Raw genomic sequence first — 485596 nt, 5'->3', positions numbered from 1 at the left:
GCAGGTTTCACATAGAAGCTGATTTTCCCAAATATGAACAGAGAGTGCCCCCATTGCAGACTTGGAAGGAGAATTGCCTGGCAAAGCACGATGGAAAGCTGTGGAATGTTCCCTGTTCCTCCCCAGCCTGTTCATGGTCACCACCTGAGCACAGAATCCCAGAATCACGGAATTATAGAACTATGGAATTATAGAATCACAGAGTCACAGAATCCCAGAATCTCAGAATCATTTCAGCTGGAAAAGACCTTTCAGATGACCCAGTCCAAAGGTCTGCCACGTTGTAGGGGGAGTGACTGTGGGACACAGAGCTCCAAGAGTTTGCAGGGCTGCTCCTCAGCCCCCATCCCTGCTTTTCCATCCCAGGCCAGCAGGAGTTTGCAGCAGTGCAAATAAAATGACATTATTCCACGGCAGAGCTGATTTCATGAAAAAAAATACATTTTTTTCCATGCCTCCAGTGAAAATATATTGGTTTCTGCCAGATTTAATTAGAAGCCATCTATTCTCAGAACTTGCAAAGAACTGGCACAAGAGGGGAGTGAATATGAGAGACTCCAAATCTCTTGCAGGGACTGAATTAACTGACTGGAACTCTTTGCAAATGAAACTAAGTCGTGTTTCCTCCTCCTGAACATGCACTGGGAAAAAACCCACCAAAACCACGTATGAAAACACTAAAATATTCATTTATTTACAATGTAGGCTCAGGAATTGCTTTTGCTTGACAGACATAAACTTGTCCTAAAAGGTGAACTAAAAGAACATGAGGAAAACTATTACCCCCCCCTTAAAAATAGGAGTATAGGTAGGTGAAACAGGAAGTTGCATTCAGTAAAAAAATGTTTCTGTTCACTTTAAAAGGTCTTAAAATCCTGGGTCGGGCTGGTTTCCCCAATGTTACATCGTGGCAGCTTTTTGAGCTGAGAGCTCTGCAATGAGAAATCAAGACACTTCATTTTGCAAGTGTCAAGACAAAGAATCTTCTCTTCTCCGAAGTTTTTCTGCCCATTTTCTTTGGAGCTGAACTCAGCAAATCCTCGTAAATCTTCAGGGCTGTCGGGAAGGGCTCCATTTCTCTTTTTGAAGCTTTTTTTAATCTTTTAAAAGATGTCCAAAGGCCTGTTTGCTAAAAGCTGATTCTGTTGATGAGGGACCAAAGACTTCTATCATTGTGCTGGCACTGACTTGGCTGCCAAACAGCCCCCAAAATGCCTCCCTGGAATAGAAATGGGCTTGGGATATTTCAGTTTGGATGCTCCTGAACTGCAGCAAAAAGAGCCTTCTTCTGGTTTTAACCTCTGCAACCAAATTAACCTTGCCCTGAGCAAGGCATTTGTGTTCTGCAATAAATGTCCCCCAACACACAGAGTTATTCTGCAATTACCATGAATTTAGAGTTGGTCTCCCTGTGAGGTGAACAAGAGTGGAAGGCTCAGGGTGTGCTGAGTGGTGAACAGCAGGAGCTGCCCCTGACAGACACAGACCCTCTGTGGGCTCTTCATCACTGCTTTCTCAACTTCCTGATCACATAAAAAGCCACCCTGGCACGAATGGGTGATGGCCCCACCCAAAGGATTTGCCCCTCAGGACCCCCAGTGAAATCCCTGCCAAGGGTTTTTACACCTGGCCTCTGCAGGAGGACAGTGATTTAAGAGAGGGGATGTGAATCATCATCAAAGAGCTCTGCAAAGGACTCTTTGTTTTCAACTGGTTTTGTGTCAGCTCCTCTTAAGCTGGTTTGGAAGCAGGGAGAGGTTGAAACCAGAGGGGTGGTGGAGGTTGATGCAGCTCTCTGTCGATGGGATGTTTTACCAGCACCTTTCTCTGGGGAGACCTCAGGGGTGGAAATGCAGCATCTCATTGCCCTCCAAAACTTTCCAACACCTTTGTTTCCCGGAGAAGCTGTGGCTGCTCCATCCCTGGAAGTGTCCAAGGCCAGGTTGGACGGGGCTTGGAGCAACCTGGGCTGGGGTGGAACTGGATGGTCTTTAAGGTCCCTTCCAGCTCAAACTATTTAATGATTCAGTGAAACAAGGTAAAGGGGAATGTGCCATTCAGACAGGGCCCTCCAGAGCACAGATCCCACTGCTTGAACTGCACTGGTTTGGTATAAAAGTTGATCACAGGAATACCTGAGTTCCACCAGCACAGAGCAGCCTCTTGTGGATGGACAGTCAGCCAAAAATGCAGATGCCAGGCTGAAGGTGACATCCCCCCCCCTGGGGCCGTCCCAGCTCACAGTCCCTGAGTGCTGTGAACAGTGGGGATGAAATGAGGGGTGAATGAAGGTGGCTGACTGAGCCCTGGACGAGGGTGGGTTGCACTGCTGTGTTTGATGGATGAGAGCCAGCCCTGCATATATCCTGCAGCTATCAGCAATTTCTCCAAGAGGAGGAAGCAAAGCAGCTCTTGGCGAGATTTCCCCGAGCAAATCACAATTTTCTGATTAAAGGGCTTTTACCACTTGCAAATTCGCTCTTCTTGTGTTTACAGCTCCTTCCTGGCCCAGCTCCTGGGGCTGGGAGTGACACCCCCCCTCCCCCTCAGCAGAAATGCTGATTGCAAGGGCAGGATGCTGCAGGGTTGGACTGATGCCACCAGGGGAAAAGGTTTTCAGGAAGATGCTTTGGGGAGATTGATTTCAGGAGGTGTTTTCAGGAAGATGCTTTTGGGGGAAGGTGTTTTAGGGAGGATGTTTTCGGTAGAGGCTTTCAGAAAGATGCTTTTGAGAGATGCCCTCAGGAGCTGCTTTCAGGGTGTGGGGGGGTGGTGGTTTCAGGAGAGGCTTTCAGGAAAATGCTTTTGGGAGGTGGTTTCAGTAAGATGTTTGGGTAGATGCTTTCAGGAAGATGCTTTCAGAAGATGCTTCATCATCTCTGCTGCTCTCCAGGTCAGGTACAGGGCCTGCAGAGAGGAGTCTCCATGGGCAGGGACAAATTCCACTAACCCAGGTTGCTCCAAGCCCAGTCCAACCTGGCCTTGGACACTTCCAGGGATCCAGGGGTAGCCACAGCTTCTCTGGGCAACCTGTGCTGCCTCCACACCTAAGAAGTCCATCCCTGCATTTCCAGGTGAAGGAGTTCAGGGTAGCACAGCAAGGCAAAGGCACAGATGGATTGATTACCTGTCCCCTGCTGCTCTGAGTTACAGGAAGGTCTCTGAGCCTTTGTCCTGCACAACGCTGTTGTGGTGATTTATAACATTGCAAGCTGGTTCAGGAAAATCCAGGTGCTTTGTTACAGCACTGAGGAGTGTTTGCACCCTCCCTCAGAGACAAAAGAACCCAATTCCCTGTTGCTTTTGCAAAGGTAACAGAGGTGGCTCTGAAGGCAACCTGATATACAGTTTTAATAACAGCCAGCGAGGAGCAGAGTCCCATCTTTGCTTTCTCACTTGTTCATGTTTTAATACAGCACCAAATCAGCTTTCAATGAAAGAAAAAAGCAGGTGCTGCCATGGCTCTGGGTTCTGACAAATAGGAAGGGTCAACTGCAGGCAGAACATGAGACAAAGCCTTCCCTCTCCCCTCCCCTCCCATCATAGAATCACACAATGTCCTGAGTTTGAAAGGACCCACCAGGACCATCCAGTCCAACCCCTGGCCCTGCACAGACACCCCAACAATCCCCCCCTGTCCCTCAGAGCGTTGTCCAAACCCTCCTGGAGCTCTGGCAGCCTTGGGGCTGTGCCCACTGCCCTGGGGAGCCTGTTCAGTGCCAACCACCCTCTGGGGGAAGAACCTTTCCCTGAGATCCAACCTGACCCTCCCTGACACAGCTCCAGCCCTTCCCTGCTCCCAACAATCAGCCCTGAGATTGGTTTTTTCCTTGTTTTCCCAGTTCAGGCCACCTGAGGGAGGACAATCGAGGTTGCCATGGCAATGGAAGGATGATTTCTTAATTTGTGGGATTCTTTGGCTAATTACTGTGAGAATTGTAATCCCAGGAAAAGTGTTTCCTTTGGAGAAATTCTCTTATGAGCTGCACTGGCACCGAAGGGGAAGTTAAAAAGGAAGAAAAGCTGATGGAGATGTTTTTTTGGAGGGGGCAAAACCAATGAAAAATTATATATTTCAGTGGATTTTCCTGGCTTGTTTCGTCTGACAAGAACAAATGCCTGGCGTTATCCAGGAAGGAGGGCCTGGAATGGGCCCTAAACTTGAATTATTCATGAGGAATTCAAAGTATTTTCACAGACTTTCCAAGGAACGTGAGTATCAAGCAGAACTAACACATACAACTGAAAATAAAACCGTGCAAAGCTTAATGGAGAACAAGAAGATTTCAAGGGCCACTTATAGGGGGAGGCACCAAAATGAAAAGTGAATTTTTTTTCTAGTGCATTTTTTGAATCCCCCAAATCTCTAAACTCAAGGCATGGGACAGAAGCAGCACTGCTTTAATTTTTACCCAGGTGAACAAAGCCCAGGGGCTGTTCAGGGGTGGGCAGGAAGGCCCAGGGGGAGGGAGCTGGAGGCACCCAGAGCATCCTCCCTGCTGCTGGGGATGTGGTGGAGAAATCATCCCCCCACTGGAAAATGCTGGTTCAGCTCTGTGTCCGTGTGATTTTTATCTCAGCACCTCCATCTGGGGGACCTGGGTGTGGAAATGGAACATCTCATTGTCTTCCAACACCTTTGTTGCCCAGAGAAGCTGTGGCTGCCCCTGGATCCCTGGAAGTGTCCAAGGCCAGGTTGGATGGGGCTTGGAGCAACCTGGGCTGGTGGAAGGTGTCCCTGCCCGTGGCAGGGGATGGCACTGGATGGTTTTTAAGGCCCTTTCCAACCCAACCCCTCCATGATTCTCTGACCTTCCTTTAGAAGCATTTCCCAAAACGCAGCCATTTGAATATTTTTGGTTTTCTTTCGAGGAGCCTTTTTTTTTTCTTTTCTTCTTTTTAATTGCTTTCATTGCTTTCATTTCGCACCCCATTATAAATCCAAGCACAATATTCAATCCACTGAAATCTAATAAAAATTTCAATTTTCTCTCTATATTAAAAAGCCATTTAACCAAGCTGAAGTTACTTTGGAGGGGATCAGCTTTCATTTCAGGGGAAACAGCAGCATTCAACATTATGCTCTCATTTGGAAAGGTGGACTCCTTGAAGTAGCTGAGTATAGCTTGGAGTCCCCAGTTTGAAGACATTGGCAGTGAGAATTAAAGTGACAAAGGAGTCCAAAAACAACTGGGGAAAGGCTGAGAAATGGAGGGAGACTTTTAGGACCATGGTCACCTTAACCAAAGTCTTTTTCCACATCTGCATCTGGGTCAGGGAAGCTGAGGAGGGTCTGGAGCAGCTGAGGGAGCTGGGGGGGCTCAGCCTGGAGAAAAGGAGGCTCAGGGGGGACCTTCTGGCTCTGCAATCCCTGACAGGAGGGGGGAGCCGGGCGGGGGTCGGGCTCTGCTCCCAGGGAACAGGGACAGGAGGAGAGGGAACGGCCTCAAGTTGCACCAAAAGAGGCTCAGATTGAATATTAGGGATAATTCCTTCCTGGAAAGTGTTGTCCAGCCCTGGCACAGCTGCCCAGGGCAGGGGTGGAGTCCTCATCTGTTAAGGGGCCTAAAAACCCCGTGGATGTGACACCTGGGGACATGGGGCAGTGGTGGCCTTGGCAGTGCTGGGTTAATGGATGGACTCCAACCTCAGATGACTTTTCCAACCTAAAAGATTCTGTGATTCCACGACAAACCACTTCCCTGGACTGCAGCCATCATTGCTTTGTTGCTTGTGGTTTTTTTTTTTTCCCTTTTCCCGTTCAAACCCAGAGGGAAAACCAACAAACTGTCAGAAAACACAGCGACTTCCAGTGCTCAGGACGAGGCTGTGGCCCAGGGCAGAGGGGACCAGGTGCTGAGCCCCAAAACATCTCCCCTCATCTTTAAAACATCCCATTGCTCTGTCTGTAAGGGACTCCCCAGTGCAAACCTTCCCCTGAGCCGTGGGAGGGCTCGGCTGGGGCTGTGGGAGCAGAGGGGCTCACACAGCTTTGGGGGGTTCCTTCTCCACGTCTTTTCCCTCCCCGAATAAAGCCGTTTGCCGGTGTTTCAGAGTGGGATGGATCGCTCTCCCTGAGCGTTGCAGCGAGGTTTGCAGACACGAGAGGGCAGGCACAGGCTGCGCCAAGGAGAGAGGGATGCGCTCCGCTCGTGTGTCCCTCAGCCAGCCTGGCCCCGCTGTCCCCTCCACCGCCCCGGCTCCGTAAAGGGGGAAAACGGGGATTTTCCTCAGGGATTTGCGTTCTGCCCCTGCCTGACTCTTCTGCCTGAAGCAGATCGGAAACAGTGACGTCTGCGAGGGGGCTGAGGTTGGGCTACGAGCTCCCAAAGCGTCACCCTCCAGGGATGCTCTGCCGTTCCCTGGGTGTTCCAGGTGTCCTTAGCGGGGCTCTGCCATCTCGAGGGGTTTTATGGGACCAGCCAGGCTGCTCTGCCCCCACCCTGAGCACCCCCAGCGCCGAGACTGCTCCCAGGGGTGGTGAAAGGTGCCAACAGCCCTTCCCAGCCCTTGCGACCCATCGCCCTCCCCCTTTGGTGGTGCCACCCCACAGTGCGGGCACCGCTCCCCTTGGCTCCGGGGACATCGGGGCTGATGGCACATCTTGGGCACAACCTGAGCCACAGAGAGGGAGGGTGCCCATCCCTGGGAGTGTCCCAGGCCAGGTTGGACGGGGCTTGGAGCAACCTGGGCGAGTGGAAGGTGTCCCAGCCAGGTGGGACTGGATGCTCTTGAAGGTCCTGTCCAAGCCGAACCGTTCCGTGATTGTCCTCCCCGCTTTGTCCCCGTGCCCAGGAGCGCTGGGTGGCAGTGCCAGCGGCACCGCCGGGCACGGCTTTTCCCTCCGGGCTGCGGCCAAAGCTTCTCCCCAGTTAAACACTAAAAGGCAGCAGATGGTTCCCGGTGCGAATGACAGCGAACCGGGCTGGAAAGGCAGCGCACAGCGAGGACAAAGGAAAGCATTAACACACCCGGCCAGCCCCTGCAGACCGGGAGGGGTGGTGGGAGGGACATTTGCAGCCGGGCTGGGAATGGGCAGGAAAGGGAGCCCAGTCCCGCCACAGGTAAATTTTAGGAGGGGGAATGGTCTCGTCGCTGGCTGTGCAGGGATGGGGAGCACAAAGGGAGACGGGCAGCGAGGTCTGGAGCCCAGGGACAAACTGTGCTGTGGCCCCTCTGTCCTCAGCTCTTTTAATTCTGGTTCACGGGTTGGTTGGGTCTGCCCGGTCCTGCCTTCTCCACCCTCCTGGAAAGGGCGTGGCAAGGTTTGGACACCTCACCTTGGCCCAATGATGAGCAGCTCAGCCTGGGAGATGCTCCTGTAGCAATATCCATACCAGGGGATGCCACAGCCGGGCTTGCCTTTGGCTGCCAGGGCCAAAGGTGGCTTTGGAGGCAGCAAAAGCTGAAATGATCTCATCTCTGGGTGAAAAGCACCAGGGTGGCTCATGGCCCAGGGGCAAGAGGGGTCCAGCAGTGAGGGTGAAGCACCTGAAGGGGCCAAATGGTGCCAAGGCTGTTCCAGAAGTCTGCTCTCCTGGTCACAGCACTCGGGATTATAAATTCAGATACATTTTGTCCCATATAATCTTTGGGCATGGCCTTAAAGTAATTCCATGGGTGGCTGAGCATCACAAGGCATCACCCTGCAGACTGTGACAGGTTCTGTCGGTGCCTGGAGCCTCTGCTCCCACCTCATCCCAGCTGGGAAAGTGCTGCTGTGGCCCTGGGACCCTCCCCTGCTGTGGTGCTGGGGGCTGCACAGAGACAGAAATCCCGGGCTTTAATTCTGGATCTCAACAAAACCGGGCAAAAAATCCTGCCGTGCCCCGAGCCAGCGTGGAGGTGGGGTTACTCCAGACCCTGCTTGGATCCCTCTCATCCCTGGGCTGACCCCACCTCACTCCCATTCCTGCAGCGGGCACTAGGGATGCTCTCATGTTCGGAGGCATCGTCACAGGATCTGCAGCATCTCTCGGGCAGGAAACCGTTCCCATTCGCCTCCTTCCCCCCTCCTCCTCCTCCTCCTCCTCCCCAACCTCCCGGCTGAGCGCACATCTGGGCGCGTCTTCCCCAAACACATCCGTCACAGCTGCCTTCCAGCGGCGAACGGAACATCTGGAGATCCTGCTGGCTCCGAGCCTTCCCAGCCTCGCTGGGCTGAGCCCGGGGTGGGGATTGAGCTCGGGGGGTGCAGGAGCTGCTCGGCACAGCCTCCCCCCCCGGACCCCGAGGCACAGCCACGTCCAAACTCACCCCCGTCCCCGAGGCTGGAGCTGGGGGGATGCGATCGCAGCCCCCATCCCTGCCCTGCCGCGGGGCTCGGTGTCGATGTGTGTGACTCAGGGCTCTCAGCGCTTCTCCCTCCGAGCCCTGCAGGGCAGGGAAGCTCTGAGGCGCAGAGAGAAGATGAGAGGTGCTGCAGCCCCACCGAGTCTTGCCCTGCCCGATTTTCGCTCTGAGCTGCCGAGCGATGGAGAAGAGGCTTCATTCCGCCGCTGTCTCCCCTGCTCGTGTGGGGGTGTGTGTCTGTGCACGGAGCTGAGCAGCATTTCCCCCTCTTTCCTTTTCATTTTTAGCCTTTCCTTTTCCCTCTCCCACTGGATTATCTGCCCACCTTTCCCCGAGAGAGACACAAATAACACCGGCAGCGCAGGGTGGGTTTCTGGGGTGGTATTTTCTGCCCAAAATGGAGGGGGTGGGGAGGAGGAGAGATCGCCTGAATCCTGCAGCTCCCATTGCCGGAGCTCGGGGAGCATCACCTGGCGGGTCCGAAGGCATCAGCTCCGGGAAGCAGCATCCTCGGCTTTCCGCACTAGTTAACAGCCTGAGCGCTGCCTCGGCTCGTTTTAAACTCGCTCGCTCGCTTAATCTCCTCTCCCCTCGGCCGTGTGTGCACGGCTGTGTGTGTGCGTGTGCGTGTGTGTGCAGGGGGAGGACTTTATTGCCATTGGCTCAGCTCTCGCTGCCCACCCACATCTCTTCCACATCACCTTGGTGTCTCCCTAAATAAAACCAGCCCTCCTTATCGCACCGAGGAAATCAAGAGCGAGAGTTTGAATGGATTCTATATAAATATTTACCCCGACGGAGCCGCCGCTGAGCTGGCGGGATAAACTCGCGGCAGCTGCTCTCACTCTCCTTCTCTCGCCCGCCCCTTAAAGGGTCTCACCACTTGGGAGAGGAGAGATCCAGATCCCGGTTCTGGCTGCAGACTGACCCAAAAAGCAGCGCCGGGACTGAACTTAGCGATGGACCTGAAGGACAGCACCAGCGAGGGCAGCATGGGCAGCCTGCAGCCCTCCAGCATCCAGATCTTTGCCAACACCACCACGCTCCACGGGCTGCGCCACGTCTTCGTCTACGGCCCGGTGACCGTCCGGCGCCTGCTCTGGACCTTGGCCTTCGTGGGCTCGCTGGGGCTGCTCCTGGTGGAGAGCTCGGACAGGGTGGCTTTCTACTTCTCCTACCAGCACGTGACCAAAGTGGACGAGGTGGTGGCCAACAGCCTGGTGTTCCCCGCCGTCACCATCTGCAACCTCAACGAGTTCCGCTTCTCCCGCCTCACCACCAACGACCTGTACCACGCCGGGGAGCTGCTGGCCCTGCTCGACGTCAACCTGCAGATCCCCAACCCCCACCTGGCTGACCCTGCCGTGCTGGCCATCCTGCAGGAGAAGGCCAACTTCAAGCACTACAAGCCCAAGGTGTTCAGCATGCAGGAGTTCCTGGCGCGGGTGGGCCACGACCTGAAGGATATGATGCTGTACTGCAAGTTCAAAGGGCAGGAGTGCAACCACGAGGACTTCAAAACTGTGAGTATGAGCAGGCACTCTGCTTTTCCTCTTCTCTGGGGCGTGTGGATGGTGGTGTTGCAGGAGCTGGGGCAGCGCTGGAGGTCACTGGCTAAGCCCCGTGGGCACGGTGTGGTGGGTGAGCGGCCGCCGGGCTCTGGCGTGGCAGAGGAGGAGCAGGAGCAGCCTGTTGAGCTGAAGTTTGTTTGTTGGAGTCCTCACAGGGGTGGGTTTTGTGGGGCCAGACCTGCCAAGGGGCTGCAGCAGGTCCAGCCTCCATCCTGCATGAGGTCTGTGGCACCCGGGTGGCTGTTTGGTGTCGGAGCAGATGGCATCGGATGGGTCCTGCTGAGCATCACGGGGGGCTTGGGGGGGTCTCTTGCTTTGGGCACTGGATTGTCAGGAGCTGAAGGAAGCAGAGAGGGCTGGAAAGGGGCCAGCAAGAAGGGCAGGGGCTGCTCTGTGTCCAGCTGTCTTGCCCCAGGTGTTTGGAGCTGTGCTGGAATTGTGGAAGGGAAGATTTTTCTGCTTGTTCCTGGTGTTCGTGGCTCGTAGATCTTGGTGTGCTGAGGAGTGTGGGCAGCAGCTGGGTACCTCCCTGGTGCTGTGCCATTCCTGGTGCTGTGCTGGAGAGAAGCAGGGGAAGAAGAGGGAAAGAAATGAGGCTGAGCTCTGATCCCAGTCTGCTCCGAGGCTGGGGGAGGTGGAGCGAGCCGGGTACTTGAGCATCCTGAGGGAAGCAGACACTGCTCAGTTCCAGCTCCTGGCTGGCACCCTGCTGGCATTGCAGGCTGCCCTGGGTGCCTGGGCTGGCAGAAAGTGTCAGGGTAAAATTAAAAGAATAAGTAGGTGGTCTGGAAGAAGCGCTGCCCCCCCTGTGCTGATGGGGCAGGTGAGGGGGCTGCAGAGCGGGCTGTTCCCCCAGGCTGGGGGTCTGAGTCCCATCCTGGCTGAGATGTGGGGGTGCTGGGGGCTGGGTAAGTCCCACTGTGCTCTCAGACCAGTCCCTTGGCACTGACTGAGCTGGCTGAGGGGGTCGGTGTTCCTGGAGGCAGGAACGCTCCAGCTCTCAGGTGGTTGTTTCTCTCTGCTTGTTCTGCTCACTGCCCTGTGTCCTGGCAGGTTTTGTGCTGGTCTGGTTTGTCAGCAGGATCTTTGCCTGGTTTGTCAGCAGGATCTTTGCCTGGTTTTAGGAGAAGGGAGTGTTTTCTGTCTCTGCTGCTTCTGGATCTCCCAACAAATGAGTCCAAACTGACTCCTGCTTCAGAGTCGCTGCCATCACCTGGACTGTGCCGTCTTTAAATCTCTGAGCAGGAGCATTTCATGCCTCAGTTTTTGTCTGTGCATAACCCTGATGCCTTGCCCTGGATATCCAGGCAAACCACTCCCTTTTTTGGGCTCCCTGGGCAGGTCTGAGCACAGGTTGGGGGGTCAGGTGGGTCACGGGAAGAGGTCAACAAAACCCCAAGGAGAGGGGCTTGCTAAAGACAAACCATGTGGGACCAACTCTGGAGAATGGGATGGAGAAGGAAACACAGGTGCCAAAGTCCAGGGGACAAAAGAGTTGGGGAGTGAGGACAGATCCCAGCAGGATGGACAGACCTCCCTTACCCGTAGTGAGGGCGTGGGGAGCAGGAGCTGTTTTGCCCGTGGGCTTCCCAATAATGCAACAAGCACCAGCCAAAAGCCAAAGCCTCGAAGCCAGGGAGCAAACAACACCTCCAGAACATCTGCAGGCCTTAAAAAACAAGCAGGTCCTTTTCTCTGAGAAGGCAGGAGCTCTTGGCAGCCCCACCCTGGGACACAGTGGGGTGTCAGCCCTAGCCAGTTAGTTTTTCGAGGCAGCTGCTCCTGAAACAATGATTTATTTCCTTTCTTTTCCCACAGTAGTTTCCCATACAGTAGTTTCCAGAAAGACAAACATTCCCTGTCTGCTCTGCTAGAAGAGATCAGGGCCAGCTAGAAAAACAGAGGATATTATGGACTGACAGTGCTTGTCCTTGTCAAAGTGCTGGAGAGATCCAGTGCAATTCTTCAGCCCATTCTGCAAAGCAGGTCCTGGATGATCCAAAAGACAACACTGCTTGCTGTGCCTCTAACAGGGGCAGGGGTTCAGTTCTCCCTGAACTCCAGGTAATCCCTCAGGTTATGGAAATCCAGGAAGCATCACTCAACAGGGGCACAACAACCCTGCTTTTCCTTCCAGATTCCACCTCTCGGAGATAAAAGGCAGCGAAAAAAGTGTCTGCTTGAAGGATGAGTAGGTTTTTCCCCAGGGAGGAGCTGGCAAAGGTCTTCGAGCTGCCTCCAGGCTGAATCAGAACCTCACATCCTGGATGAATTTTGCATTTAATCAGCACCAACCTGTTGCAGCTGCACTGGGGCTCTGTGACAGCCCATCCCTGCTGCTGCTGCAGCACCCACAGGAGAAGCATTCCCTGACTTGTTTAGTGAAGGGAAACGGGGTGTAAATCCCAGAGCACTTCTGTGATACGTCAGCAGGGTGAAGAACTATCAGGGTTGTTGTTTTTTTTTTGTTTTTACTCCCCAAATTCAGGCCCCTGGGAGCAGAAGAGGCAGGAGCTTTGCAGCAGGAGGCTGCACCAAGGCAGGAACTCTGCAATCAGGTGCTGCTGGAGGAGCCAGTGCAGTGCTTTTGGTGCATGGAGGGGGGTGTGGGGTGTGCAGGGTGGCCCTGGAGAAAGCAGTGCTGCCTCGTGGGGAAGCAGGAGCTGGGAACTGGCGCTTTGAAAACACGACTTTACCCTCCTTCCTCCTCCACTCGCCTGTTTAAATTCTCTGTCGCTGCTTTGTCACCAGGAGTTGAGCTGTGCTTCCCCTCCACTCCCTGTTTTACCCCCAGGACAATGTGTTTTCCCCTCCATTCCCTGTTTTCCCCCCAGGACAATGTGTTTTCCCCTCCACTCCCTGTTTCCCCCCAGGACAATCCTCTGAGACATCTCCCCGAGTTAAAGTGTGCCCAGAGGAGTGAGTCCCCCCCAGCTTTTCTTGCAGAAAGGGACAGGGAGGACAGTGCTGATCCTGTGCTGGCATTGCCACAGAGCAGCAGATCAGATAGATAATGCAGAGCTCTGCTGTAGCAAAACCATTCCCTTGGAGTGTTTAGAGGAGGAAAGCCTGAAAACTGCAGCAGCCAAGGAAATCCCCTCTTTTTTTGTGTGTTTTTTTTGTTTGTTTTCCTGCACTGCTCCTCCCAGGAGGTCCTGGTTGGAGGTGACCTGGCAGATGGGACTTTTCTGGAGGAGCTGTGCTCAGGCTGCTCCTTGTCTTCCCATCCCGCTGCTGCTGAGCCTGGGAAAGCTGTGGCTGCTCCCTGCTGGGATTTTCTGGGAGTCTTTGTGGGTTTGCTGGATCCTCTCCTGGGATTCTGAGGGTGGCTCGTGGTCCTTTGCTGTTCCATCCCCTGGGCAGTGGCAGGGGAGCCTTGGGGCAGAAATTGGTGGGTGGCACAGCAAATATGTGGGAGAAAATCTGTGAAAACCCTGTGAAAGCCCAGAATGATGGCCTGGGAGTGGATCCTGGGAATGAATATGAGCAGGAAATCTCAGTGCCACCTGGGTGAGAAACGCTCCCCAGCAGCCCAGCCCAGCCAGGCTGGGGCAGTGGGGGGGGTGTTTTTGGGTGTTCTGGTGGCAGAACACGCTCCCAGTGGGGTCATTTGCTAAATGCAGTGTGTGGACTGGGCTCCCTCCCACATCCACTTCATTCCAGGTAACACAGTAACGTCCCCTGGGCCTGCTCTATTTTCCTGGCCACGACAATTGAAGGATAGAACTCATTTATTTCCAATCCACATTCTTCTGACAGACAGGGGCCACATAATGGACAGGATCTCATGTGAATATTGCTATTTTAAGACTCAACTTTCTGCCAATCTGTCTGTCTTTTCCCATACATATCTTTTCTCCCATTCTTTCCAGTGCATCCATGGGGTCAGTGATGAGTGAATAGCTTTTGCTTTTTACACTAATTAGCCCATCCTCAACTCTTATTATACAGCTTCCACTTCCCTCAGTGAAAAATAAATAATCATGATGGTGGCTGGTAGATTTGGGAGAGCTTTACTTCTGTGTTGAACAATTTTTCTGGAGCATCAGGACTCTCCCCAGAGTTTGCTGCAGAACCTGAGCTGCCATAATGAGATCTGTGATGACTTTTTACACAAACAGGGGGGTTTTCTCCTAAGAGGTCAAATCCTTGTGCAGCTTTCCCAGATATCTGGAGTTTGGAGGTGCTGTTGGGGTTCAGGGTGTGGGCACAGGGGGGTTGCAGGGTCACTGTGGTGTCTAAAGCGAGGTGGATTGTTCCTGGGTCACACCTCTGGCTGACATGCAAACCCTGCCCTTGAGAAATGCAGGCCCTCGTTCTACTCAGTGTTTTTCTGGACTAAGTTTCTCTGTCCCCTGAGGATTTCTGAGTGTGGAAGTGCTTCCCTCTCTTTGTATTTCTTTTTATTTATCACAAACTGGTAGGAAAATGCCTTCAGTTCAGGACTTTTCATGGGGGGATGTCAGCTGGGCTGAACGTTCAGGAAAAAGATCTCCCTGGGTTTGGATGGTTCATGGACTTAAAAAAAAAAATCTATCAAAGAGAAGGCTGTAGAACTTCAGTGAGGTTTTTTCGTGGCAAACCCAATTTTACATCCTTTAATACTGAAAGGGTGAAACAGGGACAGGTATTTCAGAAGTGAGGCTGCAGCTCATTGACTTGGGACATTGGTGCTACACATTGGAGAAGCTGAGACTCAGGACCAGTGATAAAAAAACCTCCTTCATGCTCTTCTGAAAGCTCTCTGCTTGGTTGTGGTTTGAGCTGTTTCTTGGCCCTCTCTCACTGGGGCTTTGAGGAGGGGAATGACCCAAACAGCTGAGAGGTGTCAGGAATGGGCACTGCCAGAGTGTCAGAGACACCTGGAGAGCAGAGGGTGGAGAGCAGAGGGAGAGCAGGCCCAGGGAGGGGCCAAAACAAAGGATTTCTGTGTGTCAGAGCTGGCTGAGGGCTCAGCCTTCCCTTGCCATGCCCCTGGCACGGCGTTTGGAGGAGAGCAAGAACCACTCCTGACCTCCAGGTGATTCCCATTCCTCACAGTTGTTCATCAGGAGGCCAAGTGGGAGCTCCTCCAAACCACCTTGATTTGTTCTCAAAGCAGCAAAATGCAAGAGCTGCCCTTCAGCTGAGGAGGGAATGCTGAGCAAGAAGAGTTTTAGGGACAGAGGAGATGTCTGAGGGCTGCAGGCCTTTATCAGAACAAGTCCAGGAAAGACAAGGAATGTATAAAAAAACCAGCATGGTTTCCATCTGGAGAGGGAAAGTGGAATGACATAACTTGTCCTGACCTTCTCCCACCCACTCGTGCAAGTGCCCCTTGGAGACTTCTTGGCAAATAATAAATAACCCTCCTAGATGCTCCCTCTTTGAGGGAATCTTTGTGCTTATCTGACCAAGGGCAGTGGTGCCCTGTGAAAAATCAGTGATGTGAGTGCTGCAAAACCCCTCAGGGGGTTTAAACACTCCTTGGAAGGTTCTGCCCACCAGGTCCGTGATGCCCACAGACAGAAATGGGTGAGGGAAGGGATGCAGGAGGAGTTCTCACGGAATTAAAGAGGAAAACAGGTCTGGCTTGGGTGAGAACTTCTGGGTGAGGGTCTGGGTGGCCTCTTGAGGTCCCTCCAAGCTGAATTATTCTATGATTCCATAACAAAAAGTAGGTGCAGGCCTGCTGGTTGTAGTGTCTCTGTTTAGGAAACTCCCAGAGCAGGACATGTTGTCTCCTCTTTTGCTTGGTCACAGCAGTCACAGAGTCTTGTGTTCATTATTTCTTTGAAGCATTTAATGTTTGTGGATTTGTACTTTGTTGTTTTGTTTTTGGTTTTTTTTTTTACTGAAGAGAAACAAAGTGTTTTCCCCAAAGCCTTTGTGAAAACTGCTGGAGGGGAAGCTTCTCAAACAACATTCCCAACTAAACCAACCCTCATGTAAAAAAATGAAAGAGTTTCCATGCCCAGCATGAGGAGGCAGGGTTTGGATATCACCCTGGAGAGAAGGAGCTGCTGGGTCAGGTGTTGAGCTTGATCCTTGTGGATTGAGCTGCATTTTTCCTACTCTACCCTGCAGGTGCTCCAGGAGTGCTCTAAATGGTCATGAACTCATGATAAATTATGCTGGAGCATCTCCTGGAACAGGAGATGGATGTGTGACATCCCCAGGAACAACAAAGGGATTTGTTTCTGTCGAGGGGTTGCAAGTGAATTAACAGGAGCCCCTTGCAGGGGGGGTGTAATTCCAGGGGCAAGGGTGGGATGTGGTGAGGGAGAAGATTCCCTGGTGGAAATGGCTGTTGAGGATGAGCAACCAAACCCCAGGCTGACAAACCAACCCTATTTCCATCTAACCCCAGTGGAGTTTCCCTCCTGAAGGCATTAATGGGGGGAGGGGGAGATGGTGCTCTCAGCCCCCCAATTGCATCCATCCCTGCAAAAATCCTTCTCATTATCACCTGGAAGAACAAAAAGACTCTCAGAGGTCAGGCCTGTGATGATGCCTCTGTACATCTGCATCTCTCCAGGGAAAAACAGATCAAGAGGGAAAAGAGTTTTCTCTGTTGTTTGTGCATGACACCAGAAAAATGAGCAAGGGTGGGGGGGGTCTCCTGGGAGGGGATTTCCCATGTGAGAGTGAAAGCTTTTTGTCTTTTAAAGCATTTCTGAAATGAACTCAACTGAAAAGCTCAGTGCAGAATAAAACTCTGCAATCTGAGGTTGGTGAGGGTGAACCCTGAGTTATGTATCCATCTCTGGCTTTCCCTGGACAGGAGGATTTCATTCACTGCTTTTTAAGGGCAGATCCCAGAGCAAGATGCTTCTGATGGACCATCCTCTGAGCTTCCTGGAGGTGGTTTTAACCTCATTTCCTGATAACAGAAGGTTTCAGCAATTTGCCTCTGTTTGAAACAACAGCAGAAGTCTCAAAATCATTTGGTTCCTACGAGTTTCCATGAAATGTGGCAGCTGGGAGAGACCCAAACTGGAGCCCAGCGAGGAAAAGCAGGGGCAGCTTCACCCCCTCCAACTCAGCCAGCTCTGAGTCTGCCTCATCACTGGGAGGGGGAGAGGTCTCGTGGTGCTGCAGGACTTGGGTGAACTGATCTCAGCTTTGCCTCCCACTCCTCAGGTCATGGGGAGGAAGAGCCTTCCCAGCTCTGTCAATACAGGGCTCTCACTGCAGTCCTGTTGGCAGCAAATTGTCAATTCCTACTGCCATTCCTGCCGGCAGTAAATTGTCATCCCCTCAGGGCAAGAGCTGTTTGCCTGGTTTATGTTGATTATTAAATATTTATTATTAAAATTGATTAAACTTTCAGTAAGGGAGGGGGGGGGTTTGCTGTGATTTTGTGCAGCCACAGGAATATCCACCCTGTCTGTGCTCAAACCAAACAGATATTTTTTTTTCTACAAATGTCTTCACTCAAAAAGCATCCTGAAAGCTTTTCCTACCATATTTTCAAATCAGAAGGTGCACGGGGGTACCTGAGCATCCAGGGCTGTTCCCAGCTCTGCAAACCCCAGGCACCTTCTGCAAGTGCCTGCAGGCTAAACAGCATCATCCCTGAGTGAACTGTCCACCTTCCTTCCACTCTGGAATGCTGTTCAGTGTGGAAGGGTCTTTCTAAACCCAAATTACTCCTCCATTTGTTGGTTGGAACAATTAACTGCAGCTTCTTTTCCTCCCGTGTTTCAGACCCATGTAATGCAGGGGGTTAAAGCAGAGGTAAATTCATGAGACAAACCAGCTCTGGAGGATCAAGCAAGGACAGTTCAGTCACCAGGGGCAGGGAAAAGTGCTGGGCATTTATCTTGTGGTAAATCAGGGAGGTATTGACAGTCCCCACCTGCAAAGTAATATCGAAACCTGGGGAATGAGGTGTGAGTTGTTCACACAGTTATTGTGAGCCCTTTGTGTGTTCTGCTCCTTCCATGCTGGTTTGGTTTGTTTTTTTTTTCCTGTCAGGAGGAGAAATAAATCTCTGAGTCAAGTATGCCCTTGTCTTTCAAAAAAGATACAAACACTTGCCTTAAAAACAACAAAACCAGAAGTCAGAATGTGACTCTTTCTGGGCAGGCACATCCAGGCTGGAGATATTCCAGATATTTGGGGTCCCCAAATACTGGGGAGGGGCAGGTTGGACATCAGAAGGAATTTCTCCTTGGAAAGGGTGATTAAACATTGACAGGGGCTGCCCAGGGAGGTTTGGAGTCCCCACCCCTGGAGGTGTCCAAGGAAGGCCAGGATGTGGCACTCAGTGCTCTGGGCTGGGGGACAGGGTGGAGGTCGCTCACAGGTCGAACTTGATGGGCTTGGATGTATTTTCCAACCTCAGTGATTCTGGGTTTCTGGGGAAAAGTCCTATAATTTCTGCAAATAATGCTTGTCTCCATTCTTTCCCCACATTTTTCATGCCAAACAGTCATAAAAAAATACTTTCATGCTGAATTTCCTCCCTTTCCTCCCTCCTTTACCAGTGACACAGAATTATATTCCCATTTCTTTAAAATTCTGAGGTTTAGCAAGTGCATAAATTTCACTTTGGACCCCAGCCCCAACTGTAAAGCAAATATTCCTTTCCTCTCAGGGAACCATTCCTTCAACTTGTTATTTTGAGCTCCCTCCTGGTTGTTGTCGTGCAATGGCAACTTTGTGGAAAAGAAGGTTAAGTGCTGAGGTTAAAACAGGTTCAAGTATAATCCAGAGTGCCCTTGGCAAAGACAGAAGGGTTTTAGTGGGTCTCCTTCATCATTGCCTGACTGCTTAAAGTGCTTGAGTGGCTCATTATTGTTTTTATATGCCTTTATAAGAGCTGCAAAAGAGCCAAGAGAAAAGTATCACTGTTTTCCTCCCTTAACCCACACTCGACAGGGAACAATAATATTTAAGACTTCAGGGTGCAGTGGGAAAGAGGTTTCCTCTTCAGAAAGCAAATTCCCCTCCGTGAGCCACGTGGAGCAGCTCAGGCTCAGCTCCAGAGAGGCTTCTGCTGGTGTGGAGCTGCCTGCAGGGTGGAATGTTGGAGCTGAGAACTGGGAGCTGCTCCTGCCAGCTGGTGTTTTCCAGACCTTCGTGGAAACCCTCACCTGTCCCTAAAGCCACGCTGTGGTGTGGATTTTCTCCTCACCCATCCCTCCAGAGCTTCGTCCTCCCTGCAGGTTGGATAAACCTCCCACGGACAGGGAAGGATTGAAGCATCACTGGGAGTTGTGGAGGCACTGGAAGAGTTGTCTCAGGGAGGTTGTGGCTGCCCCTGGATCCCTGGAAGTGTCCAAGGCCAGGCTGGAGCAAGCTGGGCTGGTGGAAGGTGTCCTTGCCCACAGCAGGGGTGGCACTGGCTGAGCTTTAAAACCCCTTCCAACCCAACCCATTCTGACATCCTGTGGTGGTACAACACTAAAAACAATATTTTGGAGAGCACAGACCTCAACCATCACTGAGAAAGACCCCTCAGTGCTCCATCCCTACCTGGCAATGTTTTGCACATCCATCCCAGGGGATGCACCCAGCGTTCCAAGCAGTCCACACCTGGGAATTTGTGTGCAGTTATGTAAATCACCACAGTGATGTGACAGAGGTCCTGACTAGTGTTTTTTGGTTTTTTTTTAATTAAATGGTTGTTTGACAGGCTTGCCAAGGCTCTTTACAAAGCTGCTCCTTACAGAGCTCAGGAGGTGTTGATGGCACTGGAGAAGGTGATGCTTTCATTCCACCAGCCTGGAGCAGGCACAGAGCGAGAGGATGAGGAGGATTAAGGAAAAGAGGCACCTGTTCTAGGAGGAGAGATTATGAGAACAGAGCTTGTTTAAGTGAGGGAGGTAAAAGTGTGTGAAGGGCTGGGATTGCTCTGTGGAAAATACTCCAAGGGATAAACACTGAGAGGGAAATGGAGCTATTCCAGCTGAACCATGTGCTGCCTTTGGAGCAAGGGGTGTAAACTGGTCATAAATAACTTGGGGCTGGAAGCTAGAAAGGTGTTTTTTTTAAATTATTTTTATTATTATTTCTTGAATCCTGAAGTAACTACTCGGTGGGAATAATGGGGATAAAGAGCCTAGCAGGGTTTAAAGCAGGATCATCCCTGGCAGATGGGATTAGGTGATGTGGGTGCCAGGAGCAGGAGGCTGCACTCAAGGACCTCTCCAACTCCATGCACACCAACATTTTCCCTGTTCTGAAGGAATGGATTGGGTGTACACCTGGATCTGGGCTCAGCAAGATGGTGGGGTGGCTGGGAGAGCTGGAAAAAACACAGCCATGTCCTGGAAAGCTCTTTCCCCTCAGTTCCTGCAGACACAGAGTGTGAATTCTGTGCTTCTTGGTCACGGGGAGATTTTAACACCAAGCTTGTCAGATCTGGAGGTTCGATGAACTCAGCCCCTGTCCAGGTCTGGTTGGGGATAAAAAACTGATAGTTTTGCCCATCAGGGTGCAGGTCCTGAGGGTGTTTAACCCTGCCCAGGGCTGTGTGAAGATCCCACCTGGAGGCTCAGCAGCTTGTCTTGAGGGGGTTTCTGTAACTTGCTGTGAGCACCTGCCCAAAACAGGAGTGGGAGACCTGAACTGCTCTGAATCCCTCAGACTCCCACGTTGGTGTGGAGCTGAGGACACATCTGAGTGCTGCTCAATTTTCACCTTCCAGGGGTGGTAAGAACACCCCTGGGGATCTTGCTAATGGCCAGTCTGACGGAAATCCAGGCACTGGGTGTGGGGGGATTTTTTGTTTGCCTGTACTGATATCACATCTGTGAGCCCCTGGGATGGTGTTGGATTTGACATCATACAGAAATGGATGTCTACCCTCTATAAGGCTTAAAAATAATATCATGTTCTCTCTCTGATTTGTGGGGTCTCTGAGCAGCAAAGGAGAAAAAGGGAGTGGGACAGCTCTGGCTTGAGTGATTCTGACCCAAAGCTTTGCAGTGCTCTCAACACAACAGGGAGAGAAAATACACTGATAAACTCCCTCTGCAGAAAGGAGCTGGTCTTGATTTTACCCACCTGGGAAACTCTGATGATTGTCTCGTGAAACAGAGCACCTGGTGCTCTATTATCCCCTAAATAAGGGAGATATTATCCCTTAGATCAGGGGGTAAGTCAATGACCCTGCTCCCCTCCCTTTGTGCTGCAGTTGGAGCTGGTACTGCTGGAACCCTTCAGTGCTTTGCAGCTTCACCTACGACCCATTTGCAGAGGGTTTATCCTGATGTGAAGGAGAACTGTGGGTCAGGGGTGCTCTGCTTACCCAATGCAGCCAGCAAGGAGAGAGGGTGAGGAGCAAATCCATCCTGGCTGTGTGGCAGTAAAGCTGAGTGGGTGGAGGTGGCTCTGCCAGAGCTCCCTTGGGCACTGAAATCACCTCTGCTCAGCACACTAACAGGTTCGTGCTGGTGAAAATACATAAAATGTGCAGGATCTGCCCCAACCAGCAGCTCAGCATCACCCTGAGCTACGTGTGAGCCCGGGATGTGAGAGCTTCCCATCCCTCACTGCCGAGTTCCAGGCCATTTGCTCTGGCTCAGTGCATATGTTGTCAATTCAGCGGCACCTTTACACCGTCACTTATCATTCACGTCCGCCGGTTTTTAATGAATGTTTGCTCAGCCGAGCATTTTGCAGGGAGTGTGCGTGGTGTGCAGAGCCAGCCCACGCCCCAGCAGCCTCCAACACCATCTGAGGAGAGGAATCAAGCTGGGAAACAAATCAGGAATATATTACGTGTCACGCGCTGCCTGCGGTGTGAGACGATGGGGACTCTGTGAATGGGAGTCTTGCAAGGGAGTCCCAGCAGCCAAGTGGATTGAATTCTCCTTGCCAAGGCAGTAGAAATTCCCAAGGATAAACAGGGCCCTGCTGAAATTCCCTTAAAATCCAAACATTGTCTCACTGACGCTCTGAAGCACATCCTTGTCTTCTGTTCCCACAGCAAGGCTGTGTTTTGGCTTGTTTGCTTTTCCCACCATCCAGGTGGGGAATGGAAGCAATGGTAATAAGGGACCTTTGAGAAACATTCCAGGAGCTCCAGATCTTCAGGGGGGTATTGAGAGACAGAAAAAATATAGGCAAAGCTAAATGTGATTCTTCTAAAGAGCCAGGGCTCATCAAAGAAGAGGAATTCATGGGCTGTGTGGATACTTGAGAGGGTGGTGGGAGCCCAGTCCACTTTGCTGGTAGAGAGAGCAATGCAAATTCATAATTACTGTAGACAAACATGCTGGAGTTAATTACTGCTCCCATTTGATGGCTGTGCAAATGCTGCAGTGACTGAGAGAGGCTGCTTCCCTCTGCTTGGCTGGGAGAGCCAAGGCTGGAGAGATGTGGCAGGAAAACCAAGGAGCCGACGAAAGAGCGGCCAACAAAGTGGAGCAGCTCTGAGCCTCTCTGGGGGCACAAACCTCTGACCAGGAAACTGGGTTTCAAGCAGCTTTTCCTTTTACCTCTTTGCCTTCAAATGCAGCTGCTGCCTGGACAAAATCAGCCTGGCTTTAAAGTAGGTCAGACGTGAAGTCATCTCGGGATGCTCTGCGGAAGGAGAAATACATGTCAGTGTGACACCACAGTGGCCTTTAACAGAGCTGCTCTCCACTGAGTGCTCTGGGTGCTTCACACAGTAACATTTCCTCTGTAACCTAGAAAAAATGCTGCATCCAGCTGGGACAACCCATGGACCACAAATCCCACCTGAAAGGGGGACTCAGGCGGAGATGAGCACGGCCCGAGATGGACGTGGGAGTGGAGGTTCAAATTCTCAAGCTGCTTCCAAACAAACGGTCTTGGAGAAGCACCAGGGTCCTGAGCACCTTCTTGGCAGGTTTGGGGTCCCAAAGTCCTAGTTATCCACTCAGACTTTAGTCTCCTATTAAGTAATCCCAGATATTTGTTTTTGGCTGTCTGTCAGCAAATCAGTGTGGACTGTTCTAGTAGCATGAAGACAACGTGGCTACTCCTTTTAGGTCTCAGACACATCATGAGCACTCCCAGGTTCTGAACAGCTTGCTGGTGATTTGGGAAGGAGACAACAATGAGTTCTGCTTTCAGGCACCTGCTCAGCAGCTGGGAGGTTTGGCTCCCTCCCCCCTCAGCAGTCCCAGCCAGTTCCAAACCTGTTTTCAGGGCAGCGTTTCCATTAGGCTGGAGAGACAAATCCGCCGTTCCACAGCAGCCAAATCCTTCTGTCTCGTTTCCCTGGGAGGCAGCAGTCCCAGGCACAGTTTGCCCCGTTTGCCTGTGCTCTGAAATCTCTTTTAGCTGCACACACGAAGCCAAGCTCTTTCCCAAACCCAGCTGCAAATCCAACCCTCCAGGAGGGGAGCTTGGCAGCGCTGCCGCTCCGACACCGCCCGGGCACGGCGATTTTTGGGAAGGCAGCACGGAGGAGGAGGAGGAGGAAGATGTAAAAGCAGATCAGCACAGCACCTCAGAGGGTCTCTCCCTTCTCCCAGAGGCACCCATCACTCAGCAGCCACACAAAAGAGAGGAGAGGAGGAATATTTGCTGACTCCCCGAGGAAGGCGAGGCTGGGGTAACTCCGGGAGAGGGGTCTGTGCATTATTTATGGCTCTGTGCTCTCCCCCGCTGCAGGAGGAGCGTTCTCCTTCACACAGGAGCTCTCAACAGCCAGTTCAAACCCCATCCCTCTTGTCCCCACTGAGCTGAGGCTGCAGGACACGAAGGCAGAGCTGGAGGATCCATCAGACCCTGGAGGATCCATCAGAGCAGCCGAGCGTGGGATGGGAGCCACGACCCTGGAGAGCACATCTTCCCAGGGCAGGGAATGCTGGCAGTGCCCTCCCAGCTCCATGTGACCCTGGCAGGAATTATCCCCGTGTTCTCCCTGGCTAGACAGGCTCTGGAATGGCTTCTGATCTTCCCAGATCTTCTATCTGGGTTGGTTTGCTGCTTCCCTGGGAAATGCTGCTGCTGTGGGATGGGTTGCTGTCCCTCTGGAGCAGAGCCCAGGCAGAGCAGCTTTTCAGGGACCAGTTCCTGTTGTCTTGCTCCGTGGTGCGTGTAAAACACAGCAGGATTAAAATCAGAGCAACAGCAAGGTAACACTGATCTGGGCTTGTTTGCATTTTACTTCTTTATTGCCATAAAATGTGGAACTACTTCATAACATGATCGGGTTTTATATTGTGTTACACTGGCCTTCATAGGTTGTATTAAATATGCTATTTAAGAGGCTTGCACACACATATATTAAGTGGATATTTAGTATATAATAAGTGGGTTTAGAATTGCAAATTGCCATCAATATTTCACGACACCAACCTGTTAAAAATAAAAAGGATTAAAGGCATAAGTTGGAACTGTCCGTTTTACTCATCTAAAAATAAAATCCTTCCCTTCAGAACCAAACCGAGAAAATCCAAACGATTCATTTGGGCTTCTGATCTGCAGAGGATTCCACTAAATCAAACTGACACTTTGCTGTGAAGTGTTAGAAATGAGATGAGACCACAGTGAAGGCCTTCAATCCAGTGGGCTCTGCAGGCTGGGGGAAGGGGGAGAGCAGGAACCCCCAGAGCAAAGGTGTGGAGTGTTCAGAACTTCTGGAAAAATGGCCATGTGTGGGATTCTCCCTCTGTATCCTCTGCTGTGGCCTTATCTCCTGGGTTTTCCATGCCCTGGAGAGCAGTGGGAGGTGTGTGAGTGTGCACATGTGTCTGTTTGTGATGTAGGTTTGTGATGTAGGTAGAGAAGGGGTTCTTCATGAGAACAGAGGTCCCCAAAGCCCCTCCACGAGCTGGGAGCCCCCTGATACACAACCCCCGTGGGCACAGAGGGTGGAAAACGTGCCACAAATCCACCAGCACTCCTCCAAACTCATGGTATGAGCCACTAAAGCCTTCCTTGGTGGTATAACCTGGGATGGGAGGGATTTATTGTGTTGGGATTTCAGATGAGCTGAACTTGGAGAGCCCGAGCGAGTGGAGCAGAGAGGAACTCAGCCAGGCAAGAAGTTGTTTTGCCTCCCTGGAAAATTGCTCCAGGAGGCTCCTCCAGCCTGATTGAGCCACAGCAAAACTCTCTGGAGCAATCTGGGCTGAGCTGTGGCTGCAAACGCTGCAGTGGGAGGGTTGTGTGTGCCAGGAGGAGGTTGGAGCTGTAAGGAAAGCCCTGGGATCCACAGGGATGCTGCTGATGTCTCTGTTTATTGGGCAAGGCACAGGCCCAGGGGAAGCCTGAGGGAAAATCAGCAACAAGAAAGGAGTGGGAAGTGTTGGAGAGGCAGCAGGAAGCTCTCCCTGCCACGATGGCTCCCAGCAGGAGGAAGAGAAGGGTTGTTTGAGGAGCCCTGAGGAATTTCCTACCCAGATCCTGTCAGCTTTGGGCTTAGCCAGCCCAGCAGATCTTCCAAAAATGTCCTTCAAGGGATGCAGTAACGAGGCCCTACAAACCTTTCCAGCTCCTGACAGGCTGGGTGGGGATGCTCCTGGAGGGAAGGCACCGTCAGGAGGTGGCAAAACATCCTGGGCCCTCTTCTAATTCAATTATTGGGCAGTGGTTGTCTCTGGAATCACACACATGGTGCAAGGAGGAGCTGGGAACTCCTGTGATGGAACAAACTGTCCCCTGAGCCCCAGGCTGGTGTATAAATTTGGTTATGGGTTATCCAAGAAATCCTTGCAGCGTCCAGGGTGGAGACCAACACCTGGTCCAGCTGGATAGGAGGGTGCAGGGATTTGCCCAAGCACCCAGAAAGTTCCTTTCCTGAACTGTTTCTGGCTTTTCCACCACAAAGCTACCCCTTTGGAGGGATTCATTTTCCTGGGCATATTCTTTAAGGGCTCCCTGGCACCACAATGAAAAGCACTGCAGATTCATCAGCACAGCCTTGGGAAGGCACCTCGGAGGAAACCACCATTTTTCCTCCCTCTTCGAGCATCTCACACTTGTTATTCCCTCCAAATCCACACCAGGCAAGGGTCAGACCCCTGATGGAGAAGAAACACCTTCCTCCTCCCTTCCAGGAGGCTTCCATCCAAAAGGATGGGCTGTAAATAACCCTTGTTGCCACGGGCAGCTCTGGGCTGAGGAGATGAACTGACTGCCCTGCTCACAACACAGAGTGTTTGTAGCATTTATTTCTACTCCTCTCCCCCCCTACACTCACACACCACCACCTTGGCATGACAAATCAGAGGCTGTAATTCTCTGGGAGGCATGTTTTATGGGCAGCAATGCATTTTCCTGTCCCAGCTGTTCAGCAGGGTGTAAGCTCTGCAGTTGAGCCCAGGCTTGGGCAGCACATTCCCTGGCCAGACTTGCCACTATTTTTCAAATCACTGACCTGATACAGGATGATTAAGAGAAGTCCTCCTTCCTTGCTGCTGTAATTTCCGCCCCCTTCACCCTGTAATTGTTTCCCAATTGACTTCCCCACAAGTGGGGCTGTTTTTCCTGTCTCCCAATAGCTTCATATTTTCTTGCTGTCTTTCGTGGGGAAGGTTCAGGGAGAAGCTTTGGTTGTGTCTCAGTCCTGTTGAAGTTCAATCCCTTCCAACCCAGGCCATGCTGTGGTTTCATGAAACCTGGAGAATAAAGCCTATTTTCTGCTGTGACCTGTAAGTCTTTAAAGCCATTTCAAAGCCCAGGCTGGGCAGGAGAGGAGGATGTGGGGTTAGATGAGCTCCAGGATCTGAGACACCCCCAAAATCCGAGGGCATTCGGTCTTGGGTTGAGGTTAATCAGCTTCTGAGTGATCTGTGCTTCCCACACTGCAGTGTTTTATTTAAAACAGACCCAGGTCCCACCAGCCCTAGGGCTCTGCAGTTGTCAGCACTGTTTCAGTAGGATTTATTGGCATGTTTGGCTCTTTCAGCATCCTCCTGCAATCCCTGCTGCTGCTACTGGCATTTAACCAGCCAGCATCGCTGTCTTGACATCATCTGAATGCTATCCTGTGGTTAACAGGTCACAGGGCAGCTATTTTGCAGTGCAAACACAGGCCTGGCCTCCACCCTGGGAGATCCCACGTGCCAGCCCCTGCAGATGTGGCTCAACAGCCCATCCCAAAAGGTTTGCTCTGCTTTCCACATCATCCTCCCCCTGCCTGGCTGGTGGAACTGGTGCCACTGACCCAGCCTGAGCTGGTTGTGGCGTGGCTTTGAGTCTCAGCGAGGCATGAGGGCAAGAACAGAGGGGTAAATGTGTCAAAGAACAAGGAAAGTATTCAAAAATCATCGTGGCGAGGTCGGGCTCTTCTGCCAGGTGACATCATGAGAGGGAACGGCCCAGAGTTGCACCATGGAGGGGGGTTAGGTGGGTATTAGGAAAAAATTTCTTCAAGGGAAGGGTTGTCCAGCCCTGGCACAGCTGCCCAGGGCAGTGATGGAGTCACCAGGCTTGGAATGGTTCAAAAAACCTGTGGATGTGGCACTGCAGGACGTGGTTTAGTGGTGACTGTGGTGGTGGTGGTGCTGGCTGATGATGACTTGGTGATCTTCAAGCTGTTTTCCCACCTTGCCAATTCTGTGACTTATATTAAAAAGGGTGGATTTTTATTTATTTTTTTGGCTCATGGGAGAGAAAGCATTAAAGACAAAGCCATTGCACTGAGTTCCAGAGGAGTTAACATTAACTTTCTGCTTTTATTTCGGAGCACAGCACCGATGCATCGTGGAGGGGAATCAGGTCTCTGAATTCTCCTGTGGTTTTTATTCACTCTCTGAATCGACTGGAGGATGCAGAGTGCAAGTGAGCGAAGGGCAGGCTGTGCACACGCTGTAAATTGATGTGCTAGCACAGGTCTAGGTGTGAATTCCCTCCTGTACCACAGGAACAGGATAATATTCAACAGCAGCAGCTCCCTAACAACTGAGACACAGAACACCATCACATTACCCCCACAGCCTGCACGATGGGTGCTGAATTCAGAAACAGCCTCATCCTCTCCTTTTGTGTTTCACGACTGTGCTTGTGCTTGTGTTATTTCTGCTGTGTGATGGGAACTCCAGCTGGAAAAGAGAGGAGGAAGGGACAGGGGTTGGCACCGGCCTGGGGACATGGGTAGGACATCAGCTGGGACTGAGCATGAAGGCAAAGGCAGATCAAGGCAGAGCGTTTCAAGCAGGCACAGAAAAACGGTGCTGCGCTTGCACGTGGAGAAATTCTGGTCTCAGGGGCAAAAAATTGGATATCTCAGCCTTCCTGAGGCTGCTGCTCCTCTGGCAGCACCCAGGTGACACTGTCCTGGCAGTAAATCTTCAGCAGTGAGGACAATTCCTGGGAGGGGCTGTTTGCCCATTATTGGATCATTATTGACACAGCTGCTTTGCTGCTGGGACAAACTGGTCAAAGCCAAAGGGGGTGGGAGGGAAACATAATCTTCAGTGGGAAAGTTTAGAGAGCCCTTAAGCACATAAATCACTTGTAGCCACGCAAATATGCCCCAACAACACTTGTGTTTGGTGAAAACTGGGACAGGGGGTAGGGAAAAGCAGCTCTGTGCCCTGGGATGCCCCTGCTGGGGCAGGGAGGTGCCACCAGATGAGCCACTGTGGCCCCTTCCAACCTGAGCCGTTCTGTGAGACAGGTTAGACACCTGATCCTGATGCTCCCCACAGCCTGGGAGGGACCCAAAGCCCAAGAAGGGAGAAATCCCAGCAGAGGAATAACTTCAGTGTGGACAGAGGGGAAAGATGGACCCAGTGTTTGGAGTTGCTGCTAGGGGAGCCCTCAGTGGTGCTCACTCAGTGGGGCTGTGCCAGGGGAATGTGGAACACACCTCAGATGGCACCTGCTGCCACCCCAGAGGTGACAGTGCCTGAGGGACCTTGAGCAGGGCTGGCAGCTGTCCCATGCAATGAATGTCCACCACATCCCATTTTCCAGTGCTTTTGCTTCCAGGCCTTCGTTAACACACAATATCTGTGCTTTCCTCTGTCCTTGCAAATACAGGGTCACCTGCCCCTCTTAAAAGCAGGAGAGTGGAGATAAAGTCTATTAAGCCAAGGCCTTAAATCTAGAGAGAAGCCAAAGTGTGTCCCTGGCTGTCCCCTGAGAGGCCCCAACCTTTCAGCAGACATTAATTTAGTTGTAGGTCCTTTCCTGTACTTGGCTCCAGGGATGTAAATTGTGCCTGTACATTGAATTTGTAGCTCTACCTCCCCAATAGCCCCCAGACAGGATCATCACTTCCCATTATTTATTGGTGCACAGCATCTTTCTCCTCTCCAAAGGCATTTTTTTCCAGCTGGAGACTGTGGCTCTGGGATCAGAGCAGCTTGGGATGGGAGCTGCTGGTTGGGTTGGAGCTGCTGGTGGAAGCTGCCATGGAGGAAGGCTCAGTGTGTTTGCTCCACATTTAATTTTCCCACAGCACAACACCACAGCTCTTTAATTCCTCAATATAGTCAAGCCCTTGGGTTGGCATCCCACAAAAGGGGTGGGGAGATGTTTTAACCCCAATTTTGGGGTGGTAACTTGAAAGATGACGCCGATGGCACACAGTGAGCCAGTGCAAAGGAATCTGTCAGGCTGGAAAAAGAGGGCTGAGTGTTTCTAATACACAGAGAACATCCCCAGTTTCCCCTGGAATAAAGGATTGCTGCATTTTCCACCACTGTCCCGAGTGCAGAGCTAAGCAGCTCATTTCTGTCAGCTGGAAGAAAACAGAGGGAGGAAGACAAAAAGAGACAACAAACCACTACTGTAGTTGGGGAAAAAAAAAAAAAAAAAAAAGAAAAAGGAAAAAAAGATTGAGAAAAGTGTCTGCTGCCTTTGGTGCTGTGCCACATCAGCAGCAGCCTCTGACAGGATCCAGGGAGCTACGAGATAAAGATTGCAGGAGAAATGAATCCCAGTCAAGACAGGCTACGATCATTAAGGGAATTTTAACCCAGCCTGGAGCTATCCACTGCAAAAGCTTTAAAACATAACCTGCCCATGACCTTGAAAACGATTTTTCCCTGTTAGAAAATAAAATTCAGAAGGGAAAAAAAAGAAAAAAAAGGAGGAAATTGGTAGAATAAACACTGCAGGCTTTAAATGCAGACATTACTGAGCACAGCCTACCTCAAGCTTTCTCAATCCCTCATCACTTTCTTATGGAAAACCTTTTCTATTCCTCCACCTGGCCTGGATTTGGGAGCGTGGCTGACAGGGGAGAAGGGCACCAGGTGAAGCACCAAGGTGTGTAAATCCTTGGCAGAGGCAGGAGGGGGTGCAGGCCCAGCATTAGGGGCTGTGCTCGGGATGCAGATCCATCCTCTGCATTTCCTGCCAACACCTCAGAGCTAAAAATAGCAAGGATTCTTTCCCAGCTGGAGCTCAGGAAGAACCCGAGCCCAGGAGTGGGGCCACTGCAAAGTTTCCTGGGAAAGGCTGAGTTGGCTGAGTTGTACAAGACCAACCATCGACGGCAGAGCAGCATCAGCCACTCTGGAGCACCACGGAGAGCAGAGCTGGCCCAGACCTGTGCCTGGAAGAGCTGAGAGGACAAACTCAACCTCAGAGCGTGGGAGGGCAATGCCAGGCATTTTATTGAGCTGCCACCTCCCTCCCTTCTTGGTCACCTGAGTGACTCGAGGTGCCCATCCAGAGGAGCTGTGCCACGTGGGTTTGACTGCAGATAAAATCTGGGCAGGGTGCCTGCAGTGTCACAGGTTTGGGAGCTCCATGGTGGCCACAGATGATGCCATAGCCCTCTCGTGTCAGTGCTGGTGACCACTCACTGGCTGCTCTCTGCAGAAGAGCGTGAGAAGGTGGTAAAGTCCCTCACCTCCATCACCACTCATGACCAGGTTTTTGGGCAGGGAAGTACCTGACAAGCTTGGCTGGGGAGGGCAGGGGGATTCCTGTCACGATTGTCACTTCACCCCTTCCCACTCTTCAGCCTGGGACCCACCTGACTTCCCAGGCGAGCTGATGGATGGACCATCATCCACCTTGAGAGCAGACTGTGCCCCAGCAATGGCAGCTCCTGCTGTTTTGGCAGCCTTCCCACCTCTCCCCAGCCAGATCAACGCCTGGATCGCTGTTCCCCACCAGAGGAGGATGACTCAGGGCTCTGGGCCCCTTTGGGAATCTTTCACCCTCTTTGGGACCTCTGCCACGTCAGGACCAAGTGGACGGCATCAGCAGCCTGCCAGGAAGAACAGGGAGGCAATTTCCCATCCTCTGAAGTTAATGAGCTGCAGAAAAACACCTTTTCAGACTTGCTTTGACTGTCCTCCAACACTGATGATCCAAGAGAACTCCTACTGCTCTCCTCCTCTCTGATACCACCCTGAGCACAAGCACAGGCAGTGGGAACCTTTCAAAGGGTGTCCCAATTGTCCTTTCCCAGCCTTTTTCAAGTGACTGCACCAGTGCAGGGTGTCACCTGCTGCCTCAGAGGTGGTGGGGGGACTCTCAGCTTTGCTGGCAGGACCTTCTCCTTGAAGGAACACTCCTTAGGATAGTCCTTGTTGTAGCCACACAAGAAGTGAGTGTGAAGTTAGAGCTTCACCACCTTGCCGTGTTCATTTGGGGCAAATAAATGATTGGGAATAAATTTGATCCCTTTCAGTTTCCCCCTTCAGGACAGTTCCCTTCTCTCTGCACGTGTGCTGGTGGTGAGCAGTCCCCTCCTCCTCCATGACGTTCCCCAAGCAGTGCAATCGTGGGGAAATGCCTATTTACAGCCAGGCTTGCTCTTTTTTTAACAGGTCCAGGCAGAGCAGCTTTTGCTCCTGGCAGGAACAGCCAGACACCCCCTCAGCAGATGCTCGAGGCAGTAAGGCAGCCAACCTCTCCACTTCCTCCAGAAGGTTCAGCTCTTGTGCAGCTCTTGGCCCCTCAGGGAGGTGCTGACTGAGGGGCTGAAGGGCAGGGTGTGGGTGATTTGGATCTCCAGGAGGAGGGAATTCGTGCTGTGTGTGACATTCCTCCCCTCCACGACACGTCCCAGCCCCTCCTTGATTTGCCAGCCCAGAGCTCTGTGGTGGTGCCCAAGCACCAACAAGTTCAGCCTGAGCCTTTGGAATGTTGTTCTCCGTAGAGGGCAAGGGGGAGGCGAGGTAGAAGAGATGGAAGGGAAGCAAAGCTCTTTATGGAGAAGGGAAAGGAGATCATGACCCTTTAACTGTGGATAACCCCCCCCACCCCCAAAACCAGGCAGAAGGGGATGTTGGCATGGGAGGAGCAAGGATTCTGTCAGTGTCATGTGTTTCCTTTCTCCACAGCTGCCACTGGATGGGAGTAACATGAACCACCAAACACCACAGCTAAGTGGTGTGGCCATGCAGGCAGGAGGAGGAGGAGGAGGAGGAGGAGGAGGAGCATTGAACCCGATACTTGGCACCACCCCGAGCTTGGACCAGCCATCCCAAAGAGGGATGTCCCTCCCTGTGGGTATCTCCACCACAGGCCTTGCCCAGGAGGTGCCACCTGCTCAGTCAGTGCCTGTAAGAAGAGGACAGTGGTTCAGGAGTGGCTGCAGCAGGAGGAGAGCACCCCCAGCACTGAATCCCTCATGGTCCTGTGAAGAATCAGTTCACAGCCCGTGCTTTGAGGAGAGAACCTTAGACCCAGTTTTGGATTGCAGACAGCACTTGGATGCCATCTTTCCCCCACTCCCTGAACCAGTTTTTCCTCTCTAGGTTTCAGAAATGCCTAAAAAGGTCCAATGCCAAAAGCGAGGCCTCCTCCACCAGCTCGCAGAAGACCCATCAGGACCTGAGTATCTGCAGGATCTTTGACCCCAGGATGGGGAAAAAATGAGGATATTTGTCATTATCACCTAATGTTTCAGGAAGCTGTGGAAATCAGGGGTGTGGTGCTGCTTCCCCGAGGTAACAGACTGGTTTGGGTTGGAAAGGACATTAAAGACCACCCATTTCACCCCCCTGCCAATGGCAGGGACACCTTCCACCAGCCCAGGTTGCTCCAACCTGGCCTTGGACACTTCCAGGGATCCAGGGGCAGCCACAGCTTCTCTGGGCAGCCTGTGCCAGGTCCTCCCCACCCTCCCAGGGAAGGATTCCTTCCCAGTACCCAACAATTCTGCTGCAGAGAGCAGACATTTCCCAAGCTGCTGTTTGCCAGGGGGGCATTAGAGGAGCTGGTTTCAGACTCTGAATCCCATCACAAGCCACCCCAGAAGACACAGATCCCAGTTTTCCTTTCCAGAATTGCTTCACACGGATCCAACCAGCCAGGCCAACCTTCAGATGGACCCAGGCCAAGAACTCCACTTGCTGGAAGGTGCTGCAGAGATTTCATGTTCCCAGAGAGAGGGAGGCTTCATCCAAGTATTCTGCTCTGCTTTACACCTGGATTATTTTAGGAACTACACAGAACTCCCTGGGTTGGTGCTGGGGGCATCCCAAAGCTCTGTGTGAGGGCAGGAGAGCTGGAAGGGGGGGGCACACACAAGGGGTCGTGTTGGCACAGGGAGGGCAGCACTGACATCCCTTGGCACCAACAACCCACCTCCACCTGTGGGGTTTTATTTTGTCTTTGGTTTCTTGGGATTTGGGGCTCAACTTTAGCGTCTTGTTGTTTGAGAAGGGTTGTCTTCAGAAAATAAGTGTAAAAAAAGGAAAAATATTCTATTTGCCGTTGAATATGCGATGCCAAATGAGCCTTTTCATTTTATTTTTTAGCCTCCTTTTTTATTTCAAGCCAAGAGAATAAAGCATCTCAACCCAAAATGTTCCATCTCAGAGAATTCTCTCTCCACCTCCCCCATTTTTTTTTTTCTGGTTTTATTTTAATTTCAGTTTGACTTCATTCAAGGTTTACAAAGAGCAACTGGCAAAAAGCTGGGTTATTTCAGACAGGGGGTGGTAAAGATTTATAAACTCAAACGTGGCAGCTCTGCAGGCTCAGGTCACCTTATCCCAGCTCACCTGATCCCTTTTCCCAAGGGCTGGAATTCCCTTTCAACCCACACTGAGCTGAGCAAAGAAACCATTGGATGGTTGGCTGGAGACTCGAGAGGAAAAGGGGGGAAAAAACCCCATGATCTTTATATTATTAATGAATTGAAAAAAATAATTAAAAAACCCCACCACTTTAGAAATGAAGTGGATAAATCTCTTACAATTCCAGCATTTCTTGATCAATTTTTCGGCTAATAAATCCAATTGAAGGAGGTTGTGAAATGAAACATCACTTCAAATGGAAAATAATCAAAGCTTGTTTGTTCTCCAAGTGCCAGATTGACACAAACGCTAAAAAAAAAACCTCTGAAATGTTTGTGTTCTGATTTTTTTTTTCCAATTAACAGCTTGAATTTACAACATGTATTAGTAGCAAACTAATCTGCTTGGCTGTTGTTTTTTTAACTGGAAAAAATGATTCCATCTCCCTTTCTCCAGACTAACTGAGCTTTACCTAGATCTTATTCCCCTGCCAAAATTCAAACACAGCACAGACTTAGGAATCAAAAGGAGGGAGCCCCCAATATCTGCTGCTTGCTCTGATGAAGTGAGGCAGTCGCTTTGCACTCTGAAAGTGTGAAAGTCAGCAGGATAAACTTGAAAATAGCAATTTTTTCCCCAAAAAAATTTGCCTCCAAATGGATGTTTCACCCCATAAAGAGACCCCCCTTCCAACACCACCACTCTGAGCTCCTCTGCTCCCATCTGGTTTTCTGGAGATAAAGGCAATGCTTTATTTTCCAGAGGGGGTGTAAATGTAAACACAGCCTTCAAGTGCACGGGAGGGAAGAGTGAAGGAGAGGGAGTAACGACTCTGAGGGGTGTTGAGCGACTCTGAAGGAGTTAAATGTTTCATACTCTGGGCAGCTGTGGTTCATTCCTGTTCCCTTGCAGTGGAAAGCCTCTTCCAAGAGCTATTTCCACCTCTGGAGGGGAACAGGAGCAGAGGATGCCTCTGATGGGTGTTGGGCAGCTCTGAGGGACTTCAGTGTTTCACACCAAAGCCCTGGGCTGATGTTTTCCTTTCTGTTCTCCCCCACCACTTGTGAAATCACATTTTGGGTCTGGACAGAACGTTTCTTTTCCTCCTCGACACGCAGAGATTCGGGAGGGGAAGAATTAATCGGGTGTGTTAAGTCACAAGTTTGGCACGGGAGCCAGCCAGGAAAGTTTGGGCTCCAAGTGCCTTTCTCAGCGCTAGTCCTTGAGCTGGAGAGCAGCGAGCTGGCACAGCAATCCTCTCTGGGTCTGATGCCTCTCCCTCACTGCAGCAGGAACAGGCAGAGGAATCACTGAACTCCCTGCTCCGGTGCCTCTGGGAAGCTTGAAAGAGGAAGGGACTGTTCAAGGTGTCTCCGAGTTCTGGGACTGTGGGCTTTGATGAATTTGCTCAGTCATCTCAGTAGGAAGGGTCTGCCAGAGCAGCAGTCAGAGGATACAGCCTTTGAAATGCTCCCAAAAAAAGCCAGCACAGGCAGGTGCTCAGTCGTGTTCAGTCCTGGGAGGGGGTGGTTTGTGCTGGAGATTTTGGCTAATTTATCAGGACAAAGGAGCACAGAACCCCGAGCCAGGGAAGAGGCAGAAAAAAGGGGAGAGTTCCATCCATTTTGAGAGAGGGCTGGAGGAATAAGGGGTGTTCTCTCCTATCTGAAGACCAGCTTTCTGTAGCAGGAAGGCCGACAACAACCCCGTGATGTTGTGCCTGGCTTATCTAATCTGAGCCTTGAACCTGCCCCTTCCCAGGGCCCCTGAGCAGCAGGGTGTCCCCACTTTGTGCAGAGCCCCCAGAGCCAGGGTAGAGACCCTAAAGCCCCCAAAAACACAAGCTAGGGAAGACCCTGCTCCCAAACTCTCATGACCCTGCTCCCAGACTCTCAGCTCTCATCTAAGCCTGGCTTCCAGGAGCACTGCCCAGGGCAGGTCCCAGCTTTGGCTCCTCCACAGAAACACAGCTTGCCCCTTCCAGACACATCCTGCCAGCCTCAAGGATTATCCCCTGGCAGACACAGACATTCCAGAGGGAAGCAAAAGGAAAGCCTGTAATTATCAGCCAAGTCCAACAAAGCAGATCCATCCAGGTTAATGAGCATCCCAGTGGCACCCACCTTATCTCAGCAGGTAGGTATTTCCCCTGTAATTGAAAAGAAAAGCTATTCACTGAGCAAAAGTTCTTTTAGGGACTTTTTAAAATGCAATTAAACTGCTAATGAGGCTGCTTAGCCCTTCCTACTTTTCTTTCAGTATCTTCCCAGTGAGGCCCATCCATGATCCCAGGGAACAGCAGATGAACAGGGGCAAATTTTGGGGGGCTCAGGGCTGACAGGAGGGTGCTGGCAGGACCCTTTCCCTTCTGAGGCTCAGGGTTTCAGCTGCAGGCTCTGATTTCTCTGTTCTTTATTATATATCCACGAATCCAGCTATAACTTCTGATGGCTAAACTCTTCCTTGGGGTGAACTCCAATTTTTTCTGGTGTCTATTTAAAATGCTTATTGTAGGTACCTGTAACTGTTCCTGCTGAGCTTCCCTCTCACCTGAACTGCTGGGCAGTGCTAAAGAGATGGACACTGAGCAGGACCTCTGCTGTCTAATCCCTTAAATCCCGTGAGCCACTGAGCATTCCTGCCTTCTCAGGGCGAAAACAATCACCAAAACCATTTCCCCTGAGGCTAAAAATCAGAGGCAGGACTTCCAGCTCAGCCAAACCCACGAGCTTTCTATTCCTCCTGCTTCACCCAGAGGTGGCTCCTGCTTGGGTTTGGGGGTTCAGCACAAACATCTGGGGCTCAGCAGGAACGTTGCCAGTGGAATTGCCTTGTTCTGCAGAGCTCTCGAGCTCCCGTGGGTGTGACTGGGCTTGCAAGTGCTTAAGCTCTTTAGGGAAATGGCTTGTCATCCTCGGCTGGTTTGCAGCTGTAAACACCACCAAGACAAAGGCGCTGTTAGTTCCTGCTCGTGGTAAATAGTTCAGAGTGGAGGGGCTGCAGGAGAAATAAAAGGAGATTTCACTGTTTGCCTCTTCTATTCTCACCTCTGGCTGGCTGGCAGTGAAACTGGTTTTTGGGTTGGAAGGGATGTTAAAGCCCATCCAGTGCCACCCCCTGCCATGGGCAGGGACACCTTCCACCAGCCCAGGGTGCTCCAACCTGGCCTTGGACACTTCCAGGGATCCAGGGGCAGCCCCAGCTTCTCTGGGTAACCTGTGCCAGGGCCTGCCCATCCTCACAGCCAACAATTCCTTCCCAAAATCCCATCTAACCCTGCCCACCACTCCCCTGGGCTCTCTCCAAACCCACAAGCAAACCCGTGCAAAGGTCCCAGAGCTCAGGGATGTGTGAAAACAGGTGGGGCTGAGCCGGGCAAAGTGACAGCAGAGGCAGAGAAGGACAGATGAGGGACAGAGGAGCCAGAGGCAGCTGTTGAGGGAATCCCTTTGCTAAAAATCAGCAGATAATCAGCACATCTAATCATGTGTGATGGCTTCTATCTCCTCAGCCCTTCAGAGCCAGCAAATCTCTGCACTGCTATTGATTTTCTGTCTGGATCCTCAGGGAATGGTGCTCACTGAAGATAAGGGCTTTCCCCTCGGGCTGCAGCTGAAGCAGAAGCTCCTCCTGCCCAGAACTTGCTGCAGAACGAGGAATCATCTGCAAAACCCTCCCTGTCTGGGCAGTTTGTGTCTCCCAGCAGGGCAGAAGGAAGGATTGATCCTGCCCTGAGCCTGGTGTCTCACAGGACAAACAACCCTGGGATTTGTGACTGAGGTCACAGGTTCCATCATTCCATCTCTGTCATGAATCAAAGTTACTCTGATTCAAAAGGAAAAAAAAAAAAAAAGGGACATGTTTCTTATTTACAGAGCTGGAAAAAAAATGGTTTGCTTCGATTTCATAGAAATCCTCCCTGTCCTTACGATGTCAAAAGAAACCTCGGCTTTGATGACTTGACGTTTTTCTAATGGGAAAAAACTTCTTGTCAAAAGAATTGCACTCGTTTTACCGCACTTCAGTGAGCCCCTGTCACTCCTGGTGAGTGTGTTTTACACTTGGCAGGAGGAGGAGATCCAGGCACTGGTCAGTGCAGGAATACAGCCAGCAGGAATCAGCACAAAACCAACCATCAACCCCTCCTCGCTCGCCCCCAGATCTGCTCACACCACAAGCTTTGGGGTCTCTCTCCTCAGGTATCACTTCCTTTTCCTTATTTTTACCTGCTGAGGATGAATGATCATCTTGGAGGTCTTTTCCCACCTAAATGGCCCTGTGATTTTATGATTCCCCGATCCCTTGAGCGTCACAGGAGCGCCTTGCCGAGGGATGGTTGTGCTGGGTGACAAACCCCAGCCCTGGACCCCTCTGCCCCCTCCAGCAAAAATGTGAGAGAACACAAACCAAAAACGTGTAGAAACCACCTCCTCTTTAATCTTTCATCAGCAAACACAGGGATTCCTGGGGAGGGTGGTGAATATTAATGAGATATTAAAGCAATCTGGAAGGGCCCTGCAACAGGTGCTGCTCCAGCCCCACTCCCTGGGCTGTCCTGGCATTCAGCTCTTTGGAAGTTATTCACAGCAGTGTCAGCTCCTGTTATTATGCAAACAGCCTTTTTCCTCCCCATTTTGGGCCATGCAACTGTTGCTCTGGTTGGCAGGAGGGCTGGATGAAGCATGAGGTGATAGTCCCGTGCTATTTAAGTGGAAAAACCCCTCAGTCATGTTGCTGCTCTCCCAGCCCTAAATGCATTTTCCATCTCATGACTGAAAGCACAAATTGGGTTTAATCCTACCACCAGAATTACTCCTATCTCTGTGCCCTCAGCATGCCAGGAATAGCAAACTTGCACTCATCCTTTTGAATTCAGATTTTTTTTTTTTTTTTGGATTAGTGGCTTGTTTGTGGATTCTCTCCTGAAGTGCTTGTGTGTATTTGCTAAATAATCTGGACAAACTTCAGCTTTGGCAGTGAGTTATCAGCTGCCTGTGCCAGGGAAAGGGGCTGGAAATGCACAACTCCAGCTTCCAGGGCTGCCAGCTCCAGTGATTTCATTATGGATCTTGCAAAAATGAATGTTTTCCTTAAAGCCTCAGCTCCTCTGCTGAAATGGGAACCTGCCCACTGCTGTCATGACAAAGCTCTGGGCCCTGAGCTGCACAAGGAAAGGTTACAAGTGTGACTGAAAAGGCTGCAAAGCCAGCCAGAGAATGAAAGGGCTCCTGTTCCTGCACTGAAATCTCCTTGCTTGGAAGGAAAAAAAAAAAAAAAATCTCATTATTTTGTGCAGAACCAGGGGGTTTGGTTGGATGCAGAGAGCTCAGCACACACCCAGGCACGTGGGCAGATGGATGTGTGAGTGTGCTGAGCTGTCAGCAGGACACAGGGGTAGGAGCAGGACTCACGTGGTGCTTTCCCACAAATCCCTCAGAGCTCCCAAATCCTGGGCTGGTCCCCCCAGCCCCTGCTCCCTCCAAGCAGCTCTGCAGTGCTGAGAGGTCCTCTGTGAGCAGGATCCTCCTTGCACAGGGCCTGAACCTTTCCACGGTGCCAAAACCCCCATCCCTGGGTGTCCCGGGGTTCTCTTTCCCTCTGTCCCAAAATTCTGGAGAGCCAAGACAGGGCCAGCATTTGACAACACACCTGCAACCTCTGCCAAGCACTGCAGCTCCAAGTCATCCTGGTGCTATTTAGAGAAACTCTGAGGGCTGTCTGAAAAGATGGGTGCAGAAGTAACAATTTGTGCTTTAATTCCCGCTGGAAAGCACAGGATGGTTTCTCAATGTGCTCTGTATGCCAGCAAAGCAAGAATCCCCCTGCCCTGCTCCTCCTTGTGCTGCTTCCCAGCCCCTCTGGGAGACCTTCAGCAAGCAGAGACAATGTCAGAGCGCTGTGGTTTTGCCGTGGCAGATCCATCACTGGCTCAATCATCAGAGATCGAGGAGATGTTTTGTCTGCAGAGCTGTTCAGGTTGATACAAAGCACTGGGATTTGTGCTTCCAGCATGCAGGACTGCCTGGAAACTGTTGTTATGGCAAACAGGGGGCAGGCAGAGGTGCCTGTCAGAGGGGATGAGTGTTGGGATCACGGTGGTTTCCTTCCTGGTGCTGAATTCAGCGGGGTCAGAGGCTGAGCAGCCTCGTGGATGCAGGATTGGATGGCCAGGATGGAGGATCCTCAGGCTGTGGCCTCACCAAGAGCTCAAGGATTATGGAAGCAGCTCCTGGGTTTTGCCTCCTGGGAGCTGGGGGCTCTTCATGGTCCAGGTTGTGTCCTGTGATGGATTTTTGACTCCCAGGCCAGGGCAAGCCTTGATTTGTGTGTGTGTGTGGTAAATGGGCAAACAACCCATCCAAAGGGGAGGAGTGGGCAGCAGGAAAGAACTGGTGGAGTCTCTCCCACCGTAGGAAGGAGCAGATATTTTTAAAAGCAGCTGTGTTTCCATAGAAACCCCCAGGAAAGGGTCCTGTAATCCTAGGGGGGAAGGGGTGGTTTTCATCCAGGCCAAAGAGCTGCCAAGAAGGGAAATGCTGAAGGTGATGCCAAACCCCTGTCCCACAAGTGAGCTGGAAGTGAGGGAAGTTGCTTTTCCCTCATTAACACCTTTACAGCTGCATTCCAGTCACTGCATTTTCCCTTGATTGAACAAAAACATAATTTTTCCTGATGGGAAGATTTTTGCCCTTAATAGGAGTGGTAGAAATATTTGGCTCTCCACGGCCAGAGGATCACCAGGAGCCATTAAATCTCGGTGTTTCTCCTCTGTGTTTAAGAGCTGGGCTCTCCTTGACTTTTGTGAAGTCTTTGCACCTTCAAAAATAACAAACTGCTGTCCTGGGGGACCTCAAAACCTTTGATATCCAGTGGTATGAAACAGGGGGACTCCCTGAGGATTCAAAAGACAGGCTTAAAAAACTCGTGTTTTCAGTGTTCTGGAGAAGAGCTCTGTGCCAGGATCAGGGGTGAGGGGTTGGACCAGCAGCATCTGCCAAGGTCAGGTAATTCCCAGCTTCCTAGAAACGCTCCAGCTGAAGCTCAGAGATAGTAAATAAGTGGCCTGTAGACAAGCAAAGGGGGAAAAAAAAAATCATATTTCTTCTGGAATCAGATGATCTCAGCCTGTGCTGCTTCCCAGGCAGGCCAGCCAATCCTTCCAGGCTGAAGTGGAAAATGTCAGCAGCACCATTATCCCTTGAAATCTGTCCCGAGGCCGAGCCATTGTTGCTGTCACTCTTTAGTGGCAGGGCAGGGATGGTAATGAACTGCACTGCACTTGACCCTAATAATTCAGTTTTCTGCCTTAGTGAAGCAGAAGGGCCATATTCATGTTCTGAAAGAGTCACTGTAGCCAGGATCCCTTTGGTCTGGAGTGCAGGGTCCCCGAAGTGAAAGTGCCCTCAAAGGTAAAACCCATTGGCTCTGCACTGATCATAGAACAGGAATGCTTTGTACCCCAGATCCTGGCTGGATGGACAAGCAGCTTTTGCTGGAGAGATCAAATATTTTTTTCTTCCCATTCAGAGCAGACAAGAACACATGAAAATCGACATTCTTCCTGAAATTAAATTTCTCGTCATCCACTGTGAGACTTTTCTGCTCGGATCCCTGTGAAGTTTTCCCTTTCAGCTTGAAACGAGGAGGATTTGGTTTGACACCGAGAGCACCTTGATCTGGGTTTGGAATTATGTTTGATTTCAAAATGCTTGGCAGAAAGGCCCCTTTCAAGTCTGAAAAGAAACATTTTGCCTTTAAAGGGACGCCAAAACGTTCCATTTTGGTGCTTTCCACAGCCCCACTTTGTTTTCCCTGTGAGTGCTCCGTGCATGGAAGGGATGCTGAGCCTGCACTTGACCCTTCCTGGCCAAGGATTTTCACTGAGCTCCCACACAGGCCCCTGTGACTTAAAAAAGGGCTTTGCAAGGGAGGGATGTTTGAACTGCAGCACACTGCACAGCTTTAACACTGCCACTGGTGAATAAAATCCTTGATACACCTGTTAACTCAGGGAGAAGAAATGAGTCGAGGTCATTTGTCTCTTCCCCGAGATGAATTTTTTTTCTTTCAGGCCTGTTGATGTCTGGGAAATGATTTTCTGGCAGCTGTTCAGTCAATAAAAGCTGTGCCTGGGTTTCAAGTGGCCACAAAGGGCTGCCTGGCATCAGACATGCAGGGGGGTGTGTGTGTGCACTGGGTCAGCACAAAATCCCTCTCTTTGATCTCATTTGGATCCAGGTCTGGTATTGGCTTTCTGGGTCTATCTCAGAGCTGTCAGAGGGGTTGGGAACGGTGGCTGATGGATTCCACTTGTCTCCACCTCTGGAGAAAATGACACAAAGCACCTTCAGAGTTGTAGTGAAATCATCACCCTCCTGACTGAAAAAAAACCAAAAAAACCACCCCAAACTGCTCAGTTAAAACTCCCAGGCACTGATTTACATAAACCTTACATTTTACATGGCCTGGGAAGGGTTTGGGCTGAGTGACTCATGGAATAACCTGAGCTGGGACAGACCCACAAGGACCATCCAGTCCAACCCCTGGCCCTGCCCAGACACCCCAACAATCCCCCCCTGTCCCTCAGAGCGTTGTCCAAACCCTCCTGGAGCTCTGGCAGCCTTGGGGCTGTGCCCACTGCCCTGGGGAGCCTGTTCAGTGCCAACCACCCTCTGGGGGAAGAACCTTTCCCTGAGATCCAAATTAAACCTCCCTTGACACAGCTCCAGCCCTTCCCTGGGTGCTGTCCCTGCTCTCCCAGAGCAGAGATGTGAATCCAGACAGCTGGATTCACAACAGGTTTTCAAATTTCAAAGTTTAGTTACCACTTTGTAAAAGGGGGAGAAGATCCTGTGTGGCATCTCAAGCACCCTGTGGGACAGAGCAGGCCCCCCTTGCAGGTACCATGGACTGAGATGGTGACTCTGCTTTTCAGCAAACCTTGGCCAGGACAACCTGGTCCAGTGGAAGATGTCCCTGCCCATGGCAGGGGTTGGAACTGGAGGAACTTTCAGCTCCCTTCCAACCCAAACCATTCCATGATCCTGTAATTCCATGACTTTTCCTGCTGATCGAGTCAGGCAATTATTTGACAGAGAAATAAAGCTTTATATCAGCTCATCATTTTGAAATAAAAGCAAACCTGTTCCTTTAAACACCCCAGTGCTGAAAAAGAGTAGGATTTACCTCTGTGCCCTTTGAACATGCAAGTGGGGGAGGCAAGGGGGAAAATCTGCTAATGACCAGCCAGACACTGCAAGAATGAATAAATATGGATCATTTTTTTTTTATTGGCCTGACCCAAAATGCCACGGAATTCATTGCAAGTCTGAGCACTGATTTCTGAGGAGGCCAAGCTGGGTAGGAGAGGAATAGATTGCCTCTGGAAAGTCAATGGGGATCTATCGACCTGTGCTGTTAAAGACCTGCCTGTCTCCTGCTCCAGGATCGGGCTGGGAAGGGAACAGCCTTAATTAGGAGCCAGGCAGGTTAGAACTCTACACTTCCATCTCCCTCCTAATTAATCCCAGGATTAATTTTAAAGCTTATTCCCTTCTCCCTGCAAGTTTTGATGCCCTGTGCTGCAGCCAAGGGGACTGCAAAGGGCTGTTTGGAGGAGGAGAACGGGCAGCAAAAGGAGCTAAAATTTCCATTTTAAAGCTGCCAAATAGCTAAATAAACTTTACTTCCACTCACCAGCCTGTAAAGTGATGTTTCAGTGTGCGTGTGTGGAGAGAGTTCAGGTGTTTGGGGACAGATCTGTAATTAGAATAAGGAAAACTTGCCATCTGGAGGGAAAATCTGCTTCCTTCTCTCCGTGGCCAGGGTCGAGGCAGCTCCACATGTGCTGCCAACAGAGAGTTTTCCTCCCCAGACACCACCTGCTCGGTAATCTGGGTTTATCAGTCAGGGAGGGCTCCGTGTGAGTCCAATCTGATGTGCTTTGGGTGAGGGGTTTGCTTTTCCTGCGGGGAAAATGGAGATGATGGAAAATAATCCAAGTTACGGGAATCCAAGCCATACCCAGGGGCAACCCTTGCTGGCCCTCAGGGTTTAATTGCCCTGTGATAATTAGTGACTCTCTGAATGGGAATCAGTGAGAAATGCTGACTTTTCCAACCGACTTGGTTGCCTTGGGAGCTCAGAACTGAGAGCCAGGAACGACCTGGGAGTTTAAGCACCAGAAAACCAGTGAGAGAAGAGAGAAGCCAACACTTATTCCCCACTCTCGAGTTATGGAACACTCCTGCTGCTCATTCCATGCCCTGCCTGCCTCTTTGGGAAGGAGAAAGAGCTCTGCTGACCCCTCTTGGAGCACAGGGCAAGGGGGGGCACAGGAGATTGCACAAGCACAGCTCCCCCCTCCCTAAAAAAAACCCCAAGGAACGCAGTAGCTGATGGTGTTATTTTGGTCAGGAAAATGTTTCACTGGGGGAAAAAAAAAACCCAAAAAACAACCCTTTTAAATGCTGTAGTAAGGAGGTTTCACACTGTGGTCTTGCAAGTGGAACAGAAGCTCTAAATGGCATCTCCATCTCCCTGCCAAGCCTCGGGATTTGGCATCAACCCCTGTCATCAATATGTAACTAATGACTCAGGCCATTAAATCATCCCTGGTGCCTTTTCCTGCTGAGTAGGAGGAAAAGCCTTGCCATGGTTATTTTTTTTTTTTGGGGGGGGTGTCTGTTTGGCTGGAAGAACTTTGAGCTTGGAGGTGTTAAAGTTTCCAAGTAGAGGACACTCGGAATTTTTCGGGTGGCCGCTTTTCTTCCCTTTAGCTGTGTCCTCGTGGCAGAGGGGAAGGTGCTGCCCTGGTTGTCCTCCCCTGTTCCTTCTGCTGACCTTGCTAACCTGCACCACCCTCATCCTGGTGGGACACAGCAGGACTTTGCTCTTGGTGTCTCCCGTGAATTTACTCTCTGGAGAAAGAGAACCTTGGCCCAGGTCATTCTGGTACAGAATGATACAAAAATAAAGGAAATGCTGCTTTGAAGAGGTTTTCAGAATTGCTTTGGGGCTTGAAAATCACTTTGGGGGTGTATTCTTACCCTGATCTGAAGGTGACCCCGTGGTTTCGTCCCCACATCCAAACATCACTCTACACGTGGTCAGAATTGTTTGTTTGCTTGGTATTTCTGGGTCTCCACGTGAAAATATGCAATGAATCTCAGAGTGCCTGGTCTCCAGCTCTGATCAATTGATGTCCAGAGAACAAGGACCCAATTGGTGTCCAATATTCTAAGGAATAAAATTCTTCACCTGCTTCCCATGTGGCTTCAGCACCAGTGTTTGTGTTAATGTGGGGATCCCTTTGAAAGCCTCCCTCCTTCTCTCCCTCAAATGGCCTCTGATGTCTTTTTTAAGCACCCAAATGGCTTAAAAAATAATCCAGATCTTGCTGAGCCATTAAAAATGGGCTCTTTTGGGGGAAGGAGACAAGGATTTATGGCTGGTGAGCACTTGTTGCAATGAGTGTGGAGAACTGTGGCTCCAACAACAGCAAGATTTATGGCTCCCAATCCATCAGTGCCCAAGTGATGCAAGGGATTTTTATGACTGGAACTCTGCAGGCAGCTGAAGGTTAACTCTCTATTTTCATGAATAAAAGTTACAGCTTGGAGGGGAGGGGGTAAAGGGTTCTGGTTATCAGGAAAGATTCCTCAATCATCTGGAGATTAAAGGGAAAAACAGCTCTCGCAGAGGGTTTATTTTTAAGGTTGATTAGATTTATTTTTAAGATTTATTAAGAGGGTTTAGTGAGAGGGAAGTGAGGGCTGCAAGGTGGGGAGGGAAGAAATCAAAGGATGGTCTCAATTTGTTGTTTGAAGCAGGTTCTCCTCCAGGTTTGACACCTCTCTCAGTGGCTGCCCCTGCTGAGCCCTCTCTCTGTTTAACCCTGTCAGAGCTCTTTGCTGCTCTGGGTTTTCCAGGTCTCCTTCCTAAACTGGCCTGGGGAGAGCTCACTGCAGTTCCAAATTCCTCTGCAGGGGCAGCACCAATCCCAGCTCTGGGTGAGCAGGGACAGCCCCCAGGGAAGGGCTGGAGCTGTGTCAGGGAGGGTCAGGTTGGATCTCAGGGAAAGGTTCTTCCCCCAGAGGGTGGTTGGCACTGAACAGGCTCCCCAGGGCAGTGGGCACAGCCCCAAGGCTGCCAGAGCTCCAGGAGGGTTTGGACAACGCTCTGAGGGACAGGGTCCCTCCCAGCTCAGGATATTCTGTGATTTTGTTGTGTCCAGGTCTTTTCTCTTCACTACAAACACAGCTGAGCGAGAGCATCACTTCTCACTCATCACTTCTCACCCCACCCCAAAACCACTTCTGAAATGTGAGCTCAGGCTGCACTACCCAAAAACACCCCAGCACAGCCCCTTTCCCAGGCTCTCCTCCTGCACCAGCTCCCAATCACTGGCATTTAGGAGCAGACTTGGCCCTTGAGCTGCTGCCTTCCTGCTCTGATCCCACCCTGTCTCCACTCTCACTGACCTTCTATTCCTCAGTTCAAGATTCATCTCATCTCAGTCTGAAGGAGTCACTCTGGGCTTGCTCTGAGGAGTGAGATGTAGATATTGAGGAGTGAGATGTAGTTATTGAGGAGTGAGGTGAAGTTATCAAGGACTTTGATGCTCCTGGAGGGAAATTCATCTTCCCTACCCTCCATCCCCTTCCCAGGAGAGGCATCTCTTGTCCTTCAGCGCTGCCTCCTCCTCTCTCTTAATTACCAAGGTGGCCCCTCAGAGCCAGAGGGGATTTTGTTTGGCTCACTCAGAGCACATTAATGCCCCCACCTGCACAATTAACCAAAAAAAAAAACCCACCCCAATCCACCACATGACATGGAGTAAAAGGACTGAAAATGCACAAATGAATCCCCACAGGTCCAGTTTAAAAGTGCACTCCACTCCACTTAAGTCTAAAGTTATCCTAAATAATTCCTGCTGGCAGTTTAATGGTGGATATTTTGCTGTAATGCTGCCTCTCTGACATTTGCAATGACCTAGTTTACTGTTTTTACAAATAATAATTTGTCTTAATTTTCCCTTTTGAAGTAGCAAGCAAAAGAATAAATGAATGAAATCCAAACCTGGTAACCTTGTTAGACATTTTAGGTCAATAAATTATCTTCATGCATAGCTCAGTACCTCAGCTTTCCACTTCAGTGCACGAGGGCTCTTTAAAGCTTGTTAAAATAGCAGAGATAAGTGATTGCAGTCTGAGGATGGAAAACATTGAATAATGCAAAGATCTGTGGATTTTGTGATATCACTTGGCTGGGGGAGAAAAATCCTTTGATTCTTTCAGAGCCAGACAATAAAAGGTTCCTTTTCAGGCAGGACTTTCCACGCTTTTGTGCCAAACACGGCCCTGGAAAAGCAATAATGAATTCCTGATGAAAGTGTTCCAGTCGGGCTGAGCCAGGGCTGGGCACTTCTGACCTGTTTTGCAGTTGAAGAATTCAGGGCAAAATGAAGATTATTCCATTGAGAAGCCAAGGAAAGCTTGTCAGAAACACCATTTGGAGCTCCTGAACGCAGCTGAAGCTCTGGATGCTGGTTCTGGATGGCCTGGTGGCCAAAGCTGGTGCATAAAATTGATTTACTCGATGGAGACTTGATTCTGAAAAGGACTTCAAATCAACATCACTCAAAGCAATGATGTTTCTCAAGAGAAAACCAGGAGTTTTGATGTCTTGCCTTCCCTCATTGTGTTTTATCCAGACCAATAAAACCCCTGGAGGCCACACAGACGACTTTCACCAAGACACGGAAAAAACCTGGGCGAGAAATGAAAGATTTTTAAGGAAAGCTGAGTTTGCCCTTTTTTGCAGCCTCCATTTTTCCCTGCAATCTCTCTCTGAAAAACTGCAAATCGGGTTCTGCAGGGCCCATTTCACCTTCTCAAAGCAGCAGTTTCATTCCTCCTCTTCCATGGGAGGGATGAAACCCATTTACCCAATTTCTGGGGCTCAGCTCTCACCACAGATGGCCACCCAGGCTGCTGCTGCCTCAGCTGTTGCCTTCCAGAAGCATCCTCTGAAATGAGGTCCATCCCTTGGGATCTCAGTGCCCTCAATCCCAGCCATGGACTCTCATGCAAAGGGCTGCACTGTTGTTTTTTTTTTTTTTTTTTGCTTTTTGATAAACAGGGACACATCCAACGTTTCTAATATTTCATTCCCCTGTCAACATGTGAGAAAATAATAATTACACCCTGCTCTGCAGGACTGGGAATTCTAATCAACACCCAAGCAGGATCTGTACAGAATTAGAAGCTTGTTTTCGTTGCTTTTTTTTTTTTTTTTTTTTTAGAATTTATTGCTCAAGAAAACTGTCAGAGTCAGATAACAGGGTTGGAAGCAGCACATCTAAAAGTGACACCTCACTGCCAGAGCTGCAAGAGCTCCACCAAAACAAAGTGAAGGCCAAAGGCTCCCCCATGATGAGAGAGCTCCCCAGGTCAGCCAGAGGTTGCCTGAAAAGCTTTTTGGTTTTCAACCCAGAGACTAAAGAGCTTTCATTTCCCATGGATTTGAGCCAGTCCCAAACTCCCAAGACCTTTTTGGCAAGGAATGGACCATGGATGGGGCCAGTTTTGCTCTTTGAGCTTGCCTGGTCTCCATCACCTTCTCAGAGATGCCCTCTGGGCTGCAGTTACCCAACTATGCCATGCTCAGGTGTCCCTGTGGCATCAGGAAGGACATGGATCTGTTGGAGCAGGTCCAGAGGAGGCCACGGAGCTGCTCCAAGGGCTGGAGCCCCTCTGATCTGGGGACAAGCTGGAAGAACTGGGGGGGTCACCTGGAGGAGAGAAGATCCAAGGAGACCTGAGAGCCCCTTGCAGGGCCTAAAGGGACTCCAGGAGAGCTGGAGAGGGACTGGGGACAAGGGATGGAGGGACAGGACACAGGGAATGGCTTCCCACTGCCAGAGGTCAGGGTTAGATGGGATATTGGGAAGGAATTGTTGGCTGGAGGGTGGGCAGGCCCTGGCCCAGGTTGCCCAGAGAAGCTGTGGCTGCCCCTGGATCCCTGGAAGTGTCCAAGGCCAGGTTGGATGGGGCTTGGAGCAACCTGGGTTGGTGGAAGGTGTCCCCCCAGACAGGGACAGTGGGGAGGGGGTGGCTCCTGGCTGCAGGATCATCACTCTGCTCTTTCCTGTCCCACATTCTCTCATGGACTTGCAAGTCTTTGAGCTGCTGTTAGTTTGAAAAGCTCTGCCATGGACTCAAGAGCTTTCCTGCCTGAGATGAACTGGAGCCCCTGGCAGAGCAATGAAATGCTGTGCCTGGCAGTGTTTTAAGCAGCTCCCCTGATTCCCTCTTCCCAACTGCACTGGGAATGCAACATCCCAACTGGATGCCGTGGATCCAGGCCCTGCAGCTCCTGGGACTGCACTGCCTGCATTAAGTGCACACCCATCCCAAATTCTCTTGATTTTTGCCTGGTGGTTTTTTTACCCCAAGCACCTGAGGAGCCTTGGGGAATGTGAGAAGGCAGGAGAAGACCTTTGGAATGCATTAGAAATCCTATTTCAACTCAAGCCATTAGAGCTGCAGCCTAATTAAAATACTGGGGAGGAAAAGCAAATAACCCTCCCAAGCTGCAAGCCTGGTGCATCAACAGATTGCAGCTGCACCTTCACCTGCAACAAAATGCTCCACAGCCTCTTTTGGCAGGAGCAACGACCCTCTGGAGAAGGGAATTTAGGTTGGATTCTGGGAAAGGTTCTTCCCCCTTTGGGCCCAAAGGCTCCAAGGCTGCCAGAGCTCCAGGAGGGTTTGGACAACGCTCTGAGGGACAGGGTGGGATTGTTGGGGTGTCTGTGCAGGGCCAGGGGTTGGATTGGATGATCCCTGGATGTCCTTCCACCTCAGGATATTCCAGGATCTGCACTGGTCCTGGTCAGGGAGGGAAACATCTCCTGCTGCTGTCAACTCCCCCCTGCTCCCTTTCTGAAAGGGGAGAACAAACTCATTCAAATGTTGGCAACTGCAAAGAAAGTGTCACGCCAGGAGAAAAATTTTTTACATAAAATTTCTCACTTCCCATTGACTGGAAAGTTGCAGCAGGAGGAATGAAAAATGGTGAACTCCATTTCATGAGCAGGGAATTTTTGGCCCTTACAAGCAGCAGAACAAGCCATTGTGGCTGCAGAACAAACACAACTATTTCCTGCCCAGCTCTAACTTAGCAATTTCGAGGCCAATAAATTTGCTGGAGGAAAAATAATATCACACTGAATATTCATCAGTCACAGAAAAGCACCGAGTATGTCAGAGAAGGGAGGTGATACATCTGAAATAAATGGACCTGCACAGGTCAATCAACCGCTTTCCATCTCAGAGTGGGTGAATTACTTTGCTGGGTGACGTGGCAAAGGGAAGGATGGATCCTGCTCCAGGGCTTTAGCTGAAGCAGGAATTCCAAGGCACAGCCCAGAAATCCCCAGAGGGAATTTCCACATCCTGTGTTCTGCTGGAGGTCAGGCAGGGTGGGGATGATGATGATGATGATGATGATGATGATGATGATGATGATGATAATTCCTTCTGGCCCCAAAGAAATGCATCTGTGAAAACACAACCTGAGCTGACGAGCCACTGAATCCATGTGCTCAGGAAGGGGGTTTTTAGCCGTGTAAATGGCATTATTATCTGCAAGAACAAATAAGCTGCGTCTTCAGGAGTCAGCAGAGGAGCCTGAAAACGGGAAGAGGATGAGGAGAGAATCCCAACTCCCCTTAATTGCCTCACAAATCAAACCTATGGGCAATAACTCCTGTTTAGGGGGAAATTCAGGCGAGAAATACGATTACAGCTCCCGGCAGGGCAGAGGCAGCACTTGGACAAAACGAGGGCTGGTTTTTTCCAAGTGATCCCAGTGCCAGAGCTCCTTGGCAAGGTCAAAGCTTTCCCACACTGCAGCAGTTTTGTGCAGGTCAAGGTGCAGCTTCTCTCATGGGCTGGGCTGACATCCTTCCACGTGCAGCTCAGGGCGGTTTTTGGGCCGTTTTCATGGAAATTCAAGTGTGTGTGGGGAAAAAACACGCTACAAATATAGTAAATCTGCTGTTTCTTTCCAGGAAAGCAGCTTCACATTTTATTAATGGGGCAGCTCTGGTGCTGTGCCCACTGCCCTGGGGAGCCTGTTCAGTGCCAACCACCCTCTGGGGGAAGAACCTTTCCTGAGATCCAACCTGAGCCTGCCCTGGCACAGCTCCAGCCATTCCCTGGGTGCTGTCCCTGGAGAGGGTGGCAGGCTGAGGGCTGTGGAGTGTGAAGGACAGGCTGAAATCCCCTCCACGTGGCGAGCGGGGCAGGGGTGAAGCTCCTTTTCTCTTTTTTTTTTTTTTTTTGGCATTATTAGAGGGTTCAAGTGGAATTTAATTGGAGCCTCAGCCTGGAGCTGCAGAGCCTGTGACCTCCAGAGCCTCTCACCTTCCCTGTCCTCTCCAGAGCAAACAAACAAACAAACTCTCCACTAATTAACTGCAGAGCTGGGCTGTGATGAGCAGGGCTGGGAGACATCACCCACGAGAGAGGAGGCACGAAGAGGAGGAGGCTGGGAAAAAAAATAACAAAACCAAACCAGGAAAATAATAAACTCCTCCTGGGCAGGAGGGAGCAAAATAAATCAGGGCTTTAAATTCCTCCTTCTTGGAATTGAAGAATCAGAGATTTGTTTTGGGTTGGAAAAGCCCCCTGAGATCATTGAGGGCAACTGTTCCCCAGCCCTACCAAGGCCACCACTAACCCATGTCCCCAAATGCCACATCTACATGGCTTTTAAATCCCTGCAGGGATGGGGACTCCACCACTCTGACTCAACCACTCTTCATCCTCTGCCTGGTGCTGGTGGAAGGCTGAGCTGGCAGGAGGGAACCCTGCTCTGATTACCCCTGTGAGGGCTTCCCTGCACTTCAGCCACCTGACCTGCTCGGTTACAACGTCAAGGAACAATCCTGGGAATAAGGACTCGGGTGGTAGATTTTAGACCTGGTCCCCAGCTCGGGTTTGGACCAGTCCCAACAGGTTTTTCCTCACAGAAAACAGCACTGCAGTCCATGAAACAGCTCCCATGGCTTTGTAGAGGACAAGAGTTAAACTGCAGTGAGCTGGGCAGCCCCTCATCACCTGCCACCAGTGCCAAGGACAGGATTCCAAGCAGCTCCAAACACACCCAGGAAAAGCTCTCCTGGCAAAACAAGTGTCTGCAAACTTCTCCTCTTCCCTGGAGGGTTCCTTCGGATTTTATCCTTGTAGAACACTCCAGGCCCACCCAGCACAGGGGAAATCTCCTGCATACCCAAAGCAGGGCATGTTCACGTTCCCAGCTGGTTCTGGGATGTCCAGGAGATGCTAAAGCCACACACAACATCCATGTGACAGTGAGTCCTTCCCGGGGTGGAGGGACACCTCAGGATGGAGGGATGATGAAAAGGGACTTTTCATCAGGAACTGGAGGAACAGGACACAGGGAATGGCTTCCCACTGCCAGAGGGCAGGGAGAGATGGGATATTGGGAAGGAATTGTTGGCTGGGAGGGTGGGCAGGCCCTGGCACAGGTTGCCCAGAGAAGCTGTGGCTGCCCCTGGATCCCTGGAAGTGTCCAAGGCTAAGTTGGGCTTGGAGCCACCTGGGCTGGTGGGAGGTGTCCCTGCCCATGGCAGGGGGTGGCACTGGATGGTTTTTAAGGCCCTTTCCAACCCAAACCCTTTTCTGTGGTTCTATGCCCCGTTGGCATGAGCTGCCCAGTTAAAGCAGTGGGATCTCCGACCTTCCCTGTCCCACAGAGGGGGGATTTACTCACCTGGATTTTCTGAGCCCCAGACACTCAGTGACTCCTGAGCCCTTTGTGTAAATGCCTCAGCTGGGCAATATTTGCCACCTAAAGTTTTTATAAGACTTTGCCTCTCTGTCATTTTTTTCCCTGCTGTTTGAATTCATCAGCTCTCCGGGGTCGCTCAACAAACGATTTTTACAGAATGCCTGATTATTAAAGCTCTCATTTTTACTCCCAACTTTTCAGGCAGGAAATCAATTCCAAGGCCAGCAGGAGCTGACGAGAAATGCCATCAGACCCCTCTGGGCTTATTTTCCTGGGGAGACTTGCATGCTGGAACATTTTTCAAGGAAAAGCCCGAAAGGTATGGGAGCAGTGATGCATTTAGGAGCCTTTGTGGGAAATGCAGGAGTGTTGTGCTGTGACAGGATTATAGACCAGGCAGTGTAAGATTTCAGGTGCCTGCAGTAGGCCATTGCTTTTTTTTATTTTCTTTCAGATTTTGTGTCAGCCCAGGGCAGCACCTGAGGGGCTCCACCTTCCTGCCCTGTCCCACCTCTGGGTTTGCACAGCAGGCACCTCCCAGGAGGTGTTGAGAGACTTTCAGAGCTGTTTTTCTCTTGTCCGTGTTGGTCAAGTTTCCCAAATGTTAATTAAGATGTTCAGGGTTAAAATCCAGGGAGTGACTGTGCTGAGAGAGACTCACAACCCTCTGTCCTGGTTGGAGTAATTTGTAGGATCGTGGAATGGCTTGGGTTGGAAGAAACCTTAAAAATCATCTCATTCCACCCCCTGCCATGGGCAGGGACACCTTCCACCAGCCCAGGTTGCTCCAAGCCCCGTCCAACCTGGACTGGGACATTTCCAGAGATCCAGGGGAAGCCACAGATAATGTGGCCCAACAGATAATGTCAAAGCAACAACTGTCACAGAAGGAGGGAAAACCATCAGCTCTGAAGGGTGGGTGTTCCTGCCAGAAAGGTTCTGTCTCACATCCCACTGAGCAATCCTGCAGGGGACTTTCAGCCCATAGGGCAGAGCTGGAAATCACTGGCAGCTCCCCCAGGAGCACTTCCCTCTCTCCTCTGGCTGCATCTCCTCTGGGTTGTGTCCAGCTGTCAACCTGCAGGGGACAGACAAGCAGACAGAGGTGCCAAATCCATCTCACTGTCCCTCCACAAGCCATGGGAAAGCCTGAGGGTGAGCAGGATGATGTTCAGATGTCCCTTGGTGGGGGGGTGATGTCTCCAGCAGAGAGAAGCTTCATCCAGGGTTTATCAGGAGAAATCCATTGTGTTGGGGAGTTTATAAGGAGCTCTAACTGCAGTGAAATAGTTTGGTCTCCCTGCAATAAACTCCCTGCAAAATGCATCTTATTGGGCTATTGGGAACGGCCCAGGTGAGTTGTGGTGCAGGAGGTCAGGTACAATTGCTTTGATCCCTCTGAAATCCACTCTGAGCCCATTAGAACATGGTGCTATGAGTCCTCCTGGCCCAGTTCATTCAGGCCCTGCTGGCAGCAGACCCTCTGATTTCCTCCCACTCGAGTTTTCAAAACTTTGGCAAAAAAAACTTTATGATGTTAAAAAAAAACCCACCCAAACAACTTCGTGTAAGTGATTTGATCTTTGGCTGCCCAAGAAAACACATTTTGGCAGGAACTTCACTGAAATAACAGACACAACCGAATCCCAAGGACTTTGGCTGTTCCAAACAATGCAGGAGGTTGGAATGAGATGATTTCCAAGCTCCCTTCCAAGCCAAACCCTTCTAGGATTCTGTGATTCTTCGGTGTTCTCAGCCAGCACCTCCTGCAGATGGGAACCAAACCGAGAGGGGGAAGTGAGTTGGTATTTAATATTTCCATGGATCACCTTCAATGACTGGTCACCCAGAGCTGTGGGAAGGGCCCTTGGACAGGTGTGGAAGCTGCTGTAACACAGAGGGACGTGTCTGTGGACCAAAATCCTCCATGCCAAGGCTTGCACCCCTGCTAGGTGGGTTCTTCTGGAAACCCAACCCTCTTTCTTCGTTCCTTCCTCCAATTCACTCATTTGGGGTTTGGCTCCTTTCATCCCCCCCTGTCTCATCTGCTGTCCAACACAGGGCCTTTCCTGCCTGCTCTGTGTGCCCCACACATGTCCCTTGTGCCGTGGGATGAACTGTGCCCCTGGGGGTGCCTCTTTTTCTCCATCAGCTGCCAAGAGAATCCAGAGAACTCGTTCAGACGGAGATGTCAGCTCTGTGAACATCCACATTTGGATGAAGAGAATCAGTGCAGGGGGTCTGAGCAGTGAGATTCATCTCATCACTCTTTAGCTGTCCAGAGAGTGGATGTCTGGCTGAGCCAAGGAATCCAGACCTTTTCTTTTCCTTCCTGAGCAGAGACAACTGAGCCTCAGATGTTTGAAGGAAAGGATGACTAATCCGCCCCTTGGCTACTAAAGGAGCCAAATAGATATGTCAATACGTATTTTGCAGATGACTCAGGGTGGGATTGAGCTGAAGTGTCTCCCACAGTCACACAGCAAAGGCTGAGGCCAGTTCTGTGCTCACACATCACCATTTGTCGGCAGCTCCGCTCTGGTTCAGGGAAAAATCCCACGGAGTTCAGCCCTCCTGGATGTGGTGACTGAAATTCCCTGGTCTCCTGCACTAGTGAGACCAAAATCCAACCCTGCTTTGGCTCTGATGTCCTGTCACAACAGTTTAGCAGCAAACACGTCACATCAGGATCTCTGACCACGGACGAAGGTGGGAAGGAATAACCCTCGGAGTTCGAGGTGTTCCCTTGGCAACCATCTCCATCTGGTGGGAATCTGAGGCAGGAGGTCTGACCCTTGGCAAAAAAAAGGGTTTTAAAGGCTTAAATAACAGAATAATCCTCGGCTCTCAGGACAGGGAGAAGAGCCTGGAGCTGGACATCACCTGCAGCCACAATGGGTGAAGTCAACGTGGTCTCCTTCCACCTGCTTAGACTTTGGCAAAGAAGGTGCCACCAAAGGCCATGCAAGAGACTGTTGGAAAGGAAATGGGTCTGATTTCCCACTTGGACCAAATTTCTGTTACTCTAACTCATAGAATCATTGACTGGTTTTGGTGGGAAGGGACATTAAAGCTCATCCAGTGCCACCCCCTGCCATGGGCAGGGACACCTTCCACTAGCCCAGGTTGCTCCAAGTTCTGTCCAGCCTGGCCTTGGACACTTGCAGGGATCCAGGGGCAGCCTGAGTCACTCAGTTCTGAATTATTCCTCTCATGGCACTCACAGAGTTTTCAATTTCTGAGCACAGGTCAGTAGGAAAATGCCCACCCAAGTCTCATTCCCTCCTGTAATTTAGATTCTGTGCAGCACTTTAAGGTTATCTCTGAGTTCTCTGTTAGTATTTGTGTAACAGAGAACAATCAGATAAAAATCCAGATATCTGGAATATCTCAGGACGTGGGAAAACCTTTGCAAAAAGGTGGGGTTTTGTTTTTGAAGAGGGGACTCAGCTCAGTGCAGGCTTCACATTTATCCAAGGATCATGAGATTGAGGTCTCTTTTCAGCAGGCAAACAGAGCAGCGTGTGGGGATGGAGGCAAAGCAAACGGAGCTGAAGAGAGATAAATTAACTAAAAGCCTGGATCTTGTGTGTCTACAGAGAAAGCTCTTTAATTGAAATGAAACCCTTCTCTGCAGCGTTGCTTTTCACTAAGCCTCTCCTTGGAAGGAGCTTGTGGTGGAAGTGATGAAATATTCCTATGCCTGGATCGCTGATATCGCAGCAGAGAAAGGTTGGAAAAGACCTCCAAGATCATCAAGTCCAACCTTTGACCCAACCACGGGGTTGAAGGTGGGAGGGGACAACACCACGTCCAAAACACTGAGTGCTCCAGGGGTGTGTTCCCAGGGCATGGAGTCTCCCACATCCCAGGAGAGCCCTCGGGAGCTCAGGCTGTTCAGCACTCCAGGATGGATTGGCCTTTTCCTGTTCTTAATGAAACTTTTCAAACCTTCTGACTGAAATGAAAACAAATGTGCAAACCTCAAGCAGTTCCACCATCCGTCTTTCCCGGCCCTGCTGGATTCTTGGAGCGTGGCGTTAATCTCCTCAGTGGGATCGCTGGCTTTCCTTGGATCTCTGAGCGTCTTCTCCCACACCCTCCATGGATAAATGGTGCCAAGTCTGTGCCTCTGACCAAACCCCTGCTCCTGCTGTTTCAGTCCTGCTTGTCCCACTCCTGGTGGATAAACCTTCACCCTGTGATGTTTAAGGATGTCATTTTCCCTATCCCGAATTTCCTCAGCCTCGCGTTTTTGCAGTCCCGTTCCTCAAGGATTCCTAACTGAGGAAGCCTCTCCATTCCCAGCTGGACACAGTTCCCTGCAGTGCTTTAGGAAAAGCCCACATGCACCAGTGAACAAACTGCTCCAGGGACAGAGAGTTTCCTCCACATTTGCTGCTGCTGCAAGACCAGACAAAACATCCCCGTGGCAATTAAAGGCAGAGTGTGTTTGAGTCACTGGGAGAGCTGAGCTCTTTGTCTGAGGGGAGCAGAAATATGTGGCCATAACAGAAATGACATGCATTAGGCTGGCTCCATGGTTACTAAGAAACAGAGGGATGCTGGAACACTGGAGTTATTTCATTCCCAGAGGAGAGAAAGGGATGCTCAAGCTGAAATATATACATTTATTTCTTTAAAATGGTTCTATTTCCAGAGCACAAGGGCCAGCCCCCTCTGTTTAACTGCCCAGCCAGCACATGCTCTGCACTCTCTGTCCTACCAGCAGAAGGTGATCAGCACCTTTGGGTCCTTAATTAGTATTTCTATTTTTTTGTGCATCAAACCACGTTGCTTTCAGCAGGTCGTGTTTTATCCTCAGTAGGTAAAAATAAGGAAAAGGAATCGTGCCAGGTGAAGCAAAAGTTCCCACCCTGCAGCTGAGCTGCAGAAAATCAGCAGGACAAGTCAGAGACAAAGGCAAAGGTGAGGGGTGGGTTTGGCAAAAATGGGTTTATGTTGAAAAGGGGTGAGGAATTTTCTGCAGAATCCCAAAATCACAGAGGTTGGAAAAGCCCTCCAAGACCATCGAGCCCACCCTGTGGCTGATCCCCACCTTGTCCCCCAGCCCAAAGTACTCAGAGCCACATCCAGGCTTTCCTTGGACACCTCCAGGGATGGGGACTCCAAACCCCTCCTGCTGGTGAGGACAGAGGGGAGATCTGGGGGGAAGATTTTGAGGTGCCCCATTTCAAACCTGGCCTCAAAATCCTAACGAGTGGAGGAGGGCAGAGGTTTGCAAGGAAGGAGGGTGGGGTGTGACTCTCCTGGAACACATCAGCTGGGATGGTTATATAACCATAAATACTTATGATAATGAGAATAATTTATTATAATATTGTATATAGTTCTGATTATGATCTATAGTTGGGATAAATAATGGTGATAGATAAGAGTTAAGTTAAGAGAATGACAGCCCTCAGCTGCTTCCTGCTCTCCTTCACAGGAGCACCAGGAGGTCTGGGATAATTTCAGCTCCCTGGGAGTCTGATTTCTAATGGAAAACCTTGGCTTTCTTTTTTTTGCTTTTCCCTTTCCAATCTCTCCAAGTGATTTCCACTGAAATCATAAATAAATTAACGGTTTGTGGGGATATTTGTGCTGTCACTGAAACTCGCACTTTAACCTTCCTCTTGCTGCTGGTTCCCTGCGAGACCTTAAAAGGCTTTATTTTGATTTCTGCTAAAACCACTTCCAGCCTGTTAAAACCTGAGCGTTGCTGTCGATGCTGAATTCTGCAGTTCATTGTGAGCATTTGTAACACAAAACAATAGTGAGAGATGCAAACGATGCCCTGCAACTTTCCCATTTGAACAAAGATTCAAAGGAAACGAAAATATTTACACTGTTCACGCCTGTTTCACAGGAAATGAGAAATATTGACTTTTTGAAGGTTTGTTTTTGTCCCACGTCGCAGCAAAAGTTAATTAACTCTGAAAATATTAATTTTTTTCTGGTCATTCTTGTTATCTTACCTTAAATACGGGGAGCCTGGAGAAGAAAAGGCTCCGGGGTGACCTAATGCAAACTCAGTCCTCAAATCCAAAATTCATTTGAAGGGAAGCTAAGAGGAGAAAGAGAGAGAGAGAGAGAAGAAATCATTTGCTCCCTTTGCCTCCCTTCTTCCAAACGTCTCTTGACATTTTCACTCCCCTTGAACGCTTGGCAGAAATTCTTTGCAGACTTTTCTAAGTACTGCCAGCAGTTGCAGGGAGCAGGACAAGGATTAATGCCTCCCAAATGGAACTGCCCGTTTTCCTTCCCCTTCTGCAGGGGAATCCATGAGGAATGGCCCGGGAATGGCTCCTTACTGCCCAGCAGGGTGACAATTGGTGTCCTTAAAATGGCCATGCACATGGCAAAAAGCAGTTTATAACCACTTCAAACCTTTACTGATAATAGGTGAGGGCTGCTCCGTTGCTGACGCCTCAGGAATCCTCCAGGAATGCCTGGATAGGCAGGGAAATGCTCCCACGGAACAGCACAGCACCGGGAATGGCACCTTTGGGGTCCTGCCTTTCCCTTCATAATTAATATCCATTCCCTGATGGCTCAGTTTGCCCATCTGAATGTCGATGGCCAGGCAATGAGATGCTTTGGCCTGTGTGTGATACCTCTGTTCCATGCCCAGCTGGAAATGGTGCTGATGGCTCCCTTTGGCATCTCCCTGGCTGCTGAGATCCCATGGGATCAACTCCAATCAACAGTCCTTCTTTTTTTTTGTCTTTTTCCTCATTGTAGGAGGTGTTTGTGCTTTCAAATTGTGTGGGTTTTTTTTTTTTTTTTTTTTGCTGAGCAGTGAGCACCTGAGGTGCACTGAAACAACCAAATAAAACACAGAACAGGCAGCTGCAATGTTACACCAACTCACCAATTGTGGTCCAGCGGAAATGGAACTTCTGCCAGTCCAATTAACCAAAACAGGCACTACAAAATGCTCGTGTTTGCTTTCCTTCTCCTCCCTCTTCCTCACCATCATCTATTCAGCAGCACAGCAGGCAAAAGTGAGCAGTCCCTGCCGCTCTGCCCGTGCTGGAGGATTTTGAGTGTGCTCTCAAGTGTTAAAGAGCTGCGCTTGGCTCCCGATCCCACCAAGCCCAGCGAGCAGGGGGTGCCTCCCCCTCGTCCCCCCTTGATCCTGCGGCTTCTCCAGGAGCTGAGCAGGGGGAGCATCAACCCCTGGCAGGAGTGGGATCTCCTCAGCCCTCCCACGCTCCTGCTGCAGCAGGAAAAGTTGTCGCCATGGACACCGAGCCAGGGAGGACTAATCAGGGAATATCGACGGGGTAGAATGTCAGCGCCCGGGAAGGAAACAGAGGGTGATGATCTTTGGAGGAGGGCAGTGAGTCAGCGCTGGGGGAGGATGGGGAGGGGATCTCTGACTGCGGGGAAGCCCCGGGGGTGCTGATCGCATCTTTCCTCCTTATTCACTCCTCCAGTGTCCCCGCGTGTTCGGGGAGGGGGCGGGTAAATGCCCAGCAGGAAGGGTGGCAGGTCTGACACCAAGCTGGGGAAAAGCCCCAGGATGCTCAGTGCCAAAGCTGAGGCTCGGGAAAGGGCACACCCAGGGACCTCCCCGCTGGTGTCACGGGCACATCCATCCACAGACATCCCCACTGGTGTCACGGGCACATCCATCCACAGGCATCCCCACTGGTGTCACGGGCACATCCATCCACAGACATCCCCACTGGTGTCACGGGCACACCCACAGTGTGTCGTGCTGGGCACTGGCCTGCAGTGCCAGGGGAAGGTTGCCCAGCCCAGGCTTGCAGTGATTGCTGCAGTGCAACACAGCCCTGGTGTCCCCCTGGGAGTTAAAACACGGAATTACAGGAGAATTTAGGTTGGAAAAGCCCTCTGGGATCATCCAGTCCAACCATCCCCCAGCACTGCCGAGGCTGCCTCTGGCCCATGTCCCCAAGTGCCACATCCACGGGGCTTTGAAATCCCTCCAGGGGTGGGGACTCCAAACCTCTCTGGGCAGCTCATCCCAATGTTTAACCACCCTTTCCATGAAGGAATTCCTGCTGATGTCCAACCTGCCCCTCCCCTGGCACAGCTGGAGGCCGTTCCCTCTCCTCCTGTCCCTGTTCCCTGGGAGCAGAGCCCGACCCCCCCCAGCTCCCCCCTCCTGTCAGGGATTGCAGAGCCAGAAGGTCCCCCCTGAGCCTCCTTTTCTCCAGGCTGAGCCCCCCCAGCTCCCTCAGCCGCTCCTGCTGCTCCAGCCCCTCCATGTCCTTCTTGTCCTGAGGGGCCCAGACCTGGACACAGCCCTCGAGGTGTGACCTCAGCAGTGCCAGCACAGGGGGACAATCCCTGCCCTGGTCAAAAGGCCAGTTATCATCTCACAGGGTTGGGTACGTGGTTGTGGTGGCTCTTCTTGCCCATGTCTCCCTTCCCCCAGGGACATTGTCCCACAGAAAGGTTGGGAGGGGGAGTGTGGAGCAGTTCCTTTAGTCATTCCAGGAGAAAAAGTCACCTCCATGAGCACAGGGCTCTGCTGGAGCCGACAGTCAGGGAGGGTGTGAGAGCTGGAAGGGTGTAACCCATCCTTTCTCATGGAGAGGAGACCTCACTGGGAGCTGGAAAACAAGACATTTACTTTCCCAAAAGCTCAAACGAAACCCTCTTTTTTTTTTTATTCTTTACATTTTCCTTTTCTTTTTTTTTCCCTCCTCTCTCCAAATTCACAAGGTCCATCCTCCTCTTGGAAGCTTCTGAAAAGGTACTTCCTTGTTTGCTTTTCTCCTTGACAACAAATCCTCTCAAAGTGGCGTGCTCAGGATTTTACACTCCTTGGAGCACTGATGGAAAAACTGGCCTCTATCTCTGGAATCAGGTCCTGTCACTCCCACCTGACAAGCTGAGAGCATCAGGACCGTACCTACAGATTTATTCACATCCAGGAAGACACCTCTCCGAGTTCCCTCAGCTTTTCATGCCAAGTTAAGCCCCTTTCATCTCCCAGATCCTGCCTCTGCTCCCTCACATCTCCTGGCACAGCAAAGCCCATTCGGGGACACTTTTTTTGTCCACCTAAGAGACAGATCTCAGTGTGGCACAGACAGTGTATGATTTTAAAAATTAAAAGACCTTTTAAGTGTTCTGAAAGAAGCAGAGAGACATTAAAGTGTGTTTGCAAAGAACCTGTTTATGCCTGGCATAAATACAATCAAAAATTCCATTAGTTGGTGAATCACTTGCTTCCCTTTCCCCTGCTCCAGCTCCTCCAAGCTGTAAACTCGGCTCTATTGTCAAATTTCCATTTGACAACCCCTTTAACACTCTGACTCCTGTAATCAGAGATATTCAGACAACTCCAGAACACAGAGGCACTGCCAGCCCAGCCCAGCCTGTGGCTGCAGCCTTGCAAATTATAGAGCAAAACCCAGCAGTAAATCAGTGTCTGATTAGCTCTGGGATTTGTGGAGGTTCTGATTTGAAAACTGATGAGAAAATTCCCCTATGGAATGATAAATGGGCTAACTTGGAAGGACTTGGGTAGTTTTTGGGAGAGCAGATGTACTGAGAATCTTCCCAAATCCCAGATGTGGTGGTTAAGGGCTGGAAGATCTTGTCCAGGGAAGAGAACAGAGCTGGGAAGGGGCTGGAGCAGCAGGAGCAGCTGAGGGAGCTGGGGGGGCTCAGCCTGGAGAAAAGGAGGCTCAGGGGGGACCTTCTGGCTCTGCAATCCCTGACAGGAGGGGGGAGCCGGGGGGGGGTCGGGCTCTGCTCCCAGGGAACAGGGACAGGAGGAGAGGGAACGGCCTCAGCTGTGCCAGGGGAGGGGCAGGTTGGACATCAGCAGGAATTTCTTCATGGAAAGGGTGGTTAAACATTGGGATGAGCTGCCCAGGGAGGTTTGGAGTCCCCACCCCTGGAGGTGTCCAAGGCAGGCCTGGCTGTGGCACTCAGTGCTCTGGGCTGGGGGACAAGGTGGGGATGGGGCACAGGGTGGGCTCGATGATGTCAGAGGTCTTTCCCAACCTCAGTGATCCTGGGATTCCACGTGGGATTCTACACAGAATCACTGAGGTTGGAAAAGACCTCCAAGATCACCGAGTCCAACCTGTGACCAAACCCCCCCCATTCCACTAAACCACGTCATGAGGTGCCACCTCCACGGTTTGAGCCTGGCAGACACACAACACCCAGCAAACCCAAATTATTTTGTTTTCCTCAGTCTGTTGCTTTAAAACCTTCCAAGTGCTCGTCCCCACAACGTTCAGCAGAGGCAGCAGGATGGTTATTCACAGTCAGACCCTGGGCTGGGATTTCCAGGCCCTCTTAATGCTGTTAATGCTTCAATCCTGGGGTTGACATTTCAGTTATTTAATCGTATTGGAAAAGATTTTTTTCCCCCCCCCTTAATTTCAGGGGATTTTCAGAGTGGTGCTACAGGTATTTGATGCATATATTGAACCAATCCTGGTCATTCTGCCTGGCAGGCACACTCTGAAATGACTCTTGAACTGCTGCCTGGCTGTTGTGCTGTCATTGCTGGGTGTTATGGTGATTACTCTTTGAAAAAGGCTAAAGCAGTGAGTAGGAAGTTAGTTTGCACTACATTATAATTAATGCAGAACAAATCTGGCTGTAATCAGGATGTTTTGATTGCAGTCTAGTGGGATTTCTGGATGTCCTTTTTAGCCATGACATCATGCAAATCTGATTTTGGCACCATTAGAAGTGAGGAATTGAGAAGGAAACTGAGGATTTTGGAAATACTTGGGTACAGCTGAGCCTTGAGGAGACCACTCCTGGTCCATTCCTGCTCCCAGGCAGAGGAGACAGTTTAGGGGACAATTGTCCAGTCTCTAATTCAGTTTTTAAATTCCCATTCAGGGCCATGATGAGTTTTCCCTGTCAAGAGCCTCCAACACAAAATTCTAAGAGACATTTTCAGTGTCAGAAAATTGTAAGGGTTATGTAGACTGACCCAAACCATCCTTTGTTGCCTTAAAACCTCCTGACTGCCTCCTCTTGTAAAGCCAGCCTGGAAGAGGTTGCTCTGGGATATTCCTTATTATCAGTCCTTAACTGTTGCAAAGCAGTGAAGGGTCCAAATTATCAGCAAAAGTGGTTTGAAAGGGGCTCAGTTTTGACACAAAAAGGCAGGTTAATTACTCAGTGCAGTGACAGGAAAAGATATGGCTTGGCTTTCACAGGAAAATATATCTGAGTATAAATCCAGCCTATTTATTCAGGCCTTGTCTTCGATAATCTCTCCTCTCTCATCCTAAAAGTGTCAGCGGGTTCTTCAATTCTTCGTTGCCGAAGCTTTCAAAGGACTTTTCCCCCCTGACAGGCAACAAACCCGAATGAAACACTGACTCTGCTGCTCATTTACAACAAGTGCTCTTGGCAGCTTAATGCAGGAACACTTGTTCTCTCCATGCATCAAACAGCAGCACCGGGCACGGAGGAGGAACCTGCAGCGGGTTTGCTCCTGACGGATCTCCGGCGCCGGAATAATTTGGAGCACAAGCTCTTTTCCGGCACACAGACACGCTTGTTCCACCTCCCAGAGGTGGCAGGAGCTCCAGCTCTTCAAACACAGCCCGAGTTTTGGCTGAGCTGAGCGTTGTTCTCGTTCCACGTTCGCCGCGTGCGGGTTTTTAACCCCGAATCCCGGCGGGCGGTTTGGGGGAGGACAAAAGCTGAGCAGCTCCTTCTGCTGAAGGTCCCAGAGACAAGGACACCACAACCTGCCCTGGTGGGAAGAAGAAAATAGTTGTGCCAGCAGCGTGGAATTGCAGAGTGGTTTGGGTTGGAAGGGGCATCAGAGATCATCCAGTTCCGACTCCTTGCCAGGGGCACCTTCCACTGGAGCAGGTGGCTCCAACCTGGCCTTGAACGCTTCCCGTGGGGAATTTGGGAGGGAGGTGGCAGCAAGACCTTGGAGAGTGGCTCATTTTTCCTCAAAATGGTGATTCACACAGCAGCCTGGGCTAGTGGGAGGTGTCCCTGCACGTGGCAGGGGGTGGAACTGGGTGATCTTTAAGGTCTCTTCCAACCCAACCCACTGTGGGATTCTGTGGCTCTGTGGTTCCTTCTCAAAGTGCTGCTGGATTCCAGGAGTTCCCACTCTCCCCTTGTACCAGGGGTTTAATATTAAGAGCTCCAAGAGGAGGTCCAGGAGTAGCTCCCACCTGTCACTGCTGCTCCAGCAGTGCCTGAGTGTGGTGCCAGCACCCCGTGGGGAGGTGGAAACGTGTTTTGAGCCTGGTTTATTGGTGTTTGAGGAGGCAGCATCCCCCCAGCCTGCTCCCTGAAAGCAAATTATCGAGCTGGTAAATCCCCCAGGCACAGAAGTCACCTGTGCCATCATCTCTACAGATCATCTGTAGTAAAACCTGCTGATTCCTGCTGCTGTTTGAAGTAAGACGTTTTCCAGGGGGTTAGGAAAAAAAAAAAAAAAAAGGATATTTCATATCTAGCCTTCATCAATGGCTCAAAATCCTGGGTGGTTGTTGTTTAGCCTTTGAGAGAGAAGGACTCCTGTGCTGACAGGGAATTCTGCCTTTTTCTTGTGCCATTGGAGCACAAATGAGATGTGACAGGACATCTTCAGGTTGCCTTTGGCACAGTTGTGTGTTAAACGCTGCTTTAAACTGAAGGTTTTCTGCATGGAAGTGTCAGGACACACCAGGTTTAGCCTCCTTATCGTTGTACAGAATTTTCTGCTTTTCTTAATTTGGGTTGAATTTATTTCTAGGAGTCTTTTGTCCTGTTTTATGCTGAAGCACTAAGCTAAATAAATAGTATTTAGATGATTAGAACCCCTGGGTGCCCATTTGAAGCCTCTCACAAAACTGTTAGGGGTGGATAAGAGCATATTTGGGGTTTGATGAGGTTCTTCTGCTACAGCCTGGTCTGCAGTCAAGTTTTCTTGTTAGGGAAAATACCTGATGCCTCATGGCTAAAAGAAAAAAAAAAAGGAAATTTGGCCTCCAAACTGCCCCTCTCATCCCCCAAAACATCACAGGACAGGCACTCTCAGTAATGATGTTATTTTGACTGCTTGATAACCTTGACATCAGTATTTTTTTTCCGTGTGTAGACACTGGGAAAGCATTAAAAATGCTGCCCAAACCTCCCATCATTTACACAGAGCTCCTGAAGCACAAAAAAACTCTCTTTCAAATCAAAGACATCAAGCATCAAGGCCAGAGCTGAGAGAGAGAGAGAGAGATCTGCAACTTCATGGCAATTAACGAAGACAATTATATTCTTTTAATGAAGAGATTAAAAAAAAACCACCCCCAAAACTCTGTGATTCTAATTATAATCAGGCAGTCAGACATCCCCATCTCTCCCAGGACGCTGAGGGGAATTTAACACTTGCAGTTAACACTTCTAGAATGCTGATGAACAAAAACGTGCGAAATCCTGTCCCCAGATAATGGCAGAACTAATTTCCTTTGTCTGATTCAGTGACTGCTTTGTCGTGCAAGGGGCCCAGAAGTTAAAGCTGAAGTGGGACTGGTTTAAGATTTAAAAAAGGAGAGTGTGGGATTCAAGCCTGTGCTGGGCAATCTGGGGGATTTGGGATTGTGCAGGGGCAAGGGGTGCTGCTGGGGGCTGTTTGTTTGGGATTCCTATCCCAGTGTCACGTAAGGAATGGCACATTATGGAAAGGAACATTAAGGACACTGGTAACTCGTCATCCAGGTGTTTGAAAGTATTATTTCAAATGGAATTTAGGGGGTTTTTCTGATTTAGATACAGTGAATTAAGGAAGGGGCACTCTGGAGAATGGCATTTCCAGGAAAGGAACTCATGGAATCATAGAATCTTTAAGGTTGGAAAAGCCCTCTGAGATTGAGCCCAACCATCCCCCAGCACTGCCAAGGCCACCCCTGCCCCATGTCCCCAAGTGCCACATCCACAGGGCTTTGAAATCCCTCCAGGGATGGGGACTCCAGCTGTGCCAGGGCTGGACAAACATTTCCAGGAAGGAATTTTCCGCAATATCCAACCTAAACCACTTTTGGTGCAACTTGAGGCTGTTCCCTCTCCTCTTGTCCCTGTTCCCTGGGAGCAGAGCCCGACCCCCCCACCCCAGCTCCCCCCTCCTGTCAGGGATTGCAGAGCCAGAAGGTCCCCCCTGAGCCTCCTTTTCTCCAGGCTGAGCCCCCCCAGCTCCCTCAGCTGCTCCTGCTGCTCCAGCCCCTTCCCTGGACACGCTCCAGCCCCTGCAGTTGCCTTTGTTGTGACTTTTTTAGATATCCCTGACCTGCACACCAGACAAACACCTGAAAGTGGAAAACAACCACCCCTCCTCCAGACCCCCTGATCTACTGGCAAGCTTAAGAACCAGTCTGGTCCCCAGAGCATCCCATCTGGCAGTAGGATGGGAATATTCCTGGTCCAGATTTTCAGTGGCAGTATCCAAACTGATGGTAATCGTGGTATGTCTCTGCAGGCACCACTAAATAGCAAAGATCCCCTGGAGAATCCCCAGGGAAGGGTTTTGAATTAACAGCAGGAGGAGGAAAAGGGGTCTCTTGTCTGGAAATCATCTCTCATCTCATTCCTTCTGCTTGCTCTATCCAAGGGTTGTGCACTGGGCTCGCTCTGCTCCTCGCAGCTCCAGACTGCTGGGGGGAGGGATCGGTCACAGCTGCTTTTCCAGCAGCTGCCAGAGCTGCTCCCAGGGCTGTGTGGTGAGAGAAACCACGAGGGAAGTGAACCCCAAGGGCACAGCCCTGGGAGATCCCAGCCCTGCTCCTCAAGTTATCCCAGAGATTCCCCCGAGTTCCCCAGCAGTGCTCAGCTTTGCAGACACCTGGCAGTGCCTGTGTCCCAGCAGAGGTGGCAGAGGGACAGAGGGACATTCTAAGTCAAGCTGTGTGTCAGTCCTGAGCTGTGACACGCAGGAGTCACAGCCCAGGTGACAATCACACGGTGTGGGTGTGTCAGTGTGACTGTCCCAGCCCCTTCACCACAGCCCAGGGTGGCCAGCAGGGGAGGGAGGGGACTGTCCCCCTCTGCTCTGCCCTCTGAGGATCAGCCCAAGGCTCCAGAGGTGAGGAGAATCATAGAATCATAGAATAGATTGGGTTGGAAAAGACCTCCAAGATCATCAAGTCCAACCCCTGATCCAACTCTAATTACTATATCATGGCACTAAGGGCCATGTCCAATCTCTTTTTAAAAACCTCCAGGGATGGTGAATCCACCACCTCTCTGGGCAGGCCGTTCCAATGCCTGATCACCCTCTCTGTAAAGAATTTCTTCCCAACATCTACCCTAAACTTCCCCTGGCAGAGCTTGAGCCCATGTCCCCTTGTCCTGTTGTTGGTTGCCTGGGAGAAGAGACCAACCCCCACCTGGCTATAACCTCCCTTCAGGTAGTTGAAGAGAGTGATGAGGTCACCTCTAAGCCTTCTCTTCTCTAGACTAAACAATCCCAGCTCCCTCAGCCTCTCCTTATAGGACTTGTGCTCAAGTCCCTTCCCCAGCCTGGTTGCTCTTCTCTGGACCCGCTCCAGGACCTCAATATCCTTCCTGAACTGAGGACTGGAGATGAACCTGTCTGTCCTGTGCCACCATCACAGCCACATCCTGCTCCAGCCTGGAACATCCACACAGGGCTGGCTGTCCCCTGCCACCATCACATCCTGCTCCAGCCTGGGGTGGCTCCCTGTTCCCTGATCCTGCTGCTTTTTAACCCGGGCTAGAGTCAGGAGCACGGGAGTGGGGAAAGGAGCTCTCAGTCAGCCTCTTTGCTCTGGGAACAAAACCACGCATCAGCTGCCAGGAGGGAACGTGCATCTCTGCTTGGCTGCCTCATCTGTCATCCCAGAACAACCACCTGCCAGCTGCTGCTCCCATCTGTGTGCACACACGGGCACCGGGTCGTGGCACCGAGGGCGCACCTTCGTCACAGGCAGCTCCCAATTTTCCTGCCGCTTCTCGCAGCTCCAGAGGGCTGGGATGTTTCCCTCGCCTCTCTGGGTGTAGTTGGAAGCTGCTTTCTCCGTGGCAAAATGAGCAGACTGCCCTGTGGATGGCTGAGGGGATGGCTGAGGACTTGACAGTGGAGGAGGGAAAGAACAGGACCAAAGGGCCGGATTCTTATCCCAACTGCACCATTTACAAATCTGTTGTTGTTGTTGTTCCTGAGGTGTCAAAGGATGTGCACCACCTCTGAGGGAGCAAATCAGGGGAATTGAGAGCTGCTGCTCCACCCGAGGAGTGGAGAAGTGGCTGCTCTTTGCACCTCAGGGGGTTTGGGGTGGGGGTGCTGGGTCCTCCCCACTGCACAGGACAGGACCTGGCAGAAGGCAGAGGAGGACACTGGACTGTTCACCTTTTTTTGAAGCACTGCTGGAGCATGTTATCCCTCAGGCACCAAGGGCCAACTGGTTTTGTCTTGCCAGGCTTTTGATTAGTCTGTGAGTGACTTATTGATCGTGGGATTTCATCGGCCAATCAACCAGCTGGGGAGGGAGGAGGAATAATAAAGTCCTGAGCTGCTCTGCCTGAGGGAAAGACAATTCCCTGGCTCTGAGAGGTGTTAATTACTGTGCTCCCTCTGGGGAGGGCTCCTGTGATGTCCAGCCTTGTCAGGTGCTTCAAATTAGTCTCTTCTTCTTCTGCCTGTCCATCAGGCCAGTCTTTGCCAGGTATTTAATTGACTCTCCTGCCAGGGCAGAGGAGCTTCCACAGAGTCCAGCATTTCCTCTCACAGAATCACTAGACATCCTGAGCTGGAAGGGACACACAAGGATCACCAAATCCAACCCCTGGCCCTGCACAGACACCCCAACAATCCCCCCCTGTCCCTCAGAGCGTTGTCCAAACCCTCCTGGAGCTCTGGCAGCCTTGGGGCTGTGCCCACTGCCCTGGGGAGCCTGTTCAGTGCCAACCACCCTCTGGGGGAAGGACCTTTCCCTGAGATCCAACCTGACCCTCCCTGGCACAGCTCCAGCCCTTCCCTGGGGGCTGTCCCTGCTCACCCAGAGCAGAGGTGGAGCTGCCCCTCAGGAGGATGTTGAAAACCCCACTGAGGTCTGACCTCAGTCTCCTCCAGCTGAACACACCACGTGCCCTCAGTGACTTCCCCTCCAGACCCTTCCCCACCTTCATGCTCCTCCTTTGGACCCTCTCTAAGGGCTTGATATCTTTCTTATATCCTGCCTCCCAAAACTGCCCCCAGGACTCGAGGAGAGGATTCTCATCAAGGGCCTTTGGACTGGGGGTCACTGGAGCTGATTTTCCTTGGGCAGATTGAGTGCCCCCAAACCAGCAGTGGGTTGAGAAACCAAACTGGGGAGCTGCTTCTTTTGACATTTATGGGCACAGCCTAAATGTTCTGATGGCTGGTGGTAAAATGGCTCTTTCATTAGTCCCTTCTATTGCTGAAAGCCACAGTATTGCTACAGCTGAGAGCCCCAATTTCCCTGCTCCAGGCCCTTCAGCTCCTGCTGCTCCCACGTGTGATTTGAGAGGATTTCATTCAGTCCCTGTAAAACCTTCACTGGGAGCACAATGGACCATCCTGAGCATCCACCACCCGTGGGGAGGGATGGGCACCCCAACCCACAGCTCAGAACTGTGCACCAAGAGCAAACCCAAACTGTAGAGCATCATTTGGGGGCGGTGCCAGAATTCATCCCCATTCCCACATGCTTGGCAGCAGGATCCCTTCCATGCCTCTGGATAAATGAGGTGGTCAAAGCCGCTTTGGTGGCACTTTTGGTGTCTGATGAGTGACCAGAACTCAACAAACACTTCATTCCACCTGCAAAACTGCTGTTCCTCAGGGATTTTTCTCACATGACACTCGGGAGCTCCTCATTTGGCAGCCCTTAATAAATCTTAATCTCCTGTGTTGCACTCTTTTAATAAAGTTTTATTAGATACTACCTCAAGCTGGTTTTTTTTCTGGTGCCTGTCCCGGACTGAAATCTTGCTGCAGTGCAATCAGTGGAGAATTGCACCTGCAAGAGATGTTAGAATTGCATTTTTTTTTTCTTGAGACACTTTGCTTGCACCCTGAGTTTCTTTGCACACAACGTGGAGCTGTATTTTTCTCTCCAAGAACCACAACAACTTGTTTCACGAGCTCTTGTTGTCACACTTCCACCAGCAAAAGTTAAAATGTAAAATCTCACAACTGTCTAATTAACTTCCTCGTGCTCTGTAGTTAAAAGGTAGTTAAACCTCTAAGCAGTCATTCAACTTTAATGGGGATGGGGAAGTAATTGCATATGTATTTCTTTATAATTATGACTTAATTGCATTGCCAGTAGATTTATCTTTTGCTTATTTAGCCCGGCTCGGAAAAATAATGTATTAAGGATGAGCTGATGGTTGTTTGAGCTGTTGCAAAGCACAACACGATTATGAGCAGAGTGCTCTCACACCCGAGGATGTACAAGAGGTGGGAGGGGTAGATTTTTACAGGTTTAGGCTCCTCCTAAAGCCCGGTTTAAAGTCCTCGTTAGCAGCTGTGGGGGCGTTAAAACTCTTCCAAGATCAGCAGGAACCCAAGCTGTCAATCTCTGTAATATCAATTTTTTTTTCCTGCCTGGCTTTGAAGATCTCAGGCAGCTTTGAAAACAGGATCTCGATGCTTAATTGTCTCTTCCAACACAATTCGAGCAGCAAGAAAAATCAGAGTCGATGGTCCAAGGAAAGCACTTGGTGATGAAGCAGCTGAGAGCTGTTGGGAACTCCATCTTCTGCCTTTGTTCTCCGGCATCCCTGAGGTTCCCAGCGTGCTGTGGGACACGTGGATGTTCCCTAAGGCCTGGTAAAACAACCTGTCCTGGTTAAAATGCAAGTCTGGCGTTCAGGGAAATGAGAAACGTGTTGATTTTCCAATGAATTTCCAAACAGCAGTTATTTGTAGTGAATAGAGGGACCATCAGAGTGAGGTTGCAAGGGGCAATAAAAAGCTAAAATCCCAGGAAATCGAGGCTGGGAAATCCAAGAGGCTGAGAGGAATAAGACTGATTGTTACTAAACTCATGTAGCAGTGTCTGCAACAAATTTGTTCCACATTAACTGAAGCTCTTGATCTCCTGTGTGCTCTTGTGGTAATGATATTGATATTCCTAATGCTCCTCATCACAGTTCCAGCTTTGGCTGCTCGGGAATGTGTCTGAGTCTCCATTCCAGCAAAGATTTTTCATGCTGTATGTCTACACCTTTTTTTTTTTTTTTCCCTAAAGCAAGATCTGTGCAGTATTTTTCCATCAGGAAACACAGAGCAGGTCAACACCAAATGAAATTCTCCTGGATCATATTTATCTTGTGAGATACTCAGGTATCTGGGGATTGAAGTTCAGGGCAAAGCAAGTGTCTTGTGTTCTGGTACAGAACAATAAAAATAATGAGTTATCTGAATTACCTGAATGAAATGTTGGTCTAAAATATACACAGCTTATGATCTAAAATATATACAGCTAATAAATTGCATATGTGATAAATTATATATAAAAATAAGATTATGCTAATAAAGATATGAAATGGGTATAATCAATATGCTTCCCAATCATATTTTTGATGCTGATTTCACTCTGGTCAGAAATGAGTCAGTCACTTCCCAGACATTCCCATTCCTCTGTGAATGCCTCTTCCATTCTCCAAACAGATGAAATATTTGTCACATTTTCTGGAGAAAGGGCTCTCCTTACTCAGAACTTCGTTGCTGTTTCTGCCCTCAGGGAAATAATAATAATAATAATAATAATAATGGAACAAGAAACCTGAGAAGTTCAGCTGCAATCCATCTTTCTATTGCCACAGTTATGGAAAATTCGGGTTTTCATTAAAAGCCAAATATTTCTCAGTAGCTGTCACCTTAGAAAAGCAACTCAGTGCTTAATTGCCATCGATTTTTTAGCATGAATTAGATCATTTCTCCTTTTGGATCTAGGCCTGAGTAGTTGGGCCTTGAGAAAGAGGTCCCCTCTGAGCTCATGACAACCGAATCCTGGGGTTTCTTGGGAGAAGGAATATATTAAAAATCACATGGAAGGTCAACCAGGAACATAAATAAATGACAAAAAAAGCTGGGTGGGGGGAAAAGGGAAGTTGTGCAGGTTTTCTTTGGAGGATAGACGTGAAGTTTGCTTCCCAGTTGTCAGTCCTCCTCGGCACATTTGGGTGATATTTTCCTACTTCCTTTGCAACACAAAGCTACAAATACACTCCCGAGTGCAAACTGAGATTCTCACACAGTTCTGAGATTTTGTGGCTGAAAAAAAAAAAAACCCACTCTCTCAACACGATTCTTATTTGAAAAGTGAGGAGGGCCAGGCACATCAACACGACTGAGATGGGAATATGAGCTGCAAAATATTCATAGAGGGGGAAAAAGGAACGAGAAAATACAGCTGAATTCCAAATGCTTTTAGAGAAAGGTGTAGTCTGCACGTGGAAAATTAAGAAGAAATAAGATTAAGAGACAAAAAAAAGTCAAAAAAATCCTCTGTAACTTGGCTCTTAGGGAGTAAATTCCTCCTCACAGCTGAGGGCTGTGTAGCACAGAGGGTTCACACAGGGGGGGTTGGAGATCACAGGATCCCCAGGAGAGATGGATTTCATGCTTCCTGGCATCCCTTTTTTTTTTGTTTTTTCCCATTAGGGTTGTCAGCCACCTCTTTTTGCTGCAGGAAGGAGCGGAGCAGTGGCAGGAGCTCCCTCCGAGTCTCTGCTCGCTCCCAGCTCTCCCATAAGTACACAAGTTCTGAAATAATCCCCAGCACAAGCTGGTTAAAACTTCAAGGACGGCTCAATAATGAATATCAATGGCCAGCCCTGCGTTAAAATTCAGTAGGAGCGAAGGGAAATGGAAATAAGACGTTTTCCAGGATTGTGCAGGACAATTACAAGCACGATTATTTCTCTGTAGAAAGGGGCTCCTTCCCCTGGGATCTTCAGGGATTTCACTCCCCAGACCTGCAGGGGAAAGAAGACACCTCAGCAGAGAAAAGTGCAAAAATGCTGGGGGGCAAAGCACCTTTTCTTTCTGAACTTCCTAACTCTGGAATGTGGAGAGAGCGACTTTGTGGAAATTACACATTTTAAAGTTAAAAACGAGTAACACAGGCCAGCAAATGCCATTCCCTTGCTCTCTCCTGTAGGTCACAGAGCTTTCAGGAAGACATTTAATCTGGATTTGAGGACTTCCCACAGTTAAGTCCTATAAGGCCATGAGGGACTGGCTGGTGCTGGCTCTGAAAATCAGTTTAAACAGGAATTAATTAAAGGAATTCCTCTGCCATGGGGAAATAAATGCCTGTAGGTCCACACACCAGACTTCCCATATGACTGGAGAAAAGTTTTGCTGCCCCTTCATAATTTCCTGAGGCTCTTTTTGGGGGTGGTTGGAGGTTCACAGGAGTCTCCTGGAAATGCAGACATCTTTATATGCAAATCTAAGCACAGCAAGCAACAATAAGCAGAGCCAGCACTAAGGGACATTCTCCTCCCCAGCACTGAGAGGGAATGAGGCAAAATTTGGGACTGAGCGTGGTAAAATGCTAAAATAGAGTCAGAGTCACTCCTTTTTTTGCTTGTTATGCAAAAGCACAAGGCAGGAGGATGACAGGAGACAGTTTAACTCCCGTTTCAGTTCCCCTCTGCTGCCTGGCAGGGCAGTGGGAAGCCTGGGATTTCAGCAGCACAGAGCACTTGGAGAACCACTTTTTTTCATTTACTGCCTTCTCTCCCTGCTCCTCTTTTCCAAAGCCTGATTCCAGCTGCCACTCCGAGGTGTTAATGCCTTTAGCTGTGGAGCCTGAGGAGCCTGCATGTGCCTGAACCCCATCAGCTGTTGTTTAGGGAGAGGATCAGAGGAAAAGCAGCAGATGATTGAGGCTGATCTGAATAATAATGCCAAAATCTCCTATTTCCAACACTTCCATGGAAGACAAGTGGATGCTGCTGGTTGTAGAGTGAGCTGGGATGGATGTAGGGTAAGTGTAGGAGTCATGACTTCCACGCCTTGCTTGGACACAGGCCCTGATTTGACTTTGGATACAGGATAATTCCCCATTTCCTTGGGTTATCACTGTCCTGCATCCTCCTGACCAGCAGGGCCACTGAGTGACACCATTCCTGCACGTGGACAAGGTAGAATTTCTCCCAGGATAATTTTGTAAAGCATTTTTAGGACAGGCTGCCCAGGGCAGGGCTGGAGTCCCCAATCCTGGAAATGCTCCAAAACACCTGAGGACGTGGTTTAGTGGTGAACTCTGCTGGTGCTGCTGGTTGGACTTGATGCTCTCAAAGGCCTTTTCCAACCCTGATGATTCCTTGACTTTAAGGTCAAGCCCCCAAAACCTCACTAAATACTTAACAGGCATCCAGTGTGGGTTTTGATGGACAAATTAGGAAAAATCTCATCCTGCTGCCCAGTTTATCCCTTCAAGATTCCCACCCTTATTGCAAGGGGGGGTTGATCTTGTGAAACAGGCCCTGAAGGTTCAGCTCAGGGCTGAGGTGGTTTTTCTTTAATGTTCTGGGCTAGACAGCTGAGCTCTGAGGTGGGAACCAGAACTATGATGGGATGTAGCCCCCTGGAAGATGAAAGAAGGTGGTTATGGTGGTGGTGGTGGTGCTTGCAAAGGTTCAGCTGGGGGCAGACTCTGCTGCCTTTTCGGGGAGAGCCAGATGTTTGTTCTGCTGAGGTAAAACCAGCAAGATTATGGATTTTTCCTTCCTTTTTTTCCTTCTGGGACTTCCCAATGTGGCAAAAAGGAAAACGCACCACCCAGCAGGTTTGATTTGCCTGAAGTCCTTGGGGAGCTGGGAGCTCTGGCAGCACCCTGGCTGCTCAGATTTCTGCATGCTGGGCTGCCAGATTCCCAGACTGTTGTGTCCTTGGGACTCCCAGAGCCAGGGATTGAAAGATGAAGCTCTCAAGAGGCAGGGAGGTCTTTGCAGCATTTACAAAAGCCCTGTGGCAGCACAGGTGGCCACTCATCTCCAAGGGAGGAATTCAAACCGTGCTGTGTCGAGGAGTAAGAGTCTCCTCCACATCCACAGGCTGATCCAGAAATCCCCTTTCTCCCAGAGCGCCACTTTTATGTTGGTACAACCAAAAGGAGCACAGAGGAAGCCAAAGCCCTTCTCCTAAGTGAGTTAAAGCCTGGCTGGCTCACAGAAATTGCAGTGATTATCTGAAAAGAAGGGAACAGGCCAATGTGTGCGGGTGCATAAATTGCCTCCATTCTGCATTTTATTGGTGTGTTTGTTACCTGATGCCAAGGGCAGGGGCAGAGGAAGGCAGATCATCCCTGGGACAGAGATCACCAGGCTTTGAGATCCACCGACTCGTGCCCCAAACCCCTGAATCTGCTGGGTTTGGGTTCTCCCACCTCTTGTGCGAAGTGATGGGCAAAGATATTTAGAAGAACACACTTTTTCCATTCACCAGAGGAGATCCTCAGCTAAGTTAATGAGAACTCAAGGCTGAAGTAGAAGAGGGATGAGCAAGGGATGCAGTTAATTTGCCTGATGAAGCACTCAAGGGATGAAAGGGACCTTTTTTGCTCTGTTACTTTCCCCCACCTCTCCTCGAATCTGGATTAACATCATTAATTTCTTTACGCAGCTCCATTTTCCACACGCAGCTAAAAAAAGGAATCGCAGTTCTCCTCCTCCATGGTTCACCAGGGAGGGGCTGGGAAATTAATTCCTGCACGCTGCAGATTGTGAACCTTGCTGGAGGCAGGGAAGGAGGAAGGACAGGGAGAGATTAGTCTTCCAGGGAGCCCAGCATGAGGAGCTGCTCCTTGATGTTATTAGGGAAGCCACCAAGCATTTCTTAATAAGATTTTTTTTAACAAACTAATCAGCAATATTGGATTTTTCAAGGATTTCAGAGGGAATTCTTGCTAATTGAGGTGTTTTTTTTCCATTAGCAGCTCCCAGCAGGAGCCTTGCACACAGGTGGAAGAGCACCACGTATCTTGTAAAATCAATAGTGCAGCCAATTAAAAAAAAAAAAAAAAAGCACAATTAGTGTGGCTGGTCGAGATTAGAATTGCAAATTCCTGATGGATCCAGATGTCAAGGCTAGGCAAAGATGTAGAAGTGTGGTGTGTTTAAATTCAGCGAAAAGGCTGGCACAGTCTGTGCAGGGATGTGAATTCCCACTCCCTTCCCCACCACAAAGCCCCACATTCCCTGCAGGAGTCACTCACACTCCCATATTTCTGAATATTCCAAGAGGGTTTAAGGACAGCCCAGTACCCTGCAGTGCTGATGATTCAGAGAGAAAGGGAATAGCCAGAGGGGGATTTGTGATCTTCCTGGAGCCCAATGAAATGAGAATTTCCAGCTGCAAATCCTCAGCCCTGGTGGGGGGGAACACACACTCAAGTGTAAGGAGATCCAGAGCTGTGATCCCATCAGGGAGGCTGCACATCCATCCAGGTGCATTCCTCTTTCCTCAGCCACAGAGTTTGGGCTGAAACATTTCCCCAAAGCAACCCTTGGTACAAACAACGAACCACCCAGAGCTCTGTAAGGACCCCCCAGGCAGCTCTAGAGTTCCCAAACCCCACCTCTGTTCCAGCTGGAGCTGTTCTGGTTGCTTTGTTTTGTTTTAAACTCAGCCTGGACAGGGTGGAAATGGAAATGGTGATGCTGGGAGGAGGCAGTGGGACTGAACACAGCGAGCCTTCCCTGCCTTGGGGAGACCCAGGAGCTTTGGGAATGAGTGTGGGAAACTCTTTCCTTCACTTCAAAGAGTACTCTTTGCTCTCCCAACTGCTCTGGGCTCCAGTGCTGATCTCCTTCCCTCCCCAGGCTGGTTTGGGGGTGTGATGAGAGGATCAAAGCTCTGTCTCTGGAGGGCAGGACCTGTGGGCTGGGATTTCTGAGGGGAAAACAGGGAAGGGCACCAAGAGGTGTCTGTTGTGGGGTGCAAGAGGCAGGAGAGGAATCTCCTTTGGCTTTGTGCAGCTTTGTACCAGGTCCATGTCTCTTGCTGGCCTTGCAGAGAGTCATGGAATGGTTTGGGTTGGAAGAGACCTTAAAAATCATCTCATTCCACCTCCCCCTGCCGTGGGCAGGGACACCTTCCACCAGCCCAGGTTGCTCCAAGCCCTATCCGACCTGGCCTTGGACACTCCCAGAGATCCAGGGGCAGCCACAGCTTCTCTGGGCAACCTGTGCCAGGGCCTGCCCACCCTCCAGGGAAGGATTCCTTCCTAATAATCACCTAAACCTCCTGTCCTTCAGCTTAAGGCCATTCCCCCTTGTCCTGTCACTACGTGCCAGAAACATTCCTATAATCTGATTTTCTGTTTCCCTCATAAATTCCTGTTTACAAAATGTATCATTACCAGTGTGACAATCATTTTTTTGAGCAGATAATAAGCCAATTTGAGATATTGCCAAAAACAGACAAGAGAATCTTGTCTGCTCTGCAGTTGCCTCGGAAAACAATTTAACCCAGAGCTGCAGATAAGAAAATTCTTACAATAACCATTATTAAGAATGTAACAGTGATATTAGAGCTGTGCCCTTGAACAGTGAATGGAATGATCCAGGATTAAAGCAAAGATCTGCTTTTCCATCTGAGTTTATGCGAGTGCTCCTGGAATATTTGCTCCTCTCCAGAGCTGGGGCTCCTGCAGCACAGGGATGGGTAACATGAATCCCACTTATCCTTTGGGCAGCCTTACCCTGAGCTGTACAGATGTGGTTTTGAGCACTGCAAAGGTTTCATCTCTTTGAATCGCGAGGTTTGGGGACGTTCCCCTCCTTTGGTGGCATCACATATTTACCGTAGATTTCTGGCACCGTGGGCTGCAGATTGCTAGAGACAGATCTATTCCCTCAATGCCTTGGGCTTTATGCAAATGCTGCAAAATTAAAAGGAAACTTTCCATAAATATAGAACCACGCTCCCTGTTTCCCATTCTTTTCACACATGCTGATTTTCAGCTTTTAGCTGGAGGATTTAATTGCATTCACAAGCTGTCTCCCCTTTTCCCTTCTCACTGAAGTAAAATTCAACACCTGGGTTCTTGCTCCTCTGTGCTATCTCTTATTTTCTTTTCCTTTTTAAACACAGCAAACAGAAGAGAAACTTCAAAAAAGTGCATTGTTCACTCTTTTATTTTCACATTGCCAAGAAACACAAACCAGCTGATGGAGCTGGGTCAGGTTACAAGGGATTTTCCGTCTCTCTTTGTTTAAATATGAATAGTTCAAGTGCTATAAAACATAATCAATGAAACTGTTCTTGAGGCTTTAAAAGAACTGAAACCATCCTTTTATTTTATTTTTTTTTCCCCTCTACTACAAATCACTTCTTTGCAGCTCTTTGCTTCGACTCAGAGCACGTTCCAGGGGGTCGGGGACTGGGACAGGAGGGTCTCCCCCTCCTGTCAGGGATTGCAGAGCCAGAAGGTGCCCCCTGAGCCTCCTTTTCTCCAGGTTGAGCCCCCCCAGCTGCTCCTCACAGGACTGACTCTCCAGATCCCAAAGGGTTTAGCTTCATGGGAGTTTGTGAATTGTTGCACTCAGGAATGAAGGAGGAAGGAACATCACCCATTTCTGCTCCTGAAATGCCCAGCTCCACACTGAGGTGCCTGGTGGGATGTTACTGGTGACTGGAAGAGCATGAAGTGTGGATGACCTGGAGCTGTGTCAGGGCAGGCTCAGGTTGGATCTCAGGGAAAGGTTCTTCCCCCAGAGGGTGGTTGGCACTGAACAGGCTCCCCAGGGCAGCGGGCACAGCCCCAAGGCTGCCAGAGCTCCAGGAGGGTTTGGATGATGCTCTGAGGGACAGGGGGGGATTGTTGGGTGTTTGTGCAGGGTTGGATTGGATGATCCTCGGGGATCCCTTCCATCTCAGGACATTCCATGATTCCACAGCTGTGAGTGCAGGGAGCAGAGGGTTGGATACTTCAGATTCCGAATTCAAGGAACTGACCCTTGCAGAACTTGGCTGGTGTAACTCCATTAGCTGAGGGAATGTTAAAACAATTCAAAAATCAACCTGCTGATGCCAGCAGAACTCCCAGCATGGATGGGGCTCTACTGGCAACACAGCACTGCTGTCAGCCCAGCTCAGGGCACTTGGGGGCATTTTCTAATGGATTTGGCAAGTGCCACACACCGAGTGTGATGATGTTTTTGTGCCAGAGAGGATCTGTGTTGTAAATTAGCCATTGCCTGCTCCAGGGCTGTTCTGATCTTCAAGCATTTACCACTCTTCAGGGCCGTGCAGCTCCTTCCCCAGGAGTGGATTATCCCCCTTGAGCATTAAATGCAAAGGCTGCTTTTGGTTCTTGGCTGACCTCATTGCTGGGAACTCATGGAGGCAGCATTCCCAGCATTCCCAGCACTGCTTGCATGGTCTTGGAAAGGTCTCTTTCATCTTCCCTGGGAATATCAGAACTCCTGCCACCAGCTTCAGCCCTTCCCATCCCAGCTGCAGGGGGCAGAGGGAAAAATGAGGCTCTTCTCTTTGAGGAGGCCCTGGAAGAGACTTTGTCCACCCTGCAGTTCTCCCTTGTCCTGTCACTCCAGGCCCTTGTCCAAAATCCCTCTCCAGCTCTCCTGGAGCCCCTTGAGGAACTGGAAAGGGCTCTAAAATCTCCCAGATCCTTCCCTTCTGCAGGCATCAGATCTCTGTGTGCTGGTGTTTGCTCTTCCCTGTGAAGTAAATTAAACCTCTGTGAAGGTGCAGCTCCAGGCTGAGTCTGGCCTTAGAGCTGGGAAATGCCCCTCAAAGACTAAAAATGCTTTTCCAGCCGCTGGCCAAACCCCTGTGGGCAGAAAGGGACCCTCAGCCTCGCCTGACCCCTCCTGCCAGGTGTCCCTGTCATCCTCAAAAGAGGATTTTTCAGGCCTTTGGCATCATCCCCCCCCGCCACCACTCCTGAAAATCTGATTCTCATTGCCTTCCAGCTTCACCATGGACAGTTCCCAGTTCTCACTGCAAGGGCTTTTGATCTGCTCCGGTGCTGAAACCTGCAGGGAGAGCCTGAGAGCTCTGAGCAGCAGCAGATCTGCAGCTCTGCGGAAAAGCTGCTGCCTCAGGGCGGATGGAGGGGCCACGTGGGAAGAAAGTGCCAATATTTGAAGTTCAGTGGTGTGATGTCTTTCACTGCAGCTCTCCCACAGAGCTGATGAGAAGCTGCAGTGAACTTTGCTCAGGCTTGCATCCTGATATCCTTAATTTATCTGTCATGGAATGGTGGCAAGACACTGTAGGGAAGGTGAGACCAGCTGGGCTTGGGTCAGGGAGTGTTTGAGTCTCTGAATGGGTTGGTTTCTCTGTTTCTTGGGAGCTGTGCTTGGATGTGCAGCTTCCAGACTGAATGTGACCACACAGAAAAAAAAAAAAAGCCATTACACACCACAACTGGTACAAAAGCACAGCAAACAAATCAAAACTAGCCTGGCCATCCCCTCTGCAGTCTGCTTTGGAGATGTGCCCTGAATACACAGAGCTCTGCAGGAAAACTTGGGAGCTGTTTGCAGGCTCAGGACTGGAGAAGCTCGTGTGAAGCACTGGGGCCACCTTCTCCACGCTGTCTCCTCCAAGACTCTGGGGCCTTTTTTCATCCCTTGCCTGGAGAACCGTGCCTGTTTAACGAGGCAAAATTGCTTTATGGGCATTTTCCACTGCATTTTCCAGCCCTCCTGTCTCAAATGCACGAGCTAATCTCCTGGATATTTCAAGCGCTCGGCAATGATTTAAGAGGGCAGCAATTACTCTGCACGTCTTTCCGAAGGCTAAATGGCACAATATGCTGGGTTTAAGGCTGATCCAGAGTGCACAATTTCACAGAGAGAGCAGGAAACCTCCTTCTGAAGGCCAGCAGCTGCAGAAGATGCCTCAGGAGCAGTAAAGCTGCAGGCTGGAGTGTAGACTCATCCAGGGCTCGGAGCTGCTGGAGGAGGATGCTTGGATTTCTGAACAGTGTGGGGAGTGGAAAAGGGGAGGGGGAGCGAGGGAACAATCCTAGGATGGAGCTCTTCTGGTGTAAAGCTGTCCCCTGTGTGCAGATTCCAGCTGCTGGTGCTGGTGGGACTCTGCTTTCCCGATTTCTTGCCCACATCCAGACTATCCCACCGGAGACGCCGTGAGAGGCTCCAGGAGTTGTTATTCAGAGAGGCAATTATGTTAAACCTTTAGGAGTGTTTTCCAAAGCAGCACAGCTGCCTTGGCAAATCCACAGCTCAGAGGATGAAAGAACATCTGAAGTCTGACAACTTCATTTTCCTTCTGCAAACACGAGGAGCAGGGGGAAGGAGCAGCTGCAAAACTGAGGGCTCAGGAAGGTTTGTTGCCAGAACGGTGTCTTGAGAATAAAAGCCCTGCTGGGCTTGGAGGTTGGGTTAGCAGCGTGGGAAGTGTTTCTGGATGACCTTTGGTGAATGGCTTGGGATGCCAAGCGCCTGAGGGCTCTACCAAACCACTTAGAAAGTGCTGAAACACCCAACTCCCTCTTTCTGTGTCATCCGTGGAGAGAGTCAGCTGTTCCCAGGATGGGATCTGAACTGCAGGTGTTCAGGGAAGGGTTCTAAGCAATCCTGGTGTGGCCAACAGCAGAATTTTATTGTCAGACACTCCAAATTCCTGTTGCTATTGGTAGAGTGAGAAACCCCGTTCTGAGCCCCTCCAGGGATGGGGACTCCACCCTGGGCAGCCTGTTCAGGGCTTGACAACCCTCTCAGTGAAGAAATTTGTCCTGATGTCCAACCTGACCCTCCCCTGGTGCACCTTGAGGTCGTTTTCCCATTGTCCTGGCCCTTGTTCCCTGCTCTACTCAGTGTCCCTGCCACGTGGCAGGAGGTGGAACTGGGATGATTTGAGGTCCCTTCCAACCCAAACCACGCTGAGGTTTTTAAGTTTAGCCACATCCACAAGCATCCCGGGCACCACAAGGGGAGGACAGAGCCCCAGGGATACTGAGGCAGACCATTCCAACCTTTCCAGAGGAGACACAAAGCAGGGCTGTCACCCCACTGTGTGTCCCCTGCCCAAAGCCATCTGTGTTTGCCCCCTTTTGGGGCCATGCCCTGCACTAAACCATCTGTGTTTGCGTTTGGGGAGGCAGCCCGGGGTGAACGAGCTGGGCAGATGGCAAATGGGCTGTGATCTCCTGATTGCTGCCCGCAATCAATCAGAAGAGGCAATTAGGCCCTCGTGAAACCACGGGGAGACTCCCAGACATTTAGGGGAATGTGTTTTCCAAGCATCCTTCTGAGATCCAGGGCTGGATCTGCTTGGCAGCTCTGCCTGACTCCTGCAGATCCCAAAGAGAGACCCTTTAATCGCAGCTGGTCGTTCACAGAAGGAGCTGCTTGGCAAGAGGTTCATATTTTATGAATTAGGACTTTATTATGTTTCAAACTGAATGTTTGAAGGTCTGAACCTCTCCTTTTGTTTTCTTTCTCTCTTATGTTTCAAATAGAGCGTCCAATCTGTGAAATCTGGGCACTTTTGAACGGTCTCTGTCCAGTTTGTGAAATTTGGGTGCTTTTAGAACAGTGTCCCATAAGCAATAACTTCAGCAAGAGAATATAAATCACTGCTGGACAAGTTCAGACCATAACACTTAAATCAGACAGGCTTGAAATGTCCATCTCAGCCTGCAGGTAAATGTGTACCCAAAAACCAGTGTTATACCCAAATTCTGGGATTAAACCGAATTTTTAAGAGTCTGAGCTTTTGACTGAGAGGATGCTTTTTGTTCTGGGATTTCTAGCTCTAAATTAATTCTCCTCTCGCCTGCAGCAGCATTTTCAGCCATGGGCTCTGCATCCTTAGGATGATGGGTTGGATGATGTCAATCATAGGATTGTTAAGGTTGGAAAAGACCTTTAGGATCATCAATCTGTGTATTGTTGAATTCAAAAGGCCCTTAGAGATCATCTCATTCCCCGTGGGCAGGGACACCTTCCACAAGACCAGGTTGCTCCAAACCCCGTCCAACCACCTTGAAAAGTTTCTTGAACACTTCCAGGAACTCCCACGAACACATTCCCACAAACCCAGCAGAGAGAACCCATCAGTCTTTGCCTTGTTCTGGGAGCCAGGGAGCAGCCCCTGCGTGTTCCCACATCGTCACTGGGGGTTTTGCTCTGTTCCAACACATGTTCCACCGACAGCAGCTTTTTGTTAAACACTCTGTGCCATCCTGAAGCTGCCACTGGCAGAGCTGAGTTTGCACTTGCTTTTATGAGCTGCCTCCTCCACCTGTCAGGAAATAAATCCCCCCCCCCTCCCCTCGCTCCAATTACCTGCACAGTGGGGGTGGCACTGGCAGAGCAAAGGGATGGGGAATTTGCATCTCCCCAAGGAAGCTGCTCTTCCAGCCCCTCTCCTGCCTCTTCCATATTCATCACGGATAATGTGCTCTCTCACCGTGGGATCCATTTAAACAAACTAATCCAGGCTCCACAGGCAGGGCATGTGTTGCTCCACAGCCTTTAAAAAGCAATTCAAGGAGAGATCCATCAGCACTGTCCCACCCGGCCTGGGAGCTCTCAGCTGGGCAAAGCTCCACCACAAACTGCCTGAAGTGGGTTGGAAACTTCAGGCAGAAGCTGCCGGCTCAGAGCGTGGATCACTCGAGGCAAAAAGATGCTGATTTTGCTCCCAGTGATAAACGGCAATCTCGGCTCATTAATGGGAAATTGCTCTTGTATGGGACAGCTTTTGCTTTGTGCTTGAAATGTGTTGGGAGGGGAGGAGTGACTGTGCCTTGTAAACAGAGAGGCTGAACAGTCAGAGCTCTGATCCAGATGTTTTGATTCTTTTAACTTGCATTTTGGTTTCAAAACTTCGGAGCTGAGTCTTTCCAAACCCTTGACAGACATGCTAAACCAGAGGAAAAATGTGCAAGTTTGCCAAAGAACATTTCACTTGGCCTAATTTGAAATTTTCATTTATTTTTGAGAGTACTGAAAAGTTTTGTCCTTGCTTCATGTAGGAACAAGTGCTTTCCTGGTGCAAAAACTGCCAGTGATTTTTAATCCTTTATTTACTGCATTAAGGTGGTAACCTCTGTGGAAGCAGCAAAGATAGGGGTGCTTTTTCTTCCATCAGGATGTATGAAGGACTGTGTTTCATAGAAGGTTGGAAGGGGTATTAAAAACCATCTCATTCCACCCCCTGCCATGGGCAGGGACTCCTTCCACCAGCCCAGGTTGCTCCAACCTGGCCTTGGACACTTCCAGGGATCCAGGGGCAGCCACAGCTTCTCTGGGCAGGCTGTGCCAGGGCCTGCCCACCCTCATAGGGAGGAATTCCTTCCTAATACCCGACCTAATCTAACTCTCCTTTAGCTTAAGGCCATTCCCTGTGTCCTGTCCCTCCATCCCAAGTCCCTCCCCAGCTCTCCTGGAGCCCCTTTAGGCCCTGGAAGAGGCACTTTCTCTTCCCCAGGCTGAGTTGTTGTTACATCAGTGCTTGCAGTGGCAGCACCAAGAACTGTAAGAACGGGCCCAGCTGAACCTTTATCCCTTCTCAGAGCTCACATTTCTCCCCCTTTCCTTCCAGGTTTCCCTGTAAAGCTCCTTCCAGTCACTGGGCACGACTGACCTGGAGCTCAGGGGTTTTTGTTTTTTTTTAGTAGGACAGGTATGGACTAATGAACCAGCACTGAACCAGGGGTGTCCTGCTGATGGTTCCTGTCCCGGGGGACACTCCTGTTTCACATGTCTGCTTTCATTATCTCCTGCAGCTTTTGCTCATGACAGATTCCTGCACAGCCAGCACAGCCCCAGCTCAAGATGTGTCTGGAGGTTTAAGAAGGGACAAGGTCAAGCACTTGACCGGTTTCTCTGAACCAGTTCAGGGCAAACCTCCTCCTGTTTTCGTGCAGCTGCAGCCTCCTGAGAGTTGTTTTTCCCCAAAGCAAAAGCCCATTTTCCTCGACTGAAAAATTCCTGTGAGAAAACATTTCATTAATGCACGTATTCCTATAGCTCCTTCTGACATTGTTTAATTGTTCAGCATTTATCTTGTGCGTTTTCCCTGTTCATATTGGACATCAGGAGGAATTTTGTTCACTGAAAGGGTGGTCAGACGTTGGAAGGGGCTGCCCAGGGAGGTGGTGGAGTCCCCACCGTGTCACTGGCCGTGGCACTCAGTGCTCTGGGCTGGGTGACAAGGTTTGATGCTTGGTCACAGGTTGGACCTGAGGATCTTACCCAACCTCAGTGATTCTGGGACTCTCTGTTATTATTCCATTAGCTGTCAATAGCAGACCTTAACAGATGGTGCTTTTAAGGAACATGCCATAAAACTCTTTAAAAAGGGTGTAATGCCTCAGAAAGTGCAGCAGTTACCGAGCACTGATTGAAAACCTCATCTTTTCCACATCCAAATATCTCCTGTTTATACTGTAAAGTGTCAAACTGTTTGATTACACCAAGCTGCAGATATTTTCATCTAGAAGGAGCTGAGACATTTCAATCAGTGCTGAATAGCAGAGGCACTTAATGATGTGAATAAAGCCCTAAAAAGCACACTACGTTAACTCTTGTATGATATCATATTATCTGTGCTAGGGGGAGCAGAGTGTTTCATGGAATAATGGGGAAGTAAGATAACTAATATAAACTGGAACATAATTCCTTCTCTGAAAGTAGGGAATATTTTTAGAAAGCTGGTGTCTTGCAGAATTTCTGTTTAATGAAGGATTAGATCACCAAGATGAATTGTCAGATGTTCACTTCTGCTGAGATAGGAATTGTGACCTTCCTAAGACTCTTTTCAGATTCCCTGTGCCCATGTGTGTCTGTCTGTCCATCAGGGGGGTTGAACCCAGCAGCCAAGTGCCAGGGAATTTGGCTCAGGAATTCGAGGGCTCAAGGCAAGGCAAGCCCTGTGAATTTTGTGGAAATCAGAAGGTAAAGATAATGCAGGTTCTGTGAATATTGTGAAAATCAGGAGGTGGATAAGGATAATACAGGTCCTGTGAATTTTGAGGAAATCAGAAGATAAAGATAATACCAGCCCTGTGAATTTTGAGGGAATCAGGAGGTAGATAAAGGCAAGAGGTGCCATAAGGCAGGAATGGATTAGATTTGTCTGATGATGCTGCAGATCTCCATCCTCCTGGAGCGCAAATGTCAGTGCAGGAGCACGGGGTCAGCCTGCAATCACAGAAGAGATGGGACAGCACGGGGTGGGTTCCTCATTTGCAATCCCCCTGGGGATGGAGACATTCATGTGGATTAAACAAACCTCCAGGGGAAGCATCTGCATCCCTGCAGGGGGGCAGGTGGCCCCTCAGTGAGGGCAGGAGGAGCTGCCATCCCTGTCCCTTGTCGGGGGACACAGGAGGATGTCCAGACAGAAGTGGCTTCTGTGGCTTCTGTGGCACTCAACAACTGCAGAAGCTCCTCCTGCCCCAGCAGGGCCTCCAGGGGGTCATCTCCTGCGAGTATCTTCAGCATCTGTGGAGCGGGGTGACGGTGATTCCGAGTGACGGGAGCGTCTTCGCGCCCGGGGCGTTGTCAGCGGGGCCGAGCGCTCGGAGATGACAACGCGGCTCCCGCAGCAGACTCGGAGCTGTCACTGCCCATTTACCCTGAGCCCGTGAGGGCCCTGATGAGCTGATTGCAGGGAGGGCACAGGAGCTTGCAAGCAGAGCACAGGGGAGGAGGGAGGGTTGATTCCGAGGTGTGAAGGGCATGAGGGAGGTTTGTAAGCCCAGATCGGAGTGGGATTGCGGGTCAGGATGTGGAGCTTAAGTCACCTGGAGCCAAGGATGGTGGTTTTGGTGTTGGGATGCTGATTGGGGAGAGTGCTGTCCTGCTTTCAGCTGGGATAGAGTGAATTTTCTTCCTGGGTTCTTGCAATTCTAGATTGGTTGGGGCTGAAAGGGACCTTAAAGCTCATCTACCATGGGCAGAGACACCTTCCACTAGGCCAGGTGGCTCCAAGGTGCATCCAACCTGTCCATGGATGTTTCCAAGGATGGGGCAGCCACAGCTTCTCTGGGCAACCTGTGCCAGGACCTCCTGAGGAAAGAATTTCTTCATAATCATGGGCCATATTATTTGTGGAAATGTTTTCCAAAAGGAAAGGTCCGGGTATGAAACCAAGTTTATTCCCCTGAGCTCAGATAATCCACTGGGAAACCATACAAGGATGTGAACTTGGAAAAAAACTTGGGAAAAAAAAAGTGGAACCCCCCCTAGAGCTGGGATGGTAATTGCAGGGTTAGACAAATGTCCAAAGAGCTGTTCAGCAGGGTAATGAGGAGGGAGAGAAGTTCTCCTGGATATTCAGTTTTAATGCCCAGTTGTTTCTTTGCAATTCACCTTCTTCCTGGCACTTGAAACCGTGGTGTTTGCATTGAGGTTCTGAGCAATAAAGAGCTTTACTTTCAGTTCCCCTGTGCTGAGGGGGGAAAAAACCAGCCAAGGTTTGTGTGGTCAGTGCAGCTCAGGGGAGAGCTGAGTTCTCGAAGGGTCTGCCAACAGTGGGTCCCACTGCAGCCCTGGTGGATGAACCCCACCTTCCTGACCAGACCCTCATCTCAATAAAGACACCACGTTGCACCTTTTGCTGTGGGAGTTTTGAGCTCCCCCCACCCGGTGTTACAAAACAAGGTGTGGTAGCAAAAAGCCCCATGAATAAAACAGCAGAGCGTGTGAAGCTCTTGGCTGGGAGCTCTGCCCCGAGTCCCGGCAAAATCTGCTGGGATCAATTTGCACCTTTTTTTTTTTCAGGGAGCTGGAAGTGTTTTGGTTTGGCTTGAGAGAATCATCTGTTTTGTTGCTTGTTCGGTGTGTGTTGGGCTCCTTGGGAATCGCTCGATATCTTGTTTAGGGCAGACGTTTCCAGCAGAGCCTAAAATAGCTGCAAATTCCGTGTGCTGAGACAAAGTGACCCCACACCACCTTCCAGGAGCAAGGTCAAACATCCACCTCAAAAACCACAGAGCAGGAAGAGTCCCCTGTGTTGATTCTTGTGGGAATATCAACACTTTTACTTGCCAAGTTTACCTGTCCCACAGAGAGCTTATTAATTAGCCCTTTGCTAAGCACTCGGAGATTTTCAGATGAAAGGAAGTCTGGAAGTCCAAAGGATGTAGAGCACATATTACCAGCTGAGAGCCACATGAAGAGCTGGAGAGTGTTGAAAGGAGTCCTGCCAATTAATTTACACTTCCACAGAAGTGTTGGGTTTGGTTTTGTGATGGGTTTGTTTTTCTGGAAATTAAAAAAAAAAAAAAAAAAAAGAGAGAAAAGTCAAAGCACAGTCAAAAAGTAAACACTGAAAGGGTCGATGCCTTTCTATGTGGTGTTTGCTCAGTTTTGCTGATCAAAGATTTAACACTTGTTAATTTGGTTGTTGTCTGATTCTCAGTGACAATGCACAGAAAATGTGGGAAGGCTCATTTGCTCCTGTGAAAACCAGCAAAAAAACCCCAAGCAGCTGCGAAAGTGGAGGTGCTGGGGAACCAGACTGAACAGGGGGATGGAAAATGCTGTGGCTGCTTTAAACTCTGAGGTGCCTGAAAGACAAGGGGCAACCAGACCACTGAGGAGGGTTTGATCTGTTCTTTTGACTTTTGGAGAGGTGTTTGTTTGTTGGGTGCTGGGGAAGGAGAAGGGAGGGACAGAGCAGAGCCAAGAGGAAGGATCTGCCCCTTTCCTCTGCTCGGCTGAGACCCCCCTGCAGAGCTGCTCCAGCTCTGGATTCCCAGCACAGGGAGCTGCTGGAGAGAGTCCAGAGGAGGCACCAGGATGGGCAGAGGGATGGGGCAGCTCTGCTAGGAGGAAAGGCTGGGAGAGTTGGGATTGTTCAGCCTGGAGAAGAGAAGGCTTTGGGGTGACCTGATTGTGGCCTTGCAGGACCTGAAGGGGCTACAAGAAACATGGAGAGAGAATATTTACATGGGATGGAGTGATGGGACAAGGGGGAATGGCTTCAAATTCCCAGAGGACAGGGGTAGATGGGATATTGGGAAGGAATTGTTGGCTGGGAGGGTGGGCAGGCCCTGGCACAGGTTGCCCAGAGAAGCTGTGGCTGCCCCTGGATCCCTGGAAGTGTCCCAGGCCAGGTTGGACGGGGCTTGGAGCACCCTGGGCTAGTGGAAGGTGTCCCTGCCCATGGCAGGGGTGGCACTGGATGGTCTTTAAGGTCCCTTCCAACCCAAACCATTCTATAATTCTATGATTAAGATATTTTTTTTTAAAGCAGTGAAACTCTTGCATGAGAGGTTCTTTCATGTGCCTCTTTTTCAATTTTGACTAAAGTTAAACTTTAACCCATTGGCTGTGGAGAGTTGCTGCTGGCAGGTCTGGGGAGGGAGTTACATCACCATTTCCTTATTTTAGCATCACATTTGCAGTTTTGCTGTGCCAGGACAGCTCTGAGGTTGGTGACAAGGCTGTGTGGACCCACACAGAGGTGCTGGAGGGGACTTGTCCTGTCAGTCTGTGTCTCATCAGCTCTGGGAGCAGCAGAACTGCCCTGTCCACTCCAGAGCCTCAGGGGCAAGAATTTACTGCCTGCCTCAGGGGCAGAGTCTGGGCAGACACAGGTGGCAAGAAAAAAAAGAGATGAAAATCACCTTGAACAGCCCAGGTGAAGAAGGTTGAGGTGCTGACGAGCACTTGAACACGTTAATTTGGACTGTGCAATTAAACACACAGAGCAGCTCGGTGCAATTACCCAGAGAACTGCAATCAATCCTTGCCAAGAAGTCCAGAGGGACCAGCAAGCAATTTGTGCTCAGATCAAAGCACCTCTTTTTGAAATGCATGAATTTAGTCATCCTTCCCTGTCCAGGGGGATCACAGGGATCTGTTGTTTTTCAGTCATGCTGAGCAAAGTCCACAAAAATCTACAAGTCTAATAAAATTCTGTGTGTGGGGGGGGGGAAGGAGGGGAAGGGATGCAAATTTAGGTTTTGATGTTTTAGCTTGGAAAACAACAACAACAACAACAACAAAATTTCCCCCTCTGGAGGATCTGAAGCCTCCAGATAAAGAGACCTGTTGATTCCACCCCAGCTCGTGCCTTTGTTTGGACGCTGCTGGGTTTAAAAAAGTGATTTTTGCTTGTCACTAAATATTCCCCTCAGCAATGAGTGGCTTTTTCACAGAACCCCCAAATGGTTTGGGTTGGAAAGGACCTTAAAATCATCCAGTTCCACCCCCTGCCACAGGCAGGTACACTTTCCACTAGCCCAGGTTGCTCAGAGCCCCTTCCAAAAGTTTTCTGTCCGCTGGAATTTCTCATATATTTTTTTTGGATGTTTAGCTGAGTGACCCTGGCTTCAAGAAGTCTTTTATTTCTAAGAAAACCACAGGATAGTAAAGAAGGCTTTATTGTTTCTTTATGCATTACCTTGGCTTCGGTGGATTTTCAGGACAGGTTTGTCCTTTGCCCTCTGTTTTTACCAGCTGGAATCCTTGAGGAGCTCAAAGCACGGGCTTGAGGGGTTAGGAAAAGGTTGAAAATCAGGTAAATGAAAGCAGCAGAGAGATGGGGTGAGCAGCTGCAAAGCAAGCAGTACCCAGCCCCTCTCTCTGCCCAGAACTAACCCAGGGGAGTGCTCCTGTTTTCCCTGGGACCCAGAACAGCAGAAAACTTTGCCTGGAAACCCCTTTTATCCTGAATTCAGATATTCAGCCTTTCCCAGCAAGGGCTTTCATGTGGTAATGACATTCTGAGGGGAGGGATTGCTGACCCTGATTGCCTGGTGGCCAAATGAAAGGTCTGGGTTTCACTGTGCCCCCAGGAAGGTCTCAGTGAACCTTTCTCCTCTGCTGGAGCTGCAGCACAGATGATTTTATCTTCCCTGACATTTTCCACCTGGTTTCCCAGGAAAAGGCTTGAAAGTATCTATCCATCAGCTCTGACCTGAAGTCTGATAGTGATCACACTTGGAAAAAAAAAAAAATAAAAGAACAAAAAATGCACTTGCTCTGAGGTTTTCTCATAGACTGGGAAGAGAGGGAAGGAAAGAGCAAACAGCTCTGCCCCTCTGCTGCTCCCAAAAGAGATCTGAATGACCTGACAGGAGGTATCTGGAGAATGGCTGGTTTTATTGCACTGGAGAGGGAAGAAATATTTCCCCAAATTAAAGCCTGTTTCAGACAGACCTCTTGGTTGCCATCCCCGTGTTCAGGGGTGGTTTCCAAAGCCTGGCCACTTGGAGCAGCATTTTGGCTTCAGGCAGCTGATCCCACGGTTCTCTGGGCTGGTTTTAATCAGGTGGAAATTCTAAACAAATATGACAAAGGTCATGATTTCCCACGTGTTCCCTGGCACAAGGAGGGGTTACAGGTACCGCTCTTCAGCAATTCCAGCAGCTCCAGTGAACCCTGTGTGGTGTTTCCATGTATTGAACTGGTTTCAGGCATCACCTTCAGCAGTTCAGATGCCTCTGGCTTGCACTGAGGAAAATGAACACAGAAATAGGACTTGCTAAACACAGCAGGAATTAGGATGTCCTTCAGCTGAACGGGGAAATGTTTAGAATAAATCCCAGAATGGTTTGGGTGGGAAGAGACCTTAAAGATCTTCTCATTCCACCCCCTACCATGGGCAGGGACACCTTCCACTAGCCCAGGTTGCCCCAAACCCTGTCCAACCTGGCCTTGGGCACTTGTAGGGATGGAGCAGCCAGAACCTCATCACAACCTTTAATCTCCAATGTCCTGTTACCCTTCAGCACCCTCTCACTTAATTTGAGCAGTGCCCTCACACACATAAAGGATACCCCTTCATGCTGCACTTTTCTCCTTCCCTGAAACCTTTGGGCCTTTGTTTAGACCCAGATTAAGTTGTGGACACCCTGAGGTAGGAATAAAGCACCTGCCACGGTGGCAGAGTTATTAATTAATTAGTAATTAATTGTTAATCACGAGGAGCTTCGTGATTTGCAAACCCCACAGTAGAAAAACAATAAACTGCTTGTGTAAGGTGGAGGTGCACAAAGGTCCCAGAAGCCACCTGAGGTCCTCACTCATTTTTTTATACCCTCAGACAGTTTTATATCCTCCACCTCAGTGCTGGGAAGCAAACCTACTCAGGCAGGGAATGCCTCTCCCTGTCCTGCACGCAAGCTTGGATTCCTTAAGGACTTTCTCCATCAACCCACCCTTTCTGGAGCGAATTCTCCTCTTGACTGGCTCTTCCCTCTGCCTGTTGCCTTAGAGAAACCTGCTGTGAGGCTCCTCTGAGCTTTTTCTTTTGACATTATGAACATTTTCATAAAGAAAGATGGAGAGAGGAGACTGTTTCCAAGGGTCTGGAGGGACAGGACACAGGGAATGGCTTCCCACTGCCAGAGGAGAGGGTTACATGGGATATTGGGAAGGAATTGTTGGCTGGGAAGGTGGGGAGGGGCTGGCACAGTTTGCCCAGAGAAGCTGTGGCTGCCCCTGGATCCCTGGAAGCGTCCAAGGCCAGGTTGGACGGGGCTCAGGGAAACCTGAAGTGGCTTCTTAACCCATTTCACAAACTCCTCCCGAACTCAGGGGAAGGAATTCACGGATACAGAGCGACTTAAGGACATCTCTGGAGCAGGTAGATAATTTTACAGGCTGGCCCAAATCACACAGACACAGGTGTGTTGTGCTGCTCCCACCCTGTGAGCCCTGGGCAGGGTCAGGCTGTTCCCTCGCTGCTGCATCCCAGAAGGAATGTCAGCCAAGGGCGTGGGAGGTGATGGGCTGAAGCAGGATTTGCAACACTGTTTTGATTGACTTCATGGCCTGGAGAAGTGCTTTCTAGAATATTAATAGTTTTCTAATTTGGTCTTTGGTGGACTGAGCTTTCTCCTCTCCAGCCTCACCAAAGCGAATCTTCGGCTTTGTTTCCCCAAGGCTTAATTTAAGACGAGTTTGATCCGAAAGCAGAAGTCAAAATCTTTTCTCTGTAAATATTTTTGTAGCTGTGCTTTTTTTTTTTTTTTTTTTGATGAAGCAATTTCTCTGAGTTGCTCTTGTCAGTGGTGAATCTGAACTGCTTACCTGGGATTTGTGTTAAAAAAGAGGTGACCTGATTACGGTGTGTCAGTGCCTTCCCAGGCACTTCCACTTAATCAATACTTTCAATTAAAAAAATACTTTCAATACTTTTCAATTAAATAAAAAAATACTTTTCAATTAAAAATTGTTATGTCTGTATCTTCTTCTCCATCTCATGGGATACTCAGCTTGAAAACCTCAGCTGGAACTTCAGAATCAGGGAATGGTTTGGGGTGGAAGGGACCTTGAAGCCCATCCAGTCCCACCCCCATGGGCAGGGACACCTTCCACTACCCCAGGTTGCTCCAGGGCCCTCTTGGACACTTCCAGGGATGATTTTCAGCCCAGCAGCTCCTGTAACCTCCTACCTTTGCATTTCTTGTTGCTGCATCCTGTCTTTGCTGTGTTATTTTAGCATCCTGTGATGATCTGTGCCAGAGTTTGGGCAGGTTTAATACCAGAGTTCACCCAGGTGCTGCCACGGGCCATAACAAATGGAAAGGGAGCAGATCCTGCCTTTCCATCTGTAACATCCCAGCTCCACCTCACAGCATCGAGCCATCTCTGCCTCAGATAAAAGAAATATCTATTTAATACAGTTATATTCGATATATTTTAGCATGGAGAAGAGAAGGTTTAGGGGACACCTCATTGTGGCCTTTCAGGACCTGAAGGGGGGTTGTGAAAAGGAGGGAGAGACTTTTCATATGGGCAGAGAGTGACAGGATGAGGGGGAATGGTTTTAAATGGACAGATGGTAGGGTTAGATGGGAAACTGGGAAGAAATCCTTCTGCAGTATTGCAAAATAAAAATTGTAAGGCTTTGAAGAACAAAGATACCAGATTATTTTGCTTCTGTTTTCTGTGGATACCGAGTCTGTTGTCCAGATGGTGGATCCACCCTCCACATTCAGCAGCGAGAGCCTGTTCCTCTTACAGTGAATTCGTGCTAATTAAAAAATAGAATTTGACTGAAAATAGAATAAAAATATTGGGAAGTTTTACAACATTCTCAGGAGCAAATAAAAATACTGGGAAGAAGGACAGCAGTTCTGTCTCCCAAAGAAAACAGGTCTATTTTTTAAGCTTTGATTTCTAAGCCTTGAAAGTTGGGGTAAACTTTTTGGGAGGAGATGTAGGATGCGGCTTTCCTTTTTAGGAACGATATTTTCACTTTCCAAACTCCAGCATCTGACAGGGTGCTCAGAAAAATTGTGGACTCCTCGTCCCTGAAAGTGTCCAAGGCCAGGTTGGATGAGGCTTGGAGCAACCTGGGCTGGTGGAAGGTGTCCCTGCCCATGGCAGGGGGTGGCACTGGATGATTTAAGGTCCCTTCCAGCCCAAACCATTCCATGATTTGATGATTCCATGATTTCTTGTTGTTATGCCATGTGACTGAGATGGTTCCTGGCCCTGGGAATGGTGCCAGTTCTGTGGCAAGACGGGGAGAAGGGAAAAAGAAGGAATGAGGAGATAAGAAGCCCTGAGCTCTGCTGGCAAGAATGACGAGTTGAAAAACATCAGAGTCTGGCAGGTGGACACTCCTCCCTCTTCCTGATGTTCCTCCAGGTTTTCCCAGTGCAAAACCAGGCAAAAATGGTGACCTGAAAGCAAGTCAAGCACCCACTTGTTCCCAATTAGTGCCATGTTCCAGGTGGCCAAAAAACTGCCAAGAAGCCTGAAAAATCTAAGAGGAAGGGTGTTTTCCTTCTCTGGCCTTTCCTCTTCGACATTTCTAGTGGGCCACTGTTTCCCAGAGGGAAAAGTCAAATGATAATTTCCCTGCAAGAACTCCAGGGGGAAAGAAATAAAAACCTCCACTAGCTGTGTTCCAGGAGCTGAATTCCTGGTGCCAGGCAGGGTTGCAGCTTTTAGGGGAGCTTTTATCTTTTTTTTTTTTATTTTTTTCCCAGCATCTGATTGGTGTATTTGAATTTTTCTTGCTTTTATTTCCCGCTGAACGGCTTCCAAAGCTGCCTTGGTTTTCAGCAGAGCTCGTCACGTGGAGCCCAAACGGATCAGGCGGGACTTGAGGTTGTGATTTGCAGATAAAATCGGTAAATTCAGCTACAAAAACCCCTGACAAATCACGTCCCCTTGCCAGTGAATCATTGCCAAGCATCCAGATGCTGAAGCAGAGGAGCTCTTGAATGAACCAGCTCTTCAATCTTTGCATTCAGACTGAAGTGAGAGGCCAATTTTCCAATGAATATTCATGGCCAGAGAAAAACATGCTGGTTTTGGCAGCATCCAAAGGTGAGTGAATAAAAGCAGGTAAATGGAAGTATGGAATGAATCTTCCAGGCTAAGTCTGCATTGCAAGGAAGAGCTGAAGTTCACCTGCATAAATATAAATATAGATATAAATAATGCACATAGTGATAAAATATATAGATACAGTTATGAATATAAATGTGTATCAAATTGAAATAAAATATAAAGATATAGTTATAAATATAAATAAAATAAAATTTAAATCTAGATATAGAAATAAAGAATAGAAATAAAATAGACATAAATATATAAATATATAGTCGTAAATATAAATTAAATATAAACACAAACACAAACATAATATAAACAAAAATTAGATGGAAATGTAAATAAAAATAAATATAAAATAAATCAAATAAAACTAAAATTAAATATAACTATAACTGTATCTATAACTGTACCTATACCTATACCTATACCTATAAATATAAATATAAATATAAATACAAATATAAATATAAATATAAATATAAATATAAATATATAAATATAAATATAAATATAAATATAAATATAAATATAAATATAAATATAAATATAAATATAAATATAAATATAAATATAATGGTTTGAGTGCTGAGAAAGCAGCAGGTGCTGCAACACCCAAGTGGCCAAGTGAGGTACCTGGAAAGGCTTCTCAGGGTGTTCTTGCCCTGAAAAAAGTTGTGTTTTTTTGAGGAATCACTTGCAGGGAAACATGTAGCCATTTCCTTGCAAAAACGTGGTGCTGTTCAGACTCAAAAAAGTCCTTGGAACGCTCAGGCCTGCAATCACATCTGTGAAACAACAATTTTTATTTTTAATTTCCTAAGAGTGCCTGTACAAGGGGGAGAACAGCACCAGCCACGTCATGTGGTGCTTCGAGGAACCAGGTGGTTCTTCCAAAGGGAGGGATTCTTTCCATGTGTGTTTTGTTCCTGTTGAGAGAGAAATTTCTGGCACAGGGGTAAGTGGGGTTTTGTTCTCAGTTCTTGGCACCTCCCTGGTTAAATTCTCCCCTGCAGATGAATGAAACAAATGTTTTATTCCCTGCCTACAATATGCTGCTGCTTTGGAAGCTGGAGTGTAATGAACTTGCTGTTTATTACAATTAACAAATAAATCCCTATACCTTCAAATTAGATCATAAATCTTGCAGTGAAACTCAATACTGCAGTAATTATGTTTTCCTTCCCATAAGAGATTCTTCAGTGATAGGAGCCAGGCAGCTTCTCTTCCAAATAATATGACCCTGAGGACATTCCTTGTGACACATTTGGCCTTTCTCTCAGCAGCTTCCTTCCTTTCTAATCATCTGAGAGGCAGTTTAAACACAGCTCTGATAACTAGTGAATTATAAACCAACTTACACTGCAGAGAAAATGACTTCCTGGTGGTTTAAAATCAGCGCAATTTAGGCTGCTTTGTCTTCTGGGAGGGCCTGGGCTGAGGGGCTGCCCAGCAGAGTGTGGCTGTTCTGAGGAACACCAGGGATTTTTACAGCCAGAAAAACAGATTTGTGGGGTTTCACACGCTGCCATCGCCCAGTGAAGTCTCTGCATGGCTGTGGTTGAGCTCATGATCTGAAGGTGCATCTGGGGCTGCTCTTCCTCCCTCTGAGCTGGGTCTCAGACAGGTTTGCAGCTCTCTGGCTGTTGGGTTGGGAAAAGGCTGTGGGGCAGACAAAGAAACCCCAAATCCCACCTGGCACACTCCCAGTTCCAGCTGGGGCTGTGTGTCTGTGGTCATGGAACACCAGAGCTTTGACTGCTCACTCCTTCTCTGCCTGCACTGACTGACTGTCAGGGAATGATGGAAAATCATCATGGAATTGTGGAATGGTTTGGGTTGGAAGGGACATTAAAGCTCATCCAGTGCCACCCCCTCCATGGGCAGGGACACCTTCCACCAGCCCAGGTGGTTCCAAAGTTATCCAGCCTGGCCTTGGACACTTCCAGGGATCCAGGGGCAGCCTCAGCTCCTCTGGGCAACCTGTGCCAGGGCCTGCCCACCCTCCCAGGGCAGGATTCCTTCCCAATATCCCATCTAGCCCTGCCCTCCTGCAGCTTAAGGCCATTCCCCTTGTCCTGTCACTTCATGCCCTGCAGGAAAGTCCCTTCTCCAAGATGTCTCTGTCCCTCCTCAGCTGACTCAGCACGATGAGGATTTGTCATCCTCTGCCTCGATTCCAAAACCTTCATTAAGCATTTGCTAAAGACAACATAAATCTTCAGTTCAGACATTTTGGTCCCTTCTCCCACCTCCCATTTCTGACCTGGCAAGTGCAGAACTCTCCTCCTGAGTTTGCAGAGAGCCCGAAGCAGCAGCTCTGAGGAATCTGAAACACCTTCGAGTCTCCTCCTGTGGATATTTGGCAAAATAACCCCTCAAAAATCTCTTTGCTTGGAGGTTGGTGCCACTTGAAGCTCCCAGAAATCAAAATTACTACTAATGAGGTGCAGTGCAAGCGAAATCATGGATTCAGTGAATCAAAGCCACAATCCCAATTAACAGTAATAATTCAAAACAATTAAGCAGCTACTGCTGGAGGTATTTTCATCCAAATTGCAGGGAAATGAACCTTCTCTCCAGCAGGGCTTTAGCTCCCAGGTAAATAAAATAAATAATAACAACTGTACCAAGAGAAAAATCAATAAAAGATCGTTTGCAAGCCGTAAAAGGTTTGCAAATCTGAGCTGGAATAGTAGATGGTATTTAATAAAGCTTCAATAAATGGTGTGTTTACAAGGTGGAATTTGAAACAGCCTAGACTGAGGTTTTCAGAGCAGTCCAGGGGGATGTAGATTAGAACAAACTGAATGTTTAAAGCCTTCTCTCTCTCCCCCTCTCCTTGTATTATATTATTTTTTGGCAGAAACTCCCAAGTGAATCATTTTCCCATAAAAGTTCCAGCTTTTGCTGTTGAATTTATGGGAGCTTTTCAAGTTGTACGAGTTTTCTCAGTTTCATCATCACAGCAGAAATCTCCTGGTGACAAAATGGAGACAGAATTGGACCAGGAGGGGCTCAGGCACCATTTGCACCTCCACCACTCCCACCAAAGATGATCCTTTTGTATGTGCAGATTGCTCTGAAACCCAACACGATCCTCCCTTTGTACTCAACCTCCGAGGCAGCTGAGCAAGGCTTGGCAGGAGGGATGGGATCAATTTGCACTTCCTTTAGTTCCCCATTGTCCTGGATTTCAGATTTGTGATCTGGATGCCCGAGCAGCTGGAGGTGTCCCAGGGGTTTGGTCACTCTGTCTGCACACATCTGCTCAAACATCTGCACTGGAAATTGGTTGAAGATGGTGGGGTTTTGTCACATTGCAAACATCAGTCTTTGCAAGAATAGCAGAGAAACCTGCCCTGTGACTTGGTTCTTGCTCTAAGGCTGGAAAACTTCTGGGATTGAGGAGGTGCTGGAAGTTTTTGTGTGGCTGAGGAGGTTTTTTGGCTGTGAAAGATCATAGTTGTTTTACCAGCATGGTTTGGGTTGGGAGAGACCTTAAAGCCCACCCAGTGCCACCCACCTGCCATGGGCAGGGACACCTTCCACCAGCCCAGGTTGCTCCAAATTTATCCAACCTGGCCTTGGACACTTCCAGGGCTGGGGCAGCCACAGCTTCCCTGGGCAAGTCACTTCTTTTCAGTTTTTATTAATATGTGAGTCTTCTTTCACCCCACTATTCCTCTGACTTTCATCTTTGATTCAACGGGTCTTTCATTTCCAGAACTCCCAGAACTGCTCCTGGTTGGAGCAGCTGCCCACCCTGTAACGTTCCAGGCCCCTCACCATCCCAGCTGGAACCTGGTGGGCCACCAGCTCCGTTACCTGAACCCACGTGGTGCCAGCTCGTTGTGTGCCAGAGGAGCTGATCCCGGTGCTGTGCCCTCCCTCCAGGTGGAACAGCCTGGCACCTGCTCCCAGATAAGCCCTTAGCAGGGAAATTGCTGTCTAATGAACATCCTGATTAATTTCGAGAGCCTATGCTAATGAGCCCAGTGCAAAGTCATCTGGAGTCCCAGGGGCTCTGCCATTCTCCTTCAACTTGTACCACTTGAAGAGTTGGGAAGGAAAGATTTTGCTGGTGGAGGGGAGGGATGAATAATGTATTGCTGTGGGTAATGGTAAACAGTTATTATGTATTCCTCCTTTCCTTCAGATGTGCATTATGTTAAAGACAGGCTTTGTTCAGAGGAAAGGATAATTTTAACCGGGGAGGTGATGCAGTGTCGTGCAAATTACAGTCATGTGAGGGAGGCAGATGGCACCACCGTGTCTGACAATTGCCTGCGACAGCAAATTGGTTCCTCGAGTCAAGGAGGCCAATTTTTGCTGGATGTGTCTGTGTTGGCAAGGTATAAACAAACCAGGGGAGGTCTGTCTGCGTGGGAAGGTGGGAAGGAGCTGGAATAAAGACCCCCCCAGCCCACTCTCTCTGAAAATGCTGGAGTAGCTGCTCAGGAGAGCTTTGGGAACGCTCTGCTGTGCCCAGGCAGCCACTGAGACTTTCTGCTCTCCACAGAGCTCAGCTGCACCCCAATCCATCCTCTCCAGAGCTCCCAGTGAGACTGGCACTGGGCTGAACTGGGCTCTGTGGGGGGACTGAAGGAGAGGCTGAAGGACTCCTGTGGTGGAGCACAGCCATCCCTCGTGCTGTGATTGTGTCTGCACTGGCCCAGCCACGCCCAAGGCAGAGCCAAAAGTGAGTTATCCCAGTCCAGCAACACCACAGCAAGGTCACTGTGTCAGAGATTGTCCAGCAGCTGGTGGGAATGGAGGGTGCTGTGAGAATTCCCTGCAGGATGTGTGGATAGTCCTGCACTGGCATTCCAGTTGGTATCTGACTGGGAATCTGTCCACAGCTGGTGTCAGATTGACACTTAAAAGATAAATCTGTCCCCACTTCTGAGTAATGCACAGCCAGAAACCTGCTCCTCAAAGTCTCTGTGCTTCACTGCCCCAGCTGGAAATTGGGAAACATTCCCTACACATCTGTTCCTACCTGGATTGGTAAATTGGGCCGAGGATTCCTCTCATTGCAGCTGAACTGTTGATCAGTCGCTGTGGTGGGGATGGCTGGGCTTCTCAAGGAGCATCACCACAGCTTGACAGTGGGACTGGACGACCTTAAAGGTCTTTTCCAGCCTTCATGATCCCCTGATTCTGTGGTCACCTCGATCCAGGCCCCACAGCAGGGCTGGAGCTGGGAGTTCAGTGAAATCCCGAATTATCCAGCCCCGGGAGCCAGGGGCTGAATCACAACCAGAATGCTGCTGTCACCCTGATAATGTCACACCAACCCAGCCTTCCAAGAGTGTTTGTGGCACAGTTCACTGCCTTGTCACACCCATTCCTTGCTCCTGGACCCACCAGGGCACATCTCTGGGACAGCCAGGACACTCGGGCACGGCTTGAGGGGACGGATCACCTGTAGTGATTCCATGTCCTGTTCTACACTAATTTGGACACAGTCTTGGTTGGAACCTGCCTGTGGAATGTGCCTGGGAGCAAAGTGGGCAGCCCAGGGCTGGGATCAGGCCGTGTGAGCAGCTCAGTCCCTCTCAGAGCTGCTGAGGGAGAAGGTGCATCCCTGTCCTGCCCCACCTGTTCCCCTGCCAGGGGCTGGCACTGCTCCTGCTGTGACAGCTGGAATTGTTCACTAGCCCAGTTCTATCAAAATGATCTGGATTAGCTTAAAACATTGCTAATAGTAGGGTTTTGTTTGCTGAATTTTTTAAACCCTTTCTGACAGAACCAGGTTAGACAGCAGCTATCTGATCGGTTCTGCCAGCTCTTCCCCTACCTCAGCTGAACCCAGAGCAGCAGCCACAGAGAGTCTTGTGATGGGAGAGCTGGAGGGGTTCACCTGGAGAAGAGAAGGATCCAGGGACACCTGAGAGCTCCTTCCAGGGCCTAAAGGGGCTCCAGGAGAGCTGGAGAGGGACTGGGGACAAGGGGGATGGATTCTCATTGCCAGAGGGCAGGGTTGGATGGGATGTTGGGAAGAAAATCCTTCCCTGTGAGGGTGGGCAGGCCCTGGCACAGGTTGCCCAGAGAAGCTGTGGCTGCCCCTGGATCCCTGGGAATGTCCAAGGCCAGGTTGGATGAGACTTGGAGCAACCTGGGCTGGTGGAAGGTGTCCCTGCCCATGGCAGGGGGTGGGATAAGAAGATCTTTAATGTCCCTCCCAACCCAACCCATTGTCCCTGGAGGACATTCCAAGGCTGGGCTGAAGGGCCTTTGTTCTGCTGTGCTTTCCTGCTCAGGGAATCAGCCTGGGCAGGAGAAGGGCAATCAAAAGAGGGGGGCTGAGTGTGGGACAAAACCTCCACTTGGAAGAGCTGAATTCTTCCTAAAATGTCACTGGAATGAGCTTTTTACTCTTGAGAAGCACGGATGCATCACAGGTGGAAACCTGCTGCAAGGTGTCAGAGTGGGAACTGGAGGAATTTTAGGGATTTGTGGAGGGGAATTCTGGTTCATTAAACACTCGAGGCAAGCTCTGACAAAGAAATGTTCAGAACCATCCTCCAGCCTGGCTCTTATTGAACAATCTGATCTTCAAGGCACTCACACGCCAGAGTTATGATCCAAACCAGACTCCAGTTATTAAATTCCTACTTTTAGGCACTTTTTAAGAGCCTTCAGTTATTAGATACCCAGCCTCAGGCACTCAGGGCTTGAATTGTCAGCAATAAAGTTTCTACCTCTGAAGGACTCAGTTCAAGATGAGAACCAAGGGGCAAAATTTTGTTGCTGAACCTCCTTCCTCTCTGATTTTTAGGATGTGAGGTTCAGGGAGGGAGCTTTGGCAGCAGATGCAGAGCTCAGCATGGATTTGCACTGGAGTTGGAGCTCAGGACAATCATCTCCCAGGCTTTTCTGTCCCTGGAGCTGATCAGCTGCATCTTCCAACACTTCAGGCGTGGCTTTCCTTTCCTTGGTCCACCAGGGCTCCCAGACATTTGCACTGAGACTTTTCAGATCCAGTGAACCTCTGCCAAGTTTTGTTTGTTTGCCTCCTCCAAACCCAAGCAGGGAAAAAAAACCAGCTCTTTTGGTTTCTTTAATCACCTTCATTGTCCAGCTGCAGCTCCCAAAATCTCTGCTGCAGAGCACAAAGTTTCCAGAGCACAAGGAACACAGAGGGTTTCAAACAGCTCAAAAAGGAGAGGGAGGAAAAAAAAGGGGCATTGGGGCAAAATGCAGAGCAACAAAGCAGAATCTCCTCTCTGGCTCTGCTCAGCTGCCTTGCTGAGATTACTTTGAAGCTGCTGAGTCTGAAATTCCTCATTAGAAGCCAGTGGCAAGATACAGGAGGCTGTGCTTCTAATCTGTGTATGAGGAGATCATTCCAGTTCTGACCTCCCTCCATCCACTTGATACAACATTTGCCTCAATCAAAGAGGTAATTAAAGTGCTGAGATGAGAAATCCCCACGGTTCATGTCCTGATTACAGCAAAGCAGAAGTTCTTTAAGTAATAAAACGGTACAACCTGAACTTATTGCTGGGCCCACACAATGCCCAAGGCATAAAGCCATGGAATAACTTGCCAGGGATGCTCTGCTGGCTCTAAAGTGCTAAAGTACCTACAGCCTCAGCATTCCAGCCAGGGCTCTGCCACTGGAGTTAATGAATGGCTGAGGAAACCACAAGAGTGGGCAGGAGCGACCCAAGATACTGGGACAATTGTTGGAATAAAAAGCTGTTCAGGAGAACAAGTCAATAGAGCTGTGGTTGAGTTTTCTTTGATCCCAGGAAAATGGATGTGATGGGATCTGTGTAGTGCATTCCCTGAAAATGGGGCTGCAATATGTGCAAGAATATGCCAGCACCATCCAAGAACAAAGGGCTGGATGAGTCCACGAGGAAGGAAACCAGGCACTGCTTTCCTTCACCAGAAAAGGCTGGTTTTTTCCCCTGGGTTTGAGGTGAAGGTGGGGTTTAAAGGCCTGATATTCCCTGCAAAATAAAAACTTGGGGTTTGAGGGGTTTAAAGGAGAGGGGGAAGTCTGGGGATGTCTGAACATAAAAGTCAAACTGAGGCTGCTCAGCACAACTTGGGCAGGAACCAGTTCAGATCTCTGGGCTCTTTAGGAAGGGTTGGTGTCTGTCCCTGACCTGAAAGGGAAGAGGCAGGGACATATCCAACATAAAGCACATCTGGAATGCTTGTGCTACCCTGCCCAGAGTGTTCCTGAATTAGACAGCAATCCCAGTGCAAAGTGCAGCAGTGTTTGCATTCAGATCTATGGAAGGGATTGAAATAAGGAAGAAAAAAAATACACTAATTTCTTATCCCCATGTAATTTTATTGTCTGAGGTTACCAAGAAAAATAAATCAGCTACCACTGAAGTGACAGCAGTGCCCACTTCCAGCCTCTTAAAAATCAACTTCTCACACAATCAGGGAATCCCAGAATGGGTGGGGTTGGAAGAGACCTTAAAGATCTTCTCATTCCACCCCCTGCCATGGGCAGGGACACCTTCCACTAGCCCAGATTGCTCCAACCTGGCCTTGGACACTTCCAGGGCAGGGGCAGCCACAGCTTCTCTGGGTAAATCTGTTCCAGCCTCCCCATCCTCACAGGGAATTCCTTCCCTCTTTCTCTCTAATCTTCCTTCCACCAATAAGCCCCATCCTGTGTGCAATTCCCAGCACAGCTCTCTGGCCATCACAAACTCCCCTCTTGCTCCAGATGATGGTTGGGGTTTTTTTTTTGTTTTACTTTCAAGTGGCTCAATCTCACACATTCCTCATTTGATTGGGGTTTTTTTGTGGTTCCACCCAGGCAGGAATGAACAACTGGGTCACCAACCCTGTGCTGCTGCTGCTGCTCCACATTTGAGCCCAGTTCTCTCCTGCAGTCGGGTTTTGAGCATCACAAAACATCCCTGCCTGTCTCTGGGGCTGCTCTGACTGTGAAAACTCCTGTCACAGAGATTCCAGCCCGGGCTAATTACTCTGTGTGTGCCACCAGAGAACCAACAGGGAGCTCTTTTCATGCCATCTGCTGATCAAGCCCATGCCTTGAAGCAGCAAAACTGGGTGCCCTGGTAATTCTGCTCCTCTCTGCTGTCACTGCACACGCTCTGCTCGTGAGCTGGAAATGCCTGAGCCTTTCTGAGGCTGCACAAATATGTTGGTTGTTTCCTTCTCCTTCGACCCCAAGGCAAAGAATTTTCTGCTGCCTCTGGAGATTTCCCAGGATTTCCTGGCTGTTGAGTCAGGGTCGTGTTTCAGATGACAGGGTTGCAGTTTCTGATGTTTCTGGTTAACAGGGGGCGTTTGTCTTTCCCCAGGCAAACATGGTTTTAAAGGGACAGGCTGGGAAGTCTCAGAGCTCCTTCAACGAGTAAAAATTGCTTTTGCATGGAAAGCTACAGGCCATGCCAGGCCTGTCTCCATTTTCCTGCCAGTGTGGGAAAGATGTTGGGGTCTGTGTCTCCTTCCTCTCACCTGGATGAGGAAGGTTTTTGGTGGCACAAAGCACCCTGTGCCTGCAATGAGCAAATTAAACATCACTGAGAACAGTGGAAAGACGAGGGGAATGGGTTCAGACTGCCAGAGGGCAGGGTTAGATGGGATATTGGGAAGGAATCCTGCCCTGGGAGGGTGGGGAGGGGCTGGAATGGATTTCCCAGAGAAGCTGTGGCTGCCCCTGGATCCCTGAAAGTGTCCAAGGCCAGGCTGGATTAAGGTTGGAGCACCCTGGGCTAGTGGAAGGTGTCCCTGCCCATGGCAGGGGGTGGCACTGGGTGGTTTTTAAGGTCTCTTCCAACCCAAACCATTCCCTGATTCTATAATTCTATTACTCTTTGATTCTAGGGACACCTTCCACCAGCCCAGGTTGCTCCAAGCCCTGTCCAACCTGGCCTTGGACACTCCCAGGGATCCAGGGGCAGCCACAGCTTCTCACCTCAGTCCTTCAAGACCAAACTCCCTTATTTTGGGAAAAAGCAGGAGATCCCTGGCCTCTAAAGGGCTGAATGCATTTCCCTGCCTGCAGGAGAGCCTTTATTCTCCACACTGCCCCACTTGGCTGTGCTCCTTGGACATTACTTATGGATTTGAGGGCACCTTTCACAATAGCTGAGGACTCCAGGGTTATTGAAAAGATGCAATTTGCTTCCACAAGCCCTAAACCAGTACAGTTGTTCAAAGCACTCGTGCAAAACCCCCAAAATCATTCCTATGACAGAGCAAAAAATAAAAAATGAAGCCTGAAATGGGAATCTGCATGTCTGATGAGCTGGAATCTCCCAGAGTGGCTTTGCTTGTCTTTGATGCATGTTCAGCCTGGCTTATGCACAGAACTACGTCAGCAGGGGGAAAGTTCAGGGAGGGATTTTAATTTGGGAAGTAGAACCCTGAATTTCATCTGGTTTTGTGCAATTCCCTTTCCAGTTCCGAGCTGAAACAACCAGCAGTGATTCCCTCACGAAGGGAACCACAAGGAATGGTTGAACTCACCAGCACAGGCACCACCAAGCCTAGTAAAAAATTAAATGGGATTAATTTGGCCATATTATTGTATCCTTTGTATCACACACTCCTGGCTCTCGGAATCATAATCACATTTACCTCTGCTGAAAGTTAATTGTGTGTCAGACCAGCTGAGGTGGCTGTGAGCAGCTTTCACCTGCAGCAGATATGAGGTCATAGCACGGCAATTTAATCCCTTTTCGTTGCAAATGAAGCTCAAATTGCTCCATCTTGCCTTCCCCTTGGCTCCAGAGGAGCCACACAGGGCTGCTAACAGGACTGGGCTGATTAACATCCCGGGCTTCCCTTAAGAACTGAAGTGGCCTCGATTTGCTTCGCCTTAATTTGCTTGAGATAAACTCAGTCACTTCAAAAAGTTCCTTGTAAATAATTGTCTCGAGTGTCTTGTTGAAGACAAGCCCACGGGGAGGGGGGGATTCCATTTCCTTTGCTTTTCTCTCTGCAAAACCTTTTCTCCCACAAAGCACCGACCACGAGCAGTCCCTGCAGAAGAAGGAGGGAGCAGAACCAACACAACCTGATCTCAGAGCTTCTCCTCCCGATCTGTTTGCCCAGCCTCGACCCCTGACATCAGCTGGGCTTCAGTAGCTGTTTGCATTTAGCTCCAATAACTTCAGATAATGTCCTCTTAAGTGCTGAACTAATGATCCCAGACCTGGCATTTTCATCAGGACCTTGCCCCCACTCGTCAGATCATTTTCTCTCTCATTAAGGTAATTAAAGTCAACGTTGCTGGAGAGACTTGAGGCAGTCAAAAGGCAGAGCTGATCCCAATAAGCAAAGCATTGTCCACATTTGTGGTGCTTTTGATCTGGAGTTTAAGCTCAGAGGTTTTCCCTCTGCTCTGAGGGAAGGGGGTGTCCCCAGAGACCCAGTCTGGGCCCTGTGTTATTTTAATTTATTCCTCAATGCCTTGGATGAAGGGGTTGATGCCTCCTCAGCGAGTTCACTGACACAAAGCTGGAGGAGAGGCTGATCCCCCAGAGGGTTGTGCAGCCCTTCAGGAGGGTCTGGACATGTTGCAGAGATGGGCAGGGAGGAACTGTCCCAGGAACGACCCCCAGGCACCAGCACAGGCTGGGGGGGACCTGCTGGAGAGCAGCCCTGGGAGAAGGAACCTGGGGGTCCTGGTGGACAACAACCTGTCCCTGAGCCAGCAGTGTGTCCTGGAGGGCACTGGGATCCTGGGGATGTACTGGGAAGAGCATTGCCAGGGTCAGGGAGGGGATCCTGGCAAGAGTTTTTGTGAAAGTTCTTAACAAAGCTTTGGAAATTTGGTGTTGTATCCTTGGCTCAGACCTTGGAAAATGTCCAGGCTTTGACAGGAGCAGTGTCCTCTTGCCTGTTTTCAGCTGACCATCTTTCTATTGAACCCCAAAAGCCCAGGAGAAGCTCTGTTAATTATTTCCAATTGGGTTTTTTTTTTGGAGGGGGACAGCTGATTAAAAGTGACTGAGGCTGTAATGAAAGCTGACCAGCTTCCCAAAACTTGAGATGAAAACCAGTTGGTTTTATTCCCTGAGGCTGGAGAGGGGAAAACTGGAATTAAAGGTAGGGGAAGAGAGAGGAACAATTAACAAATTTTCTCAAGAGGGGCAATTATGGAAATAAAGCAGCTTTATTGTAGAAAATCAGTATTGACTGTGGAAGAGTTATCTAAGCAGAGTGTGGTGCAGTTGGTTATTTTGTGCTGGAAATCAATATCCTTTAAGGATTTTGAAGAACAGATCATCTTGTTGTTGCTGTTACTCCAAAAGCAACTCCTGCAGTCAAAGCACTGTTCCAAGGCTGCTCTCAGTGGATGCTTCCAGCTTACCCTGGTAGAATATGACTGAAGGTCTGCAGCTCCATGACAAAGGTTTAATTCAGGTTTACACAGCCCTGATTTCAATTTACACAGACAAATCCTGCTCCAGTCAGTCAGCATTTCTTATCAGGGCAGATTACATGTTTGCTGAATAACTCTGAGTCTTCTGCAGCTGCCTGAAGTTGTGGCTCAGAGAGGATCTGCTGCTTCTATCAGACCAGGACCAACTCGGTGATAAACATCTCCACACATCCCAAAAACTCAGCTTGTTATCACCTGTGTGCAGCTGGTGTTCTCAGCAGTGATGGGGAAAAGAAACAGCTCCAGGTCCTGCAGAGAAAGGGGAAACACAGAAAATGTGTCTTGGCCCAGCTGGTTTCAGGAGTTTGAGGAATTAAAAAAAAAGGAAAGACCCTTTGGGCTTGAAGGTTTGGTGTGATGTGAAATCCTGGAATGGTTTGGGTTGGGAGGGACCTTAAAACTCATCCAGTGCCACCCCCTGCCATGGGCAGGGACACCTTCCACCAGCCCAGGTTGCTCCAACCCGGTCTTGGACACTTCCAGGGATCCAGGGGCAGCCTCAGCTTCTCTGGGCAACCTGTGCCAGTGAACTCCCCCAGTAACTCTTTGTTTGCTCTCCTGATTTTCTACTCTGCTGTGAAACTTGAACTCTGTGACTTCAGGGCACAGCAGCAGCCCCAGGGCAGCTCTTTCTCTCCCTCTGGGAAGTGGAATCCACAGCTGGGGCATTTCCTTACCAACAGCAGGTATTTTTACCCTTTCTTGTTCTGATTGCTCCACAGAATCCCTCTCATACTTTAAGAACTTTCCTTTCCATGACCTGTGAGAAAGAAGGCAGGCTCAGTGTGCTTGTGAGGACTGCCAGAGGGCAGGGTTAGATGGGATATTGGGAAGGAATCCTGCCCTGGGAGGGTGGGGAGGGGCTGGAATGGATTTCCCAGAGAAGCTGTGGCTGCCCCTGGATCCCTGGAAGTGTCCAAGGCCAGGTTGGAGCACCCTGGGCTGGTGGAAGGTGTCCCTGCCACTGGCAGGGGGGTTGGAATCAAATGATCCTTAAGGTCCCTTCCAACCCAAACCATTCTGTGCTTCTGTGACTGAGAACTGGCATTACTGTGCTCCTCTTTTGCCCTCTGTGGTGTAATGGAAAAATCAGTGACCTGTTCAGTGCTTGAGCTCCCACTGAAGGACTCACCTGTTCCTGCTGCGGGTGGAACTGGTGGGGGCTGGAGACAATTCACACCACACGATGACACTTGATTTGCACTCACTGGACTTTCATTTATCACTCTGCCAAGCACTCCTGGGTTAAAACTCGGTGTGTTCCTGCTCCCATCTGAACAGTTTCAGTCACTCCTGAGAGTGAGACAGGGGGAAAATGCATCACTGAGGAGCTGGAGAGGAAAGGGCGGCTCCAGTGACCTCCCTGCTGGCATTTATCAACTTCCAACATGCTGTTCTGGAATATTAATGTTCCTTTAATGTACTGTTTGGTGTGGAATTATCTATTTATACTGACTGCTTTGCAGAACACATCATAAATATTCTATGGGGGGATTTATACAGTGCAATAGTTATTTCTGAAGTGGGAAAAACTTACCCAAGTGTCACCAAGTGGTCACAGACTTGAGGGTTTTTCACAGCCTTGTGCTCTTATCCCTTCTGTGATGGTTTTGCTTTGGAGGAAGGGGATTTGGCTCTATCTGTGATCCAGAAAGACATGATTAACAGCTCAGCTCCTGTGGGGCTGGAGGTGGGATGTAAGTGGGGGATTACAGGTTGTAAGGGGAGTTTTGGGGGACTGCAGCCAATTATTGAGTGAGCACAGGCAAATCTCAGGATCTTCTTATTGGAACAGGACCCAATTGTTCCACCTCACCGGTGTTCCAGTGTGGGGAGAGGGAGGGATTTCCATCCACCCCCACCAGCACCAGGCAGGGGAGGGGAAAAGAGAGAAGGGAGAACTGTGAGGGAGGAGAACTGCTGAGATTCTCACAGCTTGAGGCAGAAACAGAAAGAAAACAACCCTTTTAAAAGGTCTGTGGTGCCCAGGGGGTTGTATTTTGATTAACAGCCAGGAAAAACGAGGCCCTGGCAGGGACTGTCACCCACCTGCCTGGCTGAGATGTGTGGCCTCTGGGGGACAGGGCTTGGACTGTGCTGGGGGCAGTGTCTGGGCAAAAAAAGCAAGAGGCCACAGCTCTGCTGGACCAAAAGTGCCATCTGTCTGTCTTAGGGGCCTCTCAGGGGCAGTGATTAGTCTGCTCATCCCCTGCTCTACTTCTTTGAGCCAACCATAAAGCCAGCCTTTCCCCCTGTGCTGATTGGAACAGTGCTGAGCTCTCAACATGGGTGCTAAGCTCAATTAATTTGTTAAGTGCTTTGCTCTTTGGATGAAAACTGAATTTTAAGTCTCCCTTTGCCATCCATGCCAGGGAGGGGTGCAGATGAGTTTCTGGGAGATTCTCAGCCTGTTTCTCTCTATGCTGGCCCCGTTCTGTGTGGATTATTTTTTCCACCCTCTTTAATTCCAGCCCTCCATGTGCTTCTTAGGCAGAATAACTGCAGAACTGTCGAGGTTGAGAGAGGGGATTGCTCAGGTAAATGGTGGCTTTAATTAAAATGCCAGAGTTTCATTTGCTTCGTGCAGGAATTGGAAAGTAGCAGATGATAATGGCAGAGCTGGTGGTTCCCTTACCTTTGAAACCTCCAAGAGCCACCCAGGTTAAGATCAGGAACCCAAATCTGGGCCTGTTTTTGTGCTTTGCTTCCCCATCTCCTGCCATGCTGAGAACTGGCAGCTTTACATGAACTCTCCATCTTCACTGGGCACAAACAGCAGAGAAATTCCCCCAAGGTGCCATCAGATCAGATCATTTTGTACATTCTTATGATCTTGGAGTTGCCATGGGAGGGAACAGGTTACTTTGCAGCTCCCTGAGCTCCAGCCTGGGCAGTTCCCTTTCACTGGCTCAGCATCCTTGTGGAGGCACAAAATCGGGATCCCCCCTGCCCTGAGGGTGGCAAACAATCACTACCTGACATTTCCCACTTTCTCCCATCCCCAGGAACGATTTCTAACCAGGGCTAATAATTCTGCTCACTGCTAATTGTCTCCAGTGGTATTAAAAACCACGTGTGGGGAAAAAAAAAAAAAATCTCAGCCTTTGAAGGCTCTTCCTGCCTTTGAAGAGAGGCAAACAATGGAAATAAAGAGTAATAGATGCAGATATCAGCATTACAATGCAGTTATTAAAGACCAGAATCTCGCCAGGGGTATGTTCTGTGTGTAGAAATTAAGGTGATCACAGGAACGAGGATTTAAATAGAACAGCCATGAATGAAAGCTCACAAAAGGCAGAGCTCTGTGTTCCTGCCCCTCCAGGGAGGAGGTGAAGAACTGTGAGAGCAGATAATCCACTCCCCTCCTCCCCACCATCCCACTGCATGGAGTATTGTCTGCCCAGGGGAAACAGGGGACCCAGCTCCAGGAGCTCAGGGGGGCAGGTTGTGGGTTATTAATTTGACGTCTTCTTTTGCCTAACGAGGAAGGACAAGCTGCAAATGTGTATCTGGGTCTTTGTAGCTCTTTGTTTCCACACAACCTACATGAGCAGCTTCCTCCTGGATGGACATCCTTGCACTTGGTGGGTGCCAAAGAGTTGATTTTTTGTGTGCTGTGAAAGTGTCAAAATGAGCAGAAAATATTTATTATCAACCACCAAGAATTTACTTGGCTCCAGGAGAAATGAAAGGCAGGCAGAGCCTGAGCAGAACAGGTGAGTGGGTAATAAAGGGAAGAGAGAATGTTCTAGGAATTCAAACAAGGAGTTCAGGACCCAGGGAAGGGCTGGAGCTGTGTCAGGGAGGCTCAGGTTGGATCTCAGGGAAAGGTTCTTCCCCCAGAGGGTGGTTGGCACTGAACAGGCTCCCCAGGGCAGTGGGCACAGCCCCAAGGCTGCCAGAGCTCCAGGAGGGTTTGGACAACGCTCTGAGGGACAGGGGGGATTGTTGGGTGTCTGTGCAGGGCCAGGGGCTGGACTGGATGGTCCTTGTGGGTCCCTCCCAGCTCAGGGTATTCAGTGATTCCACGAGTGGAGATCTGATGATTCATGGAAGTTGTTTAGGTCCATAATTACACTGCAAGGGACAGGAAAAGGTTTGTCTTTCATGTCTCTGTATTCAAGCAAGAGCAGAACATGACTAGGAAATGAACTCCTCTGACAATGGCACTTCCCAGGTGGCCCATTAGTGACACAGTCAGATCTACCACTGCACACACTTCAAATGCATCACAGATCTGGGGATTTAATTTTCCATCCCTCTTTGTAGGGACTCAGATTTAAGGAGCGAGTCAATAGGAGCAGGTAGGACTGGGAGACAAAGAATATTTCCCATTGTAACTGGGATAAAATAGGTCTGGGGAACTGCTCTGATACTGAAACCACCTGGCAGGTGAGTCTGCTCAAAGAAATGAAATGGGTGGCTGGAGGCTCCACTAGAACTGATGGATTTCTCCAGCAGGGCCATTTGCTTCCTTTGAAAGGGAAGAGGTTGGGATTGCTGCTTTGGATGCTTTTACAGAGTGTTCCCAGCAAAACCAAAGCTCCTGGGAACGTGCACTGGGACCTGTTGAGAGGAGCAGTGAAGTCACACAAAAAGGATGGAGGTGGCAGGAGATCAGATCAGTGGGCAGTTGGTTTGGTTGAAGATCAGATTTAGCTGGAGATCAGATCACTGGGCACTGATTTAACTGGAGATCAGATCACTGGGCACTGATTTAACTGGAGATCAGATCACTGGGCACTGATTTAACTGGAGATCAGATCACTGGGCATTGGTTTAGCTGGAGATCAGATCACTGGGCACTGATTTAGCTGGAGATCAGATCACTGGGCACTGATTTAGGTGGGCTTTGGAGGCCCTGCAGTTTTGGTAGGGGCTCCCTGGCAGGGCTTTGTGCCCTGTGTGTTGTAGCTGAGCTTCAGAAACACCAAAAAAAAAAGCACCAAAATGGCCAGTGAAGTCTTTTGAGGCTCCCACATGAGGAGGTTGATTTCTGAATGAAATCTGAACCTCACACTTTTTGACTGGTGTCCCTGTTTCTTCCCCCTTCATCTTTGTCACACCAAGCAGTGCCTTTGAGTGAATCTTCCCATCAGCTGTCTACACCCTGCCTTTGTTACCTGAGATTTGGAGTGAGTGTAGTATTTGGGGGCAGTTCTCAGCAGTTCAGGCTATTTTAAGCTCCAAAGCTTCTGGGAGAAGGGGGACTGAATTTCTCAGCTCGAGTGTGAGTGAGTCACTGACTCCTCATTGTAAATACCCTCTCCTGCTTTGTTGTGCAGAGTGACAAATTAAAACCTTCAAACTCCCTGTACCAAGAGTTTGTGGCTCATCCTAAATTGGCCTTGGCATATTGAGAGTGCTGGGGGGATGGTGAGGCTCTGAATGTGTCGTTGGCATCTTAATTATTGTTTTTTAAGAACGACAACAGCAAAAAAAAAAAAAAAAAAAAGGCAGAAATTGCAGTTGTTTTCTTTGGTTCAATGGAGCAAGAGCAACAAATGCTTCATTTGGATTTCCAGCACTGAAAATTAATCCTGAAGGTCAGAAGAGGAGTGAATAGCGGAGTTGAAAAGGTTGTTTTCTAGTTAAAAATCTTTGAATTATAGAATAGTAACTCACTGAAGAGTAAACAATAGAAGAGGAGGTTAAAGGATAAGGGGAAAAAACAAAGAGTTGGCTTTGGGAATTTTTTTTCCTTCGGGAAGGGGAGGCTGTTTCTAAAATCTGGAGATAAATTTCTAGTTCAAAGTCACGAAAAAAAACCCATCAAAGAAATCCATCAGTGGGTCAGGAAGTGCAAGGTTGGCACTTGCAGTGACCTTCCCGTGTCCAGATCCATCAGCAGGGCCTGGGAGTGGGAGAAAACCAGCCCTGGGATGTCTGGGAGATGCACATTCCACTTCCAGCCCTTTCCATCTGCTCAGGGCTTTCCAGAGGGTATCAGGACTTTCACTGTGCCCAACACGAACCTCGATTTGTTTCTGTGTGCAGCTTTTCCCCAGTGAGTGTGTGGGGTTGTGGGGATGTTGTTGTTGTTGTTCTCTGTGTGTGTTTGTGGTTTGTTGTTGGGGTTTTTTTGTTTTATTTTTGTGTGTGTGTTTTTTGGTTTTTTTGTTTTTGTTTGTGTTTGTTTGTTTGTTTTGTTTTGTTTTGTTTTTTTGTTGTTATTTTTTTTTTTTTTTTTTTTTATTTAACAACTTCGGGTTCCTTCTGTAAAAACAGAGCCTGAAAAATTACTCCCTGGATAAGATCCTGAACATTTGCTGCGTTTTAATCTTTTATATCTACTATATAGTCTTTTATATCTACTCTTCTTTTTTTTTTTTTTTTTAGACTTTTGCTTGAGGAAATCAAAATAAAGCCTAAGAACGTACAAAATGTAAATTCCATATATTGTGGAAACGGCAAAAGGAAGAAAAGCCATCAAACCCCTTCTATTTATAAACTGCAACTGCTTGTCAGAGACTCTTCAAGACGGCTTTTAGCCACGGCAAACTCTCTGGCAGCAAGAATTCCCACACAAATATTCCACGAGGAGGGGATTAAAAAGGGCTGTGAGACCTATTCTTTTATTCAGTGGGCATTGTTGGGAACGCGTCCTTCGCTGTTCAAAACGAGCCATTTATCCCGTGCCTCTGGGCTGTCACTGCTGGGTGTAAATTGTCCCCTTCTGGGTGTAAATTGGCTGTCCTGAGCAGCAGAACAGACCTGCCTTGGAGCGAAGCAGAGCGAGGAATTCTGCTGGAATTCTGCTCCCTTTCCTTGGCTCTTGGATTCACAGGCAGGGAGGATTCTTTTATAAAGAGCTGGAGGGTGTGGAGTGTCCCTCTCTGGGGATATTCCAGAGCCATTGGACACAATCCCATGCCCTGTGCTCTGGGATGGCCCTGCTGGAGGTGGCACCAGGGGACACACCGTGATCCCTTCCACCCTGAAGTGGCATCCCATAATAAGCCTTGCCCATTGTTTCAAGGGCAAATCCTCCCTCTCCTCTCCAGGCAGGAGCAAGATTATCCAGCCTGGGATGGATCAGTTTACTGGCTCAACCAATAAACTCCTGAACTCGCCACTTCCCTGCCAGCCACAGCAGCAGGAGACTCGAGGCACTGTCACATTGTCACATGCAGAGGAGGAAAGGGATGATCCCAACTCCCATCCATATTTTCCCCCTCGTGCCAGGAATTCTGGCCCCCGTGCTGGGTGACTTCCAGCTCTTAATCAGGAAATTTAGCAGAACATGTAACGGTGTAACAAATGGGATGTTTACACTGCTTAATTGAAAGTGCTTCTCCCTGGAGGCTAATTAGAGTGTGAGCCATTAAATCACAATTAAGATCGGTTTGAATATCCAAATGGTTATGAATATCATTCCTGGAGTGAATAAAAAAAGGGAAGTGCAGTTCTCCTGGCTGGCCCCTGACAGGTACTTGCATTTCAATCCTGTGCAAGAATGCAGAACCCAAAGGCTTTTCTCCACTGGGGACCTGTTTGTTCAGTAAATCAAACCCCCCACCATCAGTGTGTGACACCTGAAACCTCTGAGAAACTCAACTCACTCTCTGCAGGTTGAGAGGGAAGACCCTGAGAGGATTCACTCATCAGAATGAGTCAAAGCCTAGGCAGGACACACCACCAACCCCAGCTGGCCTCGTCCCCCTCACAGCAGGCTGCTGAACTCCTCTTGGAGTTTTCTAGAAAGGAGAACGAAAGATTTTCAACTTTTGGGAGCTTAATTCCAGTTGCAGCCTCCCTTTCTATTTGTGTTCTCTGCTGACGACTGTAATTCTCTTTTCTTCTCTTTCTGTGAAGGGATAATTTGATGGTTGGAGGATGGAAAGGCACAAGTGACATGTTAAAGAGGTAAACAGCCCTGGTGAGGGTGTTGCAAGTTAATGTTGCAGGAGTTGATGGTGCTGTGCCTCGACATAGGGAAAATATAGGTTGTGTATGTCTTTAAAAATATATATATATTTTTATAAGTCCTGTGAGGAGCAGCTGAGGGAGCTGAGGTTGTTCAGCCTGGAGAAGAGGACACTCAGGAGAGACCTTATTGCTCTGCACAACTTCCTGACAGGAGTGGGGAGCCAGGAGGGGAAACTGGGCTCTTCTCCCAGGGAACAAGGGCCAGGACAAGGGGAAACGACCTCAAGGTGCACCAGGGGAGGGTCAGGTTGGACATCAGGACAAATTTCTTCACTGAGAGGGTTGTCAAGCCCTGAACAGGCTGCCCAGGGTGGAGTCCCCATCCCTGGAGGGGCTCAAAACGTGTGTGGATGTGGCACTTTGTGCTGTGGTTCAGTGGGCATGGGGGGGTTGGTGAAAGGTTGGACTTGAGGAGTTTGGAAGTCTTTTCCAACCTTGATACTTGTGTGATGCCGTAAGTATAAAAAGCTACCAGTGACTTCTGGAAACAATCTAAGCCCAGTTTCTTATTTCTGACTGTATTCAGGAATAAACGTTACAAGTATTTTACAGGTCAGATTTAGACCCTTTTCCTCCAAGAATCATGGACTGGTTTGGGTTGGAAGGGACCTTAAAGATCATCTGGTTCCAATCCCTTGCCATGGACACCTTCCACTAGCCCAGGGTGCTCCAAGCCTGGCCTTGAACACTTCCAGGGATGGGGCAATCTGTGCCAGGGCCTCCCCCCATCACAGCCAAGAACTTCTCCTGTTTCTGGTATTACCTCAGTTGGACAAGATCCAGAGTCCCACTGAGACACTTCTCCTTCTTCTGTCCCATTCTGCCCATCAGGGCTCGTTATTCCTGACAAAGCATCACCATTCCCACCCTGGAGAATTCCCAGCCCAAACTGGGCTCAGGAGGCAGCTGCTCTGTAGCCCTGAGAGGTTCTGTGGGTGCTCCTCAGCCTCATCTCACTGGTGCTGAGGACAAGAACCACTTGTGCCTTTGGTGGCACCAGAAAGCAAATCCTTTGGGGTGAACTCAACTGAACATCCTAAACAAGCTCTCGGTGAGTGTGGAATTGGGATTTAATTTTAATTTTCCTTGAGTAGCTGACAGTGCTGCTCTATCAGAGGCACTGCTATCAGCCAGGTAATTACAAGCCCATCAGGTTAAAACAGCATCTTAAATCCAGTTTAATATTAATCTGTGTCAAATTTACAGTGACAGCAAGCTCGTCTTCCTGGGGATATTGGTGTAATTATCCCCTTGCAGGAACACAGGGCTGGAAAGCAAACAAGCAGACACTGCCTTTAGACAGAGAAAGATGGAACCAGCTCTGTGAGATGTCCAGTCTTGGACATCAGGAGGGATTTCTTCGTGGAAAGGGTTGTCAAACATTGGGATGGGCTGCCCAGGGAGGTGGTGGAGTCCCCATCCCTGGAAGCGTCCAAGGAAGGACTGGACATGGCATTCAGTGCTCTGGGCTGGGGGATGAGGTGGGGATCAGTCACAGCTTGGACTCCATGGCCTTGGAGATCTTTTCCAACCACATCAGTCCCCTGATTCTGTAGCCACTGCTATTTTTGTAGATATTTTTTAAATAGATTTTCCATAAACCTGCCTTGTGCTGTCACGTTCTCTTGATTTTCCTTTCACTGACAGAGAGGTTCAGGTTGAGAATGAAATTTGAGGGGAGGGGGAGACTGAAATTAAGAGGAAAGAACCAAACTTTCAGGGAGATGCTTTAAACACTGGGATAGAAGAAGTTCATGCCCAGATCTTTTCTGTCCCAGTGCAGTAACAAAGCAAGAAGAAAAGTGGGAATCGTTCCCTGTGCCACTGACTGTCCACCTTGTATCTCCAGAGTCTGCACAGAGAATCAAAGCTTAAACACTTTATGACTTTAATTGCTTTGGCCTTTACTGAGAATTCTGTCTCAGGCTGTAAAATCCAATCCAGGAAGAGCAGTCTCTGATCACCTCAGCGTGTATTAGGTACATTTTTTTCTGCCTTTATTCACTGGTAGATGAACTGTCTTTGTTCTTTAAAATTATTGAAGATCAATTAGACTTCATTTGCCACACAGTGTTGCACTTGTATTGCAACCTTGACCTCATCAATATTATCACTTCAGACACTGCTAAATTTGTTGATTAAGTAGCAATTATTTGAGATTTCGAGGTGGCTGATGACAGGACTGTTTATCATCCCAGAATCCCAGAATGGTTTGGGTTGGAAGGGACCTTAAAGCTCATCCAGTGCCACCCCCTGCCATGGGCAGGACACTTTCCACCAGCCCAGGTTGCTCCAAGCTGGGTTTTTTAAGGGAAAGGGGACATTCAAGGATAAAAAATCGGAGTCCACACCTTTGCTTGGCTGTTCTCCAGTCAACTAAACCTGACCCAAGGTTGTTGGCAGCGAATTCATCCTGTGCCAAGTGTTCCTGTTGTTTATAAAGAATATCTAAGAGATATAAAGAATGATTAATACAGATAAAGGACTTTGGGGATAATAAAAATAGCCTGCTCTGTGGCCCTGACTTAGCTTTTGCTGGGAGAAGGATTCTTTGGGAAGCCAGAAATATTCCTTATTTCATGGTACAAGGTCCCAGGCTCAGCTCCTGCTGCTGGAAATCTGGTGCCAGGCAGCACCTCTGTCAGGAAAAGCACAGGAGGTTGACTTCCAAAAAGCCAAGCCAAGCCCCCAAAATCCTCCAGTGGCTGCAGTTATTGCAGGAACGTGGATTTTCCTCCACCCTACAATCCCACACACACCCTGTGGTGCTCAGATTCCTGCTTGGATCCCTCCCTGGTTTTTTTTGGAATTCCCTCTCAATACCAGACCCCTCCAAAGCAATGGCCTTGCTTGAGGAGGGGGGAAAATGCCCTCAAAAATCAGCTTGTTCCTTCCAAAAGGACACAGCCCCTGTATCCCTGGACCCCTTGACACCTCAGCAGCAGCATTCCTGCTCCTATTGATTCCATGAATAAATGATGGGTGGGGAAGTGGTAACTGGAGCTTCCTTAAGGGCAACAAATGCCAAGCTGAATATTTCAAACCCACATCAATAATTGAAGCAGCAGCCCCTCTTTTCAACACAGGGAGGCTGGGGTTAGAGTTTCCTTTCTCCCTGAGTGATCTCCTGCCTTCTTGGTGGGGAAAACTCACCTGGGAGCCACAAATTATTTACAGGCTTGGGCTGCTGCGTTTATTTTTTGCACCAAAATCACATTGTGTTGCTTCTGCACCAAAATCACAAGCAGTTCAGTGTTGTTTTGACACACTGGGGGGGCTCAAACCAGGAGCACCTGGCTCAGGGTTCAAATGGTCCAACCCTGGGTGCCCAAATCTTCCTTTCTGTGGTGGTTTCATGGAAAGGTGGATATTTAAGGCCTTTGAAAAGTCACATCTTCACTGGAGCAAAAAAGGTTTCCTTAATTATTCATCGAGAAAAATGAAAGGGAGTGTCAAGAAGAGGGCTGGCATTTCTGCAGGGGTTGGGGCAACCTGAGAAGACCTGAGAGGAGGGGAAGGCTGCAGGGGAGGGAGGAAAACTCATTTTCTTCCGAGAGAAAAGGCTCATTTTGGCTGTGGGCAGGGTTAACACAGGGGGCAGAGCTCAGCACAGATGCTCCTGAACATTCCAGAGCAAAGCACTGCTGCTCCATGGGGTGTTCTCATTCCTGGATTACAGGGAGCAGCTTTTCCATGTTTGCTGCTGAGCTGGGTGAGGATTTGTTTCCCAAACAGATGCCCACAGTGCCAGGCAGGATCACGAGGTGCTGTGTGCCCCTCTGCTTTGGATTGTCCGCCTTTCCCCCCTTTTATGTTGCTCTGATTTGATTCTTGCAGGCGCTGGGGGTTCCTTTATTGCTCTGATTGCACGATGGGGATGTTTCCCCCTGCTTTTAATAAGAGCTTTGCCACTTCTGTTTCTCCTGGATCATCTCTGGATGTCTCGAGGCCTCTTGTTTTCCAGGAGGATTTCCCAGCTCACGTTTTGCCAGTGCTTATTTAAAGCTCATCAGGAGATCCTCAGGCAGCAGCTCGGGGAGATTCCTCAGCACTGTGCCTGATTTTCAGCCCCTGATGTCATTCCAAGCGATTCCAAGGGGATTTTCCACACCTGCCTCCAAAGATCTGACATAACCACGTGTGATGGGCTGAAGTGGGGGCTTTGCTCTTTACAAAAATAACAAATTGCAGCCTTGGCATCGTCTTGGGGTGGTTTCTTCACGTGTGTGTTCGAGATTTGGGAGGCTCAGGCTCTCAGAAACCACGATTTCCATCCCCTCCACTGCTCATGGCATGGATTGAACAATCAAGAAATGTTTTAACAGATAAGCTGTTGGAATATTTATCTCTGTTTGCTTAAGGGCTGCCTTCCTTTCAAAATCACTAAGTATGAAAATGGAGCATTTAAAGTGCAGGAAAACTCAATTTAACTTCACATCTCTAAGAGTCAGGGTATTAAAAAAAAAACCAAAAAACCCCACACAAAATCTCATCAGAGAGAATTTTGCCCAAGCCACACCTCCAGGGATGTTTAGGACTTGTCAGTGAAATTTTGAGTTGGCAAAAAAAAAATCAACTTTCCCACTCAGGTGCATCCAGGATTCCCAAAACTGCCACAAACTCCTCAGTATTGCGATAACCACACGTGTCCCCTGGCCCTGTAACGGAGAAGAAACAATGATCCCATCCCCCAGGAATTTTGGAAGCTCCAAATTTACCTTTTCCAGGCTGGGATGAGCCCGAGTCTTTTCATTTCTTTTTATTCTTACAGGTGAAAGACACTCTCTCTGAGCCCCAAATAGAGGAAGTTTCTGTGAGATGTGGAAAATCAACACCCAGAAATGCAGTATTTTAACAGCTCTTTTGCTGGTGCCTTTACAACGATTTCCACTTCTTGGCTGTGACAGAAATCCACTCCAATTAATGCAGAATTTACCTGGGGCTCTTCCCTGCCTGCAGTTCATACCCCAGGCAGGAGGCTTCTGGTTTTGCTCCAGTTTTGTGCTGAGAATGATCAATTAAGTGAATTCTTTAGAGGAGAATTGAAACTTCTTCTTTTGTGGGTTGCTGGTTTTTTTGCTGGCTGGTTGTTTTTTTTTTCCTTTCACTTCCACAGGCAAATGTTGGAATTTTTTTTTACCTTCTTGTGTGATTTCTAAAGGCTGTTGGGTTTATTTTTGCTGTAGAGGAATGAGAAAGGAGGGGGAAAAGAAAAACCAACCAAAAGTAAATTGCAAACACGAAGTAATTTATCTGATAGAGCTGTAAAGAACAAACAGGGGAAGAGCTGGTGGCTGAGGAATTGTCATTTGTCTGACACCAATTAGATATCTCATGTAAGAGAAACAACCTTATCAGTGCATTGGTTTAACACAAATCCTCTTGTCTGTGCCTTTCCAGGGGTGGAGGATTTAGAACAACCACACTAGAACAGCAGGAATAAAAAAAAAAAAAATCAAAATATTCCCAGCTGCTCAAGAAACAAAGGGCTGGTGACTCCCAGCGTATTTTAGCTTTTAATGCTGATTTCACACCAAAATATGAGCTGTGGAAGGATTCAAACCATCCCTCTTTTTGCTGCCACAGCAGTGGTGGGGTCTGGGCAGTGCCAGGGCTTGTTCCCATCAGCACAATCTCCAGGTCATCTCTCCCCTCTCCACCCCAATCCCATAAAACAAAGCTTTTTATTTGGGATATTTCCCGGGGAAGAATGTGCCAGTGATCAAAACAAAGCCCCACAATAAGAATTCAGTTTAGAGCTAATGAGACAGTAATTGTGGTTTAATTAAATACCAGCTGATTGCTATCCCTGCATATTTACTGGCAGCTGCTCAGCTACAGCCTGGGAGTTACCAGCTGGACCCAGGACTCGTCCAGTATCACAATTCTTATGATTTATTCGATTTAATTTGATGTCATTTGATTTTATTTAGATTTAAGCTGATCAGAACTTGACACTTTCCCACTGGACCAGGCACCTTCGTTATGCCTACGAGGGGTTTAATTCCCTTTCCACCTTCTTCCCTCCCTGGAATTGCCACATCCCTGTGCAGTGTGAGTTGGGAGACCCAAGCCCTTGTCCTGGCTCCTGGATGGAGCAGGAGCTGCAGGGGGCTGGAACAGGGAGAAGCTTCCAGGGAGAAAATGAGTGAGGGGGAAGCTGGGAATCTTATCTAGGAGCTAAAACTGCAGGTGTTTGTACCCTCAGGCTGCCCTGGGATGAAGATGCTTTGTGAAATACAACAAGTTGTTTAGTTTGTTTTGGGTTTTTTTTTTAATTCTTTCCTGGAAGTTTTGCCCATTTCCCAGACACTGCCTTGGGTGCTGCACAGTCCCAGGGCTTTCCCACTTCCAGCTCCAGGGCAAAGTCATCCCAGTTAAATGTGAAATATTCCCTACTCAATGAAGCCTTCGCTGCTCTCTCTGCTGGTTTTCTGCCTCATTAAGCACAGACCATCGATTAAGCAACAGTGGCAGACAGGAAAAGGCAAAAATGACTTGGAAGTAATTGGCCTCTCTTGAATCCTGGAGGAAGGAGCCACAGCCCTCCCCAGCAGGGATCATCCCTCTGTCTGTGGATCCAGGGGCAAGGAAACAGGGAACTGCTCAGAATTCCAGGCTTTTTGCAGTTCAGGGTGTATTTGAGGACAGCTCCTTGTCTGATGAAAAATGTTGCTAAGTTACAGAGGGGAAATTTGGGAACAACGAAGTCCCTTCCTGAGGAGAAACCAGCCCTTGTTTCTTCAGGGCAGAGCTGGTTTTCCTGGGATAACCACGGGAAGAGCACTTTTTCTTCCCTGTTTCTCAAGCTGGGCTGGACCTGAGCATTGGACAAGATCACTGAGCTGGTTTTTATCCCAGTTCTGAGCTGGTTTTTATCCCAGTTCTGGGTGCACAGATCAAATCCGTGCTGGGGGTGGAGGGACAGACTGGCTGATTTTGGTGTTTTTGTCACAGGGATGTGACACCTCTCCCATGGATGCAGGCTGAGGGAATTGGGATTGTTCAGCCTGGAGAAGAGAAGGTTCCAGATAGACCTTATTGTGGCCTTTCAGTACCTGAGGGAGCTCCAGGAGAGCCTGGGAGGGACTTGGGACAAGGGATGGAGGGACAGGACACAGGGAATGGCTTCCCACTGCCAGAGGGCAGGGATAGATGGGATATTGGGAAGGAATTGTTGGCTGTCCAACCTGGCCTTGGACACTTCCAGGGATCCAGGGGCAGCCCCAGCTTGTCTGGGCACCCTGTGCTACCCTCAGAGATGTGATATTGAGGCATCACTGGGCTCTGAAATCCATCAGCGAACACGTTGCCCTCTCCAGCAGGTGAATGTTCCCTCAGGGGCTGTTGTTGATGGTGAGATCCCCCCAGAATGCCCAGTGTGGGTGAACACCAGTGGCACACACTCAAAAGGGACCCTGCTCGTTGCTGCAGCAGCTCCTGTTGCAAAGAGCAGAGAAATAAAGAGCCCCAAAGCTGAGAACATTAAAAAAAAAAATATGATGGATGATCTTCATCAGAGAGGGAAGGCAGGAAAAAGGGGCTGAAGAAAGAGAGCAGTGATGTGGAGAGAAATGTAAATAGTGCCTGAGCTGTGGGCACTGACAGCAAAAATAGAAATGCTGGGAGAGGAAGAAAAGAGGCTGCAGAGGTGTGCAATCAATTCCTGCAAGAGGGGAGTCAGGACTGGTTGGAAGCACTTCCCTGCAATGGCTGTGTGTGACAGCGTGCTGGATTTGTGGCTGAGCAGATGCCTTGGAGAAAAAGTGGCTGCGTTCCACCAAAAATAAATAAATAATTAAATAAATAAATAAATGAATCCCTTTTTCTATTTGAAAAGCAAACGTTTCAGGAAAAGTCTTTTAACGCTGGAAATGCTGCCAAGAAAACTTGCAACTACTTTTCCTGGCAACTCAAAGCAAAACATCTTTGGCTGGTTTTTTTTTTTTTGTTCTTGTCTGTATTATCTTCTAGGAGAGTAATGACCAAAAACTGACTCAGAGGGTGAGCAAGGCACCTGTGCCCAGAGATTGGCTCTGTTGTGCTGATGGCCTGGAAAAGGAAAGGGTATTTGTGGAAGTGAAAGTTGAGCCATCCCAGAGAGCCAGCTGAGGGCTCAGGCTGGGTGTGAGTAACGAAAATGGGGGGGTTAAAGCCACGTGACTTCCAAAAAATAAAGTGAAGAAGAGCTTGAGTGGATCCAGAGCAGGCTGGACACTGAGAGAACAAACAGGAGCTTTTAAAAATCAGACCAGCTCTGCCTATTTGTTGACCCTCTGGAACTGCAGAAGATTCCCAGTGTCTTATCCAACACAGGAAAATTCCTGCCAAGGCTCACAAAAGCTTTTACAGCTTTAGCTGCCAACAGAAAAAAAAAATAAAGAAAGAAAGAAAGAAAAAAAGAGTTTGTGGCAGGTGGAAGTAAATGAGGAACAGTTATGGGAGAACTTCAAGCTCCCAGCTCTGTACAAACAAGAGTCAATCAGGGGCTCAGAATGATGTTCTGGACATGTGGGAACTATTTCAAACATTACAGCTTTGCTGGCTGCAGGAGCACTTTTGCCTCGATCCTTTTCCATCCCTTTTTCCATCTGAAATCTGTCTGGGAAATGGGGAAAACTAGGAAATAATTTTTTTTTAAAGAGAAAGAAAATAACTTGTCATATTTCACGTGGGCTCCTGTCAGTCTGGGCTGTCTGTTGGGACTTTATAACCCAGAGTCTGATCAGATTAAATTAAAGCATTTTAACACACAGGTGTGTTTTGGCTCTGAGTTCAGCAAGAAAGCTGGAAAGAAAATATCTCTGGATTTACCCTGAGAAGCAGCAGCTGGAAGTGAGATTTACAGTCCCATTCTGGCTCTCAGAAGAGAGATTTGTGTGAGGAAAGGGAACCTCAAGGCAGCCCAAAGTCCTGCAGAGCAGCAGGAGTGTCCAGACCTGCCTGTGAACTGCAGGACATGGATTTTGGCAGCCAGATGGGAAGCAGGGACTGTTCCCAGGATTGTCCCTGGCCTTTCCTCTGGCTCAGGGTGCCAGAGCAGCTCCAGGCTCTGAGCTCAGTGTGTCTGGGTCACAACCACCCTGTTGGGATGATGCCACAAGGGTTTTCAGTTCTGTTTAATCCCAGAATCCCAGAATGGTTTGGGTTGGGAGAGGCCTTAAATCCCATCCAGTGCCACCCCCTGCCATGGGCAGGGACACCTTCCACCAGCCCAGGGTGCTCCAAGCCCCGTCCAACCTGGCCTTGGACACTTCCAGGGATCCAGGGGCAGCCACAGCTTCTCTGGGCACCCTGTGCCAGGGCCTGCCCACCCTCCCAGGGAAGAATTCCTTCCATGGGAAGGTCCCTTTCTGTGCTGTCACCAGGCTGTTGGGGCACTGCCATCAGAACTATGGATCTGTCCTCTGGGAAGGACCTGGGGGGGGATGGTTTCCTGTGCCAGGCTGAGAGATACAAAAGCTGAGAAGCACCAACACATCAGTTCAGCCAGCAGGTGTGGAAATGAGTGACAGCTCAGGGAGCCCCCAGCCCTGTCCCCCAGGACTGCTCTGATAGCTGGTTCTGCTCCAGGCATTTGCTGGAAGAGTTGGCAGCTGGGATTTAGGCTCTGGCAGAGGGAAAGGCCACCAGGAATGTGCAGAGAGGAAAGGGCTTCCTGGCTTAGCACAGCTTTGGGAGGGAGGGACTCCTTGCAGGCAGGCTTTGTAAGAGCCTGCAGTCCTGGGAGCACATCAGAGGATGTTTTCCAGCACGGTCCCTCCTCTGAGCATCCCTGCTATTCCCAGTCAGATTAGCTCGATTTACATGGCAAAACACTTCCTAACCAGCAGCAAGGAAAGCTCATCCCGAGATCAGAAAAACAAGAATAGCAGCTCTTAGTCCTTGTGCAGCACTTTGGGGCTCTGAGCAAACAGCAGCTGATGATGAATCAAACCATGCCCTGCTCCTGCCCCAGCTCCAGCCAGGAATGCTCCAGGGTTAGAAATTTGCTGACACTGAGAGTGCCTGAGGCAGAGGAGGATCGTGGCTCTGGAGCTGTGTTGCTTCTCTGGAGCTGACAGGGGTGAAAAAGGGCTGGTGGTGTCAGCAGAGATGCTCGGGCCACAGGCAGGGCTCAACCTGCCCAGGCTGGGAAGGGCTGGAGCTGTGTCAGGGAGGGTCAGGTTGGATCTCAGGGAAAGGCTCTCCCCAGAGGGTGGTTGGCACTGAACAGGCTCCCCAGGGCAGCCCATCCCAATGGCTGATCCCTCTCTCTGGGAAGAATTTCTTCCTCCTGTCCAACCCAAACCTCCCCTGGTGCAGCTCAAGGCTGTGCCCTCTTGTCCCTCTGTTGGTTCCCTGAGAGCAGAGCTCGACCCTCCCCTGGCTCCCCCCTCCTGTTTGTACAACCCTCCAGGCATTTCTGAGAGAAATTAGCAGGATTTGCCCATTTTTTTTAAGTTATCCTGGGTTTTTTTCAATGGCTTTGGGGCAGTTTTCCCATCACTGGGACTGGACACATCAGGTCCCTGCAGCAATCCTGAAGATCCTGCTTGGATTTTGGGATGCTGCAAGTGTTGCCCCATTATTCTGAGGCACTGCCTTGCCTGGCACATCTCTTCCCATCCTCTTCCCATCCTCTTTCCACCCTCTTCCCATCCTCTTCCCATCCTCTTCCCATCCTCTTCCCATCCTCTTCCCCTCCTCTCCCCAGCAGGGCCAGGACAGTTGCAATGCACAATAAGCACCAACCATCCTTCCTGCTGTGCCTATTCCCAGGGATTTGGGAGGTTGGGATGCTGCTTCCAGAGCTTCCCCCAGGCCAGAGGTTAAGCTTCACTCCCAAAACCTGGGGCCCAGCCCAGGGGAGAGAACGAAAAGGCAGAGCTGGATTGTAAATCCCTCTTTAATCTCATTAACTGGAGTGTTTTGTGGCTCAAGGACTCGAATGTTTCCAGCAGGATGAAATGCTGGGATAAATAACAGCCAGGAAATGGCCACACATAGTTTTTCCCCTCTCTTTCTTTCTTTTTTCCTCTCTTCTTTTTTTTTTAATTATTTTGCCCCACCCCACCAATTGCTGATCTACAGAAACAGCAGCACCAGGGCAGATCATTGTCACCTCTCACAGCATTTTGCTGCTACTGGAAGGGCTAAAGGAGCAAAAAATCCCCATATAAACATTCCAAGCTCTTTCCAGGAATTGCAGCTCCCTGGATGGCTGGATGTGCTGCAGGATTTTACCTGTGTGGAGTGAAAGCTCATCTGGCTGGGTGGGTTCTGCCACCCCTGTGTGCTCATCCTGCTTGGCTTAAATGCTCCCAGGATGGCTTTTAATATTAATGACTGATGTAAAGAAAGGGAAACCCTGCTCCAGGTGATTATTGGGATGTGTTCCCAGGGTGTAGCCACGGTGTTATTTGAATTTTTAATTGGCACAAGGAAGAAGGGGCTGAAGGGAAGGGAGGAAATTGTGGTTTATTGGTGGGGGGAGAGAGTTTTCCAGCTGGTTTGGTGGAATGGTTTGTAGGTAAGAAAAAAAACCTCTGATTTGTCGGGTCAGGAGAGCATTGACCTGTGTCCAGGTGCTCCTTGGGCAGCATTCCAAGGGAATCTGGGAGAGTCAGAGGATTATATGGAGATAAACCCTCCCCAGGACCTCCACTGACCCTCCCAACAACCTCAGATCCTGCCCCAAAAGCAGAGATAATTTAACAGAGGTAAAATATTGGAGATAAACCCATTAATAAGGTGGTGCACAATCTTATAGGTCTGTGCAGCCCCACCCTGGGAGAAGGGACAGTGGCCAAGAGGGAACTCTGAAATGTTGGATAAAAATGAGACTGAGCAACAATTGGTTTAAAAACCAAACCAAAACAAAACAAAATGGAGAGTTACCAATGCCAAGTGCCTTTTGGGAGGTTGAAGGGGGTGTGTGTGTTCCTCTGGAATGTTTCTGTACCCCAAGGTTTGATTTGCTGTGAGAAGCTGTCAGGGTTTTTAATGTTTATTTTACACTCCATGAATTCCTTCCTATATATTTGCTTCAGTATTGGAAACAAAGGTTTCTCTGACAAAAATGCACATCAGTTGTCTTGTTCCTGCTGTTTCTCAGGACTTTCCCTCCCAAGCATTTGGAATTTGGTGGCATTTACACCCCAACCCAAGGGCTTGCTAAAAATGGACCCTCCAGGTGCTTCTGGAGGACAACCTGCTGAAAGATAACTCTGACCTCTCTGTGCCTGTGAGAACAAACATAAATCAGGGCTAATTTACCTGGAAATTATCCACATCAACCCAAAGCCATCCTCCAGTGTGGGTATTTTCCCTCCTCAGATTTCTCCTTCTGCCTCACAAGTAAATTGAAATAGTTTTATGACTCCAATCCCACGGCATGGAAAAATTTTATTGGCTTTATGAGACCTCTCAAATCACAAACTGAACACGTTTCATGGCACAACAAGCTGTGTCCTGGTGTTGTTTTTTATTTTAGAGCCTGGAGATACAGATATGATGGACTTTGAATGTTTTGATCATAAGTTTTCAGCTGGGGAAGTCAAGCAATATTAGTTTGACTAATTTGCTGTTTCCCCAGAATGAAAACACTTGACTTTATTTGCTTGTTTGGGGAAGTTCTTGCTGTGAAATGTCTAAATCTGATTTGGTTTTTTTGGTTGTTTTAGTTTTGTTGGTGTTTGTTTTTCTTTTTTACTTGAAATTAATTTATTTTAAAGGTCAGAATTTCCCAAGGAATATAAATGAAATAACGCAGTGAACTCAAAAGGGTTTTTGGCTTCTTCTGAAAAGAACAGAAATCTGATAAGGAATATTTGACCCAAAATATTGAAAAGGTTGCCTCGATAACATGAAAAAAAAGTTCAATTTCCAGTTAAAAAGTTGGCATAAATCATTCTTTTCTTCAACACCTCAGTGCTGAGAAAGTGTTATTTCCTCACATGTAAACACTTCAGTGTCTTTCTCACCCATGAAATCTTAATTTTCCACCAGATAAGAGAACAAGAAGCACATATTTCACTTCTGACTTTGAGCTTGTTTTAAGCTTCAGAACAGAGCTGGGGACTGGAGGATTTTTTTTAAAATAATCCTGATGTGGGAGTTGAAAATGGGAATAAATCTGCTGCCTGGGATGAAACAGCCCCATTAGGAGCTTCTTCCATAGTAATTTAATTACAAGATGAGGTTCTGGATTATATTGATATATTAGAAAGCAGTTTGCCCAGAGAAGAATTCTGGTCACCTCCAGTGAACTCAGGAGCAGGAGAATGAGATCTAAAGGAAAGCAGATCCAGGGAGGAAGAAACTAAGGAGAGGGTTTGGCGTTTTCCCTTCAAACATAAATCATCTCAAATTTCCCCAGTTCACCAGGGACAAGCTGGGTGGTGCAAAGGGCTGGGCAACAACATTCCAGGGGGAAAGAGAGGCTGAAATGGGTAATTAGTAGAATTTACTCCAGCCTGAGGCCTTCTTAAGACACTTTCTGTCCCAAAGAGGGCTCACCTGGACCTCAGTATCCACAAAACCTTGAGCAAACAACCTTAACTGTTTGTTGAGCAGATGAAGGATGGAAAGAGGATGAGTAGCAGCCAACCTGGATTAGAAAAGCATAAATCACGTCAAAGAAATTGAATTTACTCCCAAAGCAGAGACAAGCCTTTTGGGGGAGTAGAAAAGCAGATGTCATGCCAGGCAATGCCCTTTAAGTGCAGGAAAGATGATGATTTCATAAGCACGTTAGAGAAATCAGGTTTAGATCAAACTACAGCAGGGTGGGCCAGGGAGGGGAGGAATTAATTGAGTCAGGCTTTGTTAGGAATTGTCCTGTGTCCAGTACCCCCATTAAATATCTGAGCCATGTGATGGTTGGGGGCATTTATTACATTTTCAGAAGGTTGGGAGGAACACTCTGTGGGTGAGCTGGGGAATGGCTTCACTGGAATTCATACAAACAGCAGCCAGAACTCCTCAGGTGTGCAAAGGGGTATTTGGGGATGCAGATTTGGGATAGGAGTGGGAGCAGCTGAGTTTACAGCTGGTGTTAGTGTCGAGAGAAGTTCAGGAGGGATGTAGGACAGTCCCTAAACCGTAAAAAAACGGGTTTAAAGGGATTAGAAAACCATTTTGGAGGTTCATTTCAGCAGAGACAGGAGTTCAGGGAACTCAAATTGACCTTCTCAGAGGCACAGGCTGAAAGGACCTTGCAAAAAACCTTGTCCAAGAATCCAGCAAATGCTGCACGTGGAATGGGAATGTTGTGCATGGACATGGGGCAGAACTGGGGAGGGAGGACAATGGCAGGGTCAGGAGCAGCATCTCTGGGCAGGGATTGATGTAAAGTCACTGCTGATTAGAGCTCCAGAAATGCCAGATTAGCCAGCAAAACACCAAACCCAGCACCACAGCAGGCCCAGCTTCCCTGCCTTCCAGGAACTGTGGATCCTGTTAATGGATCCTGCTGTCAATGCAGATCGAGCTGCTCTGCGTCCCAAATTCAGTTTCTAACACTTCCTTGCATAAATCAATAAATGGAATTCTTGGTGTCTATCAGGGCCTGGTGCATCTGAAGAGGTTTTTATAGAACCACAGAGTGGGTTGGGTTGGAAGGGACCTCAAAGCCCATCCAGTGCCACCCCCTGCCACGGGCAGGGACACCTTCCACCAGCCCAGGGTGCTCCAAATTTATCCAACCTGGCCTGGGACACTTCCAGGGATGGGGCAGCCACAGCCTCTTTAGTCTTTTTGTGCCCTCCAATGGAAAAAAATCTCTTCTCCATGTCCCTTCTAGGGGACAATCTGTAGCAAAATGAGATTGCAGCGAGGTTCAGTTGAGGCACCAGTGAAATCCTCCCCGTGCCGTGAGCTGTGGGCACTGCAGTGATGAATTTGGATGAACCTGACAAATTTTCTCATCACTGACAGGGCAAATTGGTTGTGCCCTGGGTGCCTTTGTGCAGGGCCAGGCAGCTGGACTGCAGTTGGGTTCAGTGCAGGCTGCCAGGAGCTGTAAACACACATTGCTCTGGAGACACACAGATCTCTGCAAACTGCTCCTGGGACTTGTGTACATCTATTTTTTTGCAAAAGCCATTCCAGTTAAGAGGGCCTATTGTTTGCATAGTGGAGCAATTATGTTAATAATAATGATGCAGAGCTGTGCTTTATTTTACTATTGATTTTAGTGACTTGGATCCGACAGGAATTTGAATGTGTGAACGACTAAAAAAAGGCAAAATGTTTATAGAAGTACATAAACCTAATTTTATGCACTCCATTTTACAAGGAGCTCGAAATGGGTTTTTAATAAGCATTTAAAAGGACGTCTTTGCATCTGTAGAAGTTGTCATATCTCATCTTGGGAAAAGTGATTTTAAATGGCTCTCGTAATTAACTATTTATTTATTGTTCTTCAATTATTTACAATGGTCTGCCAGGGTTTGTGAGGGGGAGCCTGCCCAGTGCTCCTGAGGTTGGCTGGAGTGCTGAGGCAGGATCTGATGGAATCACAGAATCATTAAGGTTGGAAAAGACCTCTGAGATCAATCAAGTCCAACCTTCAGCTGAATCCCACCGTGCCCAATAAACCATGTCATGAAGTGCCAAGTCTGCTTGGTGACACCTCCAGGGGTGGAGACTTCACCACCTCCCTGGGCAGCCCCTTCCAAAGCCTGACAGCCCTTTCCAGGAAGAAATTCCTCCTGATATCCAACCTGACACCCTCTCCCAGCTCCCCCCTCCTGTCAGGGATTGCAGAGCCAGAAGGTCCCCCCTGAGCCTCCTTTTCTCCAGGCTGAGCCCCCCCAGCTCCCTCAGCTGCTCCTGCTGCTCCAGCCCCTCTTCCCAGGACACCTCCAGTCCTCTCATTGTCCTTCTTGCCATGAGGGGCCCAACACTGACCCCAGGATTTGAGTTGTGGCCTCATCTTCTCTTTAGCAAAGCCAAACAAACCTCTTTTTGGGGTGACACCTCTGGGCTGTGCTCACAGGTCCTTGCCTGGCCTTGCTGTTGTCTGTGATGAAACCCTGAGGTGATGGTTATCCTAAGTTTAGGAAGATCTAAAAACATTGACAGTGCCCAAACCTTCCATCAGATTCTTTCTCTGGTGGGTCCAAAGCAGGTCCAGACCCACGGATTAAATTCAGATGTTGCCATTAATTTAAAAGATAGGTCTGGAAGAGGTCTCTAGAGGTCTTTTAATCTAATCTGCTTCGCTTCAAATTCAGATTTACAGCAGTAGTTAAGGATAATAATTGATATTTAGTCTTTTAAAAGATCTTAAAATCGAGACTGAATGGCTGACTGCATTCCCAGGCAGGCAGTGCCATCAGCACCACGTCCCCAAGGACGTGCTGGGAACACATCCCTGAGGAATCCAAACAAGATGAGCCAGGGCAGGGGTTTGAGTGACTTCCCAGCTCTGTTTCCACCGGGGAAGGAGAATGAATTTGTTTCTTTGCCATCTCTCTGGGTTTTGTAGTCACCAAATAAGCACAACAAACACGAGAGAGGTCCCGGAGCTGGGCCTTTAGAGGAGGATGAAAAGCATCTTGGACAGGTAATTTTGGCTGCTTACAAAGCTCACATTGTCACAGCTCTTTGTTATGCTCAGAGTGTGGATCCACTCTGGTGGCTTCCATTTATTTATTTATTTATTTATTTATTTAAGAATTCCTACTGCCACATAAAATCCTCAAGAGAAACATCTCCTGGAGCTTGAGAGTCCGGTCAGTCCTTGAGTTCAGACCTCAGCTAGGACAGGGAATTCCATCCCATGGCAAATCAGAGGGAAAGGGCTGAGCTGCACAAATCCTTCCCTGGCATCAGGGGCGGATCCTCAGCTGCTATTCCAGCAGCCACTGGAATTTGCACTGTAATTCCACATCCCAGGGGATTCCAGCAGGGATGAGGTGTGTGAGGCAGACACTGCCCCATCTCCTCACCACATCGTGACTTCTCGCCATCACCTCCTCTGCTGTCCTGCCTGACTTGCCAAGAAACCTTTGAATTCCAGCCAATCCTTCTTTTTGAGGCTCTCTGGCTAAATGGCACCATCTAGGGTCAGCAAGAGAGCTGCAGAGCTCGATCCCTCTGCAGCCGATTTTGGAGGGAGACAAAAGGAAAGGAGATGCAAGAAACCTGCCTGGGGGAAAAATGAAATAAAATAAAATTTTAAAAAAGCGCTGGAAATGAAAGAGCTGGAGTTTAGGGCAGTTTATTTGGAGTTTCAAGGGCATGCTGGGGCAAACTGGGAAGCAGTGTCAGGGTTAACTGATCCCAGGGCTGTGCCTGATCCCTGCAATAACTAAACCTGTTCAGTTCATGTGTAAAGCTTTTCTTTACCTGCCTCTGCAGCTTCTCCTTTAGGTTTCCCAACCCACACCAGCCACCTTTCCAGGCCTGTGATGCCAAACTGAGCATCTCCTGCTGAGAGCAGAGTTGGTTTTGCCCTTAATCCCTTATCCCTCTTTCCCTCCCACCCTGCAGCCAGGGCAGGGGATGGAGCTGCAGGTGCATGGTGGGAATGCTTGTTGGAATGAGGTTCTGTGTCTAATGGATGAGGTTCTGTGTTTAATCAGCAGAATTCCTGTTAGAGCAGCTCCTGCCATGCTGGGACCTGCAGGGAAGGGTGATGGGAACTGATCTAAACAGAGCTGGCAGAACCAACTCCCACTGAGACAAAACCCCAGCCTGAGCCAGGGGGACCAAGTTATGGGGTTGAACTCCCTGGGAGAGGGTTCAGACACAAAGGGAGACATGTCATGGAATGAGGGAATGTCCTGAGCTGGGAGGGACTCACAATGATCACCCAGTCCAATCCCTGGCCCTGCACAGACACCCCAACAATCTCTCCCATCCCTCAGAGTGTTGTCCAAACCCTCCTGGAGCTCTGGCAGCCTTGGGGCTGTGCCCACTGCCCTGGGGAGCCTGTTCAGTGCCAACCACCCTGTGGGGGAAGAACCTTTCCCTGAGATCCAACCAGCTGAGCTCTGCCCTCAGTCTCCTCTCCAGGCTTCCCCCTGCATGTTCCATTTCTTCCTCTTTGCCTTCCTGCCACTCTGCTGGCAGGGAATAAGAAGCTCCATCTCCTCATCCCTGTTGCTGTGCCAGCCAGAGCTGCACCATGTCCTTGGAGAAGAGGTCCATGATTGTCTCCTGCTGGTTCCTGGGCACTGGGATCTGCTCTGGGATCAGTACCTGCTTTCCCACTCACACATGGAGCAGGTGAAACACCTTCCAAAGCAAGGATTTAAATCTGCATCTCCTTGTCTGGCCAGTAATAGATTGGATTTCCAGCTGAGGGAACATTTACCATCCCTGAGGGGATGGGGATGTCTGGGATGAGAGGATGTTCTCCCCTGTTCCCCATCCTGGCTGAACTCAGCTCCTCCTCCTCAGTGTTTAAACCACAAAGGAGAAGTTTCTTCTCTGGGAGGGGAAAGGGAGCAGTGAAACCTTTCAGCCTTTTCGTGGGCAGCAGAGAGAAATGGGCACTTTTATGGCAAGATTTACCTCACACCCAAACGCCTGGATTAAGGAATTTATCTGCCTGCCTCCCTCCAGTGACTCTCTCAGATCAAGTCAGATAAATCCAACCCATTATCTTCTCGCTTTCCCATGGCTTGTAACACGGCAGGGTGGCAGATTCTTTTATCAAAACTAGCAGAATGCATTGGTAGATAAACCAGCACAATCAGGAAAGGAGCTGGGTCAATCTCAGCACCAGCACAGACGTTCCCTCGCTGTATCCCAGCCCTCTCCTCCTCTGCTGCTTTTCCAGTTCTTTTCCTTTCTTCCCAAGGAAGCCTGAAGTGCTCGAGCCCAGCTGTGAGACAACAGCACCATCCAGGGACCAGCAGGGCTCAGCTCTGCCTGCAGGGAATCACAAAATCATGGAATGGTTTGAGTGGGAAGGGACCTTAAATCATCCAGTGCCACCCCCTGCCATGGGCAGGGACACTTTCCACCAGCCCAGGGTGCTCCAAATTTATCCAGCCTGGCCTTGGACACTTCCAGGGATCCAGGGGCAGCCACAGCTTCTCTGGGCGACCTGTGCCAGGGAAGATCCAGAGGTTTATCTGCCCAAACTTAAGCAGCTGGAAGCAGTGCCTATGCCCAGCATCATCCATGGTTCTGTCACCTATTTGATACCAAAACTGACCAAATATTCTCCCTCCTCAACTGCTTCTTGAGGTAAAACAGACATTGGGTTAAGTGGCTGCATTTCTGAGTGTCCACTTGCCACAGAATTTTAAAAAGTATGTATTTTTCATTTGAAACACTGCACAACTTCAAAGCACCTGTGGATCACTGGCTGAGCTGATGGAACCTGTTGTCTGTGCAAGGATCCCACACTCCTGCATTTCTGACTCCTGAACTGATTTTCCATCACAGCACAGGAGGGAAATGGTCTGAGCAGAAGTGATGATTCACTCACCCTCTGTTTCTTACTCTGGAAGAGAAATTCCCTTGAGGATCCAAGGAGCCTCACTAAAGAACTTGGCTTGCAATAAATTGAATTTTTCCAGTGCAGACACATAACAAAAAAAACTGCCTCAGACCAGAAAAACCTCCAGCACAACACGAAGGGCACCAGGAAAAGTGCAGGTGTAGGAGTCAAAGCTGATTAATCCCCTGCTCACTCACAGCAAAGCTCAGCTGTATTTTTAATGCCACAGAGAGAAATAGAGATGATAACAAGACCTTTGAATGTGTCACTAAGTCTCCAGTGGAAAGACTTCCATTAACTCTGTCAGATAGTGGATCAGTGAACAATAATCCTGATGGAACTGGAGGTTCAGGCTCCTGAGCTGCTACCCAAATAAGAAATTATTCATTCCATTGTCATTCAAATCAGGAAACGAAACCCAAAACTCAGAGGTGTGCATGTGAAGGTTGGAAATTCTCCTGAAAACTGATTTTTTTTTGAATCACATAAAGGAAACAGGACACACAATGGGAGTGAAGTCACAGGTGGGGGTCGGGCTCTGCTCCCAGGGAACAAGGGACAGGACCAGAGGAAACGGCCTCAAGTTGTGCCAGGGGAGGTTTAGGATGGATATCAGGGAAAATTTCCCCATGGAAAAGGTGATCAGGCCTTGAAGAGGCTGCCCAGGGCAGTGTGGAGTCCCCACCCCTGGAAATGCTCCATAAAAGCTGGGGATGTGGCACTTGAGGACGTGGTTCAGTGCTTAGAACCCTGTGAAACTCTAAAATCCCATCCTCCAGGTCAGAGCAGAGCCTTTAAACACAGAAAGGAAATAGCAGATTAAACAATTACAACTCACTGGGCTGTGTTTTGAGAATTATTTTAAAGGAAAGCTTCTCTCAGCAGAAATTGCTCCTGTTTTTTTGGAGGGTCAGGTCCTGGCCGTGGCTGGAGGTGGAATTTGGCCATTTTAGGCTCAGGAACAGAGAGGCCTGGCCTGGTCTGAGGATCAGGCAGGGACTGAAGTTAAAAGGGAAACAGAAGTTAAAATTATTTGGTTTGTGCTCTGTGTTTGTTCTGGGCCACACCTGACCAAGTCCCCAACACCTCAGGAGGGACATTGTGTGTTCTGAGCATTTATCTGTGCTGGGAGTTTGAAGAAGGGATGGAGAGGTGATGGAGACAACTGTAATTTCTTTAAGGGAACCTGGTTTCATCTTGACATCACACTATTTAAGCCACTTAGGAATTTTCTTTCTGCTCTCTGCCATCTGGGGAGTTTATAATTGACTATAATTTCAAGTTTTGTTTATAATTTCCAAAGGACCAGGTGACACCAAGTGCCCCAACACTCTGCATCTCCCTGCCCTGAGCCAGAACAGCTCCTGCATTTCTAAACTTGGAAAAAAACCCACTTTTTCCCCTGGCCTGGAGAGGCACAAGAGCTGAATGCTGATGCAGGGGCTCTGTGGTAGAATCCCACATTAGGATGCAGAATGACACTGCAGAAATCCCACTCCTTCCCAGCAACCTTTCCCACGGAGCTGAGGCCCAAAAATCAGAGCCCAGGGATGCTCCCAGAAATGTTAAGGCAGCACTGCTTGATCAGAGCACCCAAATGATGCCTTTAAAGAGAAATCCTTTGGGATGTCACAATCCCAGAGGACAGAGAAGTGCCACCAGTGGGGTTGTTCCTGTGGAGAGATCTGCAGATCCCATGGATAATCCTTGGAAAGGGACTCCCTTAACATGGAACCAGCTTGTGCAAACCAGGCCATGTTAATTGTTGTGAGGTTCTGGGCAAAGTGGTGTTCAAATACCCAAAATCAGGCGTTTTCAGTTGGGTTGGTCTGATCTAAACCCATTGTTCTGAGTGTCTGAGGGGGTTAATTGGACATAAAGAGTAAAATCAGCTTTGGTTCTTCTGGAACTGCCCTGCCATGGCAGCATTTAGGAGGATTTTGTCTGGAGTATTCCTAGTCCTTTATGCAAAAGATCCCTGAGATCATTTTAGGGTCAGACTTTTTGAAAGGTTTCTCCTTTAAAGAGCATTTTGCACGGCAAGGGCTCTGCCAGGCCCACGTGGGGAGCTGAGATTTCAGAAGGAATTTTTAGAGACCTTGTTAAAAGCTGAATTACACAACTGTGACTGCTCTGCATTTTTGGGTTGCCTTAGGAAAGGGTCAACAACAATTACAGTGGATTTTCAGTCAACTTTCTCAGTCACTAAAGCTCAACATGTGGCCCCTCAAACCAGCCACAAAAAGGCTCAGGTTTGTCCCTATTTCCACATTTACTGATGTTTTCCACAGTGTTGGATCAGTCTCATAACATCTGATAGAAATGGCCCCAGGGCATCCTGTTCATTCCTGAATAAATTGTGGCAGTTTGGGACGAGCTGAAAGGTTTGAGGTCTGGAGCAAAACACCCCAAAAGTGCTCAGAGCTCTGAGCTCCACAAAGGGAATGTTTTTCCTCACACCTGCAGCTTCTTCACTCCCTAAAAACAGGGGTAAAAAAAAAAACAAAACCAAAAATAGAATGTTTCTCTAACTAGGAATTCCATTATTTCCTTTTACTTTTCACACATTTCTGCTTCTCTTCCTGCAAAACCAGGAATAAACCCCAGACTTTTTGGGTTTCCCCAGTTTCCATCCCCAGCTCAGGTGTTTCTATGACCTCAGGGCTTTTTTATTTCTCACCTTCACCCTCTCTGTGCTTAACTAGAGGTGCAAAAATGTCGATAGCAGTTGATGGTATTTTCTAAGCATTAATCTTTTGCTGCTGTGTCTTACCCAAGTCTCCCACTAGATGGTAGGAAGGGACTGGAAAGAAAATCCACTCCAAAAATTAAATGAAAATTCACTTGAAAACAACAACAACAACAAAACACCAACCCCCAAACCTCTGAAATACCTGAATAAGAGTTAAGGAGCTAAAGGTGGTGCTGTGATAAAAGTCAAAATCCTTGTTGGTGCTGTGCTGTGTTCACCAGAGTTGTCCCTTGGAGGGTGTGGGATGGACTCCAGGAATTCCAGGGAGACTTCCCGAGCCTAAAGTGACTCCAAGAGATCCAACCTGAACCACCCCTGGCTCAACTTGAGCCCTCTCATCCCATCCCTCGCTCCCTCATTCCCTGGTCCCACCCTCCTGCCAGGGAGTTGTCCAAGGTTCCCATCCAGAGGAAGGAATTTTTCCCTTTCAGTGACACTTTCCAAACACCTCCAGGGAATTTCTGCCCCCTCCTAAAACCCCAGGATCTCGTCCCAAAAGCCTCTCTGGCCTGTGGAGCCAAGTGGCACCTTCTGCTCCTGCAGGATCAAAGTCCTCCACTGATGGAGAATCCAGGATTTTTTTGGGAGCTTGCTCATGGAAAGGCAGGCTGGCAGCTCCTGTCTGCCCAAATCCTGTTTTTTCCCAAGTAAAACAGAGGGAATTCTTCTTTTATCTACTCACAGCAAAGCCTGTCTTCCCTAAAAAACCCCAGGAAAATGCATCTCCTTGTTGCTGCGCTCCCCAGGGCTGTCAGAACATCAATCCCAGGGAGATGCTTGGGGGAAAAAAATAAAAATCTAATGAAAAGTTGTGGGTTTTTCCCCCAGTGATTCAGTGCAGGCCAGAAACTGCACTGTCTCAATTTTCCTCTGTCTGTTGGCTCTTCTGCCTGTCTGGGGTTGTCTCTCTTTGATCCTTTGTGTGAGCTTGTTATGAAATGAAAACTGGGAAGAGGGAGCTGGGCCTGTTTCCCTGGGTACCAAGCACAGGGAGGTCACAGAGCCAGGATCAGACAAGTCCCCTGGAGGAGCAGGAGGAGTTTAAATAAAGTTTTTTTTCATGGCACTTGACATTCTTGTAGCTCTGAGGTTTTGGTGGAGTTTTCTTTAAAAATAAAAGAGAAGGAAAGGAAAGAAAAAAAAAAAGAATGAAAAATCCAGCTCTGCTTGAGACACCCACTGTGTGTGTGTGTGAAAATTAATTCCAATCAAGTTATTGAAATATTAAATAAAATTATGCAGGGCCATGTTTTCAGGATTGGATGACTGGCATCAAATAGCTCCAAACTGTATCTGGACAATTAACAACACACATAACTTAAATTTGGCTTTTGCTCCCTGATTTCCTCCCTTCTCCCTCCTCTTTCCTCACAGAATCAATGGAAAAATTGTGCTCATTTTTGCTGTTATTGTGATTTATCCCCAGGGCTTGTGGGGTTCAGTGTTGTCTCCTTGAGGACAGATAAAACAGCTCCCAAGACTTGCAAGGCCCAGCTTAAACTTCCCAAGTGTCCTTGATTCATGGAGGGAAGAAATCAATGGGTACATTTTTAAGGCTTATTTCCTCCAGATAAAGGGTATTATTTACTCTACATTTTTATTAGGCTTCCCTGGGCTTAAAAATTCATGGAAGGAGTTTAGATCAGTTCTTTGCAGTGACAATTTTATTGGCATTATCAATCTCACAGCATGGAATGGTTTGTTTTCCAGGCCATTTCTTTTAATTCCAGGAGTCAGAGAGACCCTCCCCTTCCCCCCATTCCTAAATGCCAGTGGAGAAAACATTGACAACGTGACAAAAACACCCTCCAAAGAGCCAGGGATTGGACTGGAGCCTAAAATGGGTTGTTAAAAATCCCTTCAGCCCTCGGGATTTTTCCTGCTGGACAGGCCTGGAATGGGATTCTGTGTGGTTCTTAAACCCAACCCCCCCTAATAAAATTTAGTCTCTATCTTTAAACCTCTTTAAAAACTAACTTGAAATATCTTCCTATTTCTGGAAATATCTTTCTATCTCTTTAAATACTCTTTAAAATCTCTTACTGTCCCCTGAGTGTCTGAGGGTGCTCCCTGACCACTGAGTGGGAATTGCCCTTCCAAGGAGTCCAAGGAACAGCTTTTTCTGGCTTTTTCTGGCTCTTTCCTCCCCATCTTTAAATCCCCAGCTGGGAAGGAGCTGAAATCCTTTGAGAACCCCTTTGTTGTTCCTGCAGGGAGGTTCTGACAGGCAGATCCCGGGGTTGGGTTTGGGAGCCTGCAGATGAAATTCCCTTGTCTGTCACCGTCAGGATTATCAGGAGGAGCCACAAACCAAAACACACTGGGAGGACGTGAGACAGATAATTCCTCGGAGCAGGGGAGCGAGGGAGATAAAAGCTGGATCCTGGAGCAGGATTATCCATCATCCCTGACACCAACACGGCCTTATCTGCAGGGTGGGGAGACCTCCAAGAGCAGCTCTGGGGGCTGGGGACAAAAGTGATGGGGAGGGAAAAATAAATAATCCTATCTAAAGAGAAAGGGGCCAAATAATATCATCTCATTCCACCCCCTGCCATGGACAGGGACACCTTCCACCAGCCCAGGGTGCTCCAAATTTATCCAACCTGGCCTTGGACACTCCCAGGGATCCAGGGGCAGCCACAGCTTCTCTGGGAAATCCATTCCAGCCCCTCATCACCCTCCCAGGGAAGAATTCCTTCCCAATATTCCATCTCATCCCTGCCCTCTGGCAGTGGGAAGCCATTCCCTGTGTCCTGTCCCTCCATCCCTTGTCCCCAGTCCCTCTCCAGCTCTCCTGGAGCCCCTTTAGGCCCTGCAAGGGGCTCTCAGGTCTTCCTGGAGCCTTCTCTTCTCCAGACCAATGTTCCAGCTGTCCCAGAAATTCCAGAATAAACTATAAAAAGAAAAGAAAGCCATCAAAGTTGGAAGCTTTGATGTTTGCAGCCCAAGCAGATCAATCATCCCAGGGCAGAAGTTTTTGACTTCATTTGTGAAATGGTGCTTTGGCCTGCTGGACCGAAATGTTTCATCTTCAATTTTTCATCCTGATTAATGACCCTCCATCGTTGTTCCCCTACAGTTAATTGGATTGCAGGCCTGTGGTTACACATCCAGGTTTCAGCAACATATTAACCCACCTGGACTAGTGGAAGGTGTCCCTGCCCATGGTGGGGTTTGGAACTGGATGGTCTTTAAGGTCCCTTCCAACCCAAACCAAGGTGGGATTCTCTGACTGGAAGATCTGTGTTAAAAAGGTGGGATAGATTTTACCTACTTGGGAAAAAAATGTCAAATCACTGATGAAAAACTCGAGCTCCAGGAGTCTCCTCCCAGCCAGCTCAAGTGGGATCCTTCACTCATTAATTTGGTGGTCCAAGAGCATAAATGTTCCCTTCTGAACTAATTATCTGCAGCCTCTTGAAGGGCCAGGCAGCTCTAAAACGTGATTTACTTCACTCATTTCAGTGCTGATCCCAGGAGAAGGAAAAAAAGGTGCCTATTTCTTTCTTGGCTTTGATATGTTTAAAGTGCAGTTTTGGTTTAAAATCCACTCTGATTTTTAGTGCACATCCTTCCCTCCCTCCCTCCATCCATCCATCCCTCCCTCTCCTGACATCCCAGATGGACTCTCATCCCAGCCTGAAGGACTCCCTGTGCTCCCACAAGGCTTTACAGCCCAGCCTTGGAGCACCTGCACGACAAACACCAACATTTGGCAGGTCAGCTCACTTTTCAAGAGGTTTAAAGGGCAATTAAAACTTCCAGTTTTCATTCCAGTTCTGCATTTCATCCAGCATGTGGAACTGGAGTCACAGCAAACACATCCTGAGTGTCTTTAACAGGAGACCACGTGGTGGATCTGAGGGCTGGAGCTCCTCTGCCCTGGGGACAGGTTGGGACAGCTGGGAATGTTCACCTGGAGAAGAGAAGGATCCAGAGAGACCTGAGAGCCCCTTCCAGAGCCTAAAGGGGCTCCAGGAGAGCTGGAGAGGGACTGGGGACAAGGCATGGAGGGACAGGACACAGGGAATGGCTTTAAGGGCAGGGATAGATGGGATATTGGGAAGGAATTCCTGGCTGGGAGGGTGGGCAGGCCCTGGCACAGGTTGCCCAGAGAAGCTGTGGCTGCCCCTGGATCCCTGGAAGTGTCCCAGGCCAGGTTGGAGCAACCTGGGCTGGTGGAAGGTGTCCCTGCCCATGGCAGGGGGTGGCACTGGTTGGGCTTTAATGTCCCTTCCAACCCAAACCATTCCATGATTCTAGGGAATCTCTTTATTACTGTCTTCCATCTGTGTCCCCCCATTCTCCCTGTGGATCCAAACAAAGGTTTCCTGAAGATTCTCTGGCCACTCTGACACATCACCCTTGCCTTGGCTCTTGCATTTCTCCCACGGGCTCTGAGCAAAACAGCCCCAGGACTCTTCTCTCCCAGCAAATTCCAAGGTCTGACAGGGAGAAGCCCTTGCTGCAGGCCAGGTTGTGGTCCCAGAGGGATCCCAGGCTCAGATCCCAGAGGGATCCCAGGCTCAGATCCCAGAGGGATCCCAGGCTCAGATCCCAGAGGGATCCCAGGTTGTGGTCCCAGAGAGATCCCAGGCTCAGGTCCCAGAGGGATCCCAGGTTGTGGTCCCAGAGGGATGGCAGGTTCAGGTCCCAGAGAGATCCCAGCTCAGATCCCAGAGGGATCCCAGCTCATGTCCCAGAGGGATCCCAGGCTCAGGTCCCAGAGGGATCCCAGGCTCAGATCCCAGAGAGATCCCAGCTCAGGTCCCAGAGGGATCCCAGGTTCAGATCCCAGAGGGATCCCAGCTCAGGTCCCAGAGAGATCCCAGGCTCAGGTCCCAGAGGAATCCCAGGCTCAGATCCCAGAGGGATCCCAGCTCCAGGAGCAGGAGCACTGTGAGTGATTCCAGCTCTCACAGCTCTCCGTGCCAATAAGGCTCACAAAGAGTGTTCAACAGCCTTGTTATTACTGTCAGTTCTGTTCTCTCCCTCATCATTTCTGGGCCATGGAGAGGCTAAAATATTAACCAGGACATTGATGAATTTGAGGCTGAATTCCTTTAATTCATTCCTGGCTGAATTCCTGCTTGCATCCATAACTCCACTCCAGCTAATTCAGGGAATTTATGGCTTTAGCCCTGTCAGATGCTTTGAAAAGTCTCTATTGGTTGCTCATTAATGGGACATTTTCCCCCTTTCTGGACTCTATTAGCTGAGGAGGGTTTTTAATAGGGAAATATATATATTTAAATAGAGCACAAAGTAAGAGCCCCCAGTGCCTTCCTCCACCTTCTGAGTGATGGGGCAGCAGAGAAACCTCCTGCAAGCCCCAGCTGATTAAAGCAGTAGGACATGGGCCTGCTTCCCTTCCCTTCCCTTCCCTTCCCTTCCCTTCCCTTCCCTTCCCTTCCCTTCCTTCCTTCCTTCCTTCCTTCCTTTCCCTCCCTTCCTTCCCTTCCTTCCCTTCCCTTCCTTCCTTCCCTTCCTTCCCTTCCTTCCCTTCCTTCCTTCCTTCCCTTCCTCTTCCTTCCCTTTTCCTTCCCTTTTCCCTTCCCTTTTCCCTTCCCTTCCCTTCCCTTCCCTTTCCTTCCCTTCCCTTCCCTTCCCAACAGGGTTGCTTTGCCAGATCTCTCCTTTAGAAGCAAAACAAATCTGTCCTGTGTTTGTTTTGACTCAGCAAAGAATTAATCTCAGTGTTTGGTAAATATTTCTGGTCACTGGAAATATATCCAGGGGATTTCTTGGATTATTTTATTTTGATGTTTCTGCCGTGAATCGTTTGGAGTTCTCTTATTGACGGAGTTCTGTCTAGAAATTTAGCTTTCCACAGGGATTTTGAAAGGTCTTAAAGAGTTGAAATTTAGTTAATTTAACTCAAGTTTTGGGAGGAATGAGGAGGAATCAGGGCATCACTGAGTCCTTAAGGATGGAAAACACCTTGAAGATTGAGCTCAGGTGATTTCTGAGCCCTTCCAAGGGGTGGGGACCCCTCCACTGCCCTGGGCAGCCCATTCCAATGTTCCACCACCCTTCCCACGGAGAAAAGTGCCACGGGGCACTGTGGGACACGGTTCAAAGAGCATGGGAGGGTTTGCTTGGACTTGATGACCTTGGAGGTCTTTTCCAACCTTTCTGGGTCCGTAATTTTCCACAGATTAAGCCACTGGTGTCTCTGGGTCACCCGAGAGCTGTGGGGTGGCTGCTGGGACGCCCCTCAAACAGCTGGAGCTGCTTTAACAGCAGGAGCTGCTTTGCAAGGCAAACTTTCAAGAAAAAATGAGCTGGGCCTTGGGCCAAGAGTGACTGTGATGAGCAGCTGCCTCCTGTCTGAGTGGGAAGGTGGAGAGAGAGGAGAAAGGTGCCCAGGTCTGGGAGCACAGCACAGATAATTGGGCAGAGTCGTCAGTCAAGGGAAAAAAAAAAATCAAAAAAACCCCATGCATCTCACATCCCAAGTACACCTTCCTCATGGCACCACCTTGCAGTGTCACCAGAAATATTCCATTTTAATCTTTAATTATTTCTTTTTATAGATATATAGATATAAAGAAAAGATGCATATCTGGGTTGAGGATTGGGCTTTTGACAGCAAAGGGCAGGAGGAAGAAAACTCTCCAAAATGTACGTGGGAAGCAGACACTGTTTGTGAAGGTTGGCTTTAAACACTTGCAAGCAAATATTCCCAGGCACACTCCAAAAAGGAGTTGGGGGAAAAAATAGAAGTGCTTTAAAAACAAAAGAGAGAATTTCCCAAAGTCCCCAAATACGAGTCCTTGGTTATTTGGATCCCAGGCAAGCAGAAATCACTGAGCACTCTGGGGCTGCTCATCTGATGCATTTCAGATGTTGTTGCACAGTTTCAATTGGATATTAGGGAAACTTTCCTCATGGAAAGGGTTGAAAAATATTCCATCAGGCTGCCCAGGGCAGTGGTGGAGTTCCCATCGCTCCAAAAAACAGGTGGATGTGGCATTTGGGGACAGGGGGGAGTGGTGAACGTGGTGCTGGTTGATGGCTGGATGGGATGATCTTGGAGGTCTTTTCCAACCTGAAGCATTCTGTGACTCTGTGGACAAACAGATCCTGTACCAGCATTTTCCAGCCTCCTCCATGGTAAAGCTTCACTTTCCAGAGGGAATTTGTCCTTTTGCTTGACCAAAACCTCCTGCAGGGGAGCCTGGCTGGGATCACCAACCCATTTACTGGTGAATTGTCCTTACTGGGCTCCCACAGGCCAAATTCAGCCCAATTTTGGGCTCAGCATTCCACTCCCTGATGGGAAACTCCAGCCCAGGTGAGACCCTCCCTGCTGTCCCTCCAGGAGATTCAGGGAGTTAATTCCCTGAAATCTGAGGGAGACAAAAGGAAGCAACAGAAAGGAAAGACAAAACCAAACCAGCTCATCTGTCAAACTCCCTCCCCATTCCCAGAAAAGCTGCCTTCCCTCCCAGCAGTGGGAAGTGAGGTGGGCCAGGACTGTCTGTCAGCAGAAAGTGTCTCTCAGGAGGTTTGATGTTGCTCATGATAATTGGCTGGGTCATCCAAGTGAAAAAAAACTGGGGGTTGATTTCTGTCCAAACAAAAGGTTCCTCCTTAGTTTGGCTTCTTTTATTTATTTATTTATTTATTTATGCCCCTCATTCCCTGCTCTTAAGAAATACAGTGGCTCACAGAAGGATGGAAAAAAAAAGGGGGAATGGAAAAAAAAAATGGATGGTGAATTTTGAGTTGATTAAGAGGATTGAAATGGAAATTGCTGTGATTTGGAGGGAAAAGGAGGCAAAATTTCACTCCTACTTCTGTAATGGGAAACCTGAATTCGGTGCTGGGAGCCTCCAAGGGAAGGAGCTGTTTTGTAACGTGATAACACAAGTTTAAGTGCTCGTTAAACAGTGGGAGATGCTGTTTGAAATCTATATCCTCACTAACCAGGCCCTGCTGCCTCACCCTAGGTGAGACCCACCCTGGAGAAGAACAAGGCCAAGGCATAATTCAAGCTCCACTAAACCCTTTGGAAAAGAACTCTGCCCAGTTCTCAGCACGGCAGAGTTTTTTATTTACATGCCACATAAAAAAAAAACCCTAACAAATTGGGAGCAGGGCTCCCATCACCATCAGTTCCCTCTAATGTTAAAAGTCTGTGTTGTGGATCTTTGCTGATGCCTCGTGAACAGGATAAAAATAGAAGGGTAAATAAATGGTGAGGTATTAATACAGGAAGAACAGTGAAGTCTTCATTTCACAGCATCCCAGGATGGTTTGGGTTGGAAGGGACCTTAAAGCCCATCCAGTGCCACCCCCTGCCATGGGCAGGGACACCTTCCACCAGCCCAGGGTGCTCAGAGCTCACAAGCCCTGGAGAGAGGAGACCAAAAACATCACCCTTGTTGGAAAGTTGGGAAACAGAGGAGCTTTTCCTGGCTTCCCCAAAGTCATGTGGAAAGTCAGTGGCTGAGCTGGAGCATTCCAGTCCTTCCCCAGTGTTAAGGTGAGTGTGGCACTCACAGCACTGCCCCTGCATCCCTGGGAGTGTCCCAGGCCAGGTTGGATGGGACTTGGAGCAACCTGGGCTGGTGGAAGGTGTCCCTGCCCATGGCAGGGCTGGCACTGGATGGGCTTTAAATCCCTTCCAACCCATCCCATCCTGTGATTCCATGACCTCTCCACTGTCCCCTCCCCAGGCAGGGAGATCCCCAGGGATTCAGAAGAGCAGGTAAGGAGCTGTTCCATCTTGCTGGAGAAGGGAAGCACGGGCAGATGAATTCAGACATCTGAATGTATCCCAGGGCTCTGGTTGCCTGGGGAGCCAGAGGCACATGGACATCTCTGCAGATGTTGTGACACACAGAGAGCCCAAATTTGGGGATTTGGACAACCTCACATTGGAGCAGTTGAATCCTCCCTGGTGCTGGAGGAGCGTGGGAGGCTTTGCCAGCTGCCTGCACCAGTGGGACAACAGCCTCCAGCACTGGTTTGGACTGGGAGCCTAATTCAGGTGCTGTGAACGTTCATCCAGGTTCTCCTTAGGGACTGCAGGGGGAAAAAAACCCTGGAATGACCCCTGGAAGATGCTGTGAGCACTCTGACACAGCTCAGGGAGGATCTGCAGCAGCTCTCCAGGACATCAAGGGGATTGTTTTCCAAGTGGGGGCTTTGTCAGCCAAACCTGGATTCGTCCTAGAGTGGAATTTGGTTCTCTGAACATGAGCAGAACGAGGAACTGAACAGTCACAGAGCAGCATCTTCCACCCCTTCATCTCTCCCTTGGTAGATAATGCTCTGATATGATTTCCCTGAGCAGCAGCAACGCACCCCATGGTTAGAAAGATCGATTTTCAGTCATAAATTTGAATTAGTCCCTCTCTCAGGCTAATTTTAGAATCCAATTATGATCAAGAAAAGATCTTGAAAGAAAAATAACAGTAAAAACTCTCTCCAGATATCTCGACAAGATAGAGGGTGAGCAGCAGCTGAAACAGTCTTGGATTAATTGGGGAAAAAAAAAGAAAAACAGTTTATCTTGATTTGTCTTCCACGAGGACTCAGGGATAAAACTGCAGAAATACTTGCAAAAGGCAGGAAACTTTATTTCTTGCTGGAGATCTAATAATTCTGACAAGTACATTGAAAACATATCAGAGGAGAAGATCTTACCGTCCCCAGATGGAATAAGAGTGGAATTAGCAAATGGCACATTAACATATTTCTGATGATATTCCAGCCTTCCTGAGAAAGGAGATGTTGTGGGGAATTCATTAATTCATTTGTGGGGTTTACAAGACACCTGATTTTTGCTCTGAGTCAGAGACAATGAGGAGCTTCTGCATCTGAGCCAGAAATCTGTAAAAAAAAGGATGGAAAAAAGGATGGAAAAAAGGATGGACACTTTCACCTTTCCGGGCAGTCTGAGCCTAAATTTTCAGGCTGGTTTTGGGTGCTGGATTTGGAGTCATGTTGTGTGACCTCTGGAGGAAGATCTCCCAGGAACTGGGTGAGGAGTGGTTTTCACCCCCTGGCAAAACACCCCAAGGAACGTTCAGCGCCTTGGACAAAGAGCAAAGAGCAACCAGGATGATCTGATGGTTTGGGGCTCTCACGGGGCCTTGAAGTTGCTGCTCTAAATCCTGGACTGGAGATGTGCCAGGACAAAGCTGAGGGGACACCAAAGGAGTTATGGAATTATGGAATGGCTTGGGTTGGAAGGGATCTTAAAACCCTTCATCTCATTCCACTCCACCAACCCAGGTTGCTCCAACCTGGCCTTGGACACTTCCAGGGATCCAGGAGCAGCCACAGCTTCTCTGGGAATCTGTGCCAGGGCCTGCCCACCCTGCAGATGATCAGATTGGATGGGGGTTAATCTCCCACCATCCCAAAGAACTCTTCTTCTTCTTCATCTCCTTCCTCCTCTCCCCCTCCTTCTCCCTTATAATTATTCTTTATTCTTTAATTATTTATTGTTATTTGTTATTATTATTTATTACTATTATTTTTATTTATTTCATTATTATGATATTATTTATTATTATTATTATTTTTCCCCCCAGGCTTTTGCAGTGCTGAACCCTCAGCTCAGTGAAACAAAGGATGAGTTATTGCACCTGCTGGGTTTGATGTGGCAGAGAAGAAAACCTTTCCCCTGCTCCTGGTGGGATGTTCTCATCAGCCCCCTTACTGAGAGCAAAGTCCTGGCAGAATTAAATCCCAGAATTTCCACAAGTCAGGGCTGATGAACCTCCCAAACTAACAAGGGACGTGCAGTTGAGGTGCCCTCAGGTTTCTCAATTAGAACCCTGAGCACTGAAAATAAAAATGCACATCACAATTAGTGCCTTTCAAAGGTAAAGGTCATTTGTCTCTTTTTGTGAGGGGAAAAAAACAAGAGTAAAAGAAAATTTCCAGCTGATTGTTTAAAAACACCTCCGAAGAAAGGGCAGCTTTGCCATTCAAAAAGGCTTTTTGCTTGGAAGAGGCAGAAGCTTTTCAGAATGCTCAAAAGTGAAATGAAGCTCCACAAAATCATCTGTAGAAAATGTGTAATGTATGCCTCAGTAATATTAGGATATTTAGGAGAGGTACTTTAGTTTCCCCTATTAATCTATGAGTTTTTCAGTTTCCCTTTCTAATTTGAAGAAGGATTTTTAAAATTTTCTTTTTTTTAAATTTATTTATTTATTATTTTTATTTTCTTTTTTCTCTATTTTCTTGGTGTTTTTTTTTCCCCTGAAGCAAAAAATAACCCCCCAAAACTCAATTTTCAGCTGTACTTTTCTCACTTCTCTAATTTTTTTCAATGAGGACTGGAAGAAATGCTTTAACCTTTGGCTTTGGGAATAACTGGGCGCAGCAGAAACTCCTGCAGGACCTTAAAATTCTCTAAATGACTTCCAAATCCAGCACTTGGAGCTGGAATAGGGGACCCACAGTGAGAGTTCACTGGGCCTGTGGATTTTACATCTTCCCCTAAAAGGTCACTGTGGGAGCCCACGTGGCAGCTGCCCCAAAGCTGGTTGTGAAGCAGAAGGAGACTTTCCAAGGCCCATTTCTTTTGTTAGAAACCTTGAATTATTTGTGCTCTGTTAATAAAGTTCATCTGGGGCACCTGAGCTGTCTCTCTGTTGTTTAATAAATTGCTCACTGAGGGCCTGAACTGATCAGAGGGAGGAGATGATTGAAAGGTAAGAGAAAAGGGCAAGAAAAATTCTGGGCAGCAGGAATAGAGTGGTCAGGAGGCAATGAGAGAGCTGAGGGGTCTCTGTGGGGTGGGGTGGGATGGGGAGGATGTGGAGATCAGAGATGGGAATGTGGAGATCAGAGATGGGAATTGTGGAGATCAGAGATGGGAATTGTGGAGATCAGAGATGGGAATGTGGAGATCAGAGGTGGGAATTGTGGAGATCAGAGGTGGGAATGTGGAGATCAGAGGTGGGAATTGTGGAGATCAGATGGAGAGGAACACAGAGGGTCAGCAGGACAGTTGGGGTCATGAAATGACCCCTTGAGTATCACAGAATCCCACAATGGTTTTGGGGTGGGAGAAACCTCGAAAACCATCCAGTGTCACCCCCTGCCATGGGCAGGGACACCTTCCACTAGCCCAGGTTGCTCCAACCCTAATCCAGCCTGGCCTTGGACACTTCCAAGGATTAGGGAAAGGTGAGCACATCGTGAATGTCTCTGGATATTCACTGAGCTCAGCCTTGCCTGAGCTACAGGGGCAGATGCTGGGGTCGTGCTCTTGGCTTCCAGTGAATTCCCAGCTGGACATTCCTCCCTCCAGCAATCCCATGGATGCTCCAGCACCTCTGCATGGCCCCAGTGCACCCACAAATATTGCATTTCAGCCCCTCCAGCCCATACCCCCTCCCAGGCTGAGCTGGGAAGGTTCAGCTCAGCCCAGACCTGCAGCTTTTCCCCCCCTCTCTCACTCTTTGCCTGATCTAAAACATCCCCAGCTCTTCCCTCCAGGTGCCTGCAGGGAAAGCAGGGCAGGTTTTGGTGACTTTTCTGACTGAGCCATAATCCAGCCCTTCAGAAACCCCTTTGGGTGATGGAGAGAAGGAGGTGAGAGGCAGAAAAAGGGACATCAGGCAGAAACACCGAGTCAGCACCACCAGCATCTGCTGACTGGAGCATTCCCTTAGGAGCCTAAAAATCCAGGTTTAAAGCTGTTTGATGCCTGAGTCAGGCATCCTCAAAAACCATCCCAAGTTCTGGAATGTTCCCCAGTTGCTGCTCTTAATACTGCTGCTTGTAAATGATGTGGAGCTGCAGGTTTTAAAATGTTTGACTTGAGTAGCTGATGTTTAACAACCTCTTTAATTATATTGAATTCTTTCTCTGCAATCAAACATTGCTCAGGGCCATTGGAAAGTGAAGTATTTCATTATCCTCGTAGGATATGAATACATCATCCAAATTATTTCCAGCTACACAGCTGAAATATTTATTGACTTTTTCTGCTTGTTCTGTGTTGCAGGGCTGGTTTTCCAGCCTGTCCTGTGCTGGACCCACTGGAACTGGCTCAGCCTGCAATGTTTAGGCTCAACTTAACGTGCTCTCAGCAGCAAAACAAATGTGTTTGCTTTTTGAGCCAAGTGCTCTCTTCCCTAGGGAGAAAATTGGGTTGGGAAAACCTAAGGATTCCCCTTATGGACATTTTTTATCATTTTACAAAAATCCTGAGCTCTGAATAATTTGTTTTCTTAGGGAGTGTGTCCTGGGTTAAGCTCAGAAGGACTAAAGGTTAAGCTAAAACCAAGACAGGGGATCTGAAGGAATAAAAAAATAAAAGTTTAAGGAGTTTTTGTGACGGGAAAAGGTGAATTTCACAAAAATAATAGGTCAGAAGGGCCCTTGGATTGTGGCTTAAGGAGAAAACAGGGAGGGAGGCAGGATGGAAGGATGGATGGGAAGGAAGGAAGGAAGGACACCCAAAATCACTCCTACATTTCTCTCCTCTAATTCTGTTTTGCACATACCAAGCACATCAGAATGATGGGAAGAAGGAGGGGAGATTGTTCCTCAGGAACACTTTGGACAGGAGAGGGTTTGAAGGGCTCCTACCAGAGGGACTCATCCCTGTGTCTGTGTGATCACTGCTGTCCTACAAAGATTTTACCTCCCATTTGCCTGGAAAACAAGAACCATTCCCACACTTGCCTGCTCTGAAAATCACAAACACCCCCCCCACACACCACACACCTTTCACAGCTGATTTTTCCACTCCTTGTTCCAGCTTGGCCCCTCTCCCCTCTCCAGAAGAGGAAGAGAAAAACAAACACTCCAGGGTTTGTTGGTGGTTTCTCTCTGCCACTCCTTTCAGGGGAGCCTGGAGCTGTCAGAGCCCAACACACCTCGTCAAATTAACATTTATTCCTCCCTGAAATGGTAATTACACCCTTTTGTGCCGTGCTGAGCTTGTGGTTTTTTTTTTTTGAAGTGTAAATGTGGAACTTTTACAACACAAAGTTGTATTTCTGAGCCAGCAGTTCGGAGCAGTTTGGCCAAGAGTTCTGGGTGAAGGTGGAATCATGGAATGGTTTGGGTTGGAAGGGACCTCAAAGCCCATCCAGTCCCACCCCCTGCCCTGGGCAGGGACACCTTCCACCAGCCCAGGGTGCTCCAAGCCCCGTCCAACCTGGCCTTGGACACTTCCAGGGATCCAGGGGCAGCCACAGCTTCTCTGGGTAACCTGTGCCAGGGTCTGCCCACCCTCCCAGCCAACAATTCCTTCCCAAAATCCCATCTATCCCTGCCCTCTGGCAGTGGGAAGCCATTCCCTGTGTCCTGTCCCTCCATCCCTTGTCCCCAGTCCCTCTCCAGCTCTCCTGGAGCCCCTTTAGGCCCTGGGAGGGGCTCTCAGGTCTCCCCAGAGCCTTTTCCAGGTGAACCCCCCCAGCTCTCCCAGCCTGTCTGGTTAATCAGTGCCCTCTCCCTCAGGATCCACTCACAGGAATCCTCCCCACATCATTCCCTGCCCTGGGGTCAGTACAGCTGGGGAGGGTTTTCCAGCACAGGGGATGCCATGGACGGTGTACAAGGAGAGAAGAAGGTGATGGAGAAAAATGCAGCTGTTGAAATGGAGATTTATTTTCCCAGCCTGCCTCCCCTTTTGCATCTCTGCTCCACGGAGCTCCTGCTCCCAGCAGGAATTCTGCCCTGGCTCCTGCCAGTGGGGACATTGTGAACTTCAAACTCTCTTTTCTAAATGCTGCTCGATTATTTAAGAGCATTTTACTTCAGGTAATTGTTTCACTCAGGAGGCTTTTTAAAACCTTTTGAGAAGAGGAAGCAGAGTCCAGAATTAGAAGCAATGCTGAGCTAATAACAGTAATTGCTCCCAAGCCCAAAATGGAAGAGCTGGGATGGAGTGAAAAGGTGTTCCATGTCTGCATCCCAGTTCTTTCCACTCCTCTGGGCACTTCCCCTCCTGCCACTCTGATTTATCTCACCCACAGCTTAATTAATGCAGCTTTCCCACTGCCAGCTTGGGAACATGGAGACTGTCCCTGCTGTCCCCATCTCTCTGGGACCTGATTCCACTTCAGGCCCTTGTCCTGCCAGCCTTCTAATTGGTGACAGAGTCATGAACATCCAGAGCAACCAGCAGCAGCCCTGGGCAGGGATCCATGTCTGTAAGGGGCATCAAACAGGGCTGCAGGGATGCTGAAGGAGGAATTTGGAGGTGTCTCACTGTCTGCATGGGCTGGTGTAACTCCAGTGGCACCAGCAAACTGCACTGGGATAACTCCAGGGGGGTCTCAGCGTGTTTGGCCCACGCAAAATTCGGGAGGCTGGGTTGGAACTGAGCTCAGGGCTCACCTGTGGGGCTGTGCCCCCTGGTTGTCCATGTCCTGAGCTCACCTGGCTGCTGAGTGTGTGCCCATCACCCTGGGGGTGGGGACAGCACAGCTCCAGCACCCTGAGCACAGAACCTGGGGTTTGGGTTCAGCCACAGCTCTCCTGTCCTTCCAAAAGTGGCTCTGAGTGTCTCTGATCGACTGCAGGGGGGGCTTTTGGCCCAGAGTGAGCGTGTTTGGACATGAAACATTAAAAGCCAGGGGTCAGTGACTGTGGGGTGACAGGGCATGGCTCTGCAGGGGTGTCTGTGGGGCTGGGAGTGCTTTCCTTCAATCTCTGGGCTCCTTAACTCCTGAGCACCGGCTGGAAATCCATCAACCATTCCAGGAGAAGATGTAGGAGACACCTGATAAGCTAGAACAGCCAAAGCCATTAACCTGAAGAAACAGATGGATGTTCTGCTGCCGAAGCCTCTCAGAGCAGCTGACAGGAGACACAGACACCTCCTGGCTGCAATCTCTGATCTCAGGGAGAGGGACATGTCACTGCACGGCACCAGGTTGGTTACTGCAGCAGCAACAGGCTTGGAGAACATCTCTGCCCTCCCCTGCAATCCCTGTTAAGGCTCTGTCAGTTTGATCTCTTTAATCCTGGTACTCACAACCACTGTCAGTCCCACAGCACAGCAGGGAAATGCTCTGCCTTCAAACACCTTTTTCCTGCTGTGCTGGGGGCACACCCAGGACAAGGCAGGCACTTTTTTTTGGCACAGCAGAGCCTGGAGCTGGAAAGGGAGAGGTGGGAAAGCCCCTAAAGTGTCATCTGGTGGTGGGGAGCTCCAGGAAGGGAGATACTGAGGGAGGGATACTCAGCTGAGGGGCAGTTCGTGCCCTGTGCCTGAGGCAGGATGTGCTCGGTGGGGATGTCACAATCCACGCAGGGATGGATCAGGGAGTGTCCAAAGGAGGCCACGAGGATGGGGAAGGGGCTGTAGGGGAAGCCTGAAGAGGAGGCTGAGGGCACTTGGTTTGTTCAGCAGGAGAAGAAGGGAGTGAGGTCAGACCTCAGTGGGGTTTTCAACATCCTCCCGAGGGGCAGTGGAGGGGCAGCTCCAATCTCTGCTCTGGGTGAGCAGGGACAGCCCCCAGGGAAGGGCTGGAGCTGTGTCAGGGCAGGGTCGGGTTGGATCTCAGGGAAAGGTTCTTCCCCCAGAGGGTGGTTGGCACTGAACAGGCTCCCCAGGGCAGTGGGCACAGCCCCAAGGCTGCCAGAGCTCCAGGAGGGTTTGGACAACGCTCTGAGGGACAGGGGGGGATTGTTGGGGTGTCCTGTGCAGGGCCAGGAGTTGGACTGGATGGTCCTTGTGGGTCCCTTCCAGCCCAGGATATTCCATAATTCCATGATCCAGTGCTCCCTCCTCTCCCAGTGGCCATCCTGTGGAAGAAGCCTCCTCTGTCAGCCCGGGCAGTCTGACCTCTTGCTAGAAAAGATATTTCAAGAAGTAAAATTGAGGAGCTGAGGAAGAGGATGATCCCTTCAGGAGCACACGAGGCCATCTGTCCTCACAGGACTGGACTGACACGGAGGGTTTTTCCTCTCCTTTCTCCTTTACATCTGGCATTTCCAATCCAAAGGCTCGTTTCATCCTTGCTTTGGACCTTCAAGGGCTCACCTGGCTTTTAGGTAGCTGTCACCTCACATCAGCTGAGCATCTGCCTCGTGGGCAGCACATAAATCCATCCCTCTGATCGTGTCTGCAGAGCAAACAACAAACATTCCTCTTTCCAGCTCTCTGCCTCAGTGGAAATGTTGCTGTAAAAAGGGTATCCATGATCCTCATCCATCAGTTTAAAGTTCCTCCCAAGATTTATGAACACTGGATTTCTACGTGTGTATGACACTGCCATGGATGCTAATTATTAATAGCACATTAATGTAATATAATTCATATATACTATACATGCATTATATATTTACAATATAAATATATATTGTATATATTTTGTATATATACAATATATCTATATACATTATATTATATAATGTAATAGTGTAATTATTATTAATTAATAATGTAATTAAGGCTAACAGTGTGTCTGAGAGATGGCAAGAAGGGTTCAGCCCAAGTATGGAAACTGCCCCTTTCAGCTGTAGCAAAGCAAGGTAGATCAGAGAATCAAAGTTTGGGTGGGAAGGGACCTTAAAGCCCATCCAGTGCCACCTCCTGCCATGGGCAGGGACACCTTCCACCAGCCCAGGGTGCTCCAAATTTATCCAACCTGGCCTTGGACACTTCCAGGGATGCAGGGGCAGCCACAGCTTCTCTGGGCACCCTGTGCCAGGGCCTGCCCACCCTCCCAGGGAAGGATTCCTGGGGCTGAAAGGGAACCCATCACGGTGGTTCTGGAGTGCTGGCCCGGTGTGGGCTGTTTAACTGCACCCCTGACCCTCCCTGTCCTCTCTCTTTCTCTCCCCTGGCTCGGAGAACCTCAGCCTGTCACGTCATGCCAAGCCCGTGAGGTGGCACAGGGGAACAGGAGGTGACAGGGCAGGGACAGCCTGATGGGCTGTGAGGCTGCAAACAGAGATGAAGGGAGTTATTTTAGGCTGGGATGGCAGGAGCTGATGGGGGATGTAAACCCGAGCTGACACACGAAAGGGCCAAGCTGCTGTTCCCAGCCTTGGCAGAGGGACTTATTGACCTTTAAAGATGCTTTGGCACATCCCCCTCTGCTGAGTCACAGCCACCCAGCAGCGAAGGGGTTGATGTCTCTGTGCACAGAGGCTGCTGGGTGTTAATTCACAACAGATCAAAACTTGGGGGTTTCTTTGGCCTGTGATAGGCCCAGGAGCGATTTGCTCTGAGCTGGGGTCACCTTAGAACGAGAGCTGAGCAGATGTCTCAGGCAATAATTTCATCTGCTGTCTAGTGAAGAGAGACAAGGCTGTCCCAAGGGGTGGTACAGCCCGTCCCAGACAGACACCTGAGACACCTGGGGATGAACGTTGGTCTGGTTCTTTTAAACCTTCCCTGTGCTGCTTTAAAAGTGTGTGTTGTGTGAGTGGCTGGGTCCAGTGACCTGCACAGAGGACACGTTCAACATCCAGGTGTCTGCTGTTCAGTGAGGTGAATCCCACCCTTTGTGCCTCCGCCTGGCCCCTCCAAAGAGGGAGAATAAAAAAGGGAGAATAAAAAAGGGAGAATAAACTCCTGGTTTTTTTTTTTATAATTTATTTTGTAAAAAACTCCTTAAAACCCGCCTGTCTTGTGGCAGAGTTGCTGAGGGAAGGTGTGAGAAGTGGAACAGAGTGAACATGTGGATGGTTGTGATGAGATTCATTGCTAATAGAGGACCGAAATATTGCCAGTGCAGTGTCTAAATAACACCTCTGACACCTGTTCCAGTGGATTATGGAACCATCAGGTCCCTCCTGGTGGATCAGGAGCTTCAGTGAGACTCCCCTGCTGGCTAAACTTCTCAGAGAAGTCTCACTGCAGCTCAGTCCACTTTCAGCCTCAGGTTTGGTCACAAACCTTTCCTCTTTGGAAGCCCAGACTGAGGGGTTTTTTCACTCCAAGGTGGAATTTGGAAGGTTTGGAGTAAATCCTGTCCTGTGCCATCCCCCTCAGCTTTTTGACCCCCAGTGTATCAGCTCTTCTTTCACTTCAGGGGGGAAAAATTCCTTGCTGTCAGTGGAAACCATAAGTGGTGAAGCATATTCAGCTCAGGAATCTCTTGGAAAAATCCAATCCCTGAGTGAAATCACGGAAAACTGGAGTAAAGCAAAGGCTTCCAGGGCCTTTATGACTTGTACTTCAACTGAGGTTGTTTTTTAGCCCATGTAGGTTCGCTGGGAGACTTAGAAAATCTATTTGCCTTCTATCACGAGCCAATTCCTGTGACCATTATTTGTCTTTTCTGTGGAATTACAGCCATAACACAAGTGTTGCAGATGATCCACAACCCTCGAGGCTGCCCTGGGGTAAAAGGGATGATTTTCCATCAGCTGCCAGTGCCTGTTCTTTATGACACTGCTCCTGTTATCCATGGGAGGCTCCCATTGACACTTTTCATTTCAGCTGCCGTGAGGAATGAAAGCAAATTCCCCGTGAGGAATCTCCCTTTCTCAGCGTCACATCGGCCAGGGCAGATGATGCCATCAAATCCACTTTGCAGAGCAAACACCTCCCTCCCCAGGAAAGGTGAAAACATCCAGACTTTTTTAAGGGATGACTTTATTTACCCATTTGGTCTGAATTCAGTCCTCTCCAACCAGGAGATGGCAGGAGCTGTGCCAGGAGGGATTTAGGTCCCTTCCCAGCCAAACCATTCCATGATTCCATGATTTACTTGCTTACTGAAAAGAGAAACAATGCTGGAAGCCATGGATTTTTTTTTTTTATTTTTTAAAATAGTCCTAATTTTGCTTCTTGATTAAACATTTAAAGGATGGCAGAGGTTCCACAGCAGACCCTGCTGCCTATTAGCTCTCCAAGTTGCTTTAGATGTATCAAGCTAATTTAGCCCTGGCAGCCTGCCAGGGACAGGGACATGATTTGCTTCAGAGACAACTTAAAATCAGGGGGTTTTTTCAAAGGAAAAAAATCAGGGCAATTTACCTGAACTGGGTGATTTAAAAAAAAAAAAACAAAACAAAATGGATTTGGGGTTCTTTGTGCTGAGTGAAGGGGAAGCAGAGCTTTGATGTTCCAGTTCCAGCTCTGCCCATGGTTCCACCAGCAAGGAAATATTGGATGGAAATATTCTGGTTTTTTGATGTTTTTTTTTCCCTAAATGTGCATGGAGGTTTCAGCTCATTGGTGGGAAACCTGGGAAGAGCTGGATGAAGGTCTGCATTGGGAATTTTGTTCAACAAACAGCACGGTGGGCTGGGCTGAAGTGGAGCCTTCCCTGCTGTGCAACCTCACAATGCACCAGGGGACGATCAGGTCGGACAGGAAGGAAAATTTCCTCACTGGAAAAACAGTCAGGAATGTGAACAGGAGCAGGAGTGGAGTCACCATGCCTGGAGATTTCAACCAACAAGGCCACATGTGGCCACTTGCAGACCTGGTTTGTTGGTGGGGTTTGGTCAAAGGTTGGACGTGATGAGCTCCTGCTTTCATTCCCAACAAATTCCAGCTGTAAATTCCTCCAGTGCCACCAGACTTGCAGAACTTGTGCTCTGTGCCAGAACAGCCCCCCAGCCTGAGCTGGGGAAGTGTCACACTGCTCAGCTGCTCCCTTCTCCCTCGGGAGGTGACAATGACCTTTCAGCAGCAGAATTTCGCCCTCAGACATCATTTTTAATTTAGTTTTCAGGCAAGGGGGGAGAACAAGTGGGAAGTGACTTCCCAGCTGGAGCAGCCACACAGGTGTGGGAATGTCCCTGCTCTGGAAGAACACTGGAGCTGGACCCAGCTGCCACCTCAGTCACGATGTGGGCACTGCCAGGGTTAAACCACAGGTAGAATATTTCCTATAAAGCACAAATAAAACCCTTTCTCCCTCTATATTTTTTTTCTCGCTTTACATTTTTTAAAACTCTCAAATCCAGATGAATAGAAAAAAAAACCCTTATATTTTTTCTCAAACTTTTTCTTGCATTACATTTTTTTTTTTATAAGAGCTTGATGAATAGAAAAAGTGAATTACATTGGTTCCAGTTTGCAAGGAGAGAGCAATTTCCACTGATTTAAAGGAAGAGGCAGTTGGGGTAATGATCACACAAAGAGGCTGAAATTAGTCAATAAATAAAGTGCAACAGCTCATCCTGCTTGCACTTTCCTTGCATTAGATGCATTTGGGACTGAATTCCCAGGGGACAACACATCTGAAACCTCAAATAAAACCCCATTTTGGACCCCAGGAAATTGGGTGCTTCTCTTTTGTGTTTCCACGCTGTCGTTATTTTTCTCTTTTCTATTCTGGATATCTCAGAAAAAAAATTGTTTCCATTTTAAGCTGTGTGTTCCCTGCCCACGACCAACAATTTCACCTCTGATTTTCTTGTGGGAAAAGAAAACAACCCCCTTTACCCCCCCAAAAAAAGAGAGGTGTTAATTTACCTTTGTTTGTTAAAAAGAACTTGACCCAATAGGTTCTTCCAAATGTGTTGCATCTGCAAATTGAACAATCCCTGTCCAAGAATAGCTGTTCTTACTGAAATAAAAAAAAAGAAAACCAAAAAAAAACCACAAAAAAACCACATAAATAAAACAATTAGGGGTTGTGAAGATCCGTGGTCCTTCTCTCAGCTTCTTTTCTTCCCTCCCCTCCTCATTCCCCCTGCAAAGCTGTCAGCAAATCCATCATGATGGAGCAGTGTTGGATCATGTTTAAGATCTTTAATATCTCATATTTACTGGAGGGTGCTGCCCTTCTGATGCCATGGAATGTCCTGGAATGCCATGGAATGCCATGGAATGCCGTGGAATGAAAGGTGTGGGTTCCAGCAGAGAAGGTGAACCCAAAGGACCTGGCTGCAATGTGCTTGATGCTTTTTTTTGGGGTCTGGGTTGTCTTCACCCCAAAGCTCTGGCAAGGGATGGAAGGGGCTCACCTGGTGCCCAGGGATCCTGGTCCAGCTGCTCCAAGACAGGAATTGTAGCAGGATGAAGGCAACAGGCTGAGCTGGAGTTTATTCACCATCACGTTGCCAGCTAATTTTATCTGATTGAGTTTTCTGCAGAGCTCTGTGTCTGTCTCTCCTGAGAAGACTTGGCCCCGTTTCCCTTCTCTCTGAGATGAATTACTGGAACTATTTGGACATTTTTTGCTCAAACACAGGAACGTTAACATTGTTTGCAGCCCCACCAGTGGTCAAACAACAGCCAGTGCTGAGCTCAGCCAAGGCTCGTCCCCAGCGCCTGCCAAATGTGTTGCTCACAAATCTGTTCCCTTCTCCTTCCCCCACCTGTGGTGCTGCCGGGGATGGGAGGAAACTTTTCAAACTCTCCTGTCTCACTGCAGGCAAAAATCCACGTGAGGAATGTGTAAATAGTTCCAGAGATTGTGAACCACAAAACGGTCCGGTTTGGCCGCTGAAATTCCCGCTGCTCCCCTTGCTTATGGACCACAAGGACTGGGATGAGCTGAAGAAAACTGGGCACTAAGCCAGGCTCACACCTGCCTAGGAACAGCTCCCTGCTGCATGTACAGTCCTACCTGAATGGCAGCATTTAGAGGCTGCTCTGAAGAAAATTTTGCCCCAAAAAACCTCCGAAAATTCACTTTTATGGACTATTTACCTCATAGTCCTTACTTGGAGCAGACCTAATTGTACAGAAAGCACCAGAGGCAGTTCTGGCTCAGGCTCTGTGGGGAAGGTGGCAAGACATCAGCACCAGAGGTTCTCTCAAGGGGATGCCCAGTGTCCTCAAGGCCATGACCTGAAGTATTGCCAGGTATCTTCTAGGGAGGCTCCTAATTCAGGTTTTATTTGCCTGTGGCGATAAACACATTTCATGCTTGCTCACACACAGCTTCTGAAAGTGTTTCTGAGCTCCCCAGTGGTTTTCCCTGAACTCCAGGATTCAGGGATGAGCCAAACCTGCCCTGTGTGTGTGGCTGCAAACCAGGGAGGTTCCATAACTATTTCCACCCTCCCTTTGCCCACATCATTCCTCCCCGTTGTTTTCATGGGGAGAGGAAAAAAAAAACCTCTCAGTGCTTTCCCTTGCCCACCTGAAGAAGCTTCTCCTTCTCTCTGGCAGCTCTGCAAGAGGGATAAACCCGTGGAATTTCTTTGTTTCCTTGATTTTGCCCAATATCCTGTGTGTGTGAACCTCACAGGTGACTGATGGACACAAAGAGGATCCTGCAGGGGCCATTCTTTGCTTGTCCCACTGGTCCCACTGTCCCTCACTACACTTGGGGACATCCGATTTTATCTTTCTTCCCCCCTCAGGCAGTTTGGAATAAAACATTTCTTTTAAGGCATTCAGGTGCAGGAGCTTGGCCTGGAGTTAATTCATAACCAATTAACTCCAGATCGTTAATAGGAGATTTGTAAAGGTTAAATTGAGCACAACCCTCCCCCAAATGCAGTTCCAGGCCAGGAATATCCATGTTTCTCCAGGGCAGAGTGCACGTGTTCATAATCTGCTCTGATGTGCAGGGAGTGACCAGGTGTACAAGTTAATTGGCAATTAATTAACTGCAGGTTAGAAAAAGGACCAAGCAGGGGAAAAAACAAAACAGGCAGAAACTGGGGGTTGTTTTTCTACCAGCTGGAGGTTTTGGGTTTAGTGAACAGGAAATAAAACTGGAAATAATGGGTTAAATGTCAAGGAAGCACTAAATAATATCCCCAGTAAGCACTGGAGTAGCTGGGGGGATGGTGAGTCTCCACCAGCAGAGGCAAAGGCATGGATTGGACAAACATGATGATTCAGCACAGGAAACCTGCCTTGAGTGGGAAAAAGCTCCAGGGGTTCCCTGAAAACCCTGGAACACTCACAGGTTTCCAAAGTGTCGTGCTGAGCCTCTCTAAATGCTCTCCATCTGTTACAACCTGCCACTTCCATGGGCAGGGATCTTAAAATCTGCCACTTCCATGAGCAGGGATCCTATAACCTGTTATTTCCATGGACAGGGATCTTAAAATCTGCCACTTCCATGGGCAGGGATCCTATAACCTGTTATTTCCATGGACAGGTGCCTTATTACCTGCCATTTCCCTGGGCAGGGATCTTAAAATCTGCCACTTCCACGGGCAGAGATCCTATAACATGCCAATTCCATGGACAGGGATCCTATAACCTGTTATTTCCATGGACAGGGATCCTATAACCTGCCATTTCAGTGGGCAGAGACCTTAAAATCTGCCACTTCCACGGACAGGGACCTTAAAATCTGATATTTCCGAAGGCAGGGATCTTAAAATCTTCCAATTCCGTTGGCAGGGCTCCTGAAACCTGCTATTTCCATGGGCAGGGATCTCTGCATTAAAAACCTGACACCCTCAACCACCAATTAGTTCTGCTAACGAGGGGCTGGGTTAAAACACTCCGAGCAAAACACTTGCACTACATAAATGCTACCTTAAGCAGCAGCTGTAAATTAAACCACAGCAACAGATTGAGGCCTGTTGACCTTTGAAAAAACTTCTGGAGGTGCTGACAGGACGTGTGGGAACAGCTTCAATCAGCAGCAGGGCCAGAGCTGCGGGGATGTGGAAGGTGCTCCACGGCACAGCTGCTTTGGAGGCCAAACCTGTGGCTGGGAGAGCTGGAGGAGAAAGGCACAGAGAAACCACCACGTGGGTGCCCCAGCCAAGGGTTTCAGCCCCCTCCATCCCATATTTGTTTTTTTTTTGCTCCTTATTTTCACTCAGGTGCTTCAGTTACCACCGTGAAGCGGGATGGGATGTGTCCAGACCTTTGTGATTCCTCCCCTGGCTCAGAGCCTGGAGTTTTCGAGACTGTGACATTATTCCAGCCCAATAAAAAATAATAACTAAACCACCTGTTCTAGGGACCATCTGTCTCAGGGGAGTAGTACAGATGATGATTAACGTAGGACTGGAAAGGACATTCCAGCCAACTGCACCTTAAGCACCATTAACACCGTTTTATGAATCTACCCAAATTCATTTTAATCTTATATATATTTCTTATTCTCTGCTGCTGGGGGTGGGAGCTGTTCCACAGCCTCCTTCTCATTTTTTTCAGCCTATTTGGGGGTTTTTGTGCTGAGTCTGCCCTTACACTGGGCTTGATCTAACCCTTATACTGGGCCCAGTATAACCCTTCCAGTGAGCCTGATCTACAGATGGAGAGAGAATATTTACATGGGATGGAGTGACAGGACAAGGGGGAATGGCTTCAAACTGCCAGAGGGTGGGGTTAGATGGGATATTGGGAAGGAATTCTTGGATGAGAGGGTGGGCAGGCCCTGGCACAGGTTGGCCAGAGGAGCTGTGGCTGCCCCTGGATCCCTGGAAGTGTCCAAGGCCAGGTTGGAGCACCCTGGGCTGGTGGAAGGTGTCCCTGCCCAACCCAAAGCATGCTGAGATCCTTTGATCCTCTGTGACTGTGGGAAGAGCCAGGAGCCGGTTCCAGCTCTCAGTCCCACTCCCAGGTACCACACAAGCATCTCTGTGTCCCTGCAGAGCTCCAGGGGACTGAGGCAGCTCAGCCCAAACCCTCTCCCTTTGATCAGAACCAGCCTGAAGTCTCTGCTCAGCAGGGAGAGCTTCTCTCAGCCTCAAAGAGGAGTTCCCTGGGACTGGCACTTGGCACTGAGGGCTCGGAGCAGCCCCTCTGGTTTTGCTCTGCACCATTTCTGCAGCGTCCTGACACCATCCAGGCAAGTGCTGCAGGAATTACTGCAGCCCAAAGCCACCCTGAGCACGAGGGGTGTGATCCCTGGGTCAAATAACACAACAAAATGTCCCTGTGAAGGTAAAGGGGGGGGCTCCTTTGGTTTGTTGATGGCCAAATTCAGTGTTAGTGTCAAATGCTTTGAAGGCAATGGTGTCACATCAGCAGAGAAACTCGAAATAGGAGTGAAAAATGGTGTTTTTCGTGAGTAATTTCCCAGCTTTAAAAAGAAATAAAGATCAAATCAGTTGAAATGATGCTGCCTTTTTTTTTTTTTTTTTTTTTTTTGGTACCATATTCCAAATGAGTTAATGTCCCATAAGAGAAAGGCACTAATGGAATCACAGGAGCAACTGAAACCAGAGCTGGACATTGCTGCCAAAGCCCCTGGCAGTAATTAGCTTGTTACGACTCCAAATCTTGATATATTATGAAAAGGAGATTAAGCCTATGGATTTCCAATCCCTTCAAGGCAGCATCAGTGCAAACTTTGATTTGAACACACGTAAAAGCCTCCCAAGTGGAGCAAAAAGGAAAGGACAAAGAACTGTCACAGAGCTGTGTTGGAGTCCCAGCTTTGCTCTAGGAAGAGCTTCCCCTTCCCTGCCAGCCACTGCTCCAGAAAAACCTCGGCTCCAAATGAGCCTAACAGGACAAATGGTTTGAAAATGGGAGCACTGGCCAATCCATCACAGTGCCCACAGTGCACAGTCCCAGCCTGCTGCCAACGAGCCCTCAACAGGGGAGCCTTTGAGCTGGGAGTGACACATCCCCTCCCTCTGACCTCCTGGGTCCTGGCTCTGGTGGATTTTGGAGCTGCCACAATTTGGGGGGGGGGATCTCTGATGTGACATCCCCACACTTCACTTGGGGCTTCACGTGGAGCTGCAGGGGGATGGTTCTTTTCCAAGAGCTCCCTGTTTTCTCCACCCCAACTTCTTTCTGTTGCTTCAGCCCCAGTCACGGAGTGAACACCAAACCAACCAGAGCTGAACAAACAACAAGAAATGGCAGCTTTGGCCCACCAGCAGCTTTCCAACTACTTGTCTGTCGACACCCCCTCCACCCCACCCTCTCTGCTGTTGCTTCATAATGTGCAACTCGTGCAAAACAACCTGCCAGCTTTCAAATCCTTCACAGCAAATCAGCTGGAAAAGCAGAGCTTCTTCCCCCAGCAGCTGCTGCAGCTCTGGCTGCTGTGAGCCCTGAGCTGTGAGGAGGATCTGGGGGCTCTCCTGTGAAGCAAAAGGATCTTGGGGGCAGGTGGGGTCGTTCCTTGAAGGAAACATTTGTTTTCTCTCTGTTTAATGAGTGTTGTTGTGACCAATATCCCCAATCCACCTTCTGGGTGGGCTGAGGCCACTCCCAGGGGGTGTCACCCCCGTTCATCTGGTGGCACATGATGGGGACCCATCTGAAGAACGGTGCCCTCAGCACACAGCAGGTGGCTGAGAGTCTGCCACCAGAAGGTGACTTCTCAGTTTCAACATTTGGACCAATCCAGGAGTATTTTCTTCCAGTTTTATCTCACTGGTAAGGCCAAAAGGTCAAGGGTCCACCTCTCAGTGGACAAACTGGACAAACTCCCAGCAGCTGCAGTCCAAGAAAATGAGAGAGTGTTTACAGGGCCCTGGAGTGACAGGAATGGCTTCAAGCTGAAAGAAAGTAGGTTTAGATGGGGTATTGGGAAGGAATTGTTGGCTGGGAGGGTGGGCAGGCCCTGGCACAGGTTGCCCAGAGGAGCTGTGGCTGCCCCTGGATCCCTGGAAGTGTCCAAGGCCACATTGGATAAATTTGGAGCACCCTGGGCTGGTGGAAGGTGTCCCTGTCCGTGGCAGGGGGTGGCACTGGATGGGCTTTAATGTCCCTTCCAACCCAAACCACTCCTTGACTGTGATTCTCAGTTTGGCAGTGCAGATAGTCCCCCTTTCCTTCCCCCCTCTCTGCTCTCCCACAGCCCCTGCCCTCAAACCACGGGACAGGTTTGGAGTCAGGATGGATGTGCCTCTGGGAAAGTGCCAGAACAACAAGGTGACAGCAGAGGAATGTGATGTTTAACCACAGGGTCTGTCCAAAGCTTCGCTGCTCTCAGTAGCGACACAGCAGGAAACATCTGGAAGCAACATAAAATAATTGTCTTCATAAAAATGTACTGGGTGGGCTCAAAATGCTCTTCTGTCCTAAGATCTCATCTTCCAAGGGAGCAGGTTGCTGCTCTGTGAGGACATGGCTGTGTAAAATAAGGCTGATCCCAACCTCCCAGAGAACAGCTTTTACTCTTTCAAACACCCTCCCCAACACACAACATTTCTCATGAAACCTTTGCTTGGCTGGGAAGTTCAGGTTGATTCTGAATTTTCCTTACAATCTATGAACTAAACTGGGATGTTTATTGAGTAGCTGGGCATCCTCTCACTCCAAGCACAGCATTTTCCACGGGGTGATTGTGGTGGGGCTGAACCTGCAGGATCCTGAGCAGCTCCACGGCCACTTTTTGGGCCACGGGATACGATCCAGGTGAGCCCTTCAAATAAAGACACACCTGAAACATCTCTGCTTCAACCAAGGGAACGGGGGCATCCTGCAAAAAGACACAGAATATTTTGTCGAGCATAAGAACAGGGAACAAAGACACAGAGCTGAAAGGAAGAAGCTGTGACAAAGCCTCCCCAGAAGCAGCGAGTTAAATATAGCCCCTGGATTTTTCTCATTATTAGAATTGGGAGCTGAGCTAAAGACAATCAAATCTCATGCTTGGATTCATAGGCTGCTGCAGGCAGCTGGAATGAACCCCCTCCCTCTTCTGTGGCACCATACAATTAATCAGAAGAGTTAGTAAAACTATTTAGTAACTGCTAACTGTTTCTGATAATTAAACTCAACAGATTGGCTTTGGTTCCTGGTCCATCACTGCTCCTGTCTGGCCACAGGCAGGGCCTTTTCCTGCTCTGTGCCTGAATTCCTCACTCTTAGGAAAGGAGACAGAGCAACCCAGCTGTCCTGGAAAAGCACCAGGAGATGGGGATTGGTGATCACCATCATTAGTAAGGGATTATAAAGGTTTAGGATTTGCTTGCTGGGAAGTCTGTCAAGCCTTGGAGCAGTGGAAGGGCCTGGCACTGTGAGAGCCAAACTCCTCGTGTGTGTGGAAGGAGGAGATCACCTGGAGCAGCTTCTCCACTAGGGCTCTGCCCTAATCTTTGTGTCTGTATTCAAATCCATTCACACAAATTGGTTTTAAATTGAAAAAAAAAAAAAAGGGGGGGAGGGGGAGATAAAACCCATACTGAATAAATTGTACCGGTTTGGGGAAGGGATAATTGTGGTTTTCACCTGTCAGGAAGAGCTGACATTGAGGTTTCCACTTGCCAGCTCCTGTTTCACCCTGGAATGGTGAAACAGTGGTGTGTGTTCCCCACTTTGACTCCTCAGGGACTCCTCTGTCTGCCTGTTCCCCCCTGATTTACAACAGTGCCCGATGCAATCGTGTCACCAGGCCAGAACACAGGCTGGGAACTGCAATTTTGCTTCTCGTTAGGGGTGAAACTTGAAATGGCTTCCCACAGTTTGCCCTGAGAGATGTCAGGTGGCATTACTGCCTTTCCAGAGGAAATTAATGCAATCAGCAGAGGCTGGAAGGCTCAAGGCAAGGGTGTGAGGAGGGGACAGCTTCCCCCAGCTCCTGCTTTGAAGGTGACTCCCTGCAATAAATGCCTTTAAGTCGTTTATTTGGTGCCTGGTCTTGGGAGCAGTGGCCCTGCTGCAGATCCCAAAGAGCAGCCCCACACTGGGATGAGTTAAGGGGCACAGCAGAGACAAAAAGGAACAATTAACCATGGAGCAAACTCCTCTGGCAGCTCCTGCAGCCCTGGGATGGGTTCCTGTGGGAATCACCATCCCCTGGTGCTGTGCTGGGATCTGGGCTCCTCAGGTGTTCCTGAGCAGGGATTCAGCACCAGAAATCCAGGGTCCGCTGGAGCAGAGTGGGAATCCCTCCTGAGCACCAGGAATGGCCAGAAATCCTTTAATTAACGTGCTTAAACAGGACCTGGGCTGCAGGGTTCCCAATCGCCCTCCTGCGGGAAGGAAAGGGCAGAATCTGGGGCAGGGATCGGAATTCCCGGGCTGGCAGAAAGGCAGGAGGGAGGAAATGGAACTCTGCAGGATCTTTCTGCGTAGAGGGGGGTGAATTCATTCCAGAGAGGAGCTGTTAGTGGCTGATAGAGCCTGAATGGCGCTGATGGCCCCGCGCTGGAGTGTGTGGGAATAACAGGCTCGTTATCTTTCCCCGGGCATCCCTCCTGTTCTCAGGCTGATGGAAGGAGTGCAGGGGGTGTGGGGGAGTCGCTGATTGAAGGGAGGCCGAGAGAGATGAAGAGGAGAAACTTTGCAGAGTGTTATTGCAAGGAAAATTAACTTCACTAGGAGTGGGAATCAGTGTGTTCTGCTGACAGGGAGCTGTGCAGAACCAGCCTTGGGAAACCATCCTGCAGCAGCTGGGGCCAGGATCGGCCCTCCTGCCATTCCCACTGAGGAGGCAGCAGAGAAAGCCCTCTTGGCCACCAGGCCTGGTGAAGTGCAGCTCTGAGCAGAAGCTCATGAACAGCACCAGGGTGGGCAGTACCTGCTGCTCTGGCTCTGAGCAGGGGGGTGAGTGCAGAGGGGATGTGCTGATGATGCACAGAACCCCCTAAACCAGCCCTGTGACACACTGGAACACTCCTGGCTTTCTTCCCCCTGGGCAAGAGAACCAAGCAGCTCTTTGGCTTCTGCTTTGGGATTCACTGAGCCAAACCCAGCAGAATTTGGACACCTTGGGCAAGTGGGGAGTGGCAGCACCTCAGAGTGGATTAGCTTTGTCCACCCTGAGCTGAGCTTTGAGCTGAGCTCCTGCTTGGGGTCTGAGGACTCTGATGAGATCCCCTGGAGGCTCCTCAGACCACAGAACCTTGGTGTCCCTGCTCATGTCCTCAGTGGCCACACAGGTAAATCCCATTGCCACGTGGATTTTGACAGGCAAAAGGACAATAACTGAATCCACAGGGACAACCTGAATTCCTTTCACAAAGAGTGATTTTCTCCAGGCTTTTGGGTACCACTATTACCTGCTGTGAGATCAAGCAGAGCTGGAAAAAACAGAGAAGCTTCCAGGCACACTTGCCATTATTCAGGCCTGGAATAGAAGCATCAGATTTGGAAGCTATAAACAGGAGTTGAGGATGATTGCTCAGAGTTTAATTAAGAGACGTGTCAGTTCGGCTCTGGGAGAAAATGGAGGTGGGACGGGCTCGGCGGAGCAGATGTTGGTTGTGGGGAGGGATGGGATCACGTGGATCTCCTGGGAGTAAAATGGAGCTGGTGGGCTTAGAGAGCACTGAGAAGTTACAGCTGAAACCATTTGATCCATGTTCAGTCAAATTCCCGCTGCTGGTCGGGGCAGGAGACTTGATTTTCACTCTTCAAGAGACTCGAGTTTCATTCTTCAAATGCTTCGGAGAAAGGGGGAAAACCCAGTTTGTGCCCTGGGCCACTCACATGCTGGTGTCCTGTTTGATTTCACGTGGCTGCCCTGCAGGAAACACTTTCACCACTGTCTCCAGGCTGCCTTAAATCCTGTTTTATCAGTTTTCTCCTGTTTTATCCCTGCACAGTTTCACAACCTCGCCTCTTCGTTTATCAGCTTGCCAGGGAAGACAATAACCTTCCCACTGCCTGTGTTTCAGCAGGGCTTATTTTGGGATTGTGTAGCACAGAACTGAGCAGGAAATGATGGACTGCCTGTAGAAAGAGTGACTGTCGTGGTTTTCACTTCCTGAAATCCTCCAAAATGTTTCGTAAGAATTCCCAAATGTTGTGTTCCAAGTGGCACACGAGGACTGTTGTTAATATTCCACAGAGAAGCCCCACATTTGTCTGGGTGTGCCATCCCATGACTGATGCAGAAAGGAAGAGGAGGAGGAGGTTTTTGGCACGCACAAGCCACCAAAAAATCCAGCTTTCAATTCAAAAAGCATTAAATTCAGCCTGAACTTTCAGCAAGGCTTGCCCAGTCAGCATCCACAGGTCCCACTGCCCCTGTGATGGTTGGGAGATGTGTCCACCTGGACTCTCACCCTCAGACCTGCCCTGCTTTGGCTACATTTCCAAGCCCTTCCCTTCAAATCATCAGCTCAAATCCCTTGACTCCCAGGAGTAATAATGAGGGAAGAGCCCCACAGGCACTTGAAGCAAAACTCTCACTTCTGAAGGAATTTTTGTTGGAATAAGGCCCAACATTTGCTGGCCATTAGCTATTTCCCTCAGGTTCTCCTTTCTTTCTTATTTTTCCACCAAGCTCCTGGGTCTGCTGTGAAAAATCAAAGGGTTCTGATGCATTTTTTAGCACAATTTAGAATCTTGTGCTAAATTAGAAGTGACTCTGAGGTCGCTGCCTTCCCTCCTGCCTGGCACATTATAAGAATAGTGAGTATTTTGCTAATGTTTTCTTCTTCAGAGTTTAGTCTCTGATTTTTAGGAAGCTGCCTCACCTTTTGTTCTCTGATTTCTCTTCCCACCACCTCTTCAGCAGATAATCTGCCTCCTTGGGAGCTGAGCTCCCTGATGAATTCCTCTCCTCATTCCTCCTTGCTCTGCCCTGAACCCAAAAATCTGATGGTGGATTTAAGGGAGACAAAGCACAACTCCACCAGCTCTTCATCAGGGGGGAGTTCTGGGGGAAAAAACGTCTCATTTTTAACTTGCATTTTGCTCTCGTTCTTTCATTACCTTAAGAGCACTTTCCCAGCTTGACTTCCCTTAACTTGTATGCTCAGACTATTTCTGGTATTTAACTCCATCTCTGAGCACAGCAGCTTTTTTTTTTCTTTTCTCCTACATCTCATTAGTTTTTTCCTCCCAAACTTGCTGCTCTGAGCTGTAACTTGGGAATTTTCTGGGTCAGACCCACCGTACAATTTACAAACGCACTGAAGGAGTTGGGAGGCAAATCCAGATGTCCAGTACTGGGCTAAATTCCAGCTCTTTGGCATTTCCCTGCTATATCCCATGGGTCTTACCCACCTTTCTGTGGTCCTGGGCTCCTGCCTGGCCCTGGGAAATCTCCTTGCCTGGCCCTTTGTTGTCTCTGGTTTGGCTGCAGAATTAAATGCTCAAGATGTAAATGTGATCACACCTTATCCCCATCTGCCTGTCCAAGGCAGGAGAAGTTTGGGAGCATCTGACACCTTGTGTTTACACTCATGTTGTGTATTCCAGGCTGACAGGATCGTAGGATCACAGTCATGGAATGGTTTGGGTTGGAAGGGACATTAAAGCCCACCCAGTGCCACTGGGACACCTTCCACCAGCCCAGGTTGCTCCAAGCCCTGTCCAACCTGACCTTGGACACTTCCAGGGATCCAGGGGCAGCCAGAGACCTTCCAGACCCCCCAGTTCCACGGACAGGGACAGCTGGAAGGAAGGGCTGGGTTGTTTTGGTGACAGTTTATCAGGGTCCCAGAGATATCAGAGTAAATCATTGAGATGGGGAGCACGGTGCAGCTCCTGTCAGCTCATCAATTAGTTCATCCAACACATATGGTGAGAATATAAAAATTTCCAAGCAGGAACTGAGATTCCTGAAGAGTTAAGGAGGGAGAAATAACAGCCAAAAAGAAAAAAAAAAAAAAAACTCCAAAATTTTTTTAAAAAACCTGTTAATCCAGCTTGCTTCGTGTTTAAATTTCATTTTGTCTTGGCTGCAGCTTGTGTTTTAAACATTTATTAGGGGTTGATGAGGGTTTGCAGTTTTCATTTGTGCTCTTATTTCCCCCAGGAAAGCTCAGATGGGAGCGTGTGGCTCCCTGGGAGCTGCCTCTGGAAGGGCCTGTGTGCAGTTTTCCAGCTGGCTTCACAAACAGATAAAAGTTAAATGATTTGTTTAAGGTCACCCAATGAACCAGAGAGCCTTCATGGCAATAAATACACCCTGGGAGGATATAATTTCAGTCCTACAAGGCAGAGCTTTGAATGGCTTTGTCTGCACGGGCATCAGAGGGGTGGACTCTGGAGATTGAAGGTATGTGATGATTATGTGATGATTTGCACATCCAGGGCTGTAAATCTGGGTTGAATATCAATCACCCTGAAGACACCAAGAGAAATGGCCTCAGCAACGAGGGACAGGCACTGAAAGGCCACTCTCCTTGGGCAGTGCAGCCCCTCGTTCCAAATTCCCCCTCTGAATGAGTCAGAGAATCCCAGAATATCCCAAAAGGATCATCCAACCCCGCTCCTGGCCCTGCCCAGGACACCCCAACGACCCCACCACGTCCCTGAGGGTGTCCAAACACTCCTTGACCTCTGGCAGGCTGGGGGCAAGAATAAACAGGACAAAACCCATCGGCATTTCAAGCAAATATTCAGAGGTTTTTTTACATCCACAGGTGCCACAAAGCCAAAGTCACCTCACTGAGATCAGGCCTCAAAACCCTTTGTGTGGTGCCATCTCTGCAGGGAAGAGGCTTCAGTCAGATCTGGGCTGGAGGAAATGCTTTAAGAGTTGGGAGTGGAATCATCCCATTGGAATGATTCCATTAGAAATATTCCATTAGTTGGGTTAGTGGTGGGAGGTGTTAATGCTGGGGCAGTTCCATTAAAATGAAGCAAAGAGGTCCAATCTTCAGGAATCCTGTGCTGTTTATCCTGTTTCTGTCCCTCTTTTAGGCTGCTCATCGTGGCAGAGTGTTCTGAGGTGAAACATTTCATCGAGAAATAGAAGTAATTATGAAATCTAGCAGAGATCAGACAAAACTGTAAGGCAAAAACAAAGAGAAACTCGTTACTCAAATGTTTTGTTTGGTAACAATTAAGGAATTGGAGTGATTTATTGTATTTGCACATCCATGTTAAATTCACTTCAGTGGAAAGGAAATGTGAAACTTCCCATTTCAGCCTTTTCTAAACAATATTTTGAGTGGGTGTCCTCCCATTCATCCGTGAGAAAACAAAAAAGCAAGCAAGGAAGCTGCAGTTTGAAAGTTAAATGCAGTAATTCACCACAGACAATACAGAATATTTCATTTGACCCGAAAGAAATTCTGTTGGAGAGCTTATCACACCAGGGAGGTAAAAAAAAAAAAAGGAAAAAGGAAGAAAAAAAAATAAAAAAGAACTTTTTTTTCCCCTCAGTTGGGGTGTTTTGGTCAGTGAACTGAAATATCAGTTATTTAGGTAGCTCTAATCAGAGAATTCCAGACATCTGGTGGCCTTAACCACACTGATCCTCTCCTTTCAGGGGTGATGTTCCTCCTTGTAGGAGGAGGGATCCATTTAACAGCCCAACATGTTGAGCAGCTGTACTTAAAATCTCGATGCCAAGTGGAAATAATGAACCCTCCCAACGGCATTAGTGACTCCTCACTGAGCCACAGGATCATCTGGGCTTGGGTTTGCTGTTTCTGCCCCATCCCTGCCATCCCAGCTCAGCTCTGCCCTTTCCTGCAGCCCCAGGCAGGGATTTGTCCCCAGGGTTTGTCCCCAGGGAATCAGCTCCCTGGGATGGGCAGGGGGAGGTCCCACTGACAGCAGGGGCTGTCCCAGCACAAACCAGCACAACTGGGGCTGATGGGCCTGGGAGCTGCTGGGATGTGCCAGCTGAGTCTGTCTGTCCTCAGCCACTGCCTGTGCACTATCATGGAATTATGGAACATCCAGAGCTGGGAGGGATCCCCAAGGACCATCCAGTCCAACCCCTGACCCTGCACAGGACCATCCCCAAGAGTCCCCCCTGTGCCCCAGAGGATCATCCAAACCCTCCTGGAGCTCTGGCAGCCTTGGGGCTGTGCCCACTGCCCTGGGGAGCCTGTTCAGTGCCAACCACCCTCTGGGGGAAGAACCTTTCCCTGAGATCCAACCTGAGCCTGCCCTGACACAGCTCCAGCCATTCCCTGGGTGCTGTCATCCTACCAGGCCAGCTGTACTCAGCCTCCCTTGGGAAGGAAGATGGGAGGAGGAAGCTTTTTTTCTGGCACCGGATCGTTTTGAAGCACTTTCTGTTTGCAATCCCTTTCTGGTGGCTCAAGAAAGAGAATTGACAGAGGAACTGCAGTGAAGAAATTTGAGGAATTTTGCACTCTGTGAAGAGTGGAACACATGGCTCAGACTGAGGGGAAAAACACGGGGGGAAATGATAAAGAGGAGATCCAGGGGATTTACTTCCACTTAACAACCTGCCCTGTACAAAAGGCACCAGATCAGGCTCTGAATGTGGGGCTGCTCTTAACCCACCAGTGCTGCCTGATGGCTTTTCATTTAGCAGGAACCTGTACCCAAGAAGATCTCACCTGAGAGTCCCTGAGGACAGAGCTCTGAGATGTGTCAGGACACAGCTGAGGGAAGATTTGGGGGCTGAGGGTTACCCTGCCCTCGAGGAAAGCACAGCTGGGAACCCCTTTGGTGGGAGGGAGAGTTGCAGGGAGCAGGGGTTTTGCAAGACAAGCTGCTCCAGTGAGGTGGGACAGGAACAGGGAACCCCCAGTGCCACCCTGAGGAGGAGCCCACGATGAACCGGCTCGTTCCTCGCGACGATGCCTTTGACAAGATTCAACAGCAACTCCTGACCCATCACTGCCAGGGCACAGCCTGGCCAGGATTAGTGGGGTTAGCCCTGCCTGGCAATGCCAGTGCTGCTGTCACAGCACAGACCTGTCCCTGTGTGTGTGACAGCCACTGACACCCCGGCTCGGTGGCCAGTCGGTGTCAGGGTAATGCTGATGGACAGCTGTTATTTCTGGCAGCAGCCAGGCCTTGGAGAGGTGTGAAGGGCACTTGGAATCGATCCTTTTGCCACCTGGAGACTGGTGTTTTTTAATCTCCTGCTCACTCAGAGCCCAGGTATCAATGACTGGGAGCTCTCCACACTCCTCAGCTCTGAGCCTTGCACGTGAGAGGAGGAGGAGGAGGAGGGAGCTTTGGCAGCTGAGGAGATTTTTGGGGGGCTGTTTCCCTCCTGCCGTGGACCTTGTGGAAAAAGAGACCTTCCCACCTTTGAATCCTCTCCTGGCAGGAAAATTGGCCTTGTCTTCCCTAAGCCTTGTTCCTCAAGGGACGAGATCAGACCTGCAGATCTATTCCAACTTTTAGGATTCTGTGGTTCCAGCATCCCTGCTCCACGAGGAGCCAAAGTGCTGTGGGAAGGGGATGCCTTGGAAGGTGGAGAGGAAGAGCTAAGGATGTTTTGCAGGCTCTGTGGCATGCAGAGGGTTGAAATATCCTGCAAACAGAACCTGGGTAATAGCCCAGCTCAGGATTTATGACAACTTCATCAGTGGGAGCTCGGTTTGAGGGACATTTCATGTGGCTCAGTGTGCTGCCTGGGCAGAAATGACTCAACTAAAACGTTGCAGCGTGAACAGGACGGTGCATTTATCTCATAAAACACCCAGCAAAGAACCACCATAACTCACAAAACTCCTGGGAACTGGCAACAGAAAGAAAGGCTTTGCAGCAAGGGAAGGAGAAAGAACATCAGTCTGAAATTATTGTGCAAATGTGTAGGGGAGTTGGCAATAATATGGGTTTGATTATTTCTAAAGGAGCTTAACTGGCCTTTATATCCAGATTCCATTAAAAATGAATAATTTTCCATTTAAAAACATATTTTTCCCTGCAGTGAGTAGGAAATGTAACTAGACAACTTTGTGTCCTTAAAAAAAAACTCCTGTATTATCCAGATTATCTTCGGGGAGAATTAAAGAAAGAAACCAATCTCTTTGCAGCAGTGAAATCTCAAAGCCTGCTAATTTTACTGTGACACTTTAAAATAAAGAGACAATTTCATTCTTGTGATGTAGCAGCATTGTTTGGTCCTTGCTTTGTCTCAGGTGCTTCTGAAAGGCACTGAAAATAATAATCATGTTCTGTTCTGGACACATAAATCAGACTGTCTTCAGCAACATAATTTGAGGTTACCAACATAAAAGCTGAGGGAAGGATTTCACATTTCTCGCTGCTGTTTGCAGTGAGGTGACACCTTTGGCCACCACCAAACCTGCAGCTCATTCCTCCACCTCGTGTCTTCTGCCCCTCACTTGGGGCCAAGGCACTTCCAGGATTAAACTGATTGTAAAACGCTCCAGGAAAGGAGGATTTCTCAGCAGGGCCAAATAAACAAAACCCTCCCCTCGTAATGTGGAACCTTTCAGGGTAATTAAGATTACCAAGAAGCGACCTGCAGGTTGATGTGCTCTGCCTACAGAGCAGCTCAGGGAGGGCAGGACTGATTTCCTGCCTCTTCCCAGGCAGAGCTGCTGCTGAGATGAGCAGGAGTTCACCCTTCAGCCCCATCATTCCCCAGCTCCCACTAATCAGCAGAGATAATCAAATTCAAAAAAAATAGAAGGCGGAAAAATTGCAACTACTTCCATGGCATGTGTGTTCCCTGCTGCTTCATGACTCAGGAATTTCCATTTCTGAATGCTTTGTGTGGTGTTTAGAGCTGTTAATGTATTAGATATTAGGAAGATGAGATACTGGGAAGGAATTGCTGGCTGGGAGGGTGGGCAGGCCCTGGCACAGGTTGCCCAGAGAAGCTGTGGCTGCCCCTGGATCCCTGGAAGTGTCCAAAGCCAGGCTGGATGGAGACCCCTGAACAACCTGGGCTAGTGGAAGATGTCCCTGCCCATGGCAGGGGGTGGCACTGGATGGACTTTGAGGTCCCTTCCAACCCAAATCCATTATTTGATTCTATGATTTTATTGCCAATTTGAACAGTACCAAAGAACAAGAACATTTTTAACCATGGGCAGGGACACCTTCCTGTGCTGGGACCCCAGAGCTGGAGGCACTTGCAGAGATGCAGCTGGATGCTGGTGAGAGATTTCAAATCAGAGTCATAAAGGGGGCAAAACGATTCCAGATTTGAGACCAGTGGCCTTGGAGTCTGGTATTTCATGGATCCAGCTGGGTTTTTGCTTGGAGAAGCACCTGGCTCACGATCCAGAGCAGTGAGACAACATTTGAAGGTTTTCTCCTTCCCTGCAATAACAGTTTTGTTCAAGTCTTTGTTCCACCCAGGACAGAGCAGTGATTTGCTTTGGAGGCTTTCATGTCCCAGTCCTGTGCTCTGTTCATGGAGCTGTTGAGGACAAAATCATCACATCTCATAGGCCTGCTCTGCCCAGAGTTCCTCCTTCCCACTCTCAGAATTCGGGCATCACAGCCCTTTATTCAACATTCCTCCTCTTGCAGCTCCTAACCCAGCACAACACCCTGCAGCCAGAGCTCAGTTCCACTTGGAATTTTACTCACACAAAGAATTTCAGAAGTAATCCCCAGAAACGAAGAACCTCAGAGAGAGAGCACAGCTGAACACAGATCAAGCAGAATCTGTAAAAAAAAGAAAAAAAAAAGCTTCCCACCGGCAGGCTGCACGAAGAGAAGAAAAAACTTAACTTTAGGACTATTAGCTGAAGTTTGAGATCCTTAGATATCTCTCTCTCTCTCTCTCTTAGCCTGGGAGCGCAGATACAAAAGTCTCCCCACGAGCTGCAGCTCGGGGCCGTGATTTGTCGTTGTTTGCCTTTGTTTGTGTTGTTGTCACAAACAGCTCATTAGCAGAAGCTGGATGATTCCCAGGCACGGGCAGAGGCTTCTCATCTGCCTCCCGTTTCGTGTTACTCGCCCTCGGGGCACAGTTTGTTCCGTCGTTTCCCTCTTAAGGGCTTTCTTTTCCCTGAGAGTGGACAAATGGTCGCTCTGAAGCAGTTTCTTTGTCTCAGCCGCTTCCAAACGCGTTTTTATTCCAGTGGAGCAGCATCGGTGCTTTCTCCATACCCGTGGCTGCAGCTTTGTCTTCCCTAGTGCTGCCACAGCTCGCTGTGTTCAACTCTCAGGGGGTTTTTTTGGCCTCTCCCAGCTTTGGACACCTGGAGATGAAGCTGAAGGCACATCCCTCTATCCTTCAATCCACTCAGTGTCCAACTCTCAGGGTTTTTTTTTTGGCCTCTCCCAGCTTTGGACACCTGGAGATGAAGCTGAAGGCACATCCCTTTGTGCAATCCTTCCAATCCACTCCCACTGTGTTCAACTCTCAGGGGTTTTTTGGCCTCTCTCAGCTTTGGACACCTGAAGGAACATCTCTTTGTGCAATGGCTCCAATCCACTCCACTGTGATCAATTTTCAGGGTGTTTTTTTGACCTCTCCCAGCCTTGGACTCCTGGAGATGAAGGTGAAGGCACATCCCTCCATCCTCCAATCCCCCCACTGTGTACAGTTTTCAGGGTGTTCTTTGACCTCTTCCCACCTGGAGATGAAGCTGAAGGCACATCCCTTTGTGCAATCCCTCCAATCCACCCACTGTGTTCAACTCTCAGGGTGTTTTTTTGGCCTCTCCCAGCCCTGGACAACCTGGAGATGGAGCTGAAGGCACATCCCTCCATAGAGCTGGAAGAGCTCTATCCAAACAGCTCCCTGTGCACTTGGAGCCATCTTTGCCTCTTTTTCTCAATATTCATGTCCTTCTCCCTTCATCACCTCGGCTTTGCTGCTGCCTTTCCAAAGCTGCCTCACCCCAGGCACCTCCTTTCCAGCGCTGCTGCCTTGGAAACAACTTCTTTTAATGCCAAAAGTGCCTGGGAGGGTAAAATCACTCCTGGGGCATCCTGGCTGAGCACTGGCCCATCAGGACAATTTGCACCACCAGCATCACTTACATAAAATAGCAGCTCCTTTGTCTTAAAGTCCCTCAGTGCCTTGGCTGCTCCCCAGCTCTGGAGCAATTGGAATACAATTAATGGCATCTCCAGCACAAGGCTTGGAACATTCTAAACATTCAAAGTTTCTTTGTCTTCCTCAACTGAACCGACTCTTTTTTTTTCTTTTGTTTCAAGGGATCAATCCAGATCTTTGGGGTTGATTTATTTGTCTGGTTGCTTTCTAAAACAACTTGTCCTCCCCAAGGCAATTAAAACATCAGAATGAGGAGAAATGTGGGAGGCTGAGGCTGCTTACACTGAGCTGAGAATTGATTCCATTGAGGGTTCGATCCTTTCCATCTCTCTGTCTGAATTCCCAAGGGTTGGGATTCATCTCAGGGACTCCTGTATATCCACAATGTGCCTCCAAATGAGGAAGTTACCCTGAGTGGCCTGGTGGTCACTGAGTTTGGACAATGGACAACAGGACACAATTAATCTGTGTAAAAACAGGGGTAATTTTTAGGGAGAGGTGAAATATCAGGAAGGTGTGAAATACCCTCCTCTGGGTGTGTGTCTCTTGGACATGTATTCTGATGACCCCCCTGCCCAAATCTGGATGAGAGGAAAGGAACTTTCAAGTCTCTGCTTTTGTATTTCCATTTAGAAACGTGCTGGGACAGAACAAACAGGATCAGCCCCCATGGCAGGGGTGGAACTGGATGGGCTTTAAAGTCCCTTCCAACCAAAACCATTCCTTGATTCTGGGATTTTATGGACAATTTGAGCAGTACCAAAGAAGATGGAATATACTGGGAATTCAGACAGAGAGATGGAAAGGATCAAACCCTCAATGGAATCAATTCTCAGCTCAGTGTAAGCAGCCTCAGCCTCCCACATTTCTCCTCATACTGATGTTTTAATTGCCTTGGGGAGGACAAGTTGTTTTAGAAAGCAACCAGACAAATAAATCAACCCCAAAGATCTGGATTGATCCCTTGAAACAAAAGAAAAAAAGAGTCTGTTCAGTGAGGTCTTCATAAAGAAGACAAGGAAACTCTGATTGTTAAGAATTAGCCCAGTCATGATGTTCGAGCTCACAAGTGTTTTGCTGGAGATGCCATTAATTGCATCCCAATTGCTCCAGAGCTGGGGAGCAGCCAAGGCTGGGATGGCTGCTGGGAATCAGGAGTGACCCAGCCCATTCCCAGTGCTGAGATGCTCAGGTTCAGCAGTTCAGCCAGACCCGTGTCTCATTTGAATACATTTGCATTTAAATGCTTTCATCTTCACCTCCAGCACACCCCAAACACCAGCTGTGCTTTGAGCTTCTTCACTGTGCCGTGTCAGGGACGTGTAGGTGGTGCTGCAATGCCAGCAATAGCCTGGGCTGCCTCCCTGGTGCCTGTTCAGCTGCCATTTATCAGTGATTTGCCTTCTGTGTGATGGTTCTTCTGGTCCATGCACAGATCAGCGAGGCTGGAGAGTTAGTTTCCATCAGAACTAGTTTGTTTCCATCAGAACTAGTTTGTTTCCATCAGAACTAGTTGCCATCATGCTCTTCAATATTGACTTCAGGCCGTTTTGGCTTTGTGGAAGAGGCAGAAGTGACACATCAGGCTCATCTCAGCTTCACTCAGCACAGATTGGCATAAAACAGCAATGACCAGGCCAGGCCCAGAGAGTGGTGGGGAGTGGAGCTGCATCCAGTTGGGATCTGGTCACCAGTGGTGTCCCCAGGGATCAGTGTGGGCCCAGTCCTGTTTAATATCTTTATTGATGATCTGGATGAGGGGACTGAGTGTACCATTAGCAAATTTGCAGATGGCACCAAGCTGGGGGGGTGTGTTGATGTGCTGGAGGGCAGGAGGGCTCTGCAGAGGGACCTGGACAAGCTGGATCCATGGTCTGATTCCAAGGGGATGAGGTTCAACGAGGCCAAGTGCCGGGTCCTGCACTTTGGTTACAACATCCCCTGCAGCCCCACGGGCTGGGGACAGAGTGGCTGGAGAGCAGCCAGGCAGGAAGGGACCTGGGAGTCTGGATTGACAGGAAGCTGAACAGGAGCCAGAGTGTGCCCAGGTGGCCAAGAAAGCCAATGGATCCTGGCCTGGCTCAGGAACAGAGTGGCAGCAGGAGCAGAGAAGTGATTCTTCTCCTGTACTCAGTGCTGGTGAGGCCACCCCTCGAATGCTGTGCCCAGCTCTGGCCCCTCAGGTCAGGAAGGACATGGAGGGGCTGGAGCAGGTGCAGAGAAGAGCAACCAGGCTGGGGAAGGGCCTGGAGCACAAGTGCTGTGAGGAGAGGCTGAGGGAGTCTGGAAAAGAGGAGGCTCAGGTGTGACCTCATCACTCTCTCCAACTCCTGACAGGAGGTTGTAGCCAGGTGGGAATTGGTCTCTTCTCTCAGGAACCAGCAGTAGGACAAGAGGGCACAGTTTAAACCTGCACCAGGGGAGGTTTAGGTTGGATATCAGGAAGAAATTCTTTCCAGAGAGGGTGCTCAGCCATTGGAATGGGCGGCCCAGGGAGGTGTTTAAGGACAGGCTGGATCAGTGCCATGGGCTGGGAACCACAGGGGGTTGGATCAATGGTTGGACTTGATGATCTCAGAGGTCTTTTTCCAACCTGGTTCATTCTGTGATTCTATGACAGAGTCCAAAATAGCCCTGGGTCATTGTCCCTCTCACCATGACATGACACTCAACACAGACCCCAGCTCTGCTGCAGGACTCAGCTTTGTAGATAAATGAGGAATTCAGGCTCCAAATTCCAACCCCAGCCGAGGACAGGTGGATGCCATCCATCTGGAATCCCTCTCCCTGTGAAGAGAAAGGGTTGGAAAGGGATCCATCCTTCTGATGGAGATGGGCTGCAAGCTTTGCCACAGCAGGAGAGATCAGTGGCGACCAAGGGGTCACCAGGTACTGAGGAGGTGAGGGCAGGGAAAGCTGCACTCCTGCCTCTTTTCCAGCTTGGTTTATATCCCTGCTTCCTGGGGAATCAGTTCCTTGTGGAGCCACAGTTTTCAAAACTACTGCAAACCCACCACAGAGCAGCAAAGGGAGAGAATGGCCCCTGTCCTGGCCCAAATGGGAAAATACAAATCAGGCCTTGAAAGAATAAAGAGATTTTTGTTTTCAGTGATATTGTAGGGTTTCTTTTCTCTTTTGCTCCCAGCTTTAGGAGAGCTTTGCTCTGGAGCTGCAGGATTTAGAGTCCTTGTTTGTTTAATGCTACCTGTAATTTCCCAGGGCTGAAGAACTGAGGCTTTAGTGTTGCTGCATTCCTTCTCAACCTCTGAGAGCCTGCAGAGCAGGGCTGAGTTCTCTGCTGGTTTTTCTCCTCCCACCAACACAGTTCCTTCCTCTTCCTCTTCCCTTAACCTGTTACAGGACAAGCAGATCTTTCCCAAGGTCTCTCTCTGTGCTCTTTGTCTGGGGTCACCACACAGACCACGAAATGCAAACCCACAGAGTGTTCAGAATCTCAATCTGACATTCTGGCTTCAGAATCCAGCCTGGAAGATGAAGGATAAAGCCAAAAACTTAGGAAGATTTAGCTTAAATCAGGAGAACACGCTGTTTTATGCCTGCAGCATTAACGGGAGCCGTTCGACTGGGTCATTAGCAAGTCCCTAATTGTTTGATTACCCCAGCCAGGCTGTGCAAAGGAAACAAAGCAGGAGGAAATTGGCCCTCAGGGGCACTGAGATTCAGCTGGTGATGTTCCTGGGTTTATTATTTGTGCGTGGTGCTCAGCGGAAGGTTTAAAAGCAGCCTGGGGAGGGAGGGGTTCAGCGGCAGGATCGGAGCCAGCAGTGAATCCACGTGTCCATAAAATGGGATAACAGCGAGCTGGATGACAGGGAATAGGGGAGGATGGAAGGAAAAGCTGATCAGTTCCTCTCTATTCCTTCCATTCCTTCCGTTTTCCAGCTCTGGGATGCTCCAGAACCAACACAACTCCAATCCAGCAGCTGCCCAGATGTTTCTGAGCGGGTGGAACCAGTGGGGCTGATTTCTGGTGGTGGTTACCAGACATCAGGAATTAAATAAAGCCAAACAGAAATAAGGTTTTCATTCAGGTTGGATCGTTGGAAAACGTGAACAATCACACTCTTCTGATGTCTGGAGCAGTAAACTTTGGATTTTCCCAAACTGGACAGACAAAGTTAATTTGGATTTGTTCAGTACCTATAGGGTCAGTTTGGTGTTAGCACAAGAACAAGGGTTTTATTTTGCTGCTCTACACGGGCTCTATTATCCCTTTGTGAAGGAACTGAGTTTAATCACATCTGGCAGACCTGCTGGGTATAATGTGTCCCAATATCCCATTACACTTTCAATTTACATGTATTACCTTTCCCTGGAAAAGTTCCCTGCACTTGTGTCCGTTGAATTAAATGGCCATTATGAAAACAGAGCAGGACATTTCAGTGATCTGGATGTTTGATCTCACTCTGGGAGGCAATTAGTGCTAATAAGTCCTGTACCCACTGTCTGCCTCTGATTTGTCTCCAAAATAGAGCATATAAAAGGCCTCAAGTGGGGCAGCAATTCCAGAGGGTAATTCCCTTCCCACTAAACTGGCTGATAATGAAGAACAGAAGAGCTGTGTCTGTGTAGAGAAGACCAGAGCCAAAATCTGCAGCTTTTAGACTGTAACTTGTCCACAGTGACTTTGCAGTGAAGGAGCAGCACTCAAAAATCAATGCTGCTTTAGTCTGAGCCTTGCAACACAAACAAACCCCATCCAAAACATGCCTGGGAGTTAATGATGTCGTTGAGAGAAATAATTAAAGCAGAAGGGAAAAGACAGGCGTTTAAAAGCTGGGCAGAAGTAGAGGAAACACGGTATGGAGCAGATTCAACAGGAGATGAAGATTTGATCCCCATAATCTGTATTGATCAAGGCATTTCCAATCTGTTCATCACCGGGAGAGAAAGGAAACAAGAGAGGAGTGTCATTAGTCAAACAATGGCTGTGCCTGAGGGCTCTGTCAGTCACACTCTGGAGCTTCCCAGGCCCGGGATTCGCTGCGAGGAAGACACACAGTTTACATCCCAAGGATGTGTTTTCCAGGCAGGACCAGCAGCCTTTAGGATTTAACAGCTCCCAGCCTGAAGTTTGGGAAAAGGGCTCAGTGGGAGAACACGGGTGGGGCTGCAAGGGAGGCTCTGGCCACGAGGAGGGAGGGATGGGGAGAAGAAGGGAGGGTGGTGGTGATGGTGATGGTGATGGTGATGGTGATGGTGATGGTGATGGTGATGCTGCAGCTGGCCCAAGCTCCTGGGGCTCCAAAGAAGAGCACAGGGATGTGCAGAAGGTGCTGGCTCAGGAATGGGCATGGATCTCCTGAGATGGGGAGCTGAAAGGAGAGGGCCAGCTCACAGGCAGCCTGGGATTCCTGCCCTGAGAAATCACCAGGGCATGGATTGGCAGGAGAAGGGGGGATTAATCTAAATTAAAGGAGGGTTGCTTGGGATTAGATCTAAAGAAGAAAATGGACTCGAATTGAGACTCTTGGGAGTCCTGGTGAAAGGATCCAAGCTCTGGGCTCTCCTCAGGAGGGTGAGCAGCTCCTCTCCTTGCAGCTTTTCCCAGCAGAGTTTTGAAGGGTCCTGTTTTCACATCAGCAGGGAGTGAAAATGGAAGTGGGAAAGCTCCCAGCACTTTGCAAAAAGCAATTCCTGTCTCCCAGCTGTTCCCCACTGGGGTGGATCAGGGGCTGTCCCCACATGGAGGAGGAGGAGAGAAGGATTTCTGTCCAAGGCCAGGTTGGACAGGGCTTGGAGCAACCTGGGCTGGTGGAAGGTGTCCCTGCCCATGGGACTGGATGGGCTTTCAGGTCCCTTCCCACCCAAACCACAGTTCTGTGGGATCTGTGAGCAGCTCTCAGGAAGGTTCTGCTCAGAAGCACCACAGTCCATTGTTGTGGACTGTATTTAACAGATGAAAATATCCCCATGTTTTTAATTACCAAGCACATCTGTCCCAGTGGCTTATTCATCACCTGCAGTTTTCATAATCTTTGCAAACTTCTAAATGCAGCAGCACGCTGGGGACAGGAGCAATAAACCCATTATTTTCATGCAAATGTGGGGAGCAAGAAGAACAGCAATAATGAGGAGGAAAAAATAGAAGGAATAGGTGAATATTCAGCAGTGCAATATTTGCCCCGAGCTCTCTGCAGGATCTTGATTGGTGTTTAGTGCTGGGAAGAGCCAGAAATGAAAGGTAGAAGGTGGATGTGCCTGTGCTTCTGCTCCCAGCTACACAAACACAGGAACTGAAGAACAGAGCTGTAAAAACTGGTTTAACATTTCACATCAGCTTTGCTGAGGACAGAGCTGGGTCTGGAGTAAGAGCAAGGGGAGTTTTCAAGACTTGTTTTAAGTATATTTACTGGTGTTTGGGGTTTTTTTGTAATTGAGAGCAACTTTTAGTTTGGCTTTGGAGGTGTCTCAGATGAAATCAGAATTAAATTTTAACCAAAAGAGGGAAGTTCAAAGGTGGCAGAAGAGTTGTGGTGGCTCCTCCAGCTCATGGAACAGCAACACCAAATGCAGATACAAGGGGGACACTTGGGGGATGCTACAGAGTGTGGAGCCACCTCTTCTCCTTGCTTAACAAGTTCTACCTGCTCTCCCCATCTCAGGAGAAGCTCCTCACCCCTGTCCAGCCTTCCAGGGTCTTCCAAATGGCTGCAGGAAAGCAATTTCCAGATCCAGCATTTCTGAGACAGCAGGTAAATGTTAAAAGGCAGCACAGAGAGGATTTCCATGGGACACAAAAGCCATCCCCCTCTTTCTGAGGAGTGTGAGGGAATTCTCCTGGAAGCAGGAGAAAGTTAATGGAATGCTAACAGATGAAGAGCCTTGGAGACAGAGTGCAGCCTCCTCCAGTTATGACCTAAGTCATGGTTTGGGTTGGAAAGGACCTCAGAGACCATCCAGTTCCAGCCCTTATGTACTCCCAGCATTTATTTATTTGTTATTTATTTATTCATTACCTTTGTTCTGTGTCTCAGCACAGTGATTTCTTTGAGGGCTGTGTGTGTTTCCTCGTGCTCTGTTTTATGTGTGCACTGAACCTTCAGGCTCTGGGAAGGGAGGGAGAGTGAGCATTTCCTTAAATTTTTAAGGAGAAGTTGCTGGAGATGTTTATATATTAATAAATTTGTACTGAAAGGCAGGTATCCCCACAGGTTTTCACCTCTAAATGAATAAAATCATCTACCAAGGCAGCACAAGAAGGGCAGGTGAGAGAGTGGGGATAGAAAGACAATAAAATCAAAGAACCACAGGATGGTTTGGGTGGGAAGGGACCTTAAAGCCCATCCAGTTCCACTCCCTGGCACGGGCAGGGACACCTTCCACCAGCCCAGGTTGTTCAGGAGTCCATCCAGCCTGGCCTTGGACACTTCCAGGGATCCAGGGGCAGCCACAGCTTCTCTGGGCAACCTGTGCCAGGGCCTGCCCATCTCACCGTAAGGATTTTTTTCCTAATATCCCATCTTAAACCAACTCTCAGTTTGAAGCCATTCCCCCCTTGTCCTGCCCCTCCAGGCCCTTGTAAAAAAATCCATCTCCTCTCCTGTAGCTCCCTTTCCCCAGCTCCTGTGCCCTCAGGAGACCTGTCCACACCACCCCAGCACCCACCCCACGAGCTTTCCAGCCCAGGATTTTCGTGCTGCCTCCCAGTGCTGCTCCTTCCAAGGATGGCCACTCTGTGCAGACAAACCCAGAGCCTTCCCCAACCCCTCCTTTCCTGACATCCTTCTCCTGGCACCTGTGAAATCATTTCTCAGCACGTACTGCCCAGCAGAGAGAGCCTGGTGGGCTCTCCCCTCTCCACATCCAGCTGTTGGTGCAAAGTCTTCCCAGTCTTTTCATCCTCCCTCCGTGTTTTCAGCTCAGCTGGGTCACAGGCTCTCAGACCACCATCACATCAATAATTAGGAGCTGTAACAACTCCAGCTCCAAGCCAGGAGCTGTTTTCCCTGGCTCTCTGGAAGCTCCCAGTCCCACTCTTTGAGCACAGGCTGCACTGTGCTGCTCCAGGTATCGATCCCGAGCCTCTTCCCGATTGGATTTCTCTCCAGGCACACAAATGAATTAAGATTCTCTATCAAGAAACAGCAGAGCCCAGCAGCAAATCGAGAATATCTGGGCAAAGATCTCTCTCTCTGTTGTTGTGCAGCAAGCAAAACAAAACTGTGAATCTTCTGTGCTTGTTTAGAACCGAAAGTGCTGCCTTTGGGTGGGAAATGGTGGCCTCTGCTTTCATCTTGGACCTGTGTCCTTTCCATGGAGGGAGAGGTGTGTTCCTCAGTCACAGAGGTGCCACAGGCTTTATGAAGGAATGTTCCTCTCCTGCCATGGCTGTTTTCCCACACCCAAGGGTTGGGGTTGTGTTCAAAACCCACAGTTCCCAGCCATTATTTGATTCTATGATTTTATTGCCAGTTTGACCACTACCAAAGAATATACATTTTCTACCATCCAGTCCCAGCCCCTGCCATGGGCAGGGACTCCTTCCACTAGTCCAGGGTGGTCCAAGCCCTGTCCAGCCTGGCCTGGGACACTTCCAGGGATCCAGGGACAGCCACAGCTTCTCTGGGCAATCCATTCCAGCCCCTCACCATCCTCCCAGCCAACAATTCCTTCCCAATATCCCATCTATCTCTGGCAGTTGGAAGCCATTCCCTGTGTCCTGTCCCTCCATCCCTTGTCCCCAGTCCCTCTTCCAGCTCTCCTGGAGCCCCTTTAGGCCCTGGAAGGGGCTCTCAGGTGTCCCTGGATCCTTCTCTTCTCCAGGTGAACCCCCCAGCTCTCCCAGCCTGTCAGGTTTAGTGTCAGGTCGTGTGTCCTGTTCCTGCTGCCACAGCACATGGAGCAGAAACTTGGAACCACCAAAAATAACGTCCTGGTTGGTGGCTTTTCCCAGTTTTTGGGCTGCCTGCCCAGGATCCCTGTGGAGGTGTCTGTGGGTGCAGAGAGGAAGCTGCAATTTGTAAGAGGGCTTGGGAAAGGTCCCCATGTCACCCCCAGACAGGAGACAGTCTCGTTCTGCAGGCAAACTGCCTGACACATCCCTGTGGAAAGGCTGTGTCTCCCTGGCAATGCTCTTTGGAAAGTGCAAAATGCTTTGTGGAGGTGATGTCTCCCTGGCAATGCCCTTTGGAGGGGAGGATCCTGTGCCTTGCTTGGAACAAAGACGTTCAGAGCACGAGGAAAGGGCTGTCAGTGCTCACCCCCAGCCCCACCCCTGTCCAACACTCAGCCCTGCACCTCCTGGTGGAAAACACTGAGGAGGAGAAGGTCCCTTCCAACCCAAACCATTCCATGCTTCTCTGGTTCTGTAATTCCACACCGTTGTGGAATTGTCTACCCCCACCCCCCTGCTGACGTTCTCTTGTCCTGAGGGGCCCAAAACTGCCCCCCAGGATTCGAGGTGTGACATCCCCAATTTAGCTTTGATTCTTCTGCCTCCTTCAGTACCCTTGAAATGTCTCAGAACCTTCTTTCTGTGCAGAGACACAGATGGTTTGAAATGAAGGATTTGGTCCTTCTGGTTAAACAGGTTTCCTGTTCCTCAGTGGATTCCCCTCTGCACAATCCTCTCCCTTTTTTGTTATTTGTGCTTTCTTTTGCCCCAAACCAAAATTCAGGTGAATTTGTGCTGCACAGGAATGGGTTTTTTTCACATTGAAAAAAAAAAAAGAAATCTTTAAATAATTTTCCCATTTTGAATTGGAAGGAAGAATCAAAAAAAATCTCAATTTGCTTGTCACTGAGGAAGAAAAACTCGAACCAGTCATAAAGCAGTGGGTCTTCAAGCTGTTTATTTCCACCTGACCTTTAAAAAGCATTTGTAGTGTAAACTAAGTTACGTTCCCAAGCTCGAAGTTATTCCAAACAAAAAAACATTTTGTTGGAAATGACAAAATAGGCTTTCAGCAATTTTTCAACAGTTTTCTTCCTCCAGCAGGAGATTCATCAAATCGAGCCTCTCTCTCAGATATTTTTGTCTTCAGCAAATTGACGTTGCCTGGGAAAAAAAAAATTAAAAAAATAAAAAAGAGATTTTTGTCAGGGAGGAATCTGGGCCAGGAGTTTGAGGAACAATCCCACGGGGGTGATTTGTTGGGCAGGAGAGCAGGTGATGGAGGAGTTTGGGAATGTGGCCTCTGCTATGAACCCTCCATCAATCTGGGCAGGGAGCACTGGGTTAATGCCACTGGAATTGTTACCTCTTATCAATAAACCCCCCTCAGTGCCCAGAGCTGCCCATCCATCTCCTGTGTGGGGACACTGAAGTGTCCCCAAGTGCCACCTGCCCCCCTCTGCACAGGCCCTTCTCCAGCTGGTGCCACCAAAGCATTGCTGGCACCTTTCCTCCCAAATTTCCATGACTGCAGCTTTAGCCATTAATCACTAATTAATTCTTTATGAAATGTGCACGAGTAGAATCCTAATTCCTGCACTGGACTCGTTCCAACCCCTCTGTCTGATGGTTCTCCACATTAACTTCACTCCTGGCTCTCCCTGTTCTGCTTTGAGGGCCTTTTTGGGGGTCTCACAGGGGGTCTTTGGGGGTCTCCCAGCCTTGCTGGAGGGGGGTCCAACCCCAGGTTAGGGGGGGTAGCACATCAAACCAGCACAAGAGATTCCATTCCCACTTATCAGGATGATGTTTCATAGAATTATCACTGAATGGTTTGGATTGGGAGGGAACTTAAAGCCCACACCTCGTTCCACCCCCTGCCATGGGCAGGGCCACCTTTCACCAGCCCAGGCTGCTCAGTTTGCTGAATTTTGGGGTGATCTCTGTCCTGTCTGAATCATCTCTTGCTGAGTACACCACTTAGGTGTATTCACTGCCCTGTAAATAAATCTTTTAGGTGTATTCATGACCCTCTGCTGGGCCCTCATCTTCCCCTTCCTGCTGCCTTCACTGGCTGCTTCCAGAATCCCTCTGTGTGTGTGTGTCTGGATTTTGGCACTACAAATTTCTTCAATTTTCCTGTATTTACCTCACCACCTCAGTTTTGGGACCACTCCCAAACCATTTGCACGAGGCTGAGCTGCTGCTCTGTGTTTTTAAGCAGGTCTGGGAGCAGAGTGTGAAGGGTTTGGGTTCATTTGGAGCTTCATTACCTGGGAAAACAGCGTTGGATCCAACCTCCCCTTTCCCAGCAGGGCTGTGGACAGAAATCCTGCTCCTAAAACACAGGACCCAGCTGGTTGTAGCCAGAGGGACATCTCAGGGGTGCAGGACAGCAAAGCCAGGCAGAGTAGGGAAGGATTTCAGAGTGGGACAACGCAAGGCACTCATTTATTTACGGGCTGCAATGAGGGAGCTTCGGGTCCAGGCCTGCAAATTCTGCCTGCAGCCTGAAAAATGGGCTGGCAGCTCTTTGAGGGATTTGCCTTATTGCTGCTGTTAGTTATTTCAGAGAAAGCATCCTCACCTGCCACCCCTCTCCTGCATTATTCAAGGCCCTTGTTTGGTTGCCAGCCCCTGCACGTGAATCTGCACCCCCAAACACGCCTCAGTGTGGGAATACACAGGAATAAAAGGACTTCCAGCAGGATTTTGGGAGCAGGCTGAGAGCCAGCAGGGCCCAGTGGTGTCTGACAGCCCTTTATTTCAACCAGATTGGGCCAGTGCTCAGTAATTTGGCAGCTCCACGGGCTGAGGGGCAGAGATTTACTCTCATGTTGTCCCAGCTGGGGACCAGAGGAAACCTCAGCTCAGAGCAGATTTTAGGATGGTGCCTCCAGGAGTGGGCAGCAACAGATAATTTGGGGCAAAGGTGCTCAACCTACACCTTAAAACCACCCCTGCATCAGCAGAACATCATCCCTGACCTGCTGGCTGTTCTCTCTCTGCCTCTTCCCAGGGCTGAGAGGGGCTTTTACTCCCTCCCTGTTTCATTCTCTGAGGTTCTGACAACAAAACCAGTGGTGGAGCAGAGTTCTGGTGGGGGACAGGGGTGCAGGGGGTGGCAGGTCACCCAGCAGGGAAGCTGGGAGGGGGAAATGGTCAGGAGAGGAGCACAGGGGCCTCTGACACACGGCAGATGAGCCTGGGGGGAAGGACCCTGGTCATCAGCAGAGGATGCTGTGCTGCTTGGGAGCCAGGCAGCTTCTCCTTGGGAAATATTCCCCAGGATCCCGCTCTCTGCCCATCAGGGCACTGTCCCTTGGTGGGCAGGGCCCTTTCCTAAAGCAGACAGAGGAATTTGGCCAGTGGTACCAGGCAGAGCCTCCCCCAACCCCTCCCAGCTCGGGGGTGTGACTGATGCTCTGCAGCTCCTGCCAGCCAGGATGGCATTCCCAGAGGGGGGGAAAAAAGGGGCTCTTGTTTGCTGTGTGATGCCAGAGTGTTGTTTCTGCCACAAGCAAAAGCAGGGAGCCTGGAGAAGGGCTGACAGCACTGACAGCCGAGCTGAGGAGCAGCAGCGACAGCGAACAGCTCTGGAAACGGGAACTGCTGGAGAGAGACAGGATAAAAGCTTGGGAATACCTCAGAGGCAAGGCAGGATGAAGCAAAGGAATGTGCAGTGGAACAAATTGGTGTCTTTCTGCACAGACACAGCGCTGTGGCAGGAAATCTCCAGGGAGGGGGGGATGTTCTTGGATGTGGTGGCAGGAGGGGCTCTGAGAGGTTGGTGCTGGGGGCAAGGACCTGTCCCGGGCAGAGGAGCTGCTACACGACACATCTTCATTAGCCAGGCACTGCCACACCATCTGCAGGCATCCAGCTGAGCAGCCAGGGGGAACTTTTGAGGCAAAGCTGCCCAGGAGCAGCCCCAGAACAAAGCCAAGCTCTTGAAAGCGCTGCAGGTGCTGAGAGGGACTCGAGCACCATATGGCTGAAGGAATAAATTGGACCTCAGGAAGCACCCCGAGGACAACAGCAGATCTCTGCCAGCACTGGAGCTCCCCAGGTACATGCAAGACCACTGGCAGACGTTGAAACAGCTCCTCTCTCCCTCCCTGGGAGTGCTGGATGCCAACACAAAGGCAGGCAGGAGCCTGGATTCTGCCTCTGGAGCTCTTAACAAACATGCTCGGTTCCCTGCTCAGTCAGGCAAGGAAAGTGGAGCTTCAAAGCTCCACTGGAAGGCTTTGATGACTCCTGTGCTCCTCCAAAAGCACGACATTGCAGGGACCTGCTGTGGGATGACTCTCAGGGAGTTTGTCCCTCGCTGTCCATCTGTCCTTGCCAACAACCACGAAGTTTCCCATTCAATTGGAAATTAGTGCTGGTGATTTAAAGGAGGTGCTGTCATCACAGTCCTTTCCATGGCTGAAAAGTGTCCTGGGTGGCACCGAGAGGAAGGGAGAAGGATCCAGCAGAGGAACTTTGTCTCCCATCCCTCCCCTTTTGCTTTCAGGAGCCTGGATGTGCTTGGCAGGGTGACACACGTACAGGGGACAGGGAGGCAGAGCCAGTGCAGCCTGAATGACTAATTGCCCTTGTTTGTCATCCTGTGGCTTGTGCCAGCTCACTGGGAGACTGGAACAAGCTGGGAACAAGCTGGGAATGAGCTGGGGCCACACAAAAGCTTCTGAGCCAGCCCAGCTGAGCCAGCCCAGCTGCACGGGGCAGGTTTGGAGCTCAGCTGGTGAAACCTGTTTTCCAGCCCAGACAAAGTGCAAACCAGACTCACTTCCACCCACACCAGGCCTTTTTCAACACCTTTGTTAAAGCAGCTGAGGGGCATCACTGGCCAAGACCTCTCAGGGGGTTTGCTGGGAGCTTTGCAGAGGGTTTGTCACGTCCCAGGGACCTTTAGTCCTTGGAAATGCTCCTTCTCTCCCTTCCTCTGGCAACTGAGCCCTCCACGAAGAGCTGAAGGATGAGATAATTGGTCTTGATCCCGTTATGGATCCTCACCCCTGGCTGGGGAGACTTAAGTCATGAGCTGAAAGCACAGCTCAGCCTAGAGCTGAGCCTGAGGCTGTTCCTGCAGGGCAGGGTGGGTGTTTACAGCTGACAGGGGCTTCTTCTGGCTCTGAGGAGGTGATGGTGCACCTTGCAGGACAGGTTTTCAGCTGAGGAGCACTGAGAAAGTGCCATGGAGGCTTTTCCCTGCAGGGCCCCCCCCCAAGTTCCAAGGTTTCACCTCTATCATTCCTCCTGTTCTCCCCTTCGTGTGCACTGAGAACAAGCTCTGAGCACAAAAAGCAGTGGCAGCCACTGGCATCTTTTGCCTCAAAAAGATGAATTGAAAAGTTTTGGTGCCAGGAGGTGTCATGGAGTGAAGGATCCCCTTGGCTCTTCCCTCTGGACCTGATGCTGCTGGATATTCCCAGCCCAGTTCAGGCTGGAGGAGCAGTATTAGGTTTGCTGATAAATCACGTGTGACACTCCTGATTTTCCCTGGCATCCTTCAGTTTGTGCCCATCTCCACTTCAGAGTCTGGGGAAATTCTGAAGGCAGAGCATTTACACACCCCAAAATACCAGTGGAATTGGAAATGGACTGGAAGGAGCTGCACATTTGTGCTGACTCCAGGAAAACTTCCCAGAAACCCAGGAAAAGGCAAGGAAGAGGAAAGCTTTGGGGCTGGAAGGTGGGATTGAGTTGGGAGAGTCTTGGTGGGCTGCCCTTGCTCCTCTGGTGTGAAGGCAAACCCCACCCAAGGGGATTGGGGCTGGGGACCATCACTTTGCCCCAAGGCTGCCAGAGCTCCAGGAGGGTTTGGACAACGCTCTGAGGGCCAGGGGGGGATTGTTGGGGTGTCTGGGCAGGGCCAGGGGTTGGATTTGGTGATCCTTGTGGGTCCCTCCCAGCTCAGGATATGATTTTATCATTCTAAGAAACAAATAAATGCCATTAACTAGGGGTTATTTTCTCGAAGGGGCTCTGCAGACCCACAAGCTCCTGAAGCTCCAACCTGCAGCACTTCCTGCTTAATTAAGTGGGTGAGGAAAGCTGAGTGCAGACAGTGCTCTGGGGGTAATTAGTTAAGCTTACAGGAGCGATCTGAACACCAAACTCACCCCATGAATTATTTATCCAGGTTCACTTTTTCCAGCACAACCAGCAAAGGGATGTGTAAATACCTCGGTGAGTCCCAGGCTCCATCGTGCTCAGCACCTTTGCAGGATGTTTTCCTGCACTTCTCCAGGAACACTGGAGCAGGGGAGGGTTTTGTCTGCTTGGTGGTTTTTGCAGGACGTGGCCTGTGCCCTGTGAGAGCGGCTTTATTGAATCGGGAGATGAGATTTGTTGGAGCTGGCAATAAAATTAAGTTGTCGATCTTTCGAAATCCCCCACCCAAAACGAGACTCCAATTCTTTTAGGGGAGGTAAAGCTGGGTGCAAAATGCAATCAAGTATCAAAAGTGTTTGGGGAGAATGCTGCAGGAATGATTTGAGCTAACAGGTAACGCTCCAGGAAACTCGGAGTTCGGTTGGATTTACAGGAAAGCTCCAATCTGAGAGGACAGGAATAAAATTTAAGATCTCCTCTGACCTTATTTGTGCAAATCTGAGAGTCTCCAGACTTTCCCTATTTGTCCCTTTAGTACAACCACATTCCTATTTCCATGGGTTTTGAAATCTGGTGGGACCACACAACAAGAGAGAAAAATAACAGCAGATGACTGCAGAGACAAACTGCCTCGAGAATCCAGAGAGCTCAGGGTGCCCAGTTCAAGAGTTACACTTAAATGAAAATATTTGTTGAGCAACACTGGTTTTGAGCAGCAAAATTAAGACATTTTTATTATCTCTTTTTTCCTTTTTTTTTTTTTCCCCCCCTGAATGCTTATTCCCAAGGAAAAAAAAGGCTTAACATGCAGCCTCCAGAGCTGGCTGTAATCTGTTTCGCTGGGTTTATTTGTCATTAATTGGAATCCTTGCAAGAAATCTGCGCTATCACTTGCAGATTGTGGCCTTAGAGAGAATAAAATCCCAGCAAAACTGCAACAGAAGCTTGGAATGTGATATAAGATGCTGTTAATAAGAGCAAAGTCTCTTTGTTTGTGCCAAGAAGTGGCACAGCAGAGGCGTGGACAGGCAGAGCTGCCTGTGCATACATTAGCACATACAACTTGCACCAAACATGAGAGACCCAGGCTCTTACAGATGGCAGCTTGAACAGCAAGAGCTTTTTTGGAGTGTTTCACCGGTTTCAGGGAGTTTATAAACTGTTGGAATATAGCTGGATTTCGGGGAGGGGTCGCGCTGTTCCTGGCTGGGGACGTGGTTTGGGTGGGGAAGGGGGGTCTTGGTTCTCCTGGGAGTTTGATCCAGTGCTTAAGGGCTCAAAGCTTCTCTCTGGTGAGCAGGGACAGCACCCAGGGAAGGGCTGGAGCTGTGTCAGGGCAGGGTCAGGTTGGATCTCAGGGAAAGGTTCTTCCCCCACAGGGTGGTTGGCACTGAACAGGCTCCCCAGGACAGTGGGCACAGCCCCAAGGCTGCCAGAGCTCCAGGAGGGTTTGGACAACGCTCTGAGGGACAGGGGGGGATTGTTGGGGTGTCCTGGGCAGGGCCAGGGGTTGGACTGGATGGTCCTTGGGGATCCCTCCCAGCTCAGGATGTTCCATAATTCCATGATAGTGCACAGACAGTGGCTGAGGACAGACAGACTCAGCTGGCACATCCCAGCAGCTCCCAGGCCCATCAGCCCCAGTTGTGCTGGTTTGTGCTGGGACAGCCCCTGCTGTCAGTGGGACCTCCCCCTGCCCATCCCAGGGAGCTGATTCCCTGGGGACAAACCCTGGGGACAAATCCCTGCCTGGGGCTGCAGGAAAGGGCAGAGCTGAGCTGGGATGGCAGGGATGGGGCAGAAACAGCAAACCCAAGCCCAAATAATCCTTTTATTTTTTTTTTTAAGTGATTTTACTACAGTGTAGTGGAAAAAAACACTTGAACAGATGAGTCAGTTTGTCCAGTCATGGATAAAAAAAAAAAATCCCTCAACTCATCTCCCAGACACCACCGAGTCCAGAGCAGGGAGAGCTTTGGAAAGCAGGCACTGTCCTGTTGTTCTAATCCCTCAAATCCACTTTCAAAGCTGAATCTCAGAGCGAGGCTTGAAGGGTTTAACAACTTCCTAGAAACCAGTAGTGCAGCAAAAAAAAAAAAAATCACCTGCTTATATTAATAGGTTGTATTTTTAGCCCGAGAATTAAGTGTTCTGCTGAGCAGCAGCCACTCCTGCAGGGAGGGATGTTTTGTGTCCTCAGGACTAGAGCTGGAGAATAAGATACAAAGAAAACATTTTCTCAGGGTATTTCTCCCCCCCAAAACATTCTGGTTGAAGGACTGGCCAAACATGTCTTGCATGAAACGTAGTTTTGTAGAGAACATTTGAGGGAAATGTCTGCTTGCCCCCAAAATACTCAGTTTTTCTTTAGGGAAGCAAAGCCACAATATTTCTTTTACACATGAACTTTCCATTTCTCCTTCCCCTCCCCCCACTTTTTTAAAAAGATTTAATTTCCAATATTGGAGTTCAGCCAGAAAATATTGGTCTTCAATTACTGAGATTCAATTTATTCTCTTTCTGAGCACTTGGCTTAATCCAGTGCAGAAAGGTCTATTAATGAACTCTCTTTACAGATGAAAACAGGAGGCAATACTTTGCATTTCATTAGCTCTTAAAGGAAAGCTGAGCAAGTTTAGCAGGGGCCAGCAATATTTTAATTAGCCTTGCAGAGATTGTCTTCTGCTACAAGAGTCCCTTTTAATTACATTTGTTACAATATTGTAGAGCAGATTGACTCCCTACTTGAAGATCCCTCCACAGTGTGGGAACACAAATAAATTCCAGTGGGAGCCCCAGTTAAGTCCTGTCCCCAAATTAGGCTGAAAGTGGCCCCTGTAACCTCCAGATTTGGGCTGAGCCCCTCAGAACCAACATTAATCAGAATTCATCTCACTGTCAGCTGCATTTGAGATGTTCACTGGGTGGCCTCGCTGTTTATCAGGGAAATTGCTGCTGGTTGTGCTGCCCAAAGCAGGGCCTGGATAAAATCCAGCTGGGAGATTTAGGGTGGGAAGCAGCATCACTCATTGCACAGCCTGCACCTTCAGGGTGTTAATTTGAAACATGGTTTACAATCACAATCCCACTAAAGAAGCACCAACCAAACTCAGGAGTCACCGTAGCAGAGCAGAAAGAATTAGAAATTCAGGGTAGAAGACTCTACTCCTTAATCTTACAAGGAAAATCAGATTATTTGTGTGATTTCAGGGCAGCAGCTTGCCCAGTTCTAAGCAAAACTTCAAAGCCAGGCTTACATGGAATGGTTTAAATAACTGGAGGGGTATTTTTTTGCCTCCTTGTCCTTGGAAGATTTCTTTGAAGCTCAGCCACTCCTCACGTGACTTACAACCCACGTGCTTGTGCCAATAGTGTAACCCCAAAAATCAGGAAGATTTCTCAGCCATCAGCCCAAATCCCACTTTTCCTGGGACTCAAAATACTCTCTTTTTGTTTGGCATCCAAAGAGCCACATGAGAATATGAATATGGGGAAAAGTCAGTTCTCCACCAGTGCCTCAAAGGACCCTTTATTTCTGTTTTTTCACAACTTTTAATGAGCAGGGATTTGTCTCCCTATTAGTTCAGTGTCGAAGATGGGTTTGAATTGTTTATTTTTTTAAAAAAAGGGGGAAATATGTTCCTTGACTTTTCCTTCCTGAGGTTCTGGGAGGTCTGTTCTCACAGGCCCTGACTCTTTACATAACAAGAATCCAACTGGTATGTGCTAGAACTGCAATATGCTGCTTTCCAAAGCAAGATTCCAGTTTAATCCCTGGTCCAATTTGTGGATTCCAAGTCGCAGCAGTGGCTCCCTCAGTGTTAAAAATACCCCATCAGCTGAGGTCCATTTGCAGCCCAGAAACGCCATCAACACATTTCTTATTTTGCAAGAAAAAAAACACATGTGCCTGGTGTCAGTTTTGTGGTTTGGAGGGTGTTGTGTTGTTTTTTTTTAGTGTGTGTGGCTGATGCTGAATTTTCCAGTGTGTAGAAAAGCAGGAGAATCTCCTGCTTTGAATGGCTTTTTTTTTTTGGAGTTTACAGGGACAAGGAAACAAAGAGAAACAAAGGAAAATCTTCAGCTGAACAGCGAAATGCACGAGACAAAAAGGCATTTCTACAGCAAGAATTAGGAGTGTTGTATGCAGGGATTAAATAAAACCCAATTTCCAGGCTGGAAGTGGCCCTGTGAAGGACAAATTGATTTGTGAAGGGGCTGATCCATCTCCTGGAGATGCCCAGAGCCCACAGGGGGATCTCACCTGGCTTGGGACTCTTTTCTCCCTTTCATTGCAATCTCACAGTTGGAATTGTCAGGTACAGCTAAATTTGGACTTTTCTTTCCAATCAAACCCTTCGTGTCCCCTCTGGTTTTGCCCTGGAAGCTGAGCTGGGATGGAAGCTGAGCTGGGATGGGAGGTTTTGCTCAGCGTGTTTTGGTACCACACAAAGAAAATTCATTAAAGTGTCCTTGAGGAAGGAGATCATTAAAAATTAAGCCTCTTTGAAAAGCTGGATTTTTGTCTGGTTTTTTTTTTTTTTTAATCCTTCCAGCTTGGAAACAATTTTTTTCCTCCTCTTTTCCAGAAACTTTCCCCAGAGTCACATCTCCTTGAAAACTCCACGAGTGTCCATAGAAAATGTTGATTGTTTAAAATGAGGGGAAGGGAAAAGGGAAGGGAAGGGAAGGGAAGGGAAGGGAAGGGAAGGGAAGGAAGGGAAGGGAAGGGAAGGAAGGGAAGGGAAGGGAAGGGAAGGAAGGGAAGGGAAGGGAAGGGAAGGGAAGGGAAGGGAAGGGAAGGAAGGGAAGGGAAGGGAAGGGAAGGGAAGGGAAGGGAAGGGAAGGGAAGGGACACAGGGCATCACAGGGTGACAGCTGAGAAGGTCTCAGTGGGAGCAGGGATGGTCCATGTTGGCACAACTCCCATGTTATTTATTCCCAAAAATCCCTCTGGAAGAGCCTTCCCAGACTTGAGGAATTCAGGTGCTCCCAGAGCCTTCCAGGGCAGGAACTCTGCATTTCCTTTTTGCTCCTTAACTCCCCCTGCTCCAAGTCCCAGGAGGATCCAGGGAGATTCCCCTGAACTCTGCTGATGAAGAAGGAACTCGGGAGCACTCTGGGTGTTTGTTGCCTGATTACTGTAGGAATAAATGAATCAGGGAAGCACATCCAGCAGGCAGTTCTGCCTTATTCAGAAACCAGCCCGATTTAATTAAGTCTAAATAGCACTTAGAATGGGGAAAGCTGAATCAATTGATGGGCCCAGTACTCTGGAGAGTGTTTTTTATTGGGAGCTCTGTCTGATTCTGTGGATGCTTGAGCAAAAATTAAGAAGTAGATCCTCTCAAACCCCTGTTCCTCTCCAGGCTGGAGGCTGTTGGGTTCATTTCCAAACTTGATTTTCCATTTAGGAGTTAATTGGTCCCTGATCTTCCCAGAGATGTGAATTGTTATTGAGTCTTGAGCTGAATCCCTTTTTCCACTCACAATGGTGTAAATCAGGAGTGACAGTGCTGAAAGCCCAGAGTCTCCAGGGAAAAGGATCAGGACCTTGGTGCCACAGGCCTGGGATGAGAGAGATTATTTATAGGAGCATGGAGTGGCCAGGACAAGGGGGAATGGCTGATAGAGAGGAGGGTTAGCGGGATATTGGGAAGGAATTCCTCCCTGGGAGGGTGGGCAGGCCCTGGCACAGGTTATTCCATGAATGGAAGTGTTCAAGGACAGGCTGGATGATGTTTTGAGCAACCTGGCATTGTGGAAGGTCCCCTGGATGATCTTGAAGGTCCCTTCCAACCAAAACCATTCCAGGATGCCATGTGCCTCGAGGATGTTCCATCTCAGTTCAAAGTGTGGAGACGCCCCAGGGTGAGCTGGGCACCCTTCAGAATCAGTGGAAAATACACATCCCCAGGTGCCACATCCACATCACCTTTAAATCTCTCCCAAACTTTTTGCATTTCCCAACTGCCTTTATTTATCTTACAACAATTAGATGATTTTTTTTTTCCTTGTTGTCCCTTTTTTTTTTATTATTATTTTGGTCAGAGCAACAGTAAAAAAACATCACCAAGGGCAATTGATTGAGAGGGAGCTCCTGACACGAGATAAATTTCTCCTTTAATTACAGCATTCAGCAGATCCCATTGGAAGAAAGGCCCTTAATCAGTTTTTAAGTTGGGCAGTGGAGGGTTCCAGCAGGCACACAGAATGTGGATGCTGATTTTCTGAAGGGCTCCAACTCCATGCAGGAGCAAATGTTGCAGGTGGAGACTGCACAGATGTTCCTGGAGCCATAAAACCAAGGAACAGTCCACACAGGATCAGATTTGGATTTTAAAGCTTAAAAAGAAGTCTTTCAAAGACTTCCCTCCTCCCCACCACCTTTTTTTCCTCTGGGGAAATTAAGTTGCATGTTAAGCCACTGATTTATTCCCAACAGAAGAAAATGAGTTGTTGGAGGTAATATTTTTGTCGATTCATTTTTTGAAGTCCCAGCGTCAAACCCTCCCTCTGCCCTCCTCTCAGGGGCAGAATTGGTGACAATATTGTGTTTTAATAAACAACATGCTGCTTTCCATCCTGCTAGTAATTATTCTCATTTTGCACACAGGATTCCTTCCCAGTTCCCTCAGTCACTCAGTGTTTGGATACCAGTTCTTTATCAATCTACATCGATTTTGTTCTGCAGAACCAACCTTACACCTGAGCAAGTGTTTCCTCTAATTCCAAGCAGAGGAAAAGACAAAAGAGGACAGAAAGGATCATCTAAGCTGACCATTAATTACCTTTCAGGGGAGATTATTAACTGCTTAGTGACCCACTGACTCGAGGGCAAATGTGGATGGAAAAGCTTTTATTTTAATCCAACCAGAGTGGAAGTGGTGAAGTCACACTGAATATTTGTTAGCTGTGACTCTGAGCACCTTCCCAGGATCTAAAAGAAGCAGCAAAATTTCCCAGCCAGGGAATGACAGAGTGGGAGAATTCCCCAGGTGTAAGAGGAGGTTTCACTCGAGAACATTGAAGTGTCAAATTAGATCAGGCCAAAGACCCATCTCAGGCCGTGGGTGCAGCTCAGAGAGGCCTCATGGACAGACAGGTGGGAAATTCATCTGTTTTCCACTTCATCCTTCACAAATGGCAGCTGATGGGGAGGTGTCCCTGTCCATGAGATGACCTTTAAGGTCCCTTCCACCCCAAATCCTTCCATGTTCCCACGATCCAAGACGTGGAGTTACTTCGATTTCCGATCTCTCGTTTACCATTAACGATGAAATTCAGGTTATTCTCACTGCTGAATCACAGCTCAGTCCCTCTCTGGCTCCACACAGCTTCCCAAGGGTGTGATCCACTGCCAACTCCACGTTCCCCAGGGTGTGGACACACAGGACATGCACATGGAACCCTGTGAGATAATCGATTCACCTCATTTTGGGATCCCTTTCCCCTTGCATAGAAGCCACAGTAACACTTGCTAAAAACTCATTTCCTGGTCAGGGATAATTTCCCCTGGCTCCTTCACACTGGATGTTGTCCTGAAGGGATGCAGGGAATGCATCAAATGCTTTGGGATTGTTGGGAATTTGGGGCTTAACCTATTCTAGCAGAACTCCTCTTTTCCTTCCTGCAAGCTGAGCAGGAGTTCCCTGAGCTGAGTGTGGGTCTGGAGAGGAGAGAAAAACTTGGGAATGATAAATGCTGGGGAGGAAAAGTGATCTAAAGTTGCTGTCACATTATAATGCAATTTCCAGGTCTGGTGTCTCGCATTCTGCAGGATTTGGGCACGGATTGCAGGGCCCACTGGAAAGGGAGGGCTCAGCCTGATCCCAGGCACGTAAAGCACTGGCTCTGCATGGGAAGTGTTTCCAATATCCAATAATAAATAAGAATAATGGGACCTTAAACATGTCTCTAAGCAGGGCTGAGTAATGCCTGCCTTGTGCTCAGGGCAGTGCTGGTGCAGAGTCCCCTCCTGGGGTGAGGAAAGCAGGACTTTTTGGTGGTTTGTTTGAGCAAAAGCAGAGGAAGATTTATCTGTCAGCCTCTGCCAGAGTCTGGCAAGGCCACTGTGAGGTGCCAGCTCCTGCCACTGCCCCCCAAAATCCTGAGTGCAGGGGGAGGTGGAGAATTCCAGGCTCAGGCAGAGCTTTGTGTTATTTCTATAGCAACATATTAAGCACCAGGGATCAGAAACCCCCTTTTCTTGCAATAATTCAACTGGGAAGTGACAAAACCAGCAAGGGAAAGCCAAATATTCCAAATGCAGAGCAGAAAGCCTGGCTGGGTCCTCTCCCCCCACCACACCACCTCCCAGGCAGCACAGAGCACTCAGAGCTCTTGTGATCTGTCAGCCCTGGGGAAGGCACATAATTCACAGCAATAATTCTCTGAGAAATTTGCTCTGGACTGCAATTTCTTCCAGTTCATTCCCTCCCTGTGTTTGAATCATGTTTGGAGCTGCAGGACTCACAACCTGAGCGCTGTGATTGCTCTGATAAGCCCGAGGTATCATTTCTGATGCGGGGCTGGCGGTGCATATTATCCACTTCCACGGCCAACATTTGCAATGCATCATTCACACCTGCTGATTTCCAGCAGAACCGGCTCCTTCAGCCGCGAATTCCAGCCCCCAGCTAAAGAAAGAGCAGCTTCACCTCGAGGGCAAACCTTGCCGGGATGTGCTTTCCCATCCTTCCTTCCCCGGGGAAAGGAGCTGAGGTGCCATCGGGAGGCAGAGAGTGAAAGGAAAGGAATTAAAATGTCACCAAGATTTGCTTTACACGTGGGGGAAACCGAGGCACGGGGTGATGCGCTGGAAATCCAGCAGATTTATGGAGAAACTGGGTTAGTGGAATCGCTGACATCACCCCTGCTCCTCACTGGGGTCCCCTGGGCATCCCAGCTCTCTCTTCCCTGCCTTTCCAGCTGAGAAACTGAGACCCCTGAAGGGGTTTCCTCTGCTTTGAACCACCAGAGCAATCACCACAAAAGGCTTTGGGAAGGTTCCCCCCCACCCCCCACCTTGTAAAATCAGCTTTTCATGAAAGGCAGGGTCTCCTTGTCCCCCACCTTGTCCCCCACCAGGATCTGCACCCTCAGGTGATGGCAGAGGGAGGGGAGAGGTGACACCTGCCATCACCACCCCGCCAGAGGACTGAAAACTTCCATTTGTCAGCACAGAGGTTCCACCCTGGATCCAGCAGTGACAAATCCCTGTCACTTGGGCAATCCAGCTCCAGTCACAGGGTCATTTTTCACAGCTCTTTGCTAAAGCAAAGCCCTCTCCTCCCTGCTGCCTGGCTGAGGGGACCTGGGCACAACCCAGCACTGTGTCCCCAGTGCTGCCAATCAAAGCCTAAATCATGCAGGGATGCAGAGGTGGGAAGAGCTCCTGGGCCTGCAGCAGCTTTGCCAGGGAAGCAGCAACACCAGGCAGTGGAAAGGCACCTGTTGCTCTTTGCCTCTCCTGAGTGCTGAGCCAGGCTCACAGTGCCTTTGGGAGCTGGGCACCTCATCCTTCTGGTCCATTTAGGCTTAAAATGGGAATATATTCGATTGGAAGTGGCAGCTGATGAGGCCAGCCCGGAGGCAGGAGCTGCAGTGGGGTCTGGGAGGCTGGTGCTCATCTCCCTGCTGCCCAAGCTCAACCTTCTGCCTGATTTAACTGATCCCAACTGCTCGTGGCTCACTTTGATGCTTAAATCTCCAGATTCCTGGCCCAGGATTCAGGGTAGAGTGGAAGCCAGCAGCTGGCATCCCCCAGTGAAACCACTGCACACCAGCCCAGTCACTCCCACCGGTTCAGCTGGAGCTGCAGCTCCTTGAGACCCAACAACTGCTCCCAAGTTCCTCTGCAGGTGCTCCAGCAGAAGCCCTGGGTTGTGAGGGTGGGTTTGGATTTGCCTCCAGCCCCTGGGGACCCTTGGCAGCAGCCAGAGGTGTTTGGGGGGGTGGCAGAGGCAGAACCTGAGGCCAAACCAGGGCTGGTGGGGCCGTGCTTGGTCACATGGAAGGGTTTGGGGAGCAGAAATCCAGGTTGCTGTGACCAGCCAGGAGCCTCTCCCTGCTGAAACAGGAGCCTGAGGATCAAGAGTGATTTATATATAAATTGTTTTCTCTCTGCTGGAGTGAGGTGAGCTCTGAAGCAAAACACTGAATCCTCCCTGCCACTTCCCCTGAGTGTGGGAAATGACTTCCCCTTGTGACAAGCTGCTGGTGTTTTGAAGGGTGGCTGCTGAGAAGGTCCTTCAGGCTGTGGATTTGCTCACAATTTCTTTCCCAGGGCTTCCAGTTCTCCCTCCTCATCTCCCCACAGAGCGTGATTGATCTCCTGAGTGGATATGATGTCGTTTCTCCTTGGTGATTGGTGTTCTCCTGCACAACAGGCTAGAGAATCACAGGATCACAGGTCACAGAATGATTTGGGTTGGAAGGGACTTTAAAATCATCCAGTTCCAACCACCTTCCACTAGCCCAGGTTGCTCCAGTCCCCATCCATCCTCCATATAGCCAAGAAACAGACTGGGAAGATGAAAGGCAAGGGAAAACAGTGATTTTGATTTGGGTCATGATTTTTCTCTATTTAAGTAACGTCTGCATGGAAGGTACATATTTCTTTACAAGTTGCCTGCTTTTTATATTCCCTTTTTTTTTTTTTTGAGCTGAAAATCGCTGCTGTGCAAGTGTTGGGAAGGCAGCTGCAAAAGAGATACATTTCCCTGCTCAGCCCCTGGCTGCCCACATGCAAATGTTTCACCTACAAAGTGCTGCTCACATCACTGAAGTCACCAGCTGGTGACCTGGACTCGTAAATTTTGCAAAACCTTTCTGTGGTTTCAGTTCACCCCTCCCAGCCAAGTCATTCCAGGTCAGGTAAACATGAAGAGGGAAAGCTTGGGAGTGAGGTGGAGCCCATTCCCTGAAGTTTTACAGGATTAATTGATTTGTAGTTGAACTCCTGAGCCTTGAAGATGCCCTGTCTGCCCCGATCAGGGTCAGGCCATCAACCCCGAAAGTGTTTTCCCTCCTCACCCCGATCCATCTTCATGTCCAGAGGGGTTGATTCCTTCCCTGGAGTCTCAGTTACTGCCTGGAGCTGGAGAGAGGGTTTTCCTGACAAACAGGCCTTGGCTCAGAGCCAGCCCAGCCGCTCTGAACTCCTGCAATTAGTCACAAATCTGAAGGTGAATTATTTCCTGACAAAAGATGTGGGCAGAGGTGGTGGTGGGGGGGATTTTAAGGCTTCATTAGTGCAGGGCTGGTGTGCTGAGCTGGGTGACCTGAGCCTGTGATGGAGAGCAGCTCCTGATCTGGATAATTAAGGGGCACTGAAGAATCTGACAGGCTGGGAGAACATTTCAATGTGTGTTCCTGCAGCAGAGGTGATTGCCATTTCTGTGTTGCTTCCAAAACAGATGTGAACAGCGGGTGCTGATGAGCCTGAGGGCACTGGGGGTGCCCAAGGTGTGGATGGGGCTAAACCCCCCCAGGGTTAATGACACTGGGCCATGTGCCCACAGTCCCTGCAGGGTTTGCCCTGAGGGGCTGCTGTGGGTACCTGGGGGTCACAGGACACAGCTCTGGCTCCCCCTCTGCTGCCTCAGTTCACCCCTTTCCCAAATGATGAGGTTCTTCCCCCAGAGGGTGGTTGGCACTGAACAGGCTCCCCAGGGCAGTGGGCACAGCCCCAAGGCTGCCAGAGCTCCAGGAGGGTTTGGACAACGCTCTGAGGGACAGGATGGGATTGTTGGGGTGTCTGTGCAGGACTGGATGATCCTTCATCCTTCCAGCTCAGCATATTCCATGATTCCCTGAGGACTCTACCTGTGTGCTGCCCCTTCCAGGCTGATTTCACCACCCCTACAAAACTCCAGGGCTGGCCCTCACCTGCTGGGACCCCCCCACTCTGCACACACAGGGGAAGATTTCCCAGCCCCACAGGGATTTATTTAATCATATTTGCAGGAGTCCTCTGTCCCATCTGCCCCTCTCCTTTCCCTCTGTCATTACCAATCTTTCCATCTGATGGCAAGCTGGAGTTTCCCAGGAGGCAGATCCATGCACATGTACAGCCTGCACTGGGAATGAGCTGGGAAAGAGCTGCTTCCCTCCCTGGCACACACACACAGTCCCTTCCATCCAAGCAGGAAAGGAAAAGGAGTCCCTTTGGAAAAGATAGACATTTCCCTGGGAAATTGTTTGGGTTTTTTGCTAGGACTTCATTGCAGCCTCAGGGGGAGCTGAGGACAGAGGTTGACCATCCAGATTTCTTTGCCTGAGATTTCCAGCCAAAGCTGATCCAGACTCTTTTCTGTGCTCAAAAAAACCTGGGGATGTGGCACTTGGGGATGTGGTTTCGTGGTGGCCTTGGCAGTGCTGGGCTGACATGACCTTAGAGAGTTTGTCCAACCTGAACAATTGTGTGATTTATGAACCCTCAGGCCCACAGGAGCTGCTGCTTTTCTCAGGAAAGGCTTTCCTGGGTGCTGTGGGAGGTGACCCATTGTTCCCATACACATGGGAGCTTCAACACCCTCTGGAATAACCTCTGGAATAACCATCAGCAAGTCATTTATTTCCTGAATATGCCCCAGCCCTGCAGTTGTGCTTAGGAAGATGAAGGTGCTGGTCCCAGCACAGCAGGAAGGGATGGCTCTCCCTTCTCATCACTGTCACATACAGGGTGACATCAGTGCTGATCTCTCTGCTTTCCAGGGGTGCAGTGAAACAAAGATAAATCAGGAATTGTTCATTTCCACCTTCTGTTTTCCACTAAACTGTTCACCTTCATCCCACCCATTGTGCCCCGAGCTGGGCTGAGTTCAGAGCAAACCATTTTCTCCCTTCTCCTGCTGTGTTTGGGGGGGTCTGGCTCCATCCACCAGCTCACATTGCCCCTGCTCTGGTGCAGGGCAAACCAGAGCTGCTGGATGGGTGAGAATGAGCAGCAGGAGCCCCTCCAGAGCTGTGAGGAAGTGTCTGGGTGTGCTCTGGGAACGGTGACAAACTCCCAGGGCCGGGACAGACATGAGCTCACTGCCCGTGGGGGAGGAGGGGAAGGGGGAGTGGTGGGACACGAGACCTTCAGGTCTCTCAGCTGTGGCTTTGCACAGCCAATGCAGTGAAAACAAGCATTGTCTTCACGATGTGAGACTGGTCCTGCCTCGCTCTCATTAATGCCATCAGCAAATGTGCTGTCTCAAGGCTTTCCTGCCTCGCTCTGCACTGCTTGGGTTCATTATAACCCATTAAATTCCTCCTTACTGAACCTCTGAAGGGGGGTGATTTATAGGGGGGACTCTACTTCATCCTCCTTACCACCTTTTCCCAGCCCCACAAAGGCCCAGGGGCAGCAGGGGAAGGTTTCATGTCATCTGAGGGCCAGTCATGTCCTGGGGGGGCATCAGGCACTGGCTGGGTGAGGGAGGGGATTGTCCCACCCTCACTTGGAGTTCTGGGGGCAGTTTTGGGCACCACAGTATAAAAAAAAAAGATCTACAGATGTTGGAGGTTCTTCCCCCAGAGGGTGGTTGGCACTGAACAGGCTCCCCAGGGCAGTGGGCACAGCCCCAAGGCTGCCAGAGCTCCAGGAGGGTTTGGACAACGCTCTGAGGGACAGGGGGGGATTGTTGGGTGTTTGTGCAGGGCCAGAAGTTGGACTGGATGATCCTTGTGGGTCCCTTCCAGCTCAGGATGTTCCATGATTCCCTGATTCTGTGTGTGCAGTGGAAACATGGATGGCAAGGTTGTCTTTGTGGGTGCTGAAGGTGGGACTCAGCAGCCCCAGCGTGGAGAGCAAGGTCCTTTCATACAAACCTGTCATACAAAGGCTCCCAGACCTGGCTGCCATTCCCAAACCAGCTCCTGCCTCCCACCAGAGGCCCTGTCACAGTGGGAATCAGGCAGCAAACCCCTCGAGCACGAAAAGCTCACCCCGTGCAATCCAAGCCCGATCCCAGAGTGCCTCGGTGACAAAAGCCAGAACCGACCCTTCTTCCTCCCCACAGCTGCAAACCACGGCACAAAAAATTCCTAATGGGCCTCTTTCCCTTGTGCTTAACGCACTGGGAGATTGTCAGGGCTTGCTGGGTGCTGTGGCAGGTGACCCATCGTTCCCACACAAACGGGAGTTTTGACACCCAATGGAATAATCTCCATAATAACCCTCAATTTATTTCCTGAACACGCCCCAGCTCTGCTGTTTGTGCTTAGGAAGGTGAAATGTGCCGGTCCCACTAATGATCCCAGCACAGCAGGGAGGCTCCCCAGGGCTGTCTCTCCCTTCTCATCACTTGCACACAGAGGGTGACAGCAGTGCTGATCCCTCTGCCTCCAAAGCAGAGATGAAAAACCCCCAGCCAGGAGTGCCCGGGCATGGGATGGGGTGGGATGGGATGGGGGGTGTTAATTGAGCTGCAATGGGGACACTTCAACACGGGGTCAGCTGGGAAATTACACCCCTGGGGTGTTTCTGTCATCTCATAAAACCCAGGGTGGGACAGCACTTCTCTGCTCCTCTGTGATTTTGGAGTGATTTTGGAATTCCAAAGGAGAAATCAGTGGCTGCCACCCACGCTGGGGGAAATGTTTGGGGGCCAGAACTCCAGGGGGATTTTCCTTGTTCAGTGATGAGCTCACAGAACACTCTGTGCTGCCCCTTCCAGTCCCATCCCAGCTGCTTTCCCGGTGCCACAGTGATTTTCCAGCCCAGGAACAGCTTCTGTTCCAGCCCATTTGCTTTAAAGGCCGGGAGTATTTTCCCTCCTAACCCATGAGAGCTCCTGGCTCATCCTCCCTCTGCTCTGTCACGGTCCAGGGGAACAATTCCCTGTTCCTTGGGTGAGTCAGTGCCTGTTGCATCCCTAAAAAAACCCCACATTCCCTGCCAGGCCATCCTGCTGGAGACTTTCTAAGCAATCACTTTTGGAGCTCGTTGGCAATTTTTCAGCCAACCCTTTTCTTTTCAAACAGCAATAATTTGGGCTCTGATGGGGGAGACCATTTAAAAAAATAGAAATAAGGCTCTTTCAGTGAATTTTTTGGGATTACCTTGTGGGTAGATAGTTATGGATTTCCTCTGCAATGGTCAGGACACAGTTACTGAGGGGACAATGGTTTAAGGTGGTCACTCCACACCCTGAGCAGAGAATAAAGATTAATTCTCTATATCAGAGGAGCAGCTGCTCCTCATGGAAAGAGAAGCTCTGGAAAGACTCTGCCTACAGAACAAAGTTACCTTGGAAAACAAGCACAATTATATGTAATTCTTAGTATTTACCACTGCTGTTCTACCTGTCTCTCGTTAAAGAAATGCTTGAAACATCAAACTGGAGAAGCAGAAATAACAGCACAAGAAATGGAGGAGGGATTCTGGAGAAAATGAATGATTAGTAAAGAAATGAAGAGCACCTCAGTGTACACATGTGCTGGTTAGCAAGTGTGAGTAATGAGTAAACCTGTAAAAATTAAACTGTGGGTTGTTTGGTGGCACAATGATTAAAAAAAGAAGAGCCAAACAGTTGGTGAATTTATACTCAATGAATAAATGAATCAGTTCTGTTTTCTCCAGAGGAATCAAAGCAAACAAGAGGAAGGCTCTGTCTCTGTGCTCACAGCATTGTTTTCAAACCTCAGCTGCTCCAAAGCAGAAAATATTTGCAGTGGGGAGAACGATTGGAGGAATTAAATCAGTGAGGGAGGAGGAGTGGGGGACCTCTTCAGCCCTGCTCTTCTCCTGCTATTAGCAAAGCCCACCAGTGTTTTGTCCTGGTGGTGGGGAGGGATGCTCTGAGCAGAAGGAGATGAGAATGTCACAGGAGGGGAGCACTTGGAGGAAAAATGATTGCTTCATTGTCCCATTTACAAACACTCAGAGGGTGTTTCAGGCTGGAGAGAGGTGAACTGGAGCCTTCAGCCTCTGGCAGGGAGCGATGCTGAGCAGTTTGCTCCCCTCCAAGTGCCCATTTCCACCCTGAGGCCACGGCCCTTCTCCATTCCAGGCATCCCATTCCCAGAAAAGCAGGAGATCTGAGCCCTTCCTCAGCCAGAGAGCAAAGGGCCAGTTCAGCAAAGCATTGTTTTCCAAATAAAACCACGTTGCCAAACCCCATCCTGCAAACCCTTTGGGGTTTCTCCTTCACAGCAACACCCCAATACCTTCATGACCGGGGCTGGGAGCTCCCAGTTCCTTCTTTTCTTACATGGAATCACAGACTGGTTTGGGTGGGAAGGGACCTTAAAGATCATCCATTCCCTTAAAGATCATCCATTCCCACCCCCTGCCATGGGCAGGGACACTTTCCACTAGCCCAGGTTGCTCCAACCTGGCCTTGGACACTTCCAGGGATCCAGGGGCAGCCACAGCTTCTCTGGATAATCTCAGGTGTTCTCAGGTGTTGCAGCACCTGCACCCACCTTCCTGCAGGTCTCAGAGTGGTAAATAAACCAAGTGGTTTGACCCTCAACGGCACAGAAATTCTCCTCTCTTTTTTTTTTTTTTTTAAATGCCCCAAATTCCCATCCTTGACTCCTGGGCAGGGCAGGGATGTGGAGCTGTGGATCTGGGAGGGGCAGGAGGAGGCAGAGGAGTGTTCAAGGGCCCCAGCACAGAAGATGCTCCAGGCCTGCAAAAAACCAAGACTAATTAAAATGAATGAGAATTATTTTTATCTCCTTAAACAATTGTACGATCGCATTTTAATTAAAAGAATTTAAAACCGTTTCTCTCTCTCTTTTTTTCTTTTCTTTTTTTTTTTTTTTTTTTTTGGTGATTTTGTTAATGTATAGACTCATGCACTTATCAAAAAACAGACAAAGAGCCTGGAATGACTTTCCTTTTCCCTAAAAGGCTTTTCAGGGACAGTAAATTAAGATATATGTATATATGTGAGGATAATGGGCATAAAGTTATAGAAGGCTGGGTCTGGGTGAGGTTTTATTTTTTTACTTCCCAGCCTTTAAGTCGTTTTTGATGTTGTAAAGACGTTCTTGCATGTAAAGCTCTTTGCAGCTCGTAGAAACCTTTATTGGAAAATAATTGAAAGCCTTGGTGCACTGAGGGAGAGCTCTGGGTTCCTTGGATGCATGGAGGGTGAATCCCTGCAGTTATTCCTGCTCTCTTGCTGGGGCAGCATCCCAGGATCTGCAGGGGATACAGAGAGGCTGTTCATGGGAAATTGTGGTGATAGAACCAGGGGGAAATGGGGTCAAACTGACAGAGGGGAAATTTAGGTTGGATATTGGGAAGGAATTCCTGGCTGGGAGGGTTAGGGAGGGACTGGCACAGGTTGCCCAGAGAAGCTGTGGCTGCTCCTGGATCCCTGGAAGTGTCCAAGGCCAGGTTGGATGGGTTGGAGCAACCTGGGCTGGTGGAAAATGTCCCTTATAAGGGCTTTAATATCCCTTCCAACCCATTCCACGATCTTATGATCCTGTAAATCAAAAGGTCCTGCCAGGGAGAGCAGGATGGGGCTGCCTTTACCATGATCAGATTTTAAAAATCCAACATTTCTGTGCCAAAAAAAAAAAAAAAAAATGGAAATAGAAGTTTGAACGAGCCCAGAGTCAAAAAACAAAGCAGAACATTCTAACACTGTGGATTTTGGGAAGGTTGGGATTAAAACTCCACAATTTACTGGATTTGTTTATTTATTTGTTGGCTGGTTTTGCTAAAAAAATAGAAACACTCCTTTATTTTTATTATTTTTATTTTTTTTTTTATTTTTATTTTATTTTATTTTATTTTTATTTCTTCCCTACCCACAAGGAACCCCTGAGCTTGAAATAAGCTCATTTCTGGAAATAAAGCTGTAGGCCTTGAGCCAGTCCCACATGTGACACCGTGCATTTGCATCATCCCAGTGATAATGGCAGGGACGTGTCCCTGCAGGAAGGGAAAGCAGGGGAACTTTCTTCCAGCAGCTGATCTGATCAGCCACCTTCTGCTCTCTGAGCTGCTTGAGGATGAGACAAAACCATTTGTCTGCCTCGTGACACATCCCCTGGCATGTCCCTGTGCAATCTCCAGAGCCATATGTGTAATAAAAGGATGGAAAGGCAGTAAAAACAATCAACAGGGTGATAAATGACACAGCAGGACCAACTTCTCTAGATGGTGTCATGTTCAGACCCAAAGTAGGCAGGAGCAGCAAGGTCTGGTTGGCAGGAAGAAATGGCCAGAATTTTAAAGAGTTTTAAGGCAAATTTTGGGGCTGATTGGGGGAGGGGGGTGTTGAACTGAGTGTTTGCCAGAACTGCTTTCTCCTTTAACATCTGTGCTCTCCTTAAAAATATATCAATTAGAAACAGTCTGGAAATGGAGGTGACTCGGTTGGGTTGTTTTTATCACACAAAATGTTGATGCCTTTGGGCTCCTTGGTGAGTTTGGAGGGGGGTCCTGGGCGTGGACTGATAGTCAGGGATCACCCCTGCCCACCAAGGGCTTTCCTGGGAGAGGAACATTCTCCCTGGCACTCATTTTCTCAGTGACATAAAGACCTGCTGGAGTGAAATTTAACCCTCGTAATTCAGCTCTAGAGAAATCTAAATTTCCATAGTGAAGAAAAGATTATAATATAAGTGACATTCAGGCATTTTAATAGTGCTGTGAAACCTTATTTCCTATCCCACACACTCACTGCCATCCTTGTCCCCTCCTCTCAGCTGAGGGTGATGCAGGGCAGTGTCTCCCAGCCCATATCAGCAGGACATTTAAAAAAGAGATTCCCAAACTCATCCAGCCACTCCCTCTGGGACTGCAGCACAGGGCAGAGTTTCCCCTCCCCGAGATGAGGAACCCTCCAAACTGTGTGAAAGGGTTCTGAGGGGCAGAAACTCCTGCTGGGCTCTTTGTGTGGGAACACCTGGAGAAGCTGGTTCCTCATCAGCATTTCCACAGCTCATCACCCAGAGGATTGGAGGGGAAATCCCAGCATGGTTTGGGTTGGAAGGGACAGTAAAGCCCACCCAGTGCCACCCCCTGCCCTGGGCAGGGACACCTTCCACCAGCCCAGGTTGCTCCAAATTTATCCAGCCTGGCCTTGGAGACTTCCAGGGATCCAGGGGCAGCCACAGCTTCTCTGGGCAACCCTTGCAAGGGGCTCTCAGGTCTCCCTGGATCTTCTCCAGGTGAACCCCCAGCTCTCCCAGCCTTTCCTCATGCCAGAGGGGCTCCAGCCTCCAACCATCCTTGTGGCCCTACAGATGATCAGCAGCATCCCACCCCCCTGTTCCCTGTGTCCCTCTCCACTCCCACATTCTCTGGGCCGTGGGGCTGTGGATTCCATCTCTGCTTGGCCTTCCTCCCCCCTGGGAGATGAATGCCACCTTCCTTTATATGGACAGAGAGCAAAGGAACAGCTCCATCCTGAAATGAGAGTTAAATCACTGTGTGACTGTGCCCCCCCCTGCACTCCTGGGGAGAGTTCAGGGTTCTTCATATTTTCTGAGCCAGCCCTGGCCGTCACTTCTGGCCAGAGTGAACCTGCTGCATTCCTTGAACCATGGAGAAATAATACTCCACTCCCCTCCTTCCATTGATTAACACTGAGTTCATTAAGAAGAAGTAAAAGGACAGGAGGGTGAGTGATCTCATTTGGACCAGCAGCATCTGAAGGGCTCCAAAGCCAGATGAACCAATTCCACTCAATTGCTGTTCTCCTGTGTCAGTCTAATTCCAGCTCTGGTCCTCCATCACTTCTTTTCTCTGCTGTGTTGTTGATCTGGGGCTGTTGATGAGCTTTGGGAGAGACAGGAGGTTTGTACTGTGGAGGGGATGACACATCCTGGCACAAATGAGCTCATCAGACACAGGAATAAAACGTCTCTCTGCCTTTAGACCTTCACTCTGGGCTGGGTGGGGGGTGTTTCTGCTGTGCCAGTGACTTCCCTGGAGCTGGGTGAGACCAGCACAAGGTCTGTTGTTTCCCTCACAAGTCCCACCACCCAGCTGGGGTGTCCCACCTGAGAGCACCAACAAAGGGAGGCAGGGAGGGAGGAGAAGGTATGGGAATTATGGGGTGTTATCAGATTGCTGTTACTTGTGGTGCTTCTGGAGCTGTGGCAGCTGAGGGGGGGGTGGGGGGCTTAATTACAGAGATTAAAAGGGAAAAAAAAAAAAAAAAAAGCCCTCATCAAATGCTACATAAAACAAGCAAACTGGCACCGTGCCTGGGGAACCATCTGAGCAGGGCTGGACCAGCAAACAGGGACGGGAATGCCAAAATCAGGATCTCTGAGGAGGAAGACCATGGTGTCAGCTTGAGTTTCAGCAGCTGAAAGCAAGCAAAGAGAGGGGACAGTCAGCCCTGTGGAGAGGAGAGGGGTGAGCCAAGCTCAGCTCAATCACAGCACCCAGTTCCTCCTGCTGCAGCTGCCTGAGAGCTGGAGAGGGGGAAAAATTGGAAGAAGAGGGTGAGAGAGACACAGGAATCCCCCTCCCTCAGCTCTTCATCAAGAATTAGAGTCATTAATGAAGTCGAATTTCTCCCCAGCCAGCTCCCCTCCTCCCCTTTGGGGGCTGGACAGGTTTCCTGGCACTCTGGACAGGAACCTGTTTCTCCCATTCTGAGAAGAAAGAGAGGACAAAAAGGAATCAATTTGTCAACCCCCTCCTAATGAGCTGCTGAGGACAGCTCAGCCAAGGTGCTGGTGACCTCCCAGGTTAATTAACCCGCAGCAAAACCCCACGACTTCCTTTCATTCTCCCTGTATGATTTTTTTTTTCTGGCGTCCAACCCAGCTCTGCCTCGGCCCGGGTGATGAGCTGCTCGTGGTGTGACATCTCCAGGTGCTCCCATGCCTCCCTCCCGCTCTGCTGGCAGATCTGGCACTGGCCAGGAGTGCCAGGAGCCAACAGCCCCTCCCAGGCAGCTTCATGCTCCATTTTTCACTGCAGTGTGATTGCAGCTGGCAGGAGCTCTCTCTGCCTCCCAGCCTGCTGCTGTCCCGTGTCACAGAGCTGCCACCCCAGCCCCTGAGCCTGCCAGGCAGGGCCAAAGCATTCCCTGGCTTTTCCCACAGGGCAGTGCCACGTGGGGTGGGGACAGGAAAGGGCACACAGAGCCTCAGGATGGTGAGGAGAGACCCTTTGAGCCCCCAGAATGGGAGCATTTCAGCTCCTTCTGGGAAGAGAGGCTCCATCAGCGAATCTGCAGGTGGATCTTCCCCTTCAGGAGGAACAGATTTTTTGGATCTTCCCTTTTGTGGTGTCTCTAAGCAAGCAGGGATGGGAGCAGAGAGCAGAAATGTGGACTTGGGTGAGGATGGGAAGGCTCAGACTCCTGGGCAGTGAGTTCTGAGCCCCTCCAGAGGATCCTCCAGTTGAGCCAAACTCCTTGGGAGAGCTCATCCCTCCCAAACACACCAAGAGGACGTTCCCACAGGGAGCTGAGTGAATCCAACCCCCAAGGGTGGCACCTCTTTGCCAGGGACAGAGACTCTGCTATTTTTAAGCTGCAAGTGTGAATGGAACCGGAGAGGAACTCACTGCAGAGAGGAGCAGAGTTGCACCAACCACTTGCCGTTGACAATTTAGATCTCAGCTTCCTCCTCCACCTCCTCCGTTCCCCTCACTGAAAGCATTCCTGGGCTCAGGAATTCCTTTTTCCTTCATGCCTGGTTGATGTGCTCCAGTTGATGTGGGAATAGTCAGCTCTTTTTTTGTTTTTCCCAGTTGGGGAAGAGAGAACGAGTCAAACGGTCGGGAACAGATCCCATCTTTCCCGAATCCAGGAGGGTGAATCGTTCAGAGGAGGCACCACATCCTTTTGCCTCCAGGGACAGTCACACCAGCAGATCTTCTGGTTGAAGGACACAGCCAGGTGGTGAAAGGACATGGCAGCAGCTGGTTCAGGCCATTCCCTCAGGATGATGATGGAGAAAAGTGCCCCAACCACGCCCTCTGCCCTGCCCTCCTCCAGCCCTGGGCGTGCTTCCCTCCCAGCTGGCATTTCCCAGCCTCTCCTACTCCTGCCATCACTTCAGGAGGGCTTTATTTGAATAACAGAAGTTATGTTAAACCTGCCCAGTTCCATCAAATCACTCTGATTGCCATATTTTCCTTTCCAGTCAGGACAAATGGCTTTTTCAGCAGATCCAGAGGCCAGTTGAGTTCCTCCTGTGTTGATGCTGAGCTGCCCCAGTTACATTCAGAACCTTCCAGGCCTGGAGCCCCTCAGCTCTGGGGACAGGATGGGACAGCTGGGGGGGTTCACCTGGAGAAGAGGAGGATTCAGGGTGACCTGAGAGCCCCTTGCAGGGCCTAAAGGGGCTCCAGGAGAGCTGGAGAGGGACTGGGGACAAGGGGTGGAGGGACAGGACACAGGGAATGGCTTCCCACTGCCAGAGGGCAGGGAGAGATGGGATACTGGGAAGATTCCTATGAGGGTGGGCAGGCCCTGGCACAGGTTGCCCAGAGAAGCTGTGGCTGCCCCTGGATCCCTGGAAGTGTCCAAGGCCAGGCTGGATAAATTTGGAGCAACCTGGGCTGGTGGAAGGTGTCCCTGCCCATGGCAGGGGATGGCACTGGATGGGCTTTAAGGTCCCTTCCCACCCAAACCATTGTGGGATTCTGGGATTCTGTTTTATCCAGGGCCTCCCCCCTGCTTTCTGATACATCAGAATTCCAGAACTGGACCTGCAATCTCTCAGGTTGCCTTCCAGTGTTCTCCTGAGGAGTTCTCCTGTGTCCATTCCCCACTGGTGGGAAGTGGAAGAGCTGTTGAAGCACCAGAAAGTGGAGAAAACTCTGCCCAACCCAATGAAGCAGCGATGTGACAGAATTGCTTTTTCCCCTCAGTGTCATCAAGTCCAACCATCCCAAATTCCTTGTTCAGCTCTGCCTCCATCCCACAACTCTTTCCCCAGAGCATCAACCTGGAAACACTTTGCCCTGTTCTGGTCTCAGCTCAGCAAAACAGCCTGAAATCACCTCTCCAAGAGTCACCTGCAAAGTGGTGCAACCTCCAAAACTTCAGAGCCACTTCCTTAAAAAAAAAAAAATCCAGGAGATTGCCTCTTGAAGCATGTGACTTTTGAAAATGGAAAATTTGTCAGATTCTCATTTTTTTTAACCGATTCTGTGAGATTTGAAGCTGGAGGGGAGGTGTTATTTTTAAGTTGCTGCTTTTTATCAGCAGTGCTGGAAGTTACTGAGCTGAAAGCTGAATCTCATCACATGCCTTGGAGTCTTGAAACTTTAATAAAAATACAGCTACTCCCTCAACTCCCAGGGAAACTTGGAGAGGTGATCTCTGACTACATGAATCTTCTCAGGAAGCCCTCTCCTAAATTCTTAAATTAATTTTCTTTTTTCTCTTTCTGCCAGCTTTAGGTGTCTCTGGATAGCAGAGACAACTTTTGAATATTGAGATTTTCGGTTCTGTTTGTTGGTCATTTCATCCAGTCTTTTGAGGGTGAAGTGTATAAGGAGGGGAATACAGTTTTGGAAAGCTGTTATTTTTGGAATATGAGGAACATGTAATAAAATCAGTCCTGCTGTGCTCAGGTGGACACCTGAAGGGCTGGGAGGAGGTGAGGGCAGTCCCTGAACTACACCCCGTGGCACCTCGAGCAGGGAAAAAAACCTCCCTTGGCTCCCTCTGTTGCCTCTCAGGGTTGAAACCGAATCTTGCCCGTGGTTTTTTTGATTGTTGACCATAAGTTGAGCCTCTCAGGAGACTGGAGAAGCCTCTGAGTGCCTGGTGGAGCAGAAGGACAGCCAGGGGGTGTCATCTCAGGTGTCTTCTGAGAGGGACACGGGTTGGGTTCGCTCTGCTCGTGGCCTGGCGTGGCCTTTGCAGCTCAGGCCTGGGTGGCCACGTGTCACCTCTGTCCCCTGGGACACATCACAGCTGATACTTGCAGGGCTGTCCCCAATTCCTCAGAAACTCAGGGGAAAGGAGGGCAAAGAAACGGCAAGAAAAGAAAGGGAGGAAGAAGATGAAAGCTGGCATTTCTCTCTCCAGGCAATGCAAGAAATAAAGCAGAGCCCTCCCTCCTCCTTCCCTACCTCCCCCCCCTTTTTTTTTTTTAATGAATTAACATATTTGTTTCCTTTCTCGGCCTAGAAGATGGTTTTGTGCTCAAAAACAAAAAAAAAAGTATAACATAGTGCTTCATTTCTGGCTGACAGCCCCTGAAGTGTGCAGGGAGCTTTTCCTTTCTGCTCCAGCACTTCCAAAGGGATGCCTGACTGGCAACTGAGCTCCCAAGCATTTCATGGAGCTGCTTCTGGCAGTTTAACTCCAAAATAGGGCTGGGAGGAAAGCAGTGGCAACTTTAGTGGTGAGTATTTAGGAGGATTAGATTTTTCCAGTGCTTGAAACAACATAATGGGAGTTATTTATTAAAAAAAAAAATAAAAAAAAAAAAAGGGATGGTGCTATCTGCTTTTCCCAAGTGTGTGAAGAGGAGTGGTGGTGGACAAGGACAGAAAGATGCTCCCAGGGCTGGAGCTCCTCTGCTCTGGAGCCAGGCTGGGGAGGTTCACCTGGAGAAGAGAAGATCCAGGGAGACCTGAGAGCACCTTGCAGGGCCTAAAGGGGCTCCAGGAGAGCTGGAGAGGGACTGGGGACAAGGCATGGAGGGACAGGACACAGGGAATGGCTTCCCACTGCCAGAGGGCAGGGATGAGATGGGATATTGGGAAGTTCTCCACTGGCACAGGTTGCCCAGAGAAGCTGTGGCTGCCCCTGGATCCCTGGAAGTGTCCAAGGCCAGGTTGGAGCACCCTGGGCTGGTGGAAGGTGTCCCTGCCCATGGCAGGGGGTGGAACTAAACACTTAAGGTCCCTTCCAACCCAAACCAGTCTGGGATGACTCCATGAATGTGTCCATCTCAACCATCTGGGCCAGGGAAGTTTGGGACACCCTCCCCCTACAGCCAGAGGAACCCAGGAACAGCTTTGAGGATCACATTGTTTGTTCCCTCTGTTGAAACCTCACCTCAGCTGTGTCAGTAATTCCTCAGATCTGATGCTGTGAGACAAGAAGTGTTTTAGTAAATTAGGATGGAATTGGGGAGAAAAAAACCCATGGGATCTTGGGGAGGAACTGGTGTAAAGAGAGAAGCTGCTGGAGCTGGTGCAGCTCCTGAAGTGCCTGTTTAATTTCTTGACCACAAATAGAGCAGCTTAAATTTTAGAGCCTCCATTTCCTCTGTTGACTGGAAGTAAAACAGGAGCTCTTCTTTTCCCCTCGCTTTGGGCTGCTGGAGCAAAGATTCCCAGAGCAGAAAGTTTGGAAGATCCAAGTCTCCAGCCCGTTTCCTCCACGGAATATGTCCCTAATGCCAAGTGGAAGTGCCCTGAAACCTTTAAAACCCCCAGGCAGGGTTGAGCCAAGTGGCTAAATCTGTATTCCCTGGCAGCAGCCTCAGAACTATGGCACTAAATATATCTCAGCCCTGCAGCCTCCTCCCAGAAAAGGGAGGCAAAAAAAAAAAAAAAAAAGAAAGGAGCTGGAATGAATGAAGGGCCTGAGTGTTCCCAAAAGTCATTTCTTCTTGCATTATGAAATACAGACGACATTTATGAGTCTAATACCGATATTGATGTTTGCAGAGACATTTGTTCAGTGCTTCAGGTAAATACCTTCCCAGTCGATATAATAAATGCAGCTGAGTTTTTGTTGTGTGGGGTTTTTTTGGGTTTTTTTGTTGTTGTTGTTGTGCATTTGGAGCAGAATTGGAAAAATGCCTTTTCTTTTTCATTTCTCGCCTCCTTAGTAAGTTGAAGAGATGGTGAATGGACCAGGGGAGGGGCAGATGATGGATGGGACAGAGACAGGAACCATCACTGGCAAAGGTTTTATTGGACATCCTGTGATTTATATTTTTTCCTGTGCTCCCCCCCCCAAATTGTTTCCATAGATCAATAGAGTTAAACTCATAATAGGAAAAGCACAGCTTGGGCATTGAAAATTATTTGACTGTGTTCACCTGAGAAAAAGAAGAATGTGAGATTCCTTGAGCTTGGCTGAAAAAAAAATAAAATCTACTGTCATGCTGCATGGAATGGTCCCACCCCAAAAGTTCTTATTCCAGGGGTATTCCTTGACTCAGCTCATTGAATGGGCAGAAAAATAACCCAGAAGTGAAAAAAGCAATTGGAATGTGATAATGGAATCATAAAATCACAGACTGGTTTGGCTTGGAAGGGACCTTAGAGACAAACTAGTTCCAACCTCCAGGAGAGGGGAGGTAGCAATGGGTCTGTCTTATTTGGAGAGCTGGCTTGATTTTGGAGTGGAGCCTTGGTTTAATGGTCAAATCACCAGCAGTGCAGCCAACTGCTTGTGAAAATCTCCTCCAGAGCAATCCCTGGCACTTCTGCTGAAGGCTCAGGATGGTTGCTTGAAGAATTAATATTAACCCTGTGAATTGTTATGGGCTCAGGGCGGAGTCTCCTGCCCACCAAGCCCTGCAAAGCTCAGATGCTGAGCCCGAGATGCAGCTGCTCCTGGGGTGGAATTACTGCACTTGGGAGTGTGGCTGGAGGGAGATCAAATGGGACTTTGGACAGAGCAGGGGAAATAAAAAACTCTGCTTCTCACATAAAGTGGCAACGCAGCTTTCCCAGGGCGCTGGCAAGGCAGGCACAGCCTCATTTTTCAAACTCTCCCCCCAAAAAGAGCCCTGAAAATAAAACTGGACTTTCTTGCTAAGGCAGCAAAAAAAAAAGCTGAGCCTATTTCTGCTGACTCTGGCATCTGAGAGCTGAGGGTCATGTGTAGATTGCTAAGATCAGTTCTGCAGTTGGGTTTTAAGCTGGGGTTGAACTCATCGTGGGAGGAGAGGACTGGCTGAGCCCAGCCTGGCTGAGCCCAGCTCATCTCACTCAGCCCATTCATCACCCGGAGCTGCCACGCAGGGGAGACTTCAGTGCTGAGGAGCCTTGGAAGGGGAAACTGCAGCCAGGGTTGTTTTACATGCAGTCCTTGTTTGCCAGAAGGCTGGTTTTTACACGACCAGCATGTTTGGATGGCAGATAATCAAAGGTCATCACAGCCCCAGTGTTCTCTTGCTTGGTCCGAGCTTGGTCCTGCTTTTGGTGCAGACAAAGCCGGGAGTGGCACAGGCCAAGCTCGGGGGATTTCAAAGCAATCACGCAGGGATTGAGAGCGTGAAAAAGCAGCAATGTTTGCACAGCCTATTGTACTTTCTTATTAATGGAGTGGGGGAAAAAAAAATAATAAAAAAAAAAATAAAAATCCATAGTTTTTAGAGCCCGCAGTAGCCAGGCAGGGAGAGCCAGCAAATCCTGCCCTTCAGGTTCCTAATGTAGAGATTAATCAAATGCATGATCCTCACTGTTTCCTTTGTATCACACTTTAAATGTCTGCATATTGTTAGTCTTGTAAAGGGGCTTGACTTTGTGATGGCAGAAGAAAGGGGCTGGGAAGGGATCTTTGATCATGAAAGTCTCGGAGCAGCTCTGCCTGCTCTGCACCTCCTGGCAGGGGATCCCCAGCACCAGCTTTGCTTTTTATTTTTTTTTTTTTTTAAATTTTTTTTCCTCCTAGGTAAAAGAGGAGCTTTTGTTTTTCTTCATGTCAACCGTGCTGGTGTTTTAGTGACAGGCTGGGCTTGAAGCTGAGCTTCTGTCTGAGCAGCCACCAGCCAGCTCTGCTCCAGGGTCCAAATCCAAAGCTCCTTGATTTCAACTCACGTTTTTTGGGGTTTTTTTCTCCTCCCTTCCTCCAGGGAGACCTGTGGAACCAGAGTTCTGCTGCGGGAGGGTCTGACCCGGGGTGGTTTCCACTCCCCTCCCATGCCAGGGATGCCCGTGGAGCCCTTTGCTGTGACCTCCAGGGCTGCCCTCCAGCCCTGCTGCTCCAGCGGGTTAATTGATCCCGAAGCCAGGAACAATCGCAGCCATCAACCTGTGGGTTTTTCTATCGGGGCAATGCAATCTCTCTGCCTCTCTGATGTGCTTATCCCGTAGCCATAGAAACGAGGGAGGGAGGGGGAATTTATAGGCACCACACGGTGCCTTTTGGCTGAATCTATATGGGAAGCCAGCAGCGTGCCAGGGAACGTTTTTGGGTTCCAAAAAACGTGCTTGTGCTCCCGGTGATGTCATCACCCTGGCACAGAACCGCCCCCCTGAGATGTGGGGAGGGGGGGGGTCAAGCTTTGCCGGGAAGGGGCAGTTCCCGTGGGAATCGAGGAGCGTGGATTTGCTGAGGAGCTCTTGGGAGGCTGGGGGTGTTCCCAGCTGGGGCACCACGGTGGCATCCTGTAAATTGTCACAATCTCGGGCTGTTTGGCACCATCAGCAGCGGGGCAAGAACATCTGCTCTTCCCACAGATGTTTTTTTATGGATATGGGATGAGGTGACCTGGTCTGGTGGGTTCCATCCCTGCATCCAGGTAGGAGGGTGAGGCTGGGTGGTCTTTGAGGGCCCTTCCCACCCAAACCATCCTGTGATTCCACGATTTTATAAAAGTCTACTCGATTTTGGGGGGGGTTCAGTCCCTTTGTACAACACACCACGTGCAAAGGTCTAATTCCAAGCATCTCCAGAAAGGAAGGCTTTGATTCAGTTGGAATCTTTCTTCTGGAGAAGAAACAGGCACTTAGAAACAATTTATAGCTTAAGACTCTAAAATTACACTTATCTCGAAAGGGAGTGTTGAGTTCAAAGCCAGGACAGACCAAAAAAAAAAAAAAAAAACCCAAGTGAAACTTTTGAAATAGAAAATCAGATTTGGATTTTCCCGTGTATTTCCAGAAGGGCACCAGCTCCTCTTCTGCTCTTCAAGACTCGTCAAAAAGCCCTGAAGTCAAAACCCAAATAACTCTGAACAAAAAGGCAAAATTCCACAGTGAAAGAAGGGGTAGGAGGGAACAATTTACCAGCAGCTCTTTTCAAAACAAAGAGGTTTTTTTAGCTGCTTGATCGCAAGAAGGATGTGGAGGGGGGAAAAAAAAACCCTAAAAGAATTAAGGGCTGCAGATATTTTTTTTATGATCACACAACTCAAGAAGAGCTGATTAAGTTCTTGGGAAACGCAGGAAACATCTGAGAAATGTCAAGCCAATAAAGGCATTTCTGGTGTGACTGCTTCAAGCAAGTGGCAAGAAAGGTTTAGTGCAGAAACACTCAGAGGGGTGATGTGTCAGCACAAGGACCAGGCAGGGGGGAATTAAGAGGCAATAATGACAATTTACTGCTTTTTCCATGGCTGGAAGTTGTGTAGACATTGTTGGAATCACAGTGGGTTGTGATGGTGTCAAGTCTAAGCCTGTGCTTGGTGCCATCAGCTGGAAGGGGCCTGAAAGCCCAACCAGTGCCACGTCTGTCCTGAGGGAACCCTGGGGAGCAGCCAGGGAGCACAGGAGAAGAAACTGGGCCTTTTTGGAGCAGAGAAAAACATTTCCCATCCCCAAAACTGCAACTCTTCAAGAAGACTTTTTATTTTTATTTTTATTTTTTATTTTTATTTTTTCTCCACTCCTCCCAGCCAGGTTGTCATTTCTGGATCCAAAAGGAAAACATAGAATCACGGAAAGACAGAATAATTAAGGTTGGAAAAGACCTCCAAGATCAGCAAGTGCAAGCTTTGGCTGAACACCACCATGGGACTGTGGGCCCACATCTTGGAAAGGGCTGTTGAGGTGTTTGACAGTGCTGGGAATGTTTGAACTCCACAGATGTGCCACCAGGATCCAAGAAAAGCAGGGCTGGGGTTCACACTTGTTGTAGTGCAGGGAGAAAATGCTCATTAGCAGTTTCTCCCCAAGTGTGCTGGGAGGGGATGATCTGTTTCTCCTTAACATCCTTTTCTTCCTTTATTATAGTTCTAAAAAATAACCTTAAAATCCGTGGTCACATCACATCTGCAGCTGATTTGTGCTGGGACTTCTTTGCCCTTCCTCCACTGCTGTCCATTTGTTCATCCACGTGATTTACAGACTTCAGAGATCCAGAATCCCAGGATCACTGAGGTTGGAAAAGACCTCTGAGATCATCGAGCCCACCCTTGTGCCCCATCTCTTTGGGCAACACCTTTCCCTGCAGCTCAGCACTGAAACAACAGGGATTTGATCCTGGTTGATCCGTGGGCACCCCTGTAATGACCAGGAGGAATAGATAACACACTCCTCCTTTGGTTGCTTTTTCTCTGGGGAAAATCCCTCAGGATGCAGAGGGATGAAAAGATCAGGGGTTATTTGTAGGCAGCCACGAGCTGGCAATATGCAGCAGCAGATTTTCGGGCTCAAAAATGATGAAATGTCCCTTTTTCCATCAAGAAAAAGCATTAGAAACGCCCTCAAGCCGCGCCTGCCCTCAGGCTGGAAAAGAGAAGGATTGTTTTCTCCTTTCTGCACTTTTCTTGGGAGTATGAAGAGCTGAAATCCCAAATTCATGGTTAACTTATGCCCCTCTCTTCACGTTTCTCATTTGCTTGCCAAGTTTTGGGATACAAAGGGAAATCTGTGAGTATAAAACTCTCCAAAATCCCACAAAACACCCAGAAAATAGATAAACACAAATGAGCTGCCTCTCCCAGCAAAAGTGGGATCTCCTTTAGCTGCTGAATGCAGCTGTGTGTTCCCATCCCCTGAGCCTGAACATCCCTTGCCTGCTCCACTGTGATCCTCCTGTATCTTCTCCCACGTCCACTCATGCAGTCTGGTGCTTGTGAAAAGGAAGGAATCAAATATTTGCCTGATAGAGATCAGGATAAAGGAGTTTTATTTTTAAATAAATAAATAAATAAATAAATTAAATCATGTTTTATTCTGGTAACGGTGAGCTGGGTTGTTGTGGAACACAGCAGGCAATTTCTGTGATTCCAGTCATGGGAATCCTCCCTGCTCAATGGTTTTTCTCTTTTCCATGCCTTTGGGAGCTGCAGATAGGAGGTGGATGCTGAGGCTGTTAAAAACCAGGGATGGAGCAGTAAGTGAGGGACACACCATGCTCAGGCCCCCCAAACCCACCTGTCTCTGTTCTCCTCTGACTGAAAGCAGGTGCTGAAGATGAATTCAGTGTGTCCCAGTGACCAGTGACAGCTCTGGAGGATGAGTTCGGGAAGGAAGATGGGAGGGCTGTTTGGAAGGTGCAGTGAAGAAAAAGAAGTGTAAAGGATTTGGGGTTCCTGTGGGACAGGGTTAAAGCCAGTGAGTGTTTTCTGTGGTGACCCATCCTCATGCACCCAAGGGCTCAGGTTGCAGCTCCTGAGCTGAGCAGGACTGACAAGTGCCAAAGCCATGGCAGTTCTGCTGCCTTTGGGGTGCAGGATTTCCCTTGCTGCCAGCACCAACATTTTTAATTATTATTATTATTATTATTATTTTTGATAAGGCATAAAAGAAACTCATTCCTTCCATCAGCTGTAATTCCATCACTCCACGTCTGTTGACGCAGACAATAAAAACCCTCGTGCAGTCAGTACTAATGACTCAAAGTGCAATAAAAATGCTGGGTTTTTTTCCCCTCACTGGGAGTGCTAGTTGCCACGTCCCAAGTTCTTGATTTGTGGTTTCCCCTTCCCAATGGCTCTGCTGTGGCAGATGGCAGGGCACGGGCAGGGCTCAGCCTGGCACAGGGCTGGTCCCTCTTTCCCCCACCCCCACGTGGGTTTGGGAGAGGAGGATGCCCTGCCCTGCTCCCAGAGCCCCAGCCCTGCCCTGCTCCCCGGCAGAGGGTGGCAGAGCTCCGTGATGAGCTGCCAGAGGTTGCAAACCCATCCTGCTTCCAGCAGCAGCAGGAGGAGTCACAAAGTCCCAGAGTCCCAGAATATCCTGAGCTGGAAGGGACCCACAAGGATCATCCAGTCCAACCCTCAGCCCTGCCACAGAACCATCCCCAAGAGTCCCCCCTGTGCCCCAGAGGATCATCCAAACCCTCCTGGAGCTCTGGCAGCCTTGGGGCTGTGCCCACTGCCCTGGGGAGCCTGTTCAGTGCCAACCACCCTCTGGGGGAAGAACCTTTCCCTGAGATCCAACCTGAGCCTGCCCTGACACAGCTCCAGCCCTTCCCTGGGGGCTGTCCCTGGTCCCCCAGAGCAGAGCTCAGTCCTGCCCCTCCTCTGCCCCTGCTCAGGATGTTGTGACTGCAGGAGCTCTCCCCTCAGTCTCCTCTTCTCCACCTGAACACCCCAAGTGCCCTCAGTGTCCTCACACGGCTTCAAATCAAGGCCCTTCCCCACCCTCATTGCCTCCTTTGGACACTCCGTGATGATTCCAGACCTTCCTTGTATTGTGGTGACCGAACTGCCCCAATATTCCAGGTTTGCCACAGTCCTGCAGCCTGAGGGCTGGACCTCACTGCTGGAATTGTGGCCTTGGGCAGGCAGGAGGAGCTCAGAGGAACACTTAGACCCTGGTCAGAAGGTGGAAATGGGAGGATTGGCACTTCCATCCTGCTGTAGCCCCAGAAATCGATGGTATTTAAATAACAAACACCTCCCATGGCACCAGCTTAGCCCTGCAAAGCTCTCCTGGAAGCTTTGCCTGTACAGCCTCCCCCAGGGCCCAGTGCAAAAGGGCAATGTCACAGAACGAGACACAAAATACATCTCCTGTCTTTGGGGAGGTGGTTCAGGGTTTTGAAACTCGTTTTCCCTTCACAGCAGAATGAAAAAGGGAAATTTAGAAATACTTCCCCAAGCGGAAATTTCATTTTGGAAACGTCAGAACCCCCCTTCTGGAAATGCTTCATTCTCCAGCACTAAAGCAGGGTGATTTGAAACAGCAAATGTAATATATAAATATTAAAAATAGCTCTAAAATATGGATCACCTTCTATATTATTTAAATTCTTATTACACCTCGCTGTGTTACATTAAAACAATAGCACAAAACCAGAGTTAAATCAAACAAGAAACTGGAAATTAAGGGCCCTGTTTTGACTGCAGATGATTTCCAGCTCCAAGGGTGACTCACTCTCATTAGATCTTCCCCTTTTGGGAAGGGGAGATGTTTTTTTCCTGAAATGCTGTTTCATTCCACAGCCCTCCCGGGTTGGAGCAATAGGTCCAGTTCCTCCTGGTGCTCCCAGAAAGAGGCCTCAGAGATGTTCACCAGGGATGGGGGTTTGGTAATTACAGCCATGGGGTGATGAAGGAAAGGAGGAGAAGAGGAGAGAGGCTTCATTATTTCCTAAATTCAGTAACCACCTTTTAGACTTCCATATTGGGACTTCCACTCCATGGACTCCATCGCCTCTCTTGAGCCCAGCAAGGCCCATAAAGGTGCAGCCAGGGATTAAATATCATCTTCTAATCCACACATAAAATCTATAAAGGAAAATGCACCTGCTTTCCCTGATTTAGCTGCCAAACCTCCCATTAACAGAGTTTACCTGGTCCTTTCCAACCTCTCCAGGCACTCTGGCTGAACAGAGGGGAGCATCGCTCAACTTTAAAGCCTAAAAATGATATTTAAGATTCTAGATCAGTATCCCTGCTCCTGCACAGCCCGAGGAAAGCATTTACATCCTTTAAAAAAACAAGTGTTTTGATTGTGTTTTATGTGGAGTACACACAAGCAATTGAAATGTAATAGCCTGTGTGTTCCTGAGCTCATTCCTGCGTTGCTGAGCCTCGTGTCTTTATGTCTTCAGGACATTAAATCATCCCTAGGGCCCCGTGTTTTCCTCCATCCTCCAGCACTGTTTCTTTTATGGTAGACTAAGTCTCTGTATGGGAGATTAAGTTTTACAGTGCCTCAATCCAGTTTTGTTTTTTTTGGGTTTTTTTTGTTACCACCGCTCCTTCTGTGGAATTTCAGCTCCACGTGGGATAAGCTGGGAGTGCCACGTTGCTCCAGATTGTCCCAGCCCAGCTCCAGCTTCCAAAATCTGAGCTCTAGCTCCCAGGGACCACGGGTGTCCAGCAGCAGGAGATCAGGAGAAAAAGGGGAAGACGGGATAATGCTTAGAACATTTACAACCTGTATTTAGCATGTTTTTAATCATTGAAACCCCAGGTTGGAAATGAAAGGCTGTGGCCACCGGGAATTTTTTTAAGTGGATTTTCCTCCCACCAAAAAAACCACAAACAAACAAACAAAAAACCCAAAAACAAACAAACAAACAAACAAAACCACCAAAAAACCCCACCCAATTCCAATCTGTGCCACCCCTAAGAGGCAGATCTGAAGCTCTGCTTGACTTGGAATGGTTTTCAAGAAAAACATTGCCATAGTGCAAACATTTAGGTCTTTAATTAAGGGTTCTTTGGGCGTTAAACTGGTCACAAATTTTAGTTTATTTAGGCCAAGCAAAAGAAACTGAGAAGCTGAGACCAAAGGAAACTGCAGCATTTTGATTGATTGGTGCTTGGATCCCTCTCCCCTTTCCCCACAGGAGGAGGAATTGTGTTGAGTTTGTGGAATTCACACCATTTTAGCAACAGTTCAAGACACAGAAAGCATTTCATCGTTGCAGAGACCTCCCTCTGAGGACAAAGCTCAGCTTCTCCTGGGGCTGAAGTTCAGCACTGCCCTTACCCAGGACTGAGGATCAGGAGGTGCCCAGGCAACAACAAGGATGGGGCCAGTCCAGCAGGACAGAGCTCTGTGAGCTTTGTGATTGTTGGTGCAGCTGTGAGGGGCCATCCCCACCCTCCTGCACAGCCAGGCTGTCTCTCCCTGATCCATTCCCTTTGTGCATCTCTTCAGCTCATTAACCACCCTGCCAGCAGCTCAGTGAGGAGATACCAGGAAGTGATTGTGGACTGGTGGGAGGTGGTGGAGCCTCGGGGTGGGTCTGGAGAAGCGGGATGGGGAGCAGGTTTCCTGCAGCAAACGTGCAGCTGGTGTTAGAAAACCCCTGCAACACAGGGGTTAATGAACCCCTCCTGAAATCTGTAACGTGGAGAGCAGAGAGAGCACCCAGGGAAGGGCTGGAGCTGTGTCAGGGAGGGTCAGGTTGGATCTCAGGGAAAGGTTCTTCCCCCAGAGGGTGGTTGGCACTGAACAGGCTCCCCAGGGCAGTGGGCACAGCCCCAAGGCTGCCAGAGCTCCAGGAGGGTTTGGACAACGCTCTGAGGGACAGGATGGGATTGTTGGGGTGTCCTGGGCAGGGCCTGGAGTTGGACTTGATAATCCTGCCATTCCCAGCCTTTCCCATTCCTATCCTCAGGGAAGCTGAAGGATTCGCAGTTTCACGGGAGCAGCTGCAAAACCGTGGGAGTTTCCACTCTGGGATGAATTTAAAAAAGCACTATTGGTTTCAGTTCAACTTGGACCAAAATCAACAAGCAAAAGGAAAAAAAAAAAGGAAAAAAAAAAGGAATTTCTTACAGATTTGCTTTTTGGCCATCCCAGCTCCTCAGGGACGTGATGGGCTTGTGAATGGTTGCTTTTCAACTTACTGCTGGAGCACACACTTGAAGCCAAGAAAATTCTGCATAAAAAGTATCTAAAGCAATCAATCTTTTTTAGATAAAGCAAAGAGGACACACACACACACTTGGCTTGATGGAAGTGTCCAAATGTGGGGTTGTCCCTTGGTAGAAGCTGCTTTTATTAGAATAGATGTGAAAGTTTTTCAGGTATGGGCTCATTTGGGGAGGTTTAGGGGAGGAATTTTAAGGGTTTTGTTGCTTTTTGATTCATCTTTCAAATGAACACCGTGACACATCCTGGGCAACACCACGCAGTTTCATTTGTAACCTCCCTGCTTTCCCCAGATCCCAGCTGACTCTGAGCCCACTTTTACACCCTTAAATCTGCTCTGTGGATTGTCTGGACCAGCCTCCAGATGCTCTGTTATCATCAGCTCCCCCCTGATTCCACATGAGCATCCAGCAGCTGCAGCCTTTGAAGTGAACTCAGCGTCACAAACACGTCCCCAGCAAACACCTTGGCCCTTTAAATCCACACTTCAAACTCCAGGAACTCACCCCAGCCTTGCAGGAGGGTTTTTTTGGGGGGCTCTGAGTCTGATCAACTCCTCTCTTAATCTCTCAAGCCTTTGTGTTCAGTGGGGAGTGTAAACAGCTCGGACCAGTGAACTCAAACAAGCAGAAAAAATGTCAGAGCACGGAATTCTTGGCTGCAGCCAAGTCAAGGAAAACAGATTGGGAAGGGGGAGAGGTAGGAAGGAGCTTGTCCATCACGGGCCTGGGACAGTGTTCCTGCCAGGGAGAGGCACTGGGAGCGTGGTGAGGAAGCTGAATGTCCTGCAGGAGTAGAGGACATGGAGGGGCTGGAGCTTGACAGGGAAGGGAAGGGAGCTGGGAAGGGGCTGGAGCAGCTGAGGGAGCTGGGGGGGCTCAGCCTGGAGAAAAGGAGGCTCAGGGGGGACCTTCTGGCTCTGCAATCCCTGACAGGAGGGGGGAGCCGGGGGGGTCGGGCTCTGCTCCCAGGGAACAGGGACAGGAGGAGAGGGAACGGCCTCAGCTGTGCCAGGGGAGGGGCAGGGGGGACATCAGCAGGAATTTCTGCCTGGAAAGGGTGATTAAACATTGGCAGGGGCTGCCCAGGGAGGTTTGGAGTCCCCAGCCCTGGAGGTGTCCAAGGCAGGCCTGGCTGTGGCACTCAGTGCTCTGGGCTGGGGGACAAGGTGGGGATGGGGCACAGGGTGGGCTCGATGCTCTTGGAGGGCTTTTCCAACCTCAGTGATCCTGGCATCCTGTGAAATATTCTCCTTCTACCCCCAACCTTTGCTCTGCCGTGTTTAGTTTGTGCAGCTCAGAGCCCTGCTCAGCTGAGTTCTCACTCAAAGCTCGGGGCTGTTTTCCTGGGCACACACCAAGTGTATCCCAGCCCCTGACCCTTCCCGGGATCACATGTGCTCCACTGGGAGTTTTAGGGATGACTCTGGTAGAATCCAAAGCCATTTCTCCCCCCTGGGATAGAAGGAGCACCCTGAGGCCATAACAGAGCTGTGCTGTTTGTTGGAAGCTCCTCCTTGCCCTCCCATGATTTTAGGGCAGAGAAATTATCCACAGGACTCTGACAGTTTGGAAGGTCCAAGTCCCAGGATCTTCCATCCCTGTGGGGGCAGGGTGGGATGTTCCCAGGGAGATGAGACATCCAGAGGGTTTAGGGAGCCCTGTGCTGGGTGCCAGTGGTTTCAGACCCCAGGGAGATGAGGAGGGTGGTTATTGAGGGACGTTTTCAGGTTCAGAGCAGGCAGCAGGTTCTGCACGTGGAACTGGCTTAAGCTCAGTTTTCATCCTGAGGAAGGTTTTCCTTCAGGATCAGAATACAAATGAACAGAAACAAAAAAAAAAAGAAAAAAAAAAAAGAATATTTGGTTTAGAAAGTCCTCCACTCCCCGAGAAATTCATCAGCATCAATAAACCCTTTGTGAAGCAGGTGGAGGTTTTATTTACATGCCATTTTCCAGCAGAATATAATGATTATGAAAATTACCCAGAAGGTTTAATCCTCGGGGAGAGGGAGAGAGCTGAACACGAGGATTCACCTCTGTGAATCCCTGTCAGTCCCTGTGGCAGATGACAGACACAGCTCAGGCCATGAAGGTCGCTGCCAAAATACCCACAGATGTTTAACACACTCCAAAGGCAGATAAGCAACAAATGGAGTGGACATAAGAAATGATGAAGGTCATTTCTGTGACCATGCTGAGCAAATCTTCTTTTTCACAGCTTTTGATCCCAACTCAGAAATCTCTTTTTATCTCTTTAGCTTAGAAATGAATTGCTTTCTGCCCATCTCTGAAAAAACAAAACCTGCCAGACAAAACAAACCACTCAGGCCATTATTTTCCCCCATCCATTGGGCAGAGAAAGGACATTTATAATGCAGGAAGCAGGGGAGAGCATTGTCTGCTCAAAAATATCTCCTCCATTTCAGACACGACTTTATTATTTCTTTTCTTCTTGCTTCTTTCTTTTTTTTTCTTTACTAATGCAGGCAACAGCCTCATCCTGCCCAGGGCAGGTTCATCCTGTGCACTGAGTCAGAGACCAGGAGGAAAAAAATAGCCTTGATGATGTAATTAATGCCTATTTTCAGGAATAGGTACAAAGGGCCGTGGATGAAGTCACTGGGCCTGATGGCTCCTCATTTGTTCGTTTGCTTCTGGTTTGTTTAATGCAGTATTTTAGTTTAATGCAGCATTTTGGGGTGGGTGGAAGCACTGGGTGTCTCTGCTGGGGGAGCTGGGGGGGCTCAGCCTGGAGAAAAGGAGGCTCAGGGGGGACCTTCTGGCACTTGGGGACGAGGGTCAGGGGTGGCCTCTGCAGTGCTGGGGGATGGTTGGACCGGATGATCTCCAGTTTTTCCAACCTCCAAACAATTTTATGGCTCCATGAATATCATCTTTGCAGCTGTGGGGGCTCAGGCAGAAAGTTCAAGGGGCTTGGACAGAAGCTCAGCATTAGCAGCAATTCTATTTTTTACCAAGTACCGTCCAATTAACAATTTGATGCATCTACTGAAAAATACCCTTAAAGAGCTGATTTTACAGTGGTGAATCCTTAGTGCTTCCTAAATAGAAAAGCCCTTTCCATCATTCTTGAGGCAGAATCATCCAGAGCAGAGAAATCCCAATCAAAGCCAGCCAGCTGTGTTAAGTTTTCCCTGTGAATCAAATGTCCAGTGTGCTCTAAGTGACCCTGGGAAGCTGCTGTGCTGTGACCTCGCTGATGGAGGGGAAAAAAAGTCATTTAGGGCTGACAGTGCAGCTTTTTCATCTCTTCTAAAGCTTCCTGCAGGGTAAAATTTTCTGGTGCCAATCTTGCAATTGTTCCACGTTGGGCAGTGCAGTTGTAGTGTTTAAAATGAGACAGTTTGATCCTCTCACTGCCTCACTCAGCGTTTTGGGGGGTTCTCTTGATGACTTTTCATTGCTGGCTGGAAAAAACTCCAGAGGTTGGAGAGGCTCCTGTGTTGTCTTCTTTAAATCTGGCACCAAGAGCCAAATCAGCAGGAGAAACTGTGGGGACAGGATAAAGTTGCTACTTTTGCTCAATTCTGATGTTTGGAACAACTTTTAGGGAATCTCCTGTGTTACAGGTGCTCTCTTTGCCCAAGACATTTGCCCTGGTGCCTTGGCCTGGCACCTCAGTGCCTGGCACCTCTGCAGGTGATGCTTTTACTTTCTATTTTAAACTCTTGGTTGTCCAGGATATCTCATTTTCCCACTAATTAAAATGATCCCACCTGGAAGCCCCTGCCGTGAACTCTGAGATCAACTTCCACTTCACCAGAGCATTTTGTTTAAGCAGCCAAACAAGGGCACTTTGTTCTTGTCCCCAGGAGCTCAGGATCACCCAGGGGTTCGTGTCCTCCACCAGCCACCCACAGCAGGGTCCAAATGCACCCAGAGGGCTTCACAGAATCATGGAATCCCAGAATGGTTTGGACTGGAAGGGACCTCAAAGCCCATCCAGTGTGGCCAGGGACACCTTCCACCAGCCCAGGTTGCTCCAAGTTCTATCCAGCCTGGCCTTGGACACTTCCAGGGATCCAGGGGCAGCCACAGCTTCTCTGGGCAACCTGTGCCAGGGCCTCATCACCCTCCCAGCCAGCAATTCCTGTTTTCTCCCCATGGTCAGTTGTCCAGGACGGGATCACCCTGGGCTTGCTCTCCCAATCGCTCACCTGTCCTGCAGGTGCTCCTTGGGGACAAGGCCATCAGTCTTGTTGAGATTTGGGCAGCCAAGGGCCAGCAGCTCCTGGAAGCCCATCCATCACTTTCCCAGGACTGATGTTTCCAAGAGATGCTCCTGCTTTTCCAGCACAAATCCTCCCTCAAGCAGCAGCCACGGCTGACTAAAGAATGAACTCATCCCACTGTGCTGTCAATAAATGTGACCCACGAAAGCAGGCGTGTCAGTGAGCTCCTCAGACCAGCTAAGACAGACCCTCTGCTGATTTTTTATATCTGCAGTTAATTCCTTAACCTTCTTTCAAGAGAACTGTAATTGCTGCTGTGGCAACATAACAAGAGGAGCTGTTTTCCACCCGATGCTTCATTAACTTGACCCTAATTGGCCAAGTAAACATAAACAAATTGCTGCTCAGTCTTGACTTGGGCTGAATCTCTTAAAGGAATCTGAATGGGACATGGAGAGAACTCGGGGCTTGAGGCAGAGGTTGCACAAGAAGCAAGAAATCCATCAGGTCAGAAATAATCCTGCACCTTCCAAGAATAATCGACCATGAGCTTTCCTGTCATGACCAGAAATATTAAGCAAACAGTTGCTTAACTTATACAAGGGCATTTTTTTCCCCTCTTTCTTCTATTAATGATGATTGGGAGTGAATTAAATGGTGTGGCTGCTCATTTGTCATCCTTTGTGCTCTCAGATTCTCTGAGAATAGACCAGCAGGAGGGAAGATTCCATAATATATGCACAGGATGTGCTGGAAACCCTCAAAAACCTGGGAAAAGGGGGAAAGCAACAGCATCATCTTGTCCCCAGGGTTAAACTGAATGTGGTGGCTTCTGGCCAAACCCAAGGAATGTTTTTCCAAGTGGTTGGTTCCGTGACCACTGGCACAGCCCCTTCACCCACAGGTGGTTACAGAGGGAAGGGGAGTGACAGATAAAGTAGTCATGACATCTTTATTGAACATTTTGGGTCAATCCTACCCCTCCTGAGGGTCAGATTTATGCCACATCAAAGTTCAGACTTACAGGCAGTGGAATTTGGGATGGGAATCATCTGGATCTGCTTTAGGCTGAGCTGAATCCCACCCGAGTCCAGTGACAGTACTGGCTTGGAACTGATTCCCACTGACCCTGCTCAGGCAGGGCACCTCTCCTCCAAACACCCTCCCAGCCCCATCAAAGCAGCCACTTCTGCCCACTTTTGGAGGACAAAATTCCTCCTTAAATTGATGATTCCAGTTTGGATGGAACTGGTTGACTGTCTGGGCCGTGCTGACTGGCAGTACCTGATAACAATTATTTTCCTGTCCTTGGTGCTTTCCTCATTCCTTTTTCCCCCCCAAAATGCCCCCACTGACTTCAGCAGGGCCAGGCCCTCGCCCTTTCAGTCCCTAAAAAGCTTTCCTGACAGCTGCTGATGTTTGCTGGGCAAGGGTTAAAAGTTGTGTTGAGCTTGGGAGACAGGAAATAAAATGTTTACATCTTGGATCATTAGCTCTTCCCTGGCTGAGTGCAGAGCATGAAATTCAAGGGCAATATTTATCAGAGGACAAGGGGAAAAAAAAAAAAAAAGGATTGTAGAGACTGAGTTTTTCTCCTGGTTCATTAAAACTCTCCCAAATCCCAACTTCTACAAGTGCCCAGTGATGCCCATCCTGCCCAGGGATTTCAGGCATCAGGGGCTGTCAGGATCCAGCTTCCCATCAAATCTGCTCTGGCACCTGGAAATTTTCATCTGTAACTGATATTTTTATTATTGTTATTATTATTATTATTATTTTCCTATTATTATTTTGCTTTCTAACATGCCTTTAAATGAGCAGTAAAGCCAATGAATCAGAACTGAGGGAAATGGGGCTGTTTTCCTGCGTGTCCCAATTACCCAGCACTGGGGTCCTGCTGCTTCTTCTGCTCCATCTCCCTCCAACCCTGATGTTGTCAAAAGCTTTTCTGCTCAATGCAGGCAAGAGGGAGGTGGGAAAACATCCTCTGTGTTTCAGGAGGAACATTCAGAAATAGGAAATTCAGAAATTCAGGATGAATTTCACTGAGCAGGAGATGATCCTGGATTTGGAGCAGGAGGATGCCCTGGGGAAAAAAAATAAAAATTAGTTTTCCTGTCTGTACCAAAAAGGGGCTGAATGGAGCTAAAAATCAGGCCTGGGGAGCAGAGGGATGATTCTTGGGGTGTCCTCTGCAGGGCCAGGAGTTGGACTGGATGATCCTTGTGGGATCCAGCTCAGGATATTCTGTGATTCCTCGAGATACAACTCGAGACGCTCGGGGAACATCCCGGCCCAGGACACCGAGGATTACCCTGAGCAAGCAGCACTTGCCAGCTGCAGTTTTGCATTTCAGGGGCTAAACTTTGAGCTGCTCCCCTCCCTGGTGCCTTCCACTCGGTAATCCTGGCTCGAAATGCTTTGTCCATCTGTGCCAGCTGGGCAGGATCCACTCCCAGGGCCCTGGTGGGTGTCGGGTCAGGCCCTGCCTGCAAAACCACGACAAGGAAGGGGCACGAGGATTTGGAGGAAAATTCTGTGTTTATGAGCATCATTTAATCCTTCCCAGGGAAAGAGGGTGGATGCAGTGGCCAGGCTTTCCCTGCTTAATCTCTGCATGCTGTCAACAGCCATCTGTGGCTTCCCATCAATCCCCCATAAAACCCCAGTCCGGGGTGGTGGTGAAGGAGCTGCATTTCCCCAGCACCGACAACTGGATCTGGGTTTTAATGGCCCAGAGCCCCCGAGCAGAGGATTTATGGCTTGTTCTGAGGCATCTGCAGTGGAGGGAAGGGGTGGGATGAGGGGAGGAGGGATGGAGAGGGAGGTTTTATCGGGTCCTCACTGCTCTGAGATTTTGCAGGGAGGGTGAACAGGCAGAAACAGCTTGGGAAGTGCCACACTGAAAGGACTGCATATGCCTGTGTTTTTCCAAATAGGAGGGAAACAAAAAAACAAACCACAAAAAAACCCCAAACAAAATATCTGGGAGTTTATTTAGAAAGGCTTTGAATGCCCCTGGTAAACCTGAGGCATCTGTGTGGGATTGCTGGGATCTAAAATAAATATTTGATTGTTGTTCATTCTCCCTCTGCATGAGGAAAAGGGGAAAAATATTCAGCATGACCTCCTTGGTCCAGCTGTGTTGGCTCAGAAGGTTCAGAGTGTATGAATTCAGAGTGGTGCAAAAAATCTCTTTTTATGTAAAAGAGGTCCTGTCTTTGGGGACAAAATCCCAGAGATGAAAATTGTAAAAAAAAAACCCACCAAAAACAGTAACAAGCAAACAAACAAACCAACCCCCAGCTCATTCCTAGAGTTTGAAACCAATGAATAACCAAAAAAACAAGCAAAGCAGGAGGAGACACTGGGCATTAAACACAACTGCCCAGCCCAGGTCTCATCCCAAGAAATAATCTCATTCCCTGGTGCAACTGGGAACCACCAGCTGGGAACTGCAGGGTAATTACTGGTAGCTACCACTCTGCATTTCCCATTTCTACCCTTGCCAGTGGCCTCTGGGGAAGGGTTTTCATCCGGTTTTGATGAAAGCAAAATTAAAGTAATCACCACAAAAATGGAGCTGGCTGTGTCCCAGCCAGGGGAGGGGAGGAGGGAGGGAGATGAGCCCTGTGCTGGTGCCCTCAGGGATGTGCTGGACATGGTTTTCTCCTTGAAAGGCACCTGGGAGGGTTTGTGCTACAGAAAATATGGGATATTGGGCATAAACACAGATATTCTTTTTTTAATGGGAAATAATAATAATAAAAAAAAAAAGAGCATATTTTCAGTGTTGCTGTAACACAGAAACATAATCACTGAGTCTGGAAGAACAGAGTTTCCCTTGGGTTTTGCTGGCACCAGCCAGAGCAGAGCCATGGCTGCAGGTTCATGGGCTGGAGTCTCCCCTCTCCTGGGTTTCCTTGTTATTCCTGTGTCTGACAAGAAAAGAAAATCTGTCAGCCTTGGGCAGAATCATGTTTTGGGGAAAGCTGTTAAAACACTTTTAACTGCATCCAAAGGATGCTGCCTGTTCCTCCTTATTAGACATTTCTGTGCCAAGCAGAGCCTGCAGTGGCTCCAGGCCTGGGGGATTCAGCTCCTCCACAGCAGGAGCTGCTGGTGAGTCCTGGGCACAGGAGCATCCACCTCACTCTGTCAGCTGGGAGTTGTTTATAAATACCCTGCAGGTGTTTTTAAATCAGAGAATCCCAGGATGGTTTGGGTTGGAAGGGACCTTGAAGATCATCCAGTGCCACCCCCTGCCAACCTTCCACCAGCCCAGGTTGCTCCAAGCCCCGTCCAACCTGGCCTTGGACACTCCCAGGGATCCAGGGGCAGCCACAGCTTCTCTGGGCAACCTGTGCCAGGGCCTGCCCACCCTCCCAGCCAGGAATTCCTTCCCAATATCCCACCTAACCCTGCCCTCTGTCCTTTCACCCTTATCCTGTCCCTCCATCCCTTGTCCCCAGTCCCTCTTCAGCTCTCCTGGAGCCCCTTTAGGCCCTGCAAGGGGCTCTCAGGTCTCCCTGGAGCCTTCTCTTCTCCAACCTGAACACCCCCAGCTCTCCCAGCCCTTTTTTGGTGCAGACTCTGGGGAAGAGGAGCTGACATGAGACCACAGCTGGCTTTCTCCATCCCCAGACTGACCAGTGGTCTGTGTTGGACAGACCAACATTTGTCTCTCTCTCCTCTCCTGCAGTGACTCCTTCCTGCCCCAGGAGCCACTGGCACCACGAGAGGTGAAGCCCTTGAGCTCCTTGGTGTGGAGAACCAGACTTTGGGGATTCATCTTGGTCTGGGTAGGGCTGGATCCAGTGGGGGTGCTGCAGTGGGGTGGGAGGAGCTGATGTGGGGTGGGGTGAGCTCCTGCCCACCAGCAAACGCCACAGGGCAGTTTCTCCCTCCTGCCAGCACAGAAAAGGTTCTGCTGGAAGCTCCCCCTGCCCCTGTGCACGAGCAGAGGTTTCATTTCAAGCCATTAACCTGCATGAGCTGTGCTGAGGCCGCAGGCAACGCGTGGGCAAGCTGGGAAAAATCCTCCTTCATGTGCCAGGGGCGGGCTGGGGGCTCCTGCCAGCACCATCAGATCTGTAACCTTCCCCTGACACCCCTCTCCTCCCCTCCCAGCCCTGCCCTGCCTCCTTCCACGCTTCTCCTTCAAGTCCCAAGGTGTTCTTTGCTCGGAAGGGTGCAGCAAACACAAGGTGGTTTTGTTTTCCATCCCCTGCAGAAATCACATCTTCTCTCTCTCGCCTCCAGTAGCCCCTGGCTGGAGGTTTTGGGCCAGAATCTTCAAAGCTGTGCAGGCTCAGAATGTTTTTGAGAGTCTGGGCTTGAAGGTTGGGGAAGGAAATGTGGCCTGCAGGAAGAATTCAAAGGCATAGGAAGCCCCAAGACCCCAGAGCAGGTGCAATGTCACTGCTTTCATCTTCACTGCAGCTGAAGTGCTCGTGTGCCATCAGGTATGGAAGCAACTCCCCTTTCCTTGGCATCCTGGGACATGGCCCCTTCTGCCCACAGGCCTTGGATTGGCTGCTGTTGCCTCCTCCTGCCCCCAGGAACACCCCCCAACTGCTGGGCCTCGGCAGAGGTTTCTTTTTTTTCATTTCCCACCTTCCCACGGGCTCAAAACCCACCCAGAGCGGCCCCACAGGGAGCGAGGCCATGCCCTGCACTGAAAACATATTTATCCAAAGTGCAGAGAAAGGGGGGGCATTTCTTTGTGTTTGAGGGCTTGGAGAGAGGGGAGAGAAACATTTACACGGAGTTTCGAACTGACCTGTGGGATTAGTTTAATCTTGCAGCTGCAAGACTCAAACCCCAGGTTTCGTTCCCAGCGGATGTGAAGCCCTGCCATTCCAGGTGCCCCAGTGCCACCTCGGAGCTGGAACTCAGGTGTTATATCTGCCTCCTCCTCTGCAAGCCAGAACCAGCCCCTAAACCCCCTGAACCCCCTTCCCTGTGATCCCCCACCCCCAATCCCTCCCTATCTGCCCCTCAAGCGCTGCAAGGCAAGATGCTCCTTCCCAAGCTCCTGACTCTTCCCCCAAGCCTCACCGTGCAAGGCTGTCCTCTCTTTAACCAGCTAAATTGCTCCTTTCCTCTCTCATTTGCCTAATGATGGCTTTGGGGGTTATTTTGTTTGTCAGGGAGCGGCAGAGCTAACCTGCTTTTCTGCTCGGTGATAGCTCCGGAGAAGTCATTAGACTCGCAGTAATAGAAAAAGGCTGGACTTCAAATTTTGTTGGTTCCCACATAAAAGCCTCTCCAGCACATTCTAATAGGGCTAAAAAGACCTAATGAAAGAAAATGAGGCTGGAGAAAAGTATTTCTGACCTTGAGATATTTGCAGGGGCTCCTCTTAGGTCTGACAGCTGTGGGGGTTTAGTCAGGGCTTGGCTGGGCCAGTTTTTCCGTGGTGATGAGGATTTATCTCTCACTTCAAGATTTAGCCCTAAATCAGACTCTGGAAGGTGACACTTTGAGCAACGACTTACTCAGCCCATCTGTTGCCCAGCCCAGCTGCACTTGTAGGGAGGCTCTAAGGCAGGGAAAGCCCTGGATAACCAGGAGAGTTTTGTGAGTGCAGCCAGTATTGCTGTGGGGACCAGCAGTTCCCCTCCCAGCACAATCTGGGAGCAGCAGGTGGGAGATCTGCCCTCACCTGCCCTTCCTGACCCAGGGCTGGGGCTGGAAAGGTGATTTACAGCCACCCCTGCCAGAGGTGAGCGTGGCAGGGGGATGTGGGGCTCCTTTTGGAGCCTCTCCCCGAAGCTGTGCTGCTAAAATTCCAGTGGAACTCCTTCCCGGGGTCACTGTGTCTGTGCTGATATGGAAACCTGAGTGCATTTTTTATCACAGAATACCCTGAGGGACTCATGGGGATCACCGAGTCCAACTCCCTGCCCTGCGCAGGACCGTCCCCAAAAATCCCGCCACCGTCACTCTCAAAACGCCATTATCATCAATCATCCGTCTCAAAAAGCCATCAGCTCCACAGCAATGCGCTGCAGGAAGGGTAACAAGCCTCCTCAGAGCGGAGCCAGGGGTTAACAGGATGTGTTTCTAACCGCTTTCAGCAGCACGAGCAGCAGTCGGAGCCCCCACATCCCTCGTGCTGCGGAGCAGAGCAGCTCTCAGAGCCCCCTTCACACCTGCTGAGGGAAAGAGGCAAAGCCACGCCTTTATTCCAGGTGGCCGCTCTTTGCACAGGGACCTTTCCCTGCTGTTTGCAGCCTCCTGAGTGCCAGTTCACGGCCAGCGGCACCTGAAGGATTTTTTGCAGGAAACGTTGACCTTTCTTTCTTCTTTCTTTTTCTCTTGCCCCATTGAGGCATTTCTTCTTTCTTGTTTTTGTTTGTTGGTTTTTTTTTTAATTTATTTTGCTTTGCCTCTTGCCCATTAAGGCACATTTTTGGTATCCACAGACTGAAATGAAACGCTTTCATTTGATGGTTCTTGGCCCCGCGTTATCAAAGAGGGGAGGCTCCAAAGGTCTTTTCCAGCCTTAATGACTCCATCATCTGGCGGTGCAAACATCCTCTTGTAAGGGATGGATTCCAACTAAAAGGCCCGGAAAGGAACCCTTGGAGCAGGAATCTTGGATCTGTAATCCATGGAAAAGAGGTGGCTGCGATTCGCGGTGCCCCAGGCTGGACAAAGCAAGCCAAGGACTGCAAATAAAACGCAGTTGTTGTGCCTTCGCAGCCCCGTGTGAGTCACTCGTGCTGCAGTTAACGAGGGGCTAAATGATGGCCATTGCCGGCTTTACGATTGCAAATAATTCCCCTTTTTACGCCACAGGAACCGCGGGGATGATGGATCGGGAAATCATCGTTAATGTGACTCAGACGCTGATGAAAGGCTTTCAAACCGACAGCAGTGACAGCTGGTCGTGTTCGGTCTCCTCTGGCCATTAGAGATCATTAGCTAATTAGCCTCTCATCCTCGCACGGCACAGCCTCCTTTTCGGATTCCAGATGCCCGGGATCAAACCTGCAGATGTGAGATCGTGTATGATCTTTGAGAACATTGGTTCCTTTGGCATCAGGGCTCCAGGCAGTGGGATCAGGGGTTTCTGAGCCGGCTTCCTCTTCCAGGGCAGTCCTGCATCTCCCGTGGCAGGTGCTGGTGGGGGTGACTGAGGGTGTGAGGCTGTAGAAGTTATTTTCTCCCACAGTCTGGATAAAATTCCTAATTCCTGTCCTGTTGGAGGTACAGAAACGTCAGGAGAAGCCTTCTGAATCCAACAAAAGGGAAGCACTAAAGAATTTTCTTTGAAGATGAAGATCACAGAGTCATGGAATACCCTGAGTGGGAAGGGACCCACAAGGATCAGTTCAGCTCCCATCACTTCCAGCCCCGTGGCCATCCTGGAAACCCACATGAAATAACACTTTGGGAGGTTAAAGAGGTTCCAGATGAGCTGCTGTGGTGGAGAGTGGAGGGCTGTGTGTGGGTCCTGTTCCTCTGGAGGGGCTGTGGTGCACAGGCTGCTCCTCAGGGGACAGGAATCCCATCCCTGGACCTGCTGCAGTTCTAGAATGTGTGAGTCAGAGTATTCCAGTGAGGTGGCTGTCAGACTGCCCAGACAGACCCTGAGGCAGCTGGAGTGGGTCCCTCTGGATGTGGGACGGTTCCAGGTGCCATTCCTGCAGCAGGCAGCGTTCCTGGCACGGTCCTGTGTGTGCCAGGTGATCAATAATGCAGCTGTGTCCAAAGCATCAAAGCCTTGGGATTCCTTTTCATATTCTCCCCTGAGAGCCTGAGACCTCAGAAGTGTGGAGACAACTGCAAAATAAATCAACCACCTCTAGAAAAGCAGTTAAAACAACAACAACAACAGCAGGATGATTGTGATATGTGCATGAGGGCGTGTGATGGAAGATGGAGGAGAAACGTGTGGAAGGCACTGGGAAGGTCGGGATCTGTGTTCTGTCAGGAGCTGGCACATCTGCAGGGGTGTGACATCGTGTCCTGAAAGGGACACTGTGGCCAAAATGAAGCCTCTCAGCAGAAACAGGATGGCAACATGTGCAGGGTTTGGTCAGAACTGAGTCACAGAGGGGCTGAACTCCCTGACAGGAAGGGGGGAGCTGGGGGGGGGTCGGGCTCTGCTCCCAGGGAACAGGGACAGGAGGAGAGGGAACGGCCTCCAAGCTGAGCCAGGGGAGGCTCAGGTTGGACATCAGGAGGAATTTCTTCCTGCAAAGGGTTGTTAAACATTGGCAGGGGCTGCCCAGGGAGGTTTGGAGTCCCCAGCCCTGGAGGTGTCCCAGGAAGAACTGGATGTGGCACTCAGTGCTGGGGGACAAGTCACAGGGTGCTCAGTCCCAGGTTGGACTTGGTGGTCTTGGAGGCCTTTTCCAACCTCAGTGATTCTGGGATTCTGTGGTTCAGTGGATTTGGGCAGTGCCCTGGGCTGGTTTGTGCTGTGAGGGGAGGCACAGGAGGGGCTGTCAGCATTTTTATAGGATAATATAAATTATAATCCTGCACATGGAAGGCCCACCCCCTTCAATCCCAGCAATAACCTGTAGGACCAGCTCTCCAAACTCAGCACCCCTGTCCAGCAGACCAGGAGCAGGACAAAACCCTTCTCCCACTCACCCCTTCCCAGCTCCAAGCAATCAGTGGTTTTGGAGCTCTGAACCAGCAGATGCCACGATCCATCTTCCCAAAAGCTCTGGGGCTGCTGAGGTTGCTGAAGGCTTCAAAGCCAAATTCACAAACACTTTTAATGGACTCCACAGTGTATTTGTTCGAGGCAAGGATCCTCTAAAGCAAATTTGCCCAGCACTGAACTGGTGTGAGCAGAGCTGTCAGCCAGGCTGCCATCAATCACAGCCCACAGCCCAGCAGAATTCTTAACCACAAACCCACATGTGGGGAAAAAGGAAAGGAAAAAAAAAACCAACCCAGAATATATTTAACATTTATATCTTCTCTTTATTACAGCAAATGCATTTTATGTCCAGGAGATGAAATATATAGAGCCAGTCAAATTTCCAGCTTTGAGTAACATCCATTATGAACTCAGCCCCATTTTTGTTTAGTAAATCATTTGCAAGCCAATCTTGACGGCGTTGCAGATGAGCCATAAATCCTGCCTGAATAGCTTCTTTCCAGATCCTCAGCTTTTGCAGGAAATTTCATCTTCATATTCAGAGATTGGTTGGCTCAATAGGGGGAAAAATTCCCTGACTTCCATTATAGGGGAGGCTGCACTGGGGACCTCGGGATAACTGTGCTGGCTTTTCCACATGTGAATCCACAAACAGGCTGGGCCACAGCTCTGGGCCTCAGGAGGATATTGGGGAAATATTCTTTAACTTCCAGTTAAACAGAGTGTTTTGAGTGAATTCTTTTCATTTTTGCAACAGCAGTTCAATTGTAAGAAAAGGTGGAGATGGAAGCAGCAAAATGCCTTTCAACTGGCTCTGGGGTGTTTTGGAGGGTGTTCACAAAGATGTCCTGATTAATTGGGTGTTGTTGTTCCAAAATCCCATCCTGAGGTGTCTTTGGGGATGGACAGGTTGGACCTGGGCTAGTGGAAGGTGTCCCAGTCCATGGCAGGAGGTGGGACTGGATGAGCTTTGAGGTCCCTTCCAACCCAAACCATTCTGGGATTCTGGGATTCTCTTTTAATGTTTCTCATCAGTGATTGTTGGATGTTTTGGGGAATTAGTCATAAAGATGGATTCTCCCATGCATGGGGACAGCAGATGGGTGAAGACATCACATGTGGAGCAGTGTGGTGAGTTGGTTGATACCCAGTCTGACCACTAACACAGGTTTTCATGAGACTGGGGTGAAAATAGTTGGGAGATATAACAACTTCACAACTTGCAGTCTGAATGGAATTGGCCTGGATGGAAAAGTTAATTTCCATCCACAGCCCTGCTTCCCAGGGCACTGTCCCAGCCCTTGGATTGTGTAGTTTTGGCTTTGCAGATGAGCAAAGGGCTCGGCCTCAGGGCTCAGCCGCGATTCCAAGGGGAAGGAGCAGCCCAGGGCAGCTCTCACTCTTTCCCTTCATTACTCTGAACCACCTGACCTCCTCCTACAACCCTAAACCGAGGGAGAGGAAACATCAGGCAGAGAATTGATTGTCAGGAGGTTCAATCCTGTGGCAGGGATGGAATGGAAGCGGCTCCTGTGACGAGGGCAGGGCACGGGTTGGCCGCACACGCGACAGGGCAGGAGAGGGGGGGACCTGGGATGTGTTTTTACAGCAGGAATTATAAAAGGACCATCTGGCTTAGGAGAAGGGGGACAAGGAGAGGTGAGGGAATAACCAATTTTTTGCTTGGCTGGCTCCTGTGGATGGGAAAGAAAAAGTCATTTCAGGCTGAATGAAGTGCTGCGTTTGCCCTGAAATGGAACATTTCGTGTGAGTGGCCGAGGGGGGGTTTGGTGTTTCAAAATAAATAAAACAGAAAGTGATTTGGAAACCAGGTTTGGTTTTTTTTGGTTTTTTTCTCCATTATCCTGAAGTTAAAAAGGGATTTGAGGTTAGTGAGAATGACCAGGAGTGTGACAATCCCTTACAGGGGGGTGTTCCCACCCCCAGGTCCCGACTGTCCAAACTCACTGACAACCTGGTGATTACAGACTCACCAGAGATGAGGGAGCTGCCCTGGCAGCAAGGAATGATGGTTCCCAAGTCTTTTATCACTGGGATGTAGTGAAATATTTCCCAGCAGGACAAATCAGAGCCTCCCATGAACATCTGGAAGGGGCCACAGACCCAGCACTGACACTTCAAAGCTCCAGCCACAACTTAAAACTTCTAAATGCGTTCCCATGTCGTTAAACCTGAGTGATTAATGTGAATTGAGTGGATATTGTGGATATAAATCCTCAGCTTCCCCCCCCCCCAGCAGCGTTTCAAGCTGATTTCAGCTGCTGCAGAGGTCACTTGAGGAGTGGGGACCTGTGACCACTTCATCACTTCTGCTGCATCCCCAGCCCCATCTCTCTCACCCACGTGCTGAGGAGATGGAATGTTTATTAAAAAATGTTGTGGCCGATTTACTGAGCTTTTAATTAAGCTGTCACGTTGAAACAGAGCTGTCCCTTGGGAGGTGAGCACACATTTTATGGTCATTTAATTTTTGCTCAGGATTTTAGAATTTACCTCTGGCACGCTCGGGATTATTAAGATTCAGGGATTGCTGCCCATTTGTGGTGATTACAAGGCATAAATCATTAAGCTTAAAGAGGCTGGGAGAAAAATTGCAAAGTTGGATGTTTCTGTGGAGTTTGGGTTTGCCTTTATGCAGGTTTTTTTTTCGTACAAATGCTCTCAGGTTGGGGTGGGAGTTAACAGAGCTGGGAGGTGTGTGGGGAACCTCAGCACCTGAGCTGAGGGTTGGTTGTTTACACAGACAGATTTTGGCTCTGTTGGAAGAGCCTCAATCAAGGCATGTTGGGACCAGGCTGAGGAAGGGCTGAAGCCGTGGAAAAGGGAATTAATTTGTAAGGGACAGCAGGGCTGCTCTTCCCTATCAGTATCTCCCTTCCCTCCTGGTTCCTCCTGTTCTCTTTTGCCCTCACCTGACCTCTCTTTTTGTCTTCTTTCTCCTCTCTGGGGGCCTTTCAGCAGCCAAGAACAGGCTGGAAGGTGCCCAGGGATGAGCTGAGGGCAGACAGACACAGCCAGATGCTCCAGGGCTCCCCTGTCTGCTGTCACCACCCAAAGTCAGGAGCACCTGGAGAACATCCCAGCTGGATGTGGCACGGAGGAGGTGGCTGAGATGCTTGCTGTCATTGTCCCCCTCTGAATGCCCTTTGTGGGGGGTCCTCATGACACGCTCTTGGCAGGTAAAAATGTGAATTACCTGCAATTCACTCCTTTTCACAGCGACCTCGTGGTTAAGCCCAGGGTTGCCAATCCCTGTCCTCTCCCAGCACTACAAAGGAAAGCAGTTTAATGCCTTTCTTGCAGGAGGGTTGGGAGATCTGCTTAGCTAATGACTGAAAAAGCAGTGAGAGAAAAACACATTAGAAAAGGGGAAGCAAAATTACTGACATTTTTTCCACTGGGTGTCCTGCCACTGGTAGTGCTGGAGGAGCATTTTGTGTTTCCCTGGTCTCGGCTGGACACAGTTGTTGTCATCCTAATTTCCCTTGGAGACCACACAAGCGAGGTTCAGATGCTCCTGAATAAAAGAAAGTGTTCTCAGCCCCCCCTGTTCAGTCCTGCTGCTTAGAAACCTCTGTGCCAGAGGGATTTTATCAGAGAAAGCAGAAGAGCCTGAAAAATCCAGGCCTGGGAATTATCTCCTTTGCCTCTCAGCATTAAGTGTCCAGCTCCCCAGTGGGGAATGTGCTCCCAAGGACAGGGCACTGCCAGGGAAGGGGCAGTGCTGTGCTGGTTTTAGGCTGGAGCCACTGGAAGATCCCAAGACAAAATAAACTCACTCCAGACATAAAAACACCCGGGGAATGTGTGTTTTGGAGAAGGAGGGGTCAGTTTTGGGCTCTTCATGGCAAGAAGGACAATGAGGGGCTGGAGAGGGTCCAGGGAAGGGGCTGGAGCAGCAGGAGCAGCTGAGGGAGCTGGGGGGGCTCAGCCTGGAGAAAAGGAGGCTCAGGGGGGACCTTCTGGCTCTGCAATCCCTGACAGGAGGGAATTTCCCATCCATCAAGTGGGAACAGAGCAGGGACAGAGCACCACGACTTGGCCACTTCCAGGGATCCAGGGGCAGCCACAGCTTCTCTGGGCAACCTGTGCCAGGGCCTGCCCACCCTCCCAGCCAGGAATTCCTTCCCAACATCCCATCTAAACCTGCTCTCCTTCAGTTTAAGGCCATTTTGTAGGAGGCAAATGGCTGGGGAAGGGGAAGGCCGGGACGATGGACAAATTATCTGTGCCTTCAGAGCAATCAGGGGAAATGTTCATTCTCAGTGCCTTCTACACAGCCAAGATTAGGAAAATTGCTGCTAATTTCCAGCTGCTGAGCACCAGCTCTGCAGGGCCTGGGCACTGCCAGGGGCTGGGCAGGCAGTTGTGCCAAATGGAGAGGCTGATGAGTCCTGGGGAGACTCAGACATGAGCTGTCTGAGGGCAGAGGGATGACACAGAGCCCAGCTGGGCAGGGATGAAGCAGAAATGCCCTCAGCAAACAGCCAAACAGCTCAGGGTGGGCCTGTGGGATCAGGGGTTGGAATGTTAACAGGCAGGAAAGGTGGGGGGGATGGGGTATTTCCAAACCAAGGCCAAGACAGTTCCATCTAATGGAAAAAAACCTGCAGAAAACCCCCCATGAAACAATATCCAAATTCGGAGACATTGGGAAACAAATTGGCAATTTGGAGGAAATACCTGTTTGGAAGATTGTCTCTTAGCAGATTGATCCGAACTGTCCATTTCTATAAAATCTAAAATATTTCCTGTTAATCACATTCTTTTACTGGTGCCCCTTTGTAAATTGGGGTGGGAAAACGAGAGTGTTCCAAAATGAGACGCTGCAACATTCCATTATGGAATGAGTGGCTTCAGATCAGTGGGGAAACAGAACTTCTTAACATTAGGGGAGGGCAGACCGGTCTTTTAGGTCTTTCGTGCCTCTAACCTTTAGGTTTTATCACCTGGCAAAACTTTGCAGCCCCCTTTGTCCACGCTGGACGGGATTTGGAGCTCTCTGCTGCCAGATGTGTCCACAAATCTCTTCTGCTTCCACGTGATGAGTTATTCCAGGGCCCTTTCCTGGTGGTGCCAATGGAAAATTGGCATCCAGGCTTCAGGAGGTGTCACGGGAAGGACCTGACTGCAGAATAAAATGTTCTTACTCAGGTTTTTCTTCCACATCCTTTAAATTTACAGGCAGGCCGAGGGTCAGATTAGAACAGCTCGGTCCTGGAGGGCTCTGAGCGGAGTGGAAGTGGCACAGGGAGGAGGGAAGTGTGGGAAAAACCTCGGCACAAACGCCCCGAGGAGACTCCAAGCGCAGGCAGACGGAAAGCCGAGCCCAGGGCAGGGTGATGGAGTGCCTTTCCCAAGGAGTCTCCTTCAATCAAGGCTTCAATCAAGCAGTCCCGAAGTTCAGCTTCATTCCTCGGGAAATTTAACACTTCCAAGGGCCCTTGAGTTGAAAAACGGGAGCACTTGTTGTGACTCGACACAGTGATGGGGGTTTTTTGGCTTTTTTTTTTCCGTGTTGCTGAGGCTTTTCGTGCTTTAGAGGAAGAAAAACTTCTCCTGCAGAAGGTTTTCCCCCTTCCCCAGAAGTCTGGCTGGCTTGTTTAGCAGATGAAGTGATTAGTTACCTGCCGAGTTTGCCAAAAAAGTAGGACACAGTTTCTTTTTTCTTTTTTTTTTTTTTTTTTTTGGCAATTGCTGCAGGTGAAATTAAAGGAGGGATTGTTTATTTCTGCCTCTGTGACTTTCCCCCCCCCCAAAAGAGCACTCCCAGCTCCTTTTTCAGGATGCAGATGGACGAGGCCTCTAGTTAATCTTGAGCTGAGCTATTGACACGAGGAATGGGGTCATTAAATAAGAATTAAGAACGTGCTCCCTACCTTTGAGGGAGTTTGTGATGGATTTCCTCGTTTCATAATCTCGCTCACTGCAATGTTCTCTCCTCCATCCTCTTCCCTGCATCTCAATTGAGATTTTGATGACTCATAAAATTAATCCTTTCTAGGCAGCAAATCCCTTCCCTTCCAAGCTTTCATGGGAGGTGGTTTTGCTGCTGTTCCTGTTTCAGTGGCAGGTGTTCCTCCAGCAGACATGGAATTCTGCCAACCTCTGTTTCCCAGAGCCCACCCAAAGCCAGGGAAACATCCACAAACAGGTTCTTGCTTTTCTCCCATCCCTGTTCCTATTTAGGACATACGGGAGTCGATTCCATCCCCTGGGAATTCCGAGCTGCAAGGCAGAGCTTTGATTCCTTATTTGAGAATGGTTTTTGAGGGTAGGGTGAGATGGGATATTGGGAAGGAATTATCCCTGTGAGGGTGGGGAGGGGCTGGAATGGATTTCCCAGAGAAGCTGTGGCTGCCCCTGGATCCCTGGAAGTGTTCAAGGCCAGGTTGGACGGGGCTTGGAGCAACCTGGGCTGGTGGAAGGTGGGGACTGGATGGGCTTTGAGGTCCCTTCCAACCCAAACCATTCCATGATTCCATTTTGCCAGATAGGTTTAGGACAGACAGGTGGGAAGGTGCTTCTTGGCCATGAATTTCCATCTGTGGTGGGAAAAAAATATGCCATAAAAATGAACAGAAATGGAGCAAAGCAGGAACCTGTTTGTGGATGTTTCCCTTTCAAATTAATATTTCCCTGGGGGGAAAAAAAAAATAATGCTTCACTCAAAGAAATGACTGAACAGATTCTTTAAAACCCACCCTGAACGTGAGATTAAAACATGGGGGAGCCAAATATCTGCAGCCAAAAATGCCCTGGGTTTGTAATAAGAGCTGCAAAGCTCTCAGGGAAGGGTTTGAGCCCCTCACCCAGAGCAGAAGCAGCAGCTGAGGCTGTTCCAGGGCTGTCTGACACCCCCTGCAAGCTGCAGGACCAAGGGAGGAGGATTAGTCTCCAAATCCAAATTTGCTTTTAAGATTCAAAAAAAAAAAAAAAAAAAAAAATTAAAGGAAAAAAAGTTGATTTAATAATTCCTCCCTGTGAAACTCAATGACAGCAACATCTGAGAAACCTTCAGGAATAACTCCGGGAACGCTGTTTTTAAGCCCCACGAAAGTCTCTGAAGCAATTTCTGAGGGGGCTGTTTTGGCATTTTTTTGGTTGGTTTTTTTTAAGGCAGCACCAGCTTCCCCGGGCTGGAGCAGCCTGAACATGAAAGTGTCTTCCCGACCTTTCGGAGCGAGGCAAGGAGCGCGTTCTCATTAAAAATAATATATCATTTTTGAAAGTGGTAATTAGACACGTTTACAGCAGCAGCTCGTGTTGATCATTCCCAGACAAGTGCTTTGTTATGGGGTGGGAACGATTATTGTCGTGTGCTGGGGATGGACTCGCTTGGCAGGTTTTGTTGTTTGCTTTAAATCACTTCCCCGCTTCCAAAAGAGCCTTTTCAAGTGTTGTGGGAGCAAAGGCTTTTATAACATTAATCATTCCAGAGATAGCTGCAAACAAAGAGCGTTTGGGTTTGGATTCAGCCACAGCCACAACACTGATTTAATTAGGATTCAATTAGGTTTTTTCTCTGGCGAAGTTCTGGAGACCAGGAACATCCTGGGTTTGGTTTTAAACTTGTTTTCTTCCTCTATTTGATTGTCTTCCATCCTTCTATAAAACAACGCTTTTTCTTTTCGGGAATATCAGTTCCAGAGATTCCCTGAGGACTGACCATCTTTTTATCACCAGTTTAGTCCCTGAGTCGTTTCTTTTCGTTTCTTTTCCTGCCCCTGGAGTTATCCTCGATCCCAGTAATCCCCATCAGAACGAGGCTCCTCCGCAGTGAAAAGCTCCTTGCAGGGACAGAGATTCCCAAATGACTCCGGAGAGGAGGAGCCTCGGGAGCAGAGCAGCTCCTTGCAGAAGGACGTGTGTCCTGAGCCAAGGACAAAAATACCCAAGCACTGCCCTGCCAGGTTTTCCAAACCTTCCCATCCTCACCTGCCCCACCACTGCTCCTCAGTGACCCTGACGTCAGCTCTGGCTGCCCCTGGATCTCTGGAAGTGTCCAAGGCCAGGCTGGACGGGGCTTGGAGCACCCTGGGCTGGTGGAAGGTGTCCCTGCCCATGGCAGGGGTGGCACTGGGTGGGCTTTGAGGTCCCTTCCAACCCAAACCATTCTGGGATTTTATGAACTTATCTCTTTTTTTTTATGGTGGGGTTTTATATCTCTGCCTTTTGTTCTTCCACTCAAAGGTTTGAAATTTGTTATAAACCACTGAGAAGTGTTTGTGGCTGATGCACTTCCCAGGTTAAACCTCAGTTGCATTCAGGCCTGAAATAATAGAAGGAATCAGAGCACGAGGTGCTGCCAGTCCCTCCCAGCACTTTGTCCCTGGGTGGATCCAACTCTGAAAAACTGCGACTACTTCTCCCAGTAAATCAGAAATGGTCCTGGAAAATGATCTCCTGAAATGGTCTGGAGCAGCAGGAGCAGCTGAGGGAGCTGGGGGGGCTCAGCCTGGAGAAAAGGAGGCTCAGGGGGGACCTTCTGGCTCTGCAATCACTGACAGGAGGGGGGAGCCGGGGGGGAATTCGGGCTCTGCTCCCAGGGAACAGGGACAGGAGGAGAGGGAACGGCCTCAGGCTGTGCCAGGGGAGGGGCAGGTTGGACATCAGCAGGAATTTCTCCATGGAAAGGGTTGTTAAACATTGGGATAGAGCTGCCCAGAGCAGTGGAGTCCCCATCCCTGGAGGGATTTCAAAGCCCTGTGGATGTGGCCCTTGGGGACATTGGGCCAGGGGTGGCCTTGGCAGTGCTGGGGGGATGGTTGGACTCTGATCTCGGAGGGCTTTTCCAACCTGAACCATTCCATGACTCCATGGAACGTGTGCATTCAGGAGCCAAAGTCTAGAGGCTGCATTATCTCATCAGCCAGCCCAAAATAGTAAAGCATATGCAGGGAGAAAAAGCTCAAAATAAACAAAACCACAATCTGCTCTTATAAAAATACATTTGAATAGTGTGTGTGCACAACAGACTGGGTTCCCCTCAGGGCCTTTCCAGCACTGCTGAGGGTTCCAGTGGGTAACAGCTCTGAAATGTGACATATTTTCAGCCCTAAAAAACTCGGGACTCGTAGTAATTACTGACTCTTTTCTTTAAGCAGGAATATATTGGCATCCTATTATATTGTGTATTATTTCCAAATGGCAGCAGGCACCACGACAGTTCCAGCTGTTTATTTTGGGGGGTTGGGAGAGGAGATTTAGAGGTGGTTACAGGAGAAGTGATGCTGGGGCTGTGATGGGGGTGGCAGGAACTTCATCTCTGCTTAAAACCAAACCACTGAAGCAATCCCTGCCTCGGTGATATCAAAGCCAGGGCAGCAGAAATCACTGGAATTAACCTCCAGGAGCTCCCTGTGGAAATCCTGCTTGCAGTATCACCGAGGCTCCACTACCCTGGTGTTTTGCAGCTGGAGAAACCACAGCCAGTGGTGAGTAATTGAAAAAAAAAACCCCAAAAAAACCAACAGAGAAATGGAGGCTGGTGCTTCAGGGACACCTTCAGTTATGACTAAATTACAATACTAATTTTTTAATAAGTATGCAAAGCCCGTACCCTGTGAGGAGTGGGGAGGAAAGCTGATTCCAGGGGCTCTATCCAGGGATAATTGCAATAATCTGAGCAAGGGAGCAACTACACCGAGCCCAGGGAGAATTGCTTGTCAGTGAACTGTGTTCCCATGAATTAATTTCTCCCAGGAAACTGTGGAAACTCTTATTGAGGTGCTGAGGAGCCAATTCCAAGGGAGCTGTGCTGTGTGAGCACAGGAATGGGGTCCCAGGGATGGGAGCAGGACCTGCCCAGGGGGGGATTTGGACAGGATTTTTCCTCCTCAGGAAATGCTGATTTGCCAAAGGCAGACTTGCCTTTTCTTCTCAACAGGGAATATGTTGGTTTTGCTAAAAAATACCCTCGAGTCCTGCACGTGGTTTTGGAGGAAAGTCTCCAACCAGGAATGTTCTCTGTGAATCAAAAATAAAGTGGCTGATGAGGAGGTAAAGTGGTAGTGGGGCCTGGGAGCTCAATCCCCAGGTTCTTCTTGCCTCCCTAGGGATTTTATCTCCAGGTTTTTTAGAAGGAGAAGACATGGGCCACATGAAAATAATGCATTAAACACATCTGTTACCATACCTGCTTCTGATTTTCTGAGCTGAAGCTCCTGCCAAGGTGAAGGGTGAGTGAATATAAAGAAATCATTTCTCCATGGCAGACATTGGATTCCTTTTCCTATTCCCTTCCCTGCCCCAGGCTGTGCCAGGTTGGCCTTTGGAGCTCAGCACAGTCCCAGGGCCCTTTCCAGCCTCCACCAAGGACATCAGTAGTGGCAAAGATCATAAAATCCTGGAATCATGGAATGGTTTGGGTTGGAAGGGACATTAAAGATCTTCCAGTGCCACCCCCTGCCATGGGCAGGGACACCTTCCACTAGCCCAGGTTGCTCCAAGCCCCATCCAACCTGGCCTTGAACACTTCCAGGGATCCAGGGGCAGCCACAGCTTCTCTGGGAAATCCATTCCAGCCCCTTCCCCACCCTCACAGGGAAGGATTTCCCCCCAAAATCCCACCTAAACTTTAAATCCTGATCCTTGCAGGTTGCTCAGCACACTTGCTGAGGGCAGGTATGGTGTGAGCCCCAAATCAAGCCCCACAGGAACAAAATAAATACATCCAGCTCTCCTTGCATCCTGTTCCTTGCTGCTGTTTCCCAAAGCAGATCAGGAGTGCGGGGAGGGGACGTCCCCCATCCATCCCGGCTCCAACGCCAGCAGAGCAGGAGCAAAACCAGAGCAGATCCCAGGGAAGGATTTACTGCCAAAGGAAACCTGGTGGAAGGTGATGGCAAGGCTGTGCCAGGCAAAGGAGGATGGGTGGGGGGGGTGTTCTCTGGGAAGGCACGGGCAGGACAGATGGTGCCAAGCCGAGAGGAGGAAACGCGGAGGAGGGAAAGCACCAGATGGGAGAAGTGGGTGAGCAGGGAGGAAAAAAAAGGAGTGACATTGTTTTCAGTTCTTCTTAGCTGCCCAGGAGTGTGTAAAACACACCCTGCATTCCCCAGGAGTTCCTTGGTTCTTGGCACAGGGTGTTTCCTTCCCCTTCAAATCCCCTCTTTCCTGGGATCGTGTGGATGTTCAGACATGCCGGGCCACGGAATTCAGCAAGTTATCAGTGAGCTGCTCCACTTTCAGCACCTTCCTTTATTTACTGGAGAGCTGGGGAATTTCCAGCTAATTGTTTTCTGGCCCAGGAATTATTGTTTCATAGAACCTTTGGGATGTCTGGAAATAAAAGCTTCTTGAGAAGCCCATCTCCAAGCAGCCCAACCATCCCATTTCCTACTCCTGGAGGAAGGGATGGCTTTGCAAAGGAGACTCCTCTTTTTTAGGGTACCTGGTTTCTGAAATGCAAATGTCAGTGTTTTCACCTTGACAGAGCAGCCCCACCCCAGGCTGGATCAGGTGAGAGTTTTAATGAACCAGGTGAGGGTTTTATTGAACCAGGTGAGGGGTTTATTGAACCAGGTGAGGGTTTTATTGTACCAGGTGAGGGGTTTAATGACCCAGGTGAGGGTTTTATTGAACCAGGTGAGGGCTTTAACTGCCCCAAAACCTGATGTCCAGGATAAATGGCCTTTGCTGGCTCAGCTGGAGGTCACCTCTGCCCCAGGACACTGCATTTGGTACCTCAGGTTTTTCATGGAACCCCTGAACGAGGCATCTTTGAGCTGCATTTGGCCTCCAGAATTCCCCAAGTGACTGATCAATGCATGGATTAGAGGGATTACCCTGGTGTGTGTCCTCTGATCTGAGGACTTGGGAAATTTAACGAGGGGAAAAGAACCCAGAGCCATTTCAGGGAGTTCTTGATCACTCAGCACGGATTAAGGGCCCTATTCCAGTCACATGGCCCCCAGTTCATCTCAGTTTTAAGGGGCACAGGCCATTAGGCACGTGTTGACACTCTGACTGCACAATTGTTATGATTATGATGATGAAAGTGGTTGTTTCCTTCACTGATGTACTTGTTAAAAATATGTTACTATTGGCTAAGCACAGATGGAATTTTTCCCAAAATCTTTGCCCTGAATTCCTTACCTTGGGCTCTGGGGGGGCAAGGGGGCACCCCCAAGTGAGGGCCAGCTGCACACAGGGGCTGTGGTTTGGGCATGATCATAAAGCCATGGAATCATGGAATGATTGGAGTGGGAAGGGATATTAAAGCCCATCTCATTCCACCCCCCTGCCACAGGCAGGGACACCTCCCACTAGCCCAGGTTGCTCCAAGCCCTGTCCAGCCTGGCTTTGGACACTTCCAAGGATGGGCCATCCATGGAAGAACCATTGCCAAGCCCTCCCCATTCTCCCAGCCAAGAATTCTCCAGCTTCCTCAGGAAAATTCCCCCCCTGAGCTGGTTTAAAGGTTGCCCTGAGGATCCCCCAACACTTGCAGAGCTCCAGCTCTCGTTAGAAAGCCATTTGTGCAGTCAATTAGCTCCTTAAATGCCCTGAGAGGCTCGAGGTGCTGGGAGGGAGCACAGTTAAGCAAAGCACTGCACTCTCAGTGTCCTCGGGGCTTCTGATTGGAAAGAGCTGACAAACAGGGATGCAATTCCACTGGGAGAGGGTTTTCTAACCCTGCCAAAACGGGGAGGCTGAGCCACCCACAAGGACTTGATGCAGAGGGCTCAGAAATGCCCCGGGGAGGGTTGGAAAATGGGCCAAAGACATTGCTGAGAATGGATCCACTTTCACCGGTGCTGCAAGGAAAGAGGGTTTCATTGAGTCCCACTGTGGCACCAGGGAGGAGAATTTAAAAAGTGGGCACTTCCCCAAGGCTGCCAGAGCTCCAGGAGGGTTTGGACAACGCTCTCAGGGACAGGGTGGGATTGTGCAGGGCCAGGAGTTGGACTGGATGATCCTTGGAGATCCCTTCCAAATCAGAATATTCCATGATTCTATGGAAAAAATACATGTATAGGAGCACAGTCTCACAGCCTCACAGCTGGCCATGGGACATGGATTCAGGAATCTCATCCTGCTGTTCAGAGACAGCTTTTCCCATCCTGAGAGATTTGCTGGCAGAAAAGGGACCTGCTGGCTGGTTTGAATTTCAGGAGTGTCTGATGGATTCTTTGAGGCACTCTGGGATCAGCTCAGGCCCAAGCAGGATAAATAAATGCAGCAGCAATGGGATATGTGGGAAGACACATCCCAGGGAGCTGCTTCTCTTCAAGGTGATGATCTTCAAGGTCCTCTTCAACCCAGACCATTCCTTGATTCCACAGCTTTATGACCATGCCCAAAGAAGGAACAGTTTTGAAGGACAGAACTGTCAGTGAAATCAAGCAAAGAACCCACAGAACCCATCCAAGGCTCCCTAATTCAGACAGCTCTGAATTTCTTCAGGTTTTGAGGTCACTCTTGTGTTACATTCCCAGAGCTGTTGTGTGTCCAAGAGCAGGAGTCACCTCAGCCCCTCAGGAGCTCTGGGTCTGCTCCTGCAGGAATTTTGGTTTATTCCTTCACCTGGCAGCTGCTTCCCTTCACCTGCAGCAAAGGCTGATCAGGCTTGAAAGGCAAAACACGACATTAAAACCAGGAAAACCCGGGGGTTTTCTCTCCAAAATTGTTGCACCGATGTAATTTCATGGACCTGGAGCGTAACAGCCAAACCTGAGACGTTGCAGATGGATAAATAATTCCTCCAGGAAGGCGCTGTGCTGGCTGTGAGGGCTGAAGGCTCATCCTGCTGGTGTCCCTCGATTGCTGCTTCTCCCCTGGCACACGAATCCTTTCTGCTCATCCACATCCCCCCTGGGGAGCCCTGACTCAGTTTCCCCAACCTGCTTTTAGACCAACCTGCAAACTGGGGAGTGATGGCTCTGGGGGTTTCCAGGATTAAATGCTCTCTGCAGGCTGAATTCGTTGCTCTTTAGTGCTATAAAGTCCTTCCTGAATGGAGATGGGTTTAATCCACAGAGTTATCCTCACAAAGCAAACAAAATGCACATTTTCAGCTGAGTGAAATCCAGAGGTGTTTGAGTTTTGTCTCGAGGTGTACAAAGGCAAAAATGCTTCCCGTGGGATTTCGGTGTCTGTAAAGGATAAATGAGAGGTTTTATTCTTTGTAGTCTCGCTGGAGCTCGCCTGGGAGGAGCAGAAATCCCCTTTTGGGATGGAGGAAGACTCAGACGGTGGGAGAAGCAACAAAAACCACTTGCAGAGCTGGGTTTGGATCCCTGAGTGCCAAACTCTCACAAAGGCTGAGCAGTTTGACCCCAACTGCAGAACAGCCTCTTCCTGCAAATAATGGCCTGTGTTCAAGCAGGAGGAGCCCCAGATCCACCCCCTCTCCAAAGAGATCCCTGAGGGTAAAGAAAGGAGTATTTCACAATGTTTAGGCAGCAATAAACCCCCTGAGGCGTTTGGTGGCCTTGAAGCTCTGAGTTACCTGTGCAGCTTTTGCCTTTTTCTTCTTCACTGGGTTCTGCTCCCAGAGGGGAGATTCATCTTAGCTGGGCTGGGCTGAAAAACCTGATGAGAGCTCTCTGAGCACCTGTAATGGTGATCCTGTACCCAAATGTGTGTGTCATGGAATCAGGGAATGGTTTGGGTTGGGAGGGACATTAAAGATCATCCAGTGCCACCCCCTGCCATGGGCAGGGACAGCTCCCAGCAGCCCAAATTGCTCCAACCTGGCCTTGGACACTTCCAGAGATCCAGGGGCAGCCACAGCTTCTCTGGGCAAGCTGTGCCAGGGCCTGCCCACCCTCCCAGCCCAGAATTCCATCCCAATATCTGATCTGACCCTGCCCTCTGGCAGTGGGAAGCCTCATCCCAAGCGATGGTGAGGCTGGAGCTGCACGTGATGGAGCTGTTGGGCTCCTTCTGCCACTGCAGGGGACAGGGGAGAGGCTTTGCTGGGCCAAACTGCTGCCAGGTGGGACATGGGACTGCTCCAGGTTGGCTTAACGTGAGCAGGACACAATGACACTCACTCTGCAAAGTGGGCTGAGAGGAACAAGAGAAAGAAAACGGGATAAGGAATGAAGGGGAGTCAGGAGATTTCAGGCTGAGCTTTAGTGCAGATGGAGGAAGGCAGGAAAACGGGAGTTAAAGCTGAGAAACCATCAGAGGGGCAGGATGAGACCCTGCTGCAGGAGGAGGAGCTGGAGGGGTCACCTGCCCAGCATCTGCAGTTCCAATGGCTCTGAACAAGTTGTATTCCTCTAAAGCTGGAAGTCCCTCACGTGATAGCCGAGACACAGCCCAGGGAACAAAGCTGAGCTTTTTATCTGGGACATAAAGTGACGTCCCTGTAGTGGCAAGACAGAGGGAGAGGGAGCAGCAGTCAGTCATGAAACCAGGTAAAGGAGAGGAGAGGCTGCCACAAGCCAAAAAAATTTCCTCTGGAACCAGGAGAAGGCCGGAGATATCGAAGGGCAAGAGAGAAAAATCTCTGCTGCCAGCTGGGCTGAGATCTTGGCCCAGCCAAGGTTGGCTTTGCTTGTGTGTGGAGGAGACACAACTGCAGTGACAGGAACCCTTGAGCCTGGTTAGGTGTTTCTTTTCCCTTGGGATATCCTAGGGAATAAAGGAAGAAGGGTGAGGGGTCTGCCAGATGTGGTAGAGAAGGTTGGGGTCTCCTGGTGGACCCCCCTGCCCAGGCTGCTCTGCAGGCAGTGTCTGGGTGTGTAAGGTGTTGTCTGGGCCAGGGAACGTGGAGAAGCTGGGCAATATCCTCTATAAATGACCATTATTATAGGAAAATGCAGGAATTTTGAAACCTTGCTCTTGAGGACAACGGGCTTGTCCAGGTTTTCTTCCAGGGGAGATGCTGTTGGCTTAACCCAGATCTTACCAGGGCATTGCTTGCTATTCCAAAATTTTAGGGATTTTGCTGCATCTCTCTGATGCAGTGCCAGCTTCTGCAGGAAGTTTGAGGCAATATGCACAAATAATTAATTACTGCCAGCGATGCTATATCTGAAGATTATTTTTTGTCACTTGATTCACTATTGTTTCAGTTGTTATTTCTGGGAGGGAAAATGTTCAGTTGCCTTAACTTAGACTGCACAAAGTGTATTTCTGATCGAGGTGCTTTAATACAAAGTGAAAAATTAACATACACTCCTTAAAAGAACCTTTGCTGATATGGCAGGATGGTCAAACCACTGGTAAAGAGGGGATGGCCACAAGTTGAACTCTTAGTAAATCAAAAATCCATTGTTTCTCCCCAGATGAATGTACCTTTGCCTTTAAAAAAAAAAACCCTGTGTGCCCCCAAAAATGTAGCACATGAGCACCGTGCTGGTGATACCAGTATGTTTGCTTTGGGTTTCTTTGGAAAAGCCTTTTAATCTTTACTTCTTCTCCCCCTTCTGAGTGTGGTTAAAATGAAAATGTGGAGAACTGAGCAGCCCCCGCCTCGTCTGGAGCCAGTGACAGTGAGCTCTCAGGTCCTCCCAGTGCAATTAGGAGTCTTGTTAAAGACTCATTAACCTGACATGCAATTAGTGGGGCTGCTGCCTCCCCGAGTTCGTTCAAAAGGGACTTGGTTGGGTGGTGACTTTGGCTGCTCACGGAGCTGCTGGATGAGATCTCCCGAGTGCTCTGATAGGATCTTCTCATTTCAGGCTTCCACGGGCTGGGGCTGCAATGACACAACCACGAAAAAGAACGAGGGTTCGGCTCATTTTCACCTGTCAGCTGCTCTCTTACATCTGAATTTTCTGCTGCTTCTAATCTCTGCTGTTTGTCCCTCTGGGGGAAGATCCTTATCGAGAGCTGAGGAACAAGGGCTGGTGGAACAGCACTCAGAGAGCACAGTGAACATTAATCCTAAACCAGGCAGGTCTCTTGGGTTTGGTTAAACCCACCTGTGGCTTCTTTGCATGACCTTCAACAAGCCTGGCCCCAGGTGTGCCATCTCAGCACCATAATTTGGGGAATGAGTGGTGAGATCAGCACGATCTGCGCACGAGAAACACTTTCTACCCCAAAATCTGAGTTCCAGGGAGGGGATTGTGAAGATCTGGGTGCTCTCTTCACTTTTACAGCTTGGTTGAGGGGAATCATCCAACCCAGGTCCTTCAGGAGTCCTTTTGACGGAGCTGAAACGGCACAAAATCTCGGTATTGCACTCTAAGGCTTTTCCCTGCAAGAGGAAAATGAGGCTTCCCGTTACTCCTGTCCTGCTCTATCCACAAATAGCTCCTGGCTTGGCTTTCTGCCCAAGGTGGGGCTCCCCTGCTTTGCTCCCACTGCAACACACCCCGAGTCCAACGGGTAAAAAGGTGGTTGGAGAACATAAAAGGTTCTTGTACAGCTACAGCTTCACCTGGGGAAGGATTTTCCCAAATCTCTTGGTCCCAATTCTTCTGGTGTCAAAAAGAAGAGAGAGCCTCAGCAGCAGCAAACTGCTCCCTGGGTGCATTTCAGCCTTGCAAAATTGCCCCTGACACAAACAAAACATCAGGGGAGGAAAAAAAAATAGCAACAAATAAACCACTTTTTTGGGTAGAAACCTCCTTAAGTTATAGCTACATAGGGAATAAAGAAAGCATCAAAATATTTCATATTAGGGCAAATAAAATGTTCCACTTAACCCAAAGTTGGTGGTTTTTTTCCAACTTTGTGATTGAGCAAAAAAAAAAAAAATTTTCAGGATTTGAGTTTCAAGTTAACCTGAAGCAATTTTTTGTTTGCCTATTTGTTTGTTTGAAATTGCCAGTGAAGCAAAAGAAAAGTCAATTATTTACACTCTTCTACCTAGGATGTACCTGCCTAAAGGATGTGATAAACAATTTGCCTGACTAGTTACTGCCAGGGAATGCAAAAGCTGCTGCAAAAGGGTGGGAATCCTGGAGAAGCTGTTCAAGGATGAGACCTCATCTGGGAGTCACCATCCCTCAGAATGGAATTAATAGAGTGGAATGAATAGAATGGAATGAACAGAATCATGGATTCAGGGAATATCCTGAGCTGGGAGGGACCCACAAGGACCATCCAGTCCAACCCCTGGCCCTGCACAGACACCCCAACAATCCCCCCCTGTCCCTCAGAGCGTTGTCCAAACCCTCCTGGAGCTCTGGCAGCCTTGGGGCTGTGCCCACTGCCCTGGGGAGCCTGTTCAGTGCCAACCACCCTCTGGGGGAAGAACCTTTCCCTGAGATCCAACCTGAGCCTGCCCTGACACAGCTCCAGCCCTTCCCTGGGTGCTGTCCCTGCTCACCCAGAGCAGAGATTGGAGCTGCCCCTGGAGGGGATGTTGAAGATCCCAATGAATTCTGACCTCAGCTGTTCCAGCTGAACAAGACAAAAGTGCCCTCAGCTGCTCCTCGTGTGGCCCCTTCAGACCCTTCCCCATCGTTGTGTCCCTCCTTTGGACACTCTCCAACAGCTTTAGATCTTTTTTTATATTGGGGCACCCAAAACTGCCCCCAGGACTGGAGGTGAGGCCACCCCAGCTCAGAGCAGGGCAGGACAATCCCCTCCCTTGCCCTGCTGCCCCCCAGGACACGGTGGCCCTTTGGCTGCCAAGGGCACTGCTGGGTCATGTTCAAGTTGCCATCAACCAGGACCCCCAGATCCCTGTCCCTGGGGCTGCTCTCCAGCCTCTCCCTCCCCAGTCTGTCCCTACACCTGGGTTTGCCCCAGCCTGGCTGCAGAATCGCCACTCTTGGCTTTGTTAAACTTCCCCCAGATGGTGAGGGCCCAGCCCTCTGATTTTTCCAGGTGCTGCAACTGCCCTCAGTTTTGCACTGAAATACAAACCAGGATAATAATTCACACTCAGTCAGAACTGTAATAAGCTTCATGTATCAACCCTCTGGATGCCCCCTCTGATAAAGGCTTTGCAGAGGAAGCTCAGGGCAGCCTGTACGTGCAGTCAGGGCTATAAAAACATGGATATCTCCCTCCCCGGGCAGCTCAAAGGCTTTCTGAGCCAAAGGTTGTGGAGGTTGGGGAGGTCAGTGCAAAAAACAAGGCAGAGTGGTTTTGATCACCTTCAGCAGAGGTTTAATTAATCTCCTTGATTCTGCAGCGAAACACAGCAGGAAATGCACACGCCTTGTTCTGCAGGGCTTGTGATTTCCCATAACTCAGAGCAGTAAAAAAGCAACCCAGGGCAGTAATTTTTTATACCCTTTCAGTTCAGAACACAAATATGTGTGCCCTTATATTCTCTCAGATGTCTACACAGACCCTTAAGGCGCTGGCACAGCCAAACCAACCCCTCCTCGGGAAGGGCAGCGTGGGTGGGTGGAGGGATCTCCCCAGCGATGGAGGTGGGATTCATCCCAGCAAGGGGCAGCAATTCCCTCCCCTGATCCCAAAGCAAGTCCCCAACCAGCAGATTTCATGTGTTTTAAGGAACAGGCAAAGCTGTTTCTCTCCAATGACCTCCAGCCATGAGAACGCACCCAGAGGACACCAGGATGCCCAAAGCCAATAAAGCCTCTTTGCTTCCCTGATCTGCATTTGTGTTTGGTTAGCTCCTTCCTTCTGAATGCTTTAGGGATTTCAGCATGGGATCTGAGAGGAAGAAATTCAGGATTCTAGGCAGAGAAGGCACCTTTTGTTAAAGCAGAGAGCCCAAGACCTCAAAGCTGTGCTTGTCTTCACAACACCGTGTCCCCGAGGTGGTTCTGACTTAGTGCTCAGACACAGTTCATTCCTGTGATTTCCCCAGTGCTGGGAATCACGGGATTCTCCACAGCCAGCCACATCTGCAGCTGGGATATTGCCTGGGAAGCTCAAATTGGGAAGGGAGGTCCCTCTGCAGAGCTTTTATCACCCGAAATACAAGTGTGTGAGAGCAGCTCAGCAGCCAAGTTGAGGAATTAGCTCTCCCCAAGGAAGTTTTGGCTCTTCCTTCCCTTTGGATGGGCTGAGTGACCCTTTGGAGGTGCTGGGCTGTGTCTGAGCCCCAACCATGGGCTCTGGCTGTCCCCAGAGCCACCCAAAACAGACGCAGCGCTTTGCCCGGAGTCACCTTGGGTGGAACTTTCTGAGGACAGATCTGCCCTGCCCTGACCTTGCCAGAGGCCAGGGCTCTCCTGGATTGTCTCCTCCAGTGCTGGGGTCACATTTTGGCCCTGTTCCACGAGCAGACAGCCCGTGCCACCAGCTGCAGCATCCTGCATCCACGCCACGTCCCCGCTGTCTGCAGGCTCTGCCCAAGGGGACAAACTAGTTAAGACTGGACTTAACAAGCCTTTCACTGAAGGTCTTGGGCCATCCCTTGGAACAATCTCTCTTCCCTCCTTCCCATTACCAAGCAGCTGCATCTGGGCCTGGAGGAGATGTTATTTCATGTCCTATTATTTCGACAGCACCTCGGAGCTACGAGGAGATTGAAACCGCCTCTGTGTTTCCTCCCAAAATGTCAGGAACCTCGGTTCATACACATGGTGTGGCTGTGACCTCTCTGCTCAGAGCTCTCCAGGGAAAGCAGATGTGATTTAAAGGTCAGCACAGGAGTGTAATTGCCGAGTAGAGTCCACAATGTGAGAGCTGTTTTTGTGAAGGGATGGAGAATTGATTGTCGGGCTCCTGACGCCGCCTGGGACGGCAGAGTCGTTGCTGGGACAACTGGGGTCACTTCCACAGCACGAGGCTGCAGAGTGAGGGCTCAGTGGTGGATGGACCCCTCTCCTCTGAGACAGCTCTGGGCTGATGGAGAGCAGGAAAACAGGGCCAGAGGCAGGATTACAGTGTCCTCACTGCAGCACTCAGCACCCACGTGCCCAAGGAGGGGTCACCCACCGCCCTCCTGCAGGGATGGGGGATGAGGAGCTGCAGCAACACAGGCAGGATTTATCAGCTTGGATAATACCCCTGACACAAAGCAGAGACAGCCCCAGCTGGCTGCAAAGAGCAGGAGTTGAGCAGTGGAGGTGTCCCCCAAGACCTGCGGTGCTCCCTGCTCATCCCTCTCCGTGTCCCTGCATCCCTGGAAGCTCGTTGGCTTTATCCATCCCTGCCAGCTGCAGCCATGTGGTGGGAGAGGACTCCTTGATTTTGTGTTTTTTACCTCTACATTGAATTTCTGCCCCTCTGTATTGTGCAAAGGTGACCTGCAAAGCTCCTGCACGGTCCAGAAGCCAAATGGTAAATAAATGAATGTTTGCTCACATATCTGCCCCACCTGATGGTGGTTTGGTAATGTTTGGCCACTGCCCAGGGGAAAGGGGGATGACTTGTGGTCTTCTCAGTCTTGTGTTTGGCTTGACCACATCTGGATCTTCTGCAGTTGTTCATGGGAGGTTGTTTTAGCCTGTGCTAATTGAACATCCCATCCTTAAACAATCTTCTCCTTCTGTGCTCCTTCCAAACTCCCCTCTACCAGTGATGTTCTCCAGTTCTCCCTGGAGATCCTTTGCCCTTTGCAAGTGGCAGGTTTGCTCTTGCTCTCTAAAATCAATGGCATTTGTGCTTTCCAAGTATCCTTTTTTGCCTCTCTAGCAGCACCTCTCCCTTTCCCCCTTCCAGCCCAGGGACTTTGCTCACCCAGAGGAGAAACTACACGAGTCAAGGACTGGTGGAAAGGAGAGTTCAGGGTTTCTGGCTTGCTGAGGCCAATCCAGAACTGCCTGTTGGTAGGAGCAAAGGAAGGCAATGGAATCCTGTCCCCTTGGGAAAGAGAAGGGTGGGGTCTGTAGGCATCCTGTGAGTGTTATTCCTTGTCTCCCTCCACCCCTGGGGATGGCAGCACCACAGCAATGGGATCCAGCAACACATTCTGAGGTCCATGACATTGGTGTCTGAAGGTCTCAGTGTTGGAATCGATGATCTTACAAGTCTTTTCCAACCTAAATGATTCAATGATTTTCTGTAGTGCTGGTGTTCCACTGCACCCCAAAAAACCCCCATTCCTGCACCTTTGGAGCTGACTGGAGGCTGTTCCATCATTATCAGGAGCTCAGGTTGCCCAGAGAAGCTGTGGCTGCCCCTGGATCCCTGGAAATATCCAAGGCCAGGTTGGAGCAACCTGGGCTGGTGGAAGGTGTCCCTGCCCATGGCAGGGGGTAGAATTGGATGATCTTTAAGGTCCCTTCCAACCCAAACCATTTTGTGATTCTCTGATCCTAAATTAAGCCTTTCAGGTTCAACAAATTGGCTTCTCATCTGAGAAAATCCATCCTCAAGTTCAGGCTGGAAGCACTCCAGCCTGAGCCGTGGGGATCCTGCCTGCTGGGCAAAGGCACACTGGCAACAGCTTTTGGGCTGTTAAAATTCCCTTGTCAGAAGAGCCAGGGAATGCTCATCCAAAATGGACCCTTGTCCAGACAGAGCAAATTCATTTGATGTGATGAATGAATTTGGCAGAAAATTTAGTGCCTTCTTCTCCCCGTCCTGGTGTGGATAATGGTCTTGTTCTGCCTCTCAGGACACACAGCAGCACACACACACACTGTTATGGTTGATTTTTATTTAAGGAGACATTTTGTTTTGGGTTCTATAGAGAGTGAAACAGCAGTAGCTGACTTCCATGCCTGGTTTTACAGAGAAAACACAATTTCTCAAGGACTCTGAACCTTTGTTCCCTCTTCCTTGTGTATATGGGTTATGGATGTGTTTTCCCTGTGTCCCTGAGTCTCCATTCCCTCTGAGTCTCTATATATTATTAATTTGTTTGCCTTTCCTGGCCTGGTTCTTTGCAGTTTTTTTAATTCTCAGAGTTGGCAGTAACAGGCCAACAGAATCCATGAGAATTCCTTTCCTCCTTCTCCTGCTCTTCCCCCTCCCACCTTTCTGGGGCCGTGTCACGACCTGCCCTGCAGGCTTTGCTTTTTGGGGGTGCTTTGGTAGTTTACATTTCCTTATGGATGAGAGGCAGATTTGAGGGAAAGCAGCAATTCTTCCTGTGAGTCTGGTGGAGATTTCCTTCTCCTGTAGCATCCTGGGGAGGTTTTGGAGCCCTGACTTTGGTGTGGGGTGTCATCCAGAGTCCGTTTCAGACCCACTCAGGCCTCCATCATCAGTAGGTCCTGTGTGTAATCAGGCAGCCCCATGATTTGGGGTGTGCTGGACATCATTAGATACCACACTTGGGCAGCTGAAGCCCACCCTGTCCCATCTGCATCCCCATCCCCACCCGTGCACCCCACATGGACATTCACACCCGGACTCAAGCGAGGATAGAGCTCAGCCCAGCCCTGAAAACCCGGCACCTTCATCTCCTTCTTCCCTGTCATTTCTCCCCTGAGCCTTCCCAGCCCGTGTCAGGCTGTGAAAAACCTCCAGGAGAGATGACAGAATATCAATTCTTGTTTTCAGAGGGGAACAAAAAGAGTGAGGGAAGGACAAATCCCCCGAGGACGAAGCATCTCCGGGCGGTGCCGATTACAAGATGTATCCTGGCGTCCTCTGACCCCGCTGCCTGCTGCTAATTCCTCCTGATGGCTTTGGGAAGCTGCCTCCCTGCTCCCAGCTGGAGCTGGGAGTGTGTCCCCCAGCCTGTGAAGGTGGGGGGCAGCTCAGCCACGGGGTGTTACCCCCCCAGGCACGGGGACGAGTGACAGGGCAAGGATCAGGGACGTTTCCTGGCAGTTCTGCTGGAGAGGGTGGTGTGAGACACTAATTGTGCGTTTTTAATTGGAATGAGCAGCTCCAGCCATGCCCACCAAAGGACTCTGCTCCCTGCAGAGAAGTTCATTAGCAGCAGACAGCAGATAATGGGCTGTTCCCTCCACCAGCAGCCAGAGGTGTCACTTTGATGAAGATGTGTAACCATGGGCACAGTGGGGCAGGACCAGCGTCTCTGCTGTGCTCTTCGAGCTTCAACTTCAACTTCAGCAGATCTCCCCCTTCTCACTGCCTTTAAATCAGTCCTAAATTCACTCAGAGTGAGTTGTTAATGAGTGGTAGGAGAGCTGGGACCCCCTAAAGGAGAGCAGCAGTAACGGGGTGAGCTGGGAAGCAAAGCATCCCCTTTCCCTGCCTTCCTCCACTGCACCCAGCTCTGCATCCAGCTGCTCCTGCAGGAATGAAATAGCTACAGCCTGGGAATACCATTGATTCAGTGCATCCACCAGGACACCAAGGACAGGACGTGGAAATGGAGCCAGTGCCTGAGGTTCAGGGTAATATTTACTAGAAGTCTCCTTGCTCCCGGATTTCTCCCAAGCCCATGTTCATTATTTCCATCTCATTTGTGCTAGGAGCTAATCACTGTGTGCCAGGCTGAACAAGGTGGCTTCATGTCTGCAGAGTTTCAGGCAGGGATCCTTTTTGGATCTGGAGTCTTCACTTTTCCCTAGTCCCCAGTTAAAGGAGTGACCCTGTGATTTAGTACAAAGGAACCCAAACCCTTGGCTTTTTAAGCAGATTGTCCTGCCCCAGGTGAGCTCACAGGTGAACCTCAGAATGCTCAGGAGATGTCAGTGTAAAGGGAGAGCATCAAAATGCTTCTCTTGCTCTTGGGGTCATGGTTAAAAAGGCTTTGCTGCCATCAGCCCGGGCTCAGGCAATACTGGATGGAGAGAAGCCACTAAATAGAGCACATTTGTCATTTGTCAAGGTGAATTTACTGACTAGAAAGTCCCAACGTGGAGCAAAGCAAACTGCAGGTGTGTAGTGCCAAAACTGTCACCCTGGGCTGGGGCTGGTCCTTGGCACTGCCTGCACAATGACAGTGGAGCTGCTTTGGCTGGAATTGCCAACTGCACACAAGGGCAAATTCTGGGATGTCTGTGTGCCCAGGGGTGAGAGCAGCACTGGCAGGGATCCAGGCAGCTCAGGTTCCTCAAAGGCAAGAGGTCAAGAGGAGAAAAAGGTGATTTCTGTCCCCAAAAGCCTTGGGGGAAGGGCTTTGTGCAGCAGCTGGAATTTCAGCCTCAGAGAAACGTTGGGTAAAAATGAGTTGTGGTTTAGCCCAGCCTGGGTAGGGCTGAGACCACGAGGAGCTTCACCCCATAGCTACAAACAGTGACACTGTCCCCTGCTGACGTGGCCTTCCACATGTGGGAGCATCCACGGGTGTGACCACCCATCTGTGGGGAGCCCTCAGTCCCTCCTCTTGGTCTGGGTGTGATCAACCTCAAACCTCCTCACTCCCCTCCCGGAGAGCTCCCCCCAAGGAACATCTCAAATCAACACTCAGAGTAAAGAGGGCACAAAGCCATTTGTGCTGCACGTGTCTTCCCAGAGCCCTCCAGCCTTTTCCCTTGCAAAGCAGTTTATGATAAATACTACTAAATGAAAGCTCCATTAAAGATCTGCCATCTATTGAACAAGTCAAACCCGTTCTGTTTCCCTGCAGGACTGAGAGGAGGAGGGCTGACCTTCTCCCAGCTCATTCTTTCTTGGTGATCTGCTGAATGCCTATGAGGTGCTTAAATATTGTATTTACAAGGAGACACATCTGCCTGTGATACCTCTGCTTGTGCCTCGAGTTCTGGTTTTAATTATGAGGGCTATTTTTAGCCCAGCCTCGTGGCCTGGTGGATTCCCATTATAGGCAGGAGCTGTGGAGGGCCCTCATCTCAGGCTGTCTTGAAATGAGGACATCCAACACGCTGTCAGCCCTGCTCCCTAATTAGCACAGCGTGGTGGGGACGTATTTATTGTTGCTTGCTTTTGGGATTGTACCCAGAGACACCTCCTGACTCAAACACAACTCCCCCCTCCTACACAGCACAGCCCAACACAGGGCTGGGCACGACCACCGAGCGTGGAGGGGCTGGAAAATAAACCCAGGTGAGGGTGAGGAGGGAGGGAAACCCCACAGCAGGTGTTCAGGTGGGGGTTTTGGGGGATGGTAAAAAGCTGAGCTCAAAATTCTGACCCCAAATGTTGGGCTGGCCCAAGCTCAGCCCGGGTTGGAGTGCAAAGGTTGCAGGACCTCCACTGGTGCCTGATGTGGATCCTGGGCAGAGTAGCACCCTTGGAAAAGGGATTCAGAGAACTGAAGGGTGGGGGGAAATCCGGTTTTTTGTGTGTGCACTGGAAGTGCCTCACCCGGAGCCGCTCAGGGATTGTTTCTCCAGCCCTGGCTTGGCCCCCAGGCAATGTCCTTGCCCACCAGGCAGGGCTGTGCCACCCTCCCAGCAGCCCTGGGACGGGCAGGAGATGAATTCCATGGGCCACAGCTCCCCCAGTGACAGGTCACACGCTGCACGTGGTGATAAATGTATGGAGGAAGGGGGAAAAAAAAAAAAAAAGGGAATTTTTAGCCCAGAGGAAAATTTGTGGGAAGAAACACAAAGGCTGCTGGAGTGAGGAGCACCCGGCCCTCTCCCCACCTGCTCAGCCTTTTCCTGGCCCCATCAGCACAGCTGAACGAGCAGATCTGCTTTTTAATTACCCTTTATTTCTTTCTCAGCATCCAAACCCCAAAGCTCTGGCAGGGTCCTTCAGCAAGGATGGCATCCAGTGCAGGCTGGGGGACAGGAGGCTAATTGAGAGCTTCCTGAGGGACGTTTTTAGCTGGTGGGAAAGCAGCAGGAATATCCTTCAGCCTCTGTTTCTGCTGCAGCCTTTAGCAGGTGGCTTGGTTTGCATTCTGTGCATCACAGCAAGGGGATTTTTTGGGCTGCTTAGGGTGTTTATTAACCCTCCAGCCCCAGCACTGCTCTGAAGTGGTAAAAACCTGTGGCATTGGAGATATGGTTTAGTGGGACTGGTGGCATTCAGTGGAAGGTTGGACTTGATGACCTTGAAAGTCTTTTCCAACCTTTGTTGTTCCCTGATTTCTTTCCAATGTGGTGCTTGACAGATCCCAGCTGAGGAAAACACTGAGTATCCCTGCCCTTATAACCAAACAATTACTCAGAGCAAGGCCACTCTTCAGTGGAGGATTTTTAAATATGAGGATTTAAAGACAAGGATTTTTAATGGATTTTTTTTTTTTTTTAAATATGAGGATTTTAAAAAGCTGAGCTTTGTGTCCCACTCTTTCCCATCCCATTGTACCTTCAGGGGAGGATGCTGAGAAATTATTGGCACCAGCAGGTCCTCCAAGGTCCAGAGGCACAGCAAGGACCTCAAGGAAAAGCAAGAAACCCTTGTGGGTGATGACACGTGGTGTTACCTCTGATTTATTTACACCCCTCAGAAGAACTCTGGAGGAAACACAACTGCCCTCTGAATTTGTTACAGAGGCATCCTCACAATAAAACCTTTCACTGGAGCAGGAGGAGATTTAAGGAGGGAAATACTCAGGCTCCTTCACGTACTGCAGCTGAGTGGCCACAGCTCAGCTCCTGAGCTCCCCTGGGCTGCTCCCCCAGGCTTTGGGGACAGGGACGTTCCCTCCCCTGAATAAAGTGCTTTTCTTCCATGAGACACAACCTGTGGTTGTGATGGAAGTGCTGTATCTTGGATAAGAGGAGTTCCTGGGCTACTAAACTTGTCCTGATCCTTTGTTTACCCCAAGCAAAGGTCGTGGGAGAGCAGCAGCTCTTCAAAATCAGGAGGAAAAGACACCCCCCTCCCAACCCCAAAATAAAATCTGCTGGCATTTAAAGTTCCCAGCAAATGCTTGGGGCACACTCCAGGCACATAAAAACCAGCCATGGTGTGAGGGACAGCAAAATTTATCAGCATTTATCTGCCCCAGCCACACTGCAAAGAGAAATGCGGGCTCTCTGAGGCAGAAGTGTTTTTCAGGACCTGACTGATTCCAGCACCATTTCCCGTAAACTTCAGGCCATGCTTTATTCCAAGTGCTCTGAAACATCTGGGGGTGACACAAAGCAGGGCTGTAACTCTGGGAAAACACAGGATTTTTGTCCACTTCACGGACAGCTCGGAAAGAAAAACCACCTCAGTGAAGTGACTTTGTAGTGGCTGCAGCATCCTGCTTGGTGTGAAAGGAACCGGTTCCCTCCAGCTTTCGAGAGCGTCTTTTACGTGACATTTTGAAAAGGCCACCATTCTTCATCTCAGAACCTTAGACCTTTCATCTGGGGGGGGGGTGGAATTTCACGTGGGCAATTCACTGTGGCTTCCTGAGGGCCCCTGGAGCGGGGGCTGGGGTGGGACTGATCCATGTCCTACCCCAAAGCTGGTCTGATGCTGTCCACACTGGGAGCACAGGGAGCCACTTTCTTTGATCTCAGGGTCTGAGGATATATTTTTTAGGGGGGAAAAAGAACTATTGACTGACATGAATTTGGTAAAAACCTCGGGTGCCAAGGAGTCACCATCGCTACCAAAGGAAGTCTCAGCCAAAGCTCGTTACCAGCTGAGATATAATAAATGCAACATTACAGCTTTAAACTTTCTGTTTATTCCCAGGCTTTCCTGGGAATCCTTCATCCAGAAATATTGGTAATAACAGCTAACCAGGAATAGAAATGCCTCTCTCACTGGAGGCTTGGGAAGTATTCTGTCTCCTGGGGGTTTAGATCCGTTAAAGGAAGGGTTTTCATCACTTTAGCACCTGAAGAGTTGCTCTTCCAGCACCATCACAGAATCATGGAATGGTTTAGGTTGGAGAGGACATTAAAGATCATCCAGTGCCACCCCCTGCCATGGGCAGGGACACCTTCCACTAGCCCAGGTTGCTCCAAGCCCTGTCCAATCTGGCCTTGGACACTTCCAGAGATTCAGGGGCAGCCACAGCTTCTCTGGGCAACCTGTGCCAGGGCCTGCCCACCCTCACAACAAACAATCCCTTCCCAATATCCCATCTAGCCCTTCCCTCTGGCAGTGGGAAGCCATTTCCCTGTGTCCTGATACTCCATGTCCTTATAAAAATATCCTCTCCAGAGACTTTCTATGACTGTTTGTGGGCCATCAGCAACAAGCCTAAAAACATGTGATTAAAAGAAAAACAACCCTGGTGTTAAATAAGTATGGACTACCTTATAATTAATTTAAGATTAATGGGAACAACTGAGTTAAAATTCTGTAACGATAATTAGCAAGCAAATTACAATAGAGGAGAAGGCAGCAACTAAAAGTAATTATAGTGTACATACATTAAGATCCTGCACTGCCTAGAAAATAGCACGTGTGCTTTGAGATAACTGCACTGCTTGGAGCAGTGGAACAGCTCAGCAGGGTCCCCCCCAGCCTGGAGGGTCCTCTGGCAGCACTGCTGGAGTCGTGGGGCTCCTGCATCTCCTCGGGGTTCCTGTTTGTGCTGATCCAATCTGAACCTGAGCAGGGCACGGGGCTGGGGAACAGCTGAGCCACCCAAAAGGGGGATTTGGTTACAGCTGCCAAGGGAAATGTTTGGGGTGTGAGGAATAGAGAGTGGATTTACTGCCTTGGCTCTGCCTTTCTGCTCTGGGTTGCTTCTCAGGCCGTGGGTGTTTGTTAGAGAAAACAAACAAACAAACAAAGAAAAAGGCAGTTATTGTTGCCTCCTGAGTGTTTTGTACCATTGTGACACTGCCTGTGCTGAGCGTCTCACAAATGGAAGGAAATTCTGTGTAAGGAGATGAGATTTTTATCCATGTCATGGATAATGGGAGATGAGAGAATCAGACAGCCACAGAATCATGGAATGGGTTGGGTTGGAAGAGACTTTAAGGATCATCCAGTGCCACCCCCTGCCACGGGCAGGGACACCTTCCACCAGCCCAGGTTGCTCCAAGCCCCGTCCAGCCTGGCCTTGGACACTTCCAGGGATCCAGGGGCAGCCACAGCTTCTCTGGGCAACCTGTGCCAGGGCCTGCCCACCCTCCCAGCCAGGAATTCCTTCCCAATATCCCATCTATCCCTGCTTATTCCCTCTTGCCCTCAGTGTCTGAGGGCAGCACCATCTCCAAGTGTCCTCCCGTGGCATCTTGAGCTGCTTTTCCAACACAAACACAGCAACAAATGACAGCCTGGGCTCTGGGAAGGTCCAAACCAGCCTGAAGGGCACCAGGATCCAACCATAGAATCTTAAAGGCTGGACTAGACCTCCAAGATCATCAAATCCAACCTTGGATGGTGGGGGTGGGCAAACCCTGGTGCTGCTTTGATGCCTAAAATCGTCTCTTAAAAGAAAACTATCCCTTTTATTGTCATGGCACTAACAAGCTATACTAAAACTTCTAGTGTATATATATATAGATATATGAAATACAATATATATAATGTAAAACTTCTAGTGTGTATATATATATATAAATACAATATATATAATGTAAAACTTCTAGTGTGTATATATATATATAAAATACAATATATATAATATACTATTGTTATATGTAATATATATAATATATAAAATAGATATTATATGTTGTAAATTATTATTATATATAGTATATTAGATATAATATATGATATATTTAATATAAATTTTAAGGCATCAGGTTGGACTCACACAAGGGTCTTGAACAAACCCCTTCCCCTCTTCTGGCTCTTCCCAGTTGGGAACAACCTGCCTGGGGCTTTCTTCTTCTTCCCAGCTCTCCCCATCACCCCCTAAAACAGGGGGGCACCCCTGGGACAGCAGGGAAGGGCAGCACAGCTCCCCTGGGGTGGGAGCAGGGCTGTGTCACCTTTCTCCCCCCCCTCCTGTCACTGCCACACGGTGACAAAGCATCAAATTGGATTTGGATTTGCAGATGACGACTCCGGGTGCAGCTGAGCAGAACCAGAGCGCTGACAAATGAGTAAGTGGCTGATGTTCCAGCACAGGTCATTTGTTAGGACAGAATCATTCCCCCCACCCACCCCCCCACACCTCCTCTGTGGGTTTTTTTATACATCCAGATTTTGTTTCAGCGTCTCAGGGCTCTGATTCATCGACTCAGACCACTTGAGGTACAGACAACAGCGAGAGTTGCATTTTAACTAGGAAACAGAGCTGTTTGAGGAGTGGCCTCTTTGGAGAGGTTAATATTGTAAATGCATCTTAAATGTCTAATACATAATCAAATGCCATAAAAATGGAAATGTTATGAGTATTGAAGCCCAGAGAACAAAAATCATTGCTCATTGCTCCTGCCACCAAAGGATTCGTCTGTGAATACAAGCTGCAAACTCGCCTGCAGTCACATTCCTGGAAATATCAGGATGGAGGGGAAAAGATGAATGATGCTTTTTCCCTGCTCCAGAACCCTGGTAAGTGCAGGGTGGTCTCAGTCACAGCCCCCACAGGCTTTGCTAACCAAAAGTTGTCAGGTTTGTCCCAGATCCAGGCTGCCTTCTTCCCAGATCCTTGAAGCAGCAGCACCAGCTGCTTCCCTGTCCTTGGAATCCCGGAATCCCTGAATGGTTTGGGTTGGAAAGGACCTTCAAGCCCATCCAGTGCCACCTCCTGCACTGCCAGCAGGGGAGGAGCCTTCTCACCACCAGTCTTTGCCAGCTGAGCTGCCCCAGGGGGTGTGTGGTACCTGAAATGCCCACACACCTCCCACCAAGCATCACCTGGCACCATTAGCTGATAAATCCCAGTCTCAGTCACCACCCTTGCACTGCTGGAGACACGTTCTGGGATGTCTCCTTCAACCATCTGCTACGTTTTAGCTCAGCAGACCCAAATGAGAGGCTTTTTTTGTGGCCTGATTTACCAAACTGTGGAAGATTTTGGTCATTCCTCTCGTGCCAGCCCGTTCCAGATGTCACCACATCACCCCACAGTCCCTTCCACTCCTCAGCCCAGCTGCTGCCAGGAGGGACCCTCCCCAGAAGCCCCACCAGGCCCCCAAACCTTAAAGGCTGGACATTGTAAAAGTGCTTCTGGAACGCAGGATTTTCCATAGCAAGTGGGATTTGGCAATGAAATTCCAAGCCCTGCCAACTGAGGATGTTTGGATTCGGCTTTTTCACTCAAAATGTCATTTATCCAACTGAAGTGGCTCGCAGTGAAGGGCTGGGGCTGACAGCCACCTCACCCCAGAGCAGCTGGTGCAGGGAGAGGAAAGGCAGCAGCAGAACTCACAGTTGTTCCAAAGCCCCATTTCCCATTTGCTGAGGAGAAAGTTGCAGTCTGAAGCGCTTTTCTATTTGGGAAGGGGGGAAAAAAAAAAAGAATGTGGATGTCAAAATTGCCACCAAACACCAGTTTGCTCTCAGCCCCTGGGGGAAAGGTGCCCGTGCTGGTTCCCTCCCCCTTCAGCTCTCCCCTTTATGCAGCAGAGAGAACAACCTGGAGCTGAAGTTTTCGAGGGGACGAGTCAATCTTGACTTATTGTTATTATCTCCTAATAGTTTACACTGCATTATTCCATAATTACTCAGTGAATCACACTGACACTTTCCATGTTGGCTGCTGCAGTGAGTTACTCCCATGCCTGGCTCTGAAGGCATCATTACTCTTGCTCACAGAGGTGCTGCTCCGGGGGTCATGTCTTGCAGTTATCCCACTCCAGGAGAGCACTGAGACGCTGTTTCCTTGGGTTTAGCAACAGTTTCTCATCTCTGTAAATAAGTCCCTGTTAATTATGCTCCAACCAGCTGGTGCTTATTGTACAGCCCCATGAATAATAGAATGGGGAGTAAATCCTTCTTTTAATAAGGCCAAGGAACACTTAATTCAGCCACTGTGCACTAAATTAAACAAATCTCTTCCAGAGTAGCTGAGAGAAGGAGCTGCTCCCCTGCAGGGATTGCTTTGTCACCACCTTTCTTCAGGCCACTGATGCTTTTGCTGTGCCCACGTGGACCTTGCTGGTGCCACCTCCATCTCCTCTGCTTTGCCTGGAACTGGAGCTGGCTGTTAACACCACGACCAGCTTAAAATTAACTCCTAATTTTCCCCTCCGTGGCTCATCCCCCTTTCCCAGGGAGCTCTGTCTGCTCCCAGGCAGGGAGGGGGATCCCACTGAGGAATTTTGGGTCCCGTTTCTGCCCCTCCCCCCCCCCCCCAATTCAACCCCACTGCCCAAACCAGTTCCCAGTTCTGTGACAGCACCACTGTGTCCAATGTGATGCCACTCTGTGAGGCTGCAGCCTGTTTTATCAGAGCTCAGAACCCGGTGCAGGGTGTGAAGTGACTCACTTTTCAAACGAGATGAAATATTTGGGTATTTATTTGATCTCGCTGTTTCATTTCCCGGTGACAGAGCAAGCCCCTCTTCCCTTTGTGGATTGGGAAATCCTAATCCAGCCCCTGCCAGCCCTGTTTCTCAGCAGGGGTTTCTCTCTGAAAAGCAGCTGGCATGCAAATGGAATGCAGTTCTATAAAAGTCAGCGTTTTGGGAGACTTAACATCTATTTATTTAAGATGTTTAAACTAGAAAGTACTCAGGGAGATAATGATTATTTATGACCAGGTGTCACACCTTCTTCCAGTACTGAGGGGGCTCTATCCAAACACAGGGAAAACATCAGGCAAACAAGGAAAGGAGAAAGAGCCTGAAAGTAAAAGGGATCTTTGATTTTGATCCATCCCCCATTTCCAGCTCCAGCCTCCTGGGGGGGAAGCAACAAAGTGCTCCTGGAAGCCACGGCACTGCTGGCACCCCCTGTCACACCGAGGGCATCACCAGCACCAGGAGGGGCTCAGGGAGATGCTCTTTGTCCAGGAATCTGAGCATCCCAAATGCCAGCCCCACACACCACCTCCTTCCCCACAGCTGTGGGCTCTGCCCTGCAAATGGGCTGGAAAAAAGCAACGGGATTGCCCCAAGAGCTGTGTGGGGATGCTTGGGCAAGGCAAGGAAGGAGGAATGAGAGCTGGGGAATCAAGGAATCAGTGATGGAGAGCCTGTTCCAGCCAGGGGTGTCAGGGCCAGGGCCAGGCTTTCAGAGAATCGTGGAATCACAAGATGGTTTGGGTTGGAAGGGACCTTAAAAACCATCCAGTGCCACCTCCTGATGTGGGCAGGGACACCTTCCACTATCCCACATTGCTCCAACCTGGCCTTGGACACTTCCAGGGATCCAGGGGCAGCCACAGCTTCTCTGGGCAAGCTGAGCTCCTGATAATGATGGAATGGAATCACATTTGGGTGTCATCCTTCACAGTCCTCCAGAGGAGGGATCTGGCAAAGCCCCAGCCCTGTGCAGCCAGAAAGAGGGTTAACTGTGAATTAACTGTTCATTAACTGCCCCTCAGTTTCTTGGGGTCACCCCTTCGTGTTTCAGGGCTTTGCTTCTCTGGGAGAGCGGCCCCAGGTCGGAGCCACTTCAGGTGGGGAAACCCCTGCTTGGCTCAGCCCAGCTGCCTTCACTGAGGCTTCTGCACCTGCCAATGCAGCCTCCAACGTTCCAGGGATTTCCCCAGCCCTCCAGCACAGCACAGGAGTGGTTTTCCAGCAATCCCAGCTCATTTCTGAAAGGTTCATCCCCAGAAAATGCTTGAAGCTCAACGTTCTCTGGCCAACCCTTCTCCCACCAGTCGAGCCTGTGTCTGACACGCTTTAGCAACGGATAAATCTCGTAATCAGGCCAGGATATTCCCTGATCTATGAAAACTAAAAGAGATGAGACAATCCTGGGTCACACAGAGCTTTGGATGTGTCCCCTTTAAAGTGTCCTTCAGACTCTGGATGCTCTCAGGACACTGGTTTCTACTGGGCAGAGAGGAGGATGTCTCCCCTAATCCCAACACTGGGAATACTGGGATCCAAACCAACTTTCTGCTGAGCAGCAAGGAGTAATAACCCATATCCTAGTAAAGTTCCCTGGAGAAGAAAAGAGGGGATTAACTAAGCAGGACTGGGTGGACCTGACTGCAATCCTTCAGGACTTAAAGTGGTTTGTAAAAAAACAGGGAAAGTGACTTTTCCATGGTCAGATAACGACAGGACAAGGGGGAATGCTTTTAGACTAAACCTGGAGAAATTTAGGCTGGATATTGGGAAGGAATTCTTGGCTGGGAGACCAATTGCAGCTGTCCCAGGCTAAGCTTTCCCTGCCCAAGATGCCACTTTCCCCTTAAGTCAGCTCCAAGATCAATATTTTGAATTCTTCCTTCTGTTCCTGAGGTCAGCATCAGGTGTTTCCAATTATCACACAGAAGCACCACATTACTCCATCCGGAAAAGCAGAAGCAAATAAATTGGAAATACTGATTATTTGTCTGGTGCAATTACTCTGAGAACGGTTCCCAGGGGACTGGCTGCATAATGTGATGTCAACGAACGTGAGGGAAAGAAATTCTGCTGTCATGCAAAACACCCACCACGAGGAAGATGTTCAAGGATTTTTGGTGTCCCTGTGGAAATGTCTCACCTGAGTCCCTTCTCACCCATCCCAGAGACACAGAGTGACAAACCTGCTGTGTCACAATTTCCAGGGGGAATGTTGGAGGACACTGCAGCGATATTTAGGAGTAGCCATGAGGGAAACAACCAGTCCTGCTTTCCCTCTGTTTTGTGGAGGGGTTAAGGGGGGTTTTTGGAGCGTGACACACGAACTGGCAGATTCCCAGCTGCTGATTTCCCCCCTTATCTGAAGACTCTTGAGTGCCATCACTTTTTGTGGCACCGAGGGATTGATTGTGGCGAAGCGAAGGCAGAAGATTGGGAGGTGTCCCTTGCCCAGATTTTGGAGCCTGGGACGTTGGCCCAGGAGCAAATCCTTCCTTGAAGCAAGATTAATGACAAAATTAAAAAGAAAAACAACATTTTTTTTTAACAGTTGTTAAAACAACTCAAATTCTTGCAGATATAAAGGAGGGAGAGGAAGGGACGGCCCCAAAAATGGGGGTGCAGACAGCAGAAAGTGCTCAGGGGAGGGGCATTTCCAATCACAGCTTTCCCAGTTCTCCCTGGAGGTTTTACACCTATTGTTTTAAAATATCAACTCAGAGACAAAACAGTTTTGAGAAGGAAAAATAAAAAAACAACCAACCTTGACATGCCATCCCAGGGAATCATCTAATCCATTAACCACTGCTCAGGGAAGCACTAAAGCACCACCCAGCCACATCCAACCACTGGAAAAGGAGGAGAGACTGGGAAGGAGGCACAAGGAATATCCATTTCTGCAATATTTATGGGAAAACATGTGAAGGAAACCGGGAAATTTCACCTTTTCTGCTTTTTTTGCCTGGACCCAACCCCTTGAAGGGGTAAAGGAATCGATTCGAACATTCCTAAAACCACTGAGGGTATTTCTTCAGGGAATGTCTCTTCAGGAAAACTAATTCTGACAACATCTTTCTTCGAGTCAGTCCAGATGTCCCTCCTAGAGGAACCTTCTTTCTGCTGCAGTTTCTTTCCTTCAGGGCTTTTTCCATCTGAGAGCTTCCTTGCTTTTGCCTTCCCACGGGATTATATTAAAGAAGAGAGAAAGTATTTTTAATAATAATAATAAAGAAAATCAGTTGTCAGCCATCAGATGAGCCGAATGCTGGAACCTTCAGTATTAGGGCAGTATTAATGGAAAAAAGTAGATTTATATTAGATATTGGGAGGGAATTGTTGCCTTTTCTCCTCCCTGTGCAGCACCAGTGGCATTTTGAGGGTATTAAGGGCCAAATCCTGTTTCTCCTTGCTGGAAAAAATGTGCTCAAACTCCCTTGCCGTTCAGAGGAGGGACCCAAACTTCTTCTGCTGAGCAGGAGCAGAATCCAGCCCTAAACAAAGTTTCCCAGCGTTGATTGGTTTTGGTTTGGTGTGTTTTTTTTTTTTTAATCAATGTCATTTCAAATTATGTAACTGCAAAAAAGCATCTGAAAAACTTAAGGATGGCGCTTCTATTTTATCAAACCTTGTCTCCATTAATCTTCCCACACAACTGCTGTCACCCATTAGTCTGCCAGAGGAATGTGAGATGGATCCTCTCTGCTTGGCAGCTCAGCAGGTAGCACTTACCTGCCCTGCCAGCCAGGCCTGCTCATCTCCATCCCTGGGGATGCTCATTCCCTGTGCCAAGGACAGCAGAAGATTGGTGAGGACAGACCTTTAACACCAACCCAGTGGCCTCTAATGCTGGCCAAACCACGTAAAGAATGTAACCCACCCACCCAAACCTCTCCTGCAGCAGGCTCTGGACTCGCTGGTCACCTGGGATTCCCACAGATGGGAATTGCCTAAATGAACCTGTGCTGAAATAGCTGGCAGTAATCCCACCGGATCTGCAAGGAACTGCAGCAGCTTTGGGGCTGTCAAATTTGATCCTTTGAAATAGTTTTTGACAGGAATTCAAGTTTCTTTTGATGGAGAGGGGGAGTTTTTTTTTTTGCCTTGTGCAGAAAGGGGCTGTTTCCCTTGGGAAATATCACTGCAAGCCTTCCCTGCTATCTGCAAAGCCCTGGAGTCTCCACGAGCCTCAGGAACATGCCAGGAGCAGAGTTAGGTCAAAGCTGTTTGTCAGAGAATGGCCCTCTTTATGCTTCCAGCCACATCCCTCAGGTACTCCAGTGGTTTTTATAATAATTGCATTTATTGATTCCCTCCAATGTGACCCCTGAGCTCGGCTGGAGCACAGGGAGCCAGAGCAGCACGAGGCTGAGCTGTGGATGTGAGACAGGGACCTTCCCAAACGTGCCTGTGCCTCTGTCCTGTCCTCACAACACCCATCTCCAGGTCACCTCTGAAACCTGCTCTCCATCTCCTGCTCTTCCATCCCTGGGAGTGTCCCAGGCCAGGCTGGATGGGGTTTGGAGCAACCTGGGTTAGTGGGAGGTGTCCCTGCCCAGGGCAGGGGGTGGCACTGGCTGAGCTTTAATGTCCTTTCCAACCCAAACCATTCCAGGATTCCCCACATGGAGCAGATCACTCCCAAACAAAGGAAAAAAAAAACCAAAAAACCCCAAAATCCAACCCCCTAGACTAGAATTTTTGCAGCAGCAAATTATCCTGCATTCTTCGTGCTCAAAATAGATTTGGAGGCTGGGAGGTTTCAGCAGCGCTTTGGGGGCTGATCCTGGCTCTGGCACCACTCTAAGGCCGTTTAACCCTTCAAACTCCAGCCCAAACCTCCGTTGGGGGGGACCCCAAACTGGCCCAGTGAGTTAAATATTTGCTTTCCAGCAGATGCAGGACATGAAGCAGCCTCCAAACGTGGCCCTGGTGCCCTGGAATGACTCTGATGTTGAGGTGACCATCTCCTTTCAGCCCAACCGAGCTGGGCTCAGATTTCAGTGACTGAAACCTGATTCCTGGTGCCAAGAACATACAAAAGCCTCTTGCCTTCACTTGAAACAGCAGCAGGTTCAAAGAGGAGAAAGGGCTATTTCCCACCTGGCTGCCAGAGGAGTCTTCAAATACCTCGGAAAGACAAAGAATAAATATTAACTTAAGAAATTGCTCCCTTCATTTGATTTAGAAGCAAAACTCCCAGGGAGAGAGAGAGGTGATTTTTCAGTCCCCTTCAGCATCTAAACACAGAGCAGCTTTCCCTGGGGTTTGCCAGGTCCTGTGAATTGAACCTGAGGAAAAAGGGGTCAGCAGAGGCAGGAAGGGTGGAATTAAAGCATCAGGGGAATTGCCTCTCCAGACAGAGGAGATGCCATGAAATATTCACCAGGACTCCTCCAAGGTGAGGTGCAGAAGAGCCTCCAGGCTCACTTTTTCACCCCAGGTTTATGCCCATGTGGTATCCAGAATTATCCCCCCCCAAGACAGGGAAGCTGGAACTCCCTCCCACTCTTCCCACTGTCACATCCCACTCCCAGATATGAAAGTGGAGGTGATGCCCAATCCCACAGGAAGGTGCAGGTGATGTCAAATCCCATTTGAAGGTGCTGGTGATGCCTAAATTCCCACATGGAGCTCCCCAAAAACTCCCATGTGCTGGATGACAGCAAAGGAACTCACTGCTAGGAGGAGAGTGGGAGAACTTTTGCTTTTTAATTTGCTCCAAAGAATTCGTGCTGAAATTACTTCTTGCCAAATCCAGAGGTACTTTCATTGGTTTCATTTCCTCTCCTCTTTTCTTCAGCCCTGAAATGGAAAATAGGAAAAAGAAAAAAAAAAAAATAAAGAAAAAAAAAGGAGATAATTGGGAAGATGCCAACTGAGAAGTTTAAAATAGATTTAAATCCTTCCTCTCCTCTACCTGCAGGAGAATTATATATATATATATACATATTTATATATATATATAAACACACATACATACATGCATATATCTATATATATATTTATGTATTAGCATTTTGCTCCTTTAAGGAAAGGCAGTGAATAATGGTGCTGTCAGAAAATGCCAATTTAACGAGGCTCTGCTAATTAGAGGACACAGGACAGCCCTGCCCTGTCTGGCTCTGCACAGGACCCCTGAAAATCTAATTCCAAATGGATGTCAAGCCCATGGATCAGCCACATGTCTCAGAGTCCCCACCAAAATCTGGGATGAGGGTGGATTAAATCCTTTCAAAATGGGGAGGAGACTCCCACAAGTGTTGCCAAGGCAAATGTGACACCTCTGTGGGGTCCCAACCCCAGCTGAGATCTGGCTTTTCCTAAAATCTTCCTAATTAATCCTCAGCATCCTCCTGCATAATCCCCCCAAATCCCGCTTTTATTTGCTTTCCCCACGCCCTGAGTCTCAGCCTAATCCCCAAAAGAGCAGCCACATCTTTACTCACTTTGGGGTATTTGTTTGATCTCTCTCAGTTTTGGTTTTTTTTTTCCTGTTAGACAACACACAGGGCCCAGGAAACGAGATATCAAAAAGTCTCCCTATTTTTGGGAGCTGAAAGCAGACCTGCAAAGTGCAAAGGTTTTTCCTGCTCTGCTGCTGTTTGGGTAAAGGGGGCAGATTAAGGAATAGCCATATGCTATTCATGTGCCTTCAGTATTTTGTTATGGATCAAGTGTTTCACCTCCCTCCCCTGAAAACTCACAGCCCCAAAAGGCTGCAGACCCCCCCCAAAAAAATCCCTCTAACAGCTGGAGGGTTCTGCTCTGAGAATCCTCAGTTAATTTAGGGGATTTCACAGCTGGAAGCTCCATAACTGGAAAATAAAACCAATCCAAAGGAAACAATCCCCTTTGGAATAAAGGGTGTTGGAATGAGGGTGATGTTTGGGTGGAGGGGTCCCCAAAGCTCTGCTGCTCTGGGGTCACACAGGGGGAGGTTGTCCCACACTCTGGGATTTGAGGCAGTGACAGAGTTAGGGCTGAGTGGTGGCTTCCATGGAAACCCCAATTTCCAGGTGGTTTATGGCTTTCTCAGCCCATGGCAGCTCCGGTGGGAATTTGCTGGGCAAAGCAGGGAGTTATTCTGGAAGGATTGGGGGTTTGCAGAACATATTTTCAGCTCATTTCATCCCATCTGCCCCCCTGGGGAGGGGTGAGTGTCACTGGGTACTGATGCCCTGTCTGCCAGCTGTGCCCAAGCCTCTGCTTTCTGCACCAGTATTCCCAGTGGCACCAGGGATGATTCTGAGCAGGAATCATTGGGGGAACTTGAATCTCTGGGGACTTGAACCTCTCATCTGGGGACAAAGTGGCCTTTTAAGCAGCTGGCCCCTGTTCTCCTTGGTTTGAGTTCCTGAGAGCTGAAAATCAATGCCTTTTACAGGGGCTTTAAAAGCACAGACACAAAAAAAACCCCAAAACCCACTGGAAAATCTGATCACAGAATGCTGGAATGGTTTGGGTTGGAAGGGATCTTAAAGCTCAGCCAGTGCCACCCCCTGCCCTGGGCAGGGACACCTTCCACCAGCCCAGGTTGCTCCGGGGATCCTGCACTCTTTGATCCCATCCCTGTAATTCCACCTCCTGTTTTTAGTCCCCAAAACCCCCCAAAAAGCAGATGATGTCACAGCTTTTGCACAGCTGATCCACGTCCTGGGACAATCCCAGTGTTACTGCTGCCCCTTAACTCCTCCTGGCACCCAACCAGGGATAAATCTGCTGCCCACTCACCCACCAGGGATTGCCCTGAAGAGCTGAGCAATGGAATGAATCCCATAAATCCCCTGGGATGCACTCATGGACACAGGGGCTGGAGCATGTCCAGGGAAGGGAACGGAGCTGGGAAGGGGCTGGAGCAGCAGGAGCAGCTGAGGGAGCTGGGGGGGCTCAGCCTGGAGAAAAGGAGGCTCAGGGGGGACCTTCTGGCTCTGCAATCCCTGACAGGAGGAGAAGAAACGACCTCAAGTTGCACCAAAAGAGGTTTAGATTGGATTGTAGGAAAATTTCTTCCTGGAAAGGGTTGTCCAGCCCTGGCACAGCTGGAGTCCCCAGCCCTGGAGGGATTTCAAAGCCCTGTGGATGTGGCACTTGGGGACATGGGCCAGGGGTGGCCTTGGCAGTGCTGGGGGATGGTTGGACTCTGATCTTGGAGGGGTTTTCCAACCTGAACCATTCCATGATTGTCACTCCCATGGAGTGAAGCCCAGTGAGCCAAGCCCTGAACCCTGGGAAATTCTCACAGCAAATTGCTCAGCACTAACTCACCATGAACTAACTCTCTTTCCAGGGGACTCTGTGGAATTGGGGGCTTGGGGGTTTTTCAGATATCAGTCACACCAAGGGTCTGGTGGGAGAAGAGTTTGGGGTTGACTCTCCTTTTGTTCCCTCATGGGATGAATTAAATAATAATAACAAAAGGGTCCAGCAGAACAAAGTATTATGATTTACTTTCCAGGGGGTTTAAAGCTTTCATTTAATGCTTTTTGTCTTTACCTGAGTTGATGTTTGAAGTGAAAATGAAGTTTCAGAAGAAGGCAATGCTTTTGGTTAGGAAACCTTCCCAATATTTGTCTTTCCTTCACCTTTCAGGGGCACACAGGTTATGTTTTGGGAGGAGGGGAAATGACAGAATTCACCCAAAATAATTCACTGAATTTCTCACATATTGTTTGATTTCTATCCGTAATCTATTCTCCAACAGAAGGAGCAAACTCACGCAGCCCAAGGGATAATTTCAGAAGTGACTTGTTGATTAATTAGCAATATTTATTGATAGCAGCTCTGGTATTTCTTCCAAGTATTAAGCCCAATAAGCTTTTCAGCTGCTCAGGCTGTGTAAAGAATTAAGCAGGACTCTGTTGCAGCACAGGGTGCACAGGTAATGAATGAGCTGCTTTCTTAAATAACTTGAAAAATGGAGACAATTTCCAGAGGGTGGGTGGCTGGGCAGGGAGAGATTTCCCACCAGCTGATGCCAGCTTGGAATTTTATGGTCAGGTTTGGTCTGCTTTGTCTTCGTAATGTTTTCGTGGTGAAGCTTTTGGATTTTAGCTCAAGGTGAAGATGGTCTTGGCCATCCCACTCCTATTTACCATCAGCTGTTTTTCTTTAATTAAGAAAAGTTGCTTTGCTAGAATAAATTGGGGGGGGGGGAGATTGGAGCAGATAATTTGGAGTGGGAGCATTTAAGGGGGGAAAAAAAGCAGTTTTCCACGTAAACCTGCTGTTCTTTCCTTTACAATCCCCTTTTGCCAGGCTACTCCCTCCCAAAAAAAAAGAGTGAAAAACCCTTTTAAAGAAGGGAAAGGGTCGAAAATAAGCCAGAGAACCTGGCACTGCCCGGGACCGTCTGTGCCGCGGGGTAACGGGTTTGTTTGTGGGGGAGGGAATGTTGGAGGCCGTTTAGAGCCAGGCACCTTTTATTCCCTCGGTTTGTGGCAATATATCACGGGTCTAACAGTCTCAGACCGCCTCGTGGCGAAGCGGTTGGGATGTTTATTATCCTGGGAGAGCGAGCCAAGGGGAAAAAAAAACTCCCACTGATTTCAACAGGCGGCAGGGAAGGGAAAAAAAAAAAAAAAAAGGAAAAAAAAAAAACCAAAACCAACACATGTGGTCGCTCGGAAAGCAGGAGGAGAGACTGAATGGGAGCTACGAGAGATCGCGTTGGAATGGATATTGGAACTTCTGCCCTTTCCCCGCTCGGTTTACAAAAGGTCACGGCCGTGCCGGGGGGGGGGTTGAAAGGTTTTGATGTTTATTAGCGGTGCTAAAAAAACCCAAACAAACAAAAAAAAAACCCAAACCACAACACTGGAAAACTCCTGGATACGAGCACTGCAACCCACCGAAGTTATCTGAGGGCATCAAGCTGAGCCCGCATCGAGTTTGTGCAAATCGCTGTTGCCAGCACCCCTATATGTGGAGGGCACAAGCTCAGGCCCCTCAATCCCATTTTTCCCCGTGATCCCAGAGCCAGGAGGGGGATTTTGGGGACGGCTTGCCACCAAGTCGGGGTTCGCTTCACGTTTGCAGCTCTGCCACAATAAAAAAGCAACTCTCCGGGAGAGGCTGGAGATAGCCAGGCTGTAACAACTCCATCTATCGGGTAAAAATATACGGCTCGAAATGCACACGGAAAATGAATTCAGAGGGAAAAGAAAAAAAATCAGAGGGGATTCAGAAGCAGTTACCGGCACTTACAGCTTAATTGGACACAATTAGAGGAATGTTTCTTGCTCCTGTTTGAAAGCAAAATGAAGGTAAAGGCAGCTGCTTCCAGAGCGCCGAGCTGAGCAAAGGCGGGGAGATGCCAGCCTATATCCCAAGTTATTCCCGTCTCGCAAGGTGTTGGGGAGAAGAGGCTTTTTTTGGGGTGTCCGATGCAGGACAAAAGGGGCATCTGACCCCAAAGGGCTCTCCGGGCTCGGCGTGATGTGGGCAAAGGGCAGCGAGTGCCGGGGTCAGGGGGTGATACTTCCCTGAATACGTTTCTCCCTGTTCCCACTCATTTCGCGGGAGTGGAGGAGCTCGGAGCAGCTTCGCCACGGAGACCAAAAAGCCAAAAGATCCCCGGCCCAAGCAATCACCCCCTCTGCCCAGAAAACAGCGGCTACACCGAGCAGGCTGCAAAGCTCGCCTGCGTTTCCCGAGGCTCTGCCTGGCTCCGTGATATCATGTTTTCCCCCGGGGATGCTGAAAAGCAGAAAAACAAACTCCTTGCTAGAGGAGGGAGGAGGGGGCGGCGGCGGCTCCGCCGGGGGATAACGCGGGGGTGGAGGAGGAGGAGTAGCGGGGCGGGGGGGCTACTCCGGTGAAGCAACGGCGCGATCGGGGCCGAGCATCCCTCCCTCCTTCCCTCCGCCTCCCGAGCGCGGCTGGTGCCGAGCGGCGGGGCCGGGACTGGCACCTCGCAAAGCTTCGCCCCGCTCTTCTTCCACCACCTCCTCCTCCTCCTCTTCTTCTTCCTCCTTCTCCTCCTCCTCCTCGCCCGCGGAGCGCGGGATGGGAGCGCGGGGCCGGCGGAGCGCGGGGCGGGCGGGCGCGGGCCGGGGGTAGGTCCCGCATCGGGGCGACACCGGGCGGGAGGAGGGGTTGTCCCGCAGCGAGCGGGTGCCGGAAGCAAGAACCGGGAAGCAGGAGCCGGGGCGGAGGGCGGGAAACCCGCGGGGAGGGGGAGGGAGGGAGGGGGCGGGAGAACCCGCCGGGTGCGGAGCATCCCGGTGCGGGCGGGGCGCGGCGCCGCAGCATGTGAGCGGCGCGGCCGGGCACGGCTCGGGGTGGGGGGGGAAGGAAGGCAGGCAGGAAGGAAGGCAGGCGGGCGGGCAGGCTCGGGCGGATCGCGGCGGGGGCCGCCCCGCTGCCCCCCGCAGGGGGTGCGGGAGGCGGCGGGGCCCGGCATGCCGCGCTGCCGGAACTGCTGCTCGGTGGCGGCGGTGCCGCGGGCGCTGCCCCCGCCGCTCGGGGCCGCTGCGGGCGGTGGGGGCGCGGGGATGGCGCGGCGGCGCTGAGCCCCCGGCGGCGGGGAGCGCCCATGGCGCGGGGGCGCCGGGCGCCGGCGCTGCGCACTCGGCTGCACGGGCTGCGGCACATGTGCTCGGGGCGGGCGGCGCCGGCGCGCCGGGCTCTCTGGGTGCTCGCCTTCTGCACGGCGCTCGGCTTGCTGCTGGCCTGGTCCTCCGACCGCCTGCTGCACTGGCTCGCCTTCCCCTCGCACACCCGCGTGCGCACCGAGTGGAGCCGCCAGCTGCCCTTCCCCGCCGTCACCCTCTGCAACAACAACCCGCTGCGCTTCCCCCGCCTCTCCAAGGGGGATTTGTACTACGCGGGGCACTGGCTGGGGCTGCTGCTGCCCAACCGCACCGCCCGCCCGCTGCTCACCGAGCTGCTGCGCGGCGACGAGGCGCGGCTCCGCTGGTTCGCCAAGCTGGCCGATTTCCGCCTCTTTCTGCCCCCCCGGCACTACGAGGGCATCAGCGCCGAGTTCATGGACCGCCTGGGCCACCAGCTGGAGGACATGCTGCTCTCCTGCAAGTACCGCGGCGAGCTCTGCGGGCCGCACAACTTCTCCGCGGTGAGTGCTCGCGGGGAGCTCCCCGGCTCCTCTGGGTCCGGGTACCCCCCCCAATTCCTCTCCGTCTGGTGGGTGACCCTGGTTGCTGTCGGTGCAGGTCCGTGTCCCCTCCCCATCCCCGCGTCGCTCCCGGCTCGCTGGCCGCGTGTTTTCCCACGGTGCCGCCGCCGCCGCTCGGGGCGTTGCGGGGTCGCGGCGGGTCCCGGGGGGACGGTCCCGGCAGGTCCCCGCGCGGTCGGGCAGGGCACCCACTGCCCCCGGAGCCCCTCGGACCCACCCTGCGAAGCTCTGCCCGTGGAGCTGTGCCCCCGAACGCTCACTTCTCCTCCGGACCGAAGATGATGCTCTGTGGTCTAAGAGTGACTCTCCTGGTCTAAGGGTGACTCTCCCTGCCCGTCAGCTGGGGGTGTGAGGGGTTGGCCGCTCCCTTAGTTTTTAATTAGAAAAATTTCCAATTCTGTTGCCATCCCAGCTAGTTCTGTCCCATTTTCCCTGTTGCTCCCAGCACCAGTTGCCTCTGGACTTTTCCCATCTCCCAGCTGGGAAGCCAAGTTCCCTCCGGTGCGCTCCGGCTGTAGGAGCGGGTCACACCCAGCACTGCTCCGACCCGCTGGGGTTTGATGGTGTCCGGTTCCTGCTCCTTTTGCTCCCAGTGGATTCCCGAGGGTCTGTGGAGCTGCCCCCCCCTGCGCGGCCGTGCGGGTTGTGCAGCGTGATGTGGTTTGAAACGATGAGTTTTGCTAAATTGGAGCTGCCCTTCACCTCCCGCAAGGTGTGTGAGCCCTGGTGCGCCCGGCGGGGATTTGCCCGTGGGATCGAATCCCGTAACTCAGGGCGGTGTTTTACAAACCACGGGGAGTCTCTTAGCTTGGAAAAATTCCCGTAGGGCTGTTTGCGAGCTGTGGTGTGATAAGAGGAGACACTGAATCGCTCCGGATGAGACCTGAAACCAGACTCACTTGAAGGACCTTTTTCATCGATAGCAGCCGGGTGTTTATTGTGCTGGAATATTCTGCTCCTCTAATCTCTGCAGATATCCAGGAGGGAGAGGTGTGGGCTGTGATTAAATACTCCTGCTGCTGTTAGTGGTGCTGGTGTCTGTGGGGAGAGATAACCAGAGTGAGCTGGTGCTGCTCCTCACGAGGGAGAGGAGCTGAATTCCCTGGTCTGTAAGTGCTGCCGGAGAGATGCAGCCCTGAAAATCAAACGGAATTGTCTCTTTGGACTTGTCACATCAGCCCAGCTGGCTGCTAAATCGTAAAGGGGAGGAGAGAGAGAGAGAGAATCCCTGCGGGATGAAGTGAACTGCCCGGGAGTGTGGAGTGAGCATATGCTGCTGCAAAGAGGAGCAGAAACGGCACAATTTAAAAAAATAAAAATAAAATGTCATATCGAGACAGATCCTCTCTAGCAGGACAAGGCTGCAAGCTGGTACACAGTGGCATAAGGAAATTTGGGAGTAATAGGCAGAAACAGGCAGTGGGTGGTGAGTGAAAAGCTGCCTCCCTCTCCCAGTTGCCAGGTACAAGTGTGATGATGTTTGCCAGTCACCAGTAGGGCCTGACTGCAGGTTTTATTGAACTCTCTCCCGTTCCAAGTTGCGGCAAACACGGCAGCGTGCTCCACGTTGTCCCAAGAAACGTAAATCCTGGAGTGCTGTTTTGGCACGACGTGGGCAAGGGGAGCAATGCGGGAGTTCAGGGCAGGCTCTGCTGGCTGTAATTGGTCACTCCCTGTTCTGCAGCAGCTGTTTTGTGACCCCAAGGTGGGCTGATGAAGGGGGTCCTCTCCAGCCACCCTGCAGAGGTCTGAGAAGCTGTCCCTGGAGGGTGGGAATGGGGGTTTGTGAGCCCTGAGAGCCTTTTGGGACCTCACAGCACTCAGGGACCTCCCCATCCCTCCTGTCACTCCTGGCATGGGGGAATTGCTCAGCTGAGGAAACAGGACAAAATACAGGGGAATTTCCTCTCTCCTCCTCCCATCCTGAAGGTTTTGTGGCCCCAGGGACACGCCAGGCTGGAGGGAGATGGGGACCCCTGTGCTGGGAAACAACTGGATGTGCCCTCCCTGCACCGAGTTGCTGCCTGAAGGAGGTGAGGAGGGGGTTGGTACAGCACATCCTTCCTCCTCTCTGCTTTAGAGTGACCTCTGTGTTGTCCTTGAGTAGAGGCTGAGGAGCTTTTCCACCTGAGAATCCCTAGCAAATAGAGGTGTTTTCTTGGGGAAATGCTGGAAGCAACTTCTCCAGGGTCTGGTGTGTGTCCAGAGAGCTCCTGGTGGGGGGATCTCGCTCCCTGGGATGTGTTGTGTGGGATGGAGGTGCCATACCCGGGGTTTGGGGTTTGCTGTGAGGGCTGAGCCTTGGGCAGCCTCAAGAATCCCCTTGGGTTTGGGTTCCTTGAAGCTTCTGCTTTTCCTCCTGAGCTGGGAGGGAAATAACACCGAGGAGAGGCAAGAAAATTGTGCAGTTTGAACTGGGCACAGAGACGTGAAGCGAAACGTGGGAGAAGGATCAAGGAATAAATGACGGTGTAAAGAGTATTTTGCAGGTTTTTATATCTGCTCAGATGCTCAAAGAGCACTTTCTGCCTGAAAAGACAAGAGGGAGGTGAGCTTTCAACACGCAGAAGCCCAAACCAGACGTGGTTCTGAGCAAACAAGTCCTTGCTTAGATCTGAAGCAGAAGAAAAGGCTCTGGAGGAGGGAGCTGCTCTCCTTTTATCCCTTCCAACTCTCTTAGTGCATCTCATACAAGAAATTCCCCCTCCTTCCAGCCCCTGTTTAGACCTTTAGGGCATGGTGGGATTTGCACTTGGTTGACACGAAGAAGCCGAGGGTCACTTGAGAACAAGCCCAGCAAACCCAGCACGTGGGGGTGGTGTGGCTTTTTAATTCCTTAATGTGTGTAGATATAGGGGTAGCATTGACCTGTGGGCTCAGTGCCTGCAGGGCTGCAGTGATTCAGTGGGTTTGAGCTTCATTTACGACTCAGGATTGAATTATTTCCTTGCCTTGGTCGAGGAGGGGTTTGTTGGCTCTGTGCACTGGGGCTTTCCTGATTTCCATAGGCTGGAACTAAAGCTTGATACATTCCACAATCCTGGAATGGTTTGGGTTGGAAGGGACCTTAAAGCCCATCCAGTCCCACCCCCTGCCATGGGCAGGGACACCTTCCACCAGCCCAGGGTTGCTCCAGGCCCCTTGAGCACGTTATTCCCTGATTCCAAGGGAAGGAACCACTCAGCAGTTTGTGTCCTTCAGAAACTTCTTCCAATTTCCCCTGTAAAACTGTCAGAACTGGGCAGTTGAATGATTAAGGATGGAATTTGCTTTCCCTTGCAGGAATGGCCCCATCTGGCTGTATCTGAGCATCAGGATTAAGTGGACAGGTCCTTTGCTGTGCATCACTTGGATTTGGGTGTTGATTTATTCCGCTGAACTCTTTGTCTCCAAAATATTTGTCTTGGTCGCCCTGTCCTTTGCTTATTGATTTCTCTCTCTTTATTATTTTTCATTCTGAGAAAGCCATTAATGCATCCAACCTCTTGGGCTCTATTAATGGGGTGGGATGTTGGGCTAATTATCTCATCCTGATTTAATAACTCCCCAAATCAAAGTTGTCACCTGTGGCTCTGCCTGGGAAGCTGTGAGAGGAGAGAAGGGCTTTGCTGGCAGGGGGGTTGCAGGATTTTGGTCTCCCATCCTCAGTGAAACAAGCCCTGCTGAAGGCTCTGCAGTCAATACCTGGTAGTGCTTTTATTTACTCACTGGTTTATTTTTTTGTTAAACAACTGTATTTATTCCCAGAAAAGGGACTTTAGGGGCAGCAGTTACAGAGAGACCTGGGTGCTGCTTTGCTGGTTTTTTTAAAAATACTGCTGAATATTTGCCTAAAAATATTAGGAATATTCCTCAGATATTCCCCAGGTGGGGGCTGTAATTCTGCTGTTTGCTCACCTCACATCCAGCAGTGTCCAGTGTGAAGCTGACCCTCATCACACTAAATTAATGAGACATCTCAGCACTAGGTTTGGTGTGACAGCAGATGGAAACTCTGTGCCTCCAGCTTGGACAAACCAAAGCTTGGAATAGCTGCAGGCACCTTATTTACCACCAGCATAAGTAATTGCACAGTAATTTCAGTGTGTGTGTGGTCTTGGTTATTTGGGGATTTTCCTCTCTTCGACTGTTTAACCCAATTCCTTTTTACACCCTTATTCTCTTAATATTTTTATTTTAACCACATGTTTTTAGCACCAGTTGCAAACATAACTTAACTCTGGCTTGGTGTCACTTTTGGGGTGAGGTTGGCACTGAACTGCTGGATCCTGGCTGGGCACGAGGAGTTGGGTGCTGCCCTCGCCCTCTGGAGGGTGTTAGAGATCCCAAAGAAATCATGGAGCAAGAAAAGCTGTATTTTTCCACCCTCTCTCCGTGGAGCATCTTCTTGAAAGGCAAAAAAATACATATATTGAAAATATATTGCCAAGTTGAGGAGATGGCAGTCAGAGGGTCTCCTGTCCAGACAGGCTGTGGGGACCAGCCCTTTCCTGCTTTGTGGAGAATCAGTTTGGTCCAGCAAAGCTTCTCACACTTTTGCCTCTCTCTATATTTTTTTTTTTTTGTGGTTTTAATTTGAAAAATGACATTGGGTTTTAAAGGCTGGCACAAAACTGATGTGAGGAATGTGCCTCCCTGCTGGGTCAGCACTAACAGCTCCCAGCTCCATCAATACACTGCTCTGGGAGGCCAAGGGTGGAATTTTTCAAGCTGATGGGGAAAATGTGCTGCCCAGGCTCTGTAGGATGAGGGTGTTCAGGGAGATTTGCTTTGTCCTGCTTATTTTGGAATATTAAAAAAACCAAACAAACAAATAAAAAGAAAGGTTCTTTATACTTTATGGTTTTACAACCCCTTGGTCTTTGTTTCTGGGTAGCACTGCAAGTGTGTGGTGAGGAGGATCATGGAATCCTGGAATGGTTTGGGTTGGAAGGAACCTTAAAGCCCACCCAGTGCCACCCCCTGCCATGGGCAGGGACACCTTCCACCAGCCCAGGCTGCTCCAAGCCCTGTCCAACCTGGCCTTGGACACTTCCAGGGATCCAGGGGCAGCCACAGCTTCTCTGGGCACCCTGTGCCAGGGCCTGCCCACCCTCCCAGCCAACAATTCCTTCCCAATATCCCATCTATCCCTGCCTTCTGGCAGTGGGAAGCCATTTCCCCTTGTCCCAAATCCCTCTCCAGCTCTCCTGGAGCCCCTTTAGGCCCTGCAAGGGGCTCTCAGGTCTCCCTGGAGCCTTCTCTTCTCCAGGTGAACCCCCCAGCTGTCCCAGCCTGTCCCCAGAGCAGAGGGGCTGCAGCCCTTGGAGCATCTCTGTGGCCTCCTCTGGGCTTGCACCAGCAGATCCAAGTCCTTTGAGGACTGAATGTCCTCCTGGGAGGCTGCACTTGGGTCTTTTTTTCTCCAGATCTGGCCAGAGACTGTTCCTTTGCATCCCAAACTTTTCAGGCCAATTCCCCTGGATCCAGATGCAGCAGCTGTTTAAACTCTGCACAGCCATTGGTTTTAACAAAATCTGGGCAAGTATTTTGGGGTAAAAACCAGCACAGAATATCCTGAGTTGGAAGGGACCCACAGGGATCTTGGAGTCCAACTCCCTGGTCCTGCACAGGACAACCCCTGACTTTGGGAACTGTTTTTTTTTCAGGCAGGAAAGTTAAAAAATAAACTGTTCACTGGGGAAAGGCTTTTGCTGAGGTTTTTTCACTTTCCCCATGAAACCTCTGAGCTTCTCCCAGTTTCTTTTGGATTCTTTTGGGTTGGAGCACGGACCAAACCCCTTGGCTTGTGTAGGGATGTGCAGGTGCTGTTTGTTGAGAGGAGGGAAGAGTGTGTTTGGGAGAGGGGAATCCGATGGCAGAAACATGGGGAGGGATTTTTAGCAGGACCTTCCTGTGTGGTTTTTTTTCCCCACATGCTGCTTTTTCCACTTTTTCTGGAGCCATCCATCAGGAAACACAGGATAAGGGTTCCTCACGTGCTAAATGTGCAATCATCAACACACAGGTTTGTTTTAGTTATAGAATAGATTCCAAATAATTACTCACCTCCCTACAGCAGAATTAACATAATTAGGGACATAATTACAGTTACCAACCACTCAGGGATTTGGTGAAAGCTTAATTAATATTTGCAAATTGGATCTGTGACCATCTCCTGCACTGTGGGGACAAAGAATAGGAATTCTTGGTCTGTAGGTGCCAAAGGACATTGGTGTGGGGAGGTGGAGTCAATGCAGGAGTTCTGCAGGATGGGAATCCTTTGGATTTGGGCTCTCCACTGCCCCCAGATATTTGGGAGATGCTGCTGAGGGTTTGCTCAATGAAAGGGGCTCTGGGAGCCTGAGACTGCTGGGTTTGCCCTTCCCTCTGGTCTGGTTCAGAGTAATGTCATTTATCCTGAAATTCCAGAGCTGCTGGATCTTGTTCCCGGTGGGATCATTGCACGGTGCCATCAGGGCTTTGCAGCATCCTGGGCTGGCTCCAGAAACAGCTGCTTCTCCCAGTGGGATGGATGAAATTGGAGCTGAGATGAGCTTTTCCTTTTGGGCTTGCTTTTCCCAGCCTGTCATTTATCCTGAAATCCCTGGATCTTGTTCCCAGTGGTGCTCCAGGGTGCCCAGAAAGGGCTTTGCAGCATCCAGGGCTGGATCCAGCAGCAGTCATTTTTCCCACTGGGATAGGTGAAGTTGGAGCTGGGATGAGCTTTTCCCATCGAGTCATTTATCCTGAAATCCCCGGGATGCCAGAGCTGGTTCCCGGTGGGATCGTTGCGTGGGTGCCACGAGGGCTTTGCAGCATCTCAAGGTGGCTCCAGAAGCAGCTGCTTTTCCCAGCAGGATGGGTGAAAAATTGGAGCTGGGATGAGCTTTGCCTTTTTTGGCCTTTTGCTTTTCCCATCCTGGCTGTGGATTTGCCACCTCCTGAGCTGGGATGGGGGGAAAACCCTTGGATCCTTCTCCTGTTCTCCTCCCCTCGGAGGAGCAGCTTTCCATCCTCCGGGATGGAGCAGCTGCTGTTGGGGTTATTCCAATCACTTATCCCTGGGATATCCAGACATTTTGCATGTGGATGCCATCCAAGGTCCCATTTTTCCATGCAGGCAGAGTCCAGCCTGGCCCTGGGCATGGTGTGGGATGTCCTTGTGTCGGAGACTGGCAGGGGAAATCCTTCCTCGAGTGGCTTTCCCAGGCTTCCAAAAGCAGAAATCAGGCTCCAGAGGTGGGTGTTGTCCCCAAAAGGCTTCACAGCACGTGGGCAGGTGTGGCCAGGGCTGCTTTCTATTGCAGTTCCCTGTTTCCACCACTTCTTTCTCCCTTCCTTAATTTCCTTTTTCCAGTCCCTCTCTGAGCCAAAAGTCACCCATCAATCTTGATTTGCTTTGAAATAAGGGCTCTGCACTCTTCTCTCCTCCTGAAAACGGGGATCCCTGAGGCTGCAAACCTGAGATAATGCAGCTGATTCATTTCCCACTTGTGGGAATTCTTCCTCTTTTTTTATTTTTCCTTCTTTCCCCCCCTGTAATTTCATGCAGTGGGAGCAGATATTTGTAATTTTTTCAATGACTGCTCCACTCCCCTCTCCCCCAATTTTATAATTTACTTCAGGAATAAAACAAACTCCAGCAAAACATCCTCCTCAACACCCTTGAGCTTTAAATTTTCCAATAATAAAATGGGAACATAAATTAAGAACTAGAGCTGTTACTAATCTTATGGCCACACTCACTCCCATCCTGATTTTCCTGTGGTATATTAAATCAAGAAGAATGGCCTATTATAATACAATTAGCTGTGATTCACAGGCAGGAATTACTGGAGCCAGTGTGGGAGAAAAGTTGCATGAATATGATTGGAAGAGGCTTGAAACCTTTGTGGTTTGGGTGTGTTTTTTTTTTTCCTTTTGCCTTTTAAAAACCCTTCAGCAGCTGCAGCTGAGGAAGAGCTGTGGGGAATCTGGGGGAGGAATTCACTCTGTATTTGCAATAAATTTCTGTTATGATCCAGAGGGTCTCATTGTGGGCATGTAAATCTTTCTGGGCTCTCAGCATATGTTTCTGACCTCAACAATCTCATCCCTTTTAGACTTCAATGCCTCAGTGCTGCCAGTCTGCTCTGGTGGAAGGACCCCCATCTGCTTGCACAGTGGGCAGGAGGAAAAGCTTCAGCAGCTTGGCCTGGTGGCTGTTCCAGCTACAAAGCAAAGCAGGCAGAGATTTGGGAGATTTGGGGGAGAAATGGGATCAGAGAACCACAGAATGGTTTGGGAGATACTCTGTGTGATCCCAAGTGCTTTGTCCCTCTTGGTTTTTTGGATTTTTTTTTTTTTTTGAATGGGATGTTGAAAATTCCCTTCTGAACGTGCCTGTGAGAGAGAGGAAAACCCCCTCTCTCCTCTCTGTCCTTAACCTGGATTTCTCCCACTCTGCCTGAGGGCAAACACCAAAACACCCAGGAAAACGTGCCTGGGATCACTTGCAAAACAGTGAGTGAAATTTAGGTTGACTTTTCTCCTCAGCCCTTTCTCAAGGTGCTGGAGGGAAGTTCCTCTCAGGCCTTTTTTCTTCCTTATATTTAGTCCAAAAGAGTGGGAAAGAGGCCAGTTTTTTTGGCTGTGCAGCAGGAAAACAGCTGGAAAGGCCCCTCTGGAACGCACCAGTGTGTCTCACACGGTCCCTGCAGGTGCACAGAACTTTTATAACAAATCCTTTGCAATAACAGTGGATTCTCCAAGGGGTGAACAGTCTTTACCCTCGATTTTCTTCCTTTCCTGGCTTAATGGATGCGATGTGAGATAGGATGGGGAGGTTGGGATCTCCTCCCTGTGGCTGGGGCAGCAGCTCCAGTTGAGATCTCCAGCTCATTCCCTGCACTGGGTGCTAATTAAGCATCTCCTGCTCTCTAAACTCAGCTGAATGCAACAATTTATTCCTTCAGAGGGTGTATTTCCACCAGAAGGTCTCACCCTGCCTGAGTTATTCACTGTGAAACAATACTTAAAATATTTACCGCACGGGGTGCGTAGTGTGCTCCGAATCCCAGCTCCCTACACGCCACCAGCAACTCCACAGGCTTTGGAATATCAAACCCATCAATCATCCTGCTTTTAATAATGTCTGCAGCCCTATATTCTCCCCGGGGAAGCCTCCTACAAGTCTGGAATGACTTATGGCACCCAGGGCTGGGGCTGGATCCTGTTTTATTGGTGGCTCTCTCGAGCATCCACCACTATATTTCAGCAGAGGAACCAGCCAAGGATTCCCTGCAAAACTGGCCCTTTGCTTCTGGGAATTGCATTTCCTTTTCATCCTTCCAAACTTGGCCTCCTTTTCTCTGTCCCTGTGTTCAACAGGGCTTTGATTTCCCTCATCCCTTCCCTCCTCCCTCTGGGTTTCTCAGTCTTTCCTCCATCCTTCGTTGCCTTCTGCTCTCACAGCCCCTTTTCCTCCTTTCCTCCCCTCCCTGCTGGGTTTGGGGACGTGAGAGCCCCCAATTTTTTGCTGAGATAGTGGCAGGGGTGAGGTCGTGGTTGCAGGAGCTGTTTCGGGGTCGTGCTTTGTGCTCTCTCATTAAACATTAATTGAATAAAAGGCAATTTCCAGGTCGCTCTCCCTGACTCTGAGCTCGGGTTTTTGTAACCCTGGAGGGCAGAGGCTTCGTTTGTGGCTTTAGGAGAGGGATGGGACAGATGGATGTTCCTGTCCTGGATGGGTTTTTTTAACTCCTGCTTCAAGCTGCCAGCTCTGGGTGTGCCCCCAGGTTGGCACAGCCTTTGGAAAAGGCTCCCTGGGGCTCTGCATCGCTCGTGGTGACCTTTCCTGGCCTTACTTCTCCTTTCCATCACCTTCCTGCAGCTTTTGTCGTGTTTTCCACTCTATCACTAGGCTGTTTGGGAATAAATAACACGATTTCCTGGGAACTGTGCAAACCTGGAGCATCCCTGCTGCCACTGAGGCTTCAGTTCTCATCATGCACTGCCCTGTGTCCATGGGAGCAGACATGGAGCATCTGCCTCTTATTTTTTTTTTTTTCTTGTTTTCCTGTGTAATTTCATGCAGTGGAATTGTCATTTTTTCACTGATTACTCCCCTCTCCCTCAATTTTATAATTTACTTTAGGAATAAAACTCCAGCAAGACACCCTCGAGCTTTAAATTTTCCAGTTAAACAAAAAAAATGTTCCACCTGGAAATCCCAGGGTTTAGCAGGATCAAATCCTCGTGGATGGCTGAGGGGTTAATAAAAATACAATTTTAAGATGGTTAAAGGTTTTCTTGGGTGTTTGTGTTTTGCTTTCTGGCTTGGGCATTGCTCGAGGTGACATTTTCCAAGCTTTCCTTGATGGGTCTTAAGGATTAAACACTTAGATCAAACAAAAAAATCAGAGATTTTATGGGTGTCCTGAGTGCTGGCCTTTGAACATCAAGCACTGTGTGATCACAGAGCCCGGGGCTTGGCTGGGTGGAACGAAAGCCCAGGGTAATCTTGTGATGTCTGGAGCAAGTTAATGCTGTGGTCACCTAAAAAAAAGTTGCAGGTTTTAGGGTTGGAGGGGGGGAAGGTTCTGCAGGGGGACCTGGACAGGCTGGATCTGTGACCAGCAGCGAGAGGGTCAACAAGGCCCAGTGCCAGGTCCTGTTCTTGGGTGGTAACAACCCCATGGAATGCTCCAGGCTGGGGAGCTGGAGCAGCTGAGGGAGCTGGGGGGGCTCAGCCTGGAGAAAAGGAGGCTCAGGGGGGACCTTCTGGCTCTGCAATCCCTGACAGGAGGGGGAGCCGGGAGGGGTCGGGCTCTGCTCCCAGGGAACAGGGACAGGAGGAGAGGGAACGGCCTCCAGCTGTGCCAGGGGAGGGGCAGGTTGGACATCAGGAGGAATTTCTGCCTGGAAATGGTGATTAAACATTGGCAGGGGCTGCCCAGGGAGGTTTGGAGTCCCCAGCCCTGGAGGTGTCCAAGGAAGGACTGGACACCTCAGTGCTCTGGGCTGGGGGACAAGGTGGGGATGGGGCACAGGGTGGGCTTGATGATCTCAGAGGTCTTTCCCAACCTCAGTGATCCTGGGATTCTGAGATGAGAAACCTGGGGGTCGGTAGGGAAGACAGGTGGTGTGGGTTTGCTGAGCTGCTCTGATCCGTCCCAGCAGCTCTGGCGACATCTGGAGAGGTTTGCAGACGGTCAGACAAGCCAGGCAGGGACATGCCAAAGTGCTGGGGAAGAGCTGTGAGTTTGTGGTGGGTGGGTGGTGGGATCTGTGCTATCCAAACATCAGAAATAGCTCCTGATGCTCCTCTGCATTTCCCAGCCTGGCTGAGTCATCCCTCTCTACCTTTTCATTAACATCGTGGGCGCCGCTGTTTTGGGATCTTCCTTGTTGGCTTGTCAGCCTGTCTTGGGTGGTGATTGCCTCCCAGGGAGGATGTGGTGGGATGTGCCTGAGTCCCCCACGCTCACTGGAGCAAGTGGTGGAGAGGAGACTCAGGAAAAGGGGGAGGATTTCCCTGAGCAGCACCTACACAGTTGTAACTGTTCGTGTGGCTCTGAGGGAGAAGAACAACCCTCTGCTCCAGAGGGAAAATCACACTCTGGGTCATGAGGGTAGAACTAGAGAGGGGTTCCTACAGAAAGTCTTTCATCCCATCTCATCCTCTCCAGCCTCCAGGAGGGGCCTGGGGCTCCTCACTGCCTGCACCTCTGGGATGGTAATCACAGTTTGGCTGAGCTCTCGTGGACCCCATCCCTTCCCTCTGTCTCCTTTTGTCTCTTTTCCCCTTCCTGCTGCAGCTCAGTGGTGGTCCCTGCTGCAATAGGTGGTGTGGGGAGGTGGGTTATTCTTTGGGCTTCTGCAGCCAGGTGTGGAGGGTTGATGTCCTCCTTGCGAGGGAGAAGGTCAGAACTGGGGGCAGTGTTGGCTGGAATAGAATAAATCAGCTGGAAGGGCCCCACAACCACCATCCAGCCCATGTTCACCTCCTGAGGCTGGTGGAGATCTCAGCCCTGAGCTGTCTCTCCCGGGGTGATGTTGGGAAGGGGATGGATGTGGGGAAAAGAGCATTAAAGGGGAAGGAGGGGGAAAATGAAGTGTTGGATCAACTGTGGAACATGCAGGTGACTCTGGGCAGTGTGTGCAGGGGGGAGGAAGGGTGCTGAGGAGGGTTTTCATCTCTGTGGTCGTTGGAGTGCTCAGAGGTTTTTGTGGCCTACTGACCCAAAACACCCCATTTATTGGAGGAGAATTTTAAGGTCGAGTGAATCCCAGAATCCCAGAATGGTTTGGGTTGGAAAGGACCTTAAAGCTCATCCAGTGCCACCCCCTGCCATGGGCAGGGACACCTTCCACCAGCCCAGGTTGCTCCAGCCTGGCCTTGGACACTCCCAGGGATCCAGGGGCAGCCACAGTTTCTCTGGGCAACCTGTGCCAGGGCCTGCCCACCCTCCCAGCCAAAAATTCCTTCCCAATATCCCATCTATCCCTGCCCTCTGGCAGTGGGAAACCATTCCCTGTGTCCTGTCCCTCCATCCCTTGTCCCCAGTCCCTCTCCAGCTCTCCTGGAGCCCCTTTAGGCCCTGCAAGGGGCTCTCAGGTCTGCCTGGATCTTCTCTTCTCCAGGTGAACCCCCCCCAGCTGTCCCATCCTGTCCCCAGAGCAGAGGGGTGCTGGGATCTCCTCCCACACAGCTCAGCCTGAGAGACTCCCCTTGAAAAATACTGCATTTTGTTTGGGTTCCTCCCCACTTTTTTGAAGTGGTTTTGCTTCTTTGGCCTCTGCTTCCTGCCTGTCTCATGAAAGGTGAGCTCCAGTGGAGATGAAGGGAAAGACCAAGCCATCAGTGCCAACTGTGTGAGCTCTTCTGCTGCGTTCACACACAGGTTATTAGCGGGACTGTTGATTTTTGGTCTTAAAAAACCCAGTGGCAAGAGGGGTGGCAGTGCTGTGGTTGGGTCTTCACCTCTAATTTTCCCATCTGAAGGATCACAGTCTTCCTCTCACCTCCCTGCAGACTCTGGATGGACTCACGCCAAGAGTTTTGACTTCTGTCAGTGGAAGAGAAATAAGTGCAAAAGGGTCTGAGATGCCTCAAAAAACATCGTTTCCCAGCAACTAAACAGGAGCAGGGGAAAAAAACAGAGGAAAGGCTTGGTATCTGGCAACCTGTTTGTTTTAGAAGTCGTTCCTGAGGCATCAGGGCTTGTTAGCGTTGGGCTGACACTTGTTTGGTTTTCATCTCGCTCTCTCCGGGCTGGGAAAGGCAATGAATGCCCTTTTGATGTCAGACATGAGGAAATCAGGCTCCTGTGTGTGCCATGTGGGGGTTCCAGAGGAGCAGGGGATGCAGCCCTCCTGCAGCAAACCAGTGGCTTAATGCACAGAGCTCGTTTGCTGATTCTTCCATCCTTCTATTTAAATGTAAAAAGCAGTGGTAGTTAAATGGTGGATGGAGGAAGGGCTGGTGAGTAAGGAGGCTGAAGCTCATCGTGGTGAAGATTTGCTGCTGTTTGGGATCCCAGCAGCAGGCTGGGATGTGCCATGGGGTGGGTTATGCTCTGCCTCTGGAATGAGCTGTCTGGAATCTCTGGGTGTCCATGATGCAGGAATTCACAGAGTTTTGGGCTGGAAGGGACTTTAAAGACCACCCATTCCCACCAGGCTGTGCTTGGACAGGTGTTGTGTCACATCCCTCCTGCTTTTCCATTGTTGGTCACCACAGAGGGTGTTTGGGGTGGGCAGGACCCCCCTCCCCCCCATGTCCAGGACATCAGAGCACAACAACCAGCAAGGGCTAAGAGAGTTTTCAAAAAAGAAAGATCTCTGTGTCAAACACCAGATCAGGTCATAGATTTAGTAAGGTTAGAAAAGACCTCCAAGACCAGTCCAACTTTCACTGTTGTAACCAGGTGGGGGTTGGTCTCTTCTCCCAGGAACCAGCAGTAGGACAAGAGGGCTCTGTCTAAAGCTGTGCCAGGAGAGGTTTAGGTTGGATATCAGGAAGAAATTCTTTCCAGAGAGAGTGCTCAGCCATTGGAATGGGCTGCCCAGGGAGGGGTGGATTCTCCATCCCTGGAGGTGTTTAAGGACAGGCTGGATCAGTGCCATGGGCTGAGAACCACGGAGGGGTTGGATCAAGGGTTGGACTTGATGAGGTCTTTCCAACCTGGTTCATTCTGTGATTGTGTGATTTTATGATTCATGCAATTCTCCAGTTTTCTGGCAGAGCTGGTGTCGCTCTGGAGTGACCTTGCTGGGACAACGCTGCTCCAACGCAGCAACCCCTGTGACTCCTGTTCCTGCATCAAGGTGACCTTCCCCACATCTGCTTTGCCTCCTCATCTTATTATTTTTCCCTCCCAGCCCAGCTGGGCTCAGCTCAGGAATCCTGAATCCTGGATCTCCCTGCGAGCGCGGCGGCGGCAAACGGGCTGAAAACCGGCAAAGTTCTGATGAACTTTGGGGAGGGAACATTAAATATCTCAGTGAAAAGGGGGGGATTGTGACTGCCATTGCTGTAGGTATTTCTGTTACAGTTTAATTGGATTAGTGCTGTAGCTTTCCTGGCCAGCTGTTCACTTTGCAGACAGGCAGGAAAAAAAATTCCAGCATTACTCTCCCGCTGCTTTCATCTTGTAATGAGCTTGTTAGCAATTAGTTGCCATTGGAACAGCCTGCCCTGGTGTGGAGCAGCAACACAGTGAGCTCTGTGCCCCCAAAAAGTTGATTTTTAGTGGGAATTGGGTGGAAAAGGGGTTGGAATGTAAGTGGTTTCAAGATTGATGGGCAGGACGCATCAGTGCTCTGTTTGCTGGCATTTCCTCGTCACTTTGGGATGGCTTGGCTGAGTTTGGGATTTATGATACACAGATATAATTTGGGGATTTATAGAGAGTCATTTGGGGAGGTTTTTTTTATTTTAAACACTTCTAGCCTGGAAATTTTCCTTTCACCCCTAATAGGCAAGTTGGGGAATTCATTGAAGACTTTTAAGTCTCTCTAAAGGCATTTTCCAACCCAGCCTTACCCACACCTGGAAGGCTCCGTGGAATGGCACAGCATATCCTGGGGGAAAATGGGATATGCAGGGATTTCAAGCATCTGCTGGAGCTGGGAGAGATGAGGATGCTTTCTAGGGGAGCAGGAGGGTTTTCACACCATCCTGCTTGTCCTGGTTGTTGATTCAGAGCCCGGATTTTTCCCAGCCTCACCAGGCAGAAATAAATCCGGGATAAATTTGAAGCCCCTGAATTGCAGAAGTGGCAGAGGGCTCAGCCAGGAGCTTGGAGTTTGTGCATCTGATTTTCAAACCTGAAGAAGTCCTGCAGTGCATTTTTATTCATCTTTTTGAAGGCACCATGCAGGTGAAATTCCTTGCAGTGCTTTTCCTTGCAGTTGGGTGCTGACCCCACGAGACATCCCAGAGCTGTGGGATCCTGCCCCATTTTTTTTCTAACTAGATTAATAAACCTGAGCTGTGGGGCCAGGACTTGGACTCAGGCATTTGGAAGATGTCTTGAAGGATTTCTGTCTGTGAGGTTTGGCTGTGAAAGTGTTAAAAAAAGAGGTGCTGTTGTGGGAGTTGCTCTTTAGCAAATTCCTGGTGGGATTTGCTCCCCTGCATGTGGCTGGGCAGGACTGGAACAATATTGTGGAATCATAGCATTGTTTAGTTGGAAAAGCCTCTGAGATCCAGTCCAACCATCCCCCAGCACTGCCAAGGCTGCCACTGCCCCATGTCCCCAAGTGCCACATCCACAGGGCTTTAAAATCCCTCCAGGGATGGGGACTCCACTCAAATACTCCAAACAAATTAATCCTTGGGAAGGGAAAAAAAAAAAGGGGGGGGGGGAGAAATTCAAAACAAGTTGAAAAATTTGTCCTGTGGGAATGTCCCGAGGAAAGAATAAATCAAGAAATAAATGAAGCTTATTTTTGCAAGCTGCTTTAATTTATCCTTAATGATCCTTCCACTCTGCAGATGTGGCCTGTGAGGGGACCCCAGAGGTCACCCAGATGCTACACACATGTGTGTCCAGCTCTTTTTTCCATCATCCCTGTTTTCAGCAAGTTCCTTCCCTCTTCCTTCTGTGGGACCCAGAAGTTAATAAGCATTGAAGTTAATAAACTGGAGGGTTGTGCTGCAAACCAGTGCTCACCTGTATTGTGGGTGCTGATGAAAACTTCTGGTCTTTCAGCCCAAAAACTGTTTGTTAAGGAAAGGGAGGATCACTGACTTCTCTATTTGCAACCCCAGAGATGTTCTAGTGTAGGAATGAGTGTCCTTATCCCCCCCCCAAAAAAAAACCCTGATCAAAGCAAAGCCTTTTTTTGTTGGCTGTGCCTCCTTTTGTACCAGAAAATCCCATCCCTGGGCAAACTGCTCCAGGTTCTTCCAGTTCAGTGGGTCGTTTTATTCACCCATTCATCATCTTCACCCATTCCCTTCCTGCAATCCCAGAGAATCCCTGAACGGTTTGGCTTGGAAGGGACCTTAAAGACCGTCCAGTTCCACCCCTTGCCGTGGGCAGGGACATTTTCCACCAGCCCTCCCACTGTGGGGTCTGTGGGAGGGATCCTGAGCTGCTGGGGGGTCTGCAGGAGGCTGCTCCCCCCTGATGCAACGATGATGGAGCTGCAAGAAGTCTTAAATCAAACCTGAGCCTGGCCACGTCTCATGCAGAACTTCCCCCCCTCCTCCACCACCTGGATTCGAGAAACCAAAAAAAAAAATCAGGCAATTTCCTTGCAAGGAAGGACAAGTGTCATTTCTATTTTTAACAGGTGATTTATAAATAGGGGCATTATTTTAGCCCTTTGCAGGGGGAGGAGGGGCAGGCACTGAGCTCCACCGGGCCGAGCTTTGCTGCAGCCCTTCCAGCTCCCAGCCCTGTTTAGGCTGTGCAGGCACGTTTTCTCTTGACCTATTTTTATTTATTTATTTATTTATTTATTTGGGTGTATTTGTGCTGTAATGGGACTGCTTTTTTATGAGTTCCCAGAGTCATGGGTTTGGCAGGGAAGGTTTTGAGGCGTTTGCTAATAGGTCAGCCTGGGAAGTTCTTTTCTGCCTTGGTGGGTTCGAGGAGGAGGAGAAGGAGGAGGATGAAGGAGGGAGGCTGGGGAGTCGCTGCTGTTTGATGTAACACGACCAGAAACTCTGCTTCAAGTGCCTTCCCAAAAACCTTCCCTTGCCCTTGCTGAGGGGATGGAGGTGCTTTTGTTTTCATGCACCTCCACCTGAATTTCTGGCAGTGACAAGCTGGATTTCCCTGGGAGGAGGAGGAGGAGGAGGATGATGATGAGGAGGAAGCAGCTCTGAGCTGACAGGCAGGAGGAAGGGGGGGCTGGTTGAGGCTGCAGGGAAGGGACAAACAAAGCATCACCACCGACCGACCTCTCCTGCCACCCGCTGTCTCATTCCCCGCTGCTGCCACCAAGCTTTCAGGCCTGGCTGCAGCTTGTTTGGCTGATTAAAAAGCGCAACAGCGAGTGCATGGCTGAGTCATGGGAGCACCGAGTGGACCAGCTGCTTCCTACCGGGCTGCAGTGCCAGCTCTGCCCGGGCACCGCGTGCCAGGTCGGCAGGGAAGCGGAGCGTGCTGGAAGGAGCTGGTGGGCTGACAGGAAGGCTGAGATCACTGCTTGCTCACCCTCACAGCGGGAAGAAGCAGCCACCCCTTGGAGTTCACCTGGATTCCTCCCAGCTGGAAGGAGCTCTGTGAATCCTCGCTGTCCGACGCCTGCGGGCTGCGGATGCCCCTGTTGGCATCTGTGGGTCTGAGATCAGAGCTGGCTGCTGCCCCTCTGGAGCAGCTGGCAGCGAGTTTAGAGCGGGTTGTTTTGCCAGGAGTGTGGCTCTGTGTGAGCCCTGGGGCTGTAATTACTAACCTGACTTCCTGGTCAATGCGAGCTCTGCTGCAGCACGGGGCCATCAGGACCCTTCTCTGGCAGGGCCGTGGGTAAGCCCAGCTCAACTAAGAGGATTTGATCACTTAAAGCAGCTTTTTGGATGCAGCTGAGTTCGGGGATTCTTTAATTTTTAAGCTCCTGCTGGCTGTGTCACAGGGCTGAGCACTTTCACACTCAGAGCAGCGCTAGAGGGGTGAGGAGGCAGCTTGGGAGGACCAAAGGCAGTGACCAGACAATACCCAAACTTTACTATTTTCTTAGGTTTCAAAGTAAATAAATATTCCAGAGAGAAATACTTGAGAAAGGGAGAAAGACATAATTTTAATGGGAGAGGAAAAGCTGTGGTGGGGTCTGGCACTGATGTGCCACGAGCTTTGGTTTGCAAGGAGCTTCAGATGGACAGAAGGGTTTCCCCAACATCCCAGCTCTTGAAAGGGCTTCACATTTAATTAATTTGGCCCTTTAATTAATTTGGCCACCGTTAAAGTAAAAATACTAATAAATAATAATCCTGTGGGCTTTATCAGTCCCAGCTGATGCCTAAAAATCTCCAGTGAGTTGTGGCTGCATCAGGGGCAGCGCTGTGGTGGTTTTTCTCCTCTTTTATCTCCCCACCTGGGCTGTGTGTTGGTTCAGGAGGTCCCAGCTGCCTTTGGGAAAGGTGGAATGTTTTCTGTTGTGTTTCTTCTCCCCCTCTTTAGTGAGTTTGGGTGCTGAGGGGGTGTCATCCAAAACAAAAAGCCTGCTGAAAGATCAGAAGCAAATGAATTCCCCCATCGTTTCTGGCTCTTCTGGGAAGTCATTTCCATTTTGGGGTATTAATGGAGGGGTGTGAGATGCTCTCAGTGCCTGGAACAGAGTGATGGAGGGCTTGGCTTTTGGGCTTTGGGGTGTTGGGAGAAGGTTTAAATCCCCTGGGGTGAATGTGGAGGGCAATTTTGCATTTGGGCAAAAGAAATTAAGGTGGGGGATAAAATGAAGCAGAGAAAGGATGTGGTGTAAGCACAGGCAGGGGGGGTAATTGTAGGCTGTTGAAGGTATTGGTGGGACATGGAAATGGGAAATTTGGGGCTCTCAAGGGTCTGGGCATGGCAGGGGAGGGGGTTGTGCTGTGGGGATTAACGTTGGGTGGGGATTGTGGGTGTGGGGGGAACACAGAAACCTTGCTATTGTGAGAGCTGAGGAGCTGCTGGGGCTGTGGCCAGACAGGATCACAGAGTCCTTCAGTTTGGAAAAGCCCTCTGAGAGCATCCAGTCCAACCATCCCCCAGCACTGCCAAGGCCACCGCTGCCCCACGTCCCCAAGTGCCACATCCACAGGCCTCTGCAGTGAATCACTTTGCTTTTTTGGGAGCAGGAGCCCTCTCAGAGCAGACAGGTGCTGGGCTGGGGACAGTGAGCACCATGTGCCAGCGTTGCTGTGTTCAGCTGCCTTTGCTTCTGAGAGTGTAATAATTTCCAACTAATCGTGTTGAACAGCATCAAAAAAAACCCCAAACCTATCTTCACATTTTATATTTAAGGCACTTTGTCCCAGCAGACAGGCTGTGCTGCCACACAGCTTTCTTCCAGAGTGTTTGTGTGGGTTAGGATATACTTATTAATTTTCATTTTCTGCTGTATCATATAATCACGAGCACTTAGGAGAGAGAGGAAAGCAGGGACACAGTTAAGTGAGTCAATTAATCATGGGGTTCCTGGCCAGCCTCTCCAGCTGTGGTTTACCAACAAGGCTTTCTTCACCTTCCCACGTGAAGTAATACATATATTTAGAGGAAATGTTCAGGTGGAGACTTGCAGAGTAAGATGGTTGGGCTGGATTGCATAATAGCTGTGCTAATAGGATTTGTTAGTCTGCATAATACCAGCCTGGAAGTACTAGTGGTGATAGTGAAGTTCCACTTAAAGGTGTTCTGTGCTGTTTAAATCTATCCCTAAACAAAGTTAGCAATTGTTTTGGTGATGGAGATCAACAGAGGCTTCACTGCCCTCCCAGAACCAGCCTTGGTTTTGTCTCAGGCATCACCTTCAGGCTTTAGAAACACCAAACATCTGTTTTGCCAGAGAATCTTTGAGTGGGAAAGGGACCTTAAAGCTCATCCAGGTCCACCTGGAAGGGACACCTTCCACCAGCCCAGGTTGCTCCAAGCCCCATCCAGCCTGGCCTTGGACACTCCCAGGGATTTTGTGGTGCAAGAGCTGGATTCAGGTCCCTTCACACCAGAGTGTTTTGGCACTTGGAGGGTTCTGAATGATCTCAGGGAGCTGATTTGCAGCCCAAAGCTGATCCAGTTTCTCATCTGACGTGTTTCCCTGGGCTCCTCCCGGGTGGGGAGGTGGCTGTGGGACCTCCTGTCGCTCCCACCCAGGGATTGCTCTTGGCTTGGGAGAGAGGGAATTGGGTCCCAGATCTTCGCCCTGCTTGGGCACAGCCACACCAAGGCAGGTTCTGAAGCCTTGGGGCTCTTTCCCTTCTGGGTGACAACAGCTGGTGTCACCCACTGACCCAGAGCTGGGGGATGTTCCAGCTGGGGGGGTTGGCAGCAGCTCCACAAGGCTCGTCCCTCACCCAGCACCACCTCAGAGCTCACGAGAGAGGGGTTTTCTCCCCAACTCAGGGCTAAAAAACTCCTCTCATTTATCAGGTTTCTGAGTGTTGAAGGTGCCTGTTGTGGGGTAAAGCTCAGCTCCTTGGGGATGGATGTTTGCAGCTGCAGGGCATCCAGAGCTGGTGGGTGCCTTGCAGGAACCCTCCCAGGTTTGTTTATCCTTGGCATTTTGGTTTTTTGTTTAAACTTTTTCAGCGTGAAAACTTGCCATGGCAGACTCTAGTGGGGCATTTTTGGGGTCTCTGAGTGATTTGGGATTGACCAAGTGGTGCTTTAGGTGGTTTGGGATTAACCCAGAAGTGTTTACTCGTTGAAAGGTGGAAACACCCACGTGCTTCCCCAGCCCTGATCCCAGCCTGGGGGAGATGCTGTGCATGGACAGCCAGAAGTTAAAAATAACCACCTTTTGATGAACAATTCCAGGTTTTTATCCCAAAGTTCTATTTTGAGCAGCGTGGGGGTGTCTCTGGTGATCTTCCTGTGCCCCAGGACGTGTCTCCTCTCCCTCCACAGCTTTAATTTGAGCTGATTCCACTGGCTGATCTCGAATGCAAGGGCTTGATGTTTTACACTTGTTGAATGCTGAAACTTCAGGGATGATTTTGTATCCTTTGGGAAGCTGCAATTTGCTTCTTCCCTGCTAAAATATCCAACCTGAAACCCTCCCCCTCTGAGTGGTGAGTTCTGTGCCTCCCCTCCAGCTCTTGGCACTTGAGCCTGATGATTTTGGGAGCAGAGACTCAGGGAATTATTATGGTGATTATGTCTTTTAAAATTCTGTGAGGAGCAAGAGAAGAGAGCAAGTGAAATCCCAGCCTTCCCCACCAAAACCACCCTCCTGGTGCCAAAACGTTTTGCTTTTATTCTCCCAAGCTGAAAGAAGGAGCTTCCCTTCACTGCCAGGTTTTATTGTTGGAGTTTTCTTTAGTTGGTGGTGAGACCAAGCAGGTTAAATACCCAGAATCCCCATGGATTGCACGGACCAGAGGGGGAAATTGGGAATATTGAGCACTTTGCCCAAAGCCCATCAGCATCTGAGAGGGCTTTGTGCTGGAACACATTGAAAACCTCGAGAGCTCCAATAAGTGTTGCCAGCTCTGAGGATGTTTTAATTAAAGAGGCTGCCATTTGAGACAAATGACGTGCAAATCTTCATTTTCTCCCTTGTTTTTCTAAGAAAGAAACACCCACTTTTCTGGCAAATGCAGGCCCTGATGCCCCCCCAAAGGCAAGTGCTTGGGCTCTCACCCAAACTTCCTTGTGCTTTTTAATTAATGATCCTTGATAACTGTGTGGCTGTTTTAAATGTAGACAGCAGCAAGTTTTGGGAAGGAGAGTGATGTTTGATTGTTTTTTCCTCCCTCTTCTGCAGCTCCCTTTGATTTTTTCCCCCCATTTTTCAGAAAAAAAAAAAAAAAAAAAGAGGTTTGTGGCAGAAAATGGGGCTGTGCTTCAAAGCTTGGGAGACTGGTCAAAAGCAGAGATGTTGTTCTACTGACAAAGCAGGAATTGGAGCTGTTTGGGCAGAGGTGTTGCTTGGGCTTGTGTGAGTTATAGGAAGTTTTGCTGCAGAAATTACCATAACGCTCCACACTAAGGAGCTGCTGTCCTGGATGGCACAGGGGCAGCCCTGGCTCCCTCCAAAACACCTCCAGCATTTAAATAAAAGCCAGCACAGGGAAAAATCATCTGCCTGCTTGGAGTAGGGGAAAGTGTGTAAAACAAACTCCCCTGGGGCAGCACCAGGGACTGAGAGGGGTTCTGTGTTGGCATCAGGGCAATAAATATGAGGCTTTAGGGAGCTGCAGGAAAACTCTTCCTCGTGGCCTGGAAATATTGCAGGTGTATGTGGTTAAAATCAAAAACCCAACAACCCAAAAACCCCAAGTGGTGGTGGCACTTTGTGGGCGTCGGTGGAAGGTTGGACTCGATGATCTTGGAGGTCTTTTCCAACCTCAATGGTTCTGTAATTCTGTGATTTCCCTGGCTCGCTGCCTTTGGCCACTCCAGTGATGCTCCTGGTGCCTTCCTGGGTGGGAGCAGGGGTGGCCAAGGAATCCCAAAGGCAGATCCTTTGCCGTGCCAACCCCGAGGGCATCCACTCACTGCTGCACTAATTCCAGCAGTGAAAGACATCCCTAATATCCAGCTGATTGGGCATTCGGGCTCCTCCTCCCAACTGAATTCCACCCTTCCCATTCCCAGGGGACAATCAGCCCCGTGCAGTTCTGCCAGGCTCCCTCACCTCCTCATCATGGGCGAGGTGTTGTTGGCTGCCTTCAATTAGGAGCTGATTAATGAGGGCGCCGGGGACGTTCTCCTGGAGGAGCAAAACGCTTCCCCCCCCCCCCGGCCTGGAGCCCAGAAATAGAAGTGATGCCTCATCAGATGATTTGTTTGTTTGCCCACAAAAGCCGTCAGAGTGTGTTATTTACCCTGAGCTGCACCAGGATTCCCAGCTCGGCTTGGAAGGAGAAGGGAAGTGAGTCGGTCTGCAGGTTTTTAGTGGGCTCTGGTGTTGTGGAAGCTGTAATTTAGCCATGAATGTCTCTGGCAGGGGAGCTGTACTCTGAATAAAATGCAGAATGTCCAAGGCAGACCCTGGAATGAGAGAGACCCTTGCAGAGCCATCTGAGCACCCCCCAGCCCAGCACTGGCATCCAGTCAGTTCAGAGGGACACTGGATGGCAAATTCCAGAGCCAGGAGGCTCCAGAGGGGAGATCTGTCCTGCCCAGCCTGGCTTTGTGTAGCTGGGGGTTCCCAGCAGCTCCTTTGGCAGGGGAATGACAAAGATTTCTACCTTGCACAAGCTTTTATTGAGAGCTCTTGCTTGCATGGAATGGTACCACAAAAAAAAAAAACACCCACCCCTTTCTCCTTGAGTCACCACCTCTTTTTGTATTTTGTCCAAACAATTAGGAAAAAGTGTGGAATTGAAGAAAAACTTATTTTGGACTCTTCACTTCCAAATGAAGGATTCGTAGGATGCTCCCCAGGTTGCAGAATGGTGTCTTTGCTGTGGAGCTGATGTTCTGTAGGGGAAGACCAGGACTTCTGGGTGGGAGAAATGGTTTTCCTTCTGCTTTCATGTTGCTGGTGTGCATTTCCAGGCAGGATTGCTCTCCCAAGGCTTGCACAGGGTTGGAGGTGGAGTGTGGATCCAGTAAACACAACTCCAGGGTGAGCAAGGGAGAAGTTCCCCTTCATTTGCATTTTCTTCCTGGGGGTGATGGATGTGTTCTGGTGATGCCCTGGAGGTCCTTCCCTGTCCCTCTCCTCAAAGGAGAGCAAAGCACCGTGGAAAAATCCCTGATTTCAGTGCTGCTTCTCAGCTTTGGTGCTGGAGACAGCTCTGAAATGGGGACCTGGGTGACCTCCCTGTCCTGGAAGGGCTCTGGGGTCTTTTATAGAGTAAGAAAACAGGAGGAAAACTACTCCTTTCCTTCAGCCAGAGCTTGTCTGACCCGTGGCCTGTGGTTTTCCCCTCCAGCTTGCCTGGATGGCTGCAATTCCCAGGAGCTAAATCCTTACCCCAGGAGCTCCCAGCCCTCTCCTCCACTTGCTACCCGCTCGTAGGGGAGGCTCTTCCTCACTTACTGTGTTTTGCTGATGTTTTTATTTCCCCCTCCCCCTTAAATCCATTTTTCCTGACTTACTCATGCAAAAATCTGTCACCTTTTTCCCTCCCCCGCCTGCTCATCGTGTGGCTTTCCATCATCCCAGAGATAATCCCTGACTCTGGCAGCCTTAATATTTCCATTCCACAGACTCAGCCTGGCCATTAATAAGCCAAACCAACAGCAAACAGAGTTTTATCTGCTCAGGGTGACCTCCCACCTCCATCCCAGTAGCCAGTTTGTTCCCCAATTTGTCACCCGTGCCCTTGGTTTGGGGTGACTGAGAGTGAACGTGTCACGCTGTCATCCTCCTTGTTAATGCATCTCCCTCCAGCTCTGGTCACAGGCTTTCCTGCCACAAACAGGTAATGAGAAGCCTCCTGCTCCCCAGTAACCAGCCCTCTGCCTGCAATTAGTCTGGACGAGCTCGTTTTGAGCTGGGTTTAATTGGGAGCGTGTTTGGCCGGATTTACCTTTGGGCTCCGTCCATACGGTGTGTGAGGAGGGGTGGGTGGAAACCCTCACACTGAAACTCTGGGCTTGATTAATCATTAATCTCTGCCTTTAGAGCCCTAGATGCTTGGCCAGCTCATTTTCCTGCTGGAAAAGCCATTAGAGCTCATCCCTGTGCCCCAGCAGTGGTTTCCCTGTCCAGCTCCCAAGCAGAGCAGAGCATCTCTCCAGTGTGGCTGGGAATTCTAGACTGGGATGTTTCTCCTTATTGCCCCCATGGATTCCCCAACTCTTGGCTCAGTAGCTGCATTTCTCTGTGCTTTCCCTGTTTTTAAAGTGGAGATGAAATGCAGGGATGGCAGCACTGACCTGGGTAGAGGAGGAGAGCAGGGCCACACGCCCGGAGCTGGGCTCGAGCATCCCCTTTTATTTTGCAGGGACTGTTGACAGCTCAAGCTAATAATAATAAACTTCATTTTTTTACACCATATTCTCTCCCCATCCACGGGCCAATTTCATGCTTTATTATGATTTCAATGTTTTAGTTTCTGCCACAAGTGGAAAATTATGTTCAGATTCAGAGAAGCTCATTAGAGCACATTAAAGCTCTTTGTGAGACGCTTCCCCGGAATTAGAGGCTTTAACCTTGTTTAGTGAAAATTCGAAGCCAAGTGTGGCCATGGCAGCCCTGGAAGGGCTGGTTCACTCCGAGGTTAATGCACTTTATCCACCCACTTTAAATTCCCTGTGCTTTTTCACTGGCTGAGGCCCCGTGGCCATCCAGGCAGGTCTGGGTCGAGGCTCAGGGGAAAGCAAAGGAGCTGCTTCTCAAAGCCACCCTGGGCAAGCAGGGGGGTTAATGCACATTTTGGTAGGTTTTGGCAAGGCATTAAAAAGTGGGGTGTTTTTTTCCAGAAAACCTGGGCTGTTAATCCTGGGGCAGGATTCAGATTGGTTGGGTGAAGCTCAGCCACCTGTACCTGAGTCCATCCTGCCATCTCTTTAAAAACCTCGCTCCCCCCTTGCCAGGGGGGTCTCGTGTTCTGTGTCACTTCTAATTTTCCGGTTATTTCCAGCTCAGTTTTGGCTTTTGGGGTGTTGGAGCTTCCACCAATCCCAGTCTTGAGCCAGGAACCAGTTTCCTTCCAGAGCCCTGCAGCAGGACCTTGCTGGAGGGAGTGCAGCCATGAGCCCTGTGACCTTACAAGGTGCCTCTGGTGCCATCCAAGTTTTTCCACCTGCTCTCCTTTTCCTTCCAGGAGGACAGGGATGGATTTATTCTCTACAAAGCTTTCCTGGCTGTCATGGGGTGATACCTCCCTGGTTTCTGGAGTAGGGTGGGATGCAGAGGGATGAGGAGCAGCTGCAACCTCAGAGAGCATCACCACAAACGTCCTGTCCTGGGTGTGTGGGAACAGATTTGGTCAGTGCTTTGGAGTTGGTTTATTTTTATCTTGCATTGAGAAGGGATTTGGGATTAGAGCTTTGTTCTGCAGTGTCCAGGCAAGAGCAGATGGGAATAGGATGGGCTGAGCTCCCCCCAGTCATCTTTACCCCCAGCAGCCAAATGGATTTTAGGCCTTAACAGAGAAGAAAAACTGAAAGTTTTTCTTTTGAAAGGAAGTGGAGAATTTCCTGTTGCACATTTGTTGGCTCCTCTCTGACACCCTATTTTAGAGCTGTTTTTCAGGATCAGGGTTACCAAGGCAGGGAGAGCAAATGGTCACAGGACATGATGCTCTCCCTTCTGCTCTTCCAATCTCCATATCCAACCTGGAGACCTTCTAAGGTGACTTCCCCACCCCAACATCTGCACACCAAAACCAGACCCTTTTTCACAGAGTCCCAGAATGGTTTGGGTTGGAAGGGACCTTAAAGATCATTCAGTGCCACCCCCTACCATGGGCAGGGACATCTTCCACCAGCCCAGGTTGCTCCAAGACTCCATCCAACCTGGCCTTGGACACTTCCAGGGATCCAGGGGCAGCCACAGCTTCTCTGCGCAACCTGTGCCAGGGCCTGCCCACCCTCCCAGGGAAGACTTTTTTCCCAATATCCCAGACTCGTGGCTCCCAGAAGAGGGACAGGACCTGGAGCAGCCCCACCAGGAGCTGGATGGGGACAGCACAGAAGTTGTGCTATTTCAGGTGTTGCTCCATAGATCTTTTTTATGAGCTCTGGCAGCAGTAATAACATAATAGAGCTCTAATGTGTGGGTTGCTGGGTACAAGCGAGGCTTTCCTGCATCAGTAGTTACACCCCAGCCGTGGCATTTCCTCACCAAGGCAGAGGGGAAATGAATTCCCTGGGCTCTCTCTCTGAAGCAAAAGCAACCTGACCGGTTTTTCCATGCCTTGGTGTTGCTGCCGAGGTGTTTTCACAGGTCCTGATTTGGAGAAATCTCTACCAGAGTGAAGTTTGCATTTCAAAGCAGGGGATGCTCTGGGGAGGGCTGGGAGGTCAGGGCTGGAATGAAGTCAACTTTGGAATGAGCTTGGTTGTGTTTAAATCCTGGGCAGCAGGGGGTTGGGCTCGGCAACAAGTTACAGAGCAGGTGACCCCACTCCCAGTGAGCTGGCAGGGAAGAAAAGGGCAGGAGATTTGGCTCCATCGCCCCAGCCCAGCTGCAGGGAGGGGGTTTGGGCGCAGGACAGCGGGAAGGGGCGTGGGACATCAAAGGCATCCCCACAACAGGACCCCCAAATCCCTGCTGCTCCCTCAGGGAAGATTTTAACATCTGCCAGGGATTTTTGTTGTTTGATTGTTTGTTTGTTTTCCCCCCAAATAAAATCTGCAGGGTCTGATAAAAGCCAAAGCGATGCTGTGGAGAGGGAACATCTGAGCCACAGGTTTCCCTTGGATTTAGCCAAGAGTCTTGGACCCCTGTGGGTGGAAATCAGCTTACCCTGAGGTGCAGGGGGAAGGGAAGGGGGTGCTGTGTGTCCTTGCAGCATCTGTTGTACCTGGCAGGAGCATTAAGTGAGATTACTTGTGTTCCTGCTGTCTAACCCCTGTCGCTCTTTGAGGTGTATAAACCCCTAGAAACCTTCTCTGAGGGGGGAGCTTTGCGTGTTTTTCTTGCTCCTAGTCCTTATTTCTGGATAAAAGAGGTGTTTCATGTGGCCACCTTACACAGGGGACACCAGTGGGCACAGAGGACCTACAGGCTGAGCTCGTTGCAGTCCTTGGTCACGACAGAAGGAGGTGTTTGATCCCCTGTGTGTGCACGAGGATTGTTAAAAGACTTTATTAAACCTGAAGGTCCTTAAACATCAATCTGCTTTCCTTGGAACGATGTGGAACGAGGTGGCCCAGGTGGCTGTTAATGCTGATGAGCTAATGGGATCGTGAGAGCCCATAAACGTCCTGAGATGATGGGTAATGTAATAGGGACATAAAAGAGAGCAGTAGAGGGAAGGTGTCCCTGCTCAGGGAGGTGACAGTGGCACCTTTGGCAGTGAGCTCTGCCTGGCACTGGGAGCTCCAGGTATTAAAATGCAACCTGAAATAAAACTCTGGGGACAGAAAGTCTTCAGAGTGATGAGCTTTTTAAAACTCCTGAGGGTGGAGTGGGTTTGGGAGTGGGGAGTTGGTTGTGGCTGCTCATGGGCATGGGCAAAGGAGATTTTCATAACTTACCTGTCCCTGGTGCCACTGGGAGACTGGGCAGGGATGGGTCAGTCCTGGGTGGTGCATCTCAGCCAGGGACATCCCGGGATCAACTCAACAGTGATGGACCACCAGGGAGTCAGAGAACCATGGAATTAGTTAGGTTGGAATCCCTCTGTGTCCACTAAACCCTATCACAAAGTGCCACCTCTGCTTGTTTTTTGAACAATTCCAGGGCTGGGGACTCCACCACTGCCCTGGGCAGCTCCTTCCAACACCTGACCATTCTTTCAGTGAAGAAGTTTTTTTTTCTTGCAGCCCATTTTTGGTGCAAAAAGAGTTTCTTCTGCAGCCGAGCATCCATCCCCGTTTGCATCCTTCCACAGGCAGGGCCCTTTGCTGTGACAGCTCTGTGTCCCCAGCGTGTCCCCACTGCAGCCCCTGTGGGATTCTGAGCCCTGGAAGTGTCACCCACCCTCTGGCACGTGGGATCTTAGAGTCACACAATGGGTTGGGTTGGAGGGACCTTAAAGCCCACCCAGTGCCACCCCCTGCCATGGGCAGGGACACCTCCCACCAGCCCAGGGTGTTCCAAGCCCCATCCAACCTGGCCTTGGACACTCCCAGGGATCCAGGGGCAGCCACAGCTTCTCTGGGCAACCTGTGCCAGGGCCTGCCCACCCTCCCAGCCAGCAATTCCTTCCCAATATCCCATCTAACCCTCTGGCAGTGGGAAGCCATTCCCTGTGTCCTGTCCCTCCATCCCTTGTCCCAAATCCCTCTGCAGCTCTCCTGGAGCCCCTTTAGGCCCTGCAAGGGGCTCTCAGGTCTCCCTGGATCCTTCTCTTCTCCAGGTGAACCCCCCCAGCTGTCCCAGCCTGGCCCCAGAGCTGAGGGGCTCCAGCCCTTGGAGCTTCTCTGTGACCTCCTCTGGACCTGCTCCATCTGTACCTGCCCAGCACAGCCCCTCACCTGCCCCCAGGATGCTGCCACACACCCACTCTCGGTTTTCCTGCACAGGAATTGACACCTAAAATCCCTTTTTTTTTTTTTTTCTGGGGAGGTTTGATGTCAGATGCCTCTGACAAAGTCCCTTTGAAGGAATTTATGAACTAGGTTTTCTCTCTGGTTCCTCTCAGCAAGTTGGAGCCGTGTGTGATTCTGTGCTGGACGGGCAGGAGATCGTCAGGAACAGAAATTGCATCCAATAAATTCCTCGAAATGGAGAGAAGGAAAATCTTTATTCAGTGAACTGCTCAAACCCGAGTGCTAAAGAGCCCAACCAGTGTCAGATTAATGACAAAAGAAAGCCTTTACACTCTGGAACAGCTGGTTCTCACATCCTTAGAGCCGGGTGTTGTCCGTGGTGATTGGAGCTCACCCCTGCCAAACCAACCGGAAAATGAGCCCAGGGGAAGCAGCATCGTGGTACCCCCAGTGCTGTGGTGGCTGGAGACCTCCCTGCACATCTCCTTCAATCCCACATCCCCTGCCCTCCTCCAGTGCTGCTCTGCTCCAGAGTGACTATAAAATACCGACAGCTCACACCTATTTTACTGCCCCTCCAGGATTCTGAGACCCAGCCAGTCCACTTTCCAGACACGAATATTTTTTTCCCTCCTTGCCAGGATCAGTTTCCCCTGGAATCAGGAAGGTAATTTTGTTGTGTCCATAGTGATGATGACGATAGAAAAGTGCAGTTGCATCCCCTGGGAGAGTGTTTGGGTTTGAACCACAGCCAGAAGACAGGGCTGTCACTGCCCCCAGCCCAGCTAAAAGTGGGGGAAAGAGCAAAAAGATTTGGCTGCCTGTAGAGAGTCAGCTGAGTGAGAAGGGGCAGTGGTTACTGACACTCTTTTGGCAATAAATGAGCTCTAAATTTCAAGCACAGCAGTTTTTATACCTTGCTGTGAGCCAGTGGCTGGGCCTCATCCATGGGATTTAAATGTGATGGATCCATCCCAGGGAAACAGATGCTTGGGTGCAAGGAATGCTGCCCATCCTGAGCCTTAGGATGCAAACAAGCTTTTTATTCCAGCTCAGGGCTGTCTGTACCTACATCCCACATCCACATGGACCTCCCTCCCTGGCCTTGCCTTTCTCCACTGACCACGGGAGGGTTGGAGCAGGGTCTGGGGCCGTGTTTTACTGCAGAGGGGTGAATTTAGGTGGGGTGAAATCTGCTTCAGTTATTAGCACAGAGTCCTAGAATGCTTTGGGTTGGAAGGGACCTTAAAAAGCATCCAGTCCCACCCCCCTGCCATGGGCAGGGACATCTTCCACCAGCCCAGGTTGCTCCAAGCCCCGTCCAACCTGGCCTTGGACACTCCCAGGGATGGGAAGTGTGAGCTCACCCCGCCCTCTGAGGCAGCAGTGGCACAGATGGAACGTGGAAAGTGGCGGCATTTTCCCCTAATTCCAGAGTGACTCAGCTCTCTCCCATCTGTGGGAACTCCCACTGTCTGCCAGGGGTGTAAATAGATCCGTGGTGTCTGCGCTCCTCGCGCAGCTCCGGGGTGTCCTCCCGTGCTCCCGTGGGGTCAGGCACTGCTGCTGTCCCTGCTTTACCCACTCACAGGCTGGGTTTTCCCCCCACAGGAGGTGGGAGATGTGACAGCTGCCTGTTCTGCTGCCCCACACCCCCAGAGGGAGTCCTGGAGAGGGGTTTTACCCCTGCACGAGTGGTGGGCTGGGGTTGTGTCGACAGGAGCGCTGGGGAGTGGTTCTGTGTGCACAGGCAGTGGAGAACAGCTGGAATTTTCCACGCTGGAGAGCAGTGGGGAGTTGCTGGGAGGTGTCTGTGCAGCCAAGGGTGAAGGAAGAAGGACACTGTGGATGGAAGGTCTTTGGAGAAGGACCTGGAGCGACAGGATAAGCGGAAATGGCTTCCCAGTGCCAGAGGGCAGGGATAGATGGGATATTGGGAAGGAATTCTTAGCTGAGAGGGTGGGCAGGCCCTGGCACAGGTTGCCCAGAGAAGCTGTGGCTGCCCCTGGATCCCTGGAAGTGTCCAAGGCCAGGCTGGATGGACCCCTGAACAACCTGGGCTGGTGGAAGGTGTCCCTGCCTGTGTCAGGGGGTGGAACGACATCTGTAAATTCCTTTCCAACCCAACCCAGTCTGATATTCCACAATTCTGTGGTTCTTTGCAGCCTCTCCAAAGTTCACTCTTCCAAATGCTGGAGCCATCACAGGAAAAGTCAAAAACAATTCCCTCTGCTGACATTTGAGCATCTCTCACTGAAGTGCCTGCAAGTGCATCTTGGAAACATCTTTTCCAGTTGACTGCAGGGAGCATTCAAGAGCCTGAAGGATGTTACTGTGCCTGGCTGGGGTTTAGCCCAGCAAAAACCTGCCATGCAAACCCCTTGGTGTGCAAAGGGCATGAAACCATCCCCTGGTTGAGTGTTTATACATGGTTTTAGACAGGGGTTTTATAGCAAGGAGCAAAGAGCTGGGGAGGAGCTGTCCTGCAGCATCTCAGGAGGTTATGGAGGGGCTGAAGGCCATGGCTGAGGATTCTCCAGCTGGTCTAACCCTACCTGACCAGGATGGCCCAGCTCAGGAGTGTTTGCCCATCCTTCTTTTGGCTTTGGGGTGCTGCTTGTTGGTTTTAAGTCCTCCAGGGGGGACTGGAGATGCTCAGTCAGTATTTCCTGGAGATCTCCTTTGGTACAGAATATCCCTCCAATGCTGGAGGTTTGACAGGGACATCCCAAGTCCAGATTTTATCCTCCCCCTGCTCAGGCTTCACAGCACCTGCATGGGGTGTCCTCCCATGCTCCCATGGAGTCAGGCACTGCTGCTATCCCTGCTTTTCCTACCCACAGGCTGTGTTTTCCCCACAGGAGGTGAGAGGACAAGGCAGCTGCCTGTGCTGCTGCTCCACACACCCACAGGGAGGCCCAGAGAGGGGTTTTACCACCCCACTGACAGCACATGCATGAGTGATGCACGAGGATGGTGCTGGGGGAGGATCTGTGGGGTCCCCTTGCACACTCTGGGAGTATTTTTGGCAGGGCCCTGCAGAATAATTGGTGTTGTCAGGCCCAGAGCTGCTGCTGGGGAGGGAGTTCAGCAAGGGTGAGGAAGAACAGTTCATTAAATGAATCAGTGGGGAGAGGTTGGGAAGACAGATTGTAATTATTATCCAAATGAATCCTGGCCTTGGAGCCGTTTGCTGGCACCTGTTAAAAAGCTCCAGGGCCCTTGGACTGGGACACAGAGCTCATCCCAGGGCTGCTGCTGCTGAGGGACACGGAGGAGGGATGCAATCCACCATCACCCACCTTTCTCCTCTTCCCACACCATCTGCTGCTTCCCCAGGGCATCACCCAGGTTGTGGCTGCCTGGTCTGACCTCGTCCAACCCAAGGCTGGGGGTGTTGTTGTCCCAGCCTGACCTGTCTTGGGCCAGTGACCTCATTTCTGGGGCGTTGACTGTCCTAAGAAGAGAAACTTTTTGTTAAAAAAAAAAATCATAAAAATACACTCTTTCTCCCGCAAATAAACCCCAAACCCAGTAAAAAGCAGAGGAGGCTGTTCTGCACCTGATCCAAGGTGGGACTCGATGCTCCTGAAGGTCTTTTCCAACCTGAGTGATTCTGTGTTGTGCAGACAGAGCCTTGGGAACTCAAGAGCTGGTCCTGGGTTAGTTTGTGCTCTCCTGGGAGGTGAACCTTGCTGGGATCAAGCAGGGATTGTTTCCTACAACTAATAAATTCCAGTCTGGTGGGACAGAGTCTCATTGTTCTGCAGCACTTCGTTATGGGTGGAAGTAATTAGGGCCTGATGGAATCAGAGAGAGGGCAGCAGTTTTCTTAGTTTATGGACCAGCATAATTCTCAAATATTTGGAGCTTCACCATTGGAGTTTATTCATTTGCTGCCAGAATATTGCTGCTGTATTTCTTTTTAAATACCCACTCAAGCCCTGCTAAATTGCAGCGATGGCTGTGGGGGTGATTTATGGCAGCTGTAGGGACTGTCCACGAGTACTCACCATCCACACAAATTCTTGCACTGATAGGCCGTTCCAGGGAGGGGCTGATGGCACAAATAAGAAGAAAATTGCAGCATCTCTTAGTCAATTAAACGTGCAGCCTGATGTGCCTCTGCTTGGTGCTGCCAGAGTTGAACTGCTCTTGAAGGGTGGAATGCAGGAGGATGAGTTGTGAGCCACAGGGGTGGTGTTTAATGCCACCCCTGGAAAATAAAGGGATTAAAACCAGAGTTGATCATGTCCAGTAGCAAAAACTGGTTTTGGAGGCAGAGATGGCTGTTTCGGGAGTGTTGTTGTGTTATGGAGCGGCTTGTTATTAGATTTGGGATGCTGGCAGCTGCTGGGTCGGAAAAGAAACCACATTAATGCCAGCAGCAAGACTTACCTCCCCTCAGGTGGGGCCTGGGACCTCGGTGGGCTCTGATTTAGAAGCAGCAGCTTTGGATAAAAGCAGAGTTGACATCCTGGCTGTTCCCAGACGGGCCTGTGACAGCAGAGCCCGGAGGGGCCCGGGCAGACACGGAGCTGATTGCGAGCGAACATCTCCCTGCCGTGCCTGGCAGCGCTGCCTGACGGCTCCCACGGGGAGATCTCAGGCTTGGAGGCCGAAAGGAAAAACCCTCTCCTTGTAAACAGCGGCTCTGACAACTTTTCCTGGCGCTGCTTCCCCCAAGCTCCGTCCCCATTCCTCTTCTCCGCTCGGAGATTAAAGCTGACACCACGAGGGATGGGTGAGATTCTGCTCGTCTGACACGTCGCTCTGCCAAATTCCTGACAGTGCAAAACAAGCAGGGGTGGGAGGAGAAATCCATGGCTGCCCCTGGAGAGGGAGAAGATCCCCAAGTGTCTCATGTCTTGTTGTTTCCCCTGCTGGGTTGGGTTGATGTTTGGAAGAGCCGTGTCTTGCCTTACGGTGACCCACTGAGTCACCTCGTGAATCCGTGGGTTTCTGGGATTTTTGTACCCCCCCAGGATACAGGATGGAGGACTGGGTTACATATAAACTGAGGAAGAGGATGCCTTAAAGGCTGGTTTGGTTTGCATCCCCCTCTGCAAGGCACAGGGACCTGATTCCTTCCTTTTTGCCCATTAACACACGAGCTCCTCCTTATCAAGCTGCACTTGGTGGGCTCATCCTGCTTGGAAAAGGATCCTCTGGGGATCTGACCCTTCAGAAACCCATTACTGTGGACATCCCCTGCAGTTTGCTTTTCACAGCCATCATTTCATTTTCAACCCCGTCCCTCCTGCCGGGGTGGGAGCAAATGGACCGTGGGGATGCTCTTGGCTGGAGCTGACAGGACCGGGCTGTTCCTCACACCTCCAGTGGAATAATGACATGGCTCGGTGCCACCACTGCCACAGGAGGGCTGGGGGCTGTGGGAATGCATCTCCCTGCCAGAAACTCAGAGTTGAAGTCTTGCTGTCCTCCTAAACAGGACCTTTTTCCCCATCGTCCCCGTGGGTGTTCTCTCCCAAACCCAAATCTCCGCTTCCAGCTTCACGTTCCCCTTCTCCTGGACCTGCCTAGGAAATCTCTTGTTTTCCTCTCTTCTCTGTTGCTGCTGGATGTGGCTTTGCTGGGATGTGTGTGTCTCTGAACCTCTGTGCACCACAAATGTGGAGGAAATGATTGCACAGGCTGCTAATTCCCACTTTTTTTCCCTGCTTGTACCTTGATCTGACAATCGCCAGCGAGCTCTCGCCCTCCCTCTTTGCCTGCGTTTAGAAAAGTCATTTACAGGCTTCAAATTCCTTGCTCTCACCGTCATTTTTCTCTGTGCTGAAAGGATAATTTATCAGCAGATAACGCTTGTCCTGTGGATCCTGGTTATGAACCTGTTTCTCTATTACCCTGGTCAGGCTTCCCTGCCTTTGGAATATCAGTCTTGTTCAGCCTGATGGTTTGACGTGCAGCAAGGCTGTGTTTGTACACTGATGTCTCAGAGCTTCTCAGGGCCTGTTTTCTACCTGGAAAATGTCTTTGGGACACCAGTGGTTTGTGTTTTAATCTCACAGAATGCTCTTTTTTTTTCCCCTTGATCAGCCAAGGAAGGGCTTTCCACTTTGCTAAGGGAGGGCTCTGTGGTGGTCACTTAACAGGTTGGACTCAGTGATCTTGATCTTAAAAGGTCTTTGTCAACCTCAGTGATTCCATCAAATCCTATTTCACAGATTTAGAGCTTATTTACCTTTGTACTCCCAACAGGGATTTGCAGGGGAGCCGTCAAAAGGAGCCTGTGATCCATCAAAGAGAAAAAAAATAGGTATTTTTATAGACTATTCTCAGGGTACTTGTCTGTATTTTTGTTTCTGGCTTGTGCTGGACCTTTTTATTGCAAGATTAAACATCTCTAACAGCAAGGAGTGCTGTTTTCCCTGAAGACACATAAACTGAGGTTAAATTATCCTGCTTTGCCTCGTGTTTTCTGTCTCAGGTGTATCACGGCAGTGGATAGACTGATGTTGCCCTTTTCAAACAGCTCTGTATTTTATCCTGATGATCAGATAATGCTCTGAATCCTTCCCTGTTGTCAGGGAGCCTGAAACCAAGAGAATCCCATGAAAAAAGAGATATCTCTTCCCAAATAATCACTCCTGGCACAGGTGAGAGGGTGAGGAACATCCTCAGGAGGAACTGGGGGGACAGTTCCTCATCCGGAGCTGCAGTGACAGGACACAGGGAATGGCTTCAAACTGCCAGAGGGCAGGGCTAGATGGGATATTGGGAAGGAATTCCTGGCTGGGAGGGTGGGGAGGCCCTGGCACAGGTTGCCCAGAGAAGCTGTGGCTGCCCCTGGATCCCTGGAAGTGTCCAAGGCCAGGCTGGATGGGGCTTGGAGCAACCCTGCCCATGGTTGAGGGTCCCAAGGGAGGTACTTGTGCTTGTCCAGTGCCATATTCTGCTGCTGTGGTTGGGCTGTGGCCAAACCCAACTGTTCCCAGCTCAGCAAGGAATCTTTTCCCATCTATTTATATCCTTCCCTTCCCTTCCCTTCCCTTTCCTTCCCTTCCCTTCCCTCCCCTTCTCCAGCATTTCCTGTTCTCATTTCAGTCTTCCCTGTCTCCCCATGATTTCCACTGATCCCCTCTTTTCCTGTATTTGAAACTCCCCTCATTAGAAATTTTTGACTTCTGCCTTCAAAGCTTATCTGGGAAAGCCCATCTAGGGTGCAAACACAGGCTGGCTGTTCAGCTCATCTTTCCAGCTCGAGTGGTTTAATAGGTCAGTCAAGTATTAAAATAAATGGCATTTTTCATTTGGATATAAAACCTTTTTTAAAGGGCATCATTTTTTCTCCCCCCCCTCCCTGCAAGCACTTCATATTTAGACTCGACTATTAAGTCACGTCTCTCTCATTTCACCTGCTCACCCCACGCTGGGATTGTAAGACCTGTGTCAATATTTGAGGGGAAACAAATTGCTGATGACTTCTGGTTGGTTTGATGACTCGTCTTGGGGTGATGTGAGCTCAGAAACCGCATTAGTTGGGATTTCTGTCAGTCTGGAGCCCTCTGGGTGCTGTCCTCCTGTGCTATAGGAAGATGTTCTGCCTGTCTGGATGTGCCCTGCTCTGGCAGGAGGGGCTTGTTGTGGTTTTAATATTTGGTTTTCTGTGTGTTCCCCCAGCTGGGGGGAAGGCTGAGCGTGAGCTGGTTGGTGGCACCGTGACCCGAGATGTCACATCTCTGCTACCCCACCAAAGCCACCCACATTTGGGGTGTTCCCTCACTTGAAAATCCATATCCAACCCACCTGGGAGCCCACGTGTCCACCCCACTTGGAAATTCGTGTCCACCCCACTTGGAAAGTGATGTCACCAGTGGAGGCCCCCACCTGGGCTTTGCCCAGAGTTTCTCTCCAAGGAACAGGCCAAAATGTGACTAAAGAGCAGCAAAAGTGATGGTGCCAAGTTTGGGGACCCTCAGGACACCCCTCAGTCCTGAGGGAGGGAGATCTTCCCTCATTTGCCCAACTGTTTTAAACTCTTATAATTATTTTGTCAAGCAGTGGGAGTGAGGAATTAAGGGATTATTGCATTGTTTGTGTCAGGAGAGCTCAAGGATCATTCACATGGCTGTGAGCTGTGCCTGCAGGGGCTGATTTTCAGCAGCTGGATGGGCATGCAGTGAGTGTGGGCTCAAGTTTCCACCTGTTGGGATGATGTGTCTGCAGGCAGGAACGTGCAGCAGTGGTGGCCTCACACAAACCCAGGGAATTGGGTTATTTTTTGCCCAAACCCAGCGTGTTTCTCAGAGATTTAACATGATCTGACTCCAGTGAGCTGCTGAAGACATTTGTTCTTTGCTCTGAAACGTTTTTTCCCTTCCTGTCTTCCATCTTTTATTATCTGGAAGGAGAACACAATGCCCTGAGTGATTAAAGCAGGATGGATTTATCTGGGGATATTTCCCTCCAAGCTGTGGCTTTTTCCCCATCCCTCTGCTCCTCCTCACCTGGGAACAGGGATTGATCATCTGGGAAACGTGATGTCATTTCTCTCTTCTCTCCTTGCAGGTGTTTGGAACATTTTGGGAAATATTATATCATTCTTCTCTTCCCACAGGTGTTCACAAGATATGGGAAGTGCTACATGTTTAACTCAGGAGAAGAAGGGCGGCCTCTCCTCACCACAGTGAAGGGTGGGACAGGCAATGGACTGGAAATCATGCTGGACATCCAGCAGGATGAATATTTGCCAATCTGGGGAGAAACAGGTAAGACCTTCCCCATCCCATCCCATCCCATCCCACCCAATGTCTAAACCAGCTCTTGAAAGCAAGAGGAGCTCAGTCTGTACAGAAATGAGTTGCTTTTCTTCTCGGTGTCTGTGGCTGCCAGTTGGGACCAGCATTTCTGTGTTTCAGCTCCTCTGGGAGTGCTGGACTTGGGTGTCTTGGCACCAAAGTTTGGGGTGCCAAACAGGAGTGCCCATCACCTGTCCTGGGACAAGGATGGGCGTTTTGGGGTGGCAGGAGGTGTGGTGTCTCCTTCAGAGAGAGGCTCCAGCACGTCCCTCTTCCTTAGAAAAGCAGTTTTTGGAGGTCAGGTTCGAGGTGGGCCTCCAGCTGCTCCCTGTGTTTTCCTCTTGCTTGGAATTTGGGAACATCTGTTGCCCTGATAGTTGTCTTGGCTGGGTCAGTGCTGCTTTGGTGGGTCAAGGACTGGGTTTGTTGGGATTGGGAGCATTTGGGATGGGTGGAATCAAACTGGGTTCTTCAGTGACCCTGGAGTGCCACGTGCCACCGAAGCCACCCGTTCAGGGCAAACCTCATCAGCTCCTCAGCAGTGGCAGCTGCAGTTTCTCGTGGAACCACATTGACATTTGAAACAAACAAACAACAAAAAAAAAAAACACATTGGAAAAATTGCCAGCCACTGTTTGTCTGGCAAGCTCGAGGCAGGGCTTTGTGGTGAGAGTTGTTGTGTTTATTTTTGGCGCCGGGAAAAGGAGAGGAGTAAATAATCACTTCAGGTCTTGCGTCGCCGTCGCTCTGTCACCCTGGACAGATGAGGCCCCTCAAGCACCTTTCAAACCCCAGCTCAGCAGCAGAGAGGTGGCAGGAGTCATTCAAAAGTTCAAAATCTCTTTGTGTGGTGCTTGGCTGTTCCAGTTTGAGCAGCTTGCCCTGGTCCTGTCGCTCAGTGCAGATTGCTCAGGGTTTCAGAGCAGGAGCTTTGCCTTCCTCAAAGTCTGGCCCAGGGGGAGGGGGAGGAAATGTTGGAATAATCATTTTTGGTGCCTTGGTTTTGAAGCCTTGTCCTTTTACAGGCAAAAAAGGTTCACAGTGCAGAGGGGGGAGATGAGGAGCATCTACCTCTGATGTCTCCTTGCTCAGAGGCTGCTCTGGGGGAGCTCGTGGGGGCAGGAAAACACCTCACTGATGGCTCAGGGGTGTCCCAGGGGTGGAGGGACATCCCTGGAGCTCTGTGTGTTCAACCTCGTTGGGTTCTTGTATCATGGAATCACAAACTGGTTTGAGTTGGAAGGGACTTCACAGACCATCCAGTTCCATGGGCAGGGACACCTTCCACCAGCCCAGGTGGCTCCAACCCATCCAGCCTGGCCTTGGACACTTCCAGGGATCCAGGGGCAGCCACAGCTTCTCTGGGCAACCTGTGCCAGGGCCTGCCCACCCTCCCTGGGATAATGGAGAAAAAATGACTCACTGGGAATTTAAAAACTCAACTCCTTCCACCCTGGAGGTTCCCCAGGGCTGGACCTGCCCATGGCCACCTGCCTTTGGCACTGCAACACCAAGATCCCACCCCACATCCACCTTCACCCCCTCCCCAGCCAGGGCTGGAGTTCCCTCCTAAGAGCTCCGTGCCCTTGGCAAAGCCTCTCCTTAGAAAGCCAAGTTTGGGCAGTCCCAGTGGCAGCAGCTGAGGAGATTTAATTCCAAACACACTCACATTATTATGCAAATATTTGGAAATAATCAACTCCTTCACTTACCTACTTAAGAGCTGAGTTAAGTGTTTCCATGGGAACAGCAACTATTAACCAGTGTAGTTAATATTTTGGATTCTGGTGGTGTCCAGAGAGCTCCATGAAGATTGAAGACATCTTGTACGAGGCGCTGCACGAACGTGGGAGATGAAAAGTCTTTTGTTGAAAGGCAAAGATTAATGTTTTACAGGCTTCAAAGTCAAGTACCAGCTCTACCTGGGCCTGCCAGAACGTGGCCAAGTTTCCCTGTAACGAGTCCAAGAGCTTCTCCTGCACCATTTTAACCAAGCAAGGCCCTGTTTCTGTAGTTTTGCCTGTAAAATTTCATATTTAATCCTCAGATCAGTCCAAGTTTAAGTGTAATATGTATGAGATTAGCAGTGCTGAGGTGATGGAGGGGGCAGGACATCACCAGGGGCACCTCAAAAATCAACAGAGGACCTTTCTCCCTTCCACGTGGGCTCAGAAGCCAAGCCTGGACTGTGAATGGTCTTCAAGGTTCCTTCCACCCCAAAGCATTCCATGATTAAAGCCTGACCTGCTCCATTCACTCCTCACCTTTAACTCTTTAGATGTTTTACAGGCTGGTTTTGCTGCTCCCATTTTCCCAGGAGCCATCCTGGGCCCAGCAACTGCTCTTTTCTGGTGCCTCAGGATCTCAGCTTGCTTTTCTTTTTTCCAAAATTGTTCTTTGCAGTGCAAATAAGAAGGAAAATATTGGTTTGGAGCTTGGGATGGGGCTGCTCCCAGGGCTGCTGCCACGTTGGCACACGGTTTGTAATGCAAGAGGAGATTGAATTATCACTGACTGGGTAAACAGAATGAAGTGGATTGTCATCCTAGGAAGTCCTTAACTGGATATCTGTTGATATCTTGGGAAGCTGAGATATCCTGTCTGACAAATTGCTTGCAAGAGGAAAATATTCCTTTTTTTTTTTGAGTGTCTTCACGTGGAAAGCCGTGCTTTGAACATGTGAGGTGTCTGGGCAGCCTAAAATTTTGGAAGAGCCAGGGCCCACAGTGTGGATTTCCAGGTGCAGAGGAAAAGGGAATTTGGCTGTGTGTGAATGGCAGGGCAGCCCTGCCATCCTTGGGTGTGCAAAAATATTGTGTCAGGACTGTCAAAATCGTGAGGGGTGTGGGGAAAAAAAACAAAAGTGATGATGCAAAGGAAAAGAGAGAGAAATAAATCTGCACCTTTGGGGATTTTGCACTCCTAGAACTGAAATTTTCTCGCATTTTGTTTTAACCATGAGCTTCCCAGACGTGGAGGGAGTTGGGGGAAATAATTGTGGCTGAAATTTTCACGTCAATTTTGTGCTTTGAAGAAAAGCTGAGATATTCCTGGAATAAAACCTGATCTATTCCAGAGAGAAATCTTGGAAGTGTCCAAGGCCAGGTTGGATGGGCTTGGAGCAACTTGGGTTAGTGCAAGGTGTCCCTGCCCAGGGAGCTGTGGGGCTGCTGAGGGTGTTTCTTTTATTGCAGTTGGGAGGAAAAGAGGCAGAAATGCTATCAAATACAGTGAAAAACCCTGTAATTTATAGCAGGGACTATTTGATTGCAAAGGGAAGACACTTCTGGGTAATCTTTCTGGAGTGGCCCGAGGAATTATCCAGTGACCTGGTACAGGAGCCCAGTAAATTGGAAATCACTGGGCTAACAGGGCTGGAAATAAGAAATAAAGTGAAGGTTCTGTGCTTGTTTCAGGAATTGTTGGATAAAGGTGAACATTTTATAGCAATTAATCAACACAGTAAATAAAAAAAGGGGGAGAAGCATGCTGTAAAATGGCCATAAGGAAAAGCATGAAATCCATAAAGCTGGAGCTCCAATCCACTTAGAAGACAATCCCAGGGTATTGTGGACTGCTGTTATTTATCTCAATAAAAGCACAGGCTGTGAGTGTTTTGACCCAGGTCAGGTAGAGGGAGGTCCCAAACCCGTTTCCTTCACACTCAACCCATTTAATCATGAAGTCATTGAATTTTGGGGTTTGAAGGGGCCTTAAAAATCATCCAGTGCCACCTCCTGCCATGGGCAGGGACACCTTCCACCAGCCCAGGTTGCTCCAAGCCCCGTCCAACCTGGCCTTGGACACTTCCAGGGATCCAGGGGCAGCCACAGCTTCTCTGACCAGCTCCCCTTGGGATGTTTGGAGAGCAGGGATGGCCCTGGGACACCACACCAACACTGGGACAAGCCTTGCTTTGCCTCACTGACCCACAGCTTGGCTGGGTCGTATTTTAGAGGAGATTTCTCTGGTGGCCATTTCTTGGTGAAGAAAAGGCCCCCAGGGCTGTGCTGAGGGATCCCCCTGCCTGCCTGGGCTTTGGGGATCTGTAGTGCTGCACCCTCAGGACCTGCCCAAAAGTTTGGGATGCTGCAGGCATCCAATTCAGAGGGATTTGCAGCACAAATCAGCCACGTCCCCTCCTTACAACCACCAACCACGGTGGCTTTGTCTTGGGACTGGGCTCTTCCTCCTCCTCACTCCCAAAAGCCCTGATGATTTTTGGGATCCTGCAGAGGGTTTGGAGAAGGCCTGGGTGACCCCAGGCAAGGTCAAAGCTGCCAGCCCTGAAGACTCATCCCATAGGAGTTGAGAGGTTCAGGCTGGAGCTGTTCCTTCTGCATCCAGCCCCTCCCTGCAAGGATTTGCCAGCAAGGAGACACAGCTGATGTAGCTCAGGGGGCAGATTTCCCCTCCCTTCCCCTTTCCCCAAAGTTTGGGAAAAAAGGGGAAAAAAGACACAGGTTTTGTGCCTCTGCTTCTTTCCCAGCTTGTGGGATAATTATAATTTAATATAAAACTCACCTGTAAATATCAAATGAGTAGGACATGGCCTGGGAATGGAAGAATGATGGAGAGCAGCAGGAATGGTGGGCTGTGGCAATGGATACCCCATCCACACGTCCATGCAGAGCCCTGAGCACGTTTCCAGGCAGGAACACGCTCCCAAAAAGTCTGTGTGCTCTGTGCTGACTTCAGGGGCTCCTCAGAGCTTCTGCAATTTCCATCCCATTCCCAGGGTGGTGGGAGCAGGGCCCTCCTGCTGCTGCCACAGCTGCCTGGGGGCAGCTTTTCCTGCAGATGAAAGCCTTGTTTGCCTTGGAAGGGCTGGTTCTTAATTTCATGATCAATTAAGATATAAAAGGGAAAGGAAAAAAAAAAAAAACCCACCAGAAGGAAAGCAAGGCAAGGTGTCTGTGAGAGAATAAGTTGCTTTCTCCTGCTCTTTTTGAGCCCAGAGCATTTCCTAGCTGATTAACAAACCCTGTGTGTCCCTGTGAAAGCTGCTGCTTCCTCTGGGAGGGGGAAACACCAAAAAGGCTTTTATTACTCACCATAAGAACACAGGATGGTTTGAGATGGAGAGAGTGACGCTGAATCCATCTGCAAACTGCACTCTGGCATCTGGGGAGCTGGAGGGAGGAGGGGGCTCACCTGGATCAGTGTCCTCTGGAATTCCAGGAGCTTCATCCCAGGATCAGGCATTAACAGCTCTTCCCTCCTGATTAGCTTCAGCTCATCCTTTATTATGGAATGATGGGTAGGACACACCAGCATCTTCACTGTGCCTTGATTCCTGCTCTTTGGGGGGGTGGCAGTGTGATGTCCTGCATGGGGCACCGCTGGCTGTTGGCTCCAGACCAGTTGCAGGGTTTTGGTGATGGGCTGAGGGCATCCCTCGTCATTTGGTGATGTGGGTGATGGCCATCCCTCGTCAGTTGGAGATGTGCTTTGGGCATCTCCCATCATTTATTGATGTTCTGTGGCCACCCCTCAGCAGTTGGTGATGTGGGTGGTGGCCACCCCCACCCACCACAGTGTCTCCCATCCAGCCAGAGCAGAGAGATGAACCTCACCTGGCCTTGAATTTCAGTTTTTCAAACAGTGCAGAGTCCAGAAATCGAAATCTGAGCAAACCAGGAGAGCCCCAAAGCCCAAACCTGACGTGTCCCCTCAGCAGGGCTGCTGGTGGGGCTGCAGGTGGTGATCCATGAGTTCAGAGCCCCCTGGGTGCCCCAGATCTGAGCTTCCCTCTGCAGAGAGAGCCCAGCAGAGCAGTGCAGATTGAACAAGGACAGTAATTTGTTGCGTGACACCCAACTCAGAGAGTCCAATTATCCCCTTTCTGCAAAAAGCAGGAGAGCTCTATGTGCATAAATCTGCCTTTGCTTAAAGCCAAGCTGTTGAGATTCCACCAGCAGCCCCCAGGCAGTGCAGCACACTGGGAAAATGCAGGCTGGTTCTGTTTGCCAGGAGGGATTATTTTGTGGAATATGACAGACTTTAAAGATCTCCTTGGGTTTGAGGTATGATCCTGCCTCAGTTTATCTTCCAAAACTTAACTGGGTTTTATTATTTGAGACAAGAAGAATGGGACTGGGCTGTGTGCTGGCCTGAATTCCTGGCCTGAATTCCTTGTTCTGAATTCCTGCTGCTGTAAACTGGAAGCAGTGACTTGTGCCACAAAACTATAAGCAAAGTCTGTAAAGGCAAAATTTATACCTGCACAGTGTGGTAAGAAACATCCCCAGATTTCCAGCTTTAACAATTCCTGGAAGCTGAGAGATGAATTAGAAGGTTTTTGTGCAGCCAATGACGTGGCTTGCAAAGATTGCCTCAAGATTATTTTGTGTCTCGATGTATTTAAGTGGTTAAGAAGCCGTTTTTTAGAAAGAAAAGGTCAACAAGGGAAATCAGAATTTATTTTGGCCCAGCAGGGTGGTGTGATGTTTCTGCTCAGAAAGGGAATCCAAATCCATCCTGCCTGTGTGACTGATGGGGAAGTTTGGCACTGCCAGGCAGCAATAATTAGGCAAAGGAGTAGAAACCCCTGAAAGCCCAATGAAAATGTAGATTTATCCTTCTGAAGACATGAAGGAGATCAGTGGTGCCCATAAAGCAGCCCTTGAGCATAAAGAACACAGAGGGGCTTGGGCTGGGAGGACTCCTTGGGTTGTTTGGGTTTTTTTTGTGGGAGGAAGTTCAGATCTTGGCTCATCTCCTCAAAGGCAGCTTGACCTTTGGGAGGCTGCTTGGTGTCACCTCCAGGGAGGCATAAAATGTGCTGTTCCTTAGACCTTTCCCTAATGAGAGCAAGAATTCCTTCAATTAGCCAGCTTTCCCGGGGAGAAAAGGTCAGGGTTGTTTCCACCTCCCCCACCACCCCCAGGCAACTGGAGCCTCTCCACGAAACTGGGCTGCCACTAAAAATGAATTGTTTGCCTGAGCACCCTCGTTTGAGGAGCAGCTCAGAGGTTCCTCGGGGTTTTTTGGGGGCTGGGCTGTGTCATTAAGGCTGTCACACAACCCTGTTTGTAGGGGAATTGCTCTCCAGGGCCTCTGGATGTTGTTGTGGAGCTGGAGGGAGCCGAGGCAGTTGTTGAAAAAGCTGGTTTTTGGCTTTTTTTGGTGGTGCCCGGGGAGTTTTCGGGTTGCTCCAAGGATTGGTGGTCCATCCAGCACAGCTTGGGAATGAAAGGACTTCATGAACTATGGGAAGGGGGAGTTTTCAGCTCGGTGTTAAAATCAAGTCATTGTTTGTTCTTAGTAAATTGGGGGAATGTCCATTTGTTCTTTATGTTCTTAGATTTTCTGAGCCACAAAGACATGATTTTTTAGCCATCAACAGCCTTGGCAGCTGGGGAGCCAAAGTGAGCCTGAAACCTGTGGGCTTTTTGCAATGGATTTGCTCAGCAGGCAGTGCAGGTGGCCCCCCTATACTTGTCCATCAGCCCCTCTGGTCCCCAGGATGAGCTCCATGCTGAGCTTGGTGGCTGTGAGCCCATCTAAGGACTGTGCTTCAGCCTATCCCAGTGCAATCAGCACATCCTGCAGCGTTCTCTGGCTCCAGCTTGGGCTGGTTTGGCCATTAAACATCCAGAATTTGGAAAAAAAAAAAAAAGAGAAGAAAATGGCAGTGCCTGTTTGCTGAAGGTGTCTCCTGTCCTGGCACCCAGTCCCTGAGAGGACACGTGTGTGCCCAGCAGGCCATGGGAAAACATGGCTGGGAAAACTGCTCCTGTTCCTGTGAATCCCAGGTTTTTTGGGCTTGGAAGGGACCTTAAAGCCCACCCAGTGCCACCCCCTGCCATGGGCAGGGACACCTTCCACTAGCCCAGGTTTATCCAACCTGGCCTTGGACACTTCCAGGGATCCAGGGGCAGCCACAGCTTCTCTGGGTAACCTGTGCCAGGGCCTGCCCAACCCTCACAACCAACAATTCCTTCCCAATATCCCATCTATCCCTGCCTTCTGGCAGTGGGAAACCATCCCCTGTGTCCTGTCCCTCCATCCCTTGTCCCCAGTCCCTCTCCAGCTCTCCTGGAGCCCCTTTAGACCCTGGAAGGGGATCTCAGGTCTCCCTGGAGCCTTCTCTTCTCCAGGTGAACCCCCCCAGCTGTCCCAGCCTGTCCCCAGAGCAGAGAGGGGCTCCAGCCCTTGGAGCAGCTCCGTGGCCTCCTCTGGACTTGCTCCAAGAGCTGCAGCTCCTTCTGACATTTGGGACCCCAGAGCTGGAGGCTCTGCAGGTTTGGGGTCTCCCCTGAGAATCCCTCCCCTGACCTGCTGGAGATTCCACCCAGGACACCCAGGTTGGTTCCTGGGCTGTGAACACTCCCTGTGGAGAAGGTGTGTGAGCAGCACAGCCAGATCTCCTCCCCCCCTCCCAAAATGCTGTTAAAACTGAAGCCTCTAAAACACAGAAATGGGAAAATCCTTCACGGGGTGTGGATGCTTCCAAACGTTTTCCTTTAAAAAGAAATGAAAGCCCCAAATTCAGGAAACGTTCACTGAAGGCAAAACTAAAGGAATGCAACCCTTTAGAGCTGGCCTTGGGAAATCTGGCAAAGCAGAGATGAGACAACTCCAGGGGACGGATTCACGTTACAAATGATGCCACAGAGCTGGAAAATCAAACATGAGTTTCCTGCTGCAGCTTCCACCGGAGTCCCTGGGGCTGGTGAGTCGACTTCAGTGCCCACAGCTGAAATCTGAGCCCTCAAAATAGCGGGAAAACGTGGGGTCATAAGGAAAAAAATGGGAAAAGGCCTGTCCTGACCGACATTGTGGCTGCTGGGGGCTCACACTGAGCTGATAAGATTTGGGGGTTGCTCCCTGCACCCTTTGCTGCCCCAGGAGCTGTGGAGGTGTTTGCAAACATCAGGTTTTTATTGCTAGTTTTTCTGAGCAGTGGGAGTGAGCTCTCAGTGACGCTGCTGAAGTTTTGGGATGCTGTCTGGGTTTTACATGGGAATAATCCAGGTCTTTTTTCCCCCTCTCTCTGGCCTTGACCCTTCCCTGAGTGTCCTGGTTTAATCAACCTCAGGAAGGTACCAGGAGACTTGGTGGCTGCAAAGGGCTTTGAAGATGAAAGTCTTTTGCAAGTGCTAATTAAATTTGATTGTATCAACCCCTTTGACTCGGGGGGATCATTGCTTTGCTCCCACTTTGTCCAGCCCGAGGTAACACAAACTCCATATGGGCTTGAGACCCCCCAGAAGTGCTTCCTAAGGGTTAATTGCTGCAGTTCTTGTGCTGGGGATGATTTTGGAAAGGTTTTCCCATCCCGTGGATGCTCTGGAAGCGTTTCACTTGTGCTGAGTGACATCAGTAGAGCCTGACAGTCTTCTATTGTAAACATCCTTGCTTTGGCCAGCTCTGAAGGAAGAAATAACCTGCTCTGTAGGAACAAACAATCTGTCTTTCCTGAGATACAGAGCAAGTAAAATATGTCTTTCATGAGATAATGCAGAACTCTGAGAAGCAGTTGAGGAGCCCCAGTGCCCTGGCAAGATGTAGGAGTTGCTCCTCCAGCTCTTGTTGGCTGTTCCTTGTTTCATCTCATTTCGTCACCAGGCAGCACCACCAAATTTTCATTGTTGTGGCTCTTTCCTGGCTTGTTTACAAGACAAAACAGCCAACAATCCACGCTGAGCATCTGTCTGGAGGAGCACAGCTGGCTCTGGTCAGGCTGTGCCTCCTCAAAGGGCTCCAAAGGAATCACAGGTGGCAAAGAGCATCCAAGAGCAGCTTCTGGGTGGCTGGAGAGCAGGTGAAGACTCTGTCAGCAGGGGGAGGGGAAAAAAAAGAGCTGTGATGAATTATTCAGCTTTTATGGAGGTTAAAAGGAGTTCAGGAAGGAGTCAGAGCTCCTCTTGTCAGCCCAGGAGCAGAGCCTTGGTGCCGTGGAATTTGTGACGGGCAGATGTGAGGAGGGAAGGTGGAAAAGGGAGAACAAAAGGCTGGTGTTGCCAGAGCTCCTGTGGCCACCCGAGGTCTTCTGCTGCCTGGGGTTATCTACAGCAGTGCTGGGCTTCCCCTTGGGGTGGGTGAATTGGGGAAGGAGTCAACTGTCTGGTTTAGAGGGCTGAAGGGAAAACCCTGATAAGTCTTCAGGGCTGGGATGGGCGTGGGGTGGGAGGTTGGGTTTGGTGGCCTCACCAGGGCTGATACAGGTCCCTTGGCACCCCTGGGGACCCTGTCAGGAGCTGGCCCTGCAGGGTGACGTGTGGGTGATGCCACTCATGACCTGCTGCCACGCTGACATCTTTCCTCTCCCCTCCAGGCCACGTTCCTAATCCTCTCTCACGCGTTGGCCAAGTGAGAAGTGCCGGGTCATGGGGGCTGGGGGGTTCTCTCCTGCCCTGTGACAGCACAGTGAGAGCACAAAACCACCACACTGAGCTGTTTTAGAGCAGAGCCACCACTCCCTGGGCAGAAACCCAAGCGTTTCAGGGCTGTCTCGGGTGGCTCTTGGCTCTGCGCCACCGCCGAGGCCACCAAACACCCCGGGAGCTGCAGCAAAAAGGGCTGTGCCTGTGTTTTGTTGATGGATTTTAATATTTTTGTTGTGGTTATTACTTGCACTGCTACTATTTAAGGAGAGGCTTATAAAGCTGAGGAGAAGGAAGCGCCATCTGCAGCGTTTGGCCGAGTGACAAACGATACTCCACGGTGGAGTTCCTCGGGGATTTTGGAGGTTGAGCAGCAGAGGAGGGAAGGGAAGTGGTTTCCATTGCCTTCTTTCAAGTGTTTTGGGGCAGAAAGGTCTCTTTTCTGCCAGTGGAAGGTCAGTGTGAGGAAAGGAAGCCAGGTGGGTTTGGAAGTGGGGATGTGAAAGGATGTTTGTGCGGTTGGACAGCCCTGTGTTCATCCCAAAACGTGCTGGGTGCTGGAGGGACCTGTCCTTGTCTTTATGGGGAAAGGCCAAAGGGGGCACAGAACCACAGGATCATGGAATTGTTCAGGTTGGAAAAGTCCTCTGAGATCATCAAGTCCAACCATTCCCCAGCACTGCCCCACGTCCCCAAGTGCCACATCCACACAACTTTTAAACCCCTGCAGGGGTGGGGACTCTGCCACCTCCCTGGGCAGCTGTGCCAGGGCTGGACAACCCTTTCCATGAAGAAATTTCCCCACCTAAACCTCCCCTGGCACAGTTAGAGGCCATTTCCTCTTGCACAAAATCCATGCTCTGCTTTTCCTTGTGATCTGCTCACCTTTTGATCCAGCTCGCTTGGAAGTCTCACTTTCAGGGAAGGATCCCATTTCCCCTCTCAGTTCTGAACTCTGTGGTGCTGTGGCACCCAGTGATGGTGTTTTCCACATCCAGCATCCTCCCCACGCTCATTTATTTGTGACACTTCAGCACCTCCCACAAAGCCTGGACCCAGTCCAGGCTGGCAGTCCCGGTTTGCTGCTCCACTGGTGGCCTCTCTCCATCACTTCACCCACCTCTCCCTCCATGACCTGCAGGTCACAGGGATGTGTCTCCCTCTCATTCCAGGCTGGGGCTGGAGCAGCTTTGTGGTGGAGCCACATCACGAGGGATGTCAGAGCTGATCCTGGGGTGGGGAGAAATGACAACCCCCCCGTTTCTTTCCGTGCTGTCCTGATTGAGGTGCATCTCTCCCGCTCCCAGCTCTCACCCCAGCCTGTTCCCAAGGGGAAGATTGACACATTTTGCCATTTCCCAGCAGTTTGTTTGTACTCCATCCCGGGAGCCAGGAGCGATTCATCTGCAGTGCCTCGTCTGCCCTTCGGAGCAGGGATTTATTTGTGGAACAGCAGGAAAGGCCTCACGGGGTTATCTGTGGGATGTTACAAGGGCTCCTGTAAATATTTCGGTTATAAACCAAATAATTAAGCCTTTTTTTTTCTGTGATTCAAGTTGATGCTGAAACTCATGAAAGCTGCAGACTCGTTAAAGCAAGAACATTTGTGCCCCTGGCTCCTGGTTCCGGTGCCAGGGGAGCAGGGATGGGCTGGGGCAGGAGCAGACCAAGATTTGGGTTCTGGATCTGCTCCTTTTGCACCACCAGGTGGGATCTAACCTGTCCATGTGACAATCACATCATCCATGGCCATGTATTGATATCTCCAGGCTGTGATTCCCGGGTTAATCACCCTCAGCTTATGGAATCATGGAATCCCAGAATGGTTTGGGTTGGAAGGGACCTTGAAGTCCACCCCATGCCACCCCCTGCCATGGGCAGGGACACCTTCCACCAGCCCAGGATGCTCCAACCTGACCTGGGACACTTCCAGGGATCCAGGGGCAGCCACAGCTTCTCTGGGCAACCTGTTGCAGTTTGGATTTATTCCCCTTTTAGCTCTGTTTTTCCTGTCAGTGGGAACGTTCTGCTCCTGTCTGGTGTCTCCTTTGGTGTATTTATAGAGAGGATTCGGAGCCTCCCTCTCGCCAGACAAAACACAACCCAAGCTGTGTTGGTCTCCTCCCAAATTCCCTGCTGCTCTTCCCAGCCCAGCAGCTCTTGGTGGCTTCCTTTCCCTGCCTCCAGTGGCCAGGACTGGTGGGGGTATTTCAGGTGAGGTTCAACTCCCAGGACTCTCCTGGGGTCCCCTGCTTTGAGGCATCATTTCTTCGTCTGTGTTGTCACCAGGAAGGTGGATTTGGGTGATGGACAGGATGGCCAAGTGCTGAAAGCTGGAGTGGAGCCATCCCACTCTCCATCACCCTTTAAAAGGAGATTTTTTTAATCTAAAGAAGTCAAAAAGGATGGGGTGGATAATCACCATGGTGACCACCTGGCACTTGATGGTCAACTCTGAGATGGTCAGAACGTGCAGAGATGAACATTTCCCTCTTGCAAAATCCACCTCAACTCCCCAGAAATCTCCTCTGGGTTCAGCTACACCTCGTGCTCAGCTCATCTCAGCATCTCACCTCCTGCCTGGTCTAACCTGCCCTTTTCTCCCCCTTCTTTGCAAAAACTCCACAAGTGAAGTTTGGACACCTCCAGTGCCAACAACACCATTTCCCACTTAAAGCTCCAGGTTAGCACTGAGTGATTTTTTGTGTAATTCCCCACCCCCCTCTGCCACTTGTACAGCAAAATTCCATCAGGCTGAGCCAGCTGGGATTTCCCAGGTTATTTTTGTCAGGGGAATATTGGAGAGCCTGCTGCCAGCCCAGAGCTGGGGGTGCCCTGCCAGCCCCACCGTGGGCTGAGCCCCAACACAAAGCAAATATTTTTATGTACAGCACCCTCCATGTGTGGTGCTGGGGGATGGCAGGAGGTGAGAGGGCTGGGAGGGGACACCAGGGGGTATTTGGGGGACAAGGGGAAGCCTTGCTTTTGATTCAGAACCAGGACTTACACCCCTCGTCCTGAGTCACAGCAGGGCAGTGAGGTTTCTTAATGGGTTTTTTCCCCACTATTTTCCCCTCTTCCAGAGAAGTCACCTGTTGATTTCAGGTCTATTTTGGCCCTTACTGGAGAACACTTTGAGACCTGAAGGAAATACCTGAGCAAAGCATTTCCTGATCTGACCAAAGGACTTGGGTTATTTCCCACCTCTCTGACAGAGCAGCCCTTTCCTGGCATTTTGTGATCCCAAAGCACGTCTGTGGCGTGTCCTTTTCCATTAAAATAAGTGTTTACTTAGCTGCTGAGTTCCCCAAGTGTTCTGCAATTACATCACTCCAAACAACTGACATTTATGGGTGGTGTGAATTAAATGCACACGGCCACAGCTGTCAGAGCAGCTCAGGCAGGGCAGGCAGTCAAAGCTTCTCCAGGTGGTGCAACCTCTCTGCCTGTCTTCACACGTCCTTGGGACCAGCAGTGATTTTATTTAATTGGGCCCTCGCTCCAAAGCTTTTCCAGCCTTTCCAAAGGATGCAGAGGCAAAAGGGACCAGAGCTGGACTCTGGAAGCAGGCCCTGCTGAGTGGACTCGTGCTCCAGCCTCCTGGGCCATGACCAGGAGATGACAAGTAGTTGTGAGAGGTTGTTGCCTGGTGGAGTGGTTGGGGAGGTGGGGAAGCACGAGCTTGGCTTGAGAGGGAAGTCTTGTCCTTGCAGGATGGAGGTCCAGGGAGCTAATCCTGGTTATCTGCCGGTGCTGCTGGACCAGCATGAGCTCTGCAGCATCACCTGGGGTGGAGAGTGAGGCACAGACCCTGCAAAGGAGCTGTGACCCAGCTCAACCTGATGACCTGCATGGAACTGTGCAGTCCCATGGAGGCTCTCACCAGAGGACAGGATGGGGATGGGGATGGGATCACCACCTGGAATGGTGACCCACCCCAGTCTTCTTCTTCTTCTGTCCCCCTTTGAGACTGTCATGCCTTCCCATGGGACTCACATTGTCAGAGAGGGTCATGATTCTCTGACCTGCTCCATTCACTCCTCATCTTTAACCCTTTAGACATCTTACAGGTTTTGCTGCTCCATTTTCCCAGTTCCAAGCAACTGCTCTTTTAGCTGCCTCTTGGACAGTGGTTTTTAGTGTGGTTGAGATACTTGACCTTTTTATCTCCAGGTTCCAACTTCCCCTCAAAGGTGGCTGCTCAACCCATTTCCTTTCCCAGCTGGTTGTTCCATGTTAGTCCAAGTTTTCCCAGAGCTGTGAATCCATGATCTCCCTTTCATCAGTGCCAGAAGCTGGCTGGACACTTGGGCTCAGCCTCTGAGGCATCCTGGGACCCTACATCCATCCATCCATCCATCCATCCATCCATCCATCCATCCATCCCTCCCTCCCTCCCTCCATCCATCCATCCACCCATCCATCCATCCATCCATCCATCCATCCATCCATCCATCCATCCATCCATCCATCCATCCATCCATCCATCCATCCATCCATCCATCCATCCATCCATCCATCCATCCATCCATCCCTCCATCCATCCATCCCTCCCTCCATCCATCCCTCCATCCATCCATCCATCCATCCATCCATCCATCCCTCCATCCCTCCATCCACTCACCCAAAAGGGTCAGCAGCAGTGCCAGGACCCCTCCTTGGCCATGGCAAACCTGCTTCCAGCCACCAGCCAAAATTAGCAGCAGCTCTTCCACCGCTCAATATTTCAGGATGTTCCGGGAGAAGCGGCGGCTCCTGGAGGGGGAGGGCTGGGCAGGAGCTGCTTCTGGGCCTTTAAAACCTGTCCTGCTCCCTTATTTTTATTTATTTTGAATCGTTCCTGTCCCTGTGGTGGCAGCAGCTTGCTTGAAGGGAAAGCTGGCAGATGGGGGGCTGGGGGGAGGGGGGTGTTGGCACCCCCATCTCTGGATGCCGGGAATGTTCATCCCCTCCAGAGGGAATATCTTTCCCTCTCCCCACTCTGTATTTCTGGCAGCAGCTCCCAGGGATGGAGGAGATCCCCGGGGTGGCTCCTGATTTTTTTTTGGCTGTCCACACGTGATTCCCAGAGGATGCTGAGGTGGGAAGGGGGTTTATCCTCGGTGTGCTCTGTGAGCAGCATTAACGTGGCAGGAGCAGCCCTGCCCTGGTGTGACCCCTCCAGGAAAGCAGGTTACAAGACACTTGTTCTCTCACTTTAATGATTAAAGCTTAAGCTTAATAGGACAGAAGCAAGGAGCTGAAATATTTATTTGCTGGCTCCTGGCCGGCCAGCAAAACCTCTTTTTCCAACCCTGGAGTCCTGCTGCTTTCTCCTGCCCCGTGTATTATGTAAGAAGCTTTTTAATAATATACATTCAGACATATGGCCCCTCAGATTTAGTATGCAAATGCAATATGCTCGACTAAAAATAGCAGATATGCTTAATGTGGTTTGTTATAACACCTTCTGTTCCTCGGTGAGTAATGGATCAGAGCTTGGGGAGGGAGGGGAGCAGCAGAAATCTCCACTCCAGGCTCGTCTCTGTGGTCTGGGAGCTTGGTCATGTCCCATCTCCCGCCTCTTCCATCCCCCTGACCCAGGGATTGAGTGGAAGAGCCCCAAATAAATGTTTAGTGGGAGGTGAAGTGCTGAATTGCTGTAGGGGAGCTTTGGGGCCCAGCCTGGTGTGGGTGTTGCTTTACATCCAGGAGTGTTAGTTTGTGCTTTGGGGGTTGTGTGTCCTGTGTGTGTTATCCCAGTTTACACCCGAGGAATCACAGAATCATGGAATGGTTTGGGTTGGAAGGGCCCTTAAAGCCCATCCCATTCCAGGTTGCTCCAAGCCCCGTCCAACCTGACCTTGATCACACAGGGGGTGAATTCCAGTGGTGCCAAAGGAACCATCAGCTCCATGCCCTCATCCCATGGGATTAGACAACAGAGATTTTGGTTTGGATTTCCAGCCTTTGGGCCACAGGAAGAGAGAGAAGGACACCAGATCCATCTCCTGCCCTTCCCAAATCCCTTTTTCTCAGCCTCCCTCTTACAGGCTCTGCTGGCAAAAGGCATTTTTCCTTCTCTCTTCTCTCTGTGCCGTTCCCTTCTCGCTGAAGCAAAGAAATAACAAATGAGGTGTCATTTCCTGGTGGCAGTTGGGTGACATCAGTGCTCCCGTCCCCTTGGGGAGGCAGCTGAGGTGGGGAAGGAGCCCTCCAGCTGCTCCTGCTGCAGCCCCCAGAGCTGGGCTGTCTGTGCTTTTCAGATAAGAGGACTTGAGGTTCCCAAAGTATTCTTTCATTAGAGGAAAGAGAAGAAGGGAAAAAGGAACCCTCTGAAACAGTCTGACTGTATCCCAGGAGATAAAGAGGAAGGATTGATTCTCCACTGCCTCGCTCCTCTTCAGCACAAGCTGCTGGCCTTTCCTGCTGATAACTCTTTCAGGTCTGGGCCTTTTGAGTTTGTTTTCCCCAAAAGAAATCTTTAACCTCTCCCCCCATCGTGACTTGCTGCAGTGGAGTTTGTCACACGGGGCTTTTGTGCCGCTCTTCATCCGCTCTCCATCCCCATCAAAGCCTCCTGCAGCCCTGAGAGGTCACTGATGTGCTGGAGCCACATCCCTGTGGTTGGCCAGCCTTGTCCAGGTGACCTTGTCTCCGTGGGTGATGTTTGGGATATCTCAGATCGTTTCCCACCTCCGAGAGAGAGGGGTTGGTCCAGCAGGAAACTCTTCTCTCCCCTCATTTTCTCTCCCCTCGTTTTCCCCACCCTGATTATTCCGAGGACCAGTGGAACACGAAGCCCCTGTTGCTGATTGTACCTTGAAAAGCAGCAAGGTTTGAATTCACAGCCATGGTGAAGGGTCTGGGGAGAGAGGTGCTGCTTACCTGGATTGTTTCCTTGCCCCTGGGAAGGGAATGCCTGAATTTCCCACTGGGTCTCAGGTGTGTTTATCTGATCCCGTTGTAGCTGCTTGAGGAGATGAAGGAGTTGCTTTGACTCAGCAGAGGGAAATCACAACCCCTTGGACGTGACTCCTCTTGCTGTAGCATCTCCCTGGGATGGGGAGAATCACTGAGGAGAAGCCTGGAAGTAAATTTAAGTGTGCAGAGCTGGGCACAGGCCTTGCAGATTATAGGATTTCCCACCCTGTCACCCCCCCAAAATGCCATCCACACTTAATGGATTAATTAAGGCTGGAAAAGCCCTCTAAGATCATCAGGTGTAACTTTTAATTCAGCACCACTAAACCACGTCCTCAGCTCCCACCTCCGCCCGTGTTTGCAACACTTCCAGGAACGTGGAATTCCCACCACCCTGGGCATCCTGTTCCAGGGTTTGACAACCCTTTCAGTGAAGAAATTTTCCCTGATATCCAACCTAAACCTCCCCTGGCGCAGCTTGAGGGTGTTCCCTTTCCTCCTGTCCCTCGTTCCTTGGGAGCAGAGCCCGACCCCCTCCCGGCTCCCCCCTCCTGTCAGGGGGAGAAGGAGAAGATTCCCCCTGGACCTTCTTTTTCCAGGTGAAATTTGTTCCCTAAAATCCAGGTGAGCAGCTGGGCTGGGCTCACACCCCCCCTGCACAGCCCCACTGGGACTCCCATTCCTGCTGTATCCAGGTGGGACACGCCACCTTTTCCCAGTGGGAAGAGCCATCCCCTCATTTCCCTCCACGGGGAAACTCCAGTGGTAGGCATCTCCTTTTCACCCACGGGGGAATTCCTTGTCTGTGGCTGCTCCCAGAGTGCAGCCTGGAACAGCAACACCCCTGGCAGGACAAATCTGGAGCGACTGGTTTCCACTGGGATCAAACCTCCCCGAAGCCCCTTTGGGAACAGTCTCATTTCAGCTTCGCTTCACCCCCTTCCCTGTTACCAGGCAACTTAAAGTGAAGTAAAACACACCCCTCCCGCGGGAATGAGGGCACACACAGGGGGAGTGAAACTGGTTTTGCTGCTGTTCAACTGGTTTCTTCCTAACTCCCCGTTCAGCCTTGCAGGTCCTGCTTTCTCACAGCTACGTTTCCATGGCAATTTGATTTGTTGGTTTGTTTTTAATTCCCCCTCCCCAATCTGTAAATCTTTATCTCAGGGAAAAAAAAGTGAATGTTGGGGGTTTGTTTGAAGATTTCTGTGGGGTTGAAGGAGCAGGGGAGTGTCCCCCCAGCCTTCCAAGCCTGGGACCACAAGGCACATCCTCTGCAGGTCCTGGCTGCTCATGGGTGTGATGAGCCCAGCGTGCTCAGGGGGTGCTGAGCTCCAGGCACAGGGCTTGGGGGGGGGTTATCTGAGGACACACAGCCACATCCCACGTGCTGAGCTGAATGGGGAGGCATTTTGGGAGTCCCTGGGTCGGTGGGAACAGGGAGGGGTTCTCAAACTCAACTCAGAGTGCTCGACCCTGCCCCAGGAATTCCAGCCCTCCCTGGGGTTGCTGGTGGGGGGGAAGTTGGGGGAGCTCTGGCTCTGCTGCTGTGGTTGTTTCCATGACAATACTGAGCCAAGGATGCTGTAAAACCAGAGATGAACCTCCAGCATCTCACAGGGTCTGCTGGGTGTGTCTGTGCTGCCACAGCAACCCCCTCCTGCTCCAGGGGCCTTCCTTCCCGAGGGAGATGAGGAACAGCGGTCACAACAGCCCCTTCCTGGATGTGATGGAGCTGGCACAGGGAGGAACAGCTGTATTTCCCTCCAGGTGTGGTACTTTGTGCTTCCTGAGCCCCTTCAGGGCACTGTCCCCTGTCTGGGCACCTCAGGGGGGGTTGAGTGCACTTTGCAGGGTGTGGAGGAGGCCCCAGGGACTCTTCCAGCCCAGTGAGTCAAGCAGGACTTTGCTCCCATTTTACAGATGAGGAAACTGAGGCCGAGGGCAACAAGAGTGGGGAGAGCCCAAACTTCCCAGCTCTTTGCAGGAGAAGGTTCATTACTCACAATAAACCTTCAGCCCACCTTCGAACCCAGCCACGACTTGAATCAGCAGAGAAAATACCATCTACCCTCCTCAGATGGAGCCGTTTGGCACCTGCTTTGCCTTTCTCCAAGCAGGACCATCTTCCATGGAGCTGCCAGTGCCTCCAGCAGAGCTGGAGGGGGGAGACAACTCCAGCTCGAAACAAGCCATGCATGACTCAGGTCGTGTCTTCATTTCCCCATAAATGAGTGCCAAGAACAGCTTCAGATGTTAATTGCCAGGGAGAAGTGGATCCTTTTGGACGTAACAAGGCAGGGGGAGAGGGAAGCTCTGTGCCTTTGGCAGCACTTCTGATTTTAATTGCAGCCTCTTGCATGTTCACAGATGAACTTTGCCGCCTGCACCGTCAGCTGGAGCTTTGTTAAGATTTTTTCAAGGGATGCTCCAAGCAGAAAACCCTGACAAAAGTCATGGAAAGCCACCAGGAATAGAAAGCTGAGCTGTCTGCACCGTATAATGCTCTGCAGCCAGTTTGAAGCAGATGCTGAATTAATCCCCAATTTAATTAACGCTGCTCTAATCCCTCCGCTGAAAAGAGCAACCCGGGATTTGTTGGGAAGCGCTGCCCCGTTGCACAGTAATGGGTGTTAATGTGTTGAAAACTGCAGTCATCGAGGAGCTTTCTGCTCCGTTCCCATCCTGGGATGGGCTAAATGAATCCACAGGCTCTGAGGAGTGGGATTGGAGGTGAATGAAGGGGCTGTGGTCGGGCTTCCCCACCGGGACAAAATCAGGTTAAACACTCTCAAGGTACAAACCAGACCCCCGAGTGATTGGAATTTATTCTTAAGTTTCTCTGCCACCCGAGCCAATCAATCAAAGGGGTTTCAGGGTTGTTTTTCGCCCCGTTGATGGGTGATTACAAGAAAATGGGCTGAAGGAAATAGCAGTGGCTGGGCGTGGGCTGGTGCTCAGCCCCGAGGCTGCAGGAGGAGCCGTTCAAAAACGATGCTAAAACCCTTCAAAAACGGTGCTAAAGCCGTCAAAATTAGCAAATCCACGCCTGGCCTGTGTCTCTCTGGGGATGTTCTCGCCCCTGGTTGCACCTGTGCAGGCTCAGGGTGACAGGCAGGGTTTGCCACTGAGCCTTTTTGGGTTTATTTTGCACAGGGGTATTTATTTCAGAGCTAAAGGCACCCAAATCAGACTGTCTTGTGCTTCTGGGTCCTGTGAGACCTTCCTTTTCTTTACACTCCCAGCAAGTATTTCACCCCCACTCATGCTCCTGAGCCCCAGCACAGAGCTTGGAAACATTTCTGGTGCAGCTGATGAGTCCTGGTCCGGGATTTCATCAAAGTAGTTGGGTTTTTAATTTTTCTCTTTTAGTGGAAAACAGCTATTTTGTAGAAAATGAATTTTTTAGGGGAAGCGAGAGTTTTTCAAAGCCGGTTTCATGTTTATAGTTTCATCCTCTCCTGTGTTTCGTGCAGGAAAAGCAGTGAATTCTGCCTGGGTTTTGGCAGCTCTTCTGAAAAAAATAAATAAATAAAAAAAGCTGTTTGTTTTGTCCTCCTTGTTGTTATCACTGATGAAAACTAATAACTGTGTGTATTTTAAACCCAAAGTTTCTTCTGTGGTGTAGAAAATGCCTTCCCCTCCCCTTCCACGGGTACCACTGGCTCCATGCCAGGATTTCCTCTTTAAAATTACAAACCCTGTAGCTTTTAAGTCTTCTCTTTCTGGATTACCTGCAAGGTTGTGTTTTGTTTGGTTGAGGTGGATGGAACAGGGATTTTCCCCGTGGATGGACCTGCACACACACACGGTTCAGGTCGTGGGGAATTAACACCTGGTCGTGGGGAATTCATGGAATTAAAAGTCAGAGCTGAACACAGACCCAGGGCAGAACAAGTTTGGATGGGAAAAATGTTTCTCTCCAAAACAATTCCCGTCGCCCAACAAATGAGATTAAATTGGAGCTTTCTCATCCCACTCGTCAGGTAATTACCGAGGGGAGCATATGGAGGCTCCTCCCGAGCGCTGGAAGTGGATCAACACCAGGCAGAGCGATGGAAATGGGTGGGATTGGCAGGAGTGGGGAATAACAGGATTGGAATTGAAGCTGGACGAGCTGGGGGGTGCTTGGGAAGGGGTTTGAGCCCATGCTGGTCTGTGCCCACCCCGAGGGCTTGGGCAGCTGCAGAGCCCAGGGGGATGTTGAGCAGAGGGGAGGTTGGATGGGGGTGTTCTACATCACCAGAGATTTTGGGGAAAGCTGGCCTGGACCCTCAGGGCAGGGGTGTTTTGGAGGGGCAGCACTAGAAGGGGTTGGGAGAGGGGGAGACCCTCAAAAGGGACCTTTCTGGGGGAGCAAACACAGGGTCAGAGAGTGAGGGAGCTTGGATGTACCAACACCCGTCTCTTGGAGGGAGGGAGGGAAGCCCAAGAGCTGAGAAAGGAACATGTGGGGCAGGGGTTGGGCACAGGGGTCCCAGATACAGGCTGGTCCCAGTTACAGGGTTGTGCTGCTTCCTATCATGGGAAAGTGGTGGGGAGGGACTCAGGTTTTGATCATTGGGTCTCAAGCAGAAGTGGAGGCCAAGAGAAGGATGGTTGGTCAATGCCAGTCCTGCTTTGGGAGGCTTTAGTGGAGGGAAAAGCCAGAACTGGCTCGTTTCTCTGTCCCACCAAGATGGGATCCAGGGAGAGGTGCTCCAGTGGTTGGGGCTGAGACTGCCCGAGCACATGGAGAGCTCGCTGCCATCCCAGAATTTCCCGGGAATTTGCAAGACCCAGGGGGAGTAACTGATTCAGTCAGTCCTGTTTACCTTCACGTTGCTTTCCTGCTGCTTAGATAGAAAAGCTGAGCTTTAAAAGGTTCGGGATGAATGACCTGCTCCAGCTGCTTGTGGTGCAGAGACTGCTGAGGTCAGACACGTGGAGATGCTGCTGGTGGACACGTCCCTGTGGCTGCAGACTGGGAACTTCTGTGGAGCCAACACAGGGGGGGGCTTTTAAAATGTTTTTTGTTCCCAAAGGCTGAAGAAATGTGTGGTTTGTGGCTGGCAGGGAGGGCTGTTTGCTCAGGAGAGGGGGAAGGGGACAGCAGTGTGCCTGGCTGGGAGTCTCCAGAGGTCTCTGGCCCAACCATCCTGGATCAGTGCTGTTAAAAATTGAAATTAAAATAGCAGCAAAACACCAAGGAATAGTAAGAAAGTAAAGAATGATTCATCTCTAAACGGAAGCTCTTTAGATGTGGAGGTGGCATTGCTGGCCACCAACGTGGATTCACAGAGTGGGTAACTCAGCTTTTAGGCCAAATTATGCACTGTTAACAACTTCCTTTGCAAATCAGCCCCCTCCCCAGCCTTAATCCCACGTGTTCCCTCAGGTTTGTTGGGATGTGAGGTTGTAGCGGCAGCACTAAAGGGAGGAGGGTTTTGTGCCCCAGCTGTGTGGAGATGCCTGCGTGGTCAGAGGAGCCCAAAGTGCTCATTTATCACACCCAAGGCTGATTTGCAACCCAGTAATTCTGCATCAGAATGTTTCTTTCGGGCTGTTTTCAGCACTGGAGAGTAGGAATGTCTGTGTTTGGGGGAAGGAGGAGTTTATTTGGTTTAGTGATACAGGTTTATGTTCCATAACCAAATATCAGCTCCAAATGAGATGTCACCTCCTGTTTTCTCTAGTTGGCAAATTCAAACCAAGCTGAAGAAACCCTGAGTGTTCAGGGGATGGGAGCCTTTGGGACAAGCAGGACCAGGTGTAAGGACTAAGAGCCTGGAGATGTTCTTGGTCCCAGCAAACCCCTCTGCTGGCTTTCCTTCCTCCATGCCCAAAAGTCTAATGATCCAGGCTGAGCATTCCCAACTGCTCATCTCCTGCTCTAGAGCATCCTGGATTTACCAGATGTCATTTTCCAGGGAGGGGCAAATGCCCCCATGGAGGTGGGCGCTGTCCCACCCACCACAGCCCGTTAACTTCCCCCCTTCTTCTCCTTCTTCTTCCAGAGGAGACAACGTTCGAGGCTGGAGTCAAAGTCCAGATCCACAGCCAGTCCGAGCCACCCTTCGTCCAGGAGCTGGGCTTTGGGGTGGCCCCTGGATTCCAGACCTTTGTGGCCACCCAGGAGCAAAGGGTAAGTGCTGAATGTCATTTCCACACCCGGATCCTCGCAGCGGGTCCCTGTGAGAGGCTGTTCCTGTGCACCGACGCCCTTTGAGAGGCACCTTCATCACCAACACCTGGTTTTGTGCTTTGCCTCCAAAACTGGCTGGGATGAGGGCAGCTTTCTCAGCATGACTTGCAGGGAATTGCCCACAGTCCTTGTCATTTCAGCCCCAGAAGGGACTTCAGCCCCTGTAATTTCCCTGCCTCGTGGCTCGGCCGTGGCAGCCGCTCCGCGCGCGGGGGGCCCGTCCGACCTGCCGAGCTCTTTGCCAGAGAGCTCTCCCACCACAGGGCTGTGAAAAGAGAAAAGGGGAGAGCGTTTTCATGACGTGGAGCAGCGTGAAATCCTTTCAGGTGACAGGGGAATGGCCCCATTATTTGGCTCAGGATGCCCCGGCGGTGACAACATCGGCGTGGTGCCGATGGACGTGACGTGACGTAGCAGCACAGAACCCAAACCCTCATTAGGCATATGGGAAGCTGGCCAGTGGAATAGGTTTTCCCCCTCCCTCCTCCAGTGCTTTCATTCCAGCTCTCTGGTTTTTCCTCCCTGCTGCTGCACCCACCCTCAAACGGGACGTAAATCAAGCGGAGGGGAGCGAACACGAGCTGTGGGGAGGGTTTGCTCTGATTGAACCTCCGTGGGGATCAGGGCTGCAGTTGTTCACTCCAAGCTTCAGAGCAAGGCCAGGTGCAGGTGAACCACCCAAATTTATCACTCAAGCCTCTCTCCCCGTGGGCAGCAGGTACCAGAACACACCAGAACACACCTGGAGACGCTGCAGTTCTTGCTGCTCTTCTTTACGACTCGCTCGTGTGGGATCGTCCAGGAGATCAGGGGTGGTTTGGGCTCCAGGTGGGCGAGTGCCAGGTGGAAACTTCTCAATTCAAGCTGAGAATTGTGGATTTGTTGGTCTGGTGAGAAGTCTGGAGGAAATGAGCAGCTTGATTAGCACTCAGGGCTCTGTTTGGGAGTGTAACACCTGAGTCACAGCAAGGCAGAGAGTTCTCTGGGGGCTGAGGCAGCAGCTGCTGGAGTCCAAAGCAGAAATGGGTTGGAAAACCCATCATGGGCATTTTTCCCAGCCATGCCCTTGGCACAAGCCCTTCCCTGCATCCCCAGGGTCCTCACCTGGCTCTAGGGGGGACCCAGCAGCCTTTGGCATTGCTTCCTTGGGGCAAACTGTGAGGTAAAGGACCTACAAGGGTGCAATAATGATGATTAATTAGCACCAGAACTGCTGACAGGAATGACCAGGCACTGAATGCCACATCCATCTCCTCTGGCATCTTGGTCAGCCCCCAGAGCAGCCAGGGGATGACTGTGCTGGGTCATCCCTGTGCCTGGAGGTGCTGTGGGTATGCCCAGTGCAGAGAGAGGTGTTCTGGGTACAGCCCTGGGATTAGGGCCAGCTAAAATTCCCTGAAATTCCCTACAACTGCCAGGTGTGGCTCTTCCCACACCAGAACCTGGCAGGCAGTTTGCAGGCACTGGGTTACCCCGGGGGGATGGCAGGTGAGCTGGCAAAGGTGACAGAGCAAGTCATTGTCGGAGCGGAGAATTCCACTGGGATCTTGCACTTCCATCCTCGGCGTGAGAGTGGTTTTTTTAGCTCCAGCAGAACCAGCAGCCCCCTCAGTGAGACCCTTCAGCTCTTGGGAGAGAGGCCCAGAGTGGAGATGCCGAGGCTGGTGATGGCTCAGGGCATTGCCCATCAGCAGATAGGGCTGGGCAGGGCGATTGTGGTGCTGTGCAATCCCCTGCTGCTCACAAGAGTTTGGCAGCAGCTCCTCGACTCAAACCCACCTGGCAGCTCCAGCAGTAATTGGAAAGATTTGTCTTCCTTAAACATCCCGCTTTCAGCAAGATTTGGGAGCGTGGCTGGGAGCTGGAGCCTGCAGGAAGGATCTCAAGGACTTTGTGTTAAGGGAGAAATTGGGTAAATGCTGGAGGCTTTAAGACAGCTGCTGTAAATCTTCCCCACCCCGTTCCCAGCATGAACTGTTCTGTTATTTCTACTAAAAAATTGGAATTCTTGTCAGGTGGGCAGAACCTGAGAGGGGAAAAAAAACAAACCATCCCTCCCCAAATCCCTCTTTCCAGTTGTTGAAGAGAACAAGAGAAACAATTTAGAGGGACTTTTAGCTCGAGTATGTCCCTTCTTCTGCAGGTTTGGCCAGAGTTTTGATGCTGGGAGAGGGAAGGGCACATTCCTGCTCGGAGCCAGGGCTTCTGGAACTGGTTTAATTGTACTGAGGGCTCCAAAGCCTTTCCCCAGGAGAGCTGGAGGGATCTTCATATTCAGCTCCCCAGGCATTGCTGCCTGCTTTAATCCCTCCTCTCCACAAAGTCATTTTTTAACCTAATTACAACCATTACAACATAAACTATCTCCTCTAATTACCCCTCAGGGTAATCACCCACCTTCTGAAGCCCTCGGTGCACATCTTTTATTCAAACCCCTGATTTTAGTCGGGTTTTCCCTTCTCAGTCTCAACAACTGGGACAGGCACGTGCTGCTCCTTCAATAAACCAGAGCAAAAGATGGAAAAACCCCTGAACATCACCCTGGGGACCAAGTCCAGCCAGTTATTGGGGTCCTAAAACATGTGTTTTACGCCGTGAAACATCAAAGAAATGATCCTCCAGCTGGAGGAGAACAGAAATAAAGATAAAGAGAAGGTCGTTTCGCATCTCCCAGCTCAGAGCAGCCTCTGTCAGTTATAAGCTCTATTTTCCAGCAGTAAAAAGAGAGGTGTGGAACTGGGTGTGATGGTGGGAGCTGTGTGTCAGACAGACTTTCAGGTGTAGGGGGTTATCTGTGTCTGGGTTAGAGGTTCGTGGCTTTATTTCTGACTGTTCCTTGTGGCCACGCTCAAATCTACCCTTTCAGTCCCCAGCCCAGGCGGGAAATCAGAGTATTTTCTGGGCTTTGCTTCCTGATTTTCTTGCCTTTTCCAGGTGTGCAGCTGCTCAGCACAAGCAAGGGCTTTGCATCTCGGTACCAGGGTGATAAATCCTGGCTCTTTACACCGAGGGCTTTCCAAAAGCCCCGTGTCAAAGCCAGCTCTGGGGCTGTGATCTCATTAAATCTCCCTTTAAAATCACCTGTCAGTCTGGGTCTGGGGGGAAAAAAAAAAAAGGAACCAAAAGGAACCAAATCAGCTTTTCTCCTCCTCCTGCAGAGGCTGAGCCCTCTGGATTCCTACAGAGAGACACTTTTAAGGCTCCTTTCCCCAGTTTTGGGAGCTGCATCGTTGATGCAGGGACAATGTTGTGCTGAGTTGCACTAAACAAGAGCATCCTGAGAGGGACTTTCCACGTGGCTGGGCTGGGAGGGCTGAGTCAGCAAAAAGCAATGCTGCAAAAGGCAGGTGCCAGCAGGAGGTTCCTCCATAAAATGTGGTGGTTGGGTTATTTAGGCCAAGTTGTTCGTTTGCTGTGGACTCGTGGCCGAGGGGGAGACGTTTTCTGATTGAGAGGATTGGGATTGTTCAGCCTGGGGTGACCTAGTTGTGGCTTTCCAGGACCTGAAGGAAGCCTAAAGAAATATGGGAAAAGGACTATTTACAAGGCTGTGTAGTGATAGGACAAGGGGGAATGGCTTTGAACTGAAAGGAAGTAGGTTTAGGTTGGATATTAGGAAGAAACTCTTCCCTGGGGAAAGTGAGGCCCTGGCACAGGTTGCCCAGAGAAGCTGTGGCTGCCCCTGGATCCCTGGAAGTGTCCAAGGCCAGGTTGGATGGGTTGGAGCCACCTGGGCTAGTGGAAGGTGTCCCTGCCCATGGCAGGGGGTGGCACTGGATGGGCTTTAAGGTCCCTTCCAACCCAAACCATTCTGGGATTCTCTGAAATCTGACACAGAAGTTTGTGGGGAGCAAGAACTGAGGTCCCTAAACAACTCAGGAGGCAGCACATGATGGATGATGACAATTAAAACAAGAGTGTGTGGATGGAGGAGGGTGGAAAACCTCCTCCCTGGGTCACACTCCGTGCTGTGGCCGTGGGGAAATGCCAGGGAAAGGAGCTGGAGTTGTTTCCATGAGTGTGTGGGCCCAGAGCTGCTGTTCTGGGGGGGTTTCCCACCATTTCTCGTGGGGTGAGCTGGCCACAGTCCCTGTCTCAGCTCTCAGCCGTGGTCCCTGTTGTGCCTCAGAGCCAGGGATGCTCCGGGATGCAGGGCCCTGTTTCCATGGCAATTGCTGGGACTAATGAATAAGGATTGTGTGCTGGTGAATGGGAGCTGTGCAGGAGCTGGCACAGGACATGCCGTGCCCTCACCCTCCAGTCGGGTCCCAAGGGAGGGCAGGACATCCCCCCCCCAGAGTAGGGCAGTGCCCTTCAGTTCCTCACTTTGGGGGGATCCACCTCAATTTTCCCGCTTTCCTGGCTCTTTTTGGGAGAGCCTGGTGTTGGAACAACCCCTCTGCAGACCTTGTGTTGTGGATGGGGAGGCTGCAACACCCCCCCCACCCCCCATTCCCCTGCACCAAGGCACGGATGGACCCACTGGAAATGGCATTTTTAAGGGCTGATCCCATGGAGGAAAGATAAACTCCCGCTGCCTCTGGCTCCCCTTTTCCTGGCTGGTTTTTCCAGCTGAGTCTCCCAAACCTCTCCCAGAAGGGCTGGGATCAGGTAATGATTCTTCCCCAGACAGCTGCTCCCGGCCACGCCACCGGCACAGCACATCAGAGGGAGATGAAAAAGCGCACTGAAAATGGCAATTTCTGCCAACTTGGCAATAAAAATTTAAGAGGCTTCAATTAAGCAACAGGTTGGAAGATGGAGCAGTATCGTTTTAACGGGGCTCTAGTGGGCCTTGGAGACTCATCCCCTCGTAACACTTGCATGGGACAGAGAGCAGCAGCTACCAGGAACTGCAGCATCCAAAGTGTAATTACAGAGGCAGGGAAATGGGACTCGGGTCTGGCAGCGGTTGCTCAGAAGCCCCTGTTTCCACTCAGGGCACAGGCAGTGGGATTGGAAAATGAGGAGCAATTAAATAACTCGATTTCTCATGTTTAAGGGTGGGCAGGCCCTGGCACAGGTTGCCCAGAGAAGCTGTGGCTGCCCCTGGATCCCTGGAAGTGTCCAAGGCCAGGTTGGACGGGGCTTGGAGCAACCTGGGCTGGTGGAAGGTGTCCCTGCCCATGGCAGGAGGTGGCACTGGATGATCCTTGAGGTTCCTCCCAACCCAAACCGTTCCATGGTTCTGTGATTCTTTGTTTCCTGACCCTTGCTCAGAGCATCTTCTCCTACCTCCTCCTCGGGTGTCTTAAACCTCCTGCTGGAAAAACGTTCACCCTCTGATTTCTTTCTGGTTCCCTCAATCCCACACACTGTCCCAAGTTGAATCCCTTGAGTATATCATCCAATTCTGAATTAATTCAACAATGAGAAGCCAGACAGGCCAGTAGCAGTGGCCACCCCCAAAGCCACCTTCCTTGCACCAGAGCTGGTGGAAGAAAACGTGGGGTTTGTGGGGCAGTGGTGGGGTTTTGGTTGGAGAACGGTGTCAGGAGTGAACCAGGGTGTTTGTGAAGGGATACAAAAGAAAAGGGGTTTGGAGGGAAGTGATGGAAATGAGTGAAGGGCAGGAATGGGGCATCTGAAGCGGCAGAGAGATTGGGAAGGGCACCCTGAGGGAGGGAGCTCAGAAGGGACATCAGAGATGTGAGTGAAGGAATGGCTTGGGGGCTCCTGCTCCCATTCACTGTGTGATGTGCATAACAGGACTTTCTTTAAAAAGATGGAAAGCTGAGCACAGGGGAAATTCAGAGTCCCAACTCCCACTGGGCAGCCTCCAAATTGGGCACCTCTGCAAGAGTTTGGCCAACGTGGCCCAGCAGATAAATGCAAGGGTGTCCAGGAGAATGAGGGGAAGCAGCTTTGCTGCCTGTGGATGTGCCAAGGGATTGACCAGGAGGGAGAGGGCAGAATTTATTGGAACAGGGCAGTGGTGGAGTCACCTCCCCTGGAGGGATTTAACAGCCATGTGTATGTGGCACTTGGGGACAGGGGTCAGTGGCGGCCTTGGCGGGGCTGGGGGAATGGTTGGACTCGATGATCTCAGAGGTATTTTCCATCCTCAACAGTCCTGTCTTATAAATCCTGTTATCTTAGGAATTTAAGACTGAGTTTGCACGTGAGCCACAGCTCCAGCTCATTCAGGGGAAGCAGAAGGGAGTTGTAGATGGTCAGTGCAGTAAATGCTGGGAGCAGCCACCCAGCAGGTCCTGGGAGCAAACCCAGGATCAGGCTCCAAAGGGGCTGCCCTTGTGGCTCTGCAGGAGGTTTCAGTATTGCTGTTCCATTTGCAAAATTATTTTCCAAAGAAACAGGGACCCAGAGCATCCTGGAGCTCCAGAGTCTCATTTTGCTCCTGGTGTCCACTCACCTCCAGCACCTGGCAACTCGTGGGCTGTGCCACATCCCCGAGCTCTGCTCAGGGGGAGCTTCCAGGGGCTGGAAGGGTTAAACCCTTGTCCTTAAAGTCAGTTCTGTAGTGCCTGCGTGAAGAAAGCAAATGGGAAGGAACACTGGCAAAAGGAGATGGCAAATAGAGAATTTCCAGCATCATTAACTGGGAGCCGGTGCCAGCGAGCCGTGCGTGCACTGGGTTTCTCATTTTACAAGTGCTAAAGCTGCCTGGGATCGGAATTCTATTAAAGTTGATGCTGTTTGATGTCTCATTAAAGAGCAGAGCTTCCTGGTTATTCTTTCATTTGGAGTAAAGTGCAAACAACTCCCCGTGGGCGGTTTGGGATGTTCAGGGAGGGGTTTGAATCCCTCCTTAGGTTCAGGTGGGGACTCCACATGTGGAGGGGGCAGGAGAGGGGCCGAGTGGGAGCCCAGATGCTGAATACATTTCCAAAGGCTGGATTCATGGCAACACTCTCAGGGATTGTTGGGGTGTCTGTGCAGGGCCAGGAGTTGGATTGGATGATCCTTGGGGTTCCCTCCCAATTGGGGATATTCTGGAATCCCATCAAACTGCCCCGACCTCGTGCTGGGAAATCTCCGCTTCATTTCCACGTTTCCCTTATGAGGTAAAACTAAACAGGCAGAAAAACCAGAGGTAGCTCTTAAAATCAGTGTAAGGAGAAGAGCTCTGTGGCTGCAGACAGAGCTCTGTGGCCAGGGAAAGGGCAGAGCTGTGCTGATCATCTCCCCCCTCCACCTTTGCAAAAGCATCTCTCCCCTTTTTTTCCCTCACGTTTCAGGCAAGCAGGATCCATCCTGCTCTCAGGGAGACCAGTCCAAGTTTGTTCCCTTTTCCTTTTCCTGACGGGTTTTCGTGACCCCCGAGAGCCGGGATCGAGGGGGGTTTTAAAAAGCATTTAATTCACTGATGAATTGCTAACGATTGCAAAAAGAGGGGTGAGGATGTGGGTTTGTCAACCTCAGTTAGAGGCTGAGGCTCTGTGAGCATGAGGCAGCACAGTGCTGGGGAGGGGTAGGTGCCCTTGGAAAGCTGCCATGGCAGTGGAGCAGAATTAGATCCTGCAGGAGCTGAGGGCAGGAACTGTCCCTGCTGCCTTTCCCCCTGCCTTGCCTTCTGCATTTATGTGGGGTTTTGGTTTTTTTAACCTTTTGGTGGCAGCAGAGCAGGTTGGAGGGGAGCAGCTCAGCATCCTTGGGCCGTTTCTGCTGATCCAACACTGGATCCCTCCCCGCCCCCAACCCCAAATTAACATCTTTGGGAAGAAAGGAGAAGGATTCTCTCCAGAGAAGCAGAGTCTGTGTGGCTGCACAGTGCCAGGGGAGAGGAATCAAACCCAATTAGTGTCACTATCTCATTGACACTGTTTATATGGCTGTGGTCTGTGGGATTGCCCCATCACGTGAGTTCCTGGCTCTTCCCGGCATTCCAGTGGCTCCAGTGCCACCATGGGCAGGAAATTCAGGTGTCAGATGTCTAACATGAGTTTGGGCAGCTCGCTGGGACGAAGGGCTTTGGATGTAAAGGCTTTGCCTGAGGTTGCAGCCCCGTTTTGGTGTGGAAGGGGCAAAGGGGAGCTCTTGCAGATGGACTCAGCATTGCTTTAACCCCAGGGCTTGCAGGGACTCCTGTGCCAAGGCAGGAGCAGGGATGGGGCTGGTGTGTTGTGGGGGAGAAGCCGTAGGGTCTGGAGGGAAGAAACTTGGGATCCTGCTCCGTTGGAAACCGTCTGCTAATGAATTTGCATTGATTAGAGCCTAATTAATCATTCAGTGATTGTGGATGTTGTGCCAGTCCAGGAGGCCAGGGCTGGACTCGTCCCTGAGGGAGGGAGGCCGTGTGGAAGCTGAACCTCTGATCCCCCCCCCCACCGTGGTGTGCTGAGCCCATCACCGACACTCAGAGTGGAATTTAAAAGGGCTTAAAAGATTTGTGTGTGGCTGTGCTTGGAAAGGAGCTGATACCATCTGAGCCCACGATTATTTATTCTCCTTTATCACACAACGTGCAACATATGGGCCCCTTCCTGCGCCGCCGATGACTAAACGATGGCATCTGGTGCTCCTTTATATCACAAGTGTAAAGCAAATGAGAAAAGATCCCTTCAGCCAGCTCTTTGCTATTGTCACAGGCACGCTCTGGGTGTTTTCATCCCGAGGTGCTTGCTTTGCTGGCTCTCAGAACCGCCCTCGTTCTGAGCCAGGCGTGTTTTCTCGGGAGGTTGAACGGCTGGGGATTGGTTTCTTTTTCGCTTTAGTGCCCCAGCTGGTCCCTGCAGATGGGATCCCACCTCACCTGCTGCATCCTCGCACCTGACAGGAGCGTTGTCTGCTCCTCAGGTGGGACCTGCTGAGCAGAGACGGGCACGTGTTGCTCCCAGCAGCTGAGGAGCTCTTGGTTGCTGTGGCTTCTCAAGGCAGCTTGAGCAGCAGCCTTGGATGGAGGCAGATTTTGGGAATGGCAGAGCTCACAGAATCAGAGGATCGTGGGAATAAGACCTCCAGGATCATCAGCCTTTGACAGAATCCCTGACCATGCCCATTAAACCAAACTGCCCCTTGATCTGCTGGGGCTGAGCATCAACTGCAGGGTTTTCTGTCTCATTGGCACTGGAGGAGTGAGGGCCCAGCCCTGGAAGTGTCCAAGGCCAGGTTGGACGGGGCTTGGAGCAACCTGGGCTAGTGGAAGGTGTCCCTGCCCATGGCAGGGGGTGGCACTGGATGTTTTTTAAGGTCCCTTCCCACCCAAACCATTCCATGGCTCTGTGCTCTGTTAGGAGCTGGGAGCCAGCACAGTGCCCAAAGGCACAGCAAGCAAAGTGCTGCAATTAGCAAACCACTCTGGATTCCTGGGTGGCAACTGTTCAGGGCAGGATTGTCCCTAGAGAAGGAATTACTTTGGCTGAGTTGGGAGCTTATCCAGCCCCTCAGGGCAAGATGACCCTCAGGAGCCTGGGATCTTCCCCAGCCTCTCCTGTAGCTTCCAGGTGTTGTGCTGCTCCAAGGTAGACCATTCCCACACCCTGCTGTCCTGACCACAGGACATGTCCATCCCAACATCTCACCTTTCTCTTCCTGGCTGCAATTTAAGCCCATTCTGGTTTTTTTTTAACAGCTGGGGTGGTTCATGAAGTCGAAGTCATTGGGAGCTTTACCAGCACCACAGGTGAACATCTCCTCACAGGTGCTTTGGAGACCTGGAGCTCTGCTCCCACTGGAGGTCTCAAGGGGCAGAACCAGGACAGAGGATGGACTCCAGTGGCTCCAACCATGATGGATTTGTCACAGGTCCATGCCTGCAGGATTCCTGGGGTTTGTCATTTATCCAGCAGGATCTGCAATGTGCCCCCACTTCCCAGACCGTCTCTTCTCTCCTCCCTTCCCCACGTGTCCCCGGGAGAAACCAACCCAATCCTCGCCACAGGTCCCCGGGGCTCGCAGTCCCATCAACATATGTTTACTTATTTATTTTAGGACGTGATTGATGTTACTACATTTGTCGGAGGAATGTTTTTGTTCTGCCAACGGGTGCAGTTGCCAGCACAAAACGTTCTGTGTTTGGAGCAAAGCACAGCAAATTGGCCGCTGCTTTCAAACAGGAGGGAGGGGTGGGGGATGCTATTTTCTGCTCTCCAGCAAGAGGAGTGCAGAGCACTGAGCAAAGAGAAAGAGAAACAGGGACTGCTACCAGGCTGCAGACAGGAGAGGAACGAGGTAGATTGGCCAGAGAGTGACTGTTTTTCCACCTAGTGAAGGTTGCTGGGGGGGTTGTGGAGGCTTTGTGGTTTTAAATAAAGCAGTAAGAGCAGAGGGTTTGCACTGCACTGGCACAGAGCACAGCAACCTCTGAGGTGGTGGGCAAATGAGGGAGAGGAGGGCACATTCCTCATCCTCCTGGGGTGGGTCAGGAGAGTGGATACTGTGGATGTAGCTCCACAGGGAGAGAGTGGGTGTTTGGAAAGGGCCATGATTGACTTCTCTGCCTTCTCTGAGGAGGCAGCAAAGTGCTGCCCTGCACCACCTCCCATGGCAGCACCACGCTGGGCACAGCCAGCCCTCCGTGGGAAGCATGGAGGTTTGGAGGCTTCTTCTGCAGCAGAGCTTGTTAAAGATCCCCACTCGGCCAAAGTCATGCTGTGGCCTTCCCTTGCTTGGTCCCCCTCCTTCAAAACACCGTAAAACTGCACTCTGGGGGCTCCCCTGAGGCAAGAGGAGGGAGTTGCTGTGCCCACTGCTGGTCCTGTAGTGGCTGGGTTTGGCTGGATGTCAGACACCCACCTAAACCACTCTCTCACTGGCCTTACCAGCTGAACAGGGGAGAGAAAATACAGGGAAAGGTTCCTGAGTTTAGGTGAGGACAGGGAGAGATCACTCAGCGATTGCCGTCACGGGCAAGGCAGACTCAGCTTGGGGATAGTAATTCAATTTATTGCCAACAGAATCAGAGCGGCATAATGAGGAGTAAAATAAATATTAAAAACACCTTCCCCCACCCCTCCGTCCCTCCCTGGCTCTGCCTCTGTTCCAGCGGCACAGAGAGACGGGAATGGGGGACACGGTCAGTTCATCCCATGTTGTTCGGCCACTGCTCAGGGAGAGGAGTCGGAGTCCTTTCCCTGCTCCAGCACAGGTTTCCCACGGCTCACAGCCTCCTTTGGGCCTCCACCTGCTCCAGCGTGGGCTCCTCCACGGGCTGCAGGTGGATCTCTGCACCCCATGGTCCTCCCTGGGCTGCAGGGGCACAGCTGCCTCAGCAGGGTCTTCACTCTGGGCTGCAGGGGAATCTCAGCTGCAGAGCCTGGAGCAGCTCCTGCCCCTGCTTCTCCTCTGACCTTGGTGTCTTCAGAGCTGTTCCTCTCACACATTCTCCATGTTCTCTGGCTGCAGTCACATCTCTGCAATAACTTTTTTTTCCTTCTTGAGCGTGTTATCCCAGAGGCATTGCCACCATCTCAGACGGGCTCAGCCTTGGAGCCGGCTGGCGTCGGATCAGTCGGACGTGGGGGAAGCTTCCAGCAGCTTCTCACCGAAGCCACCCCTGTAGCTCCCCCTCTGCTGCCAAAACCCAGCCCCACGAGCCCAGCCCAGGTCCCCGGTGCCCCCTGACACCCCTCCTCCCTGTCTTGCAGCTGACGTACCTGCCTCCGCCGTGGGGTGAATGTCGCTCGTCGGAAATGGGCTTAGACTTCTTTCCCGTTTACAGCATCACGGCCTGCAGGATCGACTGCGAGACCCGCTACATCGTGGAGAACTGCAACTGCAAAATGGTCCACATGCCAGGTGGGTTCTGGGGGCTGGCATACACCCTGCCCCCGCCTTCCACCAGCTGGGTCGTTAAGGGTTGGCAGGACAGGGTGCAAACAATGCCAGGGCACGGTGGGTTTGATCCCTGTAGGGACCGTTCGCTCCAGAGCTGGACTCGATGATCCTTGGAGGTCCCTTCCAGCTCAGAATATTCTGTGATTCAGCAGGAGCTTGGGTTAAAGGAGGTGGGAATACCTTTCCCTAAGGAAAGATGGATGCCAGTAGCCTTGTTGAAATGTCCTGATACAGGGGCAAGGCGTGGCAGAGGGACTCGGGTTTGATTTCCTCTTACAGAATCATTAAGGTTGGAAAAAGCCTCCAAGATCATCAAGTCTGACCTTATTGACAGAGTCCTGGGATATTCTGAGTTGGAAGGGACTCCCAAGGATCATGGAGTCCAACTCTTGAGTGAATGGCCCACAGAGGGGATTGAACCCATGACCTCTGGTGTTATTAGCACCAAGTTTTTATTAATTATTTTACTAATTATTTAGCCCCAATTGACACCCCCGGGTGGTGCTTCCAGCAGCCCCCTCCTCGTTTCGCAGTGGCAGGCAGAGGTGGGGACCAGCCAGGGCCACTTTGGCTTAAAGGGGGGAGGTCCTTGTGGTCCCCACGGAGAGCCTGGTGGTCCCCATGTGATGGACATGTCCTTTCCCTGCAGGGGATGCTCCCTTCTGTACCCCGGAGCAGTACAAGGAGTGCGCGGAGCCCGCGCTCGGTGAGTACCACCAGGGCTTCCTGCTACCACCCCCAGCCTGAGGCACTTCCAGCATCCTGGATCCTCCTGGCTGGCAGGACCAGGGGGGGGTGGAATTTGGAGCAACTGCAACCCAGAGATGGGTTTGGATGAGACCCAGCTTTTTGGGAAGGTCTGGATAAAGTTACTCCTGGTTCTGCCTGGGGCGTGGGGTTCTGTCAGCACAGAAACCCTTGGGGTCATGGGCACCCCAGGAGCACCTCTAGGTTTGAGGTTGGAGATTAAAGGACCCATTTAAAGTCTGGATTTAGTTCCCTGAGCAGATGCTGGTGTAGCCTCCAGCAAAAGGCATCTCCCCAAGGTGGTGAGAAGTGGGATGAACTGGGAGAGAAATGCCCAGGAGTGACCCCTTGGCCCCTCTCTTGGGGGGCAGAGCCTCTGCTCCCCCATCTGCTCCCTGTCCCTGACTCCACGAGATGTAACCCTGTGACCTTCTCCAGGTTTGCTTGCTGAAAAGGACAGCAACTACTGCATCTGCAGGACACCCTGCAACCTGACCAGGTACAACAAAGAGCTCTCCATGGTCAAGATCCCCAGCAAGACCTCGGCCAAGTACCTGGAGAAGAAGTTCAATAAGTCGGAAAAATACATCTCGTGAGTGCTGCCCCAAACTGATCTCCTTTGCTTTATGGGGGAAGGGTCTGCAAAGCCCCAGTAGTGAAAACCAGCCCTGGCTGATCCATCCCTAACACAGGTGTGTCCTCCAGGGAGGAGGAGAAGGGAGAAACCCTGAAAGAAATGAGGTGTAGGTGGCTTTCTTCTTAGTAGGCGTGTCTCCAGATGATCATCTGTGCTCCTTCCCTAGGCTTGTCCTCGTGAGCAAAGCCCATTCCCACCAAAAAAAGTGCAAAAACTCCTCTTCCTTTGGCAGGGAAGCCCAGACTTGCTGGCCCTGTTGGAGATATGGCTGCTCTCTGCCAAACTCTGGCCTGAGAACTTGGACTTTTTCCAGTCCTGATCACATTACTGTAGGCAGTGAGAGTTATTCCATGTTATTCCATATCCTTTGGATTCTTGCTGTTATCACAGAATCAAGGAATCCCAGATTGGTTTGGGTTGGAAGGGACTTTAGAAGCCCATCCAGTCCACCCCCCTGCTATGGGCAGGGACACCTTCCACCAGTCCAGGTTGCTCCAAACCCCGTCCAACCTGGCCTTGGACACTCCAGGGATCCAGGGGCATCCACAGCTTCTCTGGGCAACCTGTGCCAGGGCCTGCCCACCCTCACAGGGAGGAATTATCACTAAGGTAAAGAGTTACCAGCAAAGCGAGATCCAGAGCTCAGATCCTGAGATATCTTGGGGAAGCATTTTCCAGCTCTCCTAAGGCTACCAGAGCCGTGGTGGTGCCCCTTGGGCTTGCTGTGCATGAGGTGCAGGTGCTGTGGGTTGCTGAGGACCCCAGAGAGAGGAACAATCAGGAACAGAAAGTGGAATAAAGCCCTTAAATCCCATTTTTTCCCTTATCCCAGAGCACTGGTGGCTGCTGGGCTGATGCTGTTTTCCTCTTTCCACAGAGAGAATATTCTTGTGCTGGACATATTTTTTGAAGCACTCAACTATGAGACAATTGAGCAGAAGAAAGCCTATGAAGTGGCAGCCTTACTTGGTAATTTGGGGGTCAGGGGGCAGTTTGGAAGCTGTGGGAGCTCGTGTGTGTGTGTGTGAGGACAGATGGATGCTCTGAGTGTTTGCACTCCAGGAAAATCCCAGCAAGGTCCTGACACCTCCCTGGCCAACACCCTTTCAACCCCATCTCTTACTTCCCTTGCACCACCAGGAGTGTCCCAGGGACCACAGCCAGTCTGCATGTCCATGAGGAGCTGCTCCATCTTCATCCCTGCTGGCTCCCAGCACCCCATTATTCGGGAATCCTGGGCTGAGCAGGTGCTGGGTGCTCTCTGTGCTGCCCCCCATGCTGGAAGGGCAGTGTGTGGAGAAGGGCAGCTCAAAACCATCTACCCATCACCTCTTCCCTGCTCCAAATCCATCCTCCTTCCCAGCCAGGCCAGCCAGGACCCTCTTTGCCTTTGCTTGATGGAGAAGGTGGAGTTGTTGGGTTGCTCGGCCTCAAACTGAGGCTTTGTGGGAGCAGGAAAAATGCTTTGGTGGCCATCAACGTCCTTCCTGGGGTGCTGGTCGTGGCATTGGAGCTGCTGGGCTTTCTGGAGGTGCCATTTCCCCACTCTTTGGGGGTGGCAGCACCACAGATTTGGGATTAAAGGAGGTGGGAATATCTTATCATAATCAGAAAAAGGATGCTGATAGCCTTTCTGGAACTGGGGCAAGGCATGGAAGGGAGACAGGGGCGTGATTTCCCCTTGGAGAATCATTAAGGTTGGGAAAAACCTCCAAGATCATCCAGCCCAACCTTCTTTAGCCCCAGCTGACCCCCCTGGGTGGTGTTTCCAGGAGCCCCCTCCTCGTTTGGCAAGGAAAGGCCCAGCTGGGGTTCACTTGGCTAAAGGGAGGTTCCTTGTGGTCCGTGGTCACAGGCTCCAGGAATGTTGTTGTCTCTCCTAGGTGACATTGGAGGCCAGATGGGGCTGTTTATCGGTGCTAGCATCCTCACCATCCTAGAGCTCTTCGATTATATATACGAGGTAAGGCCCTTCATCTTGTCACCTGCTTCCTCGGAAGGGTCTGGGTGTGCCAGGCTGGAACCCCCGTGCCTGCCCCACGTGCCCACGTGGATTATCCATTTTAATTAATGACAGTGTCTAATGAAGGCTCTACAGCAGTGGGTTGGGAGTGTGAAGTGTGGTGAGGGAGGTTGGGGCTGATCCCTGAGTGCCAGTCCAGCCGTGGGGCAGGAGCAGCAGCAAGGCCAGACCTCGTCCAGCTGCCAGGGTGGAAAGCTCCCAATCCCTGTTTTCTGCTGTCTGCAGCTCTGCCAGCAGGCCTGGAGCAAGCAGCTTTCTAGGAAGCACCAAACCGAGCTCGAGTGCAATCCCAGGGCTCCGTGGGGGCTGGGAACAGGGAAGTGCAAGCTCCCTTCCGTGGGAATTGTTGCCATAAGTCCTGTGGAGGGGCTGCTGTTTTCTGCAGCCCTCCCTCCTCCTGCCCTGCAGCAGCACAGAGTTGCCACCCATGAGTGGTTTTAATCTCCTTTTGCCTAAGCAAGTTCCCAACCTGAGCACTGATGGCTCAGCCCAGGAGATGTCCCCAGTGTCCCCCTTTTCTACCCTGCAGGGCCAGCTCTGACCTCAGTCGCGTGTTTCACATCCTGCCTGTGGGAATCGTCCCTCAGCACCCTCCCCCACTGCCCCTGCAGCACAAATTCCACCTGCTCTCTTCACCCTCCTGCCATTTGGGACTTTCTCCACCCCATTTTTTCACCTAAATGGGCCACAATCCAAATTAACCCCCCACCAGTCCCTCGTGGGCAGCTCTCAGCACTCGGTGGCATTATTCTGCACTAAAATATATTGAAAATTACAAGCATAAAGCTCATAATGGCAAACAAAAACCTGTGCCTCAATTTGTAGCTCAGCTGAATGCACAGATATTTCATTAAAATCCCCTATTTCCAGCTTTCTCGGGGTTTATTTTTCATAACAAGTTAATAAGAAACCTCTCAAAGTTTGGATTTTTCTTCTCTGTTTTACTGCTTTATTTGACATCTGCTTATAAACTTGTCAAATAGTTTCCTTTTGCTGTTTTGTTTTGGTTTTTTACCTCTTGTTGTTCTTCTTTTTGGGCAAACACAGCCTAAGGCTCATCCTGGCCCCTTGGAGAGGCACCTGGGGATGCCACCAGCAGGTTCACCTGGCTGTTCCCTCCACGGGGCATCTTCATGGGCACCTGTCACAGATGTTTCACCCACACCAGACAGGGAGAAAAGCAATAAAATGTCCTAAAAATGCCTGTTTTACACAGTTGATCTGCTCAGGGCTTCCCAAAGGCGGGGTTCAGCACATGAAGAACCATTTTCAGCCAAAGCATTTGGAAATTTCCAGCAAACAGCTACCACTGTTATTTTTTCTGGTGGATTAGCCAAAGATGGGTGAAATACTCACCCTAGAGATGCTTTTTTTTGGTATCATTCACTTGGCAAAATCCTCCTCGTGGTGCTGCCCCAGGGCAGAGTTGTGTTCCTGGGCTCCTGGGGGTCCTGAATTCCCACCAGCAGCCCTGAATACCAACCATCATCCACCTCCCTTCCTTAGGAACTGACCCAATTTGTCATGTTTTTAGCTTGCTTCTTGGTTGGTTTTGGTTTTTTTTTTTTCCTCTTTTTCCCCCCAGTGGAAGTTTTCCAGAAAAACACTCACTTTTCAACCTTTCTGGGATTTCCCTTGAAATCTCATTCTCAGCAGCAGCAGCTGCCAGGGAGATAAAGTGGCTGCAAAGGGAAAAGGAGCTCACGGAGCTGGGAGCTTTCAACAAAGCCCCAAATGGATTTCAAAAATGGAGTTTAAGGGTTTTTTGGGTTTTTTTTTTCCACATGAAGAATTCAGTTTTGACATGTGGGATGGCTTTAACATGGAATCACAGACTGGTTTGGGTTGGAAGGGATCATCCAGTTCCACCCCCTGCCATGGGCAGGGACACCTTCCACCAGCCCAGGTTGCTCCAAAGCCCTGTCCAGCCTGGCCTTGGACACTTCCAGGGATCCAGGGGCAGCCACAGCTTCTCTGGGCAACCTGTGCCAGGGCCTGCCCACCCTCCTAGGAAGGAATTTCTTCTCAGTATCCCATCTCTCCCTGCCCTCTGGCAGTGGGAAGCCATTCCCTGTGTCCTGTCCCTCCATCCCTTGTCCCCAGTCCCTCTCCAGCTCTCCTGGAGCCCCTTTAGGCCCTGCAAGGGGCTCTCAGGTCTCCCTGGATCATTCTCTTCTCCAGGTGAACCCCCCCAGCTGTCCCAGCCTGGCTCCAGAGCAGAGGGGCTGCAGCCCTTGGAGCATCTCCCTGTCTCCTTCTCCTTCTCCTTTGAAGTGCATCCCCCAAACCCATCCCGTTCCCTTCGGAGCCGTTGGGCGAGGACAGCGCGGATCTCTCCCTGTCCTTCCGCTCCGTAACCCAACCCCCTCCCTCTTTTGGCAGCTGATCAAGGAGAAATTATTAGACCTACTTGGCAAGGAGGAAGAGGAAGGGAGCCATGACGAGAACGTGGTAAGGAGCCCCCCCGGGAGGCAAGAGGAGCTCCCCCCGCGCTCGGCTCTGCGCGGACGCCCGAGTCGTTTCCCGGAGGATTGACGGCCGTGGCTCAGCCTGAGGAAGGAGCTGGCGGCTTGGGGAGGGGCAGGGAGCATCCAGCAAGCCCACCTGGGATAACCCTGTCCTCCATCTGCTGTCCCATCTGCAGAGCACTTGTGATCCCATGCCAAACCATTCGGAAACCATCAGCCACACTGTGAACGTGCCGCTCCAGGCCACGCTGGGAACGCTGGAGGAGATCGCCTGCTGACACTTGACTGCTCCCACAGGGCCAACACCCAAGGAAGGAAAACTGCACAGGGAAGCAGGGACCCAGCTCAGGTTTGCAACAGGGGAAAAAAAAATAAAATAAATAAAAAAATATATATATTAAAAAAAGAAAAAAAAAAAAAGGAAGAAATCGCTATGCATTAAAATAATATAAATATATATATTATATATATACTCTGCCAAAACCAAGCGAGAGGCGCCTTGGACTTGACTCGTGTTGTCCTTTTTCCTGAGGGGGGGGTTTTTGTCTTCAAGATGTGAAGGCAGCAGCTCATTTTTTGAACTGTGCAAAGCAGAGACCACCACCACCACCACCACCACCAAACCCAAAAGCGAAGCCCCGCCATCCCACAAACTGCCAAATGTACAAAGCACTTGCATGCCAGGTCTTTTTATGGCAGCATATTCCTATCTGTCTTTATAAGCTCTGTTCCTCTTTACAGTCTCTGATTTTCACTACCAGAAGGAAATGGCCCAGCCATCCCCTGAAATCACCATTACTAACGTCGTAGGCTGAAAATTAGAATAAAGAAACAAAAAGTCGCAGCTCTTGGAATTCTTCTTACGTTCTTGTCCTTCGTGTGAGTCTGTGATGAATCTTAAGCTAAGCCAGGCCCTCCCAAGGCCAGGCCACCACCGTCACCCCAAGGTGAGCATCCCTGGAGAGGGGCCGGAGCGGGGGCTCCCGGTGGATCTGCTGTGTCCTGCTCCTCCGTCTGCAGTGTCTGGATAGTCCGTGTGTGGTGGGTGGGCACAGGGCAGGGGGGAGGGGGGGGCTTTATTTTAGTTTATTTTAAATTCTTTTTTTATATTTTTAATTATTTTTTTAATTATTATTATTATTTTTCCCGTCAATGAATTCTGTGCTTTCTCCTCGTTCTCATGACTGATATTAAAGCTGGTCTTGTGGAAATGGCCAGGCTGTGTCATGTCTGCCTTGCCCTCCCCCACCCACCACGCCCCCCACCAAGCTGGAGCTGCCTCAGCACCAGGACAAGCCCATCATGGAAACTCATCCCACTCCTCACCCCTTTTCACCTCCCACCTCATCCTCACCCAGCTCTTGACGGGGTGGGTGTGATGCCATGGCCACGCTCAGCCTCTGGTGCTCAGCTGCCTCCCTGGCTGCTCTGGGGGTGGTGGGACCTCTGTGGTCATGGTGGGACCTCTGTGGTCATGGTGGAATCTCTAGAGCATGGTGGGATCTCTAGGGTATGGTGGGATCTCTGTGGTCATGGTGAGATCTCTGTGGTCATGGTGGGATCTCTAGGGCATGGTGGGATCTCTAGGGCATGGTGGGATCTCCGTGGTCAACATTTCATCTGATCTGGGCATTGTGGTCGTCTCTTGGACTCTCATTTATTTAACAACAACCAGGAGTTTAAAATACAGCCAGGCCAAAATGCTGCTGCTTTTCCCCCTGGTAAAGAGAGGAGGCAGATTTTCCTGGAGCTCCAAACCCTGGTGGGTTTGTGACCTGGAGGAGTGGGAGAAGGATGTGATGTGTGGGTGTTTGCACCTCTGCCACTCTACTCGTGGCTGGGTGCTGCTGAATGGCCAGTGATTGACCACCCATGTGGTGGCCACAGCTGGGGGAGTCACAGCTGGACTGTGAAAAGCTGTTCTGGGGGAGCTGATGGAATTCCAGACCCTGGGAAGGGCTCTAAACCAACCATGGGAGTGGGGGTCAGCCTGGATTTTCCTGCTGGCAGTGCTGCAGGTGGGAGATGTGTTGGGGTCTGCAGGTGGCTGAGGGATTGAGGACATCTCTTAGCTCTGGAGAAGGTACAAATCCATCCTCCAAACTTATCTCAACTGCCCATATTCGTGCACAAAACCACTTCCCTTTGGGACAAATCCTCGTGCTGCCTGGAGTACGGTGCGACAGGAGCCGGGAGAGGGAGCGGTGATTGGAGTCACCTCGGCTCTCAGACAGACTCTCACACAGCTGCTGATTGAAGAGCCTCTTCCCTCTGGCTTCCTGCCCTCTCCTGCCTGAAGAGCCTCCATTTGGGAAGCAGAGGCGACGGGGAGGGGGAGGGAGAGGGGCTGGAGGAGCCAAAACACAGCGTCTCGTTCCACTGGTCAGTGCAACACAGCCCAAATCCGAGAGCCTCAAGCTGTGCCAGGGCACGACACGTCCCTGGGGGACATCCCAGTGCCCAAAGCTCCCTTCAGGCAGCAGCTCTTGGGGAGGTTTCTGGAACATCTCAAAAGGTTCAGCCGAGGGCTGAAGGACGGACACGAGGCTTGGCGAGCTGCCCGCCGGTGCCATGAGAGTTCAACTCATTTAGTCAAACAAAGGGAAGGTGAAGAGGTGGCTCCATCAGTCTATAAATTTCTCTGTGGAGAGAGGTTTCTATTAAAGGGTTCTTTTAATCTGGCAGACAAAGCCAGACCGGGGAGGGAGGGGATCAGGACAAAGGGAAGCTGAAAGCATTCAAATGAAGGAGCCTGCCTGGGGTGGGGGTGGTGCCTCAGCTCTGAAGTCCTTAAATCCACATGGGACATTCTCTTCCTAGAGATGTGGGGCCCTGGCACAGGTTGCCCAGAGGAGCTGTGGCTGCCCCTGGAAGTGTCCAAGGCCAGGTTGGATGGGGCTTGGAGCAACCTGGGCTGGTGGAAGGTGTCCCTGCCTGTGGCAGGAGGTGGCACTGGATGATCCTTAAAGTCCCTTCCAACCCAAACCAGTCTGGGATTCCCTGTGCTCCCAGAGCTGTCCCCATCCCTGCAGCACCCTCTGGACTGGCTCCTGGGGAGGATCTTGCAGGTGTTAGTGAAGGACTCAGGAGTGAAGAGCTCAAAGCTTCACCCTTGAGCCTGTTGGTGCCTGAGCTGAGGTGAACTCTGAGCAAGCTGGACTTGGACCCAATTGTCCCCCTATTAGATGTCCACAAGCCTTTTTCTTCCCAAGGGATTCACAACAAGAGCTTAGACAGGCCTTTGCACCAGAGTCACTCCTCCACTCGGGCTGTTTCTCTGTCTGATGGGTTTGTCGGGCTCAGAGGGGTGGTTGAAAACCAGAAAGTCCATATTTCAGTCCCTTACCAGACAGAAAGGGGTGTGATCTCCACGTCTGGCAGGGAATGAGTAATTGCCAAGGGGTACAAAGTGTTTTTCTGTGGAGGAGCTGGCGTGACAATTGCTTGGAGGACACACACAGTGTGTTATTTGTCAGCTGCAAAGCCCAACTCATCTGTAAGACAGGGAACGTTATACCACGTCCTGGGGCTGACCAAGGACCCACCTGCCCACTCTGCACTAAAACAGCACCAAAAAAGTCAGTTTTGGGCCTTTCATGACAAGACACTGAGGGGCTGGAGCGTGTCCAGGGAAGGGAACGGAGCTGGGAAGGGGCTGGAGCAGCAGGAGCAGCTGAGGGAGCTGGGGGGGCTCAGCCTGGAGAAAAGGAGGCTCAGGGGGGACCTTCTGGCTCTGCAATCCCTGACAGGAGGGGGGAGTTGGGATGGGTCGGGCTCTGCTCCCAGGGAACAGGGACAGGAGGAGAGGGAACGGCCTCAGGCTGTGCCAGGGGAGGGGCAGGTTGGATACTGGGAAAATTTCATCATGGAATGGAAAAAGGCTGCCCAGGGAGTGGTGGAGTCCCCATCCCTGGAGGGATTTAAAAGCTGTGTGGATGTGGCACTTGAGGACATGGGTTAGAGGTGCCTTGGCAAGTGCTTGGTTATTTTTTCACATCCTGCTGCTTCCCTACCTTGTGCCCCCAGGGTGACAAATCTCCCACCACACTTGTAGGAGCTGCAGAGCTCAAGTCTGGGAGAAAAGTCCAATGTTTGGGCTTTAAAAGCTCTTTGTAATCCTCTTCTGCTCTCATCCAGCAGCAGTCCTGTGTCCTACAGCCCTCCAGAGCCTCAAAACCCTCTTGCACAGAAAGCTTGTGGTGTTTCTCCCTGTAAGATATCAAAAATGAAGTTTAGATTCTGCAGGCTGTGAAATGTGTTTTGTTTCACAGTTGCTGGGGGAAAAAAAAAATCACAGACCATAAGAGAAAACCAAACTGAACAAAACCCCCACTTGCACCTCCTGCTCCTCTCACTGATCCCCTGATTTTCTCACCCTCCCTCTTACACTTTCAGCCTCATGGTGCTCTTTCCCACTTCCCAATCCTCTCACCTGCCTCCTGATGCTCTTCTCCACCTCCTGATGCTCTCACATCCCCTTTCCTGACGTCCCAGAGATCAAATATTCAGATTTTGGAGCTCTGAATCAAGTGAGGAGAAACTTCACGAAAAGGTGAAGGGCTTAGACACTTTGGTGCTGTGCTCACCAGACAGGAGCTCTTCCACACCTGGAATTTTTCCACCTTCAGTCCTGCTCTGTATTCCCAGAGCAACACCCAGCAGCAAAACCTCCCCTGGCTCCTGAGCTTACCTTAAACAATCAGGAGAATTTTCTCTAAAAAAAAAAAAAAGGAAAGACCCCGAAGTGGGTGTTGTTTTCTCTTCCTGTTGTTTTCTCTTCTGATCCTCCCACCTCCCCGAGCGAGAAAGGTGACATTCGCTTCACAGCTTCAGATGTTCGGGAGGGCAGCCTGGAAACCTGCAAAGAAAACTGAGATTCTCACACAAATCCTCTGCTCCCACCCACCCTCGTGGAGAGGAGGAGCTGCTGAGATCGGGGGATGCTCCTGAGGGTTGGCAGAAAAACCCACATGTTGGAGGATGGTCCTCAAGCCTCCTGTCCTCAGCCCCACCAAGATCTCCCAGATGTTGCTCTCCTGGGTGGATTGGTGGAAGGAGGCGGGAATTGGAGCTGCGCTTTGTGGGGTTTTTTTAAGATGCAAAGCACGGCTTTGACCCCTCCACCTCCAGAGGAAATGCCTCGTGAGAGCTTGTTGTCAGCACATTTGTCTGCTCATTCATCACCCCTGGCAGCTTTCAAATCTGGGAGCCAGTTCCAAGAAAATTTGGCAGTGGGTTCTCAGAAATAATTCGGTCCCTGCGTGTTCCCGTTGGGCTGAAGAGGGGAAACCAAATTGGCAACCCTGCTGGGATGAAAACAGGCACAGCCCAAGCATGAGAAGGATGTGAACCTGCTGGGATGAGCCCAAAGGAGTCCAGGGCTCATCCTGGGACAGCTGGGGGGGTTCACCTGGAGAAGAAAAGGATCCAGGGAGACCTGAGAGCCCCTTGCAGGGCCTAAAGGGGCTCCAGGAGAGCTGAGAGGGACTGGGGACAAGGCATGGAGGGACAGGACACAGGGAATGGCTTCCCACTGCCAGAGGGCAGGGATAGATGGGATATTGGGAAGAAGTTCTCCACTAGCACAGGTTGCCCAGAGAAGCTGTGGCTGCCCCTGGATCCCTGGAAGTGTTCAAAGCCAGGTTGGACAGGGCTTGGAGCAACCTGGGCTAGTGGAAGGTGTCCCTGCCCATGGCAGGGGGTGGCACTGGATGGGCTTTAAGGTCCCTTCCAACCCAAACCAGTCTGGGATTCTGTGATTGTTTCTTTTTAACTGGCTTAGAAGAGTAACAGGGCAGTAAAGTGATGTTCAGCTGCATCCACAGCCCTTTAACAAGAGTGTTGGCAGTGGCTTCATTCCTGGAGCCAGAGACCAGGTGGCAGCTCTGCCTCTTCTTCTTCAGCAGTGGGAGAGACCTTAAAATTTTCAGGAAACCAAACCAGTCATGTGTTTGAGGTTGTCCCTGGGAAAGACACCTGTAGCACCAGTGGAGAAGGTGGGATGGAAGGAGACTGCACTGCCAATGCCCAACCCCATTTCCTATTGGAAATGAGAGTTCCTTATTCTGAAAGAAAAAAAAAAATAAAGGTGGTGATGAAAGATCAAGAACTCAGTGAGGATTATTTGGGGATTCAGGAAGAAAAAACCCACCAAACATCAAACCTGCTGAGCAAACCCAGAAACCAGCTCTGCTGAGGGGCCAGAGAATCTGCCAAGCAAAAAAGGGCAGATTGAAGCCCTGATGAAGTATTTGCTGTAATTAGCCCCATGCTGGCTTAGAGCACATTCCAAGACAAGGAGAAAGGAACGTAAAGGGCACAGCCTGGTACATCCCCACCCCCCTGGTGCTGAATATTTATTGCTGTGATGGATCTGCAGTGCAGGAGGCTTTGCCTTCCCTCAGCAGGGCTGTGTGGAGCAGAGACCAGAGGTGATGTTACACTGCAGAGATGTGTTTTCCCCGGCTGGAAAAGGTCCTTTGGGTCTGTGCTGATGGTGTTTGAGGCTTCTGCAGATTTCCATCTCAGTGGCTGCATCTTTTTTTGGCAATCACCCCCTGTCCCTGAGAAAAAAAAAACTCTCCTGATTATTTATTAATATTTGCTACAGCATGGAAAGGCTCCACTGGGAAAGTCAGAGAATCACAGGATGGTTTGGGTTGGAAGGGACCTTAGAGCCCATCCAGTTCCACCCCCTGCCATGGGCAGGGACACCTTCCTCTATCCCAGGTTGCTCCACACCCCATCCAACCTGGCCTTGAAATTGTGGGGCATCAACTTCCAGCTGCTTGGACTCAGGGAAACTTTTCCTCGGGAAGTTCTCAGTTTTAAGAGCACGTGGATTTTAGGAACATTTTCTGGCTCTGTTTCTTCCTGAGCTGATTCCATCAGCAGGATTTTTATCAAAGCAGCTCCTCTGCTGGGTGTTTGATGGCAGGAACAGAGACTGTGTCCAGCTGAAGGCTGGGCAGTGGAAACTCAGACCATACCCAACTTCTACAGGGACCACCTTACAGTGCAGCACTGTTTGGTTTTGGTTTTTTTCTTTTCTCATGCATTAAAATAAAAGAACAGGTTAGAAGGAAGCTGGGGTTTGTGTGATGATGGAACTCAAACAGCCTGTGCCTTCCCAGCCCATGTTATTCCTTGAACACCTCCAGGGATGGGGACTCCACCACCTCCCTGGGCAGCCCCTTCCAATGCTTGACAGCCCTTCCCAGGAAGAAATCAGCCACTCAGCACTAATAAATAACACAAACACCCAAGGCCATTGAAATGAGACCTCACAGGCTGAAGTTACCACAGGGAAACCACACAGTGGCTGAAATCCCATGGTGGGATTTTTGGGGTGTCCCGTTCAGGGCCAGGAGCTGAACTCAGTGGTCCTTGTGGGTCCCTTCCAACTCAGGGTGCTCTGTGAGTCTAAGTCAGGGACGAACACAGAAGGAAAAAAAACATGGCTAAAAATAGAAAATCGTGAATGAACTTCAGCCAAAACTTGTGGGAGGGAGGGGAAGGCCATGCCAGAAGTCCAGGAGGTGAAGCTGCAGGAGAAGAGGCCACTTTGCCAAGAGGAGCATTAAAAGCTCGCAAGGTTCCATCACCAAACTTGTGGCTGATGAATGGACACCCCGGGCCACATGGCTGGAGCCACTGCATCAGTAAATCACTTTAAATGCCTGGGAAGTCAAAGGCTCCTGTATTTACAAGACAGAAGTGGCTGGAAGTTGCTGAGTTCCAGCTGGAGCCCCCAAGGGCAGGAAAGCCCCAGGGCACGGGAGCAGCAGCCTGAAAATCCTGTCAGCTTTTGGGAAAAGATTGTGGCACCTCAAGTTCTGTCTCTGCAAAGGCTTTTATTTGGGAATGGAAGTGTTTTGGGGGCAAGAAAAAAACAAATGGAAAGAGGGAGCGTGTTGTTGTTCACACCAGCTGGAAATGGAGACTGCTGTGAAAGCTGGAAACGCCCAAACTATTTTCCAGCCCAAAACTTTGGATATGAAATGTTTGGTTTTTAAAGGAGAATAAAGATGTGTCCATATTCTGAGACACTTTATTTTGATGGGAGGGTTGTTTTTTTTTCCCAACCAGCATCCCAAGCCTTTTCAGTGAGTGACTAAAGCCAACTAGGTATAAAACTTGAGGAAAAAAAGTATTCTGGCAGGTTTCTTGCTTTCTGCAGGGAGAGATTTCTGCCAAAAGTCCAGTCCCAGCTGTCTCTGCAGTGCAGACCAGCTCTGTCTACATCTTACAGAGACTCACAGGCTCTTCAGCTCCTGGTGTTGTCCAGAACCAGGAAAAAGGGAGATGATGCTCTCCCAAAGTGTTTGTCCAGCTCCTTCTGGACAGGATTGAGCAGAGAAAAGATAATTTAGGGCTTTTTCGGAATCCTGTAGGGTCATAACACCTTGGGTCAGGGCTTGGTAGGTGCCCATGGGTCCCAGGGAGTCAGTGGGAGCCTGGACCTGTGCAGTCCTGTAGTGGGTGCTGAATTAAGAAATTGGGGACAGAGCACAGAGATGGGAAATCCTCGTTATTCCCACACTGACAGGAGGGATGCAGAGAAAGGTCAGAAAGAACAGAGGTGGAGATGTCCCATCCCTCCTACCCAGAGCCAGGTGGGCATCCTCTGGAAAATTTGGGCACAAACAAGCAGAGAAAGAGATGAGGCTGCTCTGAGCTGCTTCTGACTTGCATGAATAAAATACCAACGAGCTGCCCTCTCTGCCCACTCCCATCTGCCCTGGGAGGGCAATGCCACTCTCTCAAGCACTGAAGGCAGCTAAAGAGGCTCCGTGTGGTGGCCAAAGGTGATGTAAGAGAGGAAAGGTCACAGAATCACAGAATCAACAGGGTTGGGAAAGACCTCTGAGATCATCGAGTCCAACCCTTGATCCAACACCACTTTGTCACCGAGATCATGGCACTGATGCCACATCCAGCCTGTGCTTAAACACCTCCAGGGGCAGTGAATCCACCCCCTCCCTGGGCAGCCCATTCCAATGGCTGAGCACTCTCCCTGGAAAGAATTTCCTCCTGATGTCCAACCTAAACCTTTCCTGGCACAGGTTTAAACTGTGCCCTCTTGTCCTACTGCTGGTTCTGGGAGAAGAGATCAACCCCCACCTGGCTACAACCTTCTTCCAGGGAGCTGTAGAGACTGATAAGGTCTTCCCTGAACCTCCTTTTCTCCAGGCTGAGCCCCCCCCCAGCCCCCTCAGCCTCTCCTCACAGGACTGGTGCTCCAGTCCCTGGGGTGGGGTTGATGAGGAAAGGTGACAAATCTGTTGCATCTCCGACAAATTCACTCCCCAGCTGACAAGCCTTGAAAAACGACGGAGCCCCCGCGCACGTGTGTGTGTGTCTGTCTGTCTGTCTGTCTGTCACATCCTCCCCGCCGGTGTTCGTGTGCCAGGGAGAGCCCAGAATAGCTCGCAGTGATGACAGACACCCTGCCCCGGAGTGTTTTGCAGGATGCCCAAGCGCCAGCTCTGAGCGCCAGCGCCGCTCTCAGCGTCACGTCTGACTCAAAACACACTCGGGAGCCACGGGCGAGGCTGGCGGAGAGCTCGGGTTCATCAGCACTCCCTGCTGATCCTCCCTCCTCTGACTCACGACACTGCAAGACGTGGAGGGGCTGGAGCGTGTCCAGGGAAGGGAAGGGAGCTGGGAAGGGGCTGGAGCAGCAGGAGCAGCTGAGGGAGCTGGGGGGGCTCAGCCTGGAGAAAAGGAGGCTCAGGGGGGACCTTCTGGCTCTGCAATCCCTGACAGGAGGGGGGAGCCGGGGGGGGATTGGGCTCTGCTCCCAGGGAACAGGGACAGGAGGAGAGGGAACAGCCTCAGCTGTGCCAGGGGAGGGGCAGGGGGGACATCAGCAGGAATTTCTGCCTGGAAAGGGTGATTAAACATTGGCAGGGGCTGCCCAGGGAGGTTTGGAGTCCCCACCCCTGGAGGTGTCCAAGGCAGGCCTGGCTGTGGCACTCAGTGCTCTGGGCTGGGGGACAAGGTGGGGATGGGGCACAGGGTGGGCTCAATGATCTCAGAGGTCTTTTCCAACCTCAGTGATCCTGGGATTTTGTGATTCTGAGATGAGAAACGTGGGAGTTGGTAGGGAACAGAATCTCTGCAGGGTTTCCTGGGTGAACCCAGTTTTGGAGCCTCCTTTGCAAAGCCATAAAATTTGTGGTGTTTGTGCTTTTGAAGGAGCAGCAATCCCAGCTTTGCCCTCCTGCTTTCTCCCACTGGGACCACTCAAAAGATACCCATCCTGTTTGATTTTAAATTGTTTCATGCACAAATGATACAAACCTAAGCTCCAGATAAAACACCTCATTGAAATGAAGCACTTCCCTCACAGTTGGTAGGACCAGCCATCCCAACTGCCCCTTTTTTTAATTTCTTTGCCATTTCTAAGCCTGCCTTTCTCAAGAGGAACCTCTTCAAACGGAGCATTTTCTTTCTTTTGCACTTTGGAGATAGTTTTATCCAGCCACCTTTTGGGATGCTTCAATTCCTTCCCTCTGTCAGCAACACCTATTAAACACCTCCAAAACTGCTGGAGATTTTGCAGGAGACAAAATTTCTCTCTGTACATCATACACACCTTGTCTGCAGGAAGCTGAAGTTTGCTCCTGTTCATTTTTCGCTGCTGAAATTTATTTATTTTCTGTATGGTTTCGCTTGTAAGGAAATCTCAATTTGTTTTGATCCTGATTGTACCCATCCAGTCCAATTCAGCTCTTCTCTCATCTATTTAATGTCCTCCTCTGTTCCCTTCTCTCCTGCTCTGATAACATCAAAGAGCCTCTTCCTGTCACTGCCACGCTCACAGTTCCTCCTGGCACGTCACTTTTGTTAATTTGTGCTCTCAGAGTCCTCCTCCACTCCGTGTCGGGAAGAATTCACTTCGAACTTCACGAGCAAGCAGCTCCTCGTGGGGGCTGGCAGGGATTGGCATCTCCTTGGGAGCCCCTGATGCTCCCTGTGCATCCCAGGATTCCCTGGAGAGAGTTTTTGTCATAAAATCGTAGAATTGTGGAACGGTTTGGGTTGGAAGGGACCTTGAAGATCATCCAGTTTCACCCCCTGCCATGGGCAGGGACACCTTCCACCAGCCCAGGGTGCTCCAACCTGGCCTTGGACACTTCCAGGGATCCAGGGGCAGCCACAACTTCTCTGGGCAACCTGTGCCAGGGCCTGCCCACCCTCCCAGCCAGCAATTCCTTCCCAATATCCCATCTATCCCTGCCCTCTGGCAGTGGGAAGCCATTCCCTGTGTCCTGTCCCTCCATCCCTTGTCCCCAGTCCCTCTCCAGCTCTCCTGGAGCCCCTTTAGGCCTGGAAGGGGCTCTCAGGTCTCCCTGGATCCTTCTCCTCTCCAGGTGAACCCCCCAGCTCTCCCAGCCTGTCCCCAGAGCAGGAATTGTCCCAGGCCAGGTTGGACAGAACTTGGAGCAACCTGAGCTGGTGGAAGGTGTCCCTGCCCGTGGCAGGGAGGGATTGGAGCTGGATGATCTTCAAGGTCCCTTCCAACCCAAACCCAACTCTGCAGGTCCTGCACACACAGCCCCAGCCTGTGCCCCCCCAATTCTGCTCAGGGATAAAACATTTCCTGGGGCAGATCTTGCAGGTCCAGCGGGGCACTGCCCCATGCAGGTGACAGTGGTGGCAGGGAGGACCCCAGGCAGGTGACATTTGGTGGGGCAGTGGTGGCAGCGAGGCGTGGGCGGGCAGCACTCGGGCTCAGAGCCGGTACTTGCACAGATGGCAGGTCGCAGGCAGGGAGGTTGGAAAGTGCCCAAATCTGTCCAGGTCGTCTCACCCACGTTCAGACAAAGCTCTGCCAGGCCCTGACGTTTTGCTGGAAGGAAAAGCTGCTGCACAATGAGCCGTTTGAAACGCCCCGCTCCTCCAGGCTCGGATTTCTAGTGCTGCACTGCCATAAAGTGCTGGCTCCGGTGTGATAATGTCACAGGCAGCGCCTCCAGCACATGCTGAGCCCCATAACCACGGTGTTTACTCACACATTAAAGGAATAGGTGGATACTGGGAGTTAGAAATGGCCACTTGTCCCATCAAGGCATATCAATTTCCTTATCACTCTTCCCGGAGGACAGTCTCTTAATTGCTTCCTGAATGATCCCAGTTCTCCTCCTCACTGCTTTGCCTCCCAGGCAGTTAATTACTGAGGTGAAAAGTGCATCCCTGTGCTCACTCAGATAGTTTGAACTTGTGTTCAGACATCCTGGTCTCTCCCAGTGAAGCTGTTCCCAGGCTGCTTAGTTCAAGGGGACACTGGTGGTGGTGGTGGTGGTTGCAGTGGACTGAAGCTGGTGCTTTTCACTCATCTCTCAGCACTCTGAGGGGAGATGGGACCTTCATCGTGCCTAATTCCTGTCATCTGGAAGTGCAGCCTCCATCCTGAGAGTCACTGAGGCATCTCCTACCAGTGGAAAGAAAGGCAAAGAAGCTTCTAAAAGGAAGTTCATCCTCTGCCCTGCCTGCAGTGGGAAGGGCTTCACTATGGAAGTGAACTTTTATTCTAGAACTTTTATTCAAAGTTCTGGAAACATCTTGGAAAATCTCTGTGAAAATTAAGTGCCCAAGGCCGGGTTGGACAGGGGTTGGAGCAACCTGGGCTAGTGGAAGGTGTCCCTGCCCTTGGCAGGGGGTGGGAACTGGATGAGCTTTAAGGTCCCTTCCAGCCCAAACCAGTCTATGGCTCTAGGACATTTAAGTCCCTGCTGGGCTGAAATGGGTCTGTTTTGTGGCCACACATGTCAGAGCTGTCATCAACAAGCAAGAAACCAAGGGACAGAGGTGAACTTTTCAGAGTGAGCCCAAGGAAGACAGAGATGTTCCACCAGCAGAGTTTACAGACAAGTCCACAGCCAGTAAAGATCAAAGAAGGTCAAGCTGTATCCAGATAAAGTCAGAGTGAGAATATTCTCTAACAGTTTTCTAATGAGGTGTTTAATTATCTGGTGGACCAACTGCAGTACTGCATTCCCCACTCCTTTCTCTTCATAAGCCAGGTGGGATGGAATACCTGGAAGACCTGAGCAGAAAATGATATCATTGACTTGTACCAAGGTATAATCACTGCTGGAAATGTCTTGGCTTTCCACGAAGATAAACATTTTCATTTGTCTCTCTTTCTGAGCCAACAGCCAGAAGCACATGGAAGACACAGAGAGCACCAGGAGGAGATCCAGCACCTCACACCTGAGCTGCTCTGACCTGTGCAGAGCTCAGTGCACAGCGTTCAACCAGCCCTGGTCCTGCTCTGGGCTCAGCTGATGTGCCTGCTGCAGCTGTTTCTGCCAAATCCTGCAAAAGTCAGAGGTAATTCCTCGTGGGACCTTCACCAGCAGGGCCCAAGGAGGCTGAGGGGTGGCAACAAGAACTTTGGCTCAGGGGCTGTCCCTGCCCTTGATAAATTACCCCAAATCTCTGCTCTGCTTTTCAAACGAGGAGCTGCTTCTTCCTATTCCCACTCAAAAAGAAGCTTTTGGAAGGTGACAGGTTTTGCTCATAAACTCAACACTGAACTTGCATCTGCAAGTTTATTTTATTTTTTCTGCTTTGCAAGGCTACGTCTGAGATGCCCCGTGGAGAGCAAAGTGGACAGACACCAGTCATGCCCTGCCAAGCAGCTCTGCAAACTGAGATACCCCAAATCCTGATGTCCAAAATGACAGTGAGCAATATCCCATGAGAAGCCCAGAAATGCCTCAGGAGAAAAAAGAGGACCAGAACCAGCTCTGATAAGCAGTTTTTAAAGTGCAGCTATGTTTTTGGAGAATAAGAATGCTCAGCTTTGTGTGGAGATGCTTGGATCCCGGAGCATATCCCTGGATTTATAGCACAGCTACATAGCCCTGAACAACCACCATGGATGTTTTACCACCTGAGTTTCCATAAGAACCAGGAAAACATCCAGGAAATACTCCTGGAGTCACCTCCACTTCATGGCCCCTTGCTCAAGGTCACCAACCACATAGACCAGGGTGGGAAGAAACCCAGCTCTCCTCTATCCCACCTTCTTTTCCAGCATAAACAAAGCTCCCCTATCCCATGAGGGTGCTCGGAGAACCAACATTTTACCACTCTGGGTAATCCCAAGCTGTAAAGAACATTTCCATGGTCCATTCAACATACACCTCCCTCCAGAGCCTGCCAGCAAGGACAGCAATTAGAGGCAATTAGGCTGGAGATTTTAGCAGAAGGATCGTCCTTGTTCTGTGTCATTTTGGACAGGAAGAGCCAAAGCCCAATCCCAGCCCTGTGGGAATTGCTTGTGACGATGTTTTTCTCACAGCTTGGTGGTTTCTGAAGGTTTTGTTGCCTTCTCCACCCCACAGCTCTCGATGGTCCAAGGGCTCAGAAAATTTCTGGAGAGCTTCAGTCGCTGTGTTTTTTGGCTCTAAGCACATGAATATTAATGTGTTTCATGTTCAACCCAAGTTTTACACTCTCTGCTGCTGTTTTCCCCTCCCCTCCTCTGCGTGTTTCCCTGCCTCTGCATTGTTATTCCAGACATAGAAACATTTCTCAGCCTCCTTAAAAGAATAATATTGACACGCTGCAGGGTTCCTGCTCTTCCCCCAGCCAAGAAGCAGCGAGTTGCCACCAGCACGCCCGGAGCACACACAGCGCCTTGGCCGTGGAGCAGAACGAGCCAGCAGCTCTGTGTCTCATCTGGGAAATTCCCTGGAGGAGGTTTGGCATAGGGAGGACCCAGCTGATCCCACCTGCACCCTGAAAGAACCGATGTATTGGAACCCTCAGCCTCAGTTTGCCTTGGAGCTCTGGGGAGAGAGGTGGTGGCGGGTCCTGCGTGTGGTGGGACCGCTGGTTTGAGGAATTCCTCAGATCACAAGGCTCATTTTTGCCCTCTCTAATCCTCCTTTAGCCCTCCAAGCATTTTTGTTTCCTTAATTTTCTCTGCCTGCTGTTTCAGTCACTTTAAATAATATTCCCCATCTCTCTCTCTGGCCTTCCCCAGGCCTCGGCAGCTGTGCCTTGTCACTGTCTTGCCTGGATGTGCTGAAGATGTTTTTTGGCTGCTGGGCTCTCTGGGATACATCCAGGGTGGCTGGGCCAGGGGCTTTGCAGGGCTCTGATGGTGCCATGACCAGCACACAGGGCAGTCCTTGCAGGGGACAGGCTGCTCCCCCATTTCCCCACTGCAGACACCAACAGCTTGTGCTGTGTGATTGTGGAGGTGTCCCAAAGGGAAGGGCAGGGGTGGCTCCCTTGGGGGATGAGGTGTTTGGTAGACATCTGAGGTGGGTGTGCAGCAGCTCAAGTGTTTCCCACTGGGAGCTTTATCTCCTCTTTTCCTCAGTCTGGTTGCAACCACCACTGGGTCCCCTCCAGGATCCATCTCCTTCCTTGGAGACTCCCAGTGCTGGTAGCTGTAGTCACCCCAGGGACTCAGCAAAGAGCAGGAACACCACAGTGAAAGTAGAGGAAGCTCTGCAGAGCACAAATCCCTTTTTTTTCCCAATGTCCCAAAGGAAAATGCGGCAGGAGAAGAGCAAAGTGGAACGTGGCCAGAGAGCAAAGGCACGGTGGTGTCTATCAGCCCCAGCTGGCACCCATCACCCCCAGACTCAGCAGCCCCCAGCACAGCTCCCAGCCCAGCTCCCAGCCCAGAGAGTCTGCTGGAGCAGCTTCCCTGGCTGGGAAGTGTCAGTCTGTCTGTCAGGAGGGAGGTTTGATGAGCTGGGACCTGACAGGCTCCCCTTGAGTGGGTGGCGCAGAGCCCAGAGAGGCACCAACCCAATTACAGTGAGGGACACGGAGCATATTGTGCCAGGGACAGAGTCCCTGAGAGAGCTGAGCTGACCAAACAAATCAGCCAGGGCTGAGAGAAGGCTGGAGGCAGAGTCCAGGCTGCAGGGTGAGACATGGGCTGGGCAGCAGAGACGCTGAGCTGGACATGAGGGAGGTTTGCATGAACACTGAGATGGGGAGAGCCCCCCTTTGGCTCTTCCTGGACACTCTCCAGACCTTTTGCAGGGCTGGAGAAAAGGGGGCTCAGAGGGGGCTTCATCAACCTCTACAACCCCCTGACAGGAGGTTTAAGCAAGGTGGAGATGGGGCTCTTCTTCCAGGCAACAAGTGACAGGATGAGAGGAAATGGCCTCTAGCTGTGCCAGGGAAGTTCCCTTCCTGGAAGGGGTTGTTAAACATTGGAAGGGGCTGCCCAGGGAGGTGGTGGAGTCCCCACCTCTGGAGGTGTGCAAGGAAAGACTGGACATGGCACTCAGTGCTCTAGGGTGGGGGACAAGGTGGGGATTGGTCACAGGTTGGACTCAGTGGTCTGGGAAGTCTTTTCCAGTCTCAGTGACTCTGGGATTCTGTGATTTCCATGGCAAAGCAGTGGACAGGGCATGTGGCAGCAGCCACAGGCAGCAGGGGTACCTCAGTTACAAACCCAGTGTCAGAGCTGAACAGGGTCTGTTCTTGGTGCAGCTGGGCTGATCTGCCAAAATAAAACTACAAGAGAAGCCCCAGGACCTGGTGTTGGAGGCAGAAACCAGGAGGCGTGGGAGAAGGACCTGGGGAGAAGAGCACACCCTTGAGAACCCCTTCAGCCACCTCCAACAGGGACTTCTCCAGCTGTGCAGATGGAAAGATCGTCCCCAAAGGGGGCCCTGTCTACCCACCAGCAACCTTGAGGAGGACAGGAGCTGCCACAGGCACTGAAAGGATCCAGGGAAAAGCATCCTTGTAAACTACGTGTTTGTTTGCTGAGCACAGGATCCAGCGTTTCAATTATGCATGACAAAATAAGGCATAATCGGTGTATTTACAAGCAGCAGTTTGTCACATGGGTCACAGATGAAATATTTAGAAGCAGAGTTAAGTGCCTTTTCGCCTGGCTAGTGTTCCTGGCCCTCCCCTCACACACAGGCTTGCAAATCAGGACCAAGGAAAAACATTCAAAACCCAAAAGGGGCTCCCAGTTTGTAGCTAAACTATATGGAAAATCTAATTTCCCATTTGTGTCTGCTGGTTTGTAGTGGACCATTCCCACATGGGAATGGGAAATGCTTGTGAGAGCAGATGGTGGTTGGGAGAGGGAAGTGTTTGCAAGGACCCAGAGGGGAAAGGGGAGAAGGATCAAGCACCATGGAAGGTGGTGCAGAGCCCAGCACCAGCTCTGCCAGACAGATCCTCAAAGGCTGGAGAGGCAGAAAACCATGAAAGATGGAAGGGGGGAGAAGGAATCCTCCCCCCAGGTACCCCCACCTGGGGTCTGATGCAGCAGACACCAAGTGCTGCAGTCAGGGAAGAGCATCGTGGGCTCCTCCTCCCTCCCAGCGGGAAGGAGCTTTGCCTGGGGAGCTTTCAGCTGCACAAACAGGAATAAGCAGCACATTAGGGAAGATGAATCTTGTCCAGGGCGATCCCATCCATCTCCCAGAGCGTGCTCTGTGTGAAATTCCATTCGTTTCCGGGGGGGGGAGTTTCTCTGCTTATAATAATGGATAATTATGCCAGGTGATTTATGGCTTAGTGGGGCTGAAGGAGGGTTTCCCTCCACGCCAGTGCCTCCATCATTCTGCCTGGGTTAAGACTCGTTTTTCCACTCCCATCCTTGTTAAGAGAGGCTTTGGGCAGAGTAATTCAGGCTCTTATGGCCTCCACTCAGCCCAGGCCACAGCAGTGCTCCAGCCCACTGCTGGGATCTGCCGGGCAGGGTTTCCCTAATGATCCCACAAGGAGGTGGGTGAAGGTCACCTACCTTTGGCAAAAGTCACTTGTCACCTCTCGTGTGCCCCAGGGCCAAGCCCAGAAACCCTTCTTAAGGAACACTGGAAGGGCTCCTAAGGCTGTGAATCCCTCTGTGTGCTGAATTCCCAATGGAATGGCAGACCCAGCCCTTGGGTCCTGTCCTGACCCCATCCAGAGGGTGGCAGAACTGATGGAAGCAGGAGCAGTCAGGTGGGGAATGGGGTCAGTGAAGAAGATCAGCCCAGATTTCTAGGTGAGGTGGGGAAAACTGCTGCAGGAGTCCCTGAGCCCTCTGTGAGTGGCCCAGCCCTGGCTCTACCATCTTCTGCCAGGGCCACATGATTCATACTTGCCCCAAATGGCAACCTGGGATCAGCAACTGCAGACCATTTGATGAAACCAGAGAAATAATTTGCATTGCTGGCATCACCAGAGAGAACTTCTCAGCTCCTCACTGCCTGCTCTTGTCACAGTCCTGACAAGGCAAAGGTAAATGGATAAATTAAACCCAGCTCAGTCCCTCTTCTCCCAAGCCCCAGTGCAAATAGAATAAATCCTTTTCATTTAGAACATCAAACCAGGCGTCACTCACAGACAGGTTTAAAAATAAACTCCTTCACTGCATAAGTTAAAAAAAAAAAAAAAAAAAAAGAAAAGAAAAAAAAGGCAATTTGTGTTCCAAAACACTCATCAGTCTCTTTGTTGTGGGCTGGCAGTTGTGGAGAGCACCAGGATTCTGCCATCACTTTGGCCATGGAGAAACTCTTCCTCTCTGGTGGCCCAGGTTTGGGAAGAGGCAGAGCTGCTCCTCCTCCCTGCTCTGCCCTGGCTTTGTTTTGGGTGGGGGTGTGTTTGTACAACACAAGTGCTGCAAAGCCCAAGCCTGGTTTAGAGAGAGATTAATCCCCCCCACCCAGATGATGCTCAGGAGAGGAAATGGCCCCTCTGCTCCCCCAAAAGGCTGGACCCTGGGAAGGGGGTGGGAGCAGGGTGGTGACAGCAGGATGAGGATCTGGGTGGACCAGATTTTGGGAAGGAGCTTGGAGGAGAAGACGTGGTGTTTTCCAAACTTCCAACACTTCACCCTCAGCCCCTTGTAGTCCTGAAATCACCACAATCCCCCCTATAAACATGAAGGGGGGATGTGCCACCACCTCCCGAGGTCAGGCCTGCTATTGCCTCCTCTGAGAAGGCAGGAATGAACCCCAAGGGAAGAGCCTGGATCCCCAAAATGTGAGAAGCTCAGCCCCTCTACAAGCAGGAAAAAAAAAAAAGGTGTCCAAAAAACCTCCTGGGCAAGAGTGACCTCCCCAAACCACGAGCCACATCCTCACCTTGCAACACCCCAGGATGGAGGAGCCTCGTTAGGGCAGCGATGAAGGGAATCAGGTACAAAAATTTGGGAAGAGAAACCCCCAAACCCAGAGGGAGCAGGTGCAGGACAACACCTGGATGTGCCACCCACGGACCTGTCCTCACCCTTTGGCCACCACATGGGTGGACCTGAGCTCATGGTGCCCCGGGGACGTTGGCTCCCTGCAAAACCAGGGCTCCTGATCTGTTTTTAATGACATTGTTTACTGCCAGCAAAATCTCCTGGAGCCCAAACTTGTCTTTCTTAATAATAAACAAGCAAACAACAACGAGAGGGAGAAGGAAGCACATTTTTAAGCCATCAGGGTTTTGATTTGATTGATCCTGGTAATAAACCCCAGCAAAATGGAGTTGTTAAGCTGGAACGGAGGTTGTAGATCTCCATCTCCATCAATAATTTAAGTGGGAATGAGAGAGCTGTGTTTGAGCAGGGAAAAGACCCACCAGCCCCAAGGCTGAACAACACAAGAGGGGCAAAATGAAGGTCTTGGGGAACCTACAAGCTGGGAAGAGTTTTGGGGGTCCCAGCATTGGATGCCAAGGCATCCCAGTCCCAGTTAAGAGGATGGGGCAGGTCCAGAGGCCAAAGGCTTTTCCTGCACAGGAGCTTCAGATGCTGAAACCATCCTGCTGTGACTCCTGGGGATAGTCCTGTGCTGGTCTAAGTGTTGATGATCCTTGTGGATCCCTTCCAACTCAGCATATTCTGTGATTTTGTGATCCTCCTCCTCCTCCTCCTCCTCCATCCTTTCCTGTATTTTTTATTTCCTTCCCGAGCCAAGGATCAGAGACCTTCCAGCAGCCTGTGCATCATCCAGCCCACTCACAGCCCAGATGACAGAGCAGGGACTGAGGAGCAAACCCTGATGTGAGATCTCTGGGCAGGGCACCAAGGCTGCACCATCCTCAGAGCCTTCCTCGGGCTCTGGAGGAAGAGGGAGCACGGGGAGGGAGGAATCCTGGCCTCCCTCTCCCCACTGACCTTTCTGCAGGGGGGCCCTTCGTGCAAACAGCACTTTGTAAACAGGGGCCACGGGAGGCAGAGCTGCTCTTTACCAACCACGGGGAGTGAAGCAACATGAAAAGCTTAATCCTTTAAAGGCTGGCTGGGTAATGGGGGAGTCGATAGACTGTGCTGGGAACACTCCATCAGGCTGAGCCTTATTTAAAATACCAAATGGAAGACACTTGTGCTGCTGTAGGATTTAGAGGCAATAAGGCGTGACTAATACCCCCTTGCTGAGCTCAAGGAACAGCACTTCACCAGCCCTGCACGGAGGAGATGCTCTCTCATTTCTTCTCTCCCCAAAGAAAGTGATGTTTCGTGCATTTGGAGCAGAGGCACTGCCAGCCTCGTGTGGCTGGTGAGGGGGATTCACAGCCCAAGCCATAGAGTGAGACAGACCTTCCTCCTCCTCCTCCTCCTCCTCCTTCTTCCTGCTCCCCCAAACCCATGCAAGCAGCTCACCACCTCCAGAGCTTTTCCAGCTTGTGTGGCCCTGTCCCCATTTCCCTCTGGAAGCACGAAGGCTGCTCGAGAGCAGGTTGGTGCAGAGCACACATGGACTGGGCTGCGAGACAATCCTCACAGAGCCTCAGCAGGAGCCCCCAGGGCTGGTCTAGTCCCTCTAGATGTGTCCACCTTGGTGGGACCGTGGGATGGCAGAGAACAGGGTGTCTGGGGCTGCCTGCCTGTCCTCTGCTCATGTGAGCTGTTCAGAAAGGCAGAAAGACACCCCAAAACCTGCCTGTCTATCAGGATGTGGCTCATGAAGATGGGTCCCCTCGGCATGGCCAAGGGGGTGCAGGAGAAACGAGCAGAGCATGGGCAGCCCAAGGCCTTTCTCTCATCTCCCTGTCCCTCTGTAAGGTGCACCCATGGGTGCCTGGCTCCTGCAGCTGCAGCAGGACTCACCCCTCTGGGAAAAGCTTGCTCTATAAACCATTTTAAAACATTCCAACATCATCTGAGATCCGGTGAAACCCCCTCGGTGAGAGAGCCCACGGAAACAACCACTTGGATGAGTGAGATGAGAAGATGAGAGGAGATGGAGGGACATCCTGCCCAGGCTGCTGCCTGTTCCAGGCCTTGAGCAAGAATTCCCGGCCACGGGAGAGAGCAATTCACGTGTGTCCCTGGAGCAGGGAGGAAAGAGATGCTACAAGACACACTCAGGATGCTCAACCAGCCTTACCTGCTCCTGCAGCCACCAGACCCCAGGGATGGTTTGAAAATCAGTGTCACTGTAAAAACATGCTGATGACTTCAAGCCTTGGAGCAAATCGGATGTACAGCGTGGCAGCCGTGGCGTGATGGATTCCCACTGCCTTCCCTCCTTGCAAATTGCCTGGAAAAGAAAAAAAAAAAAGAAAAAAAAAAGAAAAAAAAAAAAAGGGATATTTCCCCAACTGATTCTTTCTTTGGGATCAGCCAGTGCTGACGCTCAGGTGTTCACAAGCCCTGCCCTGCAGATGCCCAGCGTGCCAAATTCCGTGGGAGAGGTTTCCCTGAGCCAGGCTGACACCCAGGGCTGAGCCCCTGGGAGCAGAGAGCAGAGGATGCTTTTAATGGAAGGCACCTGGAAGGTTTGGGAATTTGCTGGCTGTCCAGAGGGTGTGCTGTCACACTTCGTGGTGTGCCTGGAGTCACACGTGGGGTCTCCTGCTGCCCACCCCCTTCTCTGTGGAGGCTCTTGTTGCTCTCTGGGGACAACCTGAAGCCCAAATCTTTGCAAGCAGCTTAGAAGAGGGGTTGGATGACTGTGAGGAACGACCCCCAGGTCCCCCCCGCTGTGCACCCACCTCAAGCAACCTCCTTGGGACATGAGGACCAGGAATCTCCTCTGCTTCTGCCAGGGGCAGGAATGATGCTGGGAACTCCCTGTCTGGCCAGGGAAAGGGAGATCCTCTTGGACCCACCCAGCAGACAGCAGTGCCCACCAGAACCCCAAAATCCCCTCCTTCCTGCCTGCCCTGTTGCTGGTGCAGCCCCTCACTTGGTTTCCCATCTCCATCCTTAGAAATGATTAGTTGTCCTTCATTTGCAAGCAGCGTAGATTGTGGGATCGTCCCCTCCCCACTCCTGTCGTGGACGGGAGCTGGGCCATGGAAATCTGGGATTCAGAGCCACTCTGCTTTCCAGGAACAGCCGTGTCTCTGTCCCCAGTGTGAATTACGGCTGGTGACGAGTTATGCTGATTAAGCGTGTCAATAATTTACCCTCTCGGAGATGGGAAGGACGTGTTTTATCTCTGGCTCCGAGGCTGCTGCACATCCAAGGAAATAGAGAATAATTCAGGCAAAACTGAGCACTTGACTGGAGCTGCCTGGGGAGCTGCAGAGCTGTTTGTTAAGAAGGGAAAGGCAGGGGAAGGTCAGGAATTAAATTTAAAAAAATTAAATTGAAAAATAAAATTAAATAAAAATTAAAAAAATAAAAATCAAATTATAAATCAAAGAAAAAAAACCAAAAATCGAACTGAAAAATAGAAAATAAAAATAACTAATAACAAATAACAATCAAATAAAAGCATATTAAAAATCGAACTAGAAATCAAAAATCGAATCAAAAAATAGGATAAAATGAAAAATTAAAAAACACAAATAAAAAGTCAAATAAAAAACTTAATAGAAAGTAAAATACAAAATAAAAATAAAATTAAAAAGTAAACCAAAATAAAAATAAAATAAAAATTAAAAATAAAAAATTAAATTGAAAAATCAAATAAAAATCAAATAAAAATAAATCCAAAATAAATTCAAGAACACGAAGAAAAATCAAATAAGAATAAAACAAAAATAAAAATCAAATAATAATCAAATAAAAATCAAATAAAAATTAAATTAACAATCAAATAAAAGTCAAATAAAAATAAAAATCAAACAAAAAAGTTAAAAATCAAATAAAAGTCAAATAAAAATAAAAATCAAACAAAAATAAAATTAAAAATAAGAATAAATTTTAAAAAATAAAAAATAAAAATAAACTTTAAAGGAATTGAAAAATAAAAATAAAATTAATAAAATTAATATAAATAAATAAAATAAATAAATATAAAATAAAATAATAATTAAAAAAAAAATAAAATAATGAAGACACTTGTCCTCAGCACTTGAAAGATTATAGAGTCCCAGAATCATAGAATCATAGAACCAGAGAATGGTTTGAGTTGGGAGACACCTTTAAAGACCATCCAGTCCAGCCCTGCTGCCGTGGGCAGGGACAAATGCCCCCAAGAGCCCGGGCTGGGGAGGTCCAGGATTCAGCCTGAAATGGCAGCTCTGCCCTCACCCACAGCTCCCTCTGTCCCTCCAAGGGCCGGTTGATACCAATTCCCTTTTCCTGGCTGCTGATGGATGTAGGACTTTTCCTTCCCACACACACATATCCACAAACGTTCCTCACATCTCTCTGGACGCAAAAATACGTTTTCCCCTAACTCAGAGACCAAAGGGATGGGCTTGGAGTGGGATAAAAGGAGCAGTTTCCTCTCAACTTTCTCGTCCTTTAAAAGATTCCTCAGGGAACGGCGTCACGGCTGTTTGTGGAGACGTTTGGTGACAGCCACTATCTCCTTCTCCAGCCCCTTCTCCATCCCACAGCAGCAAGTTTTTGAACTCTTTCCCTTTGGGTTTTTTTTTCCCATCAAACTTTTGATTGAGAAATGAAAGAAACTTGAAGCTCTGGGTTTGTGCTTTGCTGCACTCAGTCAATTCCTCCGCTTTCCCAAGTTCTCCACCCAGACACTCCATTGTGGCCCCACTGCTTGGAGGGGGGGAAAGAATCCAGCTGGCAACTTGCTGACAGGCCCCACACCTCTTTTTGCCTCCAAAGCCAGCATTAGTTAAGGGTAATGTTAATTTTAATCACATGTCTGGGTGCAAAATAAAGCCAGGGCAGCTCCTGGAATAGCCCCAGTGAGGCTGATTTAGAGACCTCGAAGTTCCACAGTTGTCCCTTGCTGCCTCACAGGTCAATGAGAACAAGCTCCACAAAGCACCACTGCGGGTCATTAGCGCTGGATTGATCTTCCCAGGCTTTATGTTTTTTTAATTAAACGCTTTTAAAGGTTTATTGAAGTCTCGGAGGATCCGACTCCACCTCAGAAAGGATCACGGTGTAAGTAAGGAATCTGTGGTTCACGTGCAGACAGGGTTTGTCAGAGCTCTGGGTCAGAGAGGGGAGCAGAAATGGAGCATCCTCTGCTCCAGGCATTGCTCCAGCTGAGCACCACCGAGTAGGGAATGACCAGGCTGGAGCTCCCAGCCCCAGGACCTGGACCTGGTTCACACCCGAGCTGTTCCTGGAGGTTTTCGTGGCAAGCAGGGATGGCAGCAGAGACCTGGGGGAGAATAAAAGGCGGAATGTAGCGGGTTTTACACGGAAAACAGAGTTTCCAGGACATCCACTCGACAGCAAAGACGTGCAGGGCAGTGACTGGGAGGGAAGCACAGTCGTGTCTCGCAGTATTAGTGAATCCCAAGCAAACACATTCCCAGCTCTCAAACACAGCCCATATGCTCAGCCAGAGCTGCAGTCACTTCCAAACACAAAAGCAGGGTTTTATTTACTAGGGACACCAGCTACACAGAAATGCTTTGTGGCAGGGAAATTTCAAGGCTTTGACTGGACCTGTTGGAGTTGGGTGTAAATAAATACTTGTCCTGGTCTTTGAGGGGAAAGTGGTCTGGAAATGACTCTGTTGCTGCTGTTATCAGTGTTATCATAGGAGTGGCTGGGTGCTCCAGGTGCTGGCAAACACATCAGGAATGAAAGCCAGTGCTCCAGAGAGTCTTCCTTCTTATCCTTTTAGCTGGTAAGAGAAACAAGGCATGGCCAGATGGGGACGCCCCAGACTGCACAGCAGTGCAGCATCCTCTGTGAGTGCTGCTGATGGAGATCAAGGAAAGGATCTCTTGGGTGCTGAGTCCATCCATGATGCCCTTCCTGGAGGATTGTGCTGAGAAATGAAGGGATTTACCTGCAAGGGAAGAAAATATATCTCCAAACCAGCTCCAATCACTGCATAAATCCATGTGAACACTGAGTGGGCCTTGGGTCTCCCATCCCAGGGAACATGGCCTTGGAGATGCTCCAAGGGCTGGAGCCCCTCTGCTCTGGGGACAGGCTGGGAGAGCTGGGGAGGTTCACTTGGAGAAGAGAAGGCTCCAGGAAGACCTGAGAGCCCCTTCCATGGCCTAAAGAGGGCTTAAAAAAAGAATAATAGAAGCAGGGCTGGCGTGTGTGTGTCCCCCACACACCTAAGGGTGCAGGATGAAGCACACAGAAGGCAGGGGCAGCAGGGGCTGTGGAATTAGCATGGAATTTTCAGGATGGGGACATGCAAATAGGTTATTTAGCTCTAAATTCATTAAGTCTTCTCACTGAACAGAGATGACAATGGTTATTACCTGCACTGGATCCCAGCAGAAGAGCAACTACGGAGCTTGAAACAGATAAAATCCCAAGTCATTATATTAGCAAATTATCTGTTTGGGTCTATTTCCTATTGACAGTATTAAGCCTATTCTCATTAATATTGCACTCTTCAAGGAAATTAAACTTTAATGAAAGTGTGGTACTTACAATGCCAGCCTGATGATTCAAAAGGGAAAAAAAAGCAGCAAGGCCACGGCTGTCTGAATTATCCCTTGCAAATAAGTCATCTAGGCAAGAGAGTCTTTATTCATCCAAAAATTGCTCACAAGCTCAGACACAGTGTCTGGGAAGAGGCAAGTTATCTGTATTTGCTGAGTATTTACTGTGCTAGGACAATGGGATGACCTCAGATGGGACAACAGAGAATCCTGGAGTGATTTGGGTTGGAATGGAGCTTAAAGATCCTCTTATTCCATCCCATGCTGGGATGGAGCAAAGCAGGGACCTCTGAGCTGAATCTACTGCTGTCTGTGTGAGAGTGATGGATGGGGCAACACATCCTGGATGAACCCTCATTTGGAGACTGAATTAATCTTGTGTGGCCCCAGCTGCCTCTGTCCCAGCTTTCCCCATCCCCTCCAGAGCCAACCACTCTGCAAACCAAGTTACTGCTCTGCGTTAAGAGAATGTTTTTCTCCCTTGCCCACTTGACATTTTCGTTTTTGCTAAGACAAAGCAACCCCCACTGTAACTTGGGAGGGAGCTGCTGCTGCTGCTGCTGTGAAATGGCAACACTCTCCTCGCTCCTCCAGACTGTGTGTGCTGGCACTGAGGCTGCCGATGAGAGAGAAAATTAATTAAATACTTGGAACGCTTCCTGAGCACCCAACAGCACCAGGGAGAGAAACCTTCTCGCAAGGAGAGCCCAGCTCTGCCTTTTGCCTCTCCTCCCAGCACGACTTCCAAGCAGACTGACCCACTGCCCAGCTCCTCCTGGTGGAGAGGAAGGATTTTTTTTCCCCCTTTCCCACCACACTTCGCAGCTCCAGCTCCCTGTATTTAGGCTTTGCTGTCCTAAAACAAAGGGAGTATCAGGAATTTCCCCTCGGTCATGCCAGGCACTGGTAGCACCAAGAGGTCTCCACTTCCAGTACCGTGTTGCCCCAACCTGCAGCTCTCCCAGAGCCTGAAAATACTTGGAGCCATCAGCAGACAACCCTCATGCTCCTTCAGTTCTCAGTCAGTGATGCAGCAGCTCCTGAAAGCCCCATCTTGCCCTTGGGAAGAGCCTGAATTGTCTGAAAATTTTATAGAAAAGGGCATTTCCTTGAAATCAAGGGGTTTTTGTGTAGAAATCTCAGTTCAGGAAATAAAAGACCTGGGAGCTGATGAGGAGCTGCAAGTCAGAGGAGAGAGGAAGCTCCCCAAAACTGCCTGGGGTTATGGTCCACAGCAGGAAAAGGAGGATGCAGATTCCTCTTGCAGTGATTTCTCATTGTTAAAAGGATGGAACATGAAGAGACAGCCCTAACTGAGCGAGCATGGACTGGTCACCCCTGCCCAGGGGTGAGATTTCACCCCAAGGATACCAACAAGCTCCACATCCCGACGTTATTTCTCTCCTTCACCACAGAAGTCTAAAATAAATAAAATCTTGAGGAAGAAAAAAAAAGGGAAAAAAGAAACGAACAGAAAAAACCCCACATTTTCTCCAGTGTGGAGCAGCACATTTTACAGGTGGCTTTTCCAGCCCTCCCTGCTCACCATCAATTAGCAATTACACCATTAAAGCTTCATTTAAAGTTTGCCCTGCTTTTAAAAGCGGCCAGAGTGCATTTCCTCCTCTTATTTTGATTAGAAAATAAATACTCCGGGCCAAGGAGCTGTTAGGGATGACATTTGGAGTAATCCTGAGTGATTTACCTGTCAAAATCCCGGCCGGTTGTTTGCACATGCCGGGGCCGTGGCTTTGGGGAGCCTTTGGAGCTGAGGAGATGGAAAGCAGCGGGTTCACACCCGGTAATTTGCCGTCATTAACTGCAGATATACACACCGCTCTCGGGCTGAGAGAGGGGAAAGAGGCAGCGCCCCAGATCGACGGGAAATTGGGTGAAGGTTGGCCAAATTGCGAAGAAATTGTGCTCCACTTGCAGAGGAAAATCGGGGGAAGATTCTCCCCGTTCATCCGTAATGACAAGGATTGTGCCGAGGCTGTTTCGCTGCTCCCAAGACTTACCTGAAGAACTTCGAAACACTCTCCTACTTCTCATCCTCACTCCTTCCTTCTCTCCCTCTCCATCCTTTCCTGCTGACACAAGCCAAGCTTAAGAGCAGCAAAGTCCCGCAGGCAGCAAAGCTTTCCCCTTCCTCCTGCTGTTTTCAGTTTTGCGGGGGAGTAAAAGCGGAACGAGTTGGGTGAATTTATTGACGTGCTCTTTCTAAATTTGCAAGATCAGGGGGTGTGACGGTTTTCAGACCTTTTAGGTGCCTGGGAGCCCATTACTCTTCGCTTCCAGTCCTCTCCTTTTCCTCACTGGGTGTGAACAGGTCGTTGGTTAAAGCAGCGGCGGTAGAGGAGGATCGAGATGCTGCCGAAAATTTTCCGATTCAATAAGACTTCACCCAAATGGGAATCGGCTGTTTCTCTGCCATGCCCTTTTTGCAAGGCACCGAACACACGCAGAGCTTTATGCTCTGCCTTATTGGGTAAACTGGGCAGAGATGGAGGATAAAAGCTGGGAACAACCCGGACTAAAATCCTGACCGGACTTTGGAGACCAGCACTGATAGTCAGGAACCCAACACCCCCCAGTTCAGATGTTTATCCCCTAAATACTGCCAGGATCTCCTCATGCTTGGTTTGTGGATGGGGAATGTTTTATGGGGAGTTTGGAACGGGGAGTGGAACAATCTTTGGGGTTTCAGTTATACAAGAAATACCGGCACTTCCTCTTCCCTTTTGGCAAAACCTCAACCCGCAAATCAATCACCTATTTGTGCTGCTGCCCGAGACATCGACAGTCGATTGGGGGGAAAAATAAAGTGTTAATCTTCGTTACAAAAAGGGCGTGAAGTGTGTTATTGGTGAGGAAATAACGTCGCCCCAAACGCCTCCGGCTGTGTCTGGGAAGGCAGCGGTGCGTGCGGACATCCCTCCCTCTAGTGACTCAATACTGGATGTACAATCCCTTCCCAGGTTTGGGAAGATGACAGAGCTTTAATCGGAGCCCTGACGTTCCCACCGTGCCCGGGGAGTCAGGGAATGAAAAAGGGTTAGCGAGTCGTGGCGGATCCTGGGCTGGGGAAGAGGGAAGGGTGCTGCAGAAACACCCCAGAGGTGTCCTCTGTGATGATATTGCTCATGGAGCACCTTATTTCTAACCTCGGGTAGTTATTGTTACATTATTATAATTATAATTGCAATTATTATTATTATTATTACTACTACTATTATTACTATTACGATTATTATTATATAATAATTATAAGATTATATACAAATAAATTTCTTTTATAACGAAATAATATTATTGATTTTATTCATTATAGCGTGGTGATTAAAAATATAGTAACTAATGATATTATTAATTATCTGTTATGTATTATGATTGTGCAATTGTAATATTGTAATAATCATGGTGATACTATCATTTATGTTAATGGATTATTATTATTATTAAATAATAAAATAGAGATGTAAGAATAGTAATAATGATGATTATGATAATATTAATAATTATTATTATTAATAATAGATAGGACACAACCCCACTCTAGATATTTGCAGTGACCCTTGGCTTGGTCAGACCCCTACTCCACAAGCCAGCTGTGCATAAACCCCACCCCAAGGCACATGGCAGCATTTCCAGTCACCTCTGTCACACCAGCAGCTTGTGTTAACATCCCCAGTCCCAGTGGCAGCGATTTACAGACCAAAATCACCTCGAAACAGTGTGACACGGGCGTAAATAATCCATATTATAACACCATAAAAGGAGGTCCAATGGGCTGGGGAGTTTAAATGGGAAGAAGTTGTTATCCCTGCCTATTGCTGGCCGTAAAATTGTTTATGCTCCTTCCTATCATATTTATGGCTTTGTGGTAATTTGCTAAAATCAAAGCAATGTCAACAATTGCAAGTGCCGTTTAACTAGATCTGACACTGAGGGGGTTGGGGTTGTCACAAGAAGCAGCTCAGCAGAGGCTTCTCTGCTAAAGGGCTCCTCAAAGGCAGGGGGGACCCCAGGGAGGGTCAGTGTGGGCAGCAGGGTGCAGGGAGGAGGAGAAAAATCAGAGAATCGTGAAATAGTTTGGGCTGGAAGGGACCTAAACAGTATCTCTGGGAGTGATTCCACCAGAGCAGGTTGCCCCAAGCTCCATCCAACCTGGGGGATGGAGCTCCACACACCCAGCCCAGGCCACCTCTGTCCTGCTGCCAAGCCCGGGGTGAGACACCCCAAGCAGAGAGGATTCAAGAGCCAAGCCATGCTGCCGAGGAACTGCTCAGAATTCCACTCATTCCAGGCTTTTTCCTGCTGCTCCAGAGACCTTCCAGCTCTGCTCCTCCCCCAGAACTAATTGCACAATTAGAAACAAGGAAAGAGCCATCACTTCCCTCCAAGTGACTGGAGGATGATCAAGGTGCTGCACGGGCTTGGATTTTTTTTCCTTTCCATGTTATAACTTAATATGGGATTTTTACTGGACTCATTTCTCTTGGAGAAGTGTGTTGGATGTTTATTTATTCCCTGCTGCCTCCGAGCAATCAGTTCTTGTAATGATCTCACATTTATGCAGCGTGTCACGCCCAAGTGGGTCTGACAGCGTTTACAAATCTGCTTTTCACGCCGTGAAAAACCTCGGCCCAGTGTTGAAACACAGCCAGGCCAACAAATAATCACAGAGTCACAGAACATCCCGAGCTGGGAAGGACCCTCAAGGATCATCCAGTCCCTCCCCACGACCCACATGTGGTGGGGAAGGCTGGAAGGGGCTCAGGAGTTCGTGAGTTTGTGTGATTGTGCCAGTGTCGTTATTGGACAACCCCACTGGAAATGCCCCCTCCCTTTGCAGGGTCCCCTCGTGTCACAGCAGCTGCACAGGTTGTGCTGAGGTCAAAACCTGCTCTTCTGCAGGGATGGGACTCAGTGGCTGGTGTTTGTAAATGTGATTAACTCGGTGTATTAATGAAGTTCCCTCTGGTGGTCTGGTCACACTTTGCTGTGGATGCACTGCAAGGAGCTGATGGGCACCAAGAGGGTTCCCTGGGACCCAAAGGAGGGAGGGGATGCTCTTTCCAGAGCTAAAACCCACTAAAAATCCACCAGTTAACCTGGAGTTATAACACTCTGCAGGTTTCCCTTTTCTCCCTGATGCACAGACAGCACAATTTACAGGGCAAGCAGTAACTTGAATAAGGTGATCTGCAGAGTTTATTCTCTACTGCTTTTCCAATAAAACACAGTTTAAATTTCATTTCACCTGTGTTCCCATTTAAATGAAACCTCACCTTCAGCTCCAGTCTCCCTAACAACCCTCTTTCACTTGTTTTTTACTACCTTAAACATTTCTCTCACCTTTGCTTACGTGATGCCAGGAAAAATGCTGGAGAAGCCCCTCCAGGGAAAACTTTTCTCCACTCAAACACATTGAAATGAATCAACCAGAAGCTGCAGGCGTTTCTGAACCTGCAGCTCACCTCTACTGGAATCCCAGCAGGGGATGGTTTAATCAGATACTCACTCAAAACACACTCCAGTGTGATGGATGAGGTCTCAGAGCCTTTGATGATGACATGCAGGGCAGGATTTCAGCAAGCACAGGACAGGCAAGAGTCAAACTCTTTGTCCCAGGAGACACAATTCCAGCATTTCCTTGCTGGAAAGTTCCAGGTGAAAGGGGCTTTCCATAGAATCACAGGTTGGGTTTGGGTTGGAAGGAACCCCAAAGCTCATCTGGTTCCAAATGGAGGGGGGGTCCCAGGAAGGCTCAGTGTTGGCAGCTGGGGCCAGGGAAGAAGAGAAAATCACGGAGTCATGGAATGGGTTGGGTTGGAAGGCACATTAAAGATCATCCATTTCCACCTCCTGCCACGAGCAGGGACACCTTCCATAGATCAAATTGCTCCAAGCCCTTCCAGCTTCCAGGGATCCAGGGGCAGCCACAGCTTCTCTGGGTAACCTGTGCCAGGGCCTCTCCAACCTGGTCCATTCTTTCAGGCCCCCTCCAACACCCACCCAAGCACTGATGTTCACCCACCCATCACTCCCTCCCTGCTGAGCCATCCCTTCCTTTCTTTCCAGCCTCACCTGGATTTATGACATTTTCCCCTCTTTTTTTTTTTTTTGCAAGCTCCAGCCCGAACTTTAATCCCCCACCCCAAACCCCTGAGGCATCAGTGCCTTCCCTCTTGTTCCTCTCTTATCTGTGGTGTTTCTTTGCTTTATAGCAACACAAATAAAGCCTCTTATCTTATTTGCAGCTACACAGGGACTGTGATCCAGCCCTGCCTGGATTAATCTTCATCTGCTTTCTGACAAACACACAGGGTTTTTTTTATATTCGCTCAGTAAAACTCCCATCTGGTGTTTGATGGCAACCTGTGGGTTAAGAGCTCCGAGCTCCGAGTCTGCAGGAGCAAATAAAACAGCAGGACCCTGCAAATACAGCTGGATACGTGGCCAGAATCCCTCCTCCAGCCCTTGAGGAATTGCTTGAAGAGACCATGACAACGACTGCTGGCCCCTGCCCAGGTGGGAAATCATGCCTGAGCTACAAATCAGCCTTAAATATTTCTTTGGAGCCTTTCTCAGACACTGGAGCAGCACCTGATGCTTTGGGAAATGGTTTTTTCCTGAGAAAACCCACCTGCTCTGGGGGACTGCAGAATGGGCTCCACTCCTGCCATATTTTCATAGGTTTGCACCCTTTTGTTATCTTTTAAGAGATCCAGAAAAGTTCAAGTGGAAGGAGGTTTTTTTTCTTATTAAGGTGGGGGTTTTTTCCCCTAACACACTTTTTTTTTTTTAAATCATTATTTTTTATTTTAAAAAAAATTATTTTTCCAGGAAAAATAATATCAGGAGGTCCACACAGCCTTGACCTTGCCAATTCTTTCTAGTGCAAGTGTAGAACAAACCCAGCCTTGCCTGAGCTGGATGAAAGGCTGGATATCATCTTGCCTAACCTCGCTCTTCCATGTCCAATAATCAATAGCTGCATAAAACACCAACCTTGCTCAGAAAGATCTTACCCTCCCCTCGTGCTCGAAAAACAGGAGTTGTCTGGTCCATCTTTCATCATCTACTGCCCAAATAATAAATATTGGATTTTCAGAAAATCAAGATCCTGCTACAGAAGGACATCCTGAAGTCCAAGGTTTGTCCTCTGAGCTCCAGGAACAAAGGACACCAGGGAGCTGCTCCTGGTGGGAACATCTGCAGCTCCCAGAGAGCCTTGGAAAGAAGTTGCTGAGATGCTGAGGGCAGAATCCATGAGAGTGGGTGAATTTGCTGCCCCTCGGCCTCAACATAAAGGGAAACACCTGGATTTATGTCTCTGGTGATGAAAATCATTGGAAGAAGCAGATTCTGATGTTTTGGCTGTCTGGGACTTGGGATGAAGTTGTGGTTGCCCCACCCCTGGCAGTGCCCAAGGCCAGGCTGGATCAACTTGAAGCAACCTGGGCTTCAAGCCCAATTCTAGCAAAGCATCAAATGCACTGTTCCGAGGGGGAAAGTGAAATATTTAATGGCAAACTCTGGTTTTTCTACAGGAAATGTTTGCTGGATATTCTACCTGCTTTAGCTGGCAATCAGTTAACAAGAGTTTCAACTGAAATTCTATTTACAAGAGCAGGGAGTGACAGGAAAAGCTAAAGTAGATTTTAAGCTGAAAGACAGTAGGTTTAGATGGGATACTGGGAAAAAATCCTTCCCTGGGAGGGTGGGCAGGCCCTGGCACAGGTTGCCCAGAGAAGCTGTGGCTGCCCCTGGATCCCTGGGAGTGTCCAAGGCCAGGTTGGAGCAACCTGGGCTAGTGGAAGGGGTGGGACTGGATGGGATTTAAGATCCCTTCCAATCCAAAGTTTTCCATAATTTTATGAAACCCTATTCCCAGGTAAATTCTGCCTTTCAAGAAGAATAACTGTGCAGCTCCTCTCTTCAATCTACACCCACCTTTCCCTACTCTGTCCTCCACAAAGGAGGTTGTTTCAACCATTAGTTGAAAGCACTGTAAACACCAGATGAATTTTTATCCACCTCCATGAAATCAGAGAAAGCACCTTTCATAATATTTCTATGCCTTTATTTTCCTTCCTTTTATTTGTTTGGCAGGAAAAAAAAATACACAGTGGAGTCTTATGATTTGTTATCATCCAACAAAACACTGAGCCTGTGCACTTGGATAACTATTTCTTTAAGTCAAGTTCACCCCTAGAGGTAGAAAACCTGCCAGCAGCTGCCTTGGATAAATTTTTTCCAAGACAAAAGGAATATTAACACGACAGAAATAGGATTTTTAAATGGGGGTTTTAAATGATAGTTTGAGAAAACAGCACAGAAATTGGAGTGATGCACAGAGTGAGTTCCCCAAACAGAACAGGGTAGATTTAAACAAGCTGCTTTATTTCTGCTTTATTTTCCCTCTTGCTTAACAGACCTGTTGAAGGCAGAGGTTTGGAGCACTTGGGAACTTACTGGGAGCTGTGACATTAAATACCTGTGGGAGAACCAGCTGTGGATAAATCTTCCCCCATCACCTCTCCCAGCCTGGAGAAAGTGTTGGCTTGGCAGTCCAAGCTGGATGAACCACAGGAAAAACCCAGTGGAAGGATCCCCCTGCTCTCTGCAACAATACAGCCAAATTCTGGGGGCAGGGAAAGAAAGATCTGAAGAAATCACGAAATGATCCAAGGCTGATTCCCTGTGTTTCACTTGGGATGGAGCAGAGCAGCACAGGAGTGAAAGAGAAAAGGAGTTTGTGAAAGATTTAAAAGCGATCCAGGCATGTGAATACAGATTTTACAAGGCTCTTTGATTCTTACCAGAATGCCTTGAGGTGTAGCCTTAAAAAAAAACCCACACAGCATCCTAGGAGTTTCTGGGGGAGATGATTATGCTTCCAGGAAAAGCTGTGTGTGTGTGCCAAGGGCTAAAAATTCCAGAATAACAAATGAAAATTCGAAAAAAAAAAACAAAAAACAAAACCAAACAAGCAAAAAGAAAGAGCCAGGGAGAGCTGATGAGCTGAAAAGAAGCAGAGTTTTGATTCATCCTTGGGCAGCTGGGAGTTCAGACATGGGGCCTGTGCCCTGAAGAAGAAATTCAGGGCAGAGTTTGGAGCAAGCCTGGATCTCCCCCCACCACCACAGCATGCAGGGATACACCAACACTGGGATGGGACCTCTGTTTGCACCAGGCAGGGTGAGCCCGTGGGGGTCTGCTCCAGAGAGGCTATTTCAGGGGGGCAGGGGATGGGCTCTTTGCTCTGCTGCTCCTCCACTGGGAAAAAAGCACTTGCACATCCCCTTAATTAGAGAGAAATCCCAGGTTGCTCCAAGCCCCGTCCAACCTGGCCTTGGACACTTCCAGGGATCCAGGGGCAGCCACAGCTTCTCTGAGCAACATCCCCTGGTGTTTCTACTTAAAAATCCATCATCCAACCAAAGCCCAGCCCACACAAAGCAAAGACAATCAAGACTTGCACACCCCTGTGGGAGTTGACCCTAAAAGACTGGGATCATTGGAAAAATGTGGGATTGATCCTTACAAGCTATGCTTGAACCAGGACACACTGCAGGATCCTCCATCTCCTGCCTCCACTTGGAAACCGAAGAGTTTCTCTTCTGCTCAAAATAACTCATTCCTTCCAGCGAGGGGAAAACTAAAAAATTCATCCTCATTTGGATTCAAACTGAGATTTACTTTTTTCCCCCCAGATATTTCTGTGGGAAAAGCAATTGTTCTTGCAGAACAATAGTTGTCTGTGTCCTCCAGCCCTGCAAGGGGGGAGGGCAGAGCAAAGGAGGAAGGGAGGGAGGAGACAGGGATGAAAGTGTTGCAGGATGGCTCAGAGATGTCCTGCCCAGCTTTCAGGTGACCACGAGGAGCTCCCACAGTGCCAGCCACGGTGAGGAGAAGCCCACAGTGCTTATATGAAGAGCAGGAAGGGTTTTTTTTGGAGTGGTGCAGAAGAGCTGGTTCTCAGTTCAGGGGTGGCTCTGTGGGAGCAGCAGGGATTGTGTCACCCAAGTGCACCCTGATGGTTTGGGCATCATCTGTCTGCTGCTGCTGAGACTCAGGGAAGGGCACAGCCTGCCAGGGAGAGATGAGAAACATGGAGAAGTGAAAGGAGGTGGGTGTGGATAATAAGGAGCCGAGGAAGAGGGAACACAAGAGCTTGTGACCACATAAAGGGTGGAAAATCAGTTTTGCAAAGGCAAAGCCTTTCACAGCTAAACAAGTCCCCTGTGCAGGCCCAGCAGAGACCCCAGGGCTGCTTCACACTCATTCTGTAAAATTTAATCTCAATCCAGGCATATTTCAGGTCTGTCCAACTCTTGGTTGCTCCACTGCAACAGCAAAACTATCAAACCTCGTGCTGAGAACACCTCCCATGGCATGGGGAGAGTCCTGCTCCTCTGCTGTGCATGCAACACCTCCCAGGACCCCCCCAGAGGAAAAGTCCCCCCTCCCAGTCCCACTTTGCCCAGCTGGAGGTTGTGGTCTCAGAACATTGTCCCAGGTGGAAAGAAGATGGATATCCTTGCAGACAACACTCAGCCCCAGCCCAAGACCAAGCCAAAGGCTCTCATCCCACGGGCTGAGGATTCCCAGCCTACCAGGCTCCTTTTTTTCCTTCTTTTTGGGGGATTAGAAGAGGGAGAAGAAGAGGAGGCAGCTCTGTTGACTTCCAGTGGTGATCCTGCATCGATGCTGGATATCAGCTGCTCCCCAGCAGCTCCATCAAACGATTTATCAGGCAGCAGGTGGACAGTTCAGAAAAACTCAATGGATTTCATTAGCATGGTGCAATAATTTGACACTTTAGCAGAAAGAAAAGACTAAAAAAAACCCACAGGCTTTGAGTTCACCATGAGTTCTCATCCTGCTGCCCTCAGGCCTGGCAGGTCATGGATAACCAATAAGTCCTTGCTTTGAAAGTCTGTGTCTGAAGGCTCTTGGTGTTAAGAGAGCTTCCCAAAGCATCATCTTTGCTGCAGGGAAACAGCCCTTTCCATTTTTAACTGGTCCAGGCCATGAAAAGTGAATATTTATGTATGGATGTGGTACCTGGGGACATGGGTTAGTGGTGGCCTTGGCACTGCTTGGTTAATGGTTGGACTCGATGGTCTTAGAGGGCTCTTCCCACCCAAACTGTTCTCTGGTTCTCTGACACCCCAAAATCCTGCAACTGCAGAAAGATGCTGATCTTGCCCCCACTGTGCAGATTTGGGGGCTTGGCCCCATCTGTGGTGGTCACACATGGGTGTAGAACCCCAACCCAAGGGCAGATGTGACCCAGTGTGGGTGGGAAGAGGTAGGAAGGAGATGGGAGAGCTGAGATTATTCCATCTGATTGGGAAGGACTTCCTGACATCACCCCAGCCTGCCCTGACAGCCCCACCACCATGAGCCTTCCCAGCACCTGCCCTGCTTGCCACTGATGATTCTTGAGGAGAAGAAACCCCACAGAGCTGCCAAGAGCTGAACCATCGATGCAAAACCCACCAGTCCAACAAGGCTTCTGGAATTTTATCACCCTGTGGCTCTCGTGGGACAGGATCCAAGTCCAGGCTCTGAACCCTGTGTTTTATGGTAGGGTGGCAGAGGAATGGAGAGTCACTAGAATATCCTGAGCTGGAAGGGTGAAAAATGATCATCCAGTCCAACCCCTGGCCCTGCACAGACACCCCAACAATCCCACCCTCATCCCTGAGAGCATTGTCCAAACCCTCCTGGAGCTCTGGCAGCCTTGGGGCTGTGCCCACTGCCCTGGGGAGCCTGTTCAGTGCCAACCACCCTCTGGGGGAAGAACCTTTCCCTGAGATCCAACCTGAGCCTGCCCTGGCACAGCTCCAGCCCTTCCCTGGGTGCTGTCCCTGCTCACCCAGAGCAGAGATTGGGGCCTGATGAAGGACCTGAGGATGTGGCTCTGCTTTCCTCCTCCCCTCCTGGACCACCACACCCATCATCCCCTCCTCATCTGCAACCCTCCCTGCTACACTGGCACCCCCATTTAGGTGCTTGGGGGTGGGAGGAGAAGCCAAGACCCCACAGAACAGCCCAGTTCACCGAGGCATCTCAGCACCAGGATGAGGAGATCCAGTGCTCCATCCCCTTTCATCCCTGTGGTCCTGCAGTGATCCCACTCTTTCCATGGCCACAGCTGAGTCCCTGCAGCTCACATGCCATTTTCTGGTGGTCTGCACTTGCTTGAGTTGAACACTTCACTAAAGATCAAGATGTATGAACGTCTACTGCCTGTGCTTCAACCCCTAACTTAGCAATTCTATTAAAAAGGTAATTAAGTTTGTCTAGCATGATTTATTCTTAATAAACTTGAGCTGCTGGTGGACCTGTTATCCTCCTGGTGTTTATAGATATTAATATTTGCTCAGCAAATTTGCTGGGATTTGAAGGGAGATTCACGTAAACTTGCATATATTGTCTAATTAATAAACAATACTAATACACAAGTAGAAGTAAATGAGCAGTGCCCAGTGTTGGTAGTTTTCAGATAATTAATTCTGCCACCAGTCCAGTCCCTTCAGTGGGAGCATCAGCTCCACAGTGCAGCCATGGAGATGTCCCTTTGGTCCTCAAGCCGAGAAGGGATCGAAATCCATAGAAACATGGAACACCCTGAGTTGGAAAGGACACACAGAAATCACCCAGTCCAACACCCCAACAATCCCACCCTGTCCCTGAGGGGGTTGTCCAAACACTCCTGGGGCTCTGGCAGCCTTGGGGCCGTGCCCACTGCCCTGGGGTGTCTCAGACCGAAGTTCCCGTGGCCCATGGGAGCAGATGTTGCCTGAGGAAGAGAAGAGGGAGGATGAGCCCAGCAAACCCCCTGCTGGCTCTGTCTCTCACCCTGAGGCTCTCAGTGCCTCGGGGGCTCCCCAACCCACCATCACATCCAGCTAGCCTTGTCCTTCTCCTGCTCCAAGGAGCTTTTGGGACCATGAGCGTTGCCCACCCTGCTGGATTCCAGCAACTTTTAATAGTCTCATTTTCCCTGTGGAGATGATTAAGCACCACAATTAAATTATTACAATTCCCCTCTTTCTGTGACACCAAACAGCCTTTTCCCCCCAGCACTTTTCAGAAGAGCACCATGGAACTTGATTTCCTGGAGCTGTGTGTGTTTTCTGCCCCAAATTCCACATAGGGTCATGATCCTGGCCTGGAATCCTTTTGTCTTCTCCTGTGCCATTGCACACCCAGAACGTTCAGGTCCTTCCATTACCACACAAAAAAATTGCCCTTGAGCACACGCAGAACAGAAGTTCACCAGCTCCTTCAGAGATTTATTCCCAGAGAAATCAAACACATTGATGGCTGAAAGGCTCCTGCCTAATGCAAATCATCAGCTCAAAAATACATTAAAATAAATGTCAGCCTGAGGTCGCTGCGTGCAGGGAGAGGAGATGGCACGAGCCATTTGCCCCCGTCACCTCTGCAGGAGTCTTATCACACCTTTTAAATGTCTCCAGAGAAGAGCTTAGAAAAAAAAAAAAAGAAAGGCAGGGTTGGCTGAAAATTTGAATCAAGGCAGGGATGGCTGAAAATTTAAATCATATTGGCGTTGTTTGATGGCAAGTTGGCATTTCAGCAGGATGGAAACACTCACAGAAAACAGGTAAAAAAATAAAAATCCAGTCACAAATTACGGGAGAAAGCCCTGGGTTTTCAGAATGTATTTTATAGGGTTTTTTTAAATTAAGAGCCCACATTTTCTGCATAAAACCCCGACCTCCATCCAGATGCTTGACAAGTGCTCCATTCCAGGGAATGCTGAGACCAAGCAGACCAGAGGTAGCTGCTGACTCCCTTTGCAACAAAAGGGCAAGCCCAGAGGTGGCTTCGAGGACAAGCTGAAGGAGCAAGATTAATTCTCTGCTCTGGAAAACCCAGAGCATCCCTCTCTACACTGGTGAGGCCACACATTTGTGCTGTGTCCAGTTTTGGGCCTCTCACTGCAAGAAGGACATTGAGGGGCTGGAGTGACCAGGGAAGGGAAGGGAGCTGGGAAGGGGCTGGAGCAGCAGGAGCAGCTGAGGGAGCTGGGGGGGCTCAGCCTGGAGAAAAGGAGGCTCAGGGGGGACCTTCTGGCTCTGCAATCCCTGACAGGAGGGGGGAGCTGGGGGGGGTCGGGCTCTGCTCCCAGGGAACAGGGACAGGAGGAGAGGGAATGGTCTCAGGCTGTGCCAGGGGAGGGGCAGGGGGGACATCAGGAGGAATTTCTCGCTGGAAAGGGTGGTCAGGCACTGGAAGGGGCTGCCCAGGGAGGTTTGGAGTCCCCAGCCCTGGAGGTGTCCAAGGAAGGACTTGGCACTCAGTGCTCTGGGCTGGGGGACAACCCAGCAGTCAGTCCAACCTTTTCCAACCTCAGTGATCCTGTGGTTCTGTGAGCTTCTCCACAAACTGAGCAAAATTCCCTCGTTTTTATATTCTGCCCCAAAACCCCCCCAGAGACTTCCCACAGCCCCTTGCCCACGATCTGGAGCTGTCAGAGCACTCCCTGCTCTCCCCCTGGCAGCCACTCCGTACCGTTCCACGCTCTGCTGCATTTAAAGGCACATTTATAGCACAAAGTAGATGTTTGTAATTTCTAATGGTGTTCCAATTAGGGGCTGGGAAAGCAGCTGGAATTGAGCCTGTCCCTGTTATTTATGGGCAGAGTAATCCCCACCCAGCAGACACCTCTCAGGAAGAAAGCTCCCATTTTTCACCTGAGCACCGAAAGCAATACTTCATGCTAATAGAGTCTGTTATCAGAGGGAAATAAGCCTGCACAGCCAACTCCCCAGCTCCCTGGAGACCAGCATCCAAAAGCACAGAGATCCCAGTTGGCTTGATCAGAAAGCAACAGGCAGCTAAAAATTCTGGGATGCACAAAGAAAGTAAACTACCAGACTGGGAGGAGGAGGAGGAGGAGGGGTTTTTACCTCCCTCCTGTAGATGGAAGAGAATGGGACAAGATCCTCATCCTTCCCCTTCCACAAACATCCCTCCTCTTCCCTTGTGTCCCATGGAGTATTGGGATATTTGGAGATTGGTTCACGCCTTTGTGACACCTCAGTTTAATCCAGCCCTTTCTATCTGCTCGGGTTGGGTTGGAAGGGACATAAAAACCACCCAGTTCCACCCCTGCCAAGGGCAGGGACAACTTCCACAAGTCCAGGTTGCTCCAAGCCCCATCCAACCTGGCCTTGGACACTTCCAGGGATGCAGGGGCAGCCACAGATTCTCTGAGAAATTTATTTCAGTCCCTCACCACCCACACAGGGAAGACTTTCTTCCTAATATCCAATCTAACATTCCCTCCCTTGATTTGAGGTACATATATGATATATATAAAAATACAGCTTTGGCTCATTAGGGCCCACTAGGAGCAAGATTCCTCATTAAACTCCGTGCACTCTCCTCCAATATCTCCCCTCGAGGGTTCCTGGGAGGCTGGAAGAAGGGCAGCAGTATTGGGACAGTCATATTCATCTCAATCTTGATGACCTTGATTTTGCATGACAAGCCGCATACTTAATTAATTAGAGGAAAAAAAAAAAACCCTCCATTCCTTCTAAAAGGCCATTATTTTAATGTTGACAGGTAATTACAGGAGAAGAAATGATAAATCTTCCCGAACACTGTTTGTCTTTAGGAGAGGCATTAATTATGGATGTTTTAAGGCTGAGGCTGGTGGAGCTGGAGCTGTGTCAGGGGATGAAGAAGTGCTCAGGACCACCTTGAGCGTGATGGGCAGCTCCAGCTCTGCATTTCTCCCTGGCTGGAGGAGGAATCTTGCTCTTCTGAAGATCCAAAGCAGGGGAGTGGGATTAAAACAGCTAAACAAAAGTCATTAAGGAAAACTTCTAACAGCACAACACACTTGGCCTCTGGAATGCATTGCCATCATCAATCATCTGGCAGCGTTTAAAAGGGGATCACTATTTTATGTAGATGATAAGAAAATCCAGACTTAGAGCAAAGAGAGGGGAAGAGAGAGAAACCAAGATATTCTGTGAAGAGTGGAAAGAAGAGCTTGATTTCTCATGCATTGATGCGCATCCCAGAGTAATTCCAGCTCCTCTTCATGTCCTCCAGAGGGAGAGGAAACCACCACGGCTTCCAAACTCACAGCTTCTGGGTCAGCCAGAAGAGTCTTTTGACTCAGACCTGGCATGGAAATTGCAGTTTTGGTGAGCCCAGGTTGGCCTTGCTTGTGGTCATGAACCAAACCCAAAGCCAAAATTGTAGTTAATGTGAAGGTTAAAGAGCCATCAGCCTTTTCTGAGGAACATTTACATGGCCCATCCCTGGAAGTGTCCAAGGCCAGGTTGGACAGGGCTTGGAGCAACCTGGGGTAGTGGAAGGTGTCCCTGCCCATGGCAGGGGGTGGCACTGGATGTTTCTTTAAAATCCCTTCCAACCCAAACCATTCTATGCCTTGGAAAGCCTCCTCCTGTACCACTGCCCTTCCTGAAATACATAAAACCCACGGAGATCCGATTCCCCATCGTTGGTTCCTCTTTCAGCCTGCAGAAAACAGGCTCATCTCCTCCACGTGTCGCTCCAAGGAGCATCCCCGTGCCAGGATTCCTCGGGGGGAAAGTCCACACTCTGCTCCAACCCCGTGGGAAGAGCCCTCCCCACATCCCAGCCCAGTGAGGAGCTGCAGCAGGATGGAGCACCAGCCGGTGGGATGTGGGAACAGCCCCTCGGGGAGGTCCCAGCCGAGGAGAGGATTCTCCGATTCCCCAACTTTGGGCTTTAAGCGATTCCCTGCCGGGCCGCAGGGATAAGCGAAGGCAGCCAGTACATCTGTAGGAGTCATTAGCAGGGCAATTAGCACTCGCTCTGCTTGGAACGGTCATTAAGAGGGCGATTTGCAAAGACCAGCAATAAATCAATCCGAGTTGATGTGATATTAAAACCGGCGCCCACCCGCAGAGGGGACCCGACAGAGCCCTCCGCGGGGCCACTCCTGCTTTTCCCAGCCTGCCCGTAAAACCGGGATCAAACGGAAGGATTGAGGTGGCCTCCAGCCACAGTGGGATTAGTTCGTCCATTCCCACAGAGGGTTTTTCCGTGGTTACAACCACTGGGTTCTGATTTTTGCTGGAGAGCTGAGCTCCCCATCTCGTCCAGCCCCACCAGCCTCCCTGCCCTTCCACACGAGCTGTGGCTGCGCAGGATTCCAGCTTTTGTATCCATGATTTCCTTGCCAAACGGCAGGCACAGCATTAAGACAACACAGGAAAATCCAAGATTCACTGCAGACCACCGTGAGGGTTTTCCAGATGCCCAAGACAAGCCCATCCTGGGTACCAAAAATGTAACCCCGGGGACGCATCCTGCCCTGGCAGATATTATCACACCCACGGATGCACTGCCAAGGGAAGCAGCCCAGGATGATTGTACCGAGCCATAATCACACTGGAGTCACTTTATTGCTCCTTGAACAGCCTCAGACAGAGACAAAGAATAAATTCCAACTTATTAAACATCTTAATCACTCCTTGTCACAGAGCACAGAGAGAAGAGATGAGGTCGTGAGCACCGTCTGGGGTGGAACCACACTGGAAAAAACACTGTGGGGCTGAGCAAGGGTGGAGATGTTTGCCTCTGCCCTGGATATCTGACCACAACCTGGGTGACTACACAAAGTCTTCGAGGCTTTGAGTGGGGTTTTTGGTGCCCACTTCACTTGAGGTTTCCATCCCAGTGCCTTCCTCCACCACCAGGAGCAGGGGACAGCAGTGCTCCTCTCCTGCTCAGGGATGATCCAGAGATAAAGTGGGCTGGAGTCTGTGTGCTGGTGAGACACATTGCTATGGAAACAGGAGCACCAGGCTCTCGAGACAGACCTGGAGGAGAAGACAAACAGAGCTGAGAGATGCAGAAGAGCAGGAGAGTTGCTCTAACCTTTTCCTTCTGGGTGCAGGCACCAAACATCCCTCAGGCTGAGGATGTGAGAACATCCAAGAAGAGATAAAGCAGAGATTGGTGATGCAGGACAGCTCTGTTGGGAGGCTCCTCCTTGCTCAAGAGGGCAGATGGAGTCAGGACCACCTGCAGCTCCCTCTGTGTGACTTCACTGGGTGAGAAACCAGCCGGGAAGCCAACAAGTCCCCACCTTACTCTTCATTCCTCCTGCCACAGATCCACAGGCACATCCAGTGGTCATTGAGACCTTCCCAGGTCATTATCTCATAATCATTGAGACCTTCTCAGCACCACAGGCCACTCCATCCCCCCACCAGTTTCCCAAAAAAGTCATGTGGGAATGAAGCACCTCAAACCACTCCGAGTCCACAGGAAAACCTATCTTTTCCTCAAGATGCTTCCTCACAGGTTGACCCTCCCTGCTCGAAGCACAGGCCTCTTTTCTCACCCAGTTCCCTCTCAGCCATCATTTCCCTCTTGCACTTTTATTCCCCTGCATGTTTAGCTCTTCCAGAGATCTTCCATTTGAGTAAAAGCCACCTCACAGCCTTCTTTTTGAGGAGCTGAACAACACAAACTCTTTTTTCCCCTCAACCAGACACTTTTTTCCTCTTCATCCATCACCAAAAATAAAAAGTGAAGGGATCTATCCTGCCTCCCAGTGCTTAATTAGTAAGGTTTTTTTCCTCCCCACTTGCACAGAAATTGCTCCCACAAGCATTTCAGGGCTTCCAAAAGTGACAGTTTTATCACTTAGTCATTGAAGGCTTTCAAATCCCTCAATTATACACAATTCACAGCGGTTTGAAGGAGCCGGAGAGCATCAGCAACTTCTGTAACAATCGACACAGAAGCATCTTCTTAAGTGTCTCTTTTATGTGGCTTCGCCCATAATTATGGCAGGGAGATAAAGTTTTGTAATTTATTTCCACTAATACAGTCAGGCAGCAATTGATGTGTTTTTTTTACGAGGGTGAATATGTCTGTGGGATGTACTAATGTTTATAGGCCGGTAAATTTGATTTATATGGAATAATCAGCACTGCTATTGGTAAAGGTCCGGAGAGCTAACACGATTTGCATTTATGAGATTAATAGCAATTAAAAGCTTCCAGGTTTGCAGATCACAGCTGGCTCCTGATTCCCACCGGCAGGTTAAAGGGGGTTTTGCTTTGCAGGCAGTGAGCAGGTGTTTGACCTCGAAAACCCGAGAGATCTTGAGGGATTTGGTTGTTCTTTCTGGTCCGAGCCGCAGAACTGACAGGTCTGCTCCTGCAGGAGGAGGTGCTGGCTCTGCTCAGCCCTTGCTCCTTTCGTTTTAAGGACATGGAATTTTAGGGAAGGGCCCGGGATGGGAATGTGTGCCGTGGAGTGGGGCAGCAGCAGCCCCTGGATGTGTCTGCTCGCCCCTCCGAGCGAGGGGGAAGGGGCACAAGGGACTTTCTGGCGGCACAAACTCCTGATCACGGCGGTGTTTCAGTGCCCTCTTGTGCCAAAGCACCGATGGTGTTCCAATGCCCTCCTCAATCACCGAGGGTTTCCAGAGGGGCTGAGCCCGGGGAGGTGTTTATGCCGAGGTCTCCTGGGTGGTTTTGGAAAGAGGGGAGGAAGTTTTCCAGCTGTATCAACCCCCCAGTTTAATCCTGATCTCTAAAGAGGTAAAACCTCTTAAAAATTAGGCTGAACGCTTTAAATACCCAGTGCTAATGGATCTTCAGGGAGGCCACCCACGGCTGGGAAAGAAGGGGTGACCTGGGGTGACTTGGTGCCCGTGGGGTACTGTGGGAGGTCCATCACCTGCACCTGAGACACCGAGCCTACAGGCTTTCTTTCCTGGGGGGAAAAAGCTGTTTTTCCCTTGCAGGACCCAAGTGCCCAAAATTGTGAGTTCACCACCGAAAATTAGATATGGATGAAGATTCCTCCCAGACAAAAGGGGCCAGGACAGAAAGTTCTTGCAGCTCATGGAATGCCCTGGGAGGCCCTTCATTTACACCCGAGACCCCAAGGCTACAGGCTTTCATTCCTGGGGCAATGGGCTGTCATTTGTTCTCTTGCAGGAGTTTAGTGCCGAAATTGTGGTTCTCCCGCTCAAAGTTGAAGATGGGCAAAGATTCCTCCCAGAAAAATGAGGCCAGGACACAAAGGTCTCTACACTCAAGAGGTGCCCTGTGCAGTCCATCATCTGGAGATCCTGAGGCTCCAGGCTTTCTTTCCTGGGAGAAAGGGCTGTGGTTCATTCACTTGCAGTAGCCCAGCGCCAGCTTTTGAGGGTCTGAACACACACACACAAACACCTGTACATTACACACATGTGTTACACACACACGTGTACATTACACAAACGTACATTACACAGATTGCAAACCCTTGTGTACATTATGCACATGAACCCCACACGTGTACATTACACACATGTGTACATTACACACACAATACACACATGTGTACGTTACTCACACACATGTACATTACACACACAGGTGTATTACACACATGTACATCGCACATACATGTACATTACAGACACACACACATTTTACACACACGTGTATATTACACACACACATTAGAGACACTCACATACATGTACATTACACACACATTTCACACACACATGTAGGTTACACACATGTGTACATTTCACACACGTGTATATTACACACGTGTATATCACATTACACATCTAAAGACACACCCACACCTACATGACACACGTGTACATTACAGACACATGTAGATCACTCACATGTATATTATGCACAGGTACATTATACACACATGGAGCCCTTGGTGGTCTAGTGGTAAGGGCGCGGCGCTATCACCACCGAGACCCGGGTTCGATTCCTGGTCAGGGCCACTCCCGGGCTGATGGAGCTCGTTAGCCCTTAAAGGCAACCCACCTACGTCCTAAGGACCTCGCTGCCACCGTCCAAGCTCGCTTGGCCCCGGTAGATGAACCTTAGGATTAAAGGGTGGGCTCAGTTCCGCGCACACTGTGTCTCACCTAAAAAATCCAATGCGCAGGCTGGAAGGTGTAAAAACCTTCCCCGGATCTTCGCTCGCGAAGACTGGCCATTATTATACACACATGTACATCACACGCATGTATATTATGGACGTACATTACACACACATGTACATTACACACACACATATATAACACATACACATACATTACACATACACGTACATCCCACACATGTACATAACACACATGTATATTACACACACACGTATATTACACACACACGTGTACATTACACACACATGTACATCACACACACGTACATCACACATGTGTACATCACACACACGTACATCACACACACATGTATATCACACACACGTACATTACACACACACGTACATCACACACATACATTACACACATGTACATCACACACATACATTACACACATGTACATCACACACATACATTACACACATACATTACACACACATTTCACACACATACATTACACACACATTTCACACACACATGTATACCACACACATGTATATCACACACATACATTACACACACATGTACATCACACACATGTACATCACACACATACATTACACACACATGTACATCACACACATTTCACACAAACACACAGCCCCGCCCCGTGGGCGGAGCCTCACCCGGGGTGGGCGTGGCCAGGGGCGGGGCGCTCCCTGTGGGCGTGTCCCCGGGGCCGGGGCGGGGCCAGCGGCGCCTGGCGCTGACTCGCTCCGGGGGCGCCGCCGCAGCGGAGCCTCCGCCGGGGCCTCCCCGTCCGTCCCTCCTTCCTTCCTTCCTTCCCTCCCGGCCGGTCCCTCCGCCCGGCCCCGCCATGGCCGGCCGCGGCGCCTTCCCGCTCAGCCCGCTGCCCCCCGCCGCCGCCCCGCCGGCCCCGGGGCCCGCCACCGCCCTGCTGCGCGGCCCCAGCCCCGCGCCCGCCGCCGCCGCCGCCCCGGGGTACCGCGCCATGGGCCCGGCCGCCGCGCAGTACCAGGTGAGGAGCACGGGGAGGGGGCACCGAGGGGGGAGAGGGGGCTCCGAGGGGCCCTGGCGAGGGTGGCGGTGCTGGGCCGGCCCGCGGGGCCTTGGCGGGGCAGCGTGGCCGGGCCTGGGCGGCATCGCCCCGAGCGGGGCCCGGGACCCCCGCCCGGAGCCCCGGTGGGACCGCTTTGCTGCGCGTTTCACTCAGGACGCCTCCTTCTTCCCACCCTCCCACTTTTTAGTCTCAAAGCCCGGTAAAAGTTTGTCCGGGCCCGTGCCCAACACGCAGCGGGGGGACCTTCCCCGCGACGGGGACCATGAACCCCGGTCTGGATCCGCAGCCACCCCATCCCACTCCATCCCATCCCACCCCACCCCACGGCCGGGAACCGCCTGGAACACTTTGTCTGCGTCCTTGGCAGAGGTGGAGGTAACCACGAGGTGTGTGCGGTGCAGGTGTTCGTCCTCTCTGTATCCTCTCCGTGGATCTTCGGGAAGGAAAAAGAGGTGGTGAAGTGGTGGATGAGGAGACCAGGTGCTTGGTAATGCTGGGGGAAAGCAGCTCAGAAAGCAAACAAATCGCTCGTTTTGCAGCCTGAGCATCTCTTGTAAGTGTTTTCAGGCAGTAAGAGGAATGTTTACAAGGGCCTGGAGCGACGGCTTACCACTGCCAGAGGGCAGGGTTAGGTGGGATATTCTTCCCTGTGAGGGTGGGCAGGCCCTGGCACAGGTTGCCTCATTCCTGGAAGTGTCCCAGGCCAGGTTGGACGGGGCTCGGAGCAACCTGGGCTGGTGGAAGGTGTCCCTGCCCATGGCAGGGAGTGGGACTGGATGGGCTTTCAAGTCCTTTCCCACTCAAACCATTCCGTGTTCCTATGATATTCCAACAGTAAGAAGTATATCCTGACATACCCTCCTGCTCCCCCTTGCACACCCAGCCTGTCGGTGCGCTCTGAGGCTCGTGCTGATTATTTCGGTCCTTAGTTTTCTGGTGCAGGGCTGAGTTTTCCGGGCAGGCTGGAAATGGAGGAGCCCAGTTGTGCAACAACACGTCCTCCCGGGCGCCGGTGCCTCCTCCAGAGCTGTGCCTTATTTGCCTGAATTAAAACTTCAGAAATAGCCCAAGCTGAGGGAAATTCCGGCTCGCTAATGCAGGATGAGGAAATAACTTCCTACTGCAGGCTGAAAAAAACGCCAAAAAAACCGGTGTTGGGAATGGAGCTGGCTCAGCCACGGCCATAACTCGAGGCAGAGGCAAACAGGCACTGGGTCTGCCCTGACGTTCCGTGGGGCAGGTTGCAAAATCCAGCTGGGAAGCTGGAGCCAGGCTGGAGCAGCCGGGTAAACAGGCTGGCATATGCTGGCTTTCCCCCCTCTCCCTGCTGCTGGCTGGGATCTCAGCAGGTGTTGGGAGCACGGGGTGATGCATCCCAGGCATCCCTTCCCTGTGGGATTAGCCCTGGGGCTGCTGATGAGCGGCCCCGTGCCCAGCCACAAGCTGCATCCCTGCGCTCGGGGAAGGGAAATGATCCAGAGGGTCAGCCCTTTTGTTTTGCAACTCCCAGGCTGGGAAAAACAGCCCCTCCCCTCCCCGTGGCCATCCCTGCTGTGCCCGGAGGACTCCTCGGCTTTGTTAGTCCCGGCTTAATGAGGAGCTGCGTTATTTGGGCTCCAGGAGACACGGGAGAGGGCTTAGGGGCTCTAATCGCTGGATTATGAAACATATGCTCGTCCTTTTGACATCCTTGTGGGCCTGCTGGGGATTTACTGGAGCCTCAGATGGGGAATCCTAGAGGGTGACTCCCTTTGGGAGTTCCTTTTGGGAGCTGATGTGTCCAGGGCAGCCAGGTGCTGGTGCCATGCCTGGAGCAGGAAGGAGAGGGCTTTTCCCAGGAGGAGGGTGAGCAGCTTGAGCTGTCAGGCTGTGTGGGGGTGGCTCTGTGGGCAGATCCCCCATCCTGATCCCTGTGCCTGGGGCAGCAGGGATGCCAAGGCTGAGCCCCAGCATCCACGTTGTGCTGTCCCACTAAGTTCAGTGAGAAGGGAGCCATCCTGTTTGTTCAGGTACCAGTTTTGGAGTTAGGACTGAGTTTTTCCCCGAGTTATGGGATTGACAGCATGGCAGGGATCAGTGTGGGTCTCTGTGGAGATGGCACCTTGGAAGGCAGTGCTCTCACTGCCTCACAGTGACCCCAAGCTGATGCTTCACTGGTGCACAGAGGTGGCAAAATAAGGTGTCTCCATGAAGGGGTTTGCTGTCAAAACAGAGCCTGGTTTCCTGGGACAGGAGGCTGCTGCAGTTCAGGAAAATCCTAAGCCTGGAAGCAGCTTGGTGATCCCATCCCTGGGCAGGTGGCAGTGGGAAGGAAAGCAGAGTCGTGCTTCCTGGAGAAATACATGGAGGCAGTGGGATGGAGGAGCTGCAGAAGTGTGTGGGTTGTTGGTGTGGAGCCAGGTGGAAGCTGGGGAGGCCTGGACACGTCGGAGAGGATGTGGAATGGGAGAAATCCACCCAGTTTGGGAGCACAGAAGAACAATGTTCCTGCTCATTGGGATTGGCTTGAAGGGGGCCTGGAGACAACAGCCAGGGCTGGAGCTGATCCAGGAAGCTGGGATGCTGCTTGTGCTGGATGACCCCACCCTTCCCAAGGGAGAGGGTTTGCAAGGCAGGTTTCATCACAGCCCGAGCCTGGAGTTGGTTTCAGCGATGATACAAAGCAGATGAACAGTGTCCTCTTGGAGCAAGGGGGAGGGAGGCAGCAGCAGAGACCGCCTGACAGTGAAGTTCTGGGGGAACAACAACATCCTCAGGACTTGCTGCCCTCACCCCCTGTGCCTCCTCAGGACCTTCCCAGGAGCCGCTCCCTGGGCAGTTTGGCACTGCAGGGGTTTGTGCCGGGCGCCCATCCCTGCTCCTCCCCTGTGCCTCATGCTGGGTTAGCAGCTCTGGGGAGGAACCCAACACCTTTGTTCCTTGTTCCTGCTGCTGTTTTTACTGCCCGAGTTATGATCTGGATCCCTGTGACCTTCCTTTCTGTAACATCCACAGCTCCAGGTGGGAGACCTTGGATAGGCAGGTTTGTCCTGATCCAGAGAGCTCTCCTGGTGCTGGAGACATTCCCAGCACCATGTGTCCTCAATCTGCTGGGAGGCTGTTCCTGGTGCTGTGCCCTTCTCCCTTTGATTTACTACTTCCTTGTCTACGGTTTTTAGCTGATAAGTGATCTGGCTCCTGAAGCTCCTCCTATATCCAAACCTGACAGCTTTTCCAAGCCTGATAAGATGCATGGGGCAGTTTGGGAGCAGTTGTGGGGCTTGCTGGGAGCTGAGGGAGTGATTGCAGCCTGCAGTGACATCTTGATAGCACCACCACCTCCCAGATCAAGATCCCTGCCAGCACCAACCCAGGCTCTTCCTGGCACCTTCCCAAGAGGCATTTGCTCACAGATGAGGACAAACAAAGAAGGGGAAGCATCTTTTGGGGTGTGCTGGGTCCTGATCCGTGCAAAGCCCTGGGCTGAGTGGTGGCTTTAGGCAGCTGAGCTCTCCTTGAGCCCAGCCTGATGTAGAGCTCCAGTCCTGTTTGCACAGGGTTTGTTTCTGAATCCTAATGGGAAGTGCTGCTGCCTGGGCATGAGGGGAGGAACGTGCAGGAAGAGCTCCCATTGCCTGGCCAGGGCTCTGCTCCCAGAGCCCCAGGCAAGGATGGATGTGGGCTCCCATTTCCTGACTTGTTAGCGTGTCCAAAGTTGGATCACATGTCTCTGGACGGAGCAGAACAGGACGTGTGTTGGGAAGAGCCTTTCCCCCTCGCTGTGGAGATGCCAGGAAGAGCTGTGACCTTGGAGGGAAGATGAAGAGGCTCTCGAGCTGTTTTTAGAATTGCTGCTTTCGCTTCAAGCTCGTTCTTCCTCCTGCAGACCCATCCTGTGATTTAGCGCTTCTCTGCTACCAGCCCCCGATTTCTGGGCTGCCCTTCCTCAAGAAGGGGCCTCTGGCAGGCACAGAGGCTCCTGTCATGCCAAGGAACATCCATCAGGAAGCCTCCCAGCCTGCCGGTGGATGGGGCTGAGGCTGAGCAGAGCTCCCCAAAGGCAAGCGGCCTGCGCACTGACCTGGGATGAACCGCTAAACCGCAGCCGGCCCCATCCGTTCCTTGGGCTTTGGCAGGGAGCAGAAACAAGCTGTTTTCTGTCCCATTTCCAAAGGCTCCGCAGGGAAGGCTGGATGGGATCCAGCTTGTTCCTCGGCGCTGAGCTTGCACGGTTTGCCCTTTGCCCGCCCCGCCGGCCGGGAGGGGACGGGGCGGGACCCGGAGGGGTGGGCAGAGGGACAGGGGGTGTTCGACAGGAACGAGCTGAGGGAGGACTCCTGGGTTTGAGCTGGTTTAATGAAATTTCCTGAGTTTAAGCCCTCCTGCATCCTGCTCGTTTTCCAGGGCTTCCAGAAGGGGCTGTAAACGGGCTTCACCCCCAGGGCTGTAGTGCTGCTTCCTGGCTTCGCTGGAGATTGAAGGCTGCGCTTGTGTGAGATGGGTCGTGGCAGCCTTTGGGCAGCAGGTGAAAGGCTGAGCCTGCCCAGGACAGGGGTGCAGTCACTGCTTGAGCCAAGAGGCTTCTCTGTTAAAAATGTGAAAAGCTTGAGGGTAAACTTGAGAGGAAAAAAAACATCCCTATGGAGCTTTCTGCCCTCCCTTTTATTGCTCATCCAAGCGATCAAATGCAGGTCCCTGGTGGGCTGGAACTCACTCCCCCGCCAGCTGAACTGTGGCTGATGGCTCTCAGGTGCCTTTGGAGTTGATGTTAAAGTTGAAGTACGACAGATCTGTTCATCCTTGTGCTGAACCTCTCCCTGCCAGCAGAATTGTTTCAGCTGAGCAGTCTGGCCCTCCAAAGAGCAGGTGGACATGCAGGAGACCTTGCAGAAGGTGTTGTCACTGATATGGAGCTGTCAAAGACTCCCTCAGCTGACTTCAGCCAAGCCTCCAAATCTCTCATTTTAGGGGTAGATCAGAATGTGACCCATGGAGTGGCAGAGGGAGATAGGAGAGACCTCAGGGCATGACAAGACCTGCCCTGGCTGAAGGACCAGGAGCTGCTTGTGGCCATGCCACCTCCAAGCAAGCTGCCAACAGCATTCCGTGTGCAGGGAAGGGGCTCTGTAGTCCTGTAGGGAACCTCCCTCGCCCTCCAAGCAGTTTTCCTTCGGCACTGATCACGTGTGGGCTTGAAAAACACCCAGGGCAGGGGTTTCCCTGCCAGCCATCTGCCTTCTCTGGGGAGCTGCAGGTTCTGTTTGCAGCCTCAGCGCTACACTGAGCTTCTCCTGGGGCCCAGGGACTCGAAATTAAAAGTTTCACAGCTGCTCCCGTTCCCCAGGAAGCCTTTGCAGGTGAGTCAGCACTGTTATGGGTTCCACAGCCCTCCGTGCTGAACTGGCAGGACAATATTTACTGCGGTTTCTGGTTTCGCAGAGGGCGTGGGGGCTCGGGGCTGCCCCTCCTCCCAGCCCTGCCACAACGGATTTCTTGATAAACCCGCCGAAAACTGTGTGGGTTTTTTTGGCAAAAAAAACAAAAGGTGCTGCCGGCTCCGGGGCGGTGCTGACACAGTCACAGGAGTTGCGCAAAGGCGGCCGATCCGGAGGGGAGAGAGAGGAGAGGAACATCTGGGAGCCCAGAGGAGGAAGGAGGAGGCTCCTGCCCTGCGGCAGGGGCAGGTCAGCCAGCCCAGGCTCCGGAGGTGCCTCTTCAAAGCGGCGGTGGGGCCGTGTTTGGTTGTGTAACGGGCTCAGCCTGTGCCGTGTGTGTGTTTTTGAGCTCCCACGTGCGGCACTAATCCTGGGGCCCCGCTGCTGCCCGGCTCCCGGCTGGAACGGGCTGCTCTTTTCGGCATCTCCCCCTTGCTGTGGCACCCGTGGTGCAGCTCAGGCTCCTGGGTTTGTGTTTCTCGGCTTTCCAGGGAGGTTGGGGTGTGTTTTCTGGTGGTGGGGTGGGGGTGTTTTGGCTCCAGCTGCCTTCAGACCAACCCCTGTGCTCCCACTCCTGCATCCAAGGGCGTGCTCCAAAACTGATCCCTGTGTGTGCAGGGAAGGAGGTGGCTCCCCTAGCTCCCTTCACAGCACAGTCCTGTGCCCTGGCAGGACGGGGAGAGAAGCTGAGGGGATGTCCTGGCACGTTGAGGAGCCTGAGGCAGGGGAGAAATGTTGCTCTGCTGGCTTGGTGGCTCTCCCAGCCTCAAGGATCAAAGGATCCTGGGAAGCTGCTGGCTCAGCCCTCAGGTGGAGCAGGCTGGAGCACGTGGGGGCAGCTGGTGGGTCGTGGGGTGCTGTGACCCACTGTTGAGGGTCCCAGTGGGGTGGTGGGTGTTAAGCCTGGTGGCACCTGTGAGGCCCAACCTCTGCTCTGGGGTTGCTCCAGGGCTGCCCTGGGCTGGGAACCCTTGCAGGAGTTGGGTATTGTCGTGTCTCCTGAATTCCCTGTCTGAAAGATGGAGCTGGCTGCTGGCAGGGGGTGAGCTCTTGCTTCCTCCATCCCTCAGCTTTCTTCCTGCCTGCTGTTAGGAAGTGGGATTGCCCTGCTCCCCCCTCTCACTGTGCTGCTTTCCGGAGAGGAACCCACAGCACAACCCACGAGGTCCCCGGGCTGCATCGCTGCTTCCAGACGAATCCAGTTCGTGTCTTCCCTCGTGTTGTGCTGCTTTACATCTGAACTGCAGCCACCAGCTGTGTTGTTAAAGCCAGCCCCAGCCACTTAGTCACAGGAAGATCTGCTGTGAAACTCTCCAGGCCACAGGAGAGCCCTGTCTCAGAAACATGTATTTATTTAGTGAGATATCCCAGCAGATACCGAGGTAGAAAAAGATGAATCTAATTTAGGGCAGGGTGCCCAGGGCTGTGTTCAGTAGCTGTTTGACTGTCTTTAAGATCCCCAAACCTCCCTAGGTCCCCGTTTCAGTGTTTTGAGTAGCGCTTTGCAGGCAGTGCCCTCGTGACACTCCAGGTCTGGTGGCTCCGGGCCACGAGTGGCTTCAGCCCTGTGCCAGCTGGCAGGGCACGCTTCCCCTGTGGCTTCTTCTGCTTTCCCACTGCTCTTCCTGCAGCAAGGAAAGGCTGCAGCTCCTGCTGTCATTCCCTCCTCGCCGCCTTGTCCTTGCGGGATGAACCCTCGGAGATCTCTCCTGGGGAAGGAGGCGGAGGGGAGTGGTTGGCAGGACCCAGCCGAGGTCAGGCCTGTGCAGGGCAGTGTTTAACGCTCCTCTCTTCCCACCAGCGCCCTGGGATGCCCCCCGGAGGCAGGATGCCCATGGCAGGGCTGCAGGTGGGACCTCCTGGAGCCCCCCCGTACGGAGCAGCCTCCCCGATGAGGCCCGGCCTGCCCCAATCCATGATGGATCCCTTCAGGAAGCGCCTGCTGACCCCCCAGGCACAGCCACCCATGGCCAGCCAGAGGAGAGGGTAAGGGGCTGGAACGCTCTGCTCCAGGGAGGCAGGAGGAGGGCGGGTTGTCCTGCTGGGTCCTGGTTGGGCTTCGTGGAATGGTTTGGGTTGGGAGGGACCTTAAAGCCCATCCAGTTCCACGCCCTGCCATGGGCAGGGACACCTTCCACTGTCCCAGGCTGCTCCAATCTGTCCTTGCCTGTTCCCAGGACTAACTAATCTCTACTGAAAGGATGCTGCATCGCTGCTTCCAAACGAATCCTGTTTTTGTCTTCCCTCGTGTTGTGCTGCTTTACATCTGAACTGCAGCCACGAGCTGTGTTGTTAAAGCCAGCCCCAGTCACTTAGTCACAGGAAGATCTGCTGTGAAACTCTCCAGGCCACAGGAGAGCCCTGTCTCAGAAACATGTATTTATTCAGTGAGATATCCCTGCAGATACCAAGGTAGAAAAAGATGAATTTAATTTAGGGCAGGGTGCCCAGGGCTGTGTTCAGTAGCTGTTTGACTGTCTTTAAGATCCCCAAACCTCTCTAGGTCCCTACTGAAGTGTCTGACAACTGTCATGTCATGCACAGACCCCCAGCACCCTGCCCTGCTGCAGAGATTTCCCCCAGACTGGCACTACAGGCAGGGGGGATCCTGCCTGAGCTCGGGAATGGGATATTTTGTGACAGTGAAGCTGGGGATGGGGCCAAGGTGACTCAGTTTGCAGCCTCCTCGCACTCTGCTCTCCACAGCAGTAACCAAAGAGCCTCATGGTGTGTGTCTGTGCCTGTCTCCTCCTCATGGGGGTCTGTCCAGGCTCTGGCAGGCACAGACGTGGCTGGAAGCACAGCAGGGGGGTTGTAGGTTGTAGGGATGCTCCCAGGAGCTGCAATCTGGGCAGGACTGTCCGTGGGGGTTGTGCCAGCGGCTCCTTGCTTGTTTATAACACCACTAATCCCTCTGCTGCTCCTGTTTTCCGTGAGGGCTTCTTGATTAAACTGGGAGCTGTTCCTTGGGGCAGCATCCCTTGGTGCTCATGGATGCTCAGGTCCCATTCCCTCCTCCAGGATCCCTCTCCGGGCACCACAGTGGGCTGTGCCTCCCACAGGTGCTCCAGGGCGAGCTGGGGATTAAGGGCAGGGAGCAGCTTGTCCCAGCAGTGATGTCAGCAGCCACATACTGTGTCCCCATAGCCCAGGGCCGGGCTCTGGGATCAGCCATGCCTGGCTGACCGGCTGTCCTTGCTCCCGGCTGGCTGCAGATCCGGGGATTAGGAGCTGCCAGCTGCTGATGGGGGGGGAACAGGAGGTGTTTGTGTGGCAGGAAGAGCTCCAGCAGGGGCTCTGACCCCTCCCAGATGTCCTCCTGGGGCCAGCCTGTTGCCCCTTGGGCCCCTCAGGGTGGCAGCACCAAGTCCCACATGGGTTATCCTGCTGCCAGAGGAACAGGACTGCCCTGTGCTGCTGGACTCTGCCCCGTGTCCTGTGCAGCACAGCGGGAGGAGAGTGTTCCCTGCTGTGTCCAGGCACTGACAGGAGCTTGGGGAGGGCACCAGGGTGGGCTCAGGCTGGTGGGGAGCCTGGAGTGTGCAGGGTGGGCTGAGCTGAGCTGGCTCTGAGCAGCTGCTGTGGCTCTGGAGACCACCTTGCTCCCTCTGCCCACCAGGATTTTGGTCCCACTGTGGCAAGGCTGGTTTGTTTTAAGCTGGTTTTAAGTGACTTTCGGGCAGTGGGCTTTGGTTTGCAGCCCTGGGAGATTGTGATGGCTGTTCCCAGAAAGAAAAACTCGGGAACACTGTCCTGAAACCATGGCTTTGCCTTTCCCACCTCCCCCTGCTCCTGCCCTGCAGCAGCAAAGCAAACTGAGGTCTGGATTTCCTCCCCTGGTGACAGGCTCTGACATCCCACACCTTTCTCCCACAGTCATCAGGAGTATCCTGAGTGGGGAGGGACCCACAAGGACCATTCAATCCCTGCACAGACACCCCAACAATCCCCCCTCCTGTCCCTCAGAGCGTTGTCCAAACCCTCCTGGAGCTCTGGCAGCCTTGGGGCTGTGCCCACTGCCCTGGGGAGCCTGTTCAGTGCCAACCACCCTGTGGGGGAAGAACCTTTTCCCAATACCCAGCCCCACACCAGGCAGGCAGTGGGATGTCCTGTGGGTGCTGCAGGGTTGTGTTTTTTGCCTGTCTCTGTGCCTTTGCAGGGTGAAAAGGAGGAAGATGGCTGACAAGGTGCTGCCACAGAGGGTGAGTGACACCTTGGTGTTGGGCACGTGGAGCTGAGCTGCTGCAGGGGGGTGAGGGGGTCCCCACAAGAGGAGGATCTACTGAGCTGCCTCCTGCCCACTGGGCATTGCAGTCCCAAACTGACCTGGAATATTTCTGTCTCTTCCTCTGGGGTGGCAGGAGCCGTTTGGGGTGTGTTAAGTTGGACAAGCAAGACTTAGAGCAAGCAGGGAACAGCAGTGACTTGGGGTGGGGACCTCAGGAGGACCCTAAGCCTTTCCTGGAGGTCCCTCCTGACAAGCCAGGGATTCATTTCATGCCTGTGGCAGGCTCTGAGCTGATCTGGGGAGAGCTTTGCAGGGCTGCAGCCTTTGCTTACAAGAAGAAAAGCTGGTGCTGTTGTGCTGGGCTTGCTGCTTGGTGTGTCAGCCCAGCACTGGCTGCGCTGCTGGGGCTGTGGGGGGGATCCAGCCCCACGCCAGCACTCGAGGGACTGACCCTTTCCACGTGCCAGATCCGGGAGCTGGTCCCAGAATCCCAGGCCTACATGGACCTCCTGGCCTTCGAGCGCAAGCTGGACCAAACCATCGCTCGGAAGAGGATGGAGATCCAGGAGGCCATAAAGAAACCCCTGACGGTGCGTGGCAGCCCTGCCTGGGAGGGGTGGGGGCTGCAAACCACGGGATCCTGGGATCACAGCGTTGGCAAGGTTGGGAATAAACCTCTAAGACCACCAAGTCCAACCGTCAGCCCGGCACCACCACTAAAACATGTCCCCAGGTGCCATGTCCACGCATCTTTTGGACAGTTCCAGGGATGGTGACTCTACCTGTGCCCTGGGCAGCCTCTTCCAGTGCTTTACAAGCCTTTCTGGGAATAAGTTTTCCCTAATATTTAATGTAATAATTAATCTAATTTAATTTTAAAACCTCCCCCGTGCAAACTCGAGACCATTCCCTCTCATGCAGAAGTAGAACTTGGGTGTTGCAGTGGCCCTCTCACTCCAGTCATCCTCACCCTCTGGTTTTCCCATTCCACAGCAAAAGAGGAAGCTGAGGATTTACATCTCCAACACTTTCACCCCGGCCAAGGAAGAGGGAGAGGGGGGTGAGCGTGTGGCCTCCTGGGAGCTGCGTGTGGAGGGCAAACTGCTGGAGGATGTAAGGATCCAGGAGGGATGGAGTGATGGGAGCAGTGCTGATCCACAAGGATCCAGGAGGGATGGAGTGATGGGAGCAGTGCTGATCCACAAGGATCCAGGAGGGATGGAGTGATGGGAGGAGTGCTGATCCCTAAGGATCCAGGAGGGATGGAGTGGTGGGAGGAGTGCTGATCCCTAAGGATCCAGGAGGGATGGAGTGGTGGGAGGAGTGCTGATCCCTAAGGATCCAGGAGGGATGAAGGGCTGGTGCTGTGAGCCAAGAGCTCTGTCTGGGATGGACACAGCCCTGCTCCAGAGGCTGGAGGTGGGTGTGGGCTGGGGCCCTCCCTGGCTGGGGAGTCAGACAAGTCTGTGCTGCTCTGTTTGCAGCCCAGCAAGCAGAAGAGGAAGTTCTCCTCCTTCTTCAAGAGCCTCGTCATCGAGCTGGACAAGGAGCTGTATGGCCCAGACAACCATCTGGTGGAGGTGAGGCACGAGGGGAGATCCCAGCAGGAGACACGAGGTGGTCCTGCTGCTGCTTCCCCTCTGGGTGCTCAGCTCCCCCAGCCCAGGGGCGAGTCCTGCTGCAAGAGAGGGGTGGGCAAGGTGTTTCTGTGTGCCAGGGGGTGCCAAACCCTCCTCAGCTGCTTTCCAGGCTCGAGTTTAGGGGCTGCATTTTCTTCCCTGGGTGCTGGTTCCTGGCAGCAGCTGCTGCTGCTAACCCTGCAAAGGCTGCAGCCAGAGCCAGGAGTTGTGGGGCTGCAGCGAGGATGTGGCTCCAGAGGCAGCCCTGGGACCCCCAGGTTAGCACAGTGAGGCCCCCAAAAGGGTGATGATGCCACTCAGGAGGCTCATCCACACACATCTGGTGCCATGTGGGAAGAAGGGGCTGCCCCTCTTGCCCGTCAGCCTTGCTGGAAGGTCCTCAAGGAGATTAAACACTGTGAGTGGGATCAGACCTTTCTTGGGTGCTCCTGCCTGGACCCAGCTCGTGCTTTTTCCTGTGGGAAACGCTGAGTTCTGTGGTGGTGGAATCCCCTCCACACGTGGGATTGTGAGCAGCTCTGATGTGCGTCCCCTGCAGTGGCTGGGGCAGGATTGATCCTGCACTGGCTCCAGGAGCTGTTGGAGCCCTTGACCTCAAGCACTCGGGGCTGGAACTGCCCCAGCCCATCCAAAATGCTACTCCATCGCTGGGCTGGAGCACATCCAGCTGGACTGGGTGTCACCCCCTGGGATGAGACTCCCAGGAGCTGCCAGAGGCGGGCTCCTGGTGGCTTGTCCTGGTCCTGGATTGACCCGGTGTCCCCTTGGCGTGGCAGTGGCACCGGATGCCCACGACCCAGGAGACCGACGGCTTCCAGGTGAAGCGTCCCGGGGATGTCAACGTGAAGTGCACTCTGCTGCTCATGTTGGATCACCAGGTATGGCCCTGGGGGTGCAGGGATCATGGAGGGGAGCACAGGGAGCTCTGGGACCGACCCACAGCCTGTGGTGACATGGGGGCTGGGTGGGACTCCCTGCTCAGAGGGGCCTCCCCAGTGCCAGACAGACCCCCCACACACTTCTTTGGGCATCAAAAGGAATTTCGTCATGGAAGGGGTTGTTAAACATTGGGATGAGCTGCCCAGGGAGGTGGTGGGTGGGGTGACAAGGTGGGGGTGGCTCACAGGTTGGACTGGGAGATCTGGGAGGGCTTTCCCAACCTCGGTGACTCCGTGACTGCCCCCTGTGTCCCTGCAGCCCCCGCAGTACAAGCTGGACCCCCGCCTGGCCCGGCTGCTGGGGGTGCACACCCAGACCCGTGCCAGCATCATGCAGGCCCTCTGGCTCTACATCAAGCACAACAAGCTGCAGGACAGCCACGAGAAGGAGTACATCAACTGCAACCGCTACTTCCGCCAGGTACCACACCTGGGATGGGGGAAAACGCCCTTCCCACCCACTCCAGCCAGGAAAAGCCTCTTCCCCGGCTGTCACAGACTCTCCAATCTGCCCAGCCTCCATTTACCTCTTCCCCAGGCTCTGGTTTGCATCCCTCACCTTGCCACGCTCAAACCAGGGCTGGGGATCCACCCACCTGCCTGGACAGGTGGCAGGAGTGCCTGCCATGGGCAGCAAAGTCTCTGCTTTGCCCCTCCAGATCTTCAACTGCATCCGCATGCGCTTCTCCGAGATCCCCATGAAGCTGGCGGGGCTCCTGCAGCACCCGGATCCCATCATCATCAACCACACCATCAGGTGGGGGGCAGTGGGATGGGCAGCATTCCCAGGGCTGGGGGGCTCTGTGGGGTGGGCACTGGGCTGGGCAGTGCCCCCAGGCTCTGGGGAGGGGAGGGCCAGGAGGCTTCTTGAGGTCTCCATCCCAAAGGAACAGTGAGCACGGGTCACCCACGAGGGGAAGAATCAGCCAAACAAATCTGGGGGTTCCTTGGGGCAGTCTGGGGGTCAATCCAGCCCCACAGCAGGGTGGAGGCTGAGGAGGGCCCCCCCCCCTGCCAACACCCCGTGTCCTCCCAGCGTGGACCCCAATGACCAGAAGAAGACTGCCTGCTACGACATCGATGTGGAGGTGGATGATCCCCTGAAGGCTCAGATGAGCAATTTCCTGGCTTCCACCACCAACCAGCAGGAAATCGCCTCTCTGGATGCCAAGGTGGGGGGCACTGCCAGGGGACAGCCCTGCAGAGCTGGGGGCAGCGTGGTGATGTCTTGTTTGGGGGGGGACACAGCTCCCTCTCACCCCTCTCCTCTCCCCAGATTCATGAGACCATCGAATCCATCAACCAGCTGAAGACACAGAGGGATTTCATGCTGAGCTTCAGCAACAACCCACAGGATTTCATCCAGGAATGGATCAAATCCCAGAGGAGGGACCTCAAGGTAAAGGGGAGGTATTGCCAGGGGAGGGTTAAGTTGGATATTAGGAAAAATTTCTCCATGGAAAAGGCTGTCCAGCCCTGGCCCAGGCTGTCCAGGGCAGTGGTGGAGTCACCATCCCTGGAAGTGTTCGAAAACGTGTGCATGTGGCTCTTGGGTTTAGTTTGGTTTAGTTATGAGTTGATGGTTGGACCTGATGATCTTAAAGCTCTTTTCCAACCTTAACAATTCCATCATTCTCAAACCCTGGTGCTGGGCAGAGGGAGGGGGTTTGGGTCCATGCCTGGTGCTCATTCCCTGTGGCTCCCACCCCGTGTGTTGCTCAGATCATCACGGATGTGATCGGGAACCCCGAGGAGGAGCGGCGGGCGGAGTTCTACCAGCAGCCCTGGGCGCAGGAGGCTGTGGGCAGACACATCTTTGCCAAGGTGGGCTCCTGGGGGTGCAGGGGGGGTTGGGATGGCACCGAGGGGATCCCTCTGACCGCCCTGCTCTCCTCCAGGTCCAGCAGCGCCGGCAGGAACTGGAACAAGTGCTCGGGATCCGCCTCACCTAAAGGGCGGGTTGGGGCTCGGGGGCTCCTCCTCTCTCGCTGCTGCCTGAGCCTGACGGTACTTACTGGAATCAAACAGCACTTGCACAAACCCGACGTGCCTGGAGGGACTGGGATCTGCTCACACCCCTGGGCTCCACCGGGCCGGGAAGTTCTGGCCCCGGGCAGAGCGCAGAGGGGGATACCCTGTCCCCCCAAAGCCCCACAGTAACGCCCCCTCCTCCTCCTGCTTTGCATCGCGCCCCTCGCCCCTCCCTTAGAGCCCCTCCCGCTGCCCAAAAACCTCCGGGAGCCGGGAAGAGCTGCCCGTGCCGAGGGGGAGGTGCTGCCAAGCCCCTCCCTGAGCCCAGCAGGCCCAGCCCTGCCCCTCTTCAACCAAAGTTTGTCATTCCAAACGCCAGCCCCGCCCGCCCGGCCCCGCCGGTGCCCGACGTTTTGCACTATTTTTGTGAACAGGTTTTATATAAAAAAAAGAACACACACACAAAAAAAAAAAAAAAAAAAAAAAAAAAAGGAAGTGTTTTGTACAGTGGGTTTGTATTTGATTAATATATTGAGTTCCTCTTCCCTGCACTCGTGGCCTGGGCTCTGCAGGGAGCTCAGGGTGTGCTCCAAGGGTTCAGGTTAAGTGTTTGACAATCAGTTCATTCCTCCACCCCCTCCCCCCTGTTTTACATAATTAGTGATGCGTTTTGAGGGGGCAGACAGGGTAGCTCTGCCCACAGGAGCCTGGGGGCAGTGGGGTCACCGGGCACCAAGAACTGGAGATAACTGGGGGGAGAGAGGGGACCACTGCCAGCCCCTGCCAGTTCCCTTGAAGTGCCTTGGCCCCCCACCTGCAGGCTCCCGAGGGGAGGGGGGGCGTTTACATATTCCCAGGGTGTTCCCAGGCTCAGGGGTGCCTGCTCTGCCTCTCGTGTAACCTTTTTTTTTTTTTGTCTATTTTGGATATTTTCTAATAAAACCAGTTAGCAGCAGCACTGTGGGGGTGTGTTGAGTCCTGCAGCTCTAGGGGAGGGTCTGTGTCGAGTCCTGGCCCCACCCTGCCCCCCAATCAGTGCCCAGGCCTGGCCTCAGTTGCGCTTTATTCAAGTGACAGCACACACAGAGCAGCTCCAGCCCCACCGTTACTTCCACAGCTTCTTGATTGACATGTTCTTCTCGCTGTCCTTCTGCATCACCTGGGTGGGGATGGGGGAAGGGTTGGCTGCAGCGTGCAGCCCCCAGACTGGGTGCTAACAACCCCCCAAAACACCAGACCTCAGCCCTGCACCAGGAAGGCACAGCAGCCTGACTGGCTGGGCCCCATCAGCCTCTTCCACATCACTGACAGCAAACAATGCTGTTGTTTGTCCCCAGTGCCGAACCCCCTCCAAGCCCTGCAGCTCTCAAGTGCTGGCAGACAGTGCCCAGGACACTTTGTGCCACCAAACCCCACCATCACCTCGTTTTCCCTCCCCCCCACCCCCCAACTTACCTTGGCCACAGCCATTTCAAAGTCCTCCTGCGTGACGTGCACCCTCCTCTCCCTCAGCGCGTACATTCCTGCTTCTGTGCACACGCCCTGAGGGGGACAGGCTGTCACACACCGCTCCCCAGTGCCCCCCAGTGCCACCCCAGAGCCCCCCAGTGTCCTCAGTGCCCCCAGCTCACCTTCACCTCCGCGCCCGACGCCCCCGGCATCAGCTCCGCGATCTTGCGCAGGTTGATGCCCCGCGTCAGGTTCATTTTGCGGGAGTGGATCTTGAGGATGTCCAGGCGGGCCTGGAGCAGTGGGGGTTAGAGCCATGAGAATGGGGGACAGCAGGGGCCAGGGAGAGCAGGGGAGGACCCTCACCCTCCACGTACCTCCTCGTTGGGAGGGGGGAACTCGATCTTCCTGTCGATGCGGCCGGGGCGCAGCAAAGCCGAGTCCAGGATGTCGATGCGGTTCGTGGCCATGATCACCTGCACGGGGACAGCGGCTGTCACCACTGCGGGGCCGGCAGGACACGTCCCCGTCCCCAGGCAGGGCTGGCACCCTCCTACCTTGATGTTCTTGGTGGCCTCGAAGCCGTCGAGCTGGTTGAGGAGCTCCAGCATGGTGCGCTGCACCTCGCTGTCCCCGCCAGAGCCGCCCTCCAGGCGGGACGAGCCGATGGAGTCGATCTCATCCATGAAGATGATGGAGGGCGCGTGTTCCCGGGCCATCACGAACAGCTCCCGCACCATGCGGGCACCTGCGGGGTCACAGGGCTGAGCCTGGCACTGTGACCACCCAGGGGGACAGCCCTGATGTCACCTGTGCCCCCCTAGACCACCTCTTACCTTCCCCGATGAACTTCTGCACCAGCTCGGAGCCCGACACGCGGATGAAGGTGCAGTCGGTGTGATGGGCCACGGCCCTGGCCAGCAAGGTCTTGCCTGTGCCGGGGGGGCCGTAGAGCAGCACCCCCTGAAAGGGCCACACAAGACACATCAGACCCCGAAGGGGACATGGGGACACCCCCTCAGGGCCCCCCAGCAGCACTTGCCTTGGGCTGGGCGATGCCCAGCGCCTCGAAGAGCTCCGGGTGCTTCACGGGCAGCTCGATCACTTCCTTGATCTCCTTGATCTGCTTGTCCAGGCCTCCGATCATCTCGTACGTGGAGTCCGGGACCTTCTCCACCATCATCAGGGACACCAGCGGGTCCACCTTGTTGGGCAGGATCTTGTGCAGGGTGTAGCTGTCGTTCCGCAGGGCCACGCGGCAGTTTGGGGTCACCTGTGGGGACACACAGGGGGCATCGGTGTCCCTGCCAGCCCTGGGGGACCAGTCGGGACCCCTCCCACAGCCCCAGAATCCTCACGTCGTTGATGTCGATGTTCTTGTCCACGTCCACCACAAACTTCCCCTCAGGGTGCACCTGGAAGGCAGAGATGTCACTGTGAGTCATTTCTCTGGGAAGTTCCCTGCTTTGTGCCCAATATCCACCACTTGCTCGGAGCAGGAAGAAGGAGCCAGGGAGCTCAACCACCACCTCCTGGCCCCTCCTGCCTCTCAGCAGCCTGGGGAAGATCTGGGCCCAGCAGAGCCATCCCAACGTGCTCCTCCAGACAAAGAGCTCCCACTCCACATCCCTGAAATGTCACACCCCCCAGCTCATGCTCACACTTGCAATGACCCCTCACGAGCTCACAGGCTCTCTCAGCCCCCACCCCAGCCCTGACCACCCTCGGGACAGCTCGGCCTCGCACCTTGACGAGCACTTTCTTCTTGTCCATGGCTCTCACCACCTCTCCCACGTAGGATCCCTGCTCCTGCAGCAGCTGCAGCTCCTCCCGCAGCAGCCGCACTGCGGGGAGGGACAGAGCTCAGCACCAGCCCCTGCCTGGGGCAGAGGGGCAGCACAGGGGGCACAGCAGCCCCCAGTGAGGAGGAGGAGGAGGAGCAGGAGGAAGGTTTGCAGGCCATACCCTTGGCGTTCAGCTCGTTCCTCTGCGCCTGCAGCCGCCGCAGGTTCTGGCTCTTCTCGTTCACGATGAGCTGTGGGGGCAGAGCCCGGATGAGCCCTTGGGCTCAGCTAAACCCAGCCTGGGCACCAGCGCTGGCACCGTTATGGTGGCAGCTGTGGGGACACGGCCACACAGCCCTGGTGTCCCCAGGCAGGACAGGGCTCACCTGCAGCTCCTCGATCTTGGACAGGTAGTACTGCCGCAGCCCCGAGCCGCCCTTCCCATCGTCCATCTCCATCTGGGAGAGAGCACAGCTCAGTGGCACCGACCCCCGAACCCACCCTGCCTCCCGTGGGCCGGGTCGCGGACCCCCCTTTCCCTCCCCCACATCCTCTGCCCCCCGGTTCCCAATTCTCCTCAGATCTCTCCTGGGTCCCTTTTTTTCCATGCTCTATCCCTGCGATCCCCAATTCCCCTCTCGACGCCCTCGACCCGGGTTCTGGATCCAGTTTACTCTGATCCCCGAACCCCAGTCCCCCCCACCCGGGTCCTGAGTCTCCCTTTTCCCTTCCCCTCCATCCTCTGCCCCCTGGTCCCCAATTCCCACCTTGGTCCCTCCTGGATCCCCCCTTCCCTCCCCCCCACCCTCACAATCCCGCCGTGCCTGGCCCCGCATCCTCCTGAGGAGGCCGAGGCGAGACCCGCCGAGTCACGGCGCGGCCATGCCCGGGGCAGAGCGGGCCGCAGCAGAGCTGTGGGGCCGCACGGAGCGCCCCGAGCCCCTCTCCCGCCTGCCCGCATTCCCAGCCCAGCCCGGCCCGGCCCGGCCCGGCCCCACCTGCTCGGGCCCGTCCAGCGCCATCTTCTCCGCCGGCATCGACCGCAACAAAGATGGCGCCCGCCGCCTTCCGCTGCCCGGCCCCTGCGCGCCTGGCGCCATGGCGTCACTTCCTGTTCACTACGTACCACCCACTCCCGCATCTCCGGGATGCGGGCGCCGCCATCTTGGCGCGGTCAGAGGTGATCCCCCACGTGTTGTAAGGCGCCGGAGGGGACGGAAGGGGTTGTGGGCGCGCCTCTGAGGGGACACATTATCGTTCTGCGAGCCTCCCGTTGTCGTTCCCCTTCTCTCGTCGTCCTCGGCAGCCCGCCTGGAGGCGGCGCGGTGGGGAGGGGCGCCACTCCCAAGATGGCGGCTAGAAAGGGACCGACCGGAAGTTGTTGGGTGTGCGCGGGGCACGCCGGGAAGGGAAGGGGCTGTGGGCACGCGGCGGCACCGGGAGCGGGATCGGGATCGGGACCGGGATCGGGATCGGGATCGGGATCGTGTCGGTGTCCTGGGGCAGCAGCCTGGGCTGGCCGAGGGGACCCCGGGCTGGGGCGGGCCGGAGGCTCCCGGGGGGGAAAAACCGGGGGCGAGGGTGGGCCCGGGGAGGACACGGGCAGGGGTGGGCACTGAGGGGGCACTGAGGGGACGCTGAGGGGGCACTGAGGGGCGCCGGGGTTCGCCTGGAGACCCCCCGGGCTCCACTCACCCCGCCCGTTCCCCCCGCAGGTCCGAGCCCGGCGCTGACAGCGCGGCCCCCCCGCCGCCACCATGGGCAAGAAAAGCAAACTGGGCAAGAGCCGGCGGGACAAGTTCTACCACCTGGCCAAGGAGACGGGTGAGCGGCCTGCCCGGCGCTGGGGGCGGGGGAGCTGCAGCCCCCTGTCACCCAGGTAACCCCCGGTGTGCCCCCAGGGTTCCGCTCCCGCTCGTCCTTCAAGCTGCTCCAGCTCAATCGGAAGTTCCAGTTCCTGCAGAAGGCCCGGGCTCTGCTGGATCTGTGTGCGGCCCCTGGCGGGTGGTGAGTGGGGTCGGGGCTGTGTCCCGGTGTCACCAGCTGCCCGGGGACACTGTCACAGTGCCCTGTGTGTGCCCTGTCGCTGTGTCTCTGTCCTCCATCCCAAACCCCCGCAGCACAGTCCGAGCCTGGGGTGGTTTCACTCCTCTCTTCTCTTCCCAGGCTTCAGGTGGCTTCCAAGTTCATGCCGGTGTCCAGCCTGATCATTGGTGAGTGGTGGGATCTGGCAGGAAAGAGGAGCAGGGGCATCCACCACTGCCCCTGGAAGTGACAGGGAAAGGATTTGGAGATCCTGGGAGGAGGAGAGGGTGGGTGGGGGAGCCGTGTGGGGTGGGCTGGAGCCTGGTTTTGAGGGGCTGGGATATCCTTCATCATCCCCAGGAGTGGATTTGGTGCCCATCAAGCCCATCCCCAACGTGGTGACGCTGCAGGAGGACATCACCACCGAGAAGTGCCGCCAGGTGAGTCCCTCCCCTGGGTGTCCCCTGCCGCCCTGGGGCTCAGGGGTGGGTCCTGGCCCACCCCACCCGCTCAGGTGGAGGTCCCAGGAGGGGTCCTGAGCGTCCCTGTCCCCCCAGGCCCTGCGCAAGGAGCTGCAGACGTGGAAGGTGGACGTGGTGCTGAACGACGGGGCGCCCAACGTGGGGGCCAGCTGGGTGCACGACGCCTACTCCCAAGGTGGGGCTGCTCTGGGGGCACCAGGGGGGCACCAGTGGGAGGTGGGGACAGTGGCTGCTCTTAGGGCCACAGGATGGTTTGGGTTGGGAGGGATGTTAAAGACCGTTCAGCTTCCATGGGCAGGGACATCTTCCACCAGCCCAGGTTGCTCCAAGCCCTGTCCAACCTGGCCTGGGACACTTCCAGCGATCCAGGGGCAGCCACAGCTTCTCTGGGAAGGTCACACTCTCACTCCCTCTTCTCTCCTGCTCCAGCCAACCTGACCCTCATGGCCCTGAAGCTGGCCTGCGAGTTCCTCTGCAAGGGCGGCTGGTTCATCACCAAGGTTTTCCGTTCCCGGGACTACCAGCCCCTCCTGTGGATCTTCCAGCAGTTCTTCCAGAAGGTCCAGGCCACCAAGCCCCAGGCCTCCCGCAACGAGTCCGCTGAGATCTTTGTGGTGTGCCAGGGTGAGCACCTGGGGGGCACCTGCAGCTGCTGGGGGAATCTGCTGATGGCTCTGGTCCCTCCTTCCCAGGAGGAAGGGCTCTGATGGCTCTGATCCCTCCCTCCCAGGTTACCAGGCTCCAGATAAAATCGACAGCAAGTTTTTTGACCCCAAACATGCCTTCAAGGAGGTGGAGGTCCAGACCAAGTCTGTCAGTGAACTGGTCAGCAAGAAGAAACCAAAGGTAATGAGCAAGGGCCAAACACACAAACGGGGGTGGGGCTGAAGAGGTTGTAATGAGCAAAACTGATCAGGAAAATGAAAGATGCAAAGTGGTGGGAGAACCAGTTTTGGGGAGGTTTTCAGCCTTAGAAGTTCTTGCAGCAATGGAGAAATGGAGATGCAAGTTGTGAGGCTGGGAATGGGTCAGTTAAATCCTGCAGTTAAACCCATCAGTTAAACTCCCTACAAGAGTTGGCCACTGGGTTTGTGTCCCTATGAGGTGTTTTTAGGACAGTAAAGGTTGTGTCAGGTAGTTTTAACTGGGCGTGGAGCTGACACAAATCTCTCACTGTCAGCTCTTTGTGCCTGGGGTGGGACTGGGGGATGCTGTGGAGCTGCTGGGTTGGGGCTGGTGGACTCGTGGCCTCACAGAATCGCTGGGGTTGGAAAACACCTCTGAGCTCATCAAATCCAACCCTTAGACATGTTCAGGTGGGCATTGCAGCATGACACGAGTTAGGTCACACCATCCATCCTTCAGGGCTGGTGGCAGCTGCTCGGTTGTGCCCTGCCCTGGCCCTCCCACAGCCCCTTTTTCCCCACAGGCAGAAGGTTATGCTGATGGGGACACGACCCTCTACCACCGGTTCACCCTCATGGACTTCCTCAAGGCTCCCAACCCCGTGGACTTCCTCTCCAAGGCCAACGAGGTGCGTGCCTGAAGGGAGGAGCGCCCTTGAAGGGATGAAAAGAGGTAGGGAAGGCTGGGGTTTAACACCCCCTTTCCCTGTGCCCTGCCCAGATCACGCTGGGGAACGGGGAGCTGGAGAACCACAGCTCCACCACAGAGGAGCTGCGCCAGTGCTGCAAGGACATCCGCGTCCTGGGGCGCAAGGAGCTCAGGTACTGCAGGGGCTGGGGCAGGCAGACACACCAGCTGGGCCTAGGGGAGGGGTCTCTAACAGTTTGCCCCCTCCCAACAGAGCCCTGCTGAACTGGAGGACAAAGCTGCGTCGGTTTTTGGCCAAAAAGCTGAAGGAGCAGGCAAAGGAGCTGGATATCAAGTAGGAGCAAACAGCAGGGGTGGGATGGGTCTGTGCCCAGCACAGCTGCTCTGAGCTCCTTCCTCTTGGCAGCCTGAGCTCTGGTGAGGAGGAGGAAGGCAGAGAGGAGGAGGAGAAGAAAGAAAAGAAGATGGTGCCAAAAGCTGCAGCTGACGAGGTGGAGAAGGAGGAGGAGGAGGTGGAGCTGGCACTGGCAGAGATGAAGGCCAAGGAGCTGGCGGAGTTGAAGAGGTAAAAGGATCTCAGGGAGGAGAGATGGGGGAGCACAGGGGGCTCGAGCCATGGGTACAGAGGTGGGACTGTCAGAGCCTGTTCCTCTGACAGTGGGTGGTTTGTGGGTCTGGGGTCCTTGGGCTCCTCTGCTCCTGCAAGCAGGTGAAGCTGAGAGTCCCCTTTGTCCCAGGGCTGGGGACCCTCCCCAGGGGGTGCCAGTGCTGCCGAGGGACACGTGGCACCACTGTGGCAGCACATGAGCCTCTGGGCTGTGTGTGGCAGCGTGGCCTCCTTCCTTTACCTCTCTCAGAAAGAAGAAGAAGATCCTGAAGGAGCAGCGGAAGCAGCGTGAGCGTGTGGAGCTGAAGATGGACCTGCCTGGCGTGTCCATCGCTGACGATGGCGACACCAGCATGTTCTCCCTCCGGAGCATCCACAGGACCCCGGTGTGTGGTGGGGGAGGCTCCCCAGGGCCACCAGGGCTGGGACAGTGCCTGACTGGTGCCTTGTCTGATTTGTGTTGCAGCTGCTGGACGAGTTGTCCCGGGGGGACATGGCCTCAGCAGATGCCCTCCTGGAGATGGGCCCTGGGGACGATGACATTTACGTCTCAGATCATGAAGAAGGGGACGATGATGTGTCCCTGGCCAGCGACCTGGACCCCGAGGAGCTGCTGGAGATTGAGGCCCGGCAGCGCAAGCTGGAGCGGGAGAGGCGGGAGCAGGGTGGGAAGAGGTGAGAATGGGAGAGGCCTCCCTGGAGCAGCTCCAGGATTCGCAATGGACACACCCTGTCCTGGCTGGGGGCACTGATCTTGCTGCTCCTCGTCACAGGGCGAAGTTTAAGCAGAAAGAAGAAGAAAAGGAAGAAGAGGAGGAAGAGGAGAATCCCCTGCTGGTGCCCCTGGAGGAGAAGTCGGTGCTGGAGGAGCGACAGACCAGCCTGTGGTTCGGGAAGGTGAGTCCCCACTGGGACAGAAATGGTGGGGCAGCCTCGGGCCCAGCAGGTCCCCCAGGGCTGCCCTGTGTCTGACCCTGTGCTCCCCATCCCAGGACGCCTTTGCTGGCATCGAGGATGATGCAGATGAGGACCTGGAGCTGGGGCAGGCCCAGATGCTGGCTGAGAGACAGCGCGAGTCCCAGAGAGGTGAGGGGGCTGAATCACTCTGGGGAGCACAGAGGGACAGTCCCACAGCCCAGTCTGGGGCTAAGGATCCAACCACGATGGGATGCTGCCCTGAGGAGTTTCATGGAGTGGTTTGGGTTGGAAGAACCTTAAAGGTCATCCAGTTCCAACCCCTGCCATGGGCAGGGACACCTTCCACTAGGCCAGAGGCTGTTCCCAACCTGTGTTGTTAAGGATCTGTCGTTAGTGCAGTGTTAATGAGCAGGATCTCTAGAGGAATGGTTTAGAATGGGGTCTCCCTTGGCCCTTTCTCACCCAGTGGTTCCCATTCCCAGACAAAGCAACAAAGAAAGGGCAGAAGAAGAAGCAGGTGCTCCAGGAGGAGGCTCCAGCCGAGCCCCCACCAGCCACAGACACAGCACCTGCCACTGGCGAAGCACAGGATGAGCAGAGCAGCGACGATGACAGCAGCAGTGACGAGGAGAGGTGAGGGCTGGGAAGGGAGTCAGGATGTTCTCCCCTGCTCCAGAGTCCTGGTGAGCTGGGAGATGAGGACCCCAGCCCTGACCTCACTCCTCTCCACAGGCCACCAGCAGCAGTGAGGAGCAAGCGGGGCCGTGTCGAGCCGTGTGGCTTTGAGGTGGTGCCCATTGAGAACCCAGGTGAGGGGGAGGCCCTGTGAGTCCCTCTTTAGGGACAGGAGGCAGGGCCAGGCCAAGCTTTAACACGTCCATCCTGCAGTGAAAAGAGCCTGTGTCCTGGACGCAGAGGGCCTGGCCCTCGGCTCCGTCATCGCCACCTCCAGAAAGGCCCGGCGGGACCTCATCGACGACTCCTTCAACAGGTACCGGGCACCAGGGGGGCTGCAGGCGTCGTTCTCCAGCAGGAGGTGGTGGATGAACTGAGGTGGGGACCCCTTGTCACCTGAGTGTGTCCCTCCCCCAGGTATTCCTACAACGAGGATGAGGGGGAGCTGCCCGAGTGGTTCACGGAGGAGGAGAAGCAGCACCGGCGCAAGCAGGTGCCCGTGGACCGGCAGACGGTGGAGGCCTATCGGCAGCGCTGGCGCGAGATCAACGCCCGCCCCATCAAGAAGGTGGCGGAGGCCAAGGCCCGCAAGAAGCGGCGGGTGAGTGGGGCTGCGGGGCCAAATCCCTCTCCTGGCTGCTCCCTCCCTCCTCCGACCGCCCTGTGCCTCACCCTCGCTGTCCCCGCAGATGCTGAAGAAGATGGAGCAGATGAAGAAGAAGGCGGAGGCCGTGGTGGACACGGTGGACATCTCGGAGCGGGAGAAGGTGGCCCAGCTGCGGCGGTGAGTGGCCAAGCTGGGATGCAGCTCCTTCCCGTGGCGCTGGGCTGGTTGGTGAGGCCGTGTCCCTGCAGCCACGGCGTGGGGACAGCTCTGTGTGTCACCCAGCCTGGCTGCATGCAGGGGTGGCAGAACAAAGAGGGGCACCCCAGCCTGGGCACAGAGCCCAGAGGGCAGGTGGGGCCTAATAATGATTTTAGGGCCAAACTGCTGGAGCCGAGTTGGGCCGGGCACTGGGACTTGCTCTGACCTTTCACCCTTCTCCCACAGCATCTACAAGAAGGCCGGGCTGGCCAAGGAGAAGCGACAGGTCACCTACTTGGTGGCTAAGAAGGGTGTAGGACCCCGTGTGCGCCGCCCCCGCGGCGTCAAGGGCCAGTTCAAGGTCGTCGACAGCCGCCTCAAGAAGGATGTGAGGGCTCAGAAACGCAAAGAGCAGAAGAAAAAGCGCCACAAGTGATGTGGGACCAGCTCCGTCCCTGGTGAGGGACTCGGCTCAGGGCACGGGGCAGGGCTGGCTCCTCCACCGCTGTCCCCTGCCCTGGGGACAGGGCTGGCACTTGGCCACGCACTGCTCTTAGCCTCTTAGCCTGTGCCTTGATGTGACAGTGCCTCCTGCCCTCCCCTGGGCACGGAGGGTTTATTTGGCCTCAGAGCTGCTGTGTGGCCACATCTCCAGTCTCACCTGCTGGCTCTGCTGAGATTCACCCTGTGGAGATCACAGGAGCATCCTTGCCAGCCCTTGCTGTCCCCAGACGGGTTGTGGCTCTGGGGGACATCCCTGGGCCGTATTTGTCACCAGGACAGTGGATGCAGAGCCCTGAGGCAGGGGGTGGTTGGTCTGCACAGAGCAGCTTCTTGGTGACAGCAGAATTAATCCCTGGTCTGAGGCTGCCCCTGCAGGCTGTGTCCTGCACCAGGGGGAGGGGAGGGGCCCGTGCTGGCACTGCCATGTCCCTCTGTGTGCCATGGGACAGGCAGAGAGAGGACTGGTGGGTGGGTTTTGTGTTTGTGCTCATGCCTTGTTTGAGCTCACTGCCTTCTGCCCACGTCCCTGTATGTCTGACAAAGAGCTGAATAGCAAGCAATGACTCTCCTGACCTCCACCCTCCTGCCCCAGCCCACACAGGCACAGCAGCCACCCTGTCCCCTCTGTCCCCACACCCTCTTGGGATGGCAACCTCAAGCTGAGGAGAAGAAAGACCAAGATAAAAGAAGTGCTGGAGTAAATGTCTTTATTTAGACCCAGGGCAGGAGCTGGGGACAGCAGCTTCTCTTTTTCAACAGCCACCTGACTCACTTGTGCTGGGATTGCAGAGGTGTCCCCAGGTCCCTCCTGGGGATGGTGGCACTGTGTTAGAGCTGGGGAGGGGGCTGAGGTAACACTGTGGCTCCCAGACAGAGTGAGTGGTGGTGGGGACCTGCCATGGAAGTTGTGGCAGGAGGGAGAAGCTCTGGGTCCCATTCAGGTGCTGTGGGGAGGGGAGAGGCCAGACTCTGGTGCCCCAGAGTCCCCTCAGGGGAGATGCACCAGGGTGTCCCTGTAAAACCACTGCTTGGCTGCTCAGCTGAAGTCAGAGCTGTGGAGGAGCTCGAGGAGCAGCGAGAGATGTGTCTGCCTGTGGGTCTGTGCTGGCCCTTGGCTGGGGATCCCTCAGATCCTGGGGGTGGGAGCTGTGGCTGAACCCAGAGGGGCAGTGCTGGGTGCTGGCAGCGTCTCTGGGCCACATCCTGCCCCGTGCAGGGTGGGGCTGTGGCCAGGGTGGGAGCAGAGACCACCAGCCATCCCGGTCCTCAGGAGCTGGGGGAGCGAGGGATGGGCTGCCAGGCTCCAGGCTGTGCTAGAAGTTTTCCTGCTCCTCTTCTAAATGGAAAATGGGGTTGCTGTGAGAGAAGAGCCCCCCTGGCCCCTGACACCCTGATCCTCCAGCTGAACTCCAGCTGTTTGAGCTCAGTGTCCCCTTCCCTGTGTGACCCCAAACCCACGGGTGGGCAGCTCCCCCAAAAACTCCGGCCAGCGAGTCCCAGTGCAAGACTGGGATGGGCCCTCTATTCCCCCAGGTCCCAGGGCTTGGCACAGCCCAGATTGGCCCTTCAGAGTTGGTGGGTCCCCATTAGGGTCCTGCTGGTGGTGTGACCCCCCTTGCCCTGCCAGGCTCAGCCCCTACCTGAGCTGAAAGGTGCACTGTAGGAAACATCCACGCGGTCACCTGCAAGGGGAAGGATGGTGACCAGGGGGCTCGGGGTGAGCTGCTGCTGTTAACGAGCCAAATTGGCTCATCAGTGTAAGCTGGAAGCCCAGCCAGACCCCCACTGAGCCACTGGGGCTGCAGGGCGTGGCAGTGGGGCCAGGGGACACATCCCTGGCAGGGCTCACCTGTCTCGTAGTAGTCGTACAGTGTCACGGTGGCCGGCTGCAGGTTCTTCACTGGGAAGTCCTGCTTGGCTCTGAAGGAGAAGGTCTCCTCGTCTTTAGTCAGCTGTGGAGATGGAGGCATCCCAAGGGTTAGGTGCAGCCACCCATGATGGGGAAGCATGGGAGTCCTTCTCCTGTCCCCGTCTCACCTGGTCCAGGTAAATCGTCACCTGGTCGGGCTCCACCTCCACCTTCTTCACCAGGTTCTTCCTCTTCAGCTGGAAGGACACGGCTCAGGATGGGTGGCAGCTGCTCCGTGGGTGCCCCAGCCAAGGCCAGCACCCCGAGCAGGTGCCTCTCTGTGTTAGGGTATCCCAGAGAGGGTCAGGGTGGTAGCGGGGGAGCTCCTCACCTCCACCATGGAGCTCTTGTCGGGGCTGTAGCCAGACGGCAGCTTGGCCTCGATGACAACCATGTTGGTGGCAGGACGTGTCCCGGTGTACCTGCAAGGGCAGAGCGCCGGGCTGGGGTTGGGGTCTGCCCTCCCCCCTTGGCTGCTCCCGTCCCCCCCAAAGCCGGGGGGCACCCGCAGCCCTTACCGTGCCCGGAGGTGGAGGACAAAGCGCTTGCCGGGGTTCTGCGCAGCCCAGCCGGGGCAGGGGCTCCGTCACCGCACGGAGCTCGAACGCCCCCGGGCTCGGAGGGGGGGGCACGTTATAGCGCAGGGTCACCTGTGGGGACAGCGGGGGTGAGGGCCAGCCCGGGGACACTGCAGGGGGACGGCACCTCGGGCTGCACCCACCTGCACCAGGGCGCAGCCCTCCCCGCGGGCTCGCAGCCCGTAGGGCCCCGGCAGCTCCGCCAGGGCCGCCCGCTGCAGCACCAGCCGATTGCTGCGCTCCAGCACGAAGTCCCGCACCGCGCCCGAGGGCGATGTCACCGCCACCGCCAGCCGGGAGTCCCCGCTGCTGCTGCCGCCGAATGTCAGCGCGGCGTATTTGGCCAGGGCTTGCAGGGCCACCACGGTGTCCTGTGCGGGGAGACAGCGCCGGCTCGGGGTCACAGAGCCCCGGGGAGGGGATGTTTCGGGGCACGGGACCCCAGTGGCGGTACCTGCGTGGAGGCGAAGCCCCCATAGGGGTTCTGCTGCTTGCAGAGCCAGCGGACGATCTTGGATGCGGTGGCCAGGTCGGCGGAGGACAGGTGGGGCTGGCTCAGGTGGGCCAGGAGAGCGTAGGCCGTCATCTCCACCTCGGCTGGTGCCGCCGCAGCCCAGGAGGGCTCCGAGGTGGGCACGGCATGGCCCTTCCTCTGCCAGTAGAGCTGCCCCTCTGGGAGAGAAGGGGTGGGAGCTCAGCCCCTGCTCCGCGCTGGGCTGGGTGAGCAGGGTGGCACAGCCCGCAGGTGCCCCTGTACCTGTGCTGACGCTGTGCTGGGCCAGCTTCTGCAGCTGCGCTCGCTGCTGCTCCCTCAGCCCCGCCAGCCCGAAGACGTAGGCGAGCAGGGCCTGGGTGTAGGGATCATCTGTGGCCGAAGCCTTCAGGCACCCCAGAGCTGAGCTCACCGCTGGCTCCTGGCATGGGAACAGAGTCAGAGATTGAAACAGTTAATGATTTACGCATTATAGGATCGAGGGGAAGAGGCAGCTGTTGGCCCATCAAAGCCTATCCCCCTGCCAATCCTGAAAGGCGGGAAAAATCCTTTCAGTGCCCCTCACAGGAACTCTGGGCAGGCCCAGGAGGCATTGGAGGCTCGTGGCATGGCCCATGACACTCTCCATAGATATAACTCATAACTTCTTTGAGTGTGTGGGCTTGCTCCCCCACCTCCAATGGATCAAGGCCACCACTTCAGCTGACAGACATGGAAGCTGCAACTACCAAGTGTCATTGCTGGACCCCGTGGGCAGGGACTATATACATTTTTCCACTCTCATCTTTCCTTTCCCTTTACTCTCCCTTTCCCTTATCCTGTCTTGCCCTTTTTCTCCCTTATGCATTTTCCCTAAAGGTTATCTTTATGCCATATTGCTGTAGATGAGAGATACAGATGGTAACACCCAAAATGGCATCATCCCTGTTTACCTTTGAAACAAAATTGTTCTAAAATAAACCCCACATATATATGTTCTCAAACACCAATTATTCAGTGTCATTTCACCCTGATCTACCACAAGGGATTTATTAATAAGAACCTGGGTTACCCCCCTCCCTTTTTACAGTGTCATAACACATGCCCGAGGGCATGGGAGTCACTCAGAGGCCCCGGTTCTGCCCAGCTGTGCCCATGCTGGGTTGGGAGGTGGCCTGCAACTGCTGGTTCCCCTGCCCCCAGCACACCCACCCCGACACCACCAGCCCCTCCAGGGACACTGGGGTCACCCTCACCACCGGTGGCAGCCCCAGCTCCAGCATCGCAGCCGTCACATAAGCCGACAGCGAGAGCTCATCCGAGACCCCACCCTGCAAAGGGACAGAGGGACACGAGTCCGGCACGGGGACTCCAGGGCTCTGACCCTGTGTCCCCAGGTCCCACCCCAGCCCTCTGCCCCACCTTCAGTGCGTTGTTGAAGAGCTTGCCCACGCTCTGGAAGCAGCCCGTGGGCCGCTGCTGCCCCTGCAGCCAGCCTCAGCGCGTCCGTGATGTGCCACTCCTCGATGGCCACGTAGGCTCGGGCTTGTCCAAAGGACTTGAGCACAAAGGCAGTCAGCCTGTGAGCCAGAGAGACATCAGAGGGCTGGGGAATCAGCGCCCTGGGGGCAGCAGGAGCCCTGGGCTGCAGGGTCCCTCACCAGGTGTTGCCCGTGGGATCGCTCTTCCCGAAGGCGCTGTACGAGCCGTCATCGTGTTTGTACTGCAGCTCCCGCTGGTACCCTGTGGGCAGGAGGTGGGGAAAGGCCTTTTTACATGTTGATCCTTCCATCCCAGGGGGTGCTGCAGCCCCAGGTGGAAATGGGGAGGGGGATGTGGGACGGGAGGGGACTCACCGCGCTGCAGGAAGCCCTGAGCCTTGGCACGGACGTCGGGGAGCAGCTGCCCGCTCTTCTCCAGGTACTGCTGGATGTAGATGTTGGGGGCAAAGCGAACCATGTTCTGCTCCCCACAGCCGTAGGGCATGGCCAGGAGGCTGTCCAGGTTCTGCATGGCATTGCCCATGATGTCACCTGTCCCAGGGGGACACGGGGAGCACCGTCATCAGCTGTGCCCCACTGCCACCAGCGCCCCAGACCTCACATCCCCTTCCACACACAGGCCACACAGAATATTCAGAGTTGGAAGGGGCCCACAAGGATCGAGCCCAACTTTTAAGCCCATATAGGGATTGAACATACAATTTTGGTGTAATAATTAACATGCTCTAACCAGCTGAGGTCACCTCAGGTTCCCATCTCTTGCTCAGCTTGGGCCTTGGAGCTCTGCACCCCCCCTTCCCACAGCAGTCCCCAGGCCCTCACAGCCTGTCCCTTACCCAGCACAGTGACATGGGCTCGCTGGGAGCCCTCCAGGATGTTTGCAGGAAGCTCTAGGGAGACTTCTTCAGAATCTGTGGAGAGGGAGGGCCAGGACAGTGGGGATGGAGGGCCAGGACAGGATTCCCTGCTCATTCCACCCTGCCCCATGGCACCCTCACCCACCCCCTTCCTTCCCTGACCCTCCTCAGGCTCAAGACTGGGTTGCAGCATCTCAGCCAGGAGCCCCCAGGGACCCCAGTGGCTCCTCTGGGCTGGTGGCCTTTGTGACCAGTGGCCAAGCACCCCTGTCCCACATCCCACAGCACTTGCCAGACACCCCTGGCCAGTCTTACCTTCATGGCAGAGCAGGGAGTTGTGTGCCTTCTCCACCAGGATCCCCCCCGGCTGTTGGGAAGTATCAGTCAGTCAGGAGAGGGGACCAGCCGTGTCCCTCTGTCCCACAAGGTTACACCTGCAGCCTGGGTTCATGTCTGGGTGTGCTCCCAATGCCCCCCAAGGGCTGCTTGGACCCTGTCCCCAAACCCATCCCACCTCCCTCCTCCATAACCCCTCTGACCTGCACCAGCAAGGACTTTATCACGGTGTCCACGTGTCCCTGCTTCGGCACCACGGGCAGCTCGTTGCCACAGAGCTCCGTGGAGCTGAGGGCCTCGGTGCTGACGGTGATGTTCACCCTCCCTGCAGATGCAAACGGGGCACTCAGTCCCTATAGAGCCCCCCTAGGCCTGACCACAGCCCCCTGGGGCTTTGTGTGGCGCTGGCTGCACTGGGGATGGGGGTCACCACGTGGAGGAGCAGTGCTGGGAGGCAACGGGGAGGGTGAAAGTGGAGCGAGGGAGAGGTTCCCAGGTGCCACAGCATTTACTCCTGCCCTCCCCGACCTCCCCACCCCCTCAGGGGCTCCCCAGGCAGCAGGGAGGGGCTGGTGCTCTGTACCCAGGCTGGTGGCCTTCACGCCCCAGCGGAAGGTCCTCGTTTCATCAGCACAGACACAGCCCCCGTAGGTCTCCTCCGCGCCCGCCGACACCTCCAGCCCCGCTGACTCCTCCAGCGACACCCGGACCTGCCAGAGCATGGCCACGGCTCCATAAGCCCCCAAAGCCAGCCCCCAGAGAGCCAGGGTCCCCTCCCCTGCCCCGCTCACCCTCAGGCACTGCCGCAGGTAGTTGAAGACGGTGGCCACCAGGGTGAAGGCTTCGTGGCGCACCACGGCGTAGGGCAGCACCAGCTCCACGAAGAATGGCTTGAAGGCTGTCAGGGTGATGGCAGGGGACAGCCCCAGGCCCTGTGGGGACATGCAGAACGTCCCAGCTTTCCACTCGGTGATGGCATCGGGCACTGTCACCGTCACCTCGGCGGAGCCGCCCTCCCTGCGGGATGGAGAACGTCGTGAGGCCACCCCACCACGGCCACCCCCAGCTCTCCCTGCGGGAGAAGGAGTCATCCTGAGGTGCCCAACTTCCTTCCATGCGGGAGGGGAGGTGGGGAGAGGACCAGCCCCTTGGGATCTGTCCTCGCTCACCCCACAGGGACCAGGTCCCACAGCCACGTCTCTGGGAAATACGTGCGGGGTGCTGGTGGCTTCTCCTGGTTGTCAGTGTTTGGGCTGGACCTACTCGCAAATACTTGGATATCCTCTAGGTTTCTCTTAGGGAGTTCAGCTGGAAAAGGGAGAGCAGAACTTAGTGGCCACAGGTTTCTGTGTGTCAGCTGGACCCCCACGCCCAGCATGGGGGTGACCCAAATCCTTTCCGATCCTCTTTAATCCCTGCGATGCTGTGTATTCTTGGGATGGCTCCGAGTCCCCCGGAGGACACAGGAGCCAGGACTGGCCACCTGCTCCTTTCTCCTGACAGGGCTCAGCAGACTGAGCCTAGGGCTGTGCTGACCTCTGAGCATTACGAGATTCGGCCTCCTAAGACAGGAAGGGGCTTCGTGGACAATCCTTCTTGATCTTGGCATTGGTGAAGAGTTTCAGTGCTACGTCCTGTGAGAAACAAAAGAGGTTGTCCATCTCCACAGACAGCAGGAGGAATATCCCCATTCCAGCAGGGAGTACTCACAGGGCTGCAGAAAACAAGTGGAGAAGGAACCTGGGATTGGCAGGGAAGGGAAAGTGCTTTGCCACAAGTGTGGTTTTCACGGGACATTTCTGGGCTTTCCCAGCTCGTGAGCAAACCCCAGCAGCCTCCTGGATGGAGAGGAACCAGGAGGCACAGGTGGGCAGGGACTTATACCTGAAATAACTTGAAGGTGTCCATACGGAAGGAAAAGACATCAAAAAACATACAGGGTGAGGGTTCCCAAGTGCGAAGGGGTTTCAGCTGGGGCAGCGCTTTGTAGATCTGTGAATAAACACGTGCGCAAGACCAGCCATGCATCCGCTCCCTGCGCAGCAGCAGGACTGCCCAGGAGCCACCGTGGCACTGGGAGGTCTAAACTGCTGTCATCCCACCCCCCACCCCCCATCCCTGGCTGGTCCCTGGGGCTGCAGAAGGACGGGGGGCAGTGCCACCACTCACCGCCTCTGCGGTGAGCTCAGCCTCGGGCTTCAGGAGCAGCACACTGCGGTCCACGGCACGGATGGCACACAGGGACCCTGGGGCAGCCCCCAGCGCCAGCTGCAGCGCCGTGCCGGGCAGAGCCCTGTCCTCCGAAAATGCCATCTCCACCTGGGCAGGGACAGCGTGTCAGGGGGAGAGGGAGGAGGGGACCCACCCCCCCCATGGAGGAGCAGGACCAACCACCCATGGACAGGGAGGTCTCTTCTAGATAAGGATCAGGATCGAGGGTTTGGGTTAAGATAAACCTGGAGCAGGGGGCACCCCAGGGCATGGACAAGCCATGGAGTGATCACCTTGTTGGGGAGGCACTTGGCCACCTCGAGCTCGATGCTGTCGGCCACCATCTCGCCGTTGGGCAGCACCACGTAGCACAGCACCTTGGCCTCGGGTGCCAGCCCCATGCTGATGGGCAGCTCCAGGGAGACGGAGCCTCTGAGACCTGGGCCGGGGAAAAGGAGGGGAGATGTTACCCAGAGAGACTGTGGCTGCCCCATCGCTGGAAGTGTTCCAGGACAGGTTGGACGGGGTTCAGAGCAACCTGGGCTAGTAGAAGGTGTCCCTGCCCATGGCAGGGGGTGGCACTGGATGGGCTTTAAGGTCCCTTCCAACCCAAACCATTCCATGATTCTATGAGGACCAGGCACAGAGAGCAGAGCCCTGCACAGCCTGGCTGTGCCAGAGGACATACCAGCCTCTGCAGACAGCTCCTTCCTGAGGACTGTGGCAATGGTCCCCTTGGCCAGGACCTGCAGAGGAGGAGGTGAGAACAACAAAACCAATGCTGAGTGTGGAACCAAAATGCCCTGATGGAGGGGGGGACCCAGGAGCGAGAGTTTTGGGATGACTTTTGACTTTTCCCAGTCTCCAGCTCCCCCAGCACCTCCCATGGGCGTGCAGGTCCAACAGGGCCAGAGGAGACCTGTGCTAACAAAGGTCCCTCAGTCTACCCAGGACAGATTGCTCAATGTCCTGTCCCCAGGGACATAGCCATGAACGTGTGCGTAGACGTGACCCTTCACACACACCACAGCCCCGATTCCCGCTGCCCCTCCTCCCTGGGCCAGGGCTCACCAGGACAACCACATCCAGGCTCTTCAGCTCAGTCCCTAAGGCCTCCTTGCTGAAGATGAAGTCTGCCCAGAGCTGCTGGGGCTGCCAGCAGGGCAGGTCACTCTCCAGCTGGCGGATCTCCAGGAAGCTCCCACTCTCCGAGAAGAAGGGCTTGAGTCTCACAGTTGCACCGGTGTAGGAGCTTGTCAAGTCATTGTTCTGGGTGTGATGTGTCCTGTCGACCTGACCCTGAGGGGTGGAGGTGGGAATGAGGGAAGGTGAAGCCGTCCAGTCGCCCACAAGGTATCAGCGACGCAGGCTCGGAGGGGTGCCCAGCCCCTCCCTGCTGCAGAAAGCACCACAGGGAGAGGGGTCACTTACCTTCAGGAAGACATGGCCACTCCAGCCAGAGGTGTTCAGCTTGAAGGAGGCTCTCCCTGACCCGTCTGTCATGATGGTGTGTGCCTGGTCATCTTTTCTGTTGATGTTGACAGAGAGCACGAGCCGCCTCTGCGGCACCCCGGTGCCATCGGCTCCCTTCAGCAGCATCTGTGCCGGGAGGGAAGGGGGGATGGCCCTGGTTGGGCTGTGGCCGTGGGGCAGGTGGGAGAAGAGGGCTGGGGGGTCAGCAGGAGCGGGGCTGGGGGCAGCAGGGTGCAGGTGAGCCCCGCGGGATGTGGGGACCGCCTCGTTACCGTCCCCCTGTAGGGGATGCCAGGCTTGTAGACTTCATTGGCGTCTTCAAAGGTGACGGTGAAGCTCTCAGGTGAAATCTCACAGCTCTTGGTGTTTTTCATCTCCAGCCCTGTGGGGAGGGAAGGGGGAGCTGAGGGTGTGGCAGGGACACAGGACACGGATTAGCTCCTGACTATCAAGTCATTTGTGGTGTGACAAGGCAGTGAGCGAGGGATGAGCTAAAAGGACAAAGCCACACTGGCTGAACCCACCATTCTGCACTGCAGGGACTCATTCACTGCCTTGGGGGAGCTGGTGGACCTTGGAAAGGCGTTTTTCCCCCTGACCTCTCCTCTGGTTGGAATTACAGGTCTTGCCAGGTTGACCTGGCTCTCATCCCCACCCAAACCTCATCCCTGCACAAGGGCACCCCTAAATCACAGCGGTTCTTTTGGGTGCCCCTGCAGAAGGCCAATGCCACCACGCCACGGGCACTTGGGAGCCCGTGGGGATGGACACACCACCATCCCCACCTGTCCCATCCTCCACCAGCGATGCCTGGACTTCAAGCTGCTTCTTGTTCTTCAAGTGGGTCATTTTGAGGACAGACAACAAAACCTCTGTGGAAAAGCAGCCGTTCTTCTCAGTCTGGAGGGAGAGTCAACCCCATCAGCAGCATTCCCGGGAAGGAGGTGTCCCAGTGGCACCCACACTCCTGGCCATGCTCACCTGCCCACTAATGTTGGTGCATGTCATCTCTCTAAAGAACTGAAGCCAGGGCTGGTCGCTGTAGCACAAGCTGGCCTGGACCCTGCCCTGGACGGGCTTCCCGTAGGTGTACCTGCAGGGTGGAGAGTGGCCAGGCTTTCCCTGGTGGACCCCATGGTGTTGGATCCCCCCATCCCCTCCCTCTTCCCAGCTCACCGTCCGCAAATCTCCATCTGGAACTTCTGGTCCTTCTCCAGCACCACGCTGGGGAGATCGATGGTCACTTCAAACTTGGGCAGCACTGACGGGGAGGCACAAGGAGGGAGGGTTGTCACTCCCAGGACCATGACAACGGTGCCTGGGTGGTCAGGAGGGGGGTGCCAAGACACGCTGCCAATGAGCCAAGGTGGTGCCCCCGTCCCCCAGTCCCCACGTACCATATTCCTCCACGCTGAAGGAGTGGGTCTTCCCCTCCACGTGGATGGTGTAGGTGCCCAGGGCTGGCTCAGCAGCCAGGGGGAGGGATAAGTCCACGATTCCCTGCCGAGGGCTCACCTCCCGCCACTGAGCGATGCGATTCCCGCTGGGATCCTGCCACGGGGATGCACGGGCTCAGCACCCCGGGGAGCCCAGCACTCCACAGTCCAACAGCCCATGGCTGTGCTGTGGGGCTGCCCTCCCCACCCACGCCTCCCAGGAGCCTCCCTCTGTCTCCCACACTGACCTCCAGGAACACCAGGGGCAGCTGAAAGGCAAAGAGAGGATGGTTAGAGGAGAAACCCAAACCTTTCCTTGGGGTCTCCCCAGGGTGGGAACATCAGAGGAGCCATGCATGGAGGAGAGGGAGGGTTATTTGTGGGATGCTGTGAACTTCCCACCCTTCAATACGCCTTGGGATGGATTTTGTGCCCGTGGGCACTTCTGTCTGGGATGAGCTGAGGGCACTGCCAGCGTGGCATGGAGAGGTGACACCTCCTAGTACCTGAGCAAGAGTCCAGCTCCACTTAATCTCTTAACATCCTGCACTTCCAGAGACCCCAGTGATTGCTCAGAGGTGCCAGAAACTGAGCCTGCCTGTAATCCTGGTGTCTGATGGATATCAACAGCACGTTCCCTGCTTCCCACTCGCCATCCCTACATCCTTATCTGGGAGCTTGCATGGGTACATTCCCGTGTCACACGTGCAATCCTGCTTTCTCTTTCCTTATCCTGCTGAAGCCTGAACAGCACAGGGCATCCCTGCCCCCAGGGAGTGCAGGAACCCGGGCAGAGCAGGCTGGGGCAGGATTCCCAAGGGGAAAGGTGCTGGTTGCCTCCCACACCTCTCCCACGGCTGGCTGGGACTGTAGGAGGGCAGAGCAAAAGAGCCCTGTCACCTCCTCCCACCCCAACCCCGCTCTCACCTGCTGATTGCTGGGAATCAAGTCTTTATCCAAAGAGACAACTCGAAACTTCACTGGAAAAGGGAAACAGAGATGGAGTGAGTTCATCGTTAGGGAGGAGGGTTCCCTGTGGGGAAGGTGGATGGAAACCCACCCACCCAGAGTCCTGCAGTGACCCCCATGCAGCACTGCCAGGGTGTCCTGGCATTGCCCTCTGTCAGTGCTGGGCATTCCAGTGCATCCCAGGATGAGCCCTCCTATTCCCAAGCAGTGCAGGAGCAAGGCTGGGCCTCCTGCAGCCCCCTCCCAGCAGGTCCTTCAGCCCAGAGCAGGGTGGTCCATCCTGCCCCCCCCTCACCTTGCTGTCCAGGCTTGTAGACAGGTTTGTCTGTCTGTATGAAGATCCCAGGGTCCAGGATTTTCAGCTTCACCTCCTTCTTCTCAGACACATTCAGGGAATCTCCTTGGATTGAGACGTGCAGGTCTAGGTGTTCTTCCTTCCCACTGATGGGAGCTGGAGCCTGCAGGGGGAAACATCAGGCTGCAGGTGAGGATGAGCCATGGCCAGGGTGCTCTGCTCACTCTGGGTGACCCTGAGCACTCCTCACCCACAGGGACACCTTCCCCGAGGTGAAATGTCCCCCCAACACCCTGCTCTGGTCTGCAGGTCTGCTATTTTAGCCACTGGATAACTGGGCTGAGCCTGCAGTAGTTCTGTCTGCCTGAGGGATGAGACTCTGCCAAAAGCTGGGCAAGTCCCATCTGCTCCCAGCCCTGTGTGGGATCACAGCCCCAGCTCAGGGCAGCCGGTGGAAACTGCTCTGCCTGGAGGCAACGAGGAGCCTGGGATGTCCCTGCCCTGCTTGGGGCTGTTTTGGGGTGACACTCACAGGGAAGGTGAAGTTCAGGTGCATCTGAGGCTGCTGGACCTCCCTCTTCAGCAGGGTGATGGGGTGGGTTCTGTGCACTCCCAGCAGCTCGATGGTCACCTGGAGGGGCTCGCTGAGGTCGCTGAGATGGACCCAGAGCGTGGAGGAGTAGGGGTGGTACATCACAGCTGGGGCTGTCACCACATACCTCCTGGCAGGGAGAAGTGGCGACAAGAGGGGTGTGGGGGGTGAGACACAACCCAGCACAGACCCCACGGAGACAGGAACCTGTGCTGGGGTGCAGCACCACCTCCCCCAGCCTCCCCACTCTGCTTCTGGGCCCCCCCTTGACTTCCCAGCCCCAAGCAAAGGGCACCTGCAACAACCACCCCAGGGCCACCAGCCCCCAGTGCCACGTCCTCGACGCTCATGGGCAGGGGACAACCCCTCAGCCTGAGCGTTCCCATGCTGGCCAAGGATCCCCAACAAGGGATTAGCTCCCACCAGGAATCCCCGAGGAGCTGAGGCTAAAGCCATCCCAGCAGGCACAGACAGACAGACAGACAGACAGACAGACAGGGGGCTTACATTTCTGCAGATGCCCCAGCCGTGAGGTGCAGGATGAGGAAGAGGATGGGCAGGGCTGGAGACCTCATTTCTCCAGCTGGAAGTGGATGTCTAGGACGGCCACAGCTGCCTCCTGCAGGTCTTGGATCACTCTGGATCTGCACCTGCCCCTCTGCAGGCTCTGAAATGGGAGCTTTGCTTCCCATCCAGTGAGCAAACAAGGACTTGCAGAAGGATCCACAGAGGCACCAGCAGATATAGGTCAGGCAGTGTTTACCCACAGCTTCCTGGGTTCAAGGCCCTGCTGGATTTTTGCACTATTGGGAAAGGGTCCTATAACCTGCAGAGGTTCAAACCCCAGGGCAGGACTCACCTGCACACTGCTTTGCTGGGAAATGATGCCAGGGTGGAGTGGGAACAAACGGAACGAAAGTGGGCAGCACATCCTGATGACGTTGGATGAGTTTGCGGTGATTTCTCAGAAAGGGCAAGTTTACAGCTATTTCAAACTTAACCAAACAGCAGCTATTTGGGCTGATCACACACCTGAGGCTGCGTTTTTGCCCGGTTTCCTCTGGTTTCATAAAATCTGGGCAGAGGAATGGGACAGTGGTGGGTTGTGGTGCTAACTCTGACTGCTCTCGTTCCTCTTTGCACCACTCTTGGGAGCTGGACACCAACCAGGGCAGGGGCTGAGCTGCCTCCTTCTGTCCTGCTGGGAATTCCAGGAAGTTGAGGCAGCTCCACAACAGCCACACGGTGTCCTGAGCACATCCCCTGCTCTGCAGGGTTTCCTCCCTGCTTTGCAGTTCCCTTCCTTTTGGGGATGAGGGCAGAGGCAGAGCTGTGGGAATCATGGAATGGTGTGGGTTGGAAGGGAACTGAACAGCTCATCTTATTCCACCCCCTGCCTTGGGCAGGGACACCTTCCATGAGACCAGGTTGCTCCAATCCTTGTCCAGCATGGCCTTGGGCACTTCCAAGGATGGGGCAGCCACAGTTTTTCTGGACAAAACGTGCCACCAACTTCCCAGGAAGCCGTGGATGGGGCTGACCTCTTTCCGTGGGATCTCAGATGGCCACGGCTGCTGTCCCCACGCCTGCCCTGCTCAGGTATGGCTGAACACAGCCCTGTGCCCACCTCCCTGCCCTTTGGAGCAGCCCCACACAGTGCTGGTGTCCAGAGGACGCTGGACCTGCCACCCCCAAGGGCACAAACTGGGAGCATGGCCCCAAGCCCGTCCACTCCCTGGGATGTGGCCATGGGTCAGTGCCCTGACAGGCAGCCTGGGGGTGGTTCCATGTGACGAGGAGCTCGTGGCTCCCCTGGCACTGCCAAGGCCACCACTGACCCGAGAGCCACACCCACAGGACTTCTAAATCCCTCCAGGGGTGGGGACTCCACCACTGCCCCTGGCAGCTGTGCCAGGGCTGGAGCACCAAAGCAGCAGGGCAGGGTCGCTGCAGACCCCATGTTTGGAGGGCCAGGGGAAGGAAGGTGTTCCCAAAGTCCCTGTGCTGAAGTTTCTTTCTCTCCCCAAGCTTTCACTTTCCACTGACAGTGGAAAAGCCAGCAAGGTCTCTGCCTGGGATCTGTCTGTTCCAGGTTGGACAATGCTTTGCCCAGGGAAGCTGTGGCTGCCCCTGGATCCCTGGAAGTGTCCAAGGCCAGGTTGGACAGGGCTTGGGGCAACCTGGGCTGGTGGAAGGTGTCCCTGCCTGTGGCATGAGGTGGGACTGGCTGGGCTTTAAGGTCCCTCCCAACCCCAACCATTCTGTGTTCCTATTAATGCCTAACCCCTAAACCCAAACTTTGCTGGGTTCAAGATTCTGGGCAGCCAAACCACACCCAAGGTGGTGGGTGTGTGGTGGGACTACCAAGTCAGTTCAGGCCTAACAGACTAAGCTGGACACTGGGAATCCTGGCAGGCAGGAAGGAAGGGATTAAAGGGGTTTTCTGGGACATGAGATGCTTCATGTGCACGCTGCCCTTGACCATCTCCGTGTGACAGTTCCTAGTCTGGTGAGTTGTTGCTGGTGGGAAGCCTCTTTCCTGTTGCTGATGTTGTGGTGTCTGTCTGGGCAGAGGATTGCCACAGATTTGTAGGATTTCCTCCATAACGAGCCAGCTGCTCCCGAGAGCAGGAATGATGCCAGTCCACAGGGGGTGGACTGTGGCTTGCCTGTGGCTTGCAGGTTTTAGCTGAAGACGGGAGGTGAAGCCTTGCCCACCCTGCTCCCAGCATGGGGGACAGCCCCTCTGCTTCCCCCTGCAGTTGTCCCTGCCCTGCTGCAACCCTGGGGTGGTGGAACAGGAGCTGCCCAGCTGGGAAGGAGCCAAAAGATGCCCAAATCCCTGCCTGACTGCGAGGAACCAGCCAGGGGCGTTGGCAGCTGGTGGATGGGTCGGGCTGTACCATGGTCTGGAAGTCTCCTGATCCAGGTGGGCACAATCCAAAATCCTGTTTGGGATTTTAATAGATGCTCTTCCTGTGCACTTACCAAGGCAGGGAGAGCTCCACCTCAGGATCAGATCTGGTCCACCTCAGTGTCACTCTCACCCTGCCCTGCGCTCCTCAGGCCATCCAGCACCACACCCCGTGGATAAGCTGTGGTGTCTACAGGGATGCTCCATGTGCAGGGGTGCAGGCCCCCAGCACGGTCCTAAGGAGAAGGATCCCCCCTCCCCATGCTCCCCTCAGCCCCTCAGACACAGGCAGGACCACGAGCACACACAGCACCAGCTACAGACTGTTTAATCTTGCACCCTTGGCTCACAATTCAGCCTCGAGGATGCTCTTCCCACGTCATCCCCTGAACCTCGTGCCCCCCCCCAGGCCACATGCTGCACTCTGGACTCCTCCCCAGAGCTGGCTGCATCCCAACAGCGTTTTAGGAGCCTCTGGAAGAAGAGCCCAGCATGCCCTTGGGGGAAGTCAGGGGTGGAAAATGGCACTGTGAGCCCCCAGCCCTGCCTGGAGCGTCCCCCCCTGCCCAACGTGCCAGGGGGACCGACACAGCTCCAGGTTTGGGGGGCACAGGGGATGCACAGCCACAACGAGGGGTTTCGGGGGGGCACCTTGCTCTGTTTTTGGGGAGCTGCCTGGTCCCCGTCCCGCACTGCTCTGCTCCCCTCGCACCGGGGCACCGTCCTGCCGGGGCGGTGGCAGGGCTGCTGGACACGTCCTCAGGGGACAAGGGGACAGCATGGCCCAGCCTCTGGCTGTGCCACCTCCCTTGTGTCCCCGAGGGACTCGCTCCCTCTGCCTAATGAGTGGTCCCAGTTGAGTCCTGCTGGCACTGGGGGCTGCCCCTGCCCCTGTCCCCGGGGGTTCAGGGACATCTCCGCGAGGGCATCGGCCATGGCCCCACGGACAGCCCCGCTCAGCTCGGGGACGTCCTCTGGGCTCAGGCCCTGCGTTTCCACCTTGGGCAGGATTCGGATGGTGCACGTGCCTGGGAGGGAAGGGAAAGGCCAGGAATGCTGTTAAAGGAATCGCCAGGAACCACCCTCACCATCAGCTGCCTTCCCCCATCTCAGTGTCCCACACAAAGAGACCCTCCATGTGCCTCCTTGCCACTGCCAGCCCTGCCTTCCAGCATGGGAATTCTTGTCCATCACTTACCAGAGGTGAACCTCTTCTCCTTGGAGCTGAAGAAGTCCCAGTATGGGGAGATGACAATGGGGACAATGGGAACCTACAGGATACGGAGGGTCAGGGGTGCCTTTCATACAGACCCCCTCTCCAGGTGGGACTCCAGCTCCTCAGCAGGTCCCTGTCCCACCCTGGGTCCTGCACAGCACACTGCCTGTCCCAGGGGACCAAAAAGACCTCCATCCCCCTGTCCCAGGGTGCACCCCCAACCCCGCTCCACCCAGGGTGAGCAGAAGGGGCGGATCATGGAATCATTTAGGTTGGAAAAGACCTCCAAGCCCATCGAGTCCAACCCTTGACTGAACATAAGGATGCCCTCACCTGAGCCTGCACAGCCAGGTGGAAAGCCCCACGCTTGAAGGGCAGCATGGATTTGTTCTGGTTCCTGGTGCCTTCAGGGAAAACCCACACTCGGAGCTGCACAGAACAGGGAGAGAGGTGAGAATGGACCTCAACCAGGGCACCTGGGGCCTTCTACAGCAGCCCTCCACTCACCCCCTTTAACCCCATGGGTGTTTTCCCCCCTGATCCCCCCCCTGCTGCCAGGCCCCCCTCACGTTTTCTCGCCACATGGTCCTGGCTGTCTGGGAAATGACGTCGATGGCAGCTTCTCTTCTGTGGCGGTCGATGAAGATGATGCCACTGAGCCAGCAGGCCCAGCCCACGGTGCCCATGTACAGCAGCTCCTTCTTGGCAATGGGCACACAGCGCTCAGGAATGACCTCCACCATGCCTGGAGGAGGGATGAGCTGTTAAAATACCTTCCCAACCCCCTTATTATTTGAGGCAGAAAAAACCAGCTTGGAAAATTATTTCCTGCGTGGAAGTTTTAACTCCCAGGCTGGACAAAGCAGCTGAACACCAGGAACGTATTTTGCAGCGCAGCCACCTTGTCCCTGAGGGGTGATTACTGCAGAGAGGAACCCTCCAGAGGGGACCAATTAGATCAGTGCACAGACAGATTATTTAGTCATTTACACCCTAATATAGCACCAGACTGGATTTTTTTTTTTTTAAACTTGACTTAAAGGACTTTAAGTCGTGCCCAAAGGCTTCCAGAACCACCCAGCCCTGCGGCTGTGGTGATTTGGCATCACACCCTCTCATCCCAGCCCTCTCTCTGCAGCACACCCCTGTCCCACCAGCTCTTCTGGCCTAAACCCCCCACACTTCCCTGCACAAACCCTGGTGGTGACCCCACTGAAACCCCCCCAAAGTGAGCCTGGACCTCTCCCTGTAGCACCCCAAAGGCTGCCCGTGCAGTGATGGGCAGCCCCCAACCTCCTCCCTTGCACGTACCCAAGAGGTCAAGGGAAGCTTGGTGGTTGCAAACTATCACGTAGGGCTCCTCGAGGTCCAGGTGCTCTGTGCCCCACACCTGCATCTTGATGCCACAGAAGCGTTTGAGGGGCAGGATGGCAGCGCGCAGGAGCCTGGGGCAGAGAACACGTGTGGGGAGCAGATCTGCACAGGCCCCAGGGAGCAAGAGGGGCCAGCCTGGGCTGGGTCTGCTGCTCTGGTGGATCTGTGCTCAGTCTCAGGCGTGCTTTGCTTTTGCCAGCAAAATTTATAACTCTTAACTAACCATCTACCCACCCCCAAGGGGAGGTCTCGGTGTCTCGGGAGCAGAGTCTGCCCTGGAGTTGCTGAGGAAGGACAGGGACCAGCACAAGCTGGTGGGAGAGGAAAAACAGGGGTTTTGGTGTCCAGAGATGATGGGAAAAAAAAGAGAAGAGGGGGAGGGAGAAAGAAGGAGAGGGGAGGGAGGGAGGGAGAGGAGAGGGGATGGGATGGGATAATCACATCCCAGTGAGGACAACTGCCTCTGGCCAGGTGAGCTTCACCTGGAGGCTCTCCCAGGAGGTGCCCAGCTGGATCTGTGTGTGGGCTGGAAACCCAGACCCCAGCACTGTAGATACCCAAAGCCAGAGGAGCTGGACCACAACCAAGAGGTGCTGAGATGTCGATGGATGAGCACTGGAGAGGGACACGCAGAAGAAGAGTCTTGAGACAGAAAGGTCCACAGAGATGTGGATGATTCCAGGGCAGCACTGCAGATTCGTGATGCAAGTGGGGCAGGAGAGAGCAGGGAAGGGCAAACCAGACCAGATACATTCCTTAGAGGAAATCACAAATAGCTTCACCGGACCTGCAGTGCCGGGAAGAGGTGGAGGTTTCATTTGTGTGGCGTCACACAGTGATGTCACATCCAAGAGAGGGCTGGACAGGAAGGGTGAGATTGGGATGGCAGTGAAAGGTGATGCTCAGTATGAGAACAATGAGTGGAAGGTGATGCTCAGTATGAGAATAATGAGTGGAATGGAGGGAGGAGGGAGCAACAGGGATTACAGCACCACAATGGAGGTAAAAAGCTGGGCACTGTCCAACCCACAGCACGAAGAGTACCTGTGCCAGGGTCCACATATCTGGCAGTGACTGGTCCCAGGGATCCCACAGGCAGGGAGGAGAAGTCTGGGAGGAGAGAGTAGAGGCTGGCAAAGAGGGAGAGGGAGGCACGACGCTTAGAGGGTCCGCTGAATCAGAAGACAGCTCCTCCCACCCCTGCAGTCTCAGAGATGCCTGTGCCTGCAGAGGAGCAGTGCCCAAAGCCAGGACTAATGGCAGGAATGCACTCCGAGCCGGAGGCTTTGGGATTTGGAGGAGAGGGAGCTGGGCGTGCTGCTCCGGCGGAGTTTGGCTGCGAGGTGTTGGTGGGACAAGATAAGGCAGCGTGAGTCGCCCCCGCGTCACTCGGGTATTTCCCTGAGCCGGAAGCGTTGGCACCGGGGCTGGAGCAGCCCTGGATGGGGTGGGTGTGTGCACAGCATTCCTGCACAGAAAGGACCAGGCAGAGATGCTGCACAACACACTGATAAACATCAGACCTTCGACCACGCTCCTGCCGAGGGCCACAATCCATCAGCACAGATACGGGGATGGCTCCAGCTCAGCGAATACCTCAAGCTCGGGTATTTTTTCACTCCGACATAATTACATCCCTTCTGGTATGTTATCATGCCCAGGAATCCAGCAACGGGATTGCAACACCCTTAAAAGCAACCAGACCTTCCTTCTGGTGTTGCACAGCGATGTTATCTCGGCTGCTACCACCCCTGAGCACGGTGACAGCACCAGGGCAGGACTCATCGGGGCACGGCTGTGTCACACCTGACAGCTGATGGCACCGAGACACCCCAAAACCACGGAATCATGGAATGGTTTGGGCTGGAAGGAGCCTTAAAAACCACCCAGTGCCACCTCCTGCCACGGGCAGGGACACCTTCCACTCGCCCAGGTTGCTCCAAGCCCCGTTCCAACCTGGCCTTGGACACTTCCAGGGATCCAGGGGCAGCCACAGCTTCTCTGGGCAATCTGTGCCAGGGCCTCACCATCCCTGAGGCTGCCACAGGGCAAGACCTGGCTGCAGCACCAGGGAGACAGGGCTGGGTGTGTGTTTGCACCCTGCTAGCGACAGCACCTCCAGTTTTTGCCAACACCCCCATCACCCACCCAGCTGATGACCCCAGTGTCACCATCAAAAATGATCCCATTTACTCCTCTTCTTGCCCCAGGGACCTCAAGTCCTAACCCAGCTGGCCACCTCCATTGTGGTGTAACCCTCCCTGGACATGGCCAGCAGCTCTTCACCGCACCACAAGATGCAGTTACACCTTCATTGCCTCATGGACGTGACCACAGCGCCCGCCACGGCCCCAGGGCCCAACCAGCAGCTGTAACACAGCTCTGGGCATGGCCAGGGCAGGAGAGAGCATGTCCACAAAACCACAGGAGCTCCTCCACCTCAGCCAAGCCCAGCCATCTCCACACCATCTCCACACTCCCAAGGCCGTACTCACTTCATGTTCTCCACGGAGCGTCCCCGAAGAGCCGCGAAGGGGGACAGGAGGGTGGCCATGGCCACGATCCAGCAGTGAAAAAAGGCCATCGTGCAGAAGTAGTGGAAGGTGGTGTTGTACCTGTACAGCAGCAGCCCTGCCAAGGGCAGGAGCAGCAGCCCATGGAGCAGGACCGCCTCCATCGTGCTGCCCCTGGCCAGAGGGTGCCGGGGAGCTCAGCCCTCGTCCCCGGGAGGAGGGCGAGTGGTGCCGGGGATGCCGAGGAGCGTGGCAGGTGAATCAGGTGGCTCGGTGTGTGGGTGTTTGGGGCTGGTCCAGGGGAAGGTACTGAGTGTATCTCACCCTGTGCACAGGCCTGGGGATGGAGCAGCTCCCATGGGGCTGGGGGTACCCCACCAAGGGTGGAGAGTGGAGTGAGTCAGCGCCGGGACCCTGAGTCATCCACGGTGTCACTGCTGGGTGAGTGCCCTCCCGGGCTATCGAAAGCCATTGCAGTGACTCCACACTGATGTGATCAGATCTGTCACCCACAAAAGTGTCCGTGTTCTGGGCATCTCTCTTGTCCAACCCTGGGAAAGGGGGGGTCTCAGCTGGTAAGGACAAGCAAAGAGCTGGTCCTGGTCCATGCCCATCACCCCAGCAAGGCCTGTCACAGTTACCTGCTGGCACCGTGGCTGATCCCCAAACCTCACCCTGCAGAGTATCAGATTATTGGAAGATACCTCCCCAACTGGGACAACATCAGGCACGTGGTGCCAGTGCTTCCCACCTCTCTTCTTCCCCCAGTTTGGGAAGAAGAGCCCCTGTGCCCTTTCCCTCCCATCTGCCACCAATGTCCCAGCAATGACTCGGAGGGCTGAGCTCTGCCACCCCCCTGCTCCCACCCCAGGCTGGAGGAGATGCCAGCCCTCGCCCCAGTTGGCAGCCAGGGGCTGCATTGCATTAGGTGTTTTCACAGGTACAATTAGCACCACAGGGCTGTAATTAGCCTCTCCTCCTGCTCTCTTGCCCTCGCACTGGGCACACAGGATCCAGGCCAGCTCTGGGCTGCCCTGTGGAAACTCCAGTCTTGCTTTTAGAAATCAAGTGCTTGTCACTGCTCAGGTAACTGTGGCCTGGTCTCAGCCACCAGCAGCATCTCCCAGCCTGGTGGGTCCACGGCCCTAATCATAGAAGCATAAAATCACAGAACCACAGGATGGTTTGGGTTGGAAGGGACTTTAGATGTCATCTCATTCCACCCCCCTGCCATGGGCAGGGACACCTTCCACCAGCCCAGGTTGCTCCAAGCCCTGTCCAACCTGGCCTTGGACACTTCCAGGGATGGGGAAAAGAGGAACATCCATGTGCTGCTGCCGAGACCCAGCGCTTTGACTCTCTCAGGTCAGGAGCCTGTGAGCAGAGAGCTCCTCTGGTGCCTTCCCACATCAACCCCAGCATCATCTCTGGGGCAAACAGTCCCATTATACCACACTTGCAAGGGGCATCACACCCTCCTGGGACAAACCCAGCAGTCCTGCCCTTCATCTGGCACAACCTGCCATCAGCAGAACCATTCTCCATCTCTGTTCCTCTCTGTGCCTCTTTCCACCCGCACCTTCTCCCTGTCCCCACTGCTGTGGGTGCCAGCCATGCCCCTGGGCTCTGGCCATGGGATGCTCCCCATGCTGGCAACTGGAGAGTGCCCCAGTTTGACCAGTGAGCCAGAGAGGGTTCAGGGGTTACGTCCACCATGGGTGTTGCAATCCCCATTGCTTCACCCTCCCAATTCCTCTCATTATTCTCCTATTAAAGCAAAGATTGGGTCGTGTCTTGAGCCCACCCTTCCTGTCCACCCCATTCCAGGTGACTCCTCGCCTCCTTCTTCCCTTTTTGCCTCTATGTGGAAACCCCTGTGCACCAGCCTGGTCTCCCACCAAACTCAGCTTTGCTTTTTTGATGTCTCCTCCCCTTCTGCTCTGCCCAGCCAGTCCTGCCACCTCCCAGAGGAGGAGATGGGCTTTCATGCTGCAACCCAACATGACCTTCCTGCTCCACATTTGGGGGCTTCTCGTCCAGCTGCAGCAGGAGCCAGGCTGGGGAAGATCTGCCTGTCCCAGAGCACAGGGAGGATAAAGTCTCCCCTCCACCCCAGAGGAGAGGCAGGGCAATCCTCGTGCCCAGTGGGGGCACCGGGGGGGATTTAAGGTGCAGCTGCCCTTCTGCATCCTCTGAGCTCCAGATGACCACCAGCCCTGAGGTCTCCTGCCAGGAACTCTTCTCTTGGGGATGGTGTCAGAAGCAGGGCTGTCACCACACAGTGGGGTTGGGGAGGTAGCAGAGGCAGGGAACGTCTCCCAGCACCCAAAACGCATCTCTCGCCACTTCCTCCAGCTTCCTGGTGAGCAGAGGGGACACTGAACCCTCCATGAGCTCCCTTCTTCAGGCTCCCCCACCACGAGGGAGCTGCAGGGCAGATCCAACTCTCCCTGCACTCACAAAATAGAATTCTGAGTTGGAAGATGATCCACAAGGATCATTGAGTCCAACTTTTAACCCTGCACGGGACATTCCCAAGAGTCACAGCAGGGACATCCCACTCTGCTTCCCAACTCCAAACCTCAGTACCACCCCCACACCACTCCAGCACCCACATCAGGCACTGATTTATCCTCCCCACCGGGTACAAGAGGCTCTGCACCCCCTCACCCTCCAGCCCCACGGGAGCCCTGCATTCAGGCACAAAGCCATCAGCCCATGTAATTACAGATGCTTAATTAGTGACAGCAGAGCGCTTTCTTAACAAAGCAAATTAATTACAGGCAATGTGCTGCATGGAGATCTGAAGGGACTGATGAAGGCTGGGACCACCTGGGCTGGGAACATCTCCCCTCTCCCCACCCACCAGGACGCAGCAGAGCCCGTGCCACTGAGTCCTCGTGGATGCAGAGATTGGGACCAGGATGTCACCTGGGGTTGGGGGACAGGCTTTGTGACACCCCCTGCCTCAAGGTGGCTCAGGGGGAGGAAACCACCCCGAACTGATGAGTATCCTGAAGCACCCATCCAGGATCTTCTGGGATCACGGGCTGGGATGTGCCAGAGAAACCACCTGGGGAAGCATGGAGCTCACAGCCTCTCCTCCAGCACGCTGTAGTACTCTGTGGAGAAAGGCAGGAGCTGGAGCACGTGCAAGGGATGTCCCACCTTGGGGATCAGATGGATATCAAGAGCAGGGAGGGCTCAGCCTGGCTGATCAAAGCCAGGGGAGATGTTCCTCGTTGAGGGACAGGAGAAGAACGTGTCCTTACCTGCTGCCGGTGGGATGTTGGGCCCCACCGTGCCGGTGGCGCTGGGGGGTGGAGGAGGGGGCACCGCCCTGCTGGAGGGGAGCAAGGACAAGGGAATGTTGGATCCCAGCTTGGGCTGGGAGGCCTGTTACACCGGGGAGCAGGTGGCAGAAAGCCCCCCTCGTTACTCACGCCTCATCCTCCGCTAACGAGCCCAGGTAGCGCACAGCCACGGCACCCCCATCCCGCTGCGGGTCCAGGCACGGCGGGATGAGAACAGGACCTGGGTAGGGGATGTAGTGATGGTGGAAAACCACAGCCTCCTCCTCCTCCTCCTCCTCCTCCTCGGTCTGCCAAGGCATCGCCAGCGCCTGTGGGGAGGAACAAAAGGCAGGGCCGTGCCAGGCCCCTCGTGCCCCCGCTCCCGAAGCACTTCCCATGGAGCCACGCTTGGCTGCTCCCTGGGCCCAGCTGGGTGGGCTCGGCCCCACACAAAGCCCCACGGTCAGCCAGCGTGGGAACCTGGCTGCTGGGGACACTGGGGAGGGGGATGGCAGCCCCACAGATGGGACCTCAAAACGCTGCTGGGAAGAGCCCTTTTGATCCAGCCACAGCAGGGTCCAGTTGGGGCCAGCACGGCACTGGCGGGCACTGGGAGGGCAGGGAGAGGGGGTGGATGACTAGAGGTGCCAGCTGGCAGCGAGCACAGCAGCTGCCCAGGGCCCAGCTCCCACCCCTGCCCAGAAAGCACCATTGTTTCCCCGCAAGGAGATGAAATGTTTAATGTGATTTTGGGTCGAGGCGAACTTTAAAATGACAGCCCTTGCAAGAGCCATCCCGCCTGCTGAGCGCACAGGGAGGGTCCTGCCTCTTCCCAGCTGGGCTCAACCACCTCCCAGCAGCCTGGATGTGATCTGTGCTGGCAGAGCTGGGGGTCAAACCAGCCCAGAGAGCTCCAAAACCACAGGGGCTGCAGAGCCTGCACTGAGCTGGGCTGAGACCACCCAGCTTTGCACCCAGAGGAGTCCCATGCTGTGCCAGAGTGGGACATGGTCATTCTGTTCTCCTGAGCAGCCCTGCAAAGGTCCCTTTGCCCATCCAGCACCCCTGGCCCCTACCTGGGCAGTGGCTGCGGACGGGCCAAAGCCGAAGGACATCAGTGCCGACACAGCCAGGCCGTTCATCACCACCTGGTGCATTTGGGAGTTCTGAATCATCATCAACTCGATTAAATCTGCCAGAATATGGAGGGTTCTGCGTCAGAGAGGGATCAGAGCAAGGGCAGGAGAAGCATAGCCATGGGATGAGTGCCTGGGACGGGGCGGCACCGAGGCTCATCCTTGTTCCCAAGCAGCGGGAGCAAAGCCAGACTTCCCCCGCCCCAATCTGGAAGGCCCACGAGGCATTTAAAAATTCTTTTGCTTGGATAAAGCTTTTAAAATAGCCATATTTCAGCCTTTTCTTCTTTGCAAATGTGATTAAACATCTGGTCTGGCTCGCTGGAGGCTGCTCAACAAGGGGTGATTAGCGGTGCTGGAGGCACCAGACTTTCCACCCATTCGGAGGAGAATTGCTCCCACTCTGGCAGCGTTCCACGGCTTGGCAAAGCCTCTGCCTTGGCACCAGCTGGCAGAGCTGGTGTCCTTGGGGTGGCAGTGCCTGGGAGCACACCAAGGTCAGCTCTGCTTTGTGCCATGTCACACATGGGATGCTCAGAAACCCCCGAAAGGAGGCACGAGCTGAGGCTGGACCGTGGGGATGATCCCCGGGGTCCCCATCTCCATTCCTGGGAGCTGGGGAGCTGGGGCTGGGAGAAGAGCAGGTTGGGGATGTTTGGTGGCTCCTCAGCCCCTGCCTGGCTCCACACCAGGATCTGGGACCCAGAGCAGCTGTGCATGTGCAGGTCAGCATCCCAGTCCCCTTGGCTGAGGTCAATCCGACTGCAGAGAGCACACACAGTCTGGGTCTGCATCCCCAATAAAACATCCCCATTCCATGCAGGTGTGAAATTCCCCTGCAAAAATACCTGTAAACCTGCCAGAGGGGCTCCCCCTGAGATCCTGCTGGTTTTGTGCATGAGACCTGCCCAGAGAAGCTGTGGCTGCCCCATCCCTGGAAGTCTGGACAGGGCTTGGAGCAACCTGATTTAGTGGAAGGCGTCCCTGCCCATGGCAGGGGGTTGGAATTGGATGAGCTTTAAGGTCCCTTCCAAGCCAAACCATTCTGGAATTCCTTGATTCTGTGACCTGTGATTCCCATGTTAGCTGGAGCCTGGGTTAAAAAAAAAGAGGGTTTGGGCATCCCTGTGCCCCATGTGCCAGGTCCTCAAATGTTTCAGAACTGCAGGGATGGGCTCCCAGGACACCCATGAGGTGAATGGCCCTTCAGCAAGGAGCATCCCAGCACAGCCTGGGAGGTGGCCAGAGCTGGAGCTGGGAGGAAGGAGTGGGCCAGCAGCCAACCATTGAACCAGGGGGGAAGGACATGAAGTTCTGGCAGCTCTGAATGGATCCCACCCATGCCCAGGGCTCTGAGGGGCTGGGGCTCTGTTTTCTTTCCACACCGATTTTCAGCATCATCTTTCCTCCATGGATTTTTAAATTCAATGTTCCTCCTCCCCACGACGCTGCACAGCCTTGTCCATGGCTCAGAGACCACAAACCCCCTCTGTCTCTGCTCCCCCCAGCCCTGGGTGGCACAAGGTTGGGTGAAATCCCTTTATAGACAGCTGCACATCCTGCCTGCACATCCCACGGGCTGTGTCCCAGCTTGTTCCCATCTGGTCCCATCTCACATGGCCATGGGGTCCCTGTCACCCCGGCTTTCCCTGGTGATGCTACCCGTGGCCCTCATGAAATGGGGTTTTGGACAAAAAAAGCAGGTTAAAAACAATTAAATTAAATTAAAAACAAACAAACAAAAACCCTCCAAAACAAACAAACCCAAACCACAAAACTCAAACAAACAAACAAAAAAACCCAAACACCCAAAAATGTTCCCTGGGAGCACCCTGGCGTGGCCAAAGCCAGCCCAGACTTCAAGTTTGGTTAAACCCCCCAAAATCCCATCCCGTGGGGCCAAGCAGCCGTCCAAGGGTGGCGTGGGCTGTTCCTGAGAGGCTTCAGAGGGTGGGCACGGCCCTCCTGCCTGCCCTGCGTCGGGAAAAGGAGAAGAGGATGAAGTTAAGCTGGGCTGAGCGCTGACCTCTCCGACCTCTTCCATCACGCACCTCCCCGGACGGGCGGGGGTCCCGCGGGGGGGGCCAGGACAGCCCCGGGCCCTGGAAGCTGCTGGAGGATCATCACGGGCTGCTGGGACACCGGCACGGCGAGCTGAGAGGGAGGAGGGGATGGAAAACGCCAGGAATGTCCACTCCGGGTTTAATTTAGTGCCCTGCCAGTGGGGCGGCCGGGGAGGAGAGGGGACAGGGGCTGGGGGCAGGGAGCAGGGGGGGCATAGTGTCACCTTTGGGGACACGTCTCTGTGCAGGGATGGCCTTCCCTGGCCAGAAGGGAGCAGGGAGGCGTTTTGTAACGAGCAGCTTCGCTGCCCCACAGCCTAAATCCCGACCCCAGCCCCTCTTCTCTCCACCCACCTCATTCCCTTTCCCACCTCGTATCCCATAAATCCAGAGGCAGAAGTGCTCCCTGGGGCTTACCCTGTGTGGGATGAGGTAGGTCCCTGCTGGGGGGTCCCCCCGGGCCCCGGGAGGGTCTCCTGCTGCCCCCACTTCCATGGCTCAGGCGATGAGGGGAGCGGATCTGCAGCAGGAGCCGGGATCGTTGCTACGGCTGCGGGGGAGAAACAAACCCTCCCCGGAGGCTTGGCCGGGCAAGGAATGTCCCTGGGCTGGTTTTCCCTGCAGTGTATCCCCAGGAAAGGTCCCTTTCCAGCACCCAGAGGGGCCGGGAGGCATCTGCAGCGTCTCCCCGTGGGGCTGAGCCACATCCCCTGAACCTGGCCGAGCCCTGGGATGTGAGAGCAAACCTGGCCAGGTTTTTCTGCAGGGAATGGTGGGAGATGGGTCTGGCTGAGTCTGGGGTGAGTTTGGATATCAGAATGGGGGTTTGGCTCTTCCAGGATGTGCTGTGTGATGGAGACACCCCTGCCTTGTCTGTCTCTGTTGGTGGAGGGAGAAGATCCTTCCAACCCATGGAATGTCCCCTCAGAAACATCCCCCATGCACAACCAAGGCACAGTGGCCCAGGACGGTCCCCACGGTGTCCATGGCACAGTTCCAGGTGCCCTGGCTCTGTCTCCCAACCTTCTGGACCACTTCCCCAGGGATGCAATGACCAACCAGCATATCCCCCCACGGAAATCCCAGCAAGGCTGAGCGTGAGCACAAACCAGTGGCACCAGAGCGTGGCTCCAGCCTGCTGCTCTCCCCTGCCACCAGTCCCTCCCAGGATGCTGCCAGGGGGGATTTCTGTCCAGCAGGCCACAACCAGCTCACGTTTTCCATTTATCTCCCCCTTGCAGAGAGCTCTGCATGTCCAAACTCATCCCAGGGAAACACTGTGGCTGGGAATGGTGAGTCTGCGTGAAATATTTAATCCCCAGCAAATGCTTTGCAGTGAAAAACCACTTTCTCCCTTCTAAAGAGTCCAACTGATCCCAACCCTGCTGGCCTCAGGTATCTCTCCCCCACCTCCACCAGCTGCATTTCCCTGGCTGCCCCTCTGGGTGATTATTTGCATGGATATTGCATCCAAAATCTGCCCTGCACCACTAGCGCAGATCTGGGAACTTTTCCCGGGAACTCAGCCTGCAGCCAGCCCTGCTCAGCAAGCAGGGACAGATTTCTCCAAAAACTCTTGTTCTGCCCCAGAATGGCACCAAAACCCCCCCAGGTGCCAGGGGAGGAGCTCTCCAAGGGCCTCAGCCCCCAACTGTTGGCTCCAGTCGGGCTATTTTCTGCTTGATTAGATTTTCCTCTGTGTTCTTAATTTTTCCAAACCCCTCTGGATTGTTTTTCTGCCTTTTGTTCTAACTCCCAAATCCCAGTTATTTGCACATTTAATTACTGTGCTGATTCCTCCTCGTTTCTGGCAGAGCCTGACGAGCAGAGCCCGGCTGTCAGCCCTGCTCGTGTCTGTGGGAGGGATTCAAGCACCAGGACCGGGGGTGAGGGGTCTAAGAAACCTTGGGGGGGACATGAGGGGGGACAGGGGACCTGCTTGGAATGTTTTCAGCCCTCCCATGGCAGCCTGAGCCCCTCTGGAAGTGTCATGATCTGCCCTCCTGCATGGGACAGGAGAAGGAGAAGGAGGAGAAGGAAAGAGGGAAAGAGAGAGAGAGAAGAAGAGAAGAAGGGAGGAAGGAAAGGAAGGAGAAAGAGAGAAAAAGAGACAGAAAGAGAGAAAGAGAAAGAGAGAGAAAAACAGAGAGAAAAACAGAGAAAGGAAAGGAAGAAAGAGAGAGAAAAGGAGATAGGAAGAAATGAATAAAGAAAGAGGAAGAAAGAAAAAAGGAAAGAGAATAAGAAAGGAAGAAAGGAAAAAAGAAAAGAAGGAAGAAAGGAAGAAAGAGAAAGGAAGAAAGGAAAAAAGAAAAGAAGGAAGAAAGGAAGAAAGAGAAAGGAAGAAAGAGGAAGGAAGAAAGGAAGAAAGGAAGAAAGGAAGAAAGAAAAGAAGGAAGACATGAAGAAAGGAAAAAAGGAAGAAAGGAAGAAAGAAAGAAGAAATGAAAGGAAGAAAGAGAAGAAAGAAAAAAAGGAAAGAAAGAAAGGAAGGAAGGATGAGCAGGAGGATCAACAGCCAGATGGATGCTGAGTGCCATGATAGGCACTGGCCAGAAAGCAGAGTCTGGGCACAGGGAAATGCAAGTGTCAAGGCCTGTGGGCTGGGGACAAAGGCAGCTATGGCTCTACTGTCCCCAGGACACTGCCCAGAGACACCTTTTATAGGCAGAAATGATCCTCCCCCTGGAGGTACCACCTCTTCTCACCAAGGAGGTGGGGTGAGGATCCTCATCAGCCAACTCATCTACACCGGGGAGAGGTGACAGCCCAGGATCAGTTTATATTCCCCACCTGGGAGGGCTTGGTGGAGGGCACATCAGCCATCCACATGTGCATCACAGGAAACCAGGGCCCAGGAGGGATCAGAGGATTTTACAGTTCTGGTGGGGATGGCCCCCCCCGTCCCCAGTAAGAGCCCCCTTGCCCACCCCAAGCCCCCAGGATGACACTTCTGCCAAGAGACACCCTGAGGATGCCCAGCAGATGATTTTGCTGGCAGCCCTCCCTTGGGAAGCTCTCGAGCCCTTCTCTTCCTGTAACTCTGGGATTTCTTGTTCTAGAAACCCTCACTGAAATCTCAAACCCAAAGCTGGGATCTCAGCCCCATGCCCTGGTTAGGCAGAGCTTGAGTTCCATCACAAGCTTTGCTTTGGACTAAGAATTTTGCCTTTCAGGACCAAGGCAGTGGCTCTGAAACAAGAGTCAAGCCCCTGGGGACCAGGAGGGGCAGGGACCCTCTGCCAAGCCCTTGGACAGGAACATCTGCACCGTGTAGGTGCTGCACCAGGCACCTGGAGCAGGGACAGCAGGATCCAGCCCCTCAGTGCTCTCTCTGCATGGATCTCTGCTTGCAGGGCAAGCAGGAAACACTGAGCATGGACAAACTTTGGCAAATTAGCCAAGCAGGGGCAGGCAGGGCACGAGGGCCAGTCATCAGACCGGGATCACCAGGATGATGATGCATCGAGCCAGGGTTGAGCTGTGCTCTGATATGGCCCGGCTGCAATCACACCCTGAGCTGCCCTCGATAACTGGGGGAGGGCACCGAGCTGACAGCACATCCCTTGTGCCACTTCCCTTCCCTGGAAGCAAACTGGAGCCAGAGAGATTCCCCAAATGAGGAAACACCAGCAGGAGTCAGCAGCCTTGCCTAAGACTCGTGGAGGATGAAGTAAACACCGCTGAGGCAACACATCCTCCCCCCCGTAATCCCTGCTGGCTCCAGAGGGGGATCAAAAACCAGTCCAAAAACCAGTTTGTCATTGCACACCAGGACAAGCCCCAGATGTGGAGTGGCAATTTGGCAGCTGCTGTCCCCCATCACGCTGTCACACACAGCCACTTGGGCACACATCTCTGGGAGATTGCTCTAGGGGTCCAGGACTGTGAGTGAGTTTAAGCTTCTCATTTTGAAAGATAACTACAAAAAAATACCACTTTCCTTTTCCAGGAGGTCTCATGCTGCTGGTGCTTTGAGATCCATCTTCCCTGACCCATCGTCCAGTCACTGTGGTCTGCTCTTCCTCCAAATCACCCCTCACAGACCCTTTCCTTCCACAGAGCCCAAAACCAGGGAAGAGGTTGTTGGTGCAGGGTGGGGACACCCCACTTCGCTGTAAGGTGGGATGGAGGCAACACAATTAGTAACTTCCACCCCTTGGTAAATGAGCATTTGTCACTTGCAAAGGAAGATTCCTGTCAGTGACTTCCTTTGCTTTGGAAACGGCTGAGTCATCCCTAATTACCGACACGCACCAGCAGCGATCCCAGCGCTGGAGGAGGATTAATGGGAGCACCCGTGGCTGAAGGGCAGCCTCCAGGGAGATTCCCTGGGGATTTGGCAGGGATGCAGTCGCTGCTGTGTGCCACCCACGGCCCTCCATGGCTGTGCTGTCACACCAAAGCCATGTGCCTGAGGCAAATCCTCCCATCCTGTCCCCTCCGGGCCACTCACCACCATCCCCATCACCAGCACATGGGTGGATAGGACCACCCCCTGTGGGACCACCGTGTTGGGGATCCCAGAGCGGGCTGGAGGGTCCTGGGCCGGCCAGGATTTGCAATCAAGTGAGTCTGTCCTCATTTAGTTTCCACTTGCTGCTGCAAAAGGGAACGATGAGCCTAAAACCGGCAGGGCAGGGCACCAGGAAGGAGGTCAAGCCACCATCGTCTGTCCCAGCTCATCCTCGCTGGAGGAAGGGCAGGAGCAGCTCAGGAAGGTGTGGGTGGTTGGGCATCACCTGAGGGATCCCCCTGGCTCTCCACTGGCCAGGTGCTTCCTGGGGAAGGGGAGAGCCACGCACATCCCCACGGGGAGGTTTTGCCAACCCGCCCACCCTGCCTTTCCCACCACGGGGGACCAGACCTGCCACCTCCAAAACCGGGGACAAACCCTCCAGTCCATTTGCCACCAGGTGGCTCCCGATTAACTGGCCTTGTGGGGACACTTTGGGCATCACCCCCCAGACCAGACCCCGTCCCCCGTCGCGCTGTGCCCGAGCCCGTGGGGCGATGCCAGCTGGGCCGCAGGGTTATTTGCAGCAGGGGTTGTTTGATTTGGTTCTAGGCACCCTCCCACGTGTTTATATGCTTTGCAAAAGTAAATTATTGCGTTTGGGTGTTTACATTTTAGTGGGACCATTAGATGTTAATGAGCCTGGCCGGGCCTGGGCAGCCTTTTGTGTCAACATAACCGCGGGCTCAGCCTTTGCCGCCGGAGCAGCGCGGGCCGCTCCTAATTACGGCAAACGACGCCTTTGAAATGTTAAGGGCCCGGTTCTTTTATCTGCATTTATTTTTTTTTAGGGTAATTGAATTTACATAGCGAGTCTTGTTGAGGTCTTTGAATGGCAGAGCAGCGGCAGCGCTCACGGGTTGGCTCCGTGTGTGCCGATGGAAGGAGCAGTTAATGGGACCTGCTGCCTCGTTAAGACATGGTAATGATGTTGCATTGCTAAAATTAGCGGCTGAAGTGGTTCTCCCTCCTCCCACCCCGGTTCAAAGTCCAGTGAAGCCCCCCCCTGCCCTTCAGCAGGGCATGTTCAGTCCCTTCTTTCACCATCACCCCCACCCGAGTTGTGTCAGTGAGGAGGATTTTGGGTGGTCTAGGGGGTGCAAGGCTGGTTCTTTAATCCCAAGGGATTATCACAGTGTCTTCCCTGCACTCCTGGGCTTCCTCCTCATTCCTTCACCTCTCCTGCCCTCTTTGTTAGTAGAATCATAAAAATGGTGATGTTTGAGTCAAAATTCCCCTTGCTGGAGGGGCTGGGTATTTCTAGCAGCAGAATTACAGATATTTATTGATTTTTAATATATGCAAAATATATTTATGTATACATTTATTCTACATGTATGCAATATCTATATTATATATATTTAATATAGATTTTTATGGTTTTTTAATAGAAGGAGAAGAGCCCAGGTGATGGTTGGGGTTCCATATCTGGCCCCAAGGGCAGCTGGGAGGGATGCAGGGAAGCAGCACTGGGTGTTTTGGGGAGGAATTTGGAGGTGTTCCAAGGGAGGAGAGGCACCCCATCCCGACTGCACCCCCACTTCCCACAACCTTTAGCCAGTCAGTTTTCCAGCCCTGCAGCATCCCAGGAGCAGGTGAGAGGGGTCCACGTGCCTGCTGTGCATCCCCCTGGGCCCAGCTGGGAGCAGGTAAGGGGGTGCTTGGCGGGGGGCACAGCAGTGGCCAGGCTGGGCAGTGCCTGGGGGGTCCCTCCCGAGCTGCTCCTCTGTCCAACCCTCTGCGTGGGGAGGGGGAGCGGAGGGTGGAGCCTCCATATTCCAGATGCGGGAGCTGTGACATTCAGGCTCGCAGAGAAACAGAGCCCATCGGCACTCGGGGACAGCCAGAGCCGGGGGGGGGGACACGGGCACTGGGTCAGGGCCACCAGGGTGTGACCAAGGACCTGCTGCAGGAAAGGGTCCTGGAGGGACACAGGAGCAGGACACGGCTGGGAAGGAGCAGCGAAGAGGGGAGTGAGGGGAGGAAGGTGCTGGGTCACCCCTGGGAGGTGCCGGGGTCCCCCACCCTCGGGGACATGCAGGAGGAGCTGGGCTGACCCAGCACCCTCGGGGTCTGAGCCGGGACACCCGTTGGTTGGTTCCGAGCCATGGGGGTCCCATGGCAGCCCCCCCTGAGGCTGCTGGTCCTGCTGCTCGTCCTCCCGGTGCTTCAGGTGAGTGTCCCTGGGGACGGCGGGGCCGCGGGGGCACAGGGTGGGCAGTGGGCACGGTGGGTCCACCCCCAAGGACAGCCACCCCAGGGGCGGGCAGCCCTGAGAACAGAGTGCTGCCCTCCTGGCCAGGGTGGGATCTTCCCATCCCACCCCATCCCATCCCATCCCTGTCCCTCCGACCCGGGGTGATGCCCTGCGAGCTGCTGGCACCCGGGGGCTTTCACAGTAGCTCCTGAGGGGGGGATGTGCTGACTTGGGTGATCCTGCAACCCCCTCATGGCTGGGACAGCGCTCAGGGACCAGCCAGGATGCAGCTCCCGCGGGATTCAGCTCCAGGGGCTGCCCCAGGGGGTGATGCCTCAGGGACAGACCCTCCATCCCCACGTGGGTTCGGTGGGGACTTTGCTCACGTCGTCCTGCACCCCTCGAGGAGCCCCAAATCCACGAGGGCCCCCAGGGGCAAAGGTTGGGATGGGTGCAGGGATCATCTGTGGGTCATCAGGGATCATCCCAATCCAGGGGCAGAGGCATGGGGATGTCAGCACCGAACCCCAATGGGATTGGGGGGACACAGGGTGGTTGTGCTGGTGGAGGGATGCACGATGAATAACTGCTCCCTAGAGAGGGGGAATAGGGGGAAAAGGAGGGAAAAAGGGAATGGAAAAAGGGGAAAAAAAGAAAATGAAACAGGAGAAAAAAGAGTAAAGGGGGAATGTTAGGTTAGGGGAAGGGAAGGGAAGGGCACAAGTGCTTAGGAATGGGCACAGATGTATGGGAATGGGCACAGGTGTATGAGAATGGGCACAGATACTTGGGAATGGACGTGCAAAATTCATGGCCTGCTCTCAGTTCAGCCTCAGTCTCCTGGCTCTCCAGCTGGAATCACAGGAGGCAAATCCCAAAAGCAGAGATTCCTGGGCAATTGAATCCCTGGACAAAGAGCCACTACATCCCCTTGCATTTTTAGGATCTGTAGGGTCAGGACATACTCCTTGAGGTTTCCTCACTTCTTCTAGCAAACCAGCTTTAAGGAAACTGTGCCTGTTTTCCAGCATCTCCCAAAGAGCTGGAGAACAGGAGAAGGGTGAACTCCAACAGCGGTTGCTGATGCTTCCAGTTAAAACACACCAGCCTGAACATGAGCAAACCCTGGGGAAGGATTATCCATGCCCAAAGAGGTGGTTTTTGTAGATCTCTAATTACATGGCTTCCTTGCTGAGGTTTGGAACGTGCTGGCCTCGGCCCTGCCAGTGAGGCCGGGCTCTCCATCCCTGAACTCGGCTCCACGTGGATCTGGTGCTGTGGTGGAGCCGTGCCCTGAGGCACCACAAACTCCCAGGGGGATTAGGAATAATTGCAGTGGTTCTTTGTGGTGTTTGCAAGGCGAACAGCAGAAAGTGAAGGAAACATCAGGCTGCAGAGCACAGTTCCATAGCTTGGCTCTCCCGGGGCAGCTGCTGCAGAAATAGGGAATTTTGTTTGGAATGTGCTGTTAATGCCCAGCTTCCCACTGATCCAGTGGAAGGTGTCCCTGCCCGTGGCAATGGGGTGGAACTGGGTGGTCTTTGAGGTCCCTTCTAACCCAAACCATTCTGTTATTCTGTGATTCTACTGCCTTTCCCCTTTTCCCAAGGTGCAGGGGACACATCCCGACTGTTCCGTCATCCTCTATTTCCAAAAGCGAGAAGCGGAGTGTCTGGAGATCGTCGGGAGTGAGAGCCGAGCACCGGGAAGCCCTGGGCAGGAAGGTGAGTGAGAGCACCCACCATGCACCAGGATCATCTCCCTCGGGGTGTGCTGAGGGGTCTTTGGAGGGTGATCCATGGCAGGGGTTGCAGAGTGAGCATGGATGTGGAAAAGCAGGGATGGTCAGGAAAGCGGAAAGCGGCACCGAGGGACAGGATAAGGAAAATTCCTTTGAGAGCCCTAAAAATGCTGCTGCAGGGAGAGAAGGAGGCTGAGGCTGCAGTCAGTGTGGCAGTCAGGTGGGCTGAGGGACACAAAAAACTGCAGGGAGTCCATCCTGACAGATTTATAGAATCGTGGAGTGGTTTGGGTTGGAAGGGATTTTAAAGAACATCCAGTGCCACCCCATGCCATGGGCAGGGACACCTTCCACCAGCCCAGGTTGCTCCAAGCTCCATCCAGCCTGGCCTTGGACACTTCCAGGGATCCAGGGGCAGCCACAGCTTCTCTGGGCAACCTGTGCCAGGGCCTGCCCACCCTCACAGGGGAGAATTTAGGGCATTTGGCTCTTTCAGAGTGGTCTGTGCCCCTGGCAGAGCCTCCTGTGCCATCCACCTTCTCTGCACTGATGCCAGGCCACCAGCACCGGTGTCACATCGTGCCTGTCACCACTTCACATCTTCCTGCCTTCCTAATGCAGTTAGTTTTAATGCAAAACGTGTTCTAAGCAACTTAATTTTTACATATCTGGGACTTTTAAACAAATTAACTGATTGAAAACCAGTTTTGAAGTGCTGCTTTTTTGCCTGTTTTTCGTTTTTTTTTTTCTTAAATTGCATTTCAGTTTCCATCCAATAGCAGCAAAGCCAATTTTCTGGGCAAAAATTATCACCTGGAGAATAAGAAATGCGTCACTCAACGGGTTTCATCTAAAACCAGTGTAAAAATTAAGCTGCTCAATAAAGGCAGGTAAAGGTGCATAATTGCTGAAGTAACTGCAGAGATGCAGTACATCACCCAGCTTAGCAGAGAAAAGCCAAGTTGATTGGAAAAGGTCCGTTTTGCAGCCCATTTTGTGCCAGCCTGGGGAAAGGAATCTCACTGCAGGAAAATAACCAAGGAGCACGGATGCATAATTAAAATCAGGATTTAATCTCGTGTTTCCTGCCACCTCTGCTGCCCCCCTCCTTTCCCCTCCAGGTGAATTTATCCCTTCTCCCTTGCTTGTGCCAGTGTCCCCATTGTCCCCCCAGTGTCCCCACAGGTCCTGTGGACACTGTGACACAAAGTGACGATGCTGGGAAAGGCTCAGATCCCCTGGACGTGGTGGGAGGTGCTCCAAGGTCTCCCCAGAGCCTTCTCTTGTCCAGGCTGAACACCCCCAGCTCTCCCAGCCTTTCCTCACAGCAGGGCTCTTCCATTTCTTGGATCACTTCCATGGCCTCCTCTGGACTGTTGTTCCATAGAGGGCCAGGAAGATGCTCCAAGTGCTGGAGCCCCTCAGCTCTGGAGCCAGGATGGGAGAGCTGGGGGGGTTCACCTGGAGAAGAGAAGGCTCCAGGGAGACCTGAGAGCCCCTTGCAGGGCCTAAAGGGGCTCCAGGAGAGTTGGAGAGGGACTGGGGACAAGGCATGGAGGGACAGGACACAAGGAACGGCTTCCCTTTGCCAGAGGGCAGGGTTAGATGGGATACTGGGAAGAAATCCCTGGGAGGGTGGGCAGGCCCTGGCACAGGTTGCCCAGAGAAGCTGTGGCTGCCCTGGATCCCTGGGAGTGTCCAAGGCCAGGTTGGACGGGGCTTGGAGCACCCTGGGCTGGTGGAAGGAGTCCCTGCCCATGGCAGGGGCTGGCACTGGATGTTCTTTACAATCCCTCATAATTCTGTGACCCCCCAGAATTGAAGTGACCCCTCTCAGTGACAGTCCCAGGGCCCCTGCTCAGTTCACTGATCCTCCAGAGCAAAAATGAAGTCATACCTTGACACAGTAGTGACAGCCCTGCAAATAAATCCCTGCCAGCCTGGGCAGATACCCCCAGCCTGCTCTGCTCAAATCAGGGGAAACTAATTACACTTGTCTGAGTCCACATTCCCTGGCTGGGAACAGATGTGGCTCCAGGTTAATAATGTAGATGTACAAGGAGGAGAGCTGTCCTGGAATGTGATGTCTGGGTCTCATCCTGGGGTGCTGCAGCACTAATTCTTCAAAGCCCTGAGTCTGCTTGGCCGTGCTTATTTCCAAGGCAGTTTGAGAGTCGTTTGAAGAGGAATTTAGTGCTGGAGACAGAAGCAAAGCATGTTTAAGCTGATCACTGTTAGCAAGTCTTGCAGGGCTTTCTCCTGCCCTCTGGAAAGACATCCCGAGCTGAGCCTCCATGGCTGCTGGGTGCAAAAATACAGCATAAACCTGCATTATTTTGGAACCTGCAGGCAACTCCCAGCCCATCCCACACCCTCATGCCCAGGGTGTCCCCGCAGGAGCTCCGGTCTGATGTAGCCCCAGGAAATACCAGGTCCCGTCTCTCCGCGGGGCTAAAAGGAGATCTCAGCGCCGGGAAGGGGGGAGGGGGGGAGGTTGTTCCCAGGACTGGAGCCAGGATGCTCCTGATTCCTGAGGAGGTACGGCATGGCCCGGAGATCGGGTGACGGCTCCGCTCTCACCTTACACCCGCGGGGCTGTGTCTGGTGCCGGGGGGCTCCGTGTGTCCCCTGGGCTGTGCCGGGGGCTCCGTGTGTCCCCTGGGCTGTGCCGGGGGGGGCTCCGTGTGTCCCCTGGGCTGTGCCGGGGGCCGGGGGGCTCCGTGTGTCCCCCCAGCACGTCCCTTCTCTCCGGCAGTGACCGTCCCATCCCTCCCCAGGCTGCCGGACCGAGTGGGATGGGGTGAGCTGCTGGTCGGCCGTGCCTCTCGGCCAGTCCCGAGCCGTCGCCTGCCCCGACATCCTCCACGTCTTCAAGAAGTCCAAAGGTGCAGTGAATCCCACCCGGAGCGCTCATCCCGTGGGATCGAGGGCTGAGCTACACCCACCAACCCTGCCAGGGGCTTTTGTGACACCTCAGCCCTTTCCCCTGCCATCTCACAACTCCTGCTTCTCCGAAATAGGTCCTTGGTATATATTGCAGTCCAAGCAAGAGGACGGGCAAAAGCAGAAATTCAAAAGGCAGGAAAGTCCCCAGATCCTTTCATCACTCAGTGCCCTGTGGGTAGAGCACTTGGGGACCTCATCCTCCAGCTGGGTGACACCAGGACAGTGCCTTTGCTGCTCGGTGCCCTCCTTTCCCACCCAGCAGCCAAACGCTCCTGACCTGCTCGCTGCCACCCCGAGCCACATGGATGAAAAACGCAGTGTGGGATCGTGATCCTGGGGGTGCTGGTGCAGAGGTGATACCTGTGGCTCTCATGAGGTCCCTTCTTGTTGCTGCAGTGCTGATCCAGAGGAACTGCACCGAGCTGGGATGGAGCTCCCCCAGCCCTCCCTACCACAACGCCTGCGAGCTGGAGGCCCTTGGCAGCAGCAATGACACCGAGGCCAAGGCAAGGGGGGTCCCCTGGGGGCTGTGAGGCACCCACTGCAGCATCACCCACCCCACGTCACCCTGCCCACACTGCTGGGCAAAGAAACACAGAGATCCTCCCAGGGTTCTCTCATTTGGCCTCACCCTTGTTGCTGGGATGCCTGGAGGGACCTGGGCTGGGTCATCACCCTGTCACCTCCCTGCCATCACAGACCAGCACCTCCCAGTCCATGCTGCCTCACTCCACTGGTGCTTTCCTTTCCAGAAAGGCTATTTTGTCACCATGAAGGTGCTTTACACCTGTGGCTACTCCACGTCCCTGGCAGCCCTGTTCTTGGCCATCGGCATCTTCTCCTGCTTCAGGTAGGGCTCAGTCCTGGCTGCTCCTGGGGTGCAGCTGGAGCAACACAGGGGTAAATCCTCAGCAGGGGATGCTGCCCCCAGGCTCTGCCCTCCCTGAGCAGCCAAGCTCCATCCCTGCCAACACGGACAGCCAGGGCAGCATGAGAGGAACAGCAGCTTTGTCCTTCCCTGCTGATGCACAGACTCGAAACCCTCAGGTTGCCCTTTCAAGCTTTGCTTTTGCAGACCTCACTGTGCTCTCTGGAGGTGGTTGAGGATGTTCCCCGGTACACCTTGTCCCTGGGCAGCAGTTCAGGCACAGCACAGCACTGTTCTTCCTGATTTCAGAGCAGGAAAACCTTCTCCAGGGCTTTGTGTTGAGCATCACAAACATGTGCTCCCTGGGCTGGGCTCCCGCCAGGGAAGGGGATATTGGAGGAGAAGTTCCTCTGCCCCTTGGCTGTGTGTGCTCCTCCCTGGGCACAGAACATCTCTTCCTCCCCTAGGAAGCTGCACTGCACCAGGAACTCCATCCACATCCACTTCTTCACCTCCTTCATACTGCGTGGGGCTGCTGTGTTCATCAAGGACACCATCCTGTTTTCAGACGAGTCCATCGACCACTGCACGATGTCAACAGTAAGACACCGAGTCCCAGCCTGGGCAAGGTGCAGGGAGGGCAACATGAGGTTATTTGGAAGAGTCTGAGTGGGTTTGGAAGGGATTTAGCACTGCAAGAGGAGAGAGAGAGAGGCTGGGAGTCTGGGGAGGACAGTCTGCCTTGGGAGGACTTCAGGATGACCATCCTCTGTGCCCCCAGGACAGGGTCTGGTGCCATCCAGCACTCTGAGCCTCCCCATCTCCTCACCCTGGCAGGTGAACTGCAAAGCAGCCATCGCCTTCTTCCAGTACTCGGTCCTGGCCAACTTCTACTGGCTGCTGGTGGAGGGCCTGTACCTGCAGACCCTGCTGCTGCTCACCTTCACCTCTGACAGGAGGTACATCTGGTGGTACATCCTCATCGGCTGGGGTGAGTGTGGGGCCATCAACCCCTGCAGCAGGGCCCCACTGACGGGCCAGGGGCAGGAACCACCTGCAGGGGCTGCCTGCTCTGACCCCCAGCTGGCCAGAGCTCCACAGCCAAGATGGGCCTCGTGGCTGCTCTCAGCACACCCCCCTCAGCCCCAAATCTCTCTGCATGGCCTTGTGCTGGCTGGGGCACCTGCCAGCCCCTGCAGCTGGTTGGGAAGCGTGACCTGATCCAGGACAGGTCCTCCCTTCTTCCCACATCCACCTGGAGCTGGAAACACCCATCCCAGGTACCCAGGTTGGATGTAAGAGCACACATGGGAGCAGGGGGGTGGCCAGGAGGTGACACACACACAGAAGTATCACCACCAGTGGGCACCATCTCCATTTATACCTGGAGAAGGTGGAAAGGTTGTCATCTTCCTGCCACATCCAGGGGCCCAGGCATGACCAAGGCACATGGGTTTGGGGACGAGGGAGGGAGGGGTGGTACGAGGCACTGGGGAGACTCCACATCCATGCCTGTCCTGTCCCTGCAGGTGTCCCCATGGTGACAGTCGCCGTGTGGGTGGTCACCAGGCTGCAGTATGACAACCACGGGTAGGAGCAGACACCTCTCTTCCTTCTCCAGGCCAGCTCAGCCACGTGGCCCCCACCCAAGTCCTGGGGGATGAGCCTCTTGCATGGGAGGTTCAGGAGGGGAGAACTGGGCTAGGGCTTTATTTTAATGTTGTTTCCAAGTGGATCCCATGGCAAGAGGTGCTGTGCAAAGCGTGGCATGGGGCTGGTCAAAGGGGTGGCAGGATGACACCTGGGCTACGAGGGTCCAAATGGGTGGCTAGAGCCATTTCTCCTCTCCCGTAGGTGCTGGGATGATTACACCAGCCTGTACTGGTGGGTGATCAAGGCTCCCATCCTCCTGGCCATATTTGTGAGTGTGTCCTCTTGACAATCCCAGCCCCAGAGCTGGAAGTTGGGGGTGGGGGGGTCCCATATGGAGAGGGGGAACCAAGCAGGGGGCTGGAACCAGCAGAGCCTGAGACGTGGCTTCCCATGGCAGGTGAACTTCCTCATCTTCCTCAATGTCACCAGGATGCTGGCACAAAAGATCCGGTCCCCAGACATCAGCAAAAACTACAAGCAGCAGTACATGTAAGGGCTACAAAGGGGGGCTCTCCTCACCCTGGGTTCTGGGGGTCCCAGGGCAGCAGGGACCCCCTCCTTGGAGGAGCACAGAGGAGGAACATCTAAGGAGGCTCCGAGACCTGCCTTTAGTGGAGAACCTGCTCGGGGTTAAACCCAAGCTCTTGGGAAGGTCTCACGGGGCAGCAGGACCTCCCAGGCTCCCCCTCATGCCACCACTCCCTGCAGGAGGCTGACCAAGTCCACGCTGCTCCTCATCCCTCTCTTCGGGGTGCACTACGTGGTGTTCGCGCTCTTCCCCGAGCACGTCGGCGTCGACGCCCGGCTGTACTTCGAGCTGGTCCTCGGCTCCTACCAGGTGCAGGCTGGGGGAGATGGGGAGGCAAAGACCCCCCTGGACCCATCCCATCCCAAGATCACTCCAGGAGCCCCCTGGGATGTGCTGCTGGGGCTTCACACTGTTTTGAGAGGGGGCTGTGTCACAGGCACCCCTTTAAACACCGGGGTTGTGTCCTTGGGAACGACTTGCACTGATCTCCTGCTGCCTGGGGGATGGGGGTAGAGCTGTGGGAGGATGTAAGTGCAGGCAGCAGATGAGCACAGAGGGGTCCAACCCCTTTCCTCGGGTGAAACTTGCTGTTCCTGTCCTTCCCAGGGGTTCCTGGTGGCTCTGCTGTACTGTTTCCTGAACGGGGAGGTGAGTGTGTCCCCCAGCACCCATCCCTGGGCTCTGTAGCTGTCTGGGCACACAGAGGGTGCACAGAGACCCTCGAGGGCCCACAAACACCCCTGAGGGTGCAGCAAAGCCAGGCCTGTGTGCACACACGGGCATGATGGAGCTCCCCACCCTCCTGCACCCCAAATCCCTGTAGAGCCCTTGGAGCAGCTCCTGCCCCTCTGCTGGGCGCTGGCAGCTGTCCCTGGGTGCCAGCACCACCCCTGGTGTTGGTTCAGGTCCAGGCTGAGATCAAGAGGAACTGGGGCAAGTGGCAGTTGTCCATGGAGAGCAACGTCTTCAACCTGGTGACCCAGGACTTCACAGCGTGACGAGGACGGCGTCTGGGGGGAAACACCCCCACACCCCCTCAGTGTGGTGGTGGTGGTGGTGGTGGTGGTGGTGGTGCAGCTCCATGACTACAGCCCCAGAAAGACCAAAAAGAAAAAGGATTATGGATGTTCTGGGTCTGGTATCCTCAGAGGGTGGTGTGAATGGCTGTAGGAAAGGCTCTGCCTGCTCAGGTGCTGGTGGCACTTACGGCTAAAGCTCCCTTTGGGGTTTGGTCAGAATTTCAGGCAAAGCAAAGAGAACTTCTCTGCTCTTCTGCCCCAAGACCAGGCAGGAAACACAATTATCATTTCACAAAGGGCAGTTGGTGTTTTTCATTTGCACTGGGATGAAAAGAAAAATTAAAAAAAAACCATCCTGACACTGAAGGCATTTTTTGATGGCTTGGTGTGCAAAACCATTTCCCTTATGGGAACATGCCTAAACACAGCCAGGAGCCATTCTGAGGGTGGGAGAAGCAAATACAGAGAGAGGCAAAACCCCCCTACAAGAGTCCCCCAGTGGCCTCATGACTCAGTTCCTCCCTGATGTCCAAAATGTTCCCATTTCTCCCATGCCTGTTGATTCGAGTGGGGGATATATTCCCGTGCTCCCTGGGCCTTTGCTCTGAGGAATGGGACAGTTTGCAATCAGCAGGACTCACTGGCTTCACTGGGGACTCATTTTCCAGGGATAGCAAGTTCTGTGCCAATAAAATCTGCTCTGAGGCCCAAGCACTGCTTTTCACAGGCTTGATTTTGCTCTACAAACCCAACCTTGGTACCCCATCCCCCCCCCCCCTTCCCCTGTCCCGGAGGTGCTTTGTGTCCCCCCTCGGGGCTGGAGGGGTGTCCAGGGAGGGGGGTGTTTTTCCTGGAGCCGGAGGGTGGCACTGCGGCCCCTCCGCAGGCACCGGCATCGGACCGGGGTGTCAGCGCTGGGAGCGCGGTGTCCCCACGGGGAGCGCCCGGGCACGGGCACAGCCGGCGGGGGGGGGACCCGGTCCATCCCAGGGTGCCATCGCCCGGTGGCTCCAGCCTCCTGGAAGAACGCTGGGATTAAGGTAAGACATCACTCTGCTTTGGGAGGAATGCACATCCCAAACTGGGACGCCCAGGATCCCTCCCGACAGCCCTGGCCGGGAGAGGTTCACCGGCGGTGGGGATGGGAACGCTGTGCCTCTGCCTGATGTTTCATTCCCTGCCTGCATCCTCTGCTCCTCCCGGGACTGCCAGGCCGCCCTGCCTGTGTGCAGAGGGTGCCCTGTGCTTGCATCCCCCTCTTTCATCCCCGCTCCGGGAGGTTCCTGGCTCTGCAGCTTGGGGAATTCACCCTCCCCGTGCCCCGGCTCGCTGGGGCAGTTTGTTTCCTCCCTTCCCTGTGCAGGCAGCTCCAACTCTGCCCAGCTCCTGCCTGCACAGAGACCAGCAGAGACTGGTCCCACAGAGCCCCAGGGATGCTGCCAGTCCCACGGTCCTGGCAGTGAAGGAGAGCCAGGGAGGGACTTTGGACAGGGGCCTGGAATGACAGGACAAGGGAGAACGGCTTCCTACTGACAGATGGCAGGGTTAGATGGGATATTGGGAAGAAATCCTTCCCTGAGCAGGGTGGGCAGGCCCTGGCACAGGTTGCCCAGAGAAGCTGTGGCTGCCCCTGGATCCCTGGAAGTGTCCAAGGCCAGGTTGGATAAATCGGGGCTTGGAGCAACCTGGGCTGGTGGGAGGTGTCCCTGCCCATGGCAGGGGAGTGGAATGAGATTGTCTTTAAGATCCCTTCCAACCCAAACCCTTCTGAGATTCCATGATGCATCCAGCATCACAAGCCCAGGTACCTCAAACACTCCAGGGTCCCTCAGGCTTATCCCACCCTGTCACACCAAGAATCCATCTTTCCCACCCAAATTCATGTCGTGAGTAGCTCTGGGTACCCCAGGCTCCCATTTCTGTGCAGGGGGACAGGAGCAGTGCCCTTGTGCCCCCTCAGTTCTGGGTTGAGCACCCTGGGGTGCCCCCAGAAGGGAAGGAGCCACATCCCAGAGTTTCCACACTCCTGTGTCTCATTCCAGATTTCTCTGGGCTCTAGGCAAAGTAAAACCAGGCATGTGCAGCTATCACAGGCTTCCCAGTGGTGACAAAGCCGGGCTTGGGGCAGCTGCAGCTGCTGGAACCCACCAAACTTCCTCTGAATTTCCTGCTGCAACCAAGGGAGCAAATGGAAAGTCCCCACAGTCACAGCAGGAGGACGTTCCCTGTCCCTCCTCTCCTCACCAGCCAAAACCACTGACCCCTGGATGTACAGGGGATGTTCTTTTCCCATGGATAGGGGCTGTTGCTTTGCTGCTGAGCTCCCAACAGGCTCCTGGTGCAATCCCTGCCTTGCAGCAATCCCCTGGGAGCTGACATGGGGCTCTTCACTCCCTCCTTCCTTTGGCTTTATCCACTCTGAGCCTGGCTGAGGCTCCAAGTCAGCAAGAAGAGCCCTGGGGTTGGTTTTTAGCCGAAGAAATTGAAGTTACACCTCCCAAAGCACACCTTTGGCATCCCCTGTGCAGAGCTGATTCTGCACCACCTCTCTCCCAGAAGCCAAACCTGTGCTCCTGTGTTGCCTCCTTATTCAAACAGTCTTGAAGAGAAAAGGAAAATTATTTTGAGAAGCAGAACTGAGCTTAGGAACATCACTTCCCAGCTCCCTGGGTGCTCAGGTCTGCAGTCTTGGCCCTGGTTTTATGGACTGTGTAGGATTGTGTTGTATGGATTGTGTAAGAGCCCGAGGGTGAGGGGCTGGAGGCAGGGGAAGGGGATTGTCTCGGGAAATCAGCAGGGAGGGATGGCAGGCTGGGGAGGAGAGCTGCTGCAGCTCCACCAAAGCCCACACCAACACTGGAAAGTTCCCATGGGGTGTTTTGGGACAGCAGAAGGGACACAGACAGTGGTGTTGGTGACCCCGTGTGGCTCTGGCCGTCCCAGCCATGGGATGCTCCTGGTGTGCAAAGGAACGTGGTGCTGGTGCAAGAGGGTGGGTGTGGGGGATGGAGAAAAGACTGACAGACACCCGTCGTGTGCAGGCCAGAGGAGGAGCCACAGCCGGTGCTGGGTGCTGCACAATGGCAATAACGTTCCCAAAGAGCCACGGGCTTGGAGACAACGTTGGCAGCGGGGTTGGCACCGACTGTCCCCCACCCCCCGCCCTCGCAGTTGTCCCGCCGCTCTTTCCAGTTGCCTGTCACTGCTGGGAGACACCGGCGGGGAGGTGCTGGCCAGGGTCGCCTCCACCTCCCCTCCAGCTCCCCACCGTCCCATCTGGTGCCGCAGCCAGCCCAGAGCCACCTGCACATCTGGGACACCGCGACCCCGGCCGGGAGCATGGCCCGGGTGGGCACGGGGTGGGGAGGGTCCCGTCGGGCAGGACCCCCGGAGCCCCGGGAGATGTGGCTGCGGGGGCTGCAGGCGCCGCCGGCCCCGTGATTGGCGAGGGGGGGCGAACTC

At 51.4% G+C, this 485596-nt stretch overlaps 9 protein-coding genes across 18 annotated transcripts; 5 read left to right on the top strand and 4 right to left on the bottom strand.

Moving 5' to 3' along the window:
• The first annotated feature begins 9109 nt into the window (after positions 1-9109).
• On the top strand, positions 9110-367678 carry ASIC2 (acid sensing ion channel subunit 2). Of its 3 annotated transcripts, XR_007630283.1 has the most exons (11): positions 9112-9815; positions 325606-325756; positions 349017-349144; positions 360751-360901; positions 361590-361646; positions 362126-362279; positions 363202-363293; positions 364208-364287; positions 366730-366798; positions 366992-367164; positions 367557-367678. XR_007630283.1 is itself a non-coding variant. In XM_050327692.1 (10 exons), exons 1-10 carry the CDS (start codon positions 9252-9254, stop codon positions 367091-367093), a joined length of 1548 nt encoding a protein of 515 aa, XP_050183649.1. In that variant the 5' UTR covers positions 9110-9251; the 3' UTR covers positions 367094-367678. The 3 variants fall into 3 exon arrangements, 2 of the variants coding, with proteins under 2 accessions (XP_050183649.1, XP_050183650.1); XM_050327692.1 differs by having other exon boundaries at positions 9110-9815; positions 366992-367678; XM_050327693.1 differs by lacking the exon at positions 9112-9815 and adding an exon at positions 287239-287793 and having other exon boundaries at positions 366992-367678.
• Positions 142354-424089, top strand: LOC126646402 (uncharacterized). 5 transcript variants are annotated; one of them, XR_007630284.1, is made up of 3 exons: positions 349151-354318; positions 415277-421328; positions 422359-424089. XR_007630284.1 is itself a non-coding variant. In XM_050327741.1 (2 exons), exon 2 carries the CDS (start codon positions 419885-419887, stop codon positions 420818-420820), a length of 936 nt encoding a protein of 311 aa, XP_050183698.1. In that variant the 5' UTR covers positions 142354-142427; positions 415240-419884; the 3' UTR covers positions 420821-421569. The 5 variants fall into 5 exon arrangements, 3 of the variants coding, with proteins under 3 accessions (XP_050183698.1, XP_050183699.1, XP_050183697.1); XM_050327741.1 differs by lacking the exons at positions 349151-354318; positions 422359-424089 and adding an exon at positions 142354-142427 and having other exon boundaries at positions 415240-421569; XM_050327742.1 differs by lacking the exons at positions 349151-354318; positions 422359-424089 and adding an exon at positions 179296-179308 and having other exon boundaries at positions 415322-421569.
• SMARCD2 (SWI/SNF related, matrix associated, actin dependent regulator of chromatin, subfamily d, member 2) lies at positions 414354-429681 on the top strand. The gene is made up of 13 exons (XM_050327694.1): positions 414354-414490; positions 421748-421932; positions 424106-424148; positions 424642-424764; positions 425168-425287; positions 425659-425754; positions 426591-426692; positions 427012-427173; positions 427412-427509; positions 427789-427924; positions 428029-428151; positions 428475-428576; positions 428651-429681. Exons 1-13 carry the CDS (start codon positions 414464-414466, stop codon positions 428702-428704), a joined length of 1371 nt encoding a protein of 456 aa, XP_050183651.1. The 5' UTR covers positions 414354-414463; the 3' UTR covers positions 428705-429681.
• Positions 429222-433116, bottom strand: PSMC5 (proteasome 26S subunit, ATPase 5). The gene is made up of 12 exons (XM_050327707.1): positions 432955-433116; positions 432343-432414; positions 432138-432207; positions 431919-432016; positions 431531-431587; positions 431215-431445; positions 431009-431135; positions 430730-430920; positions 430550-430648; positions 430355-430465; positions 430179-430265; positions 429222-429882 (listed from the first exon to the last, which is right to left on the bottom strand). Exons 1-12 carry the CDS (start codon positions 433054-433056, stop codon positions 429829-429831), a joined length of 1299 nt encoding a protein of 432 aa, XP_050183664.1. The 5' UTR covers positions 433057-433116; the 3' UTR covers positions 429222-429828.
• A 240-nt stretch (positions 433117-433356) lies between these two features.
• FTSJ3 (FtsJ RNA 2'-O-methyltransferase 3) lies at positions 433357-440215 on the top strand. The gene is made up of 22 exons (XM_050327625.1): positions 433357-433444; positions 433672-433780; positions 433858-433963; positions 434123-434169; positions 434342-434421; positions 434539-434638; positions 434893-435087; positions 435194-435309; positions 435893-435997; positions 436090-436190; positions 436271-436351; positions 436424-436582; positions 436875-437010; positions 437091-437299; positions 437398-437521; positions 437617-437710; positions 438025-438175; positions 438275-438351; positions 438431-438533; positions 438635-438818; positions 438907-439001; positions 439269-440215. The coding sequence occupies exons 2-22, from the start codon at positions 433714-433716 to the stop codon at positions 439456-439458; spliced, it is 2520 nt and encodes an 839-aa protein (XP_050183582.1). The 5' UTR covers positions 433357-433444; positions 433672-433713; the 3' UTR covers positions 439459-440215.
• A 1-nt stretch (position 440216) lies between these two features.
• LOC126646431 (alpha-2-macroglobulin-like protein 1) lies at positions 440217-452869 on the bottom strand. The gene is given in 38 exon segments (XM_050327779.1): positions 440217-440862; positions 441167-441208; positions 441376-441478; positions 441564-441632; positions 441767-441857; positions 441954-442006; positions 442008-442085; positions 442157-442384; positions 442468-442685; positions 442771-442927; positions 443742-443816; positions 443908-443979; positions 443981-444065; positions 444147-444228; positions 444342-444518; positions 444824-444898; positions 445160-445211; positions 445384-445505; positions 445764-445890; positions 445972-446197; positions 446350-446508; positions 446750-446814; positions 447065-447172; positions 447350-447499; positions 447685-447830; positions 448080-448137; positions 448463-448690; positions 448823-448990; positions 449137-449246; positions 449650-449764; positions 449846-449957; positions 450041-450125; positions 450262-450415; positions 450549-450569; positions 451228-451280; positions 451565-451727; positions 452097-452286; positions 452664-452869. Coding segments are annotated over 38 exon segments (4425 nt in total). The 5' UTR covers positions 452849-452869; the 3' UTR covers positions 440217-440839.
• Positions 452870-455829: 2960 nt separating this feature from the next.
• On the bottom strand, positions 455830-460395 carry LOC126646238 (1-acyl-sn-glycerol-3-phosphate acyltransferase alpha-like). Its single transcript, XM_050327440.1, has 6 exons — positions 460156-460395; positions 457598-457731; positions 456856-457031; positions 456620-456715; positions 456269-456341; positions 455830-456098 (listed from the first exon to the last, which is right to left on the bottom strand). The coding sequence occupies exons 1-6, from the start codon at positions 460335-460337 to the stop codon at positions 455830-455832; spliced, it is 930 nt and encodes a 309-aa protein (XP_050183397.1). The 5' UTR covers positions 460338-460395.
• A 2516-nt stretch (positions 460396-462911) lies between these two features.
• On the bottom strand, positions 462912-467203 carry PRR29 (proline rich 29). 4 transcript variants are annotated; one of them, XM_050327760.1, is made up of 6 exons: positions 467083-467203; positions 466654-466756; positions 464543-464658; positions 463617-463795; positions 463446-463516; positions 463168-463295 (listed from the first exon to the last, which is right to left on the bottom strand). In XM_050327760.1, exons 1-6 carry the CDS (start codon positions 467158-467160, stop codon positions 463264-463266), a joined length of 579 nt encoding a protein of 192 aa, XP_050183717.1. In that variant the 5' UTR covers positions 467161-467203; the 3' UTR covers positions 463168-463263. The 4 variants fall into 4 exon arrangements, with proteins under 4 accessions (XP_050183719.1, XP_050183717.1, XP_050183718.1 ...); XM_050327761.1 differs by having other exon boundaries at positions 463446-463513; XM_050327762.1 differs by lacking the exon at positions 463446-463516 and having other exon boundaries at positions 462912-463295.
• Positions 467204-473022: 5819 nt separating this feature from the next.
• LOC126646384 (vasoactive intestinal polypeptide receptor 1-like) lies at positions 473023-482838 on the top strand. The gene is made up of 13 exons (XM_050327714.1): positions 473023-473354; positions 474988-475102; positions 477897-478004; positions 478462-478571; positions 478818-478915; positions 479401-479533; positions 479771-479924; positions 480463-480523; positions 480788-480854; positions 480984-481075; positions 481295-481424; positions 481722-481763; positions 482021-482838. The coding sequence occupies exons 1-13, from the start codon at positions 473289-473291 to the stop codon at positions 482111-482113; spliced, it is 1269 nt and encodes a 422-aa protein (XP_050183671.1). The 5' UTR covers positions 473023-473288; the 3' UTR covers positions 482114-482838.
• Positions 482839-485596: the final 2758 nt, after the last annotated feature.

Source organism: Myiozetetes cayanensis, unplaced genomic scaffold (assembly GCF_022539395.1).
Source record: "Myiozetetes cayanensis isolate MyiCay16 unplaced genomic scaffold, myiCay2020 scf34, whole genome shotgun sequence".
Taxonomy (NCBI): Eukaryota; Metazoa; Chordata; class Aves; order Passeriformes; family Tyrannidae; genus Myiozetetes; species Myiozetetes cayanensis.
Note: the sequence above shows the minus strand (reverse complement) of the source record. Positions and strands in the feature narration are given on the sequence as shown.

What these genes read in the sequence shown, in the direction of transcription:
- ASIC2 (XM_050327692.1), top strand. Translation starts at nt 9,252, where the DNA reads ATGGACCTGAAGGACAGCACCAGCGAGGGCAGCATGGGCAGCCTGCAG. An exon ending in GCCAATCTGGGGAGAAACAG is followed by an intron (nt 325,757 to 349,016) that starts GTAAGACCTTCC and finishes TTCTTCTTCCAG; the next exon opens with AGGAGACAACGTTCGAGGCT. An exon ending in TGGCCACCCAGGAGCAAAGG is followed by an intron (nt 349,145 to 360,750) that starts GTAAGTGCTGAA and finishes CCTGTCTTGCAG; the next exon opens with CTGACGTACCTGCCTCCGCC.
- SMARCD2 (XM_050327694.1), top strand. Translation starts at nt 414,464, where the DNA reads ATGGGCCCGGCCGCCGCGCAGTACCAG. An exon ending in CAGACAACCATCTGGTGGAG is followed by an intron (nt 425,755 to 426,590) that starts GTGAGGCACGAG and finishes TTGGCGTGGCAG; the next exon opens with TGGCACCGGATGCCCACGAC. An exon ending in GCAACCGCTACTTCCGCCAG is followed by an intron (nt 427,174 to 427,411) that starts GTACCACACCTG and finishes TTGCCCCTCCAG; the next exon opens with ATCTTCAACTGCATCCGCAT.
- LOC126646402 (XM_050327741.1), top strand. Translation starts at nt 419,885, where the DNA reads ATGGGTTCCACAGCCCTCCGTGCTGAACTGGCAGGACAATATTTACTG.
- PSMC5 (XM_050327707.1), bottom strand. Translation starts at nt 433,056, where the DNA reads ATGGCGCCAGGCGCGCAGGGGCCGGGCAGCGGAAGGCGGCGGGCGCCA. An exon ending in CGCTGGACGGGCCCGAGCAG is followed by an intron (nt 432,415 to 432,954) that starts GTGGGGCCGGGC and finishes GCTCTCTCCCAG; the next exon opens with ATGGAGATGGACGATGGGAA. An exon ending in CGTCGGGCGCGGAGGTGAAG is followed by an intron (nt 430,266 to 430,354) that starts GTGAGCTGGGGG and finishes TGTCCCCCTCAG; the next exon opens with GGCGTGTGCACAGAAGCAGG.
- FTSJ3 (XM_050327625.1), top strand. Translation starts at nt 433,714, where the DNA reads ATGGGCAAGAAAAGCAAACTGGGCAAGAGCCGGCGGGACAAGTTCTAC. An exon ending in GGTGTCCAGCCTGATCATTG is followed by an intron (nt 434,170 to 434,341) that starts GTGAGTGGTGGG and finishes CATCATCCCCAG; the next exon opens with GAGTGGATTTGGTGCCCATC. An exon ending in GGAGCATCCACAGGACCCCG is followed by an intron (nt 437,011 to 437,090) that starts GTGTGTGGTGGG and finishes TTTGTGTTGCAG; the next exon opens with CTGCTGGACGAGTTGTCCCG.
- LOC126646238 (XM_050327440.1), bottom strand. Translation starts at nt 460,337, where the DNA reads ATGGAGGCGGTCCTGCTCCATGGGCTGCTGCTCCTGCCCTTGGCAGGG. An exon ending in AGCTTCCCTTGACCTCTTGG is followed by an intron (nt 457,032 to 457,597) that starts GTACGTGCAAGG and finishes TCCCTCCTCCAG; the next exon opens with GCATGGTGGAGGTCATTCCT. An exon ending in GGAGAAGAGGTTCACCTCTG is followed by an intron (nt 456,099 to 456,268) that starts GTAAGTGATGGA and finishes CTTCCCTCCCAG; the next exon opens with GCACGTGCACCATCCGAATC.
- PRR29 (XM_050327760.1), bottom strand. Translation starts at nt 467,160, where the DNA reads ATGGAAGTGGGGGCAGCAGGAGACCCTCCCGGGGCCCGGGGGGACCCC. An exon ending in ACCCCCGCCCGTCCGGGGAG is followed by an intron (nt 464,659 to 466,653) that starts GTGCGTGATGGA and finishes ATATTCTGGCAG; the next exon opens with ATTTAATCGAGTTGATGATG. An exon ending in CAACATCCCACCGGCAGCAG is followed by an intron (nt 463,296 to 463,445) that starts GTAAGGACACGT and finishes CTTTCTCCACAG; the next exon opens with AGTACTACAGCGTGCTGGAG.
- LOC126646384 (XM_050327714.1), top strand. Translation starts at nt 473,289, where the DNA reads ATGGGGGTCCCATGGCAGCCCCCCCTGAGGCTGCTGGTCCTGCTGCTC. An exon ending in CTGCAGTATGACAACCACGG is followed by an intron (nt 480,524 to 480,787) that starts GTAGGAGCAGAC and finishes CCTCTCCCGTAG; the next exon opens with GTGCTGGGATGATTACACCA. An exon ending in TGGTCCTCGGCTCCTACCAG is followed by an intron (nt 481,425 to 481,721) that starts GTGCAGGCTGGG and finishes TGTCCTTCCCAG; the next exon opens with GGGTTCCTGGTGGCTCTGCT.